Here is a 576,716-nt window from a genome sequence, read left to right on the forward strand (position 1 = left end):
ATGAAATCTAGGAAAATGATACTGATGAACACATATTGGTTTAAATGATAGAAAGGGAAATCTTAAATCCAAGAAAGTAACTGGTATATGCTTCATTTGACTTTTACCTTAGAATTTATGCATTTTCAAAAGTTTCTATTATACAGGCAGATGTCAAAAATATTGGTATTTATATATCATGGGTATTATGCATGTATAAGTACACATGCATACTCTGTGTGTCTGTGTGTGCATTTATATATATATATGCAACTATTCTGGAGCCTGCCTGTAAGTCATGAAGACAACAAACTAAAAAATAATATTTCATATCACTCTTTGTGGAGCTTCCAGTATTGAGACTATTTATTAAGTTTAAAGAAATATTGGTAATTTATAGATAGCTATAAAAATTTTAAAGAAAATAAGATCTCTTTGGTCTTGAATTTCTATGTGCCACTAGATTAAAAAAAAAAAAGCTGTTCACTATGTTGTTCACATGCTATTTGATTCTTAGTCTTTTTTGTGTTATCAATTTGAAATATTTTGTTTTGGTAGTTTAGTCACTAAGTCATGTCTGACTTTTGTGACCCCATGGAGTGTAGCCCACCAGGATCCTCAGTCAATGGGATTCTCCAGGCAAGAATTCTGGAGTGGGGTGCCATTTTCTTCTCCAGGGGATCTTCCTGACCCAGGGATTGAACCCCAATCTCCTGCATTGGAGGCAGATTCTTTACTGACTGAGCTAGGTTGATACTGTATATGGAGAAATGTTCATTTTATTTCATGTATATTTTAAATGTACTTCTTCAAGCACTATATATTTGTCCATTTGTAACGGTTTTTGTTTCTTGGGTTTTTTTGGTTTGTTTTAATTTTTAACTTGTTTCAAGTCAGAGTGAGATTATTATTGGCTGATCTAATTGTAAGTATTTTTTGGCATTTTTTTTCAAATGTAATTTATTTGAAATGGCAAATGTTGCTCTTTTATAGTGGCTACTTATTTGAATAATCTTTACTTGCATTTGTAAAAAAGGGCGGTGGAAGCATATTCTTTCTTATACAATAAACAAAGCAGACACCTAGCCTTGGATAAAGTATATTTCTGAACTAAATAAACTGAAGGTTAACACATGAGCAAATGAATAATTTGAAACTGAATATATAGGTCTTGAACAAGTTAACAACTGCTTGTTGTAGGCTAGTGTGGGCTAAGAAAACTATGGAAACCGGAAATCTACCTGCAAATTAAAAAAAAAAAAACATAACATTGATAATAATAACAAAACTTATACATGATGTTCTCAGCATGGGGTGTGTGTGTATGTGTACAACATCTAGATATATGTGGATACACATACATATCTTAATTCCTTTAATTTTCACAATGATCTTCTACAAGAGATATTATCATCTGACTTTTACAGATGAGGAAAAGTAAAAAAAAAAAAATTACTTCTCACAGATGAGAAAAAGCTTTTACAGAGAAGTTACATAATTCAGGGCACACAACTAGTATACTGCTGTTGCTAAGTCATGTCAGTCGTGTCTGACTCTGTGCGACCCCATAGATGGCAGCACACTAGGCTCCTCCATCCCTGGGATTCTCCAGGCAAGAACACTGGAGTGGGTTTCCATTTTCTTCTCCAGTGCATGAAAGTGAAAAGTGAAAGGGAAGTCGCTCAGTTATGTCTGACTCTTAGCGACCCCATGGACTGCAGCCTACCAGGCTCCTCTGTCCATGGGATTTTCCAGGCAAGAGTACTGGAGTGGGTCGCCAGTGCCTTCTCTGACAGCTAATATGAGGAGAGCTCAAACTTAGACTGACTTCCAAGTCTGACCAACATACACCTGAAGCAGAAAAGTCATCTTAGAAATTCATCTAGATGAATTCAAAAGTCATCTAGACCCTTGCAAACCTAGCTACCACATGCTTTCTGTTCAATGAACATATCAATATCACAGTCAAGAAGATAAAATCCAGATCAAATGAGATTCCAAAATCAACAACAGATGAGCATATTCTACTGAGTGAAAGTATCTCAGTGAAGAGGAACTGGATGTTTATTCCAGAACCTCATGAATACTTCTTTAGATTTTTGAAATTTATTTCTTCAAATGGTGTTATGAAGTGGCTATTATATGCTGAGAACTGGATTTATTTCTCAGAAATGGAGCTAAAAAGTTGATCCCAAATTAAAAAGATTTTATATCCCAGGAAGAAGATAGACATGTAAATAACTGAATGAAATATGGACATTTCTACAATGATAAAATGCACAAATACACTGAAAATTCAAGAGAATGAGCATATGAGTACACTGGATGTCAGAAAATGCTTCACATAGGAAACAGTTTTGAGACTTAGATAAAAAGTCACATTTTTCGACTCTAAAGCTGTTTACCAATATGAATTATTGTGAATGTTTATACAAATAATACATATATACATATGTACATCCAGAATATTTGATATATGTATATAAATCATTATGCTAAGTCCTGATTATTAAAAGGATATACTGTATTCAATTGCTAGGGAAAGAATTTAAGTCTAGAATCATGGGTTTTATTCACATCATGAATAATTCACCTCACAAATTTGTTTTAAAGTAATATAATGGAAAATTTTTAATTATTATTTAAATTGTGGAGGATATATTAGAAGTGTATATGTAAATTTTTCACTTTATTTGCCCTGACAGAAGTGATATTAGTTTTATTTCACTCTGATTAAAAAGTGAATATTCATATTTCACACCTCCTTTCTCCCTACACTTCAAATTTGCCCTCATGTCAAGCCTCCAAACTCAAGAAAGTTGACCAAATTTTACTTTTCAAACTTTACCACCTTACTTAGTTTCACAGTGTCAAAAAGCACTAAATGTCTCACTCACCATTCCCTTTTCCTCTGTTATTGTTGTTGTTCAGTCGCTAAGCTGTGTCTGACTCTGCAAATCCAAGAACTGCAGCACACCAGGGTTCCCTGTCCTTCACCATCTCCCGGAGTTTGCTCAAACTTATGTCCATTGAGTTGGCGATACTGACAAATTACCCATCTCATCCTCTCATCACCTGACTCATTCAACCGTTTATATCCTCTGTTGCCCCCTTTTCCTCCTGCCTCAATCTTTCCCAGCATCGGGGTCTTTTCCAATGAGTCAACTCTTCTCATCAGGGGGCCAAAGTATTGGAGCCTCAGCATCAGTCCTTCCAATAAATATTCAGTGTTAATTTCCTTTAGGATTGATTGGTTTGATCTCCATGCTATCCAATGGACTCTCAAGAATCTTCTTCAGTACCGCAGTTTGAAAGCATCAGTTCTTTATGGTCCAACTGTCTCATCCATATATGACTACTGGAAAAACCATAGCTTTGACTATATGGAGATTTTCAGGAAAAGTAATATTTCTTCTTTTTAATATGCTATTTAGGTTTGTAATACCTTTTCTTCCAAGGAGCAAGCATCTTTAATATTATGGCTGCAGTCACTGTCCACAGTGATTTTGAAGCCCACAAAAATAAAGTCTGTCACTGTTTCCATTTTTGCCCCGTCTATTTGCCATGAAGTGATGGAACCAGATGCCATGATTTTTGTTTTTCGAATGTTGTTTTTAGCGAGTTTTTTTTTTTTTTAATTTAAGCGTATCTGCTTTACAGAATTTTGTCATTTTCTGTCAAACCTCAGCATGAATCGGCCATAGGTATACATACATCCCCTCCCTCTTGAAGCTCTCTCCCATCTCCCTTCCTGTCCCACCCCTCTAGGTTGATACAGAGCCCCTGTTTGAGTTTCCTGAGACTCACAGTAAATTCCCATTGGCTATCTATTTTATATTTGGTAATGCAAGTTTCCATGTTACTCTCTTCTCTCTGTTCATCTCAGCTCTCCTCCCATCTTCCCATGTCAACAAGTCTGTTCTCTATGTCTGTTTCTCCATTGCTGCCCTGCAAATAAATTCTTTGGTACCATCTTTCTAGATTCCATGTATATGTGTTAGTATATGATATTTATCTTTTTTTGTGTGACTTACTTCACTCTGTATAATAGGGTCTAGGTTCATCCACCTCATTAGAACTGACTCAAATGCATTCCTTTTTATAGCTGAGTCATAGTCCATTGTATATATGTATCACATTTTTATCCATTCATCTGTCAATGGACATCTAGGTTGTTTCCATTTTCTAGCTATTGTAAATAGTATTGCAATGAACTCTCTCACCTTCACCAAAAGGCTCTTTAGTTCCTTTTCACTTTCTGCGATAAGGGTGATATCATCTGCATACTTGAGGGTGTTGATATTGCTGCTGGCAAACTTGATTTCATCTTGAGCTTCATCCAGTCCAGCATTTCACATAATGCACTCTGCATATATGTTAAATAAGCAGAGTGACAATATACAGCCTTGACGTGCTCCTTTTCCAGTTCATGTCCGGTTCTGACTATTGCTTCTTGACCTGCATACAGGTTTCTCAAGAGGCAGGTAAGGTGGTCTGGTATTCCCAGCTTTTTAACAGTTTCAAACAGTTTGTTTTCATCCATGCAGTCAAAGGCTTTAGCATGGTCAATAAAGAAAAAGCTGATGTTTTTCTGGAATCCTCTTGCTTTTTCTATGATCCAATGAATGTTGGCAATTTGATTCCTGGTTCCTCTGCCTTTTCTCCTTTATCTACCTGAATTTTAGGTACTACTAATAATGAAAGAGGCTTCTTCACACTGAAGACTAGAAGGTGGCTGTAGGAAGTATGTAGGGTTCATGTTGATTTAATTCTAATTATTTGAGATTTATTGAGACATGCTTTATGCTGTAGGCTGAGATCAATTTTCATAAAATATTCTAGCTATACACGAGAAGTGTTTTCTCCCAATTTGGGGTGAAATGTTTTACTTATGTAAGTTAGATCAAACCTTTTGTTAAAATGCTTACTGATTCATCTGTAATGAATGTACCAGTTACTATGGAAAGTATGAAAGAATCTCTTATTTAGTAACAGATTTGTCAATCTCTCCTCATAGGTTTTCTTAATTTTTAGCTTTATATATTTTGAAGCTGCACAATTAGCTGCATGTATATTGTAAGTTATATTTTCTTAGTTGAATTTTTTATCACTATATAGTGATCCTTTTAATTTCTAATATTGTGTTCCTTTGTATGACCTCAGGTACTAATACAAACTGTTATGTTTTAAGTAACTCTTTAAAAAATATGTTTTTACAGTTTTTGGCATTTAACTTTCTTTTTCAGATGTATTTGATGTAACCAGCATAGATTTAAACTGGTATTGTAAATATTTTCTTTGAAATAGAGAGATTACTCCATTAGTATTTATTTGTCTCTACCATAATACCTGCTTTTTATTTGTCTATTTTGTGTTCTTGTCATTTTTTTATGTTAACTTCATGTTTTTAACTTTCTCATTCCATTTTTGCCCCTTATATTTGTTTGGAAGTTATATGCTATATGCCTATCTTGGATATTAGATAGAAACTCTTGCTACTCTAAGATAGTATCTCTACCTCCCTTCCTAATAATAAAAGGATCTTGGAATGCTTAAGACCTTCCCTGATTATATTGTTTTGTTGTTCAGTGTATTAATTCTAGCTTATTTCTGCCTGGTTACCCCAAATTAGGCATTTAAAAATTCTGTACTGCCAATTAATTTAGACTTGTTTAGTTATTTACCATTTTTACCCATCTCTGCTTTTTTGTGATTCAGTCCAATTCAGGGAATGATTTTCCTTTCTTTAAATGACTCCTTTAGAATTTCTGTTAGCAATCATATGCTTAGGTTAATATTACTTGGCTAATTTTTATTTTAAAATATTTATTTCACTCTCATTTGTAAGGGAAATTTTGCTTGGTTTGAAGTTAGAGTTTGCCAGAAATTCTCTTTTAACTCTTTGAAGATACGATTCCATTATTTTCTGACTTCCATTGTTTATATACGGAAGTTATTTTTAAATTTATTTATCATTCCTTTATAGTTATCTTTTATTGGCTGCTTTTCAGATCATCTTATATTGTTTGGTGCTCTGAAGTTTCCTCATAATGAGAAGTTATGTGAAACAATGTGTCTTTCCTTTTATCTCACATGGATTTTATGAGCATTGGTGCTTTAAACAATTCTGGACAAATTTCAGTCATTACCTTTTAATATAGTGTCTTTCCTATTTCCTTTGTCTTTCTTTCTGAAATTCTGAATAGCGTATGCTATAACTCCTCACTCTTCTCTCTTGGGTGGGTCTGACCTGATTAACTGAATTCCTTTAAAAAATAGGTCTTGAATTCTGAGATGGAGGAAGTCTGAGGGAGTAGGAACAGCAAAGACAATTTCCTGTTGGCCTTGAAGAAGCAAACTGTCATTTGGAGAAGACCACATGACAGTGAACAGCAGGAGACCTACAGGAAGTAAGGTTCTGAGTCCTGTAATCACAGACTGAATCCTTCCCATACCCAGAAATCTTAGGAAAAGACCCTGGGCCTCAGACACACAACCTGAGCCTATACCTTGATTACATGAAGAGAGGACCCTGTTAAGCCATGCCCAAACTGCTGACACACAGACAGGGTGAAATAATTTTATCTGTATTGTTCATGCTGTGCTTGTGGTAATTGTCATGCAGCAACAGAAAACCAATACAATCATTAATTAATGAAGAAACCAATAAGATACTACAATGTTCAAAGGACAGTTCCTATGACACACATATAAAGGCAATCAGGAATACTGAAAAGAGTTGGCAAATAGGTACAAAACTGGTCAATATGCACAGGTCAATGATCAACTACATTCACTGGATAAAACTCATTTACATTTCTATGAACAAGTATAATTGACTTTACTATCGGTTTTTTCCCTACAACAGAGTTATAAAGTTAAGGACAGTTAACTCTTAGAATCAGATAACCCAGAACGGACCAGACACTAAGTTTTGTTTTACTTAGTTCATTAAAATTATTTTTTTCATTTTTTGGATCAAACAAAATAGTGATGTGATATTTATCTACTTACTTCAAACACTGTGAGTTTAAGAAACACTAGGTGTTTAAGACTGTTACTCACAGGGAGAGTAATTACTATTAAAACCATGTCAAAAAAATGAGTGATAGCTGTATGAAGCACTGTTAAAAACGCTTATAAGTAAAAGCATTCACAAAGAGGTATCAGTAATACTTCTGCCAAAGCAAGCCCTGTGTTAGTTTGCTATGCAGCAATTCTCTATCATCATACAGGAAAAAAGTACCACCTCAAATGTATACAGTTGATTTTCTATTGCCTGGAACTTTTATTTGAGAAATCCAACAACACCATGCAGTGAAAATAGAGAAATGCGCTATGCATGGAAAGAGAAATTCTACATGAACAAATTCAGCTTAGAAAATATTTGCCAATAAATGTCAAACACTAATAGTGGACCCAATAACCATTATAAAAATAAATCATCCTACTCAGACGTTTCTCTGAATATCATCTAAAAGACATGTCCTAACATTTAAACTGAAGTTTTAAGAATTTCCTGCTTTCTTTGGAAATCGATCTGTTTTCTTAAGGATCATTTGTTCAACAGTTGATTTCTCTCCTATAAGTAGCTGTTCAGTATTGTGTTGTTATTGTCCTATGTTTTTTAATTGATGAAATCACTCATGAAAAGCTCTATAGCTTTCAGGAAATGTGCGGGAAGATTGTACTTTTGCATGCTTTGTATCCTACCAAGAAATCATTTACAAGATGGAATATATGCCATCACATACTTTCTCTTTTATGGTCTTTCAATTTGAGCCAAACAGAAGTTTAGAGCTAGTAGTGAGCTGTTTTCTATTTAAACCAAAGTACAAGGTGCTGTTGGCAGAATTTGGATGTGAAAGCTCTTATGGTATAGGTAAAACTGTCTAAATTTTGACAAATTCAAGTGGCTAAGAGTTATTTGTATCCTATGCCAGGAGCACCTTATTTTAATGAATATTATTAGAGTAAAACATAAATATCTGTTTGACTGTGATTTTTAATACTTTTTATTTTTTAGAGTAGAGAATCTCTTTTGTCCCCAAATACATAGGTAACTGTGCAAAGAATTCATAATGGTTATTGCCACACTTGTTTCAATAGTATGTAGGAACTGAGACATTTCTAGATTGAATCTTAGAATTCAAACCTAGGTAAACACAGAAAAATTTCACAGTGCTTAGAATGTAGGGGTAAGTATATGTAGAAATTAATATTTTTAATCTAATCACATTCCTTAAAATGAAATTTGAGAGTGTATTTTAAATCTGCTTTCTTTATTCAGAGGAACTTTTATAACCATTAAACAAAGTACTTAAAATACCTAATGCTATACCAAAGTTAAGATGGAATCTGATTTTGTTTTGTTATTTCTGTTTTATGGCAGTAGAAATGGTGTTTACTAAATCAAACTCACTTGTTATGAACAGGATATTCATGAAGATGAAAACGTAAGGCAGGATAGGGTAAGAAATCCATGAGAGTTAGATCATGCTGCAGATGTGTAAATTAACTGCTTTATTAAAAAAAGAAAAACCTAGTTGAACAATAAAATAGAACTTGAAAAATGAGAGTATGTATGAAAATGAAAAGTATTTAGAATGTATTTTTCTCTCATGTTCTTTAAAAGTATCAGGAAGAAGGTAAAGGTCAAGGTCTGTTATCAATTTTGAATTAATCCAAAATGTTTATGTTTTATAGTGACAAGATGTATATACTCTAATTAGATGTTTTGATGCATAGAATTCATAAGAAGATTTAGTATTTTCCTGACAGCTCATTGAAATAAATACTTTAATTGCTTTGGTACTTACTTCTATTAGTTGACAAATAGGAAAAATGAAAAGGGCTTACTTAGCTAAGTAAGACGAGGCCCAAAGTACAGAAATAAAAAGATATTCACATTAATGTATTAATTATGTGTCACTGTGTCAAGGTTGGAGGCTATGCATGCATGGAGGGAGGGAGTATGTAAAATATCTCTGTACATTTCCCAATTTTGTTGTGAATATAAAACTGCTCTAAAAAATAGGCTCTAAAAATATTAGTGATGGAGTGTCTTAGAAAGGACATTAGTTCAGGGTGTTAATAAATGAAAGGAGATAACAGAAATTAAAAGGTAATGTAACTTACCATTTAAAAACTATTTGAAGTGAAAAAAATATATTGACTAGTTTTCAAATTGGAACAATGGGAATAAGGCCATCAAGCATCCAAAAACTGTTCTTTTTCAGAATTTAGTTTTGGATTTTTAATAGAATAAGAAATTCAATTTGATTTTTAAAGTTTATACTGTAATTAGAATATTAGTGGTATATGTTAAATAGTTTCTGATTATTATTTTTCCTTTCATGTTCATTGAATTTAATTTTGAAGATGGATATGCCTTTATTTCTGGTAGCCATAATAGGCTTTTGCTTGCATTGGTGTTTTCTTCTCACTCTATACTCTCACTCTAATGTTATCTGAATTCTCTTTCTTATCCTACCGCTGATAAAGAAGTGAAGACTTATTCAGTATCTTTTACATGTTGAGCAATGTGCTTTCTACTTTTGCTATTTCATTTCAAGCAATCCTTGCATGATTTTATGTTATTGCTACACAATCTAGGCAGTATGTAATAGTATAGTTATTGTACAAATTAGGAAATTAATATTTAGGGATATTATTTGCTCAAAGTCCCATATATAGTTAGCAGTGATTCCAGTATTTAACACCAGGTATACAGGTGCATTTACAGATCATTCAAAAGAACCATTTTATGTGAGGTGTTAGTTTACTGATGTCTAGTAAATAGTCCACGACTGAAGCGACTTAGCAGCAGCAGCAGCAGCAGTAAACAGTCCAAATTGCCAACATCCGCTGGATTATAGAAAAAGCAAGAGAGTTTCAGAAAAACTTCTATTTATGCTTTATTGACTATGCCAGAGCCTTTGATTGTGTGGATTACAATAAACTGTGGAAAATTCTGAAAGAGATGGGGATACCAGACCACCAGACCTGCCTCTTGAGAAACCTGTATGCAGGTCAGGAAGCAACAGTTAGAACTGGACATGGAACAACAGGCTGGTTCCAAATAGGAAAAGGAGTATGTCAAGGCTGTATATTGTCACCCTGCTTATTTAACTTTTATGCAGAATACATCATGAGAAATGCTGGGCTGGAAGAAGCACAAGCTGGAATCAAGATTGCTGGGAGAAATATCAATAACCTCAGATATGCAGATGACACCACCCTTATGGCAGAAAGTGAAGAAGAACTAAAAAGCCTCTTGATGAAAGTGAAAGAGGAGAGTGAAAAAACTGCCTTAAAGCTCAACATTCAGAAAACTAAGATCGTGGCATCCAGTCCCATCACGTCATGGCAAATAAATGGGGAAACAGTGGAAACAGTGATGGACTTTATTTTTGGGGGGCTCCAAAATCACTGCAGATGGTGATTGCAGCCATGAAATTAAAAGATGCTTACTCCTTGGAAGGAAAGTTATGACCAGCCTAGATAGCATATTAAAAAGCAGAGACATTACTTTGTCAACAAAGGTTCATCTAGTCAAGGCTATGGTTTTTCCAGTATTCAGATATGGATGTGAGAGTTGGACTATAAAGAAAGCTGGACTCAGAGGGAGAGGGAGAGGGTGGGATGATTTGGGAGAATGGCATTCTAACATGTATACTATCATGTAAGAATTGAATCGCCAGTCTATGTCTGACGCAGGATGCAGCATGCTTGGGGCTGGTGAATGGGGATGACCCAGAGAGATGTTATGGGGAGGGAGGTGGGAGGGGGGTTCATGTGTGGGAACGCCTGTAAGAATTAAAGATTTTAAAATTTAAAAAATAAAAACTAAAAAAATAAATAAATAAATAAAAACCAAAAAAATAAAAAAAGAAAGCTGAGCACAGAAGAATTGATGCTTTTGAACTGTGGTGTTGGAGAAGACTCTTGAGAGTCCCTTGGACTGCAAGGAGATCCAACTAGTCCATCCTAAACGGAATCAGTCCTGGGTGTTCACTGGAAGGACTGATGCTGCAGCTGAAACGCCAATCCTTTGGCCACCTGATGTGAAGAGCTGACTCATTTGAAATGACCCTGATGTTGGGAAAGATTGAAGGCAGGAGGACAAGGGGATTACAGAGGATGAGATGGTTAGATGGCATCACTGACTCACTGGACATGAGTTTGGTTAAACTCTGGGAGTTTGTGACAGACAGGGAGGCCTGGTGGCCTGTGGTTCACAGGGTCACAGAGTCAGACACAACTGAGAGACTGAACTGAGCTGAAGTAAGTAGTCCACTCAAAGTTGCTTAGAAATGGTAAAGCAACAATTAGGACACAATCTGTTGGGTTAGAATTCATTTTCCACTGTTATCTTAACACTTTAAAACATAAAATTTCTGATAGCCAGGTGTCTCAACTGACCAAAATAGTTGCTTTAGAGATAGAAGTGGAGATATAGAGCCCATAGCTATATCCAACTATATGTTCCTGTCATAAGTAGGCACATGCTACAAGGTATACTATAGCCATACAATTTTGAAGTACTCCTATAACAAATAGTGTTATCCTGTGAAATATTCTACAGTCCCTTGACAAACTTTTGCATCCCCAATAAACAAGCGCACACTCAAATGTCAATGTACACAGGTATGTTAATTCCACTATGCATGGGTTAATATACAGTGGCCACAGAAATATCAAGATAATGCAGAAACATGGAGAAATACAAATGTGCCCACTTATCAAGTTGCTCCTGGCTAGGTAAATACTGGTTACAGTGGAGAACAAACACAGACTAACACACAGTGAAATGCCCACCAATATCATACATAAAAAATACCTAACAGTTCTTTTCAAATTCTGATTATCTACATTTTCAAATAAACCTGAGTTCGTCTGACTTTTCTGGTTTACATTGGACCAGTGAACCAGTGAAGTTGCTCAGCCGTGTATGACTCTGCAACCCCATGGACTGTGTAGTCCACCAGACTCCCCCATCCATGGAATTTTGGAGGCAAGAGTACTGGAGTGGGTTGCCATTTTCTTCTCCAGGGGATCTTCCTGACCCAGGGATCGAACCCAATTCTCCCACATTGCTGTCTGAGCCACAAGGGAAGCCCTGCTTTACATTGCAGGAGTATAAAAATGAAAGTATTTACTGTGTTACCCATTAACATTTGTTTTTAGAGCTTATATAAACAAAGATGACCAAAGATGATCTCAACGATAACAGCAAGGTAATAGAAAATATTTGGAAATTAGAAGTTACAGATGGCATCTTCGGTATTTTTTGAATTGACCCAACTCTTTCCTCATATGAGTTTAGCAATAATTTCTGAGTTATCATGTAGTGCCAATCAAAGTTGAAAATGTCCCAATATACGCTAATTTGGATTCATTTGGCTATTTATATGCTAGGCTTTCACCTCTTTCTGATTCCTTAAAAACTGAATTTTGGATATTACTCTTACAAAACACAGCCTGCCTTGAAAGTGAAGTCGCTCAGTAGTGTCCAACTCTTTGTGACCCCGTGGACTGTAGCCCACCAGGCTCCTCCCTCCATGAGATTCTCCAGGCAAGAATACTGGAGTGAGTTGCCATTTCCTTCTCCAGGGGATCTTCCCGACCCAGGGATCAAACCCAGGTCTCCCACATTGCAGGCAGATGCTTTAGGTGGTATAAAAATACCTCCTTGTATTATCAGGATTTTATCACTCATTTATTCAGCATCTTCATTCAAAATTCAAAAACATATTTATAGAAGATGATATACAAAGCTTAATCTTTGGGATTAGATACGTAGTAACATTTGACTTTATACTGTCTGCCTTTGTACTCATTCTAGGATAGAAGCAGACATTCAAATATCAAAAAATGTACCATGGCCAATGGAAAACAAATAAAAGCATGGAACCGTCAGGAATGGAAAAGATGTTAATGTACTCAGAGTGGTAAACAGACTTTCCTGCCTGAAGAGAAATTGTATCAGGATTTAATGAGCATCATTTATTTGATCCAAGGTCTTCCCAGGTGGCGCTAGTTGTAAAGAATGCTCCTGCCATTGCAGGAGACATAAGAAACGTGGGTTTGATCTCTGAGGTGGGGAAGATCACTTGGAGGAGAGCATAGGAACCTATGCCAGTATTCTTGCCTCGAGAATCCCATGGACAGAGGAGCCTGGTAGGCTACAGTCCATGGGGTCACAAGGAATCTGACACAACTGAAGTGACTTTGCATTCACATTTGATCCTAAACTCCAAGCGTGAATGAGAATGTTGAACTTTGGGATGGACAGTATATAATTTGCATGTGGAAGAAATGTGAATTGCCAGGAGGAAGAATAGAAGAGATTCTAAAAATGATCATAATTTTCCGCTTCAATCAAGAGATGGCGTCTCCTTTCTTATCCATTGACTCAATGCTGGCCATATGCCTGGCCTTATCCAATGGGAAATTGGCAATTGTGAAGCAAGCCATCAACATGAAGAGTATATTTGCTTCTTTTGGAACAATTTTTTGGAACAATTTTTTATGTGAATGAGACCAGATTAAATAGCTGAATGAAAGAGGGCATTTGGCCCAGTGGCCCTGTTACCTAGCTGCCATTCAGTTAACTTCCTGAAACAGATCTGTTGAACTGACTAGACATTGACCACAGATGAATGAATGAGACCAGTTTAGGCCAGCAGAGAATTACCGAATCGAGCACAGTTGAAATTCTCACAACCAAGCAGAGCTCAATAAATGATTGTTAACTTCAAGAAACTAGGTTTTGAGAGGTTTGCTACCCAGTTAAAACTAGTAACAGTACCTGGATTTGCCAGTATCTGCTTCTCTATGGTGGAGAAGGCAATGGCATCCCACTCCAGTACTCTTGCCTGGAAAATCCCATGGATGGAGGAGCCTGATAGGCTGCAGTCCATGGGGTTGCTACGAGTCGGATACGACTGAGTGACTTCCCTTTCACTTTTCACTTTCATGCATTGGAGAAGGAAATGGCAACCCACTCCAGTGTTCTTGCCTGGAGAATCCCAGGGACGGGGGAGCCTGTTGGGCTGCTGTCTATGGGGTTGCACAGAGTCGGACACGACTGAAGTGACTTAGCAGTAGCAGCTGCAGCTTCTCTATGGTATAGAAAGAATAAGAGATGAATCAGCCTCCAGGTAATGATAAAGTGAAGGGCATCATACATAAATTGCTGACTAAATTTTAATGATGATTTCTCACCTATAGGAATCCTGAGAGATTAAAGTAGAACATACTTTCAGAGTGAAGTAACCATAGTTTCTCTATAGTCTTTCCTTTGCAATTCTCTATTTTATAAATGAACTGGTCACCCTATGTTTTTTAATATTTATTGATTGAGCAAAACATTTCAAAAAATAATAATTTGCTATTTTAAATTATTTTATAGGCGAAATTCATAGTACTCATACCTGTTGAAAGCAGTCTTTCACCTTTCTGAGAGTGGGAGTAGGTAGTGCAGATCACTCTTCACAGGATCTTCACACCCAATGAACTGTGTTTTTAGATCACAACTTCATATATATTCTTCAAAGTGATTGGCAGCCATGCCTTCAATACATGTAAAGAAGATTTCATATGCTTATATTTATGCATTTTTGCTGTTCTGTATAAATTGAATCCTTTTATCAATAGCATAATCTCAAGCCTTAATCTAGGCTTTAAGGTTCAGCACACCAATGATAATTTCTATTTATTATTACCATAACTTACACTAACTTACATTGTTGTTGCTGCTGCTGCTAAGTCGCTTCAGTCGTGTCCTACTCTGTGCAACCCCATAGACGGCAGCCCACCAGGCTCCTTCCTCTGTCCCTGGGATTCTCCAGGCAAAAATACTGGAGTGGGTTGCCATTTCCTTCTCCAAACCTACACTAATCTAGCCTTTAAAATAGTTTTATTTTTCGGTATTTCTTCTTTGTGTGATTCAAGGTGTTGCCTTCAATCAACAAAATCAAATCTTTGTGTGGTTTTATGTCTCAGTTGCCTTGGAGATTGTGTCTCTCTGCATATGCTGTTAAACAATTAAGTGGAATGGCTAGCATCTGCTACCTCTTGATTTAATTTTAGTGTGGAGTTTGATGTACTCACAGTAAGCACACTTTAATAAATTTAATAAATGGCTTAAAACACACAGCCAAAAAGAAACCCCATGTGTTATGTTTGTTAACTCTTTATATCACATAGGTAATTTATAGAGTTAAAGTAAAAGAACAATATGTCAGGAAAATTACAGTACAAAAGTAGAAAAAAATCAAAAACATTATAAAAAGTAACTTTTTATTTGAGCTTAAGATTTTAACTTACATATTTACATAGATAATAAAAATGTATCCTTTCTAGAAAAAAAGTCTAATTCTGTAGATTTGTCTGGAGTAACAATTCTGTGAAGTAGTAAAGTTTATAACAGAAAGTATTACTTGATGATTATTGGTTTTTGCTGCTGCTGCTGCTAAGTCACTTCAGTCATGTCCAACTCTGTGCGACCGCATAGATGGCAGCCCATCAGGCTCCCTCGTCCCTGAGATTCTCCAGGCAAGAACACTGGAGTGGGTTGCCATTCCCTTCTCCAATGCATGAAAGTGAAAAGTGAAAGTGAAGTTGCTCAGTCCCATCTGACTCTTAGCGACCCCATGGACTGGAGCCTACCCGCATTAGATATTATCAGAAAAATGTTTTTAAAATACTAATGCCTAGACCATCAGATTCCAGGGTCTGGGATGAGGCCTAGTTATAAGCACTCAAAAAATTCCCCATTTGATTGTAATATGCAGTAAGACTGAAAACCACTGGGCTATAAAAATAAATGGCCTCTATTATTTCCTTTTCAAAATAACATAACAGGAGCATTATACTCTCTCTCAAGTCAGAGAAAAGAATGAGAGGAAAAAAAAATGTTCCTACCTCCTGATTGTTAATATCCCCCACTGAAGCCAAAGAAAGGCAATGCCAAAGAATGTTCAAACTCCTGCACAATTGCACTTATCTCACACACTAGCAAAGTAACAATGCTCAGAATTCTCCAAGCCAGGCTTCAACAATACATGAACCAAGAATTTCCCGATGTTCAAGCTGGATCTAGAAATGTCAGAGGAACCAGAGATCAAATGGTCATCTGCTGGATCATTGAAAAAGAAGAGAGCTCCAGAAAATCATCTACTTTTGCTTCATTGACTATACTAGAACCTTTGACTGTGTGGATCACAACAAACTATGGAAAATTTTTAAAGTGCTGGGAGTATCAGACAACCTTACCTGCCTCTTGAGAAATTATATGCAGGTTAAGAAACAACAGTTACAGTCATCAAGACATTATGGAACTGGGACAAAGACAGAAATATAGATCAGTGGAACAAAATAGAAAGCCCAGAGATAAATTCACACACATATGGACACCTTATTTTTGACAAAGGAGGCAAGAATATACAATGGAGTAAAGACAAACTCTTTAACAAGTGGTGCTGGGAAAACTGGTCAACCACTTGTAAAAGAATGAAACTAGATCACTTTCTAACACCACACACAAAAATAAACTCAAAATGGATTAAAGATCTAAATGTAAGACCAGAAACTATAAAACTCCAAGAGGAGAACATAGGCAAAACACTCTCAGATAAATCACAGCGGGATCCTCTATGATCCGCCTCCCAGAATTCTAGAAATAGAAGCAAAAATAAACAAATGGGATCTAATTAAAATTTTTAGGGGGGTTCATGTTTGGGAATGCATGTAAGAATTAAAGATTTTAAAATTTAAAAAATAAAAAACTAAAAATTAAAAAAAAAAAATAAAATAAAATTAAAAGCTTCTGCACAACAAAGGAACATATAAGCAAGGTGAAAAGACAGCCTTCTGAATGGGAGAAAATAATAGCAAATGAAGCAACTGACAAACAACTAATCTCAAAAATAGACAAGCAACTTATGCAGCTCAATTCCAGAAAAATAAATGACCCAATCAAAAAATGGGCCAAAGAACTAAATAGACATTTCTCCAAAGAAGACATACGCATGGCTAACAAACACATGAAAAGATGCTCAACATCACTCATTATTAGAGAAATGCAAATCAAAACCACAATGAGGTACCACTTCACACCAGTCAGAATGGCTGCGATCCAAAAGTCTACAAGCAATAAATGCTGGAGAGGGTGTGGAAAAAAGGGAACCCTCCTACACTGTTGGTGGGAATGCAAACTAGTACAGCCACTATGGAGAACAGTGTGGAGATTCCTTAAAAAATTGCAAATAGAACTGCTTTATGACCCAGCAATCCCACTGCTGGGCATACACACCGAGGAAACCAGAATTGAGACACATGTACCCCAATGTTCATCACAGCACTGTTTTTAATAGCCAGGACATGGAAACAACCTAGATGTCCATCAGCAGATGAATAGATAAGAAAGCTGTGGTACATATACACAATGGAGTATTACTCAGCCGTTAAAAAGAATACATTTGAATCAGCTCTAATGAGATGGATGAAACTGGAGCCGATTATACAGAGTGAAGTAAGCCAGAAAGAAGAACACCAATACAGTATACTAACACATATATATGGAATTTAGAAAGATGGCAATGATGACCCTGTATGCGAGACAGCAAAAGAGACACAGATGTGTAGAGCGGAATTTTGGACTCTGAGGGAGAGGGAGAGGGTGGGATGATTTGGGAGAATGGCATTGAAACATGTATACTATCATGTAAGAAACGAATCGCCAGTCTATGTCTGACGCAGGATACAGCATACTTGGGGCTGGTGCACAGGGATGACCCAGAGAGATGTTATGGGGAGGGAGGTGGGAGGGGGGTTCATGTTTGGGAACGCATGTACACCCATGATGGATTCATGTCAATGTATGGCAAAACCAATACAGTATTGCAAAGTAAAATAAAGTAAAAATAAAAATTTAAATTAAAAAAAAAAGACGACAACAGTTAGAACTGGATGTGAAACAACAGACTGGCTCCAAATTGGAACCAACTTTTGACAGCTTTATTAAGACATATTTGGCTACAACATACTTTATATATCTATCTATCTATATACACACACACACACACACACACATATATACGTAGAACGTATACAATTGAAAGTATATAGTTATGATAATGCATATATGCATCACTGGCAAAAACATTCAGTTGCCACTTTGTGGTTTTTACTTCTTCCAACCCCTACTAGTCTTCCGTCTCTCTTAGCCTTACTGGTCCTCAAGGAATCATTGATGTGCTTCCATCATCACAGACTAGTTTGAATTTCCTAGCCTTTCATAAAAATATAGTATATAGCTTAATGTTTAGGCTTTTTCACTCTGTATAATTATCTTAAAATTCATCTATGTTTATTACATGTGTCAATAGTTCATTCTTACTTATTACTGAATATTCATTACTGAATATTCTACTATATAAATATACCAAAGTTTGTTTATAAACTTTTCTGTTGATATGTAGATTTTTACATTTTGAGGTTATTATGAATAAAGCCATAAGAACATTCATGCAAGATTCTTTCCATGGACATATGCTTTTATTTCTCTTGGGTAAATTCCTAGTAATAGAATGGAAGAGTCATATGGCAAGTGCAGGTTTAAGAAACTGCCAAATGGTTTTTCAAAATGTACCATTTACATTTTTACCAGCATTGTATGAGGTTTTCAGTTGTTTCTCTTGCTGGTTAACACTTGACCTGTTCAGTCTTAAATTTTAACCACTGTAATTAAAAGATGCTTACTCCTTGGAAGGAAAGTTATGAACAACCTAGATAGCATGTTAAAAAGCAGAGACATTACTTTACCAATAAAGGTCTGTCTAGTCAAGGCTATGGTTTTTCTATTGGTCATGTATGGATGTGAAAGTTGGATTATGAAGAAAGCTGAGCGCTGAAGAATTGATGCTTTTGAACTGTGGTATTGGAGAAGACTCTTGAGAGTCTGTTGGACTGAAAGAAGATCCAACCAGTCCATCCTAAAGGAGATTAGTTCTAGGTGTTCGTTGGAAGGACTGATGCTGAAGCTGAAACTCCAATACTTTGGCCACCTCATGCGAAGAGTTTATTCACTGGAAAAGACCCTGATGCTGGGAGGGATTGGGGGCAGGAGGAGAAGTGGACGACAGAGGATGAGATTACTGGATGGCATCACCGACTCGATGGACATGAGTTTGGGTAAACCCCGGGAGTTGGTAACGGGCAGGGAGGCCTGGCGTGCTGCGATTCATGGGGTCACAAAGAGTTGGACATGACTGAGAGACTGAACTGAACTGATTGAACATGAAACTTAATGAGACTTTAATTTGCATTTCTAATGAGTAATAATATTGTATAACTTTTCTTGTAATTAAAGACTAAGATTTGTTAATGTCTAACTTTTTTTTTCTAATTTTTAAAGAAACATTCAGATGTATATAATATTGTATTAGCTTTGGATGTACAACATGATGACTTTATATAGGTATATATTGCAAAATGATTATCACAGTAACATCAACTACAAATTATTTTTTTTGTGATAAGAATTTTTATGATCCACTGTCTTAGCAACTTTCAAATATACGGTATAGTATTGTTAACTACAGCCATCATGCATCATTGCATCTCTAGGACTTTTTTATGTTATACCTAGCTTCCTAGGTGGAGCAGTGGCAAAAAAATCTTCCTGAAATTCAGGAGATGCAAGTGACATGGATTTGAACACTGAGTTGGGAAGATCCCCTGGAGGAGGAAATGGCTACCCACTCCAGTAATTTCCATGGACAGAGGAGCCTGGAGGGATATAATCCATGAGGCTGCAGAGAGTTGGGGACAACGAGCACACACACACACACACACACACACAGAAACACTGCTGCTGCTGCCAAGTTGGTTCAGTCGTGTCCAACTCTGTGCAACCCCATAGACGGCAGCCCACCAGGCTCCCTCATCCCTGAGATTCTCCAGGCAAGAACCCTGGAGTGGGTTGCCATTTCCTTCTCCAATGCATGAAAGTGAAAAGTGAAAGTGAAGTTGCTCAGTCATGTCTGACTCTTAGCCACCCCATGGACTGCAGTCCACCAGGCTCCTCCATCCATGGGATTTTCCAGGCAAGAGTGCTGGAGTGGGTTGCTATTGCCTTCTCCCACACAGAAACACACATACACAAATGGACGTTTTTACTTTTGACCACCTTAAACGTTTGCCCATCCCATTCCAATTTTTGATTAAGTCGTTCAAATCTGTGACTATTTTCAATTGAATTTTTTGTCTTGTTATCACATTTTGAATTCTCTATGTATTCTAAATAAATATGTATGTGACAAAGACATTTTTGTATATACTTTCTCCCAATATATAGTTATATTTTCTTTTACTTAATAGTGTTTTTTTTTAATGAAAATGTTTTAACTTTTTAGAAAGTCAATTTATTTATTTTATTTTATTTTTTTTTAGAGCTTGTCCTACTGATGTCTATTTACTAAATCTTTGTTAAACTTAAGGTCATCACAATTTTATACTAGAAAACCTTTTTAGATTTTCTCTTAAAATGTTATTTTCGGAAGTACAGTTTAACTCTTAAATGTAGATTTATTATCCATTTTGAATTAGTATTTTATGCTGTGTGAAGAAATGATTGACTTCATTTTCTGTCTGTGACTATGCAATGGTTCTCACAACATTGTTCAAAAAGATCTATTTCTCCTTGAGTTACACTGATACATTTTTCAAAAACAAATTTTCCATATAAGTTTGAGCCTATTTGGGGGCTCTTTTATGCTTTTCCAATGATAGTTCTGATTATCTTTATACCAATAACAAAATGTCTTCATTGCTGTAGCTTATAAATCTTGATATAGGAAAGTAATTTTTTTCATTTGAATGTAGTGAAGTTCACTCAGTCATGTCTGACTCTGCAACTCCATGGGCTATGCAGTCCATGGAATTCTCCAGGCCAGAATACTGGAGTCAGTAGCCTTTCCCTTCTGTAGGCGATCTTCCCAACCCAGGGATCAAACCCAGGTCTCCTGCATTTCAGGCAAGTTCTTTACCAACTGAACTATGAGGGAAGCCCCATAAGGAAGTATCAGTTCAGTTCAGTTCAGTCACTCAGTCTTGTCTGACTCTTTGCAAACTCAGGAATCGCAGCACGCTAGGCCTCCCTGTCCATCACCAACTCCTGGAGTTCACTCAGACTAGTGTCCATCGAGTCAGTGATGTCATCCAGCCATCTCATCCTCTGTCGTCCCTTCTTCTCCTGCCCCCAATCACTCCCAGCATCAGGATCGTTTTCAATGAGTCAACACTTCGCCTAAGGTGGCCAAAGTACTGGAGTTTCAGCGTTAGCATCATTCCTTCCAAAGAAATCCCAGAGTTGATCTCCTTCAGAATGGACCGGTTGGAACTCCTTGCAGTCCAAGGGTCTCTCAAAAGTCCTCTCCACATCACAGTTCAAAAGCATGAATTCTTCGGCACACAGCCTTCCTCACAGTCCAACTCTCACATCCATACATGACTACTGGAAAAACAGCCTTGACTAAATGGACCTTAGTCGGCAAAGTAATGTCTCTGCTTTTGAATATGCTCTCTAGGTTGGTCATAACTTTTCTTCCAAGGAGTAAGCGTCTTTTAATTTCATGGCTGCTGTCACCATCTGCAGTGATTTTGGAGCCCCCAAGAATAAAACCTGACGCTGTTTCCACTGTTTCCCCATCTATTGCCCATGAAGTGATGGGACCGGATGCCATGATCTTCCTTTTCTGAATGTTGAGCTTTAAGCCAACTTTTTCACTCTCCTCTTTCACTTTCATCAAGAGGCTTTTTAGCTCCTCTTCACTTTCTGCCATAAGGGTGGTGTCATCTGCATATCTGAGGTTATCTATATTTCTCCCGGCAATCTTGATTCCAGCTTGTGTTTCCTCCAGCCCAGGGTTTCTCATGATGTACTCTGCATAGGAGTTAAATAAGCAGGGAGAAAATATACAGCCTTGATGTACTCCTTTTCCTATTTGGAACCAGTCTGTTGTTCCATGTCCAGTTCTAACTGTTGCTCCCTGGCCTCCATACAGATTTCTCAAGAGGCAGGTCAGGTGGTCTGGCATTCCCATCTCTTTCAGAATTTTCCACAGTTGATTGTGATCCACACAGTCAAAGGCTTTGGCATAGTCAATAAAGCAGAAAGAGAGGTTTTTCTGGAACTCTCTTGCTTTTTCCATGATCCAGCAGATGTTGGCAATTTGATCTCTGGTTCCTCTGCCTTTTCTAAAACCAGCTTGAACATCTGGAAGTTCATGGTTCACATATTGCTGAAGCCTGGTTTGGAGAATTTTGAGCATTACTTTACCAGCGTGTGAGATGAGTGCAATTGTGCAGTAGTTTGAGCATTCTTTGGCATTGCCTTTCTTTTGGATTGGAATGAAAACTGACCTTTTCCAGTCCTGTGGCCACTGCTGAGTTTTCCAAATTTGCTCGCATATTGAGTGCAGCACTGGTCTCCCAAATTTGTTCTCCTTTAAGTTCCTCTTGAAGATTCTCTTTCGTATTTCCATACAAATTTTAGAATCAATTTAGCTGTCAGTTCCTATGAAGGCTTCTAAGGTTTTGTTGAGATTGCATTGACTCTATAAATCAGTTTGCATAGAATTGATGTACCGTGATCAGATAACATACTTTGTATTACTTGAATTCTTTTAGATATATTGGAATATTTTGTGGCCCAAAATATAGTCTATCTTGGAAAATGTTTTCTATGAAGAGAATGAAGAGAATATGTATCTTGATGCTGTTAAGTGGAGAGTTCTATAAATGTCATAATTGGATTTGTTGTTAGCATTATTTAGGTAAGCAGTATCCTGATTTTCTGTCTACTTGAAATATTAATTACTGAGAGAAGAATGTAAAAGTCTCAAACTATAAGTGGAGATTTATTTATACAGACTTTCAGTTCTATCAAATTTTACTTCACGTATTTTTAAGCTCTGTTCATAGGGACCCAAGTAATTAGAATTGTCATCTTCTTGATGACATCATGTTTCTTTATCATTATGAGAACTCTATCTCTAGTATTATTCGTTTCTTTGAAATCTGCTTTGTCTGACATTAGTATAAGCAACTGAGCTTTCTTTTGATTTGTATTAGTGTGGTATACTATTTTAAGCCAGATTTTTAATTTATTTCTGTGTTGTTTTTTTTTAATTTAAAGTAGTTTTCTTTTGCCAGTAGATAGTTGGGACTTGCACTTTATTCAATATCATAATCTCTGCCTTATCATATAGTGTTTAAATAGCTTACATTTAATATGGTTATTAATCATCTTGGGTTTAAATCTGCCATGTTGTTGTTTGTTCTTATTGATATAATCTATTCTTTCTTTGCTTCAGTTTTCTCCTTTTGCTTTGCCTTCTTCTCTGAATATTCTTGCTGCCTGAACTTGATCATTACATGGTCTGAGTTCTGCTGCCAAAATATTTTTGCAGTGTTCTTGAATGCACTTTTCCTGCAAGTTGCTACTGAAACAAAAAGGGTGGAGATCAGGAAAGTTATGAAACATACAATTTATGTGACTCTGTGCTACCTTGGCAATCAATGTTATTATGATAGAGTTATGTCCAAAACTTGCTTTTGTCAAAAAGTATATGAGATAATAAATAAGAATGTTTTAGGTCTACTGATAGCACTATGATAATTTTAAAAACTTACCTAATCATTTGATTAGTCATCTTCCCTAGGTCACATATCTGGTAAATGATATTGCAACCACTCCATTAAAAATAAAGTTTGATAAATATAACACTGCCTCTCCTTATCTCTTCCCCTATTTGCCAAGAATTCCATTTCTAGGACTATTGTTTTTAGTAGTTGATATATTTGGTCACTCCCTCATGTCATAATATGGAAAACCTGAGACCTCAACACTTTAAGTGAGTTTCTTTAAACCTGATCAGAAATACTGAAGTTAGATTTAGGCATTCTGGTCAGCCCACCAAAAACTGAATGAAGGTTCAGTGTGCTTACTAGCTATTGAGTGGGCTTCCCACAGCTTCATGAATGTTAGCAGAAGTGTGGGGACTCCTGGGTTGGAGAAAAAGGAAAGCTTATTAGTCATAGCACTAGAAGTCAAAGCTGAGCTTTTTTTTTTTTTTTTTTTTTTTTTTTGCTTATTCCCTGAGTTCTGGTTTCCATAGGGTGACATAAAGAGGATCAGATGGCACCTGCTTCTTCAGTACATTTTGTTATAAGAGAGAAGCCTAGAGTTTAGGGGAGCCAGAGACAAATATTTCATAATGAGAAGCCAACCTGCCTTATTTTCTGAGAAGGAGATATCTTTGTTATACTGGACATTAAATAAACTTCTTATTTACACCACAGGAAGATACTCTCTCTAATTTTGGGGTTGTTTGCTATGTATACATCCTTGAAAAGATTTTCTCATGTGTATAGAATCAATATATTTACTCAAGAGAGGTCTTAAAACACAACAGATCTGTAGAGTTGTCTCCTAACCCAGTCCAGAGCTCTTCTCACTATAATTCTAAAAATTTTGTCTTCTACCACCTAACTTCTTGCTAGAGGCATTACACTTTTTTTTTGTAATTTTCAAATAAAATTTTGTGTATTTTCTTTGTATAACATAATTGATACAAGACAGGCACTGATGATTATGCCCATTTTGCAGGTGAGAGAAATGTGGCAAGTTGATATGTATATACATATGCATAAGCATATGTGTATATATATATATATATATATATATATATATATATATATATATATAAAACTTCCCAAGATCTAATAAATATCTGACAGTGAAAATATATCCAGGGTTTTCTGGCTACTAATTTGCTCTTCATATTCCTGGCTATTTTTATATAGAGAACAAGTAACTATCTCATTCCTGGGTTCTTCATAGTAATGATCTGAAATGAGACAGAATGGAAGAGATCTCTTAATAGACTCACTACTGAGTATAAATTAGATATTTCTAGACTAGGAAACATGATGCAAGTATATCTATGTACAGCAGAATAATCCAAACCAGGAAACTTTTTAACGAAAGAGCTGGATAGAACCCAATTTAAAAGGCAGTCACACAGAGCCAGATAATAGAAATAGTGATTACTGCTGCAAATATAGGTTGCTTTCTATCTATGAGCAGTTTTTAGAACACTGAATTAATAACCATTTCAGATACACACCTCCACACTTGTAATGACCATTGCTACTAGTACCATCTTCACACAAGAAGCAAAAATACAAATTCATTAAAAAGTTAACTTAAGCCATAACAAAAGTGAGACTGCAGTTCAGAAGTAAGAAGTTCAGCTGGTGCATTTGCACAGACTATTTTATTTGCATAAAGGGAAGTGAAAACCTTGTCTGCCTATTGCTCCCATCACACACACACACACACACACACACACACACACACACACACACACACACGTGCACACAAATATGCAATCTTTGAAAGTCCATCAGTCCTAAGGAAAATTATGACTTCTCTTAAAGGGAGAAGATTAGAGTATCCGAGTATAGTAGCAAGTAGTAGGTTACATTGTTTAATGCAAGTATCTAATTGAGGAGGGATACAAGCTAGTGATTTATTTTACCCAGATATAGAGGTGTTGTCCAGAAAGGGATGCTTTAGGAAAACATGTTGGCCATAGTCCTAGGAATAAAAAGCAAATTACTAATCTTCCAATTCCATTGCCCAAGTGCATTCTTCTAGTAGTAAGAAGGGGAACTTCACAATATTAATCTGGAGAATGTAGGTCAGTTAGAATATTACTATACCCACAATTATAAGGAAAGTAGCAGTAGTAGATTTTAAAAATTCAAAGAGTTTTCTTATACATCTACTAATAATGGCTCCAAAATGCTGTTAGTAACAGATTTAAAGAGACATTTTTTGTGGTGATTAAACCCAGTAGGCTTACTTGTTTTATAAATAATATCTTGCCAAAGAGTCAGACATGACTGACTGACTGAACTGAGACATAATCATAATAATGCTCACTGTCAAAAGCATAAAAGTTTTGAGATTTTGCTCTGCTTGTAAGCTAAGTGATTATTCTGTCATAGTGTCATGAATCCTGGTAGAAGACATGAGACTCTTTGGTTTGAATTCAAGAATGGTTCGTTACTCATGGTAATAGCAGCTGGATTATCAATATTTTTATGCTGGTTCTCTAAGTCCCAATTCTCACATAGCAATGCAAAACTGTCCTAATGACCCTTATACACAGTATGTTGTACTCTGGGAGAGGATCCCTGCTTTTAGGTAACCTAAATCTTTTATAATAGGCTATAAACATACTTGCTTCTTTTGTTCTGAAAGAAGACATTATCTTTATTATATGGGATAGTAAGTTTTACTATCTCTTGCTCTGGAGAAAGGAACTATATCTTCCAGAACTCCTCTACATAAATAGCCTTGAAACATAATTCAGAACAAGGGATGCTGCCTTATTTGCAAGATAAACAAGAACTGGGAGACCCATGGAAAACTGTCTCCTAAAGTGTATACTTCATAGATTTCTGAGGATTGAGTTTGCATGTGTATGTGTATGTTTTAAGATTTCATATATATTAAACATACAATAGTATTATAATTATTATTATTTTCAAGTTTATTCCATAGATATTAGAAAACTAAGATCATGGCATCTGGTCCCATCACTTCATGGGAAATAGATGGGGAAACAGTGGAAACAGTGTCAGACTTTATTCTGGGGGGCGGGGCTCCAAAATCACTGCAGATGATGATTGCAGCCATGGAATTAAAAGACACTTACTCCTTGGAAGGAAAGTTATGACCAACCTAGATAGCATATTCAAAAGCAGAGACATTACTTTGCCAACAAAGGTCCCTCTAGTCAAGGCTATGGTTTTTCCAGTGATCATGTATGGATGTCAGAGAAAGCTGAGTGACGAAAATTGGCAGAAGACTCTTGCAAGTCCATTGGACTGCAAGGAGATCCAACCAGTCCATTCTGAAGGAGATTAGCCCTGGGATTTCTTTGGAAGGACTGATGCTAAAGCTGAAACTCCAATACTTTGGCCACCTCATGTGAAGAATTGACTCACTGGAAAAGACTCTGATGCTGGGAGAGATCAGGGGCAGGAGGGAAAGGGGACGACAGAGGATGAGATGGCTGGATGGCATCACTGACTCGATGGATGTGAGTTTGAGTGAACTCTGGGAGTTGGTGATGGACAGGGAAGCCTGGCATGCTGCAGTTCATGGGGTCACAAAAAGTAGGACCCTACTGAGTGACTGAAATGAACTGAACTGAATTCTGAATTTCTCTATAATACAGAGCAATCTGATGGGTATTTAAGATAAAATATAAAAATTTCACTCAAAATTGTAAACTCAGGTTTCATTCAAATAACTGCATACACAAAAAAATTAGAATTCATTGGTATATATTTCAAGTGTGATGCCTAGTTTTGTTGGCCTATGCATAAATCTTTCCTTAAGATTTGCTTAAGGAAAATATATTTAATTTGAGATCTGAAACATGAAAAGAACTAGGCAGATGATTTAGGGAATGGGGAATGCTATAAATACAGAAATCAAAAGTTTCTAAAGTTGGAAGAAACATAGGAAGCTTGAAAAATAAAAGCAGACGAGTATAGCTTCAGTGTGCTGCTGCTGCTGCTAAGTTGCTTCAATCATGTCCGACTCTGTGCGACCCCGTTGACGGCAGCCAACCAGGCTCCCCCGTCCCTGGGATTCTCCAGGCAAGAACACTGGAGCAGGTTGCCGTTTCCTTCTCCAATGTATGAAAGTGAAAAGTGAAAGTGAAGTTGCTCAGCCATGTCCAACTCCTAGTGACATCATGGACAGCAGCCTACGAGGCTCCTCCGTCCATGGGATTTTCCAGGCAAGAGTACTGGAGTGGGGTGCCATTGCCTTCTCCGAACTTCAGTGTAGGAACATGTAAAAGAGAGGTAGATTATAAGGCAAGGCCTTTTTGATCATTCTAGTATTTTGGTATTGATTCTGTGGGCACTGGAGTGATATAAGCAAGAAAAGGCTCAATTTTTGTCCCATGTCAAATAACTAGGATTGCAACTCAGCAAACTGTATTCAATCAATCAGTGTTCTCTATTCTCCATAGAAAACTGAGTGTATAACAAGCACTGACAATTGAAGTAACTATGTTCTCCATGAATAATTTTAGCACAATTTTAAGACAGATGTAAAACCAAGAAAATTGGGGAGAAGAAAACTGTAAAGTTCTGATTATTTCCTGTGACTTTATATGAATTTTGTCATAAAAAATGGAAGTTATGTTTTCTACTTGGAAATTCTAAAATATTTGCAAGGAAAAAGGTGAAGACTTTATTTTGTGGAGGAAAATGAGTTTTATCAACTGAGTTTCCCTTTTAAAACTTTAGCTGAGCAGTTAAAGAACCATATAAATTGCAAGTAGCCTAGCTGAGCAGATCATTATTAGAGTTAGGGCTTTGAAACATTTGCTGGCTAGAGTAACTGTCGAACAGTCTGAATTTTGAATTTGTTTCAAAGTCTCTAGAAGTCAAGGGAATTTTATTATTTAAATTTAGGTCCACACTGCCCTCTACCCTACCCCCATTCCCTAAAATTTAAAACCCTATAGTAACAGTTAGCAGGGAGTATAGAAGAGGAATACATAATTTAATTAAGTAATTGTGTTTATAATAATTTGAATGTAAAGAATGTAATCGCCTCAAGGTAAAATCTGGAACTTTGTGGGTGTTATGTAACATTTTAAGAATTAGGTTAACATAATCTTAATTCACAGAAACATAATTAAAAAATAAACTTTGTTCATACTTTAATTATTTAACCAGCTATAACAAGAACCCCATGACTACTGGTCAACTCTTTTCTGTATACTCCTGCCACCATAACCAAAACTGATATGAAGATGAAAGAAAGATAAGCAATAAGAGAAAACCATGATATAAAAAACTTTTCCAACTTCATCCACATTTAAAATGTATTATGCATATCAGTATTGCCCATGATGGTCTTGTAAAGGTTCTCTGTAGAATGACAACAAACTTTACAAGGTACAGATACAGTTTCCTGAATGATATCCTGTGATTTTTTTATGCTCAAAGTTTTCAAGTTTTAAATCGATGTCTCTGATACTTTCTTCAGCACAATGAAGCTATCTGTACTGTTTTCATCTGGAAAGTGAAAAGACTAAACTCCCTTTCCTTTAGAGTGCATAGTGCAATGTTTAAAAGCATGAATATATGGACTGTGCCCCTTAGTATATTTATTAAGAGAAAATTACTGGTATGGACCACAGAGAAATCATGGTTTGTTATGCATTCTCATTCAGGTAACCTAATTTTCCACAAGTATCTCCTAAAATCTTAAGCTACTAGAGAGTTCCCTAAGCTAGTTTTCATTGTGATGTTTCTATTTGTATTCTCCATCCATATTTTGTTGAAAGGGCCAACAAGAGCTTAGAATGTATAGAACACAAGAAGAAGTAAATATCCTCAGAATTTATGTATATCATGACCAAAATTATTAATACTTTACTGTATAGTTGAAAGTTGGTAAGAAAGTATATCTTAGAAATTCTTAATACAAAGCCAAAATTAAAAAAAAAAAGATTACTATGGAAGGTGATGGATTTATTAACTACACATATTGTGGTAATCATTTTACCATATATACATATATAAAATCACTCATTTCATACCTTAAACTTCTATAGTTGTATGTCAGTTGTATCTCAATAAAACTGGAAGAACAAAAAATGAAAACAAAACAGCCCCATGCAGAATGCTAACCAACACATATGGGAAGCAGTTTTTCTTATACTTTTCTATTGGGTTTAACCAGCAGAGAATTAGATGTCAAATTCTGCATTTAAAAAACTAAATTTTTGTAGACAAGAAGATTACACACCTACCAGTTTAAAAAAAAAAGGAAATGCTAAAAAAAACAAGCTGATCATATAGAAAACATTCAAATATTTCATAGTTTATGTTAAGACACTGATATTGATATGCATATGAATTACGGGTATATCATTATATGTATATAGAAACATATATGTATTTTTATGTGTGGTCTTTGGGGCTTCCTAAGTGACACAAGTGGTAAATCTGCCTATAAATACAGGAGATGCAGGAGACAAGGATTCCATCCCTGGATTGTGAAGATTCCCTGGAGTAAGAAATGGCAATCGACTCCAGTATTCTTGCCTGGAAAATCCCATGGACAGAGGAGCCTGGTGGGCTACAACTAAGTGACTGAGCACATACAATGTGATTCATACAGTGTATGTGTATTTAACTACTCTGTCTATGCAAATTACAAATAAGATTCAGTTCAGTTCAGTTGCTCAGTTGTGTCTGACATTTGCAACCCCATGGACTACAGCACACCAGACTTCCCTATCCATCACCAACTCTCGGAGCTTACTCAAACTCATGTCCACTGAATTGGTAATTCTATCCAACCATTTCATCCTCTGTTGTCCTTTTCTCCTCCTGCCTTCAATCTTTCCCAGAATCAGGGTCTTTTCAAATGAGTCAGTTCTTCTCAGCAGGTGACCAAAATATTGGAGTTTCAGTTTCAGCATCAGTCCTTCCAATGAATATTCAGGACAGATGTCTTTTAGGATTGACTGGTTGGATCTCCTTCCAGTCCAAGGTACTCTCAATAGTCTTCTCCAATACCACAGTTCAAAAGAATCTTTTTCGGTGCTCTGCTTTCTTTATAGTCCAATTCTCACATCAATAAATGACTACTGTAAAAATTATAGCTTTGACTAGACAGACTTCTCTTGGTAAAGTAATATCTCTGCTTTTTAATATGCTATCTAGATTGGTCACAGTTTTTCTTCCAAGGAGTAAGTATCTTTTAATTTCATGGTTGCAGTCACCATCTGCAGTGATTTTGGAGCCCCCAAAATAAAGTTTCTCACTGTTTCCAGTATTTCCCCATCTATGTGCCATGAAGTGATGGGACCACATGCTATAATCTTAGTTTTCTGAATGTTGAGTTTTAAGCCAACTTTTTCACTCTCCTGTTTCACTTTCGACAAGAAGTTCTTTAGGGCTTTCCTTGTGGCTCAGCTGGTTAAGAATTCGCCCGGAATGCAGGAAACCTGGGTTTGATCCCTGCAGTAGGAAGATCACCTGGAGAAGGGAAACACTACACATTCTAGAATTCTGGCCTGGAGAATTCCATGGACTATAGTCCATGGGGTGGCAAATAGTCGAACACAACTGAGTGACTTTCACTTTCACTTTAGTTCTCCACTTTCTGCCATGACGATGGTGTCATCTGCATATCTGAGGTTACTGACATTTCTCCTGGCAATGTTAATTCCAGCTTGTGCTTCATCCAGCCCAGCATTTCACATGATGTATTCTGCAAATAAGTTAAATAAGCAAGGTAACAATAACAAAGCCTTGATGTAAACCTTTCTCAATTTGGAACCATTCTGGTTCCATGATTATGCCTCAGTTCAGTTCAGTTCAATCACTCAGTCGTGTCCAACTCTTTGCGACCCCATGAATTGCAGCATGCCAGGCCTCCCTGTCCAACACCAACTCCAGGAGTTCACCCAAAATCATGTCCACTGAGTTGGTGATGCCTTCCAGCCATCTCATCCTCTGTCGTTCCCTTCTCCTCCCGCCCCCAATCCCTCCCAGCATCAGGGTCTTTTCCAATGAGTCAACTCTGCATGAGGTGGCCAAAGTACTGGAGTTTCAGCTTTAGCATCATTCCTTCCAAAGAACACCCAGGACAGATCTTCTATAGGATGGACTGGTTGGATCTCCTTGAAGCCCAAGGGACTCGCAAGAGTCTTCTCCAACACCACAGTTCAAAAGCATCAATTCTTCAGTGCTCAGCTTTCCTCACAGTCCAAATTTCAAATCCATATATGACCACAGGAAAAACCATAGCCTTGACTAGATGGACCTCTGTTTGCAAAGTAGTGTCTCTGCTTTTGAATCTGCTATCTAGGTTGGTCATAATTTTCCTTCCAAGGAGTAAGTGTCTTTTAATTTCATGGCTGCAGTCACCATCTGCAGTGATTTTGAAGCGCCAAAAAATAAAGTCTGGCACTGTTTCCACTGTTTCCCCATCTATTTCCCATGAAGTGATGGGACCGGATGCCATGATCTTTGTTTTCTGAATGTTGAACTTTAAGCCAACTTGTTCACTCTCCACTTTGACTTTCATCAAGAAGCTTTTTAGTTCCTCTTCACTTTCTGCCATAAGGCTGGTGTCATCTGCATACCTGAGGTTATTGATATTTCTCCCGGCAATCTTGATTCCAGCTTGTGCTTCTTCCAGCCCAGCGTTTCTCATGATGTACTCTGCATAGAAGTTAAATAAGCAGGGTGACAATATACAGCTTTGACGTACTCCTTTTCCTATCTGGAACCAGTCTGTTGTTCCATGTCCTGTTCTAACTGTTGCTTCCTGACCTGCATACAGATTTTTCAAGAGGCAGGTCAGGTGGTCTGATATTCCCATCTCTTTCAGAATTGTCCACAGTTTGTGATCCACACAGTCAAAGCTTTGGCATAGTCAATAAAGCAGAAATAGATATTTTTCTGGAACTGTCTTGCTTTTTCCATGATCCAGTGGATGTTGGCAATTTGATCTCTGGTTTCCTCTGCCTTTTCTAAAACCAGCTTGAACATCTGGAAGTTCATGGTTCATGTATTGCTGAAGCCTGGCTGGGAGAATTTTGAGCATTACTTTACTAGTGTGTGAGATGAGTTCAGTTGTGCGGTAGTTTGAGCATTCTTTGGCATTGCCTTTCTTTTGGATTGGAATGAAAACTGATATTTTCCAGTCCTGTGGCCACTGCTGAGTTTTCCAAATTTGCTGGCATATTGAGTGCAGCACTTTCACAGCATCCTCTTTCAGGATTTGAAACAGCTCACCTGGAATTTCATCACCTCCACTAGCTTTGTTCATAGTGATGCTTTCTAAGGCCCACTTGACTTCACATTCCAGGATGTCTGGCTCTACGTGAGTGATCACATCATCATGATTATCTGGGTTGTGAAGCTCTTTTTTGTACAATTCTTCTGTGTATTCTTGCCACCTCTTCTTAATATCTTCTGCTTCTGTTAGGTCCGTACCATTTCTGTCCTTTATTGAGCCCATTTTTGCATGAAATATTCCCTTGGTATCTCTAATTTTCATGAAGAGATATCTAGTCTTTCCCATTATCTTGTTTTCCTCTATTTCTTTGCATTTATCACTGAGGAAGGTTTTCTTATCTCTCCTTGCTATTCTTTGGAACTCTGTATTCATATGCTTATATCTTTCCTTTTCTCCTTTGCTTTTTGGCTTCTCTTTTTTTACAGCTATTTGTAAGGCCTCCCCAGACAGCCATTTTGCTGTTTTGCATTTCTTTTCCATGGGAATAGATTTAAGGGACTAGATCTGATAGATAGAGTGCCTGATTATGCCTACTTGACAGCAAAATGATCTGAAGCACAGTGAGGTATCACGAAAAGACAATTTATCCTACATTGTGTCAGCTTCATTATATGTAATCAAAATGGCTAGGACTTAGATTTTTTATTTTTAGTTAACCCCATTATAGAGCCATGTTAAGTATTCTACACTAGAGTAACAATTTGTCTGAATATCCATTCATATTAGTATAGTCATCCCCCCATTATTAAGGTTAAGGTACCAAATTATTATTCAACTGGATCAGGGTATATGAAATATATTATCTAAATAATATATTTGATACTTGTTTTTATTTCTATGTAATAAATTATATATTATAAGTAAATTGAATATCATTGACTTTTATTGAGGGTTTTTTGTTCCAATACTTAGGAATTTTAATAAATATCATACTCCTAATTAAAGCAGTGGCTTTAATTGTTAAGTAATTTATTCATAAACTTCTCAGATAATTGCCATGCAAAAACCCATTATAAATGAATATTAATTAAGTAGTACTTTAACCACAAAATATAGAAGTATTTTGTTATCATAATAATTTTTATAAGATATTTTGTTACTGATTAAGCAGTGTATCATTGTTTGGGCGTACTGCTCAACTGTTGTTACAGATGAATCTAAATACCCAAGATAAATAAATAAATAAATAAAGATGGGTATATTATTGCAACACAGAGGCAGTAATTTCATCTAAATATACAGCTGACCCTTGAACACTGTTGAGATTGGGGCACCTACCCTGCTAAGTAGAATATTTGCATATAACTTTATACTTAGCCTTCCATATTTGATATTTTGCATCTGCATATTTAACCACTACAGATGGTGTAGTACATATTTACTGAAAAAAATCACATGTAAGTGGACTCATGCAATTCAAGCCTTCATTGTCCAAGGGTCAGCTGTATTTCATACTATTTTAGAAGTCTTCTAGATCATGAGCTCTGATTTTGAGTCTAGGATGGTCATTTTATGTCCCACAGAGAGTGGGACCTTACCATTTTGAGTCATAAGTGATGGGAAGAGGGCTGACAGAGGTTTACCAAATTATCTAGCTTGTGTAAATGCTTAACCACCTAGATATATAATAAATAAAAATATTTTGGCCTAGTAGAACATAGGAACATATTACAATCCTGTGAAAACCACTTGAACCAGCAGATCACAGCAGGTTTTGATACTGGGTACCACGCAGTGGTCAGAATAGGACATTCTAGTCAATCTTGGCAAAGTTAATGCTAGCAGGAAAAAATGTAGCTATCTGCTTATATGTTATAACTGGTGTTTCAGTCTGGGTCCTTAAAGTTTTCATTATACAGCAGAAAATTTTTGTGCTGGTTGCCATTAAATACAATACAAATTCTGGCACACAATAGGAGCTAAATTAGTACTTTTGGAATTAATGAATACATAAATTAATACATAGATGTGTATGACTCTGTTGTCTTTTGAAACACCCAATAAAATGTGCTAAATGTTTTATATCACTTTATTACTTGACTATCTAATAAACATGAGCTTCCCAGCTGATGCTTGTGATAAAGAATCTGCCTGCCAATACAGGAGACTCAAGAGTTGTGTCTTTGACCTGTAGGTCAGGAAGATCCTCTTTAGCTGGGAAGGGTAACCACTCCAGTAATTTTGCCTAGAGAATTCCATAGACAGAGGAACCTGGCAGGCTATAGTTTATCGAGTCACAAAGATTTGGACACTACTGAGCGACTAAGTACATCTAATAAACATAATGGCAATAAAGTATTAAAGGATTAAGACAATAGGGCAAGCAAAATTTGATGAGTAAAAATTAAGTTGAGAATTCAAAGGATAGCTCATGACAACTGGATATCTTAATAGAGAGACATTAAAATGTTAGAGTAAAGGGTAAACACCTATAGACAAAATACCACAGCTTTCAACAACATCTTTAAAAATTGAACACATCTACAGATCTTCCTTGTAGCTCAAACAGTAAAGAATCTGCAGTGCAGGAGACCCAGGTTCGATCTCTGGGTTGGGATGATCCTCTGGAGAAGAGAATGGCAATCCACTCCATTCTCCACTGGAGAATGGACAGAGGAACCTGGCGGGCTATAGTCCCTGGGGTTGTGAAGATTCAGACACGACTGAGCAACCAACACTACTACTACTACAAAATCATGAAAACATTTTTTCATTATTTCTGATGTTCTACTTTGTTCCCATGTGAAGGAGGAGGGGGAATGGAGAGAGGGCAGATGAGTTGGGGAGTGGGGGTGGGGGTAGAGATCATGTTAGTTAGGGGAAACAAAGGCAAAAATAAGTCTCCAGTGTTTAGAAAATGGTGAATAAATAATTGCCTTTGCTGTATCTCATATAAAAACACAAAATAAAATCCTTATGTGAAAATTTTTATTTGTGTGTTTGTAGACTGAAATATAAATAGAAAAAATAACATGCATAAATTTCCAAATGTTCCCAGCATTTTCTGTAACATCATTGTCAGCAATATTTTAAATATTTATTCAGTACAATTATCTGGCAGTAAATTTTCCAACCAAATGATTTAGACTTGATCAGTGTACATATTCACACATATATACACGAGGAGATAAACAGATAAATAAATTCATAGTTATATAGATACAGAATTTTAAGTGTGTAATATTACCCAATGACTAAGAAAATCTTCTGGAATATTTTCCCATTAGAACAATTCTTCTAAGAAGCTTATTTAAATTCCCTAAACTTTACCATTACATCCTAACACAATTTTTAGGATTAATTAGTAGTTTTAATTTATAGTAAGTATATTTTAGAAGCAGAGACACATTATCTCAATTAAGATATGTTTAAAATAGAAATGTGTTTTTATATATATTAATATATTTTAGTCACTAGACTACAGTTTTCCTATTTCCTTCCCTCACTGCTTATCATGCATGCTCCAAGCATTCTAACATGATTTTATTGTCTCAGAAAGTAATAAAATTAGCCAATGCTGTAATTAAATTCTGCTTATAGAATTTCAACTTCCTCCTCATTACTTTACAGCAATGTTTTATTATCTCCTTTTCACTAACTTGAAAATGCATCTTTCACTGTAGGAATTCCAGAGCTTTGTTTGGACTTCATTTTTTGCTTGTTTTCTCATGCAGTCTTCCCTTGGTATCCATGGGCCATTTAGTTTCAGGAACCCTTATACATCACACTCAGCAGATGTCTAAGACTTTTACATAAAATGGCCTAGTACAGTCAGCTCCCTTTATTCGCAAATTCTGCATATCCACAACTATATTATATGTGTCTTTGTTTCCCTCTGTATTGGCTCCTTACTCAACAATGACTCATTTGTTCGAGTATCTTCTGTATTCAGAACAACACACTTTCTTCAGTCAAAACTCTTAATACCACTCAAGTTGTAATCTGACGTTTCCTTCTTGTGTCACCCCGTCATTTCCCTGTCACATTTTTCAAGGGAAACCTATATTTGTCTCTGTAACCTCACTGTAGACTTATTCTAAATATTTTGCAATGAGAATTTTTTTTCTTTCACTTCAATAAAGTTGTTTTATCAAAATTTCCAATGGCTGATAAATATCTTTTTCACCCCCATTTCTTAAACTTGCCAGATCTCTCTCTGTATGATTTCAATTTAGTGATGAGCTATCACCTTCCTCTCAACCTTTTTCTTTGAAACTTTAGTTCAACTGACAGTTAATATTATTATTTGATTATTCTTTTTTTATTTGATTATTCTTTATTCAATGTTTTGCAAATTCTTATTTTTTGTTTCTGCCATCTACATGTGTGTAATCTTAAGTCTATTCTTGGTTATGGTTCATTAACTTTCTATAGTTTATTCCTTGGTTATCTAATCTACTCTACCACCTTCAACTAACAGTTTTACATGGGTAGATGAAAAATATTTTCCTTGATCTGCCTTTTTTTGTTTCTATATATATATAACTTTAGCCATTTTCCCCCCTTTTATGCAATAATCTCAAATGAATTTGTCAAATTTCCAAAACCAAAGTATATTTGTTTTTACACAATGAGGTACCACTTCACACCAGTCAGAATGTCTGCGATCCAAAAATCTGCAAGCAATAAATGCTGGAGAGGGTGTGGAGAAAAGGGAACCCTCCTACACTGTTGGTGGGAATGCAAACTAGTACAGCCACTATGGAGAACAGTGTGGAGATTCCTTAAAAAATTGCAAATAGAACTACCTTATAAGCCAGCAATCCCACTGCTGGGCATACACACCAAGGAAACCAGAATGGAAAGAGACACATGTACCCCAATGTTTATCGCAGCACTGTTTATAATAGCCAGGACATGGAAACAACCTAGATGTCCATCAGCAGATGAATGGATAAGAAAGCTGTGGTACATATACACAATGGAGTATTACTCAGCCGTTAAAAAGAATTCATTTGAATCAGTTCTGATGAGATGGATGAAACTGGAGCCGGTTATACAGAGTGAAGTAAGCCAGAAAGAACAACACCAATACAGTATACTAACACATATATATGGAATTTAGGAAGATGGCAATGACGACCCTGTATGCAAGACAGGAAAAAAGACACAGATGTGTATAACGGACTTTTGGACTCAGAGGGAGAGGGAGAGGGTGGGATGTTTTGGGAGAATGGGAATTCTAACATGTATACTATCATGTAAGAATTGAATCGCCAGTCTATATCCGACGCAGGATGCAGCATGCTTGCGGCTGGTGCATGGGGATGACCCAGAGAGATGTTATGGGGAGGGAGGTGGGAGGGGGGTTCATGTTTGGGAACGCATGTAAGAATGAAAGATTTTAAAATTTAAAAAATAAAAAACTGAAAAAAAAAAGAAACTGAAACTGAAAAAAAAAAAAAAGGATGAAAGATGGCAATGCATGTGTGCATGTTTGTGTGTGTGTGTGTGTGAATCAGATGTTAAAAAAAAAAAAAATCAGGCCTTGGGAACTAAAAGGATCTGTTGAGTTCTGTCCCAAGCCACAGGTGTGAGGCCTTGTAAAAAACAAAACAAAACAAAACAAAACAAAAAACACCAAAGTATATTTGTTTTTGGACAAATCAAGTACATTCACCTGGTTTAAAATTGTATAATCACGTTTAACACTTGTTATCCTTTGTTAGGATCTACTAATTGAGCTCTCATAGAATTTTCACTGACAGTTTTCTTTTGCTTTTCCTTGTAGTAGCCTGAGCATAGGTTCTTATTACTGTACTTAAACTGGAATCCACTTGACTATATTATGGTTAGTATTCTCATAGTCTCTTTTCCTATTCATTCTTTCTAGGAAACATTTAGTAGTCTTTGCAATTGTTTCCATCTTTCCCCTTGTGATTGCCTTGAAGTCAAGAATAATATCACTTTTTTGTGTTTCTCTCATAACTCTCATATATAACAATATATAATTTTATTGTTGCTGTCACTGAATAAAATAATTAGCCAATCAATTTCTGGACTCAAAGACCTCACAGAAATCCAGAAATATGTGGTTTTCCTGCTTCAAATCCTGCATAATACAGATTAATGTTAAGTGATACAGCTAGGAATTTAGGCTGTCCACAATCTGCAGTTCTTATTCATCTCATTCTCTCTCACTACTCCCTTATTTCAGTGAAAGCCTGATATTTGGCTGATATGTACATTTTCCTAAGCTTTCTTCCTAAGCCTGTGTATTGTAATACTCATACTTCTATGTTTCTCTTTAAAATTTTTCCTTGCAATTTTATGTCATACCTACTTTTAAGTTTAGTTCAAACACCACTTCCTTGTTGACCCCATTTCTAATCACTCACTTTGGCAGAGATATTTCTTTTGATACTCTTAAAGAGGATAAGACTTCTAGCTCTTACCTACACTTGTAACATATAACCTTATTTTAAATTATTTATATACTTATATAAAGGTTGGATGGTTGAATGGCATCACCGACTCAATGGACATGAGCTTGGGTAAACTCTGGGAGTCAGTGATGGACAGGGAGGCCTGCCGTGCTGCAGTCCATGGGGTTACTAAGAGATGGACATGACTGAGCAACTGAACTGAACTGAACTGATTCATTGGAAGGACTAATATTGAAGCTAAAGCTCCAATACTTTGGCTAGCTGATGCAAACAGCTGACTCATTGGAAAAGACCCTGATGCTGGGAAAGATTAAGGGCAGGAGGAGAAGAGGGCAACAGAGGATGAGACAGTTGGATGGCATCACCGACTCAATGCACATGAGTTTGATCAAACTCTGGGAGATAGTAGTGAAGGACAGGGAAGTCTGGAGTGCTGCAGTCCACGGAGTTGCAAGGAGTTGGATACAACTTAGTGACTGAACAACAACAACAATACTTACATAATTATATACTTATACTCAAGTCACCAACTCAATGGACATGAGCAAAATCTGGAGATAGTGAAAGACAGGAAGCCTGATGTGCTATAGTTCATGGGGTCACAAAGATCTGGACACATCTTAGTGACTGAACAACCTACTTATCTCTACCATAGGTCACAAGTGATGAATGAATGAGTGAGAGTGAGGTTTATTAAAAATGAAACTGCATATAACTGAAGAAAACAGCAAATGATCTATGTTGATAGAAAATTAGTTGCATATTTTTAAAATGTTTTTTATTAAAGGTCTCAAAACTTTTCTAGTGTTAAAGAAGAGCATGTTATTCATTGTATACATAATATCATATAAGATATACTAGTGTGATGAGCCCTAGTAGACTCTTATTCCAAGCTGTAATGTTAACATAATAGGAATAACCTTGTGCTAAAAACCCACAAACTAAGTTTCAATGACATATTCATAGTGCTGTCTATTATTTGGAAAACCTGGGAAACTGAAAGAATGATTTGTAACTTTCTAGTTGCTACAACTCTAGGAATAAAAGAAAAGGATGTTCCACTTTGATCATATGAGAGAAAAGATTCTCCTTTATGTAAGTGATCAGTACTCCAGAGGCCCCCTTCTGTGTTTCTGTGCATAGCACATTTATGTGTTAGCACTTTGGCATTAAAAGATGTTGGCATCTGTGTGTTACATGCAATTTTAACAAGCTGGTGTGAGGACCTCAAAGTCTTGCTCAACATCATCTACTTCAAGCCTTTTAGTAACTCGTCACTATAAATTCAAATTTCATCAGTGATTAAAAATAAAATACAAAAAAAAGCATACAACTCACCTTTCTCTTCTTACTATACTCTACTTTTTTACTTATCATTGATTTGTGAAAGTGAAAGTCACTCAGTTGTGTCTGACTTTTTGTGACTCCATGAACTATTCAGTCCATGTAATTCTCCAGGCCAGAATACTGGAGTAGGTTGCCTTTCCCTTCTCCAGGGGATCTTCCCAACCCAGGGATCAAACCCAGGTTTCCCACATTGCAGGCAGATTCTTTACCAACTGAGCTATCAGGTAAACTCTGTCATCCATTAAGATTGGCATAAGAGAAATGCTCTGAAAAGCTATTACCTTTTCAAAAATTTGTCTAAAATATCTTCAATTGATTTGAATGGTCTGAAATCACAATTATTGTCTTTATTTATGTTTCTTTGTCATAGTTATGAACTATATTTCTTTGGTGCATGCTAAGTCCTTTCAGTCATGTCCGACTATTTGCGACCCTATGGGCCATAGCGCACTAGGCTCTCCTGTCCATGGGATTCTCCAGGCAAGAATACTGGAGTGGATTACCATTTCCTCCTCCAGCAGATCCCCCCGACCCAGGGATGGAACTGATTTCTTACCTCTCCTGCATTGGCAGGCAGGTTCTTTACCACTAGTGCCACCTTTGGTAAAAGGCAGCTAATACATTTTCATTGTAATCCAGAGAGATTAGGACATGTATTGTTTCTGAAACATTGAAAAGATACAATTTTGCTATCTGTGAACACCTTACAGTGATCTCTGTTGCTATGACATAGGTGATTTGGAGCAAGGCCTAAGAAAATCTACTAACTCATTTCTCCTAAGGCCATCAAAATGCTTGTCAACAGGAAATGTTGAGACTTGATTAGACTAGTGTTACTATATTCCCATAACATTATTTTTCTGAGCCTCCTTTTCTTCATCTGCAAAAAAATAAAGCTAAAAATACCTACTCAAGAGAATTTTTTAAAGACTAAATGATGCACGATATGCAAAAGTATTCAGCCTGAAACAGTAATTCAAAAATGTTTATTCTCCTCTCCCTTTCTTCATATTTGTTCATGCATATGTGAATAAACCCTAGTCTAGAAACAATTTAAAAATTTTAAAGGTCCAATGCTAACTGGAGTAAGAATTTTATGCCAATTTACTTACAAACAGTTGTGAATAAACAGTAGATGAAAAAAATGAAAAATAATATTCTTTAATCTTTCAGTTCAGTTCAGTTGCTCAGTCTTGTCTGACTCTTTGTGATCCCATAAACTGCAGCACACCAGGCCTCCCTGTCCATCACCAATTCCTGGAGCCTACTCAAACTCATGTCCATTGAGTCAGTGATGCCATCCAACCATCTCATCCTCTGTCATCCCTTTCTCCTGCCCTCAATCTTTCCCATCAGCAGGGTCTTTTCAAATGAGTCAGCTATTTGCACCAGGTGGCCAAAGTATAGGAGTTTCAGATTCAACATCAGTCCTTCCAGTGAACACTCAGGACTGATCTCCTATAGGATGGACTGGATGGATCTCCTTGCAGTCCAAAAGACTCTCAAGAATCTTCTCCACACCACAGTTCAAAAGCAACAATTCTTCAGTGCTCAGTTTTCTTTATAGTCCAACTCTTACATCCATACATGACTACTGGAAAAACCATAGCCTTGACTAGACAGACCTTTGTTGGCAAAGTAATATCTCTGCTTTTTAATATGCTGTCTATGTTGGTCACAACTTTCCTTCCAAGGAGTGTCTTTTAATTTCATGGCAGCAATCACCTTCTGCGATGATTTTGGAGCCCAGAAAAATAAAGTCAGCCACTGTTTCCACTGTTTCCCCATCTATCTGCCATGAAGTGATGGGACCAGATGCCATGATCTTAGTTTTCTGAATACTGTGCTCTAACCCAACTTTTTCACTCTCTTCTTTCATTTTCATCAAGAAGCGTTTTTTCTCTTCTTCACTTTCTGCCATAAGAGTGGTGTTATCTGCATATCTGAGGTTATTGGTATTTCTCCCGGCAATCTTGATTTCAGCTTGTGCTTCCTCCAGCCCAGGGTTTCTCATGATGTACACTGCATAGAAGTTAAATAAGCAGGGTGACAATATACAGCCTTGACGTACTCCTTTTCCTATTTGGAACCAGTCTGTTGTTCCATGTCCAGTTCTAACTGTTGCTTCTTGACCTGCATAGAGGTTTCTCAAGAGGCAGGTCAGGTGGTCTGGTATTCCCATCTCTTTCAGAATTTTCCGCAGTTTATTGTGATCCACACAGTCAAAAGCTTTGGCATAGTCAATAAAGCAGAAATAGATGTTTTTCTGGAACTCTCTTGCTTTTTCAATGATCCAGTGGATGTTGGCAATTTGATCTCTGGTTTCCTCTGCCTTTTCTAAAACCAGTTTCAACACCTGGAAGTTCATGGTTCATGTATTGCTAAAGTCTGGCTTGGAGAATTTGAGCATTACTTTACTAATGTGTGAGATGAGTGCAACTGTACAATAGTTTGAGCATTCTTTGGCATTGCCTTTCTTAGGGATTGTAATTAAAACTGACCTTTTCCAGTCCTGTGGCCACTGCTGAGTTTTCCAAATTTGCTGGCATATTGAGTGCAGCACTTTCACAGCATCATCTTTCAGGATTTGAAATAGCTCAACTGGAATTCCATCATCTCCACTAGCTTTGTTTGTAGTGATGCTTCCCTAAGGCCCACTTGACTTCACATTCCAGGATGTCTGGCTCTAAGTGAGTCATCACACCATCAGGATTATCTGGGTTGTGAAGATCTTTTTTTGTACAATTCTTCTGTGTATTCTTGCCACCTCTTCCTAGAGCTGACTCTAAGAGAAGAGCTGATTCATTTGAAAAGACCCTGATGCTGGGAAAGTTTGAGGGCAGGAGGAGAAGGGAATGACAGAGGATGAGATGATTGGATGGCATCACCGACTCAATGGACTTGAGTTTCGGTAAACTCTGGGAGTTGGTGATGGACAGGGATGCCTGGCGTGCTGTGATTCATGGGGTCACAAAGAGTCAGACATGACTAAGCAACTAAACTGAGCTGATCTGCTTGATAGGAAGTTTTCAGTTAAGCACATAAAGCAGAATGAAGACTATTTAAAAAGAAAAAAAAGAAAGATAAGCCATTGCAAATATCTCTGAACAAGAAAGAGTGTGATGCAAATGAGTATGATGAAATCAAGGACACTGAGAAGGTCAGTGTGTCATTCAGAGCAATATTGATAAGGACATGTCAAGATATAAGCTCATGGAGGTATGCGTATACCAGTTCATGGATAGCTTTATAAATCAAGTTCAACAGTTTGAATTTTACGAGAAGTTATTGGAAATGTCAAAGCATAAAGCACATGACTTGTTTTCCATTTTCAATCACTGTGACGGCTATTTTGGCAGCTGGTTTCAATAGGGCAGGGGTAAGAAATGGGACATAATTGAAAATTTGAATTATTTCAGTCAGGTGTGTAGATGACCTGGAGGGAAGTTGTGAATAATTTAAATTTCTTTCCTATGTGTCCAAGTAAATATGTCCTCCAGAGCTCTGGACCGATTACTTTTTTTCTCTTAGCTGAAGTGACCCCAGGGAACCTTTTCAGGGGCAGTTTAGTCTGCTTCATTTAAAGTTGTCTGATTAGTTCTTGAGGTCAAATTTAGTCTTTAGAAAACAAGGTTAGATTCACAATTTATGGGCAAAATCGGTTTGTTTATCTTATCTTCATTACTGTAAAGTAGCATTTCCATAGGTGCTGTGGCCACCATAAAGTTTTATTACAACCTGCTCTTCATCTACCATGAAGCCTGGTGATATACTTTAGCATTCCCCTTAGAACTAGTTGGCAAGCTTGGTTGTCCCTAAATATTTTTACTTCTGATAGATAACTGATTTTTTGGGTAAAATTAAATAATTTCTGATTTTCTCATTATTCAAAAGATTCCATGGTAAAAGGGAAAATTGGCACCAGGCATATGTTATCCAGTCATCTGATATAATTCCAAGTTTCTATGTTGCTATAGACTGACTTTTCTCCCCCCTAGAATTTATCTGATACAAATCTAAGTTTCTATGTTGCTATAGACTGAATTTTCTCCCCCTAGAATTTGTGTTGAAGCCCTAAGCCCCGATGTTGCTGTTTATGGAGATAGGACCTGCGAGGAAGTGATAAAAATTAAATGAAGTCGTGAAGATGAGACCCTAATTCGATAGGGCTGGTGACCTTAGAAAAGAAAGAGATACAGAGTTGTCTCTCTCTGTGCCATTTGGAGTTAGTGAAGAAGGCAGCCATCTGTAAGTCAGAAAGAGAGGGCTCAACAAAAATTGAAATTGCCTGCACCTGATCTTGGACTTCCCAGTCTCCAGAAATGTGAGAAAAACATTTCTGTTGTTTAAGTCACCCAGTTTATGATATTTTGTCCTGACAATCTGAGCTGTCTAATATTTATTTATTCCCAATAATCAGCAATTTTAATCAACTTTCCATTATACTGGGAAACATTAATAATCAACCTGTGTCTTTATGGTCTCAGAAAAAATAGGCAATCCAAACTTCTGACAAATTCAATTACCTATATTTTTATTGCTTAGCATAATTTATTTAGTCTCTACTTTATATTTTTTAATTAATTAATTAATTAATTTTGGCTGCTCTAGGTCTTCTTGCTATGAGAGAGATTTTTCTGGTTTTGGTAAGTGGGGGCTATTCTTTAATTGCAAGTCACAGGTTTCTTACTGTGCTTGCTTCTCTTGATGCAGCTCATGGGCTCTATGGTGCTTCGGCTTTGGTAGTTGCCACTTGCAGAGCACGGACTCATTAGTTGTGGCATGCAGGCTTAGTTTCCCCATTGTATGTGGAATCTTCCCTGACCAGGGATTGAACCCATGTCCCCTGAATTAGGAGTAGTATCCTTAACCACTGGGCAATCAGGGAAGTCCTTTACTGTGCTTATAATTTTGAAGATATTGAAGGAGTTTTGGGCTTCCCTTGTGGCTTCAACTGGTAAAGAATTCCCCTGCAATGTAGGAGACCTGGGTTCAATCCCTGGGTTGGGAAGATACTGTGGAAAAGGAAAAGGCTACCCACTCCAGTATTCTGGCCTGGAGAATTCCATAGACTTTATAGTCCATGGGGTCACCAAGAGTCAGACATGACTGAATGACTTTCATGATGAGTTTTAGTGTTAAACTTAGTGTTTAACTAGCTTAAAATATTCTGTTAAACAATCCTTTAGATTTTTATATATTTCCCTTTATTTCTAGCTAAAATGTGCCTATTCTATAATATTTTAAAATTTAGTTTCCTCACTAATCGATGCTATTTTCTTCTATTCTTGTTTTGTTTATATCATCATGTCACATGAGTTTTAATGGGAAAATATTTTTAGTTATTTTCTTTGTGCTCTTGGTGTGATAGATATTTTTCAATAGCATGCTTAATTGTGTCTGACTCTTTGTGACGCTGTGGACTATAGGCCGCTAGGCTCCTTTGTCCATGGAATTTTCCCAGCAAGAATACTGCAGCAGGTTGCCATTTCCTATCTTCTTGACTCAGGGATTGAACCTGCATCTTTTGCATCTCCTACATTGGCAGGCAGATTCTTTACCAGCTGAGCCATGGTGGAAGCCCAACTATGTATTTAATGGATGCTATTTTTGTCTGTAAGACATTAATTTCAGGCAGCTTAGCTTATAGGTACTTTTAAGTTTTTTTTTATTTAAAATATGTTACTCAAGCATTTTTCCTGAGCATAACATTTTTCTTAATATCTTCATTATAGTTTTTTATTCAGTATTTTTTTCCAAAGGCAGAGGAACCAGGGATCAAATTCCCAACATCTGCTGGATCATGGAGCAAGAGAGTTCCAGAAAAAACATCTATTTCTGCTTTATTGACTATGCCAAAGCCTTTGACTGTGTGGATCACAATCAACTGTGGAAAATTCTGAAAGAGACGGGAATACCAGACCACCTGACCTGCCTCTTGAAAAATCTGTATGCAGGTCAGGAAGCAACAGTTAGAACTGAACATGGAACAACACACTGGTTTCAAATAGGAAAAGGAGTACGTCAAGGCTGTATATTGTCACCCTGCTTATTTAACTTCTATGCAGAGTACATCATGAGAAACGCTGGACTGGAAGAAACACAAGCTGGAATCAAGATTGCCGGGAGAAATATAGATAACCTCAGATATGCAGATGACACCACCCTTATGGCAGAAAATGAAGAGGAACTAAAAAGCCTCTTGATGAAAGTGAAAGAGAAGAGTGAAAAAGTTGGCTTAAAGCTCAACATTCAGAAAATGAAGATCATGGCATCCGGTCCCCTCACTTCATGGGCAATAGACGGGGAAACAGTGGAAACAGTGTCAGACTTTATTTTATTGGGCTCCAAAATCACTGCAGATGGTGACTGCAGCCATGAAATTAAAAGACACTTACTCCTTGGAAGAAAAGTTATGACCAACCTAGATAGCATATTCAAAAGCAGAGACATTACTTTGCCAACAAAGGTCCGTCTAGTCAAGGCTATGGTTTTTCCTGTGGTCAAGTATGGATGTGAGAGTTGGACTGTGAAGAAGGCTGAGCACCAAAGAATTAATGCTTTTGAACTGTGGTGTTGGAGAAGACTCTTGAGAGTCCCTTGCACTGCAAGGAGTTCCAATCAGTCTATTCTGAAGGAGATCAGCCCTGGGATTTCTTCAGAAGGAATGATGCTAAAGCTGAAACTCCAGTACTTTGACCACCTCATGTAAAGAGTTGACTCATTGGAAAAGACCCTGATGCTGGGAGGGATTGGGGGCAGGAGGAGAAGGGGACGACAGAGGATGAGATGGCTGGATAGCATCACCGACTCGATGGATGTGAGTCTTAGTGAACTCTGGGAGATGGTGATGGACAGGGAGGCCTGGCATGCTGCAATTCATGGGGTCATAAAGAGTCAGACAGGACTGAGCCACTGAACTGAACTGAAACATCTTTCTTAGTCTTTAAACTAGAAATTTTCTAATAGTAACAAACTTTCATTTCTTTTTTGTCTTTGTTGTCAAAAATCTAACAAACTCTTTTTACAATGCTTTTTAAAAATCAAGAATGCCTCCAACTTTTACTTTTTCTTCAATGTGACTTTACTTTTTTGATACCATTATTTGCTTGTAAACCAAAAATATAGGTTTAAATTAACATAATAGCTAAGCATAACCAGCTTATGAGTTCATTTATGAAAGACATAATTGATTACTGTTGACAAAATATTTTTCTCTGAATATTCTAAGACTAATCCACCCCATTTCCAGAGAATAGCTTACATGAAACCAAATGAATTAAGTATAATTTCCCAAATCATCTGATATTTTGGTATTTCTTTCATAATACCGTGCTGCTCAAAAACATCTACTGAAAACATCACAGACCCATAAGATTGCAAGGATTAAATAAGGTAATACATGTATTTAACTTAGAATGGTACCTAATATATAGTAAATCCATATATATAACAACAATTATCTCTACCCCATATACCCTAAGAATTATTATTTCTATCACAGTGTTGAGTGTCACGTAATGGCATGTTGTCAATAAATTCTACTTAATTGACTTCTTACTTTTTATTACAGAAGACAATTTCATCTTGATTTTATTATGCAAGTTATAAATATTAGAAATATATAAGGAATTACTTTCAAATTTGGCTTTCGTCTACCTGATATAAAGACATTCTAGCAAATTCACTTAATTTTTCATTTGAAAAATTTATGTGAAAGCAATTCTATTATATACCTTCTCATCCAAGGCATAAATTGACTTAATAGGAAAATCGCAACATTTCAAATTGAACTCAAAGAATTCCTGAGAAAACCATTCAGCATATACTCATAAAGTAAAGAATAACAAACATGGACAGAAGCACTAGTTAGGCTAGTGCTTGAACCTGAAAATCCTGAAAAGGCAAGTCAAGGAGTATCTCCTTTAAGCCCCCACACTTACATATCAGTTTGGCTGCTCTCCCTTCATTTCAGTATAAGCACATCAAGTTCTTAAAAGCAAATATTGGCGATATAAAAGTCCTTAACATTGTATAATTCAACCAACTTTATTTTTAGATGAATAAACTGGTATTAACAGATGACTTTTTTTTCACTGTTAATGTTCTAGCCATACTAAGACTAGAATACAGAACTCATTTCTGAATTAGTACACTTTGCCTAAGAGCATATTGACTTTTAGTACTGTCATGTCAACAGTTGCTTGGAGGAGCTTTATTTCCTGATGTGATATAGAACTGAGTTTAAATGGTACATTAAAGTGGAACATATGATCAGGTACTAGACGTTCTTTAAGTCTGAAAGTTCTTTCTCTGGTGCAGAACATTCTAATTCTTGTCTCCTCCACATTTTATTTCCTACTTGGTATCTGTCCAGTGGCTCAGATTGTAAAGAATCTGCCTGCAATTCAGGAGACCTGGGTTCAATCCCTGAGTTTGAAACGATCCCCTGGAGAAGGGAATGGTTACTCATCACAGTATTCTTACCTAGAAAATCCCAAGGACAGAGGAGCCTGGCAAGTTACAGTCTATGAGGTCACAAAGAGTAAGACAAGACAGAGCAACTAACACTCTCACTTTTATGAGTGTCTGGCATAGAAGTTGCTCTAAAATATATACTGGAGGATCAATTGACTTTGTTGCATCATATTCTATGGTGAGATTCTGAGATGACATAGAAAACATGGCACACTAATAATGATCTTTGTCATTTGTGTAATTTCCTTGCTTAGCATTGACAGTATCATGATCTGCAGAAAAAGGACAAACCTCGAGTAATAGAAATATGTGTTGAACAAATGATCTGTGTGTGTGTGTATGCATTTTTCAAGCAGGTCTACAAATGTGCATGCTTTCATCTGGGCTCTGCTTTTGCTAGGCCCTCACAGTGTCATCTTTTCCCCACATCTTCCCTGATTATTGGAAAAAATGAAGCAGCTGCACCAGAGAAGTCTTTGGTCCTTTCTAGCTGTTGTGTTCCCTGTGATTCTCATATGCTATGCTTCTAATTAAACTTCTTGATGCTAATTAAAAATGAGAATAGAACAAATGCCACTAGCTGAATCCAGACTATCTTCTGTTAAAACTTAGTATACTCTTCAGGGTTGGGCTTTTGGATTTTACTCCTAATTAAGATTCCATTGGCACCCACACCCTGTCATTTGTACTTTATCATTGGCTCCATAAAAATAATTCCAGACAGTGGATCAGAACATACCTGTCTTCTTTAAAGTACTCATTTCAGAAGACTTTTTTTTTTTTCTGCAGTGCTGCAGCATCCTAATCTGTGGTTTGGCAGATGGTGTGATACAGCGTGTAATTTGGCATGCTCTGTGTATCAGCCTGTGGTAACCCTTAGGCATTTTATTTCTGCAGGAAACAATGATGATGGCAAGGACAACATGTGGTGACCCACAGAAAAAATAATCATGTTAACTCCTGACTCTGCAAAAACTTAACACGTGGCATGGTGATTAGCGTTTTCTAAGGATCCAGCATCTATTAAACAGACATTTGTTTGACCGTGTTAGATTGCTTCTGGTCGGTTGGTTCTTTCTTCCATTAAATTTACCAAAGAATGCACTGTAGCAGTGTGAAATTGGAGGTCTGTCAACCGATCAGCATCACCTCTGTGCTTCATGCACTAATAATTTTAGTGCATATATTTGCTGGTTTTTCTTTTCTCCTCTGCAATTGGAAGACCAATTTTTGCTTAATATTTCATATCATGTCTCTATGACATTTTATTTCATTTCAAATGAGATAAGAAATATTAAGAAGGCAAACTTACAGGGCTTATTTTGTGGCAAGAATAACTTTTGAGGTAAAAACAGAGATATGTAAAAGTGAATAGTTAAAAAGTTTGATTAAGGAAACATCAGGCTATATTTTCTTTTTTTATGTTGAAAAATGAACGATATTTTCAGTTGACTCAAATTCAAGTTTTTAAAAATATGTCTTATATTTAAAGAGCAAAATGTAACTGTTATTTTTCCATTTTGTTTAAAGGAAGAGGTATAAGATATTCTTTCAGGGGAAGAATATCTACACAATCAATGATCAACTATTAATTTAAAACCTCTAAATAAAAGACAAAAACTATAAGTCATAATTTGTATGTTACCACTTCTTCCTGAGGAGATGATTTTTTTCTCCCTCCAGGGCGATTTTATAGCAAAATCTTAGAAATGAAGTAATATCAAAGCATTTTTTTCCATATATCTTTCCAGTGAGAAAAATGAAGACTGAACAAATCGCTTGAAATAATGTATATTCTTGAGCTCATCTTTGTTCAGTTCATGAAGGGGTTGGGGAACTTGGTTAAAACTGTAGTAAGAATGCCAGCCCTTTTTAACCCAGTAGGTAGAAGGACTTCTTAACCTGAAGCTCTGGATAGTGATGATACAGCCCTGCCATTGTCCTTATCATGTGCTGATGAAAAGGCTTGACCTCCAGAACTCACTAACTCTAAATTAAAACTAATTTATATACTTTATTTAGGAATATCATCTATTTTCATAATAGAAATCTCCAAATAACTTAAACACATGTAAACAATTATCTACAAATAAATATGTAGGTGAATACTGTGTAAAATAAAGGCCATAAAAACTTTTAGGTTAAATGGTCTAGCTCTGTCAAACATAAGAGCTGAAAAAGATACATTTTTGAATTTCTATTCTCAATCTATTGCAGTGTTATGGGTCTGATATGTGCCTCATTCTTCAATACGTATTCAGACATTTTCCAAAGAGAATAATATCCTTTCACAATGCCTTCCAGAAGCTTGAGTTTAAGCACAAACACATTAGTAGGCAGCTTTGGCTCCAGATCCAGGGTGTGAAAATTTGATCCTGGATGGTCCTCAGAAGCCTAAGAGGTAAAACATGAGCCTCTCTAAATTTTATTAATTCCAGTATTGACTTTTATTTCTCCATCATAGCAAACAGGCACTGTGAAACATGTAATAGATTCTCAAGTCTTAATTAAAGTTTATTTCAGAATCGCTAAGTTGCTAAAAAGCCTTTGGACACATGTCTTAGCAGGACACTTAGCCTGAGAGTCACATAGTTATAAAAAAAAAATTCCTATTCCATTTCCATATGCTCTTATGTCAAGTAAGTCCTTATTCAGCTTGCCTTTTCTTATTATATATTCTCAGTAGGGAACTTTGGGAAGTGTATGTCCTCAAGACAGAAGCTCAAGCTTTTCTCCTAAGTATCTATGGAAAAGTAAGAAGAATTGGCTTCTACATTTTTCCTCTCATGTTAAACCTGAGCATAGCCAAGGATAGGCTTCCACTGAAGACATTACATTTTTAGAGACCATTTGAAATGTAGGGGTTCTTTACAATTATTTGGAATGACTGCAGTGCGTAGGAGTCCCAAGAAAGGGCAGAGAGAACCCAGAGATGACAGAGATGACAGTGGCAGTGTCCTGGGAAGACTACTGCTCTGCATGGAAATTCTGCAGCTGTTCCCACCTAGAGCAGCTTCTTTCCCTCCTTGTGATCTTCCTGGTGTACTTTCAATAAGTTTACTGCTTAGGTTAATCAGACAGTATTTCTGTGGTTTACAATTAGGAATCCTGATGAGTAGAGTTCAACAGAAAAGAAACTAGGAAAACTTTGAGATTCTTCAGAGTTAGTTTGTCAGAGCCCGAAATGAGATGCTGAAAAGAGCTATCCATAACTCAGCATAGAATAAGCAAAGTGTCAAAAAATAAAATGCATACATATTTAGGAAAGGGCTGCTTCTGATGTCTATGAATTCATAAGAAGACTTAGATATTTATTCAGTGCCTTCTTTGTGCCAATGAGAATGCCTCATGGAAAGACCAATGATAATAATTAATACTGAATTTAAGTAATGTCTCTGTAACCCGGGAAACAAACTAACTGATAAAGTGGTCATAATTCTACAACTAGCTCACCAACCTCACAAGGGTTAGTAAGATAATCAACATTTTAAAATGCATGCAGAAACCTTTACAGAAGACTTTTTTTTTTTTATTTTGCTATGTTAGCATTTTTAGTTTTATTATATAAGCAGTAAGAAGGCAGGATGTCCCTTCTCAAGAAGCTTGAGAAACCAAAGCTAAGCACATAGACAACCATAGTACAAGGTGGAAAATGTGAAATGACAAAAACAAATTTCAGAGTATAATGGAAACTCAGAGGCTCAGAAGATTCACTGTCAGACATCTGATCTAGGTCTTAGACAATGGCAGAATTCCTATGTTTTGAGCCTGGGAGTGAAGATTGTATGTGCTCTGCCTCTGGTTTCCACATTTCTTTTAGTCAGCATGCAACTATCATATTGGTCTAGTATAGTCCAGGAGGTCAGATACATTGGATTCTAAAACTGGTAACAGTTTATTTGCCATCTACTTGCTTTGAAAATTTTTAAATACTAAAATAATTCTGAATGATTGAAGTGGTGACAGATTTCAAGTCTGATAAAATACTTATTTCACTTAATATAAAATAATTCAAAATTATTAACAAATACTTTTTTATAATAAGTAAACATAAGTTTTGTTAGATCCATTGTAAAATAAATGTCTAAACATTAAATGAAGAACCAAATAAGGCATCAGTAGAAGGAAATGAGTTATGTTTTTCTTATAAAAAGGGTCTTGAAATCATAGTTTTAAAAATTCTCAGAAAGCTTGATTTTTAAACAATTTATCAAAATTCTATTTTTTAAAAGACTCACTGGGTCTATTTATCAGTGCTCTGACGTGCTTGTTCTGCAGCGACATCTTATGGAGTTGGTTAGTGAGCACAACCATTTAATAATGCCTGGCAGCAGTGATCATTGTTCTAACAGATTTGATGCGAATCTGCTTGTGCTTTGAATGTGGAAGTAATTAAACTGATACGATGAGGACATTCTTTTCCTTTCCTGTTGTTGCTTATCTAAAATTTTCTTATCATGGCAAGTGAATGTTTTTTAAAGCACTCTAAAATGTGTATTGAGATCTGAAATTCTCACAACATATTTCCAAGCTAGGATAGAAAGGGAGAAAGAAGCTGCTGAATAGTGAAATGAGTCAACAGTGAAGGATCACAGTACAGCTGGTGTTTGTTGGCAAGAGTTTCAACTTAAATTTTGTAGCAGTGCAAATGCTTCTATTATTATTGGCGTTTTCCACTGATTGTGATCACCAGGAGTGGGGGTGGGGAGGGAGAAGAAAATAGGAAATTGAAGCATTTAAAACTCAGAGAAATAAACTGTGAAATTCCCTTTAGTACATAAATTTAGCTGTTTCTTCTTCCAAGTGTGTTCTTTTGACAGAATAACACTGTACTAAACTCTATAAGAGGAAAAGTGATTCTGGTTTCTTATTTTATGACTGGATTTATGTTCTCAAAAGAGATCTAGATGTGTAATCTTTTCACAATCTGCCAGAAGGAAAAATTCAATGACTTACAAATCATCTCTGAATTAATAATTTTCTACACTTTGTTTCATATTTACTATCAGATATGCTAAGAAGATAAAATTAACATAGGCAGAAGGCTTACACACAGAAAAATTTCACTCAATGTTGTTTAATATATGTAGAAAAAGATAAAGATCAGTATAGGAGTACAAGCTAGTGCTAAGTAATTTCCATGTGGCTACAGCAGTAGCAAAGAGGGAAAATTATCAAATATATGACACAGAAAATTTTATCAATCTTGATGTCAATGAATGATCATTATTTATATCAAACACAATGTTCTACCTGAACAAGAAGAGGAATTTCCATTGTGCATTTTGGAAAATTGTAGGCTGTATTATGAGAGGCATGGATAGTACACTCTTCTGGATAATGATTTTTGCCTCACACACAACTATAAGCCAATCAGATTTACTACCTTTAAGTGAATATTGGAAGAATTGCTAGAAACATAAAAATTAAAAGTTGTGTTTGATGGTGATGGGGAGCATGGTGACATTAATTCAAGTTATATGATCTTGAGGTAGCGATCACTCATCCAGGTGGACAAGCATAGTAAGCAGTTAGCAACATGGAGCTGAATTTAAGGTATATGTGAGGAATCAGTCATATAGATTTGAGAATATGCCAAAGAAGAATGTCACATAAAGTGGACTGTGGTAAATTCTTAAAGGACATAATAGAGAAAGGGATGGCAATAGCATTCATAGCCTAAATAGTGGACTATGACAGATAAGAAGTCTTTGCTATATTTATTAATATTGCTTTTGTAAAAGTACCACACCATTAGTTTGAAGATGATCTATCTCATACCTGAATTAGATTCAATACTTATAAGAAAAATTTGTTCCAACCCTGCAACATAAAGGTAACTACTTGTAGGAATAGAAGCTCATAAATATTTATAGGCAAACTGACATCTCGGTATCCAGAAAATAAAGCGACTGTACACATGGATGGTAGCTTATACCAAAGGGGCATATGCCACCAATATGATAGCAATATAAGCAAATAGACTTTAAAGTTCTATAGATATTTAAACATGGAATTTTAACATATAAAATATTACATGCCATTTAAATATACAGTTATTGATGACTAGGAGAATTTGGCTACCTTCTACCATTACTGTCCAGTGACTCAGATGGTAAAGAATCTGCCTGCAATGCAAGAGACCCAGGTTCGATCCCTGGGTCCCCTAGAGAAGGAAATGACTACCCATTCCAGTACTCTTGCTTGGAGAATCCCACGGACAGAGAAGCCTGGTGGGCTACAGTCCATGGGGGTCACAAAGAGCTGGACACAACTGAGAAACTAACACACACAGCCCATTATAAAAATCATAAGGAAAGTAGTATTTTACTGTGTGTGTGTGTGTGTGTATGAATGCATGTTAGTAGCATATTTTGGCAACTGATCTTTTGTAAACTGTATATTTTAAAAATGTGGCCTCCCTATCACAGCTTATCTTTTAACTTTAAATATGTTTCTTATTTTTAATTAAATAAGTAAATTTATGTAAAAATATCGTAAGGAAAAATAAGTTGGAGTAACAGGGAATATTGAAATACCTGAAGGATCTATATTGTTGTTTGAGTAAAAACAAGGCTTTACCACTAGCTTAGGGTATAGGTATAGGAATTTTTTTTTTTTTTTGAGAAGTACTATAAGATTGAATCAAATGGAGAAAAGTGACAGCATACTCTATGGCAAAATATTTTTTAAAAATAAATAGGAATGCGACTGGAAGCAACACACATAAACTGATGGGTTCCAACATTCTGTTTCTAATTGACTAATTTCATATTAGCAGTTTTACATCTTTTCTTCTGATGTGAATCATCATGGGGGAAGAAAACAAGGCAAATGATTTCCTGGCTGAGAAAAACATCTTTGCTTCATTACATAATTTTAATTTGCTCTGGTTTGTATTCTGAACACTGAGAACTCAATAGAGGAAACGTTGCTTTTTAACACATAACTATGTTCATTTACATAACCGTGTACATTTAACATGTTAAAAAGCCAACTTCCACCTCATCCCTTTTGTCACATCCTGCTTCCCCAAGCCTGTCAAAGTTGAAGTCTGTGATGCCTCTCAATGGAGATTCAGTCTTATCTGAGAGACTCTTTTCAGGGAACATATTTGTGTGTATTCAGCACAGTCTCACAAAGTGAAGTCAAGTGAGCCTTAGGAAGTGTTATTACGAACAAAGCTAGTGAATGTGATGGAATTCCAGCTGAGATATTTCAAATCCTAAAAAATAATATTGTTAGTGTGCTGCATTCAATATGCCAGCAAATTAGGAAAACTCAGCAGTGGACACAGGACTGGAAAGGTCAGTTTTCATTCCAATACCAAAGAAGGCCAATAATGCCAAAGAATGTTCAAATTATCACACAATTGTACTCATTTCACAGGCTAGCAAGTTAATTCTCAAAATCCTTCAAGCTAGGCTTCAACAGTACACGAACCAAGGATTTTCAAATGTACAATCTGGATTTAGAGGAGGCCAAGGAACCAGAGCTAAGAGTCAGACACGACTGAGCAACTTCACTTTCACTTTTCACTTTCATGCATTGGAGAAGGAAATGGCAACCCACTCCAGTGTTCTTTCTGGAGAACCCCAGGGACGGGGGAGCCTGGTAGGCTGCCGTCTATGGGGTCTCACAGAGTCGGACATGACTGAAGCGACTTAGCAGCAGCAGCAGCAAGGAACCAGAGATCAAATTGCCAATATCCATTGGATCATAGTAAAAGCAAGGGAATTCCAGAAAAACATCTACTTCTGCTTCATTGACTACACTAAATCCTTTGACCATGTGGATCACAACAAACTGTGGAAGATTCTTAAAGTGTCGGGAATACCAGACCACATTTTCTGCAGTCAAAGTCACAGTATTTATCTAATTAGGGAGAAGTAAGCCGCAAGTACCTATGATGTGTCTGGTACTAATATTAACACAAGCTCTAATAAGTGCTGCAACTTAAGAAGTGTTTATGATACATGGAAACTCATAGAACATTTTCCTATGTACAGGGCTAGGAGAACAAAAATTATGCTATTCCAGTTATAGGGAAAAGTCTCCAATAACAACTTAAAATTTAAATTGTTCCCTGGAGGCCTAGACAGTGGGAATAAGGGAGAACTGGAAACAGATCAATCCTCACAGGGACTAACCCTCTGATTCCAATTACTTAATCCTTTACTTGATTAAAATGATTATTGCCTTTAGGCAAACAGGCTGGCAAAAGTAAATTTAATTAAACTTTTAAGGAAGAGATCATCATAGTACCTCAAATTTGCTCTACACTGCTACATTTTTCAGTGATGGTTACCCAGGAGAAAAACCAACTAAGTATAGAGGAGACAGAAGTCACATAACCACAAATAAATAGAAACCATGGATAACAGAAAGAATCCCAAAGGGATTCAGTGAATCGTGAACTTTACATCAATTAGGCTCAATGACTTCAAAAATATTAACAGAAAAGAATGAAAGTTTAGGAGAACTGGATTCAAAAAGAAAACGAAGAAAATGGAAATTCTACAGTGAAAAATATATAAAAACGTGAAATAAGAGTTCAAAGGATAGTGTAACAGCAGAATAACACAGTTGGGGAGAGAATGAGTTAGTTGGTCTGTAGGTTAGAAGAAAATATTAAAGTTGAATAACAGAGAAAAAATAAATTATGAATAGTATAATGTACAGCAAAGAAGATATATTTAAGAAAAAAAGGAGTATGAATCTTTTTAATGTTTTTTTTTGCCTATTCCAGTCCATTTTCTTTATGTTTTGTTTGTTAATTTAAATTTATTTTAATTGGAGTCTAATTACAATATTGTATTGGTTTTGCCATACATCAACATGAATCCGCCACAGATGTACACGTGTTCCCCATCCTGAACCTCCCTCCCACCACCCTCCCCATAACATTCCTCTGGGTCATCCCAGTGAAACAGCCCCAAGCATCCTGTATCCTGCCACAAACCTGGACTGGCGATTCATTTCACATATGATATTATACATGTTTCACTGCCATTCTCCCAAATCATCCAACCTTTGCCCTCTCCCGCAGAGTCCAAAAGACTGTTCTATACATCTGTGTCTCTTTTACTGTCTCGCGTACAGGGTTACCATTACCATCTTTCTAAATTTCATTATATGCATTCAGTTCAGTTCAGTTCAGTTCAGTTCAGTTCAGTCACTCAGTTGTGTCCAACTATTTGTGACCCCATGAATTGCAGCACACCAGGCCTCCCTGTCCATCACCAACTCCAGGAGTTCACTCAGACTCACACCCATTGAGTCAGTGATGCCATCCAGCCATCTCATCCTCTGTCATCCCCTTCTCCTCCTGCCCTTAATCCCTCCCAGCATCAGAGTCTTTTCCAAGGAGTCAACACTTCGCATGAGATGGCCAGAGTACTGGAGTTTCAGCTTTAGCATCATTCCTTCCAAAGAAATCCCAGGGTTGATCTCCTTCAGAATGCACTGGTTGGATCTCCTTGCAGTCCAAGGGACTCTCAAGAGTCTTTTCCACACCACAGTTCAAAAGCATTAATTCTTCAGTGCTCAGCCTTCTTCACAGTCCAACTCTCACATCCATACATGACCACAGGAAAAACCATAGCCTTGACTAGACAGACCTTAGTCGGCAAAGTAATGTCTTTGCTTTTGAATATGCTATCGAGGTTGGTCATAACTTTTCTTTAAAGGAGTAAGCGTCTTTTAATTTCATGGCTGCAGTCACCATCTGCAGTGATTTTGGAGCCCCCCAAAAATAAAGTCTGACACTGTTTCCACTGTTTCCTCGTCTGTTTCCTATGAAGAGATGGGACAAGCTGCCATGAACTTCGTTTTCTGAACGTTGAGCTTTAAGTCAACTTTTTCACTCTTCTCTTTCACTTTCATCAAGAGGCTTTTTAGTTCCTCTTCACTTCCTGCCATAAGGCTGGTGTCATCTGCATATCTGAGCTTATTGATATTTCTCCTGGCAATCTTGATTCCAGCTTGTGTTTCTTCCAGCCCAGCGTTTCTCATGATGTACTGTATATATAAGTTAAATAAGTAGTGTGGCAATATACAGCCTTGATGTACTCCTTTTCCTATTTGGAACCAGTCTGTTGTTCCATGTCCAGTTCTAACTGTTGCATCCTGACCTGCATACAGGTTTTTCAAGAGGCAGGTCAGGTGGTCTGGTATTCCCATCTCTTTCAGAATTTTCCACAGTTGATTGTGATCCACACAGTCAAAGGCTTTGGCATAGTCAATAAAGCATAAATAGAAGTTTTTCTGGAACTCTCTTGCTTTTTCCATGATCCAGCGGATGTTGGCAATTTGATCTCTGGTTCCTCTGCCTTTTCTAAAACAAGCTTGAACATCAGGAAATTCACGGTTCATGTATTGCTGAAGCCTGGCTTGGAGAATTTTGAGCATTACTATACTAGCATGTGAGATGAGTGCAACTGTGCGATAGTTTGAGCATTCTTTGGTATTGCCTTTCTTTGGGATTGGAATGAAAACTGACATTTTCCAGTCCTGTGGCCACTGCTGAGTTTTCCAAATTTGCTGGCATACTGAGTGCAGCACTTTCACAGCATCATCTTTCAGGATTTGAAAGAGCTCAACTGGAATTCCATCACTTTCACTAGCTTTGTTCATATTGATGTTTTCTAAGGCCCACTTGACTTCACATTCCAGGATGTCTGGCTATAGATGAGTGATCACACCATCGTGATTATCTAGGTCATGAAGATCTTTTTTGTACAGTTCCTCTGTGTGTTCTTGCCACCTCTTCTTAATATCTTCTGCTTCTGTTAGGTCCATACCATTTCTGCCCTTTATTGAGCCCATCTTTGCATGACATGTTCCCTTGGTATCTCTAATTTTTCCTGAAGAGATCTCTAGTCTTTCCCATTCTGTTGTTTTCCTCTATTTCTTTGCATTGATTGCTGAAGAAGGCTTTCTTATCTCTTCTTACTATTCTTTGGAACTCTGCATTCAGATGCTTATATCTTTCCTTTTCTCCTTTGCTTTCCACTTCTCTTCTTTTCACAGCTATTTGTAAGGCCTCCTCAGACAGCCATTTTGCTTTTTTGCATTTCTTTTCCATGGAGATGACCTTGATCCCTGTCTCCTGTACACTGTCACGAAGCTCATTCCATATTTCATCAGGCACTCTATCCGATCTAGGCCCTTAAATCTATTTCTCACTTCCACTGTATAATCATAAGGGATTTGATTTAGGTCATACCTGAATGGTCTAGTGGTTTTCCCTACTTTCTTCAACTTAAGTCTGAATTTGGTAATAAGGAGTTCATGATCTGAGCCACAGTCAGCTCCTGGTCTTGTTTTTGTTGACTTTATAGAGCTTCTCCATCTTTGGCTGCAAAGAATATAATTTATCTGATTTTTGTGTTGACCATCTGGTGATGTCCATGTGTAGAGTCTTCTCTTGTGTTGTTGGAAGAGGGTGTTTGCTATGACCAGTGCATTTTCTTGGCAAAACTCTATTAGTCTTTGCCCTTCTTCATTCCGCATTCCAAGGCCAAATTTGCCTGTTACTCTAGGTGTTTCTTGACTTTCTACTTTTGCATTCCAGTCCCCTATAATGAAAAGGACATCTTTTTTGGTTGTTAGTTCTAAAAGGTCTTGTAGGTCTTCATAGAACCGTTCAACTTCAGCTTCTTCAGCGTTACTGGTTGGGGCATAGACTAGGGTTACCATGATATTGAATGGTTTGCCTAGGAAATGAACAGAGATCATTCTGTCGTTTTTGAGATTGCATCCAAGTACTGCATTTCAGACTCTTTTGTTGACCATGATGGCTACTCCATTTCTTCTGAGTGATTCCTGCCTGCATTAGTAGATATAATGGTCATCTGATTTAAATTCACCCATTCTAGTCCATTTTAGTTCGCTGATTCCTAGAATGTCAATGTTCACCCTTGCCATCTCTTGTTTGACCACTTCCAATTTGCCTTGATTCATGGACCTGACATTCCAGGTTCCTATGCAATATTGCTCTTTACAGCATCAGACCTTGCTTCTATCACCAATCACATCCACAGCTGGTTTTTTTTTTTTTTTTTTTTTTTTTTTTGCTTTGGCTGCATCCCTTCATTCTTTCTGGAGTTATTTCTCCACTGATCTCCAGTAGCATATTGGGCACCTACTGACCTGGGGAGTTCCTCTTTTAGTATCCTATCATTTTGCCTTTTCACACTGTTCATGGGGTTTTCAAGGCAAGAATACTGAAGTGGTGTGTCATTCCCTTCTCCAGTGGACCACATTCTGTCAGACCTCTCCACCATGACCTGCCCGTCTTGGGTTGCCCCAGGGGCAGGGCTTAGTTTCATTGAGTTAGACAAGGCTGTGGTCCTAGTGTGATTAGATTGCCTAGTTTTCTGTGAGTATGGTTTCAGTGTGTCTGCCCTCTGATGCCCTCTGGCAACACCTACCATCTTACTTGGATTTCTCTTACCTTGGGCGTGGGGTATCTCTTCATGGCTGCTCCAGCAAAGAGCAGCTGCTGCTCCTTGCCTTGGATGAGGGGTATCTCCACACCACCGCCCTTCCTGACCTTCAACGTGGGATAGTTCCTCTAGGCCCTCCTGCACCCGCACAGCCACAGCTCACTGTAATCATGTTTTTCTTTCTGGGTTACTTCACTCTGTATAATAGGCTCCAGTTTCATCCACCTCATTAGAACTGATTCAAATGTATTCTTTTTAATGACTGAGTAATACTCCATTATGTATATGTACCACAGCTTTCTTATCCATTCATCTTCTGATGGACATCTAGATTGCTTCCATGTCTTAGCTTTTATAGACAGTGCAGTGATGAACATTGGGGTACATGTGTCTCTTTCAATTCTGGTTTCCTCAGTGTGTATGCCCAGCACTGGGATTGCTGGGTCATAAGGCAGTTCAATTTCCAGTTTTTAAAGGAATCTCCACACTGTTCTCCATAGTGGCTGTACTAGTTTGCATTCCCACCAACACTGTAAAAAGGTTCCCTTTTCTCCACACCCTCTCCAGCATTTATTGCTTGTAGACTTTTGGATCATAGCTATTCTGACTGGTGTGAAATGGTACCTCATTGTGGTCTTGATTTGCATTTCTCTGATAATGAGTGATGTTGAGCATCTTTTCATGTGTTTGTTAGCCATCTCTATGTCTTCTTTGGAGAAATGTCTATTTAGTTCTTTTCCCATTTTTTGATTAGGTCGTTTATTTTTCTGGAATTGAGCTGCAGGAGTTGCTTGTATATTTTTGAGATTAGTTGTTTGTCAGTTGCTTCATTTGCTATTATTTTCAAGTATGACTCTTAAAACTGCTTATTAAATATTTTACTGAGCTACATAGCCAGTACAATAAGATCAAAAAAATGTGAATTGAGAAAGAGGTCATAAAAACGTCATTTTCATGTATGACATAAGGATATCATGAGAAAATGCAAAAGAAAAGTAAGGTATTAGAATTAATACATACATTATAAAAGATATGCAAGACCTTTCATGTAAGGTCAATAGAAAAAAATTAAAAATAAAACTTATATAGCTACCATCACAATATCATAAAATTATAAAATATTTAGGCATAAATTTAACTGTAAACATACAAAACCTTTACACAGAAAATTTTAAAACAATATTGATAGATTTGTTAAAAAACATATAATTGAAACAATCTAAGTTGTAAGTTGGACAACTCAATTTTTGAAAAAAAAAAAAAATTCCCAAACTGATTAATGGATTCAGTGCATTTCTTATTAAATTTCTAGCAATTTTTAAATGGAAATCAATATTGATTCAAATTTTACCTTAAAACACAAAGCTGGATAAACTGAAAGAATAAAGTATGCAGACTTTACCCACTAGGTTTCAAGACTTCGTAAGTAAACACCTTAAGGCAGATTTTTCAACCATGTCATGGTTGATATTGTGGGTAGAATAACTTGTTTTGGGAAGTGGTCTTGTGACTAATGAATGAGTTCCCACATCCCTGTCTTGTACCCTCTGTATGCCAATAGTAACTACCATCTCAATTTGTTACATACATAAAGTTAAAAGATATTGCCAAATATCCCCTGAAAGACAGGACAAAAATCACCCTTGGTGAAAAACTACTACCCTAGAAACTGCAGGTGTTTATGCAGCAAAAGCCATGTACAGGGATGTTCATAATATTCTTGCTTATGTTCAATGTTTATGTTATCCAAAAATGTAAAGTACAAAAGTCCATAAACATTAGAAGGGTTAAAATTTATGTATGACTGAATTCCATAAAACATGACATTAAGCTGATTACAATTATACATATGTAGGGCATCACCAACTTGATGGATATGGGTTTGAGCAAGCTCTGGGAATTGGTGAAGAGCAGAAAAGCCTGGTGTGCTGCAGTCCATGGGGGTCACAAAGTGTCAGATACAACTGAGCAAATGACTGAACTGATACAAATATATTGCACAAATATAATCTTTAGAGAAATTAGCCAGATCAAAAGAATACCTTCTCTATGACTTCATTTATATAAATTTCAAGCACAGGTAAAACTAATATATAGTCCTAAAAGTTAGTGTAGTGCTTATCCTTGTAGGGGAAGGAAGGAAGAAAGGTTATAGCTTACTAAGGCATTCTTGAGCTGCTGCTAATGCTCTCTTTTTTATCTGTATTTTTAGTATCTTGATTGTTTTTTATTAGTACTTCAAGCTTTACAATTATTATTTGAAGCCCTCTGTATGATATATATGTATTCAATAAAACTTTAAAAATTTCCAACTCTATCAAAAATCAGAAAAAAATAGAATAGGTTGGAAAAATAGAAAAATAATTTTTAAATTATATGCATATATAAACAGAACTATAGCAATAATTGTATTAAATGTGGCTGAAACAAATTTATCAGTTAAAACCAAGTTTTTTATATTTAAATAGTAAAACATGTAGTTTATAACAGTGACACATCTGAAAAACCTAATAAAAATATATATGTTGTAAAACAATGAAAAAATAAATCAGATTGCATTCAGTTCAGTTCAGTTGCTCAGTCGTGTCCGACTCTTTGCAACCTCATGAATTACAGCACGCCAGGCCTCCCTGTCCATCACCAACTCCTGGGGTTCACCCAAACTCATGTCCATTGAGTCGATGATGCCATCCAGCCATTTCATCCTCTGTCATCCCCTTCTCCTCCTGCCCCCAATCCCTCCCAGCATCAGAGTCTTTTCCAATGAGTCAACTCTTCACATGAGGTGGCCAAAGTACTGGAGTTTCAGCTTTAGCATCAGTCGTTCCAATGAACACCCAAGACTGATCTCCTTTAGAATGCGCTGGTTGGATCTCCTTGCAGTCCAAGGGACTCTCAAGAGTCTTCTCCAATACCACAGTTCAAAAGCATCAATTCTTCGGCATTCAGCTTTCTTCACTGTCCAACTCTCACATCCATACATGACCACTGGAAAAACCATAGCCTTGATTAGATGAACCTTTGTTGGCAAAGTAATGTCTCTGCTTTTTAATATGCTATTTGGATTGCATTAGGAAAAGCTAAAGCAGGTTAGATCTTAAAATAGAGAGCAGTATTAGAGGGCTACATATATAAAATTATAGCATGCAGTTTATAAGAAAAATAAAAACACTAATGAATCTGGACTATATAAAGCAAAAACTTGAAAACTACAAGGAGAAAGAGATGAATCAACAACTCTGAATAATTAAATGAACAAGATCAGTAAAAACAATAGAAACAACAGAAGTGACAACTGTAATGTACTAGATATATGTTGAGAGAACACTACACCCATGAACTACAAAATATATATTCAAATATTCAAGGTATATTTATGCAAATAACCCTCATGGTATTATTTAGTGAAGAAATGGAATCTATAATGGCTCACCATATAGAGTAAATTTTTAACAATGTTGTCATATAGATAAAATCTACACTCGTATGTAGAAGTTCTAGTGTATATAGCATACTAGGTATTCAATAATTGTTGCTCTTCTTTAATATAGCATTTTTACTTGCCTGTTTGTGTATCGCTCTGCATCGGCAATGAAGACATGAAACCTGATGTGGAATCAGCAGAATTTTGAACTCTTTGACTTGAAATTCTAATGATTATTTTATGATCTTTATGGTTGAAGTACGTTTTCTTTTTTGGACCTCTAAGGCAGATTTTGCCTTATCTTATAATCACCACTTCCTTTTTGTTCCATAGTCATGATTCCTTCATGCTTAAAATTAGGTTTGCAAAATCTGTATCTTCTTTCCATTTGTTATCACAAATGATTTCCATTTCCTTCTGCATACTATAGTGGGAATAATACAGGTCATGGATTCAGAATATAGATTTGCATCCTGGTTCTATCAATAGATAACTCTGACCCCTCATCAAGAAAATATACTGCTGTTAAAAGGGTTAGAATATATCATGACTGTTAAACTGTACCTTGTCAATCATAAAGCCAAACAAAATTAAGATTACTGACTTTCACTATCAGGATCTTTACCTTACTTATAGAAGTATGGCTGTCAAAAGCAAATTCCACTTCTTTCAATATGACTGGATTGACTTATGGAGAACTAAAAGAATTATTCAAAATAATTAGTTCTCTTGAATTTACATCATTATCACTAATTTGAGATATTCATATTAAAATTTTGAGAGGCTTATAGGGTTGTCAAGTATTTGAAAATAACATTTTTTCCATCTAATTCTGTTTATGACATAAGTGTAAGAATTCAGTGTCTTATGACAAATACCAGAGTGGATGAGATTTACATCTTTGAATTTAAATCATTTGATCTCTATCCAAAATAATGTAGACATAGATATTTATTATATATTGAGATAAAAACAGCAACTAAGATGTGTCCTGGCATCGTTGAATACACATTTATCAGTAATGGCTATATTCTTGCAATCCTTGCTTCTTGGTCAAAAAGATAAATTACAAGAACTCTCTTTGTATGTAGACTGAATCAGTAGTTTAGAAGCATATTGGCCTACAGGATGAAATACAACTCTTAAGTTGTGAAATTTTACAATGAATTTTTCCAGCAAAAATATCTAGTTCTTTTAAATAATGTATATTTAAACTTTCCTATAGGTACTCCATTCTTTGAAAAAATGTACCTTCAAATTTTAAATAGCTAAAAGTCCTTTTCTTTGAAATAATTTGTATTTTAAACAAATAATCCACTTACCTGTTTACAATTTGTTTCTAAAGCTAATTTGACCAGTGTTAGGCTAAAGACTATACAGACTAGACTAGCAAAACTCATCATTTTATGTTCTTATCCCTGTTCCCATCTCTGTTCTTCTCTTTTCTATCAGTTTGCAGAGAAAAAGAGAGAAAAATGACTCAAAATTTTTTCACCTAGTGTTTTATCTTTTTTGGGAACTAGACACTGGAGCCTCTGTGGCCTCAGGGATAACTTAAATAATGACACTAAGTACTGAAGGCAGAAGCTTGGGAAATTTTATGACTACACAACCTTCCCTATGTGGTATGAATCAACCAAAAATCCAGGTAAAGTTGGAGGCTTTCACAAAGATTTTATCAGCCAAATTTAGTCTCTAAAAGTATCTCCTTTTCATTGTAACTGCACTGAGCATGCTGAAAGTATAGGGATCAGCACTTGCAAGAACATGAAAAAATCACCTCTTCATCATTTTTTTGTTTTTGATACTGTTGCCTCTCCCCCTTTTTTACACTAGAATTTTATATTCTTTGTGATTTGGATTTAAAGAAACCATGGCACTTGGATCCCTCCCTCAGGTGTAGCCTCCAGAAACACTGAGAATTCACTTCAAGTGACAAGTCCACCAGGGAAACATAAAAAGATAGGTTGGTTCATGGGAAACACAATGCTAAAGGAAAAGCTCACCTTGCATATTATAGAATGAAAGGGAGCTAAACTTTTGTTTAATTTTGGAATATAAATGGTTGAATTCTAGATGCTTATCTGATAAACTATGATTGCTTTCTATTTTTCCAAGGCCCTAAAAATTATAATAAAAATAATAACATGAGTATGGGGGTGTTTTAGGCCCCTGCTGCATAGCATAAAACAAACAAACAAACAAAAAAACACTGAGATTAAATGGAAGACATAAGTTCTATTATCAGCCTAACCTGAAACAGGCCATATGACCTGGGAAAGTAACTTAATCTTTATGAACTATTACTATACCTGTAAATGAAGTCAGGGTAAGGACTAGGCAAATTCCTGGGAGTGAAAGATCAAAATACTCACCAACTTCTCTTTCCCCTTACAAGTTGGCACTCCATTTTATACTTTCCGTTTAGCAATACTTTACTGGAGAATTATTCGAGGTTTGTCACTGCATTTTCTCTTTATGCATTTCTTCCTCATCCCTTGAGATGTGGATTATTCACTTCACTGAAACTGTACTCCTGATAGTGTTCCATGAAGGATCCTTCCTCACGATCCTCAGATTATTTTTAATTTGGGCTTTAAAGATATTTTTTAAATACAGTGGTTACTTTTGTTCTGCCCTGCTTGCTAAGTCGCCTCAGTCATGTCCGACTCTTTGCGACCCCATGGACTGTATGCTGCCAAGCTTCCCTGTCCATGGGATTCTCCAGGCTGTATCCTTCATTTTACACATATCCACTATTATATTTTAGGCATCTTTGACTACAGCTTGATTACTTACCTTTATCACTCCTACATCTCCTAGAAATGTGGCCGGCATTAATAATTACTGGTTGAATCCTTACTGTTGGACTCTGTGGGTCTTACTATTTGGACAACTGGGCTTAAGTGGTACATGCAGAATCCTAATAATAATAATAATAATAAAAGTCATTTTGCTGATATAATAAATATGTTCTTTACATGTAATATGATCTATAGCTTATTATAATTTTCTAGCATTCTGCTTATTTGGAAGAAATGTAAAGTAGTTATTATAATAGAGATCACTAAATCTGTGATATTACATGTGTTGTTCTTAGTTGCTCAGTTGGGTCTGGCTCTTTGAGACCCCTTGGACTATAGCTTGCCAGGTTCCTCTGTACATGGGGGTTATCCAGACAAGAATATTGAAGTGGGTTGCCATGCCTTCTTCCAGGGGATCTTCCCAACCCGGGGATTGAACTCAGGTCTCCCACATTGCAGGAAGATTCTTTACCATCTGAGCCAGCAGGGAAGCCCAAGGATACTACAGTGAGCAGCCTATCCCTTCCTTAGGTGATCTCCCTGACTCAGGAATTGAGCTGGTGTCTCTTGTATTACAAGTCAATTCTTTACCAGCTGACTATCAAGGAAGCCCTGTGATATGATGGTACTATATAATATAGCTTTTACCAAAAACTAAAATATTATATTTAATACTCAAAAAAGTCAAAGAAATTCTTTGCATAATAATATCAGGAAATAAAAAGCAATTGCTGAGATGCAAAGGGATGGCATATATTTTCAATGTACTTGCATGGTCAGAAGAGTGTGTCAATTAACTGTCAGAAATGAATGGAATTCTCTAATCACAGAAGTGATAGCTCAAAACACTCATATACCATCAAGAAGACAATAGGGTGAGAGTTAAGATTAAAAGCCTTTGCCTTGTATTCACATCCATCAAAAGATTAATGGGATCAAATTTTAGCAGTTAGTTTATATATTCATTGGAGTTAGCTAAGTTTGACTGGGTCTTCTGAGAATGTATTAGTTACTCAGTCATGTCTGACTCTTTGTGACCCCATGGACTCTAGCCCACCAGGCTCCTCTGTCCATGGAATTTTCCAGGCCATAATACTGGAGTGGGTAGCCTTTCCCTTCTCCAGAGGCTCTTCCCAACCCAGGGATCAAACCCAGATCTCCTGCATTGCATGCAGATTCTTTACCACCTGAGCCACCAGGGAAGTTCCAGGTCCTCTGAGAAACAAATGCCAGGAAGAAAGTACTTTTCAAGGTATTTCTTGGGTAAGATGCCCGTAAAGGTAAAAGGCAGATATAGGCAGGCGGAACCTTCTGAGTTAGGTCTGACACCTGTGAAAAGAAAATGGGAAGTAAGTGGGGTCTCGTAGAGAGAAGCCTCAGGCTGTAGTACAGCTCTGAGAAAGTCTCACCCAGGAAGCTGAGAGTGCAGTGCCAAGATTTCTCATTAGAGGAGCCCTGCATAAGGCAGGAGTGCTAACACTCTGGTGCCCTATGGTGCTGTCATCGGCTGGAAGCTGCTTGGGCATGGCCTTGCTGTGAATGCTGTGGCAGAACTAAAGGCGCAGAAGCTGGGGACTTTTTAAAGGGAGCAGCAGCTTTTGTCTAACGGCATTCTGAGTGGTGTACCCTCATGACCGCCACAGCAGAAAAATCACAAATCTAATATGCGACAAACTTGTTCTGATCTGTTCAGAATCATGCCATCTCTGTACACATCAGTTTCTCTCTCTACATGAATTCATGAAAGAAAATAAATGTCTGGGTATGTGATGCTAATGGATCATAGATAGAAACGCCTGTTGGTATATTGCAGTCTGGCTGTGTCATCAACAGAGAAATCACAATATGGGAAGGAATAAAACAGAAAATTTCTGCACAGTCTTCTTGTGATGTGATTGGAGAACACTGTATTTGTCAGAGAATAATTAAACAGGTTAAGAATCCTTAGCAAAGCCAGAGAATATTTTCATTCCTAGAGGGAGACAAAGTAACTCAGAGTTAAGAAGAGACCTAGTGGAAGAAAGATTTCAGCTTACATTCAGCACTTAGAATAAAACCCAAGCACTTTACCTTGATTTACACTTGCTTTCATTTTTGCCTATATTTCACTGTTTCTTTTTTCTTTCTCTTACAACAATAAGTTGAAAACCACACTATCTTGATTTTGTTTTTACTTTCTCAAAAACTGAAAGCTTTTTTCTACCCTAGAGATTTTGCACAAGTATCTCCTGTTTAGAATATCTTCCCAAGGTTTTTCACTGACTCTGGCTCCTTTCTATCGAATAGATCTTTGAGAACTGCCTTGAAAACCCTCTGAAAGGAGAGAGCCCACCCTCCTTGTCTTCATCATTGTAACATGTGAGCCACCTTCATAATGATTTATATTATATAGTTACACATGTTCATATTATCTTTATATAGGACTTTATGATGCATTAGGGCAGTGACAATATGGTTTTGTGTACTTATTTCACAAAGTCATAGCATAGGAATACATATTTGTGGGAGAACTATTTAATGGACATATTTGCAGAAGAACTATTTAATGGAATATACAAATGGCTATATACATCAACATTTTTGATATGCATCACAAAATTCACAACACTGCCTCCAGAAAGATTATAAAATTTTATATTCCTTGCATCAGTTTAAAAGAGCATGTGTTTTCCTCTTCATTAACAAAGGATTTTATGACAACGTGAACGTGAAGTCGCTCAGTCGTGTCTGACTCGTTGCGACCCCATGGACTGTAGCCTACCAGGCTCCTCTGTCCATGGGATTTTCCAGGCAATAGTACTGGAGTGGATTGCCATTTCCTTCTCCAAGGAATCTTATGACTTAAAAGAGTTGTTTAAATAAATGAAAACAACATTCACTGTTTTTTAAATTTATCTTAAATTCTAGTCAGGCTGAACATGAAGAGTGATAACATTTGTATTTCTTTCACTGTAAACTATCTGTTCATGTTTTCTCCATTTTTTGGATATACTCCTATATATATACATGCACGTACATATATATGTATGTGCATATATATATATATATATAAAATGTACAATTTAAATGAAATATATCTATAAAATTTATCTAAAACCACAAGAGAGTTCTGGAACATCTACTTCTGCTTTATTCACTACGCCAAAGTCTTTGACTGTGTGAATCACAACAAACTGTGGAAAATTCTTCAAGAGATGGGAATATCAAGCCACCTTTCCTGTCTCCTGAGCAATCTGTATGCAGGTCAAGAAGAAACAGTTAGAACTGGACATGGAACAGCAGACTATTCAAATCAGGAAAGGAGTATGTAAAAATTGTATACTGTCACCTTGCTTATTTAACTTATATGCAGAGTATATAATGGGAAATGCTGAGGTGGATGAAGCACAAGCTGGAATCAAGATTACCGGGAGAAATATCAATAACCTCAGATATGCAGATGACACCACCGTTAAGGCAGAAAGCAAAGAACTAAAGAGCCTCTCGAAGTAAGAGAAAAAGGAGAGTGAAAAAGTTGGTTTAAAATTCAATATTTAGAAAACTAAGACCATGATATCTAGTTCCATCACTTCATGGCAAATAGATGGGGAAACAATGGAAACAGTGACAAAATTTATTTTGGGGGGTTCCAAAATCACTGCAGATGGTGTCTGCAGCCATGAAATTAAAACACACTTGCTCTTTGGAAGAAAAAGTATGACTAATCTAGACAGCATAATAAAAAGCAGAGGTATTACTTTGCCAACAAAGGTCCATCTAGTCAAAGCTATGGTTTTTCCAGGAGTCATGTATGGATGTGAAGTTGGACTATAAAGAAAGCTGAGTGATGAAGATCTGATGCTTTTGAACTGTTGGAGAAGACACTTAAGAGTCCCTTGAACTGCAAGGAGATCAAATCAATTAATCCTAAAGGAAATCAGTCTTGAATATTCATTGGAAGGACTGATGCTAAAGCTGAAAATCTATGCTTTGCCCACCTGATGCAAATAATTGAGTCATTGGAAAAGACCCTGGCACTGGGAAAGACTGAAGGCAGGAGGAGAAGGGGACGACAGAGGATGAGATGGTTGGATGGCATCACTGACTCGATGGACATGAATTTGAGAGTTGTTGGTGGACAGGAAAGCCTGGCATGCTGCAGTCTATGGGGTCACAAAGAGTAAGACATGACTGAGCGACTGAATTGAAAACCACAAGAAAGAAAAAATGATCATTATATGACATGGGAAACTATCCATGACATATTGAAATAGAATTTGGTTGTTATTCAGAAAGGAAGAAATAAAAGAAACCCATCAAAAAAGCCCTCACATAAAAACTTATTCTTCTGAAATTTTTAAGAATGTTGAGTGCTTTTGACATATGCCTAAATTTCTGTAGTATCCAGTGGACAACACTATCTTAAATGATTGAACTGAAGTGATTTTCTATATTGTTGTGGCAAACAAAATAAAACAAAAAAGTTCTATATAAAGCAATGATGCATGTAAATAATGAGTAGATTGCTTAAAGCAATGTGAAAAGTGCTTGTATTTTTCTGGACTTTGATTTCTTTCTTTGAACTTTCAAATTTGGCTAGTTTCTTCTCCACACTTCCTGCTAAACCTATCCCAGAATCTCAATCACTCACCTTCTCAAGGTGTGTAACTTATTCTCAGTCCCCAAATTTGTTGGATGTTTGATAAACTGAGATTAAAAACACATTTACAGCTTGTGTCTCAAATTTTACTTTACTTTGAGGCAAGCTGTCTTCTTTACAAAGCCACTATCAATATGTACTATATAACAGGGGTTTCAAAATGTGATATGTGGTCCTATGGGATTCCTGAGGGCTTTTAGAAGACTTTGCTTGCATTGATGCTTGGTAGCTTACTCATGTCCTCTGTGCATGGGATTCCCCAGGCAAGAATACTGGAATGGGTTGCCATTTCCTTCTCCAAGGGATCTTCCCAACCCAGAGATCAAACTGGCATCCCCTAAATTGCAGGCAATTTCCTCCATGACAGGCAGGTTCTTTACTTACTGAGCCACCAGGGAAGCTCAGATGATCTTGAAGTTACAACATTTTTTAAAAATTTATTTATTTATTTTAATTGGATACTAATTACTTTACAATATTGTAGTGGTTTTGCCATACATTGACATGAATTAGCCATGGGTGTACATGTGTTCCCCATCCTGAACCCCCTCCCACCTCCCTCCCCATCCCATCCCTCTGGGTCATCCCAGTGCACCAACCCTGAGCACCCTGTCTCATGCATTGAACCTGGACTGGAGATCTGTTTCGCATATGATAATATACATATCTATTCTCTCAAACCATCCCACCCTTGCCTTTTATATCTAGACTAAGAACCTCTTTGCCTATTTTTATTTTCTTATACTGTGCTGCAATTTACACTGATGAGACAAAAACAATAATGTATAAATTCACCAGCATCTTAGTATAAATCATAGTCACCAAGCTGTACTAACCATCACTGTGCTCTTTACCATCATACACACACACACATGCACACACACACAAATAACATGCCAAGAATATGCTTGATGAATTATTAAAAAGTATTCCTTTGATTAAATCTTAACTCTTGAGTACATGTATATATTCAGGGTAATGAAGTGGGAAGTATTCCAACAGCACTTTTACCATACACTTAAGTATGATCGTTGTCCAAGAAAAGAAAGAAAGAAAAAAACACTATGCAATTATTTGAGTTGTAAACTGAGCTAGCTGTTTCTTTCATAGAATTTTTCTTGAAAAAATGAACAAATTATTCATTCTTGAATATGGGACTGGTATTATATAAAAAATTAATGAAATGAGCCTACACTTCCAGTAAACAATTGAGAATTTGTTACTTGTGATACAATTACAGCTTTGTATCAACCAATATGAGCTTGACATCTTTGCACACATAAAGATTCTTCTGATGAGGTCAGTGGCAATATTAATGAAAGTGGTATTTTGATATTACATAATGAAATGTGCCAACATTTGAAAGGTCTGTATAACTCACAGAACAAATATTTTCAAGATGACCAAGACATAATAGTACAAAATTATGATGGACACCAAGATCCATTCTAAGTTCATGACAGGCCAATAGATTTTAATAGGCAAAAGTATGAAAAGCTCATTGATAAGAGTTTCAGATTCAACATTAAATTTGCTTTAATATCATTAATATTTAGTGTAGTATTGCAGGAAAGTATGTTATCTACAAAAAGAAATTATAGTATCACTTTCTTTTTCAACTATATATTTACGTGAATATATTTTCCTCCTGCATTCAATCCATACAACATATTAAATGCAGAAGCACATAGGAGAATTCAGTTGTTTTCTATTGAACCAGATGCAAAATTGCAAAAGTGTAAAAGAGTATTGAGCTTCCCTGGTGGTTCAATGCTAAGGGATCTGCCTGCCAATGCAGGAGATGCAAGTTAAATCCTTGGGTCAGGAAGATCCCCTGGAGAAGGAAATAGCAACCCACTCCAGTATTCTTGCCTGGGAAATCCCATGGACAGAGGAGCCTGGCAGGGCTACAGTCCATGTGGTCATAAAAGAGTTGGACATGACTCAGTGACTAAGAAACAACAGTATCACTCTTCTCACTGTTTTTTGTTTGTTTATTTTGTAAAATGTGGTTGCTTTGTATAAAAAAGATGTTAACACAATGAGTTTATTGTTACTTTAAAATAAATACATAATTCTAAATGTTCTTACTTTTCATTTTAAACCAGTAATTATAAATATGTATAGTCTACATAAATAAATGTGTAAGAATATGAGCTTTACGTATATAAATTTTGTTGTGAGACATAAAGTTTGAGGATCGCTGTGCCAAAGAATTCTCTTCAATCACTACCCTCACTGTAGCCAATTTTACATTTGAAGCTCTACTTTGGGCAAAATGAGATAATTGCATATTTTGTTTCTACTTCTAAATCTAGATTGGGTTTGTCTTATTCTTTCCCCATCTCCTAGCATTGTCTAGCATTGTCTGAGACTAGATAAGTAAATCTGCCTATTTTCTGGAAAAAAAAAAAAGAAAGTGTTGGGAATAACACTTCTGTAGGTATATAAAGGTCCATAGATAAACATAGGTGATCAATATCTTTGAGCTTTGTCAACATACCTTTTGTCTATCTCTCAAATGGTTAGGAACTTAGGTGAGAAAGGGATATGCTGGTGATTCAGCTGGGTTGTACCCCAACATTTGTCACATTAGTTGGGAATATTGATAAGTAATTGGGAGAACAATACATAGGTGGAAGGGCTGAGGTTTCCTTCAGGTGTAGCCACTATACATAATTTGGGCATTAGTGGTCATGGTTGTGAGCATGGTTCTTGGGGGTCTTTGATCTGTGTATTCTACTGGTGAGTATGTTATACAACATGATTACTTTTAACTTCTGAGTCTTTGGCTTGTGGCTCTAAATCTAACATCATATGGAATCTCTTATCAACCTGGTACTCATTATAAAAATTCTATTTATAGGCTGATTTCTGTTTTATTAAGGGTTGTGTACATCTGAAGCAAGCACATGGACCTAAAATTGTACCTGGATTTCAATAAAGAACAGGGGCTTAGCAACAGTGAGCCTCAGGATGCTGGTTGTTGCAGCTTGACCTCAACAAGACAGGAGCTGGTCTTGCTAGCCAAGTTCACCTTATAAAAAACATACCTTTCTGAAGAGACCTTAGGGTCCAGACTGCTGCAGCTTCACTTTGAACTTCAAAGGTTCATGGTTCAGCTTTTCTTGGTTGTGGCAATGATTCAATTATATAAGGAAGCCCAGAGTTAGGTTGAAAGGCAGGTTTTAAGCGTGATGCTCTGTCTTGTGCTATTGCACATCTCACAGGGCTTCCATTCTAGGTCAACATTGTTGCTTGAGCTTCAACCATTATATGCAAGTTGTCAGCTGGAAGAAATCAATGAGGGCCACTTATCCCCTCATTAAGGATACTTCTCAGAAGCCACATATTGCATTTCCATTCCAATCCCACAACTCAGATGTTAGTCGCATGGCCACAGTTTTCTGTAAGGTAAGCTGGTACTCTCTTTTTCCAGGCCTAGATGAAAATCAGGGGTGATGGTTTAGTCTGTAAATAGTGTCCAACTCTTGCTACCCCATGGACTATAGCCCTTCAGGAATTCTCCAGGCAAGAATACTGGAGTGGGTTGCCATTTCCTTCTCCAGGGAAACTTCCCAATCCAGGAATCAAACCCAGGTCTCCTGCATGCAGGCAGATTCTTTATCATCTGAGCTATGAGGGAAGCTCCCCCAAATCAGGGGACCTAATACTAATTAAAGAGACAAAAATGGATATAGAGACAACCAACAGTTTCTGCCACATCCATGTATACAAAAAAGAAACAAACCCTCTGGTAGCACAATTTATTAAAAAATTCAATTTTTCACATTAAAAAAAATAATGTCTCTTCATATACAGTCCTTTAGACATGGGAAAAGCAAAACAAATAGATCCTTCTTTTCCTGTGTTCTTTAACAACATTCCATCTTGCACATTGTACTAATTTCTATGATACTTCTAGTTCTAAGTTGTCTGTGCCAAGCATAGGTGGGAAGTGCTATATCAGCTACCCAAATTCTGTTTATTTTTCTAAGTATCTTTTTGAAGTGCCTTGAGGTCAAGAGAAAAAATTCTAGGGAGATTAAATGTGTCTTATCCTCTAGCTCCAGAGGCACCATCATACTATACAATCTCGATGACTGTGAAATTTAATTACTTTCACCTTCACTGTGGCTTGGTATTTTGTGATACATATTGGCCCCATGGATGCAAGATCTGTATATTTAATGAACCAACAATTTTAAAAGAAAATATTTCTTATTATAAAGGCTGCATGTCCTTTCTTAAGTAAATATACAGAAGCAATTCATTTTTTTAAAACTCAAAGTGAAAAGGCAATTTTGAAGGTCTCTCTAACAACTTGAGGTTCTCTATGTCTAGGACATAAGTTTGAAGGAAGTGTCTATATCCATAACTGGGGAAAAGATGTGGAGTGGTATCCATTGAGGGATGTCAGTCTCAAAATAACAGAAGGTGATAGAGGGCAGGGAACAGTAGCTGTGAAAAGTCTGGAGCACATTCCTGACTGGAAAGACTCAGGTTGAATTTGTGAATGAGATATTATTTTCGTGGGCATATCAGAAATATTTTACTAGGAAAACTAGTAAACCAAATACCCTGCAATAAATTATTCATTGACTATTTCACATATGTCACTTGTCCCCTAAGCTCCCACATGTACAGCGATGAAATGGGCAAAGGCTCTGTCCTTAAGGATATTATATTCTCATGTGTAAATTCCACACTTAAATAGGATAAGGTTTTGAAAAGTCACAAATGGGATGTTTATTGGAAATTTAGCATGATCAAAAGTTGGGACTCAAAGGAAAATGGAAAAAAATGGCAAAAAGAGATTAGAATATGGGGTCAAAGTTAGCTTGCTGGTGCATGCTTATTGGAGCATATGAATGGAGCACAAGAAACTGATCATCAGGTTGCTACTTCCCTAGGGGTACTGTCCCTTAGGCTGAGAATATTCTTAAATTATATCACATAAAAAAGAGAAACAGTAGGAGACTGTAATTCTGCATTCAAAAAAAGTTTAGAATTGGAATGGCTCAGAGGTTAAAGGGTCTGCCTGCAAGGTGGGAGACCTGGGTTCGATCCCTGGATTGGGACGATCCCCTGGAGCAGGAAATGGCAACCCACTCCAGTATTCTTGCCTGGAGAATCCCATGACAGTGGAGCCTGGTGGCCTAAAGTCCACGGTGTCGCAAAGAGTCGGACACGACTGAGCAACTTCACTCACATCACCATTATCCTTACAGACTATGTAATGGCGGGCTTAAATTTTGTGGAGTTTAATTTCCAGTCAACGGATATCTATGAGCATGTACTCTATGAAAACCAATGTGTATATATCTAAGAATACAACATTGATAAAATGTTTCATCTATCCTCAAAGAACTGAGAGTATGATAAGAAGGGGAAGAAAGAAAGAAGGTGAATTCATTCAGCCATATCCGACTCTTTGTGGCCCCTTGGACTGTAGCCTACCAGGCTCCTCCCTCCACGGGGTTCTCCAGGCAAGAGTACTGGAATGGGTTGCCATTTCCTTCTTCAGGGGATCTTCCCAACCCAGGGATCGAACCCGTGTCTCCCACATTCCAGGCAGATACTTTAACAATATGTTTCATAATACAATAGAAGTCTAGAGAGGATACTTTTAATTTAATTTCATGGCTGCAGTCACCATCTGCAGTGATTTTGGAGCCCAAAAAAATAAAGTCTGACACTGTTTCCACTGTTTCCCCATCTATTTACCATGAAGTGATGGGACTAGATGCCAAGACGTTTACTCCTTGGAAGGAAAGTTATGACTGACCTAGATAGCATATTCAAAAGCAGAGATATTACTTTGCCAGCAAAGGTCCACCTAGTCAAGGCTATGGTTTTTCCAGTGGTCATGTATGGACGTGAGAGTTGGACTGTGAAAAAAGCTGAGTGCCGAAGAATTGATGCTTTTGAACTGCGGTGTTGGAGAAGACTCTTGAGAGTCCCTTGGACTGCAAGGAGGTCCAACCAGTCCATTCTAAAGGATATCAACCCTGGGATTTCTTTGGAAGGAATGATGCTAAAGCTGAAACTCCAGTACTTTGGCCACCTCATGTGAAGAGTTGACTCATTGGAAAAGACCCTGATGCTGGGAGGGATTGGGGGCAGGAGGAGAAGGGGACGACAGAGGATGAGATGGCTGGATGGCATCACCGACTCGATGGATGTGAGTCTGAGTGAACTCTGGGAGATGGTGATGGACAGGGAGGCCTGGCGTGCTGCAATTCATGGGGTCACAAAGAGTCGGGCATGACTGAGTGACTGAACTGAACTGAGAGAGGATACTATTATGTAGAGTCTTCACTGTAGGCACACTATTTTCTAAATCATTATAATTAAATTCAGAGGTAGATATATGAATATTTCATATCAGGTAAGGGATAAGCTTTGACCAATCAGAATGGACTTGCTGACAATCACTAAGGACATTCTGAAACAAACCTGATGTGTGTCAATCCTGATTTTGAGCCTTGCCAAAAATAATGTCTTAAGCCCAATACTGGTGAGCTGTATACTGTATTCTACTTTATTCTATATACTGTAGCTTAAGAAAATGCTAAGCCAAAGAAGGTTATAAGTCAATATCCATCAGCTGTGAAACATGAGTATAAATTGGCCATGCTGACACTACCAAATAGAAGTGTCTTCCATGTTGTATGAGGATTCCACTATGTTAAACTCCTGTAACTCATCATGCAGGTGAAAAAGCATAACTTATTGCCAAAACCTACTGCCTCACCATTTTCACCTCTTCAGTTATTAGTTTTTCAGAGATAATGTTACTAATAATAATTATCAAATTTGAATTATGCTTTTTTCAGTGCATAACTTTAATGAGTATGATTTTGCTGTGTTTACCGTCTGACTTTACCACATTGTTAAGAGATTTCCAAGAAAATTCCAGTCACAAGTAAATCATCCGAAACACAAACACTTTAAAAACGTAATCACTAATACTTGATCAATTTGCCCTGCATCTTCCTTCTGCTGGAAACTGCTGGTGCGTTTTCTTTGCTTGGCAATAGTTAACCAGTAGAACTTGGATCGATAACCTGATTCTACCATTTTCTACTTAGTGAGTTAAAGCATGTTGCTTGACTAATATGTTCTTCAGCTTCTGCATATACAAAATAGGAATAGTGGCATAAAAATTAGAAATGTTTTGCTATTAAAATGATAAGGTCTCAGTGTGTGCGTGGTTCATAGTGTTGAAAAAATAGTAGCTAAAAATTGTTACTTAGCCTTTTTTTGAAAGATCTTTTTCAGGGATTTAAATAATGGAACGTACCAAAAATGTTTGCATTGTTAAGACTTAGTATTTCTTTGATTTAATTTGTTTCTGCCACTTAAACAATTGCTTAAATGAGGGAAAATCAGTCAGAGCTTACCACTTGAAGGCTTGTTGTGAACACACACAAAATAATTCCTTTGCTTTAGGTGAACTTGTGAAGATTAATGAGTTGTTTCTTTGGGTTCAAGTTTTCCACATATACGGAGTCCACTGTGGTGATGTAATTAATTTAACAACACCAGGGTTTTGTCATCCAACATTCCCATGCCATGCAGCTATGATAAGTATTCTTTAATTAAACCTCAAAATTTGCCACCGTTGTTACATAGTGCAGCTGAGCACAGACATACCTCTGTGGACCACAAAGATTTTAATATGCAGCTGGGGAAACTTAGTGATAGAATGTTTACATAAAAGCCTCTGAGTAGGTGTTCAAAGTTCTTGAAACTTTTAATAAGTACTTATATCTATAGAAACAAAAATAACAGGGAACTTAAAATAAGTTTGTGGTTATAACTTACAGAGGGCAAGAGGTTCTACTCTTGAGCCAAAGAGAGGAGAAGAACCTTTTTTGTGATTCTCTGGGGCTCCCAGCTTTAGAACTGGAAGACTCCCAGAGAATTACTTCTCTGGGAATACAGCTGAGAATAATCTTTTTCTTAGGATTCAGGGGTACAAAAAACAGATCCAATAAGATTGGTTTAATTTGATGCTTATTATTCCAGCTCTATGGGGTTCCCTGGTGACTCAGATGGTAAAGAATCTGCTTGCAATGCAGGAGACCCAGGTTCGATCCTTGGGATGGAAAAATTCTGGAGAAGGAAATGCTACCCACTCTGATATTCTTGCCTGGAGATTTCCATGGACAGAGGAGCTTTGCATGGGGTCACAAAGAGTCGGACATGACTGAATTGGTTTACCATATTATTCCAGCTCTATAAATTTAGGAAATATTTGGTCTTTGTCTGGCTTGAACTGTTTCAGTGGAGGTCTAAATCATAGTTCAGAAACAAAATGAATATATATATATATATATTCAGAGGTTCAAAGTAAAAAGTGTGGTTCGTTTGTTCTTTGATTTAGGATTTGGTTCAAATTTATCTTAGTTACTTGATAAAAAATAGCAAGAAGTACAAACTAATGCAGTAGGTAAGAGAGCAGATTCCGTCTCTATCAGTTATGAGCTTTGTAATCTTAGATAAGTTACTAAATATCTCAGGTTTTTTGGTTTCTTTAAAATGGAATTAAAATAAAATGGAATTTTAAAAATAAAAATATTGTTAAAAATAAAGTGATTAATGATCATATCTATTTCATAGAATTACTGCGAAGATTGAAAGAAATGTTAAAAAGTGCTTATAAAGTGGGACATAGGAAGTAGTCTATAAATGGTAGTGATAATCATGTAAAATTTAACTAATGTTGAGAGTTCGTGAGTATGAACAGAACTAAGGTGAACTACAGAAAACTTTTTCTAGCAACTCAATACAATGAAAAAATTGTCAGATTTGTGAAAAGATTGTATTTGTATCCCAGATGATTTGGAGAAAGATAAGAATGAAAGGCAGGTTTTTCTGTCCTCACACTCCTGTTTCCTTGCCTCGTAGCACTATTGCTGCATAGAATTAGGCTCCCTGAGGGGAGTTACATTAGAAAAAATTGAGAGATATGCAGCTGGTTGCTTGTGAGGTGGGAGGGGTGCCATGGGATTAATGGCAAAAATGCCAGAGGATAACTTACAGTTGCTTTTGAGAGCCCAGGTAAAAGATTAGATTTCTGCAGCCCCCTGCAATGTTAGTGGATATGTGGTGCCATCTCTGACAGGTATAGTATCTTCTACCTAAGACAAAAATGAACAGCAGAACTTCTGTCTGCAAGGGTCATGAAAGTTTGGACATCGAGCATAACAGTGGTGACCAGTGTGAAGTGAAGTTTGTCTCTTTTACATTTCTGAATTTCCTGTAGCCATAACTCTAGAGAGACCCCTAAAATGACTTGAGGGTGAGCCTTTGAAAAATCAAAGCAAGGAAAACACATGGAGTCAGCTCTGGTCCCCAAAGAAATTGAGTTCAGACTTTATTGCTTTCTTTTCCTGCAACAAATATTCAGTGTCCTAAAAGGGAAAGATAAATACTTTATCCAGGGAATGGCAACAAAAATAGTAACTGCTCTCTGAGTTCCTGGTTCCTGAAATTTGAAGTAGTGCAATGACCTCAGGATGAAAAATTTGGGGTGGGGGATGAGCTCAGTACATTGTATAAGAACAAATATTTTTTTCAGTTGACACTATGGCAAAAATAGTTGCTCTTTAAATTATTTCATGCCAACTAATGCTTCTTCAGATTCAAAAGATAATTGGGGTTTAAAATTCTGAGTTTAAAGAAAGCATTTTTAATAAGGAGAATTTTCAAGGGAATCTTCACTAAAAAGAAGATAAAATAATTTTTTCAAATAAATTATCCTTAGATATTAGTGAGAGGCTATCATTTACACTGCCTTGTTGGCTTTTGCGTGAAAATTATTTTCTTTGTGTAAATCTGGCTCCAAGAGACCTAGATAATTGACACATATCTACTCCATGGTTCAGAAAGGGCAAACATATAGACACTGGAATGGAGGTCATTTTTTTTTTCTCCCAAGTCCTATTGTTCACTGAAAAAGACTACAGCAATCATGTGTTCTGTATGGCTGTAGGAGGTGGGAATACATGAGAGATGCAGTTCCTAATATACACTGAACTTCTGTTCTTCCCTTTCCAGTATACTAACACCAGGCTTTAATATTTGAACACTTAAATTTGTTGAGAAAAATAATGACTTGAGAATATCTTCAAAAACCTAAAAATAACAAAAAAATTAGAGCCCTATACAGTAAAAACAGAATCTCAGTGGTTGGACTTATCTGCAGGTTAAACACAGAAGAAACATGAGTTAGAGTACTGGGAGAAAGTTATATAGGTAAAATCAAGAAAAGAGAGACAGAAGAATGAGGCTCAGGAGTAAGGTTAAGAGACATAAATGACAGAAGGAAACAATAGAACATGCACAGAACTGGGATTTTAGATCAAGGCTTACAAATAATAAAAGTTCAAAAATTATGTGCTGAATGAATGGATGAGGTAGAAAAGATATAAAATGAATTGTCATTTGACAAATACTTATTAATTATTTATTTTACTTTGCTAATGAGTGATTCAAGGATACATGATGCAATCCTTTGGTAACAAAAAATATCTTAAAATTCAAAATAAAATAAAATATTATCATATTTCCCAGGTGGCTCAGTGGTAAAGAATATGCCTGCCAATGCAGGAGATGCAGGTTTGAACCTTGGGTTGGGAAGATCCCCTGGAAAAAGAAGTGTCAACCCACCCCAATATTCTTGCCTGGAAAATCCCATGGACAGAGGAACCTGGCGGTCAGCAGTCCAAGGGGTTGCAGAGAGTCAGACATGACTGAGCCACTGAAACAATCACAACAAAAACATCATCATACTCAGAATGTTTGAGAATGATCATAGGTACAATAGGGAGGTGCTTAGGGCTTAGTTGCTTTGCTCAATCGTATCTGACTCTCTTTGGCTCCATGAACTATAACCTGCCAGGCTCCTCTGTCCGTGGGATTTTCTAGGCAAGAATACTGGAGGGGGTTGTCATTTCCTACTCCAGAAGATCTTTCTGACCTAGGAATTGAACCTACATCTCTTGCGTCTCCTACATTGACAAGTGGAATCTTTAGCGCCACCTGGGAAGTTAACTGAGGATTTGAGATAGGTTCATAATAACTCTGCTTTTATACTTGCTCTCAGACCAGTTTATCTGATCACTACACTTGTTATGTATTCTATTTTATGCCAATATCCTGACTATTAATAACACATATATAGAGTCTAAAATGAAAATATTGATAATTCTATATATTAGGTATTAGAAATATTATCACAATAGAAAAAAGTATCAGTTTTACTCAGGAGTACTTTTAAATTAAATCATATTGAAATTTAAATAAATTTAATAGAAAGTATTGAATTTATTATAGAGATATTTATTCCCCCAGTAAAAACAGCCTCTAAAGTTTAGCATTTTTTTTTGAACTGAATGCCTGAATGGTATTTGTGACAATGGTTTTAATCCAGAATTTATGTTCCCATTAAGCATATGATTTTTTGTCCCACATCTGGATCAATAGGGCAATATGTCACTTCCAAACAAGTACTTAATTTGAATTCTGGGTTTCTATCAGGTTGCAGTAAAACTCTCATTGAGTAATCCCTGCCTTTTCTTTATTCCTATTCATTTCCCAAAGAATTATATGTAGAAAAAATATATTCTCAGCTTGTTTCCTCAAACCCAATCCCTCAGGCAAAAAGACAAGTTGGTCTGAAACTTTTTTTTTTCCTCACTTTGCCTCTCTTATGACCTGACACTTTCTGCCTGAAAATAGATCAGAAAGTGTATTAAATTAACTTTTGCTATTTTATGTCTGACTTCTTCAGGAAATGAATTATCAAACTTGAAGTACACTTATCTTCTTCCTCTTCTTTCCTTAAGGAAAGCCTTCCTGCACTATGACTTCAGATGTGATTCATGGTGATTCATGATCTCCAAAGAAGATTTAGCTTCAGGATCAGGGACCAGGCTTGCTCACTCAGAGCTTTTGTGTGGCAGATGTTTTATTACAGTAAAAAAGGACAGAGAACACCTCTGACATAGACATGAGAAGGGGGAGGAAGAGTGCCCCACTTGCCAGTCTTAGCAAGGGAGCCATGTACTTTTTCAGTTGGTTATTAACAATAAATCAGAAGAATGTCTCACGGTTGAAAGGTCTTAGGAGACCCACTCCCACAATTTACATTTTAAGATAACAGAATTAGAAATAAAAATAGAAAGCTCTTACCAGACCACTCCCATAATATACATTTTAAGACTGCAGGCTTAGTCAAGAGGTTCTTAAGGAGAAACATGTCCTTGAGCAGGATACATTATTGTTATATAAACACTGGTACAAATTTAAGGAAAAATATATCCTTGAGCAAGATGATTTGTTTTGTTGTGTAGTCATTCAGTTCAGTTCGGTCACTCAGTCCAACTCTTTGTGACCCCATGGACTCTAGCACTCCTTGAGCTTGCTGAAACTCATGTCCATCCAGCTGGTGATGCCATCCAATCATCTTATCTCCCATTGTCCCTTTCTCCTCCTGCCTTCAATGTTTCCCTGCCTTCATTCTTTACCAGTGTAATCATTAGCTTTGGTCTTAAAGAAAAAAAATCTTATGTGACCAAGATGCAGAAAGGAGAAAAAAAGTTTGTCCTTTTCTCCTCCTGAGGGCCCCAGATCCCTTTCTCCTCCTCCTCCTCCTCCTCCTCCTCCTCCTAAGGGACCCTGGACTTCTTATCAACCTACCTAAGAATGAACTCTCTCAAAATTATTCTAATGTTTCCATCATAAGTAGAATACTCTCTCAAATACAGGAGAAGAGTAAGTTTCTAAATTCTGTTTAGTATGCAAAAGTTTTTTTTTTTAACATCTTAATCTCTAATCTATCTGAATTATATGTGTGTGTATGGTTATGTGTATCACAATCATCCATTTGGATACACACATATACATGTACTTTGAGATATCTTAAAGAGCATCACTCATGGTGTACTGGAATAAGAGTTATTTCCAATGTCACATACTTTTGGTTCTAATCTCATCTTCTTCACTACTTTGTTTTTAAATTTCAAGCAAGTCACTTCATATCTCTTATTTGTTACCTCAGCTGTAAAATGAGTTGATTTGACAAAACTGTATCTAAGAAATTTAAGAATTTATTAGATAGAAACTGAATCCTTTTGAAGAGTTTTGCCTCAGTTCTGACAGTATGTGCATGCTTGTGTGGCCCTGATCTTTGCAAGATCTAACCTTTTGCTGGTTGATTCATTCTCACATCTAAAATTAGAGGGAAAACTAATGTACACATTGCCTATGCTAGGAACATTTATAATTAATTTCTTAGATCTTAAATTCCTTTGTCTAGGTGAAATTTCTGACCTCATACCCATAACCATTGATGTTCCAGTCAATGGTGCCATCAGATCCAAACACTTTCAGCCTTCAAGATACCTAGGTTAACACTTGTAGTTTAAATATAGGAGTTATTTAATAATTCATTTTTATTCACCTGGTAATTATAACAAAGGAACTTTATTCTTCATGGATTATGCTTTTTCAATGTCATATGCAAACTATCAGAGGAAACAAGTAAATCATTCTGAGTAAGAGGGTGATATGACAGGTAGGGAAAGAGAAATGGAAGTGACCAGACAAGAATTTCTGTGAGACAAGACAAAATATTCCTGTTTTTCATAGTTTTCAGATTTAGATGAAGCATGTATGCTGAATTCAGTTTCTTTGGATTGCATGAAACACTCTATACTTACCTTCTATAAACTTCTTAATACGAGTGAGATGGACTTCACTGTGTCCTTCCCAATCGCTGTGTTGAAGCCCTACCTGTCTCCAGTGTAAGGTATTTGGAAATGGGACCAAATTCTTCAGACAAAAATTTAGTTTAGATGAAACGATGAGAGTAGGAGCCTCATGATGAGGTTAAATGCAGAAAATATACTGATTTATCAAAACTATGAGAGTAGAAATTATCCAAGTGGCTGCTTGATCCTTTAAATACCATCTGTAACTTCAGTATAAATGAAAGTAAAATGGTTCCTGTTAGTGAATTGAATACAAATTTAACAGATACTAAAAAATTAAGTGGGAAAAACATGTTTTTTTAGAAGGAAGACCTAGGTTAGAACCAGAAACCTCAGAGAATCATAAAGATAGCTATAACTCAAAAATATCGCTTTGAGTGCTTAAAGATCGCTTTCTAGGTTATTAATATGTTGTATGTTTTAATGTTTAGTTTTTTGTTTTCTTTTTTCCTTTTTTTTTTGAAATGGCTGCTTTAAAAATTTCTCTTTTCTCATTTTGCTTTTTCTTAAGCAAATCTTTTAGAGTCTTCAAACACGTTCCTTTATAAGTCGCAATTAACAGAATTATAGTGTTTCAAATTCAAACTTTTGTCTTTGTCTTAGGATTCACGGAATTGGGCCTTATATCAAACAGACCCTCAATTCTATTTTGTGAACCAAAATGCAGACACCCAATTCAGGGATCAGTGCCCACGAAATGAGATTCTTCCAAATTAGACATTCTTAGGAGCAAAGACTCTGGCAACAAACAGTTCCTTTCCATAAAGTTGAAAAAAATCATTTGATGGCATCTAAGATTTACTGAATACTTTCTAGTCTCTATTGAACTTTAAACTATCCAAAAAAGTACATTGCATATGTTGAACAACTATAATACACTTAGTAGAATATGTGAAAATTTTATATAGATCATATTATTTAATAATTTAAACTACTGTATTTACTGCATTCTATTTTTCAGGTGAGAAAGGTAAAAATTATAAATAGCAACTGTTTTGTTCAAGTTCACATACCAAATACATCTCAAAATTCAAACCCATAGCAGTTATATTTAGCAGCTAGTGACTTTTTCCTGGGCCATGTTGCCATAAAATTTTTCCAAAACACTTAGAACAATTTTTGGTTTTGATTTTTGAAGCATCTCTATTAAGAACTTGATTTTAGTTGCTGGTAAGATCTTGATATTAAGAGGTAAATAAAGTCAAGATGATTTATGGTGTTTTGTTTTCTTTTCCCTCCAATAGTGAATGATATTTATCTACTATTTTAGAGTAAACTTCAAAAACAGAGTACATTATATCACTGGAAACAGACTCACTTTTGTAGTTTCCTCCAATTATAACTGAAATTATAGCCTTTGAAAGTACAAACTCTATTAGTCTTCCTTTCCTGAATATTCTGACCAATAACACTTTCTACATTCACTACAGCACAGCCATATGGAGCTGCTCAGGCTTTTATTGAGACTCTTGATTGAGAAGCCTCATGGGACTCTGAATAGCCAAGGAAAGAGAAAAAGATTAGTAGTAATAATACTAAGATTGGACTAGAAAAGGCTGATTCAGCAGGTGTAGGGACCATAATTTCACATCCTACTATGCCAGCAGCAAGGGAACTAATTACATGGCAGACACTATGAACTTCAGGTACATTTTTCATTTCACCTCAGTTGAAATCAAGTCTTCTAGAGAATTTGCTGTATAAAATAATGTGTTTGCTACCAAGATGCACTAGAATGTATATGACAAAAATGTAATACTAGACTCTCGATATAACAAAAATCCCCAAAGCTGTGAAATGCCTACTTTGTCTCCCATTAATAAGGGGACTCATCTTCAATCTGTGTATAACAGTATCCTTGTTCATTGTAATGCTTTGTGGCACACTATGTAGGTGATTGTGCTTTTCAGTGAGACTTATTTCCTGAATTTTGGAGTGTAGGAAAATTGTTAAGTTCATGTTGTAAAATGCAGTTTTTGCATTTTTTAATACTTAAATTTTTTTCAAAATATGCTGATAGTACTAATGACTATCAAAATTATGCTATCTTTAAGTGTTTTTGCTGATGTGAATTTCATCTTTACATACATTTTTTTTGTTGTTTTTACTTTAAGGAGGATTTTAAAAATTCTCAGTCAGCCAAAGGTATTCCTCAAATACACAGTGTATATAGAGATCTAAAACAACCATTATGATGGTATGATATTCTTTAAATGATTGTCATGACTTCTGAAGATGTTATTGTATTGAAAGAAAGTATATAAAGCAATGACAATATGAACAAATATCATAAATATGAATAATCATTGGTATATACTCAGAAATCTAAATGGGAGTAAATAGATTTCCAGTTCCCTTTAAGAATATTTCCTGTTCATTTCCCTCCTCTGTTTATTAACATCTTTCATCATCTAGGTAAATCCTTAATTCCATATCAGTGATCCATTTAATGTCATACTTTTAATGTCTTTCATCCCATGATCCTTTTAATTTTTTCAAAGCTTTGTACTACTATCCCTTTCCTCTCAAGCAGTTATTTCAAGTAATAGACACTTAAAGGTTCTTCACTAATGACCATTATAAAAAATGTCCATATCCAACTACTTACTGGGTAATCATTAAATAAATGATTTTTACCATAGTTTATAGCACATGCTAAATGCTAGGGATGAAATTACATAAAAATCAAGTATGATTTCTACCTTTATAGTAATTGCTTTCTAGATGATTTTGCCATCAGGACAAAACTTATCTCAAATATCTAGAACTTAACTTGTGAGTGTATTTAGAGAGAGATAAGCTAATGATTTACTAAACACTTTCTCTTTGCCTTGCACAAATAGAAAAACTGCATTTCTCTGCTTCCTTTGTTTTTAAGTATGATCCTGTGGATGGGCAGTCACATTACTGAGTTCTAGCCAAAGGAATATGAATGGAAGTATGGGTGTCACTTTAGCATAGCCCATTATTACTTCTCACTTGTCATTTCACTGGAAACCATTATACTTATGAAATGGTAGAGCCTTAAAGGGAGGATAGCCAGTGTTCCTGAATCAGTGCCCAGGAAAATGACCAGAAACATCATTTTCCTCTTTATGTAAGTGGAAAATACCCCTATACTGACATAAGTAAGTATAGAGTTTGTGTTTTGCTTCTCTCATAATTTAACTAATATGGAAATAGGTGAGAAATGACTATAAAAATAACTCCTAAAATATATAACATGGACTTGGCAATAGACAATAGCAAAGAAATCTATTAGAGGCTTAAGAGATATAAAACTACTATATATAGTGAAACAACATTTATTAAAGCTGTTACCTTCCGTGACTTAGAAGACAGCACACAGAGCTTATAGCTCTAAAAAGTATAGTTGGTATGATAATGTATGCTGACTTTTCCTTTTGTTTTAAGACATATTTTATATATTTCCATGTGAACAAAGCAGAGTTTGACAATTTTTAAGTAAAAATAAAAGGAATAGAGAGAATTAATGTATTATAGGATATAAACAGTTTGAAGAGGAAAGGATCATGTATCACATGAAAATTCTGTATTTTAAGCAGGAGGTAATGAATGTATTGGGCTTTGGGTTGACACCATTGATACAAGGGTATGTTTTTTGATGTATGAGAAGAGGATTGAAATAAATATTCAGTGGCCAGAAAAAAAAATATTTCCTAAAACAAGAGGGAGCCAAAATATGGAACAAATTGAAATATCAATCACTTCTTGAAAGGTAGAAGCACTCATTTTGAAATTAAATGATGATCATGGCATCTGGCCCCATCACTTCATGGGAAATAGATGGGGAAACAGTGGAAAAAGTGTCAGACTTTATTTTGAGGGGTTCCAAAATCACTGCAGATGGTGACTGCAGCCATGAAATTAAAAGACACTTACTCCTTGGAAGAAAAGTTATGACCAACCTAGATAGCATATCCAAAAGCAGAGACATTACTTTGCCAACAAAAGTCTGTCTAGTCAAGTCTATGGTTTTTCCAGTGGTCATGTATGGATGCGAGAGTTGGACTGTTAAGAAAGCTGAGTGCTGAAGAATTGATGCTTTTGAACTGTGGTGTTGGAGAAGACTCTTGAGAGTCCCTTAGACTGCAAGGAGATCCGACCAGTCCATTCTAAAGGAGATCAGCCCTGGGTGTTCTTTGGAAGGAATGATGCTAAAGCTGAAACTCCAGTACTTTGGCCACCTCATGCGAAGAGTTGACTCACTGGAAAAGACCCTGATGCTGGAAGGGATTGGGGGCAAGAGGAGAAGGGGACAACAGAGGATGAGATGGCTGGATGGCATCACCGACTCAATGCTTGTCAGTTTGAGTGAACTCGGGGAGATGGTGATGGACAGGGAAGCCTGGTGTGCTGCGATTCATGGGGTTGCAAATAGTCAGACACGACTGAGCTACTGAACTGAGATGAACTGATCTTTCATTACTATTTTAAAATTTCTTAACTACAAATAGCATTAACTAATACATTTATCCGTCCCTCCCACACTATTGCAGTGTCAGACTTTATTTTTGGGGACTCCAAAATCACTGCAGATGGTGACTGCAGCCATGAAATTAAAAGACGCTTGCTCCTTGGAAGGAAAGTTATGACCAACCTAGACAGCATATTGAAAAACAGAGGCATTACTTTGCCAACAAAGGTTCATCTAGTCAAGGCTATGGTTTTTCCAGTAGTTATGTATGGATGTGAGAGTTGGATTGTGAAGAAAGCTGAGTGCTGAAGAATTGATGCTTTTGAACTGTGGCGTTGGAGAAGACTCTTGGGAGTCCCTTGGACTGCAAGGACATCCAACGAATCCATTCTAAAGGAGAGGAGTCATGGGTGTTCTTTGGAAGGACTCATGCTAAGGCTGAAACTCCAATACTTTGGCCACCTCATGTGAAGAGTTGAATGATTGGAAAAGACCCTGATGCTTGGAGGGATTGGGGGCAGGATGAGAAGGGGACGATAGAGGATGAGATGGCTGGATGGCATCACCAACTCGATTGACGTGAGTCTGAGTGAATTCCAGGAGTTGGTGATGGACAGGGAGGCCTATCATGCTGTGATTCATGGGGATGCAAAGAGTCAGACACGACTGAGTGACTGAACTGAACTGACATATACACAGACACAGACACACATATATATACCTGCATTTCACATGTAATAAGTTTTAAGCAGATTCTGTAACTCTTTACTACTTTTTATTGACAGGAATCCCATTATCTGTTTTTGTTTGGCTGATTTTTAAGACTAAATCATATAGAAAAACCATCCTCCACTCTTACTACCTCAAACTAGCAAGGTAGTTCTGAATAAATTGAATTATTGGGAGCAGGAATAAATACCTTTGCCCAACATACATTTTCCTTACGTCTGTTCCGTATCATTTGATAGTGGGGAAAAAATAGAAGGAATGCAGATACTCTTTATCACTAACCACCTACAGTGAGGTTGTTGTCTTTCTTTGACTCATCGAACTCTGCTGCTTCATCTCATTGTCTGTGGATTCAATGTGGAAAAGTTGTCAAGTAACTGAAGAAGTTTCTAAGAAAAACCTTCTGAAGCACTTGTGCTTCTTTGTGAATTGGGCTCATCCTTTTGCTGATTTGCAGCTAGTACCAATATCCTGCACTCTTTTCATGTGTGTTCTTCTTTGTCTTATGCTACAGAAGGTCCTAGTAAGATTATAAGAATATAAAGAATTACTAATAGAAGTATTAGTCATCAAGTAACTGATATTGAGAACTTGCTAAGTTCTAAGAACTGTCCTAAAACTTTAACAAGTAAAATAATGTTTCATCATTACACCATTCCTACAAAATAATTTCTATATTTTCCTATTTTGCAGATAAGAAAACCAAAGACTGAAAGTGGTCTCAGAAAACCAATTAAGGAAAATTAAGAAACCTCTTTAAGAACTTCATGTCAGAAATAAAATAGAAAGTACAATCTAAGATGTTTTATATATTAAAAAGAAAATAATGGGGTATTATTTTTAAGCTATTTATGCCAATAAGTTATAAATCTTTAAATGAAATGGACAAATTCCATTTACAAAATCTGACATAGATTCCAACATATAAATTACTGACCGATTTAACCAAATATCCAAAGGAAAAAAACAATTGAATACAGCATTAATACTTCTAGCAGAGAAAAATAGAGCTGATACACTGCATCTCATTTTGGGAGACTATGATATTCTTTTGATAATCTTTTAAAATAATCTAATAGTAACAGCAAAATTTGACCACCAATATCATTTTTAAAATGCAAGATTCCATTTAAAATTAGTAAATAAAATCCAGAATTATAAAAAATAATAAAATAAGGCATTATTGATTTAGGATCATCTTTATAAAACAGTATATACACATGCAAATAGGATTTTAAAAGACAAAAGATAATGTGTGTGTTTGGTTTAGTCTGAACACTAAAATAACATTAACAAAATTAAGGAGATATATATGATTAGCTCAATACCCTAATGTTTATGATCCACCTAATGTTATGATCCACCTCCCAGAATACTGGAAATAAAAGCAAAAATAAACAAATGGGATCTAATTAAAATTAAAAGCTTTTGCACAACAAAGGAAACTATAAGCAAAGTAAAAAGACAGCCTTCGGAATGGGAGAAAATGATAGCAAATGAAGCAACTGACAAACAACTACTCTCAAAAATATACAAACAACTTATGCAGCTCAATTCCAGAAAAATAAATGATCCAAGAAAAAAATGAGCCAAAGAACTAAATAGACATTTCTCCAAAGAAGACATACAGTTGGCTAACAAACACATGAAAAGATGCTCAACATCACTCATTATCAGAGAAATACAAATCAAGACCACAATGAGGTACCATTTCACACCAGTCAGAATGGCTGCAATCCAAAAGTCTACAAGCAATAAATGCTGGAAAGGGTGTGGAGAAAAGGGAACCCTCCTACACTGTTGGTGGGAATGCAAACTAGTACAGCCACTATGGAGAACAGTGTGGAGATTCCTTAAAAAATTGCAAATAGAGCTGCCTTATGACCCAGCAATCCCAGTGCTGGGCATACACACCGAGGAAACCAGAATGGAAAGAGACACACGTACCCCCAATGTTCATCGCAGCACTGTTTATAATAGCCAGGACATGGAAACAACCTAGATGTCTATCAACAGATGAATGGATAAGAAAGCTGTGGTACATATACACAATGGAATATTACTCAGTCATTAAAAAGAATACATTTGAATCAGTTCTAATGAGGTGGATGAAACTGGAGCCAATTATACAGAGTGAAGTAAGCCAGAAAGAAAAACACTAATACAGTATACTAACACATATATATGGAATATAGAAAGATGGTAATGATAACCCTGTATGCGAGACAGCAAAAGAGACACAGATGTATAGAACAGTCTTTTGGACTCTGAGGGAGAGGGAGAGGGTGGGATGATTTGGGAGAATGGCACTGAAACATGTATACTATCATGTAAGAAATGAATCGCCAGTCTAGGTTCGATACAGGATACAGGATGCTTGGGGCTGGTGCACTGGGATGACCCAGAGAGATAATATGGGGAGGGTGATGGGAGGGGGGATTCAGGATTGGGAACTTATGTACACCCGTGGTGGATTCATGTTGATGTATGGCAAAACCAATACAGTAATGTAAAGTAAAATAAATAAATAATAATTTAAAAAAGAAAAATGCAAGATTCCTTTTAAAATTAGTAAATAAAATCCAGAATTATGTGTAATAAAATAAGGCATTATTGATTTAGGATGATCTTTATAAAACAGTATATATACATGCAAATAGGATTTTAAAAGCCAAAAGTTAATGTGTGTGTTTGGTTTAGTCTGAACACTAAAATAACATTAACAAAATTAAGGAGATATATATGATTAGCTCAATACCCTAATGTTTATATAATCATTTTCTATAAGCATTTTTAATGAAAGAATGATTCAATAAATGAGTAAAAATTGATAGTCTGATATCCTACTTGTAGTGCTATAACAAAATATGATAGACCAGGTGGCTCATAAGCAATAAACTTTTAGTTTTCATGTTCTGTAATCTAGGAAGTGCAAGATCAAGGCACCAATGGATTCATAAGTGGTGAGGACCTATTTTCTGATTCAGAGACCACTGTTCTCACTGTTTCTTCATGGTACAGTAGGAGCAAGGGAAAATTCCTTAGTCTTTTTCACAAGAACACTAATCCCATCATGAGAACTTCACATTTCTAACCTGTTTAGCTCCCAAAGATCCCATCTCCAAGTTTCATCACATTGGGTATCATGAATTTTGGGGACCTCAAACATTTAGATCTTAGAAATTGGTAATCAGGAAAAAAATCTAGACTGAAAAGTCATAGGATTACAAATCGATTTAAAACAATGCTAAAATCCATGATGCTATTGTTCAAAAAGGTAGAATTACTGTTTTAGGAATATTTCCAGTTGCAATGACCCAAGGGTTTTCAGTGCATTTTGCCCTGCATGTTCAGTGACAAACATGTGGTCTTTAATGATTAAGGAACAATAGAATTTACTTTTATCTTCTCCACCATATGTCCTGGCAAGCGTAGTGCATGTGAATAGGACTCAAAATCCTCACCCAATATCTTCCCTAGCAAACATGGTTTTAATGCTTACTAAACTTGAGAAACCTACATGCAGGTCAGGAAGCAACAGTTAGAACTGGACATGGAACAACAGACTGGTTCCAAAGAGGAAAAGGAGTACATCAAGGTGGTATATTGTCACCCTGCTTATTTAATTTGTATGCAAAGTGCATCATGAGAGACACTGGGCTGGAAGAAGCGTAAGCTGGAATCAAGATATTTGTTGAGAAATATTAATAACCTCAGATATTCAGATGACACCACTCTTATGGCAGAAAGTGAAGAGGAACTAAAAAACCTCTTGATGAAAGTGAAAGAGGAGAGTGAAAAAGTTGGCTGAAAGCTCAACATTCAGAAAACTAAGATCACGGTATCTGGTCCCATCTCTTCATGGCAAATAGACGGGGAAACAGTGGCTGATTTTATTTTTTGGGGCACCAAAATCACTGCAGATTGTGATTACAGCCATGAAATTAAAAGACGCTTACTCCTTGGAAGGAAAATTATGACTAACCTAGATAGCATATTCAAAAGCAGAGACATTACTTTGCCAACAAAGGTCCGTCTAGTCAAGGCTATGGTTTTTCCAGTAGTCATGTATGGATGTGAGAGTTGGACTGTGAAGAAGGCTGAGCACCAAAGAATTGATGCTTTTGAACTGTGGTGTTGGAGAAGACTCTTGAGAGTCCCTTGGACTGCAAGGAGATCCCACCAGTCCATTCTAAAGGATATCAATCCTGGGTGTTCTTTGGAAGGAAAGATGCTAAAGCTGAAACTCTAGTACTTTGGCCACCTCATGAGAAGAGTTGACTCATTGGAAAAGACTCTGATGCTGGGAGAGATTCGAAGCAGGAGGAGAAGGGGACGACAGAGGATGAGATGGCTGGATGGCATCACTGACTCGATAGACATGAGTTTGAGTGAACTCCGGGAGTTGATGATAGACAGGGAGGCCTGGCATGCTGCAATTCATGGGGTCGCAAAGAGTCAGACATGACTGAGCGACGGAACTGAACTGAACTGAAACTTGCTTTATGTTGCTTGTACAGAAAGAGCAAACACATTAGATTGCCCTGTTCAAGAGATAAACAGGGCAGATGAAAAGATTTACATATGAGCTACAGTACCAATAAAGGTGTACAAAATGCTTGCAAGAGGTGCCTTAAGTAATAACATTTCATTTGATAATGTTCATCCAGAATTGAGGACAAGAGCCTCTGTTCATTCCAGGAAATGAAGTTGGTAAGAAGAGTTCAGCTAAATGCTGCTTCTCAAAAATAGGGGTCAATAATTCTTAGTCTCTAAAGGTAGTTTTCTAGCCTGCCATAGCACTGAGGTTTTCTGGCAGCCTTAGGCAAGGGAATTTTCTGTATTTTGAATTGTATGATCCTTTCTTTATATCATACTGTACATATTTCTAGCATTTTTCTTACATAAAGCTAAATGTAGTTTTAAAGGACAAATAGCAATCTTCAGGAAGATTATTTGAAAAAGATGTTGGGATTTTTCTAAAGATAAAATCTCTGTCTGTAAATGCTCATGCTTGGAAAGCATGTACATTTATATCACAATAAAATATAAGTTAGTTTGTTTTCCCCTCAGAGAATTGAGAATATGGTATGTATTAGCGGAGAATAAAAGAAAATATTAGTGAATGTGACAGGAGGATAAAAATAGGAACAGGATTTAAGTTCTGGTACTGGCTTGCTATTAATTAATTGTCCTTAACTAGACCTTCTACTATTATGACCAGCTGATCAAGTGATTCAATCTATCTATGCAGTCAGTGAAAATGTACTTGATCCTGGCAGGTAAGTCATTTAACTCCTGCTCAAATTCCCCTAAGGATTTTCCATCATTTCTACAGTAAAAGCCAAAGTTTGAAAAATGACATCTACTGATTTCCTCTTTCTAACGTTGCCTCAGTGTATCTGGAATACTCCCCCTCCCCACTCTAGATCTTTTCTTATCTTGCCCCACGTCAGGCCTTTATTCAAACATCACTTTCTCGGGGGTCCCTTTGCTTATGACCCTAGTTTTAACTGTACCCATCCCCCAACATTCCTTATGCCCATCCCTGCTATCTTTTTCTACTTAATATTTCTCTTTTTTCATTTCTTTTTTATTTAATGATTTCTGAGACCAACAATATTATGCAATAATTTAATTCAGCATACAAAATTTGAATCATCAGATATCTGAAACAGAAACAAATATTTTCACTGTCAGTAATGTTAGACAAATAACTCACTGCAGCTCAGCACAGCACATACATTGGAGCTATGCCACATCAATGAGATCTTGAAGATTTCTATTTGCCCTGTTTAACACAAACATTTGCTAAGTGACAGTGAGACATGATGATTTTGAAGGGAAAATGAAGACTGAGGATGAAGAATGAAAAAACCTTATCCATGTGCCACATGTATGACAGAAATGCTCAAAACCACTTAGTTTGCTGACCAAGTTTGAGCTTTTAATTTTCTTGTAATAGTGCAATTAAGAGAATAGAACACTCCATGATTACAAGTAAAAAATAAAAAAGAATATCCTAGCACTAGCCTATAACCTCTTGCAAATTTGGAAAAATATTAAACATAAATGCATGATTTTTAACCTAGAAAGTGGATTATATCATAAATAAATAAAAAGATAAGTTTAAGCCTTTACAGTTCTTTGAAAACAACTCAAATGCCCAATAGTTAAAAAAAAAAAATGTACTAAATGATGAGTGTGAGTGAGTGAAGTCACTCAGTCATGTCCCATTCTTTGTGACCCCGTGGACTATAGCCCACCAGGCTCCTCCATCCATGGGATTCTCTGGCAAGAATACTAGAGTGTGTTGTCATTTCCTTCTCCAGGGATCTTCCCAACCCAGGGATCAAACCTAGGTCTCCTGAATTGCAGGCAGACGCTTTAACCTCTGAGCCACCAGGGAAGCCCATTGACTTACCCATAAATCACACTAGCATGAAACCTGTTAACTAAAGAAAAAAGTTTAGTAAAGCAGGAAAATCTAGTGTAAAAAGTGCACAGTTAAATACAAGAAAAAATATTATTATTTGTTTTATATTGTTTAAATTACAAAGAAAATACTATAGGCAACCTAACATGCGTCAATTTGTTGTTCTTGTCCAGTCCACTAAGGCAAGTCTGACTTTTTGCGACTCCATGGACTATAGCATGCCAGGCTCTTTTGTTCTCCATTACCTCCAGGAGTTTGCTCAAATTCATCTCCTTTGAGTCAGTGTTACTATCTAACCATGTCATCCTCTGCCACTCCCTTCTTCTTTTGCTTTCAATCTTTCCCAGCGTCAGAGTCTTTTCCAATGAGTCAGCTCTTCGCATCATGTGGACAAAGTATTGGAGCTTCATCCTTAGTCCTTCAATGAATATTCAGTGTTGATTTCCTTTGAAATTGACTGGTTTGATTTTCTTGCAGTCCAGTGGACTTTCAGGAGTCTTCTCCAGCACCACATTTTGAAAGCATCAATTTTTCAGTACTCAGTCTTCTTTACGGTCCAGCAATCACACTTGTACATGACTATTTGAAAAACTATAGCTTTGAAGGCCTTTGATCCAAAGTGACGTCTCTGCTTTTTTAAATATATGGTTTAGGTTTGTCATAGCTTACCTTCCAAGGAGCAAGCATCTTTTAATTTCATGGTGGCAGTCACCATCCACAGTGTTTTCAGAGCCCAATCAAATCAAATCTGCTGCTGTTTATACTTTTTTCCCTTCTATTTGCCATGAAGTGATGGGACTGGATGCCATGATCTTAGATTTTTTAATGTTGAGTTTCAAGCTGGCTTTTTCACTCTCCTCTTTCACCCTCATCAACAAGCTCTTTAGTTCCTCTTTGCTTTGCTTTCTGCCTTTAGTGGTATCATCTGCATATCTGAGGTTGTTGATATTTCTTCTGACAATCTTGTGTTGATTACCATGTGTATTTAAGGAGGATGCTTGGAATTATTTATCTTTCAAAGGTTTCTAAATTCTTTACAATAGATATTATTTTGTTATAAGAAACAAATAATTTATTGTAAAATATGTTCTTAGGCTGTTAGCTGTTAGCTGTTCCTGTTATATGAACAACAAGTGAAGAGGCACTAAAGAGCCTCTTGATGAAAGTGAAAGAGAAGAGTAAAAACGCTGGCTTAAAACTCAACATTCAAAAAACAAAGATCATGGCATCCTGTCTCATCACTTCATAGCAAATAGATGGGGAAACAATGGAAATAGTGACATACTTTATTTTCTTGTGCTTCAAAATAAATTTGGATGCTGACTGCAGCCATGAAATTAAAAGACACTTGCTCTTTGGAAGAAAAGCTATGAAAAACCTAGACAAAGCATTAAAAAATAGAGACATTACTTTGCTGACAAAGGTCTGTATAGTCAAAGCTACGGTTTTCCCAGAAGTCACGTATGTGTGTGAGAGCTGGACCATAAAGATGGCTGAACATGGAAAAACTGATGGTTTTGAACTGTAGTGTTGGAGAAGACTCTTGAGAATCCCTTGGACTGCAAAGAGTTCAAACCAGTCAATCCTAAATGAAATCAGTCCTGAATATTCATTGCAAGGACTGACGCTTATGCTGAAGCTCCAGTACTTTGACTACCTGATGAGAAGAGCTGACTCATTGAAAAAGACTCTGATGCTGGGAAAGATTGAAGGCAGGAGGAGAAGGGAATGAGAGAAGATGAGATGGTTGGATAGCATCACCAACTCAATGGGCATGAGTTTGAGCAAGCTCCAGGAGATGGTGAAGGACAGGGAAGCCTGGCATTCTGCAGTCCATGGGGTCACAAAGAGTCAGACATGACTGAGTGACTGAACAACAACAATGACAAGATGTCACTTTAGTCTCATATTTTTGTTGTTGTTGCTTCAAACTTTACACAGGAAAATCAACCCACTAATTGAATAACAGAGTCTATTTTATATAATAGTATAAAAACATTATATAAAAACAAGAATGAGACACTAACTTTCATAAAAATATTTGTTTCTTTGAAGTCGTTTAAACCTAATTTTTTTTGTTTGAAAAACTTTATGAATAATTAAGCCCAGTCTAAGTTGCTCAGAAAGCTCTGGTTAGTACCTTAAAATTATTAGAACACTGCCACAAAAGACCTATTAATATCATTTCAGTTTGGCAAGGAATGGACCCTAGACTATGCACAAGTTGAACTGAGCACTAAGAATAATGATCTGACATGGTGAGCATTGTGAGACTGTTGACCTAAGGAAAAGCCTGTGTGCTTATTAGACATTTTAAAAGAAATTACCTTTAAGAAATTTCTTTACACAATTTCAGGATATTTTGATTATCATTTTATATTTTATTATTATATTTTGAATAATTTACAGATAAAATATAATAATTTAATCTTTTAATAATAGGAGGACTCAATTTCCAATCACCTGTCTGTGTTTATTAGCTATGAATTTTTGAACTAATTGTGTTCTCATAGTTTCAGAGTCCTCATTCATTAAATGAATAAATAATAGTCCCTATATCTATCTCATGGATTTTTAATGTACATGAAATTGTGCCAATTCTTGTATAGTTCTTAGCACTGTACCTAAAGTAAAGTGATTTTTTAAATTATTTTATTATTATTGTTGCTATTATTATTTTTTGTATCCTATTATTTCTGTTTTAGAAAATCAAATAACTGTATTATGAAACTCCAAAATATAAACCAGGAAACAATAGTAAGATGGTTTTAGGCTCAGATAAACCAGAGACCAATCGTTTTCTCCTCTTTAAAAAGGAAGACTGTAATGTTTAAATATACTTAAATGTGTAGATATATCTTAAGTTTCAATAAAGACTAACTTGAATAAGAGACAAAAGGTCTTTCTAAACTATAGAGTTCTCTGTAAATATGAGAGGTGATTACTAACGTTACCAGCCCATTGTATAAGCATTGCAACTAGTATTTGAGTTAGTAAACATTCCTTGCTGCAATAATAATGGCTTTAAGAGTTAGTTTCTTTCCCCAAAAAAACATATTTTATTTCCTAGGCATAATTTACAAACTTACAAAAGCAACTTAAATTTGTATTGTCAATCATTTTAAGAGAAAGTCATTTGAGGTTAGAGTCCTTTTAATATAATAATCTCATAATATATTGCTGACTTGAAATGGTATATCATCTAATTATGAGTTAATATTTTAATTTTATTAAATTTTGCATTACCTATAATGTTTTTTTTTCTAAATATATCTTTTCATGAACAAGCACCAGCACATATTAAGAAATCAGTTTTAACTTAGAATTTATGCTAGTGGAATATATTGGAGGAAAGTTAGAGTCTTCTTGGCAACTCAAAGCAATATGAACATTGGTGCAGTGAATATAAATTAACTCTCCAGGGAAGGTTTTTCTGACAGTAGTGCTTATATGACTCATACTATCTCTTCATCCATGAAATGTATTGCACACCATCAATTTGCTACTTGAATTGTCCTAAGGGGAAAAGGTTGTCATTTACTCACTGAAGTAAATTAGGGGCATGATAAATTTTATGGTGGTATTATCAATATTTCATTATTTTTTCAAATAAGGATATCATTTTGTACCATTTTATAATAAAAACTATTTAATATTTATACAATCCAGGGCATGGATAATTTGGGAGATTGGGGTTGACATATACACACTATTATATATAAAATTGATAAAAAATAAGAACCTGCTGTACAGGACAGGAAACTCTACTTGGTACTCTATGATGACCTATATAGGAAAAGAGTCTAAAAAAGAAGTGTGGTTACATGTATATGTATAACTGATTCACTTTGCTGTACCCCTGAAGCTAAATCAACATTTTAAATCAATTACATGCGTGTGCATACTATGTTTATCCAGTTGTGTCCAACTCTGTGCAACTCTATGGGCTATAGCCCACCAGGCTCCTCTGTTCATGGGATTTTCTAGGCAAGAATACTGGAGTAGGTTGTCATTCCCTCCTCCAGGGGATCTACCTGACCCAGGGATGGAACCTGCATTGGCAGGCAGGTTCTTTACCACTAGTACCACCTGGGAATCAAATATACTTCAATACATTAAAAAAAAAAAAAAGCTAGTATGCTATTTTACTAAAGCTCTTAAGATAACTTAAGAGATCCTATATCTGCGTCATATTTGCCCTTAAATCTGTGATATGTAACAGAGTTAAGAATCTTAGTAACTGTGTCTGACCAGAACTTGCAGGAAAAGCAAATCTATTTTAGTCTACTCTGCCTTCTTCTATAATATCATAAGTTGTTTGTGATTCTGGCCTCTCACACTAAGGCTAATAAAAATATAAAATGACCATAGAGTTATACTTGACAGTTTACAAAGTACTTCCACATCTTTTTGGAGCAGGCTCTGATTTTTCTGCCTGGCCTTCATCATAAATTGACCATAAACAAGTTGCCAGGGCAGAGAGCAAGCACTTCACCCAATTTTCCTCAGACTATGTTGAAAGTTACTGTGGAAAAATGGACTGAGTTTATAATTCATTTTGAATCATCCAAACCTCACAATCTCTTTATCAAATAACTCTAGAAGGCTATCATAGGGAAAAGCTGAACATATTTTTTTTTAGTTATCTGAATTTTAATTGTGTCATGTTTACAGTTGAACTCATTAAAGAATTTAAAAAAAACACACACACACACACAGAAAACTTCTACCAGCTTGAATTCTAAGGAAGCAGTATGACTTATTCCTTGAGATTGTTGGTAAGACTCAGGAAATAAGAGAATGTATGAAATCACCCAGGTACCTGGATCAGGATTCCCTTAGAACTCTGTTCATATTTCTATCATTGCCCTCCTACAATTTTATTGTAAATTCAAATGTACTTTCTTCCTCTATAGATTTTGAACTATTTAACTATATGAGTGCTATATTATTCTTTGTGTTTAATACAACAGAATTTAAATGATTCGTTCACTCATCTTCTCCTTACTCCTCCATTCAACAAATACTTAAATATCTTCTATGTGAGATATATGAGAAAGAAAATCTCATAGAGTTAACATTACCCAAATTTGGATTTGAATCATAGCTCTATAAAGTAGTTATTTTATGACCTTTTGAATATCCCATTATCTACTGCCTGGTAGCTCAGTCATAAAGAATCCACCTGCCAATGCAGGAGATGCAGGTTTGGTCCCTGGGTTTGGAAAATCCCCTGGAGAAGGAAATAGCATCCCACACCAGTATTCTTGCCTGGGAAATCCCATAGACAGAGGAGTGGTAGGCTACAGTCCATGGGGTTGTGAAAGAGTTAGACATGACTTAGTGACTAAACATCAACAACCTATACCTTAGTTTTGAGTCTACGAGACAAAACATATTGTTGTCACAATTAAACAGCAGCAGAACTGAATACTGAAGCTCTAATACTTTGGCCACCTGATGCAAAGAGTTGACTCACTTGAAAAGACCCTGATGCTGGGAAAGATTGAGGGCAGGAGGAGAAGGGGATGACAGAAGATGAGATGGGTGGATGGCATCATTGACCCAGTGGACATGGGTTTGGGTAGACTCCAGGAGTTGATGATGGACAGGGAGGCCTGGTGTGCTGTGGTTCATGTGGTCGCAAAGAGTCGGACACGACTGAGCGACTGAACTAAACTGCTGCTGCTGCTGAGAACTCAACAACTACAAGCTAAGTATAGCAAATTGTGGGTTAAATCATGTGGGTTAGTTTGTAGCAATAACAATCCAATGAAAACTAAAATTAATAAATTGAGGTGATGGATCTATGAATCAATACTAGTTAAATTATGCTGCAGTAACAAGCAGTCCTAGAATCTCATAGGATTATAACCATAAATTTTTAATTAACATATCACTATTGGAAAGCTGTGGTTTTGTTCCATGTATTTATCCTTTATTCTGGAATCTAGGTTAATGAAATAGACCTTGTCTGAAACATTGCCAGCTACATTGCATAAGGGGAAAAGCAGAGATAAAAATCAACAATAATACTTAAAATTGGTATTTGTTATTTTCATTCATTTCACTTTCCAAAATAAGTTAAAGTGAGTCTTATTTCAATAAGGCACTGAAATGGGAGGATAATACAATGTATTATAAGAAGTAAGTGATAAATAAAAATTCAAATTCTAAGGCATCCTCTACGTGAGCTAATATTTATATTAACTTGCTGGGACCAAAGATTATGTGGGGGGTGGGAAGAGTATCTAGAAATGAAATGATAGTTTGGGTCCTTCAGTGATAGGGATATTTGGTTGGATGATACTAATTTACTGTAGGAACAGTCACCAATGGGAGATATTCAAGTTGTTGACTATTTGCTGAATAACTGAATTCAGCAGAGGCATACAGGAGCCTTCAGAATTAGGAAGATCACATCCTGGTTTTAGTTTTACACACAATGGTGATTCTGGAATTTCAATCACAAAATCCCTACTCCATTCCTCTGCACAGATAATATATAAAATGGTTTCAAATTTCATTTTTTGTTACCTCTTCTTTTTCTATCAGTGAATCTCTAAATATTTTTTCCAGTAGTTGGACTCACAGTCACAATTTCTTCACTTCATCCAGAAGAGACACTCTCTGTGGCACAGTATCTTGAAGATATTTGATGGGTTTGCCTTCAGGCTCTTACCTAAATAAAGGGCTAGAATCTGTCTGTGCTTACAAAGTGATTGAAATCAAGCGTCACAGAGATGAAAATTTATTGAATTAAAGACTTTTGAACAAGAGAAGAACTCAAGGCAGAGTTAGGAAGATAAAACAAATAAGGATGTCTGAAAAGAACTGAGGTTTCAGTCTGGAGTTTAAAGACCCTTTCTTCAATTTAAATGTAGCAACTAAAATTATGATTGAAAATAATCTCAAAAGACTATATCTGCCAAGATCAATTGCTATCCAACATTTTGTGTGTGTGTGTGTGTGTGTGTGTGGTCTTCATGAGATTAATAGAGAATGGAGATTTGAGAATGAGTTCAGTTCAGTTCAGTAGCTCAGTCTTGCCCAACTCTTTATGACCCCATGAATTGCAGCACGCCAGGCCTCCCTATCCAATCACCAACTCCTGGAGTTCACCCAAACCCATGTCCATCAAGTCCGTGATGCCATCCAGCCATCTAATCCTCTGTCATCCCCTTTTCCTCCTGCCCCCAATTCCTCCCAGTGTCAGAGTCTTTTCTAATGAATCAACTTTTCCCATGAGGTGGCCAAAGAATGAGTTCAGGGTTGTATTATTGTTATATAGTATCTAGTGTTATTTACAAATGGTATTGCTGCTGCTAAGTCGCTTCAGTTGTGTCCGACTGTGCGACCCCATAGGCGGCAGCCCACCAGGCTCTCCCATCCCTGGGATTCTGCAGGCAAGAACACTGGAGTGGGTTGCCATTTCCTTCTCCAATGCATGAAAGTGAAAGCAAAGTCTTTCAGTCGTTTCTGACTCTTAGTGACCCCATGGACTGCAGCCTACCAGGCTCCTCCATCCATGGGATTTTCCAGGCAAGAGTACTGGAGTGGGGTGACATTGCCTTCTACGCAAATGGTATTACTATCATAATTTGTTTCAAATGTAACTGTACCTTTGTTTCAAACTGTAATTGTACCTTAAATTAACAAATAAATCATTAGTCATGAGAATTTTAAGAAAAAGTTCTATAACTCACAATAAAAGATATGTAGAATGTGATGAGCAATATTAAACTACCTGATATCAAAGATTTTAGTAGTATTTATGCTTTAAAACATAATTCATGAGTTATATTTCACATAAATTGAAAAATGAGAAGGCATTTTGTAAAGACAAATATTTATACAATTAGTGGTATTATGCTTAAAAAGCCAGAAAAACAAAGCTTTTAATTATCTGAAATTTCAGGTATATGGAGTCTTTGTCATTTTTAAGCCAAAGATTTACCTTAATTTTTCATTCTCCTCATAGAACTATCCCATAGATGAAAATTAGGTGCTTTTAGGGAATAACTGTATCAGACTTGGAGCACAAAAATAAGGACAATTATTTTTACTTTTTATAAATTATTAAAGGAAGAACAATTCTTTCTATTGCCAAAAATGTCAGTAATGAAACCAAGCATATAATAGTATAAATTTGGAAAAAATTTCAATGACATAAATTTGTTACACAGCCAAAACTTATAGAATTGTAGTGAAACATACTTATTTTGAAAAGAGTTCTGGAATGATGAATCTTAATAGTATCTATCAGCATGCATTTTCAAAATACAAATCCACCTGCAAGTAAAGATCATAGCTATTTTAAAGACTAGAACTATTTCAATAGATACAATATTTTTTCTGAAAATTTAAATAGGATGTGTTTCAATGAAAAACTGATTTCCTAAGAAGCAGTAATAAGTATTCTCATAAAATTATGAACAGTTAACATCATTTCTCGCATAACTTTCCAGAATATGTATATGTTGCTTTTTGTGAGAAACTGAACTTGGATTAGCCTTCTAAACATCAAGAGGTATACTTAAAGGCCAATTCACTTTTACAGTTCAGTAAAAAAAGCTTTGAATTTCAGATATCTATGTGGATATTTTTCTTTGACTCCTGTGAATATTTTATTGTCTACTTATGTTAGATACTAGGAAATATTTTATAATATTGTTGACTTGATATATTAATATTTTGTAATTCAATATAATAGTAAAAATGTGTGCATGCTCAGTCACTCAGTCATGTCTGACTCTTGAGACCCTATGGACTGTAGTCAACCGGGCTTCTCTGTCCATGGGATTTTCCAGGCAAGAATACAGGAGCAGGTTGCCATTTCCCCTTCTGTGGGATCTTCTTGATCCAGAGGTCAAACACATCTCCTACTTTGGCAGGTGGATTCTTTACCACTGAGCCACCCAGGAAACCCAATGGTCCCTTATAATATCTTCCAAATATTATCTATACTTTATTAATACATCTTTATTAGTATTATCAGTAAATTGGAAGAATTGTGCTGAAATAAACTACTGTTGTTGTGATGGTCATAGAATAATAAGATTGTTGCAATGTAGATAGTGCTTCATCACAGATTTGGCTACCTGTTCTAAATTATCCTAAGGGAAAGAAAGATTTTAAACATTTAAATCTCTAAAAATTTGTTTGTCTGCCTATCTGGCTATCACTCTCATGAAGTCTTATTAAGCCAATTGTGCTTTTGTTTGAAAAAAAAAACAAACAAACAAACAGTGGAGTTGTTTATGTGCTGTTACTTCTATTAAGAGGAGGATAGGATCAAGCTGTCAGAACTTAAATTCCTCCTTAGCTTTCTGATAGCAGTGGGTTTTGTACAATACTTTCAACAACTCTCAGTTGTTGTTGTTGTTGTTGTTTTTAATCTTCAAAATAGGGGAGATACTAAAGCTTTTATTACATGATGAATGTAAGACAAATGAGATAATGCATGTAAAATATGTGCCATATGCCTCCTATTCAGTAAATGGCAGTTATTGCAAATGAGCATGGTGGCTACCCTGGAAATATAAGTAGGCCAACCAGGATTCACAACAGGGCTTGCCTGATTCTAACCCCCATTATCCCTACATTATATAATATTGCCTCTTGATCACAAATATCTCACCAATGAGTCTCCTGAAAGAGGTTTGCTTAAAGTGGTAACATTAAAGTTCAAAATATAATTAACTAGGTCATAGAATTGAACAGTCAACTTTCTAGTAATGGAATTTGTTAACAAAATCCCATTTAGTCAGTTTCCTTTGCAGCCAAGCCAGGTGGGTTTGCTGGAGGACAGAAGTGCTGATGAGACAATGTACTACCCATTTGGTCTCCCTGCAGATGATCCCAGGTGGCATAGTGTGCATTCATCATTCACATAAGAACATTTTTTTTTTTTACTTTTTATTATATCTCCCTTAGGAAAAAAATATAAATGTTTTTGTGTTATCTACAAAGGGAAAAAAAGTTTGGCTCTGATATTTGAAAAAGCCATGTCCTATATGAAATTATCCTCATGTTAAAATAGCTTCCCAGGTGGCTCATTAGGTAAAGAATCTGCGTACTAATGCAAGAGACATAAGAGATGTGGGTTCGATTCCCTGGTCAGTAAGATCCCTTGGAGAAGGAAATGGCAACACACTCTAGTATTCTTGCCTAGAAAGTCCCATGGACAGAAAATCCCTCTTGTCTCATGAGCTATAGTCCATGGGGTCTCAAAAGAGTCATTCATGACTTAGCAACTAAACAGCAACATCAAAATAAAAGCAATGGTTTATAATTGCAAATATAAACCAGATATCTGCCATAATTTTTATTCTAATCTCATCCCAGAAATGTGAAACTTTGAAGTACATTTTAAATAAATGAAACAAGAAAAATATCTTAAATTTATTTGTATAATACATTGTTCCAAGGAATGTCTTTTAAAGAGTGACAGAATTGAAAATGACACATAAAACAATAAGCTATTTTGTTGATATTGGTCACATGTTTAAAATATCTGGCTTTCAGATGCCAGAGAATAAGTTGGCTTAAAAGAAGAAATGAGACTAGTGCATACACACAGGGTTATTCTGAAGGAAGCACTGGTGACAAAAATACTATATCCATACTGTTACTTGAGAACTTGACCAAAGAGTGAGTAAAAGTTAAGAGGATTTTACAACTAAACAATATGTTTTCATATCAATGATGATCCATCACAGTCAATTTTCATAATGTTTTGGTAAGCTCTCACACTATGATATCAAGAAAAGAACATGTCATTGATAATCTTTAAGAAGAGGATTTGAATCACAGTAGCCCATATGGATTACTTTCTGTAAGGTATTTTAAGGGCTTCTCTCATAGTTCAGCAGGTAAAGAATCCACGTGCAATGCAGGGGACCCCAGTTCCATTCCTTGGTCGGGAAGATCCAGTGAGAAGGGATAAGCTTCCCTAGGAGAATGCTCAAACTACTGCACAATTGCACTCATCTCACATGCTAGTAAAGTAATGGTCAAAATTCTCCAAGCCAGCCTTCAGCAATACATGAACCGTGAACTCCTTGATATTCAAGCTGGTTTTAGAAAAGGCAGAGGAACCAGAGATCAAACTGCTAACATTCGCTGGATCATGGAAAAAGCAAGAGAGTTCCAGAAAAACATCTATTTCTGCTTTATTGACTATACCAAAGCCTTTGACTGTGTGGATAACAATAAACTGTGGACAATTCTCCTAACCTGCCTCTTGATAAATCTGTATGCAGGTCAGGAAGCAACAGTAAGAACTGGACATGGAACAACAGACTGGTTCCAAATAGGAGAAGGAGTACGTCAAGGCTGTATATTGTCACCCTGCTTGTTTAACTTCTATGCAGAGTACATCATGAGAAACGCTGGACTGGAAGAAACACAAGCTGGAATCAAGATTGCTGAGAGAAATATCAATGACCTCAGATATGCAGATGACACCACCCTTATGGCAGAAAGTGAAGAGGAGCTAAAAAGCCTCTTGATGAAAGTGAAAGAGGAGAGTGAAAAAGTTGGCTTAAAGCTCAACATTCAGAAAATGAAGATCATGGCATCCGGTCCCATCACTTCATGGGAAATAGATGGGGAAACAGTGGAAACAGTGTCAGACTTTATTTTTTTGGGCTCCAAAATCACTGCAGATGGTGACAGCAGCCATGAAATTAAAAGACGCTTACTCCTTGGAAGAAAAGTCATGACCAACCTAGATAGCATATGCAAAAGCAGAGACATTACTTTGACGACTAAGGTCCATCTAGTCAAGGCTATGGTTTTTCCTGTGGTCATATATGGATGTGAGAGTTGGACTGTGAAGAAGGCTGAGCGCCGAAGAATTGATGCGTTTGAACTGTGGTGTTGGAGAAGACTCTTGAGAATCCCTTGGACTGCAAGGAGATCCAACCAGTCCATTCTGATGGAGATCAACCCTGGGATTTCTTTGGAAGGAATGATGCTAAAGCTGAAACTCCAGTACTTTGGCCACCTCATGCGAAGAGTTGACTCATTGGAAAATAGTCTGATGCTGGGAGGGATTGGGGGCAGGAGGAGAAGGGGACGACAGAGGATGAGATGGCTGGATGGCATCACGGACTCGATGGACGTGAGTCTGTGTGAACTCCAGGAGCTGGTGATGGACAGGGAAGCCTGGCATGTTGCGATTCATGGGGTCGCAAAGAGTCGGACACGACTGAGCAACTGAGCTGAACTGAGGAGAAGGCAATGGCATCCCACTCCAGTACTCTTGCCTGGAAAATCCCATGGATGGAGGAGCCTGGTGGGCTGCAGTCCATGGGATCACTAAGAGTCGGGCATGACTGAGCGACTTCACTTTCACTTTTCATTTTCATGCACTGGAGAAGGAAATGGCAACCCACTCCACTATTCTTGCTTGGAGAATCCAAGGGATCGGCGGAGCCTGGTGGGCTGCCGTCTATGAGATCGCACAGAGTCAGACACGACTAAAGCGACTTAGCAGCAGTAGCAGCTAGTATTCTTGTGCTTCCCTGGTGGCTTCCCTGATTCTGGTAAAGAATCTCCCTGCAATGCAGGAGACCTGGGTTTGATCCCTGGGTTGGGAAGATCCCCTGAAGAAGGGAAAGACTACCCACTCCAGTATTATGTCCTGGAGAATTCCTTGGACTGAAAGTCCATGGGGTCACAAAGAGCTGGACACAGCTGAGTGACTTTCACTTCACTTCACTCCACGGTATTTTAACTCCCTCATTGTCCAGGAATTGAGAGGAAGTAAATGAGAAAGATGCAATTTGCAATTACAAAGATTACAAGCTTGTAATTTCAGCACAAATTTGACTCTTAAGTGGAGAGAAAATTAGACAAGGGACAAGAAAGGAGTGCCATACAACATTCTTGGATCCAGGAAAATGTTGTTTATCATCATGGCTTGCACTCTATACCTCCATGTTTATTCCAACTGGTCTTCTGAGGGAATGCAAGCTAACTCTAATAGTTTGAAAGTATTAAACCAGCAAACTTACTGAGTCTACATTTGTTCCAGATTTGGACTGGAAAATTTACCCTTTGTTATTACCCTACAGTCAAACCTATAATTATGTGGCTTTAGGACTCTTGCATAAGCATACCAAAGCTCAATTTTTTATTGAAAAAATAGGCAAAGTGGCATTTCTTTGCAGTATTGTATAAACACAAGAGATACCCATGTAAAGTACTATCATCAACAAACTTCATGCAAATAATGTGTTATTAGTATGTTATGATGATGATGATAATGATGGTATGGAAGAGGAGCCTATAATAATCTGAGTCATTTATGTGCATGCATGTTTGTATATATATATGCAACAACAGGTTCCAAATCTCAAGGTCATAATTCAATGGGTTGCACACACATGCAAAGACAAATACAGTGAATACAAAATCCAATACTACATGTTTATGTGTGAACTCTTAGATGAAAATAGAAAATGAGGTGCCTAACTCTGTCAGACTGAAATTTGACAATTGGTTTCACAGATGCAGTTACATTGGAACCATACATACAAGAGAGAAAGATAAATATACTTTTACATATTTGGCAAATTTGTTATGACTCCTCAGGAATATCCTTTTCTTCAGTTTACTATCCTATTCCATCAGTCATTTCTCACTTGGGAAAATTTTAAATTATCTTAAAAATCTTATCAGTTTGCTCTGAATATGTGCATTTACTTACATCACATTCAAATTATAATCCTTATAATAGAATGCAATATTTAAGTATCACTCTGGAGGACAGAAGAAATAACCATAAGCCATTTTCTTCTTTGTATCATTCTTCTCTTATTACATCCAAAGAAACTAATGTGTGTTAAATATGATAGATGATTGAAAGTGAAGTGAAGTCTGTTAGTAGTGTCTGATTCTTTGTGACCCCATAGACTGTAACCTATCAGACTACTCTGACAATGGGATTTTCCAGGCAAGAGTGCTGGAGTGGGTTGCCATTTCCTTCTCCAGGGGATCTTCCTGACCCAGGGATCGAACCCAGGTCTCCTGCATTGCAGGCAGACGCTTTATCATCTGAGCCACCAGGGAAGCCCTGATAGATGATTAAACTCCATCAAAAAATAGGATATTTTGTGCTTAATTCACATGGTGTGAAAATGAATAAAACAGGGAGATGTATATGGGATCTGGATCCTTCTCATGCAATGAACTGGAGTGAGAAAATCTCACACTTGAAATTAAAATAAAAACTAACACAGTACTTTAAAAGAGCAATCTACAAATTCTACTGGTAGACTTTGAAGGCATTAAAGTTTGTACTGTATACAAACATGAAAAACTTCAATCTTGCCTTGACAGGTTTGTAGAGTTTCAAGATCTCAAATATAGATCATATTTCTATTTATATGTAATATTACCAATAGAATGTAACCAACCTTCACATGATAAGGATTTTTACCTTAGCAGAAATAGACGATGACTCCATGTGGCTTCTCCCACAGATGTTCCCTCAAGCCATCAGGACAAGTTTTCTGCTCCTAGTACTTTGATGAGAGCATTACTCCATTGTACACAGTTGTCTCCACATCTCTGATGCTATTACTTTTCTTCTAAACTGAAGAAAGGAATCCTAGATCTCCCCTACTACAACTCCCACAAATGCTTCAGACGTTTTTATGCTTCAGTCCCTCTTCATACAAAAACAACAACAAAAACAACAACAACAACAAAAACTTGGAATGAAATAAAAAGAAAAATTGACCTGGCTCTATTCTCAGAGATAACAGAAGAAAACAACAACACAAAAACAGTTTACAAGTACTAAATGTATTTGCAAAAGTTCAGACACATCCTCAGAGTAACTTTGGAAGCCTCCAGGTTTAGCCAGCATACCTCCATGTTGCAGGGACTAGAACTATATATAATACTCCCCCGCTGGCAGCAGTGCCCTGAGCTGGTCAACCTTTGTATTCTCCAAGAAACCTCTGTTCCTTCCCTCTAATCTGATAATTGAGTCTTATGGCTCCTTTCCTTTTTATCCAAACTAATTTTCAGGGTAATTGGCAGTGGAGATGTCCTCTACCATCATAAAAACCCTAACCTGGGAAATTTATGCTATGAATTCATTTGCCTTTTCAATTCAATTCACCTACCAAAGGATTTAGTAACATTTTTAGTAAAATATGTCATACTTTTAGTAAACACTAGGAGATAGGCAGCTTTTAGAACTATCTGGAGTATTGTATCTTAAAACTTCTGAAGAATTTGCTTTGAGATTAGATTATTATTCACACATATCATATCAGATTTAGGGTATGGTGGATAAAGAATCTCCTGGCAATGCAGGAGATATGTATTCAATCCCTGGGTCAGGAAGATCCCTGGAAGAGGAAATGATAACCCACTCCAGTGTTCTTGCCTGAAAAAGCCCATGGACAGAGAAGGGTCAGATCTAATTTAGGTGACACATTTTAAGATTTTAGTAGTTAAGAGCTAGCTTCAGTCATGTATCTTCAAGTTTAAGTCTATGGCTGAGTATGCAAGACAGCACTGATAGATCTTATTAGTGCCACCTGCATTTCATTAGTTATTTTCTTATGTAAATGAAGTTCAATCTTATTAACACAAAATGTATAAACACAGGTTATTCGGACAATAACATTTGCCACATTTGTTTCAGTTTTCCAAATTACTTTTGCCACATATATGTGTGTGTATAAAAACAATAAAAAGCTAAAATCTTTTATAAAAGTTCAAGTCATTGTATTGGGATGAAAATATGGGTACAGTAGTTATTCAGTTAACTAGATCCTCTGAGCTAATATTGGGGAATATGAGCTTCATTTTCATGAATACAATTTTGCACTCGGTCAGAAGAAATGAAATAAATTGTACTTGTGACCACATATTTAAATGGAGAAAATTGTTTTGTAGAAAATAATGCATACATGGCTGAAGACAATGCCCTACTCTTCCAGCCTTGACTATCAGATTCTAGGAGAGCAGGACAGGGAGAGATGAATAATTATGATTTTGAGTGGGTGCAATCAACTTGGCATTTTTCAACTGAGTAGAGTTCTTACAAAAGTCTCATCAATCTTTAAAATTCTGTACAATAAAAGTCTTACTTAATACCATTTTTGCCTTCACTGGATGTCCCACATCATAGTTGTTTTTGTGTTCTTACCACATTTCCTCTTCCAATAATGTCAGAATGTTTGTTTGTAATTTGAAACAGGAATGAAAGCTGCTTCCCACTTACTGTGGCAAAACTAATACAAGTTAAAGAATAATTAACTTAAAAAAGGCACTTTTAATACAAAATATTAGCTATGAAAACCACAAAGCAAAAATAAAACATGAAATATAGAAAGTTAATTATAATGCAGTATATGCAAAAGGGTGAACTTCCCTGGTGGCTCAGTTTTAAAGAATCTGCCTTTCCAATGCAGGAGACGCAGATTCCATCTCTGGGCTGGGAAGTTCCCCTGGAGAAGGAAATGGCAACCCACTCCAGTATTCTTGCTTGGGAAATGTCATGGACAGAGTGGCCTGGCAGGCTGTAGTCGATGGGGTCTCAAAGAGACAGACATGACTTAGTGACTAAACAACAACAATGTGCAGAAGGTATTTAAAAAATTTTGACAAGTTCAAATTGAAGTGTCTGTTAAGCTTTTTCTCTTCATATGTTTGATTACTAACATCAATATTTCTTACTATAAAGGTAAGAAGATGATATCGCTCAGGTACAGAGCTCTGCTGGGATCTCCATCATGTTTTTCATATATTATCTTGCTTTGTATTTAAATCAAATTTAAGTCAGTCTAATTCTTTAAAGTAAAGTGAAGTGAAGCAGGGCTTCCTTGATAGCTCAGTTGGTAAAGAATCTACCTGCAATACAGCAGACCCCAATTCGATCTCTGGGTCAGGAAGATCTGCTGGAGGAGGAATATGCTACCTACTGCAGTATTCTTGGGTTTCCCATGTGGCTCAGCTAGTAAAGAATCCACTTGCAATGCAGGAGACCTTGGTTGGATCCATGAGTTGGGAAGATCCCCTAGAGAAGGGAAAGGCTGCCCTACTCTATTATTCTGGCCTGTAGAATTTCATGGAGTGTATATTGTCATGTATATATCATGTTTTTCATATATTATCTTGATTTCTATTTAAATCAAATATAAATGAGTCTAATTCTTTAAAGGGAGGATAATTGTTATTTAGTTTACAAGCAGAATGTACAGTGCTGTGCTTAGTTGCTCAGTCATGTCATACTTTTTGTGACCCTATCGACTGTAGCCCACCAAGCTCCTCTGTTCATATGGATTTTCTAGGCAAGCATATTGCAGTAGGTTGCAATGCCCTCCTCCGGGGGATCTTCTCAACCCAGGGATTGAACCCAAATCTCCCAGGTGGATTCTTTACCATCTTAGCCACTAGGGAAGCTCAGAAGCAAGAATACAGAAACTCAAATTGTAATGAAACTAGTAATTCGAGGAGCTGGTATTCAAGTCTAGAGCCTTCTGGCTCATAATTTTGTGTTCTTTGTGATGTTTCATAATGTTTATCAAAATAACAAAAATAAGTTTACTTAGCAAAGTCAGTGTGACAGGTGTCTTTCATATTTTATTGACAATCCTCAAAAAGACCCTGGAAGGCAAAATATCTGAGTTTTCTTTGACTAACCTGATTCACCACAAAATTTCTGTTAATTGTGGAGAGAGACAGATTTAGGAGATTCTACATTTTTCAGAAAAAAGAAAAGAAAAAAGCCCCGTCCATCTACTCTTGGCAGATACCAATAAAAAATACATATTTTTCAGAATAACCAGGCAGAGACAATATGTGATTATGTGAAAGAGTATTTGTCTGGGTAGTGAAGTTGCTCAGTCATGTCCGAGTTTTTGCGACCCCATGGACTGTAGTCTGTTAGGCTCCTCCATCCATGGGATTTTCCAGGCAAGAGTGCTGGAGTGGATTGCCATTTCCTTCTCCAGGGGATCTTCCCGACCCAGGAATCGAACCCGGGTCTCCCGCATTGCAGACAGACGCTTTACCATCTGAGCCACCAGGGAAGCCCATTTATCTGGGTAAAGATACAGAAAAAAATCAGCTCAGCCAGAATTTATAGTAGTTATCAGCTACATTCTCCAACATTAGGGCACAAGCTAGCTGCCCCCTAAAGCCTTATCAATAGGCAATGTGAGAGTGAGAATGAATTTTAAAATCACACACAAAACTTCTAGAATTATAACCCTTCCTTTTATTGTTCCACATATATCATGTAACTTGTTTAGATGCATATTGGCAGCCACCTCATCTTAGCTAGATAACTCCTTAATCTACAAATCAAAACAAAAGAGAGTAAGATTGAGAGAGAGAAGAGAAAATGGGGTAACAGTTTGATTTCTGGGATATGATTATGGAAAAAGAAAGTACATCACTCATTCATCAATCAATCATTCTCAGATACTACTGGCTAAAACAGGCTGATTCAGATCTCTTGATCCTGATGCTGAGAAACAGAACAAAAGACAAACTTCCCCAATACCTCTGGGAGGGAGGCTAACTATTAAAAATAAGGTTTTAGAAAGATAGTAGGTATCATCCAGCAAAAGGAAAATAGAGAAGATAGATTATGGATAAAACTATGGGAAAAATATTTTGTGTGTTCATATTCACTTGAGGCATGACCCCTAAACCATGGTGCCATTGCTCCTTTTTTGATAGATTTTCTTCAACTTGACATCTGGTGTCCTCCTGTTGATCCTCCACTCATCATAACCTCTGTTACTTCTTCATATCTACCCACTCTGTGACTCACTACCTTTTCCTTGTAATTATACCTGCAAGTAAAGGGAATCTGAGAAACATTTACTTTTGCAATTGAAATTTCCCATATTTTAAAAAATCATTTAATAAATCACTAGCAGGCCAAATGTTTGTTACCTTTTTTTGGTCAGGCATAGTGACATGTAATATACATACAGTGAAATTCAACAGTTTTAGAGATATTTATGAATTTGTGCAAATGAACACAATCATATAAACACCATCACAACCAAGATAAACAATAGATTCATCACCCACATGATACTCCCTTTTCTCTTTTAACCAATCCTTTCAGTTGTTATCAAAACCTAGCAACCTCTGATCCATTTTCTCTTTATAATCTTGCCTTTTCTGAACTGTTGTATGAGGTATTATACAGTATGTATTTTTTTGAATCTGACTTCTTCCAGTCAATGTATTTACATGCATCCATGCTGTTGCATGGATCAGTACTTTCTTTCCTTTTATGGCTGAGAAGTATTGCATTTTATAAATATACCAGAGCTAGTTTAATTATTCAATAACTGCATGACATTTGGATTATTCCCAGATACTGGTTATCATATATAATGTGACAATAAACATTTGTAGAGATTTTTATGTGAACTTAATTTTTCATTTATCTTGGTTATGGACCTGGGACTAGGTTAGACTGGCTCTATGTAAAGTGCATGTATAACTTTATAAGAAACTGCCAAACAATTTTTCAAAGTGATTGACTGTTTTGCTATCCTCCAAAAATATATGGGCTTCCCTGTATGAGAGTCTCAGCTGATTAGCATTCTTGCCAGCTTTGGTAGTACATTTTTTTTTTCTGACTAGCAAATAGGTATGCATCTAATTTTAGTTTGAATATTTATTTCTCTAATGACTAATTATTTAGCTTAGAAACTATGCTTTCAAGTTCTTTCCTGCCATCTATATATACTTTTTGTGAAGGCAACTGTTTAATACTTTTGTCCAATTTTATTTAACTTTGCTTATTATTGAGTGAATAAGCATATGCACATAATTTATAATCTATATATAAGTCCTTTACTGGGTTTTGTTATGCAATTTTTTTCTGTCACCATGTATCTTCTATTTTCATTGTTTTAACAGTATCATTTAAAGAGCATAAATTTTTAAATCTTGATGAATTTCAGTTTGTCAACATTTTTTCTTTTATGGCTCATGCTTATGGTATCAGGCTATAGAAATGTTTGATTAACCCAAGGTTGAAAAGATATTTTCATATGTTTCCTCAAGAAGTTGGATAGTTTTAGATTTTTACTTGAATCTATAATTCACTTGAATATGAGGTATGAATTGAAGTTTGTTATTCTGCATATTAATATTTCTAATTTTTCAGCACCAGTTGTTGAAAAGGCTGTTCTTCTCCCAACATTGTTGATATTAAATTAACCATATATGTGTAGGGGTCCACTTTTGGCTTTCTTTCCTGTCCTACTGACCTATGTATCTATCTTTTTTCCTAGTACTATATTTTTATAATTTTTAAATTTTCATTGGGATATAGTTGATTTACAATATTGTGTTTCAGGTGTACAGCAAAGTAAATCCATTATATACACACATATATTCATTTTTTTAGATTTGTTTCCATATAGGCCATTACAAAATATTTAATAGAGTTCCCTGTGCTATACAGTTGGTCCTTATTAGCACAATGCCTTGTTTCAGTTCAGTTCAGTTGCTCAGTCATGTCCGACTGTTTGTGACCCTATGAATTGCAGCACGCCAGGCCTCCCTGTCCATCACCAACTCCTAGAGTTCGCTCAAACTCATGTCCATCGAATTGGTGATGCCATCCAGCCGTCTCATCCTCTGTCATCCCCTTCTCCTCCTGTCCCCGATCCCTCCCAGCATCAGAGTCTTCTCCAATGAGTCAACTCTTCACATGAGGGTTAGACTCTCCCGTAACTTTAAAGTAAGTCTTGAAATTAGGTAGCATGCATTCTAAAATTTTATTCTACATATTTAAAGCCAAAAACTCCCTTTAAAAAATCCAGGTACATTGTAATCCTATTGCTAATAAACCAATTAAGAGAAGAAAATCCAAAATACAGACTAATAAAAGACACATAATGTACAAAGGAATAAAGATATGTATAGATGATGCCACACTTCTCATCAGAAACTATTCAATCTGGAATCCAATAGGACAAAACCTTTCATGTGCTGGAAGAAGCTCTTTGTTTTTCAGATAAACATGAGTTAAGAGAATTTATCATCAGCAAACATATAACAGGAAATTAAAAAATGTTTCTTCAGGAAGACAGAAAGTGATATTAAATAGCAATCTTGGTCTACATAAAAGTAGGCTGAGCTCTGGAAATGCAAATATTTAGGTGAATAGAAAATATATATACTTAAGATCTTTATAAAATATAATTGACTAACTATATATGTCTGTGAAATATATATATGTGTCTGCTATAACATATATATATATATATACATGCACACAGACATATATACATGTTAAATGCAAAATAACTTCAGTATTTTAGATAATAATAACCTTGAGGAGATATGATAATACATTTTTACTGCAACATTTTGGTACAATGCAAACATATTTTATACCTTTTAACAATAACATGTTTTTATCACCATATGATAAAAGGTCTTACAATTATCTATAATCATTTTAATGAATTTTAACTAAGTTCCATATGCATGACATTACCTTTTAAAAATATCTGCAATTTTTCTAGGCAGTTAATAAGCGAATGTCATTAAATCAGTAGGGATTTATGCATATTGAATATAATAGAGCATCAATTTTAGCCTAATAAACTATTTTGATAACCAATGCTATATGTATGAAAATACACAGAAAATTATTCAAGACATATTTCCTAAGTATGGATACACTCAGAAGTTGAATAATCAAAAAACCATTATAATTATTTTTAAATCATGTAGTTGCATATGAATATCCATTCAAGGTTTAAAAAGACTTAAAAATAGAAAAAGCCCAAAGAAAATCAAATATATCAAAGCTTAGATTAATTTATGAATATGAAAATATGATTCCCAGGTGTAATGTTTTTAGCATTTGAGTTCTGTATTTAATCTAGATGAATTTTACTTAGAATCAGAATCAGTCTTTAGAATACTAAACATTAATTCCCTATGTCTCAACTATGTCAGTAAATTGCTTTGACAATACATCTAATTGAATTGCTTTTGATTACTAAGTCAATGTTAATTAAGTCTAAAAAATAAGAAAGAAAGAAAGATTTTAAAAGGACAGAAATATACTGAATTTAAAGGAAATCATTAGTATCCTCACTCACTGTTCCACACGCACTACCTCTGCATCACTGCATATTTGCAGCAGCATTGGTTCCTAGGCTTTGCACACTTCTTTCACTTTAAAGGCATAGAGTCGTTAAAAGCCTAGTTGATAAGATGAGGATTAAAAGAACTTTCAAGTTGGAGAGAAGGGCATGTGTGAGTGTCAGAAATGAGACAGCCCAGGGTTTCAAGAAGTCATGGTAGTTGGGCTTAACATGAACATAACATGCAAGAATTCCCTGATGGCTCAGATGGTAAAGAATCTATGTGTAATGCAGGAGACCCATATTCAATCCCTGGATCAAGAATATCCCCTGGAAAGGGAATGGCTACCCACTTTACTATTCTTGCCTGGGAAATCCCATGGACAGAGGATCCTGTCGAGTTATAGTTCATGGGCTCTCAAAGAGTTGGACACAACTGAGCTACTAACACAATGTACAAGAAAGGAATCCAAATCCTTCTATTCTCCCAAACAGAGCCTTCATATAGTTTCCAGAGCTCATCTTCTCTTACTAGTCTTCTTTGTGGCAGAAAATTATCCCTAACTCCTATAGCTCAATATGCAATAAACATTCACAGGGAGATTTAATGTAAGCACTTATTATATACATCTGGGACTCACACATTAAAAATTTGGATTACAAAAGTATGAATGGTATTTGATTTCAAAGGACTGAATAAGATACAGAGAAGAGCTTACAATTAACCCCAGTGCTTTGCAACATAGTCAGAAGTGAGAGGACAAATCTGCAAACGGCATTTGGAATGAGACTCAGTAGCTTAGAAGGGTATGTAATCAAAAAGGAGCAGTTATGAAATGAATCAAAAAGGAATCAAATGTGCTAACTGCTGATAGTTTAAGTAAGATTAGAACTAAGAATAGGCATTGGATTTTAGAAGAGAAGATAGACTGGGTTCAGTGGACCAATAGGCAATAATGGGTAAATTAAGACATGGAGAAAGTAAATTTAGATAATTGTCTCAAGGTGTATTTTTGTAAGGGGAAGAAGGGATTTGGGAATAAAGTTTTGATCTGGACATTTGACACTGTTTCACAGCCCTTAACATCAAAAGAGAAAAGATAAGTATGTTTATTATGTGTATTTACAAGAGTTGACGAAATTTAGTAAATAGTAAATCATGGATTTAAAAAATCTGATTTATTTAGTTGATTGTGATAGTTTCTTCAGAGCTGTTATATACTATTATGCAAATACCTAATCACTGACACACTGCGTTGCTACTCTATCCTATGTAAAGACTTCAGTGGAGTCATCATAGATTATTGTGTAAATGTCTAATTGCAGGCAGTTTAAGAGGGTTATTACTTACTTGATAGTTTATAATGAATTTTTCAAAATAGGTATATAGCTGAACTATTCATGTATTTAGTGTTCAATACCTAAATTGGAAATGAATATATGATTATCTTTATGTGTGTGTATATAATATAGATACCCTAAATCAACATTATCATAAAAATATTTTGAAGTTTAATGATGCTGTATTTCATAAATTATAACTAGATGCCTATCTGAAATTACATAGATATGAAAATAATTGATTCTCCTACCTACTAGCTAATTTTAGTTTTTGAACCTCATTCTACATTGCTGATTTAAATGGAAAATTTCCATTATGGACATGTTCTTATTTCTTTGCACCTTGCATGAGTGTCTTTTTTCCTTCTGAGTAATGAATGAGTTAGTCACTCCTATGAGTCTGCTTAAGTTTTTATGAAGAGCTTTCCAGGTTAGATCACTCTGTAGCATTCCAGAATTACATACTTTTGGTATACATTCCAATTAATTGAATTATAATTTTTCTCTAAGGTAACAACCTCCTTGGTAAGATCTGTTTCTGTATGTTTGCAGTATTTAATACAACATTTTAGTAAAGGCTGCCTATGTGAAAACTAAGGCACCAGATAGCAATATAAAACACCATGGCCAGGATAAAAATTATTAACAAGGTAAGATCTGACAAAAGATTTGAAAGAGGTAAGAAATTTAGCAATGTAGATATTGTGAAGGTATTATTCCAGGAAGAAAAACTGACAGTCTGAACAAAGTCCCTAAGGCAGAAGCATGCTGTGTGCTCAACAAAGGCCAAGGAGATCAGTGGGGCTGAATTAGAATAAGTAGAGGCATAGTAGGAGATAAGCTCAGAGAAATAAGGATATAGGAAGCAAAGCACATTTTTGACACTTTTGTGTCTACTATGACTTTTACGCTGACAGAAGAGGGAAGGCATTACAGAATGTGAGACCCAGGGTTCCTGCTGCTGAGAATAAACTGTAACGACAAAGAGTAGAGATGGAAAGGCCAGTTTTTACAAACAATAATGGAGAGAAAAGTTGATGAATCGAACAAAGGTGATAAAGAACTGAGAAGTGGTATTCTATCAGACGTGAGAGGCACAGAAGACGTAAGGGTAATTTAAGATCTTTGGCCTGAGCAGGGGATTGGTTAGATATGCTTTCAATATACCAGGAGGGCTACCAGGAGGTCCACCTAGGGAACGGGAAGATCAGTTCATATTAATACATGTTAAATCTGAGATAACTGCTCTAGATTTAAGCAGGAAATTATATAAATGAAGCTGGAATCTAAAGGGCAGATAAGTGCTGGAATCTGAGGAGAGCCATAAAGTCATGTGTCATAGACATAGGTGAACTCTTTTCCTGTAGACTAAATAAAATAATCATCAAATTGAGGGAAAGTATATAGAGAAGTTCAGTGAACTTCCAGATGTTCAAGCTGGTTTTAGAAAAGGCAGAGGAACCAGAGATCAAATTGACAACATCTGCTGCTGCTGCTGCTGCTGCTAAGTCATTTCAGTCATGTCTGACTCTGTGTGACCCCATAGATGGCAGCCTACCAGGCTTCCCCATCCCTGGGATTCTCCAGGTAAGAACACTGGAGTGGGTTGCCATTTCCTTCTCCAATGCATGAAAGTGAAAAGTCAAAGTGAAGTCACTCAGCCGTGTCCAACTCTTAGCGACCCATGGACTGCAGCCTACCAGGCTCCTCCATCCATGGGATTTTCCAGGCAAAGCACTGGAGTGGGGTGCCATTGCCTTCTCCGCAACATCCGCTAGATCATTGAAAAAGCAAGAAAGTTCCAGAAAAACATCTATTTCTGCTTTATTGATTATGCAAAATCCTTTTACTGTGTGGATCACAATAAACTGTGGAAAATTCTTAAAAAGATGGGAATACCAGAACACCTGACCTGCCTCCTAAGAAATCTGTATGCAGGTCAGGAAGCAACAGTTAGAACTGGACATGGAACAACAGACTGGTTCCAAATAGGAAAAGGAATACATCAAGGCTGTATATTGGCACCCTGATTATTTATCTTATATGCAGAGTACATCATGCGAAAGGGTACATATGTGAATGTAAACGGTTATAACTGAATCTATAACTGAATCATTGTGCTCTATACCTTCTGTTCTTCAATTAAAAAAATGTGAATGGGAGGAAATAAATTGAAGACAGAAAGCAATAATTTTTTGAGAAGTTCTCGCTATAGCTGGCATTAACAATAGAAATTGGGTGGTAGATAGTAGGGGGAAATTAGGCACATAAACCTTTTGCTTATATGACGTGATGTGAAGTGAAAGTGTTAGTAACTCACATATGTCTGATTCTTTGAGACCCCAAGGATTGTATCCCGCCAGGCTCCTCTGTCCATGGAATTCTTCAAGCAATAATACTAGAGTGGGTAACCATTCCCTTCTCTAGGGAATCTTCCCAACCCTGGGATCAAATGTGGGTCTCCTGGATTGCAGGCAGAGTCTTCACCATCTGAGCCAGCAGGGAAGCCCTGAGAGCAGATCTTCCCGACCCAGTGATTGAACCTAGGTCTCTTCCATCACAGGCAGATTCTTTTACTGTCTGAGCTACCAGGGAAGTCCTTTACTTATGTGCTTGTTCTTAAATATGAATTGATAATAGCGTGCTTGAGTACTCCATTAGTTTTCTATTGCTTCTGTAACGAATTGCTAGAATTTAGTAGCCAAAAATGGCTCATAGTTGTGGAGGTCAGAAGTCTGAAATGAGTCTTACAAGGTTAAACCAAGCCTGGTTCTTTCTGAAGTCTCTAAGGGAAAATCCATTTGCTCATATTCTCCAGCTTTTAGAGATGTATCCCTTACGTTCCTTGGATCCTGGCCTTTTCTTCTTCCTTCAAAACTAGTAGCATAGCATGTCCAATTTGCCGTCTGTATTCTTCATCACAACTCCTTCTCTCCAATTTTTTCTCAAGATCCTTAACTCAATTATATCCACAAAGTCTCTTTTGCCCTCGAAGGCACCACATTCACAGTTTCTGGGCATTAAAACTTAGACATCTTGTCATGGCCATTATTCAGCCTATCTCAAACACTGATGAAAGTGATTCAGTAGGTGAGATAATTGTTGGTAAAGGAAAAAGAGAAGAGAATTTCTGAAAAATGTCTGGAGTGGGCTAGAGGTTATAGCATGTAATATTCATGTGAAATATTTGGCATTAAACATAAATTGAAATATTTCATCTCTCATAATAAGTAGTTAGTATAAGTTAGCTCATGTGAGTATTGGTAGCAGTAGACAAATTGACGTGGCAGAATTAAATGTATCTTCTTAGATTAGTAAGATCTTATACTGAGCTGACTCTAACCTAGGTTGATGTGAACTGAACAAATTATAAGCGTTCTAATCAACACTTTTCAAATAAATAGGTCCATTGACATTAAGAATAAACTGATTAAGTGTTATATAATAATTCCTTTAGAATTATAACACCAAAAAGTCTTGCTTGGTTCCCCTGCATATTTTAAGATCTCTCTTCTGGATTCCCTTAGCATACGACTTTCCATGAACTTAATATTAAATAGTGGATTCATCAATAACAGTGCAGAGAAGGCATTTCATTCAGATTATAGCACAGATGAAATACTCAATAAGTGAAACAGGAAAAATCTGTTTCTTATGTTGAGTAGGTGTTTTCTTTTCACAAACTTGGCATGAGTTTCCTTTTCCTAACAGCATATGGTATTGGGGGGATGTAATTTTCTCCCCAGTATTGTATGCAAACTTGGTGGCTCTACTCTACTCTTTCAGAAATCCGGAAGGATCTGGAGGCTACACTGATCCACAATGTCTTCTCATAATCCTGGTATAGGAGCCTATACAGAAACAGAGAGAAAGTTATCTTTCAACTAAATTAATCTAGTCCCACATCCCATACCCCTGCCCTGTCCCCAGAATGCTGACTATTTTAGCCTAGAGGTTGAAGGGCAGGTTAAAAAAAAAAAGAAGAACTAGGATGTACTACTGCTGCATTTATACTAGAAAGGAAGTAAAGCAGTGCATGTTCTGTTTTCTAAACTGTTTCCAAGTTAGAAACCTATGCAGCAAATCCTATATGCTTTCCAATAAGTTATTTTTTTACTAAAATTAAGTAGAGTTTATTTTTTGTTGCTTGAGACTAAAAGACTAACTCATAGATGAATTTCAAGGGAATTATGTACTTCAGTCCTAGAGAAGTAGGGCATATAATCAGATATGTCTAAATGAACATCTCTATCAGTAGGTACTAGTAGTCAATCAAAACAGAATTTGAGCTGGACCCTGAGGCAAGGTAGAGTTGAATTCCTTTGAGTAGAGGTAGGTGAATATTACAGGTATGGAAAACAAGGGATGCACAGAGGGAATTGAGAGCTGCAGGTTTGAGGACTAAAATGACCAGATAAAGCAGAGGGTTCCATTTCAGAAGTTGCCAAGCCAATAGGATAAAAACTCTTTGGAGTTTCAAAAATGACATTTGAATGCCAAAAACTTGTCTATGTTGAAATCACTGGCTCATTATAAGCCCAGGCAGCAGTGTAGAACTTTAGGCTTGTCATAAAAAATAAGGTTAGATATGAAATACATCCAAATATATCTAAATATATTGTCTGTGATGATGTGGTATGTATTTGGGTAGGGGACGTGATCAGAGAGGAAAAAAAGAGATCGAGAAAGAGACAGAAGGGTTCTAGTTCAAATGTCTTATTTTTCACAAAACAGAACCATCTCACAAAGAAAGAAGAGTAGTAGAGATGATATTGATCAACTACAGAAACATAAGATATTTTAATTATTTATCTTGTTTTATAAGTTCATTAATCCTTTAATGTAAATACATTATTCAGTTTGTATTGATGAGGAAAACAAAATACAGAAAGATTAACCAACTTGCTAGATTTCATGTAGCTAGCTGGTAAGTAAAACAGCTATTTTTCACAAGGTCAAACATTGATTAAGCTGCTTAATTAGATTCTATTATTGGAAACTGTGAAGGACATTCACATTTAGTCACATAACCTTGTGTCAGACCAAGACTCAGAAATAAGATTGTAATATAACTTTGGATATTGTCTAATCCCTTTTGCCTCAAGTTTTCCTCAGTGTGAAATATAGAGATAATTAAGGCTAATGCTGGAATATAAAATTTCTAGACCCATTAGTAAAATAATTAGGCTTGAATTAAAAAGAAACAATTGTGTATGTTTTAATAAAAATATTCCCATGGTATATACCAAATATCAAATATTTGTTTTATCCATAGATTTGCAAAATTGCTGATTTCTTCTTATATAACTTAACCTGCAGCTTATTTTACTATAGGCATATGTGAGTTATTATTCACTGTGATGTTTAATTAATTTCAAACTCTTTTCTACTGATATTTCTTTATGTGTCACTTGAAGGGCACCATGAGAATTTGATTTTAATTAAGTCATGATTCTGTTACAGTCCTAAAGTTGGATATTCCCATTCAATTAATCTTGATCTTGTTCCCTAGATGAAATAAGTATATTGTTTTTTTAAAAGTCACAAGTCTTACAGGATTTCCTGTAGGAATACTTTATATAGAAATCATGTTTATGATTAACTTCTCCTGCATTGCATCAAAAAATTTTTATTTCACTGAAATGCCCATAAGTCTTCCATTCAGTGAAATAAACAGTATGCCTGGCTCATGAGATGAAACTTTCATTCCTGAACAAAGGCTATGGGTTTAAGTAAATACAACATTTTAAAAAGGTTATGTATATGATTATCAGTATTGGTGCTATTTATGGTGGAATAGAAAATAGTTTGAAAATTGAATTTTCATTATATGTGTGTGTTCTCCATTTGCTGATATTTTATTAAAAGCCATTTAGAAAAATAGCATATGTATATATATGTAAATTGCCTAATTGAAAAAATAGCACAACTTTCTGGACTTATTTATTTTAAGTGCTTTTGTTAGATGGGGAATTTGACAGGTAAATATTTGGCATTGATCATTTGCTACAAGGATTGAAAGATAATCACATCAACCACTGATACTGTTCCTCAGTGAATGACAAAGTAATTCATTGAAAATAAATTTATATGAATCTATTTTTATAATCATGTTGAATTTACTAGTTGCCAAATTATATTAGGACAGGAAGCATATCTGTGCTGTTCACCACTATATCTCCATATGCTTAACACTCAGCTTTATCATGGTAGATATAAATAAATATTTGTTTACAATTTACAGAAAATATTTTCAAAAGTGAATAAATTGGCTTGCTGCGATTCATGGGGTCACAAAGAGTCAGACACGACTGAGCAACTGAACTGAACTGAGCAAATTCTGGCAGGGACGTAGCCTCACTGCCATAAACAACTATAATACTTGAAGAAATATAAAAGGCAACTGTTTTTTGTCATTGGACAAAGGTAGATCAGGACCATGATCCCTGAAACAAAGAAATCCCATGAAATAAAATCTAAATTTACCTGCTTCTGGGAATATTTCTCGACTTCAGTGCAGTGAGCTAGAGTACAACAGCGAAAGATGGGTCCACTGACCAACGGAGGCAGAGATCAGCGGTCATGGCTGCTCTGAGAAGTCTGACACTGGAGAGAAGGGTTGTCTCAGAAAGAATTATGTGGGAGTGGAGAGTAGTCTGCCATTTCTGACCTAAAGTCTGGGCTTAGTGCTTGCAGTTCTTAGCAAAGGCTGGCTAGTATTAGACTGAGAGTGATAAAGCATTTCTAGACATTACTGGAATTATAGCTCAGACAGAGAATAAAGATCTTGTTAACACCCTTGAAATTCAGCTGTGACACAAAGTCTTGTCTTAGGAGGGAAAACCACACCCTAGAGAAGGACTACTTTTAGACCTGCCCCAACAAAACAAAGCCTTTATGAGACATGCAAGCAAGACAGAGTTTGGAGTCTTTATAATAATTACAGAGTCCAAAGTCTATACATTTCTGATATACAATTTAAAATGCTACATACGAATCAGGAATTGTGCACAATAGTCTCAACAAAAAACAAAGCAAAAAATTACTTCCGAGTGTATTTTAACCACAGCATAAAGTAGAAATATAGGTGTCAAAAAGGATATGGAAAAACAGTTTTAACAGGATAATACATCACAATCAGGTGGTTTATTCTATGAAAACAAGTTTGGTTCAATTGAAGCAATAATACCTATCAACTTAATATCATGGAGTATTAAGTATTTTGTCATAAAGTTAACTTTCCTGATTAGATTTGAATTTGAACAACTTTTTATGTTTATTGGCAATTTGTTTTATTTTAACTGAAAATGTCCTATTCATATTTTTGGTTCAATTTTATTGGCATTTTTATAGTGTGAAAAGTAATCATTTGTTAATTTTACTTACATATTTTATTTTAGCTCATTTGAGGTTTTACATATGTTTCTAAAAAAGTGGCTTTTGACATACAGATGCTTTATAAACATCTTTATATAAGATACATATACATCTTTATATAAGATACATATATTTTATGATAATTAAATTTAAAAAATTCTGACAAGTTGCTCTTCACAAAGAAGTGTTTAACATATTGAATGCCTCATCCCATTTCCAGTGACTTACACTGTCTTTTAACCATATACTATTTTAGTTTTCCTATTGCTTCTGTTATGTATGTGTATGGTCAGTTGCTCAGTCGTGTCAGACTCTTTGTGACCCTCATAGACTGTAGTCCACCAGGCTCTCTCCATAGGATTTTCCAGGCAAAAATACTAAAGGGGGTTGATGTTTTTCTATTCCAGGGTATCTTCTTGACCTAGGGATCAAAACCCCTATCTCTTGCATCTCCTGCTTTGGCAGACAGATTCTTTACCACTGCACCACTTGGGAAAAGTGAAAAACTGAACGTTACTCAGTCGTGTCCAACTCTGTGACCCTATGGACTACACAGTCCATGGAATTCTCCAGGCCAGTATACTGGAGTGGGTAGCCTTTCCCTTCTCCAGGGAATCATCCCAATCCAGGGATTGACACCAGTTCTCCTCCATTGCAGGCAGATTCTTTACCAACTGAGTCACCAGGGAAGCCCAGGAATATTGGAGTGGGTAGCCTATCCTGTCTCCAGCAGATCTTCCTGACCCAGGAATCGCACCAGGGTCCCCTGCATTGCAGGCAGATTCTTTACCAGCTGAGCTATCAGGGAAGCCCACCACTTGGAATGCCCTGATTCTATTAAAATTTACCATAAGCTTAGTGGTTTAAAACAATATCAATTTATTATCTTACACTTCTGGAGTTCATGAGTCCAAAAGAAGTCTCAGTGGGTCAAAATCAACATGTTAGCGGAGCTGTGTTCCTTCTAGACTTTAGGGAGAAAATCTACTCCCTTGTTGTTTCCAGGTTCTTGAGTCTGGCGGTTTCCCTTGGCTTGTGGCCTCCTTCCAGCCAGCAATTGCATCTTCTGGGCCTCAGTTTGCATTATCACATGTGCTACTCTAATGCTTCTGTTTCCCTCTTTCACTTATAAAAACCCTTGTTATTATATTGAGCCTACCCAGATAGTCCAGGACAATATCTCCATCTCAAGATCCTTAACATTTTTTAAATTGCTTTTACATATTTATTTTTATTCTTTATTATATAAAATGTTGCTATTTTATATTGCTATTATATCTGTGTTATGACTGTGTTTAATGGTTAGTATGTTTATACATTATTGCATAGTTAGAGTTTCCATGTGAATTTGTTGAGTACATTGAACACAAGTTATTTTAGGTTTTGTCTTGGTGCTCCCAAACAGTAGACAGCTGGGAAGGGGAAAAAAAAAAAAAAAAAAACTGCCTTTATTCAATTTAAATTCCAGGTGGCAGAAAATAAGAAAAATAAGTAAGTATAAAATATAGTGTTCTTAGATAGTGATACATATGGGAGAAAATTATTAAATTCAAGAGAGAAGGAAAGAGTTGAGCATTGGGTTATAGTTTTGGAAAGGATAGCAACAAAATCCTGACCTAGAAGAGGATGTTTAAGTAAACGCTTGAAGGAATTAAGAGAGATTCTGTCCTCTGAGGGATACAAATAAGGAACAGCAAGGAGGCCAAGGTGGCTTGAGGGATGCAAGTGAAGGGAAGACAAACAGGAAATAAGATCAGGCAAGCAAAAGATGTAGGACATATCGTCTTCGACATCCTGAGTCAGTATAAAGATTGTGTGCTTTACTCTTTGTGAACTGGAAAACTGAGAAGTTCTGAGCAAAGGGGCTCAGTCAGTACAGTTCAGTTGCTCAGTTATGTCCTACTCTTCGCAACCCCATGAACTGCAGCAAGCCAGGCATCCCTGTCCATCACCAATTCCCAGAGTCCACCCAAACCCATGTCCATTGAGTCAGTGATGCAATCCAACCATCTCATCCTCTGTCGTCCCCTTCTCCTCCTGCCCTCAATCCTTCCCAGCATCAGGGTCTTTTCCAATGAGTCAGCTCTTTGCATCAGGTGGCCAAAGTATTGGAGTTTCAGCTTCAGCATCAGTCCTTCCAATGAACACCCAGAACTGATCTCCTTTAGAATGGACAGGTTGGATCTCCTTGCAGTCCAAGGGACTCTCAAGAGTCTTCTCCAACACCACAGTTCAAAAGCATCAATTCTTCGGCACTCAGCCTTCTTTTATAGTCCAACTTTCACATCCATACATGACTACTGAAAAAGCCATAACCTTGACTAGGTGGACCTTTGTTGACAAAGTAATATCTCTGCTTTTTAATATGCTGTCTGGGTTGGTCATAACTTTCCTTCCAAGGAGTAAGCATCTTTTAATTTCATGGCTGCAATCACCATCTGCAGTGATTTTGGAGCCCAGAAAAATAAAATAAGCCACTGTTTCCACTGTTTCCCCATCTATTTCCCATGAAGTGATAGGACCAGATGCCATGATCTTCATTTTCTGAATGTTGAGCTTTAAGCCAAATTTCTCACTCTCCTTTTTCACTTTCATCAAGAGGCTTTTTAGTTCCTCTTCACTTTATGCCATATGGGTGGTGTCATCTGCATATCTGAAGTTATTGATATTTCTCCCGGCAATCTTGATTCCAGCTTGTGCTTCCTCCAGCCCAACATTTATTATGATGTGCTTTGCATATAAGTTAAATAAGCAGAGTGACAATATACAGCCTTGATGTATTCCTTTTCCTATTTGGAACCAGTCTGTTGTTCCATGTCCAGTTCTAACTGTTGCTTCCTGATCTGCATACAGATTTCTCAGGAGGCAGTTCAGGTGTTCTGGTATTCCCATCTTTTTCAGAATTTTTCAGTTAATTGTGATCCACACAGTCAAGGCTTCGGCATAGTCTTAATTACTTGAATTTTAACATGTTCCTTTTGCCTACTATGGTGAAAACACTTCACAGTGAACAGTGGCAAATGAAGTAGAATGATTTAAGTTTTATTTCTAAAACTGAGTTAGAAGATGGTAGTCATATAGAACAGATTGCCCTAGTGATGATGATTAAAGTCATAAGATATAAAATATAATTTATAATCATTTTTGTATTGTTCTATTACCTTATGTTTTTGAGAACTGTAGTGCTAATTGTCCTAGTCGTTGCCCTTACTGATTCTAGTTCAAGTTTTTGGTGTGAACTCGTTTTTAAGAGACAATTTCTTTTCCTCAATGGAACCAAATGTGGCTCAGACTGTAGATATGTCCTTTCATAATTTTTGGTGCTGTTAGCTTTATTATCATTATTATTATGTTTGCTTTATTATTAATCAGCCAAATGGCCTAGAGGTATCATTATCCGGTTGAATTTTAAGTTAATTTTTCTCTGGTATTTTCCTATATCAAGATAATTTATAACTTAGATTTAAAACCCACATTTAGCATAAGGAAAAAAAAAAACCTTTTGTTTGTTTCTTGCAACAGGCTTATCATGTATATCCAGATTTTGAGCAGAGACAAATGTTGTGCCACCTCTCTGAACCAACAAGTAAACCTTTGCCAATTCTCCTTTTCTTGAAGGTACGATATTTCAAAAGTCCCATTACAGTGCCAAGGTCTTGATTTCTGCTATACATCACAGTCACAGAGTCTGATCTGCTTGTTTAGAGATTAAATTTACATTCCATTCCAGTCTCCCCACTCTTTCCCACACTGACCAGTGGCCCTGCATTGTCAGCACATAACTTCACAGATGTGTTGTTGTGTTCACTCTTCTTTTATGACACCTAGGTATTCCTTTTGCTTTTCTATGTTAATTCTTTTTCTTAGGATAACTTAATAGCTTGGATATACTATTATTTACTCAATTTTCCAGTGTTTCTATGGAAAGGTTAAGTTTTAACGTGTTCAGATCAGACTATCATCAGAGTAGTTTAATTTTGTGAGTTTCTATTCTTTGAATACAGTATAACTATGATTAAAGTAATGTTGTTCCTATTTTTATGCCTTGATCATTAACACACTCACACATAAACACACACACACACTTTACCCCAGAAATATAGACTACACACATGAAAATTTCTGCATGACAGCTAATATTATATCTGACCTCAAAAAAGGGCTCAAAACCCAGTGGCCCCAAACCAGTGGTTTTGGACTCAAAACCTAGCGAATCCTTGCAAAAAATTAGAGAGGAAATTGATTAATACTTATACCTTATATATATTCTTGTCCCTTTTAATAAAACAAAGATGAGTAACTGCATATATGTGTACATGTTACCTGGCACATTTATTTTAAAAAAGTTTATATAGATGCAAATCTATGGCAGAAAATTTGGGGAGAGATACATCTTCATGTTTTTAAGATGATTCAGCTGATTCTTTATTGCTTTTGCTAAAGCAAGGTAGGATGTAAACACTGAAAAATATTGTCAATAACAAAATGCTATCAGCAGAATCAGGTTTTGGAGAAAGATAAAAAATGAAGTAAAGTCATTTGCACAAAACAAAACAAGTTAAGTAATTATCTAGACTGAAAACTTCTGAACAGAAATAAAACCATATGAAGGCCAGAATATTTGTTGAAACTCCACTCTATCCATTCAATAAATATTTGATAATGAATGGATCCTTGTATTCTTTAGATGTCATGTCATAGGATTCTGGGTGTTAATCATATCTTAAAAGTTGAAAGTAAATTTACCTGCAATACTCAGAAACATAGATACTAAAAAGTAAAAAGCAGAGAATAAATAATATAATGCAATGTTCACAATTACCAGCTTATTTTTGCTTACAAACAGATGCTTAATTTACATAGTAATGCTTTCACATCTACATTTTGACCAAGGGCAATTATAACAGAGCATTTCATATTGGGAAATAAATTAAAGGAATAAAGTATTTAAATATTTCCTTTTTATTGAAATCTTCAGGTAGAAATAATTCCAAATTAAAAAGCATAGAAATAAAAAATTCATTAACTCCCTCCCACCTTTTACCCTCTTAGCTTTTCTTTTAAAAGTCTACATGATTATAATTGCATATATATTAGATTTACAGTCAAACTATTGCATTGGTTTGGAAATTTTTATTTCTATCATTTATATGGAGATTAAATGATTAAACTATGCCTTGCATTTTTCAGAAGATAAACTCTCATATACATAGTGGTCCATTTGTCTTACCAGGAGGTAGGATAAAGCATTGACCAAGTAGTGTCTGAGTAAATGTTTAACTGTCTTTCCAAAAATACAAGCCTTCCAGTATGATGTTTTCCTATCTCCATACTGTAAATTCTCACAATATTCCCTTTCAACTGAGCATGTCATCCATGAGCATGGAGATGGGAAAATTTGTGCTCAATAGGTTCTTGAAAGCTTATGTTAAAATCATTTCACCAATCGTGACTCTAGAATCAGAGGCAGGAAGAATACAAAAAGCAGTGCCTACAAAAAAAAAAAAAGGAAAAAGAAAACTGGCTTTTCACTTACTACATCTGAATTAAATATCATTTCCAAGGAACAGAAGTATCAGCAGATAAAATTTCATTTTCTGCTATCAAAATTGCAGAACTTCATGAGAAGAATGTTTCCCAGTCACTGGAAATTGGGAGTGAAACTCTACAAATTGCTTTACTCGCTAGCTGGATATGTGAAAGTGAAAATACAATTCCCAAATGCATCATGAAAAGACATAAGCAATCTTCATCTTATCTCTTAAAAAGGCATCAGGTTTAGAGAAGACTCTTCAATAAAGGAAACAAATATAGGAAATGGGATATATAAAATTTAATAAACACAATATAAAAGAGTATCAAAAGGAGAATATGCTTCTGATTATGATTGGAAATTAAAAAGAAAAAAAGAAAAATACATACCTGGACCTCTTAATAGTCATAAGGACCCATGACTTCAACTAAAATTTATTTGAAGGAAATATTCCTGAAAATTTAAAGATGTGTAATTAATAGAGAATAATTGAAAATATAGTCTTCTTTCCACTTCTGTTTTAAAATTCAAAATAATCATAATTTGTTAACATATTAAATGCTTGTTATATAACATTTTTAATCACATAAGTACAGAAAAATTATTTTTTAAAGACTTAACCACCCAGGAAACCCTAGTATTGATATTTTATCTCTTTATTTCCAGTGCTGTATATTAGAGGATTAAAAGAAGGGCTTTGAGATCATGTAAAATTCAACTATAACCCAAATTCTTCCATGCATTACATGTATAAACTTGTTACTTAAACTCTTTAGGGCTCACTTTTTCATCACAAAATAGAAATGATAATACCTACCTCATGAAAGTAAAATATATTTAAAAAACGTGTTCCAATATCCCTTTTATAAGCCTTTGAAATATGTCCCTCATAATACTGCATACATACTAATCTGGTCAGTGTTTAAGATTTTGAATTTTTAGTGAATTCACTCCTTCAGTAGATTATTGTTTTATTTTGAGAAAATAATAGCTGTATTTAAAAAAATACAGCTTATTTCATTATTATGAGCCAAATTCTCCTTTTTTATAACTTTCAACCATTGTTCTTAGTATATTACTTAGAAGTGACAGAATGGGTTCCCTTTTATGAGATAGCTATTCAAATATTTGAAAACTTCTATTAATGCCACTTAAGTATGGCCATTTTCAAGCTGAATAGTCCCAAAATATTAGTCATTTTTTTTAAGGTCCTGTCTTCAAGGCATTCTATATCTTTTGATTTTTTTTCCCCCGAAACACACTCTAATTTGTCAATGTGTCTTTTTAAATTTGTATCCCAGATGTCAAACTTAATATATCATATATTGTCCAACCATCAGAAAATTTGTCAAATTTGTTACTTCCTTTGATAATATTACTAAAATTCTCTTAACTTGCTCAGACATTTTACCATTCCTGTACTACTGTATTACCCACTCCAGTGTTCTTACCTAGAGAATCCCAGGGATGGGGAAGCCTGGTGGGCTGCCCTCTATGGGATCACACAGAGTCATACACAACTGAAGTGACTTAGCAGTAGCAGCAGTACTACTGTATTATAAATAATACTAATATTAGATGAGGAAATTTACCAATGGATGTATGCAGCAGAGCGAGTTATTAACTGCTTATGCAGACGAGATGTATGGGACTTTGAATGGGAACATGGCTGGGCAGGTGAGTCAGGGTTGTTGAATTGTCAGAAAAATGATCACAAGATGACAATAATGCTTATCAGCCTCCTAGACCTTATGAGTCCTAATGGAACATTTGAAAGACTGTTGGAGATGATTGTACTTTGTTAGAACAATCAAAGCAATATTCCTATTTTGAAAGTGCAGAGGGAAGGTGCATATCATATGTACAGCCTCCTTCACCTTGGTTCTTGAGGTCACTTGTGCAATCAACTCCTCTGGACTTCAAATATTTTTTGTCTGCTCTGCAAACATCACTTTCCTGCTTGTCAAACTCAATTGGAACTGTGCAAATATATTCATCTCCATTCAATTTAGGAATTTTGTCAATGCCTCTCTTCAAATATGGTGCCTAGATATGAACAAAAGACTGGATAATCTAGTTAGGACTGAGTGGAGTGAAGTGAAATTATTACTTTACTTATCATATTTAGGAAAACCTACTTCTCTTAAACTACTTTTGGAGTTTGTTCTGTTTTTGTAGTGTGTGATTCTACTGAAATGCTTTATGTAGGTTTTCCAGCAAGATTCTATTTATTGTTACCCCTCAACTGGGCTATCACTACCCTTTTTAAATTACATTCTGTCTACCCTACCCCACTCTTTTCTTTTCCAACACAAAAACTCAATTTGAAAGGAAAAGAGAAGATATTCAGAGGTAAGAGACAATAAAACAAAAACAAGTAAGTAGTACCATAGACCGATGTGTTAATTAATTTGTTAAAACATGTATTCATTAGGTAACTTTTATGTGGCTAAGGTTGTGTTATACATTGCAGATAAAATGATGCACTCCCCATTTGTGATTCCAGCCATTTTAGGTTTTGCAAACTGGTGACTCTCAATAGTGATTAGTTCAGTAATACATGAGCAATAGTTTCTTGGAGATCTATAATTTAATAGGGATGAGGAAATAGAGTTGATAAAACTCAGTAACAGGACAAATTAGTATTAAAGGAATATAGCAGTAAAGAAAAATTCCCAGTTATATTTTTCTTTGGGGAGTTCATAGATTTTAAGAACTCTGGCAGTTTTGTGTTGTTGGGATATTGTTTGACTCCATGATATGTCAATCATGTTGTAATTTTAATAATATTAACAACATTAAATTTGAAGCCCACTTCAATTTTGAAAGCATGAGGAGGGAAATATTATTAAATAAAAATTGTCTCACAACAGTTTGCATTGTTACCCTCTTTTCTGCTAAGATGCACATTATGTATAATTTATCAGTTTAGTCAATTTAAGGTGTGCTATTAAGTGACATTGACTACATTTATACTGTTTTGCAACTACTACCATCCTCTATTTCCAAAAGTTTCCCAAGCTGACACTCTGTACTCATTACACAATAACATGCCGTTCCTCCCTTCTCCTGAAAACTGGTAAACACTATTCTACTTTCTGTCTCTGGATTTGACTCTTCTAGGGACCTTGTTTGGGAGAAGGCAATGGCAACCCACTCCAGTACTCTTGCCTGGAAAGCCCCATGGATGGAGGGGCCTGGTGCGCTGCAGTCCATGGGGTCGCTATGATTTGGAACCGACTGAGCGACTTCACTTTCACTTTTCACTTTCATGCATTGGAGAAGGAAATGGCAACCCACTCCAGTGTTCTTGCCTGGAGAATCCCAGGGATGGGGGAGCTTGGTGGGCTGCCGTCTACGGGGTCACACAGAGTCAGACACGACTGAAGCAAATTAGCAGCAGCAGCAGCAGCAGCAGCAGCAGCAGCAGCAGGAACCTTGTTTAAGTGGAATCATACAATATTTGTGTTGTTGGTTTTGGTTTATTTCACTTAGTACAAAATTTCAAGTTTACTCCATTTGGTAGTATGCATCCAAATTTCTCTTACTTTTAAGGTTGAATAATATTTCATTGTAGGTATATACCACACATTTTGCTTACCTCTTTATCCACTGATGTGAATTTTAGTTGTTTTCATTTTTTGACAATTGTCAATAATGCTGCTCTGGATATTGGTATACAAATATCTGTCCAAGGACCTGCTCTCAGCCCATTTAGATATATAAGTAATATGGAATTGGAATTTCCATTCCTAAATCCTCAGCGGATGCTTTCTGATCATATTCATTTGAATATTTAATGGATACTCAAAACCTTCAACATACTCAAAACACTCCATCTCTCTTTCAAACCTTGCTTCAGGATAGTCTACTTTAGGAAATGGCCAGGTCATGAACTCCAGTGATGTAAAGATTGGAATCAATCTCATGTGCTCTGTTTCCTTTAGAGAATGTGCTCTATCAACAAGTCTCCCCATGAAGTTTATCAGGAGTCCATCTAGTTCTGCTCAACTCATCCTGAATTCATGCATTTTTTTCTGTAAAAGTAACATTAGTCTAACCTTTCACTTGGATATACAGAAATATTTGTCTAATTGATTTCTGTATTCCCACTCTCCTATATTCTTTCACTGAAGACTCATAAATGCTGCCATAACTTTCCTTTATGCTTAAAAACTACAAAATATTTACCATGACCTCTTACATAAATGGAACCTGACTTCTTCTCCAATCTTATCTTAAACCACTTTTCCCTTTATTCACTATGCTTTTTCAGACATGATGGCTACAGGGTAATTACTAGAAACAGGGTATTACTAAAAAGTAGAAATTTTTTTAGATTCCATAATGTAAGCAATATCATGTGACATTGGTCTTTCTCTTTCTGACTTCACTTGGTATGAAAATCTCTAGGTCCATCCATGTTGCTGCAAATGGCATTACTTCATTATTTTAATGGCTGAGTAATATTCCATTGTGTATATGAAACACATCTTTTTAAAAAAATTTTTTTATGAAGGATAATGGCTTTACAGAATTTTGTTTTCTGTCAAACCTCAACATGAATTAGCCATAGGTGTATATATATCCCCTCACTTTTGAACCTCCCTCCAATTTCTTGCCCCACCCCTCACCTCTAGATTGCTACGGAGCCCCTTTTTGAGTTTCCTGAGGTATACGGTGAATTCCTGTTGGCTATCTATTTTATGTATGGTAATGTGAGTTTTATGTTACTCTTTCCATACATCTCACCCTCTTCTCCCCTCTCCCCGTGCCCATAAGTCTATTCTCTATGTCTATTTCTCCATTGCTGTCCTGTAAATATACACTTCAGTACTATTTTTCTAGATTCCATATATATGTGTTAGAATATGATATTTATTTTTATCTTTCTGACTCATTTCACTTGGTATAATAGGTTTTAGGTTCATCCACCTCATCAAAACTGACTCAAATGCATTCCTTTTTATGGCTGAGTAACATTCCATTGTGTATATATACCAAAACTTCTTTATCCACTCATCTGGTGATGGACATCCAGGTTGCTTCCATGTTCTCACTATTGCAAATAGTGTTGCAATGAACAATGGGATACATGTGTATTTTTCAATTTTGGCTTGCTCAGAGTATATGCCTAGGAGTGGGATTTCTGGATCATGTAGTGGTTTTATTCCTAGCTGTTTTAAGGAATCTCCATACAATCTTCTGTAGTGGCTGTATCAACTTACATTCTCACCAACACTGTAAGAGTGTTCCCTTTTCTCCACACCCTCTCCAGCATTTATTGTTCTTGGACTTTTTAATGATGGCCATTCTGATCTGTGTGAGGTGATATCTCATTGAGGTTTTGATTTGCATTTCTCTTGTAATAAACGATATTGAGCATCTTTTCATGTGTTTGTTAGCCATCTGTAGGTCTCCTTTGGAGAAATGTCTTGTTAGGTCTTTTTCCCACTTTTTAATTGGATTATTTGTCTTTCTGGCATTAAGTTGTATGAGCTGCCTTCAGATTTGGGAAATTAATCCTCTGTCAGTTGTTTCACTTGCTATCATTTTCTCCCATTCTGAGGGTTGTCTTTTCTCCTTGCTTACAGTTTCCTTTGCTATGCAAAAGCTTTTAAGTTTAAACAGGTCCCACTTGTTAACTTTCATTTTTATTTCCATTACTCTAGGAGGTGGATCATAGAGGATCTTACTTTGGTTTATGTCATTGAGTATTCTGCCTATGTTTTCCTCTAAGAGGTTTTTAGTTTCTGGTCTTATATTTAGGTATTTAATCCACTTTGAGTTAATCTTTGTGTATGGTGTTAGGAAGTGCTTTGGTTTCTTTTACATGTAGCTGTCCAGTTTTCCCAGTACCATTTATTGAAGAGGATGTCTTTGCCCCATTGTATAATCTTGCCTCCTTTGTAAAAAGTAAGATACCCAAAGGTGCATGGGTTTATTTCTGGGCTTTCTATCTTATTCCATTGATCTATATTTCTGTTTTTGTGCCAGTACCATACTGTCTTGATTACTGTAGCTTTGTAGCATAATCTGAAGTCAGGAATGTTGATTCCTCCAGTTCTGTTCTTCTTTCTCAAGACTTCTTTGGCTATATGGGGTCTTTTGTGTTTCCATATGAATTGTGAAATTTTTTGTTCTACTTCTGTGAAAAATGCCATTGGTAATTTGATTGGTATCACATTAAATCTGTAGATTTCATTTGGTAGTATAGTCATTTTCACAATATTGATGCTTCCTACCGAGGAACATGGAATATCTCTCCATTTGTTTATGTCATCTTTGATTTCTTTCATTAGTGTCTTTTAATTTTCTGTGTACAGTTCTTTTGTCTCCTTAGGTAAATTTATTCCTAGATGTTTAATTCTTTTTTTCCAATGGTGAATGGGATTGATTCCTTAATTTCTCTTTCTGATTTTTTATTGTTAGTATACAAAAATGCAAATGATTTCTGTGTATTGAGTTTGTATCCCACAACTTTGCTAAACTGGTCAGCTCCAGTAATTTTCTAATACTATCTTTAGAGCTTTCTATATACAGTGCCATGTCATCTGCAAACAGTGAGAACTTTACTTCTTCTTTTCCAATCTGGATTACTTCTATTTCTTTCTCTTCTCTGATTGCTATAGCTAGGACTTCCAGAACTACATTGAATAATAGTGGTGAAGGTTGACACACTTGTCTTTTTCCAGATCTTAGGGGGAATGCTTTCAGTTTTTCACCATTAAGAATAATGTTTGCTGTAGGCTTATCATATATGGCCTTTACTATGTTGATGTAGGTTCCTTCTACGCCCTTTTTTTTGAGGAATTTTAAGTATAAATATGTGCTGAATTTTATCAAATGATCTTTCTGCATCCATTAAGATTATCATATAGCTTTTATTTTTTAATTTGTTAATATAGTGTATCACATTGATTAATTTGCATATATTGAAGAATCCTTGAATTCCTGGAATAAACCCAACTTGATCATAGTATATGAGCTTTCTGATATGTTGGTGAGTTCTGTTTGCTAAAACTTTGTTGAGGATTTTTGCATCTATTTTCATCAGTAATATTGGCCTGTGGTTTTCTTTCGTTGTTTTTGCTGGGGTTTTGTTTGTTTGTTTGTTTGTTTGTTTGTTTTGTTTTCTCTGTCTTGTTTTGACAGAGAGTTTGATAGAATGAGTTTGGAAATGTTCTTTCCTCTGGAATCTTTTGACAGAGTTTTAGAAAGATAGGCATTAGCTCTTCTCTAAATGTTTGATAGAATTCTCCTGTGAAGACAACTGGTTCTGGGATTTTGATTTTTGAGAGGTTTTTGATCAGTTTTAATTTCAGTGCTTGTAATTAGGTTGTTCATAATTTCTATTTCTTCCTGATTCAGTCTTTGAAGATTGAACTTTTCTAAGAATTTGTTCATTTCTTCCAGGTTATCAATTTTATTGCCATATAGTTGTTCACAATAGTCTCTTTTAATCCTTTGTATTGCTACAGTGTCAGTTTTAACTTCTCCTTTTTCATTTCTAATTTTGTTGATTTGATTCTTCTCTTTTTATCTTGATGAGTCTGGCTGAAGTTTTGCCAATTTTGTTTATCTTCTCAAAAAGCTAGCTTTTAATTTCTTTCATTTCTTCTTGGATCTTTATGATTTCTTTCCTTCTACTAATTTTGGGATTTTTTGTTGTTGTTGTTGTTGTTCATCTTTTCCCGTTTGTTTTAGGCATAAAGTTAGGTTGTCTATTCCATGTTTCTCTTGCTTCTCGAGGGAGTATTGTGTTGCTATAAACTTCCCTCTTAGAACTGCTCTTGCTGCATCCCATAGGTTTTGAGTTGTCATGTTTTCATTGTCCTTTGTTTCTAGAAATTTTTAAATTTCCCTTTTGATTTCTTCAGTAACATGTTGGTTATTTAGAAACGTGTGAAACTCCATGTGCTTTACTGAGGTGTGATTTGTGACCCAAGATGTGGTCTATTCTGGAGAATGTTCCATGTGCACTTGAGAAGAAGGTATATTCTTCATTTCGATGGAATGTCCTGAAGATTTCAATGATATCCATCTCATCTAATGTATCATTTAAGACTTGTATTTCTTTATTAATCTTATGTTTTGATGATCTGTCCATTGGTGTGTGTGGGGTGTTAAAGTCTCCTACTATTATTGTGTTCCGGTCAGTTTCTCCTTTTTTGTCTGTTAGTGTTTGTCTTATATATTGAGGTGCTACAATATTGAGTATGTAGATATTTTCAATTTTTATATCTTCCTCTTGGATTGACCCCTTGATCATTATGTAATGTCCTTCCTTATCTCTCATAATCGTCTCTATTTTAGGTCTATTTTGTCTGATACAAGGATTGTTACTCCAGCTTTCTTTTGGTGCCCATTTGGAAGGAATATATTTTCCCATTCTCTCAGTCTATGTGTGTCTTTAAGTCTGAAGTGGGTTTCTTGCAGACAGCCTATATATCGGTCTAGTTTTTGTGTCCACTCATCCAGTCTGTGTCTTTATTTGAAGAATTTAATCCATTTATATTTAAAGTAATTATTGATATATATGTTCCTATTGTCATTTTCTTGTTTGGTGTTGATTTTGTAGATCTTTATTCTTCTATTGTATTTTTTGACTCTATGATGCTGCTGCTGCTAAGCTGATTCAGTCGTATCTGACTCTGTGCAACCCCATAGATGGCAGCCCACCCAGCTTTGCTGTCCCTGGGATTCTCCAGGCAAGACTACTGGAGTGGGTTGCCATTTCCTGCCCCAATGCATGAAAGTGAAAAGTGAAAGTGAAGTTGCTCAGTCGTGTCTAACCCTCAGTGACTCCATGGACTGCAGCCTTCCAGGTTCCTCCATCCATGGGATTTTCCAGGCAAGAGTACTAGAGTGGGGTGCCATTGCCTTTTCCGTTTTGACTCAATAAGTCCCTTCAAAATCTGTTGTAAAGCTGGTTAGGTGGTATTGAATCTCAACTTTTCCTTTCCTGAAAAGTCTTTTATTTTCCCATCAATTTTGAATGAGATCCTTGCTGAATACTATAGTATTGGTTGTAGATTTTTCTATTTCAATGCTTTAAATATATCCCACCATTCCTATCTGGCCTGCAGAGTTTCTGCTGAAATATCAGCTGTTAAGCGTATGAGGTTTCCCTTGTATGTCATTTGTTGCTTCTCTCTTGCTTATTTTAATATTCTTTCTTTGTGTTTAGTCTTTGTTAGTTTGATTAGTATGTGTCTTGGTGCGTTTCTCCTGCATGGGACTCTTTGGGCTTCTTCGACTTAATTGGCTATTTCCTTTACCATAATGTGGAAATTTTCACTACAATCTCTTTAAAAATGTTCCCTTATCCTTTCTTTTTCTCTTCTTACTTTGCAACCACTATAATTCGAATATTGGTGTGTTTGATATTGTCCCAGAGGTCTCTGAGACTACCCTCAGTTCTTTATTACTATTATTATTATTATTTTACTTTCTTTTGCTCTTCAGAAGTTATTTCCACCACTTTATTTTCCAGCTCACTGATTTGTTTTCTGCTTCAGATATTCTGCTATGGATTCCTTCTACAGTATTGTTAATTTCAGTAATTGTGTTGTTTGTCTGTGTTTCTTCTTTAATTCTTCTAGATCTTTGCTAATTGATTCTTGCATTTTCACTATTTTGTTTTCCAGATTTTTTATCATCTTTACTATCATTATTCTGAATTCTTTTTCCGGTTCAGTTCAGTCATTGAGTCATGTCCGACTCTCTGTGACTGCATGAATCGCAGCATGCAAGGCCTCTCTGTCTATCACCATCTCCCGGAGTTCACTCAGACTCACGTCCATCGAGTCCGTGATGCCATCCAGCCATCTCATCCTCGGTCGTCCCCTTCTTCTCCTGCCCCCAATCCCTTCCAGCATCAAAGTCTTTTCCAATGAGTCAACTCTTCGCATGAGGTGGCCAAAGTACTGGAGTTTCAGCTTTAGCATCATTCCTTCCAAAGAAATCCCAGGGCTGATCTCCTTCAGAATGGACTGGTTGGATCTCCTTGCAGTCCAAGGGACTCTCAAGAGTCTTCTCCAACACCACAGTTCAAAAGCATCAATTCTTCGGCTCTCAGCCTTCTTCACAGTCCAACTCTCACATCCATACATGACCACAGGAAAAACCATAGCCTTGACTAGACGGAAGATGTCCTTTTCATTATAGGGGACTGGAATGCAAAAGTAGGAAGTCAAGAAACACCTGGAGTAACAGGTAAATTTGGCCTTGGAATGTGGAATGAAGAAGGGCAAAGACTAATAGAGTTTTTCCAAGAAAATGCACTGGTCATAGCAAACACCCTCTTCCAAAAACTAAAGAGAAGACTCTACACATGGATATCACAAGATGGTCAACACCAAAACCAGATTGATTATATTATTTGCAGCCAAAGATGGAGAAGCTCTATACAGTCAACAAAAACAAGACCAGGAGCTGACTATGGCTCAGATCATGAATTCCTTATTACCAAATTCAGAATCAAATTGAAGAAAGAGGGGAAAACCACTAGACCATTCAAGTATGACCTAAATCAAATCCCTTATGATTATACAGTGGAAGTGAGAAATAGATTTAAGGGCCTAGATCGGATAGATAGAGTGCCTGATGAACTATGGCATGAGGTTTGTGACATTGTACAGGAGACAGGGATCAAGAATATCCCCATGGAAAAGAAATGCAAAAAAGCAAAATGGCTGTCTGGGGAGGCCTTACAAATAGCTGTGAAAAGAAGAGAAGTGAAAAGCAAAGGAGAAAAGGAAAGATATAAGCAGCTGAATGCAGAGTTCCAAAGAATAGCAAGGAGAGATAAGAAAGCCTTCTTTAGCAATCAATGCAAAGCAATAGAGGAAAAGAACAAAATGGGAAAGACCAGAGATCTCTTCAAGAAAATGAGAGATACCAAGGGAACATTTCATGGAAAGATGGGCTCAATAAAGGACAGAAATGGTCTGGACCTAACAGAAGCAGAAGATATTAAGAAGAGGTGGCAAGAATACACAGAAGAACTGTACAAAAAAGATCTTCACGACCCAGATAATCATGATGATGTGATCACTAATCTAGAGCCAGACATCTTGGAATGTGAAGTCAAGTGGGCCTTAGAAAGCATCACTACAAACAAAGCTAGTGGAGGTGATGGAATTCCAGTGGACCTGTTTCAAATCCTGAAAGATGATGCTGTGAAAGTGCTGCACTCAATATACCAGCAAATTTGGAAAAGTCAGCAGTGGCCACAGGCCTGGAAAAGGTCAGTTTTCATTCCAATTCCAAAGAAAGGCAATGCAAAAGAATGCTCAAACTACTGCACAATTGCACTCATCTCACATTCTAGTAAAGTGATGCTCAAAATTCTCCAAGCCAGGCCTCAGCAATATGTGAACCGTGAACTCCCTGATGTTCAAGCTTGTTTTAGAAAAGGCAGAGGAACCAGAGATCTTTTTCAGGTGGTTTGCCTATTCCTCTTCATTTATTTGGACTTCTGTGTTTCTAGTTTGTTCCTTCCTTTGGCCGTATTTCTCTTCCTTTGCATTATTATTTTTTTTTTAACTTTTTGTGTTTGAGGTCTCCTTTTCCTAGGCTTCAAGGTTGAATTCTTTCTTCCTTTTGGTTTCTTCTATCCTAAGGTCAGTCCAGCAGTTTTTGTAAGCTTCATATAGGGTGATATTTGTGCTGAGTTTTTATTTGTTTTTCCTCCAATGGGCAAGACTGAGTGAGGTGGTACTCCTGTCTGCTGATGATTGGGTTCGTATTTCTGTTTTGTTTGTCATTTTAATGAGGCATCCTGCTCAGGGTGCTACTGGTGATTGGTGATGCTGGGTCTTCTATTCAAGCAGTTTCCTTTGTGTGAGTTCTCATTTTTTGATTCTGTCTAGTGTTAGTTCTCTGGGAGTCTAGGGTCTTGGAGTCAGTGCTTCCACTCCAAAGGCTCAGGGTTTGATCTCTGGTCAAAGATTACACAAGTTGTTTGTTAGATGAGATTAAAACAAATACTCAAAAATGGGAAATCAAAGATGAACCCCAGACAAATGCCAGTTATAAAATCAGGCAAATGACAATTAAAATAATAGAATATACACATGTACATATACACCCATGAGTGAAGTCTATACTGTACAACAAAAATAAAGTATGTAGACTGACCTGGCAAACAAAGGAAATAAAAAAATTATATTTACCAGTTAAGAACAAAACTAACTAAAGCTCAATGTGGAAAACAAAACTAAAGCAAGATGGCCAGTGGGAAATAAAGCAATGAAAATAAAACTAACAAGTTTAGAGGAAAGGAAATAAAGAAAAGGAAGAAAGAATAGATATACAAAGTTAAACAGAGGTAGATGAAGAAGATTTATATACATTAAAGATTAACTGCCTGGAGAAAAGAGCAGTAGGAAAGAAAAAAAATGAGTAAATGTAGAAAAATAAAGTAAATTTAAAACAATTTAAAGTTAAAATTATAAAAAAAGAGAAAAGGAAAAAAATAGAAGATGAAAGAAAATAGGGGAAAAAAGGAAACAAAATTTATATTTACTAGTTAAGAACAAAACTAACTGAAGAGCAAACTGGAAAACAAAACTAAAGCAAGGTGCCAAGTGGGGAATAAAGCTATGAAAACAAAACTAACAAATATGTTGAGAGGAAAGGAGAGAATGAACAGATATGCAAAGTTAAATAGAGCTAGATGAAGAAGGTTTATATACACTAAAAATTATCTTCAAGAGGAAAAGAACAGTAGGAAAGGTAAACAAAAAATAAATGTAGAAAAATATAATAGGTTTAAAAAATTAAAATTATAAAAAATAGAAAAGAAAGAAAAAGGAGAAGAAAGAATAAAGAGGATGGGGGGAGGAAAACTCCACAGAACTGCAAAAGCCCATCGTAGAGGCAGAGGTTTATAGCAACAATAAAAAGTGTGACTGAATATACACATATACATATACACCCATAAGCAAAATCAAAGCAGTCCAACAAAAATAAAGTACAACAGATTGACCTGGTGAAAAAATGAAACAAAAAATTATATCTACCTGAACAAGATTAATTAAAGCACAAACTGAAAAAAAAAAAAAACTAAAGCAAGGTGCCAATTGGGGAATAAAGCATTGAAAATAAAACTAACAAATATGTTGAGAGGAAAGGAGAGAAAGAAAAGAAAGAATAGATATGCAAAGTTAAATAGAAGATGAAGAAAATTTATATGTATTAAAAATTAACTGCAAAGGGAAAAGAGCAGTAGGAAAAGCAAACAAAGGAATAAATGTAGAAAAATAATAATAGGTTTAAAAATTAAAAATTAAAAAAAAAAGAGAAAACAAAAAATGGAAAACTTCACAGAACTTTGAAAGCAAGACGTAGAGGCAGAGGTTTATAACAACAATAAAAAACATTACTGAGCAAAAAAAAAAAAAAAAAACAAAACAAAAACCTCAAAGGCTTAATTAGATTTCATAGTGCCAATAAAATCGACAACTACAACGGGGGGGGGGGGGGGGAAGAAAGAAAAGAAAAAACAGGGAAAAAAATCCAAAAGAATCTACAGAATAAATCAAAACAGAAGAATAATACATGTTTTTCTTGAGTCAATGGTGTCAGAGTCCTTTCCCTCGCAGGAAGTCACAGTCCACCTCACCTCCCTAGGATGCCCTCCAACACTGTGCTGATCTCTGGATCTGCTGTGCGGGCAGACCAGATTCTAATCTGGTCCTACTCTGTGTTCTTGCCTCCAATGTCCACAGCTATCAGAACTACTGCATTTTCTTTGGTGGGAGCTGTCAATGATCTTTTATGTATCCCATGGACACATTGTCTGCCTAGTTGATTGTATGGCTTTAATCTGCAGCTTGAATACCTGGTGGGAAAGTTTTGGGTCTTCTTCCTTAGCAACACTGCCCTTGAATTTCAATTGTGGCTTTATTTCCACCTATGTATGTCGGTCACCCACTGGAGTTTGCTCCTGAGGCTACCCTGAAGGACTTGGTTTGCCCCGTGAGGGCCAGGTGTGGAGGTGGTGCAGCTGCTTGGGTCGCAAGTGTTCTGGCAGCACCAGGTATTTAGGGAGTTGGTGGCTAGGACAGCAGGAAATATAGTGCTCTAGAGGGTTATGGCAACCAGTATTTGCCAATACGCTTCAGTATTCTTGCCTGGAGAACCGCCCTCCCTGACAGAGAAGCTTAGCAGGCGACAGTCTACAGGGAACAAAGAGTCAGACACAACCAAAGTGACCCTGTGCACATAGATGCAAGGCTTTTTGGCCTGTGGCAGCTCTGCCCCGGTGAGATTTGAGTATGAAGGTGGCAGAGCTGCTTGGCTTGTGGGGACTCTGGTGGCCACCCAGTGTGCAGGGACATGGACTGCCTCCACTGCAGGAGTTACGAGATATTTTTTGAGCCTCTAGTGTCTGGCAATCAGAAGGCCTCTTTGGACAGTCTTTCTCTGTAGCTCCACCCATTCAGACATTTAGAGGGCTCCCTTGCCTGGATTCGTTCTCTGTTGTTCAACGTGTCAGATATGTAGAGGGGCCCCCCATGGTTGGGGTCCTCCTCTGTAGTTCAGTGTGTCAGGTGTTGGATGGGCCAGCCTCCGATTCTGGCACGTGGGGAGAGAGGGGCTATGGTGACGGCTCCACCCCTGCGTGTGACTCAGCCATATTGCCTTGCTTCCATGGCTGCTTGGCTTTCCTCCACAGGCATTTCCCACCACAATCTCCTCCCTCCCCTCCTCTCCCTTCAACCCATCTCTCCACAGTCAACAGCAGCCCTTGCCCTGGGATTGCTCCACAATCCCTAAATTCCAGCTCCCAGCCACTGTGCCTTCCAGGACACCTGTCTCCCTGTCCAGGATATGTATGGCTGCAGCAAGGACTGTCTGATTCTCTTTCCATTTAAGCCGCCACAGATCAGCTCTTTCACTCTTAGCTGTAAATGTTTCTCCTCTGACTCAGACAATTGCCCCAATGTGGCAATCAGACCCCTGCTCCAGTCCCCCTACCTGCCAAGGGCAGGTGGGAAAAACTCCTATTTTTCCCCCTAGTTCCTTCATCCTACTGAGTTTTGCATGGTTCTATATATTCTTTTCCTCTGGTCAGGTACTCCTGTCTGCTCTCAGCTGGTGTCCTCCATGCACTTCTGTGTTTGAAGGTGTATTCCTGATGTATCCTTGGAGAGAATTGTACTCCACATCCACCTATTCCTCCGCCATTTTGTTCTCTGGATCCTCAGCATATTGTGCTACCGAACTGGCGTCAACTGCATAGACTCTCCAAGCTCCAGCCTGTACAGCAAAAAATGACAGTATTCCTGATCCACAACCAACATCCAAAACAACCTTATCTCTGGAGTCAGTGTGGTTCTGGAGGATGGCTCTGTGCTAAGTGGCTGTCCTCACAAAATCTTGCATCATGTTCTGCTGCTTGGAAAGGCAGCCATAAAACTAGAAGTACTGTGAGACAGATGCCTCTTCTGACCGCTGGCTGACCACCAAATGTTCTTCTTTCTCACACAGGTGTCATCTCAAGGTATTTGAAAATGCACTGAATTCAGCACTGTGGTAATCAAGATGGACTCCTTTCCCATACAGCAATGATCAGTGTTCCTGTTGAGTGAGTATTTGAAGACACAGAGTCCATCAGCGTCAGTCACTGTCACATCCACCTGTACCACATCTTTACCCAATCTTTTGTTGACAGACATTCACATTGCCTTAATGTTCTAGCTATTGTAAACACTGCTGCAACAAACATTTGTATAAATGAAATTATCTATAGAACAGAAATAGTTATAGATGTAGAAAAAAACTTATGATTACCTGGGGATAAAGTGGGTAGTGATAAATTAGAAGATTGGGATTGACATATATACTACTGTATAAAAAGATAAATCACTATTCATAATAAGGACCTACTGTATAGCACAGAGAACTCTACTCAATATTCTGTAATGACCTTTATGGGGAAAGAATTAAAAAAAAAGTGGATATTTGCATATATGGACTTCCCAGGTGGTGCTAGTAGGAAAGAACACGCTTGCCAATGCAGGAGACCTAAGAGACATGGGTTTGATCCCTGTATCAGGAAGATCCCCTGGAGAGAGAAATGGCAATCCACTCCAGTATTCTTGGCTAGAGAATCCCATGGGCAGAAGAGCCTAGTGGGCTACAGTCTACAGGGTCACAAACAGTCAGACATGGCTGAGCCCCACACACACATTGTTGCCTGTGACTTGCCACAAACTATGTTCTCATATTAGAAACTTTTCATTTCTTCCCTGTTTATGGACTGTTCTTTACATAACTGATTCATCACATTTGTATAGGTTTCCATTTAAATGTCCTCAGAACATTTCTTGACTACTCTCTCTGTTGTTTCTCCAGTAGCTCTGTTGTTTTCCTTCCCTTATTACAGTATAAGCTCAATGAAGCTGAGAACTTTATTTTGCTTAGGCCAACACTTCATATATTTTTTATATGGAAAATATCCAATGTCTTTTATTTAATTGAATGAATAAAAGAATACATGCATGGTTGTTGTAATGAGTAAAGTTTTACTGATCCAACCTGTTTTATATATTCACAAAGGTCGAGCTTATAATTATTAATTAGGGGACTAGTAATATGAGGGAGAATATGAATCCCAATCTATTTTCCCAGTCTGTTTATGTATATGTGTATGTGTGGGGAGAGGGGGTAGAGAAAGTTTTGTTTTGGGTGGGGACAAATTGGAACTAAAATATCCTATATTTGTCCATTTCTGGGAAGGTGTTTAAGTATTTTTCCCTACATGGAATATGTATACATCATTCCTACTATTCTGCTTTTCAAAATGTTATCCTCTTGTATTGACCATATTGAATGACATATCTGCCAAGAAAAATTCAGGCAAATATGTTGGCTTCCTCCATTGGATCCATCTAATGCTCTCTTTGTGTCTATTATGGCACTTGACTTAACCATTTTTACAATCAGTCATCCAAACCTGTCCCTGGAAATTCCTGAAACTCAGAGTCTATCTTTACTCTCTTTTATTATAATTTCCAATGTGTATATAACAAGGTATCAATAAATATTTAACTTGAATTAAAGTATGTGATTATTCTGCTTTGTAGGATAGATGTCTGATTCAATCTTGAAACTAATTGTAGGATAAAATGCAGTGTTTATTTTTGCTTTATCAAGTTTAATTATGTTACTTATCACTTAATGTCCCTGTGTGATCTATAAACAAGATGCTTACCTTTTGTAATTTTGCAGTAATATTGCTAAGGCACATCAGTACAAAGCCTAGCTTGCTTTCTCCTAGCAATTGTTCAAAGCTTGTTCCATGTCCCTACTTATGTTGGCTTTGTCACCTTCATTTTAACTTATTTCCCATTATGCTATATTCCAATCACTGAATTCCATTCCCACTGGCTCAGCACTGGGACATCTTCTTCTCCAAATTCCCAAAACCTTCCAAGATAAACACCTTCAATTACAATCACTCCTCACCTCTCCAACAGAGGCCCCTAACAATAAACAACTTTCTCAATAGGTAGTTGAAGACTGATCCTCATATGAGCTTAATGTAGCAGAGAACTAGGTTGTAATATGGTTTTCATTCTGTGAACTCCCATTAGTCTCCTCGTGGTAGAGGACTAGGCTGCTTAATATTTCCCCATAAGGGTAATTTCAGCAATGTGATATCTAGCAAAATAATGTTCTTCTATATTAAATATACACCATGATATACTAAGAAACTATTCCAGTAGCACAATAAACATCACTATGATTGTAATATATGTTTATAAACACATAATAAATACTTATAATGTGAGAAATACCAGAAAGTTTTAGATTTTGATATTTAAATATTAAGTTGCAAGTAAGTTTAGAGAATGAGAAGCTGAAAAGTAGGCTTTAAATATGCACAATTTAAAAAACAAAGGGATTTAGTAATATATTAAATATATACTAGTATACCAAATAATATACTAAATATAGTAATATACTAAATATACTATGTGTATAAATATACCCTGGGGAAAAAGATGAGGGTGAAGATGTACATAGATGTCCCCATTCTATCTCCTGCCTTCCTTATTTATTTTTTTCTTGCATCTTCTGCCCTATATCCCACACACTGTACTGCCTCCTGTTCTTGAGAAGTCTTACACTTTGTTAAATCTAACAGATTTGAAGGTATAAGAAAAACCCTAATTTTTTCAAGGCTATCCAAATATTAGTCTCCTAAAATTGAAAATCAAACAGGTATTAAACAGTCCTAAAAACAAAAACAAAATAACAACCACAAGTGGCATTGCATGGAAGAATTGATAACAGTTTCACCAAATATGAATGGAGATCTCTACCTAAACTTTTGTTTAGATTTCTCCACAAAGGTCATTCTCTGTGGTTTATAAACTCAACTGGTTATTTGCATTGTACAAGCTATTGGAAACCCTTAAGTGTGTTTCCTTCTGTATTACTGAAGTCACGTGTATGAGAGAGAGAGACAAGTTTGCAGAGGTTAAGAGGAAGAGACAAAGGAAAGAATAATTTTAACAAAATCTGCTATGACACAAGATAAAATTGAAATAACTCAGAAAACTAGTAATGTAATAAACTACGTTTTACTATGTTTTACAATATACTGTAGAATTGTCAGAGAATAAAAGAAGTCTATTTTAAAATTATTGTTTCTCCCCACCCCGCCCCCCACACATTTCATTCCACTCACAAACTTTCATTCACAAGATAGTAGTCTAGAATGCCCAGAGTAGATGTAATCATTCTGTTACCTTGTTGGCAGTGTTAATGTTTCTTCAAACACCCCCAACAGTTTCTCCCTTCTCCATTATTTTCCATAATTCTATATTACAACCTCTGGAAAAGTATTCCTTTCCCTTTATCTTTCTTAAAGAAATCTAAAGAGGGCCAGAAGTCATTTTAAGTCTGAAAATATTCTAATCTCCTTTAATTCAGGTTGGTATCTCTATTAGTAATATAATTTTCCAAAACTGTAATGGACTTTGAAAAAATAATTTTATTATAGTCAACTTACTGTGCCTACAGTTGCATCCATGATTCTGTTCCATATGCAGGGCTATCACTAAATTAAATTATAGGTTCATTACATTATCAGGCTTTCAAGTAAGGGTACATCCTTAGTATCTTCTCTCTGAATCCTTTATCCAAGAGAAAGGAATCACTGGGTGTTGCTTATTTAACGATTAATTTCAACAAAGATATGAAGCCTACCCTAATAATTTTTTATCAAAGCTGAGTCTTAATTGGCCTTTGCCAAAACAGACATTCTTTACTTTGGCTCTTAGAAGCTGGATATAAGATAAAGGCATATAATTTTAATCCTGCAAGTTCAGAATTTGTGAATTTTTTCTCTTTTTAATTCTACTTGTGAACTGACAGTTTTTTCCTACCTCATCTTTTTCTTATAGTACCTTTTCAGATGCAAGTAATGGTGGTTGAGGAAGTGAGTAGTATGTTAATAACATGCCCATATGCTCAATCAATTGCCTTTTAAATACTTAATTTTACTAAATGGTTTGTCTCTGCATTTCATTCACCCTGTAATAATAAATTCATTGCTGCCTAGAGCCTGATCCCAAAACAAAAACCTAATTATAATTAAACAAAAGTTTGTGGTGCTAATTTCTTCATCAATTAGCTTTTGCTAAGCTAGGCTGTGATGTCAAAGAAACTGAAAGGGGGTGGGAGGTGAGTTTGCTTCTTTTGTTGTTGTTGTTGTTATATATTAGTAGCAAATAGGCTATTGCTCTGTTCCATGTTCTTTTAAATCCAGAGCCCAGAGTGAAGAGGCAGTAGTACACTTTGAACTTCTGAGTACACATTGGCCTCATGGTAGGGAGGAGAGAGCTATAGTAGAAACAAGAAATGACTCTTCAATCTTTTACTCATAATTTGCATATGTTACTTTCACTCATGTTCCATTAACACAAATGTTATGGAATGAAGTGTGTCCTCCCCACCTAAATATTGAATCTCTAACTCCCAGTGTAATTGTATTTAGAGACAGGTCTTGAAGGACATAATTAAGGTTATGAGGTAGAAGATGTGGGACTCTAATCCACTATAAGCTGTGCCCTTATAAGCAGAGAATGACACCAAGGATGCACACACATACAGAAGATTCATCACAGAAAGACATACCAGGAAGTTGTTTTTTTGCAAGCCAGGAGGAGAAGCCTCATTAGTAACCAAAGCTTTCTCACAACTTAATCTTGGACTTATAGCCTCCAGTGAGTAAAAGTCTCTCAGTCAAGTCTGACTCTGCGACCCCATGGACTGGGGCCTTTCAGACTGTCCCTCTGTCCAAGGGATTCTCCAGGCAAGAATACTGGAATGGGTAGCCATTTCTTTCTCCAAGGGATTTTCCTGACCCAGGGAATGAATCCGAGTCTTCTTCATTGGAGGCAAATTCTTTACCATCTGAGCTACCAGGTAAGTCCCTCTAGCCCCCAGAACTAAGAGAAGATAAATTTTCATTGTTTTAGATACCTAGCAGTTGCTTCAGTTCAGTTCAATTCAGTCCCGTCACTCAGTCATGTCCAACTTTTTGCCACCCCATGAATCACAGCACACCAAGCCTCCCTGTCCATCACCAACTCCCAAAGTTCACTCAAACTCATGTCTACATCCTGGAATGTGAAGTCAAGTGGGCCTTAGAAAGCATCACTATGAACAGAGCTAGTGGAGGTAAGGGAATTCTAATTGAGCTATTTCAAATCCTGAAAGATGATGCTATGAAAGTGCCGCACTCTGGCATCTGGTCCCATCATTTCATGGGAAATTGATGGGGAAACAGTGGAAAGAGTGTCTGACTTAGATACCTTAATATGGCAGCTTGAGAAGATTAATGCACCAACTTTGTAACATGCTTAAGATTGACAGCAGTGGGATGGGAAAGTCTATACTTTCCTCAGGGAGCCAGTGAAGGTAGCAACATATTTGGCAGAAATATATGAACCACTTTACTGGAAAAGTAAATCATTATAGACAGTAATACTATCTATCACAAGGTTTTTTATTTGCTTTGTTTGATAATAGTGAACAGACTCAAAGTTTAAAAAAACCTTGAGCTTGGTTTTAGTTTTCATTTGATCTGGTGTTTTATTCTTACTGACCTTTGTTAGCTTAACTAATTTAACAAAATTCCCAAAGTCCTAGTATCAGGGAGCTTTTTGTTGGAGTAAAGATGGTTAAAATCAACCCCAAACAAAATAGGCTTTTGAAAATGAAAACTGAAAAATTATAATTTTAATGATTCAAAAGCAAAATGATTAAAAACCCATGTGTATTTACTGCTATGGGACATTAGGTCTGAAAAATAAAAGTTTCATGTGCCTCTTTGGACTGATGTGTGTAGTGTCTCTACTATTAAAGAATCTTACATGCTATGTCCATACTTAATATCTGCTGTTACCTATTAGTTAACATAGGTATAAATATTATTCAATTATGATCTTTATCCTTCAAGGGTGTTTTAAACTTGAGGGAGAGACAGATGTGGAACAAAATAAGTTAAAAAGAGTGAATAATAAAAACAGAAAATACAGGGATATAAAATATGAAAGTAAGATAGCAGAAAGTGAAGAGGAACTAAAAAGCCTCTTGATGAACGTGAAAGAGGAGAGTGAAAAAGTTGGCTTAAAGCTCAACATTCAGAAAACAAAGATCAGGGCATCCGGTCCCATCACTTCATGGGAAATAGATGGGGAAACAGTGGAAACAGTGTCAGACTTTATTTTGGGGGGTTCCAAAGTCACTGCCGATGGTGATTGCAGTCATGAAATTAAAAGACGCTTACTGCTTGGTAGAAAAATTATGAGCAACCTATATAGCATATTGAAAAGCAGAGACATTACTTTGCCAACAAAGGTCTGTGTAGTCAAGGCTATGGTTTTTCCAGTGGTCATGAATGGATGTGAGAGTTGGACTGTGAAGAAAGCTGAGCACCGAAGAATTGATGCGTTTGAACTGTGGTGTTGGAGAAGACTCTTGAGAGTCCCTTGCACTGCAAGGCGACCCAACCAGTCCATTTTGAAGGAGATCAGCCCTGGGATTTCTTTGGAGGGAATGATGCTGAAGCTGAAACTCCAGTACTTTGCCCACCTCATGCGAAGAGTTGACTCACTGGAAAAGACTCTGATGCTGGGAGCGATTGGGGGCAGGAGGAGAAGGGGATGACAGAGGATGAGATGGCTGGATGGCATCACTGACTTGATGGACGTGAGTCTGAGTGAACTCCTGGAAGTTGGTGATGGACAGGGAGGCCCGGCGTGCTGCGATTCATGGGATAGCAAAGAGTCAGACACGACTGAAAGACTGAACTGAACTGAAGATAGTAAAAATAATAAAGATAAGTATTTCAAGAAAGGGATCATGAAAACTAAAATAAATCTTAAAGCTTATTTTTCATTGATTTAATAGATGTAATGTGGTATTATGAACTAATCCTCCATCTTACAAAATCTCATACAGGTTGAATTCAGCACTGCCAATATTTGTGGTAGTAATGGTACTTTCTTCCCTTCCTCCCCTCCTTTTAAATTAGGGAAGTGGAATAACACCTCCTTTCTGTTTTTCCTGGAGTTACTGGCATCCTGTGCTGTTGTGAGGGTAGCTGGTTTAAGGCAGAGGGCACAATGAGAGCACTGATCATCTATATTCATATGGTATGAACAATCATGTGTTGTTACATATAAAGGTGAGGATATAAATCTGGTTGCACTCATTTTCTATTTCTAAACCTGCTTCTGATGTTGAGGGCTAAGGTTTAAAGCTGGTTCTGTGAACATAAATGGCTTCATGAAACTGTTTTGGCATCCACTGAGGTTTAGGAGAATCTCCAAACTCCCTACTGCTTCTTCAACTGGAACTTTATTTCTTTGTTTTTATGATTTCCACTTAAACTTCCTCAAAGCTTTGTTTCAAAGTATATATACATACATATATACATGCATATATATATATATATCCATAGTTAAAAAGAGAGAAATATCCATGAAACTTTTTATCTTATCATACAGAATTTTTGTGGTCTCTTTTCCTCTTTCTTTCTCCTTATAACCAACTAAAAGTCTTGAAATGCTGTTTTTTATTTTATTCAAAATCTCTCTTTTGCCTAGCTGCTCTTTCCCACCCACTATCTCTATACTCTCACACTGCTTATCATGCGATCCTACATTTATTTACTCTGTATGAAGGACAAAAACTCAAATGACCACACAGCAGAGACACAAGGACAAATTCAATAGTTGGGAATGTACCTCAGTGATATAAAAAAGGGTTTTAGTGTCTAGATAATAAGTAAGAAGCAAATGTCTCTTAAAAACACTTACAACTGGATTGAATTGTGATATGTAACAGTTCTAAAACTTCAGGAGCTCAGCTTTCTTGACTTTGCTTATCCTCTGCAAGACCTTGGCCCAAATAGCTAGAAATTTAAGTCTTGATCTGTGTGGTATTTTATAATTTCAAAGCAGAGAGGCTCAAAAATAGAAAACTGAGGCTCAGAGAAGTCAGGAAAATGTGGTATTAGAAAAAGAGGAACCCTTAAAACATCAATTGATCTTTCCTCCTACCTCCTTAAAGTATCTCATATTCTCTGCATCTAACAAGAAATAAAATTCTATAGACTGCATGGTTCTCTGACTAGAAATCTCATTAGAAATTTGCAGACAGAAATCTCTTCTTCATGTCTCTCATTTTAAGCCTAAGTTATTTCTAGCTTCATTGAAGATAGCAAACAGCTGTTCATCTTCCTTAAGCTCTCCAGACATTTCACAACAGCTTTATTACACAGTCCTTCCTGTCTCTACCTGGAGCTGATATCCGATTATATTTTTTATTATTTTAGGATTAGCATTTATCCTACACTATTAACCTCTTTTCATAGTAACGCTGTATGTCTCTCTACAAGGAGTTTTGTAGGTCATAATGTAAGTTAGTCCAACATGAAGATGAATTGCTAGGAGTACAGAAAAAATGGCAAAATGTGGAATTGATGAATTGGGAGAGAAAATGGCTAGGTCAGGTGAGCTAATGAGCCAAGAAACTGAGAAAATATATTTACAGACTTTTTCTTTTCCTTATGCATCTATAAAGTATTTCCAATAAACAACATGGACTTGCTAATGTGTAACAACAACAAAGAAATTCTAAGGAATATTGTACTTTCCTTAATTATCAGTTTTACCTTGGCAACTATCTACCAAAATTAATAATAAAAAAGAACAAGATTTGTTTATTCTACAGTTGGCTGAATTTAGTTAAATTAAAAATAAAGTGTTATTGACATTAGCTTCAGAAGATAAAGATCCAAAGCAGTGATTTAATCAGAAAGTGATTAAATTCTGTGGATATATGTGATGGGTCCTGGGTCTGAAAGATTTTTGTATTGACTCTTCTTATGGACCTTTTACTAAAAGCTCCCTAAATAAATTGCTAATAATAAGCAAAGGCAACGGTGAAAGTAGATGCTACTTTTACAGCTTGAGGATAAAACATTTGTTTAAGAAATAGGTGTGCTAGACTTCTCTGAGACTCTTTTTCTATAATTAATGAGTTGATTAATTATATGTGTACTATGAACGATGGTGTCTTGATAATGATTACTGACCCATATGCTGCTCCCAAACCACAGCGAACTTCAAAAATTCAATTACAAGGTCCACATGCTGTATATTGCATATGTAAACTTCTTCAGGTAGACAGACTGCATATTAATAACCCCATCTATGTGGGTTAGCTCTGCAGCCTAGTCACTATTTGGCAAAAGTAGTTCTTGAAGCATCAAGATGTATGTAGAAACAGAACGGTTTCAAGTTTATGTCAGCCTTCAAGTACATCACAACTTTACTTATATTATCATTAGTATTTTTATTTTAATAATTAAAATCTTTTAGATATTTTATTAGAGGTTATTGATATAATTAATGTTAATAGCTTTCAAAGATAAAAATGAGTCTCTAATAATATATTCTTGATACTTAGAAAATTTTTTAAAAATAGTCATTTTTATATGCCCCAACTGCTTTCCTCTTAGAAAAATATAGAAGCTAACTCAGTTAAAATAAGAAGCAACAAAACCAAAAATATTCATATCCAGTAGTGATATACATAAATTAGTTTCTTAAGCACTGAAATGTAATTCAATTTAATGTTCATTCAATTTAATCATTTTGTTGTTGTTGTTCAGTCACTTAGTCTTGTCCTACTCGAACATGTGACCCCACGAATTGCAGTATGCCAGACTTCTCTGTCCTTCACTATTTCTCAGAGATTGCTCAAATTCATGTCCATTGAGTAGGTAATGTTATCTAATTATCTCATCCTCTGCTGTCCCCTTCTCCTCCTGACTTCAGTCTTTCCCAGCATCAGGATCTTATCCAATGAGATGGCTCTTTGCATCAGGTAGCCAAAGTGTTGGAGGTTCAGCTTCAGCATCAGTCCTTCCAATGAATATCCATGGTTGATTTCTTTAGGATTCACTAGTTTGATCTCCTTGCAGTCCAAGGGACTCTCAAGAGTCTTTTCTAGCACAAAATTCGAAAGCATCAGTTATTCAGTGTTCAATCCCTGGGTCAGGAATATCCCCTGGAATAGGAAATGGCAATGCACTCCAGTATTCTTGCCTAGAAAATCCCATGGACAAAGGAGCTTGGCAGGCTACAGTCCATGGGGTTGCAAAGAGTTGGACATGATTGAGTGACTGAGCATGAGCACACAGTCTTCTTTATCATCCAACTCTTACATTAATCATATTCCTATCACGTATTTACTGAGTACCTCCTAAGAGCCAGGACCTGCACTAAGGATCTCAAATACAAAGTAAAACAGCATATTCTCCCTGCACTCAAGGAGACAGTTACACAAGTAACACAATGAACAATCAGAGTGGAGTTTGTTTAAAATGAAGAATCCAGGGCCTTAGCCAAAAAGGTGTTATTTAAGTTTACTGGAGACACTCCTCAGAATAGATATGATCACCTGTCTGGTGATTTTGATATGATAGCCTATTAAAGATATTTTGAGGAAGACTTGCCCAAAGAATGGAGAAACACCTGAACTCTGATGGAAAAACAGCCATCCTTTTTCATGTGATTGCTGAAAGAAAGATATGCACTAAGGAAAAGCTAACAAAAAAAGTTCTCCTCTCCTATTTTGTCCCTTCTTTTTCTATCACTTCACATTTCATCTTCTTCCATTTTATGGCTTCCTATTGTTTGCCAAGGAAATAAAGTATTTAGAGTTTCATCCCAGACCAACTGAATCAGAGCCTCCAAGTGAAGCAAAGACCTAAGATCTGCTTTTCATCCTTGTTCTTTTTCTTTATTCCTTTTATCAATCTCTAGTTGAAGCAGCACTGGTCTTAGAAATAAGCCTGGCTCTGAATTTCCATAGTGATGTAACCTTAGGCAAACCAATTAAGCTTTTTGAGCTTTGATTTGTTTTTCATCTATATAATGGGGTTTTTACTAAATGTTCCCTAAGGTCTTCCCAGCTGTAATATTTTATTATTGATTTTAATTTCATTTCAGCTTCATTTATTTCTATCCTGATACAGATTCCTTTTATGTGAATTCCTTTAAATAAAAACATTGAGGGTTTTTTTGTTGTTTTGTTTTAAATCTTTGATCATGTCTTTCCTACATTTATTGTCCTCCTTTAAAAAATTCTTTTCTTTACCTCCTCTTCTCCCTCAACTCTTGAAATAACCTCAGGTTAGCAAATATATTAAAGTTCACTTATTTTCACTTTCTTATTTACATTTGAGTTTTATCTATAGAAGTGAATAAAAACTGAAAAAAATCATAAAATGTTTTGTAATCATTGTCTTACCTTCTGTTTACAGGGTTGTTATTATTTTTCATTGGTTGGATATAATGCCCACTTTTGTGAATGAAGAGAATAGGATTTTAATGGGAAGAATGAGAAAATGAAAATGTTGTACTCAGAGAAACCTGAGAATTCTTCAACAGCTAGCTCTTGGAAACTTGGGGACAGAGCAGGGAAATTGCAAAATCCCTTTTTCAACATGGGATGGCAAGAATTCTTGACTGGATAAATAAACACAAGTGAAAGAAAATTACCTTATGTGAGGCATTATAGACAGTCAATTTAGATAGATTAAGAATTAAGATAATGTTAATTAACTTGCTATATTCCTAGGAACTTTTCAGATCTGAGAGAACTATTGTAAATAAAGACCAATAATAAGTCACACAGAAGAAATACACACAACTATTCTATGAGATAAGATGATTGCCCTAAAATCATTTGAGTTCCAGACTGCCCTTTTGTCCATGGATACTGGCCTCCAGATACCTTAAGATGATGTAATGTCATGAAGTAAATAGACCTTGCTTGTACAAACAGAATAAGATCCAAGCAGAATAAGATTCCTGAAAGCAATTTGATTCATCAATAACTAAATATATTTGTAACTAAGAATTAGCACAATCTTGGTAGCAAGCACTTTCCAGGAATAAATTGTTGTTCATCCATGGTGTGTAAATGACTCTTTCAAAACTGTTTTAACAGATGTCACAATTTTATCTTTTTTTTTTTTATTCCTCCTCCTCCATCTGCCGCAGGCTCAAACTCTCCCTACTCCATTCCTTGGTGACAGCTTTCATCTGCCCTTACTTCCTTTAAATATGTGGTAGTTTTGTTCATTGAATCAATTTTTCTAAAATATGGTTGTTCTGATTAATCTTACCTAAGTTGACATTAAGACCCCTGAGCAAATTAATAAGAATATTACATACAAATCCCTTATAATGCTATGAAATATAATCAGATTTACATAAATTTATAAATGCTGTTGGTCACTGTAAAGCAAGTGTGTATAATACACCTTTGTCATTCAAGGGGCTCACCCAAATGCAAACCAAAAAATAAGGAGGAAATTATTTCTGATATAAGATCCAAACACAATTAAGTATTTTCAGTTATGCATGTAACAATTGCTTTGTCTTAATCAGCTGTTGATTTTCTGTGTTACACAATGAATTTCCTCCTTCCAATTATTCTACAAGAAGCCTTCTATTTGGGGCATGAAATATTGATCTTCTTAAAGAAAAGATTTACAAATGTACATCCTAGTGTTGATTAAGACTTGTATGTAAACTTAGGTAGAAAATAATTTATCTGAGGGTGTGTCTATAAAGAAATGCCCCAAGACATCACTGAAAGTTCCTTCTATGATATCCTGGCATTTTTTCAAAGATTTTAATGATCTTTTTTTTTTCTTTTTTTGCAGACTCAATAAACTATAAAATTAGACCAAATAAATACAGTGTCTACTTTTCTCCTGAAGGTCTATGTGAAATAGATTTTAACGACTCTGTCTAGAAGCATATAATTATTACATTTATTTCTCAGGGCTATAAATGAGAGATTGAAAACTCAAAATCAAAAGGGCCAAACAGAAACTGCAGTCAGAATGTAGGAATACATTATCATGAAGACAGGAATTTTACAGAAGCATCACCATAGGAGAGTTCCAAATAAACAATTAATCACTACAGTATACAAACATTGGTAAATATAAAGTGATAGATCAGGTCTATATAAGGAATTTGAGTAACATAAACATTTTTTTTTTACCAGTCTTGGGGGAGAAAGTATGTGCCTATTGACAGACTCTCATACCTGAGTTGTTTTAATGTCATTTTTCCATTAGGATCTAATGACTGGTTTTCCAGAACATTGTTGAAAGTGAAGTGTTAGTCACTCAGTCATGTCCAACTCTTTGTGACCCCATAGACTATAGCCCTCCAGGTTCCTTTGTCCATGGAATTCCCCAGGCAAGAATGTTGGAGTGGGTTGCCATGCCCTTCTTCAAGGGATATCCCCACCCAGGGATTGAACCTGGGTCTCTGACATGGCAGCCAGATTCTTTACTGATTGAGCCACCAGGGAAGAACATTGTTAATCAAGGTCAAAAACTTTAGCTGCGACAAAGCAGCAGCTTTCCATATCTGGCAGATGCTTTGTAAACTGAGTCTTTCTAAGTGGTTACATTAATAAAATATGCATCTATACATTCAAGGAGATACTGTTCTGTTTGTTAATTTTTTAAATCGATAGGCCTTATGCCACTAATTTTAAACATGATATTTCTTATGCATTACTGAATCTAGAAAAAAAATAAAGTCAAAATTATAAAAAAGCGAAATAAAGTTATTTTATAATATAAAGTACAGGAGGTAATATATCAAATTTGATATATTGAAGCACTAGTATGTCAGACTTAGGTTAGTTGGCTATCCTATTACACCAACATGTTACCATAATTAGAGTTGACAGTTTGGAAGAGTTTGAGTCTTAAACTCAAATCAAAATATAAATTCTTTACAATATCAAGCAGGGAATTCTAAGTGGCTTGGGTTATTAAACATAAGTGAAAAACTCCTAAGTATATAAGAAAAAGGAAAACAACCATCTAAAGGTTGTGCTGTTTGGGTAATTTAATTATGTCAACAAATTATAGATGTAAGAGGACTTATTATTTCAATATTAAAAATATAGGCATAAGTTCAAGGGATCATTTGAAACATAACAGTGCTGTACAGGGCCTGCTACATTATCTGACTTGGAAGTGTTACCAAGTCATTTAGTTAGAGTTCACTGTGCTTCAATACTCAAGCCTTTCCTCCAAGACTTTCTTGGCAATTTTTCTTGCCTGACAATTTTTATCATATATAGTTAAGTAAGAATTTAGAAGATTTTCACTTGGTGTAGTTCATTCTTATAGTTAGTGTGTGTGCAAGAACTGCCTATCTATTCTGACATTATCAGAAGTAAAGAAATGTTTTTCTTTGCCAGAAGCTAAGCTTCATAAACTGTTTCAGATACCTTGTGAGTCACTATGCATTTCCTATACTTTTAAACTAAACTATTTTACTGTTTGGTGACACATTCAGTGTAAAAATGTATCTTCTGTCCTATAGATCCAAATGAGATTGCAATAAATCAGGACAGAAAAAGAGTGATTAAATCACCTCTTAGAGTATCTGCAAATATCTATGTCTAGATTGATTTACATGTTGAAAAATAAAACTCAGCAATCCTTTCCACTGGAGGGCAGTTTTAAAAATATGTATACTATATTGTTGCCATTTAAATACTGATTATCAGATATTTGAAATTATATATAGAACTATAGAATGTTAGAACTAGAGTTAAAAAAAAAAAAGAAAAACATTGAGTCCACTGCATCATTTTTTTAAAATTTATTTTACATAGGAGTGAATACGCACTTAAACCAGGCATAAATAAAGAAAATTTCATAAACCAGAAATTGAAAAGAGCAATGGGGTGTCTCCATTAGGTAGCTATAATCCGAGCAAACTCATAACCCTTATATCATAAATTTAAATATCTAGGCTTATAATTTTAAGTAATTACTTTAAAAATAAAATGTACTTTTGCTTCCTGTAGGCAGTCTTATTTTGCTCTTCTTATTTTTTAACACTTTTAAACATCTTTTATCTTCATTTGATTTTCTTTCTATAATATTTCATGCTTTGAATTATATTAATAATTATATCTCATCCATGATAATTCATGGCTAAAGACATCCAGTGACCTAAGATTATTATTATAATTGTGACTGGTAAACTAGGACAGTAAAGTAAGCATCCAAATTCCTAGCTCACAAACTTCACTCAGACAACACTGAGCATTATATTAAGAATTATTGAGAGAACAATACAATAAAGAGAAAAACTTGGAAGCACAGGCCAAGGGCTATGTGTAACAGTGTCACAATGTCAGAGTATTAGAAAGAAATTTTGGGCATGGAAGCTTATTGTCTCTATAATAGTGTATGACCCTAATGTTTAATAGTAATTATCCTTATATAGCAGGATTCTCAGTTGATTATCTTGATTTGGAAATGACTTAATTAATTTGCTTCTCTTTATTGAATGTTTTACTATTCTGAACTTGTATTACACATAAAATAACGGAAACTTTAAAAAAATCAAAGAAATCTGTAACAGATGACTGTTACATATGTTACATCCTGGGATTCCGTATGATATTTAAAACAGTAAGGAAGTTCCTAGTTAAAGAGGAATTCTAAACATTAGCAGCAAGTCTAATGAGATTTGCTGTTTTCTTGGAATATATGGACTTGGTAAAAAAGCTTAATCAAGCCAAATAGATCTAAAATAAAGAAACACAAAGGTGTTTTTGAAAATTCTTCTTTCTTGAGCTTTTTTTTTTTTTAACATTTTGCACTTGTCCTTAACTTCCAGCCCATTTTTTTGCCATGTGCAGTTCTAATCATCTCCTTGTTTCAGTGTCCAAACATAGTTACTGACATTTATGTTCCTTTAACTTACTACATATTGTTCAGGGTCACTACCTCCAAGTCATCCTACATTAGAAACACTTTTGCTTCTTTTTATCCAAGATTAATAAGACCTCTGCCTATTCTCACATTCAAGACAATCATAAACCTTTCCCTGCATCATAAACTGAAGAGTCAGCAGAAAACATAAACAAATTTCACTATTGAGAATATGGGATTCACTTAGATTCAATATATAAAATGTAGGTTCAGTAGTCAAGTCAGGATCGGAATCAAGATTCTAAAGTATACTTGCTATTTGATCTTAAAAGCAAAGACATTCCTAGATATATAAGGAGAAAAAGTAATATTAATGCCAAGTATTGTCATTTCATCTGACATAATAATGTATTAAAAATTATTTAACAGTGTCTGAAATGTAGTAAATGTTCAATAAATGTTATTCTTATCACTAATTAGTATTTTATTTTGTAGATACACTGTGTTTTTGAAAAAAGTATGTATAAATAACAAGCATTCAGCATTTCTTTTCCCCAGTTTGCTTGTTGAGACTATTTCTATGTTTCAGTCAGATAGGTTTGTATGAACCTGGTCAATTAACTGGGTATCTAGAGGAAAGAAATAAAGTATGCTGTAAAACTAGCAATAATCCTAAGCTTTTTCATTATATGTTCTGGAGCTGTCTCATATCAGGTTATGAGAGGCAACTATTAAGTTTTCAGGAATTTTGTTTTATGGTTATTAAATACAGCAACTATTAACAGTAAAAGTATATTAATTTATAATTAAACTATATGTAAAATATAATAAATTCTCAAAACTATTCTTCCTAATTATGCTGCATTTTTCTATTATCCATGCTATTGAAATTATTTGTGCCTATTGTATTTGTACTGTAATAACACTATATAATGGTGATAAAGTGTATATTTCTCTTAGTGACTTCAGGTTGTAGCTTTAACTCTGTCATGAAATAGGCATTTATATTACAAAAGTAGGCAAATATTGCTTGATTTATTGTTTTATTGGTGGTCTGGAGTTAATAGTTTAATAAAGAATATGTTACTAATGCAGCTTATACTCAAAATTGTTTCATGTCAATAATCATTATATTGTGAATTATCCCCAATGTATCAATACTATATAAATATTATTCCAGTGTTTAAAAATCATTATGAGATTAAGCACAGTGCTTATTTATATCATTGGTAAATGATAAAAGATTTTAAATAGTTATTTTTAAAATGCTCATTCATCTTATATATTATCATAAATTTAAGTAACAACCAGCATTCATGTTGGGACTATAGTTGTTAATTAATTGCAACCAGTTAGCTATGGGTTTAAAGACTTGGCAAAATTAGCAAATTTGCTTTCTGAAAATCAGTTGGCTATATGGAATTACAAAAAAGGGTGCATATGATTTGATTTGTCATTATTTGTCAATTTTATGCTATATTAGTAAAACATAATAAATTTATCTTTGGCAGCTAGATAATAAATATTACTAGTACATACTGATTATATGCTAGTTATTAAATTATTATAGTAAGAGTTCTACTCTTCATGTGATCCTGAAAGATTCAGTTGTACCTGGTAATAGGAATTGCAAGTGATAAATCCTTGCACGTAAAATTAGATTAATTGAGGTGGGATATGAGGCAGGAAATGTCTTCTATTTCCAACTAGGAAGTTGACGATAGCTATTAAGTGGTATAAATCATTTATTAAAGAGTCACCTGCTAAATTTTATATATCAGATCATGTTCCCACCTATAAAAATGTTCTAATATATCTTGTCATAAAAGATCAGACTATTTGTAAAAGAGATGGAAAAATCATGATTTCTATTTGTAAAAGAGATGGAAAAAATATGATTGATCAGAGTGATGCAAATAAACCAAGACAAGCAAAAATCTGATAACCATGGACTTGGCAGAGTTGCAAAAGCTGAACTCTCCATTTTAAGCTGATTGTATAAGGAAGTTTAGGACACAAGCAGAGCTGAAGAGAAGTTTAGGGTTAGAGAAATATGGTAGCCATGCTTCTTACCAATTCTTTCTGGTAACTTGACAACAGTGCTTGACAAAATGATAATTATGCGAACTTCAAAGACCCAGCTTCTGGAAAGGTGTAATGAGGAGAGAAGACAAATTACCTGTACCTCTCACTCTGGCCTACTATTTCTTATTGTTGTAGGACAGAGAAAAATGGAGGACAGAGAGATACACTGAATACATACCCAATTTTTTAAAATAAACACCTCCAGGATGTGATTTATATTCAGAAAGCAAGACTCAGTAACATCTATGGTATTAAACAAAGGGTCAAGCAGAAATTAAAAGGTCAGAATTTCTGCATTTTAAGGTATTAAATTTACAGAGAAATCACAAATCTGGTCAACAAAGGCCTATTATTGCTCAATTACTAAGACAAATTCCATGACTAGAATCCGAAACCTAAAGTTGTTGATTATGTTGATGAAAAATTAATCAACTGATCTAACAAAGAAGTGGAAACTTTTATTCGTGCCAAATTTAGGATTATATATTATTTGACCCTGAGAATAGCATCTCAGAAAGCTCTAAGAATTTTCTGCCCATTAGAGGTTAAAGCATAGTTAAATAACTTTTTGAGAAATAGGGCTATACTTTAAATAATGTACTGATAGATTATACAATCTAGATCTGCTGGAACAAAGTGGTGGGTAATCGTGGCACTTCACAGAATCTAAAGGATTTGTGAACTTTTAAGAAGTTGTCTTGTCGATGGTAGGAGAATGTTGTTCTCTATGGTTGAGCAGGTATTTCTGCCAAACGAGAGAGGTTTGGTCAATGGATAATGCAGATACACAATATACAGTAGGTGGAGAGAGAGGAGGCCAAAGGGCAGATAAGGTTTCTCATGTTTAATATTTTTGGCCTTGCCATAAAATATGAGTTTTATTTCACAGTTACTTGTGGCTCAGCTGGTAAAGAATCTGCCTGCAATGCTGGAGACCTTGGTTCAATCCTTGGGTTGGGAAGATCCCCTGGAGAAGGGAAAGGCTACCCATTCCAGTATTCTGGCCTGGAGAATTCCATGGACTCTATAGTCCATGTGGTCACAAAGAGTTGGATACAACTGAGCAACTTTCACTTTCAATGTGTGTTTTTTCCAAGGGAAAAACATCAAAACGGAAGAAAAGCCTTCCGTTTACCTTCCAAAGCAAAATCAATAGAAACCAAACACAAGATGAATCTCCTCAGAGAGTAAACTCAGAGGCTGCAATATTGGCTGACAAAGAAACAAAAAGGCCAAGAGTTAGTAACCCACTCAAGTAGGATATAGTCTAGGTTAAGAAAGGTTATTACTCCATGTGTTTTCCCCTTCTTCCCTTTACCAAATGGCAGACTTCATCTCAGATAGCTTAATTTGAAATCTGCTTTTGAATATTTAACGTGCTAAGAGTAAATTTTTATCTAAGCTTAGGATTCTAGACGTGAGAAGCTGCACTTTGAAGACCCAATGGAACTGTGGATATTCTGCTGTGAGATGGAGGTAGAAAATATTATGAAATGGATATGAAAGAATTTCTGGTCAGTGTATTAGACCAGATGATTTTTGATAGTATATTACTGGAGTCACAATATATATTGATTTGGCTGTATTTAGAGACAAGGCCTTTAATGAGGTAATTAAGGTAAAATGAGATCATGTAGATTTGACTCTAATTCATTATGGGTGGTGTTCTTATAAGAGAAAAGACTAGTACACAGACTGAAGGATTCCATCTAAGGACGCAGCAAGAAAGTCAAGTTAAAATGGTGCTGTTCAGGTGGACCCTGATCTCGTCTGACAGGTGGTGTCCTCATAAGAAAAACAGACCACATGAGGACACACAGAGAAGGTGGCCACCTGCAAGCCAAGGAGTGAAGCCTCAGAAGAAATCAAATCTGCTGACACTTTGCCCTTGGATTTCTAGCCTCCAGAACTGTCATAAAACAAGTTTCTGTGTTTAAAATACTCAGTGTCTCATTCCCCTCCTGTTGCAATGGCAGCCCAAGCTGGTGAAGACACCAGTCTATAGGAGCAGTGGGAGACTGAGTGGTCAAGACTCAGCGTTCTCTCCTTGTTGGCTGAGCATTCTGTTGCCAGATACAGCCTCCTTTCTATGAATTCAAATTATAGTTCTTGCAAGTTTGTTTTGTGCTTCTTATGCTTTCTCATGTTTCACTGTCTTCTGTTGGAATTTCAAATAGAATTCAAGTAAAGCAGAGTAAGATAGATTTTCAAATCAGGGGATTTTTATCTATTTTCTCAAAGTAAAATCCCTTTATAGTAAGATAAAATAACCAACTGATAGAGGATAAACATACACATATACCTATTTATCATACATGTGAATATCATATATGCATCATAGAACTAAAGATCCTCTTGATGAAAATGAAAGAGGAGAGTGAAAAAGTTGGCTTAAAGCTCAACATTCAGAAAACTAAGATCATGGCATCTGGTCCCATAACTTCATGGCAAACAGGTGGGGAAAGGGTATAAACAGTGGCAGACTTTCTTTTTTTGGGCTCCAAAATCAGTGCAGGTAGTGACTGCAGCCATGAAATTAAAAGATGCTTACTCCTTGGAAGGAAAGTTATGACCAACCTAGACAGCATATTAAAAAGCGGAGATGTTACTTTGCCAACAAAGGTCTATCTAGTCAAGGCTATGGTTTTTCCAGTAGTCATGTATGGATGTGAGAGTTGGAATATAAAGAAAGCTGAGCGCTGAAGAATTGATGCTTTTGAACTGTGGTGTTGGAGAAGACTTTTGAGAGTCCCTTTAACTGCAAGGAGATCCAATCAGTCCACCCTAAAGGAGATCAGTCCTGAATATTCATTGGAATAGCTGATGTTGAAGCTGAAACTCTGACTTTGGCCACCTGATGCCAAGAACTGACTCATTTGAAAAGACCTTGATGCTGGGAAAGATTGAAGGCAGGAGGAGGATGACAGAGGATAAGACAGTTGGAGGGCATCACCGACTCAATGAGCATGGGTTTGAGTAAACTCTGGGAGCTGGTGATGGGCAGGGAGGCCTGGAATGCTGCAGTCCATGGGGTCGCAGAGTCAGACACGACTGAGCGACTGAAATGAACTGAACTGAACAATGCTTAGAAAAGTCTTTTTCAGGAAAGTAGATTCTGTTGCATAGATAATATTTTCAATTTGCTGAAAAACTTGGTAAATACAGGTATGCAAAGTAACAACATTGAATTTCACTCTAAAAAAAGATAAAGATATTTTTGAAATTCTGGAAATAGAAGCAGGAAGAGATCTGGGATAATATTAGATATCAGCACAGAATACAAAAAGGAAGAAGAAAGAATGACTGGAAATAGTATGAGTTGGGGACATTGCAAAAGTAAACATCTTTGGTAATAGGATAGAAAAAGGAGTTTATAAGAGGAAACTCTGATATTCCAAGTGTGGTTGTTTGTGTAAATATAATATCTTTCCTATGCCTTCATCTCTTTGATCTTTCTAAATTTTTACAGCAATGAATGTCTTGTATGTTCATGCATTTGTATTAGTGCATGGGTGTGAATGAGTATATGTAAATTAAATAAAAGCTATTTCAATCAACTTAATGAGATACAACACCTGGGATAAGTTAGTAGTAATATGATAAATTAATTCAGCAAAAGCAGAAATCCAGAGATAGCAATAACAATTCAAAATCCTTAACTTTCATAGAAATTTGGGGACAGATTTTCTAGTCCATAAGATTTGGGAATGCTCAGGTTAAGCTTTACTGACTCTCAATAGTTTACGTAGAAATCAGGCCCTAACACACCAACAGTGCACTGAGAAGAGGATAATTCAATTAGGGTTTATTCAAAAATGTGTGGGTACAGTGAAGGGGGAAAGAGAATACACGTGATAATAAAATAACATGTGCTATTCCAGCAGCCAATTCCTAACCACCACTAAGTCTAAGAGAGAAAAGAGGGAGCATTATCAAAATCAGAAGTAAAACGTCCTGTAGAGACTGCTTTCTTTGCATCAGTGGTTGAAGGGTGAAGCTATTTCAGAAAAAGAAGAAGGGGAATAGTATCCTGACCTCTTGCTTCATCCTTCAGATCTCCTGCTGGAGCTCCCCATTGGCTGGAGACCAAGCAGAAGTCAAAGGACCCAAAGCTATAATATCTATAAAAGTCAGCTTTTTTGGTAAATAAAGTATGGTGGAGAAATGTGGGACATACATTTGAAGAGGTAAATGGAAAGTATCTTTCACAACTTAAAACATTAGCTTCTATATGGGTTAGTTTTCCAAAAATACAGACAAGATGGTCTCTCTGAAGTGCCTGAAACAATATCCAGTTTGAGGTAGGTGCTCAAAAAATATTTCTTCCTTTCCTCTTCCAACATTTGAAAAATTTTTTGCAATAAGAATGCATAATAGAAGAACCAAGTCCCCTTGTTTCTGAAGAATATTTTAATTTATTAAAGAGATTTTGAAGCTATAGGCTGTGTGGAGATTGTTATGAGCTACAAACACCATTTGTTAACATTGTCAACTGAGGTGTGGATTGAACTGTTTTGTTTTTATACTTCAGTTTTTGGTGTTCTGTTATATACCTCTTTGTGGATTTCAAATCAAAGCAAAAAAAAAATGTTTTGTTTTGTTTTCAATGTTGAGGATCTTTGGCAAGGAAAAGAGAAAAGGTGGATTCCTCTAATGTCCCATGTCATTGATTTCACCCCACACAAAATCAATAGTCGCTTTAGGATCTCTGCTAAAACTCCTATGTAATAGCACTGAAAATGGAAACAATCAACTTTACTCATGCCAAAGTCAAATAGAACCATCTAGCAGTTAAAGAGAACAATTACTTTCACACAAATATTTATTTTTTATTTCCTAAAATGTTTTAAGGCTTCCCAAGTGGCACTAGTGGTAAAGAACGTGCCTGCCAATGCTGGAGACCTAAGAGATGTAGGTGCAATCCCTGGGTTGGGAAGATTCCCTTCAGGAGGGTATGGCAACCCACTCCAGTGTTCTTGCCTGGATAATCCCCATGAATAGAGGAGACTGGTGGGCTACAGTCCATAGGGTTGCAAAGAATTGGACATGGCTGAAGTGACTTAAGGCACACAAAAGTTTTTAGAAACTGAAAATACAAACACATGTTTATAGACATCTAAGAAATTCTTGGTGTTTTGGAAAAAAATCTGTTGCTTTTGTGCATATTTTCTCTGGAAATAAATGAAAAGTAATTGTATAAGACTAATTTGCCAGAAATGTTAACATTCTGCATGACAAGATTACATGGAAGAGAAAGGACAGGTTATGTAGATTCTCCTATCTTCAATTATCAGACAAGATGAAAATAATATGAACATATATCTCCAGCCATGGCCAATGTCTTTGCAAATGTCTACTTATCTCAAAGCAGTACAGATTTATTTTATTCAAAATTGTGCATCTCAAAATGGATACCAACAACTTCATAAAAGGGCTTCCTGGTGGCTCAGCAGTAAAGAATCCACCTGCAAGGCAGAAGACACAGGAGATGGAGATTAGATCCCTGGGATGGGAAGATCCCCTGAAGGTGGGCATAGCAACCCTCTCCAGTATTCTTGCCTGGAGAACCCCTTGGACAGAGAAGCCTGGCATGTTATAGCCCATTGGGTCGCAGAGTCGGACACAACTGGAATGACTTAGGGCACATGCAGGAAACTCTAAAAAAAAAGAAAACCTGAATATTTATGCAGGATAAGGTATCAACATGCAACTTGCCTATACCAAATACTTCATCTTTTTAATTGTTAACAATCAGTATTTAGAATCTCATATTGTTCTAACTGCCCTTTAAATTGCCTGGAAAGGTGTTAGGGATCACAGTTGTTTTTCATTGCTGATAATGAAGATAAGGACATTATCAAGAAAAAAAAGGACAAGGAAATAATGGCAGTAATTAATTTGAACATATTTTTAGGGTACAAACATAAAATATGAAGACTTAAGTAGATTCATATATTTATTAGTAATAACATTAATGGCTAAGAAAAAGTGCTTTTAGTTTGTTTATCTGCTTTCAACTTCCTCTGCTTCCTGTAAAACATGCAGCTGTAAGGATTTGCATTCCCAGGAAAAGATGTGTAGAATTTAGATAGATATCTGTATGATTTTATATCTCATTTTAAAAGGGAGTGTACCAGTGATCAAAAGAAATATATGCCTGAGGTAATCTGGTTGCATCAAATTGAACAGTCCAGAGTTCCAAGGATATTCACGGTCATCTGTGGGTGTCTTGATTTTGGAGCTGTCTGGTGAGGAAGGTGCTCAGAAGCAGGGTGAGCAGTGAGTAATTACACTCTAATACATATTTAGTGGGTGCAATTAGTAAAATATTACAATATTTTTAAACCATGCATATATTTGTTAAAGTACCAGGCACATCTCAAATATGTATAACGTATGATTCTGCCATTGATATTTTTTGAAAAATCAAAATTTTAAAATATATTGTAAACTAGACGCATGTTCATAACACCAAACCAGAACACAATATGATGTCCTACAGATCATAGGAAGGTAATATGTTAGACTTCACATTAACACATGTCTCAGTTCAATTACAAACAATGTGTGGGAGTCAGAGGAGAGTGGTGAGGTGAATGTAGAGGCAAACAGGAGATTCAGAAAAAGTATCTCAGTCATTATTCTTGTATTCTCTCTGTCTCCAACCATTTTAGCAAAGGTAGAATTAAGCACAGAAGATATCATTTACAAGGCAGAGGGGAGTAAGAAAACAGGATCTCCTTTCATTCTCTATTGTGAATTTCTGCATGATCCATGGAATCAAAACACAGAAAACTTGCTTTCATGAGGAGGATGATTGGTGAAATATAAACTAGCTTGCATGTAAATATAAAAAACTAACCTGATCATTAAAATTATGCTTAATCTAAAATTATTTCCATGTAGGGAATTTTTCAGCTGTCTTGAGGTATGAAAATATATCTGTACATAATTGTATCATAAATTATATGACTTGCAGAGGTGAATTCTGCTTGATCAAACATAAGAAAAGAGATTTGATGTTTTCTTATCTTGGTAGCCCCATCTTTCTTTGTAGAATGGAACTCTCAAATAGAAAATTATGTTTCCATAGAATCTTTAAGTAATTTATTTATTTTAATTAATGGAAATATAAACTTTATTATTAAAATACATTGAAAAAAGAATATTCTAAATATATAAAAATAATAATATGATGACACTATAAAAATATTGTGATGGTAATTATAAAAGACTACAATATTGAGATATCTGTATGCAGGTCAGAAGCAGCAGTTAGAACTGGACATGGAACAGACTGGTTCCAAATAGGAAAAGGAGTACGTCAAGGCTGTATATTGTCACCCTGCTTATTTAACTTCTATGCAGAGTACATCATGAGAAACGCTGGAATGGAAGAAACACAAGCTGGAATCAAGATTGCCGAGAGAAATATCAATAACCTCAGATATGCAGACGACACCACCCTTATTTTAGAAAGTGAAGAGGAGCTAAAAAGCCTCTTGATGAAAGTGAAAGAGGAGAGTGAAAAAGTTGGCCTAAAGCTCAAGATTCAAAAAACAAAGATCATGGCATCCAGTTCCATCACTTCATGGGAAATAGATGGGGAAACAGTGGAAGCAATGTCAGACTTTATTTTTTGGGGTTCCAAAATCACTGCAGATAGTGATTGCAGCCATGAAACTAAAAGACACTCCTTGAAAGAAAAGTTATGACCAACCTAGATAGCATATTCAAAAGCAGAGACATTACTTTGCCGACTAAGGTCCATCTAGTCAGGGCTATGTTTTTTCCTGTGGTCATGTATGGATGTGAGAGTTGGACTGTGAAGAAGGCTAAGCGCAGAAGAATTGGTGCTTTTGAACTGTGGTATTGGAGAAGACTCTTGAGAGTTCCTTGGACTGCAAGGAGATCCAACCAGTCCATTCTGAAGGAGATCAGCCCTGGGATTTGTTTGGAAGGAATGATGTTAACGCTGAAACTCCAGTACTTTGGCCACCCCATGCGAAGAGTTGACTCATTGGAAAAGACTTTGATGCTGGGAGGGATTGGGGGCAGGAGGAGAATGGGATGACAGAGGATGAGATGGCTGGATGGCATCACTGACTGGATGAATGTGAGTCTGAGTGAACTCCGGGAGATGCTGATGGACAGGGAAGCCTGGTGTGCTGCGATTCATGGGGTCGCAAAGAGTCGGACACGACTGAGCAACTGAACTGAACTGAGCTGAACTGAACTGAATATAAGGAAAAGCTACCTTAGATAAAGAAACCAAAAAGGTTGATCATCTTTATCAAAGATAAAGATATACCTTTTCCACACGTCAATGGTTAAAGAGAATCAAATTTCTTTTTCAAAATCATTCTAGAATTAGAGCCAGGCATATAAACTTTATAAGCCAGGCTTATAAACTTTAAGATTAAACAAACAGACAAATGCATGGAAACAACTCTTTTATTTATTTCAATTTTTATTTTATATTGGAGTATAGTTGATTTACCAGATTTTTTAATTAAAAAATAAGATGTGGTTCTATATGTTTAGTTCCTGATTTGAAAAATTACATTTTGGGGGGAGAAAATAAGTCTTATTTTTTATTCAACATTATATTTCCTTCTTTAAATCATAATTTCAATCTGGTATCCTTATAGACATTTTTCATTCAAATATCTTCCAGTTTGCCCATACCAATCCTGAAATACCTATAACTGAGAATTTTTAATTTTTTCATTTGTTCTTTTCTCACTTTTGTTTCTTCTCAATTGTTCACTTGTTGATGCCCCCCCTTTTTTTTTTTCACATCTAAGACTCATTGCTTAGTGAATTCTTAAGTATAGGCTCCAAAATTGTAATTCATGTCCAAGCTTCTTTTGGACAGGTAATATCTCCTTTTTGATTAATTACAAGGAAGGAATGTAAAGTATTAAGTAAAATGCTAATTGAAATATAAATATTTTAGATTATTAGATAACTATCATAAAAAGTATGTATATATTAAATTGAAACAATTTTAGTGTGGATATTTTACAGATCACAGCATGTGTAATACATTTTTGACTCTGAAGAATAAAAATATTATCTTCCCAGAAATTCAGATGTCATCGAGAATTTCATATAATATGCTGCCTAAAAGGAGGTAAAATCACCTGACATTGTTAAACATTGGCAAAGACAGAAATAACAGATTGTGCTAATGCAAATTGGCCATAGTTTGTTGATCTAGATGAACATGGACAGATGGTTTTCAGTAAGTGGTATCATCATTGGTTTCCTATTTAACAGAAATGAAGAAATGTATATTTATTATGGCATACTAGAACCTGTGAGAATGAAGCTGTTCAACTTTTTTCTTTTTTTTTTTTTCCATCAAATAGACAAACTACTAGTAGAATGATGATTGGGAACTTACATGATGCATTATACTATAAAAGTTGTCCATTCTGACCATGTTTTATCTTGCCCACAATCATTACATCCTATCTTTTCTTTTTACCTTTATAGCAAAGTGCAATTGAGCTTAGTTTTTTAAGTCCGTATACTTCATGGAAGATTGAAGAGGGAGTTGTGTTATTTGAAGTTTGTGAGTGTTAAAGAGGAAAAATTGGTACATGTAGTATATGCAAGTGCCTTATGTAGAGTTCTCTGGCTGGTCATGAAATCAAGAACACCTATCCAGGGATAAGAAGTGCTGGGTAGTAACAGGTCAGTAAGACAGAACACATTTCAAAGACCACAGAAGAAAAAGAAAATATAAAGAACTAGAAATTACATAAAAAAGAGAAGAGGGACTCTCCAGTGAAATAGGAAGATATTTATAATGAGAGTTCTAAGAAAGGCTATTTGGCTGCTTAGTATTACCTTGCATGAAAATGCCAGATATAAGCTGAGGGGATTATAACATAAAGACCTGGACAGTATACAATAAACATCATCAGATAATTTTTAAAATCAGTTCCAATTTAATGTAGAGTTATGTACACTACAACCAAATGTGGAAGATATCATTGCCATTCACAAAAGTTCAGACAAGCTTGTACTTTCCAGTAACCAACTAGAGGTATGTTGTCTGCAGCTCCATAGGGTCAGCTCCAACGGAAGATCAAATTCTGAAACAAAAAATAAAATTTACTGTTTCACTTTTCAATACACTTAATTATATTAGAATACCCTGAAAGAAAGTTAAATCGCTCAATCTTGTCCGACTCTTTGAAACCCCATGAATCACAGTACACCAGGCCTCCTGGTCCATCACCATCTCCTGGAGCTTACTCAAAATCACATCCATCAAGTCGTAATGCCATCCAGCCATCTCATCCTCTGTCATCCCCTTCTGCTTCTGCCCCCAATCCCTCCCAGCATCAGAGTCTTTTCCAATGAGTCAACTCTTCACCGCATGAGGTGGCCAAAGTATTGGAGTTTCAGCTTCAGCATCAGTCCTTACAATGAACACCCAGGACTGATTTCCTTTAGGATGGACTGGTTGGATCTCCTTGCAGTCCAAGGGACTCTCAAGAGTCTTCTCCAACACCACAGCTCAAAAGCATCAATTCTTCAGTGCTCAGCTTTCTTCACAGTCCAACTCTCACATCTGTACATGACTACTGGAAAAACCACAGCCTTGACTAGACTGACATTTGTTGGTAAAGAAATATCCCTGCTTTTGAATATGCTATCTAGGTTGGTCATAACTTTTCTTCCAAGAAGTAAGCGTCTTTGAATTTCATGGCTGCAATCACAATCTGCAGTGATTTTGGAGCCCCCCAAAACATATTCTGCCATTGTTTCCACTGTTTCCCCATCTATTTCCCATGAGGTGATGGGATCAGATGCCATGATCTTAGTTTTCAGAATGTTGAGCTTTAAGCCAACATTTTTCACTTTCCTCTTTCACTTTCATCAAGAGGCTTTTTAGTTACTCTTCACTTTCTGGCATAAGTATGGTGTCATCTGCATATCTGAGGTTATTGATCTTTCTCCCAGCAATCTTAATTTCAGCTTGTGCTTCTTCCAGCCCAGCGTTTCTCATGATGTACTCTGAGTAGAAGTTAAATAAGCAGGGTGACAATATACAGCCTTGACGTACTCCTTTTCCTATTTGGAACCAGTCTGTTGTTCCATGTCCAGTTCTAACTATTGCTTCCTAACCTGCATATAGGTTTCTCAAGAGACAGGTCAGGTGGTCTGGTATTGCCATCTCTTTCAGAATTGTCCACAGTTTATTGTGATCCACACAGTCAAAGGCTTTGGCATAGTCAATAAAGCAGAAATACATGTTTTTTCTGGAACTCTCTTGCCTTTTCAATGATCCAGCAGATGTTGGCAATTTGATCTCTGGTTCCTCTACCTTTTCTAAAACCAGCTTGAACATCTGGAAGTTTGGGGTTCACATATTGCTGAAGCCTGGCTGGGAGAATTTTGAGGATTACTTTACTAGCGTGTGAGATTAGTGGAATTGTGCGGTAGTTCGAGCATTCTTTGGAGAAGGAAATGGCAACCCACTTCAGTATTTTTGCCTGGAGAATCTCATGGACGGAGGAGCCTGAAGGGCTACAGTCCACGGGGTCACAAAGAGTCGGACAGGACTTCGCTTTCACTTTCACTTTGAGCATTCTTTGGCATTAAGTTTCTTTGGAGTGTCTTGAGGTCAGGGGTGGCGGCCGAGGGGAACTACCCTGCGCCCAAGGTCAGGAGCGGTGGCCGAGAGGAACTATCACAAGTCCAAGGAGCAGCGGCTGCATGGGCACAGGAGGGCCGAGAGGAGATACTCCATGTTCAAGGTCACAAGGCATGGCCGTGAGGAGATATCCCTTGTGCAAGGTAAGGAGCAGCAGCAGCGCTTTGCTGGAACAGCCATGAAGAAATACCCCATGTCCAAGGTAAGAGAAACCCATGTAAGACAGTAGGTGTTGCCAGATGGCATCAGAGGGCAGACACACTGAAACCATAATCACAGAAAACTAGCCAATCTGATCACACGGACCACAGCCATGTCCAACTCAATGAAACTAATCCATGCCGTGTGGGGCCACCCAAGACAGATGGGTCATGGTGGAGAGGTCTGACAGAATGTGGTCCACTGGAGAAGGGAATGGCAAACCACTTCAGTATTCTTGCCTTGAGAATCCCATGAACAGTATGAAAAGGCAAAATGATAGGATACTGAAAGAGGAACTCCCCTGGTTGGTAGGTACCCAATATGCTACAGGAGATCAGTGGAGAAATGACTCCAGAAAGAATGAAGGGATGGAGCCAAAGCAAAAACAATACCGAGTTGTGGATGTGACTGGTGATAAAGCGAGGTCTGATGCTGTAAAGAACAACATTGCATAGGAATCTGGAATGTCAGGTCCATGAATCAAGGCACATTGGAAGTGGTCAAATAGGAGAAAGGAGTGAACATTGACATTCTAGGAATCAGTGAACTAAGATGGACTGGAATGGGTGAATTTAACTCAGATGACCATTATATCTACTATTGTGGGCAGGAATCCCTTAGAAGAAATGGAGTAGCCATCATAGTCAACAAAAGAGTCCAAAATGCAGTACTTGGATGCAATCTCAAAAATGACAGAATGATCTCTGTTCATTTCCAAGGCAAACCATTCAATATCACAGTAATCCAATCCTATGCCCCAACCAGTAACACTGAAGAAGCTGAAGTTGAATGGTTCTATTAAGACCTACAAGACTTTTTAGAACTAACACCTCAAAAAGATGTCCTTTTCATTATAGGGGACTGGAATGCAAAACTAGGAAGTCAAGAAACACCTGGAATAACAGGCAAATTTGGCCTTGGAATGCGGAATGAAGCAGGGGAAAGACTAATAGACATTTGCCAAGAGAATGCACTGGTCATAGAAAACACCCTCTTCTAAAAACACAAGAGAAGACTCTACACACACGCATTGCCAGATGGTCAACACCGAAATCAGAGTGATTATATCCTTTGCAGTCAAAGATAGAGAAGCTCTATACAGTCAACAAAAACAAGACCAGGAGCTGACTGTGGCTCAGATCATGAACTCCTTATTGCCAAATTCAGACTTAAATTGAAAAAAGTAGGGAAAACCACTAGACCATTCAGGTATGACCTAAATCAAATCCCTTATGATTATACAGTGGAAGTGAGAAATAGAATTAAGGGACTATATCTGATAGACAGACTGCCCAGTGAATTATAGATGGAGGTTCGTGACATTGTACAGGAGACAGGGATCAAGACCATCCCCATGTGAAAGAAATACAAAATAGCAAAATGGCTGTCTAAGGAGGCTTTGCAAATAGCTGTGAAATGAAGAGAAGTGAAAAGCAAAGGAGAAAAGGAAGGATATAAGCATCTGAATGCAGAGTTCCAAAGAATAGCAAGAAGAGATAAGAAAGCCTTCTTCAGCAATCAATGCAAAGAAATAGAGGAAAAGAACAGAATGGGAAAGACTAGAGATCACTTCAAGGAAATTAGAGATACCAAGGGAACATTTCGTGCAAAGATGGGCTGGATAAAGGACAGAAATGGTAGGGACCTAACAGAAGCAGAAGATATTAAGAAGAGGTGGCAAGAATACACAGGAGAACTGTACAAAAAAGATCTTTACAACCCAGATAATCATGATGGTGTGATCACTCACCTAGAGCCAGACATCCTGGAATGTGAAGTCAAGTGGGCCTTGCAAAGCATCACTATGAACAAAGCTAGTGGAGGTGATGGAATTCCAGTTGAGCTATTTCAAATCCTGAAAGATGATGCTGTGAAAGTGCTGCACTCAATATGCCAGCAAATTTGGAAAACAGCAGTGCCCACAGGACTGGAAAAGGTCAGTTTTCATTCCAATCCCAAAGAAAGGCCATCCTTCAAACAAAACAAACATGCAAATCAAGCTCCTGGCTGTTGCTTAGATAACAAAATTGTGTATGTAGGTGATACTCCATTTCCTTAAGTGTTAATCACAATAAAATCAACTATTTCTTAACCCAATGAAATGTAAGATCATCAGGATGTGATTACATGTCCTTTATAATGACTTTAATCAAGATGTAACTACACTGCTGAGTATAAGTAAGATTGCATTAAATTGCAATATACTTAAGGAGATTCAAGAGTCCTTCAATTTATAAAATATAAATAAAATATAACTAAATATTGAAACTATGATTTTCAACAGACACTGTTTTACAGTGTATTAAAAGGATTAGAAATACTACAATTACTCAGCGTAAGCTTGCTCTAGTTAGATATTTTTCTGAAACCAAGAAAATAGTACTACATAACATCCCTGTATATAACATTGCTATCAGATAATTCTACTTATGCCATATTTAAAATCACTTAAATCTTAGTCTTGTTATGAAAGACTTGTTGAAATTAGAAATACCAACCATACTCTCCTTTTTCAAATAAAGAATCATTTACTTTTATGTTAATAGTAATTTACTTTAAGGTTGCTCTACCATACATTTTCCTAAATTTATTTTGTTTTTCCATTTTCTCTCTGAAATCCAAAGGAATTATATAGATTGTTACATAGTGCATGAGAGTAAGAAGTGAATTTAATGGGTGATGGGTAGACAATTATCCTAGTTTCTTTTGCAAAATTAAAAGACTTAATTTTTTAAAAAAATTGCTTCAAATCTTATTCATATTTGAATGTCTTATTTATACCCTGCTCATAAAACATATTTTTTCTACCAACTAATTTTTTAGTTTCCTTTGTACCGATTTGTTGACAGGATAAAATGTTATGTTATATATTACAGAAAATTTGAGGAGGAGTGCAGCCATGAAATTAAAAGAAGCCTACTCCTTGGAAGGAAAGTTATGGCCAACCTAGACAGCATATTAAAAAGCAGAGACATTACTTTGTCAATAAAGGTCCCTCTAGTCAAGGCTATGGTTTTTCCAGTAGTCATGTATGGATGTGAGAATTGGACTACAAAGAAAGCTGAGCGCAGAAGAATTGATGCTTTTGAACTGTGGTGTTGGAGAAGACTCTTGAGAGTCCCTTGGACTGCAAGGAGATCCAGCCAGTCCATCCTAAAGGTAATCAGTCCTGGGTGTTCATTGGAAGGACTGATGTTGAATCTGAAAGTCCAATATTTTGGCCACCTGATGCGAAAAGCTGACTCATTTGAAAAGACCCTGATGTTGGGAATTATTGAAGGTGGGAGGAGAAGTGGCCAACAGAGGATGAGATGGTTGGATGGCATCACCGACTCAATGGACATGAGTTTGGATAAATTCCGGGAGTTGGTGATAGACAGGGAGGCCTGGCATGCTGCAGTTCATGGGGTCACAAAGAGTCAGACACAACTGAGTGACTGAACTGAACTGAAAACATAGCTGTTTACCTTTTATCGTTTCTTCAAAAGATTGTAATGACAAAGAAAATGAGAAAAAATACATGTGTAACCTTAACAAATTATTCAAATCCTGATTCTACTGCTGACAATAAATTTTAGTATCTTATTACAAGAGAAAATACTTAATGGCAGTTTTAAAATATTGCCACAGATAATTTGAAAATCCTCACATCAAGAGGTACACACCTTGTCTCTAACCCTTGAAGTGAGACCAGCTTATAATTGTTTCAGCCAACAGAATATGGTCAAAGTAATTCGATGTGAATTTTGAGGCTGGGTCATGAAAGGTCATATACTTCTTTCCTAAAACAGTGGCTCTTGGAGCATTCAGTTGCCTTGCAGGAAGCCCAACTGCCTTTATGCTTCCGTGTTCTGAGGAAGCCCAAGCTATAAGGAGAGGCCATATTCAGACACTCTCAGACAATTTTGAGCCTACCCTTTGAGTCATCTCAGCCCAGATCCAAAATATGGAAGTGTAGAAGCCTCTATATGTGTCTGTTTCCCAACATTCAACCCATCCCTAGCCATGAAGAACTTTGCAGAGGCCCCATGTATTGCAGACCACAGAAAACTCATTGCCATGTTCAAATCACTGATATACAAAATTTGTAAGACTGTTAAAATGGTTGTTGTTTCATGACACTTAAGTGTGAACTGCTTATTATGTAGCAGTAGATAGCAGAGATAATGCCAGATGAAAATTTTTCTTCCTCCATAATTTGGCAGACTTGTTATGAAGAGGAAAGAAAAGAAAATGTGGCATTATGTGTTGCATTATGCAAACCTGAGTACTCTTTAAATAGCTGTGCTCTTTGATAATCAGGATGAAAATCATGGAATATACTCTCATATCATGGGTTTTTGTAGAAGATTAAGTGAAAAAAATATAATTAAGGTATCCAACACAAGCATGCCGAAGAATTGTTACTTTTGAACTGTGGTGTTGGAGAAGACTCTTGAGAGTCCCTTGGATTGCAAGGAGGTCCAACCAGTCCATCCTAAAGGAGATCAGTCCTGGGTGTTCATTGGAAGGACTGATGCTAAAGGTGAATACTTTGGCCACCTCGTGTGAAGAGTTGCCTCATTGGAAAAGACCCTGATGTTGGGAGGGATTAGGGGCAGGAGGAAAAGGGGACGACAAATGAGATGGCTGGATGGCACCACTGACACGATGGACATGAGTTTGAGAAAACTCTGGGTGTTGGTGATGGACAGGGAGGCCTGGCGTGCTGTGATTCATGGGGCTGCAAAGAGTCGGACATGACTGAGGCACTGAACTGAACTGAACTGAACACAAGCAAGCATTTAAAAAACTGTGAGTTTTTTTTATTCCTCTTAGTATTGAAGAGATTTCACCCTGCCTTGTTAAAAAAGTAGCATTATAGCCATAGAAAAGATAAAAAAATATAAATTAGAAAGGAATATTTTCTGCTTATCAGAATCAGAAAAAAAAAATCGCATTAAGCAGGAGGTAGTTGTAATGCAGTATATATACATAATAAAAGTTTCAATTCAGTTTAACAAATACATGGTTACATGATAGAAGAAATATATAGTTTGAAATACAACATGAATGAAAGAGCTACTTTTGCAGTCCTCATGGAATTTAGAATATAGCAGGTAAATAGGGTTATACATTTTAGCATGATGGGTGTTAAAGAGAAGTCTAGATTGCTAGAAATATATATAAGAGCAAAAGGAAATATATAAGGGCAAAATGTACTCTAGTCTGAGATCACAGAAGGCATAGTTAGAAACTTAATCATTAAGCTGATTTGAAAGATGAATAGATGATAGCTTATAAATATTGGAAGAATGTTCCAAGAGGAAAAAAAGTAGGAACATTGTTAAAAGTGCTGAGGAGAGAGAAAGCAGAATCTTAGAGAAAATCAAGAGAGAACTAGTGTATCTGGGTCATGTAGACAAATAAAGGCAAGTAACTGGAGAAAGAGGCAAGGGCTATATGATAAAGGGCGTTGAATGTAATTTTAATGATTTGGGAATTTCTCTAATGGACAATGGAAAATTATTGGAAAGGTAGTAAGTGAATGACCAGGTTTTTGTTTTATAATATTAGCTAAAGGACTCATGATATGTGTTACTCTCTGGAGTTGAAATCTTGCAGATTTTCATAGCTTTTTTTTCTTTTAATGCTCATGATGCTTCTTCATTCAAAATGTTTGGGCATTTACTTTCTACAGTTTTATAAGAGAAATAAAATATTGGCTTCACGACTCATACTCTCAAGCCGCAATTAAAAACTTAAAAAGGATAAAACATCTTATCACACAGGGATCAACACTGTTAAATGTATCACCATGTTGTTTCATAATTTAAAAAAAAAAATCCTAAAATGTGAGCCCACAGTAGGAATTTCCTGGTGGCTCAGATGGTAAAGAATCTACCTGCAATGCGAGAGACCTGGGTTAGATCCCTGGGTTGGGAAGATCCCCTGGAGGAGGGTATGGCAACCCACTCCAGTATTCTCACCTGGAGAATCCCCATGGACAGAAGAGCCTGGCAGGCTACAGTCATTTGTGTCTCAAAGAGTCAGACAGTACTGAGCAACCAAGCATGACACATTATTTTCAAAGAGATTCTGGTCACTTTTGAAAAAAGTACTGTATCACTTTACATGACAACTACTTTGCAGAAGAAAATATTTGATTAAAATGTATGTGTTGTAATATAACCTCTCATTCTGCTTTTATTTACCACATGAATGTCTAAAAGTCTTAGTCTTACTTGCTATCTAGTAGATGTTCGTGTATTGATTAGTCCTTACCACTATCTTAGATTTCAGTTCACATAAATCTTACCTCTTTGCTTCATAGCAGTTACCTCCAGGACACCAAGTATAATAAATACCCATCTTATAACCAGGATCCAGATATCCTACCTACCTTTATCTTGCCCCATTCCTAAAAGTTATTTATACCCATGTACTTTTCTGGGAGGGATTGGGGGCAGGAGGAGAAGGGGACGACAGAGGATGAGATGGCTGGATGGCATCACTGACTCGATGGGTGTGAGTCTGAGTGAACTCCGGGAGTTGGTGATGGACAGGGAGGCCTGGCGTGCTGCGATTCATGGGGTCACAGAGTCGGACACGACTGAGCGACTGAACTGAACTGAACTGAACTGACTCTGCCCATGAATACAGTGTTTCTTCCTGAAAACAAAGCAAAGCAAAATCACAAAACACCTCCTTAATCCTCACTGTCCTCTTTTTTTCTCTCTGTGTTGTCTCTTCAGTTTGCTGGGTCTTAGTTCATACGAGCTTGATAAACCAACACTTGGAAATACAGTGTGGCACTCCTTCCCATGGTAACTGGTGTCACTTCTTTCCTTTTATCACTTGTTCTAACTTATTCTGACATTACCTTTTCTTTTCAGCTTACAGCCAAAATGCATCATCATCAGTGTAGAATCTGTAGTTAAACATGTACATACTGGCTACGTTAAAGTGAAGTGTATTCAATCCATATAAATATTAGCATACAGGATAGCATCCAAAGACACAAACTTACAGAATAATTAAAAAATACTTACCTTTATGTATGATAATTTGCTTTGGAACATAAACCCTACATTCACACACAAAAATGACATTTACCAGAAATTTTTCAAGCTTTTTTTCTGAGAGGAATATCTCCTACTACTATCATGAGAATTGGATGTCAGAAGCAATTTTAATTATCTCACACTTTTGCGACCCCGTGGACTATAGCCTACTAGGCGCCTCACTCCATGGGATTCTCCAGGCAAGAATACTGGAATGGGTTGCCATTTCCTTTCCAGAGGAGCTTCCCAACCCAGGGATTGAACCTGGGTCTCCTGCATTGCAGGCAGATGCTTTAACCTCTGAGCCACCAGGGAAGCCCTCTATACAAAGTTATATCCTTTGCTTAGATAGTAGAAATTATGTTTTAAGTCTGTATATAAATACAAAAAATGAGATGTTGGCAATATAAGGTTTACATATAAATTAGAATGGTTATATTTTTTATAAAGTTGTTTTGTTTTTAGATTTGTCTGCATAGCCAATTAGTTTTGCTGTTTTGTGGGACATTTCATATTTAATAATGAACAAAAAAATGTTTTCCATATGCTAAGGTTTTCAGAGAGACTAACAAGCACTTTAGAGTCTTATAAATAAAAGTGCATATTCCAAAGTAATGTTGTTTAAGAATTATGATTTATGAATGCACATTCTATGTATTAAAGTCTATTCAATATATGTATAAATAATGAAATTAATAATATAAAAATATAAATAACTTGTCAAGTAAGGCTGCAAATGGTTAGCATTCATTTGCTTTTACGTGAAAGTCAAATTATAAAAGTTAGAAAAATCAAAAAGTCATGTACTTTTCTCTAAGTAGATTGATTACCTAATCATCTTTTCTAAAGCATATGTCCTCCCAAATATATTATGAATATTTCAAAATTAAAAGATAATATTTATGAAATGATTGTGAAGATTTTATGTATATCTAGTTTTTCAACAGTAAGAGCAATGTTTCAAACACTGGTATCAATAAAGCATTCTTGCAAAGGCATACAAATTTAATGGATCAATCTGTGAATTAATTTATACACCAAGGCAGTGTTTAAAAAATAAGTGATAGAGGAATCAGTCAACAATTAGCAGAGCTAATCATCTGGATGTAATCAGGGAAAGAGTCAAAAAGAGCCCTCCCAAAGCCACATCATCTCAAAGTGACAATGTACATTCCCAGCCCACACCCTCTGGAGAGGAATATCAGAGATTTCATACTACAGAGGAAATATACTTCAATAAAAATACAGCTACTTAACAAAGAAATATGCAAACAAACAAATAAGCTGTAGATGAGTACAAAGAGGACCTCAATAAGATATTACAGCAAATCTGGATATTGTTCCACATAAAAATGGAGAGAAGCTGTTTTTAACAGAGTGACTTACAAGAAATAGTAAAGGAATTTCTTCAGACTAAAAGCAAATGACTACTGACAGTAGCTATAATTCACACACACACACACACACACAAATAAAGACGACTAAGTAAATACAAAATATAGTATATATGCATATTTATTTACTTTCTTTTAACTGATTTTTTTAAAGTACATATGAAGCTTTTATATGAAGCAATGTGCATATAAATATATCGCTGAGCCTATAAAATATATAAACGTACTATATTTGCCAATGATATCACAAAGTAGGTGGATAGGAGCAAATTTCTACTGGGCTAAGATAAAGACCACAGATGGTAACTCAAACCTATAGGATCAAAAGAGACAAGAAGTAGCAGATTAAAAAAAAAAGTAATATTAAAAACTGGTAAATATATACATGCTCTCCTTTAACTTCTCAACTTTCCTAAAAGACATAAAATTATATCAAGTAGCAGGTACCACAATGAATGTTAGGTTAGTAGCATATACAGAATGCATAAAAATACCACAAAAAGAGGAGAGAAAGGGGGTAAAGTTATACAAGAGTAATATTTATATATCTTACTAGAATTATAAATTATGACATAGATGCCTATGAGATATATACAGTAAACCCTAAAGCAACAATTAAGGAAAAAACTGAAAAATATATATAGAGAGAGAAAATATCCTCAAGGAAATTAAAATATTACATTAGAAAAGACTTAATTCAAATGAAAGTAATAAATTGAAAATAGGAGGATGAAAAACATACAAGACATATAAGGAAAAAGTAAAATGATGATGATGTATATATCAATAATATCACTCTATATCAATAATAAAATTAAATATAAATAGATTAAATCTTCGTTAAAAGCAGAAATTGTCAGACTAGGTGAATGTAAGATTTATCTACATACTATCCACATGTAGCTTTATCCAAAGATAAAAATAAGTTGAAGGAAAATGATAGGAAAAAATCATGCAAACAGCAAATACAAGAAAACCTGAGTAGCTATAATAATATTAGACAAAATAGATTTTAAAACAAAAAACTGTTACAGAGATAAAGATTTTACAACAATAAAGGGAGCAATCCATCAGGAAGATATAATAATTTAAAAACATACGTACCAGACTATTGAACACAAAAATACATGAAGTAAAACCTTCCAGAAATTAAGAGAAAAATAGACCACTCAACAATATTTGTTGAAGACTAAAGCTACCCCACCTTTAGGAATGAATAGAATAATTAGGCAGAATATCAACAAAAGAATGGAAGATGAACAAGAGCAACACTGTGAACCAACTAAATCTAAGAGACATTTACAGGAGATTCAATGAACAGTTGAGTAGATATACTTATCAAGTGCACATGGAACATTCTTCTGGAAGACTTTATCCTAAGCCATAAAATAAGCCTCAGTGAATTTACAAGAATTAAAATCATATAAAGTATGTTCTCATACCAGAATAAAATGAAATACACCAATAACAGAAAGATGTAGGAAACTCATAAATATGTGGAAGTTAAACAACATACGCCCAAATAGCTAATGAATTAAAGAAGAATTAACAAGAGAAATTAGAAAATATTCTAATATCCCCAGGGGATGCAACACAAACAGTGCTTATACTTAAAAGGAAATTTATCATAGTAAATGTCTTTATTAAAATAGAATTTAAAAAAAGGTTTCAAAGCAATAAATGAATATGTCACATTAAGAAAGTGGAAAGGAAAAGTAAATTGAAACAAACCAGGCAGAAGGAAGCAAATAATAAAGGTTAGAGCAGAAATCAATGAAATGCAAAATAGACAATTGAGAAAATCAACAAAACCAAAAGTTGGTTCTATAAACAGATTGATAATAGTGACTAAGCTTTAGCTAAATTGACTAAGTAAAAGACAGTATACAAATTGTTAATTAAAAATGAAATAATGGCACTACTTCTGCACAGAAATAATTAAAGGAATTTACAGAAATAAAAATAATTATAAGGAAACTCAGACTTCCAGCCTCCAGAACTGTGAGAAATGTCTTTGTTACTTATAAACTACCCAAGCTGTAGTAATTTGTTATAGCAGCCCTAATGGACTGACAGTCATGAATTTGGGGGCAGGCATGAAATGCTCTAGATTGAATGCTTAGTGAAGTGAAAAGTGAAAGTTGCATCCAACTCTTTGTATCCCCATGAACTATACAGTCCATGGAATTCTCCAGGCCAGAATACTGGAGTGAGTAGCCTTTTCCTTCTCCAGGGGATCTTTCCAACCCAGGGATTAAACCCAAGTCTCCTGCATTGTAGGCAGATTCTTTACCAGCTGAGCCACAAGGGAAGCCCAAGAATACTGGAGTGGGTAGCCAATCCCTTCTCCAGCAGATCTTCCCGACCCAGGAATCAAACCAAGGTCTCCTGCATTGCAGGAGGATTCTTTACCAACTGAGCCATGAATGAAGCCCCTGAATGCTTATGTTTCCTCCAAATTCATACCTAATTTCAGACATGATGGTGTTTGGAGGTGAGGCCACTGGGAGATGATCGGGTCATGAGGGAAAAGCCTTCATAAATGGAATTATTTCCTTTATAAAAGAGACCCAAGGGAGATCCCTTGCTCCTTCTGTCACTTGAGGACCCAGTTAAAAGACTAAATCATGAATTCTAGAATTACTACTACTGGAAGAAAATTAATACAATTTTATTTAAATATTAAGTAGGATAAATTCATGACAATAGCCTTATCTCAGTTAATATTGAATGCCAATTCTTATATCCAGAGTGTATAAAATCTACCATCCTGAATACGAATATCTTTATTTCATATTTGCTATTGTTGTTCAGTCCCTCAGTCGTGTCCATCTCTTAGCTGGATCGTAGCACACCAGGCTTCCCTGTCCTACACTATCTCCTGGAGATTGCTCAAACTCATGACCATTTATTTGATGATGCCATCCAACTGTCTCATCCTCTGTCACCTTCTTCACCTCCTGCCTCCATCTTTCCCAGCATCAGGGTCTTTTCCAATGAATGGGCTCTTCCCATCAGGTGGCCAAAGTATTGGAGCTTCAGCATCAGCATCAGTCTTTTCATGAATATTCAGGATTGATTTCCTTTAGGATTGACATATTTGATCTCCTTGCTGTCCAAGAGACTCTCAAGAGTCTTCTCCAGCACCAGAGTTTGAAAGCATCAATTCTTTGGCACTCAGCCTTATTTATGGTCCAACTCTCACATCTGTACATTCTTAAACTCACTTTTGAAGATCTCATCAGTCTCAGATATGCTCTTGGGCAGCAGCCTCAGCCTGCAATGGCTTGGAGTAAGGCTTGGGTTCCCAGTCAGAGGCTGGGGCAAGTTTTCACTCATGAATGCACCAGATCCTTGCTACCAGACCAAAGGTCAGGAACAAGGGCCCTGGCCCTTTGGCTTTGCAGAAAAGAATTTCCATTAAAACAGAAAATAGTGAAGCAAGTATTATCTTAAGAGGAAAAGAGTATAGTACATGTGAATAGATACATAGGTAGACTCAGAGGGAGAGTCCCTGAGCTCCACCCTCATGGTAGTTTAAATCACTCTTATGGGGGCATTTCTTCTGGTTTTCCTTGGCTAATCATGTAGATTTGTTTAGTTCACAGTCCATATTTTGTGTATATCAGGATCTTTCCATGTGTTCACAAGGCATCTCTTAGCCAAGATGGGTCTAAACAAAGAGTTCTATGGGTAGAGCATCACTTGACATTATTCCCCCTTTGACCTAAAGGATCCTTTCTGCACGTGTGTACTCCAGGAGGTCTCTTGACTTCAAGAATGAGAAATATGTGGTGTGGACAGGGCCCATCTTCCCACTTTACCCTGGAGGCTGGATGCCCATCTATTTTCTGCCTCAGATTGACATGAAATAACTGAAGTTTTTAAATCCTCTCTCCTTTAACTAGATTTAAATGTGAATGAAGCATTAAAAATATAACTAGATATATCAAATTTCATTTAGATATTTTCAAAACATTCTAAAATATGTTATGTTTCAAATAAATAAAACTTTTAATCTCATTAATTTAAAATGATGTCGAACCATAAATTAGTCAAGAAAAAAAGAAATGGAATGAAAGTAGGATAAAAGCCTGGAGAGAGGATGGAAGAAATCAATGGAGGAAAGGAAGGAGGGAGAAAGGAATAGAAAGAACAAAACCATGAAAGCAAATAATTGAACTAAAGTGAAAATACATCTGTTCTTTCAGAGAGCAAGCCCTTTAAAATGACTAATTAGCCTGGAATGCTACGGGCTATTACATAACTATTGACTTACGGAATGCAATTGATTATATTTCTTCAAAAGTTAGAATTGCTAAGATTGTAAGAAGTTACAAAGCATAGAGTTCATTTTCTTGCCTTTGGACAGAAATATTCCAGTCTCTCAGAAACCATAGAATTTATTTCATTTTTTTTAATGTCCAAAGAAGAAAATCATGCATCTCCTTCCAAAAATTTAGTCTCACAAAGAACACTGTCTCAGGAGCATAACTCTGATTTACCCACACAAATAGCTCATTAAGTAACACTGAAAAGTTGGAGACATTCTAGTTTTAGAGCTTTCCTTGGTAGCTCAGTGGTAAAAGAATCCTCATGCCAATGCAAGGTATGCAGGTTCAATCCTTGGGCCTGGAAGATCCTTTGGTGAAGGAAATGACAACCTACTTCAATATTTTTGCCTGGGAAATCCCATGGACAGAGAAGCCTGGTAGGCTACAGTCCATGGGGTCACAAAAAAGTCAGACATGACTTAGCAACTAAACAACAGCAAATCTAAATTAACTTTTTGGTTGACATTTGGCCATTGTCACTAGAGAAATTTGGCCTCTAAGCTAGAGAAAAAGGAAAAGAAAGAATATGGAATCATGCTAGGCACAGGGAAATACTAACAATACTTTCTTTTGTGTACCAAATTTGAAATGCAAATTCCACTGAAAGAAAGCTTTATTCATTCTAACTCATGACAAATTAGAATTCTGTCTCACTATTGAAAACGGGCCATTAAAATATGTTTTTGCTTTACTTTTCAAGTTCTCAGCTTTACCATTTTTATGAATAAGGACCTTAATGAAATGACAGCCTAAATTTTGGCCTCTCTCACATAATATTTTTAGAAAATTAGTATTATAATAATTTTTTCATGTGACAAATACTTTATTGCTTCAAATGAAATCATTGTTTTGCCCATTTCCATTAAATCTTTTAGTTCAAGCTATAGATTTAAAATTTAATAATGAAGCTCTTACATGGATTTTTATTGATTAAATAAAAAATTCTTCTCTTGATTAAATAATTTTAAAAATCAATATCTGGGCCCCCAAATCTCTGTATGTATAGAACTGAAAGACAATTACTACTGAAAGCTGTAGTGTTACAAAATTATATTTGTTTTCTTATAGTATATATATATATATATATATATATATATATATATATATAGTTTACAACTATAATACCCATTTAATTGTGTCATAGAATAAGTCTTCATGCCAAGTTTTATTTCAACAGAAAGTAATAGGCTATTGAAAATAAATTTGTTTACATTGATTTCAAAGACTTTTATACTCAGATGAATTCTCATTCATATTTATCATCTTTTGACATACAAATCTACTCTCATAAACTTAATAAATATTATATAATGAGTTATATTTTTACTGGGTTGAAAATTCAGATTTTATTCTTACAAATGTATTCTTTCAAATAGCACTTAAGATGTAAGAAATCTTGAATTTCTTCACTTTTCTGAATAAAATCTAATCCTTTGCATTCTTCTGGAATAGTCAATAATATGTGTGTTGTGCTGTGCTGTGCTTAGTCACTCAGTCATGTCCCACTCTTTGCAACCCCATGGACTGTAGACTGCTATGCTCCTCTGTCCGTAGGGATTCTCCAAGCAAGAATACTGGAGTGGGATGCCTATCCTATCCTGCAAGGTATCTTCTAAATCCAGGGATCCAGCCCAGGTCTCCCACATTGCAGGTGGATTCTTTACCATCTGAGCCACCAGGGAAGCCCAAGAATACTGGAGTGGGTAGCCTATCCCTTCTTCAGGGGAACTTTCCAACCCAGGAATTGAACCTGAGTCTCCTGCTTTGGAGGCAGATTCTTTAGCAGCTGAGCTACCCAGGAGTATATCTCTTATATTTACAGCATCCATTTATTTTATATCAGGCTCTAACCAAAACCACGTGGACCTAAATTTTTCTATGATTTTACTTTCGTCCAGTTTATGATTATTTTTGTGTAATATTTTAAATTTTAAATGATGCTATGGCCAATTTTACATATTTATTTACTGTCTTTTCTAAGAGATAAAATTACATTTTCAAAGAAAGTTGATAATTTTGTCAAATCATCCGTTTTACCTAAGACATGATTTATCCTAAGGTGGTGAAACCTTTAATTATTTTGCTCCACTCCTTTCAAAACCTTCCCAGACTAGTCACTAATTGCAATCAAATTCATTTAATTATCATTGAAATAAAAGTCATGATGTACAATGTGATGTAGCATGTTAACATATTGAAAGATAAAAAACATATGATCATATCAATAGATGCAGAAAAAGCCTTTGACAAAATTCAGCACCTCTTTATGATTAAAACTCTTCAAAAAAAAATGGGCATAGAAGGGACCTACCTCAACATAGTAAAGGCCATATATTATAAGCCTACAACAAACATTATTCTTAATGGTGAAAAACTGAAAGCAATCTCCCTACGATCAGGAACAAGAGAAACGTGTCCACTTTCATCACTACTCTTCAACATAATTCTGAAAGTCCTAGCTACAGCAATCAGAGAAGAAAAAGAAATAAAAGGAATCCAGATCAGAAAATAAGTAAAGCTCTCACTGTTTGCAGATGACATAATACTGTACATAGAAAATCCTAAAGATAGTATCAGAAAATTACTAAAGTGAATCAGTGAATTAAGCAAAGTTTCAGGATACAAAATCAATACACAGAAATCACCTGCATTTGTATATACTAACAATGAAAAATTGTAAAGAGAAATTAAGAAGTCAATCACATTCACCACTGCAACAAAAAGAATTAAATATATAGGAATAAACTTACCTAAGGAGACAAAAGAACTGTACACAGAAAATTATAAGACACTAATGAAAGAAATCAAAGATGATATAAATAGATGGAGAGATATTCCATGTTCCTGATAGGAAGCATCAATATTGTGAAAATGACTATACTACCAAATGAAATCTACAGATTCAATGTGATACCAATCAAATTACCAATGGTGTGTTTTACAGAACTAGAACAAAACTTCACAATTCATATGAAAACACAAAAGACCCTAAATAGCCAAAGCAGTCTTGAGAAAGAAGAATGGAGCTGGAGGAATCAAGCTTCCTGACTTCAGATTATACTACAAAGCTACAATTATCAAGACAGTATGGTACTGGCACAAAAACAGAAATATAGACCAATGGAACAAGATAGAAAGCCCAGAAATAAACCCATGCACCTCTGGGTATCTTATTTTTGACAAAGGAGGCAAGAGTATACAATGGGGCAAAGACATCCTCTTCAATAAATGGTACTGGGAAAACAGGACAGCTACATGTAAAAGAAATTAGAGCACTTTCTAACATCATACACAAAAATAAACTCAAAATGAATTGAAGACCTAAATTTAAGACCAGAAACTAAAAACCTCTTAGAGGAAAACATAGGCAGGACACTGGATGACATAAATCAAAGTAAGATACTCTATGACCCACCTCCTAAAGTAATGGAAATAAAAACAACAGTAAGCAAGTGGGACCTAATTAAACTTAAAAGCTTTTGCACAGCAAAGGAAACTATAAGCAAGGTGAAAAACAACTCTCAAAATGGGAGAAAACAATAGCAAATGAAACAACTGACAAAGGATTAATTTCCAAAATTTGCAAGAAGCTCATACAACTCAATGCCAGAAAAACAAACAACCCAATCAAAAAGTGGGGAAAATACCTAAACAGATATTTCTCCAAAGAAGATATACAGATGGCTAACAAACACGTGAAAAAATGCTCAACATCACTCATTATTAGAGAAATGCAAATCAAAACTACAATGAGATATCACCTTATATTGGTCAGAATGACCATCATCAAAATGTCTACAAACAATAAATGCTGGAAAGGGTATAGAGAAAAGGGAACACTCTTGCACTGTTGGTGGGAATGTAAATTGATTCAGCTGTTATGGAAGATGGTATGGAGATTCCTTAGAAACCTAGGAATAAAACCACCATATGACCCTGCAATCCCACTCCTAGGCATATACCCTGAGGAAACCAAAATTGAAAGAAACACATATATCCCACTGTTCACTGCAGCACTATTTACAATAGCTAGAACATGGAAGCAACCTAGATGTCTATCAACAAATGAATGGATAAAAAAGCTGTGGTTTATATGTACCATGGAATATTACTCAGCCATAAGAAGGAATGCATTTGAGTCAGTTCTGATGAGGTGAATGAACCTAGAACTTATTATAGCAAGTGAAGTAGTCAGAAAGAGAAAGATACTGTATTCTACCATATTCCGTTTATATGGAATCTAGAAAAATGGTACTGAAAAATTTATTTACAGGACAACAATAGAGAAAAAGACATAGAGAATGGACTTATGGACATGAGGAGAGGGGAGGAGAGGGTGAGATGTATGGAAAGAGTAACATGGAAACTTTTATTACCATATGTAAAATAGACAGACAATGGGAATTTGCTAATGGCTCAGGAAACTCAAACAGGGGCTCTCTATCAACCTAGAGACGTGTGGTGGGGACAGAGATGGGGGGTAGTTTCAAAAGGGAGGGGATATATGTATACCTATGGCTGATTCAAATGGCAACCCACTCCAGTACTCTTGCCTGGAGAATCCCATGGATGGAGGAACCTGGTGGATATACAGTCCATGTGGTTGCAAAGAGTTGGACACGACTGAGCGAGTTCACTTCACATGGCTGATTCAAGTTCAGGTTTGACAGAAAACAGTAAAATTCTGTAAAGCAATTATCTTTCAATAAAAATGAATTAATTTATAAAATCATGATGTAGTATGAGAAGGAAAAGAAATTTATAAAGATTGCTTATTTACAGAAAATATGATCTTTTAAATATTAACATAAAAGAATCAACATCCAAACATTAGGCTTTTAGAAAAGATTCAGAAAACCAAAGAAGGTAGATAATACATTAATAAACAAACTCAAGTACCTATGATAAAGTAAAATTCATGTGAAAATTAAACTGGATTATTCTTGAAATCTGGACCAATATCAGACTAGATTTTATTTTTCCATGTTTGCAGTCACATATTAAAAAGAAGAAAAAAAAGTGTTTTACATATTAACTTTAATAATGCAATCAAAATTATAAATTTTCTTGTTGCTGTTTAGTCACTAAGTTGTGTCTGACTCTTTGTAACCCCATGGACTGTAGCGTGCCAGACTCCTCTGTCCATGGGATTTCCCAGGTAATAATACTGGAGTGGGTTGCCATTTCCTTCTCTGGGGATCTTCTTGGACCAGAGATAAAACTCACATCCTCTGTGGCTCCTGCATTGGCAGCAAGATTCTTTACCACTAAGACAGAAGGGAAACCCATAGTGTAGAATCTTCTATGTCCCCACTGATATTAGTTTAGTTATTAAATCAAATACTTTACAGCTTACAATTTGGCTGATCTCATTATCAGAGAACATAAGTAGTCATGAGGGTGTGGCCAGTGTCAAAGCACACTGACATTTTAAAGAAGCAGGGATACTCATCTCTGGGCAATTATAGGAAAGAATGCTGACCTAGTTTTGCTGTATATTCAGTTTTCAAGAAAAAAATGATTCTTAAAAGGTTTTATAATATAAAACTTTTAAAATGGGTGAACAGTTTCAAAAATAAATACATAAATAATAAAGCAGTTAGTGAGGGGAAAAGTCTGTATGTAGTGTTCAACATATAGGTAATTTATTTATGAGTCCTAGATCTTTAAAGTCAATGCCTATTTAGGGTTGTCACTAAAATGCAATAAATATTCCTGTTTTTCTCATGTCCTAAAATGTGAATAATAGGTCAGTTTTCTCCAAATGCCAAAAACCTCAAAGTCGACACAAATTTCTGGCTATCACACATGGCATATTGTGTGGGGTTATAAAAAGTCATCTGAATTTGTTATAGATGAGTTAGAGCTTTAAAATTATACCAATTAATTTTAATATTTATATTTTTATCTTCCATACCACTATGAAGTTTCTACTTATTTAAGCCTTTTATTTTCCTTGCATGTATGTCCATTCTGGGTTGGTAGAACCTTGGAATTTAGCTTCATGATAAAGCTATGAGAGAGGAATGACTAAAATGCAATGCTCCAAATGGTAGAAGCATTTTTATACCTACAAAATTGCCTTTGACACTTACAGGGTTGTATTGAAGTCCATAGATACCTGACTGCTTAGTTGCAGGAAGAGGAATGGGGATCTCTAATAGGAAATTGAGATAGTAGCATAAAATTGTTCTTTTAATTGGGAGATTTTTCTTTCCACTTTAAGTAATACATTTAATTTTAAATCTACCATACTACTGATGCTTTCTATTTTTTTTTTGGATCCAGTTTTCTTTTCTTACTTGGCCTCTTCTTGGTTAATAAATTATTTTTGCTGTCCCACTTTTCCTATATTATTAATTATGAATTATTTATTATTCACTTAGATATTGTTCTGAACATACCATATGCTCTCATTACAAATTTCAGTTTAAATATTATTACTTTTATCACTCATCACTCTTCTGATAATGCTAGAATATCAGAAGATTTAAATTCCATCTACCCCTCTCTTCCTTTGCTTTTCATTTCTATGCATGTTTTGTCTACAAATATATGTGTATCTGGCATGATGATTTTTTGGCTGAAAACTTTTTGCACCAACAGATTGAAAAATTATGTCACATTTTCAATGATACTTTTAATGTCATCTTTATCTAAAAAATAATGTCATCCATATTTCTTCAAATATTCTTTTTGCTTCCATCTTTCCCTCTTCTACTTCTGGAACTTTGAAAATGTGTTATAGCACATTGATATCTGTGATGGTGTATCACACACAGGTTGCTAAGGTTTTTGTTCACATTTCTTCAATTTACTTTATTTTTGTTTCTTAGACTTGATAATTTCCATCACTCTATCTCTGAGTTTACTGGTTAGGCTTTTTTTTTTTTTTTTTTGTCCATTCAAATCTGCCTTTGAATACCTCTAGTGAATTCTTCATTTCCATTATTATGGTTTTCACCTCCAGAATTTCTTTTTGGTTCTTTTATAGATTTTCTGTCTCTTTGTTGATGTTTCTGTTTTATTCATATATGGTTTTCTTCACTTTCTCCACATCTTTCTTTCATTTTTTGAGCATATTTAAGATAGTTGTCTTAAAATAGTTTTTATTAGATCTACTATGAAGTTTTTTTCAAGGATAATTTCTATTGATTGACCTTTTCCTATGAACAAGCTATGATTTCCTGTTTGTTTGTATACCAAATGATATTTTAGTTGAAATCTGGACATCAAATAATTGAATCAAGTAATGTAGCAACTTTGGAAAACAAAGGATCTCCTTTCCTAGGGTTAGTTGGGGTTTGTTGTTTTCACTTTTTGATTACTGTAATATTGAACACAATATTTCTGTGTCAAGAATCAGTGTGAGGTTTACTGTCAAGGTCTCCTCAGGTCTTTTCTGAGTCTGCACCTTTCTCTGCACATGCACAGTTGTGTCTAATTTCCTCCAGTATATAGTTACTTTTGATGTCCTGTCTTCAATGTTTGGCTCTCAAAAGGGGAAAATGAGAAAAATAAAGGGGGAGGGACGAAAACATGCCAGCCCTTTAAAGTCCTTGAAAGTTGATTCATCCAGTTCCATTCTTATTTCTCAATATTTCTTTGGCAATTCGAGGTTTTTTGTATTTCCGTACAAATCTTGAAATTATTTGTTCTAGTTCTGTGAAAAATGTGGCTGGTAGCTTGATAGGGATTGCATTGAATTTGTAAATTGCTTTGGGCAGTATACTCATCTTCACTATATTGATTCTTCTGATCCATGAACATGGTATATTTCTCCATCTATTAGTGTCCTCTTTGATTTCTTTCATCAGTGTTTTATAGTTTTCTATATATAGGTCTTTAGTTTCTTTAGGTAGATATATTCCTAAGTATTTTATTCTTTTCGTTGCAATGGTGAATGGAATTGTTTCCTTAATTTCTTTTTCTACTTTCTCATTATTAGTGTATAGGAATGCAAGGGATTTCTGTGTGTTAATTTTATATCCTGCAACTTTACTATATTCATTGATGAGCTCTAGTAATTTTCTGGTGGAGTCTTTAGGGTTTTCCATGTAGAGGATCATGTCATCTGCAAACAGTGAGAGTTTTACTTCTTCTTTTCCAATTTGGATTCCTTTTATTTCTTTTTCTGCTCTGATTGCTGTGGCCAACACTTCCAGAACTATGTTGAATAGTAGCGGTGAAAGTGGGCACCCTTGTCTTGTTCCTGACTTTAGGGGAAATGCTTTCAATTTTTCACCATTGAGGATAATGTTTGCTGTGGGTTTATCATATATAGCTTTTATTATGTTGAGGTATGTTCCTTCTATTCCTGCTTTCTGGAGAGTTTTTATCATAAATGGATGTTGAATTTTGTCAAAGGCCTTCTCTGCATCTATTGAGATCATGCAAACTAGTACAGCCACTATGGAGAACAGTGTGGAGATTCCTTAAAAAATTGCAAATAGAACTACCTTATGACCCAGCAATCCCACTTCTGGGCATACACACCGAGGAAACCAGAATTGAAAGAGACACATGTACCCCAATGTTCATCGCAGCACTGTTTATAATAGCCAGGACATGGAAACAACCTAGATGTCCATCAGCAGATGAATGGATAAGAAAGCTGTGGTACATATACACAATGGAGTATTACTCAGCCGTTAAAAAGAATTCATTTGAATCAGTTCTGATGAGATGGATGAAACTGGAGCCGATTATACAGAGTGAAGTAAGCCAGAAAGAAAAACACCAATACAGTATACTAACACATATATATGGAATTTAGAAAGATGGCAATGACGACCCTGTATACAAGACAGGAAAAAAGACACAGATGTGTATAGCGGACTTTTGGACTCAGAGGGAGAGGGAGAGGGTGGGATGATTTGGGAGAATGGCATTCTAACATGTATACTATCATGTAAGAATTGAATCGCCAGTCTATGTCTGACGCAGGATACAGCATGCTTGGGGCTGGTGCACGGGGATGACCCACAGAGATGTTATGGGGAGGGAGGTGGGAGGGGGGTTCATGTTTGGGAACACATGTAAGAATTAAAGATTTTAAAATTAAAAAAAATAAAAAACTAATAAAAAAATTTTAAAAAAAGTATCAACAACAACAAAAAAATAATAAAGTCCTTGAAAGTCACAGGAGGAGGGACTTGAAACATTGGTGGAGGTGTGAAAACAATGGCTGGTCACTTCTGTGTCTGCACTCTGTGATCAGAGCCCACTCAGTTATCACAGTATTTATCTCCAGTCTTAGGGGCATGGCTTCCTTTTTGCCCACCCTGGCTTTTGCATACTGTATATAAACTGCTCCAGGAACATGTGCATAGGATGAGTAGGTTCCACTGTGCTAAGATCTGAAATTTATGAAAGTTAGCCACAATTTACCATCCAAGCCATGATTTGGAAGTGTTGACCTTCAGTAGGCTCCATAGTTCTAAAATAGTTACATCTGACAGATTGTGTCAGCACAACTGTTATCTAGTTCAGGAGAAAAAATTCTGGTGCTTCCAACTCTGCCACTTTTTAGAGTTTTCTCATCAAGAAAGTTATATTTTTAACACTTGACCATTTTTGCTTTGTTCAGTAAATATACATTTGATTTACCTTTGCAGTTACATATCTGTCATTTTTCATTCCTTCCTGAGAATAAATTCTGTTTGTGTGAAAAATGTGTTTACTTTGTCATCTCTCTTTGGGATATTTTCCTTGAGTGTGGAATTATAATCTAATATGTTTTTTATTTCAGCATTTTGAAGATATCATTCCATTGTCCATATCTTCCCTTATTTCTGCTGAGAAATCAAGTTAATGCATATTTGTTGCTTCTTCTGTTCTTTCTTCCTTCCTCCCTCCCATCTTCTCCCTCTTTGTCCTCCTTCTCTATCTTTTTTTCTCATTTTTTTTTCTTCCTTCTGCTCCTCCTCTTCTTCTTCTCTTCTTTCTCTTCTTCTTTTTCTAACCTCCTCCTTGGACAATCCTAATCTGTGAATTACTGCCTTTTGACAGTTTTTGAAAATTTCTTTAAAATATTTTCAAATAATGTTTGGTGCCATTCACCCTCTTCTTTTCCTCTGAGATTTCAGTTACATGTATATTCAAACTCTTCCTCATGCCCCACAGGTTTTTAAAACACTTTTGTGTATTTTTCATTCATCCCTCAGTACTTCAGTTTATATGATCGTTATTGTTACATTTTCTAGTTAGCTATTTCAGACTTCAGTGCTGTCTAGTATGAAAGCTAATAAAGGGAAACCTCACTAAAATGGAGTCAGGAGACCAGAAAGGGGAGGTCTCTTCAGTAACACTCAATGTTGATTGCAGGATGAATTGCCAGTTTTCAGACCCTAACAGAAGAATCGTGCACAGGAAAGAATCATCAATTATAGCCCCAACAGGAAAAGATATACATTGCATCTCCTATAAAACATTGACCACCCCAATAACTCAGCCAATGAGAAACCATTATCACCCTGAACTCACATTTTTCCAATGCTCTTTCAAAATAATCACTCCCAACTTCTTTTTCTCTATAAAATAATTTTCCTTTCCTTGTTTGTTGGATTTTACTATGGCCATTTGCTATTACTTGCTTGTCCCAAATTATAATTCTTCTATTCCTGAATTCACCCATTTTTGCTGGTAAAATAGTTCACTGTTTTATTTTTATGTTAACAGTAACTTGCTGTGAAAGCTATCACTAGATTATTTGTTACAAATGTTTGATTTTTCAGTTTTGGTATACCTATTTAATTTTTTGTTACACAATTCAATTCTCTGTATTATACAATTCAATTCTCTATGTGAAAATATTCTTTTTTCAATTGCTTTCTCCATATTTTGATTTATTTTCTTAAATATAGCAATTATAGATCTTTTAAAGACTTTGTCACCAATCTCTAGTGTCTGGATTACTTTGGAAATATTTTTTTTTGAGGCCTGGTTTTGTCAAGGTTTTTGGTCATGTGGCACATCCAATAGGTTTTTTAAATTGAGTGTATTACATTTTGTATAAAAATATGAAGACTTAAAAAGACTTAAATTCCAAAATATATAATCTTCCCTCTAATAGAGGGATCAAATAGTAGTTGATATCTTTTATCTAGTCAGGGACTGTGCTCACTCTCAGCTAGGTTGCTGTGCTGGTAATGGTTACTCTACCTCAAGGTTTCTATTAGCTCTTATATGTTCTCAAATGAGATTCTTGAGCGTAGTTCATGGTCCCTCTAGTTTTTGTTTCATAAAAAAGCAAGTAAATCTGTTTTTCAACATCTTTTCACCTATGAATTTAGCTCCCTGTTCAGGTTGCACAGCCTTAAACTTCAGCAGATGTCCCGGGGCGGTGGCGGCAGGGGTGAGGCGCAGAATTATGTCACGCATCACCTATGTGTTCTTCAAAATTCTGCTGGTTGTTCTGTCCCCAGCAGGGCCATCTTGGGTTCTTTAACTTGTAACTTTGTCTAGTAACTTAAATACTCCCGGAGCAATACCAGTTTCTGAGTTAAAATTATCTCTCCATGGTTCATATTTTTCTGCATCTCTAGCTCATTTATGCTTTACTTTGTTGTTGTTGTTCTCAAAAAGATTATTTCTCTGATTTATCTGAGTTTTTAAAATAAACTTCATTAGAAGGGCTGATTACTAAGAGCTTCTAAATATTACTCAGGAGAAAAACTACCTGAATTGAATTAGCCAATCTATCTAGAGCAACTATGTGACAAAAACTATATTAGAGATTTTAAACACGTGTATTAGGAACACATCCGCTTCTCTGGTGGCTATGATGATAAAAGAATCCTCCTGCAATGCAGGAGACCTGGAATGGATCCTTGGGTTGGGAAGATCCCCTGGAGAAGGGAACAAGAAGATCAAACCAGTCAATCCTAAAGGAAATCAATCCTAAATATTCATCAGAAGGACTGATGCTGAAGATAAAGCTCCAATACTTTGACCACTTGATGCAAAGAGCTGACTCATTAGAAAAGACCCTGATGCTGGGAAAGAGTGAAGGCAGGAGAAAGGGACAACAGAGAACGAGATGGTTGGATGGCATCACCTACTCAACTGAGATGAGTTTGAGCAATCTCTGCGAGATGGGAAGGAACAAGGAAGCCTGGCATGCTACAATCCACGTAGTCACAAAGAGTCAGCCAAGACTGAACAACAGCAACAATTAGGAACACATTACATAAAATGTGTATATATAAAATGATAAATATATATTGTTGTTTAATTGCTAAGTCATATTCAGCTTTTTTGCAGCCTGATGGACTGCAGCCTATCAGGTTCCTCTGTCCATAGGATTTTCCATGCAAGAATACAGGAGTGGGTTGCCATTTCTTCCTTACCCAGGGATTGAACCTGTGGGTCCTGCATAGGCAGGTGGATTCACAACCACTGAGCCACCAGGGAAGACCATAAAGATAAACATATATTCTAGTGATAACACTGTATGAATGATACAGTAAGATATTTCAGTTAGAAAGAAGATAGTGTAGAATTGGAGAAGGCGATGGCACCCCAACTCCAGTACTCTTGCCTGGAAAATCCCATGATCGGAGGAGCCGGGTGGGCTGCAGTCCATGGGGTCGCTAAGAGTCCGACACTACTGAGCGACTTCACTTTCACTTTTCACTTTCATGCATTGGAGAAGGAAATGGCAACCTACTCCAGTGTTCTTGCCTGGAAAATCCCAGGGATGGGGCAGCCTGGTGGGCTGCCGTCTATGGGGTCACACAAAGTTGGACACGACTTGAAGTGACTTAGCAGCAGCAGCAGCAGTGTAAAATTGTCAAACGTTCTTTTGTAATCAGACAATATATTGGAGAATTTGATTTATTCTTAATTTTAAGGTAGATAAATGATTACATTGATTTATTAACATTAAATTTTGTACTCTGATTCTAGAAATATTTGCTGAAATTCGAAACTGAGGAAAAAGTAATATTTTAAAGTGAGGCTAGACTTTAAATGTAATATTTTAAAGGAGGGGAAAAGGTCTTACATATTATTCAATAAGCTGAATTCAAATTTAAAAGGGTACGGGGAGAAAATATAAATTTCCAGGAAATAAACATTTAGTTAAAAAAACTTGCTTCATACTGAATGAAAAAGAATTCAGTTCAATAATGTTGAAATATGGATAATTTGCATGAAGTATAAATTTAAAACAGCATTTAGAAAACTAGATTAGCTTTTTTGGAATGAATTTTTTTTTAACTTACGCTTACTCTTTTATACTAAACATTATTTTAAACTTTAGAAAATATAATTGGTTTCCTATGAAAACATCCAAAATTAAAAAAAAAAAAAATTGGAAAACATTAATTCCTCACACTGCCATTTTAAATATGATTAGCATATATTTTAACTACCTTCTGTTGTGTGAAACTGATGATATTAGATTTTACTGAGAAAATGTTATATTTAAAGCCTCAAAAGTTTCACACGTTCAATTTATTAAGACATCTTTGTTATTTTAGAGAGAAAAATCAATTTACATTTCCTTTTATTCAAAAAATCCACAAAGTTGTGAGGTAAATTGGATTTTCTCATATTGCAATGCTTTTATTCATTTATTCTTTAATCCCAGTTCAGTTCAGTTCAGTTCAGTCACTCAGTCGTGTTTGACTCTTTGCAACCCCATGAATTGCAGCATGCCAGGCCTCCCTGTCCATCACCAACTCCCAGAGTTCACTCAAACTCATGTCCATTGAATTGGTTATGCCATCCTCGGTCGTCCCCTTCTCCTCCTGCCCCCAATCTCTCCCAGCAACAGAGTCTTTTCCAATGAGTCACCTCTTAGCATGAGGTGGCCAAAGTACTGGAGTTTCAGCTTTAGCATCATTCCTTCGAATGAACACCCAGGACTGATCTCCTTTAGGATGGACTGGTTGGATCTCCTTGCAGTCCAAGGGACTCTCAAGAGTCTTCTCCAACACCACAGTTCAAAAGCATCAGTTCTTCAGTGCTCAACTTTCTTCACAGTCCACCTCTCACATCCATACATGACTACTGGAAAAATGATAGCCTTGACTAGACAGACCTTTGTTAGCAAAAGTAATGTCTCTGCTTTTGAATATGCTATCTAGGTTGGTCATAACTTTCCTTCCAAGGAGTAAGCATCTTTTAATTTCATGGCTGCAGTTACCATCTGCAGTGATTTTGGAGCCCCCCCCGCCCCCCAAAATAAAGTCTGACACTGTTTCCACTGTTTCCCCATCTATTTCTCATGAAGTGATGGGACCAGATGCCATGACCTTAGTTTTCTGAATGTTGAGCTTTAAACCAACTTGTTCACTCTCCTCTTTGACTTTCATCAAGAGGCTTTTTAGTTCCTCTTCACTTTCTGCCAAAAGGGTGGTGTCATCTGCATATCTGAGGTTATTGATATTTCTCCCAGCAATCTTGATTCCAGCTTGTGCTTCTTCCAGCCCAGCATTTCTCATGATGTACTCTGCATATAAGTTAAATAAGCAGGGTGACAAATATACAGCCTTGATGTACTCCTTTTCCTATTTGGAACCAGTCTTTTGTTCCATGTTCAGTTCTAACTGTTGCTTCCTGACCTGCATATAGGTTTCTCAAGAGGCAGCTTAGGTAGTCTGGTAGTCCCATCTCTTTCAGAATTTTCCACAGTTTATTGTGATCCACACAGTCAAAGGCTTGAGAGTTATATTTACTTAACTTTTAAATCCTACGCAAACTTAACTGAAGGTTACTGATAATCAGTTTCAACTCATTTTTCAGTTAACTGAGAAACATCTAGAAATTGTGTTTTATCCCAATATATGTAAATTACATTTTACAGAATCTAATTTTTGAATATTAAAGATGTATACTTGACATTGTAGAACATACTTTATTGATACACATTTAGATACAGATAATACACTTGATCTTCCCTGGTGGCTCAGAGGGTAAAGCATCTGCCTGCAATGTGGCAGACCCAGGTTCAATCCCTGAGTCAGGAAGATTCCCCTGGAGAAGGAAATCACAACCCACTATAGATAACACTTACTGAATTTGTATTAAGTACCTGGCAATATCAAGTACTACTCAAATCTTATTTGGCATATTAAGGAACTAATAGATATTATGTAAGTGAATTGACCAAATTCACAGGTCTAGTAAACGACTGAGCTAAGATATGGACCTGGCCATCTGAGCTGTTTAGTAGCCGTTTTCCTAGTCACTATTTGAATACTTGATCTGTAGCACATTCTCTTCTAGAATGTGAACTCTAAGTAAAAGATTCAGGAGATATGCAGGGAAAGATAGTTACTGCATTGATGCTGTAATTGAAAAAATAATTGGAGACCATTATTTAATTATGCACAATTACACTCATCTCACATGCTAGTAAAGTAATGCTCAAAATTCTCCAAGCCAGGCTTCAGCAATACGTGAACCATGAACTTCCAGACGTGCAAGCAGGTTTTACAAAAGGCAGAGGAACCAGAGATCAAATTGCCAACATCTGCTGGATCATCAAAAAAGCAAGACAGTTCCAGAAAAACATCTATTTCTGCTTTATTGACTATGCCAAAGCCTTTGACTATATGGATCACAGTAAATTATGGAAAATTCTTCAAGAGATGAGGATACCAGACTACCTGACCTGCCTCTTGAGAAACCTATATGCAGGTCAGGAAGCAACAGTTAGAACTGAACATGGAACAACAGAAATTGGACATGGTTCCAAATAGGAAAAGGAGTACATCAAGGCTGTATATTGTCACCCTGCTTATTTAACTTATATGCAGAATACATCATGAGAAACGCTGGGCTGGAAGAAGCACAAGCTGGAATCAAGATTGCTGGGAGAAATATCAGTAACCTCAGATATGCAGATGACACCACCCTTTTGGCAGAAAGTGAAGAGGAACTAAAAAGCCTCTTGATGAAAGTCAAAGAGGAGAGTGAACAAGTTGGTTTAAAGCTCAACATTCAGAAAACTAAGGTCATGGCATCTGGTCCCATCACTTCATGAGAAATAGATGGGGAAACAGTGGAAACAGTGTCAGACTTTATTTTGGGGGGCGGGGGGGCTCCAAAATCACTGCAGATTGTGATTGCAGCCATGGAATTAAAAGACCCTTACTCCTTGAAAGTAAAGTTATGACCAACCTAGATAGCATATCCAAAAGCAGAGACATTATTCTGCCAACAAAGGTCTGTCTAGTCAAGGCTATTGTTTTTCCAGTGGTCATATAAGGATGTTAGAGTTGGACTGTGAAGAAAGCTGAGCACTGAAGAATTGATGCTTTTGAACTGTGGTGTTGGAGAAGACTCTTGAGAGTCCCTTGGACTGCAAGGAGATCCAACCATTCCATTCAAAAGGAGATCAGTCCTGGGTGTTCATTGGAAGGACTGATGCTAAAGCTAAAACTTGAATACTTTGGCCACCTCATGTGAAGACTTGACTCATTGGAAAAGACTCTGAATGCCTAGATGAATTGGGGGCAGGAGGAGAATGGGATGGCAGAGGATGAGATGGCAGGATGGCATCACCGACTCGATGGACATGAGTTTGAGTTAACTCCAGGAGTTGGTGATGGACAGGGAGGCCTAGTGTGCTGCGATTCATGGGGGTGCAAAGAGTCGGACATGACTGAGCGACTGAACTGACTTAAATATTTGGCAAAGATGAACATCTTAATACTAAGCCACAGAAGTAGAGATGTCTCCTTACTCCTTTCTAGGCAGAGTTGACTAAATGCCAATTTTCTTCTGTAGTGAATACAGAATTCCTTCTGGAAATTTTAGATGCCAATTTAGTTTTCCTTCCCAGAGCTGGAATGAGTGACGGAGCAGGAAAAGACTAAGAGGTTGAGATACACAAAATATTCATTTCTTTGCACATGAGGTAAGTGGGTATTTGCCTTCTGCAAAATCCACTGTGAAGTCATATACAGATAGATAGACAGATAATAATAGATAATAGATAGATAGATATAACTATACCTCAATAAAATATGTTTATTAAAATGTTAGGGCATTTCCTAGAAATTTGTTACCTTTTCTTCTTTAGGATGCCAACATTATATTTGGGGAAATAAAGCTTGTTTGAAATTCTCAATCTAATTTTATTATTTTTCCATAAACTCAAAATTTTATGAGTTAAATCATAATGGATTGTTATTCCAGTAACTTCCCAATGCCCTTAAAAGAATAAATATTCAGATACTTAAAAAATGCTAATTCAAAATAATGATTTATTTTTTTCATAGATCCACTAGCAACTCTGGAAGCTCCGTTTGTTTCTCTTTTTTTATATTTGCAGTTGATAGAATCATAGTCTCTAAGCCCAGATGCCAGTGTGCCAGTGTACCACAACCAGTATAATTGTACACTGCATTTCCAAAAGCATCATCTTGTGATAGCACATTCATTTTATATTCATTCTCAAAACTAAAAACCCCAATTTTCACTGGTTAATTGGTCACTTATTTGAGTAAATAGAATCTTGTCCAAGTCAATACACATAAGATATTTACTTTGTAATTTGATTTGGTTTTATTTGCAAGCTATGGCTATCAAGTGACTTGGATTTCAAAGTTGCAAATTGTATGATGTAGTATAATTATGGCTCATTTAATTATGGAACTTAATTGTTATAACGGAATACAAGCACACCTTGGAGATAGTGCAGGTTTGGTTCCAGACCACCACAGTAAAACAAATACTGCAATAAAATGAGTCACACAATTTTTTTGTTTACCCAGTGCATCTGAAAGTATTTTACATTATATTCAGAGAAGGAAATGGCAACCCACTCCAGTATTCCTGCCTAGAGTATCCTGTGGACAGAGGAGCCTGGTGAGCTGCTGTCCATAGGGTCGCACAGAGTCAGACACGACTGAAGTGACTTAGCATGCATGCAAGCACGCATTACATTATATTGCAGTCTGTTAATGTACAATAGCATTATGTTTAAAAAAACAATGTACATACCTTAGTTAGAAATATGTTATTGCTAAAAAATGCTAGCCATCATTCGCTGAGAGCCCTCAGCGAACTGAGATCTTTGTGCTGGCCTTGATATTAATAACTGCTGACTGATCAAGGTGGTGGTTGCTGAAGGCTGGGAGAGAGAAAGATGGGGAAATGATCAGTTGATGATGAAAGCACTTAAAATACTCCAGGAATTGTCAAAATATGAAACAGTGACAAATTCTGTTGCAATTTCTGCTGGAAAAAAAAAATGGTGTCTATAGACTTACTTGAAGCAGGATTGTCACAAACTTTCAATTCATAAAAAACAACAACAAAAGGTGTCAGCAAAGTGCAGTACAGCGGTCTGCAATATAATGAGGTATGCCTGCAAGTGAAGTGAAGTGAAGTTGTTCTGTGTTTCACAATGATTTTGTAGGTAACTCATCCTGCAGAAAAGGTAAAATCTACAGAAGAATTTAAGTAGATAATAAATGGATATCAATCTGACAAGTCAGTTTACTATTAACATTGGCATGAACTTTCATTTAGAGGAGGATTAGAACAGTAGATGTAAGGAAGTAACACCTTTGATCTCAACCTACTTCTCCGATTTTTTCAGTCACAGTAAGCAAGGTAAAGGACTTAAAACAGTTTGAGTTTGGTCAGCACAGAGGATTTAGTCTTTAGTGTAAGTTTCCCAGCTCTCTACTTAATTTATATTATTTCCTGTTAATGGACTTTCTTAACAGAAGTATGAGTAAGAAGGTTGCTTATAAACTTCTAGGTACACCTGTCAAATATCAGGAGCACAGGAGAAAAGTGACATGCCAGCAAAGCAATAGTCCATAAAGCTGATTACCTGGATAACTTTTGAAAGGAGGCCCTGACATGGACATGACACGTAAATTTCTAACACAGATATAACTTGAAGTGTGAATCTATGCATTATTACTACTACTGTTGTTCTGTGACAAGGAAACATTTTTATCAACAAAAGGCAAAAATTATGACGGAGCTGTTTCAAGAAAATATTTGACTTTGATGGAAAATATATGCATCACTCCCATTACCTCATCTCTCTTATACACAGTTTCTGATCTATTAGTGGTACCTATTGGATATCCCTCCAATTTAAACCTTAAATTTCCATCTGCACAGTTTCCATATACATAGTCTTTCATGGAAGCCAACAAAGCAGGAAAAATATAAATTGCTCCACCTAGAACCTTGACATCATTAAGCTTCTTATGCTTCAACCCATTACCCTTTTTATGTTAAATTTTGTTGGATATTGTTTTACATATAACAGAGAAGGAAATGGCAACCCACTCCACTATTCTTCCTTGGACATTCCCATGGACAGAGGAGACTGGCTGGTTACAGTCTATGGGGTCAAAAAGAGTCGGACACAACTGAGTGACTGAACAAATACCTCTAATGCATTTGGTTAAAATTCTCCCATGTCATTTTATTTTAGATCTCAGCTGTTTACTACTGTGTTTAACATCTTATATGGATTACTACCTTACAACACAAACATCCTAGTTCTTATTGACTTTCAATGAAATTTTACTACTGCTCTTCATCCCTTAGATTTCAGATTAAATGTCACTTTCTCATAAATATTAGCTAGAGTGTCTCCTCCATTATTTTCTAACAAAAAGCCCTCTTCTTTCAGTTACAGTAGTCACAATAATTTAGAATTGTAGACTTATTTGATTACCTATTTATTTTCTGAACTCCATAGTAGAGTCTGAATTTCAGGAAGACAGAGAATAAACCTACATAAACCTTGCTAGAAATCCTGTTATAGTAATCATGACTGCTGTCACACAAATATTCCCAGCTTTCTGCCCTCCATGCCACAGTAATATTGCATTTTCTGGCCTCTTTTTGTTTGTTGTGATCATATGTTTAATTATTACCAATGCCCAGTGTGCAGAAGTGATGTGGATCACTTCTGTGGCTAAGTGCTTAATGGTCAATATGTGATTCCATAGAGCACTTTCCCTCTAGCACCACAGTGGCTTCCACCTAAGATGAAGACTGATTTGTCAGCCTGATTTCCTGCAATATTGTAATGAGTCATCACCCTCTGGCTACTTTTGAAGGAAGCTCAGTGGGATTAGATACCAACCTAATGTTATTTTAACCCACTAGGATCATTTAGTTGTTTGATAACACAGCATAACATAGACTATCCTGGATGATGTACTGCCTGATACCACACTAAGTGCAGAGACTTGTATCTAAACTAAACTAGGTAATTTATGATGGAAAAAAAAAAGAGAATAATGCTGTTTATTTAACAGTGTATAGGTATTCTTGTATCTGTGATTATTAAATGAGAAATTTCTCACTTTTATTTTCAATATAGATACTTTAAAACCAAAGAGTACCTCCAAAATGCAAGGTGAGATTAACCAAAAAAAAAAAAAAAGGAAATATTCTGTGTTTACCAAAGGAGTCATCTTGTGGGACATTATTAGGATACAGTAATTCTTCATTGGCTAAAAAACTGGTGTGTTAGAAAAAAAAAAAATGTTTCCAGCACTTTTGTGTGTTATGCCTAATAAAACCTCTATGTCTCAGTGCAGAAAGATATTCTAGTTGGTTCAGTCTTCTAATGAATAAAAACCCACTAAAGAAATAGTATGAACTGGTTAGAGGGGAGATTGCATTAGCACTAGGCCCAAAACTAAGATATGGTCCCTTTATTCTAAATCAGGTATCTAGCAAGTTTCAGTAAAAAATATGTTCACCTGTGCCAACTGCACTTCTTATTCCTATCACCTGACAGGTTTGTAAAGTGCCTCTGTCAGCTGTCCTTCAGTTCAGTTCAGTTCAGTTCATTTCAGTCGTTCAGTCGTGTCCAACTCTTTGCGACCCCATGAATCACAGCACGCCAAGCCGTCCTGTCCATCAACCACTCCTGGAGTTCACTCAAACTCACGTCCATTGAGTCGGTGATGCCATCCAGCCATCTCATCCTCTGTCCTCCCCTTCTCCTCCTGCCCCCAATCCCTCCCAGCATCAGTCTTTTCCAATGAGTCAACTCTTCGCATGAGGTGGCCAAAGTACTGGAGTTTCAGCTTTAGCATCATTCCTTCCAAAGAACACCCAGGACTGATCTCCTTTAGAATGGACTGATTGGATCTCCTTGCAGCCCAAGGGACTCTCAAGAGTCTTCTCCAACACCACAGCTCAAAAAGCATCAAGTCTTCAGTGCTCAGCTTTCTTCACAGTCCAACTCTCACAACATACATGACCACTGAAAAAACCATAGCCTTGACTAGACGGACCTTTGTTGGCAAAGTAATGTTTGTAACATTTCAATATGCTATCTAGGTTGGTCAAAACTTTCCTTCCAAGAAGTAAGCGTCTTTTAATTCCATGGCTGCAATCACAATCTGCAGTGATTTTGGAGCCCAAAAATATAAAGTCTGACACTGTTTCCACTGTTTCCCCATCTATTTCCCATGAAGTGATGAGACCGGATGCCATGATCTTCGTTTTCTGAATGTTGAGCTTTAAGCCAACTTGTTCACTCTCCTCTTTCACTTTCATCAAGAGGCTTTTTAGTTCCTCTTCACTTTCTGCCATAAGGGTGGTGTCATCTGCATATCTGAGGTTATTGATATTTCTCCCAGCAGTCTTGATCCCAGCTTGTGCTTCTTCCAGCCCAGCATTTCTCATGATGTACTCCGTGTATAAATTAAATAAGTGGGTGACAATATACAGCCTTGACGTATTCCTTTTCCTTTTTGGAACCAGTCTGTTGTTCCATGTCCAGTTCTAACTGTTGCTTCCTGACCTGCATATAGGTTTCTCAAGAGGCAGGTCAGGTGGTCTGGTATTCCCATCTCTTTCAGAATCTTCAGGGCTCTAATTCTGTGATGATGCTGGAGGTTTGCCTCAGTTTTACCTACAGAACTCTTGTTATCCTACCCAGCTGTCTTCACACCTTTTCTCCTCATCTGCAGGTGAACACTTAACATTTGTAGTAAGTCAAAGCTATTTATTTTCTATCACTGACATTTTCAAATATATATCACATCTGATTTCTATGAAAAATTCTATATGAATTTCAAATTATTTACTTTATTCAAATAAATTACAAAGTGTTCTTTCCTACCTATTTGAATATTATCACTGAATATATGTTGTTTCATGCAGTTCCTTTTCAATTAGCATAAGTAAAATTAGATAGCCAGTAGAAATCTTCTGTATGATGCAGGAAGCTCAAATCCAGTGTTCTGTGACAACCTAGGGTGGGATACGGTGGGAGGTGAGAGGGAGGTTCAAGGAGGGAGGGATACACATATACCTATGGATGATTCATGTTGATATATGGCAGAAACCAATACAATATTGTAAACAATTATCCTCCAATTTTTTAAAAAATCATTGAACAAAAAATCATGAAAACAGATATTTTTAAGACTTCCCAAAATTATGTCTTCTTTCATATTTCTGGACTTTAGTCTGGCAACTCCGTCTTATCTTCTTTTCTTCTGTCCTTCCTTCTTCTTTTTTGTCTTGCCTTTCTTCTTTCACCATAAATTCAAGTCAAAATTCTTCTTTCTGCCATGTTGGCACAGGATTGGTGATAAGGAAAAGATTAGAGGGCATGACTTCAATTGGTTTTTACTTTTTTTTTCTTTTTAAGAATTCAGATTTAGTCCTTTTAAAAATGATGCGAATGTTCCTTCATCATCTTTATATTTTTATCAAACTTGTCCAAAGTTGAATCAGAGTTGCAGAAAGGTGTTTTCAGTCACTCTATATAATCAGACTCAAGTATGTGGAGGTCCTTCAGTGCTACCGTATACCACCACATGGTCAGTATTATAGACTCTACATTATGGTTTCTTATTATAAGTGAACACTTAACCACATACTGCTTTAAAATATATTTAAATTCAATGTTTTTGTTGTTGTTCAGTCACTCAGTCACGTCTGACTCTGTGATCCCATTAACTGCAACATGCCAGGCTTCCCTGTCCATTACCATCTCTGGGAGTTCACTCAAGGTTCTGTCCATTGAGTTGGTGATGCCATCCGACCATTTCGTTCTCTGACGTCCCCTTCTCCTCCTGCTTTCAATATTTCCCACCATCAGGTCTTTTCTAATGACTCAGTTCATCTCATCAGGTGGCCAAAGTATTGGAGCTTTAACTTCAGCATTAGTCTTTCCAATGAATATTCAGGACTGATTTCCTTTAGGATTGACTGGTTTGATCTCAGTGCAGTCCAAGGGACTCCCAAGAGTCTTTTCCAACACCATATTTCAAAAGCGTCAATTCTTTAGTGCTCAACCTTCTTTATGGTCCAACTCTCATATATATTGGGGCTTCCCTGGTGGCTCAGACAGTAAAGCGTCTGCCTGCAATGCAGGAGACCTGGGTTCGATTCCAGGTTGGGAAGATCCCCTGGAGAAGGAAATGGCAATCCACTCCAGCACTCTTGCCTGGAAAATCCCATGGATGGAGGAGCCTGATAGGCTACAGTCTAAGGGGTTGCAAAGAGTTGGACACGACTGAGCGACTTCACTTTCACTTTCTTTCTCATATCTGTAAATGACTACTGGAAAAACCATAGCTTTGACTATACATATCTTTGATGACAAAGTAATGTCTTTGCTTTTAATATACTGTCTAGGTTTGTCATAACTTTTTTTTCCAAGGAAAGATTTCACCACTATTATACCAAGATTTCACCACTATTACTGTGATGATATCCACTAACAGATTGGGGAAAACATTTTATTATGAAGAATCTAAAGAACTAAGGAAGTTATGATTAAGGGAAGAGATATAAAATTAATTCTATAGTCTTATTGCAGAAACAGATTTGCTAGGGTATAATTATTTTTAATTGTTCCACTGAAGTTATCATGTTAATGAAAGTCAAATTTTGTGATATCAATGCCACATTTTGAATCTCTCCCTTAATGCTCAATTTTAGTTTTGATAATGAATGCATTTGTTCATGACTAGAAAATTATGGGTTGGAGACAGACAGATGAATATAATGAGAAAATCTATTTTGCAATTATGATGGAAGGCAAAGGTGTCAAAGATTAAGAAAGACATCTGGGGAAAAAGTCACTGTGCTTAATTTAACTTATGTTATTAATAAATAATTATTCATGCCATGATTTTAGTCGCTGTATTTGAAAGTGTGACAAAGAACCAAATTGTTCAGTGTTACAAAGATATCACAAAGATAAAATATTTGAATTTTCAAAGATTATCAATATCAATTCAGTTCAGTTCAGTCACTCAGTCGTGTCTAACTCTTTGCGACCCCATGAATCGCAGCACGCCAGGCCTCCCTGTCCATCACCAACTCCCGGAGTTCACTCAGACTCACGTCCATCGAATCAATGATGCCGTCTAGCCAAATCATCCTCTGTCATCCCCTTCTCCTCCTGCCCCCAATTCCTCTAGGCATTCACAGTCTTTTCCAATGAGTCAACTCTTCGCATGAGGTGGCCAAAGTACTGGAGCTTCAGCTTTAGCATCATTCCCTCCAAAGAAATCCTAGGGCTGGTCTCCTTCAGAATGGACTGGTTGGATTTCCTTGCAGTGCAAGGGACTCTCAAGAGTCTTCTCCAACACCACAGTTCAGAAGCATCAATTCTTCAGTGCTCAGCTTTCTTCACAGTCCAACTCTCACATCCATACATGACCACTGGAAAAACGATAGCCTTGACTAGACGGACCTTTGTTGACAAAGTAACATCTCTGCTTTTCAATATGCTATCTAGGTTGGTCATAACTTTTCTTCCAAGAAGTAAGCATCTTTTAATTTCAATGCTGCAGTCACCATCTGCAGTGATTTTTGAACCCCCCAAAATAAAGTCTGACACTGTTTCCACTGTTTCCCCATCTATTTCCCATGAAGTGATGGGACCGGATGCCATGACCTTAGTTTTCTGAATGTTGAGCGTTAAGCCAACCTTTTCACTCCCCTTTTTCACTTTCATCAAGAGGCTTTTTAGTTCCTCTTCACTTTCTGTCATAAGGGTGGTGTCATCTGCATATCTGAGGTTACTGATATTTCTCCTGGCACTCTTGATTCTAGTTATGCTTCTTCTAGCCTGCGTTTCTCATGATGTACTCTGCATATAAGTTAAATAAGCAGGGTGACAGTATACAGCCTTGACATACTCCTTTTCCTATTTGGAACCAGTCCGTTGTTCCATGTACTTTCAACTGAAAATAAAACACAATTTATTATCTAAAATATCCAAAAGTGTTGTTACAAAAACTGTTCAATACATCAGCTATCCAGGCGATTGGTTATTAAAACTGACATTGTCTATTGAAAACAGTCCTTTCATTCTTATACCCATTGGTTAAATATATGTGTCAATACTAATCTTTAATGAATTGTAGCATTTGGCAGTTACTCTAAAAATTTTCATATGAATCAATAAAAGCTTACCCTATTAATTTTAGATTTATATTATAATAATATTAGCATATAAATTTTAAAACAAACTTTTGTTTTATTACTCTTTAATATGAGGCCAGCTTTAAGGGACATTTTCTGAGAAGTTATGATCACATACACAATAAAATAATATTTAACATATAATTATGGATTCAAATGTTAGAATAATTCTTTAGAAAAAAACAGAAGTGTTAGACATTATATTAGAATAGTATGTGAGTGTTATTATGTTTGCAATATAAAAACAAAGTTACAGAGTATAGGAAAAGCAAAATAGAGAAGTATAAAGAATTATAGGAGTGCTAGCTCCTCATACATCATCTAAAATTGTTGGAATATTGAACAGATATTTCAAGACTTTACTTAAAGGTAAAAGATAACCGGAAGCACTAAAATAATAACTGTCAAAAACTGAAAGAGAAGAAAGGGGAAGGAATGGAGAATTGAAATGAATCCTCATCTGTCATGTCAAACATGGTTGCCTCTATTACTATAAACTATAATGCAAAAAAACAAGGTGTTGATTTAAGAAAAATTAAAAATATAAGGCCAGGTTTTGTTTTAAATGCTAAACCAGTTTTAATATGTTAATTTGTTTTAAAATACTATTTTTCTAACTTGCTAAAAATATTTCATAAATCATTAGCCAATTTAGATGAATGCTCCCAGAAGTCATTTTTAGGTTACTGCTGGTGAAACTCCCTTTCACAATACAAGCTCAGTAGCAACACAGTAGTTTCCACTTATCCATGGGGAATATATCCCAAAACGTCCAATGGATTCCTGAAATCATGGACAGAACCAAATCCTATATATACTATAAATTTTCTTACATATGCACACCTATGATAAAGTTTAATTTATAGTCACAGTAAGAGAATATGTAAATTGCCAGTATCATTATTCTTGCACTTCGGGACCATTATTAAGTAAAATAAGGGTACTGCAATACTTTGACAATCTGAGAATCATACCTACTGACTAATGTTTGGGGAGTGTATGGTGATACACTTGACAAAGGGGTGATTCTTGCCCTGGGAGGAAGGACAGAGCAGGAGGGTGCAAGATCCCATTATACTACTCAGACCAGCATGTGCATTAAAACCTAAACGTTGTTTATCTTTGGAAATTTTCATTTTTTAATTTTGGACCATGGTTCACTGCAGGAAATTGAAACTGTGGAAAACAAAACCGTGGTTAAGTGGGGACTACTATATATTACTGTATACAATTTTATCTCGCAGTAGGATCTGGCTATACTTTCTTATCTACTTGACTATGATAAAATATAATATTGGGGCATTCACATGGTGCTAGTGTAAAGAACTCACACGACAATGCAGGAAACATAAGAGACATGGGTTTGATCCCTGGGTTGGGAAGATCTGTTGGAGAATCCACTCCAATATTCTTTCTTGGAGAATATCATGGAAAGGGGAACCTGATAGGCTACAGTCCATAGATTTGCACAAAAGCAGACAGGACTGAAGCAACTGAGCACACACACACACACACACACACACAATATAATATTAGAATAATATTCTTAGCAAAACCCATGTGTCTTTTCATTATTTATAATACTGAACAATTACATTTTACCTTCTCTTTTCTATAATGTTAGTATTAACTCTTACTGGAAAAGCAGAGTACTGTAATAACTGACTCACTCACCTCTACAGAAAGAAATCAAAACAAATTCAAACTAACACCACCACAACCCAACACAATTTGATCAGGAATATATCTAGATTATATCAATGAAATGCAAGACTCTGAAGATAAACTCATCTTCTTTTTCTCCTTTCTGTATTTTACTAACTTTTTAAAAGATAGTTTTATTAATGGTACTGCCCTTATTCTTAGGACACATGCAGGGAAGATAAGAGAAATATGATGTACTAGGTTCAATGATATCTCACCCCAGCAGAGAAAATTACAATTGTCAGTTATGATAGAGGCAGGCAGCTGGTCCTGGACTTAATAATATAACCCTACAAGAAAGAAGCCTAAGGCAAAGCTTGTAGTTGGAAAGTAAAAACAAAAGGAATACATTGAAAAATTCACTTTATTTGTTCCTGTGATCAGTCATCAAAATGTTTTTGTCAAGATTGGTGGCACTATTAGTGTTCAATGGCACCTATGAGAACTATCACAATAGGAAGTGAACCTGGCCTTGATCTCCTTGTTTCCAAGTATATGCAAATACATGGATTTTCAGAAATCTCTAGGAATGAGAGCTGCTTATCAGGTTGCTCTCAGGTGAGTCATTTGACTTTTCTTTTTTAATTTAGCCCCCATGGATATGAAATGAAAGTAAAAATTGAAGACACAAAATAAAAGCCTGAAACATGACTTATTTCAGTTAATTTCTCATTTTATTTCAATAGATACCAGTAAATTAAAGCTTTTTCAATTTCCCCCACTAGTCCTACTGAATCTCTGAATGTTGGAATTTAAGCATAGAGAGAGTTCTTTAAAGCATAAATTCAGATATATACATTGACCTCAAATAATATTCTTCTTAATATTTACATTTATTTACTTTTAAAATAGTATTGAAGAATAAACAGGTTGGCATTCATCTTCCATCTACACATAGAGAAATTCCAGTGCTAATTATGGGATCTAGACATGACATCTTCATTCTTTCAACCTCAACTTCATCTTCTTTAAAATGGGAGGCTTCAACAAGATGATTCTTAAAGCATCTTCTTAATATAAGATATGAAATTATTTGAGCAAATTTTTTAGTGTAAAAAGGACTAAGATAACTATGTGCTCTGAGTGTTTGGAATCATTCTTATTTTATGCACACACTCACTTAACTTCCATTCCATTTTTCACATCTTATTGCTGCTAATAGTCAAAGTGTTTAGAGTGTTTTCTGTGTTCCAATTATTGTTCTGAAAACATCACATGGCTTATTTTGTCATTCTTACAATAGCTCTGAGGGAGATATTGTTACTGTTATGACCCTGTTACAGATGAAGGAGAGAAAGTTCAACTAGCTCAAGGTCACAGAACTCATAAGTGGGAAAAGAGATAGTTAATAAATTCACTCTAAAAGACATGTCATTGCTCTCATAATGCTGTTTCCTGCCAAGGAAGACTAAAAAAAAGCAAGCACCAAGTCTTGTGCATACCCATGGCCATTACAGAAGTTCATTCCATTAGAGATTCTGTCTATAAAATGTAACAGAAAGTAGCACATTAAAAGATTAGGTTCAAAGGGTCAGAGGAAAATAGAAATATAAGATTTTGTCTTAAAACAAAAAAGAATTTCCAAGAATAGTGGACAACAATGTCGAATGATACAGTTTTTGAATAGGACTTAAGATTCCAAAGGTCTGATAATTAGAAATTGTTGGTGGCTTTTGAGGGAGAAGGTTCACTAGTGTAACTGATAAGAAAGGAGATTTAAGTTAGTTGATTAGCATATAAAAAGGGGAGGAAGAACTTTCATAGAGAAAAATTATGTTTATTTACTTTGCCAACAAAGGTCCCTCTGGTCAAAGCTATGGTTTTTCCAGTAGTCATGTATGGATGTGAGAGTTGGACTATAAAGAAAGCTGAGTACAGAAGAATTAATGCTTTTGAAATGTGGTATTGGTGAAGACTCTTGAGAGTCCCTTGGACAACAAGGAGATCAAACCAGTCAATCCTAAAGGAAATCAGTCCTGAATATTTACTAGAAGGACTGATGCTGAAGCTCCAATACTTTAGCCACCTGAAATGAAGAACTGACTCATTGGAAAAGACCCTGGTGCTGGGAAAGATTGAAGGAGGCAGGAGGAGGAAGGCGATGACAGAGGATGAGATGGTTGGACGGCATCACCAACTTGATGGACACGAGTTTGAGCAACCTCTGGGTGTTGATGATGAACAGGGAAACCTGGCATGCTGCAGTCCATAGGGTCACAAAGAGTTGGACACAACTGCATGACTAAATTGTGAAAGTGAAGTCGCTCAGTGTGTCTGACTCTTTGTGACCCCATGGACTGTAGCCTACCAGGCTCCTCCCTCCATGGGATTCTCCAGGCAAGAGTACTGGAGTGGGTTGCCATTTCCTTCTCCAACGGATCTTCCCGACCCAGGGATCGAACCCTGGTCTCCTGCATTCCAGGCAGACACTTTAACCTCTGAGCCACCAGGGAAGTTGAACTGATGCTTATTTCAGATATTCATACAGAAAAGGGAAAGAAAGAAGTGATATTTATTAGGGCTATTTGTAAAGGATATGGCTTGTTTCTTTAATGGACATAATCGAAAATAAAGTAACTAATCTGGCAGAAAATTTTAAGGCAGATCTTTGAAGAAGTACAAAGGAAAGGTCTTTGGAGGGGAAAACAGTCAGTTCCCCTCTACCACCACTCAGATTCAGCACAATAGGGATAAAGAGAAAGGAGGATGAGAGATCGTAAAGCTTTTGAGTTCACACTCAAATGCTTCTATTTCCTTGGGAAAGTCAACTAGGTCAGCTGCTGTTGATGAACTTTAGTCAATTTGTACATCTCATTGTCTAGTGCAGACATGGGAAATATTTTCCTCAGGTCTTTTCCTTCAGACCTCATGTAATTAAAATTCCCATTTTTGTATTAGAATTGATGTTAGGAAGCAAAACACTTAAGTATAAATTTATAACACTGAATAAGTTATGTTTTATTTATTTATGAAAATCAGAGAAGTGACAAAGTTGAGATCAGAGTATTGAAATGGTGAAAAAAATGTTAGATATATTCTCAGAAAGATATTCGAGGCTTTCAGGGCTGGATAGAATTTAGTATTTAATAATCACTTAATTAACAGCTATGGATATAGCAGTTCTGAAAATCTATGGGAAATAGGGATATAAAGATAGAAAACATTAATACTTGCTCATTGAAATGCTACAATGTAAAAGTTACTTTGACAGAATCTTGAAGTTACAAAAATAATAAAACCATGACTTTTTAAACCCTCAAATGAATAATAATTTGTATCCATTTATTTATTCATAATTTATACTGGAGCAAATCAAACTACTGATAATGCTATTAAAATTAATACATAATTTTAATATAAAAGATTTTTTTTATTCAATTTAGATCACAGGGATAGAGTTCATGTAAAGTTTGAATTAGTCAAAAAATATGTTACAGGACATTTTCACCAAAATTTAAGTATAATACAAAAGTCAGAGGAAAGCACAAGTAGGTGATTGGTCTTCTACAATTTGAAGGTTGTTCTTCAGTCTATTACCTGAAAGATGCAATCTCAGACCTTGTGGGAGAGGTTGAATTTGGATATTTAGAATGAGGAGAAGTGTTTTAGTTGAATGAAATATTGTGAACAAAGTTATAATTGGGGGAAATTATTTAGGCTCACAAAGTTGATTTTATACACTTTAATTATGCTGGAGGACAGGGTATGAGAAACCAACTTGATGCCAGATTGAAAGATGTGTTAAGGTGTTTGGATATTTTATATTACAAGTTTTAATCAAATTTTGAGCAGTGTGTTAGCATTAGAAGTGTGCCTCAAGTGTTACTCACTTTGTTTTCTCTTGTCTCCTTTGACCTACCTCTCTCCCAAAGTTAAACTAACTTAAATTAACATTTTAACAATAAATACTTTTATCTCTTGCAGTATTTACCCATGATATTTTTATTACCCGTTTCCCTATGGGATACTACCACTGAATTTTAAGCTGCTCAAAGGTAGAGACTAAGTTTTACTTATCTCTGATTTCCAAGTACATAGTATAGTGCTGAGCATATTTCAGAGTTCAGTATATTAATTAAATTATTAATGAAAATTTATTTATACATAAGATAGATATTAAATCCAATAGAAGTATGAAAGAATTGGAGTGAGTAGTGTAGATGATAATTTGTCAATCTAAGAAAAAATTGCAACATTTTATTTAAACCAACTTTGAGGATATAACCCAGGAAGAGCCTCTCGGAAAGTGCTGAAAACTGTTCCACTTGTTAGAAGTGAAGATACAGTTTATGAAAAATTTTTGAGACAGAGGGCTGAATAGCAAATGTATTACTCACAGTTTGTGTAATACAGATTTAAGCTCCATTTTGGTGGGTCCTGTGACTCCTTACAAGATCAAGAAGGAATATTATCTTTCAAGGAGTTGCCTTGTTGATCCTGGGAGAATGTTGCTTTTTATGGTTGAATATGTTTTCCTGCCAATGGGAGGATGCAAATACATAATGCAGAGTTGGGGGAGAGAAGAGGCTAAAGGGCAGAAAATTTTTATGCTAAATTTTTCTTGTCTTGAAATAAAATATAAATTTTATTTCACAGTAGAAAATGTCATTTGCCTGTAGGAAGGTAACTTTTATTGTTCTCTAGTTTACAACATACCTCTAAGGTACAAATTTATTGTTAGCTTTTTCCTCTGTCTACAACCAAGCAAGAAAAAGCTATGTTCTTCAGTCTACTACTCTATAGTTCTACTTTATTATTATTTGGATATTCTTCCTACTTTTATAGGGCTAGGATGCCAGCTTCCAGGAGAGCTCTGAGGTAACTATTCCTTATGATCAAGATGGCCTTCATATTTCCCTCAGCTTGACTAAATGTTAGATGGCCTTCTTCCTGCCTCTATGTCCTAAACTACTTCCCACTCCAATCCTTCAGGTATCCAGATAGCCTAACCACAGAGGTCTCTCTCTTTCCTTCCCTTAGAGCATTTACTTTAGAAAATTTAGTGTGTCTACTTCATTGTCACTTCTTCTCTGCCCCTTTGAAGTGTGGTTTTTTTAAGAGTCTCTTCCCAGCTTTACAACGTAGAACTATCTTTCTCAGGGGCATGGGAGGCATCCCTGTGAAATGTAATAATCAAGGAAGATACTGACTCAAACTCCCCATTGCTGTGAGAGGTCAGGGGCCTAACTTCAGTGATGTTTTTTTCAAAGTTTTCAAGTTACCTCCTGTCATAAGAAAAGGTAGAAGTTTACTTTCTCTTTGGGTATGTCCAGTTAGCAAATCAGGTGTCCTACAATCCCTCAAATGCCAGGTCTTCAAAATTCTCTCACTCTCTGTCTCAACAGAGCTGAGTTCAGACTATGCATGGGTCTCTCCTACTGTAAACACCTTGAATAATATTTCTTCTCTGTTTAACTTTGGTACAGTTTTTTGCTATGACATTTACCTCAAAAATACCTGGAATAAGTGAGCTAGTATTGAAGCTTTGGGACCAAACTTATCACTTCTCCCTTGACTCCTCATTTATACTGTCATCTTTTCATACTTTCCCTTATCTTGAATTGGTAAAACACTATATTATCTTTGAGAATGGATTGGAAGTAGGAAAATCAAACCTTTTTGCTGGTATTTATTCTATATGGATATGACAGTGCAAGAAAAAAGGGCTTCCTCAAGTAACTCAGCAAACCTCTAATGTGTTTGAATTTACAGCCTTGTGGGTGATACAATATTCCTTTGAACTCTTTTTGCCTAGTTTCTCAGTAGAATTTCTATTAATAGCTCTGGAAACAAAAATTACATGTTAGAGGACAGAGATTGGCTATCCTTAAAACTTGGTCTATTATATATCATTTTATTTAGCCACAACTATAATGAATCCCAGAGAAGGGCCTGGCAACCCATTTCAGTATTCTTGCCTAGAGAAGGTTATGGAGAGAGAAGCCTGGAGAGCTACAGTCCATAGGGTTGCAAAGACTCTAGCATTACTGAAGTGACCTAACATGCACACATCCATAATGAATCCCAAATTTCTTCATAATTCAACAGTTAATTAAGGAAGATCTGCCTTAGAGTTATGAGAGTGAAATAAAAATGCAAAAGATATTTTAGAAATCAAAATAAATTATTTTTCAAAATATACAATTTAAGTAAACAAGATAAGGACTACATTTTCCTTCTCTAAAGAACATAGTAGAATTGTGGAGACAGGATAAAAAAAAATTAAAAGTCTAATGGTTGATCTACATGATTTGAAATAACAGGTGGTAAATATCCATTCATAACACAAACATTTTTCTGTATATAAATGATGGAGGTCATACAATTCAAATCAGAAGTTAGACAATTCATTTAAACTGGGGTGGATTGCATAAGATCATAGAAAAATATTGAATTTATTTTTGTTTAGGACAAAGAACAAGAATTAGATCAAGTATTTCCAAGTTAAAGTATATTACGAACAAAGCTGAAGAGGGAAAGGGAAATAGTGAACAGAATATTTTGATTGCAGCAAGCCTGCCATAGTGAAAATCAACAACCAAAGTACAGCAGGAGAATTCTGAAGAAAGAAAGGAATCAGCAACCAAATTCAGAGTTAGATAAGCTGAAGAAGGTGAAGATAAAGTTCTTTGGATACCACAGCAAGTAACGACTTCCTGCAGAATTTTAGGGAGTAAATTATGATTCTTATTCTCCAAATTGTTTTATTCAGAGTGTATTGTTTTTGTTCAGTCACCCAGCTGTGAGCCACTCTTTGTGATCCTGCAGCACTTCATGCCTCTCTGTCCCTCCCTATCTCCTGAAGTTTGCCCAAGTTCATATCAATTGCGTTGGTGATGCCAACAAGCCATCTCATCCTCTGATGCCCTCTTCACATTCTGCACTCAATCTTTCCCAGCATCAGGATCTTTTCCAATGAGTCAGCTGTTCACATCAGATGAGCAAAATACTGGAGCTCCAGCTTCAGCATCAGCCCTTCTAATGAGTATTCAGGGTGGATTTCCCTTAAGTTTGAATTGTTTGATCTCTTTGCTGTTCAAGAGACTCTCAGGAGTCTTATCCAGAACCACAGTTTGAAGGCATTGATTCTTTTTTGTTCTTCCTTCTTTATAGTCTAGCTCTCACAGCTGCATATGGCCGCTGGAAAGACCCTAGCTTTGACTATACAGCCTTTGTTGGCAGAGTAATGTCTCTGCTTTTCAACACACTGTCTAGCTTTGTTATAGCTTTCCTGCCAAGAAGCAATTGTCTTCTGATTTCATGTCTGCAGTCACCATCCACAGTGCTTTTAGAGCCCTAGAAGAAGAAATCTATCACTTCTTCCATCTTTTACCTTTCTTTTTGCCATGAAGTAACTGGGCTTCCCTGGTAGCTCAGCTAGTACAGAATCTGCCTGCAGTGTGAGAGTCCTGGGTTCAACCACTGGGTGGGGAGTATTCCCTGTAAAAATAGCTACCACTCCAGTATTCTGGCCTGGAGAATTCCATGGATTGTATAGTCCATGGAGTCACAAAGAGTTAGACACGACTGAGTGACTTTCAGCTGCTTTCATCAAAGGGACTAGATGCCATGGTCTTAGTTTTTTTTTTTTTTTTTTTTAATATTTAGTTTTAAGCTAGCTCTTCACACTCATCAAGAGGCTCTTCCCTTTCTGCCATTAGAGTGGCATCATTCACATATCTGAGTTTGTTGATGTTTTTCCTGCCAATCTTGATTCTAGCTTAGAACTCATTCAGCCTAGCATTTCTCATGATGTGCTCAGCATATAGGTTAAATGAACAGAGTATTAAAGCATACCTCCAGGTAATTTAAAAACATAAAATGTTATGATATATTCATGACAGTATAATTCTGCTTAAACTCTAGATCTCGTAATTTTAATTTTTATGTATTTTATGGGTTTCTGGTATTTTTATCTAAGGAAAAACTGGAATTTGTGCCAAAAGTCAATTCCTATAAGGAATGGAATAACTTTATGAAAAACGGTTTATTGAGCAGATATGACAAAACTGTCCCTTTCTTCTTTTGCCCCATTTGCAAGAAACTCTAAAGGCTTTCTGAGCTTTTGCATCAGATTTCTAAGAGATGCCTAGGATTGTTGGAGGTTATGGTGGAGCCATAAGGATAATATTCTGTGGATGTTCGTATTATCCTAGTCTTAACTTCAGACTTGAGAGCTTGTTAAATAAAAATTGCCTGGTTTTTCTGTATAACTTTGTGTGAATAGGCAAAATTTATTCTAACAGCCATGACCTCAGGATGGCAATTATTATTTTAATTATATTTCAAAGTATCAAACTTCTAAATATATTATTAAAAATGAGGATTCTTCATGACTGATTTCTGAAGATTTTCTTCATCAATGTCAGAAAATATATGAGGTCTGAGACTTGACTTTTGAAGAATCAGGGATTGTTGCTATCTAAATCAGGTTATGACCCAGGACAGCCACCACTAGAGAACACTCCCATGGTAACATTATAAGACCCAGTGCTACAATGATCTGGGAAGGGCAAATAACCATGGGTACTACTATTTGGATCAGAGAAGCACCAATTAATTTGTCTGTTCTCTGATCCACTAGAAGATCTCAGCTGGAAACCAAACAAAGCCAGCTTTTAAAAAATCTAACATTTGAGGTATTTTCTGTGTTCTTTCAAGTACACTATATTTTAGACTCTAGAAGTAAGGGTCATAACTCTTGTATCTCTCTCTCTTCATAGAATTAGAGTTTGTCAAAGGTGTTAAAAATAAAATGAGTGTGAAAGCTCTATGAGGGTTATGAGAAGGTTGAGGAAAAAGTAAAGAAAAGCTAAAGTAAGATCTTCAGATAAGAATAATAACAACAAAATGATGATGATGAAGATAAAACTTTCTTTTCATCTTCTTTGCCTCTAAATAGTCCTCTTGAGAATCAAATTTGTATGTAACTTAAATTTTAATGACTTATAAAAATTAATCTTCCAATTTTGAATAAAGCAATGATGGAATTGATTTAAGAATTTATTTTGGATATCAACAAAAATCCCAACAATCTCTCCATTTGCTAAAACCCTATGAAATATTGTACTAATTATATGACCTTTACTCATTCTTTTAGAAATGTGCATAAACTTTAATACACATTGACAGTTATATCTGAGAGCACTTCCCAGAAATTATATTATTGCCCTAATCTTGGATATAATTTTGTGGGTTTTTTTCTGAATACCAAGTTTTCATCTTTTCAAGTCTAAGCATCTCCAGAATTCTTACTCAATAAAAATTTTCTAGCAATGCCATATGTTCATATTTTTTCTCTTTCTTGATTCTTTTTTGAGGGCCAGAGTGTTTTCAAGCATTGAGTGTGCATGTGTATGTGAGTGAAATGTATCTCTGTGTTTAGCCCCCGTAGAAATATGTTTTTAAAAGTAAGTAAAGATACTTTCTCTCCTTGCCTTGATGGGATGAATGGTACCAGATTTGTATTCCCTTTATCAGCTAGGAAACTGAACAGCACATATAAACAAGTGCTTTCGGATAGACAATGGGTAAAAGACATTGCACAATAGTGATTCTTGGGAGTTGGGCAAAGTTCTACAACATCACTGGCTTTCTGTCAGGAGGCATTTCAATACTGTAGCACAGAGAGCGAAAACTTAGAGAGAAGGAAAATGAGTAACACTGATCTTACTAAGTTGGGGAAACAGAAAATAAAGTTAAAGGAGGCTGAAGGGGCTAATGGAAAAGAAAAAGAAGTAAAGCAGAGAATGAAGTCAAAAAATCTGAATGGAATAGCTTTATTTTTTTTGTTTTTTGTTTTGTTTTGTTTTGTTTTGTTTTGTTTTGTTGTTGTTGTTGTTGAAAACTAGGTTGTAAATTGAGAGGGAGAATCTCCATAAGGCCAGTCAATGAAAACTAAGAAAAGTTATATACTGAGCAATGTCCCAAATTCACACAGTATGGGGTAGGCATTTGAATTCCAACTAAGCAAACTCAGAAAAATGTGTTAAATACCAAGAGAATTCAGCAAACTCTGTAGAAAGATTATAATCTCATAGTTAGGTTCAAATTTGTCTTAGAGGAAGAGCTATAGCCGTTCTATAACAAACCCCCAAAATAAGGCTTTGAAACCCTGGGGTTAATCCACAAGTAACTGGCTGTCTAAACAAGTCAGTGCATTTTGAAGGAAGAAAATACATACAGACATTTAACAGCATAACATTCACCAAGTCTAGCACACAATGCTTCATATAAATATATTTAGAAAATCTGTAATATTTAGTAATTAAACAACATATTTTGAATAACTCATTTATAATAAAAATGTTGTGGCAAATAAATAATATAAGGGGCCTTAATTAGCTTGATCAAAAGCTACAGAAACCTATGACTAATATCATACATGATTGAATGACAACATTTTCCCTCTAAAACTTGAAACAAGACAAGTATATTTCCTCTCACAACTTCAAGTCAACATTGAATGCCCTAAACATGTTGGAGAAGACTCTTGAGAGTCCCTTGGACTGAAAGGAAATCCAACCAGTCCATTCTGAAGACCAGCCCTAGGATTTCTTTGGAGGGAATGATGCTGAAGCTGAAACTCCAGTACTTTGGCCACCTCATGCGAAGAGTTGACTCATTGGAAAAGACTGATGCTGGGAGGGATTGGGGGCAGGATGAGAAGGGGATGACAGAGGATGAGATGGCTGGATGACATCACTGACTCAATGGACGTGAGTCTGAGTGAACTCTGGGAGTTGGTGATGGACAGGGAGGCCTGGCGTGCTGCAATTCATGGGGTTGCAAAGAGTTGGACACGACTGAGTGACTGAACTGAACATGTGCAATAAGGCAAGAGAAAAGTACAAGGCCAAAAGCTTCAGGTTGTATTGCCTTCAGACTCTGAGATGGAGGCAAGCAGGTAGGGATATCATTTAGAAACATCTTTGTAATCAGTATCTGTGGTAGGGATGTTAAATAAACAATACTGGGTAGAGGAAGAAGTCATGCTGGGATACAAAATCAACAATGCCTCAAGTAACCAAACCATATATGTGGAATTAGAATGCTACTTTATACATGGGACAAAGTGGCCAAAGTTTTCTATGCTCCAAGAAGGGATTGATAGCTTCCCTGATAAATCAGTTGTGCTTCCCTGATAGCTCAGTTGGTAAAGAATCTGCCTGCAATGCAGGAAATCCAGTTGGAATTCTGGGTCAGGGAAGATCCCCTGGAGAAGGGAAAGGTTATGCACTCCAGTAATCTTGGGATTCTCTAGTGGCTCAGCTGGTAAAGAATCTGCCTGCAATGTGGAAACCTGGGTTTGGTCCCTGGGTTGGGAAGATTCCCTGGAGAAGGGAAAGGCTACCCACTCCAGCATTCCAGCCTGGAGAATTCCACGGACTATATAATCCATGCGGTTGCAAAGAGTAGGACATGACTGAACAACTTTCACTTCACTCTAGGAAGGGATTGTTTTTGGGCAAATTGGCTGCCTTCAACTGAGGTACTCTCTGAAAGAGTGATAACCTCACACTGACTACCAGAAGCATTCATTCCCAGCATGTAGATAAGTCCTTCACTGAAGTATGAGATGGTAGCTATACACACTATCCACAGTAATTAAGTATACACAATATCCAATATAATCTATTAAAATTATTACAACTCAGAAAAATGAATTTACTAATTCAGGGGATACATGATTTATATAGTAATAAGGTGTGTTTCTTTACATGATCAATGAACAGTTAGAAATGAAAATTAAAAATATAATTTATAATACCATCCAAATTAGGGGATAATTAAGTATTAATTTAGTGAAGTATGTATATGTAAGACTTCTACCCTAGAACTATACATCTGTGTTGGGAGAAATTAAAGAACTATTACTTCCCTGATAGCTCAGTTGGTAAGGAATCCACCTGCAACACAGGAAACCCCGGTTTGATTCCTGGGTTGGGAATATCCTCTGGTGAAGGGAATGGCCACCAACTACAGTATTCTGGCCTGGAGAATTCCATGGGGTCCTGTATACTCCATGGGGTCACAAAGAGTTGAACACTAAAGAGCGACTTTCACTTTCACTAAATAGAGAAACATGTCATGTACACATATTGGGATTCAGGGAAGGGGTGTCAGCTGTCCCCTAAATGATCTGTGAATTCAGTACAGGATAATAAATACCAGAAGATTTTATTTCATAGAATTTGAAAAAATGATTGTGAGTCTAAATTGCAATGTAAATATTAAAAAAATAATTGAAATAATTCTAAGGAAGAAAAGCAAATTTGAGAGATTACTGCCTGATTTAAAGATTTAGCTTAAAGTTACAGGGTTTCCCAGGTAGCTCAGTGGGTAAAAAATCCATCTACAGTGCCGGAGATGTGGGTTCCATCCCTGGAGAAGAGCATAGAAACCCACTCCAGTATTCATGCCTGAGAATATCATCGACAGAGGAGCCTGGTGTGCTACAGTTCATAGGGTCACATAGAGCCAGACAAGGCTGAATCGACTAAGCACTCACACACAGAAAAGAGACAATCTAATCTTGGCATAAGAAGAGATGTAGAGATAAGTAGCATACAATAAAAAGCTCAAAATAGATTTCTATTAGGTAGCTGGTTTTGACAAACGTGCCAACATAATAAAATGGAGAAATAATATTAATAGTTGCTTCTGCAAGTGGTTCTGGATATAGGTATGAGAAAAATGAATTTAAATGTTTATCTCAAAAAATTTAAATTGCTATGAATTTTAATACTAACACAAGCCCTAAAAGTATCAAATTTCTACATGAAGACATAAGAACAAAATTTTTTATCATAAGTTTGGCAAGCATTTCCAGTTCAGTTCAGTTCAGCCGCTCAGTCGTGTCCGACTCTTTGTGACCCCAGGGAATGCAGCATGCCAGGCTTCCCTGTCCATCACTAACTCCCAGAGCATGCTCAAACTCATGTCTGTTGAGTTGCTGATACATCGAACCTTCTCATCCTCTATTGTGCCCTTCAGTTCCCGCCTTCAATCTTTTCCAGCATCAGTGTCCTTTCAAATGAGTCAGTCTTCACATCAGGTGGTCAAAGTTTTGGAGTTTCAGCTTCAGCATCAGTCCTTCAAATGAATACTCAGGACTGATTTCCTTTAAGATTGACTGGTTGAATCTCATTGCTGACCAAGGGACTCTCAAGAGTCTTCTCTAAGAGCACAGTTCAAAAGCAACAGTTTTTCAGCGCTCTGCTTTCTTTATAGTCCAACTCTCACATCCATACATGATTACTGGAAGAACCATAGTTTTGACTGGATGGACCTTTCTTGACAAAGTAATGTCTCTGCTTTTTAATATACTGTCTAAGTTGGTCATAACTTTTCTTCCAGGGAGCAAGTATCTTTTAATTTTGTGGCTACAGTCACCATCTGCAGTGATTTTGGAGCCCAAAAGAAAATACAAGTCTGTCACTGTTTTCATTATTTCACCATCTATTTGCCATGAAGTGATGGGACCAGATGCCATGATCTTAGTTTTCTGAATGTTGAATTTTAAGCCAACTTTTTCACTCTCTTCTTTCACTTTCATCAAGAGGATCTTTAGTTCTTCTTTGCTTTCTGCCATAAGCATGGTGTCATCTGCATATCTGAGGTTATTGATATTTTCCCTGACAATCTTCATTCCTCCTTGTGCTTTATCCAGTCCAGCATTTCTCATGATGTAATCTCTTATGGCAGAAAGTGAAGAGGAACTAAAAAGCCTCTTGATGAAAGTGAAAGAGGAGAGTGAGAAAATTGGCTTAAAGCTCTACATTCAGAAAACTAAGATCATGGCATCTGGTCCCATCACTTCATGGGAAATAGATGGAGAAACAGTGAAAACAGTGGCAGACTTCATTTATTGAGCTCCAAAAGCACTGCAGATGGTGATTGCAGCCATGAAATTAAAAGATATTTGCTTCTTGGAAGAAAACTTATGACCAACCTAGATATAAAAAAGCAGAGACATGACTTTGTCAACAAAGGTCCATCTAGTCAAGGCTATGGTTTTTTCATTAGTCATGTATGGATGTGAGAGTTGGACTGTGAAGAAAGCTGAGCGCTGAAGAATTGATGCTTTTGAACTATGGTGTTGGAGAAGACTCTTGAGAGCCCCCTGGACTGCAAGGAGATCCAACCAGTCCATTCTAAAGGAGATCAGTCCTGAGTGTTCTTTGGAAGGAATGATGCTAAAGCTGAAACTCCAGTACTTTGGCCACCTCATGTGAAGAGTTGACTCATTGGAAAAGACCATGATGCTGGGAGGGATTGGGGGTGGGAGGAGAAGGGAACAACAGAGGATGAGATGGCTGGATGGCATCACCGACTCGATGGACATGAGTTTGAGTGAACTCCAAGAGTTGGTGATGGACAGGGAGGCCTGGCGTGCTGCGATTCACGGGGTCGCAAAGAGTCGGACATGACTGAGGGACTGAACTGAACTGAATCTGCATATAAGTTAAGTAAGGAGGGTGACAATATACAGCCTTGATGTACTTCTTTCCTGATTTGAAACCAGTCTGTTATTCCAGTCTGTTATTCTAGTTCTAACTGTTGCTTCTTGATCTGCATACAGATTTCTCAGGAGGCAGATCAACTGGTCTGGTACTCCCATTTCTTGAAGAATTTTCCAGTTTGTTGTGATCCACACAGTCAAAGGATTTGTCATAGCCAATAAAGCAGAAGTAGATGTTTTTCTGGAACTCTCTTGCTTTTTCGATGGTCCAACAGTCGTTGGCAATTTGATCTCTGATTCCTCTGCCTTTTCTAAATCCAGCTTGAATATCTGGAAGTTCATGGTTCATGTACTGCTGAAGCCTGGCTTGGAGAATTTTGAAGATTTCTTTGCTAGTGTGTGAGATTAGTGCAATTGTACAGTAGTTTAATCCCTTGAATCTATTTTTCAATTCCACTATATAATCATAAGGAATTTGATTTAGGTCATACTTGAATGGTCTAATGTTTTCCCTGTTTTCTTCAACTTGTCTGAATTTGTCAATAAGGAGTTCATGATCTGAGCCACAGTCATCTTCTGGTCTTGTTTTTGCTGACTGTATAGAACGTCTCTATCTTTGGCTGCAAAGAATATAATCAATCTGATTTCAGTTTTGACCATCTGGTGATGTCCATATGTAGAGTCTTCTTTTGTGTTGTTGGAAGAGGGTGTTTGCTGTGACCAATGCTTTCTCTTCGCAAAATTCTATTAGACTTTGCCCTGCTTCATTCTATACTCCAAGGCTAAATTTGCCTGTTACTGCAGGTGTCTCTTGACTTCCTACTTTTGCATTCCAGTCCACTATTATGAAAAGGACATCTTTTTTGGGTGTTAGTTCTAGTGGTCTTGTAGGTCTTTATAGACCCATTCAGCTTCAGCATTTTTAGCATTACTGGTTGGGGCATAGATTTGGATTACTCTGATATTGAATGGTTTGCCTTTGAAATGAACAGAGATCATTCTGTTGTTTTTGAGATTGCACCCAAGACTCTGCATTTTGGACTCTTTTGTTGACTACAATGGCTACGCCATTTCTTCAAAGGGATTCTTGACCGCAGTAGTAGATATAATGGTCATCTGAATTAAATTCACCCATTCCAGTCCATTTTGCTTGCTGATTCCTAAAATGTCCATGTTTAGTCTTACCATCTCCTGTTTGATCACTTCCAATTTGCCTTGATTCATGGACCTAACATTCCAGGTTCCTATGCAATATTGCTCTTTACAGCATCAGACTACTTCCACCACTAGTCACATCCACAACTTTGCTTTGGCTTTATCTCGTCATTCTTTCTGCAGTTACTTCTCCACTGATCTCCTGTAGCATACTGGGCATCTACCAACCTGGGTAGATCATCTTTCAATGTGCTATCTCTTTGTCTTTTCATACTGTTCATGGGGTTCTCAAGGCAAGAATATTGAAGAGGTTTGCCATTCCCTTCTCCAGTGGACCACATTTTGCCGGAATTCTCCACTGTGACCTGTTTGTCTTGGGTGACCCTACACAGCATGGCCCATAGTTTCATTGAGTTAGATAAGGCCATGTGATCAGATTGGTTAGTTTTCTGTAGTTGTGGTTTTCATTCTGTCTGCCCTCTGATGGAGAAGGATAAGAGGCTTATGGAATCTTCCTGATGGGAGAGACTGACTGAGGGGGAAACTAGGTCTTGTTCTGATGGGCAAGGCCTTGTTCAGTAAATCTTTAATCCAATTTTCTGTTGATGGGCAGGGCTGTGTTCCCTCCCTGTTATTTGACTGCGGCCAAACTATGGTGGAGGTAATGAAGATAATGGTGGCCTCCTTCAAAAGGTCCCGTGCAGGCACTGCTGCACTCAATGCCCCCAACCCTGCAGCAGGCCACTGCTCACTCATGCCTCCACCAGAGGCTCCTGGACACTCATGGCCAAGCATTTCTTAGTGCACAAAAAATAAAATCCTAAGATAAAATCTTGATATACTGGATGTCAACTCAATTTGAAAACTTCTGCTCTGTGAAAATATTGTTAAGAAATAAAAAGACAAGACACAAACAGGGAAAAATTATTTACAACCTAAGTATCTGACACAATGTTTGTGTCCAAAGTATATAACAAAACCTTATAGTTTAATAATAAATCACATTTTTAAAAAATGTCATCTACTTGAAAAGATACTTAATAATAAAATATTTACAAATGACCAATTAGCACATTAAAGGATGCTTGACAATATATCATCAGGAAAATACATATGAAAACTATGGTGAGATACTAGTACACATCAAGAAGGTTGAAGTAAATATCTAAATTGAGAGTAAGCATCTAGATATATTTAGAGCACTTGTACAAAGTAATTTCATATCTGTTGAATCTAATGCTGATGTAACAAAATAGAGCCTATATTGTAGAGATTTTTCACTTAAAGAGTAATTTATTTTTATTCTAATTCAGTATGTATTAATTTTGAGAAGCTGACAAATTTTTAATGGCCCTATACCACAGATATTTTGAGAAGCATTGGTCTAACTAATTAAAATTCAAAGTATTTGGCTCATGGCAGTATACAAGCAAGATGACCACATGGAAATAACCAGAAAGCTAAAGCAATGTATGCTGTGGATATATCTTTAATGTTTCTCAATTCCTTTTGGAATGCCCATGAAGACAGCAAAAATAATTGCTTTGACTATCATGTTTCCCCCATATGTTATTACAATGTATGCATACCATGAGAGGTGAAAAGATTACAGAAAATGTGTATGTCTAATTCCCTGGGAAAGGAAGTTTAAAAACAGAAAATATGGCTAACCTTTGCATTGATCCAAATATGGAGACCAAATTTCATGCTGATTCTCCAGATGGCCAGTACTTTCCAAAGCCTGACATACAGTGTTTTTTTTTTCCCTTATAAAATGCTAAGTTAGTACATCAGTTGCTTAGCTTTAAATTAACATATCTTCTTTATGTGCCGTGATGATCAGACCTTCAATAACTGAAGAAAGAGCAATAAATAAACCAAAATAATGCATTGATTGTGAAGTCTAAGGTTTTTAGCCAAAGAGAGTTGTGAATTGAGAATGTGCAAGCTTATTTCCTTCCAATATAAAGCTGAAAAAGTCCATTTGCTGGGCTTTAATTTCAATTATTAGATATTTTTAAATGAATGGGACAGCATCAATTTTACACACACACACACACACACACACACACACATGCACACACAAATTGTTGGATGCTCTGCTAGCATATGTTCAACTAAATGAAGTATTGTGATAAATGTTATTTGTATGTATTTTTTCTTTCAATTGCATGTAGACTAAATTAACATGGAAAACTAAGGAGAAATGAAGAAATATTGTATCTCCAACTAGTTTTATTAAGTGATAAACAACCAGTAGAAGAAATGGAGTCTAATAATTATTTAGAATAAGTAACTGCATATGAGGATTTAACGTTTAAATGATCCTTTGCCAAAAACTCTAGCATAGAAGGATGTGAAAGACACTATATTGTTTCCGTGTCTAGTAAAGATCCATCAGGCTTAGAAGGATATGTCTGTAGAGCACTTCGGTAACTTTCTAAATATAGACAACTTAAACCTCAAAAAACTTTCTTGAACCTTGCTTTGTTAATAGTTTCTATGTAATCCAGAAAAGAAATCAATATATACAATTTGCTTTCGAAAACCTTTGTGATTATCCCCCAATCCTCTCTTCCACAAAAGAAATTAAACTCTGATTTAGTGTAGTAGTAAAAGTTTTCTAGAGCCATGGCTGCTGCTGCTGCTGCTAAGTCGCTTCAGTCGTGTCCGACTCTGTGCAACCCCATAGACGGCAGCCCACCACGGCGGCCCACCAGGCTCCCCCGTCCCTGGGATTCTCCAGGCAAGAACACTGGAGTGGGTTGCCATTTCCTTCTCCAATGCATGAAAATGAAAAGTGAAAGTGAAGTCGCTCGGTCGTGTCCGACCCTCAGCGACCCCATGGACTGCAGCCTACCAGGCTCCTCCATCCATGGGATTTTCCAGGCAAGAGTACTGGAGCCATGGCAGCTAGCTTTAAAATAGATTTGTTCTTTTTCTATGACAGTCAGTGACTTACTTCTCGTAAAAGCAACAAATAGAAAATCTAATCATTTCCCCAAATGTTTAACTGAAAATTCATAGTCATAAAGTGGTAAAATGTTTGCACAAAAGTAAATCTTCTGGAAAGATGCAAACTAGTGTATATGGATAAGTATGTAATTTTTCTGCATTAGTTATTATTTTGCCATGGGAGTTGTTATTTGGCCATTACAGTATTGTATGAACTTTTTGAATAATTTCATATTATAAAACACTGTAATTGATTTTGCTTAATTATAGAATTATCTGTTTTCTTTCACAAAGACACTGGATAACACTGAAGTTATTAAATTGTATCAGTAACTCAAATACCTTTGTTTGTTTATAGATAATACTTCACTCTGGGAAATTTTAGTGTAATTATTAATCATCAGTCATCCATTCTTCCTCTGTGTCTGTTGTCCTATTCTCTTTCACAGAAATAATCATAGTACTTGCTACACAAAATTGTTAAGAGAATTAAATGAGCTTTAAAAAAAAAATGCCTGGAACCTAGTAAGCTGCATAAATGTTCTCTGGTATTATTATCATTCAAGCTGTGAACAAAATACCTTTGATTATCTTCCTATTTACTTTCTACCTTATAATTTTGCCTTTCTTTTCTTATTTCAGTAAACCTTGATTTCATGCTCTAATGCTCTGAACCATGTACCTTTTGGGTTTTTGTTTATTTTACAATTTGAAATAATTATTGATTCTTTGAAAAATGACAATCATAAATTGATTATATCTTAGCATGAAAGTGAAAAAAGTGAAGTCACTCAGTTGTGACATTATTTGGGGGAAAGTAATTATATTTCCTAAAACAAAAAGCTACTTTTCCAGATTTATTGAGCAATAGCTGACAGATATAATTGCATATATTCAAAGTGCGAGGAGTTGACTTATTGGAAAAGACCCTGATGCTGGGAGGGATTGGGGGCAGAAGGAGAAGGTGACCACAGAGGATGAGATGGCTGGATGGCATCAGTGACTCGATGGACATGAGTTTAGGTGAACTCCGGGAGTTGGCGATGAACAGGGAGGCCTGGCGTGCTGTGATTCCTGGGGTCACAAGTTGGACACGACTGAGCAACTGAACTGAACTGAAGTGAACTGAAATTGTACAATATGATGATTTATTATACATAAACATTGTAGCTCCTTTAAATCTGGTTTCCTGCTTTAGTCTCAGTCTGGCTTGCTCTTCTGTTTTTGCTCCTCTGTTTCTAATATCCCCAGAGTTCTTGATTAAGAACCTCCTCATGTTTATGTTCAGAAACTCACTTTCCAGATCAGTTACATATTGAATACAAGCTATGTAGACCTGCAAGAAAATTTCAATTATTTACCTATTTCCTAAAAGTGAAGTTGCTCCTTTGTGTCTGACTCTTTGCAACCCCATGGACTGGAGCCTACCAAGCTCCTCCATCCATGGAATTTTCCAGGCAAGAGTACCGGAGTGAGTTTCCATTTCCTTCTCCAAAGGGATATCCCCACCCAGGGGTCAAACCCAGGTCTCTTTCATTGCAGGCAGAAACGTTACCATCTGAGCCAACTGGGAATCAGAGATATACAAATAACAAAATACATCACACATACACACGGTTATATTTCTGACCTGATTTAACATTTAATTATTGAGTGAGTATCAAATCCTGAAAGATGATGTTGTGAAAGTGCTACACTCCCAGCAACTTTGGAAAACCCAGAAGTGGCCACAGGACTGAAAAAGATCGGTTTTCATTCCAGTCCCTAAGAAAGGCAATGTCAACGAATGCTCAAACTACCACACAATTGCACTCATCTCACACACTAGTAAAGTAATGCTCAAAATTCTCCAAGCCAGGCTTCAGCAATATGTGAACCATGAACTTCCAGATGTTCAAGCTGGTTTTAGAAAAGGCAGGGGAACCAGAGATCAAATTGTCAATATCCACTGGATCATGGAAAAAGCAAGAGAGTTCCAGAAAAACATCTATTTCTGCTTTATTGACTATGCCAAAGCCTTTGACTGTGTGGATCACAATAAACTGTGGACAATTAAAGAGATGGGAGTACCAGATCCCTGACCTGCCTCTTGAAAAACCTATATGCAGGTCAGGAAGCAACAGTTAGAACTGGACATGGAATAACAGACTGGTTCCAAATAAGAAAAGGAGTATGTCAAGGCTGTATATTGTCACCCTGCTTATTTAACTTATATGTAGAGTATATCATGAGAAACACTGGGCTGGAAGAAGCACAAGCTGGAATCAAGATTGCTGGAAGAAATATCAATAACCTCAGATATGCAGATGACACCACCCTTATGGTAAAAATTGAAGAGGAACTAAAAAGCCTCTTGATGAAAGTGAAAGAGGAGAGTGAACAAGTAGGCTTAAAGCTCAACATTCAGAAAACTGAGATCATGGCATCTGGTCCCATGACTTCATGGGAAATAGATAGGGAAACAGTGGAAACAGTGTCAGACTTTATTTGTTGGGGCTCCAAAATCACTGCAGATGGTGACTACAGCCATGAAATTAAAAGATGCTTACTCCTTGGAAGGAAAGTTATGACCAACCTAGACGGCATATTAAAAAGCAGAGACATTACTTTGAAGACTAAGGTCTGTCTAGTCAAGCCTATGGTTTTTCCAGTGGTCATGTATGGATGTGAGAGTTGGACTGTGAAGAAAGCTGAGCACCAAAGAATTGATGCTTTTGAATTGTGGTGTTGGAAAAGAATCTTGAGAGTCCCTTGGACTGCAAGGAGATCCAACCAGTCCATCCTAAAAGAGATCAGTCCTGGGTGTTCTTTGGAAGGAGTGATGCTAAAGCTGAAACTCCAGTAGTTTGGCACCTCATGCACAGAGTTGACTCATTGGAAAAGACTTTGATGCTGGGAGGGATTGGGGGCAGGAGGAGAAGGGGACCACAGAAAATGAGATGGCTGGATGGCATCACTGACTTGATGGACATGAGTCTGAGTGAACTCTGGGAGTTGGTGATGGACAGGGTCGCAAAGAGTCGGACACTACTGAACGACTGAACTGAACTGAACTGAACTGATCATGTTCTCAAATCATGTGTTGGTAGAGAAAGAGATGAGAAAGCTTGAGGCAGAGAACTGATTGGAATATGTGAAGATGGTCAGCAATTTTCCATATCATTGGAATAATTTAGGCCCTTTTGAAGTATAGCTCAGTCACCCTGAATTCTGCCAGACCTTTCTTGGCCTGTGTCAGGGGGACTTCCTTGGCCTCAGTGTTCTTGTGTGGTTTGACCTTATATCAGTTGACTGAGAAGAACTAGGGAATGATTCATGTGTTAAAGTGGACACTGGAGAAGGATCATTTAGGTCATTACACTTTCAGAGTCTGTGCCTTGTCTAGTGTCCTGCTCCTGTGGCCTGTGGCAGTCAAGAGTACACAGTGGCCGGCAGCCTCCCTGGCATCCTCTTGGATGACATTCAGTGAGGTTCAGCCCATGAATAGCTTTCCCTGCCCACACAGAGGATGCATTTCCAGCAAATATGGCCAACCAGCACCATGATGGCTTCTGTGGCATCTAGTGAGTCAAACATGTGCCCTCGCCAACACAGTTAGGATCTCTGCCCTGGGATGGGTGCTTCTTTCTTGGGTGCACTATCTCAGCCCCCGTGTTGTAGCTGATCTTCCTATATGCTTTAGAGTCCCTTGAATTACCTCCTAAATGGCAACCCACTCCAATGTTCTTGCCTGGAGAATCCCAGGGACAGAGGACCCTGTTGGGTTGCCGTCTATGGGGTCGCACAGAGTCGGACGCGACTGATGTGACTTAGCAGCAGCAGTAGCAGCAGCAGTCAATCTCTTGTTACTCCTGTCCTGACTGCAGTTAAATATTGCTTATATTAAAGTTTTCTTGTTCAAATTTCCGTGTGACTTCCACCTCATGATTGTACTGACTGATGGAAGACACCGTAAAGTATTGTCAAGAAAAATTGTGAAAGACTCTGATATAGGCAAAAAAGATTACTTGGTATCTAGTGCACCCTTCTGGGTTACCTGTGCCTTTCATTTGCTTTGAATATTTTTACACTTATCAAGCTATAGAAAATTGATAGTAGTAGAAATGATTCTTGTTCATAGGAATGCAAATTAAATTTGTCCAGTGTAGATACGGTTTCTCCCTCCCCTAAAAGAGCTTTATATATATATATAGAAATATATATATATACACATGTGTGTATATATATATTTATACATATGTGTGCATATATATTTATATATATTATATATAAACATTTATATTATATATAACATATATAGTTGATATCATATTGAGTATATGTGTGTGTATATATGTGTATATATGTATGCACACATATATGTATGCACATATGCATACAAATGTATGTGTATATATGTATATGTGTACATGTGTGTATGCATATGTATGTGCATACATATATGTATACATATATGTATGTGTATCTATATATACACACATGCGCATATATATATATAAACATATTTATTTCAGCATCCCTAATTGCCTACCATATGTGGCAGTTCTTTGTGTTCTATTTTTAAAATGTTGTAATATCATCTGGTTCCCCCCTTAATTAATAAGCTAAGTATAATTTTTAGTATCTAAAAAATATGTTGGTTAAAGAATAACACCTACCACATGAAATATCTGTGAAAATTAAATGAAGATTTGGGTGAGATAAACATACATTCACAGTCTCTTCCATCATCAACACCCCCCCACCAAAATGGTATGTTTATTATAATTCATGAACCTTCATTGACATAACGTTATCACTCCAATCTATAACCACATGAGGGTTCATTCTCAGTGTCATATACTCTGAGTTTGGATAAATTTATAATGATGTATATCTACCATTATAGCATCATGAGGAATAGTTTCAGTACCCTAAGCATTTTCTGGGTTTCTCCTGTTCGTCTTTCCATCCTGCTTAACCCCAACTACCACTAATCATATTGTTTCTATAGCTTTTGCCTTTTCCAGAATACCACCTACTTGGAATATTAGAATATGTAGCATTTTCAGATTTATTTCACTTGGTAACATGTGTTCAGGTTTCCTCCTTGTCTTTTTATGACTTGAAAGCTAATATTTTTAATGTTGAAAAATATTGTAGAAATTGAAAAGCTGATCCTATGATTTATATAAATAGGCAGATAACTTAAAACAGCCAATTTTGAAGATTAATTTGAAGTTCTTACACTATCTGAATTTAGTAATCAGTCAACATTCAGTGAATACTACAGTATAGCATTGGCTTAAAGATAACCAAAAACATAAATGGAGCAGAGTATAAGTCAATATATATATACATATATAGACAATTGATTTTCAAGAAAGATTCAAAGACAATCTGATTGAAAATGGCTAGATTAAATGAGTAGTACTGGAACTATTGGAAATCCATATACAGACCAAAACCCGAACAAAACAGTAAGAAGAAAATAAACTTTAACTCACATCTTGAATTGCATTCAAATATTAACCCCTAAAATAATCCTTACCTGTTTTTCAGCATATTCATTAATAATCTTTCTTTAAAAAATTTTTGATTTCTATTAGACTATTAAGGGAAGCAACGGAGACATTTCAGTTTGAAGGATTTTTCAATATCCCGTATTAATTTTAGGGCTTTGTACCCATGCCTTATGGCTGAGATGCATAAATTTAGTAAATGCACAGCAGGGACTGAGAATCTATACCAAGGTATTATGTAGGAACTTATTTTGGAAGGCACATACCAGTCAACTGAGTTCCCTTTAATAGTTTTTAACATAATTTTTCACTTTTACTTATTCTAAAGTAGTTTATTATTTTACTAAATTGCTAGTTGATCATAGTTGAAAGTATTAATTCCAGATATTATATAGGATGAAAATCAATTTTATATAGGCTGGGTCTTTTTAACATGAGAAGAAACCCTCTTAGATAAGGCCTTTAGTATTTATGGTCCCTCAAAGGACAATTCCTGCCCACTGAAGTAAATGATAGTTCTTCCCTTCTGTGAGAGCAAGGAAAGTGAAATTTCCTTTGAGATTTCTTGTTTATTCACTTTAGATTGATTGCTTTACATCAATTTCCCTGTGAAAATAACATTGTCTCCTAAAGGGAAACAGCTATAGAAGTCCACTAAACATTACCTCACGCAGGAGAATTTGACTGTCTTCTGGAGTTGCTTAGCAAAGACATGTACAGAGAGATTTTCTATTATCCTAAGCAGTGCTATTCATTTTATTTTAGTACTTTTCTCAGTGCTATAGATCTTATTTTTATTCTTGGTTGGACCTGGTCCCTGGACCTATTATTTTATGGCACACTACTTCTATCTTGACCTTAATCACCTTTGTATACAAACCTAGAACCTTGCATGGTATCTGAAATATACTTGATACTCACTAAATATAGAATAATTTTTTTTTCAATGCCAAGTCTGGAAGGAGTCTAATGGAAAAGCCACTTTTCTCTACTGATGATGGACAGTAATTTCCTTAGGTCAATTTGGCAAAATATATCAGTAATTCAAAATATTTGCATCTTTTATCTACTAATTTATCTTTTAGAACCATAACCAAAGGGAACAATCAGAACGGTGCAAAGATGCACACATAAATAACTTTAATATAGCAATGTTTATAATAAACATGAAAGTGAAAGTGAATTCACTCAGTTGTGTCCAACTCTTTGTCACCCCATGAACTGTAGCCTACCAGGCTCCTCTGTCCATGGGATTTTCCAGGCAAGAATAGTGGAGTGGGTTGTCATTTCCTCCTCCAAAATAAACATGCAAATACCAATATGATCTCTGTGGTATATTATAGAAGAAAATGGGTAAGTGAATTACGGCAAATCTATGAAATGGAAGCATGGGCTTCTATTGAAAAGATGTTAATAGTTTGTTTTGTTTTGTTTTTAATTTGAAAGTGTCCTCTCACCTATTGTTTTCAGTTTTGAGCTTGCATTATTTTTATATCTGTATTGTATGAATTCCTCAGTTATGGTAGAAATAGCATAGGTGATGAGGACACGAGTGAAAATTAGACTTGTTTTCAAATCACTACTGAAGAACTTTCAGTTCAGTTCAGTTGCTCTGTTGTGCCCAACTCTTTGTGACCCCATGGACTTCAGCACTCCAGGCTTCCCTGTTCATCACCAACTCCCAGAGCTTACTCAAACTCATGTCCACTGAGTCGGTGATGCCATCCAACAATCTCATCATCTGTCATCCCCTTCTCCTCTTGCCTTCAATCTTTCCCAGCATCAGGATCTTTTCAAATGAGTCAGCTCTTTGTATGAGGTGGCCAAATTATTGGAGTTTCAGCTTCAGCATCAGTCCTTCCAATGAATATTCAGGTCTCCTTTAGAATGGACTGGTTGGATCTCCTTGAAGTCCAAGGGACTCTGAAGAGTCTTCTCCAACACCACAGTTCAAAAGCATCAATTCTTAAGTGCTCAGCTTTCTTTATAGTCCAACTCTCACATCCATACATGACTCCTGGGGAAACCATAGCTTTGACTAGAGGGACCTTCTTTAGCAAACTAATGTCTCTGCTTCTTAATATGCTATCTAGGTGGGTCATAACTTTTCTTCTAAGGATTAAGTGTCTTTTAATGTCATGGCTGCAGTCACCATCTGCAGTGATTTTGGAGCCCCCCAAAAATAAAGTCTGTCACTGTTTCCATTGTTTCCCCATCTTGCCATGAAATGACGGGACCAGATGCCATGATCTTAGTTTTCTGAATGTTGAGTTTTAAGCTAACTTTTTCACTCTCCTCTTTCACTTTCATCAAAAAGCTTTTTAGTCCTTCTTTGCTTTCTGCCATAAATGTGGCATCATCTGTGCTGAAGAACTTACTTAGCATCTTTGCAGGTTGGGAAAATTTCTGAGTGTCAATTTCCTTATTTCAAAAATGATGGGCATATTTACCTTGGAAAACTTTTAGTAAATGCAATGAGATAATTTGTAAAAGGGTCTAAATAAACAGAGCATATTCATAGCATGAACTCAATTAATATATGTATTATTATTATTATATTGTCTGTGGTGAAAAGTGTAATCCTTGTATTAAAAGTTGTTAAGAATCTCAAAATCTCTTTGAAGGGCATTTAACAGAGAACATAATGCCTGCAGCCTCCAGCTTGTGTCTGATGACTTTGGACTATCTTGACAGAGTCCAAAGTACATTGTATTTACATAATTTCTTTGACCTTATCTGCAAGCTCCATAAGAAATAGTTAACATTCTAGAACTTAGACAAATATGGACAGGGATATTCTGGCAAACAAAGATAAAATCTTGGTATAAGTTGAGGGAGTACAGATAAAGCAGAAAACTAAGCTAAAAGATATGGGCCATATAGGTTATATTTTTTAAAACTTTTTCCATTGATATCTATATTTTGTGAAAAAAGTCTACAGATGATAATTATATAAGAAAAAATTTGCTTGGATATAAGTGGATGCATATAAAATCTTGCATTTGGGGACTTTTATGAACCAAAGTTTATCCCTTTAAAATTAACCTGTGAAAGCTCTAACCCCTAGTATAATGGCACTTGAGGAACAGTCTTTGTGACATAATTTGGTTTTGATAAGGTTATGAGGGTAAAGCCCTCAAAATGGGATTAGCACCTTGTAGGAAGGGGAAGTGACACTAATATTCTCACTTTGTCATGTAAGGACTCATCTAGAAGGTGGCCATCTGCAAGCCAGGAAAAGAACTCTCACCAGGACCCAACTGTGCTGGCATCTTGATCTTGGACTTCCTAGGTCCCAGAACTGGGGGAAATAAATTTCTGTTTAAAATCTGTGTTTTAAAGAAACTTCTGAAAAACAAATATCTTTGGAAAAATAAACCCTAAATAATCTTCAAAATGAGTGTGCTTAAAAAAAATGTTAGTTTCCTTTCTGTAAAATTCGCTTGCCAGTGATGGAATCCATGGCACATTACCCCTAAATCTGGCAACATTGCGCATTGCATATTTTAATCTGAAGGAGTTTGAAAAAATGGCAGAAGCAGGAAGATCAATCAGACATCCCCCATTATCAACATCCCAGCCCTCTCCACTCTCCTTCTCTGAAATGGGTCATAAAACCGAACTCAGAAGAAAGGGGCATCATCCTTGTCTCCAAAAATTAAAGGATGCTGAGAACCCAATCAAACTTCCTGAGTTTCCCTTAGTTTACTCATAAACTCATGCTCTTTGAATTTCTTATAATTTCTACATGACTATCCAATTACTTAAAAATACTCAAGCTTAACTTTTTTTTTTTTTTAGATAATTTCCCTATGAAGTCTACCATGTTACATGAAACTTTAATTTGTACAATTTCCACCTATTAGCTCTGTCAGTTTAATTTTCTGACCCAGTCAAGGAGTCCAAGAGGGTTAAGGACAACTTATTCCTTCTGTACACCAGTTATTTAAGAGGAAATAGATCTCTGCAAAGTAGGTTTTACTCCAAGACAAAGTAGGCCACTTTGTTTTTTGAAATTTCAAGCATTTGAAATGCTCTTTCTTTGTGACTTTTTCTGCTTTTATTTCCTCTTGAAATCAAATGTATCTTTAAACATCTTGTTTAACTCCTCAAATTTTCTTTAACAAATGCTGCATTTCTTTAGCTTTAGGGGTTCCTTGACCTATTAAAATGCAAATGAGTTTTAAAAAGTTAATGTTATGAGTCAAGGATTCGTTAATTGAGAATGTTATTTCTTTATTTCTTCAGTAAACTTTCACTAAACCCTTATTCTCACCCAGGCAGTGCTCTAGAAATTAGGGACAAGGTCTGAACAAAGACCCAAATGCCAAAGACTCAAATGCCAATCTTTTGGAGTTTATACTGTTTGAGTAGCTAACAGTCCTAGAGAAGCTTCAGCTGAATAGTTAAAACATCTATAAGAACCTGAAAATGAGAGAAACAGACATTTAGGATATATAAATCATTAAATGTTCAAAACTAGCTTCACTTATTTGAAAATTTTCAGAGCTGGTGCTGCTTGGTGCATTATGTCTTAGTATCTTCTCTCCTAATGTTTTTCTTCCCGTCTCTCTGGAAATTGAAGGGTTGGAAAACTCCCACATTTAAAATGTATAGAATACGTTTTTGTAAAACAATGAGTCTCAGCACAATGCCAAAAGCTATATTCCAGAGACACATTCTGAAAGGGAGACACATTCTCCCTTTAAAGGTAAACATCTCTGATTTATCCTTCATGATTTTACATGAGAAGGCCACTTTATCTGTAGTTCCTAATATCTAATAGAGGATCTGCTCACCAGAAGAAAGAAGACAATTAAGGTCAGCAGGACCCAATTCACTCACCTTCCTCATGTCTATTTATGGAAAAGTTGTGCTTTTTAGTTTAGATTTTCAGAGGCTCCTGAAAACCTTTTTTGTTGTGCAGGTAAGCATCTTTCAGAAAAACATAACTTCCCGTGAGATGTTTGCAAATATCACATCTGTTGTAGAACACACAGAAAACAGAATGTGTGCTCTAATTAGAGAGGAAAATTGAAATGTATCATTGGATCACGAAGAGTGACTGATGCAAATATTTGGAGGAAAATAACTCTCTCTGATTTGAAATTATGCTTTCTACACAATTGGTATACCCATAATAAGTAAATCAAATCATGACTTTACTCCCCCATGACTGAAAATTAACAATGAGTAAATGGCAAGACATTAGAACTGTACTTTTCCATAAGCAGAAGTATAAATGTTAATCTGAATCTCTTGAGTTTGCAAAATTTGGCTGGAAATACTGTTAAAACATACTTTCTCAAGAGAATATTCTTTGCTTCCAGCCTCCAAAAAAACTGCAAATACAACAGCAACAGCTTTTCATTGCAGCATTTTGGAGCCATCCCCACCCAGCAGGAAGTGGGATATATGCAAAGGTCTGCAAAAAAAAAAAAAAAAAGATACTGCTGTTTTAAAATAAAGTTCAAGAAACTTTGGTTTAACTTATTTTAAAGGTCGCATCAGGATTAGCTTAAATTTCAGGTCAAGAGGCAGCTTACTTCCTATTTGATCTGCAGCAATTGAAGCATACCTAATAGAAGTACTATTTTAAACACAAAGGTTAAACACTGTTGCATTTTGACAAAGGTTAAATGCCTATTTACTGAAGTTAATGACTTAATAGCATTTTGAATACCATTCTTTATATAAAGGTTAATCTCATATTTTTGACTTCATGTTTTCTTTCTTAAGAGGAAATACTCATTAGAACCCAAATAATTATCTAATTGTTAATTTGTTTTGATCTTATTTATAGTTCTTCAAGCAGAGTATTATATGTTTTGATTGCAAATGATTTTGTTTAAGTATTCAAGAAGAAAAATGCTTAAAGCAAGAAATAAGGTTATCATAGAATTACTGCTTTCAAAGAGTCAAAAGGAAAGGGATGGACATTTTAGAAAGATATCTTGTGCAAAGATGATAATCTATGGTAGGACCATACACTAGGCAAGTATTTACTGGTCATGATATCAATCAATTTCAACTTTTTGTAAAAGCAAATAGTTAATTTCTATTTGTTGTAAAAACAATTTACTGGGCTCAATAGAAAAAATCAGATAATCCTACTGTTGACGGAAAAATAATGCACAATGTGAGAGTTGTGAGTTAAGTTTTGTTTGGGGCAAAAAGGACTATGGCCTGGGAGACAGCATTTCAGATAGCACTGAGAAACTGCTTTGAAGTCAGAGGGGAAGGTCAGTGTTATATATGATTTTAGTGAAGGGGGAGATATGTGTACTCAGGCACACATTTTGACAGAGGCCTGCTGCTAGTCGTGGGGCAGATGTCACCATTAATGATTCTAATGCTTTTCTGAATATGAGAAGATGCAAGAATTGAGCTCATAGAATTTTCTCATGAAATATCTAACTATCTAAAGGCCTCTTCTAACAGCTTTTTTCCAGTACAGAGTGCCTCATTTCTGAACTCTACCCTGAACTCCTTTCAGGGTGTATTGAAGGTCAGCAGCTACAGTGATGTGTGACTTAGTCCTTATAGAGGCAGACGGTAAGTGTCAATCTTTAGGTGGCATCACTTATCGAAAGATGAAAAAAAGAAAAAAAATGCACAAGAGAAAGGCTCATGGTCAATTGGGCATTTACTTTTGATGATATTTTAGTTAATATGATTGCAATGTTGTATTGGGTATACTATGTTAATTAGAAAAAATGTTAAATTATATCATCCATCCTTTTTTTCAATATCTCTGACTAAAAACATCTCATCTTACTTGTGTATGTATGTTAGTCACTCAGTTGTTTCTGACTCTTTGTGACCCCATAATTGCCAGGCTTCTCTGTCCATGGTTTTCTCTGGGCAAGGATACTGAAGTGGGTTGCCATTCCCTTCTTCAGGGGATTTTCCCAACCCAAGGATCGAACCCAGGTCTTGTGGATTGTAGGCAGATTCTTTACTGTCTGAGCCACCATGGAAACCCCTCGCCTTACTTACTCCTCAGAAATTAAATTTAAAATCTAGCCATTGCAAATAAATGCTAAGTTTTGAAGATGGTATACATTTGGGGAAAACAACTCATATTTTCTGGTGCTATAAATTTATTACTTTACAGGTAAAATATTAAACTTTGGTGAAACATTTCAAATTCAATCACAAGTACTATTAAGTGTAGCACAATTGAGAGAAAGTTTATTACCCAGAAACTGGGTTTACCTTTTGGTGGGTGCCAAGTCAATAGATGCAATCAAGCTAAAGATAGAAGGAAAGATTTATTATTAATTTTATTATTAGTTGGAACAAGTAAGTAGAACACCAGGAATGTTTCCCAAAGTAACATCTCCTGGATAGCAAATTTGGGGAAGTTTTGAGCAAAGGGTGTATGCATATTTATGAAGGGGCTAAACAGAGGAGAATTCAGTCCTGAATTAAGACAAAGTCCAAACTTTAGCTGACTGATTGATATCTGGAGGGTCAACATCATTATTCCATTCTCCACATGGGTGGCAATCTTAGTTCCTATACAACTCAAAGGTATATTATTATTGTTATATATATATATATGTGTGTATATATATGTGTATATATATATAATAGGTCTCTGCTGTATCACTACACTGTTGTTTGACTGCCTTTTCTAGGTTCTTGTATTCCTTTATTCTTTTAAAGTCATTAATTACTGTGAAAAGAAAACTATTGAGACATGTTCAAGGACAAGCATTACAGCCAGACTTAGATCACAAAAATGGCTTAGGCAAAATGGCTTCTCTTATGTCAAGAAAGCCATTCCTGGTTCTCTTTATCCAGGGACCCCAACTCTATCTGCTTGCAAGTTCATGCATATTACGTGTAATTTATTTCAAGGTTATGGTATAGATGACAGAAAGTGAAGGAGAGCAGTATCAGAAAAATGACTGTGTGAACCCCCATATCTTTTAAGGAGAGAGTTCAATCAGGCAAGGGAATGCCATCTGATATGTCAGAAGGTGAAGTTCAGTGAGGAGTGAAAGCCAAATTTCACTTTTGAATAAGGTAAACAAATGAGATAGTATAAATGGGGTCATGCAGGGAACAAAGAATGGTGTGCCAAAGTCATTACTAGTTCTAAAGGAATCTGAGGGTAAATCTAGGACTTCTTGGGATAAATAATTGGATAAAATTAACCACTTCAATGTCCCAATAGATCCAGGTACTATTTGGTATTTTACCAGTTTCATTGCTAGTCTGAAAAAGTGTTCTATGTTTATTTCTCCATATAGTTATTTCTCTTTTACTTTATCATTTTCCCCTGACTTCAGCTTAGTGTTTCTTGGGAGATGTTACTTTAAGTTTTAATCATATATGTCAGATGTCTCCTTTTTGGTGACAAAAACCTAAGACAAAGTAGAGTGCATAAAAGGGCAAGAGCTTATTGGAGATTGCAACATTATTCTTGATTTGTGACCGTAAAACATTATAAAGGTGTTATTGTACATTTGCTTTAGGAAAATGCAAATTTTCCATTTCACAGTGATTTTGCATTGATTGAAAAGAGGCGGACGTTGTTGAGTCAAGCTTAAGATTGGTTTTCTAGTTATGTCTGGTGGGTATACTACCAATAAAAATCTAATTACTTAAGTTAATTAAAGGACCATATAAAGTTTTTTCAGTTCAGTTTAAAAAGATTATTTATATAACATTAAAGGAATGAATCAATCGTTTGGTTCAAATGAGGAGAAATACTTTAAAATTAACTTATTAACATTGCTATGTTTAACATGATTAACAAGAGGACACTATTTGTCCTTGGTTGAATTCTTGGGTCTGGACTAATAATAAAAATTAACACAGGACAGATTAACAAGTATATGGTCAGGCCACTCAAGATGGCAGTTCTCTTGCTCCCTGTCCATCCCTTTCTTGACAGTGCCTGCTGCACCTCACTGTATTCACTTGGCTGAACTTCCTGTGTACTTGCCCCAGGCACCAACTAATGATTGTTTGGATCAAGGAAGTTATGAGAGGTGTGCCACTCTGCTGGTTTCCCTGGTAACTGATAAGCCAACCTGACATAATTCCCCTCTAACTGGTAATCTCCCTTTCCCCCTGGGAAGCACAGACTGTCCTGCCTGCAGTTCACCTCACAAAGTGGGTGCTAAAGGACCTTGCTTCTCATATATAAACTCCTCCATCCACTAAACCTCAATGTCTCTGTTGGTGATCTGGCCTCTTCAGTCTTAAAGGCAGGCAAGCACAAGCCTTCTCAGTCTATAGGATACAGCCCAACAAGGAGAGAAAAAGAAACAAATGTTAATCCAGGCACATGGAGGTCCCATAGAATTGGAACCTAAAAGGGGCCAAAGCAGGCAACTTTTTTACCTTTCAGACTAAAAAGCAATAAATTGTAGGGAATAGATAGGACAAAGAAATTTAGCTCTTGGATGCTCACTTAGTAAATAATTTAAACAGAATTTGGGCTTGGAATAGAATTAAAGAAATAACAAGGTTTGCTTCTATAGCCTTCTTGGCTCAAATTCCGTATCTCTGGTACTTATCGACCTCCAGATGCACGACATGCGATTTTCACATTAGACATTTATTTTTGCTTTCAGGGAAACAGAAAGGAGGGCCGGAGTGTCTTGCATTAGCTGTTTCTTAAATAACTTTAATTAAAATACCATAGTCAATATGACATTGAGGAAACTTTTTTTTTTTGAGGAAACTTTTGGGGTGACTTACTCTGGGTCTCAACAGGGGCAAACTGTTATACTGTTCAAATCATATAAGTAGGTAGCTGTCAAGTGCAACTCTGATATACTTAGCAATTATACTAATGTATTAAATCAAGAGATATAAATTCACAAATCACTTATCAGGAATGTTTACCTAAAACAGAAGCTAAAATTCATATTATATAGTATTATTGTCAACGATGTATATATTGTCAAAAAAGATGCACAATGTGAGAGTTGCAAGTTAAGCCTTTTGGGGAGGAAATGAGGACTGCAGCCTGGAGACAGCAGCTCAGATAGCTCTGAGAAACTGCTCCAAAGAGGTAGTGGGGGAAGGTCAATATACATGATTTTGATGAAGGGGGAGTTATATGCAAGCAAGCACTTATTTTACAAAATGTTTTCCGCTAGTCACAAGGAGCTGATGTAAAGATTTAGTGTTTTTCTGCATATGGGGAGATATAAGGATTGAGATCATGAAGTCAGTCCTGAAAATATCTAACTATCTGAAGACCTGGTCCACCAGTTTCCTGGAGCACAGAATGCTTCATTCTCCACCCTGAACTCCTTTTAGGGCATGTCGAGGGTCAACATCTGCAACAGCACATAATTCAATATCCACAGAGTCAGATGGCAAATACTCTTGGCAGTGCCAATTTGTGATTGGCATTATAATTATTTCTAAAGGTGAAACAGTATTTCTTTTCAATGATTAATCTTTTAATATACCTAGTAATACTTTGGATATTATCATTTAGTTAAAAATTAAAACGCATTCAGTTCAGCTCAGTTGCTCAGTCGTGTCCAACTCTTTGCGACCCCATGAATCGCAGCACACCGGGCCTCCCTGTCCATCACCAACTCCCAGAGTTCACTCACACTCACATCCATCTAGTCAGTGATGCCAACCAGCCATCTCATCCTCTGTCGTCCCCTTCTCCTCCTGCCCCCAATCCCTCCCAGCATCAGAGTCTTTTTCAATGAGTCAACTCTTCGTATGAGGTGGCCAAAGTACTGGAGTTTCAGCTTCAGCATCATTCCCTCCAAAGAAATCCCAGGGCTGATCTCCTTCAGAATGGAATGGGTGGATCTCCTTGCAGTCCAAGGGACTCTCAAGAGTCTTCTCCAATACCACAGTTCAAAAGCATTAAGTGATCATAAATGTGTTACTTTAACAGAAAATTAAAAATGGAAACTGAGTCATAAAAGTCATCTATGTGTACAGGAAAGTTTACATTCATACAACAAATACTTACAGAACTTTTAATTTCTGATATGAAGGAAAATAATATTTTTGTACAACTGCCATACATTCACATAGCATTTATTTCAGAAATAATTTTTAGTATCTACTGAGGTATGATAGTGTTCCATTAAAGAATAATGATTTTATCTGAATTATGTAAAAACAAATTCCATCTATGTAATAATAATTTATAGAAGCTGCAGCTTCCATTCCAGCAAATGCAAGATCTCAATTGGATCAGTTTTGGTATCACATAGAATTCCCTCACCCATTATAAGTTATTATCCAAAACTGTTGAGAATTATTTGGACAAAAATCATCAAAGTCATTAACATTCAGTTCAAGAAAAAATCATTCAAGGAGTAATCATGAAATTTGCAGTTTACAAACTAAAATAAACTTCTCATTTTCTCACTAATTATTTTCTGTTGATATAGGAAATGCTCCCTGAGTAGGTGACATTTACATTAAGACCTGAAGGATGATAATGAGATGAAGGAGCAAGGGCACAATAGAAATAGAAAAGGATTGACTTGAAATGGAAGAATAGAAAAGAAGCCATTTCAAATAAAGGATACTAAATTAGATAGAAATGATGAGACATGGGCTTTGAAAAGTGACCAACAAGTTAATCAAAAAGTAAAGATGAGAATTTTAAGTTTTACTCCAAAGCCAACAGGAATCTAATCTTCTTACAGTAAAGTAATAAAGTTACAGCAATTAGAGGCTAAGCGGAAACAGATATATCCAGATGTTCTCAAAGTTTCTTATTACTATAAAGCAAGAAAACAAAGTATCTCCTGATTAGGTTTAGGTTAAATTCATTAGAATAAAATCTGAACAGCAATGACTATAAAGTTTTAGTGTAGAAAGTAATCACCTTTAGATACAGTTTTTCATTCTAGTATAGAACCAGAAGAAACCATGTAATTTAATTCATCTATAAATGAAGAAACTGAAGTCTGAAGGAGTTAAATATATGTTTTCCTTTGTATTTTTAAAAAATTCTATATAAGAACTTTTGGAGAAGGCAATGGAATCCCACTCCAGAACTCTTGCCTGGAAAATCCCATGAACAGAGGAGCCTGGTAGGCTGCAGTCCATGGGGTCACCAAGGGTCAGACACAACTGATCGACTTCACTTTCACTTTTCACTTTCATGCATTGAAGAAGGAAATGGCAACCCACTCCAGTGTTCTTGCCTGGAGAATCCCAGGGGCGGGGGAACCTGGTGGGCTGCCATCTATGGGGTCGCACAGAGTCGGACAAGACTGAAGCTACCTAGCAGCATATAAGAACTTTATCTAAATTAAATTATGTAAACTTATATATCAAAATTTAATTAAAGAAGTTTAAAGGCATGTTTAAATCTTCAATAAAATGGAGAAGAGATTTTTTTAATAATTAAAGAATACATATGTTTTCCATTTATGAATTTACACTAGAGCACAGTTTAACTTTTCCCCTCTTATATCTCATTGATTATTATGATTCAGTTGTATTTGCAATAAGTATTCAGGTAAGCACTGTGAGAGGAAAGGGGATATAGTCTTTGAAAGGAATGAATTATGCATCAAGGCACTTAATGTGCAGAGATTTAAGGAGCCATAGAGTTAAAGTTGTTGCTGATATATATTTGGATTTTAGGAAACAGATTTTTGTCGTTGTTCCGTTGCCCAGTCATGTCTGACTCTTTGTGACCCTATGGACTGCAGCACACCAGGTCTTCCCACCCCTCACCATTTCCTAAAGCTTACCCAAGTTCATGTCCATTGCATCAGTGATGTCATCCAGCCATCTCATCCTCTGACACCCTCTTCTCCTTCTGCTCTCAATCTTTCCCAGCATCAGGGACATTTCCAATGAATCGGTTGTTTGCATCATATGATCAAAATACTGGAACTTCACCATGATCCTTCCGGTGAGTATTCAGGGTTGATTTCTCTTAAGATTGACTGGTTTGATCTCATTGCAGTCCAAGGGACTTTCAGGACTCTCCCCTAGCACCATATAGAGAGACAGATGTATCTACACAAAAGAATAAAAATAAGCAAGATATGAAGTGTAAATGGGAATGTAAAAAACAGAATACAGTCTGAAAAGGTGGTGTCAATGGTAAAGATCCTGCCGGCCAATGTAGGTTCGATCCCTGAGTCAGGAAGATCCCCTGGAGAAGGGCCTGGCAACCCACTCCAATATTCTTGCCTGGAGAATCCCATGGACAGAGAAGACTGGTGGGCTGTAGTCCATAGGATCACAAAGATGCAGACATTACTGAAGCAACTGAACATGCATGCACACACAGACTCTAAAGAATTAAGGGAAGTGACATTTACCAGAGTTGGAAGCATCAATAAGTGGTCTCTAGAGATTTGAGACATTTTCCAGGGTTCAGTTCAGTTCAGTTCAGTCACTCAGTCATGTCCAACTCATTGTAACCCCATGGACAACAACACACCAGTCCTCCTTGTCCATCACCAACTCCCAGAGTTGACCCAAACCCATGTCCATTGAGTCAGTGATGCCATCCAACCATCTCATCCTCTGTCATCCTCTTCTCCTCCCACCCTCAATCTTTCCCAGCATCAGGGTCCTTTCAAATGAAGTCAGCTCTTCACATCAGTGGCTGAAGTATTGGGAGTTTCAGCTTCAACATCGGTCCTTCCAATGAACACTCAGGACTGATTTCTTTTAGGATGGATGGACTGGTTGGATCTCCTTGCAGTCCAAGGGAATTTCAAGAATCTTCTCCAACACCACAGTTCAAAAGCATCAATTCTTCAGTGCTCAGCTTTCTTTATAGTCCAACACTCGCATCCATATATGACTACTTAAACCATAGCCTTGACTAGACGGACCTTTGTTGACAAAGTCATTTCTCTGTTTTTTAATATGCTGTCTAAGTTGGTCATAACTTACCTTCCAAGGAGTAAGTGTCTTTTAATTTCATGGCCACAATCACCATCTGGAGTGATTTTGGAGCCCCCCAAAATAAAGTCAGCCACTGTTTTCACTGTTTCCCCATCTATTTGCCATTAAGAGATGGGACCAGATGACATGATCTTCATTTTCTGAATGTTGAGCTTTAAGCCAAATTTTTCACTCTCCTCTTTCACTTTCATCAAGAGGCTTTTCAGTTCTTCTTCACTTTCTGCCATAAGGGTGGTGGCATCTGCATATCTGAGATTATTGATATTTCTCCCGGCAATCTTGATTCCAGCTTGTGCTTCTTCCAGCCCAGTGTTTCTCATGATGTACTCTGCATATAAATTAAATAAGCAGGGTGACAATATACAGCCTTGACATAGGAAGCATCAAAAAATGGTCTCTTGAGTTCTCACTTGAAAAATCAGAAATTATATGAGTACTTGAAATCTCTGCTGTTTAAAATCACTCTAACTGCCAATCACAAAGCAAAACAAACAAAAACAACCAAGAAAAATACAGTGAAATAAAAAAATAAAACTCTAAGTAAATCTACTTGTGAAAAAGTAGACTTTTGCAGGATAGATCTCATGTAACAATACTCTTTTATCTGTACTCGTAAGACAAAGATTTCTAACACATTTTTGTTTTAGTTTCAATTTGTCAATGGAAATAAATGAAATAGTAACTTCACCAGTTTTTCAAGTGTATTTTCTAATAATTCAAGGCTTAGTTTAGTATCTGTTATAAATGGATTATTTATTCATTTATTCTATATTAGTATAAGCCTACTAAATTAAAGTACTATAGATTCCATGCAGACCTAAACTCTGTGCTTAGAGCCTATAGCCTACATGAAAGAAACAAGACATGAATAAAAATCCCAAAATAAATTATGATAATGGCTGTAAAGCAGAAGTATATTGTCTTACAGAAGGGTTAGCAGTGGACACTAAGCCTGTATACAAGAGAAAGGATATATGTGGTTTAATCCTCTTAGTTTTCAATGACCCTTCTGTCAGATTTTATTACACAGAATTGCCGACCAGTACATGACTTCTTAAAAGGTGATAAAATGTTTAAGGTTGGGTATTGAATCTGAAGTTCTGTGGAAAATTTTGCAAACAAAATTGATTAAAAAAGTAGGTACAGATATACATGATATAACTTGAAGGACACAGAAGGATGTCTAGTCTCCAACCTTCTACATCAATTGTTTACTTCATTCATTATAATATGATATGATATACAATATACAATATTGTGTTATGTATTATATAAGGGCTTCCCTGGTGGCTCAGATGGTAAAGAATCCACCTACAATGCAGGAAACCTAGATTCGATCCCTGGGTCAGGAAGATCCCCTGGAGAAGGCAATGTCAACCCACTCCAGTATTCTTGCCTGGGGAATCCCATGCACAGAGGAGCCTGGTGGGATACAGTCCATGGGGTCACAAACAATTGGACATGACTGAGTGACTAACACTTTCATGTATTATTTTGAAACATACAAAATATAACATAACACAAATGAAATATTACTTTGACAAGTTTCGTCTTTTCTTTAAATTTCAAATTGAAATTGTGCCCTTGATTTATTAATTATAGGATGTATCCACATGTTTTCCTCCTAGTTAATTCCTGCTATATTGAGCAAGCTTATGCATGGTGTATCCATGTTTGCCATATTCCTAAGAGAATAAAGAAATCAATATAGACACAGATATAGATATAGATTAGACTTTGATATAGCTATAGACATATACTACATTTGTGTATACGTACATGCTTTTGAACTGTGGTGTTGGAGAAGACTCTTGAGAGTCCCTTGGACTGTAGGAGATCCAACCAGTCCATTCTGAAGGAGACCAGCCCTGGGATTTCTTTGGAAGGAATGATGCTAAAGCTGAAACTCCAGTACTTTGGCCACCTCATGTGAAGAGTTGACTCGTTGCAAGACTCTGATGCTGGGAGGGATTAGGGGCAGGAGGAGAAGGGGACGACAGAGGATGAGATGGCTGGATGGCATCACTGACTTGATGGATGTGAGTCTGAGTGAACTCTGGGAGTTGGTGATGGACAGGGAGGCCTGCCGTGCTGCGATTCATAGGGTCGCAAAGAGTTGGACACAACTGAGCAACTGAACTGAACTGAACTGATATGTAGTTATATACACAAGCATAAACATATATATTCGTTGTGCTTGATTTATTATGCCTGTCGTAGTGTCAGACAATAGAATATTTGTGGTATAACTCTAATTTTACTAAGTCATATAGGAAGCTACTAAATACCTTGATCTCTTAAAGATGTGCAAATTGATCTGGGAATTTTTTCCAAGTATTTGCCTAAGCATCTAAGCATTAAAATTAAAACTATATTACATGAAATTTTACTCCAACGTCCCTTTGGAGTCAGTGGGAATTGGGCACTAGCCTGTGATTTTGGTTTGAATTCTAACTTTAAGTTAATTAGTTGTGAGGGTCATTACTTTTGCCATTTATAGGCATACCTTAGAGATATTTCAGGTTCAGTTCCAGACCACTGCAATAAAGGGAATATTGCAATAAAGCAAGTCATAGGAAAGTTTTGGTTTCCCAGTGCATATAAAAGTTATGTTTACACTATACTGCAGTCTATTAAGTGTGCAATAACATTATGTAAAAAATGTGTATACCTTAATTAAAAACTACAAAACAAAACAACAAAAAAAAACACTTCCAACAGTAATATCAAAGTTCACTCTTCACAGATAACCAAAACAAACATATAACAGTGCAAAATTCTGAAATATTTTGACAGTTAACAAAATGTGACACAGAGACCACAAAGCGGGCAAATGATGTTGTAAGAGTGACACCAATAGACTTGCTAGATACAAGTTGCCACAAACTTTCAATTTATAAAAAAAAAAGAAAGAAAGAAATGTGACACTTGTGAAGGGCAATAAAATGGTCAGTTGGTGAGGAATCCACCTGCAATGCAGGAGACCCTGGTTCAACTCCTGGGTTGGAAAGATATGTTGGAGAAGGGATAGGCTACCCACTCCCATATTCTTGTGCTTCTCTTGTGGCTCAGATGGTAAAGAATCAACCGGCAATGCAGGAGACCTGGGTTTGATCCCTGGGTTGGGAAGATCCCCTGGAGAAGGGAAAAGCTACCCACTCCAGTATTCTGGCCTGGAAAATTCCATGGACTGTGTATAGTCCTTGTGGTCGCAAAGAGTTGGACACGACTAACCAGTCCATCCTAAAGGAGACCAGTCCTGGGTGTTCATTGGAAGGACTGATGCTAAGGCTGAAACTCCAACACTTTGGCCACCTTATGTGAAGAGTTGACTCATTGGAAAAGACCCTGATGCTGGGAGGGATTGGGGGCAGGAGGAGAAGGGGACAACAGAGGATCAGATGGCTGGATGACATCACCGATTCGATGGACCTGAGTTTGGGTGAACTCCAGGAGTTGGTGATAGACAGGGAGGCCTGGTGTGCTGTGATTCATGGGGTCACAAAGAGTCAGACATGACTGAGCAACTGAACTAAACTGAACTGAAAGTGACTTACACTTTCAGTGCATGCCTGTTATCTCTTTGAGCCTTACATTAAAACTGGAAAATTCAAGTTGAATTCTATAAAATCATTCAGATTTTCTTCCAGCAGTAAAATTCTTCAATTATTTTTCTCATCTTAGGTGTTTTCTTCCATTCTCCAAAAGTGTTTCAAAACTAGTCAGAGGGAGGTCTTGCTCTGACTGAATCAGTACTTGTTATGGAGCCAGGCGATCTTTAGACACAGGATATATTGGAGATACATCGAGCTAACTCGATCCCTGAGTTCAGCTAAAATACATTAAACATATATTCTGTGTTCTTAATCTTCCTTGAAAGCAAGCTAGCAGGCAAAAAATATATTCATTCCTTATCAGCTCAGCCCAAAATATAGGAGGCAAAATCTTCTATCCTAAATAAGCATTTGCTATACAAATGAATGTGACAGGCTTACAATAAGGGGGAAATAGTGCCTCTGAGATACTGGAACTCATTTCTCGCAGTAGTACAGGTTGCATAGAACTGCTGCCATAGAACTAAATTAAATAAAATGCAAGCAAACAAAATGATAAATTGCACAGATATCAGGGTGCTGCATAATTAAACTTCTAATTTTACTGGAACTTTATTCTGGAAGAAAAGGAAGAAAGTGTCTACATGATAAGATATAATGACCCAAAGAGAAACTAGTAAGATCCAGACATCGTTTTTAACTGAAGAAAAGCCAAATGATACAACCCAAACACACTGTTGAATGATTTGAAGGCTATTTTAAGTGGAATGAGTATTTCTATGTACATATGAATTATAAATGAATAAATCATAAACATTGGAAGGTCAGTAAAATCCTTCTATGCTAATATTTTTCAGATGACTACAAATGACACATAAGATATTTATAAGCAAGCATTTATTTCAGTTCTTCTGAAATATAAATTCAACCAGATTCACTGTGTTTGCCCTCTTCCTTAGAGCAGTCATTCACAACTGGGAGCAATTTTGCCCTTGAGGGATATTTGGCAATGTTTGGAGATATTTCTATTTGTCACAGCTGGGAAAGGGCAGGGCCAGGGTGTTGCTACTATCATTGACTGGGTAGAGGCCTAGGATGCTCCCACAAAATGCCCAGCAAAGTCTACCCAGCAGCAAAGAACTATCTAGCTCAAAATATCACTTGTGCTAAGCCTGGAAAACCCTGCCTTAGATTAATTAAATGTTACCCCACCATGCATTTCACTATAGATTTTGAAAGTTAGATTTATTAAATTTTACAATATAGATTGAAGAAAACAAGAGAGGCAATTAAAAAAAACTAAGATAGAAACATATAAATTTAAAAAGTCAAGACAAGCCTCCAATTGTATAAATGTATTTTTACCAAATTGTGTTAATTTTTTTTGATCTAATATAGCTCTGACTGTAACCTACCTTACTCACTATCACTTAAGTAGAATTGCAATAGGCATGTGCTAAACTAGAGACACTCATCGAAACTAAAATTGGGTAAAGCATACTTCCAAAAAAAAAAAAAATTAGACAATAACGCACTTAAAACATAAAACATAAAACTGAATAGACGATATGAAGAAGAAAAAATATTTTGACTCAATTTTGCTTATGAATAAGATAGTATTCTTTCTTTACAGCAGACTAGTATTAAGGTATTGAGTCGCCTGATATCATAAAACTCTGGTTACAAATGATGAGACAAATATTTTAAATATTTTGATATAGTAATCTGACACACATATATTATCACAAAAGTAATAGATGTTTGCTAAGAAAGTAGAAAATACAAAAAGCGCAAAAGTAGAAAATAAAAATTTAGCATAATTGTGATCAGAATATTTTATAAAATGATTCTCTGGTCATTCCCAACAAACATTTTAATAAAAATTATAAACCATTATATCCCATCCCATGAATTTAATATAAGTAACTATCCCTTTATTCATGAATATATTTATTCATTTGAAAAATATTTGGACATTTACTATCTACAAGGAATCCACTGGAGATGGATTAGAGAGCAAACAAAATTAATTTCCTACCCTTATATTTTGAACCTATATTTTAATGCAGAAGGCAAGTGTGTGTATGTGTGTGTCAAAAATGGTAAGTGCTATGAATGAAATGAAGAAAGATAGTGTGGACATAAAATTGTCAAGAGTAAATGGTTGCTTTCCCAGAATGAGCAAGGAAAGAATATTTTAGGAGGTAACATTTGGTCTCCTAAACTGCACAAAACTATCTCCCTCAAGAGGGAGCAATTTACTCTCAGTTGCCAAAGGAAAAAAAAAAAACCAATCATCAAATCCAAAAGCCTTGAAACCAAACTATGCTTGGTGTTATCAAGGAAAGATAAGTAGATCAGAGTGACTGGAGTAAAAGATGGTAACCAAGGCCTTGGTCAGATAAGCATGTGAAGTCTTATTAGGAGATTGGACTTTAAGTAGGATGAGAAGCTACTGGAAGTGATGAAATAATACAATGATGCTGTAAATAGACCACTCTTCTTGATATGTTGAAAAAACATAGGAAAGAGACTACAGTGATTGTGGGAACCAGTGGTGAGGTTATTGCAATGGTCCCACAGATATGAGACAGGGTAATACTGTAGGAACAGAATAGCAAAGTTGGGACATGACCTAGAATAGAGCCGATGGGCTTTGCTAGCGGCCTTGATGATTGGTAAGACAGAAAGAGAGAGAAAGACCAAAAAAATTCAATTTTAGTAGTCTGCAATACATTTTGGATGAAGATCCTTTTCTATAAATCTTCTTAGACATAGTTAATAATTTATTAAGAGTAATTCCTTGTATCTCAAATGATTAAATATCAGATATGGACTTTTTACATTTAAAGCTTATATTGGACATGGTATGTTTCTTTTAAACAAATACCTCATAGTTAGAGCTTGTAAAAAGATAAACTGAAGCATATTAAAAATATTAGGACTTTATTTGGGTATTTATCCATTCCAATCAGGTGGTGCCATACCACAAGGGTTAAGAATGTTCCACTGAGAGAACCTGAGAAAATCTTGTCTGGAGAAAAGGCAGAAGAAATGCTAGGAAATTATTGATTGGCTATGGCTTATAGCCTAACTGGCTGTTTGTGATTGGTAGTACTTAGGTTTTAATTTAGTAATCTTGAGGCAAGTACTGACCTCCCTTTTGGTTTGCTTATGTGGGCCATTTTGGCTTTAGAGCTCACTCAGTCTAAAGGCCTTCTTGCTTAATTAGTTTAACAAGCTAAACAGAGTGGACTATTATTTTTCATCATTATTACATTATTAAATTTTTACATAGGTAACTTGCTTGTGAGAAAATAAGCATGGACACAAAACTAGCAGTGTAACAGAATGTCATTCTTTAACACCCATCAACATCATCTATTATAGTTACAGGAACTAATTCAATGAAATTATGTTTTCACCTTTGTTTTGGTCTTCTATAGGGGCTTCCCTGGTAGCCCAGCTTGTAAAAAGTCTGCCTGCAGTGCGGGAGAACTCCTCAGTTCGATTCCTGGGTCAGAAGATCCCCTGGAGAAGGGACTGGCTATCTACTCCAATATTCTTGAGCTTCCCTGGTGGCTGAGATGGTAAAGAATCTGCCTGCAAAGCAGGAGACCTGGGTTTAGTCCCTGGGTTGAGAAGATCTCTTGGATCTTCCCCTGGCAACCCACTCTAGTGTTCTTGCCTGGAGAATTCCCATAGACAGAGGAACCTGGCAAGCTACAGTCCATGGGGTCACAAAGAGTCAGACATGACTGAATGACTAAGCACAGCACACCACTGGTCTTCTGCATTTCTTTTTTAGTGAATTTCATATTCATGTCACTTGTTTCTACTTACCTGAAAAACTGAGCAATATTTTATATATATAAAATATATTAGCTCTTTATAGTATATTGCAAATATTTATCCAAGTTTTTATCTATATTTAGACTTTTTAGTCATCTTTTGTTTTAAATATGTTTTTATTTATTGTCTGGAAAATCAATTAAACGTTATCTGTAATAGACTCTTACTTTGTTTTTATAGTACAAAAGTCCTCCATTCAAAGAACAAATACACTACAGATAAAATTTCTCAATATGATTTCACACTTACCTTTTTGATAACTATTTTCTTCTAATTTCTTGGTGATGTCGTTTTAATCCTTGAGCTAGGGACCAGGGAAAATATGTGTAAAAATAGAAATGGTGTCATTCCTTGTGAATTCTTGCTATAATTAGTAGAAATAATAATCACATAAATTATTAAAATCACTAATGGACATGAGTTTGACCAAGCTCCAGGAGACAGTGAAAGACAGGGAAGCCTGGCATGCTGCAGCCCATGGGGTTGCAAAGAGTCAGGCATGATTGAGTGACTGAAAAACAAATCACTAAAATACATGTAAATTCCAATAGCCATATGCTACAATGGAAAGGAATTAATCTCTAGGCCAGGATATAAAAGATAGATTGGGCTTTTAAGAGGAGTTGGGAATGTTATTTCTATGGCACTCACAAAGAAGCTAAAATCTGAAGGGTGTATGGTAATTAAATCAGGATAGGGATTTAGGGAAACATTCAAACAGGGAAAAATATTTATTCAGAGACCTAACATCAGAAAGGAATATTTAGCATGCAAGAAACTGAAGGAATTCCAATTATTTAAGGAGTAAAGTTGAAATTTAAAATCATTACTCTTCCAAATAGTAAAAATTCTTTTTCAGAATGGATGACTAAATAATCTGTACATGCTCCACCTTAATTAGATATAACTATATCTATATTTAGATCTAGGTCTCAGAATATTTGTGTCTTCTGAGAAGAAAGAAACTGAGCTTTTAGTCTGTCCTTTCATGAATACCAGATACCTTTAATTACTTGGCTTTTACAGTATTACTAAGATGAATTTCAAATGAAATGCTATTTTTGAATTATGCAAATGAGGCAACAATTTCTAATCACATAATTTTTTTTGTCAGTTTCAACAATTGTCTGTTCCTTTGTACCAGATGATTGAATCATTTAACTACTTCATGTTTGATATGTCCTACACTATAATGTAACTGTGGAAACCAGTAAAGTCATAGAAACATGCTATTTTTGAACAGTTATCTCAAATGAAGCTTTGCTTTTATATGTTTAAATTATTATAATAACAGTAAAATGCCAATTACATTATGAACACTTGCACATCATGATCCACTGTAATAAGAGCATTGCACGTGTATCATTTACTCTATAAATCCAACAAAGCATAGACATAATTTACTCCATTTCACTAATAAGAAAATTAAGTCTCAGTGACTAATCCATAGTCACACAATTTATAAGGATTTTATTAAGGATTTCAATTCAGCACCACTTTTATTTCAAAAGTCACATATTTAAGTCCAATGCTAACTAATATTTTCTGTTTTCTATGACTATATTGTGGGCTTCCCTGGTGACCCAGACAGTAAAGAATCTGCCTGCAGTGTGGGAAACCTGGGTTTGAAGCCTGGGTTGGGAAGATTCCCTGGAGGAGGGCATGGCAACCCGCTCCAGTATTCTTACCTGGAGAGTCCCCGTGGAAAGAGGAGCCTAGTGGCCTATAGTCAATGAGGTCACAAAGAGTCAGACATGACTGAGCAACAAAGCACAGCACAGTGTATGACTATATTGTAGTTGGAGATTCAGTCAGGTTTGGAAGATTAAGTTAAATCTCCAAATATCTCTGAATCTCCTAGTGTACTAGTATATTTTAGGCCTCTCAACCTTACAGTTTTTATGTCAGAAAGAAAATCTATTTTGGCATAAATATCATTAACCATTATCCCCAACATTTCAATGCATTGGATAATGATTCAGCCCTGAATCATTTGATCAACCCGCCCTGGAATGCTGAAACATTCCATATTCAGAATTGTATCTGGCAACATGATCAAGATGATTATTTATCTCAGATACTTGAATTGCACTTACATAGTGAATACTGCTTGTTCCTTTAGTCAAAGATTTTTATTTTAGAGCTCCAACTAAAAAAAAAAATAAGAATTGAGAATTATATTTCTTAAGAAGAACCATTTATATATACCTGTCTATATTGTCTCCCTTTGAGACCTAGAGCAATTTCAGATTAAATTATAGCTTTTAAACTTCAAAAGTTGTGTATCGTAATAAACAGTTATTTCTGCAAGTGGATGCTACTCGAATAATGAATACATATGTGAAATCACTGGATTTTAATACCTCACATGAAAACAGTTGTGGAGAGTGCTGTGTAGTTTAAAATCCCTCAGGGATGAATAATTTTAAATCAATGGCTTCAGATATTGTGTTTCTGAAATATAGCCTCTCACAGGAGTTTCCTGGCAACACTGGTAAACATTATGCCATCTGTATAATTGCTCTATGTACTTTCATTCCTTTAACTTAAAAGGCAGTGTTGGGAGGAAGGACAATATTAGAAATGGATTACTCTGAAAGCAATTGACAAAACTTATCCTTTTGTATAAATATTTTTTAAAATTTATATTTCATGTATACATATATATACACATAACAATTAGACATTAGACAATTAGACATTAGATTAAGATTCTGGGCATTTCAGTAGCTAAAATACATTAGACTTTATTTCGACTTTATTTCCTTCTCATAAGTGAATGCTCCTGGGTAGCTTCCCTTCAGAAAGTAATTCATATGCTCGAGTTCATTCTATGTCATGACTACATTATTCATTTGCTTCCCATTGCAATCTGCATTTTTTTTAGAGGAAATATAGTTAGTGCTATGGTGTGGATCCCTGCTCGAACCTAAGTACTTATTGCTCCACTCTTGATGGTGGAAAGCTGCTTTTCTCTTCAGTTATCTTTGGCTAAACAAGCTGTCTTTCTCAAGGTTACTGTTTTCCTCAGAGGCTATCCACAACAAATAACTGGTCAATATGAAGTTACAAAGACCCATGTCATTGACTCAAGGGTTGCTATCTCTGAAAGGCTGTTCCAGCCTTGAACTCACTGTGGCATTGGCTGAGGCCTCTACTGCAGATGCATTCTTCTGTTGCAGAGGGAACTGTTCAGCTACTCTCTCTCTTTTCAATCCTGCTTCCTGCACTTCTCTGCAGGTATTATTCTTGAGTATTCTCCAAAATAAACCTCCTGTATTCAAACATGTCTGTCTGGAGCCAAATTACAAGAGAAGAAAGAGAAAGTATGGAAGGCACACCTCTGTTTTTTTTTAATGCCCTGGCCTGGAAGCTGCACTTATCACTTTCATTCACATTGCAATAGCTAGAACTAGTGTCTTGACTACATGTGTATGCAATATTACTGAGAAATATACTACTTCCCTGGAGTATTCACGAAAGAGAAGGGAAATAGTAATCACTGCCACAGTGTCTATGTGAATAGCAACTTTTATTTTTTTTATTTTTTTTTACTTTTTTTTTAATTTTTTTAATTTTAAAATCTTTAATTCTTACATGTATTCCCAAACATGAACCCCGCTCCCACCTCCCTCCCCATAACATCTCTGTGGGTCATCCCCATGCACCAGCCCCAAGCATGCTGTATCCTACGTCAGACATAGACTGGCGATTCAATTCTTACATGATAGTATACATGTTGGAATGCCATTCTCCCAAATCATCCCACCCTCTCCCTCTCCCTCTGAGTCCAGAAGTCCGTTATACAACTTTTAGAAGCTAGGAGACTTAGAATGAAATAGGATTTAAATTGTTAGGAAGCTTCAGGTCAGGGGACTTCCCTGGGGATCCAGTGATCAAAAATACACCTTCCAATTCAGGAGACCTCAGTTTGATTACTACTCAGAGAACTGAGATCCCACGTGCCATAGGACAACTAAACCCATGCGCCACAACTAGAGTGTGGTGCATCAAAACTAAAGAGAAGCATTTGCACTGCAACAAAGAGCCTGCATGCTGCAACTAAGACCCAATATGGCCAAGTAAATAAATATATTTTTAGTTAAACAAAAAGATGTTTCAGGTACAAAAATGAGATTTTCTTCTTATGTTTACATTCAAACTACTTTAGACATGAAAGTGAAAGTATTAGTCACTCAATCCTGTCTGACTCTTTGTGACCCCATAGACTGGAGCTCACCAGGCTCCTGTGTTCACGGAATTCTCCAGGAAAGAATATTGGAATGGGTGGCCATTCCCTTCTCCTGGGGATCTTTCTGACCCAGGTATTGAACTTGGGTCTCCCACATTGCAGGTGGATTCTTTACTGTCTGAGCCACCAGAGAAGGCCCTAGAATTATATTCTTTTTCTAAGAATTTCTTTTCTTTTAAATAAATTCAAAATAATTTGTTGTGTATAATTTGTTCATACACACAACTCATTAATCCCAAAAGTATTTTTAAAGTATCTACTATGCACTGTGGTAGACAGTAACATAAGATATGAAACATCAAATTCATACCCATGTAATATATTTTGGTGAAAGTGGACAAATATTCGATACATCTATGCTGTTGGGGTAAATTTTATGATGAAGTTTATTTTAAGAGCTACAGGGTTAAAAGAAGGTATCAAAATAATTTTGGAGAAAGCTAGGAAGTTTCATCAGCACAGCCACTGTGTATGTTTGTTCACAGTGTAGGTAGATGAAAAATACCCGCTTCCAGTTATGCAGAGTACATCCAGAAAACCCATACTAAAACCCTCTATTTAAAAGTTGCTAGAACATGAACTGTGTCTTTATTCATAGTCATCAGCCCAGATAGATGACAGGGAAAAAAGGTTTTAACCATTACATCTGTATAAATTCTGTCACATAGTATGTGGTGTGTTCCATGTATAGTTGAGGAATACATGTCTGCATAAAGTAATAAGTGTATTATCAAAATATTTATTCAACATTAAGCAGACACATTTATGAACTGCAATATTTTTTGTGAGAAAAGAAACATTTAGATTATTTAGTGTAAAGTATTACATCAAAGGAGAAATTTAGAAAAGCAGAGTGGCAGCAAATTTAGCAAGAAGAAATATTTAGAAAAGCTTATAATTTACAGTGATTAACCAAATCCTGTAGAAAGAAAAAGCAAGATAAAACAAGCATATAAAACAGAGAGAACTGAGAAATGATTTGCTTTACTGCAACTACAAAAGGCATTGTGCCAAGTCAACACCTAAAGAATGCTTCTGAACTCATTCCACAAGACCAGCATCATCTTAGTACCAAAACCAGCCAAAAATACCACAAAAATTAAATTATAGGCCAATATCAATGATGAACGCAGATGTAAAAATATTCAACAAAATATAAGCAAGCCAAATTCAACAATTTATTAAAAGGATCACATACCATGATCAAGTGGGATTAATCTCAGGGATACAAGGATGTTTCAACATCAATAAATTAATCAATATGATACACCACATTAACAAACTGAAGCACAAAAACTTTTGACAAAATTCAATATTCATCTATGACATAAAAAGGAGGGTTTGGATGGAACATGCCTAAACATAGAAGACCACGTATGTTAGTTGATGTAGGTATGTTAGCCCACAGCTAACATAGATGGTGAAAAGCTGAAAGCATTTCTTTCAAGACTAAGATCAAGACAAGGATGTCCACCTTCATCATTTTTATTCAACATAGTAATGTAAGTCCTAGCCACAGCAATCAGACAGGAAAAGAAAAATCCAAACTGGGAAGGAAGAAGGAAAACTATCACTACCTGTAGATGACATGACAATATATATAGAAAATCCTCAAACACCACCAAAAACTATTAGAGATCATCAATAAATTTAGTAAAGATACAGGTTACAAAATTAATATACAATCTGTTTCTAATCAACAATGAGCTATCAGAAAGAGGAATTTAAAAAGCAATCTCATTTAAAATCATATAGAAAAGAATAAAATACCAAGGGAAAAAATCTAACTGAGGAAGTCAAACACCTGTACTCAGAAAACTATAACACTAATGACAGAAATCAAAGATGGCACAAACAGATGGAAAAATCTATATTGTTCATGGATTAGAAGAATTAATACTGTTAAAATATCTATACTACCCAATATAATATACAAATTCAATGCAACTCCTATCAAGACACCAATGACATTTTTCACAGAACTAGAACAAAAATTCTAAAATTTGTATGAAAACACAAGAGGCTCTGAATAGCTGGTACAGTGGTAAGCATGAAGAGCAGCACTGAAGGAATCATGTTCCCTGACATCAGATAATACTACAAAGTTATAGTAATCAAAATATCATAGTATTTCACAAAAACATACACATAGAGCAGTGCCAGAAATGAACTCACACTTTTATGTACAATTAATCTATGACAAAGGAGACAAGAATATACAAAGAGGAAAAGACAACCTCATCAGTACATAGTGTGGGAAAACAGGACAGCTTCATGCAAAAGAATCAAATTGGGCTACTTTCTTATACTAAGCACAAAAATAAGCTCAAAATGGACTAAAGGCTTAAATTCAATGCTTGGAACCATAAACCTAGAGGAAAACATGGGCAGTACATTCTTTGAGACTAGACTTAATAGTTTGCTGGGGGAGAGTTGGGGTATGTCTCTTCAGGAGAGGGAAACAAAAGCAGAGGTAATAAAATGAAACTACAACAAACTAAATAACATTTGCACAGTGAAGGAAACTATCGAAAGATTAAAAAAGAACCCTAATGAATGAGAGAAGATATTTGCAAATAGTATGTCTGATAAGGGCTTAATATAAAAAAATATGGAAAGAACTCATACAACACAAGATCAAAACAAACTAACAAAAAACTCAGATGGGCACAGGATCTGAACTGACATTTTTCCAAAGGAGATATAAAGATGGTCAACAAGTAAATGAAAAGATGCTCAACATTACTAGTGATAATGAAGTGCAAAACTAAACCACAATGCGCTTTCACCTCACACCCATCAGAATGGCTATTATCAAAAAGACAAGCATTTGTGAGGATGTGGCAAATAGGTAACCTCTGGCACTGTTAGTAGGAATGTAAATTGGTGCATAGACTTGAGTTCAATCCCTGGGTCAGGAAGATCCCCTGAAGAAGGAAATGTCAACCCACTCCACTCTATTCTTGCCTGAAGAATCCCATGGACAGGGGAGCCTGGTGGGCTATAGCCCATGGCATCGCAGAGTAGGACACGACTGGAGTGACTTAGCATGCATGCACTTGTTTATCAGTTTCCCTAGTGGCTTAGATGACAAAGAATCTTCCTTCAACATGGGAAGCCTGGGTTCAATCTCTGGGTCGGAAAGATTCCCTGGACAAGGGAATGGCTCCCACTCCAATATTCTTGCCTGGATAATATAGACAGAGGAGCCTGGTGGACTACATACAGTCCATGGGATCACAAGAGTCAGGCATGACTGAGTGACTAACACTAACTAACCAAAAACGGTGCAACTACTGTGGAAGCCAGTATGGAAAGTCTTCAGAAAACTGAATATAGAACTACCATATGATCCAGCAATTCCATTCCTGGGTATTTATCCAAAGAAAACAAATGCAAAAATTAGAAATATGCATTAGATAATTAGTAATTAAATATATGCATCCCTATGCTCACTGTAGTACTATTTATAATAGCCAATATATGGAAGAAACTCAAGTGGCCATCAATAGATGAACGAATAAAGAAAATGTGGTATATATACAATGGAATATTACTCAGCCATTAAATGAATGAAATCTGCTATTTGTAAGAACACTGATGGACCTAGAAGGCATTATACTAAGTGAAATTAGACAGAGAAAGACAAATACTGGATGATTTCACTTATCTATGAAATATACAGATCAAAACAAAAATTTTAATAAAACAGAGAATTAAAGATATAGAGAATAAATGGATGGTTGCCAGAAGGCAGAGAGAGGTGGATGGAGGAAAGAAATAGGTACAAACTTTCAGTTGCAAAATAAATGAATCACAGGTATGAAACATACAGTGTGGGTAAAATGGTCAATAGCAATGTATATATTTTGTGTCATGCTGTCTCATAATTAAACTTCTGTGGTAATCATTTAAAAACGCATAGAAATACCAAATCACTATGTTGTATAACAGGAACTAACATAGATTTATAGGTCAGTTATACTGCAAAAACAAAATACAAACAAAATCATAGAAAAAGAGATCAGATTTGTGGTTACCAGAGTGGGTGATACGGATAGCAGGGGTTTGATAAAAACCAGTCAAAATGTACAAACTTCCAGTTATGAGTAAGTACTAGGGGTATAATGTACAACATATGAAAGGAAGTTACGGGAGTAAATTCTAAACTTTCTCATCACACATACACAAATTTTCTCTCTTATATCTATATAAGAGAATGGATGTTCACTAAACTTAGTGTGATAATCGTTTCATTATGTATGTAAGCCAAATCGTTATGCTGTACACCTTAAGCTTATATTGTGCTGTATGGCAATTTCATCTCAGTAAAACTGAAAGAAAAATAAAAAAGTGTAGTGCCAATAGGCCAATTTATTTATCAAAAACCCATCAGACACGAGTGTTTTGTGCTAGGTTGAATCAAACAGAGTCTCTACATCTGCGATCTTATATTTTACTGAGGAAAATGTCATATAGAAATAAACTTCATATGTGGCATGAAATGAAATAAAGCAGGCAGAGAGATAATGATGATTAATTCATTTATGTTTTTAATAAGCTAATCATTGAAGGCACTTATGAAGAGGTGACATTTGCCCAGAGAATTGACAGAAGCAAAGGAAGGAACAATTTGGATATCTAGAGCAACAGAGAACAATAAGCACAAAGGCCGTGGTGCCTAGTATGTTTAAAGAATGGAAAAGAAAAGAAGCAGTGTGGATGGTCTTGTGACAGATTTGCTGTTTCTTCTGTCACAATGCCTGGGCTCTCATAAAATAGTAAGCAGCAAAAGTAAATATAAATACATTCTCTTATTACTTTTACTGCTAAATAACATGCCAGTATAACATTGAAACAGCCTTATACTCAAGTTTTGGATATTGTTTGTTAACAATTATATACCACAAGGAACCACGCTGTATAAAACATGACTTACTTTTTTTAATGTCATAAAATATTTAATGTTTCTTCTTTTAACTATTTTGAAAAATTATTTTCCCCTCAAACTTTATTTTTGCTACTGTCAGTTCTGATGGTATATAGTAAATTAAAACTCTTTTGACTCTTTAACTGAATTTTAAAAGTTTGAAAATATGAACAAGTACAGAAGGAACTGTTAAACATGTTAATGAAAAATGAATAGACTTATACTTCAGATAGCTTTATGAACTCTGAGAACAGGTCATTTTTGGATGTTTGAAGAATAGAAGGATTTTAATATGAAATACTTAAACCCTGAATTGTGATAGCAAAGTTAGCTTGCTGCTGCTGCTGCTGCTGCTGCGTCACTTCAGTTGTGTCCAACTCTGTGCGACCCCACAGACGGCACCCCACCAGGCTCCCCCGTCCCTGAGATTCTCCAGGCAAGAACTCTGGAGTGGGTTGCCATTTCTTTCTCCAATGCATGAAAGTGAAAAGTGAAAGTGAAGCTGTTCAGTTGTGTCTGACTTTTAGCGACCCCATGGACTAAGCCCACCAGGCTCCTCCATCCATGGGATTTTCCAGGCAAGAGTACTGGAGTGGGGTGCCATTGCCTTCTCCAAAAGTTAGCTTAAGAGGAGTCTAATGCAGATTCAAACCATGTATCAATAGTCCACAGACATAACAAAATGTAGAAATTTGGGCCAAGAAAAGACTAATCAAACAAATACTAATGCTATGGAAAAAAACAAAGAGATGTCTTAAACTTAATGACAAAGAACAATACATCATACTATTAATGTTAAATAATACCTGATAGAAGATATAAAAATGCATATTTCGTTCACTTGGAAAGAACCACCACCACACACACACACACACACACACACACACACACACACACACACACACACACCTGCCCATATACATGCATGAAAAATGAACAGCAGTGACCTTAAATCAGTGGAAACATTTGCTTTGTTTGCCAAGTTTTTCCTCTTCAAAATGTCCATTTTTATTTCACCTGCTCACCTATATTAAAAACTCAAGAAGAACACTGTAAATCAAATCTACTTAATTAAATCCATGGGAACAAATTTTAAATGTACCGTATATTGAGTGAGTGAGTGAGCAAAGTCGCTCAGTCGTGTCCGACTCTTTGCGATCCCGTGGACTGTAGCCTACCAGGCTTTTCCGTCCATGGGATTCTCCAGACAAGAATACTGGAGTGGGTTACCATTTCCTTCTCCAGGGGATCTTTCCGACCCAGGGATCGAACCTGGTCTCCTGCATTTGGAGGCAGACGCTTTAACCTCTGAGCCACCAGAGAAAAAAACAGCTAGGCAATAGTCTTAAAAATCTTTGTATATTATATGTATGTCTCTGATTTTCAGCAGATAATATAAAAAGTATCATTCGAATGTAAATATCATAAAAATCTTTAACTGACGAAATATATCCATATATAGTTTCATCTAATAGTAAGACAAAGCACCCCAAAGGATACAGTCTGTTAAACTCAAAGCAAACATATTCTTATTGACTTGTTGAAAGCTCCTACATGTCAATTTCTGTGTATGAAGAGCTGAGAAGCTAAAACTTTGTTGTAAGAGAGAAACTAGGAGAATTTTTTTGAAGCTGCATTTGAATATCATGCACAACATATTTACTTAGATTAATTGAACTGACTTGGGAGTGGATGGATGACAGTGTTGTGAGGGGACCAAATCTTTCCCCCCAGAGCCACCCTTTGGCAGTGCCACTTTGCTAGACACATAAATCAAATGACATTATGTGGCACACATTTATAATAAGGAGATTAAAAAAAAAACAGCTTCTGTTTTCTAGGAGCTCAGTAACTTTGAGTGAAATAGAAAATTTAAAAATAACATGAAAATTTCTCAATTGTAAAAATGCAAAAAGTATAATAGCTTCAAACTAAATGGTCTTGGAATATAAGGGAAGCCTTTATTTTACTATTTCTCTTCTGATTTTTCTCTTTTGCTCATTCTTTTATTTCTCTTTGCTTAATTTACTGTAGAAATTTGAACATTTTTTAGGATTTTTATCCTGATTTGATTATAATGTTTCTTAATATCTCACTTTTTATGAATCTCTTAGTAGTTACTCAAAGTATTAAAAATAATATGTGAAACATCACTATCAACTGGCATTGAAATATCGGCAGTTCTAGTGAAATGTAGAAATTTTACTTCCATTAGTCTCTTTACCCCAGCCTTTTTCAAATTTTAATTGTATTAAGTATATGTCTATATTCATTGAGTACATCAGATACTTTTATAGTTGTTTCCAGCTTCAAATATGGGTTATAAAACTCATAAAAATGAGAATAGTCTATTATATATACTTTTACTTTCACTCATTTTTTTTTCCATTCTGAAATTTCAAGCATTCTCCTGTTATTATTTCCTTTCTTTTAAGAGAACTTCTAATCATTTTTCAGGTTCGTTTTGCTAAAATAGCTTCTCTCTTAATTTTACTTCATCCGACGACAGCTCTCTTTCCCCTTCATTCCTGAAGAATATTTTCCCTGGATATAGTATCTCTGGTTGACAGTTCTTTTCTTTTACTTGAAAACTACTGAGCCACTTCTTCCTGGCCTTCATGGTTTCAGATGAGAAATCTGCTCTCATTGAATTGGTGTTCCTATATAAATAATGCACTGTTTCCCTCTGGGTGCTTCCAGACTTTTCTTTCTGTTTAGATGTCATAATGTGTCTTGGTATGGATTTCTTTTGTAGGTTTATGGCTTTTTACCAATTTGGGAAATTTTCATCAAGAATTCTTTCTTTGAATACTTTTTTGACCCCATTTTCTCTCTCTCTTTTTTTTCCTCTTGAAACTCCAATGATATGAATGTTAGCACTTTTGTTACTGTCACACAGGTCCCTGTAATGTTGTTGTTTTCCAGTTTTATAATTTCCACTTGGCTTTTCTTATAAATTCTATTTCTTCTATGAGATTTCTCATGGAGGGGTGATTTTAAAAAATTCCTAAAAATAAATAAATAAAAGAATTCCTAATGGATTGTGAAAGCATTTTCATATTGCTAATGAAAAATACTTTTTGGATTTTTCTGAAAGCTGATTTGGTGTCTGGTGATTGTCCTTTCCCATTAGGGTTTTCCTGGTTCTTTGTGTGACACATGATACACTGGACATATTATAGTTTATATTATGAGTCTCTGGATCCTACTTAATCTTTCCTAGCAGATAGTCCCTCTGTTGATTAGATCACTAGAGCCTACTAGGTGAAAAGCCCAGCTTTTCATTATGACCCATGAATACCTCTTGGCAAAAGTGGAGCATTTTTGCACACCTCCTCATTTCAGGTGAGTGGACAGAACTACAGCTCCCCTAGTCCTTGCTGACATTTCCTCAGTAAAAGCAGGTCATTGATGATCATTGCCTTTTTACTTCTGATTAGGGATATAAGCTCAGCTTCCCACTATTCCCCTCTGACACCAGTAGAAGGAAGTAGTTGACACTCATCAACTACTTCACCTTCTACCAGCTTGTTTTACCTCATCACTACATGGTGGAAAGGGACCCTACTCTTCACTGGGTCTTGCTGACACCAAGGGACAAGGAGAACTAGAGTGATGACTGGCTCTCATTTGCACTGAAACCTTCATTCTTGTTGCTGTCAGATGGATATAGAGGGTCAGCTCCCCACTGGGCCTCACTAATACCAATAATTGTTGGGGTGGGTGGATGGAATAAACAGCTTACAAGTCCCAATTCCATTGTATTGTTCAGGCTCATTGATACTGGATGGGATAGATGCTTAGACTGCCACTGCACCCTTTGAAACTACTTTGGCTGAAGGAAACATGATAATGTCTGCTGCTACCAGGTGAGGAAGAAAAGCAGCTCAGTTCCTGGCCCACCAATACTGTCTTGGAAGGAAAGTTGCATCATTATCACCTATTTCCAAAGGGCGGGGAAGGGAAGCTCACTCTTTGCTCAGCCTAGCCAACATTCCCAGATGAGGGATTTGGGGCACTGTCACTTACATGTGTCTTGAAAGGTAGGGTGGAAGATAACTCTCTTTTCTAACCCACAAAAATTGTGTAAGTGTGCATAAAGGGAGGAGTCTTTTCTGCTTTTTTTGGCTGAATAATGGGTGTTGATATGAACTGACTGTTTGTGTCCCCCTCAAATTTGTATGTGGAAAGCTTAATCTGCAATGTGATATTATTTGGAGGTGGGACTTTTTGGAGATAATTAGTTCATGAGGGTATATCTCTTGTAATTGGATTAGTGTCTCTTCTTATGAGACACTACAAAGTTTCTTCCCTCTCTGCTCTCTATCTTGTGAGGATATAGCAAGAACTTGGTCATCTGTAGATTTGGAAGTATGTTCTCACCAGAACTGAGTCATCTTGGTGCTCTGATCTTGAACTTCCTAGCTTCCAGAGCTGTCAAGAAATAAATTTCTGTTGTTTTAAGCACCCAGTCTATGATAATTTGTTACAGTAGCCTGGACTAAGACAAGTGGGTATTAACAAAAGGCTTTTTGTCATTAGTCCAGATTATTCCCTGTCTTTCGGCTGAGGAAATAAGCTCTACTTGAGCATTTGTTTGTTTGTTTCTGCCTGTTGATGGTTTGGGATTAGAGATTTCCACAGCATTCTGTTCAGAAGATATGGGATAAAATAAGGAAATTCAGAGGTCTCACCACTGTTTTGGTCCTCAAGTTCCATAGTCTGTAGGCAGCCTGACTTCTTTTCTTCTTTAATGTTTTTTTATGCTGGTTTGTGGTGTTATGTCCAGAGACTTTTAGTTATGAGATGGAAGGCCTGAGAGATATAAGACCATTCTATCTTGGCAGAACTTCATTTTTATAAAACAACTTCTCTATTAATAAGGTCAAAAGAGTTTTCAAAGTCAGTATCAAGGATGACATTCAAACATGGGCACATCATTTTTAAAGACATCAAAGGAATAAATATCATTGTATGCCAGAAGATCTTTTAGAATTATGGCAGCTGGGCAGCACAGTAACCCTGGAGACTGTGGGAATAAGCAAGAGCCTCATCAGTAAAAGCCTATATGCATGGGTGAGAATTTTATTTTTTTTGCTTCGTGGACAGAAATATCTGAAGAGAAGGTTTAGTTTTATAATAATATTAGACTTACATTTCTGAAAAATAGGTTTCACTGTGGTGTGGATAATGTAGAATCAAAGACGTCAGGAGGCAAAAATATCTGATAGTAAACTATCAGAGGATGGTGGTCAGGAAAAACATTCTGAGTTTAAACTATATTTTGTAAGAAATGTTTAATAAAATAAGTTGTGGAGGACTAGAACAGTGGATTTGGGGAGATGTGAGAGTTGAAAGAGTTAGGGATGCTTTCAATGTTTTGGCTGGATGAATTAACTGGCATCACAAATACAAACTAGATATCAAATGAAGGGTCTAATAATAAAGAGATGAAGCTATAAAGTACTCTTCAATTTTATAGTTTTATTCACATATTGGCAAGTCTTATCTTTCTCTCTGTGCTTCATCTTACTCACTCATGTTTAAATTCTGAAAAATGAAGTCCTAGTTTTATTCATCTTTCACACTTGTTACTTCTGGTTCTACCATATCAACTCCCATTACCTTTTCATGGTCTATTAGAATCACTTCTTATCTACCTCTCTATATAGGGTCCCATTACCATGTTCCTGCCCTTAGAGAAAACTTTCTAAAGAAATTGGATTACCTTCCTTTCCTACAAAATATTTTCTATAGATCCCCAATATAGCAGAATATATTGCACATTTCTCATTATTTTTGATTTTCAGAAACATTTATTATTGGGAAAATACTGAAGTATGTGTGTCAGGCTGTTAACATAGGTTTCCTTACATGGAAGTAAATGAAGAGGTGAAAGTAGGCCAAGATAACTACTGTTCTTTTTTAATTGTTTCATTTGTTACAGGGGAATGCACTACTTTGGTAATGAAATTATAAAATAATTAAAATAAACTCTTTTGAACTTATTTTCTAGTTTTCTATTGCCACAATAATTCTGAAAACAATCACAAAACCTCAGTAAAATATCACAATAAACTTTTATTGAGCTCATGAGTCTGGATGGGCTAGTGCAGCCAGTTCTTGTCATGACTGGGCTCAGGCATTCATTTGGCATCAAACCCAGGTCTACTCATTTAGGGCCTTCCCAGGTGGTGCTAGTGATAACCCACCTTCCAATCCAGGAGACATAAGAGACTCAGGTTCGATCCCTGGGTCAGGGAGATCCCTTGGAGGAAGACATGGAAACCCACTCCAGTATTCTTGCTTGGAGAATCCCATAGACAGAGGAGCCTAGGGGGCTATAGTCCACAGGGTTTCAGAGAGTCAGATATAACTGAAGCAACTTAGCATGCACACACTACTCATTTAGAGTGATTTCAACCAAAATGACAGAAAAGGCTCATCTCTGCTACATATTCTACATCCCATGTTAGTCCAAGTGAGTCTATTCTCATAGTAAAGTCTGACAAATAAGACTGCAATCAGAAATAAGTAAGTGCTTCCTCTTGCCTCTGCTTATTCACATTTGTTAACATTCTGCTGCTCACTAAAATCACAAAGCTGAGCCCAGAGTCTAGGAATGTGACAGAACAAGGGCATGCAGTGGTGCCAAGTTACATGGAAAAGGAAATGAATGCCTGGGGAGGAAAAGAATTGAAGAATTGTAAGGTCACACCATTGGTGCCCTAGAGCCCTGGAGGAGGAGTGCAGTTTGATTTAGAGCATGCTAGGGGAGCAAATATGTCACCTCTAATCGTGCCTGTTTGGCATACTGATTATTTTTAATTAAAGTTACTCCAGAAACAGCCAGTGCAAAGACCCTTCTTTATCCACTTGAAAGCAGTAAATAAATCTCCCATGTGAAAGGTCCTTCCTTATAGTGGGAGGAAGAGACATCCTTATCACCAGAAAAAGGGAATTTAGGGCCAAGAAGGCTATATGAACACACCTTGTTACTTCCTCACTAATTCACTACCTCAGGTTCAAAATTCTTTGTCATGTCAATCTTCACAAATCGTTGTTTCTTTCTCTAAAAGATATAAAAGCTACCTGCTTTGGTCACTTGTCTCATAGTTTTAGTGGGATTTCCCTTCGTATGAAATGAAATTTGTTTTTCTCCTGTTAAACTGCCTTATGTTAGTTTAATTATTAGACCCTTCAAAGAACATAGAAAGAAAGAATAGAAAAGTTTTCCTCCTGTACAAAGTTGTTTGAACTATGAAAGTAAGATATAAGTTTGAACAAACTCCAGGAGATAGTGAAGTATAGGGAAGCCCAGCGTGCTGCAGTTCATGAGATCACAAAGAGTCAGACATGATTGAGTGACTGAAAAACAACAAGGCAAATTTAAATTTTTATAAGTTAACTCTATGTGTGCATATCCTTATCCAGATATAAAAAGATATATATTTACCTTCATTTTATATTTGAGGAAACTGAGTTTCAAATATGTTAACATAATCTTTTATTAGAGAGTTTTCACCATCTATTCTAAATCAATAGTCAATGTGGTAGTGTATAAAATATAAAGGAATAAATTTTAAAAGAAATAGTTAAAAATATTTAATCATCTTTAAGAAATGCTATTATTATAGTAGATGGAGGAGAGGTGAAGCTTCACAATAAGATACAAGATGAAGCATCTAAGTATTGAAGTGCTACAACTCATGAGTTGAGCATGTATTTAATCAAAATGCATTGAACATAGAGTTCACTGTGTACTGCAATGCTGTTGACAAGACATAAAAGATTCTCTCTGTTTGCAGATGACATGATCCTCTACATAGAAAACCCTAAAAACTCTTCCAGAAAATTACTAGAGCTAATCAATGAATATAATAAAATTACAGGATATAAAATTAACACACAGAAATTCCTTGTATTCCTATACACTAACAATGAGAAAACAGAAAGAGAAATTAAGGAAACAATTCCATTCATCATTGCAAGGAAAAGAATAAAATACTTAGGAATATATCTACCTAAAGAAACAAAATACCGATATATAGAAAACTATAAAACACTGATGAAAGAAACCAAAGAGGACACAAATAGACGGAGAAATATACCATGTTCATGGATTGGAAGAATCAATATAGTGAAAATGAATATACTACCCAAAGCAATCTATAGATTCAATGCAATCCCTATCAAGCTACCAATGGTTATTTTTCGGAGAACTAGAACAAATAATTTCACAATTTGTATGGAAATACAAAAAAACCTCTAATAGCCAAAGCCATCTTGAGAAAGAAAAATGGAACTGCAGGAATCAACTTTCCTGACTTCAGGCTACACTACAAAGCTACAGTCATCAAGACAGTATAGTACTGGCACAGAGACAGAAATATAGATCAATGGAACAAAATAGAAAGCCCAGAGATAAATCCACACACCTATGGACACCTTGGGCTTCCCTGGTGGCTCAGAGGTTAAAGCATCTGCCTGGAATGCAGGAGATCTGGGTTTGACCCCTGGGTTGGGAAGATCCCCTGGAAAAGGAAATGTGAATCCACTCCAGTACTCTTGCCTGGAGAATCCCATGGAGTGAGGAGCCTGATAGGCTACAGTCCATGGGGTCGCAAAGAGTCGGACACGATGGAGCGACTTCACTATGGACACCTTATCTTTGACAAAGGAGGCAAGAATATACAATGGAGAAAAGAAAATCTCTTTAACAATTGGTGCTGGGAAAACTGGTCAACCACTTGTAAAAGAATGAAACTAGAACACTTTCTAGCACCATACACAAAAATAAACTCAAAATGGATTAAAGATCTAAATGTAAGATCAGAAACTATAAAACTCCTAGAGGAGAACATAGGCAAAACACTCTCCGACATAAATCACAGCAGGATCCTCTATGACCCACCTCCAAGAGTAATGGAAATAAAAGCAAAAATAAACAAATGAGACCTAACTAAAATTATAAGCTTTTGCACAATGAAGGAAACTATAAGTAAGGTGAAAAGACAGCCTTCAGAAGGGGAGAAAATAATAGCAAATGAAGCAACTGACAAATAATTAATCTCAAAAATATACAAGCAACTCCTGCAGCTGAATTCCAGAAAAATAAATGACCCAAGCAAAAAATGGGCCAAAGAACTAAACAGACATTTCTCCAAAGAAGACATACGGATGGCTAACAAACACACGAAAAGATGCTCAACATCACTCATTTTCAGATAAACACAAATTAAAACCACAATGAGGTACAATCTCACACCAGTCAGAATGGCTGTTATCCAAAAGTCTACAAGCAATAAATGCTGGAGAGGGTGTGGAAAAAAGGGAACCTTCTTACACTGTTGGTGGGAATGCAAACTAGTACAGCCACTATGGAGAACAGTGTGGAGATTCCTTAAAAAACTGGAAATAGAACTGCCATATTATCCAGCAATCCCACTATTGGCATACACACTGAGGACACCAGAACTGAAAGAGACATGTGTACCCCAATGTTCATTGCAGCACTGATTATAATAGCCAGGACATGGAAGCAACCTAGATGTTCATCAGCAGACAAATGGATAAGAAAGCTGTGGCATATATACACAGTGGAATATTACTCAGCCATTAAAAAGAATTCATTTGAATCAGTTCTGATGAGATGGATGAAACTGGAGCCTATTATATAGAGTGAAGTAAGCCAGAAAGAAAAACACCAATACAGTATAGTAATGCATACATATGGAATTTAGAAAGATAGTAATGATAACCCTATATGCAAGACAGCAAAAGAGACACAGATGTATAGAACAGTCTTTGGACTCTGGGAGAAGGCGAGATCTGAGAGAATAGCATTGAAAAATGAATATTATCATATGTGAAACAGATCGCCAGTCCAGGTTTGATGAGACAGCGTGTTCAGGGCTGGTGCACTGGGATGACTCAGAGGGATGGGACGGGGAGGGAAGTAGGAGGGGGTTTCAGGATGGGGAACACATGTAAACCCATGGCTGATTCATGTCAATGTATGGCAAAAACCACAACAATATTGAAAAGTAGTTAGCTTTCAATTAAAATAAATAAATTGAAATTTAAAAAAAAAGATTCTCTCATGATATCTATAGATGACTAGGATTATTTGGCAGAAGCATAAACTAGGTGTCCTCCAAGAATGGTGCCAGAGATCAAATGATTTGACAGTGGAATAAAAGGAAACATAAATTATTTTGAAAAACTTAACAAATATGAGCATATTTTCAATAATCCAACTTCAGGTGTGATAAAGGAGACGTAGAGCAATATGTAGCAAACAAAAAATTATTTTAATTAGGAAGGGAAGATGACCAAGGAGCTGTCTACCTCTTATGAAAGATTATGGTATTTAGGGCTAGATTGAATTTTGATAAATAATATGATCAAAGGTTCTGCTTCATGAAGGAATCTGAAACAATCCAGATTAACATGATACAATCTCTTCAGCCAGCACTAGTGATTTCTGGCTCTATGCCAACTTTTGCATTAGAAAAAAATTACCGATGTGTTTGTAAATTTATAACTTAGCATAAATATTGGACAGTAATTTTTTTACTGATATCCTAGATTATGATGCCTTAACTCTGATGCTATAAAACTAAGGCCTTAATACCCTTACAGCTCCATTCCTACACTTTGAAAGGTATTGTATACTTTAATTATAAAATGGTCAATCTGGGTAAGAACACTTCACTCCTTATCATTGAAATCTAGTACCCTTAAAATTGAGTTCTGCTGAGTTTATGATTAACCTCTGCATTTGAAACTTTATTCTCTTTCCTTTTCTGAATGTGTTCCCCTCAAAATTGAAGAGTATCAAAGGAAAGAGGGGACTGGAACCATATGCAAGCCCTGTGTCCCTGTTCTTTGAAGTAGAAAGCTTGTGCTTTAGTCTCCCAGGGTTTGGGTCTCAAAAGGCTGACTCAAGAATTAATGATAAGGAAATGTGAAGACATAGAAACAAAGCATAGCTGTTGGGCTGGGAAATTGGCAACAATTTGGGCTGTCAGTCTGCCACAGAGCAGACTCAGTGAACTCACAGTTTCCTGAAAGATGTAGATAAAGGCCACATTCCTAAGTTGCTTTTATAGGAAATATCTCCCCCACCCCAGATGAAAAATGTTGATCACAAGAACATAGACCCTAGACCTGTTGAAATCAGAATGTTGATGATGCTTGAAACTTCACCTTAATGCCAACTGACCTGAGAATTGTGCATGAGCTGATCATACACCCTGCAGTCTCCTGGCTCACACTGCCTTTAAAACCCCTTCCCAGAAAACCATTGGGAATTTTGAGTCTTTTGAGCTTGAACTGCCTGTTCTCCTTGCCTGGTGCCCTGCAGTAAACACTACTTTGCTTGACTACACAGCTAGTGTAAGTAGACTGGCTTTCCTATGTGCAGGCAAGTGGGCCTAAGTTTGGTTCAGTAACATCATGTCTAATCTGCAGACTTGCAACATGGCCAACACAGCACTGAGAATAAGGAAATATTGTCAAAAGTTTAGTTTTTCCAAATTTATACTTTTGCTGCATTTCCCTGATGTGTTAAATGTAGTGGTTTAAAAGAAGAAGCATCTTTGGTCTGTGGGTTGACTGGATTTAGCTTTGTAGTTCTGCTGGTTTCACTTAGTGTCTCAGGTAATAGAAGCCAGCTATGAAAATGAGTGCTAAAATTAAGAATTTAATAACAGCAGCATCAGAGCAGTTAAACAAATATAGCACACCCATGTAAATGCAGGCCCTTCTAAGCACCAGGCCTAGTGGGACTAGTGGTAGAACTACACAGGTCAAATGCACATGTAACCAGCTCTGGATGTTGGCAAAGGCCAGAGTCATCTTTGGGCTTCCAGGTGATGGGGTGCTAGGATAGTTAAGTACCATTCACTCCCACTTCATATAGTCCAGAGCTTCTTTTCTCTATGTGACTTCTACATATGTTCTTTCCATGTGGTCTCTCCAGCATGATCAAAGAAATCCTCACATGGCAGCTCAGGGTTTACAGTGACAAGCATTCAAAAGGAGAGGAGAGAAAGTGACAAGGTTTCTTAAAAGCTGGGGCCAGGATTGTTAGTGTGCTCAGTTGTTTAATGGAGACATAGGCCAGTACAGAATCAATTCAAAGGTATGTACACTAGATAGCTTGGTTTATTGGGGGCTATATATAGGAGAGTAGGTATCATACTCCTCACTTATTAAATCACAAGGATTATCCCCTCACTTCTTTGAGGAATATGTGCAAATGTTACCTGCCCTGAGAGATAGTCTTTGGACATCCTAGCTAAAATGGTTTCCCCTCCTCAACGTGTTATATCAAAAATCAGGTAGATATTCATTGCTCTAGACTATTTTCTTCATACAAGAGCTTTATCTTGTCTACTGTTGAATACCCAGTGCCTAGAAGAGTGCCTTACATAAAATAAGTAAATTAACTATTTGTTAAATGAATTAATCATTAAATCTCACATAACATAAAATACAAGTATATATCTCTATTTATCCAGGGGCCCCCAGTCGCCAGTCCGCAGACTATAATAGTTCTCAGCCTGTTAGGAACCAGGCCACACAGCAAGAGATAAGCAATCAAAGCATCATCTGTGCTCCCTATCACTACTCAATGCTCATGTTGCCATCTGAATCATCCTCCTTCCCCAACGACCATCTGTGGAAAAATTGTCTTCCATGAAACTGGTCCTTGGTAAAAAAGTATGGGGAGCACTGTATTTATCTATCTAGCATCTGTTAATTTCCTATTTGAAACATATGGGTAACATAATTTGGGTTTCATTATAGTAGCGGTGATGGTCTGTAGAGTAGGAGTGTATTCAAGACAATTTTTCAGTTTTGATGGCTGAATCTGATTTTGCCTATCTTAAAAGTCTGTGCAGTGGTTTATACTCTGGCTAGCTATATTGATCATAATCATAGAGATAGCTTTCTGATTTGGTTTATTATCATCCATATAAACAGATTCTTTCTTGCTTTTACATAATAAATTCTTCCATTACATGCTGAAAGGTTCTGGGTTTTCTGTGTATTTCTTTATAATGGTCAAAGTGTTGACTCTGACTAAAGGAAAGACACTAATATAGAGAGTTAAAGGAACAAGTAACCCTGATGGCAAGCAAATATATACTTGTCATCTTTCTACTCTGCAGGCCAATGATGTAAAGATGCTATTAATAAAAAAGTTTATTTATAAGGACATTAGAAAATCAGCATAAGAAAAAAGAGAGCATTGCTTTCCCTGACTCTTAGGGAGAACAAGTAAGCAGAAAAATTATAGAGAAACAGCCAAAAGCTTACATGAGAACATTTAAGCTGTTTGCATGCATGCGTCTATCTTAAAGATACCTACAGACATGACTTTGTCGCTGCACTCAGCATTACTGAGGGATGTTAATTTCCTAAGAGTCAACGCTTAACTGATATGCTACATTTGGCTCTTTGCATTCATTCATTTCCTTAGTCTATCTCTTAGACTAACGATTTGACTAAATAAGTAAGTTTCAATCAACCTGTACCAAGTATCTAACATCATCTTTTAGTGAATGTTGTTTTGAACATCATGAGGCAGATTTTGAAATAGATTAATATAAAAAAATACTTGAATATAATTATCTTTCTGTAATAAAATGATAAATAATAATATGTTGTTCATTACATTTTATTCCAAACATACATCCAATCATATACTATTTCCCACTTTCTGAGTCTTCAATCCAAAGCAAAACCACTACTTTGAACCCTTCCCCAAGACACAAGCCCAATCTTTTAATAAGATTACACACACACATAGACACACACAAATACATATATGATATTTATGTATACATTTGTATGTATCAGGAATAATCTATATTAATCTATCATTTCACAATAAAAGTATTGTCCTTAATAACATCCCTTGTAATTAAATTAATAGTTATAATATTAATATTGACTAAATTGTACATTTTAAACATATTATAAATTTTTACACATATCTAAGTAAATTTTAATACCATTTTACACAAATATATATTCACTGTCTTTCATGTATTTTGAAAGTCACATGTTCTATAATGAGAGGGCTTCCTAGGTGGCACTAGTGGTAAAGAACATGCTGCAAATGCAGGAGAGAGGTGGGTTTGATCCCTGGGGCAGGAAGATCCATGGAGGAGGGCACGGCAACCAGCTCCAGTATCCTTGCCTAAAGAATCCCATGGACACAAAGGAACCTGGTGGGATACAGTCCATAGGGTCACAAAGAGTCAGACATGACTGAAGCCGCTTAGCACACATTCACGCATGCATGACTCAATGCATTTCAAATCCTAAAACTGGATGATTGAGAGGAGTGGGGCCTTTCCTTCCTGTTTTTTGTTTTAATTTTTTCCAGCATTCATTTAAGAAACTCCTGATGATCCTGAGAAATCCTTATGGAAATTCAGCTACCAATTCACAAGCTTCAATAAATGACCTTGTTTTTTCTGAAATGAAAATTTGTTCTCGTGGAATAAATAGGTTTGAGATATTGTTGCTTTTATGGAAATTGCAACCACCTTATCATGACACTTCAATACAGCATTTCTTACCTATTTACACTCATCTTTGGTTCTAAAGATCTTTCCAAGTTTATAAGTGATAGATAAGAATCTTTCCAAATTTAATCAGCAAAATTCTCAATTCTATATTAGAATGTAGCTTACTGCTACATAAATACATTTGATGTATTGCCTAAGAAAAGAAAAATATATACCCTGGTTTGGTTTAATATGCCTTTCAGAAGTGCATTTGAATTGGCTAGAAACCGTTTTGACATGTACTTGAAGAGTATATGTCATAAATGACAACTTTTAATCAATGTGATAAATAGCAAAGGTTTGTAAATGCTATCAAATAATTTCTAAAAATGAAAACTAATTTTCCACTCCCTCTGCTAGCAAATTTGTCAACCACAGTTTGGTAGAACCAAAACATCTGCTCTTTGAAGCTGTGTAAGCTCTCATAGCAAAATGATGCATTATTTTGTTTTCAGATATACATTCATCTCATTCCAAATTTAGTATGTTTATAAAGTACTAAGATAAGCTTCTGATCGAAATTTTTGTGCAGTTAGATTAAAGACAGAAGTTTTTGTTGATTAAAGTTTGAGCTTTAGTAAAGCTTTTTCTTCTTTCATATCTTTCTTACCACATCATAGGACAAGTGTCTTCTTTCTTTTCCATTTCTTTTTAATTTTTTATTTTGAAAAAGCTAATGCATGTAACAAATATAAAACACTGAATTAGAATATAGCAAACATTCAGTAATTGTTTGATGTTATTATTATAAAGAATTGCATTCAATGAATAGGTTTTAATTTTATAATAAAAAAATTTAGTATTTGATAGCATGGTGTTGGCATATTGTTTTGGACAGTGCCAAATTAAACATCTTCTCTGTATGCAAGATGCTGTGCACCAAGGGTATACCATGGATACACAGATAAATAAACAATTGTATATCTTAAGAAGTTTATTTAGTAAGAGAAATGTCTAAATGGTATGTTAAATATTATTGTCTTATTTGAATTCTAAGTATCCCTGTAGCAAATGGTTTGGGAACTGAGAGAAAGACCATTTCAGACAGGAAGAAGAACCTGAAAAAAAGATACAAAAGATAAGAACATGGACAAAAATATAAGCTACAATATTTCTGGATATACACGGTACAGTGTGATATGATGGAACATTGACAAAAATTATGTTGGGTCACTCTAGGCCATGATTGGGACTTTTCTTTTGCTGAAATGTTCTTTTTCCATTTAACTTTCATCTTTCAGTTCCCGTGTGTCTCTGTACATTTACTATTACCATTTTAGAAAGACCTTCCCCAGTTTCGCTGTCATCATGGAAAATCTACAGTCTTCCATCTTTACTCCTGCCTTTTCTTCACATTTTGTTTCATTACTGTAAAAACTATCAAACACATTCTGTACATACACATTTATTTATTTTAATGTCAGTGTTCCTTTAATTCCTTTTAATGTCAGCTTCCATTAAGGAAGCAACTTTGTTTTATTCAGTGGAGTATTTCCTATTAGTACCTACAGCAGCACCTGACAACAGGCACTCAATAATAATTTTTCTTGCATTATTGGTTTAGCTTATTTATGCATTAATCAAAATTTAAGACTACATGCATAATTATTTATTTATTTATTTGGCTGTGCTGGGTCTTAGTTGCAGCATGCAAGCTCTTACTTGTGGCATGCAGGATCTAGTCCCCTGACCAGAAATCAAACTCAGGCCCCCTGCCTTGGAATCACAGAGCCTTAGCCACTGGACCACCAGGGAAGTCCCTATAATTACTTATATTTTATTGGACACCTCTTCCCATTTCCATTTCCCTGGAAAATTTGGATTCCCTTTTCTAGATTTTAGGTCCCTCTAGCACAGTCTAACCCTGTTCACTGTTGAATCTTGCGCCTATAAATGGAACATGCTGCTGCTGCTGCTAAGCCACTTCAGTGATGTCCAACTCTGTGCGACCCCATAGACGGCAGCCGACCAGGCTTCCCCGTCCCTGGGATTCTCCAGGCAAGAACACGGGAGTGGGTTGCCATTTCCTTCTCCAATGCATGAAAGTAAAAAGAGAAAGTGAAGTCACTCAGTCGTGTCTGACTCTTAGCAACCCCATGGACTGCAGCCTACCAGGCTTCTCCTTCCATGAGGTTTTCCAGGCAAGAGTAGTAGAGTGGGGTACCATTGCCTTCTCCATAAATGGAACATAATAGGTGCTTAAATATGTATGATAAAAGAATGAATCTACAACATAGAAGCATATAAAATAGACTCAGATGAAGAGAAATCTACAACAAAGGCATTGGAAATGTGATAAAAGAATGCATCTACAACCATGTTTCCAATGCTTTTGTTGTAGATTTTTCTTCATCTGAGTCTATTTTATATGCTTCTATGTTCTACTCAGTCATTCAAGTCTTCTTTAAAGACTGTTCTGAGTACTTTCATGCAGGAAGAAAAAAAAAAAAGTTAAATTCATAGAAACAGTAGAATTGTGGTTGCCAGGAGCTGGGAGGTGAGTGAAGGGAGAGTGTCAGTCAAAGGGTAGAGTTCAGTTCAGTTTAGTTCAGTTGCTCAGTTGTGTCTGACACTTTGCCACCCCATGGACTGCAGCACACTAGGCCTCCCTGTCCATCACCAACTCCCAGAGTTTACTCAAACTCGTGCCCATTGAGTCGGTGATGCCATCCAACCATCTCATCCTGTCGTCCCCTTCTCCTCTTGCCTTCAATCTTTCCCAGCATCAGAGTCTTTTCCAATGAGTCAGTTCTTTGCATCAGATGGCCAAAGTATTAGAGTTTCAGCATCAGTCCTTCTAATGAATATTCAGGACTGATTTCCTTTAGGATGGACTGGTTTGAGCTCCTTGCTGTCCAAGGGACTCTCAAGAGTCTTCTCTAATAGCACAGTTCAAAATCATCAATTCTTTGGTGCTCAGCTTTCTTTATAGTCCAACTCTCACATCCATACATGACAATTTGAAAAACCATAGCTTTGACTAGACGGACATTTGTTGGCAAACTAATGTCTCTGCTTTTTAATATGCTGTCTAAGTTGGCCATAACTTTCCTTCCAAGGAGTAAGCGTCTTTTAATTTCATGGCTGCAGTCACCATCTGCAATGATTTTGCCCCCCCCCCCAAATAAAAAGAGTCTGGCACTGTTTCCACTGTTTCCCCATCTATTTCCCATGAAGAGATGAGACCAGATGCCATGATCTTCGTTTTCTGAATGTTGAGTTTTAAGCAAACTTTTTCACTTTCCTCTTTCACCTTCATCAAGAGGCTTTTTAGTTCCTCTTCACTCTCTGCCATAAGGGTGGTGTCATCTGCATATCTGAGGTTATTGATATTTCTTCTGGCAGTCTTGATTTCAGCTTGTGCTTCTTCCAGCTCAGCCTAGATAGCATATTGAAAAGCAGAGACATTACTTTGCCAAAAAAGTTCTGTCTAGTCAAGGCTATGGTTTTCCCAGTGGTCATGTATGGATGTGAGAATTGGACTGTGAAGAAAGCTGAGCGCCAAAGAATTGATGCTTTTGAACTGTTGTGTTGGAGAAGACTCTTGAGAGTCCCTTGGACTGTGAGGAGATCCAACCAATCCATTCTGAAGATCAGCCCTGGGTTTTCTTTGGAAGGAATGATGCTAAAGCTGAAACTCCAGTGCTTTGGTCACCCCATGTGAAGAGTTGACTCATTGAAAAAGCCTCTGATGCTGGGAGGGATTGGGGGCGGGAGGAGAAGGGGACGACAGAGGATGAGATGGCTGGATGGCATCACCGACTCAATGGATGTGAGTCTGAGTGAACTCCGGGAGTTGGTGACAGTCAGGGAGCCTGGCATGCTGCGATTCATGGGGTCGCAAAGAGTTGGACACGACTAAGTGACTGAACTGAACTGAATTGAACTGAAGTTGGTCATAATTTTTCTTCCAAGAAGCAAGCATCTTTCAATTTCATGGCTGCAGTCACCATTTGCAGTGATTTTGGAGCCTTCCAAAATAAAGTCTGTCACTGTTTCCACTATCTCCCCATCTATTTGCCATGAAGTGATGGGACCAGATGCCATGATCTTAGTTTTCTGAATGTTCAGTTTTAAGCCAACTTTTTCACTCTCTTTCACTTTCATCAAGAGGCTCTTTAGTTCTTCTTTGCTGTCTGCCATAAGTGTGGTATCCTCTGCATATCTGAGATCATTGATATTATCTCCCAGCAATCTTGATTCCAGCTTGTGCTTCATCCAGCCCAGCATTTCTCATGATATACTCTGCATATAAATTAAATAAGCAGGATTACAAATATACAGCCTTGAAGTACTCCTTTCCCTCTCTGTAATCAATCTGTGTTGTTCTATGCCCAGTTCTAACTGTTGTTTCTTGACCTGCAAACAGATTTCTCAGGAGGCAGGTCAGGTAGTCTGGTATTCCCATCTCTTTAAGAACTTTCCACAGTTTTTTTTGTGATCCACGCAGTTGAAGGCTTTGGAGTAGTCGATAAAGCAGAAGTGTAGAAACTTCCAGTTTTAAGATAAGCTGTGGGGATATAGTGCACAGAGTGGTGATTATAGTTAATAATACTGTATTATATACTTGAAAATGGCTATAGAGCACATCTTAAATGTTCTCATGACAAAAAACAGATAGTAATTTTGCAAACTGATGGATTTAACTAACCCTATAGTGATAATCATTTTGCAGTAGATAAGTGTAATAAGTCATCGTGTTGTATACTTTAAACTTATACATATCAATTATATCTCAATAAAGCTGGAAAAAGTTATCAATTTAACATATTAGTTGATATATACCTTTGTTTTAAACTAGTGAAATCTACACTTCAAAGAAATAGTGACTATATCATTGACTATAATATATATTTTTACTGAAAATAACAAGTGATATGCATCATTTATCATAACACATATGTACCATTCAATATTTTATGCCAACTGTACCTATTCAAAAATTTGTTCTAACTAGAGGGAAGGAGGATTTTGGTGAAAATATTCTTGTTCATATTAAAGCATGCTAGATAGTCTATGCTCTCTTTAAAGACATGAGTAAGAAACACTTCTCTCTCTCCTTGTTCCTGATCCTCTCTATCAACTTTGTGTTTTCCTCTTTCAAAACACCCTCCATATATACATATATTGAGAAACAATTTATTGAGTTATTATGCTATTATTTACTTCTTTCCTTCTGCATACTAATTTATCCATATCCCCACTGTATAATAAAATTTTGTTATTGCAATGACAGTCATTATTATCTAGAGCTTACTTGTATGTGCTCCAGATGCTATTCTAAGGACCCTATAGATGTTAACTGCTTTAGTTCTCACAACAATCTTATGAGATTGTTATATAGAGAAGGTTATATATAGAGAAACTGAGGCAAGAAAGATTATATAACTTTCTTAACATCACATAAGCCGTTAAATAGGATCAGGTAAACACTAAGTCATCTATTCTTGACCTCCATAGCAAACTGCCTATTCACATGACATGTGCTGTCCATATAATTTTGGCTTTTACTACAAAACCCCTCAGTGTTTATTACTGTGTAATTTACCTGACTCCTGAAATACAGACCAAAAATAACCTGTCTGTGAAGTTGCAAAGCTGAACACAGAGAGATGTGACTGCTCCCTAGGATAAATGAGAAATGCTATTCTCTGGAGGTTAATTACTGCAAATTAGGAGCTTTCAGTTGTCTGGAAGCATCAGGAAAGAAATAGTAGATTAGTACTGATAAAGTCTCATGGGCTCTAATAGGAAACACTTTATATTGGCACTAATGAAAGATTCAGAAGCAACCATGCTTCAGATGCTTAGAAATTTCAGGTTTCAACATATTAAGAATTCAGTCAAATAAGACTCAAAAGAACTTTAGGATTACAATAATTGAGTGAAAGGATGATTCTTGAATAAAGGCCCCAGGGTTTGGAAAATCATTCCCCTTCTTAAAGTGCATTTTTCTGATTTATATATTTATACCTCACCCCACTCCAGTACTCTTGCCAGGAAAATCACATGGACAGAGGAGCCTGGTGGGCTGCAGTTCATGGGGTCACTAGGAGTCGGACACGACTGAGCGATTTCACTTTGACTTTTCACTTTCATGCATTGGAGAAGGAAATGGCAACCCACTCCAGTGTTCTTGCCTGGAGAATCCCAGGGATGGGGGAGCCTGGTGGGCTGCCGTCTTTGGGGCACACAGATTCAGACACTACTGAAGCGACTTAGCAGCAGCAGTAGCAGTAGAGAATATATATCTTTATTTTGTTTTAAACCAAGGTTTGATCAGAAAAGAAAAATGCCTCATTTAAATGACTACTAAATGAATATACTATATATCTAGAACTTCTACCCAAGTCAGGAGATTTGTGATGGTAAACTAATAGTGTGTATGAAAGCCAAGGTACAGCAACATCTTTGCTCTGCTCTCCCTGTAAACACTCTACCCAGCACAAACAAAAGCAGAATGAATGAAACTCCCTACATACATTGCTTTATAGAAAAATTACTAGTATAAGAAGTTTATTTTTATAATATGAATTCAACTACCCATACTTTAAAATATTATGACCTGAAATGTAAAACACTCATGTTGAATAGCCACCAATTCAAACATAAACTATAATGAAATTTTTAATCTAAACTGTCAGAAATGGAGGAACACCACCTCACTGATGGTCCTAATCATTTTTTAACTTCTTCCTTATAAATTTCTTGATTTAAAAAGTTTATTGTGATTGATTTTAAGTTAAGTGATACATGCTTAGTAGAAACATGTACATTATATAGAACAGTAGCATGTAGAAAAACTTCTCCAAAAAGATATGATCACTTGTTTAAAAAAGCTGGTGCATCTTCACCTAGTCAGTCCTATCTTTGCAACTACGTTTACACGGTGTATGAATTGTTGTGTCTCTATATTAAAAAATAACAATGTAATCTAAACATTTTATTTTCTGAGGAGTTATTTTTAAATTCTTAATTTCTAAATAGTAAAATGACAACAAATATCAGACTAGTCCAAGGAAATTAAAAGAAATCTAAATTAGAAAAGCCTAGACAGTTACTGAAAGGAAATAATTTCTGTTCTATAATTTTGTAAAAAATTACTTTTCTCTTTTTCAAAAATGTAGAAAATTAAGGAAGGGAAACTAATTGCCTGTAATCTCACTATGTAGAACCAGTAGTCTAAAACTAATACCATGTTCACTATTTTATTTTCTAGAAACTATATAATATCTAGAATAAATATAATTTATGTTTTGTAAATTATGTATATGTATATATAATATCCCTTTTTTCTCATATTCCATTGTATTATTTAGAAAGTTAACTCAAAATGAGTTTTTATTTAAAATACATTTCTCTCAACATTATATCATGTTTAATTTTGTCAAATTATTTAATTGAATTGAAAGTGTATTCCACACACATATTTCATCAGATTCTTGACAATCATCAACACTATTAATATTCACACTAAAGCTGTCATCATCTTTTTCAAATAAAGAAGCTTAGAGTCAATGAATACTGAATTGACTGAGTCACAAAACTGAATGAATGAGCTAGAATTGTTTAAGATTTATATATAATCTGAAGTGCTAACCCTTCCACTATAGTACATTGTGTCTCTATTATGTATCAGGTGACATATGAATATTCCCTATTGTTGGAGTTTGACTGCTTTCAATCCTACGTTAAAAATGTTATGAATCTCATTTAACATTTTCTTTTTTCATAGTTTTCCTTTTGATTGATTGAGAGAATCAGAACATCTAAAGTGTATAACTTCTCCATGGTTCTTGATTTACTGATTCATACTTTAGAAAAATAGTGTCCATGTAGCACTCCAAGTAACAACAAGAAAGAAGAACCATTTTACAGAGAGATCCACAGGCAGCTAGTTTCCCTCCCAAGGTCCTTTTTTGCTTTCTTCTGCAGAAATTAAGACTAAAGTGGAATATGGCAGACCAGCTAAACTATTCACCCAGGCTCTCCTTAACTAGGTGTGGCCATTTGACAAGGTTCTGGTTGATGAGTTATAAGCACATTATAAGCACAAATGATGTTTGAAACTTGTGAGTCAAGCTTCTAAAAAAACAGAAGCAGATTTTTCCCCAACCTGCATGTGGGAATGCTAAAGTAATGAGAGATCTTTAATTATTGGACAAAGGCAAATCCTGGAGATGACAGAACAAACAAATGGAAAGTTCTTGAGTTTCTTAAAGCTACAATTTGGCATAAAACCCTAAACCAGACTGCTACCTGGTGTGTGTGTGGGGGTGTGTGTGTCTGTATGTTGACCACTCTGTTTTTTCACTCTCATACACACAATATTTTTGTGGGCTTGTTTACAATTATTTTTCTAATTTGTCATTATAGCAACCTGGTTATTTATCCGAATGCTAATGATTAGCCAAATGCTTTTCATTACTTTTTTTTTCATTTTTGAATTACTTCTTTTTGAATCTAGCTTATTTAACATTTGTCTCTTAGATTTACAGTAAATAAATATTCTATGCACTGTGTTTTTGTTGGTAATTATTGTTATTTTAGAATATAATACTATGTAGAAACAAAACAAACATAAATTGAAAATAAACATGAATCTTACTGAATAATAACAAATGACAAGCTATTTCTCAATGTTAGCTGTCCACATTTACTTATATTCTGTGGAGTACAAAACTACATTTAGTTTTTTCTGATGAGTAGCAATATAATGACAGGAGCAAAGGCTCCTCATTTTTACAGGAACAAATGGTAGACCATATTTGAATTATTGGGAATTTATGAATCAATTATATAAATTTGGACTTCTTAAAGACAAGACTTCCCTGGTGGCCCAGATGGTAAAATATCTGCCTACAACTCAGGAGACCTAGGTTCAATCCCTGGGTCAGGAAGATCCCCTGGAGAAGGGAATGGCTACCTACTCCAGTATTCTTGCCTGGAAAAATCTATGAACAGAGGACCCTCTCAGGCTATAGTCCACAGGGTCAGACAAATAATTGGACATGACCGAGCAACTAACACACACAGAGACACAATAAATCTGATTATTATAAAAGGAAAAGGCAGTCTTGTTCATGCAGTCTTTCTACTCCAACTGGATGCTCGAGAATGGGCCTTGGGCTTGGAGCACTTTCTTAACAAGAAATTAAGAGGCTGTATAACCTGAGCCAGCTTATCACCATGTGTGTGCATGTGTGTGTGTGTATGTGAACATGCTCAGTCATGTCTGACTCTTTGTGAACCTGTGGGCTGTAGCCCACCAGGCTTCTCTGTCAATGGAACTTTCCAGGCAAGAAAACTGGAATGGGTTGCCATTTCATACTCCAGGGGATCTTCCCAACACAGGGATAGACCCCACATCTCTTGTGTCTCCTGCATTGGCAGGCTGATTCTTTACTACTAGTGCTACCTGGGAGGCCTAAATTTATTCCAGAGAATCTTCCTGACCCAAGGATCAAACTCAAGTCTCCTTCACCGCGGGTAGATTCTTTTACCACTATCACCATCTGGGATGTGATCCCCTTGGATGGAGTTATCGATATCTTCCCTTGTTTCAAGTTCAATTAATGTGGTTCGAGTCTTGAAGTTTGCATAGCACCTCACCAACCCTACTGTTACCTCTGTCTTCTTCGGGGGGTGGGGGTGGGGGACAGAGTCCATCCTACTGAGGCCAGAGAAGTGTGTAAGTTGAGAAATTGTCCTGCTTCAGCCACTGAGAGACTGGCTGTCCATAGAGGACTGAAGCTCACTATTGGAGATGACCATACTTCTCTATGTAAGTAAAGTGTTATTGCATCTAGTGCTTTACTGTGTTTTGTTCTTCTTAGTGAATGATACCAAAATGCAATGGCAGAAGGGCTTGGACTTATTTTTCTTGGTGGCTAGCATTGTGATGATCTTTGCTATCCTCCCATGTCAGTTGAATTCTTCCCTAAGATTGGTAACTTGGTGCATAGTATCCTACTTCCTTGGAATTGAAAACATATGCAAGGAATTCTATCTTCCTACAGTTATTATCAAATTAGCAATACAAATCTGACAGAATACAGGATGATTGTTAATATCAAATACAAACATGTTGGTAGAAACCACAAAATATGCTTCTTGTCGAGACCAGCTCGACAAGCAGGGTTTCTGAAAGAGCAATATGGCAAGAGAATGAGAAACAAGACACAAGAATTCAGTGAAAACTGAGGATCAGGGTCCAACACTGCTCCAAGGTGAAGGAGCCAAAAATGAATCCAAGCCAGCTTTATTATACTTTCAGCTGTGAATGAAAGAATATGTCAGGAGTTAAGCTATAACTCATGTGGCCTTCAGGACCAAAAAACAAAATGATCATTAACCATTGAGTAATTAAGAAACAATAATCAATAACAAATTAGAAACTAAGACTAATATTCTTATCTATAGATTTTCCAGCAGATCTGTAAAACATGTAATTCTGAAATGCCAGCTGAGAAATAGTCTGGGGTCGATTTTCCAACCACAGTATCATATCTTGTTTTCAAGACTATGAACTGTTCCCTCTGGACTTGTTCCAAGAGTCTCATGCCTTATAGCATCCAGTTTATCTATAATTATAAATTTATTTTGTGGCCCTTGCCGGGGCTTGCTTTTCTTTTATTCTTCCTGTCTCCTATACTTCTAGTCCCATTTGTTGAAATGTTCAAGAAGTCTTCTGTGTTATGCCTGCGAATGATACTTTTGTGTGATTTTGTCTTTGATGTTTGAATTGATATCCACATAGCTTTTTCACATTATGTTGTACTTCTCATGAAACAAATAGGATGCACAGTCTTATACAGACTAATAGCCAACTACATTCTCATTTGGGTAGTCTAATGAACTACCTAGGAATTTCTTTAGATTTTACTTCTGTAAAAACCATATTCCCACAGGTATATGTTTGAAATAAATATTCATTCCAACTTTATATGTAGAAGTTAATGAAGAAAAAGCACTTAAATATTGTGCATCTAAAATATTACAGCCTAGGATATCAATAGGGGGTCAATATTCTTACACATTGACAAAAACTCAAATACTGTGAAGCTTAGCACAGAAGATGAAAGGACATCTTAGACCTAGAAAAATTATCAACTACCCTATCAAGAACTGGTTTGTGATACTGGGTAAATAATTAAAGCATATTTCTGTTTCATCTTTATAGTGAGAGTAATAGTATATTTATTATCATTCTTTTAGATGCAAAGCCACAGAATTTATGGGTCAAGAGCCAAAGGCACAAAAACTATCTACTGCTCAGAAAATATGATGATAATGATGAAGAATGATGTCTTTCTTAAAGACTTCAGAACCATCTCTCTGGAAGGTGATCTTAGTAATATAGCCCCCCTAATCTTAGTTTCTGTGGAAGTGTAGAAGTTACTTGGTGGGGTGCCTCACTCTAACCTGTAAAACCACCTCTTGTCATAAGGACATGAGAGTTTCATTTTTCCTGAAAAGAGTGATGAGGCCACAACTTCATTAGCTTGTAATCTGCTCTTTTTGAGGACACAGGTGTGAATACCCACTAGCTTAGCTCAGATTCCACTTCCTTATTATCCCTATACTGAAAAGCTAGGAGAGCAGACCAGGGCAGACATGATCAGGGAAGAATTTCGAACTTGGATGAAGGGCTGTCCCCTATGAAGGCAATAAGTGGAAAAATAGCAGCAATAGTTACTTGAGGAAAAAAAAAAAAAAAAAAGGGCAAGAGATGAGATGTCAATCAGATGAATGTCAACACAGGATAAAACCCCAAATGTCACATAATTTACACCTTTCTGGTCTCAAAAAGCCCTTCCTGGACTTCCACGGTGACTCAGTGAATGGGAGTCTGCCTGCAGTGCAGGGAATGCAGATTTTATCCCCTATCAAGGAGGATTCCACATGTTATGAAGCAGCTGAGTCTGTGCACTACAACTATTGACTCCATGCACTCTAGAGCTTGGGAGTCCCAACTACGAAGTCCACATGCTGCAACTTTTAAAACCTGCATGATTAGAGCCTGTGTTCCACAGAAGAGAAGCCAACACAATGAGAAGCCTATGCATGGCAACGAAAAGGAACCCCCACTCACTGCAACTAGAGGAAGCCTGCACAAAGCTATGAGGACACACCACAGCCAAAAATAAACTAAATAAACAAAATCCTTTTTTTTTTTTTAAATAGTGAATACACTTTAAAAAGAAAAGCCCTTCCTATTTGGATCAGTTGTGAAGGTGATGCCATTGAGAAGCTTCCCAAGGACTCCTGAGTCATTCTCATACCTTCCTCATCAGCTGATGTCACTCATTTAAAGGCTTCTCTCCCCTGTGCCCCACAAGCTTACAGTGCTCCAACGCCTGTTTTCAATTTTCTGCCTTGCACATGGAGATACATATCCGCTAGCTCATGGATCTCTGCAACCAGCCAATTTTGCTCCTTTGATGCAGAAAGAATGTTGGAGTTCCACTGATCACCACATCAAGGAGTTACGGTGACCAGGGAAAGACAATTATCTGTCACTCACACAAGGGTGGAAGATCTGAAGGTGTTAGAGACCAAGTGAAAGTGGTGGCTAAAACACGTACTGAAAGCCTTATTGCTATGAGTTGGGAGAAGCTGTAGTGCTGTACGCAGAAAATGGGGCTATTCTCAGCTGGTTTCCATCAGTGGCTTGTTGAGGCGGTCACAAAATTTATTGGCATGGGTCCAAAGGCAGATTAAAATAGCCCTCTAACCCTAGCCTCCTTTATCTTGGCTTTTATGCAGACTCTAAAAATTCAAGTTAAGGAAAAGAGGATAGGATGGCAAAGGCAGACTTGTCCTCAGATTTTAGCAGCAGCTGCTCCATTTTGGGATACTGTAGAGAAAGACAAAGAAGAAATCAAAGATTGTTGGGTTGGCTGCTCAGAACTCTTCACTGAAGGGAATAAACAATCCTTGCTGTGGCCTACCGATAAAGAGAATAAAGAAAGAATGTAAAATATATGCTGTTTTTACAAGAAACCAGAATACAAAAGACAGACTGTAAAAAGAGACACTGAAGGATACAAGAGCAAGGGAATCAGAGAAGCCCAGAAGGCTAGGGGATAAGTGGCAAATCACTTAAAGTAGATTTAAAGATCTCATAGGTGGAAACGTGATATTTGTTCTTCTTAATATGCAGGTTTCTCAAGAATTTCTCACTTTCCATTTGGTAAAGAAAGTATTAATGTGAATTTCACATTTGCTATGCTCCTTTTCATTCTTGTTCCGTTTCCTCCTTAGTTCCCATATAGGTTGGTCCCAGGACTGGGGAACATGCATTCTTACTTTCTTGTGATTCTCCTGTAAATCTACTGGGTAGAGACCTACTGTTAGAAAGCTTATCATATTCTGTACTTTGAAAGAGCAGACAGTGGAGCATCATAAGAAAAAGCATTTTACTTAGCTACCACACACCTTATGAAAGAAAAAGGGTATGGAGAGAGTGTGTGTGTTATTCTCTCAGTCGCATCGGACTCTTTGCGACCCCATGGACTATAGCCCGCCAGCCTCCTCTGTCCATTGAATTCTACAGGCAAGAATACTGGAGTGGGTTGCCATTTCCTTCTCCAGATGGAAAGATTAGCAGTCACCAAAAGCTGGAAGAGTATCCCAATGTAAAATATATTGATGTATCACGTAGGCCCTATGGAATAATGATACTAGTTTCATTTGAGATATAGAACCAATTGAAAGAGCTTTGGGATGATAAGTCATGGTCATATGTAAAACAGTATTCTTTGTTAGTGACTCAATTAAATATAATAAAATCACATAAATATTTAGAAAAATTTGGGCTACATTTTATATGGGCACTCATTCTGTAATACCCCCAGACTCCCAATAAAGAAGAAAGAGAAATTTGATAAAGATGACCCTTGTATAGATTTGAGAAGTGAATAATCTGTAGTACCATTAATCTCTATAGTGTCTAATCCTACAACTCTTTTGGCTTCAGTACTATTATCTGCAAATTTTTCTCTGTAATTGATCTATGTCTTTCTTCCTTCCTCCCTCTTTTTTATCTTTCTTTCCTTCCTTCCTTTTCTCTTTTTCTCTTCCTCTAGCATATGACCATAAACTCTTGTTTTCTTTTCCTTATGAAGAAGTCCAATATATATGATACAGGATTATCTTATTTTCTCTAGTCATTTACAAACACACACACACACAAAGACCTAGTGAAAGGTTGTCCCCCAGAGGGATCTATAATTATTCAAATTTAGATAACTTTCTGGTAGTCTCAGAAATGGAAAAAAAATGCAAAATTGACACTTTAGCTTTGTGGCATTTCTCTGCTTTGCAGAAGCACAAAGACCCATTAGGCAAATTGTAGTATTGCTTATCCAAGGGCATCTGTTGTCAGCTACAGGCCATAGAATGACACAATCTAGAAGTCAGCTCACTTTGCAGATACAATAAACTACTAACAATGAAAAAACTAGACAATTCTGGGACAAGCACATTATTATACAGTGATTCCAGTTTTTGTAGAGTAGGAAAAATCACTGCTTTACATGATAATTTTCCAGATTTCTGCTTTGGTCCCAAGAATTTGAAGAGGCTTTTGAAACCTGAAATTGACTACCACCTTTCTCCCAGTTCAATAGGAACTTTCTCCCAGAGGAGAGTGAAAAAGTGACTGAATTGAACTGAACTTTCTCCCAATTTGGAGGATTCCAAATTTGGGGAATTTTAACATTTGGATATTCTAAACTTTGACCTTTATCTGATGCTCTGATTTTACATATTTAACAATGTTTACTTTGCACAGAAACTGTAAAAGCTGTTGTTAAAACACACCATGCTTAGTCGTGTTGGACTCTTTGATACTCCATGGGCTGTATGTAGCACAGGAGGCTCCTCTGCCATGGGTATTCTCCAGGCAAGAATACTGGAGTGGGTTGCCATGCCCTCCCCCAGGAGATTTTTTCAACCCAGGGATTGAACTCAGGTCTCCCACATTACAGGCAAATTCTTTACCAGCTGAGCCACCAGGGAAGCCCAAGAATAGTAGAGTGAGTAGCCTATCCCTTCTTCCCAACCCAATAATTGAACTGGTGTCTCCTGAATTGCAAGAGAATTCTTTACCAGCTGAGCTAGTTTCTTTTATTACAATAAGATAGCTATTTCCATTTTTCAAAAATATGCTTCATAAAAAAATAGGCAAATGGATTATAAAAGGGGCTAGAAGAAATTTGACTGGACTATAGGCATTACCTAAAAAACAATTCCTGTATCACAGCTTGATTAGTGTTGTGTCATCAACAAAACAATCTGAATAAAATATGTGTTTTTAAGTCACTAAGACCTTTACTGTGACTGCAAAAAAAAATAAAAAATTTCAAAACACATTAAAGAGATGTCTTTCAGGAAAATTCTTTCTAGGCTACTCCCATGATAAGAACAGGAAGTTCTTTCCTGGTGGCATGTGGATTCCATATAATTAACACACGTAAAAATAAGAAAGTTTGTTTCAGTTCAGTTGCTCAGTTGTGTCTGAATCTTTGGGACCCCATGGACTGCAGCATGCCAGGTTTCCTGTCCTTCACCATCTCCTGGAGCTTCCTCAAACTCATGTCCATTGAGTTGGTGATGCTATCCAACAATCTCATTCTCTGCCGTCCCCTTCTCCTGTCTTCAATCTTTCAAATATCAGAGTCTTTTCTAATGAGCCAGCTCTTTGCATCAGGTAGCCAAAGTATTCTAGCTTCAGCTTCAGCATCAGTCCTTCCATTGAATAGTCAGGACTGATTTCCTTTAGAATGGACTGGTTTGATCTCCTTGCAGTCCAAGTGACTCTCAAGAGTCTTCTCCAACACCACAGTTCAAAAGCATCAATTCTTCAGTGCTCAGCTTTCTTTATGGTCCAAGTCTCACATCCACACATGACTACTGGAAAAACCATAGCTTTGACTAGATGGGTCTTTGTCAGTAAAGTAATGTCTCTGCTTTTTAATACACTGTCTAGGTTGGTCATAGCTTTTCTTCCAAGGAGCAAGCATCTTTTAATTTCATGGCTGAAGTCACCATCTGCAGTGATTTTGGAGCCCAAGAAAACAATGTCTGGATTATATGAATACTTTCCCTATTTCAAAACAAAACAGGAAAACCAATGTTCAGTCAGTAGTAAAGATTCTCCTAATAGCTAAAAATTTCACTTTTGGAATATTGTCATCAAACCCAAGTTTGTGTGCTCAGAACATAGGCCAAACAAACCAAACATGGAAGTTTGGAGCAGAGAAAGTTTTATTGCAAGAAGAACAGGAGACTCATGAGCAAAAGATCCAAATTCTCCACGGGTTTCAGAAAAGAAGTTTTTATAGGGAAAATTTGGGTTTTGAGCGTAGGGCTGCAAGGTGTGTAACCCTCCTCTGATTGGTTGGTGGTGAGGTAGCAGAGATAGTCCAAGAATATCAATCATCGGCCTTCTTGTTCTGATGAGCATGGGGTCTAGTGCTTATGTTCAGCCTGAAATTGTCCTCCACCTTTGTCAGGGCCTCAGTTCCTGTGGAAGAACTCAGAGATATGTATCAAATTGTTATGCGCATTCCTTGAGGAGGAACTAGACCAAGCTCCCAATCAGTGCACCACTGTTTCTTTTCTCATTCCTTTACTCTCTTAATCAGTATTTGAATCCTTCCCTTTGGCACCCAGGGAAGGTCTAGGAGGCTGATAGACTGTCCTACGAACAAGAAACAGGGGACACCCAAAGGCTTTTGTGCCTGTGAGGGCCCCACAGGACCCCTCAGAGCATTTGAATCTGATAGTGAAAGTCATGTTGTTTCTACTGTTGTCTAGGAATTATGCAAATGCTTGTAGATTTCTAAAAGTTATATTTATATACATTTCCATAAGTCTATCAGTTCTCTAGAGAAGTAGAATGGTGGAATCAAACTTTTTAAAAAGTTCGTTAGGTAAGATTCATCTCTCTGACTGATTGAAATGGCCCAGAGTTTTACCATTAGCTTTGCTAGAATGACCCCTGAACACAAACACAGAATCTCTCTCTTTGAATGTATGTTTGGCAGGCCCCGTGAATTCAAGTTTGAGATTATGCCCTCTATTGGATTTTAGTGAATCCTCTCATAATCACAATCATATTCAATACTTAAAAGGGCCTCTTTCTTCCCTAGAAATCCTGAGACTTAAAGCCATAAAGATCCAGAAGGACCTGTCCCTATGGAAAGGGTTATTTCATCTATACATAGGTGTTCTGTAAGAAAGACAGTCACCTTGTTGGGAAGAGCCCTTTCAAATGTTACTTATCATCCATTCAGTTCTCAGAGTTAACAAAAACTCAGACAGATTCATGCTTCCCATGTGAAGTCAGCACCACAGGACTGAACTGGGGTTCCCACAAAGGATGTGAAACTTGAGTTTTTAAGAGTAACTGATACCAGTACTGAACTTGAATGAAAACAAGTGTTCTAGAAAGAATATTACTTTTCTCTTAGACTGTCTTGCTGTTGTAGTCATAGTGAGCTTATTTTGTTTACATTAAGGATCACAGTTTACTGGAAAATAAAAATTATTCATTATATTTTGTTTTATTTCTGTCCTTCCAGTTTCTTTCATTTTCTTTCTCTCCCCCCAGATTCCCACAACCTCATGTCCCATCAGCTCTAAACTGTCCTACCAGTGTAAGTATGACACAGTAAAATAGAAACAATCTGCATTCGTAATTTTTCATAATGAAGTAAAAGTAACTAATATGCCTCTAGGTGCTCAATCCAGAAATGTGAATAACCAGTTTGACTGGGAAAACAATGCAAAAATTCTAATTAATAGAAAAACAGAAATCTGGAATTATAATATATTAACTGGAAAGGACAAGTCTAATGTTACATGATTAATTTCAAGATGCAATTTCTCTCCAGTCTCAGTATAAGTTGATAAATAAATATTAATTCCCATTATTCAAGGATATTTAGTTAACTTTCACAATAGTATAGCTATCAATTCAGACCTAAGGAAAGGCCCACAGCATGAATTTGTTCTCAAGGCTTATATATAATAAACACTAGAATTCCATTCTCTACCTTTCAATGTCTGCTTCATAATAAGATTTCTATACTAGATGATGGCCATGAATGTCATGGTTTTTCATATCTGGGGAAAATTATTGGTGAAGATAGAACAATTAATAAAGGGCCTCAGTTCAGTTCAGTTCAGTTCAGTTCAGTCGCTCAGTCGCGTCCGACTCTCTGCGACCCCATGAATCGCAGCACGCCAGGCCTCCCTGTCCATCACCAACTCCCGGAGTTCACTCAGACTCGCATCCATCGAGTCAGTGATGCCTAGAGTCATATGAATGTTATGGTACTTATATAGTTCTCTAAAACTCAGAGAAAATTTATTATGACTTGCAATAAAAACTTCACTAAAAATTTAGACTATCAGGATCCAGATTTACTAAGAATTTTATTTAACAGTTTGCCAATAGTATTATGTAGTCAAAGGTTATTTCCTAAAGACAGATAATGTAATGACTTCCAAAAAATCAGTAATTCGGCTATTCCATCACAGTTTTGACAATTTGCTTTATGTTTCACTAGGGACTTTCTCGGAGAAGGCAATGACAACCCACTCCAGTACTTTTGCCTGGAAAATCCCATGGATGGAGGAGCCTGGTGGGCTGCAGTCCATGGAGTCGCTAGGAGTCGGATACAACTGAGAGTCTTCGCTTTCACTTTTCACTTGCATGCATTGGAGAAGGAAATGGCAACCCACTCCAGTGTTCTTGCCTGGAGAAGAATCCCAGGGATGGGGCAGCCTCATGGGCTGCCATCTATGGGGTCGCACAGAGTCAGACACGACTGAAGTGACTTAGCAGCAGCAGCAGCAGGGACTTTCTGGCTATTTATATGGCTGTAATTCCCCCAGAGAATGGTAGAAACAGCAATAAACATAATTATAACATTGTTGTCATTTATGGGAAAACAGGGAAGAGTTGGTAAAGGTGAATAAGAATTAAAAACGAGTGACAATTCTTTATGTTGAAAACAGAGAAGAAACTCCTTCAACCACACTTCTCTCTTTTTAGAGCATTTGCTTAAAAAACTTGAAATTATAAGCTGTTTTGCATGCCTCTTTGAAATGCATTCAAATTGTTTTAAAGCTAATTAAGCATCTTGCCCTGGTAGCTCAGTTGGTAAAAAAAAAAAAAAAAAAAAAACACCTGCAATTCAGGAGACCCTGTTTGATTCCTGGGTGGGGAAGATCCCCTGAAGAAGGGATAGGTTACCAGCTCCAGCATTCTTGGGCTTCCGTGGTGGCTCAAATGGTGAAGAATTCACCTGCAGTGAGAGAGACATGGGTTCAATCCCTGAGTTTGGAAGATCACCCAGAGAAGGGAATGGCTACCCACTCCAGTATTCTGGCCTGGTGGATTTCATGGACAGAGGAATCTGGGAGGCTACAGTCCATCGGGTCCCAAGAGTAGGACACGACTGAGAGACTTTACTTTCACTTTCAAGTGTGTTACCAGCTTTAAGACCCAGAAATATCTTTCTCAGGGCTTCCGAGGTGGCTTAGTGGTAAAGAATCCATCTTGCAATGCAGGAGATGCAAGAATCACAGGTTCTACCCCTAGGGTCAGGAAGATCCTCTGGAGAGGAAATGGCAACTCAACTTCAGTATTCTTGCCTAGAAAATCCCATGGACAGAGGAGCCTGGCAGGCTATGGTCCATGGGGTCAAAAGGAGTCGGACATGACTGAGCACACATGCCATTTCTCAAGATATGGGAATCATCTCTTTGAGACGTAATAGTCAAAGAAGATATCAGCTATATCTGATTTCTATGGAAGGGTAGGAACCTTGCATTAATGGGTGCCTCACTTCAAGTTAGGAAATTCACTTTACCGTAAGGATATAAGATGCTTATATTTCCACTTCATTATACCAGTTAGCTAACACACTTGGTCACACCATTTCCAACTGAGTTTGGGATGAACTTGGTAAGAAAATGCTGCTGTCAAGTCTCTTACCTGAGGCTTAGTTGTTGTTTATCTTATTACTATTTATGTAATAGAGTATATGATTAGCTGTATAAAAAGATACAGCTAGTTTCTTTCTGTAATCTCTTTGGTAGATTGTTTGTGACATACATCACATTCTCATTTATTTTCTTTCTCTTCTTTCTTTGTGGAGAAGCTTTTAATTTTGGAAGATTCTGTTTTTAATTATATTTCTTCAACACAACCTAATTATCAAAGGATATCAAATGCAACAACTCTGATGTTCACTCCATCATTGTAATTGGGGATTTAGATTTAACCATTGTCTTCTACTCAAAAATAACTTCAAATCTAAAAATATACCACATAATGACTACCTCATGATCTGCTAACATAAGAATGTTTTTATTCATGAAAATAACATTTCTCAAAGCTAAAATGCAATTTTTCCTCCATTAAAGGAGTTTAAATCATTGAAATATACTACCAACATGCTCCCTGTTTCCAGTAAATTCAGTTATGAAGGGAAATGGTTGATGCTAAACTTGGAGAAAAGCTTTCATTTAAATGGATATATCCCTATACTTAAAAGCTTATAACCAAACATGAGCTCCTATAGAAAATTCAATAATACAAACTAAAGAAAAGTAAAATGTAACTAATAGGACATAATATTGGGTAAAAGACAACATTGTTTACAAATGCAATTGAAATATAAAAGAAACACTCTGTATATGATCTATTAAAATATACTCTATGTATATAACAAATAAGTGAGTTGTGACATGTTTTTAAATTAGGTCATTTCTTATTTATTTATCCAAATAAATAAGATTGGATTTACTTATCCAAAAAATTTCTAAGCCTTTCCTTGTAAATCCCATTTATCTTATGTATTTTCATAGTATGTTCTGAAGAAATACTGAAAGGAAAATGCATGCCAGAAACCATTTGGTAGATTACATATTTGACTTAGATATGTGTATGAATAATACTTCAATGAATTCAAATGTATTATAAGTTCAGAGAAAAGTGTTTCAGTTTTAAAAATAAATAACTACCGGTCTCAGCATAATTTAATATAAGCTTGTGCTTCTTTTCCATTTTATTTTAATTCTTTCCTTGAAGTTTCTGGATGACCTTTGGCAAATAACTGTTTTTCTGTGCATTTTCCACTCTTGTCTAGTAAGTATCTTCTGCTTCTCTTACACATATCATGTTGTTTTCTTCATTTATTCATTCATGAATTCATTCTTAATTTGCTATTGGGCTCCTTCGCTCAGTTGGTAAGGAATCTGCCTGCAATGCAGAAGACCTGGATTTGATCCCTGGGTTGGGACAATCTCCTGGAGAAGGGAATGGCAACCCACTCCAGTATTCTTTCCTGGGAAATCCCCCGGACAGGGGAGGTTGGTGGGGTACAGTCCATGGTGTCGCAAAGAGACAGACAGGACTGAGCTACTGACACTTTTACTTTCATTGATATGTACTAAATGCATATTAAATTCCACAAGTTGTCCTATATACTTTCTCACATCTGTTTGGATATTTAATTGGCATTTCAAATTCAAACTGCCCAAAGTTTATACCAAATCTGTTCCTTCTTTAATTTAAATTTTAAAGTGAAAGGTGCCCCCATTTTATGGACTTCCAAACACCTATTTTTTTCAAACTGTAAACCTGAAGTCCTAATTCCCCCACATTTCCTTTATCACAGCCTACATTCTATGCATTATCAAGTTCTGCCTATTTCAGCCTCTAAATATTAATATTCAAACTTCTTTGCTTTTCGTATCTCCACTGACACCAGCCTAGAACTTTCTGCCTACTCTCTATCTAAGGAAATGCATTCTTTCTTAGTTGTTTCCCTGAGTGCATTCTTTGCTCCTTCAACTTGCTTTTCATACTGCAGCCAAAGTAGCATGTACACAATGGAAGTACTAACTCCTCCCACCAGGAGCCTGTTTCAAAATTTTAAGTTTCCATTGACATGGAATAAAATCTGTCATCTTATCATGAATTAAAAGGATATACATGATTTGACCATTGCTCATTTTATTTTTTACATAATCTCCAACTCATCTCCTTTTCTGTCCTACATTCTTCCTGACATTTTTCAATGTCAGGAATTTCAAATTTTTCATTTTTCATGACATTTGTTCCTCAAATGATTCATGCGTCTACCTAAGAACATTCTGTCATGTCTTTCCTATTCGTCATGTCTTTCCTATTTCTGGAATGAAAATTTTCCCCTTGCTCATTACCGTAATGTCACAAATCTTCAAAGTTCAATTCATTCATGATCTCACTGAGAAAACTTTATCCAAACGTCTAGACTTAAGTCCTTCCCTGTAATATATGTTCTTATAGCAGCCAGTAATTTTCTCAAATATTATTTATTGACATTTTATTAAAATAATTTTGTAATCGGTTCAATTTCTATCTCTTTTTCTAGACTTCCAGCTAAAAAAAAAATGCTTTCTTGTCTTGTTTATATCTATAAATGCAGCTATGTAAACAGTGATAAGGCTAGTACTTTGCATATAGTAAATGTTCAATAAATATGTGGCAAATAAGTGAATGAATATATAGCATATTTAATTTATTCTCATTTCACATTTTCAGCCATAAACCTGTATAATGTGATTTGTTGTTGTTCAGTCATGTCCAGCTCTTTGCAATTCCATGAACTGCAGCATGAAAGATTCCTCTGTTCTACATGTCTCCCCGAGTTTGTTCAAATTCATGTCCATTGATTTGGTGATGTTATTTAATCATCTCACTCTTTAGGTAAATGCAATGAGGGATATACAGGAAAAAAAATAAGTAGAAGTGTAATATTTTTTCAATTCTAGGTTTTTTGTTTCTCCTAATTTTAAAATTTCTAGCATCTCTCTTGCTTTTTCTTCCTCTCGATGCCCATATTTATGCTGTACAGCTTCAGCAATACAAAGAGAATGTGACCACAAGAGTGAAAAAGAGAGTCCACTTCTGTTTGAGCACTTAAGTGGGTGATCTAAGGCCTTCTAATTATGTGGATGAAACTACACACAGTAATTGGCCTATTTCATTTTCTGAATTGAATATTTATTTTACTAAGTAAATCATTTGATAGTTTTAGCAGATCAATGGAGTCAAAATATTTAAACAGTGTTATACTGGAGGCAGAATCTAATACAAATAAAGGCTTTTCCCTCACACCTGGGAAAAGTTGGGACAAATATTGAAAATGTTGTTCATCCAACACAGCCACTTCAAGATTTTAAAAAATCCAACTAATAATAAGCATGTGTAATGTGACCATGTTGTAATTTTAAAATGCCAAAACTACTGCATTTTGAAAAATGTTTAAGTCCAACTTCTGCCAAGGCAATTTTGTTTTTCTGTGAGAAAAGATGCCCTCTGTCCTGATCTAGACAGAAATTTAAAGAAGTCCTGGCAGAAGGAGAAGAGAGGGTCAGAGAATAAGATGGCTGGATAGCATCCCTGATGCAATGGATATGAACTTGGGGAAACTTCAGGAGATGGGGAGGGACAGGGAGGTCTGGCATGCTGCAGTCCATGGGGTTGCAAAGAGTTGGACATGATTTAGTTACTGAATAACAACAACACCAGAACTAGTTGATGAAAGAGTGCCATTTTACTTCCCTCATCAATTTTTCTATAGCAAGAGGTGGATTGATAGAGCTGAAAGTGAAGAGGGGGTTAGTAGTAAAATAGGATTTTGCTTCCACTGATATGTTGTTTTTCCGTCTATTCTGTAACCACTTAATTTTCACATTTTGAAAGAATTTGGTTGTTCTCCCTTTGATTCTTTTGCTTTAAAGATGTTGCTAAGAATGAGAATGAACAAAAGCTTAAAAATATTAAGGTAAATAACAAATGCATGATAAGGGTTAAGTGGAATTGCTATTAATATTAATTAATACTCATCCTAATAGGAAGCAAGGGTATGTTGGGGATAGCAGCCAAGTTCATGAAGGTGGACAGTGACTGAAATAACGTGCTTTATGAAAACCACTTTTTCTCCTTCTACCTTCCTGATAGTTCTCAGTTTTGTGTTTATTGGCTGGTCTATCTTTATTCACATCTTAAATATAAAATATTCTTTACTTTTTCTTTTCCTTTTAAAATTTTTCTCAAGGAAATTTAGCCATCTCTGCATTTTGAACTATATCCTTTTCACTTATTTCATATCTAATTGGTGTCTCCAGATGTTATTTCTCTATTGACCCCAAGCACTAGATTTTGTAACTAATAAATCTAGTAAATATCTTTTCCTGGGTCATACATAGACAACTCAAACTCAGTCAGTAGTGGTATGACATGACTAGATAATTTCTTTGCACTCCTAAGCAATCCCTGAAGCAGGGATACAGTTAGGGAGTTTTTCCTATAATCTAGATTAGGGTTTCTCTACCTTGACACAGCTCACATTTCAGGCCAGATAATTCTTTGTTATGAGATTGTAGGATATTTACTATCATCCTTGGCCTCTGTCCACTAGATCCCAGTAGTACTCTGCTTCTGGCAGATATAAGAATGTATCTGCATGGATGCTAAGTTGCTTCAGTCATGTCTGACTCTTTGTGACCCTATAAACCATAGCCTATGAGGCTCCTCTGTCCATGGGATTCTCCAGGCAAGAATACTGGAGTAGGTTAACATGCCTTCCTCCAGGGGATCTTTCCAATCCAGGGATGGAATCCATGTCTCTTATGTCTCCTGCATCAGCAGGTAGGTTCTTTACCATTAGCACCACTTGGGAAGCCCCAAAATGTATCTAGACCTTGCCAACTATCCTTTTGGTGGCAAAACCACACTTAGTTGAGAACCACTGATGAAGATAATGAAGATCTATATTAGGACCACAGCAGTGAAAATGGAGAAGTAATGAAAGCATCTTTGCGTAGCTGAGTATGTGAACTTAGAGAGAAGGCAGAATCTCAGGCTGTTTTCTAGATGGGTTATTAAGGACTTCCTAAGTTTCAAAGTCTCTTTGTAGTATTATCTCCTATGTAATGCTATTTTCTTTACCCAGATTTCTCTTTATCACCTCATAGATACTTAATAAAGTTCTATTAATCTTTATGGCCTAACTCAAGTATCACTCATCCCTACTGTGACTATTTCTCTACTCTTACACTCTAACAGAGAATATTTTCACACTTCTTTAATTCATGGGTTATCATATAATGACCACATTCCCTATGTATTTAATGGTAGAAGTGTTAATCGCTCAGTCGTATCTGACTCTTTGCAACCCCACGAGCTGGGGCTCACCAGGCTCCTCTGTCCTTGGGATTTTCCAGGCAAAACTACTGGAGTGAGTTGAATTTCCTTCTCTAGGAGATCTTCTTGACCCAGGATTCAAACCCAGGTCTCCTGCATTGCAAGCACACTCTTTACTGTGTAAACCACCAAGGAAATTCTCCCATAAATGTTATACCCCTTTACAACTTTTTACACTGCAGGAAATATAATAAGTGCTTTTAAAATGTTGAATCATTTACTTAGTGAATAAGATACAAAATAATATTTTTTTAGAACAGTTATTATTGCTATAGACATCCAGCATGCCTTTCTATTATTATTGATTTTGGAATAACAGGCTAATTCTATGATCTCTATATATTTATTTTCAAAACCTTGTTTACATACAGCAGGCAAAATATAAATATGAAGTATAATTTGGGGAACATAAAGTATGGAAATATAGAAAACAAGTAAATTTGTGTCTATAGAAACTTAAGTTTATCAGGTGACCCTAGAGTCGACTCAAATAGCAAAACAGATGGTCTAATTGAATACAATGAAGTTAAATGCTTCTCTAAAGCAGAAATCTTGCTTGACATTAGTTAATATCATTTTCTCAATATTTATCATAGGTTTGAAAGGAGAATATGGACTTGAACTAAAAAAAAAATAAGGAAAAAGGAGTTAGAGTCTATTTTCCATAGCTTCAAAAATGGAGTCTAAAAATTTAATCTATACATATGTTTCTAAATTTCCTAGAGAATACATGAAAGGTCATGCACACACTTAAGAAAAATCTTTATAAAATAAAAACTTGTTATAATAAAATCATTGTATACATAAAAAGGATTAAAATAAACTTTTGGAGCCAAATATTTCAAAGTAACTTTTACAAAGCTTTGCATCTGTCTGTTTGAGCCAAGGAAATTGTCTTTCTTCACACGCCCTCTTATTCAGCAGCCCCGCAAAGTTATTGTAAATTATTTCCCTAATAAACTGCAGCTTGAATTTCTTTAATCTTCAAAATCATGCTCTTCTCTTTATAATGGAATATGATGGTATTTTGAAGTAATGTAATGTCAGAGATTACTATTTTTTAGTTTAAAACTAGCCCTTGTATTTTTAAAATTTAAAATATAGAGAAAATGTTCTAGTTGTATTGTGTTAACTAAGAGAATTCTGGGCTGTGCAGGGCTGGAGCAACTTTGAGGAGATACCCCAAGTCCAAGAGCAAAGATCTACTTCTGCTTTATTGACTATGCCAAAGCCTTTGACTGTGTGAATCACAACAAACAGTGGAAAATTCTTCAAGAGATGGGAATACCAGACTATCTGACCTGCCTCTTGAGAAATCCGTATACAGGTCAGGAAGCAACAGTTAGAACTGGACATGGAACTACAGACTGACTCCAGATCAGAAAAGGAGTACATCAAGGCTGTATATTGTCACTCTGCTTATTTAACTTACATGCAGAGCACATCATGAGAAATGCCTGGCTGGATGAAGCAGAAGCTGGAATCAAGATTGCCAGGAGAAATATCAATAACCTCAGATATGCAGATGACACCACCCTTATGGCAAAAAGCAAAGAACTAAAGAGCCTCTTGATAAAAGTGAAAGAGGAGAGTGAAAAAAATTGGCTTAAATCTCAACATTCAGAAAACTAAGATCGTGGCATCTGGTCCCATCACTTCATGGCAAATAGGTAGGGAAAGAAAGGAAACAGTGAAAGACTTTATTTTGGGGGGGCTCCAAAATCACTGTATGGTGACTGCAGCCATGAAATTAAAAGACACTTGCTCCTTGGAATAAAAGTTATGACCAACCTAGATAGCATATTAAAAAACAGAGATGTTACTTTGCCAACAAGGTCTGTCTAGTCAAAGCTATGGTTTTTCCAGTAGTCATGTATGGATGTGAGAGTTGGACTATAAAGAAAGCTGAGTACCAAAGAATTGATGCCTTTGAACGGTGTTGTTGGAGAAGACACTTGAGAGTCCCTTGGACAGCAAGAAGCTCAAACCAGTCAATTTCTAAAGGAAATCAGTCCTGAGTATTCATTGGAAGGACTGATGCTGAAGCTGAAACTCCAATATTTTGACCACCTGATTCAAAGTACTGACTTATTTGAAGAGACCCTAATGCTGGAAAAGATTGAAGGCCAGAGTAGAAGGGGATGACAGAGGATGAGGTGGTTGGATGTCATCACTGACTTCATGGACAGGAGTTTGAGTAAACTTTGGGAGTTGGTGATGCACAGGGAGGCCTGCTGTCTGCAGTCCATGGGGTCGCAAAGAGCCTGACATGACCAAGCGACTGAACTGAAGAGAATTCTTGATTATCTAATCAATATATATTGACTGTTATAATGTTTTGCATTGTTTAAATATCAAAATACAAAAATAATTTCACAAACAGTAAAAATTTGAGGAATTAAATGCATTGTCTACAAGGAAAGTCTTCTCAAAACATGAGCTTATTGGGAAGTTTGGCTGAATTTGGGGAAAATAAATGTTGCAATGATCTTTGGTAGAAAAAAACAGCTCTCACAAATATATTATTTAAAATAATTAAATAATAGAAAATGAAACACTACATATTTGCACTGAAAGTTTAAAATAATTGCCTCTAGCCACTTAGGCAGAACTATACATCCATTATACTAATGTGGTTGTTGTTTTCCATACTGTATCTGCTTCCATATAAGATTTATTAGATCCACTTTAACATACAGATTTTAAAGGCAGTCATACTGTTATTATCAGCACCGTGGCAAGTGAAAACACTGGACTTTGTTGTATTCACCCTCCTCTACTTCTCACATTTCACTTTAATGCATAACAAACACACAAACACACACACATATACCTACACACACACACACCTCTCCCCCCTCCCACACATATATGTATATATATACCCCATACACACACACACACACACACACACACACACACAAAATATATGTATATCTTGGCTCTAGAATATGGTGAGTCATCAGTTAATAGTTTTTTTTAATAATTAAGACCACAGGCTTTATTGTTTGACTTGATTTTTAATTCTTCCTCAAGCACTTGTACTCATGCGGCCTTGATAATTTGCATTACCTTTGGAAGCAGCAATTTTCTCGTGTTTTTTTTTTTTTAATAAGATTTATAATTCAGTGTTGTGGCAATCAATGAGGGAGATAGTGCATTTTAAGTGCCATAGCTTAGGCATTCCATTTGGTGCTAGTGGTGAAGAATCCACCTGCCAATACAGGACACAAGGGTTTGATCTCTGATTTAGGAAGATCCCACATGCCTTGGAGCAACTGAGCCTGTGTGCCACGACTACTCAGCCTGTGCTCTAGAGCTAGGGAGCTGTAGCTACTGAGCCCATGCCCCACGCCTACCGAAACCAGCAGATTCTAGAGCCTGTGCTCCACAGCAAGAGAAGCCACCACAATTAGAGGCCTGCACATTGCAACTAGAGAGTAACCCCACTCACCACAGAGAAAAGCCCCTGCTGCAATGAAGACCCAGCACAGCCAAAAATAAAACATTAAATTAAATTATAAAAAAGAAAAATAAGTTCTTAGCTTAATGGTTGACCCATAGCAAGCCTTAAGTAAATAAGAGTAAAAATTATAATTTATCACAGTGTAGTTGTGGATGTGACTGATGATAGAAGCAAGGTCCAATGCTGTAAAGAGCAATATTGCATAGGAACCTGAAATGTCAGGTCCATGAATCAAGGCAAATTGGAAGTGATCAAACAGGAGATAGCAAGAGTAAATGTCTACATTCTAGGAATCAGTGAACTAAAATGGACTAAAATGGGTGAATTTAACTCAGATGACCATTATATCTACTACTGTGGGCAGGAATCCCTTAGAAGAAATGGAGTAGCCATCATGGTCAACAAAACAGTCCTAAATACAGTACTTGGGTGCAATCTCACAAATGACAGAATGATCTCTGTTTGTCTCCAAGGCAAACCATTCAATATCACAGTTATCCAAGTCTATGCCCCAACCAGTAATGCTGAAGAAGCTGAAGTTGAATGGTTCTATGAAGACCTACAAGACCTTTTAGAACTAAGACCCCCAAAAGATGTCCTTTTCATTATAGGGGACTGGAATCCAAAAGTAAAAAGTCAAGAAACAGCTGGAATAATAGGCTAATTTGGTCTTGGAATACAGAATGAAGCATGGCAAAGGCTAATAAGGTTTTGCCAAGATAATGCACTGGTCATAGCAAACACCCTCTTCCAAAAACATAAGAAAAGATTCTACAAATGGACAACACCAGATGGTCAACACCAAAATCAGATCGATTACATTCTTTGCAGCCAAAGATGGAGAAGCTCTATACAGTCAACAAAAACAAGACCAGGAGCTGACTGTGGCTCAGATCATGAACTCCTTATTGCCAAATTCAGACTTAAATTGAATAAAGTAGGGGAAACTGCTAGACCATTCAGGTATGACCTAAATCAAATCGCTTATGATTATACAGTGGAAGTGAGAAATATATTTAAGGGCCTAGATCTGATAGATAGACTGCCTGATGAACTATGGATGGAGGTTCAAGACATTGTACAGAAGACAGGGATCAAGACCATCCCCATGGAAAAGAAATTCAAAAAAAGTAAAATGGCCATCTGAGGAGGCCATATAAATAGCTGTGAAAACAAGAGAAGGGAAAAACAAAGGAGAAAAGGAGAAATATAAACATTGGAATGCATAGTTCCAAAGAATAGCAAGGAGAGAAAAGAAAGCCTTCCTCAGTGATCATTGTAAAGAAATAGAGGAAAACAACAGAATGGGAAAGACTAGAGATCTCTTCAAGAAAATCAGAGATACCAAGGGAACATTTCATGCAAAGATGGGCTCAATAAAGGGCAGAAATGGTATGGACCTTACAGAAGCAGAAGATATTAAGAAGAAATGGGAAGAATACACAGGAGAACTGTACTAAAAAGAGATTCATGACGAAGATAATCACGATGGTGTGATTACTCACCTAGAGCCAGACATCCTAGATTGTGAAGTCAAGTGGGTCTTAGAAAGCATCACTATGAACAAAGCTAGTGGAGGTGATGGCATTCCAGTTGAGCTATTTCAAATCCTGAAAGATGATGCTGTGAAAGTGCTGCACTCAATATGCCAGCAAGGTTGGAAAACTCAGCAGTGGCCACAGGACTGGAAAAGATCAGTTTTCATTCCAATCCCACAGAAAGTCAATGCCAAAGAATGCTCAAACTACCGCACAATTGCACTCATCTCACACACTAAAGTAATGCTCAAAATTCTCTAAGCTTGGCTTCAGCAATATGTGAACCGTGAACTTCCAGATGTTCAAGCTGGATTTAGAAAAGGCAGAGGAACCAGAGATCAAATTGCCAACGTCTGCTGGATCATCAAAAAAAGCAAGAGAGTTCCAGAAAAAACATCAATTTCTGCTTTATTGACTATGCCAAAGCCTTTGGCTGTGTGGATCACAATAAACTATGGAAAATTCTGAAAGGGATGGGAATACCAGACCACCTGACCTGAGTTTTGAGAAACCTATATGCAGGTCAGGAAGCAACAGTTAGAACTGGACATGGAACAACAGACTGGTTCCAAATAGGGAAAGGAGTATGTCAAGGCTGTATATTGTCATCCTGCTTATATAACTTATATGAAGAATACATCATGAGAAATGCTGGGCTGGATGAAGCACAAGCTGGAATCAAGATTGCTGGAAGAAATATCAATAACCTCAGATATGCAGATGACACCACCTTTATGGCAGAAAGTGAAGAGGAACTAAAAAGCCTCTTGATGAAAGTGAAAGAGGAGAGTGAAAAAGTTGGCTTAAAGTTCAACACTCAGAAAACTAAAGTCATGGCATGTGGTCCCATCACTTCATGGGAAATAAGTAGGGAAACAGTGGAAACAGTGGCAGACTATTTTTTTGGGCTCCAAAATCACTGCAGATGGTGATTGCAGCCATGAAATTAAAAGACGCTTACTCCTTGGAAGGAAAGTTATGACCAACCTAGATAGCATATTAAAAAGCAGAGACATTACTTTGCCAACAAAGGTCCGTCTAGTCAAGGCTATGGTTTTTCCAGTAGTCATGTATGGATGTGAGAGTTGGGCTCTGAAGAAAGCTGAGCGCCAAAAAATTGATGCTTTTGAACTTTGGTGTTGGAGAAGACTCTTGAGAGTCCCTTGGACCTCAAGGAGAGCCAACCACTCCATTCTAAAGGAGATCAGTCCTGGGTGTTCTTTGGAAGGACTGATGCTAAGGCTGAAACTCAATACTTTGACTAACTCATGCGAAGAATTGACTCTTTGGAAAAGACTCTGATGCTATGAGGGATTGGGAGCAGGAGGAGAAGGGGATGAAAGATGATGAGATGGCTGGATGGCATCACCTACTCAATGGACTTGAGTCTTAGTGAACTCTGGGAGTTGGTGATGGACAAGGAGGCCTGGCCTGCTGCAGTTCATGGGGTCGCAAAGAGTCAGATACGACTAAGCGACCAATTGAACTGAACTGAACTGAGAATCTATGTTATAATGTTGTACTTATAGTTAACAATATTGTATTGTGCCTTTGTTAAGATGGAACCTCATTATAATTTTCTTACTACAAAAGAAAAGACACAAAGGCAAAACTAAAAATCAAACAAAACCACAAAAGGGAAAGAAGAAACCTTTGGAGGAGATGGATAGACTTATCATCTTGATGGTAGTGATGGCTTCATGGATGTATACATATGTCAAGACTCATCAAACTGTATTCTTTTAATATGTGCAGTTTCTCATTCATCAGTTATGCCTCAATAAACTGTCCAAAGGAAACTTTGAAATATATTCTAAGGACAGTCTCTGAAGGACTTTAAGTGGGGAGTTCTATGATAAGATTTGCATTAAAAATGTATTCTAAGAAGCAAACAGAGAATAATTTGGAAAAGGCACAGAGTGTTATAAGGAAGAGATAGAAATATTTAGTATTTTCATTTCAGTTCAGTTCAATCACTCAGTCATGTCTGAGTATTTGTGACCCCATGGACTACAGGACATCAGGCTTCCCTGTCAATCACCAACTCCCAGAGCTTGCTCAGACTCATGTCTGTTGAGTCAATGATGCCATCCAACCATCTCATCCTTTGTCATCCCCTTCCCCTCCACCTTCAATCTTTCCCAGAATCAGGGTCTTTAAATGAGCCAGTCTTTCGCATAAGGTTGCCAAAGTATTGGAGTTTCAGCTTCAGCATAAGTCCTTCCAGTGAATTTTCAGGACTGATTTCCTTTAGAATTGACTGGTTTGAGCTCCTTGCTGTTCAAGGTACTCCCAAGAGTCTTCTCCAATACCACAGTTCAAAAGCATCAATTTTTTGGAGGTCAGCCTTCTTTATGGTCCAACTGTCACATCCATACATGACTACTGGAAAAACTATAACTTTGACAAGACAGACCTTTGTCAGCAAAGTAATGTCTCTGCTTTTCAATATGCTGTCTAGGTTAGTTATAGCTTTTCTTCGAAGGAGCAAGCATCTTTTAATTTCATGACTGCAGTCACCATCTGCAGTGATTTTGGAGCCCCACCTCCCCCAAATAGTCTAGTATTTTAGGAGTATTTTAGGAAGAAATACCTAGAAGCCCAAATTAAAGTAGCATGTTAGGAATAGAGAGGCTGTTGTGAATCAAAAAACCTAACAAGAAATGTTGAAAAGATGCATAAAGATTTGGTAACTTCACAGATGTGGTAGGATGATACACACCATTCAGAGGAAAAAATCTAATATAATCCACAGGTAAAGTTTGCTCAGGCCATGAGGTGGATTCAAAGTGTCTGGGACTCTTCTTATAAAATCTATTTTTTGCTTTTTTTTTTAGTACAAGTTTTTGTTGTTGTTGTTACAAGTTTCAAGATATCCTTCTTTGTAGCAAAGGGTATATATTTAAAATGACAAGTAGACAATGTTAAGTTCATTCCTAGGGAAAGTTCTCTTATTTAAAAAAAAAATGTCAAAATTTCATGGTATTTGGAATTTAACTTTTGTTAATCAAAATTAAATGGATTAGATTTGCAACAATTCTACAATACTGATTTTTTTCCAGTAATTCAAAATGTTCATTGAATGTTGATTTTCCAGCATTCATAGCTTAAACTTCATTTCTACAAAAATGATATAATTCAATGACAAGTAATTTATTGGTATTTGACTAACTGCAATAATACTAAAATTATTAGAAAATAATATTATTAAGTATATAATAAATTCCATTTAGATAAACTTTATTTGGCAAAACTCACCTCTCAGTGGTAATAATATTAAAGATGCTAGTAAATTCATCTAAAGGTCTCAATATTGGTACATCAATCAATGTCCAAAATGCTATTTTAAACACTTCAAGTAATATATTATTCATTTCATTCATTTGTGAATTAATTTTATTGAGTTTTTTTTTAATCTCATTTGGTAAGACAGTGTAATGAGATAATGAAATATCAAAAATACTTTCAGACTGAGTTAGCTTCAAGAAAGTACAATCTGTGAAGTTATACAAGGCCTGGCATTCAGAAAGGCCACATGTCTGAACTTTAAAAGTCACCCCACATTCACATTTTAAATTTTAGGATTCTTTGCTTTTTCCTATGAGTCTGATTTTTAAGATGCATTTTGCTTTCTAGGTCTTGAAGTAGCATTAAAAATAAGGACAGTTTTAAAAACCTGTGGACAATGCTTTCAGTGAACAGATTTTCCTTGGTATTTTTTTAATTTACCCTATTAACACTAAATAAAATAATGTCTTTATACTCTAGCAGGAACGGTTAAAACCATGGTCTATACCCATCCAGTTACGTATTACTTATGCTGTTTTTGATCTACAACAAGATATATTAGTAGTTATAACAGAGATGATCTGGCTTGCAAAGCCTAAAATATTTACTATCGGGCCCCATACATAAAAAGTTTCCCAGTTTCTATACTATAGTATGAGAAATATTATCTATTGTATGTTGATGAATGTTTCAGTGGGATTTTTGTTTATTGTAGGACACACACACAACTGGGGAAGTCAATCTAAGGACTTATTTCCTATTTTTACTGGGTTGGATAGTGTTCTCTAAAAATCATGTCCATCTACAATCTGAATATGAATATTATGAATGTTGCTCCCCCCTACCTAAAGCTGATTTGTCGTGATCCTAACTCCCAGAATGATGTTAATAGGAGGTGCGGTCTCTGGGAGGGGATTATGTTGTATGGGTGGGACACTCATTTTGGAATTAGTGCCCTTAAAAAAAAGACCCCAGAGAGCTCTTTCACTCTTTCTGCCATGTGGGGACAGAATTAAAAGACAGATGTCTATTAATCAGGAAGTGGACTCTCCCCAGACACTGAGACAACCAGTACCTTCATCTTGGACTCCTCAGCCTCCAGGTCAGTGAGAAATAAATGTCCAATGTTTAAACAAACCAGTATATTTTATTTTTGTTATTACAACCCAAACCAATTAAGATGTAGTCACACACTATTTGGAGAAAGAAATGGCAACCCATTCCAGTATTCTTGCCTAGAGAATCCCGTAAATGGCAGAACCTGATAGGCTGCTGTCCATAGGGTCGCACAGAGTCGGACATGACTGAAGCAACTTAGCATGTATGAATGCATTGGAGAAGAAAATGGCAACCCACTCCAGTACTCTTGCCTGGAGTATCCCAGGGACAGGAGAGCCTGGTGGGCTGTTGTCTATAGGGTTGCACAGAGGCAGACACAAAGCAACTTAGCAGCAGGAGCATACGTGATTTGGGTGATCACAAAATCCAGTATGGTTATTCTGAGATATTAGCCCACCATCTTCTTAGTCAACCAGCTTTCCAAACAAAGTCGTATTTCTAGCCTCAGCATTTCATTTCTGGGTTAATTGTCCTGTTGTGCAGTGAGCAGACAAAACTTAGACTCAGTAACAATACAGGAATAAATATGTCTGGAATCACAATCACAGTGGTCACCTGGTTTTACCATAGTTGCTCCATTTTGACTTTCAAATGCATTCCCTTTCTCAGTGCAAATGTCACTGTTAATGATTTTACTGTTTTTCAGATATAGGGAAACTCAAGAATTTAGGTTCATAAAATATGAATTTATCTAACCATCTAAAGGCCTATTCTGCCAGTTTTTATCAAAGCGCAAGTTGCCTCATACCTGATCTCCACTTTGAATTCCTTCTGGGGGTGTTGAAGGCCATTGACATAATCTTTGTAGAGCTATATGGCAAGTGCCAATTTTCAGTTGGAAGGGCCCCTTCAGTCATGAATTTTACTTTGGTTTGGGAGTATGAGATGACCATTTTATCCCAATGTGCTAGAAAGGCTCATTCCTAGATAATTTTTGGCTTCCCAGGAGACACTTTTGGTAAAGAACCCACCTGTCAATGTAGGAGAAGTAAATGACCTTGGTTTGATCCCTGGGTCAGGAAGATCTCCTGGAAGAGAGCATGTCAATCCACTCTAGTATTCTTTCCTGTAGAATCCTAAATCCTATGGACAGAGGAAACTGATGGGCTATGATCCATAGGGTCACAAAGAGTTGGACACGACTGAAGCAATTCATCAATAGCTTGCATGCAACAAAATCCAATATGATCAATTTCCAAGGAAGGGAATTTGAGATGCAGGAACATACACAGAAGAAAGATGGTGTGAAGATATAGAAACACAGATACACAGGGAAGAAGGCTATGTGACAAAGGAATAAGAGATAGGAGCAGTGAGTCCACATGCCAAATAATACCAAGGACTGATAGCAAGCACTGATAACTAGAAGCGCAGGGAAGGATTCCTCCCTAGAGCCACTGGTCTAGCAGAAACCTTGATTTCAGCCCTCAGGACTGTCAGAGAATAAATTTATGTTGTTTTAGGCCACCCAGTCTGTGCTATTTTGTTGCAACAGCCCTTAGAAACTAATACAATATTTTAAACAATTTTGATAAAATGCCTAAGTGTACTTGAACTATTGAATTTTTTCTAACATTTTCACTGGTTTAAAGTAGAAGACTAGTGGTTATTAGCATTATAATAAAAGACTTACACTTTGACTAGGCCTGTGTCATATGGCAATTTTGCAGAATACTTCATTCCCTGTTAATAAAAAAAATTACATTGCATTTTAATTATCAATTATGACAATGGGTCAACATAGTTCACCAAAGATAAAATAGAATATATAAATATTTATCTTAATTATCATTTAGTAAGAGACCAATCACTTTTATGATTCTTAAAAGCACACAAATTAAAGTTATGATGAAAGTGTAGCTTAATTTCTTCATTTTATTACTTATCTGTTAATTTAATAACTATTAAATTCCATAAAGCAATTATTGCCAATCATTACAGCTCAAGAGCAATAACTGCTTTATTTGTTAATTAAACATTTATTTTTAAGGCACTCACTTTTAGTGTTAACCAATGTTTATCTATTTCTTACTAAGAATTACAAAAAAAAATTGTAACTCACAACCTAGATATATAAGCTATTGGATATAAAAAATAATTTTGGCAAAATTACATACTCAAAGAAAACATGAGAGCATTGGTATTAACTATGAGTGACTTAGCACCCAGATTTGCAGTAATTTATCATGTCTATTTCTCCATCAGCATCCTGCTACATTCCAGGAAGTTCTACATATTTTTGTGTGTAAAGTTACCACTGAGTGTATGCTACTACATTTATCACTATGTAATTTGTGGATTCAAGTATCATTTTCAGGATCCCAAACAACATTTATTAAATTTGCTAAGTAATTATATTTACTCATGATAATTTCAATTCCACAGTGCAAATCAGCACAGGTGTGTCTAGCAGTTATATTTCTTCATTCACAGAGCCCCTGCTGTACACAATGCATCCACTAGTAATTTTCTTTAATTCTTTTAATTGCTTGGGGCAGCCTGAGCCACTCTTTTCCCTAATTTGATGCTTTCTGTTGTGTTTCATAGAAAGCAAAATAGTCCAGAGAAGGGCTACTTATAATTACAAGAATTGAAATACAAGCACACTTGTGTCTAATACAGATTTGAAGTCAACTTTGCAACATTTGCACATATATCTATGAAATATAAACATTTCAAGAAACTCCAATGCCACAGACTAAGAGAGAGGGAAGCAGTTATAGGGAAGAAATACAAGTAAAACAGATGACTAATGTTTGGAAAAGATTATGAAGTATACTTTTAACATACTAAAATTTGAACCAATTTAATAGCAAATCTTATTTTTTGTTGTATTAGAACTTTTTAATTGTATCCACCTGTATTCCATTCATTGTTCAAAGAATCAGTTATGGTTGTACATTCTAATGTTGTGGCACTTGGTGTTCATCAAACTTGTTGGGTTATTTCCTACTACTCTTAACTTTGCACATGATATTTCATCTAACTAAAGTGCATAGGATCAGATTTACTTTACTCTTTTAGACATGCTTCATCTTTGATGTGTGTGTTTAAAATAAATAAATGATTGGATGGATGAAAATTGCTGTTATTTTAAAACCTTTAAAATACTGAAAAGGTAACCATTAATATTTCTTACAATGTAATATTTTAGTTTTATGCACCACAATTAAACAGGAATTATTTAATGAGTTCAGCTAATTGTACTTGTACAGGATATGAAAAAACTGTAAGCTAATGTTATAACGTGTTTAAAGAAACAGAATTCAATATAGTCTGCAGACATTTTACTCAAAGAGACCTAATAGAAGAAGCAGTTTGCTTCTAAAAAGCTCAATTACCATAGAAAGTGAAATGCTGTTACTAAAGAAACAGGTTCCCCCAGAACAAAGCGAATGACTACGTAATTCGAAATCTAGCTTGCACCTGCATAAATGAAAGAGAACTTTTGATTCCAATAGTCTCTGTCACTGTTAGCAACATCGTGGGTATTGTGCAAAATTAAGTGAGGAAGGTAACATTCATTGATGAAATGGTGAACACCTGTTTAATAAAATTATTTTCCTTGTTTCCATTTACATTTTTAACTGATAATATTTATACTATGGCCCTGCAATTACCAGGAAGCTGTGCAAGCACAGAGGAATGGCTAAATATACTACCTATATCATTATTTGAGTAGCTGAAAAATCACCTTTGTTCTATATTAGAAACATTCTCCTATTAATTCAAATGTATTTAGCCTTACGATTTTGGAGGCTGTCAAAATTTTTTAGAAATTGATTACATCTAAGAACTCTTTGACCACAAGAACAAAAATAATTTCCATATTATCTGAGAGGGACAAGTACTTCCAAAGTTCTCCCTGCAAGCTGATAGATTCCAAATTGTTGTTGTTCAGTCACTCAGTTGTGTCTGGCTCTTTGTGACCCCATGGACTGTAGCATATCAGGCTTCCCCATTCCCGGAGTTTGCTCAAATTCATGTCCATTGAGTCAATGATGCCATCCAATCATCACATGCTCTATTCTCCCCTTCTCTTCCTGCCCTTAATCTTTCCTAGCATCATGATCTTTTCCAGTAAGTTGGCTCTTCACATCAGGTGGCCAAATTAGGGGAGTTTCACGTTCAGCATGAGTTCTTTCAGTGAGTATTCAGGGTTGATATCCCTTAGGATTGACTGGTTTGATCTCCTTGCAGTCCAAGGGACTCTCCAGTCTCCTCCAGCACCACAGTTCAAAAGAATAAATTCTTTGGTGCTCAGCTTTCTTGCAGGTCAAGAAACAACAGTTAGAACTGGACATGGAATAATGGACTGGTTCCAAATTGGGAAAGAAGTAACATTAAGGCTGTATATTGCCACTCTGCATATTTAACTTAAATACAGAGTATATTATGCGAAACACCAGGCTGGATGAAGCACAAGCTAGAATCAAGATTGCCAGGAGAAATATCAATCACCTCAGATATGCAGATGATACCATCCTTATGGCAGAAAGTGAAGAGGAACTAAAGAGCCTCTGAATGAAAGTGAAAGAGGAGAGTGAAACTGGACTAAAACTCAGCATTCATAAAACGAAGATCATGGCATCTGGTCCCATCACTTCATGGCAAATACATTAGGAAAAAAATGGAAACAGTGAGAGACTTTATTTTTAGAGGCTCCTAAATCACTTCAGATGGTGACTTCAGCCATGAAATTAAAAGTCGATTGCTCCTTGGAAGAAAAGCTATGACCAATCCAGACAGCATATTAGAAAGCAGAGACATCACTTTCCAACAAAGGTCCATCTAGTCAAAGCTGTGGTTTTTCCAGTAGTCATGTATGGATGTAACAGTTGGACCATAAAGGAAGCTTAGCACCAAAGAATTGATGTTTTTGAACTGTGGTACTGGAGAAGACTCTTGCAAGTCCCTTGGACTGCCAGGAGATCAAATCCATCTATCCTAAGGGAAATCAGTCCTGAATATTCATTGGAAGGACTGATGCTGAAGCTGAAGCTCCAATACTTTCGGCACCTGATGTGAAGAACTGACTCATTGGAAAAGACCCTGATGCTGGGAAATATTGAAGGCAGGAGGAAAAGGGGCCAACGGAGGATGAGATGGTTGGATGACATCACTGACTCGATGGAAGTGAGTCTGAGCAAGCTCTGGGAGTCGGTGATGGATAGGAAATCCTAGAGTGTCGCAGTCTATGAGGTCGCAAACAGTAGGACAGGACTGAGGGACTGAACTGCAGCCTTCTTTATGGTCCAACTATCACAGCTGCACATATCTACTGGAAAAAACATAACTTTGACTATATGGACATTAGATGGCAAAGTGATGTCTCTGCTTTTTAATATGGTGTCTAGTTTATTAACTAGACCAAGGAGCTTTTCTTCCAAGGAGCAAGAGGCTTTTAATTTCATTGCTGCAGTTATCATCTGCAGTGATTTTAGAACCCAAGAAAATAAAATTTGTCACTGTTTCCGTTGTTTCCCCATTGATTTGCCATGAAGTTATGGGACCAGATGCCATGATCTTAGTTTTTTGAATGTTTAAGTTTTCAGCCAGCTTTTTCACTCTCCTTTTTCACCTTCATCATGAGGCACTTTAGTTCCTCTTCACTTTCTGCCATTAAGGAGTGTCATCTGCATTTCTGAGGTTATTGATATTGCTCCCAGTAATCTTGATTCCAACTCATGTTTCATTCAGCCTGGCATTTTGCATGATGTACTCTGTATATAAGTTAAATAAGCGGGGTGACAATATAGACCCTTGAGGTACTTCTTCCCCAATTTGGAACTAGTCTGCTATTCCATATCTGGTTCTTTTTCTTTTTCTCATGCAATATTTTATTTTACTTTATTTTATTTAAATTTATTTATTTTAATTGGAGGCTAATTACTTTACAATATTGTATTGGTTTTGCCATACATCAACATGAATCTGCCACGAGTGTACATGTGTTCCCCATCTTGAACCCCTCTCCCAGTACGATCCCTCTGGGTCATCCCAGTGCACCAGCCCCAAGTATCATGTATTCATATCTGGTTCTAATTGTTGCTTCTTGACCTGCATACAGATTTCTCCAGAGGCTGCTAAGGGGGTCTGGCATTCCCATCTCTTGTAGAATTTTCCATAGTTTGTTGTGACTCATTGGAAGTACTGGTGCTGAAGATGAAGTTCTAATACTTTGGCTACCTGATGCGAAGACCAAGTCATTGGAAAAGACCCTGATACTGGGAAAGATTGAGGGCAAGAGGAGAAGGGGGCTGCAGAGGATAAGATGGTTGGATAACATCACTTAATCAATGGACATGGGTTTGAGTAAACTCATGGAGAGAGTGAAGGAAAGGGAAGACTGGCGTGCTGCAGTTTATGAGGTCGCAAAGGGTCATACATGTCTTAGTGACGGAACAACAACAACACCACAGTCAAAAGCTTTAGCATAGCTGGTGAAGCAGAAGTAAATGCTTTTCTGGAATTATCTTCCTTTTTCTATGATCAGTGTATGGTGGCAATTTGATCTCTGGTTATTTTGCCTTTTCTAGACCAGCCTGTACATCTGGTATTTCTTGCTTCATGTACTGTTGAAGCCTAGCTTGAAGGATTTTGAGCATTACCTAGTTAGCAAGTGCAATTGTTGGTAATTTGAATATTCTTTGTCATTGCCCTTCTTTGGGACTGGAATTAGTATCAGTTTTTTAAGATTCTCAATATAAGTGGTATCATATAATATTTGTCCCTCTCTGCGTGACTTACTTTAGTTAGTATGTTGCCATTTGAAGCAATATGGATGAATCTGAAAGTGAAAGTTACTCAATTGTGTCCAACTCTTTTTGACCCCATGCACTGTAGTCCAGGGAATTCTCCAGGACAGAATACTGGAGTAGGTAGCCTTTCCCTTCTCCAAGGGACTTTCCCAACCCAGGAATCAGATTTAGGTATCCTGCATTGCAGGCAATTCTTCACCAGTTGAGCCACAAGGGAAGCCCAAGAATACTGAAGTGGGTAGCCTATCACTTCTCCAGCAAATCTTTCCGATCCAGGAATCGAACCAGGGTCTCCTGCATTACAGGCAGATTCTTTACCAACTGAGCTATGGGTTTTTAAGCAGAAGTGAAACTGAAAAATATGGGAGAACTTTAGGGGGAAGGTTGATCAACGGGAGACGTGGAACAGATTAAGTTATTCCTGAATACAGAAATATTTTCTTTGAGATTAGGCCATTACATTTGTTAATTGGCACCCACAGACACTGGGGTGTAGGGGTGCTATCCTCTTCAATGTTTGATTCTTTGAAACCCCATAAACTGCAGCATGCCAGGATTCCCTTTCCTTTACTATCCCTCAGGTTACTCAAACCCATGTCCGTTGATTCAGCAATGTCATTCAACAATCTTATCCTCTGCTGCCCCCTTCTCCTCTTGCCCTCAATCTTTCCCAGCATCAGGGTCTTTTCCAATGAGTTGGCTCTTTGCATCAGATGGCTAAAGAAGCAATTCCCAGGTCCAATAGGAAGATATTCCTGGGTAGTAGATTGTCAAGAGGCTTTCAAAAAGGAGTGACATCTTAAAGGGGCAGAGCAAAACGCTTTAGAGTTTCAAACTTTCTAATGTAAATGTCCTAAGAAGGAGGTCAGAGGCCTATAATCAGGAAGAAAGCCTGTCTAAAGTTTAATCTAGCTTAAGGCCCTAGTGATCACTTAATAGCTTGTGTGCATGCTAACTCACTTCAGTTCATAGACATCCAGGTTCCTCTGTCTGTGGGATTCTCCAGCCAAGGATACTGGAGTGGGTTGCCATGCTCCTCTCCAGGGGATCTTCCTGACCCAGCGATTGAACAGAAGTCTCTTTGGTTCCTGCATTGCAGGTAAATTCTTCACCACTGAGCCACAATGATTAGCCCACAATATAAAAGCAGTAATTTTAAGAAGTTAAGCCCACCTAGTAAGGCATTTAGTTTTACAGTGAAAAAATGTGATGTGCTTTTAAAATTATATTAGCTAAACCTAGACAGCATTCTAAAAAGCAGAGACATCACTTTTCTGACAAAGCTCTGTATAATCAAAGGTATGACTTTTCCAATAGCAATGTATGGATGTGAGAATTGGACCATAAAGAAAGCTGAGCACCAAAGAATAGATGCTTTCTGTAGTGCTGGAGGGAGAAGGCAATGGCACCCCACTCCAGTACTCTTGCCTGGAAAATCCCATGGATGGAGGAGCCTGGTGGGCTGCAGTCCATGGGGTCGCTGAGAGTTGGACATGACTCAGTGACTTCACTTTCACTTTTCACTTTCATGAATTGGAGAAAGAAATGGCAACCCACTCCAGTGTTCTTGCCTGGAGAGTCCCAGGGACGGCGGAGCCTGGTGGGCTGCCGTCTATGGGATCGCACTGAGTCGGACACGACTGAAGCGACTTAGCAGCAGCCATAGCAGCAGTACTGCTCAAGAAGACAGAGTTCCTTGGACTGCAAGGAGGTCAATCCAGTCAACCCTAAAGGAAATCAGTCCTGAATATTCATTGGAAGGACTGATGCTGAAGCTGAAGCTCCAATACTTTGGCCACCTGATGCAAAGAGCTGACTCACTGGAAAATTTCCTGATACTGGTAAATATTAAGGGCAGGAGGAGAAGGGAGTAACAGAGGGTGAGATGGTTGGATGGTACTGTTGACACGATGGGCATTAGTTTGACCAAACTCCAAGAGATAGTGAAGGATAGGGAAGCCTGGCGAGCTACAGTCCATGGAGTCTCAAAGAGATTCCACTGAGAGACTGAACAATGACAAGGTTTGGAATTACTTTCTTGAATACCACTGATTTGGGTGACTCTGCCACAGGGTGTTTTACAGACTGAACTTTCTACTAACTTTCTACTTTTGTTTCTATTTGAATAATCAATAAGCTTTGGGACTCAGATGTCTGAACTTGGTAAACCTCTGGTAAGAATCTTTCCTCAGCTGGATTCTTAAGTTCAGGGAATTTCTAAGCAACAACTGATGCTTGGTGTAGAAAACATTCCCAGACATTTTATACTTGTAGAATCTGGATGTCCAAACAGACTCCAGTTAGACGATGACATTTCTTTTATCCAACATTTCTGAGCTCCTAGCTGTACACTAAGCATTTAAACAGATGTCAGTAATATTAAATGAAATTATCACAGATTATTTTCTCATATAGCATAGAATCAGGCAGAGGTGATAAGATATGCATATAACCAAGAGCACTCAAGAGGCATATGATCTACAGATGCTACAGATAGTTATGTATTTATTTATAATTTTAACGTTTTGACTTGTTTTTCTCATTGCCCCTTTTCCATTTAAGTCATTAACTTTCCTTTCACTTTTTCTGCATACATCACTACCTTTCATAGTAATTGCTTTTTTCTGAGTATTCTGTTTCTTCTCTCCTCAAGGGAAAACATGCTATTGTCTATTCATATATATTTTGTCCTTGCCTTCAGTGACTTTACTCATCTTTAGCTGCTATTCACTCTCAAGGTGAACTTTCTGCATTCTGAATATCTGCTCTTTATTATAAAGTGGCATCACACAAGTATTCAACTTTTCTGGATTATAAAAGACACAGATATTGTACTATTACAAGGCAAGTGCAGTATGCCCTTTGACAAAAGTGCATGTTTTCTTCCTCCCCAAAGAAGATTGCTGCCAATTAAAGAAAAATGTTTTAAACATGTTGACTGCATTAAGCAGATTCTGAAATACGCAAAGGGGCAGTCTTGATATTATGCTATGTTTCCTATTTTTATTTTCCATAATAACTTCTAATAACATTATAAAGTAATTCTATTAATATACACTTAAGGAAAAAAAAATCGGCACAGGGAACATGTTTCAGTCTTTCTAGCATCAGTATTTGAGTGAAATTCATTATAATCCATGCGCAATGTAACTTTTTAAAATTGATATAAGGCCTACCTAAAATTTTGTACAACTTGCATCGTGGATTTTTCAAGCAAAAAGGAGACTTTAGCAGTGACCAAGCCTGATGAGGAGAAAAGTGGATTTGGAAAGACAGAGTCAAGCCAAGACAAGATGCAGGCCTCCTGCATCTCCCTTTTCTGAGCAGGCAAAATTGGCTGTCACTTTGCTAAGCATAAGCCTGGCTAAAGGGGAACCATGGAAATTTGGGATGGAGGGGACTTTTTCTTCTGCCAAGAAAAAAAAAATATTACTATCTACCTCCAAACATGAAGGAAGAGTCAGGTCAAAAAGGCACTGGATAAAATGTTATAAATATTTACAAGTCAAGAATGCCATTGAAAGATTCTCCTAAAGATGGAGAAATAAGTAAGAGCTAGAATAAATTGATAAGCATTGATAATTATGCTATCATTTTGTAGCTCAACAGACACTACCTCCCCAGCAGTAGATCATGGCTTCTAAGTTAAAATTTTCCTCATGTGAGAAAATAGCATGTTAAAAATGAAAATCTCATATTTTTTCCCCAGACCTAGATCTTAAGAAAAGAGCATGAGAAAAGACTAAAAGATAAAAATGGCTTTTTTGGAGGAGATTTTTCTCAGAGTCCGTCAAATGAGAATTCCGATGACAATATGAGTTCAAAAATTCTTTCTAAAGAATCTGTAAGTTCATTTGTTTACAAAATAATCCAGCAGAGGTACAATTTAAAATCAGAATGTTATTTTCAGATACCTCAGTTATAGAAGAATTTGTTAGTTAGAATTTAGGTATTCAATATGCAAACCTATTTCCACCCACCTCAGCTAGGATTTAGGCTGTTCTTAGCTTATCTATCCAAACGGCCTTTCTGCTTGAGAGGAATTAGATTACAAATCTCATATGCTTGCCTGATGCATACATTAGGCAGAGAAGCCACCTGCTTATTCCACAAAAATGTATCCAGAGCAACATTTTTTTTTCTTTAAGCTTGTTTACAACCCATTATTTATGTGATCATACTAGGGAAAGAAGTTGTATAATTACTAATTTCTTCTCCGCTTCTTTATATAGAATATCATGGATGGTAAAAATTTATACAAATTTTAACATACAATTAAAAAACGTTCTCTCTCTATATAGTTAGGTCAAAATGTGCATACATTTAAAAAGTTTAGATACAACTCATTTGGATGAGCATGTCAAAGAAAAGTGTGTTAAACTAAATGAAAGCATCCTAGGAAAAAGGAAGCTCTCAAAACTGGCATGATTTTTGATGACGAAGTCATTAATGATTTTCCAACAGGTAACACTAATTGTTTTGGCACTAAGTTTCTGGCTTCTTCAAAATGAAAAGCTTAGTTTCCCTCAGGGACATGAACTCGGCAGAGAGATGTTCATCTACACAATAGCTGAGCGGGCAAAATATGTCAAAATGTCAGACTGTGAAACTGGGATAAAAATGTAAGAGAGGGAAATTGCCAGTCCTTGTGTTTCCGCGGCCATTAAATCACATTTGCTATGAGAGCTGACATTCAAAAGATCACAAATCACATATGACACACAGAAATATCTTTATAAAATAGCACTAACAGAGAAGGCAATGGCAACCTACTCCAGTGTTCTTGCCTGGAGAATCCCAGGGATGGGGGAGCCTGGTGGGCTGCCATGAATGGGGTTACACAGAGTCCGACACAACTGAAGCGACTTAGCAGCAGCAGCAGCCACCCACTCAGAGACCAGAGTTTCTTAAATTTTATTATTGTCCCCATCCCAGTTGATTTCTTAGGTATATTTTTCTCCATACCATTGCCTCTTTAAAATGTAATACTATAGATATATATCTATTATATGTATACTTTTGCTTAAATCATGAAAAGAGTAAGAGTGTTTTCCACACAGCCTCCACTTGGGCAATTTTTGGTCCCCTGTACAATAAATCCCCATTCCAAGAGTACTCACTAACAGATGAAAAAAATTAGTCTCTGGAGGAACAAATTTTTACCTCAGATTCTAGCTAATTGCCCTCTCATTCAATTTATCTTAGTTAAGGATAAGTTTCATTTAACAACTCTTTCTCCAAAATCTCATTTCTGACTAAATGCAAAACAGGTACTTCTGAGAACTAAGTTTCCTGCACTATAGTTTTGAGCACTTTCCTAATCCTAATATTAGAATGCAACAGGTATCATGTACCCGTCAACTAACAGTAGTTCCACTATTACCTATGTGTTAATGATTATTAATTCTATACTTGTAGTCTGGTATCCTTCTCAGGCTATATATTTTACTGACTACTATACATCTTTATCTGAAGAACCCACCGTTACCCAAGGTAAAAATATATACAGCACTTCTCCTTTGCAAAGTTTTCAACCAAAACTTTTTTCTTCTCTTATCTGCCATTTCTATTTATTCACTAATATCTATTGACTCTTGGATTATAACCTTTCACATTTATTATAATCTCTCATATTTATTCTTTAGCCTCATCATACACATGATTCCTGTATTAAAACAACCCATCCTCCTACCATTACACTACTGAATAACTCTAACATTGTCTCTCTGCCTCTAGTTTTGCCTACACCAACTCAGTCATTTTTACTCTTATTTGGATAATTTCCCTAAAATAGAAATCTATGAATATTATTCCTTTTCTTTAAAATGACTCCCCATTTCTCAAGAAATAATGTTAAACCTCTTTATCTGAAATAAAATCTGACAATAATCTAACATACCTAGCCTTATTTTTAGCCACTTCCATCCACTGTTAAAGCTATATTAAGTTCATTAGTTATACCAGTTTTTGCAATTACTCCATGTGGTATGCTTTTCTGAGGTTTCGTGCATGACTGCCAATCCCTGCTGGCCTCCTTAAGTCAGCTTTTTCAAAATCCTTCAAAATCCGCTTCACATCTCTGCTTTCGTAAATTCTTTCTATACTTTGTAACTGGAGTTTATCAATCAGTCTCAATTTGTGCTGCCTTAATATTTAGTATTTGGCTTCCAGTATAATCATAATCATATTGTCAAATATTTGTACATCTGCCTCCTTGATTATGCTTGACAATAAGAATAATTTAATTCATTTTTGAATCTACATTAGCTGATTAAACTCAATATACACTTAGATATGGAAGACAGATCATCAATAAATGCAAGAAAAAAGTTGATGGGAGGCAATGTGGCTAGAATAAAAGAATTCATGAAAATAAATGAAATGGCGCAATTTACTGAGAGCTTCAAATACAGTTATGTGCCAATAAAATTCATTTTGGGGAAATATTATTTTCCATCAATAAGTTAATATAGTTTCTGGGTTTTTCAAACGAAAAAAATAAAAGCCAAAGTATGCTAATCAGTGAGAAATTAATCATGTTTTACTAATGAGGAACATGGCAACCTTGTAAATGTTTTAATCCATAAGCCAAAAAGCCATTTCACAAATTTTAACAGTATGTTTGCTGGTTTTCTGTATTCTTTTATCGTATGGTTAACACAGATGAAAATGAGTTCCTTAGAAATGACATCCCATAACGATGTACTTGATATATATTCAAGTAAAATCATAAAGTATTTTCTATTTTCTAGAGTTAATTTTAGCATCTCATGTCACCCCGGAGATAAATGAGCTAATTTTCTGTTAAATCTATCATTAATCCTACCAATTATACATTAAACACCAAAATGTCCGATATCATGCATTATCTATTTAAATTACGATAAGTATCTCAGTCAAATAAAAGGACTTACTGTTTTACTTGGAAGTCTGTCCCTGGAGTACTTGGACCCGATGATTTTTGTCTCTCAGCCAAAGTCTGTCTAAAACATATTCTCTCTAAGCTTAATTTTGTTAGTTATGAGACGTTTTATTCTTCTTTTCAAAGTAGAAAAGCATTTAACGCCTGTCAGATCTCTAAAGCATTATCCTGGTGTGAGTTTTAGAAAAGAACAGAATCTCTAGGTGTACAGATGATTAATGAGAGAAGTCTGAGCACTGAAATACAGAGAAAAATGTTAACACCATGTATATGCTTAACTGGAATATTATGGAGGAACTGGAAAATGTCAAATACTGAGCAGATATAGGATTAATTTGGGTTTCCTTGACAGTTATTTACATGGCATTTCTTAGTTAATAAACATGTGCTGTGCTGTGCTTTGTCACTCAGTTGTGTCCGACTCTTTGTGACCTCATGGACTGTAGCCCACCAGGCTTCTTTGTCCATGAGGATTCTCCAGGCAAGAATACTGGAGTGGGTTGCCATGCCCTCCTCCAGGGGAGTCTTCTCAACCCAAGGATCAAACCCAGGTCTGCCACTTTGCAGGGGGATTCTTTACCGTCGGAGCCACCAGGGCATATACATAGAACGCACACATTGAAAGTAAAATTTATGAATAAGGGCAAAGGAGAAAATGTAGTAGTAGAATATTTCAGAAGTTTTCCAACCTAGAAACTGTAAGGGGCTCAACTGTGATTTATATCACATCAATTTCTACCAGCTTTGAATTGAGAATAAAAATAAATTTGAAGGAGAAAAGCAAATATATATATATAACTATAGTTACATGAACATAGCTATCTTATTTATGTAGCCTAATTAGTTTAGTTTTTTTATTCAATCTGAATGTCAAAATCTTTCACTCCATTCAATCTTTACTTCACACATATCACAAATCACTCACATTCCCTTTACCATTATGCCCAGGAAAACTCTATGAGAGTTTGAGTCTTGAAGAGATAAAAAGTAAAAATAAATGAGCACTAGGTTTTTGACCCAAAGAAGTGGTTAGCTATTTTGTTGAAATTTAGTATTGCCATGCGGTATTACTCCTGCCATTTTGTGCTTCTCCATGTTAGCAATAATTTAAGCTCCTTAAATTTGTACCTTATTTTTGTTATCCTTGTCTTTCCCATTCTGTTTTTAGAAGTGACTTATACAGAGGTGAACATAGTCAAATGTCAGGACAATGTAAGAGTGAAAAAGCAAAACAAACTGAGATGTATAAGCAATTGATTAAGATAAATGTAGATATGTAGATGTATATACATATAAATATATATGCTCTTGCATCCAGTTATCTTTCTGTTATAACTGTATGTAAAACTTTCAAGCTAGAATTTATTTTTCAAATGTTGAATCAAATATATTTCCTCTGGAGTATCATGGGTTACTTTATCCACTTATAATATAAAACTAGTTTGCCTTAATGTACAGAAAGCTATGGTGGGACATAGAGTAGGGCTATACATAGGAAGGGTTAACAAAAATGCCCACTGTTTGTAAGATTAAAAATGCATCCAAGGAAAGACAGGAAGATTGCAAGTAATTAGGCAGTCCAGGGTTGATTTCCTTCCTGTACGAAACAATCTACATGATTTCTAAAATTTTCACAGCAAATGTGAACAAAATTATGAGGCAGAGAAAAAGATAGGAAATAATTACACAAACACATCTGTTAGTGTATTGCAACACAAAGTACCTTAAAGAAGTTTCAAGGAACTGAAACCAATATGAAATATTGACTAAAAGAAAATGGAAGATAACTAAAATAAGATAGTGGATTGCACACTAATAATTAAACACAACATTGCATATACAGGCTTCCCTGTTGGCTCAAATGGTAAAGAATCTGCTTACAATGCAGAAGACCTGGTTCAATTTCTAGGTTGGGAAGATCCTCTGGAGAGCCAGACACAGCTGAGGGACAAACATTTTTACTTTTTTCTTTTCATTACATATATACACTTAACTCTTGAAATTTTAAATATGATAGATTTATGTGAAAATATGAAATAAAATGAATCATTACATTAACCAATGAGATTAAGTTATACTGATTCATTTTTTTCTATTGATGACCTAATGAGATAAAATGCTTCTAGTTTTGCATTAGTTGGTATTGAAATTTCTTGAATCATATTTGGAGCTGTTATATAGCATTGGTTTTGAGGAAGGTAGGATGATCTTCTTAAAAATAGAGAAACAATTTCATCCAATATACATATAGTCAAAAAATCATTTTAGGAAAAGTAAATTCTAGGCCAAGAAAAATAAAATTAGTTCATAAATTAGAAATGATAGGTGGGAGAGGTTAATAATGGAAAATTGAGCCACTGACATAATTGTTAGATTTCTAGTTAAGAGGTTAAATATTAAATTTCTTTAGTTATGTAGTCAACTCAAGGCCAATAAAATACTAAATTCATACAACTAAACTTCCTTTGATTTTCTTAAAAATTACTTTACTGAAGTAAGATTGACATTTAAAAGCTGTACATATTTAATATATAGAATTACATATAGAATCACCACCATTAAAGCCATAAATATATCCATCACTTTCCAACATTTCGCCCCAACACCTTTATTATTATATTTTTTGAGTGGTAAAAACATTTGATATTTGTATTTACCTCCTTAACAAATTTTGTGTGTATGCTCAGGTGCTCAGCCGTGTCCGACTATTTGTGATCCCATGGACAGTAACCCACCAGGCTCCTATGTCCATGGGATTATCCAGGCAAAAATACTCTAGTGAGTTGTCAGTTCCTATTTCAGGGGATCTTCCTGACCCAACAAGTGAACCCACATCTCCTGCATTGTAGGCAGATTCTCTATTACCTGGAAAGCCCTAACAAATTTTATACAATAAAATATTGTTAGCTATTGGTGTTATTTTATATAGCAGGTCACCAGAACTTACTTTATCTTGCAAAATGGAAATTTTGTACCCTTTGACATCACTTCCTATTTGCCCATCACTTCAACCTCTAGCAACCACCTCTCTGTTCTGTGTATCTGAGCCTGACTAATTTAGATTCTACATATGATAAGATCATATAATTTTGTATTTTGTGTTTGGCTTATTTCACTTAGCGTAATATTCTCCCTGGTGGCTCAGACGGTAAAGCATCTGCTTACAATGAGGGAGACCTGGGTTTGATCCCTGGGTCAGGAAGATCTCCTGGAGAAGGGGATGACAACCCACTCTAGTACTCTTGCCTGGAAATCCCATGGACAGAGGAGCCTGGTGGGCTACAGTCCATGGGGTAGCAAAGAGTTGGACATGATTGAGTGACTTCACTTAATGTTCTCCAGGTCCATTCACATTCTTATAAATAAGATTTCTTTCTTTTTAAGGCTGAATAATAGTGTATTGAATATGTATATCATATTTTCTTCATTCATCTGTTGTTAAGTATTTAGGTTATTTCTATATCTTAACTATTGTGAATAATGCTGCAATGATTGTCAGAGTATAGGTAACTATTCCAGATCCTGGTTTCAATTCCTCTGGATAAACATCCAGAAGTGGGATTGCTGGATTACATGGTATTATAGTTCAATTTTTTTTTTAATTTTTAAGGAAGCTTCATGTTATTTTCCATAATTATTATATTAAGTTATATTTCCTCAAACACTGTACTAGAATTCCCTTTTCTCCACATACTAGCCAACTCTTGCTATGTATTTTTTTTTTTAGACAATAGTTATCCTTAAGGATGAGTTCCCTGGTGGCTCAGACGGTAAAGCGTCTGCCTGCAATGCGGCAGACCTGGATTTGATTCCTGGGTCGGGAAGATTCCCTGGAGAAGGAAATGGCAATCCACTCTGGCACTCTTGCCTGGAAAATCCCATGGACGGAGGAGCCTGATAGGCTACACCTCATGGGGTCGCAAAGAGCTGGACACAACTGAGCGACTTCACTTCACTTCATCCTTAAGAATGTGAGGTGACATTAGCTTGTATTTGAATTTGGATTTCCCTGATGGTATCCCTAATGAAATGTATTTCCATGATGATTCTGAGCATCATTTCATATATCGTTGGTTATTTGTATGTCTTATCTGGTATTATTTGTATATCTTTTCAAATGGGCATTTATATATGCCCATTTTGAAATCAAGTTATTTGTTTTGGAGGTTTGAGGTTTTTTTGCTATTGAGTTATATCAGTCGCTTATATATTTTGAATATTAACCCTTTATCAAATATGATCTGCAAATATTTTCTCGCATTCTCTAGGTTGCCTTCTCATTTTGTTGATTATTTCCTTTGTCATGTAGAAGCTTTTTAGTTTTATGTACTCTCATTTGTTTATTTTTGCTTTTGTTGCCTGTGCTTTTAGTGTCATATCTGAAAACTTATTGTCAAGAACAATGTTAGAGAGACCATGGATTTATTTTGAGTTGTTTTTTGTGTATTGTGTAAGAAAAGGGTCCAATTTATTCTTTGGTCAGTGGTGTTCCGTTTTCACAATATCATTTTCTTAAGAAATTTTTTCTCTATTTTGTATTCTTGGCACCCTGTTGCAGATTAGTTAAACATATATTTATGACTTTACAGGCAGACATGTCTCAGAGAGTAAAGAATCTGCCTGCAATGCAGGAGATCTGGGTTCCATCTCTGGATTGGGACTGTCCCCCGGAGAAGGGATTGGCTACCTACTCCAGTACTCTTGCCTGGAGAATCCCATGGAGAGAGTAGCCTGGTGGGCTACAGTCCATGGGGTCACAAGAGTCAGACACAACTGAGTGATTAACACACACACACACACACACACACACATACACCATGCTATTGTAATTGCTACAACTCTATAATTATAATCTGAAATCAGTACGTGGCTTCCAGTTTTGCACGTTTCTCTTGAATGGCTCTTTGGCATCTTTTATGATTCCATATGAATTTTAAGGTCTCTTTTTCTGTTTTTGTGAAAAATGCCTTTAGAATTTTGATAGGGATTACATTGAATCTGTAGATCACTTTGATATGTGGAATTTTTAGTAATACTAATATATGAACACAGGATAAATTTGCAATTATTTGTATCCTCTTCAGTTCCTTTCATCTGTGTTTTATACTTTTCAGTGTATAGTTCTTTCATCCCCATTGATTAAATTAACTTAGTGTTTCGTCGTTTTTGGTGTTATTGTGATGTGATTCTTTTCTTAATTTCTTTTTTGAATAGTTTGTTGCTAGTGTATAGAAACACCATTGATTTTTGTATACTACTTTTGTGTACTGCAACGTTAGTGAATTCATTTATTAGGTCTAATACCTTTTGGTGGAGTCTTTAGCATTTCGTATATACAAATACCTGTCATTCAGTTTTACTTCTTCCTTTCAAGTTCAAATGCCTTTTATTTCTTCTTCTTGCCTAATTGTTCTGGTTAGGATTTCCAGTACTATGTTTAATAGAAATAATAAGGGATTACATCCTTGTTTTGCTCCTGATCTTAGAGGGAAAGCCTTTGCATTTCTAGACATCAGTTGTAAGGTCTTCTCTTTCACAGATAATTCTTTTTTTAATTTATTTTAATTGGAGGCTAATTACTTTACAATATTGTATTGTTCTGCCACACATCAACATGAATCCGCCACAGGTGTACACATGTTCCCCATCCTGAACCTCCCTCCCACCTCCCTCCCCGTACCATCCCTCCAGGTCATCCCAGTGCACCAGCCCCAGGCATCTTATATCGAACCTGGACTGGCGATTTGTTTCTTATATGATATTATATATGTTTCAATGCCATTCCCCTAAATCATCTCACCCTCTCCCTCTCCCACAGAGTCCAAAAGACTGTGTTCTATACATCTGTGTCTCTTTTGCTGTCTCACATACAGGGTTATCATTGCCATCTTTCTAAATTCCATATATATGCATTAGTATACTATATTGGTGTTTTTCTTTCTGGCTTACTTCACTCTGTATAATAGGCTCCAGTTTCATCTACCTCATTAGAACTGATTCAAATGTTCAATTCAATTCTTTTTAATGGCTGAGTAATACTCCATTGAGTATATGTACCACAGCTAATTCTATTACCTGAGTTGTCTCTTTTTTGTCTTAGTCTAGTGAAGGGTTTGTCAATGTTATGCATCTTTACAAAAATTAACTGCTAGACTTTTGTTTTTTTCTACTTTTTTCTAATCTAAGTTTCATTTTTTTTCTACTCTGATGTTTGTTATCTCTTTCCATTGCTAATTTTGGGTTTAATTTGTTTTCTTTTTCTAGGTCCTTGAAGGGGAAATTTAGGTTGTTTGTTTGAAATCTTTCTTTTTCACTTTAAGTGGGCATTTATCTCTATAAATTATCTTTTTAGAACTGTATTTGCTGTATACCACAAGCCATGATATATTATATGTCCATTTTCATTTGTTTTTCAGATGTTTATTTTCTTTTTGATTGCTGAGGAATATGTTGTTTATGTCCACATAGCTGTGAATATTTCTCATCTCCTTCATTTTGAGTCTCATAGCAATATGATCAGGGAGGATACCTGATATGGTTTCCACATTCTTACATTTGTTCAGACTTGTCCTGTAGCCCAGCATATGATCTATCCTGGAGAATGGTCTGTGTGCCCTTGAAATGAATGTGCTATTATGGAATGTGATTAGAAAACAATGTATGTTGCTTAGATCACTTTGGTCATTAGTATTGCTTAACTCTACTAGTTTCCTTATGGATTTTGTATATGGATAATTTGAATAGATGATTGTCTAATTGAGCCCTTTATCATCAGAAAATGACCTTTTTGTCTCCTATGACAGTTTTTGACTTTGCATCTATTTTGTCTGTTAACTACTCATTCTCTTTTGTTTATTGTCTGAATGAAATATTTTTTTTATCATCTGAGTGAAATATTGTCTGAATGAAATCTTTTCCTTTACTTTCAACCTATATTTGCCATTAAAGTCTAAGTGATCTCTTGCAGAAAGCAGGTAAATCTTATTTGTTTTTTTCTTTTATAATTTATTCAGTCATTTTATCTTTTGATCTTTCCCAGCATCAGGGTTTTTTCTAATAAGTTGTCTCTTCTATTGGGTGGCCAAAATATTGGAGTTTCAACTTCAGCATCAGTCCAACAAATATTCAGGACTTTTTTTTTTTTTAAGGCCTCTGGGTTTGAATTTTTATAGTAGATCTATAATAGTTAATTGTCAACAGCTAGTCAGTTTTGGAGAAGACTCTTGAGAGTCCCTTGGACTGCAAGGAGATCCAACCAGTCCATTCTGAAGGAGATCGGCCCTGGGATTTCTTTGGAAGGAATGATGCTAATGCTGAAACTCCAGTACTTTGGCCACCTCATGAGAAGAGTTGACTCATTGGAAAAGATTCTGATGCTGGGAGGGACTGGGGGCAGGAGGAAAAGGGGACGACCGAGGATGAGATGGCTGGATGGCATCACTGACTCGATGGACGTGAGTCTGAGTGAACTCTGGGAGTTGGTGATGCATAGGGAGGCCTGGCGTGCTGCAATTCATGGGGTCGCAAAGAGTCGGACATGACTGAGCGACTGAACTGAACTGAACTGAGTGAGTTTTATACTAGTTATAATAGTCAGCACTGATAACAGCTTAAATTCAGGATTTTCAGTTTCTGATTCTGAATGTGAGGAGCTTGGAAGTTGCTACATGAACCTAACAAGTAAAATGCTAAGACTGAAAAGCAAACAACTCTTCTTGGATTCTCAAAAGCCAGGACAACACAGGGCAAATTAATGTACCCCAAATTGAAGAAGTGGGTCAATATAGGGAGTTGGGGCTTACTGGACCAGATACTCTGGAGCAGACACTGACAGAGTAGCAAGTGCCAGGGTAGGAAAACCTGAAACGTAATTGATGACTTGTGGAGACTCAGTATGCGCAACTGTGAGAGTTAAAATCGCCAGAGGAACTTAATCATCAGAGGTGACCTTTTGTATTATTTACTCCAGGGGCTTTATCCAATTTCTCAGAGTAAATATCCTGGGATAAAAATACTCTCATGCTCCTGGAAGAGGGAGGGGAAAATAAAACACATTAAAATAAGTCAGAGTACTTTGTTCTTAACAAAAGCTGTCCTTAGAAGAAACTAGTTAACAGTTCTCTGGTGGCTCAGTGGTAAGTAATCTACCCATCATTGCAGGAGACTTGTGTTTGATCCCTGGGTCAGGAATATCCCCTGGAAAAAAAAAAAAAAAAAAACAGCAACCCACTCAAATATGTTTGCATGGAAAAATCCCATGGACAGAGGAGCCTGGCAGGCTAAAGTGCTTGGGGTCTGTAAGAGTAAGACATGACTTATCAACAAAACAACAATCTGCTGGTATATTTTTAAAAATTACTAACTTGGGGAACCAAAATGCCCAATTCCAGGCACCTCTATCCATCCTCTCTCCCCTAAAGGGAAACAACAAACTGAGAAGCAAAATCCAGAGGCAAAGACACAGTAAAAGACAAAGACATCTTGATGGGGCCCAAAATTCTTTCCTTCCACCACACCTCACCACTACTCTACAAACATCTTTCTACAGAAGTTCCTTTTATTCCATGCACCATAACCAGGTATCAAGGAAAAATAACAGAGCATTTCAAAAGACAAAAAACATAATTTAAAGACAGTTCAAGCACCAGACATGGAAGGGAGGTTGGAATTATCAGATTAAGAATTTGAAATAACTATGATTGATATGCTAAGAACTCTAATCAATAAAATATACAGCATAAAAGATAGATGAGCAATGTAAGCAGAGATGGAAATCTTAAGAGAGAACCTAAAACAAATGCTGGAGATAAACACCACTGTAACAGAAATTAAAAATAACTTGGATGAGCTTATTTGTAGACTGAACATTGATAGAATAGAGTCTAAACTATAGGAGATATTAATCGAATCCTAATAAAACAAAAAGCAAAGTGAATAAAGACTGAAAATAAGGTAAAACAGGTTATCTGAGGACTCATGTGGCAATATGTAACTTATACATAATGGAATACAAAAGGAGGAGAAACACAGAAAGGAACAGAAGAAATATTTGAAACAATAATGGCTGATAATTTCCTAAGTTAATGTCAGTCACCAAATTACAGATCCAGGGAGCTCAGAGAACATCAAGGAGAATAAATGCCAAAAGACCACCTTAAGCTATATCACTTTCAAATTGCAAAAATCATAGATACAGAAAAATTCCTGAAAAAAGTCAGAAGGAGAAAAAACAATTGTTACCAATAGAGGGACAAAGACAAGAATTACATCAATCTTTTTCTAAGAAATCATGCAAGCAAGAACAGGATGGCCTCTTCATTCTTGGTGGAAATATTGCTGCTCTAGTATTCTTGCCTGGAGAATCCAATGGACAGAAGAATTTGGCAGGCTACAGTCCACAGATCAGACACAACTGAAATAACTTAGCAAGTATGACTTAGCATGGGTTTAATGAATCTAGATGTTCATTTCCCTTCTTAGATTTTGGAGTCTTTTCTTTCATTTTGTCTTTAAATAAGCTTTCTGCTCCCCTGTCTTTTTCCACTCCTTCTAGGACTCCCATAAACTAGGTAATGACTTATTAAATGGTATCCCATAAGTACTGTAGGCTTTCCTTACTGTCTTTTTAATGTGGACTTTTCATTATTTTTTTCTTTTTGTTTCTTGATGGGACAATTTCAAATCATGTGTCTTTGAGTTTGCTGATTCTTCTCCTGCTTAGTCAAGACTGCTGTTGAAGTGCTCTATTAAATTTTTCAGTTCAACCATTGTATTTCTCAGCTCTAATTTTTTTTTCTCATGCTTTCTATCACTTTGTTAAGTTTTTCATTTTGTATTGGTTTTCTGGTTTCATTTAGTTGTCTGTGTCTTCTTATAGCTCACTGAGCTTATTTAAGATGATTATTTAAAATTATTCATTAGGAAATTTTTAGATCTCTATTTTGAGGATCAGCTACTGGAGCTTTAATTTTTTTTTTCCTTTTAGTGAAAGAATATTTATTTGATCCTTAGAGTTGCTTGAAGCCTGCATCCCTAGGCTGCTGTCTTCACATTTGAAGAAGCAGTCACCTCCTCCGATCTTCACTGAGAGGCTTCAGAAGAAAAAAAGACCTTCACCATTCACCCTGAACAGAGATTCAGGGAGTATCTTAGGCATTTTCTATGGATTTGCCTGCTCCAGTCCTCTTGCTCCATCTTGGGAGAGAAATTCTAGAACTGTGTCTGTTTTCAATGCTGTAAAGCTAGGCTGGGTGTTGAGAGGCTCATGTTTATTTTTCTGAGGGCAGTACTCAGAAGTTTCCAAAGTTCTATGCCTCTTCCCAATCCAACAGAACTGGGACCAATGCTGATATCTTGGTGCTTTCTGTGGGAGATGCCATGCACTGTCTGTGGAGGCTTCTGACACCATTTGCAGGAGAGCATGGAGCACTGACTGAGGGGAAGTGCAGGTGCTGGGGGTACACATCAGCTGATTGAAGGCATGTACTTCAACGGGTAAAGTGGCCTTTGAGGTTCAAGCTTTGCTGAGATCCGTGCATCTGTTTGTGAGACTCTGTACATTTTACCTGCTTTTAGCTGTCCCCAGATGATTCATTCATGCCAATGTCCTCAGTATCTGGATGGGGTAAGAAACAGTGGGGCCTCTTGAGCAGCATCTGGGGAAGCTGGGAGGTCACTTCACTCTCCCTTTTGTCCATGGAAGAAATTGGGGCTGAGAGTATCTTTTGGCATCAAGTTGTGCCACCTGGGAAAAGGGATAATGCAAGTACAAGTAAGAGGAAACTTCTGACACTCTTTAATGCATCTATTCTTGAATTTTTGGCTCCACTGAGATGCTGCAAACTCCCAGCTAGATACCTAGACTTCTATAAAGGTTCAGTTCAGTTAAGTTCAGTCACTCAGTCGCGTCTGAGTCTTTGTGACCCCATGAATTGCAGCATGCCAGGCCTCCCTGTCCATCACCAACTCCCTGAGTTCACTCAAACTCACGTCCATCAAGTCGGTGATGCCATCCAGCCATCTCATCCTCTGTCATCCCCTTCTCCTCCTGCCCCCAATCCCTCCCAGCATCAGAGTCTTTTCCAATGAGTCAACTCTTTGCATGAGGTGGCCAAAGTACTGGAGTTTGAGCATTCTTTGGCACTGCCTTTTTTTGGGATTGGATTGAAAACTGACCTTTTCCAGTCCTGTGGCCACTGCTGAGTTTTCCAAATTTGCTGACATATTGAGTGTAGCACTTTCACAGCATCATCCTTCAGTATTCACAAATATTGGTACACACAGTAAAAGCGAATGTTTTTTAAAAAAAAACATTTTTAATCATAGTTTGCTTTCTTTTCATTAAATTAGTCTCATATAAATGTTTTATTTTAGGTATGCAGTGTCTCTTAGTTTTCATAACATCATCACTCAAAATACTAATTACCATGTTGGACATTTATGTCATTAGAATGGCTTATTGTTTAACAGATTGATATAAAATTGGATCTTATCCTTAAGCTCCAATGTCTGTATGGCCCTGATAATTTAGAAAATGCAGTCACCATTGGATCTAACCTGAGGAAATGAATAAATGACTATTTCCATTCCTGGATTCATTTGTATTTTTATATTGCTGAGGGCATGGCTTTGGTATAGTTCACAAAATATGTCAAAGACTAACTTTGAAATATTTGGCTGTAAGGTGATTTGCATGTCCCTGATTAGACAACATTTGCATATGAGATAGTCAACTATTTTCAATCAAATTTTGTGTATAAGTCCTCATTATTGAGTCTGAATTTTGACTGGAACTATGCCTATGGGCTGGCATAACATTTTAAGCTATTCTCCTATATGTATTTTGTATACAAGGAAAGAAAATTAATTCAAAGTTACTTGCTTGTCTTGTATGTTTCAGATTTTAAAGAAGTTTACAAGTTTACTTACAACATGCTAGATAACCATTTCACAGTTTTTAAAGTGAGATATTACTTTGTTTTATTTATGTCTACAGAATGGTAATGATCATTCTGCTGCTACTGCTGCTAAGTTGTTTCAGTCGTGTCCGACTCTGTGCGACCCCATAGATGGCAGCCCACCAGGTTCCTCCATCCCTGGGATTCTCCAGGCAAGAACACTGGAGTGGGTTGTCATTTCCTTCTCCAATGCATGAAAGTGAAAAGTGAAAGTGAAGTCACTCAGTCATGTCAGACTCTTCACGACCCCATGGACTGCAGCCTACCAGGCTCCACCATCCATGGGATTTTCCAGGCAAGAGTACTGGAGTGGGGTGCCATTGCCTTCTCTGATGATCATTTTAGTATTGGTATTTTCTAAAAGTAGCTTATTCCTTAAATGAAATACTTTTGCTAGAATATTAGTGAAAAGTCACACATGTATTACTGTAGGATTCTGTATGTACTTTTTTTTAATTTTCAAAGTCTAGAAAAATATAGTTGATGTAAAGAAATATCTGCCTAACTCAGAGAAGTATGCTCACGAAAATAGAATGTCATTGCTACTGCATGCGTGTTCAGTTGTATCTGATTTTTTGCAACCCATGAACTATAGCCCACCAGGCCCCTCTGTCCATGGTATTTTCCAGGCAAAAATACTGGAGTGGGTTGGCATGTCCTTCTCCAGGCGATCTTCCCAACTAGGGATCAAACCCACATCTCTTGTGTCTTCTGCATTGGCAGGTGGATTCTTTATCACTGTACCACCTAGATATCCCCTCAATGAGGAGCTACTGCTTCCTCCTTGCAACCTTGAGATCCTAATGTCAGAGAAGATTATAGTATCTGATTCCTTGTGCAGTGATTTTTGATCCAAGTAATGGATCTATGATTTGAAGATAGTCAATCAAATTGCACCCCAAATTTTTCGAAGGTGTTAGAGGATGTTTTAATTCTGATGGTAAAGATAGGAGGAATGAGTTCATACCTGTACATGCCATGTGAAGTAAACTGGAATAACAAGAAAGCTGATGCTTAGAGAGGGGGAGAGATGAGAGTTAAAGATACTATCAGCTGCCCTAGAGTCCTTTTTGAAATCTTTCCTGAAGTAAGGTCTACAAATGTCTTTTATATGATTTTCTATGCTGGTGAAACCCTCCGTTATTGCTTAGTTCAAATTAGGCATGTGAACTCCCAACTGAAATAAAAGGTAGAAAAAAACGTACTAGTCATTGATCAAACAGTATGATTAGATATAAATAAATAATCAGCTTATTCTTTCAAATGTATTGCTCTGAAACTAGATTGATATTTGAAACACCAGAGATCAACTTAATATTGTATCATTTTACTACAGCTCTTTATGATGATGATTATTATAATATCTCCTTGTCTTTGACAAATGGCAAAAATATTCATACTGAAGATTATCTTTTTAGTCCTGCTTTTGTTGTTGATAGATAGCTGGAGTAGAGGAGGAGGAATATGGGCATATTGGAAAAATTAAATAATATGGTTCAGAAGAAGTACTTTAACATTTTCAGGGCTAGCTTCAGTATGGCCATTGAATACTATAATGAAAAAAAATGTATTATTTTAGGTTATGACAATGATTTAAGGCTCATAATACCAATTACAAGCATTAAAAAAAAAGTTGGAAACACTCACAGGGCTCTATAGGGTTACCTCTTATTCATGTTTTAGTTCAGTTCAGTTCAGTTCATTCACTCAGTCATGTCTGACTCTTTGCAACCCCATGAACTGCAGCATGCCAGGCCTCCCTGTCCATCACCAACTCCTGGAGTTCACTCAAACTCATGTCGAGTCAGTGATGCCATCCAGCCATCTCATCCTTTGTTGTCCCCTTCTCCTTCTGCCCCCAATCCCTCCCAGCATCAGAGTCTTTTCCAATGAGTCAACTTTAGTCAACTCTTTGCATGAGGTGACCAAAGTACTGGAGTTTCATCCTTAGCATCAGTCCTTCCAAAGAACACCCAGGACTGATCTCCTTTAGAATGGACTGGTTGGATCTCCTTGAAGTCCAAGGGACTCTCAAGAGTCTTCTCCAACACCACAGTTCAAAAGCATCAGTTTTTTGGCACTCGGCTTTCTTCACAGTCCAACTCTCACATACATACATGACTACTGGAAAAACCATAGCCTTGACTAGACGGACCTTTGTTGGCAAAGTAATGTCTCTGCTTTTGAATATGCTATCTAGGTTGGTCATAACTTTCCTTCCAAGCAGTAAGCGTCTTTTAATTTCATGGCTGCAATCACCATCTGCAGTGATTTTGGAGCCCCAAAAATAGCCTGACACTGTTTCCACTGTTTCCCCATCTATTTCCCATGAAGTGATAGGAGCAGATGCCCTGATCTTAGTTTTCTGAATGTTGAGCTTTAAGCCAACTTTTCACTCTCCTCTTTCACTTTCATCAAGAGGCTCTTTATTTCTTCACTTTCTGCCATAAAGGTGGTGTCATCTGCATATCTGAGGTTATTGATATTTCTCCTGGCAATCTTGATTCCAGTTTGTGCTTCTTCCAACCCAGCGTTTCTCATGATGTACTCTGCATAGAAGTTAAATAAGCAGGGTGACATAAAGTCATAAATAAATAAAGTTTAAATAAATAAAGTTTAAGTACATAGTGTGACAAAAAAACATACAGGAAATCATTGAGTTCAATTATTTCAGGTACAACACTGCTTCCACCCCAGAATCACTTCTCTGTCTCACAAAACTTAATAAGGTTTCTTCTTCAGATTATGAAATCCTAAGACTTGAACCAGTTATCATTGTGATTTCAAGGAAACCCAGGCAAATACTTATGATAGGGTATTTAACACACAGCTAGGGGCTCAGTGGGTAAAGAATCTACCAGCAATGCAGGAGACACAAGAGACATGGGTTCAGTTTCTGGGTCAGTAAGATCCTCTGGAGGAGGAAATGACAACCCACTCCAATATTCTTGCCTAGAAAATCTTATGGACAGAGGAGCCTCATGCGTCACAGTCCGTGGAGCCAAAACAAGTCTGACACAATTAAGCACACGCAGTCATGACACACAAGGCATACATAGCTGATCACATAATTCAAGCCCAGTTGTGCAAACTACCAAACTGAACGTCTCCTCACAAGTAGAACAAGCTGTCACCTAGCTTTAAACAGCATTTAGTGATTCACATCATTCCTAACTTCCTCAAAGGTCAGTTATTACTTCAATGCATCTTCAGGGATAAGCATCATGCTGTTACCATCTGACTACCTAATAATGCTGTCTTACCTAAGTATCAATTATACTTTTTGAGAATTTAAGATATATGGAGGGAAAAAAAAAAAGAAAGGTTGAGAAAGCAACATTGATTTAAGAAAGAGTGAACAGAAGACCAGGGTATACTTGATGTCTTCAAAAATGATGCTCTTGAATTGTCATTATTTTCTCATATATTTTTCCTTTGGTTGCTTCTTCCCCATCCAATAATTTTAATCCATTTTCTTGAATATTTTGTATATTACAAGTCCACACATTTTAAATGTTGTTTGATAATTTTTTTTTCCTGATTTAGGTTTTATTTATATGGAGATATATTTGACATATAACATCGTGTAAATTTAAGGTGTTTGAGTTAATTCTTATACATTCATACATTGCAACATGATTGTCTTATAGACTTAGCTAACATTTCTACCATGTCACGTGATTATCATTTCTTTTTCCATGGTAGAAATAACTAAACATGTTGTCTCAGCATGTTTGATGTTTCTAATATAGTATTATGGTCTATAAAGTGGGGTTTTAGGTGACGTCTACATTTTTAAGTACATTTTTACATAATTTTAAAAACAAATAAATCTATACAATTAAAAAGTATTCTCATGGGAGAAAAAGAAAATGGATATATCAATTAATAACTATGTATATACATCTGAAACTAGTAGTATATTGCAACAGATAGTTCTAATAAGAGGCTTAAGTTTCTTATTATATCTATATCCTTTGTGCATATCAATCATTAATGACTACTAGTTTCAGACATCAAGAAATTATAGCAAAGACTTTCTAATGCCTAATTGCTTTTAATTTTAAAACCAAAATTCAATATATAGCATTAACAAGTTTATGAATAAGTTTGGACTTATAATTCAATTACTAATCGAAAACTGATTGGTTAGAATGATTGAAAACAGCAACAAAAATCTGCCTAAATGTAGTCATATATTTTACTATGCTGTCCCATGATCAATAGGATAAGAAAAAAAGAGAGCGGGGCCATGCGTAATGGATAATTAAATCAGTAGCTTAATTGCATTTCCATAAATTGTCTCATGTGTTTTACTGCCTTGGGGTGCTGGCAATACTGATGAAGCTATGACAGATTTATTTCCTTAGAATCATCAAAAACGCAGTATAGAAAGTAGGCACACATAATATCATGAAATTTTATGAATTAAATAGGTTTTTTTCTCATGAAATTCTCAATTTGATAAGACACTGATTAAGAAATTAAGTTACTGTGTGGCATTGTATAATTTGTACTTGCCTTTTTTGAACCTTTAAAAAACAAGAAAGCCACATGAAAATGATTGACAGAACACTTTCAGGAGCTTCACAGAGCTTTCAGTATACACAGAGTGCAGCAAAAACTGATTATCAATAACTGTCATTGGTGATCCATACCTTATTTGCATCTACTATGAAAATTTACATTACTAATATCCCACAAACACAAAAAAGTCAGTAATCAGAAATGGTAATATATACCACCGTGGGCTAAAATTTTAGAGTGGCCTTAGATGAACCAGTCAAGTAAATAATATTTCAAATTTTATAATTATTTTTCAAAAAATGAACTCTGAATGACTCCTATATTAGTAATAGCCTTTAATTTGTGAGCATCTCAATGAATACATCTCCCTTAGACAAAATGAATCATTTTGACAAATTTATGTGTAAACATTGATAAAAGTGTAAGTTGAAACTTCCTCCTGCCCTGATATAATTGCTTTTTATATTATACATGATGATGCATAATGATACTATTTTCAGATGACATTTAACATAATTTATGTCAGTATTTTAGGAAAGAGCAAATTGCCTATCATAAAATAATCACAATATAAATAAGTTGTATTATTAATGATATATATAATAAATATGTCTATTTAAGTTAAGAATAAAACCAATTACTAGTAGTTATTAGGCACATCTACCTATCAGCAATTGTAAATGAGTACCTCAGCACTCTGAGAAGGTAGATACTATTCATTGTCCCAATTTGTAGATGAAGAGATAGTTTATCTAAAGTCACACTGTTAAAATTCAAAACCTAGTTCAGTATGACATGAAACTCTGCACTTTTAGTTCATGCTACATGATTTCTCAAAGCCACATCTTTTATAGCTTCTTGTTTTTCATATGCAGTCTAATCAATGTAATGTATTTCAGATGGAATATAAATAGTGAAAAGTTTGATTATGAAAAAAAAACATTTAATTATCTATTTAAAGATTATTACCAGAAGAGATATTTCTTCAGAAGTTTGACTTTCCATAAATGATTGCAATTATAATTATGGACATTATTTAGTCCTTTTGAACAGAGGAGGATGCTAGTTATGTTATCTTAGGCTTAATTTATCTTTATTATGTTAATGTTGCAGATTAAAAGATATATTTATTTATGAACTTAGTCATTGTATTGATAGGGCATCCCTGAAGAGAAAAAAATACAATATCTTACTAGTTTTACTTTATTTCCCACTAAGGGTTAGCATAGTGCCTAACAATTATCTTTCAGTAAGTGTTGAATTAAATTATTAAATAGATAGACAAAGAGAATGCAGCAGGCTAGTCTGTCTGAAATGTCCAGATATGTATTCCTTATTTCATCCTTCTTGGATTCCAGTCAAGATACTTTTGTTAACAAATAAGCAAGTCAAATTACTGAGTGATATGGGCTTCCCAGGTGGCACTAGTGGTAAAGAACACACTTGCCAATGCAGGAGACAAAAGAGACTACGTTTCTATCCCTGGATCAGGAAGATCCCCTGGAGGAGGGCATGGCAACCCACTCCAGTACTCTTGCCTGAAGAGTTCCATGGACAGGATCTACAAGGCTACAGTCCATGGGGTTACAAAGAGTTGGACACTACTGAGTGACTCAGCACACATAGTTCTCTGTGGAAGACTCACAATTATCATTAACATGGTGATGTTCTGAGAGGCCCTGTCACAAACTTAGTTCAATCCAGTGTTTCCCAAACCTAAGTTAATTGCTGCACAAACTCTTGCTCCTTCATATTGTGGGAAATATAAGTACTATGAAAACTTTCAGTAAAATTATTTTATATACTAGTCATATTTGTTTATCACCCAAACTTAACTAATATAAGTGAATAATTACTATCTGAATGAATAATGATTTGTCCTTCACACTTTGTCTTGGACAACAGTGTCACAATTTTGTTTCACTCTGAATTACTGGATGAAATATTATTGGCTTAAGGTTTACAAGAAGTGCCTTAATCATAGCACTGGTGATGGTCAAGAATTTCATAGTGTTAAATTGGAAAATACGTTCATATATGTATATATCAATTAGATATTTAAAAAATTAACTAACAACTATCTTTGAAATTTGAGCCAATTTATTTTCTGCCTTAAGTATTCAAGAATATGGGAGTTGGGGGAGTGGCTACTCTCCAGGTTTGGTGAGTGGGCTTCTTGTTGCAGTGGCTTTTTTGTTGCAGAGCACAGACTCTAAGGCACGTGGACTTCAGTAGTTGTGGCTCCTGCGCTCTAGAGTACAAGCTCAATAGTTGTGGCTCAGAGGCTTAGTTGCTTCATGACATGTGGTATCTTCCTGGACCAGAGATTAGACTGGTGTTTCCTGCATTGGCAGGCAGATTCTTTACCACTGAACCACCAGGGAAGCCCTAGAGGCATAATTTTGATGCTAGAATTTTGACAACACTGTTATTTGTCATTGAGTCTTTGTAAAAGGTAGTATTTTTCTACCAGAGAATGTTATCTTTTTATTTTTTAATTCACGTATTTTCACAATTGCTCAAAACTTGTTAAAATATCCTAAACATTTTTTGTTGTTATTCAGTCAGTGAGTCAACTTGCATTGGACTATTTGTGACCACATGAACTGCAACACACCAGGCTTCTCTGTCCTTCACTACCTCCTGGAGTCTGTTCAAACTCATATTCATTGAATTAGTGATGTCATCCTACCCTCTTTCCCTTTGGCCTTCAATCTTTCCCAGCATCAGGGTCTTTTCCAATGAATCAGCTCTTCACATCAGGTGGCCAAAGTATTGGAGCTTTATTTAGTTCCAGCATCAGTTTTTCTAATGAATATTTAGTGTTGATTTCCTTTAGGATTGGCTGGTTTGATCTCCTTGCTGTCCAGGGGACTCTCAAGAGTCTTCTCTAGCTCCTTAGTTCAAAAGCATCAATTCTCCAGCGCTCAGCTTTCTTTATGGTTCAACTCTCACACCCTTACATGACCACTGGAAAAATCATAATTTTGACTACATGGATCTTTGTTGGCCAAGTGATGTCTCTGCTTTTTAATATGCTGTGTTTGTCATAGCTTTCCTTCCAAGGAACAAGTGTCTTTTAATTTTGTGGCTGCAGTCACCATTCACAATGATTTTGGAGACCAAGAAAATAAATTATACTACTACTTCCACTTTTCCCACTTCTATTTATCATGAAGTGATGAGACTGAATGCCATGAAGTCAATTTTTTGAATGTTAAGTTTTAAGTCAGCTTTTCACTCTCCTATTTCACCTTCATCAAAAGGCTCTTTAGTTCCTCTTAGCTCTCTGCCATTAGAGTGGTATCATCCATATATCTGAAAATTCTAAAAATCTAAACATTTTTATTAGACATAAATGTGTAGCAAGGAAATATTGCAAATTCACCTTTATCAAGAAAATTTCAAGCAAGCAGCAATGGTGATCACTCCACATTGTTTTCCTATGGCACTATGTACAAGAAATACTACTGCAAGTTAACTTTATCATTTACAAACTTTTCTCTTATTTTCATAAGTCTTTTAAAACTAATCTCTGATATACAATGCTAATTGTAAATAACACTTCTCTGATGTGGATTTAGCACTCAAATCCTTACAAAGTCATTTTTAGGAAATGGGATTGATCAACTGAATGAACAAGAAAAGGTTTTAATGGAATAGGTGATATATTTTTTTCTGATCTACTCATAAGCTCCCTTCCAATATTGTACATATCCAAGGATGCCAGACACTTCTTGTGGGTCTTAGCCTCTTCTGTTGCATTGATCAAAAAGAAGCTATGTGATTTTCACTGATATAAAACCCACTAGTATAACCTCTTCACTTCTGGAGCTCAGTGCAGAGCCCCTGACCTATCTGGTTAAGGTTATACTTCTATAAACCATTAGCAATTTTCAGTTTCTAACTCCTCATTGGATCTAAATTCTGCTGAATATTTCCACTACACGAAAGTGTTAACTTAATATCATCCTCTGTCTTAAAGTCATTCAAGGCAATCCTTTCTTAACTTTATGATCTATTTATACATTAAAAAAAATATCTTTTACCTATATTAAATTATAGATAATATAGCCAACATATTTCACATAAAAATAAACATACTGTGGCATTGTTTTTCTACACTGTTCTTTGAAATATTAACAGATTTGATTTGTTTTTAAGTATTTATTGAGAATCTAATTTTACCCAGATTCAACTAAGCACAAAAGTTAGGCCATTGTGGTGAAGACATAACGGGGAAACAAAATTTAAATTGAAAGCTGATATATCATAATAAAAATGCATAAAAGTATGGTGAAGTGTTAAATCTACCTTGGGAATGGAACAGAAAAGGAACAAGGAAGCCCCTCCCCCCACCAAATGGCAATGTTTTGCATTGTTTGGAAAGATACTTACCTCTTTCAGGTTGTGGGGGTGAGCCAGGGCTTTCAGGTGAGGCTGATAGTGAGAGGTAGGAGAGATAAAAATAGTTACTAGCTGAATATTGTTACATCAGAGTGTGCCAAAGAAGCAGAGAAATACTAAGCTAGAAAAGTGAGCTAAGGCAAGAATATGGAGAACATGTTGAGGAGTTTGAGATTTTCCCTTTGGGAAAACAAGAGTCATTAGTATGTTTTAGTCAATGGAAAACATGGAAAATGTAGTTTTACAAGGCCATTTTAAGGGTAATGAGAAGGTTACCCAGATTGAGTTCAACTCATGAGATAGTATAACACTTAGACAGCTGGTGCAGTATTAATTTAGCATCTACTCCTTGCTTTCAGGTTTTAGTTCTAAAACTTCAGGATTTGTTTTTATTTGTTTTGCAAAAAAAGACCATCATGCAACAGCAGAGCTATTCCAACAGGATTTGAAACTCATTCTAGAGATTCTTAGTATGTGAGTGTACTTTGCAGATGATTCATGATAAGAAACATTCTTTTTTTTTTTTTTTTTCTTTCCCAAACATGAACCCCCCTCCCACCTCCCTCCCCAGAACATCTTTCTGGGTCATCCCCATGCACCAGCCCCAAGCATGCTGCATCCTGCGTCAGACATCGACTGGCGATTCAATTCACATGATAGTATACATGTTAGAATGTCATTCTCCCAAATCATCCCACCCTCTCCCTCTCCCTCTGAGTCCAAAAGTCCGTTATACACATCTGTGTCTCTTTCCCTGTCTTGCATACAGGGTCGTCATTGCCATCTTCCTAAATTCCATATATATGTGTTAGTATACTGTATTGGTGTTTTTCTTTCTGGCTTACTTCACTCTGTATAATCGGCTCCAGTTTCATCCATCTCATCAGAACTGATTCAAATGAATTCTTTTTAACGGCTGAGTAATACTCCATTGTGTATATGTACCACAGCTTTCTTATCCATTCATCTGCTGATGGACATCTAGGTTGTTTCCATGTCCTGGCTATTATAAACAGTGCTGCAATGAACATTGGGGTACATGTGTCTCTTTCAGTTCTGGTTTCCTCGGTGTGTATGCCCAGAAGTGGGATTGCTGGGTCATAAGGTAGTTCTATTTGCAATTTTTTAAGGAATCTCCACACTGTTCTCCATAGTGGCTGTACTAGTTTGCATTCCCACCAACAGTGTAGGAGGGTTCCCTTTTCTCCACACCCTCTCCAGCATTTATTGCTTGCAGATTTTTGGATCGCAGCCATTCTGACTGGTGTGAAGTGGTACCTCATTGTGGTTTTGATTTGCATTTCTCTAATAATGAGTGATGTTGAGCATCTTTTCATGTGTTTGTTAGCCATCCGTATGTCTTCTTTGGAGAAATGTCTATTTAGTTCTTTGGCCCATTTTTTGATTGGGTCGTTTATTTTTCTGGAGTTGAGCTGCATAAGTTGCTTGTATATTTTTGAGATTAGTTGTTTGTCAGTTGCTTCATTTGCTATTATTTTCTCCCATTCAGATGGCTGTCTTTTCACCTTGCTTATATTTTCCTTTGTTGTGCAGAAGCTTTTAATTTTAATTAGATCCCATTTGTTTATTTTTGCTTTTATTTCCAGCATTCTGGGAGGTGGATCATAGAGGATCCTGCTGTGATTTATGTCTGAGAGTGTTTTGCCTATGTTCTCCTCTAGGAGTTTTATAGTTTCTGATCTTACATTTAGATCTTTAATCCATTCTACCTTCCATGAATTGAGCACTAGTTGTGAGCTAGAAATTACAATAAATGCTTCTCTCTTATAAACTAATTTAACCCTGAAAAAAAATATGATGAGGTAGGTACTATGGTTATCTTCATTTTACAGATGAGAAAATTGAGGCCCAAAGGGAGGGATTGCATAACCTATTCAGAGACATAAACTGCTAAGTAAATAAAAAGTGGCCAGATTTTAGTATGTCAGGCTCTTAACCACTATGCACATGTATGTCTGCTCAGCTGTGTCTGATTCTATGACACCATGCACTGTAGCCTGCCATGGGATTCTCCAGGTAAGAATACTGGAGTGGGTTGCCATGCCCTCTGCCAGGGCATCTTCTAGACCCAGGGTTCAAACTAGCATTTCCTGCATCTCCTGCATTGGCAGGAGGATTCTTTTACCACTGAGCTACCTGGGAAGACCAACCACTAAACATACTACCTTACAAATGTTTTATTTCATAAATAAACTCAGTTATAGACATTGAGTCCTTTCAAAATGTAAGAAATGAGATGTTCTTTTCTATCTCCTCAAAATCAACTTGCTCACTTTTACAACTCAAATCAAGAGCCATCTCTGTGAAGAAGTTTCTTTGACTGTGTTCTAAAACTCACAGTTAATTTCTCCTCCATCTGTGGATCGCAATGCATTTATTTTTAAATTACATTTATTCACTTTATGTGCATTTCAATTATTATGTTATTTATTAAATAAATATTTGCTAGTGTCTCTTGAATATGTATTACTATGGTAAGTTTTAGATTCTGTGGAAGAAATATAATTAAACACAAAACGGAAGGCTTATCTTTTTCTGCCACAGGAATGTAAGTGCCATTATTTTATATTTCTTAAACAAGAGAAATTTATTTGCAGTAATAAATGGGTAAATAATAAATTTTATTGAATCCATAACTTCAATTCTTTACATTAGCCCAGTGGCCCAGTGAAGGAGGCTGACCTTAAAACTGGACTTGTAATAGGTGATGTTATTTTGCTCTGTCAGACTCTTAAGGGAAAAAGCACAGGAAAGAATTGTAGCTACTTGCCTGTATCCATTTTCTTATAAAATATTAATTTGTTTCTTGATTCAATTCCTATTTGGTCAGTAATATCTTTGTGTTTATATGAATTTTTTTTCTGTTCCCTTTTCCTATTATGGTGAGTAATGAAGTACTATCTCATATTGAAATCATATCTAACAGAATTTTTAAAGCAGGATCAGACATATATATTTAATCATCTATGACCATTGCATCATTATATTAGAATACCTTTTTAAATTACTGGAATTCAATATAAAATTGTACTATGATTTGTCTCACCCAGAAAGCACACAGATTAGAGAAAATCAGGTACATGTACCATTTGTCCTTTGCTTACATACCCACTGGAAAACTTACCTGGATAAGTTTTCTGTGTAAAATTATCACATTAAATGTATTTATATACCTGACTTTTAAAGTCTTACAGTCTAGTTTAAAAAAAAAAAATCCCATAAAGTGATTAATTTATTTGACCTAAATATTTTTAGCAATAGATGAATCTGTCTTGTGAGTATGTATAAAGGGATGAGGAGAAAGAAGTAGACTGCTTGAGGCTTGTGAGAAATTTGTCACAGGTTCATTAGACATTAGGACTCAGAATAAATAAATGAAGAATAAAGTTGCAAAACAATTCAAAGGCCAAGATATTGCAAATACCAAATATATGCAATCTATCCACCGTGTACAATGTCATCACCTCATTCTATTGAAAGAAGACTATGTGCGTGCTCAGTCACTAAGTTGCGTCCAACTCTTTGCAAGCTCATAGACTGTAGCCTATCAGGCTCCTCTGCCTATGGTATTTTCCAGGCAAGAATATTGGAGTGGATTGACATTTCTTCTTCTTCTTCAGGAGATCTTCCTGACCCAGAGATCGAACCCAAGTCTCCTGCGTCTCCTGCATCTCCTACATTGGCAGGCAGATCCTTTACCACTGAGTCACCTGGGAAGACCAAAAGCCTAGTAAAAAGGACATCTCTCTCTCTACTTGGTGTACTACAACATAGGTACACTATGAATAACATCTGGAATTCTATGATAAAATTTGTCTACAGAAAATAGGGAAGAAATAAAGTTTGATCCATAGGATAAAGGTTAATAGCCAATGGCTTCATCACAAACAACAAAGGGCAAAATACAAGTACACTAAAGTGATGATGTGACTATTATTTATTTATCCATCATGACCTATAGCAACTATCATATCAAATACTCTGATAAGTCTTGTGACACTTAAAAAATTAGACAATAGTAATAGCAATTGTGCTACTACTAGAAGATAAAGGATAAAAATTACTGGGATTCAGAACTGAAAGAAATAAATTTTAATCTCCCATTAAATTTTTATGTCACAGGATATGAGACTTAGATGAGTTGTTATTTGTATATCTTTCAGAAAATCTTCCTTGAGTGTTATTTAATCATTCAGCATGCATTTTAAGCATCTGTGATACTACTGAAAAATACTGTGATATGTTTTGTTGATATATAAAAGTTGTTAAAGTTTGAAGGAAGTAATGAATTATTCACACTGGAAGCGATGTAAACAATCAAGAAGTAGGACATTTCAGCTCAGCCTTGAAAATGAGTTATAATTAGAAAGAAAAGAGGAAAAGGAAATGCCATGATAAGGGATCAATATGTACAAAAGCAGAGGTTGTCTTGAAAGTTCATGCCACGGTTCAGTTCAGTTCAGTCGCTCAGTCGTGTCCGACTCTTTGCGACCCCATGAATCACAGCACGCCAGGCCTCCCTGTCCATCACCAACTCCCGGAGTTCACTCAGACTCATGTCCATCGAGTCAGTGATGCCATCATTGATAAAATCAGAGGGTGCGTGGATACAAGCAATGTGGAAGATACTGAAAAGGAAGTTTGGGGCCAAATCATGAAGAACTTTGCATGACCTGGAAGTATGTTACAACTTTATTCTGCATTTAAAAGCCTAATAAGATTCTTCTGAAATCAATGTAGTCTTTAAGTCCTTCCTTTGTGTGGACTGAGACACAAATGTAAGAGTAGATACTAATGCAAACAATAATGGTATCTGGAAATTGGTTGTGGTCCTTAGACCCTGTCTTGAATTTTTGTAACAGTATGTCAGATCCTTTATAGATCTGTATACAATCACATAAAATACTATGATTTACTGCAGTGGTCAGCAAACTTTTATATGGAAGTACTTGTATGTGTTAGTCATTCAGTCGTGTCCAGCTCTTTGTGACCTCACAGAGAGTAGCCTGACAGGCTTCTCTGACCATGGGATTCTCCAGACAAGAATACTGGAGTGGTTTGCCATTCCCTTCTCCAAAGGATCTTCCCGTCTCAGGGATCAAACCCTGGTCTCCTGCATTGCAGGCAGATTCTTTACCATTTGAGTACAAGGAAGTCTGATGGAAGTATTTAGACAGTGTATATTTTAGGCTTTGAGAGCTGTAAGTTCTCTGTTCTTATGGTACTGTCATTGTAATGCAAAAGCAGCCACTTTGTTGTCATTATTTAGTTGCTCAGTCCAGTCGACTCTTTTGTGACCCCATGGACCGTAGACCCCCAGGCTTCTCTGTCCCATGGGATTTTCTTGGCAAGAATATTGGAGTGGGTTGCCATTTCCTCCTCCAGTGGATCTTCCTGACCCAGGGATCAAATCCATGTCTCCACATCTCTGCATTGCAGGTGGATTCTTTACCACTGAGCCACTGAGGTAATTTATTATTTACACTCAATGAATGGCTGCAGTTTGTGGCAATAAAATTTTATACCCCAAAACAGCCCAAAGATTTTATTTGACCTGTAGGCCATAATTTGCTGATTCCTGACTTAGCCCAGTGAAATGAGCCTCTGGAAGTTTTCTTCACCCAATGTTACAGAAAAATCAGCAAATTATAGGGTCTACCTGTAGATTTCAGGAAATCTCTGAGGTCACCCTCATTTGTGGAACTATTGCAAGTTTAATGGTTCCCCAAATTACCCTTAAGTTCAATAATTCTCCAGAGGGAGGACTGGAACTCACTGAAAGCTGTTGTACTCCTATTTATGGTTTTTTACATCAAAAGGGTCGGGAAGATTCCCCTGGAGAAGAGATAGGCTATCCACTCCAGTATCAGGCTTCCCTTGTGGTTCAGCTTGTAAAGAATCGGCCTGCAATGTGGGAGACCTGGGTTCGATCCCTGGGTTGGAAAGATCACCTGGAGAAGGGAAAGGCTACCCATTCCAGTATTCCAGCCTGGCGAAGTCCATGAACTGTATAGTCCATGTGGTCACAAAGAGTCGGACACAACTGAGTGACTTTCACTTTCAGTTTTCACATCAAAATGATACAGATTTAATTGGCCCAGAGAAAGTGTAGTAGCGCAAACTACAGGAGAGTTCCTAGTGTGAAGTAAACCACTGTCCTCAGCTATTTGATGAAATAATCAAGGGGAAAATAGCCAATCCCATACTTTAAGAAATTTAAATAGAATTATATTCCTTTCTCCAGAGGATCTTCTCAATCCAGGGATGGAACCCAGGTCTCCTGCATTGCATACAGATTCTTTACCATCTGTGCCACCAAGGAAGTCCTATATATATAAAGCATATCCAGTGTAGACACTTTGTTCAGTGTTAATGTAGATAGAGTGAACAGAGAACAATCATATACTTGTGAATATGTTTCAATATCCCTGAAGATCACATTATCCTAGATTTTATTCCATTATCATGAATGATATAAAGCAAACTGTCTAACCCTATATTTGAGAGCCTACAAGTCCAAGTACCTTTTTCTCGGTCTCCAGTTACAGTGGTCCATTTAGTTTTTGACAAAATAAACAATTGTTCCATAGACAATAAGTGATATGATGTTGTAGAGACAGATAAGGAAAATATCAAGAAGAGAACAATACAAAGACTAGCTTTGCAGACTATAAAGGGACACACAATTTTGGGAACACACAGTTAATTCATTGATTTTCATTCTTATTTTCTCATTTGAAAGAGGAGGAATCTGATTGCGTGATGTTCCAAGCAACAGTCTTCAAAGTCAAACTGGGGTGTATGTACTCCTGTGAATATTTAAAATCTTTCCATGAGATAAACACACATAATAATTTCTTTAGGAAATTGTTTTTCAGATATCCAACTTCCTATTTCAAGAAAACCTTTGGTTTCTTGGCTCTACTTTCTAATATTTCCTTTCACCGTGACCTATCTGCTTTCATTTCACAAAATTAAGACAACATTTCCATCTTGAATCACATGACAGAGCCAGCCTAGCGGTGGTAAAACCTTGAGGACTGCTCAAAGTACCTGATTGAGAGTTAAGTAATAGCAAAACGAGGTATATTGAGGGAGTCAGCACCTTATTTCACCCCCAAAATATACTCTTAGTAAATTTCCTGTCAAACCTATTTAGTATTCTATCATAGAAATTCAAAGGAAGTGAAATGAATTACAGAAGCAAGCATTAACAGATTTTTAAGAGATAAAAAATCAAATCAGTCTTTTCTCTAACCTAAAGTTTGCTTTGACTCATTGACCTTAAGAATTGGATTTTCTAATTAGCTTATAGTGGTTGTTATCTTTAAAAAGAAAATCTGCAGTTCTAAGATTTGATGAAAATATATTTAAAGCACATAAAATTGTATATTATGCTTTGCACAAATATTTATAGGTATGATAAAATATTTAGATTTCAATTCAAAATGTGCTATGGCTACCTATGTTCTCAAAATTATTTTAAGGGGTGCAGAAGCAAAAAGGTTTGAAAACCACAACATCCAGTTCCTTCTATATTATTGCAACTATCACTGAATCAGGCAGAGAAAGAGTGAATAAGAACATACTAATATCTTCTATGTTAAAAAGAGGAAACATAAATGTAGCAAACGTTTTAACCCTAAGATTCTTCTCTCTCTCTCTCAACACAGGTGATTTTTTTCAAATGTAGAAACCACTGTGAATTGCCCATTTCCTGGATATCTTTATGCTTCATATATTTATATTTTTCCTGCATGGAAACATTAAAACTAGTATTTGAGACGGGAATCCCAACAAGCCTAGGAAGTTGTAGTTCAGGAGGCAAGACTAGGCCTTTTCTGACTTGTAATCAAGTATATCAAGAAAAATAACCAAATATCAGACAGAAACCTTCCTTTGGGGAGACAGAGAGAAAGATTCAGAGTTTTTGTGAAATAAGACCAGACCAATTCACGCTATTAAGACCAAATCTAAATGAATCCTCTTATTTATTTCTGAAATGCATTGATGATGTTCTTTCAGTGATGTAGACTTGGGGTTCAGTTCAGTTCAGTTCAGTTGCTCAGTTGTGTCCAACTCTTTGTGACCCCATGAATCTCAGCACGCCAGGCCTCCCTGTCCATCACCAACTCCCGGAGTTCACTCAGACTCATATCCATCGAGTCAGTGATGCCATCCAGCCATCTCATCCTCGGTCGTCCCCTTCTCCTCCTGCCCCCAATCCCTCCCAGCATCAGAGTCTTTTCCAATGAGTCAACTCTTCACCAAATTACTGGAGTTTCAGCTTCAGCATCATTCCCTCCAAAGAAATCCCAGGGGTGGTCTCCTTCAGAATGGACTGGTTGGATCTCCTTGCAGTCCAAGGGACTCTCAAGAGTCTTCTCCAACACCACAGTTCAAAAGCATCAATTCTTCAGTGCTCAGTTTTCCTCACAGTCCAACTCTAACATCCATACATGACCACAGGAAAAACCATAGCCTTGACTAGACAGACTTTTGTTGGCAAAGTAATGTCTCTGCTTTTCAATATGCTATCTAGATTGGTCATAACTTTTCTTCCAAAGAGTAAGTGTCTTTTAATTTCATGGCTGCAATCACCATCTACAGTGATTTTGGAGCCCCCCCAAAATAAAGTCTGACACTGTTTCCACTGTTTCCCCATCTATTTCCCATGAAGTGATGGGACCAGATGCCATGACCTTCATTTTCTGAATGTTGAGCTTTAAGCCAACTTTTTCACTCTCCACTTTCACTTTCATCAAGAGGATCTTTAGTTCCTCTTCACTTTCTGCCATAAGGGTGGTGTCATCTGCATATCTGAGGCTATTGATATTTCTCCCAGCAATCTTGAGTCCAGCTTGTGCTTCTTCCAGCCAAGCGTTTCTCATGATGTTCTCTGCATATAAGTTAAATAAGCAGGGTGACAATATACAGCCTTGACATACTCCTTTTCCTATTTGGAACCAGCCTGTTGTTCCATGTCCAGTTCTAACTGTTGTTTCCTGACCTGCATATAGGTTTGGCAATGGTGATTATATAGGATTTCTCTTTGAATGACTTAGAACTATTCCTTGCAGGCTATGTTAATAATGAAGCTGTAGCTACTAAGGTAAACTCATCTAACTTATACAAGAGCCTTAGTGTAAACAGCCTACCAAGAAAGATACACAGACATGCAAATATTTGCAGGGAAATTTATTACATTCTCTATGGGAAAACAGATTAAAGTGGAGGAAAATGTATGTAAGTCTTTCAACAGTAAAAAATATGAATTAAAAGACAAAACTGTCAAAAACCATATTCCCAAGAAGTTGGAGGAAGATTGCAGGTTCCCAGAGCTGCAAAGTGAATCAAATAAATTTCATTTTGTTGTTTAGTTGCTGAGAATGAAGCCTTTCTAGAAGGACAGGAGATATTTCCTTCCCTCTGTAAATGTTATCTTTGTTTTATTTATTTGAAGCAGCTGTTGGGAAACAATGAAATTTGGAGCCTGGTTGAAAATAATGGATTTTATTAACCACAAATTTATTTGCATATACCAGCATAACAGACCCACAAGGGAAATTAGTGAACTACAAAAGCTTGAACAAAAGAAGTGTGTGTATAGACCACATGACCTTGAGATGGTTCATTTCCAGGTATGATGCTCAACTTTGTCATTATTAACTTTCTTGTGAATATAATGATCCAATTGAATTCTGAATTTTTAACTGAGATGGATAATTTAACTGAACTGGTTATTTCTCTGGCAGCTTTAAAAGACAGCCTTCTGCTTGTGGTGATCAATTTGGCTACATTTTCCTAAATACACATTTTCATGTCACATCTGATACTAAGACATGTCTGTACCAGTTTGATCATTCCAGGACAATAGATAATATTTCAGTGCCTAAGTAAACTAGATTTAATTGCTAAACAAGATTTCCAGAAACTGAACTTCATTTTAATCACAAACAAGCTGCAAGGCAATTTTCAATTACAGCAAGCTTTTTATTTTTCTCCAGCTGTGTGTCCCTGCTGATTCCTGAAATTACATGTAAGTTGTCCCAGATTTTGAAGTGGTTTACCTACTGAGGTTTTTCTTTTGTCAGTTGATGAAGTATCTGTGATTAGAACCTAAATAAATTGGCATTTATAAGATGCATTACTCCACCCTGTATATTTCAGGACATGATGATTGAGCATGAAGAAGGTCTGCGCTATCCCCTAGTGACAAGAGTGTTCCTAATTAGGCTGCTGGTGTTGCAAGTACTCACCTCTTCTGCAGGAACATCAAAAGATAATGTGGGAACTAAGCCCTAGAAAAAAATAATCTGTTGGGTATTAGACAATCAGGTCAATAATGCATTGTATTTTCAAAGTTCAAAGTTTCAACTTTTAGAGAAGTTTGCCATATGAGACCCAGAGTTTATCAATTATTATTGTGTTTTACTGCAAAGCCTGAGTGAAGGTGAAGGTGGGGGCAGGATTTGAAACAGAAATCCTTAATTTTGGAGGGTCAGAAGAAAAGTATGGCTTTTAAGAGAAATCAGGGATAGCATCATTTAAGGATACTAGAGAACTATGCTAATGGAACACACAAAAGAAAAAAAAAGTTTTATTTCAATTGGGAGGATTGATTTATTTTTCATACTAACATAATTACCATTACTATTACTAATTTTGCTATCTTTTTCTGTTGCTTCTTGACTCTTTATTTATTCAATAATCATGCACCAAATATGTAACTGGCAGCTATGATATGAAAAATTTTACTGCTTTTGAAAAGTACTGATTTATACACAGAGATTTACAAAGACATAGGGGGATCACAATAAAAGGCAAGAAGATCAAGAATATCAAACAAGACAAACTAGCACCACCTGGGACGCCCAGACAAGGCAAGACAAAACACAAGAAATTTCAAGTAGAAGGGAAAAAATATATTAAATCACTCCAAGTCAAATGTGTATAATTTCAATAACAGATATTTTATGTGCTTCCCCAATAGCTAAGTTGGTAAAGAACCTGCCTGCAATGCAAGAGACCCTGGTTCCATTCCTGTGTCAGGAAGATTCCCTGGAGAAGGGATAGGCTACCCACTCCAGTACTCTTGGGCTTTCCTTTTGGCTCAGCTGGTAAAGAATTCACCTACAATGCGGGTAGACCTGGGCTCAATCCCCGGGTTGGGAAGATCCCCTGGCAAAGAGAAAAGTTACCTACTCCAGTATTCTGGCCTGGAGAATTCCATGGACTGTAGAATCCATGGGATCACAAAGAGTAGGGCACGATTGGGTGACTTTCCCTTTCACTTTCATTAACAGATATGAGGGTTAGCTTATCCCAAAACAAGAGAATAGTATAAAGGCACAAAAGGAAAAAAAAAAAAATCAGCAACTGGATTTCAAGATTATAAGCAATAACTTTTGGATCCACTTTGGACTGGTAATGATAGGTTAATATAAAATTGTGAAAGACCGTTCTCTTGACAATGAAAGCCACTGGAAAGGCATACAAGAGCACTGTATTAAAAAGTTAAAAAATTAATTAGACAATTAATGATATGCAATATTTGAATATGTTTATGGGGTGAGAAAATAGGGTCAAGAAAAATCACTTGAGGGAAATTTTCCTAAAATTAGAGCTGAGGTGGGCATAGACTCTTAGACTTACTGGCTATTGTTAGTGCTGTGAGACTTGAAGATAAACATTGAAAATTGGAAAATTTGTAAAAAAAAAATAATGAGCTGGAAAGATATGTTGATGGATTGGAAAACAATGTAAATTAAATGAAATTAAATTTTAAAATTGGCTTGAATTTAAAAATTCAAAAGTCTTATTTTTTTTGTAGTAAACTGTTTTGACTGAACATTATGATATAGGGCTTAAAAAACATATTTATTAACATATATGATCTTTCACAAATTATAAGTTTGGAGATACAAAAACCAATGATTATTTTTTCCATAACTTCCTCTGTCAAGTTTCTCTACCCATTAACACACCATCATCACCAACAACAATAATAATTTAAGAGCTACCTATAAAAACACCAATAGGAAGATTGTGTGAAGATTTACACCTTTTCTAAAGATGATTTCTTAACACAGAATTTAGCTCAACTAACGGTAGAAAGGCTCATTATGCCTGCAAATTTTAATTTATAGCAAAATTTTTAATCTTCAAAATGACCACCAATCCTATTACACAAATGCTGTGTTGTGTAACTTTATTCGAACTTCTATGTAACTCTGAATCCTATTCTTTTTAAATCATGAACTTGTGACGTATAACTATATATCTCATTATCTATTGAATGTCTATTTCTTAATAGCCATTTCATTTGATTTTATTTCATTTAAATTCATTTGATAATCGTTTGGATTTAGGCATACATTGTATCACATGTAGATGTGGGTATGTATGCACGTAAAACTCAAGTGGGATGACTCAGGAAAGAGTGCACAAAGAAACAGAAGAAATCACTGATGACTTGCTACACAGTTGAATGTTTCCTTTTAGCAGAATATCTATTTAAATAAATTTTTTCCTGACAGACCTAATTAGTTCCTTAGTGTCTCCCTAGATATTTTCAAGTAATCTCAGTTATAGTGAATTAATTCAGTTTACAGGCAAATTTAAACTGAATGTAAAACCTAAACCTTAGTGTAAATAATTTTAATAATTATTTTAATTTATAATTGATAGTACTTTATAACAATATAAACTGAGTGCTCATGGATATTTCATTTTAAAAACATTGCCCAAAGACATTACATAACTCTCATTTCTTTATTTTATAGCTAAATATTTAATATATATTTACATATCTGTGTTTCTCCTGTTTAAAAAAAAAATTCAACTGAGTAAATTTGAAGATCTAATTGATTTTATTCAACAATCCATGAATCAGACTGGATCCTGAAGATCTAATTGATTTTATTCAACAATCCATGAATCAGACTGGATCAGACTGCCAGAGTAAAAAGAAGACTCTGGCAGGAACTAAACAAAATTGAAGGTTATTATAGAAAGGGGGCTGAGCAAGGAAGTTATTAGAGAAAGAAAAGGGAAGATTGTTGAAGCTGGTCACTTTTCCTTAGGAGACAGGGCATGAGGTCTTATCATGCAGATTACCTCACCAGGGATGACTGGCATATTCCAGACCAATTGACTTACAATTCCACTCCTGGGAATGGAAGAAACTGCAGTTAAGTTCGGTATTAAGTCTTGGTGATATTTTGTAAAAGTGGCTTCATTTTGGGCTGCTTATTTCATTTTTAATACCTCAGACTGAAAAACCAACAAAGTAATTCAACAGTTTAGCAGAATAAATGTATTTTAACTAATATGCAGAAGTTTTTATTCAAAATATTTCCCTTGCTCATTAATTTCTACTTTTTGTGAACCTATCAATTAGGTATTTTATATTTGTATTATATATACATTGAAAAGTCAATCTTTGTGTATCTATAGTATATGTGTGAAATAAATCTCACAAGAAATAGCTTTATCTTGAAATGAATATCAATTTACTATATTTTAGAAGTTCATATTTCACTAACATATTTATTCTGTTAGCTAATATTTTAATAAAGCAATTTAATAAGTAATCCTAGCTATAACTTTCAGTATAGTAATTTTTTGGCATTGATATTTTTCTTATTGGAGAAAGGGTGAATAATGAAAAGTCTAAATTGTAAATTAACTTCTATTAGGTCACAGTGCTTTGTGATATATTCAAAAAGTATTAGATTTTTGGTACTTAACTTGTATTATTCCTATTGATGCCAAAAATTTGGGCTCTGTGCACTGATGCTGAATAGAATCTCAGAGACAGAGTTTTGGATGAAGTAAAAAAAGAATACCTTCATTGCTTTGCCAGGCAAAGGGGGACACAGCCGGCTTGTGACTCTCAAAAATATGTGTCCCAATCTGGGAGGATTTGCTGATAAGATTAGAGTGTGTGCAGAGCATTTACTCCTTTAATCTGGCCTCATGTGGTGATCTCTTGAAGAGCTTCTCTGGTTCCTTAAATCCAGAATGAAGAATACTAACATCTTCAATTTGTTGGTGGTTTTAGTTCTGTAAAAAGCTCAAAGATTGTTGTGTGTATCCTTTGAGGCAGAACCAGGACACTGGCCCAAGACTACACTATTGTTTCTTGGCTAATCCTCCCTTGTCTCTCCATCCTTCCCATTCCCCTATTAGCAATTGTTCAGATTTACCCTTTGGAAACCTGATTTACCCCAAGGGCCCTGGAGGAGGAACTGGCAATCCACTCCAGTATTTTTGGCTGTGGACAGAATCCCGTGGACAGATGAGCCTGGCAGGCTACAGTCCATGGGGTCTCAAAAGGTCCATAGCATCCAAAAGGTTGGACGCTACTGATCAACTAATACTTACTACCTTTAAGAAAGGCCATGGAGGCTGGAGTCTATTTCCTACAAACAAGAAAGGTGGGACAAGGAAGGCTTCCATGCCCCAAGCCCCAAAGTGTCCTTCTCAGTGTCACTATCAGAAATGAAAATTTTTTAAAAATAGCCTATGATTTCTTAATGAAGATATTATTATAATATATTTATATTTTCAATCAACTAAGGCATATAAATAATTTTAGTGTTTTGAATACAGGTCTCCTATATCAGTTTTCATGATTATATGCAAGAAACCCAAGCCTGGTTAGCTTAAGAAGAGAAAGGGTTTATTGGAAAGATAAAGGCTGGTTTGAAAATTCATGGGCTTGAAAAGTAAGGACTAAGGGACAGCTGGCTGCACTGAAACAAAGAGGAGGTCAAGTCAGAGTAAATCTTCTGAATATAGCACAGGTACCACTAATGATTCTCCATTTCATTCCAAAAGAGATCTTTCTACAATAGCCATGCAGTTTTTATATTGTTCCTGGGTATTTGAGCTGTGAAAAGAGAGAAGGCAGCAGGGTACAGCCTTTAAAAGTATGACATAACTGTTGAGGACATAAACTGGTTGGACTCACTTACGCCCAAGATGGTGGCAAGATTTGACTTCCATTAGACCTTGAGTCTCATACACTTATTGTAATACATTAATTTGTGTGCTAAATGTCAGGCACCATGACAGTTCTGAGGCTGACTATAAAAGGACAAAAAGCAGTTGATGGCCCAATTTCTGGAAACCTCTACCCCTCTCCTGAAATAGTTGGATTAATCCTCCAACTCAGTAGCTTATAAAATCACCCAGCCAATAAAAATTAACCACCCCATATATGAGGGCCACTCTCTCCTCCTGAGACAGACTGCATTTTGCCTATGCAATGTGTGTCCCTCTCAATAAAACTGCTTCCACTTTACTATGGCTCACTCTTTAATTCTTTCCTGTGTGAAGCCAAGAACTCTTACTCAGCAGCCCCATCCCAGGAACTCATCCAAGACCTGGGACATTACCATCCCCTCCTGCAACACCTTTACAAATGAAGAAGAAGAAGATGGTCTTCTCCCCCATCCCCAGGTTGAGCTGACCTGGGCATTATTACCTGGAGACAGTATTTTAGAAAACTCTTGAGGACTGTACTGCCAGTAGAGGTCAAAGCAATTACATCTTTTTGAAACAGGTTATGCATCAAATGATGTATTATTGATAGTTTACAAAATCCAGATCTAAACATATTAATACAAAGTGAGCAGTGTCTCATACCCCTTACAAGATTAAGATGGAATATAACCTCCTAGTTGGTGGTTTAGTCTCTAAGTCATGTCTGACTCTTGTGACCCATGGACTGTAGCCACCAGGCTCCTCCATCCAGGGAATTTTCCAGGCAAGAATACTGGGTGTGTTGCCATTTCCTATGCCAGGGGATCTTCCCAACCCAAGGATCAAACCCACGTGTCCTGCATTGCAGGCAGATTCGTTACCAACTGAGCCACAAGGAAGCCCATGTTATCTCCTAAGGAAGTCAAATTAATGCAGATGCACAATATACTCTGAGGAAGAGGGAACAGGCCCAAATACACAAAGAAACATTTTATGTTTAAATTTGGCCATAATATAAAAATTTTATTTCATCAGGGAAAATTTTGTAAGACTGTGTTGAGTCTTAATTTCCAAGTAGATAGTATCAATTTGAGTTAAACTGTATGGCATCGATCCAGTGTCACAGATTAGCTTGATATGTGAAAAACCTGCACATCTGGTGTTAGAAGTGAAGTGGTGTTATAGTGAATAAGATTGACAGTGGAGACACACAAGACTATATATATACTTTTTATACCTCCATTATGAGTACCCAATACATCATGACTGGTTTTCAACAACAACAACAAAAAAAATGCAAGTAATACTAAACAAGGAAAAAACATAGTCTGAAGAACCAAAGTAAGTGTCAGAATTGAACTCATGTATGACAGATTTTGGAATCATCAGACAGGAATATGAAAATAAATGTGATTGATGTTCAGGCTATAATGGAAATAGTAGACAATAGATAAGAACAAGCTAGTAATGTAAGCAACGAGATGGAGATTCTAAGTAAGGAATTAAAAATGAAATGATAGAAATAAAACATACCATAACAGAAATGAAGAATACCTTTGATGTGCATATTAGCAGACTGGATAACCAGGATAAGAATCAATGAGCATAAAAATGGTCTGTAGAAACTCCCCAAACTGAAATGCAAAGAGAGAAAAATGAAAATTAAAGACAACAAAAAAGACATCCAGGAACCACTGAACAATTTCAAAAGGTATAACAAAAATTTAAGGTTTCTACTCTTCCTGATGCTTCATTCCTTATTACTTTCCTGAACAGAATATTCTCTGGGCCCTCCCATCAAAAGGGATAGGCAGATGAGCTTTATTAGTATATTTATTCTAATATTCTCACTTTTCTGAATCTTATCATCATTTTTCTACCATCTGCCATGCATTTATGGATTATCAATTTCACTATGGAATATTGCTTCTCCAAGCTTCCCAAAGTCATCCTAGCAGCACATTAGAACATCTCCCAGAATCCTTGTCAGTGTATTAAATCCTGTGTTCTAAGAAAGTGCTTCCATATCAAAGAATTTATCTAATTTTATATTATTTCCCAGCACCCTCAGGAGCCAATCTCATATGTGGTTTCATAGCTCTATCCAGAACATTCTGGCTAACTCTTGCAGCTTCTTCAGCACAGAGTCTCTCCTTCTTTCATAAGACTGAGCACTTATTTATCCAGATTTTGCTGTATTGTAGTCCCAGTTCCTCCTTTGGTAGTCGGAAGGGCAGGTGGGAATAGGGCAGGGCATGCTTTATTTTATAATAGAGACTCCATATTGTTTTTACATAAGAAGGAACTAACATGGAAGTGTTAGCCAGGTCGGTAAAACCAAAATATTCCTGGAAGTCTAAGGATTCATGATTTTTAATTGACTCAATCTTCAGGCCCCTAGTACAAATCGTTTCTGCATGTGCATGCTCAGTTGCTCAGTTATGTCTGACTGTGTGACGCTATGGACTGCAGCCTGAAAAGCTCCTCTGTCTGTGGGATTCTCCAGGCAAGAACACTGGAGTGGGTTGCCATTTCCTTCTCCAATGCATGAAAGTGAAAAGTGAAAGTGAAGTCGCTCAGTCGAGACCACTTATTATTTCCCTTGTGCCTTCTTGTTAAAAGAGATGATTATGTATTAATATGCTACCAGTTAGTTAGTCCCTCTGGTTTTCATAATTTGCCATAGTTCAGTTCAGGTCAGTCACTCAGTTGTATCTGACTCTTTGTGACCCCATGCACTGCAACACGCCAGGCCTCCCTGTTCGTCACCAAGCCTGGAGTTTACTCAAATTGAGTAATGACATCCAACCATCTCATCCTCTGTTGTCCCCTTCTCCTCACACCTTCAATCTTTCCCATAATCGGGGGTCGTTTCAAATGAGTCAGTTCTTGGCATCAGGTGGCCAAAATATTGGAGTTTCAGCTTCAACATCAGTCCTTCCAATGAATATTCAGGACTGATTTCTTTTAGGATGGACTGGTTGGATCTCTTTGTAGTCCAAGGGACTCTCAAGAGTCTTCTCCAACACCACAGCTCAAAAGCATCAATTTTCAGGGCTCAGCTTTCTTTATAGTTTAACTCTCGTATCCATACATTACTACCGGAAAAACCATAGCCTTGACTAGACAGAACTTTGCCATAAACTGGTGACTATTTACCTTCAGTCTTTTACTGTCTTTAAAGAATCTTTTGATATTGGCCATATTTTTATATGATCCTTATAATCACTAATTCTCTTATACCTCTCTATGTCCTGAGATGCTACACCCAACAGTTCATACACTTCACATTGTCATTTCAGCCCAGTTCATCTCCAGTCACAGCTTTAACATTGTACCAAGACAAAATACCTGGAACAATCCATATTCCACTACCATCCTTGCTAAGGTCCCTTTGCCAGTCTGCTACAAAATCCTATTTTATAATTTGCTTTATCAAATCAGTGAGGACAACAACTTTCTTAGATTGAGTTTCTCAGGAAACAGACTTAGAAATCTGCATACAGTAAGTTTATTTGGAGATACTCTTGTGAACAACATCTCCAAGAGTGAAAGAAGCAGATGTTGGTAGGATAAGCTGAACTGTGATGCTTCTGCTACAGAGATTTTAGCCAACCTTACAGGTAGCTGTGGTATAGGGGTGTCCTTTCAGAATTAGATGTTACTAAAAGCAAGAAGCCAGGTCTTATGATATACCCTTTTGATCAGTTACTGTGCGAGGAAGTATTCATAATGTTAATGTCCAAAGATACAGCACTGTTAACTTTATTCTCAATTATTAACAATTTCCATCTTTCTTAAGTTTAGACAATTAAAAAAAAAAAAAAGAAAGAAAATCAAGTCCTGATTAGTAGTATCACAGACTTCCATGGTATATATATTGCCACCACAGCTAATTTTAAACTTTGATGTTACATGGCCTACCACAGAGTTGGGAAGAGATATATAATAACACACAGTTACAGAAATGCAAGAATATGTAAATACAATAGCACAAATAAGTGGAAAATGAAATGTAGTAAAATGATTGAGACATTATGACTTTTAAGAATTTAAAATATTTAAGAATATAATTTATTTAACTATAACTACATAATTTAATTTTAAACATAACTGTGTCAAAACCTGGGTCACAGATTTTCTAAGTATTTATGAATTATCCCTTACAAGCTACCACAAGCTGGCTTGAGCTAACTACTACCTCCCCACCATTAGATTGAATGAACATATGATCCATATTATACTTAACTGTAACATATTAATTTGTACTTTTCTCAGTTGGCCACTTGTTTTGGAAAACTAACAAGCTATAAAGCCATGCTAAAGGCATCTTATAGATTTTTCTATGAGGGTTTTCCTCTCAAATAGGGAGAGATGTCTGGAAGTCAGTCTGATGTGAACACTAAAACTTTGTTAAAACATATTACGTTTTTTTTTTGTTTGTTTGTTTGTTTGTTTGTTTTTGCCTTTTCTTCCTATTTCAAATGGACATTCATGATTATTCCAACTTTTTAGCTTTATACTCTCTCCATTGATATCTTAGCAGTAGAGGACACTTTCAGTCTGTGGGTCAGAGAAAAAGGTAGCCAAGGATGAGGCCTGGGTCCTGGGAGTGAACAAGTGTCAGTCCTCTTGTCTGACACTATAAAAGCTAACATTAATTAAGCAACTATCAAGTATTATACAAAACATGTTACACATATTATCATAAAGAATATTATTATTGTATGTATTATGTGTTACTTGCTCAATCATGTCTAACTCTTTGTGACCCCATGGACTATAGCCAGGCTTCTCTGTTCATGGAATTCGCCAGGCAAGAACATTGAAGTGGGTTGCTATTCCTTTCTCTAGGAGCTCTTCCCAACCCAGGGATTAAACCTGGGTCGTCTGTATTTCAGGCAGATTCTTTACCATCCGAGCCATCTACACACATTTATTTATGAGGAAATAGAAGCACCAAAGCGGCTTCCCTGGTGGCTCAGTGCTAGAGATGCAGGTTCTATCACTGGGTCAGGAAGATACCCTGGAGAAGGAAATGACGACCCGCTCCAGTATTCTTGTCTGGGAAATTCCAGGGACAAGGTGGGCTACAGTCCATGATGTCGTGAAAGAGTTGGACATGGCTTGCAACTAAACAATAAAAGACACCAAAATAATAAGCAAATTGTCCAAAGACAGAGAGTTCTTATTAAGCAGTGGAATCAAGATTAAGCTCAAGTTTTATAAATTGAGAAGCTTACCAATTTTGGTATTAACTATATATTTTAACTAAATCTGTCATCTGTATAGGTCTTAATTATGAAAATAAGTGTATGTGAAAAAAATTATTGTGGTATAATTAACACCATCGAGTTCAGTGTTACACTTTAATTAGAAGTCATTATTAGTGTATTACAGCTGCTTTAACATATGGTTTATAAAAATAACCACAAATATAGTGATCATTTGGGCTTCTAAGTATTTACAAATAAGGCAAACACAATAAGTAACATTTCTACATTTGCTATCATGGAAACCAGAGAAAACATCAAAGTCAGGACTAGAAAGCTATTTACTAACCAAATTCTAGGACATTTTAAACAGGAAGCTTAAATAAATTCTAGTTGATTCAGTAGTTTTAGGCAATGTTCTTGAAAAGTTGGATCATATTATTGCTGATTTTCTCCATTGAGTAACTTGTAGTGATTAATCTTGTTTTAAAATATGTTTTGGGGAAGATAGAAAAGAAGGGTATACAGCTTATGAAGATGAATAATACAGACAACATTTCTCTAATAAGAAATTGCTAAGAATTTATTTTGCCCTTGATAGTGTATTTGTGGACATATTTTCTGTTACTCATAGAAATGTAAACTTTAATTTAAAAACCAATATATTATCCTTTAGCACACAAAGCACCATATGTTTCACCATTGTGACTGATCAATGTGGTGATGACTTTTGAAATAGGTTAATAAATAGATGAAATTAAAATCATACCCTCAGGAAAAAAATATTATCTTAAGTTCAACTTTCCAAGAATGCTGCTAAAGATAATTAGATATAGGTGAGCATAGAAAATTAAATAGCACTAAAGATTTTTTAAAAGAACACTGATTTTTTTATCCTTTATTGCATATCATGTATTTATCAAATACATACTGCTATCAGTTTATCAAATCCAAATACATGTCATCAACAATCACCATTATATCCAATACATAAATATCTGTATTATACACATCTTTTAATATGTTCATATACCTGTTCATACATTCATTTTTAAATTATTCATTTTTTTATTAAAAATAGATTTTGTGTCACTACTAAAAGGTGAATGGCCCCCTGAGTATTTGTTCCACACATGGTGCCCATTGGAGTCAAGCACCCAGACATAGTTCCATGGGTGTGAATTGCCTTGCCTTGAGTCTAATGGCCAGAAGGATTTTCTCAGACCTGACTGTGATGCAGATTGCTGTTTGTCCAAAAGTTACATTAAATATAAGGAAAGCCAAAGACTTTATGAAGAAGATGGATTTAGAAACTCTGTTAATCTATGCAATCAAATCTCTTTGGCAGAGTTAGTTAACATGTGCTATACAAGGTAGTTGAATGGAGCAAAATCCAAGTCATAGAGAAATTATTCAGAATAATCTATTTCACAGTAAAGACCAAAAATAAAGAGAGGTATAAGGGAAATATAAGACAGAAAAAGAAAAAATAATAGGAATATGAGAAATAGATTCAGTAGACATGACAGCAACTAATTTGCATGACTTGAGTCATTATCATTAATTCATTTTAGTTCAGTACAGTCACTCAGTCGTGTCTGATTCTTGGTGACCCCATGAACCGCAGCACACCAGGCTTCCCTGTCCATCACCAACTACTGGAGTTCACTCAGACTCGCATCCATTGAGTCAGTGATGCCATCCAGCTATCTCATCCTCTGTCATCCCCTTCTCCTCCTGCCCCCAATCCCTCCCAGCATTAGAGTCTTTTCCAATGAGTCAGCTCTTCGCATGAAGTGACCAAAGTACTGGAGTTTCAGCTTTAGCATCATTCCTTCCAAAGAAATCCCAGGGCTGATCTCCTTCAGAATGGACTGGTTGGATCTGTTTGCAGTCCAAGGGACTCTCAAGAGTCTTCTCCAACACCACAGTTCAAAAGCATCAGTCCTTCAGCACTCAGCTTTCTTCACAGTCCAACTCTCACATCCATACATGACCACTGGAAAAACAATAGCCTTGACTAGATGGACTTTTGTTGGCAAAGTAATGTCTCTGCTTTTGAATATGCTGTCTAGGTTGGTCATAACTTTTCTTCCAAGGAGTAAGCGTCTTTTAATTTAATGGCTGCAATCACCATCTGCAGTGATTTTGGAGCCCAAAAAAAGAAAGTCTGACACTATATCTCACTGTTTCCCCATCTATTTCCCACGAAGTGATGGGACCAGATGTCATGATCTTCGTTTTCTGAATGTTGAGCTTTAAGCCAAATTTTTTCACTCTCCTCTTTCACTTTCATCAAGAAGCTTTTTAGTTCCTTTTCACTTTCTGCCATAAAGGTGGTGTCATCTGCATATCTGAGGTTATTGATATTTCTCCTGGCAATCTTGATTCCAGCTTGTGCTTCTTCCAGCCCAGCATTTCTCATAATGTACTCTGCATAGAAGTTAAATAAGCAGGGTGACAATATACAGTCTTGACGTACTGTCTTTCCTATTTGGAATCAGTCTGTTGTTCCATGTCCAGTTATAAACTGTTGCTTCCTGACCTGCATATAGGTTTCTCAAGAGGCAGGGCAGGTGGTCTGGTATTCCCATCTCTTTCAGAATTTTCCACAGTTGATTGTGATCCACACAGTCAAAGGCTTTGGCATAGTCAATAAAGCAGAAATAGATGTTTTTCTGAAACTCTCTTGCTTTATCCATGATCCAGCAGATGTTGGCAATTTGATCTCTGGTACCTCTGCCTTTTATAAAACAAGCTTAAACATCTGGAAGTTCACGGTTCATGTATTCTGAAGCCTTGCTTGGAGAATTTTGTGCATTACTTTACTAGCGTGTGAGATGAGTACAATTGTGTGCATTCTTTGGCACTGCCTTTCTTTGGGATTGGAATGAAAACTGATCTTTTCTAGTTCTGTGGCCACTGCTGAGTTTTCCAAATTTGCTGGCATATTGAGTGCAGCACTTTCACAGCATCATCTTTCAGGATTTTAAATAGCTCAACTGGAATTCCATCACCTCTGCTAGCTTTGTTCGTAGTGATGCTTTCTAAGGCCCTCTTGCCTTCACATCCAGGATGTCTGGCTCTAGGTGCATGATCACACCATTGTGATTATCTAGGTCTTAAAGATCTTTTTTGTACAGTACTTGTGTGTATTTTTGACACCTCTTCTTAATATCTTCTGCTTCTGTTAGGTCTATACCATTTCTGTCCTTTATCGAGCCCATCTTTGCATGAAATGTTCCCTTGGTGTCTCTAATTTTCTTGAAGAGTTCTCTAGTCTTTCCCATTCTATTCTTTTCCTCTATTTCTTTGCATTGATCTCTGGAAGGCTTTCTTATTTCTTCTTGTTATTCTTTGGAACTCTGCATTCAGATGTTTATATCTTTCCTTTTCTCCTGTGCTTTTTGCTTCTCTTCTTTTCACAGCTATTTGTAAGGCCACTCCACACAGCCATTTTGCTTGTTTTCATTTCTTTTCCATGGGGATGGTCTTGATCCCTGTCTCCTATAGAAAGTCACGAACCTCATTCCATAGTTCATCAAGCACTCTATCAGATTGAGTCCCTTAAATCTATTTCTCACTTCCACTGTATAATCATAAGAGATTTGATTTAGGTCATATCTGAATGGTCTAGTGATTTTCCCTACTTCCTTCAATTTCAGTCTGAATTTGGCAATAAGGAGTTCATGATCTGAGCCTCAGTCAGCTCCTGGTCTTGTTTTTGTTGACTGTATAGAGCTTCTCCATCTTTGGCTGCAAAGAATATAATCAGATTTTGGTGTTGACCATCTGGTGATGCCCATGTGTAGAGTCTTCTCTTGTGTTGTTGGAAGAGGGTGTTTGCTATGACTAGTGCATTTTCTTGGCAAAACTCTATTAGTCTTTGCCCTGCTTCATTCTGTATTCCAAGGCCAAGTTTTCCTGTTACTCCAGATGTTTCTTGACTTCCTACTTTTGCATTCCAGGCCCCTATAATGAAAAGGACATCTTTTTTGGGTCTTAGTTCTAAAAGGTCTTGTAGGTCTTCATAGAACCATTCATCTTCAGCTTCTTCAGCGTTACTGGTTGGGGCATAGACTTGGATTACTGTGATATTGAATGGTTTGCCTTGGAGACAAAGAGAGGTCATTCTGTCATTTTTGAGATTGCATCCAAGTACTGCATTTCAGACTCTCTTGTTGACCATGATGGCTACTCCATTTCTTCTAAGGGATTCCTGTCCGCAGTAGTAGATATAATGGTCATCTGAGTTAAATTCACCCATTCCAGTCCATTTTAGTTCACTGATTCCTAGAATGTCAACATTCACTCTTGCCATCTCTTGTTTGACCACTTCCAATTTGCCTTGATTCATGGACCTGACATTTCAGGTTCCTATGCAATATTGCTCTTTACAGCATCAGACCTTGCTCTTATCACCAGTCACATCCACAACTGGGTATTGCTTTTGCTTTGGCTCCATCCCTTCATTCTTTCTGGAGTTATTTCTCCACTGATCTCCAGTAGTATATTGGGTACCTACTGACCTGGGGAGCTCCTCTTTCAGCATCCTATCATTTTGCTTTTTCATACTGTTCATGGGGTTCTCAAGGCAAGAATACTGAAGTGGTTTGCCATTCCCTTCTCCAGTGGACCACATTACTTTGGTGCTATTAGACCTGATATAGTATCATGCATGGCATTTGTCTTGACCTTGGAACTTTCATTTATTTGTTGAAACATTTTCTTTGTTTTAAGCACAGTTTTATAGTAAAAATTTCACACCAGGAGAGATAAGCTAAACATATTATTATTACTTCATATCTGAAACAAGCTAGTATAATATGTCTGTACATCAAATGTATGTATATATGTATGTAAAAATGTATTAAGCAATTTTCATATTTCTTTTTCTTTCATCTTAAAATAGTTCTTTGTTCCTTGTTCTTTCTGTTTCTGGAAAGAACTTCAAAGGCTTTTTTGAGACGTTACAGAGACCCCAGTTTTTAAGATGTGCACAAAGGAAGTTGTTGACAAATCTGTTTCTTATCATCATATACTTATGTTTGCAGGAAAACTAATATAGAACTTCCATCCATCATCTATTCCATACACTTCTTAGAACTTGATATTCTGGCCAAAATTTCAGGTTTGCTTTTTTTGGAGCAAGGAACAACATGGAGATTCATTATAAGGGAATATTATTGAACTGCATCTCTTCTTCATGACAAGGAAGACTAGCTCTCTTTATAGTAAATCAAAAAGCAATGTGAAGCAAGGAGCAGAAATAACAGTATCAACATGAACTAGCCCAGAGAATTCAGAGACTTATTAATACTCTAATGAGTTTGCAGGAAATGTAGCATTCCTTTTGTATTCTCACCTACCTACAAGGCTAAGGTTTAGATACACTCCGTCTAGATGCATGCAAGTAGTGCAACCTGCTATTATATCAAGTGCCATCAAGGGAAAGTACTCCAAGAACAGTGTATAAATCTTAGCATTTGGAAACTGTTCATGTCTTCAGAAACCATCTAGGCCAAATCTAAGTTTTGGGGTTAAGAAAAATGAGGCCCCAAAGCATTAAGTAACTAGTTTAAGGTCACAAATGAAGCTATAATCAAATCCAAGTCAGCAACATGGTTTGTTTTTTCCTATTTCAATTTTTATTCTACTTCCTATGGTATTTTTTCACTTTTCTGTGGATTCAATCATTTTTGCCTGAAGCTACAAATCTTCAAATGATGTTCACAAAGTTTCAGTTTGTACTTGATTTAAAATCTACAGAGACTTCCTGCATCATAGTAAACTGAGTTTCAAGGAGTTTAAATAAAATACTCTAAGTAACACAGTTTAAGAAGATGGAAAAGTTAAAGCATATATATCTGTTTGAATCTTGTAGAAAAACCCCTCAGTTTGTACTCAGTTTCTGCCTAGTCTACATTTCTGTGCACAATCCAGTTCCATGTGACTGTAAATATTGCCTTCTTAGTAGACTGAGCACTACTCCTTTTTCTAAATGTTCCTGCCCTTGTACTCTTCCATTCTCCGAATTTGAGGCTAGATTCGAAAAATAGAACAATGAAAAGTTTCTGTAGAACTTCTTATCAGCTTGGAGCTTCAGAATTTTTCAATGTGATCTTCCCTTTTGATTATATGGATCATGGATCTTATACATAAATTTTGTTGGAGGGGTTATAAACTCTGTAATGTATTTAATAATATGTCTTTGGGACATGATTTGGTGACTTAACAACAACAAGTTTCAAGGAGTAAGCATAGAGTTTAGAATATAAATTTATATGATATACTGAAAAAGTAGCAACTTCATGTGTTCTATAATAATAGAGCTTCAGAAATAAATATCCTCAAATTCAACATAAATGATGTGTAGTTTCTGGAATTTTTTCAGCAATGGAAGAAGACTGATATGTTTTGAATGATTTTGCAGTTTCATATAAATTGGAGGTAGGATAAGATGAAGAAATAAGAGGGGATTAATCAGCTTTGATAATAGGAGTTTATATGAAGGAATGGAAGATGATTAAAGTGAATCTGATGTTTGGAAGATGCTGCTGCTCCTGCTAAGTCACTTCAGTTGAGGTGATATATTTTTATGTCCAACTCTGTGCGACCCCATAGATGGCAGCCCACCAGGCTCCCCCGTCCCTGGGATTCTCCAGGCAAGAACACTGGAGTGGGTTGCCATTTCCTTCTCCAATGCATGAAAGTGAAAAGTGAAAGTGACGTTGCTCAGTCATGTCCGACTCTTCATGACCCCATGGACTGCAGCCTACCAGGCTCCTCTGTCTGTGGGATTTTCCAGGCAAGATACTGGAGTGGGTCGCCATTGCTGTCTCCTTGGAAAATGAACATATTCTGATTTACAAAACAATTGAAAAACTTCAGAAGAAGCCTTATGAACTATGAAGATGTTAATGAAGTCAGCAGCAGAAAGCGAGAGTGTATTTTTCATTAAAAAAAAACAGTTCAAATATTTTCATTCATGTTCAGTAACTTTTATATATATATGTAAATAATATCTCTCATCTGAGAAAAGTTTTAAGTAAAAAGCATGAAAACAATAATAAAAATAAACAGCTGTAACCCCATTCTGAAATATAAACACTGTTAATATTTTGTTGCTAACTCTTCCATAGGTATTTCTATTCAGTAGAAAGACAAAAGCACTTTTTTCCTTGTGCTTTATAAAAAATGGCATCAATCTTTAACTATAGTTTAAACTCAAATTGCTTCACTTATTTCTCATGAATCACTTTTTGTTAATAAAGGGTTAATTTTGCTGTAACTATCTCTTAAAATACGTATTGGAAGACAGTGTTCTGCCCATGTGTGTATAATGGAAATTCTGATATCAATTCTTATGTTAAAAAAACTCTTCACTATTCCAATATTAACATAATGTGTTAAAAATCTGAGTTGCTTTTAGTTTGTTTGCATTACAAGCTGACCTAAACTAATTTGCTTTTCAGATCAGAGAATTTTTGAGTAACTACTGGTAGCTTCCAATAGCTAGACATAAGTTGAAGCTGAAAATTTTCTCTCCAGGAAACTTACTCCTGCAAGGGATGTCACAATAAAAATATCTCACCTCAAATTCTGTCACATTCATTGGCAAGCAACCACGTGTGTGCACATGAACACAGACTCATTCATACAACCTCTTCTGCAAACCTGGTGAAGCTTCTATTTTCTGCCTTTAGGCAATCCAGTAAATTCCTTATTTCAAGGAAGAACTTCAGGATACACTTTGGGGAGGATCAGATGACAAATTCATCTGTTATTTGTTCAAAAAAAGAAGCTGAGTTGTAAGCCTAGGTCTCCATTCTTAAAGGGACTGCGTGGTTCATTAAATTCGAATATTTTTGCTACCACTTATTTTACCAATGAAAAAGCACATCTGTGCTCATTTACAAGTTTTTTAATACTTAATGGATATAAAGATAAAAAAAGATAAGCCTAGTGGTTATTACTGGAGTAGAGTTTGTAATTATACATTAAAATGCTAAACAACATTAGTGAGGAGATAATCTACATCATCATTTATTATCATTTAAACCTCTATCTATCTAAGTATCCTTTATATTGAAATATTTTAAATTGCAAATAATAAATACTGCTTGTTTATGTTTGATACTTTAAGTTACTGCTGACCTTCACTCAAAAAGTTATTGGTGTCATATACAAAGGGATAGTGTTCTTATGATTTCTCAAGAATCTACAGTTAATTTGTATTAAGGGAAATTCTACTATAAGATTTTCATAAGGAGCTAGCATCTTATATACACTCTGTGCTGAACATTGTGAAGCATATCAAGATTCTTATTCAGAACTCCTACTGGCTTCCCTGGTGGTACAGAGGTAAAAACATCTGCCTGCAATGTGACAGACCTGGGTTCAATCCCTGGGTTGGGAAGATCCCCTGGAGAAGGAAATGGCAACCCACTCCAGTAGGAGCTTGGTGGGCTACAGTCCATGGGTCACAAAGAGTCGGACACGACTGAGCAACTTCACTTTCACTTTCACTCCAGCCATTGGGTATGCACTCAGCAGATAATCCTCAACTGTTGCTATTTCAAGAGATGCCACAGTGAAGACAATCTTAGCCAATGCTGCATTGCCTTCCTGGGGTGGCCATAACTAATATATCAATACATAAAAGTCTGGTCCTCTTGTCCCTATTCACGACAACTCTTGAGGAATTCTCCCTTCTCAGTTTTCTTACTCCTCGGCAGAGGCTGGCATTGCACCCTACACGGCTGTTCAATTTCTCCATCTGGGCAAATCATGCCTCCTTCTCCCTTCACAGGTGTTGATCCCATGAGTGATCCATACTTCATCTTTTCAGATAAGCCAACAGATGATGTACTCCTTTGTCATCATTACCTTTTTGTATGGTCAATGCATTTCAATTCATGGAGTCAAAACCCTGTCGTCACATAACTTAAAGGATAGCAATGTCTGGTTACCTTGTGGTGGTGCTAAAAATTTTCTCTCCAAGAAAAATCAGCACAAGCTTTGTTTAAAACTGAAATGGAATTTTTTTTACATCTCTTGGTAGCTTGTTATAAGCTTTTTATTGGTTTTAACCAGTCATGCATTTAAAAATTTATTGCTAATATGTATCCTCCTACTCAGTCCCTAAGTCATGTCGACTCTTGGTGACCCCATGGGCTATAGCTCTCCAGGCTTCTCTGTCCACAGGATTTTCCAGGAAAGAATACTGGAGTGGGTTGCCATTTCCTCCTCCACGGGATCTTTCTGACCCAGAAATCAAACCTGTATCTTCCACATTGACAGACAGAGTCTTTACCACTGAGCCACTATATATTTATAACTATTTCTATTTTAGAGAGGTGCAGAAGTTAAAAAATGTCTTGCAGCTCATCTAGACAGTAAAAATTTCAGCTGGGGTATATATTATGATATATTACAAAATCAAGATGGAAACAGAGGAGCTTCCCTGGTAGTCAGGTAGTTAAGAGTTCGCTTTCCAAGGCAAGGGGTGTGAGTTCTATCCCTGGGTGGGTGCCTTATGGCCAAAAAAACAAAACATAAACCAGAAGTAATATTGTACCAAATTCAATAAGGACATTAAAAAATGATCCACATAAAAAATAAAGATGGAACTAGAGTTGATGCAGAAATTTATTTTAAATTAGAAACATACATGTAAATTCTCAATTATTTATCACATGAACTACAAATTTCCTAAGTGCTTAAACCACAACTTCCTTAGAAGTATCAACAGATCCTATAGATTTGAAGGATATAAATATTTTTTGATTTAAACATTAAAATGTCATGTATGTATCTATCATTCTCTTTTGCATGTCATCCTTAACAGAATTAAGGGATTTAACATTTTAGATAAACAGAAAAGTGTTTTTAGCTAAGGATACAACTTTGTGTTTTTTAATTAGACATAGAATTTGCAGCAGAACAATTTTGTCCAATATTTTAGTCCTCACACCAAAACTATTTGACTAGATTTTATGTCACTCTCAAAGTCTCAGTTGGTATATTTAATCTACTGAGTAGAACAATGTATTTTTGTAGTGGGCACCAGTGGTAAAGAATCTGCCTGCTAATGCAGGAGCAGCAAGAAATGTGGGTTTGATCCTTGGGTCAGGAAGATCCCTTGGAGAAGGAAATGGCAACCCACTACAATATTCTTGCCTGGAGAGTCCCATGAACAGAGGGGCCTGGCAGACTACAGTCCATGGGGTCACAAAGAGTCAGACATGACTGAATGACTTGAGCACACGATATTGATAGTATATCAGAAATAAGAGATCTACCTGGAAAGAACAAGTAAAGCAAAATATGCCTAATCAGAATAGACCATATAACTTGAAAGCTCATTGGGTCCAATCATAGACAACAGCACTGATATGGGAGAAGCAAAGGAGAAGAACCAAAATGGGCAACCTGCCAGAGAAACCATGCATGTTCCTCTAGGAACCAGGGTTTTGCTTTGGTCTCTCCAGTTTCAGAAAATTGAGGTATAAGATATTTCTGAGAAACTTTGAAATCAAAGAACTTAATTTAAATCATGGTATAATTCAGAGTAAAATACTCTAGAATTTAAAACACACACACACACATTTAGGATTGAAAGCTTTGAAGTTTTAAGTTCTTAGTATAAATTATAAAACCAAAGGGAGATATTACAGATTGTGTAGAAGATATTTTAATGATAAATAAATAATAAAATCAATCAATTCAATCCACATATTTGTGTGATATGCACACACATATTTTCATACCACACAACTACAGACACATTACATCCATGGTGTAGATACACACACACATATATGTATGTATATATATTTGAGATACTAAAGATTTCAATTTTTTCCACATGGTTTGGAGTCTATTGATAGATACAAAAGCATTAAAGAGGAGATGAGATTATCAGATTAATGAATAACAACTGGTAGACTGAAATACATGGCTTGGATATATAGTAAGTGGAGTTTGTTGTTGTTCAGTTGCTCATATTTGTCTGACTCTTTAGGACCCCATGAACTGCAGCATGCCAGGCTTCCCTGTTCTTCACCATCTCCCAGAGCTTGCTCAAACTCATGTCCATTGAGTCAGTGATGCCATCCAACCATCTTGTGCTCTGCCGTCCACTTCTCCTGCCTTCAATCTTTCCCAGCATCAGGGTCTTTTCCAATGAGTCAGCTCTTCGCATTAGCTGGCCAAAGCATTGGAGCTTCAGCTTCAGTATCAGTCCTTGCATTGAACATTTAGGACTGATTTCCTTTAGGATTGACTGTTTGGATCTCCATGCAGTCCAAGGGACTCTCAAGAGTCTTCTCCAATACCACAGTTTCAAAGCATCAATTCTTCAACACTCAGCTTTCTTTATGGTCCAACTCTCACATCCACACATGACTATTGGAAAAACTATACCTTTGACTTTATAAGCTATTAATAAATCTTGGACAGCAGACCTGAGTGCTTATTTTATATAGATCAACTTTGTTAAAGAAAACAAGAAGGTTGCTGATCTGAGCATGCCCACAGTTTTCATCAGTGACACTAAATCATGTTGCTCATATTTCCTGTAGGGAAAGAATAGAACAAAAGTTGAAGAAAGGCCAATAGTTAAATTCTAAATGAATTTCTTTACATTGTGCATGAGAATTCAAGTATTATTGGCTGTGTTTCTGTGTTTTTACCTGCACATACTTACATCATAAAGCTTCTCCCAAAGCATTCTACAGTCTCCATTTTGTTTCAGAATTTCTTATTAATATGATGGCATAGCCTAATCAAGGGAGCTTTGTAAAAAATACACGCTTGCATTTGTTATTACTTTTTGAACCATGTACCATCTTGCTGTCTCTTTTTAGTCGTAATTATGTGAAATCACAATAAAAGGCTATTACAAACCGTTTCTCTCACCTATATAAGCAGGTTAAACATTAAGTGATTATCAGTGGGCCATGTGACAGCCTTTGTTCATGAGTAAAATATTTAGTCTTGAGTGGCATATATATTGGCTCACTTTTAAAAATCAAAATGAATTTTGAAAAAAGGAATTACACTCATCTCACATCTAGTAAAGTAATGCTCAAAATTCTCCAAGCCAGGCTTCAGCAATACGTGAACCGTGAACTTCCTGATGGTCAAGCTGGTTTTAAAAAAGGCAGAGGAACCAGAGATCAAATTGCCAACATCTGCTGGATCATGGAAAAAGCAAGAGAGTTCGAGAAAAACATCTATTTATGCTTTATTGACTATGCCAAAGCCTTTGACTGTGTGGATCACAATAAACTGTGGAAAATTCTGAAAGAGACAGGAATACCAGACCACCTGACCTGTCTCTTGAGAAACCTATATGCAGGTCAGGAAGCAACAGTTAGAACTGGACATGGATCAACAGACTGGTTCCAAATAGGAAAAGGAGTGCATCAAGGCTGTGTATTGTCACCCTGCTTATTTAACATATATGCAGAGTACATCATGAGAAATGCTGGACTGGAAGAAGCACAAGCAGGAATCAAGATTGATGGGAGCAATATCAATATCCTCAGATATGCAGATGACACCACCCTTATGGCAGAAAGTGAAGAGGAACTAAAAAGCCTCTTGATGAAAGTGAAAGTGGATAGTGAAAAAGTTGGCCTAAAGCTCAACATTCAGAAAACAAAGATCATGGCATCTGGTCCCATCACTTCATGGGAAATAGATGGGGAAACAGTGGAAACAGTGTCAGACTTTATTTTTTGGGGCTCCAAAATCACTGCAGATGGTGACTGCAGCCATGAAATTCAAAGACACTTACTCCTTGGAAGAAAAGTTATGACCAATCTAGATAGCATATTGAAAAGCAAAGACATTACTTTGCCAACAAAGGTCGGTCTAGTCAAGGCTATGGTTTTTCCAGTGGTCATGTATGGATGTGAGAGTTGGACTGTGAAGAAAGCTGAGCACCAAAGAATTGATGCTTTTGAACTGTGGTGTTGGAGAAGACTCTTGAGTGTCACTTGGACTGCAAGGAGATCCAACCAGTGCATTCTAAAGAAGATCAGCCCTGAGATTTCTTTGGAAGGAATGATGCTAAAGCTGAAACTCCAGTACTTCGGCCACCTTAGGTGAAGAGTTGACTCATTGAAAAAGACTCTGATGCTGGGAGGGATTGGGGGCAGGGGAGAAGGGGACGACAGAGGATGAGATGGTTGTATGGCATCACCGACTCAATGCACATGAGTTTGTGTGAACTCCGGGAGTTGGTGATGGACAGGGAGGCCTGGTGTGCTGCGATTCGCGGGGTTGCAAAGAGTCGGACACGACTGAGCGACTGAACTGAACTGAACTGAACTGTGCAATAATAAAGCCAATAATTTAAGTCTTAGGGTTAATCTTGGTTTTTGCTTTTATATTTTATTAGTTAGAAGGGAGCATGATTCAAAAAAAAATTGTGACTATGTATGGTGATGGATATTAGGTAGACTTCTTGGGGTGATTATCTTATATACAAATATTGAATTATTATGTTATACGCTTAAACTAGTGTTACTTGTCAATTATCTCTCAAAAAATAAAAAATAAAAAAGAGTGAAGAATGAGTGATTTGTACCACAAATTACAAAATACCAGGGAACAAACTAGAGGAAAATAGTTGAATATGTATGTCTATTATTTTAAATAAAATTTTTGTTGAAATGTTAGCTTTGAGAGCCAGATGTATCTGGAAATGGTTACAGACCTTGAACATCAGGTGACGTATTTTCTTTATTTTTTCTTTTATATTGGAGTATACTTGATTAACAAGTGTTAGTTTTAGGTGTAGAGGAAAGTGATTCAGATATGAATATACATGTATATCTATCCTTAAAATTCTTTTCCCATTTTAATTATTACAAAGAAATGAGCAGATTTCCCTGTGCTACACAGTAGGTCCTTATTGGTTATCTATTTTAAATACAGATCTATGCATATGTCAATCCCAAACTCCCAATTTATCCCTCCCTTCCACTCCTCCCTCCTGTTAACCATACATTCATTCTCTAAGTCTGTGAATCTGTTCCTGTTTTGTAAATAAGTTCATTTGTATCAATTTTTTTAGATTCCACATATTAGTGATATATGACATTTGTCTTCACCTGATTTAGTTCACTTAGTATGAAAATTTCTAGGTCCATCTAGATTACTACAAATGGCAGGATTTCATTATTTTTAATGGCTGAGTAATATTCCATTGTATATAAGTACCATTTCTTCTTTATCCATTCATTAGTAAATGAACACTTAGGTGATTTCCATGTCTTGACTACAATGTACATTGGGTTGCATGCATCATTTTGAATTATATTTTTTCTCTGGATATATGCCCAGGAGTGGTGTGGCTGGATGAAATGGTAGCCTTATTTTCAGATTTTTAAGGAACTTCCATGCTGCTCTTCATAGAGGCTATGCCAATTTACATTCCTACCAATAGTATTAAAAGTTTCCGTTTTCACCATACCTCTTCAGCATTTATTGTTTGTAGAATTTTTGATGCTGGCCATGCTGACTGGTGTGAGGTGATATCTTTTATAGTTATGGTTTGCATTTTCTAATAATTAACATTGTTGAGCATCTTTTCATGTGCCTCTTGGCAATCTATATGTCTTTGGAGAAATGTCTGTTTAGGTCTTCTGCCTATACCATGAGTAACTGGATTGTTTGTTTGCTAATTTGTTTATTTATTTTTGAGCCACATGAGCTGTTCATAAATTTTGGAGCATAATCCTTTGTTGATTGGAGCATAATCCTTTGTTTTTGGCTTCCTTTACTGTGCAAAAGCTTTTGAGTTTGATTAGGTCCCATTTATTTATTTTTGTGTTTATTCCCATTCCTCTAGGAGACATAATGAAAAAGATATTGCTGAAATTTATGTCAAGGAGTGTTCTGCCTATCTTTTCCTCTAAGAGTTTTATAGTATCTCATTTCATTACAATCTTTTTTTTCTCTTACAACACCAGAATAAGGATAATAATATTCATAGAGGAATTTTGATAAATGCTTCAAATGTTCTAAGACTATTCTAAGTGAACACATGAACTATAGTTTTAGTATCTGGGAGAACTCTGTGAAGCAAATATTAATATTATCTCCATTAAGCAGGTAGGGCACTGAGGCATAGACTATTAGGTAAACTGACAAAGATTATGCAGCTATCATTTCTAAGATATTCTGATTCCAAAATCTCTACTGTAGAATATAATTCTTTATAAACTCTCATGAACAAAAAACTGTAGTACCATAAGTAACCTTGGCTTTAGAAAATGACAGTGAGAAATCAAGAGAAATATCAGAGATTGGAGGAAGGCAGCAAGCTACTTCAAGAACCTGAAGGACTTCACATAGTCTCATGTGAAAAGAAAGAGAAATGGAACAAGAACAATATATCTGGAAATAACAGCTTTGAAATATGAAATAGGAAAGAGGAAGATATTTTATTCATGACAAAATCAATGAATATTACTAAAGTGAAGTTGCCCAGTCGTGTCCAACTCTTTAAGACCCCATGGACTGTAGCCTACCAGGCTCCCCTCTCCATGGGATTCTCCAGGCAAGAGTACTGGAGTGGGTTGCCATTTCCTTCCCCAGGGGATCTTCCCGACCCAGGGATCAAACCTGGGTCTCCCTCATTCCAGACAGACTCTGTAGCCTCTGAGCCACCAGGGAAGCCCATGCGAATATTACTAGGGCTCAGAGAATTATAACAAGGGGAAAAGGTAGATCTCAGAGAGTAAACAAAACCATTTCCCTAGTAGAAATCCTTTCCAAAAAAATGAGAGACTGTTTCTTAAAGTTAAGGTTCAGTTCAGGTCAGTCGCTCAGTTGTGTCCAACTCTGCAATCCCATGGAACTGCAGCATGTCAGGCTTCCCTGTCTGTCACCAACTCCCGGAGTTTTCTCAAACTCATGTCCATCGAGGCAGTGAAGCCTTCTAACCATTTCATCCTCTATCATCCCTTCTCTTTCTTCCTTCAGTCTTTCCTGGCATCAGGGTCTGTTCTAATGAGTCAATTCTTTGTATCAGGTGGCCAAAGTATTGGAGCTTCAGCTTTAGCATCAGTCCTTCCAATGAATATTCAGGACTGATTTCCTTTAGGATTGGCTGTTTTGATCTCCTTGCAATCCAAGGGACTCTCAAGAATCTTCGCCAACACCACAGTTCAAAAGCATCAGTTCTTCAGTTCTCAGCTTTCTTTACAGTCCAACTCTCACATAACAAAGCTAGTGACTATCTAGTTTACATGACTGGGATAGATACATTTAGTATTTATACCATATCTGAATGGATATGTGGAGAGAAGACTGGGAATTTCAGTTATTAAATCTCAGACAACAATCAGTGAATATAAAAGTTATTGAAGACTCAGATTTGAAATTCATAAGATGAACTAGGAAACTATACAAAAATGAGTCCAACTCTAAGTGAAAATTCAGACAGATAAGTGCGTTCCCTATGTAGTAATATCCAACATAAGGAGATTATAATATTACAATTTGTTTTTATAACATTTTGCACTGTCTTTGACATAACATTTTACATTATGAAATAATTAGGCTATTTTTGATGCAGTATGCTAACAAACTTGTTTTGTTTTGTTTTGTTTTTCCCCTTAAAACACTAAGAAAATCAAAGAATCTTTATTTTCATGAGTTTGCATTATATAATGAACAAACTTACAGACCAAAAAGTGTCCAAGGAAGAAGAGAGGGCATTATTCAAAGTGAAAGAGTAAATCAAATGAATGTGATAAAAGAATGTAGAGAATAGATAACCTAAAGCTATCAGATATAACTGTTTCAATTAGGACAGGTGTCTTAAGGTCCTCCAGAGAAAGAAAATCAGTGTATATATATATACACACATATGGGGCTTCCCTGGTGACTCAGTGGTACAGAACATGCCTGCAATGCAGGAGATGTGGGTTCAATCCCTAGGTCAGGAAAATCCCTGGAGAAGGAAATGGCAACCCAGTCCAGTATTCTTGCCTGGAAAAATTCCATGGACAGAGGAGGTTGGTGGGCTATAGTCCATGAAGTTGCAAAAGTGTCAGATATGATTTAGCAATGAGGCAGCAATATATAGATATAGATATAGATAGATATAGATAGATATACAGATATATAGATATATACATACACACACATTTATGATGACAATTTGGTTCATGCATTTATGGAAACTGAGAAGTCCCACAATCTGCCATTTGCAAGCTGGAGACCTAGGAAAGCCAGTAGTGCTGTTCAGTCTGAGTCTAATGGCCTGAGAATCAGGGGAGCAGATGGTTTAAATCCCAGGATGCTTTTTGTTCAGTTTAGGCCTTGAAGGGATTGAATTGTGTGCATCTACATTGGGAACAGCAATCTATTTTACTGAGTCACTAAGGCAAATGCTAATCTCATTCAAAAACAACCTCACCTACACATCCAGAAATAATATTTAATCCACACATGCTGTAGCCAGTCAGACTAAAACAGAAAATTAGCCATCATAGCAAGTATTAGTCAGTTGGTGCCAAAGTAATGTTGTGTAACAAATCATCCCAAATTTTAGTGACTTACAACATAATCTTGCACTCTTTTTCTTACAGGTTTATAGGTGGACTGTGATTCAGTTGACTAAGGTTGCTTTGTAGGAGACAGGCCTACTAAAAGACCTGGCAAAAGAATTAAACAATCTTGCCGAGAGGACATGACTCAGTATGTGACTCCTGAAGGAATCCAGGAAGGAACAAAAAACATCTTGAAAGCAAGATGTACACCTGGGGATGGAAAGCCATCAACAAACTGTTCCTATCTTTGGTGCCTGGGAGGCACATAATGATTAACTGGGTCTTTGTCCTTGAAGCAGAAATACAAGGATACAAAAATGTTAAATGTTAACTGCACAGGATTATCATTGAAGGCCATCTGGCCTGCTATGCTCATGTAAACACGAACAAACAAGTCTCAAAAAGTATAATAAAGCAGACTTGAGATCAGTTTGGGCACCTTTACCTTACAGTGATGTTGGTCCCCTGATCTCCACTGTAACTTTCTTGAGTGTTTCTCGTTCTTTCGTTGTACTGAGCTCTCAGGAACCTGTGCTGTTGAGCTGGACTTGACATTAGTTTGACTGGTGACCCTGCTTAAGGTTGTGGTTCAATTGTGTTGCACTAGATGGGGCTTCCCAGGTGGCGCTAGTGGTAAAGAACCAGCCTGCCAAAGGAGACATGAGAGACATGGGTTCAATCTCTGGGTTGTGAAGATCACCTGGAATAGGAAATGTCAATCCACTCCAGTATTCTTGCCTGGAGAACCCCAAGGACAGAGGAGCTGGCAGGCTACAATCCATAGGGCTGCAAAGAGTTGGACATGACTGAAGTGACTTAGCATGCAGATTACAGTTAGTTTCATTCTAGGCTCTACATTGAAGGGAATGTGGCTACCATGAACATAATCTTCTCACAACACAAAACTAAATTATAGATTTATTTAAAGACTCTAATTTGAAAAATGCATTAATATTGCATCATTCAAAGCAAGTCAAATATCCAAACCCAATATCAGTGACCAAGGACATACACTGTACTCTTAGAGGGAGAAGGTGAATAATTATTTACTGAGCAATACTCCAAACTGTGACAGGACAATAATAGGCTAAAGGGTGGTTAAATTTCAAGGGCTCTAAGACCATCATTTTTTCAGATGGAATAGATGTTCTGGGTTAGAAGAGCCCTTCTCTCTTAGAAGAGTCTGTGAAGGTAGCATGAGTCACATTAATTTGGAAAAGAGAGTTGCAAATAGAAGCAACACAAGGCCCACTGGTATATAATAAATGAGCGTGCTCAAGAGTAGTAAGACTTGGGTTTCTTGATTCTGGTAAATCCCAGAGCCATGAAAATAACTCTGTATTTGGAGGATGCAATAGTCTCATTCTATGGGCCTTAAATTTTACCCAAGTACTTCCATTAGCCTAATGTATATGTTCTACAGAGCATGAGAATGATGGTTGAATGAGAGAGTGAGAGATACAGCAAATAAGAGAGGATAATCCATTAACAAAAGACAGTTCAAATGAGAAATGAGAATGGGTTAAGATGACATTGGCTGGACTTCTGGGAACTTACACAAATTAAGAGTTTTTGGTGGATCTGAGAAAATTCAATATACAAATATATTTATGTAATAGGCATTTATTTGTACATTGCCCTTGTTAAGAATAACTTTCATTCACTAAATACACATACGAAGACTAGAAACAGAATTCAAAAAGAAGAGGAAAATAGTATTTGTAACATATGTTATCCCTCCCCTCAAAAAAACCCAAAGAACTGATTCTAGAATATATAGGAACACCAGCCTTATGGGGGAAACATAGTTATACAATTAAGAGAAAGATAAGCAAGTTACTTAACAGCCAACCCATGCATACAGGTGCACATGAACATACACACAATCACAAACCCACACATTTAAGAAAATTAATAATGATATGAAAACATATTCAACTCATTAATAATTAGCAAAATGTAAAAAAAAAAAAGAACTAACATTTTACAGATTAAATTGAGAAAAATGTAATAGTCTGCCAACATTAATACTGGTAAAGATGCTAATTAATAAGAATTTCCTTACATTATTGTGGAAAAATTTGCAACCATTTTGGAAAAATTATGTAGTATTATCTAGAAAATTTGAAGACTAATATACTGAAACTCCAGTACTTTGGCTACCTCATGCGAAGAGTTGACTCATTGGAAAAGACTCTGATGCTGGGAGGGATTGGGGGCAGGGGGAGAATGGGACAACAGAGGATGAGATGGCTAGATGGCAGCACTGACTCTATGGACGTGAGTTTGAGTGAACTCCAGGAGTTGGTGATGGACAGGGAGGCCTGGTGTGCTGCAGTTCATGGGGTCACAGAGTCGGACATGACTGAGTGACTGAACTGAACTGAACTGAACTGAATATACCATATGAACCAGAAATTCTACTCCTAGGTATTTGCCATAGACTATCAGTATCCAATATAATAGCCAGAGGCTTACCTATGGTGATCTAAATTCAAATTTAAGTAAAACCAAGCTAAAAATTCAATTCCTCAGTTACATGAACTATATTTCAGATGTTATTTAGCTATACATGACTAGTGGCTACCATTTTGGACCACACAATAATGACATTTTCATCAAATCAACCACAAAGGAGATTTGCAAAAATAACCTTTGCAGTATTATTTTCGATAGCCATGAACTAGAAATAACTCAAAAGTCCAATTTTAGGATGGAACAAAATTGTTTTAGTTTATGCATACAATTTTGTCTTGCAAAGAAAATGAAAGTATTAAGATATATCCAACACGCTGGATAAATGTTAAATGAATACACTTGATATGATAACATTTATGTACAAGTCAACCAAATAAAGGGGCTTCCCAGGTGGTGCTAGCAGTAAAGAATCTGCCTGCCAGTGCAAGAGACCTAACAGACACTGCTTCGATCCTTGGGTTTGGAAGATCCCCTGGAGGAGGCCATGGCAACCTCCTCAGGTATTCTTGCCTGGAGAATCCCATGGACAGAAGAGCCTAGCGGGCAATAGTCCATCGGGTCACAGAGTCAGACACAACTGAAGCATATACGCATACACAGTCCAAAAAGGTACAAAAAAACCAAAATCTAAATTTGTATTCTATTCATTGATGTGGCATACATATAAAATCATAAAAGAAAACTCAAGGAAACGACACACCTAAATATGTACACACATACACAAAATGTACTGAGAAGTGGGAAAGAGAATGAATAAATGAGTGAATGATTATGAGAGACTAATGTTATCCTAACTTTTCTAGGCTCAGACAACAATAAAGAATAAGAATGGAGGGAGAAATTAGAAGCTTTCACCACATACATTATATTTAAGGAAAGATTAGAATATCCAAGTGAAAATATCCACTAGGAAGTTGTACATTTCAGGCTGAAATCACAGAGATTGGTTTGGGCTGAAATGAGAGATTTAAGAATCAACCATATGGAGATAACAGACGAAGGCTGGGACATTAGGTGAAAATCTTAGGAAGTTGGCTACAGGGAGAACAAAACACACAAGCAAAGAAAAGGCAAAGAAAAGAAGAAAAGACAAATCCTCTCTAATGGACTTGTAGCAGCCTGCCCAAAGAAATTAACCCAGCATGGATACAGTGTACCAGTGTCACAGTTTTCCAACGCTGCAGTGAAATAAATTAATCAGAGTCCCGTCTGATTCTGAAAAGAAATCCTAGCATTAAGTCTCTTCATGTTCAGCTCTTACCTGTTTTAGAGACGAGAGGCATAATTCCTAATCTTCCAAATGTCAGCTGAAACGTCAGTTATCTGGGTAAGCTGTTGTTCACTGTCCCTTGCCTTAGGCAGGCACATGGATAAACTCTTTCATTCTCTACTTTCTCTTTGTAGTAATGATCACGGATTGGAATTATAAATCTACAGTTTACATATGGCTGCTTTATTACAATTAGAAATTTATCCATTAAATTCTACAAAAGTGAGAAATATTTTAATTCACCATCCTATTTCTAGTTCCTGTGAAGAAGAGACAAAATATATATTGTTGAGCAACTGACTGAATAAATGAGTGAATGAATTAGAACCTTTTCTATTTTCACTTGTGGTATGTGTCTGTGAATGATTCTGTCATCATGTGTTGACCATTTTACAAAATGTATACTGATTAAGGGCAGGGATGATCTTTATTTCTGTGTTTCTTCTAGTCATTTTCCATAATCATATACCTATGTACATAAAAATCCTCCTTCTATAGGATACCATATACAGACATAAATGTACAAATATCAAAAAGAAAGAAACCAAGTCTAGGTAAAAGTGTAAATAAACTAGGCCAGCAGCAGTTGTCTCCTCTTTCTTTGCCCGATCGCTACATTTCAAGAGTGAAAGTCTCCAGTTCTCCTGAATTCCATTCCATCCATTTGCTTTTCATAAAATAGTTGATGGTGTCTTCAAGTGAATTTATTTCAAAGTGCTATCAATCCTATTGGTTTTTTATTAATATTTTACAACTTTAATCATGGAATGTATGGTATTGAAATAATCAAGCGTTTATGGTAAATAGGCTTTGAATTCATACAGAGTCTTTCTCTAGGAAGAGAAAACATAGCAGAGGTATATTCGATTCATTTTTTATTGTGTTTCAGTGGACTCTGAAAAGAAAGGACGTTGGTCTGGGAATTTTAGAGATGTTCTTTACTTTGTCTTCCTTTTGTATAGGGTAATTGTTAATTGGTGTGCTAAGCCACAATCATTAAAGTATTTACACAATTAAATGTGAGGATTAGGCATTTACCAATTCCCAGATTTAGATATTAATCCAGGATGTACATAAATTGAAATTAGCATATACATGTTTTCAACTCTACCAGATGTTCTGAGAAATCTTTGGAAACTTAGGGATTACTACCAGCATATTGATTTGGTGGAATTCGCTTGGCTAGATAGGTTTGAATAAATGTTTTTTCAGTATTATTTAACACAAAGAAATATAAAAAATTCATATAAACTTACACTGCATGTCTTTTAAGACATTTTGAGTTCAGTTTTTCTCAGATCAGATAACTTTAAGGAGTACATGTCTAATTTTAATTTTGGAAAAATAAGATAATGTTCCCAACCATTCTTTTCTTTGAGATTATATAAATTCAGCTAAAAAAAAAAACTTTCAGAACTCTATTACCTAGTTGATTGAAAGGCATTTAAACTTTTGGAAAAAATATGAATAGCATTAAATATGTGCAGACTTTGCAGGAATATTCTAGGTTTCTACAAATTCTAGTACACCTAGAACTTTCAGGTTCCACAAAAAGAGATAAGTATATTGCTATTTCAGGTATTAAAAACTTTTTTTTTTTTTTTTACTTTGGCCATGAAGAATTTAAAAGAAATCCAAACTAAGTAAATTTATATTTTGATTAGTTATATGTTAAAGTATTATAAATGGTTTATAGAACTTAATTTATTTATACTAGTCATGTTTTCTGATTTTGCATAATAGTCTAGTGGATTTCACTATTTCTAACACATTTGAGAGTTTTCATTTTACATAGAAAGATTACTTAAATTCAAATTATAAAGATAATTCTTTTCATTTTTATATTAAATAGAAGGAAAGTGTGGAAGAAATTTAATGCTTTTATAAAACAAAATGAAGCTTTAGTTTTTCATAATTTCAAGTATCAGTGAGCTTAAATGGCAAATCTTTTTATAGATCCTAAGACATCTGTACCTTTTAGATAAGCTTATGTCTGTAAGGAGAAGCACATTTTTTTTAAGGTTCTTGGGTTACAAGCAATTTGTTTTACAGAATTATTTTTACCAAAACAAACTTTCCATCTTAGAGATGGAAAGAAGATTCATATATATCTGATTCTGTGATTTACTTCCTAAAAAAGAAAAGAACTTACAGTTTTATTTTGCTTTCATAGTGGCAAAACTTGACACTATCAAATTACTACAAAAAGGCTAGATGAGGGGAAAAAAATTGTCTTGTGATAAATTATGAGTAGTTAGCATATTTAACATCTAAAGAGAAACTGCAAATTAACCTGAAATACATGCAACTCAGTAGTAATAAACTGAGAGGACAGAGTTATAAACAATTCACAGAAGAGCCAATTTGGATGATCAATAGATGTTCAACTTTCCCAGAAGATAAAAAATCAAATTGAGGTAAGAGTAATATACCCCTCCCTCAAAGGATTGTTTTAGATTCACATAGAATAATTTAGATTTTTCAGTTTGATTTGAGTTCTATTTTATGCAGCCGTTACATCATCCACAGTAAATATGATTTTGTTTTCTTTATGATAAAATATCATATTGTTTAGCAATTATGTGTTAGTGCAAGTGCTTCATAGTGCCATCTAATATTAAATGTCTTGTATATTTATACTCAAATACATTGAAGAAACAGTTTTCATTTTCAGGTTGTAAAAAAAAATGTAAGAAAATAAATGAGCAATAGAGCATGACTTTTGGAAAAATTGTTCAAGAAATATCATTTTAGTGTCAATTACATTACACTGGCCAGAACGGAGACTCGTGATCACCATAAGCTTCAAGTGAATCTAAGAAGATCAGCATTTTCAACTGGGGCACAAAGCTGCCTCCCAAAATATTAGCATACTATTTTTAAGACTAAAAGGGTTGCTGGATATTTCATGGTCAACAGATTCTATCACAATATAAAGAAGGAAGTATAATCACTGTAACATTGGGAAGGAAGGATGCATTATTGACTGATAATTTGTTCAGTTAATAATAGCACTTTTAAAAATGTAATTCTGGAGAAATCAAGATATAGTTAGTTTTTAAGTATAAATTCAACATGCATAAATATTGCAGATTTGAAAAATCATATAATATTATGTTTAGAAAATAGTAGGCCTTTCATATTATTGTAATCATGGTAGTATTTAAGAGTTATTGTCTAGAACAATACCATCATTCTTAATAATAATCAGACAGAGGTTGATCAACCTATATTGACACAATACCATCTGGAGAAAATGATGCAAAAGAAAATAGGAAGAAAATGATATTTTTCTAAAACTATATTTCTATTTTTAAATAGAAATATAGAAATATACTCTAAATAGAAATATAACTATATTTCTATTTTTCTACAACTATAGGCTAGACAATAACTAATGTATTCTATTGGAATGGTTAAAAAACTCACAAAAACAAAACAAAACAAAAATCAGACATAAAAAGGCTGAAAGTGACTTTTATTCACCCTGTCCCGATTTGCTCTTCATGTCAAATCCCCATTATATTTTGTAATATAAGCACATTTGGAATAGTCTTGGTAAAGTCTCTGACAGAATTCTGAAGTAGCTGACTTTGTTCCGGGGGCACACCCATCTTCCATTGTATTACTCTATTTTACCCACAGGCATTATGACAGAAAGTAGAAATGAAAACTGGGCCTCACTTAAAGGGAGATTTATCAAACTCCTAATTTCTCCATCTTCTCATTGCCAAACCCAGAAATAAAAGCACATTGTATGACATTAACTACGGGAAAGCTTAAAAAGTGGCATCACATTCTTAATGTATAAAAAGAGAGATGGCCTTTTATACCATTCCAGATTATATATTCTTTACATTTCAGCAGTACTGAACTACATATGCAACAAGCTGTAACATATTGCAGACAGTATCTTTCTTCAGAGCTCAGAGAAATAATGAAGATCTCTTTTGTCCCTACATTCCCGCTTGCAAAATAATAAGTAAGGCAAGCTTTTGTTATTCGGTTATAATCTATGACTGCAGTATAGCTGGAATTGCATTTACTATTTTTTTTTTTCTCTCCTTACTTTTTTACAAAGGCCAGTAGTGAGCAGATTTTATTTGAGCTGTAGGACCTTAAGTAATAAATGTCTTTGGATGCCCCTTTTGACATTTATGACATGCCAAGTCAAACTAGAGTTTTATTAAAGGCTTCATGCTCACTGCTTTTATTTTATTCATTTGCTTCATTTTTATAATTTCAAAACGCACCTATTCAGTAGAGTTTATTGATCCATATCTAAACTGTTCAGTTTCATTTTTTAATTTTTCACTTTATGTGTTTTTGTGATTGAGGCTCAGGTGACAAATCACAAGAAGGTGTGAAATAGCAAGAAGGTGTGCCACCCCTACTAGGATTTTCAATTTCATGTAATTTTGATGAGCTAGAATTACTTTCTGTTATTCTGAAAATACCTAGCCTTTCAGCTTCCTGGGGATTTTGCCAAGAAACGATAGTCACTCTGCAGTTTCCTGCTCTTGCAACCAGGAGAGAATGACTCTGACACAACAGGAATATGCTATTATTGTTTGTGCTTTTGACTAAGTTCCTATAAATCAGCTCTCTCTGTCTCTCTCTATATCTCTGTTTTTAGTCCATGAATTATAGTTCCATATCTGGAATTGCATGTTAAGGATTTATAATTGGATGCCCTTACAAACCTGGCACAATTATCCCCAAAACAATCTAAATTGAAATTGATTTTAAAACATTCTTAAATACACTCCTAATCCTGTGTCTTTCTTTTTCTGTCCATAGAAACAATGCCTATGGGTTAAAATCTCAGTGCCAATCCTGACGTTTTCCTTTATAGAAACCTTAAAATCATCTCTGACCTTATCTTCCACCATCCTCACATTCCCATCTACTAAAACCCTGCAACTTGTAACATAAGTTGCTGTTTAGTCGCTAAATTGTATCCAACTCTTTGCAACTCTGTGGTCTGTAACCTGCCACGCTCCTCTACAGTCCATGGCATCACAGAGAGTCAGACACAGCTGAAGTGTCTTAGCATGCAAACACACGTACACTAAAGCTGTGGTCTGTTGTGGGACATCCAGTGAAAAGCGAATGGGTAGGATTATTGCCTTCATGGATCTTACACGTAATGGGCAAAGAGATAATAAATAATTTCCCCAAATTATGTAACTAAAAATAATATTAAGAGCTATAAACTTGTGGTAGAGGATGCAAAAGACACAAGACGTTTAGATTAGTTCTCACTGTGGAAGAAATAGTTAAATTAAGACCTGCCTGATTAGATGGCAGTAGTTAACTGGGAATTTAAGTAAGCCAGAAAATTCTTGGTATATTTGTTGACTGACATGTACTGTGCCTAGGATGAAGGAAACACAAGTAGCCCTCCATAGCCTAAAGTATTATTTTTTTATTTTACATTGGAGTTTTGAAGTTTTCTCTGATGAGTACAAATCCCCTTGGATGAGGATTTCTTTCCAAAAGTAAATTTTGTCCACCACTATAAGAAAAGCTTTAAAATTAATATAACTAATCTAAAATCAATATTGCTTTAAAATATATAGGTAAAATGTATGATTTTAAATGATATTAAATAATTCAATGTGAATGTGCAAAGATTTCAGTAAATTTATACCTGGGTCTGGACACATTCTTTTAGAATGACTAAATGTATATTAAATTAGTGTACTTTGCAGCTGCTGAAGATATTTTACAAAAATAGCTTTGAGAAAGATATTTAAGAGAACTGTGATTCCAAAATAGCTATTTTTATGTATTTAACTTTGCATAACAATTGATGGTTCAGTGCTAAATATATCAGGTTATTAGAACTTGTTTTATCAATATAGCTTACACAAATGATCCACTAAAAACAGCTACTGAAAAAAATCAAATACATTGCACATTTACTCTGGAGTCATGATGATTAATTATTATGACTAATAGTTTTGGAAACCAAATTGTTCAAGTAGCTCATCAGGTTCTCTGCATTGTAAAATTCAGGTTGAGGCAAATGAAATTCCCACTCTTTCCCCTTGTACTCCACATTTTTCTAAAAATGATTCTTGTGATAATGACTCTCAAACTTGTGTAAATTTGAGGCAATTATAGCTATTATTTATCCCTTTTGACATCACTAATTCTACTGAATTTCAGAACCATTTAAATGTGTTTTCTAAAATTCTGTAAGCTATTTTTAGTTATAAGCATTTCATCTATAATTTCATACTTTCAAACTAATCTATTTCATATAAATACCAAATTTTTCAGACGTTGATCTTTACTTTTAAGTATCCTTAATTCTTTAACGATTTTACTGCATTTTACAAACACTATATACTTCATAAACAAATAGATAACTTCAGCTATAAAAATTTTATTTCTGAACAATACACTCTAAATAAAACTTAGGAGCATGTGCATTTCCATCAGATGATAGAAACAATTCAATGCAAACAGCAACAAAGACATGTATTAATAGAATAGCTTCCAGATATACATGTGTGTATGTGTACTTGTTTTTCCTAGTAGACAAAAATATGCTCCATTTTAATAGTAAAATTGAAAAATCTGTCCTTTAGTAATATCTTTCATTGTATTTATCAGAGAATGGATTTCTTTTGTTCCTTTTTTTTTTTTAAAGGATCTTACTAGAGATCTTCAGAAGCAACTTGCATTTGTTTTTGTTTTGTTTTTTTGGCTGTGCCATGTGGTGCAGCTTACAGGAACTCAGTTTCCCAACCAGGGATTGAACCCAGGCGTCCACAGCAAAAACCAAAACCCTAACCGTCAAACCATCAGAGAACTTCTCCTTTTTTCTTTTAATCTTTTCTTTTCCTTTTTTTTTCAAGAAGAAAGCAAGGAAGAAGCTGTGTCTTTCTTCTCTTTGCTCATGTCATTACTGAGGAGGGTACAATGCCCATGGATCTATAGAATGCTGAACCATCAGTTTTTTGTTTGTTTTTTGTTTTTGTCATTTGTGCAGGATCAGTTACATAAGCAAGTATAACATAAGCTCCCATGGAATTAACCAGGTTCTTCAAAAATCACATGACTTGCTTTACAGAGTAGTGGATTAAGTTTGAAGCTGAGCTGGTCTTCATCCTGGATTTGTCATTTTTGCTCGGTGTATAATCCAAGTCAGATCACACGGTACACTGGCTTGAACACAGCTATAGAAAAAAGCTGCTCTTAGGTAGGCTTAGTATATTATATGAGCATTTTGAGCTGCTGGTGAAATCAGCCCATCATTTTTGCAACATATCTAGCATTCAAGTAATACTTCTGATAGAAATTTATAAAAACTGTTTCTAAAATCAAATAAACCTAAGTAATACAGAGAAACTTGCTTACTAAATATTATGGCTTCAGTTTAAAAAGTGATTTTCCTTTGAAAGATAATAACTATTAAAAAGATTCACAGGCTTTCAGTTATTATTTTGATATTTGGATGAAAACAAATTTTGGTTGTAGTTTTTGTCCTTAATGGTTTAAATATGGAAAAATATATTTCTTATTGTTAAAAAGAAAAGGCAAGTTAGAAGCACTTACACCTTTTCCCCATGATCTCATAGGTGGTAAATTATAAAAGGAGGAAATGAAATCCAATATTTTATGAACAATGAGTCAATGATAACTGTCCTTCCCAAATAAATTTTTAGTTTGGGTTGGTTCAAATTGGACAGATTTTTGCTTCTTTCTCATTTAAATATGTTACTCATTCTTGTGGTATCCTTTATATAGCATATATATATATATACACATACAGCATAAGTCTTCTAGGATCTAACACATAATTCCCACTTCACTAATAACTTCATTTTTACCTTCATGAATATGCATTTAAATACCACAGCTAAAATTTTCAGAGTTTCTTCTCTTTTACATACCATCCCTGTTGATTCTCATTCTCACCACAGGGACTGCAGGTTGAAAAAATGATATTTTATTATCAAATTGAAAGCAAACAGTACTATCAATCAGACTTGTTATCATAAACTAGAAACAAGACCATAATTAAGAAATATTAATCACTACTCTCCCCTGTTTTCCTGTTTTATGGGCTTCTCACCATTGACTGCAGAATAAAATCTTACCTCCTCAAGTGACATATAAAGCCATTTATTATCTGGTTTCCTTTTTCCTTTACATCTTATATTTGTCAGCTTCTGCTTTATATTTTAATCTAATAACCCTAAACTACATATGTTTCCCAAAGAGTCCATGATGTTTTTTGTTTGTAGATTCATTTGGCTCTCACTTGGGGGTTATAATAGGTGTATTCATCAGGAAAGTGGGAAATCTTGGCAACCAAATTAGAATCCTACCTACTTCACTTCTTTTAAAGCTATATAGAATACACAGGAGATGAAACAAAGTATATTTTAAATCTAATGCAAAAATTTTTGTTTTTTATCTCTAAAAGTATTTATTTATTTAATTGCATTATATTTAACATGCGATGTTAGTTTCATATGTGCAACAGTGAGTTGATATGTTTTATATTACAAAATCATCACCACAACAAATCTTATTACCGTACAGATCTATTATAATATTATTGACTATATTCCTAATGCTGTACATTATAGCATTTTGCCTTTCTTATTTTATAGCAAGAAGCTACATCTCAAACCTTTCTACATATTTCACTCACCCTCTCCACTACCTTTTTCACCCTGGCAATCACCAATTTGTTCTCTGTATCCATGAGTCTGTTCTGTTTTGTTTTGTTTGTTCATTTGTTTTGTTTTTTATATTTATATAAATTGAAATCATAGGTATTTTAATCTCTCTGACAGCCTTATTTCATATAGCATAGAATACTCTAGGTCCATCCATACTGTTTCAAATGGCAAGATTTCATCTTCTTTCTTTTAATGACTGAGTAATATGTGAGTAACATTCCAGTCGTGTGCGACTCTTTGCGACCCCGTGGACTGTAACCTACTAGGCTTCCCCATCCATGGGATTCTCCAGGCAAGAATACTGGAGTGGATTGCCATTTCCTTCTCCAGGGGATCTTCCCGACCCAGGGATTTAGCCCGGGTCTCCCACATTGGAGGCGGACGCTTTAACCTCTGAGCCACCAGGGAAGCCCCATTGTATGTATATGTACCATATTTTCTTTATCCATTCACTTACCATTGGACCCTTAGGTTGTTTCCATATCTTCGCTATTGCAAATCATGCTTCATAAACTTAAAAGTGCATGTATCTTTCTGAATTAGTGTTTTTATTTTCTTTGAATAAATGCTCAGAAGTGAAATTGTTTGATCATGGGATCATTCTATTTTTAGTTTTTTAAGGAGGGCTTTTCTCCACATCCTCACCAACATTTGTTGTTTCATGTCTTTTTGATAATAGCCATTCTGACAGGTAATGAGGTACTAATCTCATAGTGGTTTTGATTTTCATTTCCCTGATGAATAGTGTAGAGTAGGAAATGGCAACCCATTCCAGTATTCTTGCTTGGAGTATCCCATGGACAGAGGAGCCTAGAGGGCTACAGTCCATGGAAGCCCAAAGAGTTAGACACAACTGAGTAACTGAGCATGTATGCATGATGATTAGTGATCTTGAACATCTTTTCATGTAGCTATTGACCATCTCTGGAGAAGGAAATGGCAACTCACTTGGAAAATTCCATAGAAGGGGGAGCCTGGCAGGCTACAGTTCATGGAGCTGCAAAGAGTCAGACATGACTGAGTGACTTCACTTTCTTTCTTTCTATAGTTCCTTTTGGAGAAAGAAATGGCAACCCACTCTGGTGTTCTTGCCTGGAAAATCCCATGGACAGACGGGCCTGGTGGGCTGTGGTCTATGGGGTTGCAACTTCCCTGGTGGCTCAGAGGTTAAATCGCCTGCCTGGAATGCAGGAGACTCCGGTTCGGTCTCTGAGTTGGGAAGATCCCCTGGAGAAGGAAATGGCAGCCCACTCCAGTACTCTTGCTTGGAGAATCCCATCGGGGAGGAGCCTGGTGGGCTACAATCCATGGGGATGCAAAGAGTCAGACACGATTGAGTGACTTCACTCACTCACTCACTCAAGCAACTAACACACACACATTGGCCTTCTGTTTGTCTTTGGGAAAAGGTCTATTCAGGTCCTCCATCCCCATTTTAATTAAGTTGCTTCTTTCCTTGATGTTGAGCTGTATGAGTTCTTTATGTATTTTGAATATCAACCTTGTATAGAATATGTCATTTTCAATATCTTTTTCTATTCATTAGTTCACCTTTTTGTTTAGTAGGTGGTTTCCTTTGATGTTCAAGCTGGTTTTAGAAAAGGCAGAGGAACCAGAGATCAAATTGCCAACATCCCCTAGATCATGGAAAAAGCAAGAGACTTTCAGAAAAACATCTATTTCTGCTTTGACTGTGCCAAAGCCTTTGACTGTGTAGATCACAATACTGTGGAAAATTCTGAAAGAGATAGGAATACCAGACCACCTGACCTGCCTGTTGAGAAATCTGTATGCAGGTCAGAAAGCAACAGTTAGAACTGGACATGGAACAACAGACTGGTTCCAAATAGGAAAAGGAGTACATCAAGGCTGTATATTGTCACCCTGCTTAATTAACATCTATGCAGAGTACATCATGAGAAACGCTGGACTAAAAGAAACACAAGCTGGACTCAAGATTGCCAGGAGAAATATCAATAACATCAGATATGGAGATGACACCACCCTTATGGCAGAAAGTGAAGAGGAACTAAAAAGCCTCTTGATGAAAGTGAAAGAGGAGAGCGAAAAAGTTGGCTTAAAGCTCAACATTCAGAAAACAAAGATCATGGCATCTGGTCCCATCACTTCATGGGAAATAGATGGGGAAACAGTGGAAATAGTGTCAGACTTTATTTTTTTGAGCTCCGAAATCACTGCAGATGGTGACTGCAGCCATGAAATTAAAAGACGCTTATTCCTTGGAAGAAAAGTATCTTTTTCTATTCATTAGGTCACCTTTTTGTTCAACCTAGATAGTATATTCAAAAGCAGAGACATTACTTTGCCGACTAAGGTCCATCTAGTCAAGGCTATGGTTTTTCCTGTGGTCATGTATGGATGTGAGAGTTGGACTGTGAAGAAGGCTGAGGGCTGAAGAATTGATGCTGTTGAACTGTGGTGTTGGAAAAGACTCTTGAGAGTCCCTTGGACTGCAAGGAGATCCAATCAGTCCATTCTGAAGGAGATCAGTCCTGGGCTTTCTTTGGAAGGAATGATGCTAAAGCTGAAACTCCAGTACTTTGGCCACCTCATGCAAAGAGTTGACTCATTGGAAAAGACTGTGATGCCGGGATGGGTTGGGGGCAGGAGAAGAAGGGGAGGACCGAAGATGAGATGGCTAGATGGCATCACTGACTCGATGGACATGAGTCTGAGTGAACTCCGGGAGATGGTGATGGACAGGGAGGCCTGGCGTGCTGCGATTCATGGGGTCGCAAAGAGTCGGACACGACTGAGCGACTGAACTGAATTGAACTGAACTTCCTTTGATGTGAAAAGGCTTTTTAGCTTGATGCAGTCCCTATAGGTAATATGGAAAGCAGCTACCTTCCTCAGTCTTGCTTGTTGTTGTTCGGTCACTGGGCTTTGTCTGACTCTGCGATCTCATTTATTGAAGCATGCCAGTCTTCTCTGTCCTCCATTATCTCCAAGAGTTTGCTCAGATTCGTGTCCTTTGACTTAGTGATATTATTTAACCATCTCATCCTCTGACACCCCATTCTCCTTTGCCCTCAATCTTTCCCAGCAACAGTCCAGTCTTAAAAGAGTGGTTTTCTATAGCCACTCTATGGCCCAGAAGTAGAGTCTCCTCTGGCCACCAGAACCAGACAGTCTCTGGCCATTCCTCATGTGGGCTGTGTGTGCCCACCAGCTGTGATAGGGCTATGGCTGCTATATAGGGAGGTGTGGGTTAGACTCACTTACCCATTCTGGGCATTGATCTATATGTGGGTTGGTGAAGCTCAGGGAAGTCATCAGTCTGGTCCAGCTGGCCTCTGGACCAGAAGATCCATCCATAGGTGTCCCTTGGCTGTGGTTGCAAAATTTGAGGCTCCTGGTAAGTGTATAAGCTCTTCTCTGAGAAGCCTCATTGAGCTGTAATGGGGCCAAGGAGTGTGCAAGAATCATGTCTCCTGCTTGCAGTCCTTGGGAACACTGCCTTAATTCCTAGATGGATCCAATCCTGAAGCCTGCCCCTCAGGTAAAGCTCCAGGCTAAGAAATAAGCCTTTTACATAGCAAGACTGGGATTATCTTTCATTCCACTGTCTGTGCAGTGCCCTGGGGGTGGAGGCCTCCCAAGGGCTGTCTTTCTGATGGCTCTAGTGTCATGAAGTTCAAGAACACCAGCCCTGTGACCACTGGGGCCAGGTCATCCAGTAGTGTCCCCTATGCGGATGGTGTGTACCTGCGGGCTTTGGGTAGGTAGCTGGAGAGTGCAGGGGGTGGGACTTGCTCTCTTGCTTCAGAAAGACAGCAGGAAAATGACTTGACTGTACCCACCCCTGGACTTCACCAATGCAGTGTGAAAGGACCTTGCCTGTGCATATGAGTCAGCCTTAGGCCAGAAGTGAGAATATTATGACTGCTTGTGCTCCCAGCCAGAGGGGAGGTAAGGGTCACAGCTGCCCACACTTTCAGACTTTAGTTGAGGAGTAGGAGAATGCCATGGCTATTTGTGTCACCCTAATCAGGGAGAATAGCAAGGAGAGATAAGAAAGCCTTCTTCAGTGATCCATGCAAAGAAATAGAGGAAAACAACAGAATGGGAAAGACTAGAGATCTCTTCAAGAAAATTAGAGATACCAAGGGAACATTTCATGCAAAGATGGGCTCGATAAAGGACAGAAATGGTATGGACCTAACAGAAGCAGAAGATATTAAGAAGAGGTGGCAAGAATACACGGAAGAACTGTACAAAAAAGATCTCCACAACCCAGATAATCGCGATAATGTGATCACTCATCCAGAGCCAGACATCCTGGAATGTGAAGACAGGTGGGCCTTAGAAAGCATTAATACGAACAAAGCTAGTGGAGGTGATGGAATTCCAGTTGAGCTGTTTCAAATCCTGAAAGATGATGCTGTGAAAGTACAACACTCAATATGCCAGCAAACTTGGAAAACTCAGCAGTGGCCACAGGCCTGGAAAAGGTCAGTTTTCATTCCAATCCCAAAGAAAGTCAATGCCAAAGAATGCTCAAACTACTGCACAATTACACTCATCTCATATCTAGTAAAGTAATGCTCAAAATTCTCAAGCCAGGCTTCAGCAATACGTGAACCATGAACTTCCAGATGTTCAAGCTGGTTTTAGAAAATGTTGAGGAACCAGCGATCAAATTGCCAACATCTGCTGGATCATGGAAAAAGCAAGAGAGTTCCAGAAAAACATCTATTTCTGCTTTATTGACTATGCCAAAGCCTTTGACTGTGTGGATCACAATAAACTGTGGAAAATTCTGAAAGAGATGGGAATACCAGACCACCTGACCTGTCTCTTGAGAAATTTGTTTGCAGGTAGGAAGCAACAGTTAGAACTGGACATGGAACAACAGACTGGTTCCAAAGAGGAAAATGAGTATGTCAAGGTTGTAATTTGTCACCCTGCTTATTTAACTTATATGCAATGTCCATCATGAGAAACGCTGGGCTGGATGAAGCTCAAGCTGGACTCAAGATTGCCGGGAGAAATATCAATAACCTCAGATATGCAGATGACACCACCCTTATGGCAGAAAGTGAAGAGGAACAAAAAAGCCTCTTGATGAAAGTGAAAGAGGAGAGTGAAAATGTTGGCTTAAAGCTCAACATTCAGAAAATGAAGATCGTGGCATCTGGTCCCATCACTTCATGGGAAATAGATGGGGAAACAGTGGAAACAGTGTCAGACATTTTTTGGACTCCAAAATCACTGCAGATGGTGACTGCAGCCATGAAATTAAAAGATGTTTACTCCTTGGAAGAAAAGTTATGACTAACCTAGATAGCATATTCAAAAGCAGAGACATTACTTTGCCAACAAATGTCCATCCCTTGGACTGCAAGGAGATCCAAGCAGTCAATCTTTAAAGGAGATCAGTCCTGGGTGTTCATTGGAAGGACTGATGCTGAAGCTGAAACTCCAATACTTTGGCCACCTCATGCGAAGAGTTGACTCATTGGAAAAGACCCTCATGCTGTGAGGGATTGGGGGCAGGAGGAGAAGGGGATGACAGAGGATGAGATGGCTGGGTGGCGTCACTGACTCGATGGACATGAGTTTGAGTGAACTCCGGGAGTTGGTGATGGACAGGGAGGCCTGGCGTGGTGTGATTCATGGGGTCGCAAAGAGTCGGACATGACAGAGCGATTGAACTGAACTAAATCAGGGAGTAGGGAAGGGTCACAACTGCCAGAGCTCTCCAGTTTCAGCTTTATGGCGTTGTAGTCTATCCAAGCTCTCAGGTATGTGCTAGCAAGTTAGCTGGAGAACATAATGGCCTCTGCCAATGCCTCTGTCTCCTGCAAATATTACTACCATATTACACCCACCACCCAAACAATGCTTTTAGATTTGCAAATGACTCTCCTTCACAAAGAATCTCAACAGTTTTCAAACCACTGATATTTTCCTGAGTCTTGTGTGAGAGAGATCACACTAGAGCCCTTGAAGAGGAGAGCCTCAGTTTCTAAATAACTCTTTGAAACACTTGGACATCAGCCCCTTAGATTTCTAAATCAGGGATTTTGGGAGCTCATCTGTCTGGTGTAAAATCCATGGGCCAGGGTGTCTGATGTGGGGCCTCATGCCCTTTGTCTTCCAGGAGATAAATCCTTCTAGGAAGATCTCGTGGCCAGGCCAGGAAAGGGGTTTTGAGTGAGAACTTTTCTCTGTCTCTCCTACCCATCTTGATGTCACCCTTTTTATTTTTTGTTGTTGAATAGGTATTCAATTAGTTCTCAAATTCTTTTCAGAGGGAATTTATGTATGTGTAGGTGTTTATTTGCTGTGTGTTTGGGAGGAGGTAAGTTCAGACTTTTCCTATGGTGCCTTCTTAAAATGCCTTCTTAGTTGTTTATTGTTAACATATTCTTATCAAATAATACTTTTATGATGGTCGTATTTCTCATAAATTTGATATCATACATAAATTCAATCATTTATTTTTTTAAAAAAATTAAGAGAATTCTTATGTTTTGAATTTCTTGAGTTTTCTAAAAAGAGGCTGAAGGTTCTAGTAACTCTGGTGACATTTAATTTAATATGACAGGAGGGTGGATTCTTTCTACCCAATGGTTCTTTCAAAAGGGCAAAATCACCCCAGAAATATCTAGTTTTCAATTCAAAAATACAATTCTTACCAAACAGATTTGAGCTTTCAGTGGATTGGATATTTTATTAAATCACCTAAGTCATTAATAAAATTTTGTCAAATCTTGACAATCACCCTTTATGTCCTATTCTTAAATAAAACACATTATTTCAAACACTTTGAATGGCTCCAAAGCTAACAATCTCATAAAATGCCCTCTTTTTCTCACACAAAGAAGTATTTTCAAAAGGAATAACACAGGTCAGGTATATTTAAATCTTGCACTATGCACACATGCTTTCTAACTCTAAAGGAAATGCTACCATTTTACTTAGTATCAACTGAATATTTGTAAAGTGTCAATGTATGATTTCAAAGTCAAATGGAAACTGACAGTGAACATTTTAAGATTTGAACCTTTATATTTGTTATTAATTCTGTAAACAGTTTTATCTTTATCTCTTTCCTCCTGAAATCTTCAAGATATATAGTAGTGATAAGATACAAAATATAAGTCCTTATTCAAGTGTTCACCTAAACAAAAAAGAACCCCTCTGAAATGTGAATTACAATGATTTTAGCTCAAATAAAGAAAAAAAGTATTCACACAAAGCAGCACTGATTCTACATGATAGAAAGAATGACCAATGATGTTGGCCTGGGACTTGGATGCCAGATTTTACTATATAATGTCCAGGAAAGAACATATTAACGATCTCCCCAAAAAAGGAAACTGGGTAATCATAAGGATATTTCCTGGGACAACATAAACAAATGACCCTGGTCACATTGATTTTTAAGGCAAGGAGTCATTTTAAGCCTAGTTGAAATATGATGGCACTAGATATGTTAAATGTCACCAGTTAAATATGACTTGTGGACTGGATATTCTGAGCATATGGACTATATATTATTAGCATTAACTTAGGAAATCCCAGGGACAAGGGAGCCTGGTGGGCTTCCGTCGATGGGGTCGCACAGAGTCGGACACGATTGAAGCGACTTAACAGCAGCAACAGCAGTACAAAATTAATTCTGTCAAGAATACCTTGATGGTGAACATTTAAACTGTCTACCCATGTGATTGGAAATACCAAATAAGCTAGCCTTATTGAGCACTTATAAGCCAGCCCAGTGTTAGTGGTTTTCATTCATTGTCTCATTAATGCATAAAATTCTATAGGGGAAGTCGTGTTATTATCCTCCTTTTATGGATAAGGACTATAATGTAACAAGATATTAAAAAAAAAATCCAACATTTAGCTAGTGTTAGAGCTGAAATTTAAACTCCAAATCATCTGTTTTGTAAGAACATACCTGAACTTCCACAAAAGCACATTTGTGAGAAGCAACAAATAAAGAGAAAGTCCAAGTCCAGAGATCTTTTTTTTTTCTTTTTAAAAAAACTTAATTAACTTATTTTTACTCGGAGAATAATTGATTTACCATATTGAGTTGGTTCCTGCCATACATTAACATGAGTCAACCATAGGTATACATTTGTCCCCTCCCTCTTTATATAGGGATACCTTTTGACTCCATTTAACAAGAATAATCCTGAAACAAATATTTCCCACAGGTTATCAATTTTTCTCTACATGATACAGAGGAACAATTAGGCATCATGGGGACCCTACAACTTCCACCAATTAAAACAGAATGATGATCATACCAGTTTTCCTTCAGCTGTATCAAATAGACCCTCGAACCTTGTAAACACATGCACCTCCATGAAGGTATGGAGCCATGTGTCTGGTTTGTTTTAAATTACCTATCCAACATTGTCTTATCTTTTGGATTTTCATTCAACCAGGTTGGAGTTGTTTTTACCACAACTTCTATCCATATTAGATTTGTCTGAAATAATATTCTACTACTACCCAGAACAGTCAGTTTGGTGCTAAATTCTTTCCCCTCTTTGGGGTATTTGAAAGACCTAGCAGACTCCATAGAGTATATTTTTTTGAAGACTTCATTTAAATGTAAAACATACAGAATGAGAGAAGTAGATTTCAAGCAGCATCAAAGGTCTGAGAGACAATCTCTTGGCACTTGAGTTGCACTGAGTATCTGGCTGAATAACCAAGGTTGCATGAGAAATCTTAGCTTCAGGAGAGCCACTAGAAGAAACTCTAAGCTGTTCTTTAATGAGTCAAACCAGGCTTGCCAAATATTTGAACTAATTGAGCTATTGGTAAAGAAGCAAACCCTGGGTGGAGAAGGATCACCATTGCCTTTATCTCAAATGAGTCATAAAAACAGGCATCTCCAGAGATAAGAAAAAGCTTAATGATTCCAGTTGTAAATTAGCTCAATTACTCGTTTAGGTGACCAGCCCAATATTCTATGGCCATTTCACAAATTTCATTATTTAAGTGTTTGAGAAATTGTTTAAATTCAATAATCTCTACATTTAAGACCCTTGAGAATTTCAGGCCTGAGAGAGAAAAAGCCTTGAGTCACAGAGTTAATAGAAAGTCATAGACCTGGAATTCTCAAGGGAAAGAGAACGAGATGGTTGGATCATCACCAACTCAGTGGACATGAGTTTGAGCAAGCTCCAGGAGATGGTGAAGGACAGGGAACCCTGGCATGATGCAGTCCATGGGGTCATATAGAGTCAGACATGACTAAGCTGGTGAAGAGCAGCAACGATAATAGACTAGGTTGATACTTTTAGTTTATCTGCTGAATAGATATTGTACTACTGTATTTCAAACAAGGATCACACATTTGGACTCTACTATGATTCTAAAATGTAATCTGTAGACTCCAGGTTTGATGGATCAATTAGACATTTGTCTAATCCTATTTGAGAATGAGGTTCAAGAATAAAGCTTTTATCATAGGTTAAAAAATACTTTGGGTTGAAATTCTGAATCTCCTGTTTCAACTCCCAAGAAAAACCTCAGAAATAAGTTCAAATATTTAACATGTTATCATGTTCTTGCTTTATATATATTGTTCTTGCATTTTCAACTTTAATTTAGAGACATTAACAGTAAAATTATTTACTGGTCATACCAAAAACCCAGCACAAACCTAAAACTGAGCAGAAAATATTCAAAAGCAATCTAAATGCGTATCTTTCCTAAATCATGAAGTCAATTATACCAGGTCAAAAAGAATAGTTATCACATTGCTATTTGAATAAAATTTAATTATCAACCAGTCTTCACAAATTATGGTCTTTCCTGGTGGCTCAGCAATAAAGAATACACCTGTAATTCAGGAAATGCAAGAGATGCGTGTTTGATTCCTGGGTCAGGAAGATAACCCTGGAGGAGGGCATGGCAACCTACTCCGGTATTCTTGCCTGGAAAATCCCATGCACAGAAGAGTCTGGATGGCTACAGTCCATAGAGTCTCAAAGAGTTGGACAGGACTGAGCGACTGTGCCTGCACACAGTTCACAAACTATTAATAGGCTGATATATATTTAAATCAGTGTTCACAAACATTGAAGAGGAGAGTTACAAATATGGAAAAAGAGAAAACTAGAATAAGCTCTGCTGTGTGATATGCATTAAAGGGATCAGTAAAAATCGTAGGCTGTAATACAATTGATAGATATAGAAGATAGATATAATTGATAGATATACATCTATATGTATGTACTATTTTCTGCCTCTATCAGCTAGGAGCACTTGGAATTGAAGAACCTCTGATACAATGAGCACTCCTAGACCACAGATCTTGGTTTCTACATATCAGGGCTCCTCGGAGAAATGGCTGATATGAAACATCTACATACATAAGTACAAATTCATTTTTAAAAGGAAGAAATATAGGAATAGAGAGGTTGTATTGTTTATATAAAGTCACAAGAAAGTGAGTGACAAAGAGCATGAAACAGAAATGCTAGATCAGACTTTCTGGGGTAAGATGCTGGCGTCCTTCATTTACCTGTTTTGTGACCTTGTGCAAGTCTGTCACTCACTAGCCCTTAAATTATTGGGCAGTAAATCTGTACAACAATAATAATTTGTGTTTCATAAGTAGGGTTATTGTGAGGAGCTAAATGAGATAATATTGAATTACATTGCATAATTACTGTAGGTATTTGCTTATTATTACTACTGCAATTTTTACTTTAATAACTATTCTTATTATATGAAACCATATTTCATAATACTCCCACTGTCTGGAAAAAGATGCAGAATTGGAACAAGTATACTGATGGAACAAGTACAATGATGAACACTATATCAGCAAATGGATTTTAAAACATCATTGTGCATTTGTAAGAGAGTAAGGAAAGTGACCTAAATAGTATAAAGTGTAAGAACTGAAAAAAGTAGGAATCATGGTTTGACAGACATGTTGGGACAAGATTTTACTCATCTATGAGATCAGACCAGATTTTACTGATCTATGAGACTGAGTACATCATGAGAAACGCTGGGCTGGAAGAAGCATAAGCTGGAATCAAGATTGATGGGAGAAATATCAGTAACCTCAGATATGCAGATGTCACCACCCTTATGGCTGAAAGTGAAGAGGAACTAAAAAGCCTCGTGATAAAAGTGAAAAAGGAGAGTGAAAAAAGTTGGCTTAAAGCTCAACATTCAGAAAACGAAGTTCATGGCATCTGGTCCCACCACTTCATGGGAAATAGATGGGGAAACAGGGGAAACAGTGTCAGATTTTATATTTTTGGGCTCCAAAATCACTGCAGATGGTGACTTCAGCCATGAAATTAAAAGACGCTTACTCCTTGGAAGAAAATTTATGACGAACTTAGATAGCATATTCAAAAGCAAAGACATTACTTTGCCAACTAAGGTCCGTCTAGTCAAGGCTATGGTTTTTCCTGTGGTCACGTATGGATGTGAGAGTTGGACTGTGAAGAAAGCTGAGTGCCAAAGAATTGATGCTTTTGAACTGTGGTTTTGGAGAAGACTCTTGGGAGTCCCTTGGATTGCAAGGAGATCCAACCAGTCCATTCTGAAGGAGATCAGCCCTGGGATTTCTTTGGAGGGAATGATGCTGAAGCTGAAACTCCAATACTTTGGCCTCCTCATGCGAAGAGTTGACTCATTGGAAAAGATTCTGATGTTGGGAGGGATTGGGGGCTGGAGGAGAAGGGGACGACAGAGGATGAGATGGCTGGGTGGCATCACTGACTCGATGGACATGAGTCTGAGTGAACTCCGGGAGTTGGTGATGGACAGGGAGGCCTGGCATGCTGTGATTCATGGGGTCATAAAGAGTCAGACACAACTGAGTGACTGAACTGAACTGAACTGATGAGACTGAAGTGCATATGACTTTTGAAAGTGCACATTCAGGGGAGTATAGGTTCTTCACATCAGTTTGCAAGTTATTTTGTGTGAAAGAAAAAAAGAAATTATCCTTATGCTATATATAAATAGAGGATAGTCACTGAATAGTTAATAATGCTTACATTGTATTGGAAAAAATAAAAAAAGGCATTACAAATTCAAAATAATTAGGTGAATTCAGATACAAAATTGGAACATGTTGCAACAGTCGAATATATAAATTAAATTAATTTTAGCTCTAAATAGTAGCTTAAATTGGCCTAGGAACTAATTTCACATAGAGATTCTGTAGAGAGGGACTTTAATTAATACATGTCTAATTTGTAAGTATTAGGAATCCATTGTTTTATATAAATAATTGATGTGCCAAAATTATTTTTAGTTTTCTCCTCTAGGTATTTTTTTGTCTCGTTTGGAATCTTTATCCTGTTAATTTACTTAACCATGTATTTTTCTGTGGAAAGGCAAGGACAAAGTTTCAAAGGCAAGCCAAGTGATCAAAAATTGATGTAATTATTTCAGTATAGCTTCATTTTTAAAAAGCTAGAAATGACAACACAATATTCATTTATATTCCATATTTCATCATTTTCTTCTACATTTTTTGCTGGCACAATGCAAAGCCCAAAAATATGAAGAAAAGGGAAAACACAGAATAAAGATTGGAAATAATGAGCAAACTGGACAATCACTTCTAGATAATTGAGGGTAAACTCTGTATCACTGTTAAAGTAAGAGGCAACATCATTATCTCCATATTCCTGAAAAAATAGCTGTGGGTCAGTAAGTAGTATTGCTGCTCTTATTAAAGCATGAACCACTAGTTTCTAAAGGAGCATAGCTAAATTTGCGGGTTTAATGAAGGTTTAAATGAGAATGAAACTTACCAAACCTCGCATGTGAAATTTCACTTGACCCAGAAGCACTGCTTATAATTCTGCAAAATCAAGGAAAGGCATGAAAATGGGAAGGAATGGACTACTAGACAAAATTTGGTTCATTACTTTTTTGCAATTCCTATTCTATTTCGATCTTTTTACAATAATTGTAATGTCAAAAGTATTGCTAGTTAAAGGATACTGTAGCTGGATCCTCAAAAAGGACCACCATAAAGGTAGGAAACAAACAAACAGACAACAACCAAAAAAAAAAAAAAACACTAAAAGGGTGAGACATAACTGTTACAATAAAAGCAGCCTAGTTAAAAAAAAAATTGCAAATACTAATCTAATAGTATTGTTGCTGCTGTTTAATCCCTCAGTTATGTCTGGCTCTGTGACTCTGTGTACTGCAGCACCCCAGGCTTCCCTGCCCTCCATTATCACTTAGAGTTTGCTCAAACTCATGTCCATTTAGTTGATGATGCCATCCAACCATCTCATCCTATGTTTCCCCCTTCTCCCTCTGCCCTCAATCTTTCCCAGCATCAGGGTTTTTTTCCAATGAGTAGGCTTGTCACATTAGGTAGCCAAAGTATGAATACTATAGTCATTCCTAAGTATAATTATGCCTTTTTTAGTATCATAACTAAATACACTACCTCCAGGTTCTACTGTCTTATTTTCACTTTGTTGTAATCCTCAAAAAAAAAAAAAAAAATTGACATATTCTCTAGTTTCAACTCTAAACATAAATAAATGCAAGGTAAACTTTTGGATGATGACCACTCTGATTGGTGTGAGGTGATACCTCACTGCAGTTTTGATATGCTTTTCTCTAATAAGTAGTGATGTTGAGCATTGTTCTTGTGTTTTAAGACCATATATATGTCTTCTTTGGAAAAATGTCCATTTAGACCTTCAGCCCATTTCTTTACTGGGGTGTTATTTTTTTTTTGATATTGAACTCCATGAGCTGTTTCTATATTTGGAGATTAATCCCTTGTCAGTTGCTTTGCTTGCAAATATTTTCTCCCATTCTGAGGGTTTTCTTTTTGTTTTATGCTTTTCTTCGCTGAGCAAAATCTTTTAAGTTTAATTAGGTCTCATTTATTTGCAACCGTCTTTAATTTCATGGCTGAAGTCACCATCTGCAGTGATTTTTGGCCCAAGAAAATAAAATTTCTCACTGTTTTCATTGTTTACCCATCTATTTGCCTTGGAGTGATGGGACTGGATGCTCTTAGTTTTCTGAATGTTGAGTTTTAAGCCAACATTTTCACTCTCCTCTTTCACTTTCACCAATAGGGTAATTTAAATGAGGCTAGTTTCACTTTTTAAAAGAGGCTAGTTTCACTTTTTGTCATAAGGGTGGTGTCATCTGTGTATCTGAGGTTATTGATATTTCCCCTGGCAATCTTGATTCCAGCTTGTGCTTCATTGAGCCAGGGACTTCACATGATGTACAATATACAGCCTTGACATACAGGGTGACAATATACAGCCTTGACATACTCCTTTTCCTATTTGGAACCAGTCTGTTGTTCCATATCCAGTTCTAACTGTTGCTTCTTGACCTGAGTACAGATTTCTCAGGAGGCAGGTCAGGTGGTCAGGTATTCCCATTTCTTTAAGAATTTTCCACAGTTTGTTGTGATCCACACAGGCAAAAGCTTTGGCATAGTCAATAAAAGAGAAGTCGATGTTTTTTTTTCTTGAATTCTCTTGCTTTTTTGATGATCCAATGGATGTTGGAAAGTTGATCTATGGTTCCTCTGCCTTTTCAAAATCCAGCTTGAACATCTGGAAGTGCACAGTTCATGTACTATTGAAGCCTGTCTTGGAGAATTTTGAGCATCACTTTGCTAGCATGGGAGATGAGTACAACTGTGCTATAGTTTGAGCATTCTTTGGCAATGCCTTTCTTTGGGATTGGAATGAAAACTGACCTTTTCCAGTCTTGTGGCCACTGCTGAGTTTTCCAAATTTGCTGACATATTGAGTGCAGCACTTTCACAGCATCATTTTTTAGGATTTGAAATAGCTCAGCTGGAATTCCATCTACTCCACTACCTTTGTTTGTAGTGATGCTTCCTAAGGACCACTTGAATTCGTATTCCAGGACACTGGCTCAGGGTGAGTTATCACACCATCATGGTTATCTGCATCATGAAGATCTTTTTTGTATAGCTCTTCTGTGTTTTCTTGTCACCTCTTCTTAATATCTTCTGCTTCTGTTCGGTCCATACCTTTTTTGTCCTTTATTGTGCCTATCTTTGCATGAAATATTCCCTTGGTATCTCTCATTTTCTTGAAGAGATCTCTAGCCTTTTCCATTCTATTATTTTCCTCTATTTCTTTGCATTGATCACTGAAGAAGGTTTTCTTATCTCTTCTTGCTATTCTTTAGAACTCTACATTTAAATGGGTATATCTTTCCTTTTCTCCTTTGCCTTTGGCTTCTCTTCCTTTTTCAGCTATTTGTAAGGCCATCTCAGACAACCATTTTGACTTTTTGCATTTCTTTTTCTTGGAGAGATGGTATTTATCACTGCCTCCTGTACAATGTCACTAACCTCTGTTCATAGTTTTTCAGGCACTCTGTCTATCAGATCTAATCTTCTGAAACTATTTATCAGTTCCACTGTATGATCTTAAGGGATTTGATTTAGGTCATACCTGAATCTTCTAGTGGTTTTCCCTACTTTCTTCAATTTAAGCCTGAATTTGGCAAATAAGGAGTTCAAGATTTGAGCCACAGTCAGCTCCTGGTCTTGTTTTTGACTGCATAGAGTTTCTTCATCATTGCCTGCAAAGAATATAATCAATCTGATTTTGGTATTGACCATCTGATGATGTCCATGTGTAGAGACATCTCTTCTGTTGCTGGAAGAGGGTTCTTGCTATGACCAGTGCATTCTCTTGACAAAACTCTGTTAGCATTTGCCCTGCTTCATATTGTACTCTAAGGCCAAATTTGCCTGTTACTCTAGGAATCTCTTGCCTTCGTACTTTTGCATTCTGTTCCCCTACAATGAAAAGACATCTTTTTGGGGTGTTAGTTCTAGAAAGTATTGTAGGTCTTCATAGAAGAGTTCAAATCCAGTATTTCCAGTTGGGCCATAGACTTGGGTTACTGTGATATTGAATGGTTTGCCTTGGAAATGAACAGAGATCATTCTGTTGTTTTTGAGATTGCACCCAAGAACTGCATTTTAATCTCTTTTGTTGACTGTGAGGGCTACTCCATTTCTTCTAAAGGATTCTTGCCCACAGTATTAGATATAATGGTCATCTAAGTTAAATTCAACCATTCCCGTCCATTTTAGTTCACTGATTCCTAAAATGTCAAAGCTCACTCTTGCCATCTCCCATTTAACCACTTCCAATTTACCTTGATTAATGGAACTAACACCTCAGGTGCCTATGCAATATTGTTCTTTACAGCATCAGACTTTACTTCTATCACTAGTAACATCCACAACCAGGTGTTGTTTTTGCTTTGGCTCTATCTCTTCATTCTTTCTGGAGTTATTTCTCCACTCTTCTCCAGTAGTATATTGGGCACCTACTGACCTGAGAAGTTCATCTTTTAGTTTCCAATCTTTTTGCCTTTTCATACTGTTCACGGGGTTCTCAAGGCAAGAATGCTAGTTTGCCATTCCCTTCTCTAGTGGACCACATTTTTTCAGAACTCTCCAACATGATCTGTCCATGTTGGGTGGCCCTACATGGCATGCCTCATAGTTTCATTGAGTTAGACAAGACTGTGGTCCATATAATCAGCTTTTTTAGTTTTCTGTGATTGTGGTTTTCATTCTGTCTCTCCTCTTTTGGATAAGATAAGAGGCTTACGGAAGCTTCCTGATGGGAGAGACTGACTGTGAGGGAAACTGGGCTGGGTCATGCTCAGTAAATCTTTAATTCAATTTTCTGTTGAGGGGTAGGGCTGTGTTCCCTCCCTATTGTTTGACCTGAGACCAAGAGAGAAGAGAGAAGTCACTCAGTCTTGTCCAACTCTTTGAGACCCCATGGTCTCAAAATCTCCTCCATCCATGGGATTTTCCAGGCAAGAGTACTGGAGTGGGTTTCCATTTCCTTCAGAGGATCTTCCCAACTCAGGGATCAAATCTGGGTCTCTTGCATTGTTCAGTTCAGTTCAGTTCTGTCAATCAGTTGTGTCTGACTCTTTGCGACCCCATGAATCGCAGCACGCCAGGCCTCCCTGTACATCACCATCTCCAGGAGTTCACTCAGACTCACGTCCATCGAGTCAGTGATGTCATCCAGCCCTCTCATATTCTGTGGTCCCCTTCTCCACCTGCCCCCAATCCCTTCCAGCATCAGAGTCTTTTCCAATGAGTCAACTCTTTGCATGAGGTGGCCAAAGTACTGGAGTTTCAGCTTTAGCATCATTCCTTCCAAAGAAATCCCAGGGCTGATCTCATTCAGAATGGACTGGTTGGATCTCCTTGCAGTCCAAGGGACTCTCAAGAGTCTTCTCCAACACCACAGTTCAAAAGCATCAATTCTTCAGGGCTCAGCCTTCTTCACAGTCCAACTCTCACATCCATACATGACCACTGGAAAAACCATAGCCTTGACTAGACAGACCTTAGTTGGCAAAGTAATGTCTCCTCTTCTGAATATACTATCTAGGTTGGTCATAAGTTTTCTTCCAAGGAGTAAACGTCTTAATTTCATGGCTGCAATCACCATCTTCAGTGAATTTGGAGCCCCCCAAAAATAAAGTCTAATACTATATCCACTGTTTCCCCATCTATTTCCCATGAAGTGATGGGACCAGATGCCATGATCTTCATTTTCTGAATGTTGAGCTTTAGGCCAAGTTTTTCGCTCTCCACTTTTACTTTCATCAAGAGGCTTTTTAGTTCCTCTTTACTTTCTGCCATAAGGGTGGTGTCATCTGCATATCTGAGGTGATTGATATTTCTCCCAGCAATCTTGATTCCAGCTTGTGTTTTTTCCAGTCCAGCATTTCTCATGATGTATTCTGAATAGAAGTTAAATAAGCAGGGTGATAGCATACAGCCTTGATGCACCCCTTTTCCTATTTGGAACCAGTCTGTTGTTCCATGTTCAGTTCTAACTGCTGCTTCCTGACCTGCATACAGATTTCTCAAGAGGCAGGTTAGGTGGTCTGGTATTCCCATCTCTTTCAGAATTTTCCACAGTTTATTGTGATCCACACAGTCAAAGGCTTTGGCATAGTCACTAAAGCAGAAATAGATGTTTTTCTGGAACTCTCTTGCTTTTTCCATGATCCAGCGGATGTTGGCAATTTGATCTCTGGTTCCTCCAAGAGGGCTTATGCCACACCCTGGTCTGCCACCCAGAGCCCTTGCCCTTGAAGCAGGCCACTGCTGACCTGTACCTCCACAGGAGACACTCAAACACTCAAAGGCAAGCCTGACTCAGTCTCTGCAGTGTCACCTGGTGCACACAAGGTTTTGTTTGAGTCCTCCAAGAATCTCTGGCAGGTATGGGGTTTGATTTTAAATGTGATTTCACCCTTCCTACCATCTTGCTCAAGTTTCTCCTTTCCCCTTGCACATTGGGTATCATTTTTTTGTGGGAGCCAACATTCTCCTGTTGTGATTGCTCAGCTTGGAAGAAAATCTATGACCAACCTAGATAGCATACTAAAAAACAGAGACATTAGTTTGCCAGTGAAGGTCCATCTAGTCAAAGCTATATTTTTTCCAGTAGTCACATATGGATTTGAGAGTTGGACTATAAACAAAGCTGAGTGCCAAAGAACTGATACTTTTGAACTGTGGTGTTAGAGAAGACTCTTGAGAATCCCTTGGACTGCAAGGAGATCCAACCAGTTAATCCTAAAGGAAATCAGTTCAAAATATTCATTGGAAGGACTGATTTTGAAGCTAAATTTCCAAAACTTTGTCCACCTGATGTGAATAACTGACTCCTTGGAAAAGACCCTGATGCTGGAAAATATTGAAGGCAGGAGGAGAAGGGGACAACAGAGGATGAGATGGTTGGATGGCATCACCAATTCAATGGACATGAGTTTGAGTTTGATTTAGGAGTTGGTGATGGACAGGGAAGCCTGACTTGCTGCAGTCCATGGGGTTGCAAAGCGTTGGACATGACTGAGCAACTGAACTGAACTGAGTCTATAAGAAATAAATTCTGGAGAGAGTGTAAAGAAAACGGAAACTTCCTACACTTTTTGCAGGAATGCAAACTTGTACAGCCACTATAGAGAACTGTGTGGGGGCTCTTAAAAACCTAAAAACAAAACTAACATATGACCCAGCAATCCCACTCCTGAGCACATATCTGGAGAAAACCATAATTTGAAAAGATATGTATTTCATAGACCCCAGTTTTCATTGCAATGCTATTCACAACAGCCAGGGCATGGAAGAAACCTAAAAGTCCATCAACAGATGAATGGATAAAGAAGGTGCAATACCTACACACAGTGGAATATTACTCAGACATAAAAAGTACAAAATAATGTCATTTGCCTCAACATGGATGTTCCTAGACATTCTCATACTGAGGAAAGTAAGTTAGACAAACATAAATCATGTATATCACTTTTATGTGGAATCTTTAAAAAGACTACAAATGAACTTATCTTCAAAACCATAATAAAGTTACTGATATAGAAAATAAACCTATGGTTACCAGGTGATTAGAAGGGGGAAGGATAATTTGGAAGATTGAAATGACATATACACATTATTATATATAAAACAGATAACTAATAAGGACCTACTGTATAGAACAGATACTGCTGCTGCTGCTGCTAAGTTGCTTCAGTCGTGTCCGACTCTGTGTGACCCCATAGATGGCAGCCCACCCGGCTCCTCCGTCCCTGAGATTCTCCAGGCAAAAGTACTGGAGTGGGTTGCCATTGCCTTCCCCATAGAACAGATAGTTCTACTCAGTACTCTATAACCTATATATGAACAGAATGTTAAAAAAAAGAGTGGGAATATGTATTTGTATAACAGATTCACTTTGCAGTACACCTGAAACTAAGACAATAAAATAAAATTAAAAAAAAAATAAAACATTTTAAAAAGTGCAATGTAGGAAATATTGGATCTGTTGGAAATTTTCAGTTAACTTTATAATTCATAAAAATATGAACTCTAATCTAATCACCATTGATATTATTACCTGTGGGAGGGGGTGCCTGTGTGTACCTCTGTACTGTGTTGTGCTTTCTTGCTCAGTCGTGTCTAACTGTTTGTGACTCCATGGACTGTAGCCCACCAGGCTCCTCTGCCCATGAGGATTCTTCAGGCAAAAATACTGGAGTGGGTTGCCATGCCCTCTTCCAGGGGATCTTCTCAATCTGGGGATTGAACTCAGGTCTCCCGCATTGCAAGTGGATTATTTAGCGTCTAAGCCACCAGGGAAACCCATGAATACTGGATTGGGTAGCCTATCACTTCTCCAGGGGATCTTTCTGACCCAGGAATCAAACTGGGGTCTCCTGAATTGCAAGAGGATTCTTTACCAGCTGAGCTACCAGGGAAGCCTTGTGTGTACCCCTAGCTAGGGTAATATAATTTGAAATAAAATACTAAGTAACTTCAGGCAGTCTTCTTTCTTTTCTTAAGTATTTTTTTTTTTCTGTCATGTTTAATAAAAAAGCATTCAAAAATCACCTGTACTGTGAAAGTACTTTGAAAAAAGGTTATTGTAGATAGGGAGGGGAGTTTGCTTAAATGAACACTCAACTATTGAGCAAACCAAGGGGTATAATTTTAAAGTAGTGCTGAGAAATTCAAGCTTGGAAAGATTAGTTTCGATAATTTTGGCAGAGAGTGAGATGAATTTCTACTCACAAAGTAGAAATGATTATTTTTCTAGTTATCATAAATCATTTCCTGGAATCCAGCTGTTTTTGAAAGATTTAGTTCAGTCCCATCCCATCTTCTCCTCCCCTTCCCACTTAATTAACAAGTGATCTAGATGTTGTGTTAAGTTTGGGAATACCAAAGCAATGGATAAGGCCTTCCTCTAGAAGATCATTGTTAAGTCACCTAAAAACCAACAAGAGGCCTTCAGCAAAACCGGTCGTTACAAAATGCTGGAATAACTGAGATGCTATTGTTAGCTCCAGAGTGTCAGGGGCTTTTGGGTGCACGGCACTAATTGAGATGCTATAGAAATGTCAACTTGATGTGTTTCAGTTCACCGGGTTGCAAAGAGTCGGACATGACCTATGGAGTGAACAACAATAGAAAACTTCAGAGGGGGAGGATAGATGTGAAGCTTGATGAGCAATTAGAACTCAAAAGATAGGAGAGAGATAAGGAATAACTCTAGGTAGAATAGTTTGTTTGCAAAAGATCTGCGACATGAGAATGCATGACATGTTAGGAAAATCAAAGAAGAATTTCTTGGCTGGAGGATGGGGGTGTTTTCATATACATTATCTTATGTAGTTTTCAAAATAAACTCACCAGGCAGAAAGTTTATTTATTTTTTTTTCCTCCCTTTTTTCATGTAACAAAACAGTAATTCTGGGAAGGATCTGAATCTTAAAACTCTCTAAAGCTAATAGTGGATTTTTAATTCATTTTCTTTGATAACAATGAAAACATCAAGTACAGTAATAGGAGCCAAGTCAGGTCAAAAAGGATTTTACAGCACTGTGCAGGGTATGGTAATAAAAGTTGATACTTACATAGTGATTATTTTATGTCAAGTACCAATAGGGCTTTCTAGGTGTTATTTTGAACTCATCAAATCTTTACCACCTATGACGTAAGCATTATTATAATCATCATCTTGTGAATTAAGAATTGCAGGTAGAGAAAGATAAATCTTCATTAATTTCTCAAGCTAAATAATTGAGTCTATCTCTGAATCTCACATGCTTAATTGTTAAACCACTGCTTTTCCATTTTACTATATTAGTGAAAGTGAAAATGAAGGTTGCTCAGTCATGTCCGACTCTGCAACTCCATAGACTGTAGCCTGACAGGCTCCTCTGTCCATGGAATTTTCCAGGAAAGAAACTGAAGTAGGTAGCTGTTCCCTTATCCAGTGGATCTTCCTGACCCAGGAATCAAACTGAGGTCTCCTGCATTGCAGGCTGATCCTTTATCAGATAAACTACCAGGGAAGCCCTTTACTATATAATTAGATTAGAAAGCAGTGTAAAATAATTATAATAAAGGGAGGGTTTGTACATGATCTATATGATTTAGAGAAGTGGATGTTATTGTTTTGGTTTGAAAAGCTGGTTTTGAAAACAGAAAATAATTAGTAAAATAATTGACAGTCCTGGGTACTGTAGTGCCCTGCTTACATCCCCTCTCCTGCTTGGAGGGTTACCTGCTGAAGCTTGGGGTCACCTGTTTTTTCCAGGAATTGCCCATATATATGAAGGGAGCTGCCTTGCCCAAAGTTAAACCCTCTTCTGAAGAGTAGCCCACAATCACTGAGGGCTACAGACAGATTAAGTACCTTACCTTAGGTCACAAACATTCCAAATAGAAGAATATGATCCCATACTTATCTCATTCAAGAGTAAGGCATTTTTATTTTGCCAGATTTCCTCCTGTATATAAAATTTACAGATCAAAGTAGGTATTTTATAGGAACTGACAAATTTATGTATGTCCACCTCATGCAATCTTTAGACCTCTGTCATTTCAGTGTGCTCTCATAAATAAGTTTCCTTCAATAACTTTAACATGGACCAAAAATATAAAAGAAACCAGGAGAAATATAAAAGGAGAAAGCTATTTGATATTGAAACATGACATTATAAATTATATCCTATGTTACATATTAAATATACATACATAAAAGTTATATCTATTTTGTAACTTAAGAATATGTGTTTTCTTGTATGAATATAAAATACTGTAAGCCTGTGTGCCCTAGAGATGAGAAGAATCATTCTTGTTGATTCTAAGCATCTAAGCTACACTTTGTAAATAGTAGGAATCAGTGGCACTGCATTCTAGATTTTTATGTATCGTTGGATCTTTTATGGTTATTGAAAGGGCTAGAATGTCTGTTATTTGCAATACTGTGTGTAACAGAAAGTATATTGGCTGTGCTTCAACTGACTCTAATAGAAAATCTTTAGAATATTCCCAGGGCTTTAAACAAAGCTTTTTTTCTTTTCCAGAGTTTTACCCACAGTTGATTCAAGACGTTTCCCTGTTATACTCAACAACAACTAGTGAAGCTCAATAAGGTAATAGTTTGAGCAACTGAAACCACATACGTGGTGCTTCTTGCTAACAGCATTAATGCTGCTTCAGGGCACTGATCTATTAAGCCAAATGTTATAATCAAAGCGGTATTCACTGGCAGTCATGATCAGAATCCCTGTTTATAGAATTGCAGCCTTGTGCAATAGTTGCACAAGAAAAAGGCAATTAAAAGAGCTATTGCCAGTGAGAGTTACCTATCAAGAACCATTTAAATAGAACAGTGCACACAGTGGTGCCTGGTCCCTCCATCAAGGACACTGTAGCATTAGACTGCAACTCTATAGCAAGATAGATAAAATCATAAAGTAGCCAATCTCTCTAATCCAAGCTTGGCTTCAAAGGAACAACATTATTAGTCAAGCAGTACAGTGAAAACAAGCTCTAAAATACTCTTTAAATGTCCTCTGAAATCAATTTCAGAAACAATTTACAAATCACATATTTATTTGATATATTCATTATATAAAAAGAGAATAAATAACAGCCCCCTCAAAAGTCTTGTAACCTTTTAAATACTCAGTAGCACTAAAAACTATATTTGAAGTCATGTCATATTTAGCTGTGTAGCCTAAGGAGATACTGCATGTATCATTCTCCTTGGAATACAATTATGCTGTTGAAAGCTTTACTCTTATTAGTAGAGATTAAACGTGATTGTATTATCACTGACTTTTTAGACAATACTTATATAAACAATTCTTTGTTTTAATGCTGAGTGTGAGTCTTCTGACTGTGTTTCCTTTGGAGGGAGAACACCATGACACAATTATACCAGTTACACTTTCCTTCTCTGTGTTGTAACTACTAACAGCAGTCCATCAGTATACATGCAAGTTCAACTGGCATTCATAAAAATTACATTGATTCACATGTTGGAAGTGAGCATCATTAATTTATAGGCACAGATAATCATGTGCACTGTATCATATATATATATATGAGAGAAGAACAGAGTCTTATCAAAGCAATAATTAAGTGATTATTTATTTAAAAAGCAACAGCAACTAGCTTTTATTGGAAAGCTTACAATGTGGCCGTTTACACAAAACATTTTATATAAGTTAATTTGATTACACTTCAACCTAAATCTATGAAGTGAATACTATAATTTCTCAGTTTTGCAGGAAAGGTGACTGAGACTTAGAAAAGTTAAGTATTTTGCCCTAAAGACTAAATGCAAGCTAATAAGTGATGGAGGGAAGGTTGAAATACAGCAGTCTCTCCATTAGAGCCAGATACTTAACCTTGGAATCAGTGGGGTTGCTCAAGTTTTGGTATTAATCTCTAATAGACTAGTACCGCACCAGTTCTGAGGTCCTGAGTAGAAGAATAAAATTTTCTGATTTAAGTTTTGAAAATATCACTCTGGATGCTTTGTTGAGAACTTATGAAAACACTTTTGGAGGCAGAGCTACCATAGATCAAACATAGCACTATCCTGAGAGTATTTAATGGACAAGCACTGGCCCAGACTATAAGAAATCAATCCATGGCTGATATATAGAATGTGGACCCCTGAGATAGTCCTAGCAAATGCATCTGCTTGACTGTTGTAGATGCAATTTTGCAAATTATGTAATATAAATGTGTAGATATGACATCTTTTTATATTTTTATGTCAGTTGTAGAATCCTTAAGATGCTATATTTTCAACTATTTAGAAACAACAACTTTTATAGATCATGTGAAGTACAAAACACAAAATGTTTCATTTCACTATAAGAGAAGACATTCAATTCAGTTTTCTGAAAAGTGCCTTGCAAACTTATTTGGGCTAATCAGACCTCAGGAGAATTCAAATCATTTATGGTTTGAATTCAAAAACATTTTGAAAACAATGTTCAAGGTATACCATCCAAAAAAGTGGGGCAGCAATGATTAGTGCTCTTAATAAAATAAATAATTTTTATTCATAACAGAAATCTAAATAGAGAAGAGATGTAGATGTCATAAGGGCTGGAAATTTAATCACACTAGGACCACAGCCTTGTCTAATTCAATGAAACCAAGCCATGACTGCAGGGCAACCCAAGACAGGTGGGTCATGGTGGAGAGGTCTGACAGAATGTGGTCCACTGGAGAAAAGAATGGCAAGCCACTTCAGTATTCTTGCCTTGAGAATGCTATGAACAGTATGAAAAAGCAAAATGATAGGATACCGAAAGAAGAACTCCCCAGGTCATTAGGTGCCCAATATGTTACTGGAGATCAGTGGAGAAATAACTCCAGAAAGAATGAAGGGATGTAGCCAAAGCAAAAAGAATACCCAGCTGTGGATGTGACTGGTGATAGAAACAAGGTCCGATGCTGTAAAAGCAATATTGCATAGGAACCTGGAATGTCAGGTCTATGAATCAAGGCAAATTGGAAGTGGTCAAACAAGAGATGGCAAGGGTGAAAGTCGACATTCTAGGAATCAGCTAACTGAAATGGACTGGAATGGGTGAATTTAACTCAGATGGCCACTATATCTACTACTATGGGCAGGAATCCCTCAGAAGAAATGGAGTAGCCATCATGGTCAACAAGAGTCTGAAATGCAGTACTTGGATGCAATCTCAAAAACGACAGAATGATCTCTGTTCGTCTCCAAGGCAAATGATTCAATATCACAGTTATCCAAGTCTATGCCCCAACCAGTAACACAGAAGAAACTGAAGTTGAATGGTTTTATGAAGACCTACAAGACCTTTTAGAACTAACACCCAAAAAAGATGTCCTTTTCATTATAGGGGACTGGAATGCAAAAGTAGGAAGTCAAGAAACACCTGGAGTAACACGCATATTTGGCCTTGGAATATGGAAAGAAGCAGGGCAAAGACTAATAGAGTTTTGCCAAGAAAATGCACTGGTCATAGCAAACACCCTCTTCCAACAACACAAGAGAAGACTCTACACATGGACATCACCAGATGGTCAACACCGAAAACGGATGGATTATATTCTTTGCAGCCAGACGGAGAAGTTCTATACAGTCAACAAAAACAAGACCAGGAGCTAACTGTGGCTCAGATCATGAACTCCTTATTACCAAATTCATACTCAAATTGAAGAAAGTAGGGAAAACCACTAGACCATTCAGTTATGACCTAAGTCAAATCCCTTATGATTATACAGTGGAAGTGAGAAATAGATTCAAGGGCTTAGATCTGATAGATAGAGTGCCTGATGAACTATGGAATGAGGTTTGTGACATTGTACAGGAGACATGGATCAAGACCATCCCCATGGAAAAGAAATGCAAAAAAGAAAAATGGCTGCCTGGGAAGGCCTTAAAAATAGCTGTGAAAAGAAGAGAGGTGAAAAACAAAGGAGAAAAGGAAAGATATAAGCATCTGAATGCAGAGTTCCAAAGAATAGCAAGAAGAGATAAGAAAGCCTTCTTCAGCGATCATTGCAAAGAAATAGAGGAAAACAACAAAATGGGAAAGACTAGAGATCTCTTTAAGAAAACTAGAGATATCAAGGGAACATTTCATGCAAAGATGGGCTCGATTAAGGACAGAAATTGTATGGACATAACAGAAGCAGAGGATATTAAGAAGAGGTGGCAAGAATATACGGAAGAACTGTACAAAAAAGACCTTCATGACCTAGATAATCATGATGATGTGATCACTAATCTAGAGCCAGACATCTTGGAATGTGAAGTCAAGTGGGCCTTAGAAAGTATCACTACGAACAACGCTAGTGGAGGTGATGGCATTCCAGTTGAGCTATTTCAAATCCTGAAAGATGATGCTGTGAAAGTGCTGCACTCAATATGCCAGCAAATTTGCAAAACTCAGCAGTGGCCACAGGATGGAAAAAGGTCAGTTTTCATTCCAATTCCAAAGAAAGGCAATGCCAAAGAATACTGAAACTACCGCACAATTGCACTCATCCCACATGCTGGTAAAGTAATGCTCAAAATTCTCCAAGCCAGGCTTCAGCAATATTTGAGCCGTGAACTCCCTGATGTACAAGCTGGTTTTAGAAAAGGCCAAGGAACCAGAGATCAAATTGCCAACATCCACTGGATCATGGAAAAAGCAAGAGATTCCAGAAAAACATATATTTCTGCTTTATTGACTATGCCAAAGCCTTTGACTGTATGGATCACAATAAACTGTGGAAAATTCTGAAAGAGATGGGAATACCAGACCACCTGACCTGCCTCTTGAGAAATCTATATGCAGGTTAGGAAACAACAGTTAGAACTGGGCATGGAACAACAGACTGGTTCCAAATAGGAAAAGGAGTCCGTCAAGGCTGTATATTGTCACCCTGCTTATTTAACTTATACGCAGAGTACATCATGAGAAACACTGGACTGGAAGAAACACAAGCTGGAATCAAGATTGCCGGGAGAAATATCAATAACCTCAGATATGGAGATGACACCACCCATATGGCCGAAAGTGAAGAGGAACTAAAAAGCCTCTTGATGAAAGTGAAAGAGGAGAGTGAAAAAGTTGGCTTAAAGCTCAACATTCAGAAAATGAAGATCATGGCATCCGGTTCCATCACTTCATGGGAAATAGATGAGGAAACAGTGGAAACAGTATCAGACTATTTTTTTGGGGCTCCAAAATCACTGCAGATGGTGACTGCAGCCATGAAATTAAAAGATGCTTACTCCTTGGAAGAAAAGTTATGACCAACCTAGATAGTATATTCAAAAGCAGAGACATTACTTTGCTGACTAAGGTCCGTCTAGTCAAGGCTATGGTTTTTCCTGTGGTCATGTATGGATGTGAAAGTTGGACTGTGAAGAAGGCTGAGGGCTGAAGAATTGATGCTTTTGAACTGTGGTATTGGAGAAGACTCTTGAGAGTCCCTTGGACTGCAAGGAGATCCAACCAGTCCATTCTGACGGAGATCAACCCTGGGCTTTCTTTGGAAGGAATGATGCTAAAGCTGAATCTCCAGTACTTTGGCCACCTCGTGTGAAGAGTTGACTCATAGGAAAAGACTCTGATGCTGGGAGGGATTGGGGGCAGGAGGAGAAGGGGACGACCGAGGATGAGATGGCTGGACGGCATCACCAACTCAATGGACGTGAGTCTGAGTGAACTCCGGGAGATGGTGATGGACAGGGAGGCCTGGCGTTCTGCGATTCATGGGGTCGCAAAGGGTCGGACATGACTGAGTGACTGAACTGAATTGAAGTAGAGAGAAAAAACTAGTTTTGCTTGTGAATGAAAGTTGCCTTTAGCCATGTTCTCTCAAGAGCTACCTTTGCTGCTTTTTTTGTTTGACACCATCATTTAACTGCAGCAAATCAACTTTGTCTGATAGAGCTACTTGACAGGAACCATAAGTAACTGCCAGGAGGCCTGAGTGCAGCTGTTCCTGTCCCGTAGCACACAGTTGTGCTGTGTCATTTGAATTTGTGCTTCAGTGCATCTTTACAGCATCCCTTCTACATAACCTGATTAAAGTTGGGTCCTGTCTGTTCACTTGACTGCCGATGCTTAGAATCCTACTGCTAACACAGTACACAAATCTTAACTCCAGCAGAAATATTTTTCGGAAAGAAATGCTTATGAAACTAGATATTTCTGACAAGCTTCCTTTTATGTGGCTCCAGGATTTTAGCATCAAAATCCAAGCACTTCTGTCTACTCACGTTGGCTCTTAAAAAGCTTTTGTTCCTTGAATCCCACTCTGATAATTTCTTTGCTATAATCACCCTCTGAACTTATATACTACTTGTAATATTTTCATTCATAATCTTTGTATATTCTTTTAAAGAATCCTTGGGCATTTTTATTCAGTCACAGTATATATTCTCAACAAAGCTGTCAAATTCTTTGAAGACTAAAATATTCATAAAGTATTTGGATGGTTGGCTATATATTCAGGAAACACAGGAAATGACTCTGTCAAATATATATCACCCACTTTTTTCATCAATAAACACCAAACTGGTATAGCCTCATATGCTTTTATGTTTTCCACAGATGATTCATGTTTCACAGAGGACAATTTTTAACCAAAAATGTCATCTCTCACCTCCAATTTCCCTCTTTCTTGTGCTAGTATTGACAATTTTTCTTATTATCATTTATTCTAGCAGTAACTAGCCTTTAAATTCCTGGGCTTCCTCCTACTATTTTTCAATATCATTTCAAATTATTTTCCTCTTTAGTATGCTGAGCAATTTAATATTTTTTTCTTTAAATTTAGGCTTTTATTCAGATTACTTCTATTACTTAAAATAACCCAATAAATTATTTTTTCCAGACAAATGAGGTGTACTATTTCCTTGTGAATGAGCACATCATCTAACAGCACACATGTGTTCTTGGCAGCTAAATATGGTTGTTTGGGTCCTAACTGAAGGTTTTGAAGATTTTCTTTGGTCTATAAAGCTAAAACATTTTTCTAAACTGCTAATTTTTGAAACAAAGTGTTTTTTGCTTTTGGTTTAGTTTGAAATTTCAGGCATTAGAAAGGCTTTGCTTTAAAGAAAAATTGCAAAAAATTTTTTGAGGAGAGAAAAGTAGATTTAAAGAAGTTAAGTGACTTGTCTAAATAATACAATAAATATCCAGGGCAACAAAACAGGCAAAAGCCCTTAATACCTGTTGTAATGTGATTAATTATGCATTAATAAAAAAGAATAATCTTAGTACCTGAGTATAGTCATATTCAGATCTGCTGTGTCTTCATTTTCTGTCTAGATGAGGTATCCAGTTTTAAAGGGGCATATATAAGTCCTTACTATTATTTTATTGCTGTTCATCTCCCCAGTTAAGTCAGTTAATATTTGCTTTAAATATTTAAGGGTTCCAGTGCTGGGTGCCTGTATATTTATAATTCTGATATCTGATATTTATAATTCTGATACCTTCTTCTTGAATTGATTCCTTTTTTTATATTTGATGACTTTCTTTGTCTTTCTTGTGACTGATTTTGTTTGAAAGTCTGTCTTATCCAATGCTAAGTATAGCTTCCCCTGTTCTCTGGTTACCATTTGCCTAGAATATATTTTTCCATTGCCTCACTTTTAATTTATGTGTGTCTTTAGGGTGAAAGTGAATCTCTTGTTAGCAGAATGCTGTTGGATCTTGTTTTTTGTTATTTTGTTTTGTTTCATCATTTGGCAACGTTGCGTCTTTGATTAGTGAGTTTATTTTCTTTTCTCTTAAAGTAATTATTGATAGCTAAGGAATGACTACTACTTGATGGTTCAGAAGGTAAAGAATCTGCCTGAAATGCAGGAGACCTGAGTTCAATTCCTATTCAGGAAGATCTCCTGGAGAAGGGAATGGCAGCCTACTCCAGTATTCTTGCCTGGAGAACCCCATGGATAGAGGAGCCCGGCGGGCTACAGTCCATGCAGTCTCAGAGTCAGACAAGACTAAGTGACTAACATACCACTAGCTCTTCTTTCATTAACTGTTCTCTGTCTGGTTTTCTAAAAGTTCCTCCCTTCCTTTCTTCTTAACTGTCTCCCTTTGTAATTTATTTTTGGTAATAATATGCTTTAATTCCTTTTTAATTGTATCTTTTATTTAGCTACTATAGGTTTTTCTATTGTTGTTACCATGAGGCTTACATAAAACATGGCGAATATAGAACAGTCTTTTAAAATGATAACTTAGCTTCAATTGCATACAGAAGCTCTAGTTTTCCTTCTCCTCCTTGTATACTTTATGCTATTATGTCATGCTTTCCATTCATTTTTATATTGTGCAATATTTTAAAAATTACTGTAGCTATAGTTATTTTTAATATTATTCTTTTTCAACTTTTATACTAAAGATAAAAGTGTTTTACACACCATTACTACTGTATTAGGGTATTCTGAATTTGACTGCATATTTTTCTTAATAAAGAGAGAAAGTGAGGTTTTTGGGTTTTTTTTGCCTTTTTATGCTTTTATGTTATTAATTAGCACTCTTTCATTTCAACTAGAAGAATTCCCTTCATTGTTTCTTTAAGGCATGTCTAGTGGTTATGAACCTCCTTATTTACATTATAACCTGATAATTAATTTTGTATGATTTATATTATTTTAAATTTTTAAGGTATTTTTTATGGCCAGAATGCAGTCTATTTTGATGAAAGTTCCATGTAAGAGTGTGAGAAGTTTGCACAATCTGCTGTTGGATAAAGTATTTTATGAAATTATTTTGGTTTCCATTCTGACATATAAAAACTTAAAAACTGTCATCCCTTTCCCTACAAGTAAAAAGATGAACAGACTGAAAATCGAAAGTCTTAGTAATACCAAAGAATTAAAAACCTAGGGCAAACTGCTGCCTCCTCTGAAAATTGGAAAGACAGGCAAAAACAGAGAATCACAACTTACTGGGAGCAGACATTCAGAAGCAAAGTCTGTAACTGGAGCTGTATTAGTAGAACCATTTTTTACTGTAGTTGAGGAAGGGCTGGATGCTCAGTGTGTACTGGATGTGTGCAATAAAAATTCTGAGGGAGGGTCCAATCATTGGAAATATCATTCTTGAGTCTTACCTCTAGGAGCTCTACCAGATTCTAAGTCTGATAGAAGAAAATTACCTTGTACTTCCAGCAGGGACTAGGAAAGAGTAATCATTAAGAAATACTCCTATTGCTCTCCTTAACAAGGCCCATTTTATGGGAATATATTTTACCAGAGCTTAAGTGGCTGGAGCTTTATCAAAACATTCAGTTCACTTCAGTCGCTCAATCGTGTCTGACTCTTTGTGACCCCATGGACTGCAGCACGCTGGGGGTCCCTGTCCATCACCAACTTCTGGAGCTTGCTCAAACTCATGTCTATCAAGCCAGTGATGTCATTAGACTGTCTCATCCTCTGTCATCCCCTTCTACTCCTGCCTTTAATCTTGCCCAGCATCAGATGTTTTCTAATGGGTCAACTCTTCCAATCAGGTGGCCAAAGTATTGGAGTTTCAGCACCAGTCTTTCCAATGAATATTCAGGACTAATTTCTTTTAGAACTGACTGGTTTGACCTCTTTGCAGTCCAAGGGACTCTCAAGAATCATTTCCAACTTCACAGTTCAAAAGCAACAATTCTTCAGCACTCAGCTTTCTTTATGATTCAATTCTCACATCTATACATGACTACTGGAAAAACCATAGCTTTGACTAAACCAACATTTGTCAGCAAAGAAATGTCTCTGCTTATTTAATATGCTGTTTAGGTTGATCATAGCTTTTCCTCTGAGGAGCAAGTGTCTTTTAATTTCATGGCTCTAATCACCATCTACAGTGATTTTGGAGCTCAATAGAATAAAGTCTCTTACTGTTTCCATTGCTTTCCCATCTATTTATCATATAGTGATGGGACCCAATGCCATGATCTTAATTTTCTGAATGTTGAGTTTTAAGCCAGCTTTTCCTCCTTCATTTTCATCAAGAGGCTCTTTAGTTCCTCTTTCACTTCCTGCCATGAGTGTGGTATCATCTGCATATCTGAGATTATTAATAGTTTCTCCTGGCAATCTTGGTTCCAGCTTGTGCTTCATCCAGCCTGATATTTCACATGATGTACTGTGCAAAGAAGTTAGATAAGCAGGGTGACAATATACAGCTTTGACGTACTGCTTTCCCAATTTGGAACCAATCTGTTGTTCCATATCCAGTTCTAACTGTTGCTTCTTAACCTTCATACAGATTTCTCAGGAGGCAGGTAAGGTGGTCTTGTGGTCTATCAAAACATAACTGCTGCTGCTGCTGCTGCTGCTAAGTCATTTCAATCGTGTCCGACTCTGTGCGACCCCATAGATGGCAGCCCACCAGGCCCCCCATCCCTGGGATTCTCCAGGCAAGAACACTGGAGTGGGTTGCCATTTCCTTCTCCAATGTATGAAAGTGAAAAGTGAAGTCGCTCAGTCATGTCCGACTCTTCACGACCCCATGGACTGCAGCCTACCAGGCTCCTCCGTCCATGGGATTTTCCAGGCAAGAGTACTGGAGTGGGTTGCCATTGCCTTCTCTGAAACATAACTGACCCATATTCAAATGGGCAAAAGGGCTTCTTATCAACCAAGTTGAAGGTTGGTTGACAGTGAAGGGCTTAGGCTCAAATCTACCCAACTCAAAGGAAGAATGAGTATTAACACACTTTTCTAGTTACTCGTGCTATGTAAAAATCTAAATCTTGACAGCTTTAAGATTTAACTAACGTACAATAAATTCCATATGTTTACAATGTACAATTCGATATATTTCTACATGTGTATATTCTGTGAAAAAATCAATGCAATTGGGAAAATAAACAGATTTATCACCTTCAATGTGTTTATGCCCCTTTTTATTCTCAAATGTTGTCACTAGTTTATACATTGTTTGATCTAAGTTAAGAAATATCATTTAGAATTTTTGTATCTTTTCTTTATTGAGTTTTTGTAGTTTCTATCTTTCAAAAAATCTTTGTATTTCATCTAATTTATTAAAAATTTTGAAATAAAATTGTTCACAAACTTTTGAATAATTTTAAGAATCAAAGAATTTATAGTAACTTATAGAATGCAAAAGTTGAAGCAGGGGAAATCAATTGGACATTTCTATCCAGTCAAAAGTTGGTAATAAGTCTTCCCTGATGGCACAGCTGTTAAGAATCTGCCTGCCAATGCAAGAGACATGGATTCAACCCCTGGTCCAGGAAGATTCCGCATGCTGCAGAACAACTAAGCCCATGAACCCAGCTACTGAGTCTGAGCTCTAGAGCCCATGAGCCACAATTACTGAAGCTTGTGCCTGTGTTCCACAACGTGAGATGTTATCACAATGAAAAGCTCTCACACTGCAACAAAGAGTAGCTCCCACTCACCACAATGAGAGAAAGCCCATGCAAAGGAATGAAAACCCAATCAGTCATAAATAAATAAAGAGGGTTTTTTTTTTTTAAGTTGGTGATGAATTAGACTAAGAGGCAAGTATTGTGTTGTTATCTAATATTATAATTAGTCATAGAAAATAGTCATTAATAAGTAAATTGTTTTCATAGTCTCTTTTGAATAAAGCAAGTTATTTATCAATATACTATTATCCAGAATATTATATGCCAACTATTATATTCATTGATTTTTTTCCTTAAAAAATTGCTAAAAATTTTATTAGAATACTTAGAGACCGAAGACAAATTTTAGCTAATTATGTAGAAAATTCACTTAAGATTTAGTTGCTGTAATTTTGCATTGTCATTTGAGTCTTCTAAAGAACGAACACAAATGTGTACTAAGAAGTACAAGAGATTTATTAATATTTATTACTACAATACCTGTGAAAGATAAGGTTACAGAATGTACGAATAGGCAGGAGAAGACGTATGGAGGAAAGAAGATTGACTAGAAAGAGTCCCAGAGAGCCTTGAGAAAAATCCTGTCTTGCCCAACAGAGAAGTATAATGCTTAGATATCTTTCAAACTGTTTCATGTAGTCTGAAATGTTGAACCTTTGTCTCACTAGAATGTTCAGTCATTGGAAGGAGGCAGTTTTTCTGCTGTGTACTGTGACTCAAAAGCTGAGGCAGACCCTGAAATCACCTGCCGCTAGAGACTCTCGACTAACTTATTTTCTGTGACATGTTTCTCCTGGAATAGATTTCAGAAAGGCCCATAATAGAATGATGGCCCCATAGTGTTTTCTCATGTTAAGAAAGGTGATTGCAATGAAAAAAATTAAATTATATTCCCTGCACAGAGTGAAATATGTTCTCCAAAGACTACCACATTAAAAATTTTAATGCATACTAAATAATAACACTGGATGAAAATCTTGTATTAATTCTAGTATTCTATATGACCTGATTTTTTTTCTACTAGATTTCTCTGTACTTATAGAATACATAAACATTTCATAAGCCCTAGTGTTAGAATATGTAGCAATAAATATTTTATTTTGGAACTGTACTTATTAACCTCAACTTTCTTAAATAGGAAATTTTGGAGTCTATAATTTCCATGTATATATTGTTACAAAATATTTTATGTGGTTATTCACTATAGTTAACTAAATTTTGCACATGCATGTCATTATCAGACTCACAATTTTGCTGTAATATAGACTAAGAGAATTTTACTTTTGTATTCATCAAAATAATTCAGTAACACTAAATAAAAAATAATGTATCTTCAATAACACAACAAATGCTATATTTTACAGAAGCAGCATTGGCATATGAAAAGTATTTTGGGTTAAGCACATGGGTTTGAAAGTAGGATTTCCAAGTGGCTCAGTGATATAGAATCCTCCTGCCAAAGCAGAAGACCAGGTTTGATCTCTGGTTTGCAAAGATCCCCTGGAGGAGGAAATGGCAACCCACTCCAGTATTCTTGCATGGAAAATCTCATGGGTAGAGGAATCTGGTGGGCTACAGTCCTTGGGGTTGCAAAGAGTTGGACATGACTCAGCATACAAACTTGCACAGTTGAAAGCACAAGAAAGTTGAGAATGAGTTTTTGAATAAGAAGTAACACTTATGTTTACCAAAAGTTCTATACTTGAAACTTAAAGAACATACAAAAGTATTTCTTGGTACAATTTATATGTACATTTACATGTACATACATGTATGTATTATATATGTGCATGTAGATATGTGTGTTTGTATTTGTGAGCAGTTATTATAAGTTATGCATTCATTCCTCATCCCTTGAAGCTGACCTGGGAGTTGAAGCTGACCTGATTTCAAGGGAGTTGGTTCACATGTGTTAAAACTGCAAAGGAAAGGAAAGTCGCTCAGTCGTGTCTGACTCTTTGCGACCCCATGGACTGTAGCCTACCAGGCTTCTCAGTCCATGGGATATTCCAGGCAAGAGTACTGGAGTGGGTTGCCATTTCCTTCTCCAGGGGATCTTCCTGACCCAGGGATCGAACCCGGGTCTCCCACATTGTAGGCAGATGCTTTACCCACTGAGCCACCAGGGAAGCTGCAAAAGTTTTTATTAAATCTTCAGCTGTTTTTAAGAGTGGTAAAGACACTACATATAAATTTGACTTTAAAAATCATGTATCCTCATATTGGCCTAGTTTTGAAAATGATTTATTTTCTTTTATGATTGTTCTTTAATTGTTGATATCTCTTTATATTTTGATTAAAGTTTCTCAGATCTCTGGCTGCTAATGAATGGACTCTGAAACAAAAATACAAGATGAACTTTCTTTTATCCCTGGCTTCTGTCAAGTAGTAACTGATCTTTATTAACTGATTTTTAAACAGTTTCTAAAATAAACAGTAAAGTGCACTGGTGGGATGACGGTGGAAATATTTAGAGAGAAAACTTAACTGATGTTTTTTTAGGCTTTATTTTCATATATCACTATTTTTATTAACTGTGATGTTCTGAATAATACTTTTAAGATTTAAATTAAAAGCTAATATTATACTGATTTTAATGTTAAAATTATTATACATTATTCAAAACAACCATAAAAATACATGCAATAATATAAAATCAGTATTTTGGCCACAAAGCTTTGAAAGATAACAACAATTTGACTTATTAATTTTACAGCTTCTCTTTAAATTGTGAAGAGAACAGCTCATGGCCAAGTCCCCATAACTTACTTCGCCCATCCTCTCATGAGGCACTTCAAGAGGTCACGAAGGCTTAGATATTTTACCTTTGATAGTTATATATAACTGCTCACATATGCATATAAAGCAATACACAGGATTGGTATTGCATATTTGTTGTTCAGTTGCTCAGTCATGTCTGACTCTTTGTGACCCCATGGACTGCACCATGCCAGGCCTCCTTGTCCTTCACTATCTCCCAGAGTTTGCTCAAAGTCATGTCCATTGATTCAGTGATGCCATCCAACCACTTTATTCTCTGTCACCCTCTTCTCCTGCCCTCAGTCTTTCCCACATCAGGGTCTTTTCCATGAGTTGGCTTTTTGCATTAAGAGGCCAAAGTATTGGAATTTCAGCTTCAACATCAGTCCTTCCAATGAATATTCAGGGTTGATTTCCTTTAAGATTGACTGGTTTGCTCTCCTTGCTATCCAAGGGACTCTTAAGAATCTTCTCCAGCACCACAGTTCGAAAGCATCAATTCTTCAGTGCTCAGTCTTCTTTATGGTCCAACTCTAGTGGTTCTTTACCACTATAGCTGGGAAGTCCACTGCATGTTTGCACAAGTCATATAATGACATTCCTTTACCCTTATGAAACATTCTTTCCTCCTTTAACATGTGAGAACTATTACTTCATTTAGCTATAGTTCATTAGTCCATTATTGTATAATATTCCCTTGAATAAATTAATCACATTTATTTTTCTTTTACCAACAAATTGAACTTTTAGACTGTTTTGGTGTGTACTTATAATTATGCAAAAATATTACAATAGACACTAATGGACACAAATCCTTCTGCACATGTACAAGAGTTTTTTTTTCTTTTTACAGTAGTTTACTGAACATAAGTTTTTCTCATTCTTTGCTTTATTACCAATGTCTCCTCAACTTATCCTCTCATAGCAATATATTGTGTTCTTTTTATCCACTTTCCACTGACACTGTCATGTTAGCCAACTTTTTAAATTGTATAATCCTATACATGTGAAACTAGGCTTCCCTGGTAGCTCAGAGGTTAAATGTCTGCCTGCAATGTGGGGGACCTGGGTTCGATCCCTGGGTCAGGAAGATTCCCTGGAGAAGGAAATGGCAACCCACTCCAGTATTCTTGCCTGGAGAATTCCATGGACGGAGGAGCCTGGTGGGCTACAGTCCACAGGGTCGCAAAGAGTAGGACACGACTGAGCTACTTCACTATAAATGTGAAATTATTATTCAAGATAGTTTAAAATAAACTTTTTAAAGTTAGTGATTAGCTTGAAATTTTTCATTTGCTTATTGGTTATTCAAAATTTCTCTCTACAGATTTTTACACTTTTATCTTGTCATGTTTTCTTACTCTAACAAATATGTTGATGTGTTTTATACATTCTAGAGTTAAGCCCTTTGTTGTTATGCATATGCCATATATAACTTTTCAGGCTTTCAATTTGTTTATACTACCTTCTATTATCTAAATGCTTCATTAATCTGTGGAAAATTTTATCAGCATTTTCTTTAAGCAATTGTGTAAATACTGTAAAACCCATGAAAATATGACCTAATGACAGAGGTATATTTCTCATTAATGTTCACTATTGTATCCTTAGTATCTAGATGAGTTTATGGCAAAGAGGAAGAATTCAAAAAAAATTTGTTTAATTGAAGCTACCATAAGTTTTTTTCCCTAACTTTGAGTCATTAAGAAATATTTCAATCAATAAACAGAAGATTAAAGTTACTATTTTTATATTTAGGTCTTTAATATATCAGAAATTAAAAATAAATGTGACAGAACTGGAAAATGTCAGTTTTCATTCCAATCCCAAAGAAAGGAAATGCCAAATAACACTAAAACTACCACATAATTGTACTCATTTCCCACGCTAGTAAAGTAATGCTCAAAATTCTCCAAGCCAGGCTTCAACAATACGTGAACCGTGAACTTCCAGACCTTCAAGCTGGTTTTAGAAGAGGCAGAGCCAGAGATCAAATTGCCCACATTCACTGGATCATGGAAAAAGCAAGAGAGTTTCAGAAAAACATCTATTTCTGCTTTATTGACTATGCCAAAGCCTTTGACTGTGTGGATTACAATAAACTGTGGAAAATTCTGAAAGTGATAGGAATACCAGACCACCTGACCTGTCTCTTGAGAAACCTGTAGACAGGTCAGGAAGGAACAGTTAGAACTGGAAATGAAACAACAGACTGGTTGCAAATCAGGAAAGGAGTACGTCAAGGCTGTATGTTGTCACCTGCTTATTTAACTTATATGCAGAGTACATCATGAGAAACACTGGGCTGGATGAAGCACAAGCTGGAATCAAGGTTGCTGGGAGAAATATCAATAACCTCAGAAATGCAGATGACACCACCCTTATGGCAGAATGTGAAGAAGAGCCTCTTGATGAAAGTGAAAGTGGAGAGTGAAAAAGTTGGTTTAATGCTCAACATTCAAAAAACTAAGGTTATGGCATCTGGTCCCATCACTTCATGGCAAATAGATAGGGAAACAGTGGAAATCGTGGCAGATTTTATTTTGGGGGGCTCCAAAATCACTGCAGATGGTGACTGCAACCATGAATTAAAAGATGCTTACTCCTTGGAAGGAAAGTTATGACCAACCTAGATAGCATATTAAAAAGCAGAGACATTACTTTGTCAACAAAGGTCCATCTAGTCAAGGCTATGGTTTTCCCAGTGGTCATGTATGGATGTGAGAGTTGGACTATAAAGAAAACTGAGCACCAAAGATTAGATGCCTTTGAACTGTGGTGTTAGAGAAGACTCCTGACAGTCCCTTGTAACTTGAGGAGATCCAACCAGTCCATCTTAAAGGAGATCAGTCCTGAGTATTCACTGGAAGGACTGATGTTGAAGCCGAAACTTCAGTAATTTGGCCATCTGATGTGAAGAGCTAATTCATTTGAAAAGACCCTGATGCTGGGAAAGATTGAAGGCAGGAGAAGGGGACGACACAGGATGAGATGGTTGAATGGCATCACCAATTCAATGGACATGAGTTTGGGTAAACTCCAGGGGTTGATGATAGACAGGGAGGCCTGGCGTGCTGTGGTCCATGGGGTCATAGAGTTGGAAACGATTGAGTGACTGAACTGAACTGAAGAACAGTATCTAAAATTATCTTTTTTCCTTTTGTGTATAAAGTATGTGCAAGCATATGTGTGCATGTGTTTATCGATATTATTGATGCTAAGCCCAATCTTATAAAATACAGAAAATTTGTTCTGATACAGTTCAAGTTCCTCTCCTCTACTTTGTCTTATGATTTTCATATATATTAATTATATTAACAATTCAGTGTTATAATCATTGTTTTATACCATCTTATAGCTTTGCAAAAAGCTAAGAGAAAAAAATTAGACATTATTTTTACTGAAAATTTTGATTGCTTTTATTTTTTCCCTGTGGATTTGAATTGACATCTGGTATCACTTCCTTTCAGCTTAAAAGACTTCCTTATGAATTTCTTATAAGATTGCATGCTAGTAACAAATTCTCATTGTTCATTTTTCTGGGAATGTTTTTATTATATCTCATTTTTTGAATGATACTTTTGCTAGAAGTATATTTTTTTATAATTCTCCTGTTTTTTCTTCTTTTAGCACTTTGAATATATACTTTTTCAGAGCATTCTGGTATTCATTGTTTCACATCTGAAGTCACTTTAATTGTACATCTCTCCTTCGATACACATGGAATAATTTTCTTTTATTGCTTTCGGTATTGTCTCATTGTCATTATTTTCAAAAGTTTCACTATGCTGTGTGTAGGTGTAGATGTCTTTGTGTTTATTCTCTTTGTAATTAATTGAACTTGTTAGATGTGCAGATAATTGCTTTTCATCAGATTTGGGAAGCTTTTAGCCATTATATCTTTAAACTTTTTTTTTTAATGTTCCCTTTTCTTTTCTACTGATGCTCACATTATATATGTTAGTATGTCTGATATTGTTCTCAGTGATTCTGAATACTTTCTTTCATATTTTTCTCTCATTCTTCAAAAAGTAGATAACTTTTATCAATCTATCTTTAAATTTGCTGATTCCCCCTTCCAAATAATTTTCTCCTTCTTTACTCTTTTTTTTTTAATCAAGACATTTTAGATATTATGTTGTAGTAATTCTATATTCTGAAATTTTCCCTTGAGGGTGGTTTTTGCCATTTTTGCTTAGTAACTTGTTAGACTAAATCTGTAGAATCCAATTTTACTTTGATATTTCCTACTGATTTCTCGGTTTTACTTTTATTTTCACTCTTAAACCTGATTCTTAGGGATTGTTTCTATGTCTGCATAGCTTACTGGTCAGCCAAATATTCAGAGGTTATGTTTGAAGGTCTTGTGCCAATAAGGTTTCCACTTTCTGTTAATAGATTTGTGTATGAATTGTGGAGTCCTTTCAAATTTAAGACAGTTTTCATGTTTACCCTATCTTTTTCTTTTGTTTCTTTTGGTGGGCCCTTTTTTTCTTCTCTGCACATGCTCACAGCTTCCTTTTTTAGATTTTTCCCCTAGTTTATAATTTTATTAAGGAGTTAGGAGTTTTTTTAAGTAGTCTTTATAATGTCTTCCCAGTTTTCTTAACTGTTTTTTCCCACCACACCAAAATTTCCTTTCTGCCTTTGATATTAAAAGCTGATTTTATGTGGGAATTACTAACTCATATTAGTGAAACAAGCTACTCTAAATAGCATGCAATACTGGCAGAATGCTAATTTCTAAAAGAGACTTTTCCCCCACAGAAAACTGTAAGAGGGAAAACTTGCTGAGGATATGATTCATCGGTGTTCACCATGGTTTTTCGTGTATATAACTTGTGCCTATGCGAGTGCTCAGCCATTCAGTTGTGTCTGACTCTTCACAACTTCATGGACTGTAGCCTACCATGCTCCTCTATCCATGGGAATCTCCAGGCAAGAATACTGGAGTGGGTTGCCATTTCCTCCTCCAAGGGATCATCTGATCCAGGGATTGAACCCACATCTATTGTGTCTCTTGCCTTGGTAGGCAAATTCTTCATCACTGAGCAACCTGGAAAACATATAAAACTCACCAATCCTCATATTTTTATAAATTTATCTCTATCTTATACAACCTTTGCATATGATTTCCTTCTGTTTATAGTATTTTCTCCTAACGTCTTCTTGATAATTTTTTCTCCATCTAATATTTGTTCAAATGTCATTGCTTCAATAAAGTTTATCTAATCACCCTATTATACTGTCATCTATCTCTGATAAATGTGTTTCTTGTTCATATATAAGAATTAATACCCATGCTCCTTTCTAGAACAAGCTTAATATCTTATTGCACCATGTCTGGCTCATGTCTTCTCTTTAACTTTGAGAACACAGAGATTTATCATTGATTTGTAAGCAGAGCCACATTTCTTTTTAATACAATTTTTTATAGTTTACTAGCATTTCTATGTATTATGAGTCATATTTCTAGAACACAAATTTTATAATATAGCTCTTCACTTTGCCTAAAACATGAGGTACATCATAAATAACATATTTAAGGTTTTCCTGGGAATTAGCTATATAATTTTATGCTTCAAGAAAGGAAGTAAAGTGATTAATGGAGGATATTTATGCCATCATATATTGAACTAAAGTCACAAAATACTTTGGGTTACATTGGGATTAAAACTAGTGACTGCCAATCATCTATCAGTGAACACTTTATATGATTACAGATTATTATTTGCAATCTAAACATTTTAAACTAGCAATGCTTGTAGGTGATTTAAAGAAGACAAAATCATGATGACTTACCCCACACAAAAAGTCAATCTAAAAATTGGTCATGATGAAAAAGGGCACTACAAAGCAGAAAGCCAATTTGTTCTTGGATAATATAATAGATCTGGCACATGTGGAGTATTTTGTGTAATTATGATTCTACTATCTCAAAAGTATAATGGCAAAAATAGCTCAATAAAAGTTAATAGTATTTTTAACATGTTAGGAAGTAGTCTGAAAGAAATCATGACAAAATCCTTATCTTGATCAGAATCCTTAGGCAGGAAATAAGAACCCTAAGAAGAAAAGAGAAAATATCAGTCTATAAAACCATAAGAACTATGAGTAAGTGAAATAATAGTGATGTCACTAATTGGAAAACCTAGTTTAAAGAATATGACTTGATACTTGAAAGGTTATAATCAGGTAAAGAAGATAAAAAGACAAAAAGGAGAGACAATTTTATAGACTTCCTTGATACAATTTAAGACTAAAGACATTAAACACCTAATTTTACTTATTATACCAAAATAAGAATTTAAGAAAATATTATCCTACTTTTAGAAATTAGAAATTCAGGAATACAATAATTTCCATATCTATCCATACTATTAGTACAGTTACTAACAACATAGATCTAAGCTGTACAATTTATAACTGTGATTCAGTACAGTGTCACTGAAGCTAACATATGTACATATAATATTGCAACATTTGAGCATCTATTTTTGGTGGGCATAGCTCCATTAAAGGAAGTCATCCATATGTCATATATAGTTATGCAGAACAGAAATGTATCTATGAAAGACATGAAATCTTAATTCTTGAGAAACAAAGTAGAGCTGGGAGCTAGGGGATCTCTGTGAATTTATAATTCCCTGATGTATAGACTCTAGAACTGGCTTATTTTAAATACCATCTTTTAAAAAGGGAAAGCTAAGGTATATTGCAAAGATAAATGATTACGATGATAAGCAGATAAAACAAGTTAAAGATTTATGATATTTCCATCATATTACTTGACTGTGTTTTTGTTTGATTTTGAATAACTTATTTAAACCAAAGACCTATGAGAGATTATATGGCTTTGCAGCCAGCTGTGAGAGAGTGATATTAGCATGCAAGAAAAGGATAAAGTTATTAGCACAATGTCGGGCAAAGGCCCCCCACCTGAGTTTGTATTTAGAGAAAATATTTAAACTAATATTCCGTTTTAATTTCTAGCTGAGGAACTACTGAAACTGTAGTGTTTTTCTGTTTTCTTTGGTTAGTGTATTTGATGCATTCCACTTGTATTTTAGATCAAAGATGAGATTAAAGTAGGCATTATCATTATACTTGCTTTCCAAAGAGTTATCAGTGAGAAATACTTATCCTAGGTATTAAAAGTATAACTCTATCACTTTGAAAGTTATACATATATTGATAGAATCCCATAAAAATTAGGGAGAATAAATAACAAATGGAATTTTCAAATAAAAATGTATCACTATTGTGGACCTATAATCAATACTGGCTATTCTTGTTTTAATAAAGGTATTACAAATTTCTATATGTGGTATATTCTTGAAAATTACATACTTTTATAATTAAATACTCTGATAACAGGGTTTCACACTGAAATTATATTAAACATAAAACAATACAAAAATTGGACATAATACAAAGCGTCATTAGATTACAATTCTCTAAATGTAGTTAATGGAGCACTAAGACATATACCTTTAATTCAAGTATTAAAAAGAACAACACTCTGTGAACTTTAATATAATCAGAACATTTTTGTGGGAAATGAGGCCTGTTCATTTGTCATTGCTCTCTATACTTAAAAAAAAAAAAAACCCTGATACTTTTTATTAAAATATACCTGTATTACTTTATTTAATGAAACGATTTCAAAATGCAAAAATACATACATTACCTCTCAGTAGGGGCTTCTCTTGGAGAAGGCAATGGCACACCACTCCATTACTCTTGCCTGGAGAATCCCAGGGACGGGGGAGCCTGGTGGGCTGCCGTCGATGGGGTCGCACAGAGTCAGACACAACTGAGGCGACTTAGCAGCAGCTGCAGCAGCAGCAGGGGCTTCTCTGGCAGCACAGTGGTAAAGAACCCACCTGCCAATGTGGGAGACATGGGTTCAATCCCTGGATTAGGAAGATCCCCTGGGATCTCAGAGGAAGGAAATAGCAACCCACTCCAGTATTCTTGCCTGGGAAATCCCATGGACAGATGAGCCTTGCTGATTAACGTGACTTAGCGACTAAACAACAAAAACAACCACCTATCAGTATATGTATTTCCTTTCGCATAATTTGGCAAGTTAGATGTGTTAGAAAAGACAAAAATAATATAAATATTCCTGATATAACTTCAATCCAAAGTAGCAAAAGCCCTGGAGAAGGAAATGGCAATCCACTCCAATAGTTTTGCCTAGAGAACTCCATGGACAGAGGAGCCTGGCAGTCTACAGTCTGTACAGTTGCAAAGAGTCTGACACGACTTAGCAACTAAACAAAAACAACAACAGATATGTAAAACAGTGATGCCAGCCTTAATGTGTGCAGAGAAGTCCACTGTTGCCATCATTTTAGACATCTGAAGGCATACCTGTTATACCAGCTTGGGTACTAGTTTCCTCAAAGCAAGTATATTTATAAATCCCTTCCCTTCATAAGAATATATAAGCTAAAATTTCTCATAATCATGGCACCCCACTCCAGTACTCTTGCCTGGAAAATCCCATGGATGGAGGAGCCTGGTGGGCTGCAGTCCATGGGGTCGTTAAGAGTCGGACACAACTGAGCGACTTCACTTTCACTTTTCACTTTCATGCATTGGAGAAGGAAATGGCAACCCATTTCAGTGTTCTTGCCTGGAGAATCCCAGGGACAAGGGAGCCTGGTGGGCTGTCGTCCATGGGGTCGCACAGAGTCGGACACAACTGAAGCAACTTAGCAGCAGCAGCAGAAGTACCATTTAGCCAATATTAACAAGTATTAATTTTTAAACTTCCACTCCTTTATAGCCTTTAACTTTTGCTAAGGATTAGTTTGGAAGGTTATATCTGGTCCTACAAAGAGTACTATTTGAAAGTACCTCAGAAAATGGATAGTGTTTCATGATTTCTTCAAGTAAACTACATCAGATAATATAGTACATCAGTTAAGAGAGTTCATAGAAAACTTTAATGTAAGACACTGTTGTCCAGAGCTAAAAAAGGGACAAAGCCCACAGGATGCCACAGGTGGGTCACAGAGCCCACACACTGAGGATCAGTTCAGTCAGTTCAGTTGTGTCCAACTCTTTGGCCTCCCTGTCCATACAGGGTTCCCTGGAAACGATTCTTCCTCCCAGAGTACTGCCTCACAACAGAAGAACAAACGAACATCAAGAGGAAAAGCCCAGAAAACTACCAGCTATTATAGTCCCCAAAAACAGTTTCTAAGAATCCCCATGTTTGCAGGTGGCACAAGAAATATGTTGCTCTCATTCTCTTATTACCCCCATGACAAGAAGGGATGAGGTTATTCATGTATCCATGGCTCACTCTGGGCTCACAGAAAAGTTCAAGGGTCAGACTACTGTCCTGTGATGACTCAAGACCCCAGGGGTGGTAATTCATGTATTTAGGAGGGGCTTCATTTACTGTCACTAAAAACTTGTAACCTTGGAACTTCAAGATTCTTCCCTTATCAGAAGTGTATGACATATATCTTAAGCAAAAACAGGCCCCTTGCTCTTCAGTGCCAATGACCTCATCTCCTGTGTGGAGTGACTTTGGGATGATGTTTCTGTAAGATGCATTCTTCCAAGTTCTCACCAAAAATTCATCTAAAAGGAGAGGTCATCCAGGAAGGCAAAACTGTCTTAAGTGGATAGAGTGATGTTTATATGCAGTTAAACCAAGCAATCACTCAGGGTTAGAACAGTTTTAAAAGTGAAAGAAAGCACAGCATAGCTGAACAGTGAACATGTGGTCCTGATGGGACATCACTTGGACATCTTAGTCTCCGAAGGTGTCTCCCCAGTGTCTAGGGTCTTCAACAACTGGAAAAGACCCGTGGCTTTGTATATCCTGCTGAACATCATACAGAAGGCCTCATTCAGTTCAGTGCAGTCGCTCAGTTGTGTCCGATTCTTTGCAACCCCATGAATCGCAGCACGCCAGGCCTCCCTGTCCATCACCAGCTCCCGGAGTTCACTCAGACTCACGTCCATCGAGTCAGTGATGCCATCCAGCCATCTCATCCTCTGTCGTCCTCTTCTCCTTCTGCCCCCAACCCCTCCCAGCATCAGAGTCTTTTCCAATGAGTCAACTTTTTGCATGAGATGGCCAAAGTACTGGAGTTTCAGCTTTTAGCATCATTCCTTCCAAAGGACACCCAGGGCTGATCTCCTTCAAATTGGACTGGTTGGATCTCCTTGCAGTCCAAGGGACTCTCAAGAGTCTTCTCCAACACCACAGTTCAAAAGCATCAATTCTTCAGTGCTCAGCCTTCTTCACAGTCCAACTCTCACATCCATACATGACCACTGGAAAAACCATAGTCTTGACTAGGTGGACCTTTGTTGGCAAAGTAATGTCTCTGCTTTTCAATATGCTATCTAGGTTGGTCATAACTTTCCTTCCAAGGAGTAAGTGTCTTTTAATTTCATGGCTGCAGTCACCATCTGCAGTGATTTTGGAGCCCCCCAAAATAAAGTCTGACACTGTTTCCACTGTTTCCCCATCTATTTCCCACGAAGTGATGGGACCAGATGTCATGATCTTCGTTTTCTGAATGTTGAGCTTTAAGCCAACTTTTTCACTCTCCTCTTTCACTTTCATCAAGAGGCTTTTTAGTTCCTCTTCACTTTCTGGCATAAGGGTGGTGTCATCTGCTACTTCTGTAAACAAGTCCTGCACATTGTTGATATTGTTATGGGGATCAGGGACTGGAGAAAGACAGGAGAGGCACAAAATGATTCTGAAAGAGAATCACATTTTAGTGTTTGTTTTCTGGGCATGTGTGCTAAGTTGATTCAGTCATGTCTGATTCTTTGCAGGTATTTATAAAAGTTATGAAAGTTTCTGTTACTTACTTGCATATATTTATCCTTAATTTGTTCACAGGTAGAAATGCAATTGGGTATATAAAGGTGAATTAACCTTTATATACCTACCTCTTAGGAGGTAGATCAACAACAACCAAAAAAGTAGCAAAAGGATCACCAACTTTGGTCTTTGGGTTCTAATAAAGACAATGTTGCAAAACTTGATGCAAAATTTGGTTAGTTGCAAAACCATCAAAGAAATGATGGTTTGGTGTTCTGTGCCATCTTGTTTCATGTTAGACCCATAATGAGGTTGATCAAGTTTCCATTATTGCTATTCAATCCCTTATAAAATGTTGCAGAGAGTCCCTATGATGATGTCTTGTCATGTGGCTTTCAAATTCTGGACTTCAATAATCTCTTTCTGGGAGAGAGTAAGCTTTGATTTTTCTGTATTCATCCAGAACCTAGCCCAGAAATAGATAAAAGTAAGATATTCATGAAATGATCACCAGATAAAATATATTACCTTTGGATCCAGTTAGGTAGAAGGGAATTTGGATTAGAATGGTTATAAATTTTTTGTTAAACCTTCTCCCTTGAATTTGGTCTGCATTAATTGCTTAAGTGAGAAGAATCTGACATAACAATTAAACATAATAATTTGATTTACTATCAGTGAATTAGAGCCAAAAAATAAAGACAAATTACTAAAGATATTACCTATGTGCTGAAAAATCTTAGAGAGTTGTGAAGGCTTTAAATATTGAAAGAGACTATGTAAGGTAAACAAAAAATGTCAATTACAATATTCATGAAAAATAATAAAAAGTATATAAGACCTTGAGTGACTTTATCGGTGTTTTCTAAATCTTAATTTTCAACACCTTCTAGTTCCTCTGTTAATAAGCATCAGAGAAGAGAGAACATGAACTTGGAAATCATAAAAATCTGGTTTCTATTTTCAGTTTAGTTACATGTTAAGTCATTTATGTTCCATTAGTTTCATTATTTACAACAAATATAACAATAATAATATTTACTTTCCAGAATTATAAATATTAGATAAAATATACATTAGATTTTTGTCACTTGCTTTAAGTGAGCATCTCCAATTGATGACAGTATTTTCAGTAGGAGTGAAAAAAGAATATTGATCAACGTATAACTTCTAAAACATACTTTTAACTCAGCTGTGACTGCAGCAATTTATCCCAACACTATATTCCTGAACATGTACCCAATCATTTTAATCTATTCATTCCTCCCCCCAGAATATCTTTCTTCTTCCTTTGAAATTCTATTGAACCATTATCATAAATTTTACTTTATCATTATTTCCTTAAAATTTTAAACTCATAAAAATAACTTTCACATACATCTTTTTCTAAAAATAACTACTCAAACCTCTTTTGCATGGCCAGTATTTAAAAATCATTTATTTATTTCATATAAATCAATGATGTAATATTTATGATGGTTTTGTGGTGTATTTTTCAGTGTTAATATTCTCAAGAAAATTCAGTGATGATTTTCTCAGTGATAATTATCTCAAGGAAAACACTTGTTAAATTCATAAATTTTGATTGTTAAAATTTGTGTGACATTGCTGTTTGAAAATAATGAATTCTAAAAAAAAAGAAAGAAAATGAATACCAACCACCTCACAATTATAGGAGAAAATGAAAGCATAAATCAGTTCAGTCGCTCGGTCGTGTCCAACTCTTTGCAACCCATGGACCTCAGCACTCCAGGTTACTGCCCATCACGGACTCCTAAAGTCCAACCAAACCCTTGTTCATTGAGTCAGTGATGCCATCCAACCGTCTCATCCTCTGTCGTCCCCTTCTCCCCCTGCCCTCAATCTTTCCCAGCATCAGGATCTTTTAAAATGAGTCAGCTCTTTGAATCAGGTGGCCAAAATATTGGAGTTTCAACTTCAACATCAGTCCTTCCAATGAACACTCAGGACTGATCTCCTATAGGATAGATGGGTTGGGTCTCCTTGCAGTCCAAGAGACTCTCAAGAGTCTTTTCCAACACCACAGTTCAAAAGCATCAATTCTTCGGCACTCAGCTTTCTTTATAGTCCAACTCTCACATCCATACATGACCACTGGAAAAACCATAGCCTTGACCAAACAGACCTTTGCTGGCAAAGTAGCGCCTCTGCTTTTTAATATGCTGTCTAGGTTGGTCATAACTTTCCTCCCAAAGAGTAAGCATCTTTTTATTTTATGGCTGCAGTCACCATTGGCAGTGATTTTGGAGCCCCCCAAAATAAAGTCAGACAGTTTTTCCACTGTTTCCCCATTTATTTGCCATGAAGTGATGGGACCAGATGCCATGATCTTAGTTTTCTGAATGTTGAGCTTTAAGCCAACTTGTTCTCTCTCCTCTTTCTCTTTCATCAAGAGGCTCTTTAGTTCTTCTTCACTTTCTGCCATAAGGGTGGTATCATCTGCATATCTGAAGTTATTGACATTTCTCCCAGCAATCTTGATTCCAGCTTGTGCTTCATTCAGTCTGGCATTTCTCATAATGTACTCTGCATAGAAGTTAAATAACCAGTGTGACAATATACAGCCTTGACATACCCCTTTCCTGATTTGGAACCAGTCTGGTGTTCCATGTCCAGTTCTAACTGTTGCTTCCTGACCTGCATATAGGTTTCTCAAGAGGCGGTCAGGTGGTCTGGTATTCCCATCTCTTTCAGAATTTTCCACAGTTTATTGTGATCCACACAGTCAAAGGTTGTGGCATTGTCAATAAAGCAGAAACATGTTTTTCTGGAACTCTCTTGCTTTTTTGATGATCCAGCAGATGTTGGCAATTTGATCTCTGGTTCCTTTGCCTTTTCTAAAACAAGCTTGAACATCTGGAAGTTCACAGTTCAGATATTGCTGAAGCCTGGCTTAGAGAACTTTGAGCATTACTTTACTAGCATATGAAATGAGTGCAATTGTGCGGTAGTTTGAGCATTCTTTGGCAATGCCTTTCTTTTAGATCAAAGTAAAATGCAAGCTCATTTTATTGTGTCCTCAAACTTAACTGTTGATAACAATTTTATATCATATAGTAAATATTTTCTACTAATAGACAGTATTATGTTTACCTCAAACATCATAAGCTAATGTATTTTTCTTTTTTACTTGTACAACTTGTTTGCAAGACTTTAAATTATGTTTCCCATAACCACAGGGAATGGTTTTCTCTCATTTTGTATCTCTGAAATAGAGCAAAAACATATTTTCTGAAAATACTAAAGAGCATTTTATTAGTAGGCAGAAATTTTTACTTTCTTGAAAATTTTAAATTAAGAATTTGTAATCAATCATCAAATATTAATGATTTAATTGATTTCCCACTAAATGTTAATTCATTGTAGCATTGTCTTATATTTTCTATGTTTTATTAAATCATATATTTTATGATACCTATTTATGCAGGTTCAGTTCAGTTCAGTTCAGTCAGTCGCTATGTCATGTCTAACTTTTGTGACCCCATGAATCGCAGAACTCAAAGCCTCCCTGTTCATCACCAACTCCTGGAGTTCACCCAAACTCATGTGCATCTAGTCAGTAATGCTATCCAGCCTTCTGATCCTCTGTCATCCCCTTCTTCTCCTGCTCCCAATCCCTCCCAGCATCAGGGTCTTTTCCAATGAGTCAACTCTTTGCATGTGGTGGCCAAAGTATTGGAGTTTCAGCCTCAGCCTCAGTCCTTCCAATGAACACCCAGGACTGATCTCCTTTAGGATGGAGTGGTTGGATCTCCTTGCAGTCCAAGGGACTCCCAAGAGTCTTCTCCAACACCACAGTTCAAAAGCATCAATTCTTTGGCACTTAGCTTTCTTCACAGTCCAACTCACATCCATACATGACCACTGGAAAAACCATAGCCTTGACTAGACAGACCTTTGTTGGCAAAATAATATCTCTGCTTTTTAATATGCTATCTAGGTTGGTCATAACTTTCCTATGCAGGCTAATGAGGTCTAACTATTGGGAATATTTTGTTGTTATTGCTGTTGAAGTTCAATTTTATTGGCCAAATAAATGTAAAATAAATAGATCCAATATGTATTAGGTAATTAATGAAACAGTAATATAAACAGATATGATTTATTTACAAGTTTTTAAAGCCATGGAAAGACATTATGTATTTATGTTATAATTTATTGGAGAAGAAAATGGCAACCTACTCCATTATTCTTGCCTGAAAAATCCCATGAAAGGAGGAGCCTGGGGTGGCAAAGGGTTAGACACGACTGAGCAACTAACACTATATATGTAGTTTATTATGTATTTCACATACCAGCCTCAAACGATTTCAGTTACTCTTCTCCCACAATTTTTCTCACTTACTTTTATGGCATGAATTTTGTCTACCTAAGTTTCATCTGGACCTTCCCAGGTGGCTCAGAGGGAAAGAATCCATCTGCCAGTGTAGGAGACATCTGAGACAAGAGTTCAATCCCTGGGTCAGAAAGATCTCATGGAGAAGGAAATGGTAACCCACTCCAGTATTCTTGCCTGGGAAATCCTAAGGACAGAGGAGACTTGTGGGCTACAGTTCATGAGAATGAAGAAAAGTCGGACACAACTGAGCGACTAAACAATAGCAACAAGGTTTCATCTAAATTTTTATCTCCTGTTCTATAATCTACACAAAACTTTTCAAGCATCTCCCATGTTCTTGCAGTTAAGGGCCTTAAAATTCCTTCCCCAGCCAATATGAATACATAGCTAATATAAAATACCCCCAATTCTGAAACCAAGGACTCCTTATAACTTACTTTTTTTCTATTAATGCTTTTACAAGAGTTCTAATTTCTGTTCAGATGACAATCTATCAATTATCAAACTGAGATAATTCTGTAATTAATTTATGTATTCTTTTCTTCGTGCAGCAAAAATGTATTATTACTACCAAAATTGGCTGATAATAGTCTCAATACATTATTGATAATGTAATAATTTCTTCTATTTTGTTGGATGTGAATTCTCTCAGAATGTTTGCTAGAGATCAAGGACTTTTTGGATAGCCTTCTGGAATACTCAATAATGCTACAACAGCAAGTCTCTGTTGACAGGTCAACTATGGTAATCTGTTCTTTCCTGGTGCCCATAGCTTGTACCAGGCTCCATCCATCTTGTTCCAGAATGTTTAATCTTGCCTAAATCTTATGCTTTGATCCTATATTTTTAGTATCACCAATGAGTGGTCTGATAATATAATTTATAGCCCAAATAGAGATTCTATTGACTGTGAAAAACAGTAAAATACTTAAAATGTATAATTTTTGAATGTTTGGAGTGGGTAGCCATTCGCTTCTCCAGGTGATCTTCCCAAACCCAGTGATAAAACCTGGATCTCCTGCATTTCAGGTGGATCCTTTACTGTCTGAGCCACCAGGGAAGCCCAAATTGACCACTATAAATTGTAAAATCTAAAAATAACTATATTTTAAAATAATTTTTTTAATTTCTAAAAGTATGTATAGATACATACATTAATTTAAAATTTTATTTGTATTGATTTCTAAGCATTTACATAAGAAGAAAAAATTCTGGTATATAAATGTCTATTTCTAATACTAAATCACTAATATTTTTCTGAAGAATATGTTTTTCAATGTGTGATAAAGTGCAAATTTGTACTGGAAAGCAGAAAAATCTATCAGATTTTTTCCATAAGTTAAGACACTTTAAAATATTGTAGGACTTCCCTCTGGGTCCAGTAGTTAAGAGTCTGCCTGCCAATGCAGGGGATGTGGGTTCTACCCCTGTGGTCCAGGAAGATCCCACATGCCACAGGGTAACTAAGCCAATGTGGCCCAGCTATGAAACCTGAACTCCAGAGCGTGAGCTCTGTAACTAAAGAAGCCACCACAGTGAGAACCCCACACACGGCAACTAGAGAGTAGCCCCCACTCTCCACAACTAGAGAAGGCTCACATGCAGCAATGAAGACCCTGTGCTGCTGAAAATAAATAACTGTAATAGTTATTCAAGTTAAAAACTGAATACAGTTTGATTCAGGCAGGGACTTCTCTGGTGGTACAGCGGTTAGGACGCAGAATTTTCTCTACTGTGACCCTAAGTTCAATCCCTGGTTGAGGAACTAAGATCCTGAAAGCCATGAGGTGAAGCAAAAAAAAAAAAAAAAAAAAAGACTTGATTCATGTAATTATTTATTTTGTTTAAATCCTCCCTTGAGCATCTTTTCATGTGTTTGTTAGCCATCCGTGTGTCTTCTTTGGAGAAATGTCTATTTAGTTCTTTGGCCCATTTTTTGATAGGGTCGTTTATTTTTCTGGAGTTGAGCTGCAGAAGTTGCTTGTATATTTTTGAGATTAGTTGTTTGTCAGTTGCTTCATTAGCTATTATTTTCTCCCATTCAGAAGGCTGTCTTTTCACCTTGCTTATATTTTCCTTTGTTGTGCAGAAGCTTTTAATTTTAATTAGATCCCATTTGTTTATTTTTGCTTTTATTTCCAGCATTCTGGGAGGTGGATCATAGAGGATCCTGCTGTGATTTATGTCTGAGAGTGTTTTGCCTATGTTCTCCTCTAGGAGTTTTATAGTTTCTGATCTTACATTTAGATCTTTAATCCATTTTGAGTTTATTTTTGTGTGCGGTGTTAGAAAGTGATCTAGAACTAAATAGACATTTCTCCAAAGAAGACACACGGATGGCTAACAAACACATGAAAAGATGCTCAACATCACTCATTATTAGAGAAATGCAAACCAAAACCACAATGAGGTACCACTTCACACCAGTCAGAATGGCTGCGATCCAAAAATCTGCAAGCAATAAATGCTGGAGAGGGTGTGGAGAAAAGGGAACCCTCCTACACTCTTGGTGGGAATGCAAACTAGTACAGCCACTATGGAGAACAGTGTGGAGATTCCTTAAAAAATTGCAAATAGAACTACCTTATGACCCAGCAATCCCACTTCTGGGCATACACACCGAGGAAACCAGAATTGAAAGAGACACATGTACCCCAATGTTCATCGCAGCACTGTTTATAATAGCCAGGACATGGAAACAACCTAGATGTCCATCAGCAGATGAATGGATAAGAAAGCTGTGGTACATATACACAATGGAGTATTACTCAGCCGTTAAAAAGAATTCATTTGAATCAGTTCTGATGAGATGGATGAAACTGGAGCCGATTATACAGAGTGAAGTAAGCCAGAAAGAAAAACACCAATACAGTATACTAACACATATATATGGAATTTAGGAAGATGGCAATGACGACCCTGTATGCAAGACAGGGAAAGAGACACAGATGTGTATAACGGACTTTTGGACTCAGAGGGAGAGGGAGAGGGTGGGATGATTTGGGAGAATGACATTCTAACATGTATACTATCATGTGAATTGAATCGCCAGTCTATGTCTGACGCAGGATGCAGCATGCTTGGGGCTGGTGCATGGGGATGACCCAGAAAGATGTTCTGGGGAGGGAGGTGGGAGGGGGGTTCATGTTTGGGAATGCATGTAAGAATTAAAGATTTTAAAATGTAAAAAATAAAAAACTAAAAAAAAAATAAAATAAAATAAAATGAGACAATAATAAACACAAATTGATTATCAAAAAAAAAAAAAATCCTCCCTTGATAAGTAGATTTCTAAAGCTTTCTATTTTGTGTGAGTTGTTCTAGATAATCCCAATTTTCCAAGAACTGATTTGTTGTTGGTGGTAGTATTTTATTCATTATTGCTATGATTGAATAATCTCCAGCTACTTTTGAAAATGTAATCACATGTTAAAAAACTCATTTGCAAATCTTTAATTTAATAGTAAGGCACTTATGCTGGTTTGCTAAGTAGTTCCTCAAAGGTAAAACATTTTTAATTTATAAACAGTAAAGAAAGAAATTGCCTATTGCCATGCTGATTTTTTTTTTGCTTTCAATATCAGATTTGTATATGTCATATATAATATATATACTATACATTTGTAAAATTTGACAACTCTGGATTTTAATTCTGAATTATATTTTCATTAAAACCAACTTCAAGCACATTCTTGCTTCACAGATATTTAAATTTAGTAGGATTATTTGTTTTGTTGTGATATTATGCTTCAAATTTATACTCATAGTAATTTGCAAAACTAATTTTATTTTAAATCTTGACTTGTGAAGCTGAATTTTAGCAACTCTCACAATTTCAGTTGTTTCATTTTTGGGAAAATTAAATTTTAAAAGCTTTGTTTTAATTCATGAACTGAACAAAAAATTTGAATCCTATTTGGAATTAAGTGAATTCCTATTTAAAGTAACTGATGATTGTCTATGGTTTTTCCAGTGGTCATGTATGAATGTGAGAGTTAGACTATAAAGAAAGCTGAGCACTGAAGAATTGATGCTTTTGAACTGTGGTGTTAGAGAAGACTCTTGAGAGTCCCTTGGACTGCAAGGAGATCCAACCAGTCCATCCTAAAAGAGATCAGTCCTGGGTGTTCACTGGAAGGACGGAATTCGAAGGTGAAACTCCAGTACTTTGGCTACCTCATGTGAAGAGTTGACTCATTGGAAAAGACCCTCATGCTGGGAAGGATTGGGGACAGGAGGAGAAGGGGACAACTGGGGATGAGATGGCTGGATGGCATCACTGACTCGATGGACATGGGTTTGTGTAGACTCTGGGAGTTGGTGATGGACAGGGAGGCCTAGCATGCTGCAATTCATGGGATCCCAAAGAGTCGGACATGACTGAGCGACTGAACTGAACTGAACTGACCTGATGATAACCAATAGCATTATTTAACTATATCCTGATGCACTTGACTTTCTTCTTATATTAACATACTTTACATATTAATATCTATCATTTCACTTTTTTTTTTTTTTTTGGTATATACTAGGCTCTTATCCATATCAACCTTCCTTTTAGAACTGAGCTTCCAAAATGAGTAGAGTTACTTGCTCATCCTGTACTTACCTATTCCAAGTTACCTGACACTAACTTGCAGTGTTCAACAACACCTTATTATTAGGCTTTATTTTTTTTTTTCCCAATCATTATTTGTTATATACGGCCATGGACACTGCTGATATTTCCCAGCTTCTTGAAATTTTCTATTTCATCAGATGGCTTCATTCTCTTTGATGACTCATTATTAATTGTCTTTGCAAAATATTTTTCACTTGTATTTCCAATGGTGAAGAGTCTGAAAATGTCCAGATACCCTGGATGATTAAATAGGATAAAGGATTAAGAATGTTCACTGTGTTTGTTATAAGGGTGATGTTAATAACTTGACAGTTATACTTTCATTAATGACAAGTAGAAATCACACTGAAATCATCTGAAAGGTGAATGCAAGATTGAAATATGTGGCCACATTTTTAAAAATTGGCTATTAATTGGAGAAGATAAATAGAACTATAGATAAGTTATTTAAGGTCAAAGAAAGTTTGTTTTATATACATACACACACACACACACACTGAGTTCAATCATAAAGCTAATTGTTTTATAATTGAATCACTTTGGAATACTTAAATCCCTAAAGGAAGAAATGAACTTAAGATTCTAATTCAGAAGGGCATGGATAAGCTTAGACTTCCTACTTTATGATCAACAGCCTTTTGATTCCTAATAAGAGTCAATGGCTCAAATCCTCCTACTTTCTAATATACTTAGTGCCTTACTTTCTAAAACACAGAACTAACCAACTCATAAAACCTTTCATTAAGTCTTCATTGACTTTGGAATAAAATACAGATTCCTTAGCTTAGAATAAAATGTCCTTCATTAATAAGCCCTTTACTAACACTTTAGACCTGCATTTTTATCATCTTGCCTTCCAATATGCCTTCTGGAATCTCCCTATAGATGTCTAAATGTATTAAGTTTCAGAGACATTGATATAAGCTTTTTATTATGCTCAAAACCTTTCCTTCCCTCATCACCAATTTGATTCATTTTTTAGGTTTTAGATCATTCACTTATTTGATAAATATTTATTGTGAATATATGAAACACCATAATAAGTGTTGGTGACAAAGCAAAGAAAAACACAGGCATTTTATAAATATATGATATTATATTTATTTATGTTATATCAATTATATTTATTTTAAAATTACTGGATTAATAGACATTGACTTTACTAGAATATCCACAATAAAAAGGAATATGTCCCTTATATATTGAATTAATAGAAGTCATCATTTTTAAACCAATAATTATAAAATAAACACAAAAATACAATAAGCATTATTTAAATAAAGCAACATTATAGAATATCATGAAATCGTATAGCAAAAAGACTCAGAACTTTGAGAAGGTTCAAAAAAGTAAGCTAAGTATAAATAGTATTTAGTATGAAACTTGATTACTAAGAAGCAAATTCAATATGGGAAAACTTTAGAAAAAGTACCATGAGAGAAGCTAGATACTTCAAAGATGAAACCAGATCTTTGAGCATTAGAGAAATATACAGAAGGCTGAGTGCCTTGAAAAACAAATTTAATAGAGAAAGAGTAACATGAACTTAGACTAAGGATATAAACCAGGATATAATTATGTGAGGTTTACAAACGATGATAAAAAAATAATATAAGGTTGTTGTTTATGATCAGAGGAAATTTTTCTATATGCTTTTAAGCAAATGTATGACATGATCAGGTATAAATTTTTAAAGCATAATTTGAGATGTTGCCTGGAGAATAGATAGACTGCAAATATGCAAGAGTGAATGTAGGGGAGTGATTAGTAGGTTATTACAGACTTCAGAGAAGAAACGATGATGAGTTGAACTAGGATGCTAGGAATGGAGATGGAAAGAAGGAGCTGCCTGAATATTTTAGTAGAAATTTTATATTTATTTAATAATGGAGATAAGAGAGAGGAAATTAGATATTATTTCCTCCAGAATGTTTACTGCATCTTTCTCATCTAGGTTAGTTCCTATTTATATGCACTCCGGGTTTACCTCAGTCTTAGAAGTGGCCACATTTTATTGTCAGTATTCATTTATCTTTCTTCTTCCAAGTGCATCAACTATAGAGAGCAAAAATATGTCCTTCTTTTATCTCTGTATTTTCAGTGTCAAATTTGGTGGATAAATGTAAACAATTTTGGAAGGAGCGAGATATTTTGGAAATTTCAGGTGACCCTTGATTTTCTGGCTGCTTCTAAAACTCACCTTTTCCCTTGTTCTTTCTGTTTCCAGATTAAGTCTGTGTGTGAGGGTACAGGAAATGAAAACTTATCATTTTATGTATTCACATGAATATCTGAAGTCAAATTGACTCAGGAAATCATGGTTTTTGAAAGCTCATGTTTGTAGAGGATTTGACTCAAATAATTGTAATGATAATTGTTAACAGAAATATCTGTAGATAACAAAGATTATGGTATACTGGAAACAGCAGTGTATTTATAACCAGTAAGCTTTGGTCTGATACTGACTAGTTGTGAAGTATTGAATAAAATAAAGGATTGCTGACATTTGCATAGGAAAGTGTCCCTTTCTTTGTACTTTTCCATGCATATGCAAGTGTTCTGCCTCTCTCATTACCTCTCCTATGCTATTCCTATGGCTACATTCCACAGAGAGTTGCTAGCACCTCCCAGACATAAATAAGAGAATCAATTTCCATAAATGATACAGCCTGAGGAGTGAATTTGAGGGCTTGGAAAGCAGCCAGTTCTCTAGGTTTATGGCAATGCTTCCTGCATTGCAATCTGCTGTGCTGGGGGCATGCGAAGACAGGAAACGGCAGGCCCCTTAGTCATCTGTAGATTGCAGGGCTGTGGTGAGCCCTCCACAGGCAGGATGGCTAGAGGATCTGCTTTAAATGGCCCTGATGTACTTCTGACCATATGCTAAAGCTGTGGAATGCTGGGAAACGGGAATATCACAGAGCTACCTGTTGTGCCCCAGTTAGAAACTGTGATTTCTGCCTTACCTAAAAGGTCCAGAGTAAACAGTATTGGGCCAAGAAAAAAAAAAGTCACTATTTATTGTCACCAGTTATTTAATTGCAAGTTACATTAACTTTAATTTCTCAGTTTTTATCTAAGTTAACCCTGCTTAACTCTATAGATGAAACAGTGGTCCTTTATATATTCAATACATGGAACAAGTTGCCAATCTACACAATAAAGCATTAATTTATGATAAGAAATAAATATCATTGTAAATGTGGCAGAGGGACCATCTAGTACAAATACTCTATGTTTAACATATTAGAATTTGTCTTGCTGGGTGTGGGTTGCTGTAACAAAATAACATAGACTGGGTGGCTTACACACAATAGAAATGTATTCCTGGAGGGTGGTTCTGGGAAGTCCAAGAACAAGGTATTGGCAGCTTCAGTGTCTAGTGAGAGTCCACTTTCTGGTACACAGAGAATTGTTTGTTGCTGTAAATTCACATGGCAGAAGGGATAAGGTTCTTGCTAAAGCCTCTTTTGTAAGAACTGTAATCATGTTATGGAGTCCAAGCTCTTACAGCTTGCTGCATGACAGCGCAATAATTGAGAGACAAGTTGTTGGGACAAGGAATAGCAACTTGATTCACAAAACCAACAGACACATAGCTAACATGACTAAGAACAAATGTGTTTACATGCTAAGTCACTGCAGTTGTGTCCAACTCTTTGCAACCCTATGGACTGTAGCCCACCGGGCTCCTCTGTCCATGGGATTCTCCAGGCAAGAATACTGGAGTGGGTTGCTATGGCTTCCTTCAGGGGATCTTCCCAACCCGGAGATTGAACCAGCATCTCTTATATCTCTGCATTGGCAGGCATGTTCTTTACAGCTGGCACCACTAGGGAAGCCCTAAGCACAGGCAACAGAGCACAGAGGTTAGAATTTAAGGATTGGATACAAAATGGAGTCAGGTTTGCCCTGTTAAGTTCCAGTCAAGGCTACACCCTTTTGACCTAATCACCTCCCAAAGATTGCACTTGTTAATATTATAACTTTGGGAGTTAGAATTTCAATATAAGAATTTTGAAGGTACACAAACATTCACTGTTTAGGAGAATGATGTTACCACTGTCACTCATAATGACTGAAAGTGATAATTATTATAGGAAAAGACTTTTTACAATTATTTAAAGATTTTTATTTTGGTTCTTTAAATATTTCTTTTGCGTTAATTCTTCCTTCAACCTAACTAGCTTGTCCATCAGCAGGAACTTGAAGTTGTGCCTTAGAATAATGATAAAGAGGAATTCAAACTTTTTTAAATAATATTTTTGTTGTCACAAAAGCTAAGTTTACTTACATCTGACTTGATTCCAGAGGTCATTCTAGAACACTGGTTGATGGTACATCATAGCACTTCTTTCAGTAGGAACCCTGTTAATGATATTTCTGCAAAGAAATAATAAATTCAATAAATACTCATCCAAGAAAAGTAATAAATCCTTAACTGACCACATCTTTTTTGCTGTAGTTGATTAGATCCACATTAAGGCCAGATTTCCTATTCTTCCATATATGCAGTTTATCAATTTTTATTGTTGAAGTGTATTCTTTTTAATAAACACATGTTATAATTATCATTTGCATACCCATTTTTGAATTTATGGTCATTGGATAAATTATAGTATTTTAAATTATTTTTCCTATTATGAATACAGCTATATGGCATTTATTTTTAATTGAGGTATAATTTATATATAATAAAATTTAGCCTATAAAGAGTAATTTTATGAAACATGACATATAGAAAAATGTATAGAGATATTCCATCTCTTCCCAAAAAGCTAAAAAAATTTTGCCTAGTCCAAAGTCATAGATATCTTCTTCTTAAAGTTTTATAGTTTTTAATTTTACATATAGATCTAAGATGTATTTTCAGTTATTTATTATGATATGAGGTATAGATCAAGATTTATTATTTCTTTAGATATCTAATTGCTTCAACATTATTTGTTTCAGCAGATTTTTCCAGCACTATTTATTTCTTCATTGAATTGCCTTTTCTTCTTTCTTAAAGATCAACTGACTGTATATATGTATGCATCCATTTCTTGATACCTTAATATGTTCCAGTAATCTTTGAGATGACTTTTTCTAATACTACAGTCTCTTGATTATTCAAGTTGTTCAGTAAGTCTTGAAAACAGATAGTGTAAGTCCTTAATTTTATTTTTATTTTTTTCAAAGTTAGTTTGACTATTTTGGATCCTGTTCCCTTCTATATAAATTGTAGGATCAGCTTATAAGTTTCTCCTAAATTTTTCATCTAGTCTTTCAAACTTAAGCATATTTTATTCACTAGCATCCACAGGAGAAGTTATGGATTTCAAGCCTGCTGTTATTTTTCCTATTCAATAAGGGTCCTGAAGAGGCAGGTGGAATACAAACTCATGAGGAGAATGAGTTATGGAGAGAAGGAAAGCCAGTTTATCAGTGAGAAAAAAACCGAAGGACAAAACAATGAGTGCAGATACTGGATTCATTTTAAGATTATATCAGATCTGTGCCCTATTAATATTTTAACATTATATGATGAGAACAAATTTTACTTCCTATAAGAATCTGATATATATTTGAATGTTCACTGGACCATTTAACAAAAGTTATTATATTAGCTTCTGGCATGGAATATGTTATCAATGACAAAATTTGGATTTTAAAATGATATTAGAAAATATTACAGAAGATGAAATACTTTTATCTATAAAATCTGATTTTAAAGTTATTTCTCAAGTGTTATTGACATATTATGTACATTCATAACTAATGATGTTTATTTATTCATATTATGCTTATTATTGATATTGTATTAGCATGAGATAAATATTATTATTCAAAGAATATTGCAGTGATAACCATGGTACTAGTCTTGCTGCTAAGAGGTATTGGCAGTAACAGCTGATGTACAACTGAAGAAGCAGTACTTCCAGGCCTGGTTGCCTCTTATGTAATACTGATCTTTAGAACCCACTTCAGTTTCCTGTACTTCATTCCCCAGCTTGTGGCCGTCTATATAGGAAGTTCCAAAAGTGAAAGCCAAGGAGCTGAGGGCGGACATAAGGTTGAATTTGGGAGACACTGACAAGAAAGTCACTTTTGATTTGACCCAGACAAGAGTTGATAATCCTATAATCCAGGTTATGGAATCAGGGAAACATGATATGTATGCTATAGATACTCACACTGAACATGTACTTGACTATTTAAAAGGAAACACATATTCTATATATCTCCCATATAATATAATATAATAATAAATTAATTGTAGTATTTCTACTATTGTTGTTCAGTTGCTAAGCTGTGTCTGACTCTTTGTGACTCCATGGACTACAGCAAGTCAGGCTTCCCTTTCCTTCACTATCTCCCAGAGTTTGCTCAAACTCATGTCCATTGATTCAGTGATGTCATCCAACTATCTCGAACCATCTCATTCTCTGCCACCCCCGTCTCCTCCTGCCCTCAATCTTTCCCAGTATCAAGGCTTCTCCAGTGATTTAGCTCTTCACATCAGATGACCAAAATATTGGAGCTTCAGCTACATATTCTGTCCTTCCAATGATTGTTCAGGGTTGACTTCCTTTAGAATTGATTGGTTTAATCTCCTTGTTGTCCAAAGGACTCTTTAGAATCTTCTCCAGCTCCAAAGTTCTAAAGCATCAATCACTTCTTTGGTACTCAGCCTTTATTATGGTCCAATTCTCACATCTTATATTATAATATATAATACTTTAATATATACATAAAAGTCACTTTGATTTCTGATTTTTATCCTTGTTTTTTTCTATGAAAAAAATAAAATCAGTTCAGTTCAGTTCAGTTGCTCAGTTATGTCCAACTCTTTGTAAGCCCATGAATAGCAGCATGCCAGGCCTCCCTGTCTATCACCATCTCCCGGAGTTCACTCAAACTCATGTCCATCGAGTTGGTGATGCCATCCAGCAATCTCATCCTCTGTCGCCCCTTTTCCTCCTGACCCCAATCCCTCCCAGCAACAGAGTCTTTTCCAATGAGTCAACTCTTTGCATGAGACGGCCAAAGTACTGGAATTTCAGCTTTAGTATCATTCTTTCCAAAGAACACCTAGGGCTGATTTCCTTCAAAATGGACTGGTTGCATCTCCTTGCAGTCCAAGGGACTCTCAAAAGTCTTCTCCAACACCACAGTTCAAAAGTATCAATTCTTCAGCACTCGGCTTTCTTCACAGTCCAACTCTCACATTCATACATGACCACTGGAAAAACCATAGCCTTGACTAGACGGACCTTTGTTGAACCTGTCTAGGTTGGTCATAACTTTTCTTCCAAAGAGTAAGCGTCTTTTAATTTCATGGCTGCTGTCACCATCTGCAGTGATTTTGGAGGCCCCCCAAATAAATCTGCCACTGTTTCCACTGTTTCCCCATTTATTTCCCTGAAATGATGGGACCAGATGCCATGGTCTTCATTTTCTGAATGTTGAGCTTTAAGCCAACTTTTTCACTCTCCTCTTTCACTTTCATCAAGAGGCTTTTTAGTGCCTCTTCACTTTCTGCCTTAAGGGTGGTGTCATCTGTGTATGTGAAGTTATTACTATTTCTCCTGGCAATCTTGATTCCAGCTTGTGCTTCTTCCAGCCCAGAGTTTTTCATGATGTACTCTGCATAGAAGTTAAATAAGCAGAGTGACAGTATACAGCCCTGACGTACTCCTTTTCCTATTTGGAACCAGTCTGTTGTTCCATGTCCAGTTATAACTGTTGCTTCCTGACCTGCATATAGGTTTCTTAAAAGGCAGGTCAGGTGATCTGGTATTCCCATCTCTTTCAGAATTTTTCACAGTTTATTGTGATCCACACAGTCAAAGGCTTTGGCATAGTCAATAATGTTCGTTTCCAAGGCAAACCATTCAATATCACAGTAATCCAAGTCTATGCCCCAACCAGTAATGCTGAAGAAGCTAAAGTTGAACGTTTCTGTGAAGACCTACAAGACCTTTGAGAACTAACACCCAAAAACGATGTTCTTTTCATTACAGGGGACTAGAATGCAAAAGTAGGAAGTCAAGAAACACCTGGAGTAATAGGCAAATTTGGCCTTGGAATACGAAATGAAGCAGGGAAAAAGACTAATAGAGTTTTGACAAGAAAATTCACTGGTCATAGCAAACACCCTCTTCCAACAACACAGAGAAGACTTTACACACAGACATCACCAGATGGTCAACACCGAAATCAGATTGATTATATTCTTTGCAGCCAAAAAAATAAAATATTTGTCCCCCCAAATTGCATGATAAATGTTTGAATCCACTGATAACTCAATCCACTCATTTAAAAAGTTAGTTATAAATTTTTTGAGCACAAACTATTTTCATAATATTGTGTTTTGTAGAACTAATAAAGTTAGCAAAGTATAGCTTCTGTTTCAAATGACTTATAATATAAGCAAAAGTAAAACAGAAACCACAAAATCGGTAGAGAAATTGGAGACCTAAAGGAAGAAATAGAGTTGCATTTTAGTGGGAGTGTCTGTCTATAGACAACATAAAGCAGTATCTCTTAAAGTGAAAATAATTTTTGAAAATCTGAAAGACATCCATTTGGGCATTTCAGTATTAATTATCAAAAAATTGACACAGCCACTTTTTCACTATTTTTCTAGTTGGACACTATATGAGGCATTTGGCTTGCTTGCCTTTGAGGACCAAGAAATAAGAAGATATACTTTCTTTAAACACTACTCAATTCACTGTAGATAGTGGAAATTGGGTACTGAAACTTGCTGAAGGAATAGCAAGTTAACATTTGCTATGTCATCTTCATTAGAAGGCATGTACTCATTAAGCATAATGGCAAGCAGCATGAACTATTTAAATTCCTGTTTTATGCTTACTAGTTCATTCTCTTTCTCTGTACTTTCTGTCTTTCAATTCATTTATATCCTACTCCCATCAGATGAAAAATATATGCATGCTGCTTCTTTAATGTCACTGTAAAAACAATCTAAAAATTTCGTGTAAACAAACATACATGTACCATAAGGATGACAGGTAGAGAAAAATCACTTGACCTCCAACAATCACTGAAAAATTCAAACCTACAGGGATTGGCATCAAATTTTGCTAAATAACTTGCTATCCTAATAAATCAGTCACTGCAGATGGTGATTGCAGCCATGAAATTAAAAGATGCTTAGTCCTTGGAAGGAAAGTTATGACCAACCTAAACAGCATATTAAAAAGCAGAGATATTACTTTGTCAACAAAGGTCCGTCTAGTCAAGGTTATGGTTTTTCCAGTGGTCATGTATGGATGTGAGAGTTGGACTATAAAGAAAGCTGAGCACCAAAGAATTGATACTTTTGAACTGTGGTGTTGGAGAAGACTCTTGAGAGTCCCTTGGATGCAAGGAGACCCAACCAGTCCATCCTAAAGGAGATCAGCCCTGGGTGTTCATTGGAAGGACTGATGTTGAAGCTTAAACTCCAATACTTTGGCTACCTGATGTGAAGAGCTGACTCATTTGAAAAGACCCTGATGCTGGGAAAGATTGAGGGCAGGAGGAGAAGGGGACAGCAGAGGATGAGATGGTAGAATGTCATCACCAACTCAATGGACACGGGTTTGGGTGTACTCCGGAAGTTGGTGATGGACAGGGAGGCTTGGCGTGCTGGGATTAATGGGGTCACAAAGAGTCAGACATGACTGAGCGACGGAACTGCACTGAACTGAAATAAATCATTAATAGTGATCTTATAAATAATTTCAAAGATAGGAACAACATAAAGCTTCAGTAGCAATAAACATCAGAGACCTTAAAATAAATTAATGTATCTTCAAACCACAATATAAAAATACTGTTTTTACTTAACAGTTATTCATCTCACACATTTTCTGACACACACATGTCATAGTATCCCAGGACTGATAATGATTTGTGAACATCATCTCTTCAATCCTTTTCTGTGAGGAGGACAGGACATCCAAATAGTAATATATAGGATAACAGAGGAGACAAAATAGAATAGAGATGCAAAGGAAGAAGGGGAGTTATAGGAGAGAAGAGAATAATGGACAAAAGGCAATCAATAAGAATCAGGGTTCATTGTCCTTTCAAAATATCAACAGGCTCCATTCAATCTGTTTACAACAGTTTTTACTTATCTTGTGATCTGCAATTTTAGGGGAGAAGGAGAAGAGGTAGAAGAGGAAGAAGAAGAAGAAAGATGAGCAGGAGACAGGAAAGGGAAAGGAGAAGGATGGGGAGGGTAAGAAGAAGAAGGGAGAGAAGGAGGAAAAGAAAAGGAGGAGGAAGAGAAAGGAGCACAGGGTGGGAGAGGGCAAAGGGAAGGAAAGGGAAGGGAAAATGTTACAAGAAAGTGAAATATCACATCCAGGGAGCTGTGTGAGTCCATTGATCAGTCTGCCAAATCAGATTCCTTGGCTTTATTCGGGAAAGAATTTAAGAGCAAGCCAAAGAAAAGTAAAAGTAAGGTTTTTCAGAGAGATACACACTCCATAGGCAGAATGCCAACTATCTTAGAAAGTGAGAGTAGCACTAGGACATGGGATAGTTGGTTTTTATGCACTGAGTAATTTCATACAAGTGGGAGGAATATTATTGCTATTTCAAGCAAGGGTGGGGATTCCCAGGAATTGGGCTTCTGTCCACTGTTTGGCGTTTTATGGTCCATTCCAGAAATATCAAAACGTAAGGGGGAATGATTTTTAGTATTAGGACAAAGGTTTAATGAGCTAAATCTCAATAACCAGACTATTTTCTGTTCTTGAAGCCACCTTGGTTTCAGATAGATCCATCCAGTTTTTATTGCATCCTAAAGAGTGGCCTTAGAAAGCATCACTACGAACAAAGCTAGTGGAGGTGATGGAATTCCAGTTGAGCTGTTTCAAATCCTGAAAGATGATACTGTGAAAATACTACACTCAATATACCAGCAAATGTGGAAAACTCAGTAGTGGCCACAGGATTGGAAAAGGTCAGTTTTCATTCCAATCCCAAAGAAAGGCAATGCCAAAGAGTGCTCAAACTATTGCACAATTGCACTCATCTCACACACTAGTAAAGTAATGCTCAAAATTCTCCAAGCCAGGCTTCAGCAATACGTGAACTGTGAATTTCCTGATGTTCAAGCTGGATTTAGAAAAGGCAGAGGAATCAGAGATCAAATTGCCAACATCCACTGGATCATCAAAAAAGCAAGAGAGTTCCACAAAAAGATCTATTTCTGCTTTATTGACTCTGCCAAAGCCTTTGACTGCATGAATCACAACAAACTGTGGAAAATTCTGAAAGAGATGGGAATACCAGACCACCTGACCTGTCTCTTGAGAAACCTATATGCAGGTCAGAAAGCAACAGTTATAACTGGACATGGAACAACAGACTGGTCCCAAATAGGAAAAGGAGTACGTCAAGGCTGTATATTGTCACCCTGCTTATTTAACTTCTATGCAGAGTACATCATGAGAAACGCTGGACTGGAAGAAACACAAGCTGGAATCCAGATTGCTGGGAGAAATATCAATAAGCTCAGATACACAGATGTCACCACTCTTATCTCATAGAGTCAAGAGGAACTAAAAAGCCTCTTGATGAAAGTGAAAGGGGAGAGTGAAAAAGTTGGCTTAAAGCTCAACATTCAAAAAACGAAGATCATGGCATTCGGTCCCATCACTTCATGGGAAATAGATGGGGAAACAGTTGAAACAGTGACAGACTTTATTTTGGGGAGCTCCAAAATCATTGCAGATGGTGATTGCAGCCATGATATTAAAAGATGCTTACTCCTTGGCAGGTAAGTTATCACCAACCTAGATAGCATATTGAAAAGCAGAGACATTACTTTGCCAACAAAGTTCTGTCTATTCAAAGCTATGGTTTTTCCAGTGGTCATGTATGGATGTGAGAGTTGGACTATAAAGAAGCTGAGCATCAAAGAATTGATGCTTTTGAACTGTGGTGCTGGAGAAGACTCTTGACAGTCCCTTGGACTGCAAGGAGATCCAACCAGTCCATTCTGAAGGAGATCAGTCCTGGGTGTTCACTGGAAGGACTGATGTTGAAGTTGAAACTCCAATACTTAGGCCACCTGATGTGAAGAGTTGACTCATTGGAAAAGACCCTAACGCTGGGACGGTTTGGGGGCAGAAGAAGAAGGGGACGACAGAGGATGAGATGGCTGGATGGCATCACCGACTCAATGGACATGAGTTTAGGTGAACTTCTGGAGTTGGTGATGGACAGGGAGGCGTGGTGTGCTGCGATTCATGGAGTGGCAAAGAGTCAGACACGACTGAGTGAGTGAACTGAACTGAACTGAACTGAACTGAACTGAACATATGTGCCCCTTCTTAGTTTATCTAGCAGTGTCTTCCTGGTATCTCAGAAGGGAAAGAGAGGATGAGGAAAGGGAAGAGGTAGGAAGAGAGCTGGATCAGTTACCCAAGTACATTTGCAAAGTATATATATGCCGAATATTTGAATTCATTATCCTTCTCTCAGTTCTTCGTAATAGACCCTATATGTGTGCATGCTCATTTGCTCAGTCATGTCCAGCTCTTTGGACCGTGGTCTGCCAGGCTCCCCTGTCCATGGAATTTCACAGGCAAGAATAGTGATGAGTTGTCATTTCCTTCTCCAGGGAATCTTTCCTACACAGGGATAGAACCCACACCTCCTGCATTGCAGGGGGATTTCTTAAACCACTGAGCCATCAAATGAGATATGCGTAATCAAACAGGAATAGATTTTAAATTTTACAGCTATTAATAGAAAATTCTCTTTGTTGTATATTAAAAGATCCAAGGTCAAGGACTCAGTTCAGTTCAGTTCAGTCTCTCAGTTGTGTCCAACCCTTTATGACCCCCATGGACTACATGGTCAAAGACTAATGGACTCCTTTTCATGTTTTGCCTATAACACTTATAAGAAGTTGAATCTTAGGAGGGTTACTTTCCCTCTTCTTTCAATAATGTTAATTTCTTTTTCATTAAATAGAGCATGGAACAGAGCTATTATTGAGATGGTAAGGATCAAATATAATATAATTTGAGAAACAATGAAGTGTTATTGAAATAAATATTATGCATTATGTTTTTAAACTGCAATTCCAAATCCAGTAGACTATATTATGATAAGCAAAATACCAGTTTATATTGATGTATATAATACTCCTCTATATCTAAAATAAGACTTCCCTGGTGGCTCAGATGGTAAAGAATCTGCCTGTAATGCAGGAGAGCTGGGTTCAATCCCTGGGTTGGAAGATCCTCTGCAGAAGGCAATGACTAGCTTCTCTAGTATTCTTGCCTGAAAAATTCCATGGACAGAGAAGACTGGTAGGCAACATACAGTTCATGGGGTCTTAAAGATTCAGACACAACTGAGTGACTAAGATAAGGGACACTTTTGAGTTTGCAGTCATAGTAATCTGAGAGCCTGAAAGTGAAAGTGAAAGTGAAGTCATGTCCGACTCTTTACGACCCCATGGACTGTAGCCTGTCAGGCTCCTCTGGGTCCATGGGATTTTCCAGGCAAGATTACTGGAGTGGATTGCCATTTCCTCCTCCAGGGCATCTTCCCGACTCAGGAATCGAACCCGGGTCTCCCTCACTGCAGGCAGACGCTTTACCGTCTGAGCTACCAGGGAAGCCCATCTGAGAGCCTGGGATGTATTAAAGATTGTTAGTAACAAAATTGGTTAGTAATTCCTTTTGCTTGCTTTAAACCTCATGCACTTGATTCATTAAGTTAAGCTTGACATTACAAGTATAGAAGCCTAGTATGCTAGTAGAGCATTGATCACCCCGTTTCAATTCAATTGATAAGAAATTAGTTTTGTGATAAAATAATGACATAAATAAACTCATGGTTTATTTCTAAGGATATTCTCAGAGTATTTATTGAATGATCAAATAGACAAACATGACTGGATCCAAATCATTGGGATATCTCCCTATCAAGAATGTCTGATTGTGGCCATCTGCTCTTCAGTCTAGCAGAGTTGAGAGTGTTTCCATGACAAGCATCTTCTCAAATAAAGTAGGATGTTAACAAATTTGAGAGGTCTAGAAATTCTAACTCAGTAGGATACGATTTAGCACATCCAAGGGGCAGTATTAATAATTTAACTGCTAGAATATTTTTGTAAGTTCTTCTTGATGAAAGACACAATTAACTTGTAATTAAAACAATATTCCAAGGCATTATTTTATTTCATAAAAATCTTAAGGAGAGTCTTGCAAATGTCTAGGGCTGAACAACTTTTCTTATTATTTATGAAAATAAGCAAAGCCAGAGAGAGTTTAGGATCTACTTATAATAGGATTAGAAATAATTTATTTTCTTATAACATGAATGTGAATGAATAACCCATGTAATATATTTTAAATGAATAAATCTGGTTTGTACCCCAAGTTTTATATATGTATATATGTCTGTGTGTGTGTTATGTGTGTGTGTGTCTGTGCTTGCATGTTCAGTCTCAATCATGTCTGATTCTTACAACCCCCTGGACTGTAGCCTGCCAGGCTCCTCTGTCTATGAGATTCTTCAGGCAAGAATACTGGAGTGGGTTGCCATTTCCTTCTCCAGGGGAGCTGCCTGACCCAGGGATTGAGTCCACGTCTCTTGAATCTCCTGCACTGGCAGGCAGATTCTTTAGCACTGCGCCACCTGGGAAGCCACATATATATAATATGTGTGTGTACACACACACATACATGCATATAATTATATGAAATATTTTGTAAGTCTATTATGTACTCAATTTTAATTATGTTTTTAATATTTAAAATATTAATATTTTAAATAATTTTAAATAATATTTAAAATATTATTACATGCAAGTATTTACTGTGATAGGAAAACAACCTTTTTCTTTTTTATGTTGCCTCTATCTTATAATAGGCATTATTTTATTATTAATTATTAAGCTCTAATATAGTCCCTATAAAACTAAAATGCAATAACTTTTTAAAAAGCATTCCATTTTGACTTTTCACTTTAAATGTACGAGGAAGAGTGAGAAGATTTAATTTCTTCCTTAAAAGTTATTGAGTTTGGTTACTTAAAAAAGCTTATTATATATGTTTCATTTTATTTGTACATGCAAAATAGAACACTTACTAAATTTTTGTGAAAAGTAGTGTGATACTTTTTAACAGTTTCTTGGTTTCCTTTTGGGTGATCCTGAATTGGTAATGGCATCTTATGTTTAAGAGGGATCATCAGTCTTGGAGGATCTCAGTGACAATCTCAGTGTCAATTTCTTTATCACATTGGATATATATCTGAAATGGTATACTTATGCTGAATTAAGAAATGTTGGTGGGTTACATAAATAGCCACTAGTACAGAACAAAGGCAGCCATTCTTTAAAGAAATAGGCAATTTATCTCTATCTATATAAAAAAGTGATTTGAAACTTGTGGAAAAACCTCATGAAAACAAAGCAATGATACATTTCATTTTATATCATGGAGAACTAGAAGATCTGTTATTCTATAGTCAAATCTGTCCTCAAATGCTGTTGTAATTTCCACAACTATAAGAAGGGTTATTTCTACCAGTGTCAAATTTTAAATTGTGTACTATTAAATCTTGATCATAATTTTAGAGCGAACTTCAATGATTATTTGAAATATCTTTTTAGGGAGGAGGGAAAGATGGCGGAGGAATAGGACGGGAAGATCACTTTCTCCTTCACAAATTCCTCAAAAGAACATTTCAACGCTGAGCAAACTTCACAAAACAAATTATGTAGGCTGGCAGAGGACATCAGGCAACCAGAAAAGCAGACCTTTGTCTTCAAAAACAGGTAGGATAAAATATAAAAGACGAAAAAGGAGACAAAGGAGGTGGGGAGGGAGCTCCGTCCCGGGAAGGGAAGCCCGTCCTGGGAAGGGAATTTTAAGAAGAGAGGTTTCCAAACACCAGGAAACACTCTCCCTGCCGAGTCTGTGGCGAACCTTGGAAACACAGAGGGCAACATAACAGGAAGGAAAAATAGATAAATAATTAAAACCAACAGATTACAAGCCCACCAGTAACTCCCCCAGCGGAAAAGCAGCACAGACGCCTGCATCCGCCATTGGGAAGTGGGGGCAGGGCAGGGACGCGCGGGAGGCGCGGGCTGCAGAGCTTTGTAAGAATCGGGCAGGAACGCCCCACGCGCAACCAGAACGACCTAACCTGGGCTAGCAAATCAGACTGTGGGATAGCTACCACGCGAAAAGCTCGAACATAAGACCCCGCCAGGACCGAGCACAGAACAAAGGACGGAACGGAAAAAGCCGGCTGCAGACCATCCCCCGCCGGGGACAGGCAGCCAGAGCTGTAAGGTCTGGAAAGGGGCAACTGCAGACCCGGAGAGACTTTGCTTACCTAACTGCAAGCAGGCTCCTTTGCTAAGACTTCTGGGGGAGCTGGACAGTCACAATTTGCCTCACGGGGTGCGCCAGCAGTCCGCCCAGAAAGCTGAGCAGCAGCGGCAGAAAAGGTGACAAGCCGCGGCGACCGCGCTCGCCAAACTCGCCAAACTCCTGAGCTACTCGGACCTGGGAAGGGCACAAAGCGCAGTTCCAGCCGAATCTGTGCCTCTGAGGGCTGCCTGAGCGCCGAACCTGAGCGGCTTGGACCGGGGAAGTGCACGCAGCCTAGGGCCGGCCCCAGACGGTTCCCAGCTGAGCATCGTAGAACCGGAGCGGTTTGTGCGCCGCGAGAAAGGACAGGTCAAGCGGAGCAGAGATACTGTGTGCACACGACAGTGCTATTTGTTCGCAGCATCCCCCCTCCCCACAGCGCGACTGAACTAGTGATCCTAAAAAACCAGCAAACAGAAGAAGTTAATCAGAGGGAACCACCTTGGAAGTGATCCCACACGGCCCATAATACCAGAAAGGGCAAGATATATATATATATATTTTAATATTTTTAAAAGCACTCCTTTTTTTTTTTTTTTTTTGCTTTTTTTTCTAACTTTTTTTTTTAATTGTTGTCTTCTTTTTCTCCTTAAATTTTTATTTCTATAACCTATTATTACTAATTTTTTTAAAGACCTTTTTTTTTTTTTTTTTTTTTTTTTAAGGCAAACACCATATATAGTCTTTGGATGGTTGTTGATGGTTTTTTTTTTTTTTTTTTTTTTTTTTTGATTGTCTGTTTGTTTTTTAATAATTCTTTTTTTTCTTTCTTCCTTTTTCCTTCTGCTTCTCTTTAATATTGTATCTTTGAAAATCCAAACTCTACTCTAGATTTTTAATCTTTGCTCTTAGGTGTTTATTGCCAATTTTGTACATTTAAAAACCCAAACTTCACTACCCCAGTTTACCTGAGAGCGAGATTACTGGCTTGACCACTCTCTCCTCCTCTGGACTCTCCTTTTTCTCCACCAGGTGGCCTCTGTCTCTTTCCCCCCCCATCTCTCCTCTATCCAACTCTGTGAATCTCTGTGTGTTCCAGACGGTGGGGAACACCTAAGGAACAGGTTACTGGCAGGAATTGTCTCTCTCCCACTCATTCCTCTCTCTGATCCTCCTGGTCACCTCTGTCCACTTCCTCCCTCTCCTCTTCCCCGTATAACTCTGTAAATACCCCTGAGCGGGCCAAACTATAGAGCGCACATAAGGAAGTGACTACTGGCTAGTTTGCTCTCTTCTCTTTTGATCTCACCGCATCTCATTCCAGTTACCTCTAACTACCTCCTCCATCTTCTCTTCTCCTTATAACCCAGTGAACCTCTCTGAGTGTCCCTCAATGTGGAGAAACTTTTCATCTTTAACCTAGATGTTTTATCATCGGTGCTGTATAGATGGAGAAGTCTAGAGGCTACTGTAAAAATAAAACTGAAAGCCAGAAGCAGGAGGCTTAAATCCAAAGCCTGAAAACATTAGAGAACTCATGAATTCAGGGAACATTAAGCAATAGGAGCCCATCTAATGCCTTCATACCTACACCAAAACCAAGCTCCACCCAAGGGCCAACAAGTTCCAAAACAAGACATACCACGCAAATTCTCCAGCAACACAGAAACAATCCCCTGAGCCTCAATATACAGGCAGCTCAATATTATCCCAAAACCTTTGATGTCTTGTAACCCATTACGGGTTACTCCACTGCACTCGAGAGAGAAGAAACCCAGCTCCACCCGCCAAAACTCCAACACAAGCCTCCCTAACCAGGAAACCTTGACAAGCCACTGATAGAACCCCACCCAAAGTGAGGAAGCTCCAAAATAAAGAGAACTCCACAAATTACCAGAATATAAAAAGGCCACCCCAAACGCAGCAATATAACCAAGATGAAGAGACAGAGGAATACTCAGCAGGTAAAGGAACAGGAGAGCTGCCCACCAAACCAAACAAAAGAGGAAGAAGTAGGGAATCTACCGGAGAAGGAATTCCGAATATTGATAGTGAAAATGATCCAAAATCTTGAAATCAAAATGGAATCACAGATAAATAGGCTAGAGACAAAGATTGAGAAGATGCAAGAAAGGTTTAACAAGGACCTAGAAGAAATAAAAAAGAGTCAAAATATAATGAATAACGCAATAAATGAGATCAGAAACACTCTGGAGGCAACAAATAGTAGAATAACGGAGGCAGAAGATAGGATTAGTGAAATAGAAGATAGAATGGTAGAAATAAATGAATCAGAGAGGAAACAAGAAAAACGAATTAAAAGAAATGAGGACAATCTCAGAGACCTCCAGGACAATATGAAACGCTCCAACATTCGAATTATAGGAGTCCCAGAAGAAGAAGACAGAAAGAAAGATCATGAGAAAATCCTTGAGGAGATAATAGTTGAAAACTTCCCTAAAATGGGGAAGGAAATAATCACTCAAGTCCAAGAAACACAGAGAGTTCCAAATAGGATTAACCCAAGGCGAAACACCCCAAGACACATATTAATCAAATTAACAAAGATCAAACACAAAGAACAAATATTAAAAGCAGCAAGGGAAAAACAACAAATAACACACAAGGGGATTCCCATAAGGATAACAGCTGATCTTTCAATAGAAACTCTTCAGGCCAGGAGAGAATGGCAAGACATACTTAAAGTGATGAAAGACAATAACCTACAGCCCAGATTACTGTACCCAGCAAGGATCTCATTCAAATACGAAGGAGAAATCAAAAGCTTTACAGACAAGCAAAAGCTGAGAGAATTCAGCACCACCAAACCAGCTCTCCAACAAATTCTAAAGGATATTCTCTAGAAAGGAAACACAAAAAGGGTGTATAAACCCGAACCCAAAACAACAAAGTAAATGGTAACGGGATCATACTTATCAATAATCACCTTAAACGTAAATGGGTTGAACGTCCCAACCAAAAGACAAAGACTGAACGAATGGATACAAAAACAAGACCCCTCTATTTGCTGCTTACAAGAGACCCACCTCAAAACAAGGGACACATACAGACTGAAAGTGAAGGGCTGGAAAAAGATATACCACGCAAATAGAGACCAAAAGAAAGCAGGAGTGGCAATACTCATATCCGATAAAATAGACTTTAAAACAAAGGCTGTGAAAAGAGACAAAGAAGGCCACTACATAATAATCAAAGGAACAATCCAAGAAGAAGATATAACAATTATAAATATATATGCACCTAATATAGGAGCACCGCAATATGTAAGACAAATGCTAACAAGTATGAAAGGGGAAATCAACAATAACACAATAATAGTGGGAGACTTTAATACCCCACTCACACCTATGGACAGATCAACTAAACAGAAAATTAACAAAGAAACGCAAACTTTAAATGATACATTAGATCAGTTAGATCTAATTGATATCTACAGGACATTTCACCCCAAAACAATGAATTTCACCTTTTTTTCAAATGCTCATGGAACCTTCTCCAGGATAGATCACATCCTGGGCCATAAATCTAAACTTGATAAATTCAAAAAAATCGAAATCATTCCAAGCATCTTTTCTGACCATAATGCATTAAGGTTAGATCTCAATTACAGGAGAAAAACTATTAAAAATTCCAACATATGGAGGTTGAACAACACACTTCTGAATAACCAACAAATCACAGAAGAAATCAAAAAAGAAATCAAAATATGCATAGAAACTAATGAAAATGAAAACACAACAACCCAAAACCTGTGGGACACTATAAAAGCAGTGCTAAGAGGAAAGTTCATAGCAATACAGGCATACCTCAAGAAACAAGAAAAAAGTCAAATAAACAACCTAACTCTACAACTAAAGCAACTAGAAAAGGAAGAGTTGGAGAACCCCAGAGTGAGTAGAAGGAAAGAAATCTTAAAAATTAGGGCAGAAATAAATGCAAAAGAAACAAGAGACCATAGCAAAAATCAACAAAGCCAAAAGCTGGTTCTTTGAAAGGATAAATAAAATTGACAAACCATTAGCCAGACTCATCAAGAAGCAAAGAGAGAAAAATCAAATCAATAAAATTAGAAATGAAAATGGAGAGATCACAACTGACAACACAGAAATACAAAGGATCATAAGAGACTACTATCAGCAGTTGTATGCCAATAAAATGGACAACGTGGAAGAAATGGACCAATTCTTAGAAAAGTACAATTTTCCAAAACTGAACCAGGAAGAAATAGAAAACCTTAACAGACCCATCACAAGCACGGAAATTGAAACTGTAATCAGAAATCTTCCAGCAAACAAAAGCCCAGGTCCAGACGGCTTCACAGCTGAATTCTACCAAAAATATCAAGAAGAGCTAACACCTATCCTCCTCAAACTCTTCCAGAAAATTGCAGAGGAAGGTAAACTTCCAAACTCATTCTATGAGGCCACCATCACCCTAATACCAAAACCTGACAAAGATGTCACAAAAAAAGAAAACTACAGGCCAATATCACTGATGAACATAGATGCAAAAATCCTCAACAAAATTCTAGCAATCAGAATCCAACAACACATTAAAAAGATCATACACCATGACCAAGTGGGCTTTATCCCAGGGATGCAAGGATTCTTCAATATCCGCAAATCAATCAATGTAATTCACCACATTAACAAATTGAAAAATAAAAACCATATGATTATCTCAATAGATGCAGAGAAGGCCTTTGACAAAATTCAACATCCATTTATGATAAAAACTCTCCAGAAAGCAGGAATAGAAGGAACATACCTCAACATAATAAAAGCTATATATGACAAACCCACAGCAAACATTATCCTCAATGGTGAAAAATTGAAAGCATTTCCCTTAAAATCAGGAACAAGACAAGGGTGTCCACTTTCACCGCTACTATTCAACATAGTTCTGGAAGTTTTGGCCACAGCAATCAGAGCAGAAAAAGAAATAAAAGGAATCCAAATTGGAAAAGAAGAAGTAAAACTATCACTGTTTGCAGATGACATGATCCTCTACATGGAAAACCCTAAAGACTCCACCAGAAAATTACTAGAGCTCATCAATGAATATAGTAAAGTTGCAGGATATAAAATCAACACACAGAAATCCCTTGCATTCCTATACACGAATAATGAGAAAGTAGAAAAAGAAATTAAGAAAACAATTCCATTTACCATTGCAACGAAAAGAATAAAATACTTAGGAATATATCTACCTAAAGAAACTAAAGACCTATATATAGAAAACTATAAAACACTGATGAAAGAAATCAAAGAGGACACTAATAGATGGAGAAATATACCATGTTCATGGATCGGAAGAATCAATATAGTGAAAATGAGTATACTACCCAAAGCAATTTACAAATTCAATGCAATCCCTGTCAAGCTACCAGCCACATTTTTCACAGAACTAGAACAAATAATTTCAAGATTTGTATGGAAATACAAAAAGCCTCGAATAGCCAAAGCAATCTTGAGAAAGAAGAATGGAACGGGAGGAATCAACTTGCCTGACTTCAGGCTCTACTACAAAGCCACAGTCATCAAGACAGTATGGTACTGGCACAAAGACAGACATATAGATCAATGGAACAAAATAGAAAGCCCAGAGATAAATCCACACACATATGGACACCTTATCTTTGACAAAGGAGGCAAGAATATACAATGGAGTAAAGACAATCTCTTTAACAAGTGGTGCTGGGAAAACTGGTCAACCACTTGTAAAAGAATGAAACTAGATCACTTTCTAACACCGTACACAAAAATAAACTCAAAATGGATTAAAGATCTAAATGTAAGATCAGAAACTATAAAACTCCTAGAGGAGAATATAGGCAAAACACTCTCAGAAATAAATCACAGCAGGATCCTCTATGATCCACCTCCCAGAATACTGGAAATAAAAGCAAAAATAAACAAATGGGATCTAATTAAAATTAAAAGCTTCTGCACAACAAAGGAAAATATAAGCAAGGTGAAAAGACAGCCTTCTGAATGGGAGAAAATAATAGAAAATGAAGCAACTGACAAACAACTAATCTCAAAAATATACAACCAACTTATGCAGCTCAACTCCAGAAAAATAAACGACCCAATCAAAAAATGGGCCAAAGAACTAAATAGACATTTCTCCAAAGAAGACATACGGATGGCTAACAAACACATGAAAAGATGCTCAACATCACTCATTATTAGAGAAATGCAAATCAAAACCACAATGAGGTACCACTTCACACCAGTCAGAATGGCTGCGATCCAAAAATCTGCAAGCAATAAATGCTGGAGAGGGTGTGGAGAAAAGGGAAGCCTCCTACACTGTTGGTGGGAATGCAAACTAGTACAGCCACTATGGAGAACAGTGTGGAGATTCCTTAAAAAATTGCAAATAGAACTCCCTTATGACCCAGCAATCCCACTTCTGGGCATACACACCGAGGAAACCAGAATTGAAAGAGACACATGTACCCCAATGTTCATCGCAGCACTGTTTATAATAGCCAGGACATGGAAACAACCTAGATGTCCATCAGCAGATGAATGGATAAGAAAGCAGTGGTACATATACACAATGGAGTATTACTCAGCCGTTAAAAAGAATTCATTTGAATCAGTTCTGATGAGATGGATGAAACTGGAGCCGATTATACAGAGTGAAGTAAGCCAGAAAGAAAAACACCAATACAGTATACTAACACATATATATGGAATTTAGGAAGATGGCAATGACGACCCTGTATGCAAGTCAGGAAAAAAGACACAGATGGGTATAACGGACTTTTGGTCTCAGAGGGAGAGGGAGAGGGTGGGATGATTTGGGAGAATGGGAATTCTAACATGTATACTATCATGTAAGAATTGAATCGCCAGTCCATGTCTGACGTAGGGTGCAGCATGCTTGGGGCTGGTACATGGGGATGACCCAGAGAGATGTTGTGGGGAGGGAGGTGGGAGGGGGGGTCATGTTTGGGAACGCATGTAAGAATTAAAGATTTTAAAATTTAAAAAAAAAATAAAATTAAAAAAAAAAAAAAGAAATATCTTTTTAAAAGATCTTGAGTATATTTTATTTTCTGGCTTGAATTAGCATGGGGTATATGCTTAAATCTTCTTTTAGCATTTAGCCCACTGTAAAATGCACATTGGAACCCAAGAATCTATATCTCTCTCCTGGATTTCTAAATAAGTTCCCTTGCCTATTAAATCGGCCACATACCAATCTCTTGCCTCTTTCTCCATTGCCTTATAGGCCTCTGTGTACAAGGACTCATCTGCAAACTAACCACTTTCTATAAATTTGACCTAACTATATGTTACAATAAAAGTTTTAGAGAACACCTGACTTATACCAGCTATCCTACAGCATTTTTGAGAAATTGAATATTGTTTTTTTTTCAATTATGGGAAAAAACAACACTCTCCAACTAAAAATTCATTTTATATTGTCTTAATTCTAGTTTAGAACCCTAAAAACCACTCACCAAGAGAGAATCAGATAGCAGAAAGTGAGTGTGATATTCTGTGGTAAGTTCAAGTTGTTCAGATCAATTTAGGTTACATGATAGAAACCACTGGAGTTAATATGGCTTGAAACAAAACTGGAAGTGAATATTCTTACCCATTCCCTTATGAATGGAAAGTGTTTCTGATCTGCTTCTGTACTGGAGAAGAAACCATTCCCTAATACACTACATAACAAGTAAACATCTGACACAATATTTGCAATTATGGATATAACATTGTTGTTTATGGTAGTCTAAAGTTTTTTTCAAGAGTCATCTGAATTTTTTAGGAGTCAGACTGGGAGAACAAGCCAAGATATGATAGATAGAATAGGATTTTAACAGTGACCCTAATCAATGCCATCATCCATAAAGTGAAATGTGATCTTTCATTTATTATCTTGGCCAGAGGATGGCAACACAGAGGTTTCTAGTTGGTATTTCCAAGGTGACAGCTCATTCCACATTCCAAGTTGCCAGTGTTCAGGTACCCTCAATTTCTCAATATATCAATTCCATTATATCCTTCTGGTAGGACTAAAAGACCAGATATTCCACTTTGAAACAGACTTTAGCCAGAAATCCATTTACTAATCTGGCACCTCTTAGTTTCCGTTCTAACAGAAGGTATGATGATATTGTGAGTCTCGGGTTATTAATGTCAGCTCTTATCCTGTGCACATAACTTTTAATATATCTGGGTATTTCCCTCTCCTCAATGTTCAGTTTTAACAGAACAGATGGATGAAGCCTTTTTCAGTGTATAATTGTTATGGTGTTGTGGGCTCCTTCCTTCCAGGGATCCAGCTACTCCTTCAGTCATCATATCAGAAATGGCTAGAACTCAGGTCCAGCCAGGGCTTCCCAGGTGGCACTAGCAGTAAAGAACCTGCCTGCCAATGCAGGAGATGTAAGAGATATGGGTTCAATCCCCGGGTCGGGAAGATTCACTAGAGGAGGTAATGGCTGCTTACTCAATTATCCTTGTCTGGAGAATCTCATGGACAAAGGAGCCCAGCAGTTTACAGTTCACAGTGTAACAAATAGTTGAACACAACTGAAGTGACTTAGCACAGGTCCAGCCACTAAGCAAAGGATTGTAATTTTTTTAATGGAGAAACTGCCTCAACCTCCTGCTCCTTCATCCTCAATTTTATTTGATTATATGTATTAAGCAGAACCCTTGTTGACTGCCAATCTATTTTCTCTCTAAGTGTGGCATATTCTATCATCATCTCCACAAGCTCTCATGAGTCATATCTCTTTCATTTTTCCTCTTGTTTGGTCATTACAATAATTACAGCCTCCAGTCTTCTGGAAAGTAAGTGTTGTCACCTGGCCTCTGCTAATTCAAGACATCATTCACAATGGATATTAATGAGCTCTATTTTGTGACGAGATCTCTTACCTTCACACCTGACTTAAAGAAGGCAATCACCTCTCAAGTTCTTTGTGATGCTGGTGCCTCCATATAAGTGCATCGCTAATGACCACAGTGAAGTCTGTGCTCTCGGCCTATCCTGTAAAACATAATCATCTAATGACTCTTCTGGCCTTACATGATTTATCATTTCATTACAATCACTTTTCTCAGCCTCTTTATTTCCCTTAACTACTAGAAGGTCATGGACAATGCTACTTCACCTTGTCTCTAAGTCATTTGGTGGTGAGTTTGCACCAGCACCTTGAGTTTCTGTTTTGATTCATTGCCCCCAAGTCAATTCCTTCTTGTTTATACTGTTTTACATTCTGATCCCCTTGTTCAAACACTAAAATCTAAACCCAAGATAACTGCTTTGGCCCCTGACAGTACATGTTAACTAATTCCTCTTTCTCCTTTGATCTATAAACTATTTTCTTCCTTCATCAGGTTCAGCATGTCCCTAGCCAGGTTATGCTGGAGTTAACTCTAGTATTAGGGGAGCAGCTTCTGAGGGAGGGAGGCATCTTCAGCAGACTGTACAGTGAAGACTCACTAGGGAATGATGGGGCATTTCCAGAAGCTGTAAATATTCAAGAGAATCTGCAGTTATCCTCTGAAGAAGTCAATGGCAACTCACTCCAGTATTCTTGCCTGGAAAATCCTATGTACAGAGGAGCCTGGTAGGCTGCAGTCCATGGGGTCACTGGGAGTCAGACACGACTGAGCGACTTCACTTTCACTTTTCACTTTCATGCATTGGAGAAGGAAGTGGCAACCCACTCCAGGGTTCTTGCCTGGAGAATCCCAGGGACGGTGGAGCCTGATGGGCTGCCATCTATGGGGTCGCACAGAGTCGGACACGACTGAAGCGACTTAGCAGCAGCAGCAGCAGCAGTTATCCTCAGGGCTTCTCTACAGATAAGCTCATCCCAATTTTGGGGCTGCAGGTGTTCCCAACCAGAGTCCTGACTTTAACACAACAGATCTGCTTTGGATGAGCATTGAAATGCTTCTAGGTATCTGTGATTCTGCCAGATTTTCAACCTCATGGCCAGTCTTTTGGCTCTCACAGTCAGCCTTCAACTGTTAACCACCATGAGTTTTTTTTATTACCCTTCTTCAGTGAGTTATCTCAACTTACTAACCAGCCAACGTTGCTAATTTTTTAAATATCTTCTCACACCATACAACACTCCCCTCCCCCAACACACAAACAATTATTGAAAATGCCTGAAGCATTGTGCCTGCACTGTTGGCTGCAAGGGAGCTCTTTGGCATTCCAGCATTCTTTAGCATGCCATCTTGCATCATATTCCATTGGTAACCCGCCTACATCAGGTTTGTATCTTCTTTTTCTTTCAGACAGGGATGACCATATTGAACATCTTTATTTTACCATCTGTTTTTTCAAGTATCTTATTGCCATTTGTGTTAGTTTAGGACCATCAGATAGCACACACCTAGACAGAATGAGACATTAAAGATGTTTATTGTAGGAGGGAGCCAGAAGAGTATTTATACCATAACACTGGTGTCACACCTGTGGAAGGAAAGAAGGAGGGAAGGGAAGTTGGGGAGGAAGATTCTTGGACACAGCATATGGCTTTAATAAAGGTTTGGCCAAACTAAGAAGGAGTCCTTGAGGCACTGTATCCTGTTGGAAAATGCCTGTATCTCATGATAATGAACCTGCTTAAGTATTCATGTTGCACTCAGTCATTGGCTCAGAAGCCTGGGGCAAGCATCACTTCAGTGGGAATGCAGTGGGGGATCCAAAGATGCAACAACTGGAACCTTTGGTAAAGGATTGTCCCCACAGCAGATCTGAGTGGCACATTGCCACCGCCATCACATGTGTGCGTTCACATTCTGTATTTAATTTCATGGACTCCCCATGTGCCCCAGCTTGAGGGTATTAAGTGACTTGTGTATTGAGATTGAGGCAGGAAGATGACTGTGAAGGATATAGATGAGGAGGAAATGAAAACGTACAGGGATGCAGGGGGAAGAACTTAGGAAGGAGAGGCAAGAATCTGTCTCACACATTTCTCTTATATTGCAATATTTCTTAAAATCAACCTTGCCTATATCTGAAAGTCACACACCTGTTTATAATGTTCCTCGGAGGAATAATTTGTCATCCTGAAATATTTTATGTGAGAATTGGGAGAGAAAGACAACACACAATATGAAAAAGTCATATAATTCAATCTTAGCATGAAGGAGAATATATGAATTTTTCCCTTAGGATTCAGAAAGGTCTCAGTCTTTTTTACTTTACCTTTGCTTGCCTTATTTCACTGTTCCAATGTCTCTTATTTTAAAAATTCTCTTTTTGCTTCTGCTTTCCTTTATTTTTCTCTGAAAATCTACCTTCCTATTTTCTACATCTCTGTGGAGTATTAGCAAGAGCAGTGTGATGTATTAATTTTGGCAAATGGAAGCATATATTTAGGTATTTAGAAATTTGTCCTGATGTTGTTGATAAAATGCTAAGCTGTGACTGATTAATGACCTTTGGGATTGTGTCTATGTTCACACCTCCAGTGTATAAATGGTTGTGAAGATCAATCTTTTGAGATTCTGTTTTGTATTCCATGTGCAAAAGAAAATTAGATCCTGGCACCAGAGGATGCATAATGCAAATATTATTTTGATTCTTACATTGTAATGTGCATGTTGTTTTGTTCAGGATATTTTCTGACATTGCAGCAACACAAACTTTGGGTCTTGTCCTTGTCTGTAATGAATAAAAAAGCATCATCAAGGTCAAAGTTCTTACACACACATGAAATTATATTTCAGTTGACTTTGGAATTATATCTCTCCACTGAGAAGAGAGAGTTTTACTGTGTGGATTTAAAATAAACTTTTCTTTATGAAAAATATATAGTAAACTTCATTGGCAGAAATGAGAAACAATAGAGAGCTTAGTTATAATATATAGCATGGTAGAGGCAGTAGCTCAGATCATAGAATTATAGATGGTTAGAGCTTTCTGCCATATTATAAGCTAATTTGCCCTGGAAGCAAGCTTGTTTTGAGTCTGGATATATGAGTACACTGAACTAGTGTCTATTTGGTAGATTTGATCCAAATACTCAGATAAGAACAGGACTGAATACAAAAAGGTTATCTGAAACCTAAGGCACAAGGAATAGTATTAAAAACACTAGGAAGAATAAATTAACAAGAGATCAGGATTAGCATATACACACTACTATATATAAAATAGATAATCAACAAGGATTTATTATATAACACAGGGAACTCTATTCAATACTCTGTAATAATATGAATGGGAAAATTTGAAAAGGAATAGATATATGAAATGTATAACAAATTACTTTGCCATACACCTGAAAATAGCACAACATTGTAAACTACCTATAGTACCCCAATATAAAACAGAAAGTTTAAAAAGAGAGAGAGAGAGAGAGAAAGCACTAGGACACTTCTGGCATCAGTAGGGAAAGGATTCTAAATGAAAAGAGCAAAATGATTGGTCAGGATTGGGAGTGGGAGTTTGAATCTTTGAAGTCCAAAGAAAAGCTGAACAGAAAGTTTACTGTAGTTTTATTGTGTAATTCAAATAATTGGAAGCCTAAGGAGTTAGAGACTGGAGATAGAGTCATTCACATTAGATAATTTGTCTCTGAACTAAAAACTTCTTTGCTGTGGCACCTGCACATTAGCTGTACATTTTTGTCTTACACATTTTCTTATTAGAAGGAAACTATCGTGATGCTTAGCATAAGCTCCTTTCTCAGTTCAGTTACTCAGTCGTGTCCGACTCTTTGCAACCCCATGAACCGCAGCATGCCAGGCCTCCCTGTCTATTACCAACTCCTGGAGTCCACCCAAATCCATGTAACCATCTTATCCTCCATCATCCCCTTCTCCTCCTGCCCCCAATCTTTCCCAGCATTAGAGTCTTTTCAAATGAGTCAGCTCATCACATCAGGTGGCCAAAGTATTGGAGTTTCAGCTTCAACATCAGTCCTTCCAATGAACACCCAGGACTGATCTCCTTTAGGATGGACTAGTTGGATCTCCTTGCAGTCCAAGGGACTCTCAAGAGTCTTCTCTAACACCACAGTTCAAAAGCATCTATTCTTCGGTGCTCAGCTTTCTTTATAGTCCAACTCTCACATCCATACATACTGCAAAACCATAGCCTTGACTAAATGGACCTTTGTTGACAAAGTAATGTCTCTGCTTTTGAATATGCTATCTAGGTTGGTCATAACTTTCCTTCCAAGGAGTAAGTGTCTTTTAATTTTATGGCTGCAATCACCATTTGCAGTGATTTTGGACTAGGACCTCCTTAAACCAGGTAAATGTACATTAAACAACACATGTGGTGTGGTTGCCAGAATTGCTAAAAGGATTAAGTTTGACTGAATTGAAACTTACTGGTATTTATTTTAATCTTAAAATTAGTCTATGTAAAGTCTCTAAATTGATTTCTTCTGAAATTTCTTTTACTTCCCATAACAAGAAATTCCTTCAAATATAGCAAAAACACACTACTGGTTTCTCTTATCTATTCTAACCTGATTTTTGTAAAAATTCGCATTATCAAAATGTAACTCCTAATTATTTCTCTTTCATCAAATATTATATTTTTTCTAATCTTTCCTGTTTTGAAAATGGCACCATCACATGTTCAGATGATCAAATCTTTTGCCTATCACCACATAAATTATAATGGGAAGTTCTCTGTCTTTTACTATCAAAACAAAGTTTAAATTCCTTTCTCCATCACCATCATCTCCTATTTCTACCATCATCTCTCACTTGTACTATAGGAGTAGCATCATACCTTATCTTTGGACTTCTGAGCTTTCCCTCTCACAGTCTGTTCTCCAAACATAATAGCAACCAGCTATCTTTTAAAAATGCTGTCAGAGCACATCCTTCCTTAATTAAATACCTATAACAGTTTCCCATTACTCTTGCAATTCTAAACTATTTATTGTTGCCAACATAAACCTGCCTGGTATGCTTCTGTTTAAGCCTCTGAACTTTTTTTCTGCTCTCTTCCTCACCTAAGTTTCTGCTTCTCTGATTTTCAATTCCTGTTAGATTTCCAGATTATTAATCATTTGGAAGCTATTTGTCATTGTCTAGAATATGTTTGGCTTATATCTTCTGATAATTCTTTCCTCTTCAGAAGGTAGCATTCTTTCAATATGTCACTCAGAAAGACCTTCTTTGACTATCTCATCTAGAATAAAACCCACCAAATTAAATTACTCTTTTTCTTTCTTTAAAAATGTTTTATTTTCTTCTTGTTACTTAATAATATCTGAAATGTTACCAAGTTTATTAGCTCCTGAGGTTACCATTCATTTGACCATGTTGGCACTAATCGACTGAGGCTACCCTTTCTTTTTTAAAAACTTGAATCAGTCAGGGTCCTAAGTGACAGGTAGCATATTCAAACTGAGCAGTTCTGAGGAGAGTCTGAGTCTAAGAAAAAGACAGATAAAGTATACTAGCACTAGTTATTTCTGAGCACTTACCACTCCGCATCTGAAAGTGCAAGATATATTCAGTTCAGTTCAGTCACTCAGTCCTGTCCGACTCTTTGCGACCCATGAATCGCAGCACGCCAGGCCTCCCTGTCCATCACCAACTCCCGGAGTTCACTCAGACTCACGTCCATCGAGTCCATGATGCCATCCAGCCATGTCATCCTCCGTCGTCCCCTTCTCCTGCCCTCAATCCCTCCCAGCATCAGAGACTTTTCCAATGAGTCAATTCTTCACATAAGGTGGCCAAAGTACTGAAGCTTCAGCTTTAGCATCATTCCTTCCAAAGAAATCCTAGAAATAGTTATTATAAAACAACTGGTAGGTGTTCAGAAATGGCCACTTGAAAGGATTTGTTGCTTTGAGTCAATAGACGCAGCCACCCAGCTCTATCTTATGATGAAGAAGGCAATGAAAACTTCAGTTTTACTTCTTTTCATGTTTGCATTTATGCTCAGAAAAGAAGTTAAACTCATAATTGTTTATTTTTAAAAAATCTTCCACTATCAAGCAACCTGATGTTTTCTGCATTGATCAGTCAATTCCTCTAGAACAATTTTTTGCAAGAATATCAGACACTTCATGCTGCCAAGTGAGTGAGACTGTATGGACTGCAGCCGGCCAGGCTCCTCTGTCCATGGGATTCTCTAAGCAAGAATATTGGAGTGGGTTGAAATGTCCTCATCCAGGGGATCTTCCAAACCCAGGGATCAAACCCACATCTCTTATGTCTCCTGCATTGGTGGGTGGGTTCTTTACCACTAATGCTTATTCCTTTTTCTCAGTCTTCATCTCCCCTAGAGAAAGAAATGGCAACCCAACCCAGTATTCTTGCCTGGTAAATCCCAAGGACAGAGGAGCTTGGCAGGTCACAATTGATGGGGTCACAAAAGAGTTGAATCTGACTTAGTGACTAAACCACCATTCTCCATCTCTCAGCAACATATATTAAAGAACAAAAGGGAAAACGAGGTGTCTGGCAGTAATATATTATAATAGTCCAGTCAAGAGTTGATAGTCTCTTCAATTAAAGGGCAAACTAGACAGCAACATGCAAAAGAATAAAACTGGACTGCTACCATACAACATACACAAAAATAAACTCAAAATGGATTAAAGACAATTATAAGATCAGAAATCTTAAAACTCCTAGAAGAAGGCACAGGTGGCAGGTCCTTTACATTAGTCTTGGTAATTGGTTTTTGATTTGGCACTGAAATCGAAGTTAACAAAAGCAAAAATAAACAAGTGGGACTACATCAAACTAAAAAATTTTCTATATACCAAAGGAACCCAAAAACAAAGTAAAAAGGCAACCTACCAAATGGGGAAAAATATATTTGCAAATCATATATCTGTTGAGGAGCTAACATACAAACTATATAAAGAACTCATACAACTCAATAGCAAAATAGCAAAAAATCCAATTAAAAAATGGCTGGAGGATATGAATAGATGTTTTTTCAAAGAAGACATACAGATACCCAATAGATATTTGAAATGGTGCTCCAATCACTAATCACCAGGGGAATGTGAATCAAAATGACAGTGTGATATCACCTTACACCTGTAATAATGGCTATTATCAAAAATATAAGAAATAACTAGCTCTGGGGAGATTGTGAAGAAAAGAGAATCTTTGTGAACTATTTGTGGGAACATAAATTGGCATAGTCACAATGGAAAACAATATAAAGTTTCCTCAAGAAATTTAAAACAGAGCTACCATATGATACAGCAATGCTACTTCTGGATATTTTTCTGAAGGAGGTGAAAATGCTAACTCAAAAAAAATGTGTGCACCCCTGTGTTCATTGCAGCATTATTTAAAATAGCCAAGACTTGAAAGCAACCTCTGTCCATGGATGAATGTATAGATAAAACTGTGATATAATAATAAAATGTTGTCCAGCTGTTAAAAAAATGGAATCTTGCCATTTGCAGCAATAACTTTGAGGGCATCATGCTAAGTGAAATAATTTGGAAAGAGAAATATAAATGCTATATTATATCATTTATATGTGGAATCTAAAAAAAATAACAAAACCCTTGAAAGCATAGATCACAGAAAATAGACTGGTAGTTGCATGTAGTTGCAAGAGCCAAGCAATGTAGGCTGGGGAAAAAAAAGTGAAGGTCATCCAAAAAAATATAAACCAAACTTTCAGTTATAAAATAAATAAGTCCTGGGGATATAATGTACATCATGGTAACTATCATTAAAGATATCATACTGTATATTTGAAAGTTACTAGGAGAGTGGATCTTAAATGTTCTCAACACAAGAAAAAGACGTATAGCTATGTACCATGATGGATGTTAACTGGTGTAATTATGGTGATCATTTCACAATACATGCAAATATTGGATTCTTTTGTTGCACACCTGAAATTAATATGTTAGCATACCTCAATTTTTTTGGGGGGGTGGAGGCTCCAAAATCACTGCAGATGGTGACTGCAGCCATGAAATTAAAAGATGCTTACTCCTTGGAAGAAAAGTTATGACCAACCTAGACAGCATATTAAAAAGCATAGACATAACTTTGCCAACAAAGGTCCTTCTAGTCAAGGTTATGATTTTTCTAGTAGTCACGTGTGGATGTGAGAGTTGGACTATAAAGAAAGCTGAGTGGTGAAGAATTGATGCTTTTGAACTGTAATGTTGGAGAAGACTCTTGAGTCCCTTGGACTGCAAGGAGATGCAACCAGTTCATTCTAATGGAAATAAGTTATGAATATTCATTGGAAGGACTGATGTTGAAGCTGAAATTCCAATACTTTGGCCACCTCATGTGAAGAGTTGACTCATTTGAAAAAACTCTGATCCTGGGAAAGATTGAAGGCAGGAGGAGAAGGGGATGACAGAGGATGAGATGGTTGGATGACATCACCGACTCAGTGGACATGAGTTTCAGTAAACTCTGGGGGTTGGTGATAGACAGGGAGACTTGGCATGCTGCAGTCCATGGAGTCACAAAGAGACATGACTGAGTGACTGAACTGAACTGAACTGATATCTCCATTTAAAAAAAGAAACACAGCTTATTTTGATATGTTTATTTTGAATCTATAAATTTCACTGATTTTTTTTGTTATTTCTAACAGATTTTTGGTGAAGTCTAGGATTTTCTATATATGAGATCATGTCATCAGGAAAATGGATAATTTAATTTATCCTTTCTGATTTGGATGCCTTGTATTTCTGTTTTGCCTAATTACTCTGGCTAGGACTTCAGATACCACCTTGAATAGAAGTGGGGAGAATGAGGATCCTTGTCTTGTTACTTATCTTAAAGATAGCCTTTTGACTTTTTGCTATTGAGTATGATGTTATTTGTTGACTTGACTTACAGTGCCATTATTATGTTGAGGTGTATTTGTTCTAGCCCTAATTTATTAAGGGTTTTTTTTTTGTTTTGTTTTTAAGTCATGAAAGTATCCTGTATCTTGTCAAATTGTCTTTTTCTTCCTCTATTGAGATGATATAAGACTTTTTATCCTTCATTATGTTAATGTGGTATATCACATTTACTAATTTTGCATATGTTAAGTTCTCATCAATGAAGACTGAGACTCAGTCACATAATGGGAGTTAAAATCAAAGGAATCAATTTAACTGAATAAGGGGAGAATATTTCCCCATTTGGGGAGAAAATATCAAAGAAAATAGTTCTCATTTTTGTGTTTTTAGAGTAATATCACATATATCTGCTTCAACCAATAGTTTATCGATGTTACTCCAGACACAGGGATCGACCTTGGGTCACAACTGCAGGAAGATTCTTTACGATCTGAACCACTAGGGAAGCCTCTTAACTTGATTAGGCATTCTTACTTTAAATTTATTTATGGTTATCTTTACTACCTTTCTGTTCGGTTCAGTTCAGTGGCTCAGTCGTGTCCGGCTATTTGCAACCCCATGATTCACAGCATGCCAGGCCTCCCTGTCCATCACCAACTCTCGGAGTTTACTCAGACTCACATCCATCATCTCAGTGATGCCATCCAGCCATCTCATCCTCTGTTGTCCCCTTCTCCTCCTGCCCCCAATCTCTCCCAGCATCAGGGTCTTTTCCAATGAGTCAACTCTTCACATGAGGTGGCCAAAGTATTGGAGTTTCAGCTTCAGCACCAGTCCTTCCAAAGAACAACCAGGAATTATCTCTTTTAGGATGGAGTGGTTGGATCTCCTTGCAGTCCAAGGGACTCTCAAGAGTCTTCTCCAACACCACAGTTCAAAAGTATCAATTCTTCGGCACTCAGCTTTCTTCACAGTCCAACTCTCACATCCATACATGACCACTAGAAAAACCATAGCCTTGACTAGACGGACCTTAGTTGGCAAATTCAATACGCTATCTTGGTTGGTCATAACTTTCCTTCCAAGGAGTAAGCATCTTTTAATTTCATGGCTGCAATCACCATCTGCAGTGATTTTGGAGCCCCCCAAAATAAACCTGACACTGTTTCCACTGTTTCCCCATCTATTTCCCATGAAGTGATGGGACCAGATATCATGATCTTCATTTTCTGAATGTTGAGCTATAAGCCAACTTTTTCACTCTCCTCTTTCACTTCCATCAAGAGGCTTTTTAGTTCCTCTTCACTTTCTGCCATAAGGGTGGTGTCATCTGCATATCTGAGGTTATTGATATTTCTCCCGGCAATCTTGATTCTAGCTTGTGCTTCTTCCAGCCCAGCATTTCTCATGATGTACTCTGCATATAAGTTAAATAAGCAGGGTGACAATACACAGCCTTGACGTACTCCTTTTCCTCTTTGGAACTAGTCTGTTGTTCCATGTCCAGTTCTAACTGTTGCTTCCTGACCTGCATATGAGTTTCTCAAGAGGCAGGTCAGGTGATCTGGTATTCCCATCTCTTGAAGAATTTTCCACAGTTGATTGTGATCCACACAGTCAATGGCTTCGGCAGAGTCAATAAAGCACAAATAGATGTTTTTCTGGAACTCTTTTGCTTTTTTGATGATCCAGAGGATGTTGGCAATTATTACCTTTACTCCCTCTCTTACGAGTGACATTTAGTCTTTTCGCTGTTTTTCATGAACCTAAGGGTTTCCCAACAGAGTCACTTTTCATTACATCTTTTTCTATGTTTAATACTTTGTATTGAAAATTTTAAATGTTGATTTGTGTGACCTTCTAATACAAAAGTGAAAGGGTTAGTCATTCAGTTGTGTCCAACACTTTTGAGACTCCATAGACCGTAACCCACCAGGCTCCTCTGTCCATGGCATTTCTCAGGCAAGAATGAGTAAAAAGAGGCAATGGAATGGGTTGCCATTTCCTCCTCAAAGGGATCTTCCCCACTCAGAGATCGAACCCATATATCCTTCAAGTGTCTCCTAAGCACTGCAGGTGGATTCTTTACCACTGAGCCATTGGGGAAGCCCCAAGAATGGTACCAGTTCAGTTCAGTTCAGTCTCTAGTCATGTCCAACTCTGAGAGCCCATGGACTGCAGCACGCCAGGCCTCCCTGTCCATCACCAACTCTCGGAATTTACTCAAACTCATGTCCATTGAGTCAGTGATGCCATTGAATCATCTCATCCTCAGTCGTCGTTTTCTCCTCCTGCTTTCAATCTTTCCCAGCATCAAGGTCTATTCAAATAGGTCAGCTGTTTGCATCAGGTGGCCAAAGTATTGGAGTTTCAGCTTCAATATCAGTCCTTCCAAAGAATATTCAGGACTAATTTCCTTTAGGATGGACTGGTTGGATCTCCTTGCAGTCCAAGGGACTCTCAAGAGTCTTCTCCAATACCACATAGTTTGAACTTCTGGCTAGTATTAGAATGTTGATGGAATGCTTGGGCTTTTATATTAAATAAACCTGAAAATAGAAGCCCACTTTGATTTTTAATATAAACAGTAGTTTCATTTTCTTATCTCCAGTTTCATTTGATAAGAATAATAGTATTTTAAATGGGTATATTTAAATTTAAAAGTTAACTTTTTGAATTATTAGATTAAATAAAAGTATATAATAAAGATACATATAATGGCACTATAATTATTATTAGTAAAAATAATCATATTTTTATTGGTTAAGGCTAACTAGATGTTTTGAATAAAATTAGAGAATCTAAGGGTATTATAATTGATGTCAAAATTAAGTAAATCAATTTGAGATGTTTCCAAATCAATAAGGGATTATACATTGCATTAAACAATGCTTTGAGTTTTAGCTTATCTAAGATAGTTTATTAGAATTAAAGTTCCCTCCACCTATTTTAGTTAATTGATACAGTTACTTTGTATGTTTAAATGATTCTTGCATGTGAGCTATGTCTCCTATTAATTTTAATTTGTCCTTTCTTGGCCATTCCTCTGATCATTAGAAGCAAAGGAGTTTGACTATTCTCATTCTGGTTGATTTTCAACTACTAAAGTAGAAATATTTGAACCATTATACTCGCTTTTAAGTCATTTCCAATGTGCTAAATGATCACTACTTTATATTAATCCCCACAAAACTGATAGCTAATATCTCAGTTTAATGTTTAATCATTCAATAATTTCTTCACATAAGATAGTTTTATCTCTCCATTTGTAGATGTACATTTCTTCAGTTCTCACAGAGTCATATCCTCCTAGCTGAGAGTCTAATGCATTGCTATTTACATCATTACTCTATATGTTATAGCACTCATATGTATTAAATATCAGCCATTTTAAGCTATTGCTTTCCAGTTATTGTGTAATCTGGAAAAAAACCTCACAACTAAGTCCACATAAATTTATTGCTGAATTATTACTTTTACTGAAATCAATGTAAGCAGTACAGGCTTCCCTGGTGACTCAGGTGGTAAAGCGTCTGCCTACAATGTGGGAGACCTGGGCTCCATCCCTGGGTTGGGAAGATCCCCTGGAGAAGAAAATGGGAACCCACTCCAATACCCTTGCCTGGAAAATCCCAGAACAGAAGAACCTGGTAGGCTACAGCCCATGGGGGCCCGAAGAGTTGGACATGACAGAGTGACTTCATTTTCACTTTTCCCCATTATTATGTAATCAGAAAAAAATCCTCACAACTAAGTCCACACCAGTTTATTACCAAATTATTATTTTTACTGAAATCAATAGGGAATATAACTCTATAAAGCTGTGCTTCTCAGTTGGAAGATGAAGAAGTGAAATGGCATTTTCCCAGTTGAAGCTTGCTTACACTAAAGTGAAGTCTCTCAGTCATGTCCAACTCTGCAGTCCTATGGTCTGTAGCCTAGTAAACAGTCTGAGACAAAATCTTGTGAGCTAACTCTTAGAAGTGCAATTCATGGGAACTGAGAGTTAAAGTCAAAATGAAGTGAGGCATGGTGAAAGAGCAAATACAAGAGTTAGAGAGTCCATCACAGCTTTGCAACAAATTCAGTTGGGAGCTGGGTCATGTGAAATACCTCTAGAGATATCAATAGCTCCTAACAGATCTTGGGACAGTACTTTGGGGCATGAAGAACCATTTATCTGATGGCTTCTGCCTGACTTACGTCTTTTATCGGTCTAAGACTAGCCAAGAAGGCAGTGATTCCCCCACATTTCTAGACTGTGTTACCTGACTCTCTGGGTACCACTGCAAAATCATATTTCCAGTAAGTGTAATGTTGCTATTGTGCAGGGTTAGCACTCTCTCTTTTCGAGTCTCCAGGAGTGTACAACTTCTTAAATCTGTATAAAAGGTGGCCGAGAATTTATGAGGAGGGAATAGTTGCTGTAAGTATGAGCTATCATTAGAGTCCTTCCAGGCATTCCAGAAAGCCAAAAAGTGGCTGTAGCCTTGCTCACTGCTAGACCTGAGCAGATATGAAGAGACACAAACGTCGGTTCCAATATGATTGTTGTTCAGTCACTCAGTCATGTCTGGCTCTTTGCGATCCCATAGTCCGCAGCATGCCAGGCTTCCCTGTCCTTCACTATCTCCTGGAGTTTGCTCAGAGTCATGTCCATTGAGTTGATGATGCCATCCAACCACCTCATCCTCTGTTGCTCCCTTCTCCTGCCCTCAATCTTTCCCAAAATCAGAGTCTCTTCCAATACAGTGAATGTGTTTATTGTCTCCAGGAACATGTACACTTTGAAAATTATTTTCTAGTTTTCTAGAAATAATTGTTTTCTAAATGAAAGTTATTGAAACAAATATTCAACTAAATCATACCTGAAAATAATGTAGAAAATGAATAGGAAATTAAATGAAGAAAATTTTATATGAAGATATCAGGCTTAATTAAATATTCTGTGTTTTAGTCACTCCTTATGTCTGGACATTAAAGATGTATGTGATAATCATAAAATATTTAAAACCACACATAATTAGACTCTCCAGTTTAAATGTAGAACTGTATATATTCAATAGTTTTTAAATCACAGTCAAGAAAATGAGGAGAGTTATACATATGAAGATTTAGGCCAATTCTCTTAAAGAGAAATTTAGGCTAATTCTCTTAAAGAGAAAATTAAGGACATTTAATTTGATGAACATTCCTTGTTCTATGAATGTGCATACTAATAAATACATTATTCTGATTAATATTGGTATATTATAAATGACTATGTCATACCATATGAAAATGATTAGCAAAATTCACTGTATTGTTATTAACCTATTTTTTAATACTTTACTAAAATTTAGTTTATTTACAAAATTGTGTTAATTTCCACTGTACAAAAAAGTGATTCAGTGTTATATATATATATATAATTTTTCATATTCTTTCCATTATGCTTTATTACAGGATAGTGAATATTGTTCCCTGTGCTATATAATAGGATCTTGCTGTATATCCATCCTATATATAACAGTTTGCATCTATTAGTCCCAACTCCTAAACCTTCCCTCCCCCATGCTCCTCTTCACTGGCAACTGCAAATCTGATCTCTGTATCTGTGAGTCTGTTTCTGTTTCATAGATATCTTCATTTGTTCATCTGTGTCATCATTTAGATTTCATCTATTTGGTATTTGTCTTTCTCTTTCTGATGTACTTTGCTTAATATGAGAATCTCCAGGTTCATCCATGTTGCTGTCATTATGTCATTCTTTCTTTATGGCTGAATAATATTTCTGTAAACATTACCATATCTTCTTTATCCATTTATCTGTTTATGGACATTTAGGCTGTTTCCATGTCTTGAGTATTGCAAATACTGCTGGTATGAACATAAGGGTTCATGTATCTTTTCAAATTATAGTTCTGTCTGGTACTATTACCCTATTATGTAGATGAACTTTATGGAAGCTGTGGTTGATGGTCTACCAACATAAAGTATAACACAGTGGAAGCAGCCTTATTAATGACTTGACTTGTTGGATGTCAGTGGCCTCTAGATTTTATATTTCATTAATATAATTTCCTATTCTTTACCACTGAGCCACAAGCTTCCCCAGTTGCTCAGAGGTAAAGAATCCATATGCAATGTAGGAGATGAAGGAGATGCAGGTTCAGTCCCTGATCTGGGAAGATAACTTGGAGGTGGGCATGGCAACCCACTCTGGTATTCATGCCTACACATCTCATGGACAGAAGGACCTGGGCACTACAGTCCATAGGGTTACAAAGAGTCAGACATGACTGAAGTGACTGAGCACACAATATTTAAATAAAGTTGCATCCATCTCCGTGGCAGTTCAATTTTTCCTGCCCCAATGACATTTTTCTGCCTTTAAAAATATATGTCATATGATTTAGTAATTAATTGAGATAACTCTAAGCAGAAGGAAGGAATAAGTAATTTACCTATTATAGAAGAATTTTAAAATCACCTCATCTTCAAAAATACAGCAATATTAGCTAACTGGAGATTTTTTTCTTTTTATGCATCTTCTGATGCTAAAAATGATGATGAGTTGTTAGATGGCTTAAAGTTAAGATGATGAGGAAGAAAGCAGTGAATGAAAAATCATAAATATTTGCAAGCTAAATAATATATTTTTAGAGAATTTCCATTGATATTATGAAGAAACACTGCACAAAAATCTTTGGCATTTTTACTGTGAAATTAATTAAGCATTTATTTAAGCTTTAATTTAATTTTTAAAATTCAGTTTTAATTTAATTATGCATTTAGCTATATTTTCCTAAAGGAAATCCAGGACCTCCTATTTCTTAATCATTTCAAATACATGATTAAGTTTGGCTGCATTATCAAGAATTTTTTCAGAGGATTCTATGATGGTTAATTTTATGTGTCAACTTGACAAGGACAGGGCTGCCCTTGTGGCTCAGCTGGTAAATAATCCAGCTGCAATGAAGAGGCCTGGGTTTGATCCCTGGGTTGTTGGGAAGATCCCCTGGAGAAGGGAACGGCTACCCACTCCAGTATTCTGGCCTAGAGAATTACATGGAATGTATAGGCCATGGGGTCGCAAAGAGCTGGACACGACTGAGCGACTTTCACTTTCACTTTTGAAAAGAACAAGAGGTGCCCAGATATATGGCAAGTATTATTTCTGGGTATGTCTGTGAGAGTGCTTCCAGATGAAATTTGCATTTAACTGGTAGACTGAATAAAGCTGATCACTCTCCTCAATGTGGTTGGCATCATACAATCTTTTGAGAGCCTGATTGGAACAAAAAGGAAGAAAGAATTTCCTCTGTTTCTGACTACTTGAACTGGGACCTTCTCCTGTACTTAGGCTGAGACTTAAACCTTTGGTTCCCCTGGTTCTTAAGCCTTTGCACTCATCAGTTCTGCTGGTTCTCAGGCCTTTAGGACTGGACAGGAACTTTACTATCTTTTTTTCTTGGCCCTCTAGTTTGTAACCTCCATATTCATATAAGCCAATTCCTTATGAAAAAGATCTCTCTCTCTCTCTCTCTCTCTCTCTCTCTCTCTCTCTCTCTCTCTCTCTCTCTCCATAAGTAGGTGGGTACACAGGTAGATAGATAAATAGATAGATGGGTAGATAGAGGAAATATATAGATAGATAGATATGTAGAGATAGATACAGATATAGGTATAGATACAGGTATACACTATTGGTTTTCTCTGAAAAACCCTGGCTAATATTGCTTTGGGAACTGAAAGTATAATATTAATAGTTCCAGAAGAACATAATTTTAAAGATATGTCCTAGCTTGTTTTCTACATCTGTGATTCCAGTTCAGTTTTGTAAATAAGTTCACTTGCATCATTTTTTAAAATAGAAAGGAGGAGTAGTGATAAACTGGGAAATTGGGACTGACATATACTGACTACTATACATAAAGTAGATTAATAAGAACCTACTGTATAGCACAAGAAACTCTACTCAATACTGTGTAATCACCTATATGGGAAAAGAAACTAAAAAAGAGTGGATATATGTATAACTAATTCACTTTACTGTAGATTCCCCAGTGGCTCAGCAATAAAAAATATCTGCCTGCAATGCAGGATCTACAGGCACTGTGGGTTTGATCTTTGGATCAGGAAGATCCCCTGGAAGAGGAAATGGCAACCCACTCCAGTATTCTTGCCTGGAGAATCCCATGGACAGAGGAGCATGGTGGGCTACAGTCCATAGCGTCAGCAAGAGTTGGGCACAACCGAAGTGACTTTGCAAACATAGAGCAGAAACTAACACAACATTGTAAATCAACTATACTCCAATAAAATTAATTTTTAAAAAGAGTAGAAAAATAATAACTAATGATACATTTTTAGAATTGGTTCTGGGGTTTTGGGAATTGAGGATCTAATTAGGTTTAAAGATGCTAAGGATTTATTGTCTGTAATTATGGAGCACTGATAGCCCATGATGTGAACCAGCAAGAGAGATACATAAAATATCTTCACTGGATACTTCTAACTGATGACTTATAAGAAGTAAGAAGCTGGGTGACTGTGTATATGATACTTTTGAACATTTTCAGAAAACAAATATAATGGGGTTGGATCATTATTCTTAATGTTGCTGGATGAAGTCATAAAGGAAAAGGATGAGCACAGAGATTTGAATTCCCAATCAAGCACCAAATATATGACCTTAATTAATATGCCCTGAAGAAGACACTTATTTCCTATAGCTGCAGGGATGAGATTGCTGAGAATCAAATTCAGAACAGACTCTCATAATTAAAATATAAGTTGAACTCCCAGCCTCCCAAGGTCTTTACTGCTAATGTGAGGGCACTGATGGGTAAGAATGAGATCCTGTAAGTTAAGATGGAGACATGACCCTGATGAAGCTGGGGATACTGAGGCCCTAAACACTGATGAACATTCTTAGCAGTGGAAGTGGTCTTCTAAAGCCCTAGTAGTATTAACCTTTCCAGCCCCATCTGAAGAGGTTAACTCTGCATTGCTGGAAGAAACTGTAGTGTGTTTTCTCGCGAAGCAGTTACAAGAAATGCTGATTCTCCTAAGGACTCACTCCCGTTACCCCTCTTTGTTTTAGACCTATGTATGAGTGCTAAGTCACTTCAGTGGTGTCTGACTCTTTGTGGCCCTATGGACTGTAACCCACCAGGCTCTTCTCTCCATGGGATTCTCCAGGCAAGAATACCAGAGTGGGTTGCCATGGCCTCCTCCAGAGGGTCTCTCTGACCCAAGGATTGAACCCACATCTCTTATGTCTCCTGCATTGGCAGGTGAATTCTTTACCGCTAGCACCACCTGGAAATCCTGAGTCAGGAAGATCCCCTGGAGAAGGAAATGGCAGCCCACTCCAGTATTCTTGCCTGGAAAATCCCATGGACAGAGGAGCCTATTGGGCTCAGTCAATAGGGTGGCTGAGTGTCCTAAACAACTGAGCACGCACACACACAGGAATTCAAAGGTTTAGGGAGATTGTAATTTTAGAGTGGGGTTTGTCATTTAGACCTACTCAGCAATATAGGCAGGGCACAGAAGATGTACCTTTTACCAATATTGTGAGAAATTAATTTTTGAGTGTTGTCCAGGCATCCTTGAAGAACTCCGTGATCACTCTTCTCTGTTGGCTAGATCTTAGAGAAGAAACAACAGTCACTAAATTGGTAAGAATACACATAGTATGTGTATCATGTCAGGTAGAATTATGACCTTGTTACTGTCTTTGTTTAGAGATTTAATATGGCTTAAGAACATGCATATGAGTATCAGGTTGACAAAGGGGTGGGTTGTTTTATGTCAACTTGACTGGGACATGGGGTGCCCAGATATTTGGTAAAACATTGTTTCTAGGTATGTCTGTAAGGATGTTCCAGATAGGACTAGCATTTGAATTGGTTGACTGAATAAAGCAAATGCCCTCCCTAAAGCACGTGAGCATCACTCATCTACTGAGGGTGTGAATAGAACAAAAAGGATGAGAAAGTAAGAATTTGCTGTCTGTCTGAAAGTCCTTGAGCTAGCACCTCTGTCTTTTTTTTTTTTTTTTTTTTTTTTATGGCAGAAGAACCGAGAGTTACACTAATAGCTTCTTTGTTCTTGACCTCTCAGACTCTGACTGAGACTTACACATTGGTTCCCTTTGTACTCAGGCCAGTGGACTTAGGCTAGAACTACACAATTGTTTTCTTGAGCCTCCAACTTGAATATTGAAGATTATAGGATTTCTTAACCTTCAGAGGGACTTCCCCGATGGCTCAGATGGTGAATAATCCACCTGCAACGAAGAAACCCAGGTTCAATCTCTGAGTTAGAAAGATGCCCTGGAGAAGGAAATGGCAACCCACTCTAGTATTCTTGCCTGGAGAATTCCATGGAAAGAGGAGCCTGGTGAGCTACAGTTCATGAGGGCACAAAGAGTCAGACATGACTGAGTGATTAACACTAGCCTACATAATCATATAAGCCAATTCTATAAAATAAATCTTTCTTTCATACATATGTATCTTCATGGTTCTGGTTTTGTGGGCTTTGTTTTTTGTTTTTGTTTTTTTTTTCTGAAGAACTATGACCAATACAGATTCTTTCCTAGAATTCAAATTCAGGTTATAAAACCAATATTTTACCAATAATCTAACATTATCATATATAAGATCTTTACAGACATGGGACTTCCCTGGTGGCTCAGACAGTAAAGAATCTACCTGCAATTCAGGAGACCTAGGTTTAATCCCTGGGTCAGGAAGATCCCCTGGAGAAGGGAATGACAACCCAATCCAGTATTCTTGCCTGGAGAATCCCAAGGACGGAGGAGCCTGGCAGGCTACAGTTCATGGGGTCGCAAAGAGTTCCATGCAACTGAGCAACTAACAATTTTGCTTTCACTTTCATTGCACTATTTGTCATTAATGGATTGGCTTTACGAGAAGTTAGACATGAAAAGCCATGAAACTTTTATTCTTTAATCATTTATCAACATCCTTCAGATTAACTCCCAAAGCCCAAATCTCCTGAATGTTTTATTTTATTCTGTTGGTGATTGTGTGGACATCAAAAGAACATCAAAATAATGGATCTGATGAACCCAGAAAGACTCAAGCTGATTCTAGCAACTTCAAAATTAGATACATTGAAGTTCACAAACTACTCATTGTTTTACAGATTGTTTTAAATTAGGTTTAAATATGTGATTGTTTCAGATTTGGAACCACACATTTATTTCTAGTTCCAATAAATAATTGTGTTTGTTAGATTGGGCTGTGTATGTAAGATAATCACATTTTATTAAAAGTTCACATACTAGTTAACTTGAAGTTCTTACCATCTTTTTTATCCATAGATTTTGTGTTTTTTTTGGAAAATTTCCTCATAACAAAACAAATTATAATGTATAAGAAGTCAGTGTAATCAGGAAGAACCTATTATTATTAAGAAAACTATTATTTCCCATTTCAGTTTTAAATACTTCTTCAAATATTAATGTAATAGGCTTCATTTGAAATATATTAAAGCATTTTACCTATCTTATGTTAGACCTTTAGTCATACATGTTTATTAGAATAAATATAAGCAATAAAAATCATGAACTCTGTGCTTATATGAATATTGGACAAAGCTAGGTATATTTTCAAAGGACTTATATGTCTGATGTTAACTGAAACTAACCTCCACACCAAAGGGGAAAAAAAAAATTTGAAGACTACTTTTCAGAAAACATGATCACTGACTGTTCAATAAATGGCCAAGGAAACGTTCCTTTGCAAGATCCTTTGGTTCACATGATTTTATTTTAAAAATCAGAATGGGATAGGTTATGGTAATCTTGCTAATATATGCATATCATTGTTTTATTATTTCCTTAAGGTGCTTAAGAATTGATATATAAAAGACTAAGAAACATACTTATCTTCAAAAAGGAGAAAAGTTCAAAAAAAAAAAAAAAGAAAGAAAAAGCCACTTAAATGCTCCTGTACAAGCATTTAAAAATCTAATTATGTGAGAAGTTTTCAATGTAAAATTGATCTGACTAAAAGGGGATAGGTAGGCTGCATTAAAAAGATCCTGAGAAATCAAGACCAATTACATTCATCCATTCTTAAGAAGAAAGTTTGTTTTCTGTCTCTCTTACCTCACCCCACTCCTTTAAAATTGTTTGGTTTCTGCCAATAAATCATTTTTTCCCTTTTATTCAAGTGGCAGCAGAATAGAGTTTTGACCTGATGTGGGATTAGGACCCTTAATAAGGGATCAAACAGTATTCTTATATTGTTTGAGTTGATAGAAATCAATATCATAAGCATATGGAAGATGGGGTTTGAGATCAGCATGGTATAGAGGAGTTTTTGTCCAAATCATGTCAAACTTCCCTAAAGGGTTTGATAGTTCTGCAGTCTTCTATGATTTATCTGATTCAACTTCAGACTTTGTGAAGATTGGCTTTGGGAATCTGTAACTATAATAGACATTCAGATGATTTTTATACATATTAATATTTGAAAACTATTAGCCTAGAGGAATATTGAATGCCATTTGTGTGTGTGTGTGTGTATGTGTGTGTACATACATCAGTACACAAGCCTGGATATGTGTGTGTTAATTTCATCTCAATCCCTTATTTATAAATTTAGAATGTTGTTTTTGGCAGAGAAAACATTTCTCTTATCTTCTTGAACTATCTCTTACATATTTATTTTGCAGTTCCAGCTCCTAATCCTGTATAACAGATTACTTCAAAAGAGCAGTTTATACCAAGTATTTGAATTAGTCCACAATATTTTCATCAGTAGTTTTTTTAAGGGTTTGCTTGGGTCTATTTCACTTGGAGGATCTCATACAGTCACAGTAATATGTGGGCTGAGACTGCCATCATCTGAAGGCATAACAAGCCTGGTCATCCGAAATGGTTTACCCACATGCCTATCAATTGATGCTTTTGGCTGAAAGTTCAGCTTGGACTGTTGACCAGAGCATCAAACTGTGACCTCCTTCATTACCCATTCGAGATTTATAACTTCTGCTACCTGAGATTTTCAACTTCTGCAAAGAGGCTTGCCTTGTAAGTAACAGATAGTTAACCATGAGCTGTCTGAGCTTCTGTTTATCAACCACTAAACAGGCCTTTCCCTTCCCCCATTATGCCCCATTTACACTGTACATGAGAGGACCAAAAAAATTTTGAGTGCCACAATATTTCACCCATCATGTAGCAGCAGTATTATCACTTCAAATGATTAGTTTTGAGTACTCCTGCCAGTATGATAAATCGTTTATGTGTCTGCTGGACTAATGGCACAAGGTGGACCAAATGGCTAGGAAGCGGTCATATTTTCAGAATTAGTGGGATTCTAACTGTACATTGGAGAAAGCCTCTCCTTTTCATTATCCAGAAATATTAAAACTACAGAGCCTAAATTTATAGGAACAGGGAACTCAATTTCAGTTCAGTTTAGTCTCTCAGTCATGTCCAACTCTTTGCAACCCCATGCACTGCAGCACACCAGGTCTCCGTATCCATCATTAACCCCCAAAGTTTACTCAGACTCATGTCCATTGAATCAATGATGCCATCCAACCATCTCATCCTCTGTCATCCCCTTCTCCTCCTGCCCTCAATCTTTCCCAGCATTAGGGTCTGTTCAAATGAGTCAGTTCTTCGCATCAGGTGGCAAAAAAAACTGGAGTTTCAGCTGCAGCATCAGTCCTTTCAATGAATACTTGGACTGATTTCTATCAGGATGGACTGATTGGATCTCCTTGCAGTCCAAGTGACTCTCAATAATCTTCTCCAACACCGCAGTTCAAAAGCATCAATTCTTTGGCACTCAACTTTCTTTATAGTCGAACCACCACATTTATAAATGACTACTGGAAAAACCATAACTGTGACTAGATGGACCTTTGTTCACAAAGTAATGCTCCACTTTTTAATATGCTATCTAGGGTGGTCATAACTTTTCTTCCAAGGAGCAAGTATCTTTCAATTTTATGGCTCCATTCACCATCTGCAGTGATTTTGGAGCCCAAAATAATAAAGTATCTCACTGTTTCCACTATTTCCCTATCTATTTGCCATGAAGTAATGGGACTAGATGCCATAATCTTAGTTTTCTCATTATTGAGCTTTGAGCCAACCTTTTCACTCTCCTCTTTGACATTCATCAAGAGGCTTTTTAGTTGTTCTTCACATTCTGCCATAAGTGTGATGTCATCTGCATATTTGAGGTATCTGAATACCTGCATATCTCCCAGCAATCTTGTTTCAAGCTTATGCTTCATCCAGTTCAGCATTTCTCATGCTGTACTCTGCATATAAGTTAAATAAGCAGGATGACAATATACAGCCTTGATGTACTCCTTTTCCTATTTGCAACCAATCTGTTGCTCCATGTCCAGTTCTAACTGTTGCTTCCTGACCTGCATACAGATTTCTCAGGAGGCAGGTCAGGTGGTAAGAGTTTCCATCTCTTTAAGAATTTTCCTTAGTTTGTTGTGATCCACACAGTCAAAGGCTTTCATGTAGTCAATGAAGCAGAAGCATTTGTTTTTCTGGAACTCTCTTGCTTTTTCAATAATCCAATGGATATGGCAATTTGATCTCTGGTTCCTCTGCCTTTTCTAAAACCAACTTGAACATCTGGAAGTTCATGGTTCACATACTGTTGAAGCCTGGCTTGGAGAATTTTGAGCATTACTTTACTAGCGTGTGAGATGAGTGCAATTATGCAGCAGTTTGCAATTCTTTGGCATTGCCTTTCTTTTGGAATTGGAATGAAAACTGACCTTTTCCAGGCCTGTGGCCACTGTTGAGTTTTCCAAATTTGCTGGCATATTGAGTGCAGCACTTTCACAGCATCATCTTTTAGGATTTGAAAGAGCTCAATTGGAATTCCATCACCTCCACTAGCTTTGTTTGTAGTGATGCTTCCTGAGGCCCACTTGATCTTGTGTTCCAGGATGTTTGGCTCTAGGTGAGTGATCACACCATCGTGATTATCTGCGTCATGAAGATATTTTTTGTAGAATTCTTCTATGTATTCTTGCCACCTCTTAATATCTTCTGCTTCTGTTAGGTCCATACGATTTCTGTCCTTTATTGTGCCCATCTTTGCATGAAAAGTTCTCTTGGTATCTCTAATTTTCATGAAGAGATCTCTCGTCTTTCCCATTATATTGTTTCCCTCTTATTTCTTTGCATTGATCACTGAGGAATGTTTTCTTATTTCTCCTTGCTGTTCTTTGAATCTCTGCATTCAAATGGGTATATCTTTCCTTTTCTCCTTTGCCTTTCACGTCTCTTCCCTTCTCAGCTATTGATAAGTCCTCCTTAGACAACCATTTTGCCTTTTTGCACTTCTTTTTCTTAGGGATGGTCTTGATCACTGCCTCCTGTACAATGTCATGAGTTTCCATCCATAGTTCTTCAGGTACTCTCTCTAGCAGATCTAATCCCTTGAATGTATTTCTCACTTCCACTGTATAATTGTAAGGGATTTGATTTAGGTCATACCTGAGTGGTCTAGTAGGTTTCCCTACTTTCTTCAATTTAAGTCTGACTTTGGCAATAAGGAGTTCATGATCTGAGCCACAGTCAGCTCCCAGTCTTCTTTTTGCTGACTGTATAGAGTTTCTCCATCTTTGGCTGCAAAGAATATAATCAATCTGATTTCAGTATTGACTATCTGGTGATGTCCATGTGTAGAGTCTTCTCTTGTGTCATTGGAAGAGGATGTTTGCTATGACCAGTGCATTCTCTTCCCCAAACTCTATCAGCCTTGTCTTGCTTCATTCTGTACTCTAAGGCCAAATTTGCCTTTTACTCCAGGTATTTTTTGGAGAAGGCAATAGCATCCCATTCCAGTACTCTTGCCTGGAAAATCCCATGGATGAAGGAACCTTGTGGGCTGCAGTCCATGGGGTCGCTAAGAGTCAGACACGACTGAGCCACTTCACGTTCACTTTTCACTTTCATGCATTGGAGATGGAAATGGCAACCCACTCCAGTATTCTTGCCTGGAGAATCCCAGAGATGGGGGAGCCAGGCGGGCTGCTGTCTATGGGGTCACATAGAGTTGGACACGACTGAAGTGACTTAGCAGTAGCAGTAGCAGCCAGGTATTTTTTGAATTTCTACTTTTGCATTACAGTCCCCTATAATGAAAAGGACATATTTTTTGGGTTTTAATTCTAGAAGGTCTTGTAGGTCTTCATAGAACCGTTCAACTTCAGCTTCTTCAGCCTTACTGGTCAGAGCATAGACTTGGATTGCTGTGACACTGAATGGTTTGCCTTGGAAACAAACAGAGACCATTTTATCATTTTGAGATTGCATCTAAGTATTGCATTTTGGTCTCTTTTGTTGACCATGAAGGCTACTCCATTTCTTCTAAGGTATTCTTGCCCACAATAGTAGATATAATGGTCATCTGAGTTAAAGTTGTCCTTTCCAGTCCATTTTAATTTGCTGATTCTTAAAATGTCAATGTTCATTCTTGCCATCTCCTGTTTGACCACTTCCAGTTTGCCTTTTTTATAGACCTAACATTCCAGGTTCCTATGCAATATTGCTCTTTGCAGCATTAGATGTTACTTTCATCACCAGTCACATCCACAACTGGTTGTTGTTTTTGCTTTGGCTCTGTCTTTTTATTCTTTCTGGAGTTATTTCTCCACTGATCTTCAGTAGCATATTGGACACCTACCAACCTGCAGAGTTCATCTTTTAGTGTCCTATCTTTTCACCTTTCCATACTGTTCATGGTGTTCACAAGGCAAGAATACTGAAGTGGTTTGCCATTCCCTTCTTTTTGCCATTCCCATCTAGGAACAGGGAACTCAATTTACCCATGTAGATAACTGGGAGTGATGGAGTCAATAGAGTCAATCATATTTGAAATGTTCAATGTCATCTATTTAAATATCTCACCTCTTCCCTGTAAGGGCTCTGACTTTGGCTTTGGAAACTTCCCTCTTCTGAGAAGTCAGCTGTATTTGAAGTTATGCTCTCACTCACTTACACTTAGGTCTTTGATTCAGTCTACAGATGAGGGCTTCCTTAAATTTTGTCTGGATCTTGAATTTGCCTCGTTATTAATGGACTGCTTCATGCATCAGTGTTAATTGACAATAGCCACCCAATTTCCTAGATGTTTTGTTTACTATTTCCCTTTAACTGTTAAATGTTAATAACACTGTTCCAGATTATATCACCACTGTTTCCCATCTCCATTCACCACAAGTAAAAATGTTAGAAGTCCCACTACTACTGCTTTCCAAGGACTACTGAAAATCTACCAACTGTTAGTCATGGGGTCTTAATTGCCATATAGACATTGAGTGGTCCATTTCCAGAATTCTATTGTTGGAGGCTACTTCCTAGCACTCTTCCTGGCAATAGCTATCTGAACTTACATTGACAGGTTGACGGAAGTTGTTGTTCTCAGAGCTTGAGGCAGAAGTTGTTGAAAGCAATGATTTGTTAAGGACATTCTCTCATAAGAGGGGGATTTAAGGGAAGCAGAGCAGAACAAAAGAAAACTAAGAAAGTAAGTGATCTCGGCTGAAAACTAGCAGCTTCAGCCTGGTTTCAAGAGAAGCTCTGCTGCACAAGCTGTGCTACAGACTTGTTTAGCTGCCAAGTCATGTCCAACTTTTTGCAACCCCATGGACTGTAGCCCACCAGGTTCTTCTGTCGGGTTTTCCATGCAAGAATGCTGGAGTGGGTGTCATTTCCTATTTCAGGGGATCTTCCTGAGGCAAAGATAGAACCCACATCTTCTATATTCAGGCAGATTCTTTCACCATAAAACAAGAGAACTGAAGCTATTTTTTAAACATGCTCTCGGTTCAGTCAGTCAGTGGTCTGATTACCCTAGAAAGAGTGTAATCATTTTTTGGGGGGTGAACAACTCCTGTCCAGCTCCATCATTTCTCCAGAGAAGGTGATGGTTAAGAGAACTTAGTAGCTAACTTAGCAGTGGATGATGTAAGCATCTGACAGACTCAATGAGAATCCAATAGGGCACCAGTAACATCACTGATGAAGGAAGTGTTTAGAGAAAACACATACTTTTTTTTTTTGGTGTGTTTGCTTATGATGGGAAGAAGTGGCACAATATTTCTGAAAGGTTATTTGGATATAGACTATGAAAGACATTTTAGCTTTATGGTCTTTGATGTAGCTGCAGCTAACTCAATTCAGAAGAGAATTTAATGCTGTTTAACAATGAAAATCTGCTATGGAGAAATATCCTTATGAAACTATATGTTTAAGTATGTGAATATGTCAAGCAAAGATGTTCATAAAATAATGTTTGTAAGAGCACACTTTTTGAAAGAGTTAAAATTTTAAGAATGAATATTGGTAAATAATTCCATTATTCTGTTACTTATTTATTATAACCCAATAGTATGACAGACATATTAATAAATCCCTCTGCAATATACATTTCCATATGTTACATACTGAAAGATTAGTTATTGAAAATTTTACAATACTTATTTACTGTTTTATAACCCTCGGAATTTCTGTGTAAAAAAAAAAGTAAAGAAACATATTTGAGAGCTTTTTAATATATTCTAAGAAAGTATTAGACTCAAATAGTCTAAAAAGAAGACTATTTGAGAAGACTCCTTTGGAGAAAGAGAAGTGTTCTTGCCTGGAGGATCCCATGGACAGAGGAGCCTGGTAGGCTAGAGTCCATGGGGTCACTAAGAGTAAGACATGACTGAGAGACTTCACTTTCACTTTTCACTTTCATGCATTGGAGAAGGAAATGGCAACCCACTCCAGTGTTCTTGCCTGGAGAATCCCAGGGACAGGGGAGCCTGGTGGGCTGTCTATGGGGTCACACGGAGTCAGACAGGACTGAAATGACTTCGCAGCAGCAGCAGCATTGGACTCAAAATAACCTAAAATCTCCACATCTCATGAGATTTGCACTCAAAGTTTAAAAGCAATTAATGCCTGGAGGATAATATTTTGGGCATGGTGACAGCTTACTTACTTAATGTCATGATGTCGGATTCATGATCTCTGAAGAAGATTTAGCTTTGGGACCAGGGACTAGGCTTGATCACTCAAGAGCTTTTGCGTAGCAGAGTTTTATTAAAGTATAAAAAAGGACAGAGAAAGCTTCTGACATAGACATCAGAAGGGGAACAGAGAGTGCCACTGTTGTAGCCGTGCTTTCTGGGAAACAAACTCACTCAGAAGGACAATGCAGATAGTGCAGTGCAGTTTATTACACTGGTAGGCCCAAGGCAGAGTCTCCTCTTAGCCAAGGACCCCGAGCAGTTTTTGTGAAAACCTTATATACCCTAAGTGTATAAGGTTCCCTGAAACTAGTCTGAACAAAGGAAAAAGAAAGATATAATCAAAGTTAATCCATGATTCATATGCCTTAAACCCAGGTAGTTCACAGTGGACAATTATCAATAAGCCTGTGGTCATACCCCAATAAGCATAATAGAATGTATGATTCTATTCAGCTACACACATAATTAGGGTATTCTCTAAGGCAACAGAGAGCCCTGGGGCTTTTCCTTCCAAGGGCCTGGTTTTCCAGTTGGTATGTCCTTTCCATAGATATGAGGCATATGGCTCAAAGTCCACAGTCCAACCCAAGATGGAGTTTTGCTATCAAGATAGAGGCTGTTCTATTTCCTCCTTCACCATAACCTTCTCCAACTATTACTTGGGGCCCCTGAATCAGAGACCCTCAATAATGAGGGTTAGGAGACTATGGTGCCTCAACAATTTAGGGACAACACCCCTCAACAGCAGGAAGTAGTTATGAAATGAAAACAATGCCTCTTTCCCTTGGCAACATAATTCTCCTAAAAGAAAAAGGGAATGAGAGAGCCAATTTCTAGGTTGGTTGATAACACTCTGTGGTCCCCAGAGGCTGAGGAGGGAGGAGTTTGGGTCTCTCAAGGAGGAGACAGCAGTCTCAGTTCAGTTCAGTTCAGTTGCTCAGTTGTGTCCAAATCTTTGCAACCCCATGAATCGCAGCACGCCAGGCCTCCAGGTTCATGACCATCTCCCTGAGTTCACTCAGACTCACGTCCATTGAGTCAGTGATGTCATCCAGCCATCTCATCCTCGGTCGTCCCCTTCTCCTCCTGCCCCCAATCCCTCCCAGCATCAGAGTTTTTTCCAATGAGCCAACCCTTCTCATGAGGTGGCCAAAGTACTGGAGTTTCAGCTTCAGCATCATTCCTTCCAAACATATCCCAGGGTTGATCTCCTTCATAATGGACTGGTTGGACCTCCTTGCAGTCCAAGGGACTCTCAAGAGTCTTCTCCAACACCACAGTTCAAAAGCATCAATTCTTCGGTGCTCAGCCTCCTTCAAGTTCAACTCTCATATCCATACATGACCACAGGAAAAACCATAGCCTTGACTAGATGGACCTTATTTGGCAAAGTAATGTCTCTGCTTTTGAATATGCTATCTAGGTTGGTCATAACTTTTATTCCAAGGAGTAAGCCTCTTTTAATTTTATGGCTGCAATCACCATCTGCAGTGATTCTGGGGCTGAAAAAAATAAAGTCTGACACCGTTTCCACTGTTTCCCCATCTATTGCCCATGAAGTGATGGGACTGGATACCATGATCTTCGTTTTCTGAATGTTGAGCTTTAGGCCAACTATTTCACTCTCCTCTTTCACTTCCATCAAGAGGCTTTTTAGCTCCTCTTCACTTTCTGCCATAAGGGTGGTGTCATCTGCATATCTGAGGTTATTGATATTTCTCCCGGCAATCTTAATTCCAGCTTGTGTTTCTTCCAGTCCAACATTTCTCATGATGTACTCTGAATATAAGTTAAATAAACAGGGTGCAATATATAGCCTTGACGTACTCCTTTCCTATTTGGAACCAGTCTGTTGTTCCATGTCCAGTTCTAACCGTTGCTTCTGACTTGCATACAGATTTCTGAAGAGGCAGGTCAGGTGGTCTGGTACTTCCATCTCTTGAAGAAGTTTCCACAGTTGATTGTGATCCACACAGTCAAAGGCTTTGGTATAGTCAATAAAGCAGAAATAGATGTTTTTCTGAAACTCTCTTGCTTTTTCCATGATCCAGCAGATGTTGGCAATTTTATCTCTGGTTCCTCTCCCTTTTCTAAAACCAGCTTGAACGTCAGGGAGTTCACGGTTCACATATTGCTGAAGCCTGGCTTGGAGAATTTTGAGCATTAGTTTACTAGCATGTGAGATGAGTGCAATTGTGCAGTAGTTTGAGCATTCTTTGTCATTGCCTTTCTTTGGAATTGGAATGAAAACTGAACTTTTCCAGTCCTGTGGCCACTACTGAGTTTTCCAAATTTGCTGGCATATTGAGTGCAGCACTTTCAGAGCATCATCTTTCAGGATTTGAAACAGCTCAATTGGAATTCCATCACCTCCACTAGCTTTGTTCATAGTGATGCTTTCTCAGGGAGTTCTCAAGGAGCAAAGGACAAACTTTTTTTTTTTTTTTTCTTACATTCTTAGTCTTTTTTTTTTTTTTTTTTTTTTAGCCCAGAGCTGATGAAGACACAACAAAGCAAGTCAGTTCAAACTCTGTACTAAGGATTATATGACAACAATGTGTCCTTCTTGAGAACCTTCTGACTAATCCTGGTATCTTAAAATGTGTATTAAGGGAGTGAGTCTTTAAAGATCTTTCTATTGTTAGCTCTAATCTTGCCATTTAAAAATGTAAATTGTTGGATTGGTTCTAGTAAGACCTTTACAAATGAGATATTCTTTTTTTTTTTTTTTTTCTTATTTTGGATTGAAGATTTTATTTTATTTTATTTTTTTATTTTTTTGATTTATTATTATTTTTTTTTTTATTTTTTTTTTTTAATTTTAAAATCTTTAATTCTTACATGCGTTCCCAAACATGACCCCCCCTCCCACCTCCCTCCCCACAACATCTCTCTGGGTCATCCCCATGTACCAGCCCCAAGCATGCTGCACCCTACGTCAGACATGGACTGGCGATTCACTTCTTACATGATAGTATACATGTTAGAATTCCCATTCTCCCAAATCATCCCACCCTCTCCCTCTCCCTCTGAGACCAAAAGTCCGTTATACCCATCTGTGTCTTTTTTCCTGACTTGCATACAGGGTCGTCATTGCCATCTTCCTAAATTCCATATATATGTGTTAGTATACTGTATTGGTGTTTTTCTTTCTGGCTTACTTCACTCTGTATAATTGGCTCCAGTTTCATCCATCTCATCAGAACTGATTCAAATGAATTCTTTTTAACGGCTGAGTAATACTCCATTGTGTATATGTACCACTGCTTTCTTATCCATTCATCTGCTGATGGACATCTAGGTTGTTTCCATGTCCTGGCTATTATAAACAGTGCTGCGATGAACATTGGGGTACATGTGTCTCTTTCAATTCTGGTTTCCTCGGTGTGTATGCCCAGAAGTGGGATTGCTGGGTCATAAGGGAGTTCTATTTGCAATTTTTTAAGGAATCTCCACACTGTTCTCCATAGTGGCTGTACTAGTTTGCATTCCCACCAACAGTGTAGGAGGGTTCCCTTTTCTCCACACCCTCTCCAGCATTTATTGCTTGCAGATGTTTGGATCGCAGCCATTCTGACTGGTGTGAAGTGGTACCTCATTGTGGTTTTGATTTGCATTTCTCTAATAATGAGTGATGTTGAGCATCTTTTCATGTGTTTGTTAGCCATCCGTATGTCTTCTTTGGAGAAATGTCTATTTAGTTCTTTTGCCCATTTTTTGATTGGGTCGTTTATTTTTCTGGAGTTGAGCTGCATAAGTTGGTTGTATATTTTTGAGATTAGTTGTTTGTCAGTTGCTTCATTTGCTATTATTTTCTCCCATTCCGAAGGCTGTCTTTTCACCTTGCTTATATTTTCCTTTGTTGTGCAGAAGCTTTTAATTTTAATTAGATCCCATTTGTTTATTTTTGCTTTTATTTCCAAAATTCTGGGAGGTGGATCATAGAGGATCCTGCTGTGATTTATTTCTGAGAGTGTTTTGCCTATATCTTTTGATTAACTGTAATAACCAATTATACTATAATATAATGGTTACTGTAATAACCATGAAAAGTGTGAAAATACAAAAAGATAGGACACTGAAAGATGAACTCCCCAGGTCGGTAGGTGCTCAGTATGCTACTGGAGATCAGTGGAGAAATAACTCCAGAAAGAATGAAGGAATGGAGCCAAAACAAAAACAACACCCAGCTGTAGATGGGATTGATGATAGAAGCAAGTTTGATGCTGCAAAGAGCAATATTGCATAGGAACCTGGAATTTTAGGTCCATCAGTTCAGTTCAGTTCAGTTCAGTTGCTCAGTCATGTCTGACTCTTTGCAATCCCATGAATCACAGCACGCCAGACCTCCCTGTCCATCACCAACTCCCGGAGTTCACCCAAACTCATGTCCATCGAGTTGGTGATGCCATCTAGCCATTTCATCCTCTGTCATCCCCTTCTACTCCTGCCCCCAATCCCTCCCAGCATCAGAGTCTTTTCCAATGAGTCAACCCTTCGCATGAGGTGGCCAAAGTATTGGAGTTTCAGCTTCAGTATCAGTCCTTCCCATGAACACCCAGGAATGATCTCCTTTAGGATGGACTGGTTGGATCGCCTTGCAGTCCAAGGGACACTCAAGAGTCTTCTCCAACACCACAGTTCAAAAGCATCAATTCTTCAGTGCTCAGCTTTCTTCACAGTCCAACTCTCACATCCATACATGACCACTGGAAAAACCATAGCCTTGACTAGACAGACCTTGTTGGCAAAATAATGTCTCTGCTTTTGAATATGCTATCTAGGTTGGTCATACTTTCCTTCCAAGGAGTAAGCGTCTTTTTATTTCATGGCTGAAACCACCATCTGCAGTGATTTTGGAGTCCCAAAGAATAAAGACTGACACTGTTTTCACTTTCACTGTTGCATAGGAACCTGGAATGTTATGGCCATAAAAAAAGGCAAATTGGAAGTGGTCAAACAAGAGATGGCAAGAGTGAACATCGACATTTTAGGAATCAGCAAATTAAAATGGACTGGAGTGGACAACTTTAACTCAGATGACCATTATATTGTGGGCAAGAATCCCTTAGAAGAAATGGAGTAGCCTTCATGGTCTACAAAAGAGACCAAAATTCAATACTTGGATGCAATCTCAAAATGACAAAATGGTCTCTGTTTGTTTCCAAGGCAAATCATTCAATGTCACAGCAATCCAAGTCTATGCCGTGACCAGTAAGGCTGAAGAAGCTGAAGCTGAACGGTTCTATGAAGACCTACAAGACCTTCTAGAACTAACATCCAAAACAATGTCCTTTTCATTATAGGGGACGAAATGCAAAAGTAGGAAGTCAAGAAACACCTGGAGTAACAGGCAAATTTGGCCTTAGTGTACAGAATGAAGCAGGGCAAAAGCTAACAGAGCTTTATCAAGAGAACATGCTGGTCATAGCAAACACTCTTTCCAAGAACCCAACAGATGGCTTTAAACATGGACATCACCAGGTGGGAGAACAAGGTGGCAGAGGAGTAGGTGGATGTGGAGTACATCTCTCTTCACAGATACATCAGGAATACATCTTCAGACACAGAAGTGCATGGAGAACACCAGTGGAGAGTGGACAGGAGTACCTGACCAGAGGAAAGAATATATGGAACCACACAAAACTCATTAGGATGAAGGAACTAGGACGAAAAACAAGAGTGGTAGTAGGACTGGAATGCAGGAAAGAGGCAGCCAGACAATACTGCAGAGTCACAGGTAGGGAATGGAGCCATCACCATTCCCTCTCTCTCCACATGGCAGCATCGGCAACTGAACAATAGAGAGGCTGGCCCATCAAACAACTGATGCACTGAAATACAAAGTACGACCCCATCCAGGGTGCCCCTTTAAGTGCCTGACCTACAGAACAACAGAGAAGGACCCCAGGCAAGGGAGCCCTCTAAGTGCCTGAATGGGCAGAGAAAGACTAGCCAAAAAGGCCTTTTGATTGCCAGCTACAAGAGGTTCAACAAAGACTCTGATAGGGTCATAACTCCTGTGATGGAGGCAGTCAATATCCCTGAACACTTGGCAGTGACCAGGGTCCCTGAAAGCCAAGCAGCTGCACTACCCTCATGCTCAACTCTCACTGAGGCAGAGCTGCCACAAGCGAAAAAAGTCTTGCATCTAGGCATGCAGTGTTTCTTCCATAGTGTACGAGTCTTTACAATCCTGCAGACTGGCCTGCCAGGGTCTCTGTAAGGGAGGGGTTTCTCCAGGCAAGAATACTGGAGCGTATTGGCCAATACTGGTTGCCATATACTTTTAGAGCACTATATTTCCTGCTGCCCTAGCTGCCAATTCCCCTGAGTACCTGGTGCTGCCAGAACCCATGCAACCCAAGCAGCTGCACCACCTCCAAACTTGGCCCTCACAGAGGCAAACCTCAGTGGATGACCCACATGCAGAGGTGGAAATAAAACCACAATTGAAACCCAGGGGTAGTCTGATTAAGGAAGAAGACCCAAAACCTTCCCTCTGGCTGTACAAGCTGCAGATTAAATCAACAAGGTCAACTAGGCAGACTCCGTGTCTATGGAATGTATAAAAGGTCATTGAGAGCTCCCACAAAAGAAAACACACTAGTTCTGAGAGCTGTGTACATTGGCAACAAGAAAACAGAGGAGTAGGACAAGATTAGAATCTGAGCTGCTGCCACAACATCTCCAGAGAGCATCACAGTGTTGTAGGGCATCCTAGAGAGGTGAAATGAGCTGTGATCCCCAGTGACAGAAAGGACAATGACACCAGTGACTCAAGAAAAACATTTATTATTCTTATGTTTTGACTTGCTATGTAGATTCTTTGGGATTCATTTTCTTTTCTTTTCTTTTTTTTTTTCCTTTTACTCCCCCTCTATAGTAGTTGTTGATTTTATTGGCACTATGAAATCTAATTAAGCTTTTGAGCTTTTTTCTTTTTTTTTTCTCAGTCACATTTTTTATTGTTGTTATAAACCACTGCCTTTATGTTGGGTTTTTGCAGTTTGAGGAAGTTTTCCTTTTTTTTTCCCTCTCTCTCTCTCTTTTTTTTTTTAAGTTTTAATTTTTAAAACATATTATTATTTTTCTACATTTATTCTTTTGCTTGCTTTCCCTACTGTTCTTTTCCCCTTACAGTTAATTTTTAATGTATATAAATCTTCTTTATCTACCTTTATTTAAATTTGCATATCTATTCTTTCTTTCCTTTCCTCTCAACATATTTGTTAATTTTATTTTCATTCTTTATTCTGTAATTGTCACCTTGGGGAATTCTGTTCTATTTTCCAGTTTGTGCTTAGTTAGCTTTGTTCTGGTAGACATCATTTTTTGTTTCCTTTGTTCACTGGGTCAACTTTGTCCTTTATTTCAGTTGGACTGTTTTGATTTTGTTTATGGGTGTATTTTTATATTCAGTACACTTTTTATTATTGTTATAAACCTCTGCAACTACATTGGACTTTTGCAGTTCTGTGGAGTTTTCCTTTTTCCCTTATTCTTCTGTTTTTTTTTTTTTCTTTTCCCTTCTTTATTATTTTAACTTTAAAATTTTAAAAAACCTATTATATTTTTTCTATATTTATTCATTTGTTGCTTTCCTACAGTTCTTTTCCCCTTGCAATTAATCTTTTATGTATATAAATCTTCTTCATCTACCTCTATTTAACTTTGCATATATATTCTTTCTTTCTTTTCTTTCTTTCCTTTCCTCTCAACTTATTTGTTAATTTTATTTTTGTTGCTTTATTCCCCACTTACCACCTTGCTTTAGTTTTGTTTTCCACTTTATGTTTTAGTTAGTTTTGTTCTTAACTGCTAAATAATTTTTTATTTCCTTTGTTCTCCAGGTCAATCTATTATACTTTATTTTTGTTGGACTGTTTTGATGTTGCTCATGAGTGTATATGTACATGGGTATATTCCATTATTTTAATTATTATTTGCCTAATTTTGTAACTGCCATTTGTCTGGGGTTTGTCTTTGGTTTCTCATTTTTTGATATTTCTTTTAATCTCACTTTATGCCATAACAAACCACTTGTGGAATCTTCGTTCCTGACCTGAGATCAAACCCTGAGCCTTTGGAGTGGGAGCACTGACCCCAAGACTTGGAATACCAGAGAACTAACACTAGGGAGTATCAAAGAGTGAGAACTCACACAAAGGAAACCACTTGAATGCAAGTCCTGGCATCACCCAAACACCAGTAGCACCTTATGCAGGATGCTTCATTTAAACAATGAACAACAACAACAAAAAAATACAGACCCAATCATCAGCACACAGGATTACCACCACATTCAGCCTTGCCCATCAGAGGAAAAACAAACAAAAACTGATAAAAAATCTCATCCTATATGAAGCTTACACAAACCACTGGACCAACCTTGGGAAGGCAGAAACCAAAAGGAAGAAAGAATGTAACCTTGAAGACTGGGAAAAGGAGACTTCAAAAACAATAAGTTAAATAATAATAATGAATAATAATGAAAAGGCAGAACAATACTACACAAAGGAAGGAACAAACTAGAAATACAGAAGTATAAATAAATGAAGAGGGAATAGGCAAGCTACCTGAAAAAGAATTCAGAATAATGATAGTAAAGATGATCAAAAACCTTGAAAACAAAATGGGGAAATTGCAAGACTCAATTAACAAACCTGTGTTAATTGAGTAAAGAATAAACACACAGAGACAAACAGCATGATTACTGAAATTAAAAATACTCTGGAAGAAATCAATAACAGAATATCTGAAGCAGAAGAGTGAATCAGTGAGCTGAAAGATAAAATGGTGGAAATAACTTATGAAGAGTAGAATAAAGTAAAAAGAATGAAAAGAACTGGCAATAGTCTCAGAGACCTCTGGGACAATATGAAATGCACCAATATTTGAATTATAGGGGTCCCAGAAGAAAAAAGGATAAAGAAAGTGTATGAGAAAAGTTTTGAAGAGATTATAGTTGAAATTTTCCCCAACATGAAAAAGAAAGCAGTTAATCAGGTATAAGAAGCATAATAAGTCCCATACAGGATAAACCCAAAGAGAAACACAATCAAGACACACAGTAGTCAAACAGACTAAATATAAAGAAAGAATGTTAAAAGCAGCAAGGGAGAAGCAACAAGTAACACAGCTGATCTTTCAGCAGAAATTCTGCAGGCCAAGAGGGAATGACAGGATATATTTAAAGTACTGAAAGGGGAAAATCTACAACCAAGATTACTGTACACAGCAAGGATCTCATTCAAAATTGATGGAGAAATAAAAAGCTTTTCAGACAAGCAAAAGTTAAGAGAATTCAGTACCACTGAACCAGCTTTATAACAAATGTTAACTAACTTATATAGTCAAGAAACACAGGAAAAGAAAAAAAGATCTACAAAATCAACACCAAACAATTAAGGAAATGGCAATAGGAACATATACATCAATAATTACTTTAAATGTGAATGAATTAAATGCTCCAATTAAAAGACACAGGTTGGCTGAATGGATAAAAAAATAAGACCCATATATACGCTATCTACAAGAAATCCACTTCAGACTTAAAGACACATATAGACTGAAAGTAAGAGGATGGAAAAATATGTTCCACGCAAATGGGAAGCAAAAGAAAGCTTGAGTAGCAATCTTCATATCAGACAAAATAGACCTGAAAATAAAGAATATTATAAGAGACAAGGAAGGACACTACATAATGATCAAGGGACTGATCCAAGAGGAAGACATAACAATTGTAAATATCTATGCACCCAACATAGGAGCACCTCAATATGTAAGACCAGAACTAACAGACATGAAAGGAGAAATTGGCAGTAACACAATAATAGTAGGAGACTTTAACACCACACTCACACCAATGGACAGATCATCAAAACAGAACATTGATAAGAAAACACAAATCTTAAATGACGCATTAGATGAGATAGATCTCATTTATACCTTCAGGACATTCTACCCAAATACATACACCTTCTTCTTAAGTGCACATGGAACGTTCTTCAGGATAGAACACAATTTGGGTCACAAATCAAAGCTCAGTAAATTAAAGAAAATTGAAATCATATCAAGCATCTTCTCTGGCCACAATACTACAATAAAGAGACTAGATATAAATTACAAGAAAAAAACTGTAAGAAACAGAAATACATGGAGATTAAACAACACATTTCTAAATAATCAACAGGTTACTGAAGAAATCAAAAGGGAAATCAAAAAGATTCTAGAAACAAATGACAATGAAAACACAAGAACTCAAAACCTATGGACTGCAGCAAAAGCAGTTCTAAGAGAGAAGTTTACAGCAATACAATCCTACCTCAAGAAATAAGAAAAACATCAGATATACAACCTAACTTTACACTTAAAATAACTGGAAAAAAGAAGAATAAAAACTCCAAAATTAATAGAAAGAAAGAAATCATAAAAATTTGAGCAGAAATAAATGAAAAAAAAAAAGAAAGAAACAATAGTAAAGATTAATAAAACTAAAAGCTGGTTCTTTGAAAAGATAAGCAAAACTGACAAACTTTTAACCAGACTCATCAAGAACAAAAGAGAAAAGGATCAAATCAACCAAATTAGAAATGAAAAAGGAAAGGTTACAGAAAACAATGCAGAAATATAAAGGATTATAAGAGACAATTATGAACAACTATATGGTAATAAAATGGATAACCTGGAAGAAATGGACAGATTCTTAGAAAAATTCAATCTTCTAAGACTGAACCAGGAAAAAACAGAAATTTTGAACAACCCAATTGCAAGTATTGAAATTGAAGCTGTGATAAAAAAATCTCCCAGGACCAGATGGGTTCACAGGAGAATTCTATCAAACATTTAGAGAAGAGCTAATGCCTATCCTTCTAAAACTCTTTCAAAAAATTGCAGAGGAAGGAACACTTCCAAACTCATTCTCCTTTGCCACCATCACCCTGATATCAAGATCAGACAAAAACAACACACAAAAAAAGAAAACTACAGGCCAATATCACTGAAGAACATAGATACAAAAAATCATCAACAAATTTTAGCAAACAGAACTCACCAACACATCAGAAAGCTCATACACCATGATCAAACTGGGTTTATTCCAGGAATGTGGGGATTCTTCAATACACACCAATCAATGTGATACACCATATTAACAAATTGAAAGATAAAAACCATATGATAATCTCAATAGATACAGAAAAAGCCTTTGACAAAATTCACTATCAATTTATGATTAAAACTCTTCAAAAAATGGGCATAGAAGAAACCTACCTCAACATAGTAAAGGCCATATATGATAAGCCTACAGCAAACATTACTCTCAATTGTGAAAACTGAAAGCATTCTCCCTAAGATCAGGAATAAGACAAGGTGTCAATTTTCACCACTATTATTCACATTGTTTTGGAAGTCCTAGCTGCAGCAATCAGAAGGAAAAGAAATAAAAGGAATCCAGATCAGAAAAGAAGAAGCAAAGCTCTCACTGTTTGCAGATAACATCACACTGTACATAGAAAACCCTAAAGATAGTATCAGAAAATTACTAGAGCTAATCAGTGAATTTAGCAAAGTTTCAGGATATAAAATCAATACACAGAAATCACTTGTATTTCTATATATTAACAATGAAAAAATGGAGAGAGAAATTAAGGAATGAATCCCATTCACCACTGCAACAAAAAGAATTAAATATCTAGGAATAAACTCACCTAAGGAGACAAAAGAATTGTATGCAGAAAATTATAAGACACTGATGAAAGAAATCAAAGATGACATAAACAGATGGAGAGATAGTCCATGTTTCTGGGTAGGGAGCATTAATATTGTGAAAGTGACTTTACTACTAAATGCAATCTACAGATTCAATGTGATCCTATCAAATTACCAATGACATTTTTCACAGAACTAGAACAAAATATTTCACAATTTATATGGAAACACAAAAGACCCTGAATAGCCAAAGCAGTCTTGAGAAAGAAGAATGGAGCTGGAGGAATCAACCTTCCTGACTTCAGAGTCTACTACAAAACTACAATCATCAAGACAGTGCTGGCACAAAAACAGAAATATAGACAAATGGAACAAGATAGAAAGCCCAGAAATAAACCCATGCAATTATGGATACCTTATTTTTGACAAAAGAGGCGAGAAAATACAATGGAGCAAAGACAGCCTCTTCAATAAATGGTGCTGGGAAAACTGGAGAGCTACATGTAAAAGAATGAAAGTAGAACACTTCCTAACACCATACACAAAGATAACTCAAAATGGGTTAAAGATCTAAATGCAAGACCAGAAACTGAAAACCTCTTAGGGGAAAACTTAGGCAAAATGTCCTATGATATAAATCAATGCAAGATCCTCTATGACCCTCCTCCTAGAGTAATGGAAATAAAAACAAAAGTAAACAAGTGGGACCTGATTAAACTTAAAAGCTTTTGTACAGCAAAGGAAATTATAAGCAAGGTGAAAAGACAGCCCTCAGCATGGGAGAAAATAATAGCAAATGAAACAACTGACAAAGGATTAATTTCCAATATCTGCAAGCAGCTCATACAACTTAATGCCAGAAAAACAAACAACCAATCAAAAAATGGGGAAAAGACCTAAACAGACATTTCTCCAAAGAAGACATACAGATTGCTAACAAACACAAGAAAAGATGTTCAACATTGCTCATTATTAGAGAAATGCAAATCAAAACTACGATGAGATATCACCTCACACTGGTCGGAATGGCCATCATTAAAAAGTTTATAAACAATAAGTGTTAGAGAGGGTATGGAGAAAAGAGAATGCTATTGCACAGTTGGCGGGAATGTAAATTGATACAGCTACTATGGAAGATATCATGGAGATTCCTTAGAAAGCTAGGAATAAAACCTCCATATAACCCAGCAATCCCACTCCTAGGCATATGCTCTGAGGAAACCAAAATTGGAAAGGATACATGTATCCCATTGTTCATTGCAGGACTATCTACAATAGCTAGAACTTGGAAGCAACCTAGATGTCCATCAACAGATGAATGGATAAAGAAGTTATGGTACATATACAGAATGGAATATTACTCAGCCTTAAAAAGGAATGTGTTTGAGTCAGTTCTAATGAGCTGCATGAACCTAGAACCTATTACACAGAGTGAAGTAAGTCAAGAATAAAACGATAAATATCATATTCTAACACATATATATGGAATCTAGAAGTATGGTACTGAGGAATTTATTTACAGGGCAGCAATGGAGAAGCAGACATAGGGAATAGACTTATGGACATGGGGAGAAGGGAAGAGAGGGTGAGATGTATGGAAAGAGTAACATGGAAACTTACATTAGCATATGTAAAATAGATAGCCAATGGGAATTTGTTCTGTGGCTCAGAAAACTCAAACACGGGCTCTGTATCAACCTAGAGGGCTGGGATGGGGAGGGAGATGGGAGGGAGGTTCAGAAGGGAGGGGAGATATGTATACCTATGGCTGATTAATGTTGAGGTTTGACAGAAAACAACAAAATTCTGTAAAGCAATTATCCTTCAATAAAAAATAAATAAATTTTAAAAATACATAAATAGATTTTAAAAATAGACATCACTATATGGTCATTACTGAAATCAAATTGATTATGTTCTTTGCTGCTAAAGATGGGAAAGCTCTCCATAGTCAGCAAAAGAATACCTGGATCTGACTATGGCTCATATCATGAGCACCTTACTGCAAAATTCAGGATTAAATTGGAGAAAACAGGGAAAAACAACTAGGCCATTCAGGTATGACCTAAAACAATTCCCTTATGATTGTACAGTGGAGAAGATGAGCAGATTCAAGGGATTAGATCTGGTAGAAAGAGTACCTGAAGAAATATGGATGGGGATTTGTAACACTGTGGAAGAGGCAGTGACCAATACCATCCCAATGAAAAAGAAATACAAAAAGGTAAAGAGGTTGTCAGTGGAGGCTTTACAAATAGCTGAGGAAAGAAGAGATGTGAAAGGCAAAAGAGAAAGAGAAAGTTATACCCAACTGAATGCAGAGTTCCAGAGAATAGCAAGGAGAGATAAGGCCTTCTTAAATGAAAGATCCAAAGCAGTAGAGAAAAACAAAGAATGGGAAAACAAATAATTCTCTTTAAGAAAATTTAAGATATTAAGGGGAAATTTCATGTAAGGATGGGCATGATAAAGGACAGAAAAACTGTAAGGACCTAACAGAAGCAGAAGAGATTAAGAAGAGGCAACAAGAATACTCAGAAGAACTATACACAAAAGATCTTAATGACCCAGATAATCATGATATCCAGACAACCTGGAGTGTGAAGTCAAGGAAGTTTTGCTAAGGAAGTATTACATGAACAAAGCTAGTGGAGGTGACAGAATTCCAACTGAGCCATTTAAAATCCTAAAAAATAATGCTACTGAAGTGTTACACTTTAAAGTGTCAGCAAACTGAGAAAACTCAGCAATGGCCACAGGACTAGAAACGGTCAGTTTTCATTCCAATCTCAAAGAAGGGCAATTTCAAAGAATGTTCAAACTATTGCACAGCTGAGCCCATTTCACATGTTAAGAAAGTTATGTTCAAAATCCTTCAGGCCAGGCTTCAACAGTACGTGAACCGAGAACTTCCATATGTACAAGCTGGATTTAGAAAAGGCAGAGGAACCATAGGCCAAATTGTCAACATCCCTTAAATCATAGAGAAAGCAAGAAAACTCCAGGAAAACATCTACTTCTGCTTCATTAACCATACTAAAACTTTTGACTGTGTGGATCACAACAAAGTGGAAAATTCTTAAAGAGATGGGAATGCCAGTCCACCTTACCTGTGAGAGGGTAACAGGCAGGAAGGCCAGGGGTCTCCAAACGGAGGAAATAGCCTGCAAGTGTCAGACATTTTTATCTCTCTTAAGCGGCAGGAGGAAACAAACGAGTGATATTTTTTCCTTCTCTATACACATTTAAAAGGAGATTTCTCTTAAAATACTGTGTTGCTTGTAGACTTTTGGATAGCTGCCATTCTGACTGGTGTGAAATGGTACCTCATTGTGGTTTTGATTTGCATTTCTCTGATAATGAGTGATGTTGAGCATCTTTCCATGTGTTTGTTAGCCATCCATATTTCTTCTTTGGAGAAATGTCTATTTAGTTCTTTGGCCCATTTTTTGATTGGGTCATTTATTTTTCTGGACTTGAGCTGCAGGGTGTGGAGAAAAGGGAAACCTCTTACACTGTTGGTGGGAATGAAAACTAGTACAGCCACTATGGAGAACAGTGTGGAGATACCTTAAAAAACTGCAAATAGAACTGCCTTATGACCCAGCAATCCCACTGTTGGACATACACACCGAGGAAACAAGAATTGAAAGAGACACATGTACCCCAATGTTCATCGCAGCACTGTTTATAGTAGCCAGGACATGGAAGCAACCTAGATGTCCATCATCAGCAGATGAATGGATAAGAAAGCTGTGGTACATATACACAATGGAGTATTACTCAGCCATTAAAAAGAATACATTTGAATCAGTTCTAATGAGGTGGATGAAGCTGGAGCATATTATACAGAGTGAAGTAAGCCAGAAAGAAAAACACCAAGACAGTATACTAACACATATATATGGAATTTAGAAAGATGGTAATGATAACCCTCTATGTGAGACAGCAAAAGAGACACAGATGTATAGAATGGACTTTTAGACTCTGTGGGAGAGGGAGAGGGTGGGATGAGTTGGGAGAATGGCATTGAAACATGTATACTATCAGGTAAGAAAAAAAATCGCCAGTCTACGTTCGATACAGGATACAGGATGCTTGGGGTTGGTGCACGGGGATGATCTAGAGAGATGATATGGGGTGGGAGATGGGAGGGGGGTTCAGGATTGGGAACTCATGTACATCCGTAGCTGATTCATGTCAATGTATGGCAAAACCAATGCAGTATTGTAAAGCAAAATAAAGTATATATATATATATACTGTGTTGCCATAATGACACCTGGTTTCACCTGAAGTTAACTATTCTCAAACCTAGAGATAACAAATGCCTTTTTCTCATGGAAATGTTTGTCTTAAGCTATGCTAATGTACTATGCATTTACCCCAAACTGTCTTCAAGTTGGTCCAGACTCTTGGCTCAGAACCTACTTGACAAACCAGTATGTTATACTCAGATACTGTTCCCCTAATCTATGTAAATGAAACTATTTGTATGGTGATCCGCCCTTCTTCAAGATTCAAGTTAATCATTTTATGGCCCAGGATGAACCATTTGGTGCCAAGATTATCCCAAAATACATCTTATGGATGAGGGGCCTGGTGCCATTCTGAGTTTTAAGACATTCCTTTCTTTCATTAACAGGCTGCTAGTGACTATATAACATCCAGCTGAAGACTATCAGGGAGGTACTCTTTCTGCCCCCTTCTGATGCCTATGTCAGAAGCTTTCTTTATCTCCTTTATACTTTAATAAAACTTTATTACACAAAAGCTCTGAGACATCAAGCCTCATCTCTGGCCCCAGATTGAATTCTTCTCCTCCGGGGGCCAGGAATCCCAGCGTCTTTGCGTGATTCAACAACAACCTTTCACCTGTCTCCTATGAAACCTGTATGCAGATAAAGAAACAACAATTAGAATAAGACATGGGGCTGCTTCCAAGTTGGGAAAGGAATGTGACAGGGTTCTATATTGTCACCCAGGTTATACAACATATGTGGAGTCCATGTGTGTGTGCTTCACTTCAGGTGTCTCCAACTCTGTGCAAGCTTATGGATTATAGCCTGCCAGACTCCACTGTTCATGGGATTCTCCAGGCAAGAATACTGGAGTGGGTTTCCATACCCTCCTGCAGCAGATCTTCCCAATCCAGGGATTGAACCCACATCTTTTATGTCCTGCATTGGCAGACAAGTTCTTTACCACTAGTGGCACCTGGGAAGCCTATATATGCTGAGTACTGTTGTGCACTAAGTCACTTCAGTCATGTCTGAGTCTGTGGACTGATGGACTTATATCACACGAAATGTCAGGCTGGATGAAGCACAGAATGATAAGGGTGAAACAGGAGAGTAAAAAGTCTGCCTTAAAATTCAATATTCAAAAAACTAAGATCATGGTATCCCATCCCATCACTTCCATGGCAAAACAATGGAAGCACTGACAAATTTTATTTTCTTGGGCTCCTTGGAAGAAAAGCTATGAAAAATCTGCACAGTGCATTTAAAAGCAGGGACATCACTTTGCCAACAAAGATCCATATACTCAAAGCTATGGTTTTTACATAGTCGTGTATGGATGTGAGAGTTGGGCTGTAAAGAAAGCTGATGGCTAAAAGACACAGATGTGTATAACGGACTTTTGGACTCAGAGGGAGAGGGAGAGGGTGGGATGATTTGGGAGAATGGCATTCTAACATGTATACTATCATGTAAGAATTGAATCGCCAGTCTATGTCTGACGCAGGGTGCAGCATGCTTGGGGCTGGTGCATGGGGATGACCCAGAGAGATGTTGTGGGGAGGGAGGTTCATGTTTGGGAACGCATGTAAGAATTAAAGATTTTAAAATTTGAAAAATAAAAAACTAAAAAAAAAAAAAAAAGAACTGATGCTTTCAAATTGTGGTGATGGGGGAACACTCTTGAGTGTCCTTTGGATAGCAAGGAGATCAAACCAGTCAATTCTAAAGGAAATCAACTCTGAATATTCATTGGAAAGATGTGCTGAAGCTGAAGCTCCAATACTTTGACCACCTGATGTGAAGGGCTGACTCATTGGACAGGACCCTTATGCCTGGAAAGATTGAAGGCCAAAGGATAAGGAGGCAGCAGAGGATGATATGGTTAGATAGCATCACTGACTCAATGGACATGAATGTGAGCAAATTCTGGGAGACAGTCGGTGACAGAGGAGCCTGGCTTGCTATAGTCCATGGGATCACAAAGAGTCAGATATGACTTAGTGAGTGAACAACAACAAAATATTTACCAGGATAGATATAAACCAAAATAATAAGTGCTAATTCTGGGAAGAAACTGAAATTAAGAGAGATTGTCAAAGGGAAATTTAGCTCCTTATATAATATTTGAATTTTTCTTTTTCAAGAGGATAACATATTCATATAATTTAATAATACAAATAATCTTTAAATAAGAGGAAATTTAAGTGAATTTTCCAAGGTAAAAAACCTAATTAGTGCTCAAGTGAATATTAAAACCTAGGAATTCTGACACATGACGTTCACTAATTTTCTTATCCTACAGTCCAGCAAATGACTAGTCTTCATTAAGCATTTCAGTGGGAAAGAAAATTAAACATTAATTATGTCCAAGTTAAGATAGGATGGAAACATTTTCGTCCATCTATGTCATATTTTGTATTAATTAAATGGTTCTGCTAGCATTAAAGCTGGTTTTTGGAAGAAGGTTAATGAGGCATTTCCACAAATTTGTAATGAGTACAGGACAGGTAACTTCAATGTTCCCCTGGGCTAGAGGTTTTCAAACATTTATTACATAAAATCACTGAAGTGTTTGTTAAAATGAGAGATTCCCAAGTCCAATCCCACTGAAATCTGAAGTAGTTGGTCTAGGCAGTTTCAAGGAGGCCTCAAGAAATGATGGCCAGTCTAGGTTATTCTGATTTGGTTCACCCTGGACTCTACTCCCAGACATTAATATCTCAAAACTCATTGCTGCCACTTGAATGAAAAGGAAAAGATAGCTTCCTTGGTACAAACCCAACAATATTAAAGAACTAGAGGGCCAGAGATGAGGTAGAGTGCCATTTCTTAAAAAGGCTCAAGTCCTAGTAATCCAAAATTGTTTTTCAGGTATTATTACCTATAGGATATGTCATGTCTTCTTTCCATGCAATCAGTTTTATATTGAGACATTCTCACAATATCAGGTTAAAATAAATTAAAAAAAACTCCATGACCTTTGCAGAGGCATTCAAGTGTCCTTTATTCTTCTTTTGTTCAAAATTTTCTCCTTTTCATGATGCACTTTTAAAATAATCTTTTATCAATACATAAAAACCTTAAAGAAGAAAATTAAATGAAACAGTAAGAGATACACTTTAGTAGACTTCTCACATAACTTGCCCCATTTGACTGCTTTAAAATAAATATGCCAAAAAATAATCTTGCAAAAACACGTTTTCTTTGCCATTCTCTGTGTTCAACGATCATTTCTTCCAAAAGGTAGTCTTTGAAGAACCTTCCCTGTTTACATGACTTTCTCCTTGTGCCTCTGTGATTGAAATTATTTTATTTCAGATCATTTTTTTCCTAATTGAAGTGGAGATTGATTTCAGCTTTTGGTCTTTTGGAAGTATAGTTAGATTTGAAAGACGAAAAAAAGATGCAATCAGATTTTCCTAATTTATTTGAATAGGGAGAGTAGAAGAAAATGTTTACATGATTTTTTCATGGTACATGTAACTTTTCAATGAGTCATTTTAATTCTATCAATATCTACTCAGGTTTTGTGCAATGGAATTATAGCCATTCTTCGGAAATCAAGATTACAATGTCCCTCCCAAAGATTTATCAATTTCTTCCTCTTAAAAAAGAAAGAAGAAAGGTTCACTCAATTTTTCAAAGCACTTGGGTATAGTAATGGCAGTGCTGACTTAATTGCATGCAGTAAATCTTGATTGGTCAAAACCTGTTGCTGGCTTTTGTAAATTCTGCACGTACTTTTCTGGAAGGTAAATGCAAAAGAGCCATTTTTATCACTGTCTCATTATGTTGTCATTATATGTTAAATTTATTACAATAATCCAGACCAAAATTATAGGAAGTTTAACAGTGAATTTATACAGAATACGAAATCTTTGAGACATTTGAGCAAAAGATCAAACTGTGTTTGTAATGCTTCTATGTATTTAGAGATCGTGTTCTGTACTGCTTTGATGTATTTAGAAATACAAACATTAGACTATTGCAGTGAGTATTTTCAATGTTAATGTATACATGTTGATAAATATTACAGAAGTATGGCAATTATTAACTTTTTATTATTGTATGTTTTCTAAGTTTTCTTAAAGGTTGTTAGTTCCTTGAGGTTTTGCATATTAATATCATGCTTAACCTTTACTCAAAATCTGTCACTATATTTCCACCTTTAGAAAGACCTTTCTTCTTTTATGCTCTGTAGTATATATAAAACACACACATATTGAACATAGGTGCAAAATACATAATACATAGAATATATACCCTGACTACATATGTGAGTAGATGTAAATACATAGGTATGTAGAAGTACACATACACACATATATAAATGCATATATTAATATATATTGAGTGATGTGCCATGTTCAATCAATCTTTATTTGATTATTTAAAATTGGCAGTAATAGAAGTATTTACATCATGCACATTGGTAAACATTAAAAATCAGGGATTTGTGGAGATTTTAATTTTTTCTTTTCTTTCTCAGAAAGCTGGTATATAAACATTAAATTGTACATGCCACTACATACATTGAATTCTGTGTGTCTGAATTCATTTGAAATGAATATGTAAACTTCTGATCAAGTAAATTAATTGTTACATGAAATGATTCAGAAATTTACTAGTCTGATGATCTCAAACATTTACAAGTAGTGGCTCCAGGACCTGGGCTCAAAGCTTGTGTCTAGTGGGTAGCACAACTTCTCCTATGTTGAGCTGCCTCCTGTTGTATAGTAACCTGAAACATCCCAACCCACCTGTCAGGGGATATTGGTCTTTTATTAGGTGTTGTTTCAGAGGAGTTCATTATGTTTTGGCAGATCTCAAATACCATAGAAATTATTCCAGACATTAACTTTCTTTTTCTGATTAGGATATCCGGCTCCTCACAGTACAGCTCACCATGTAATCTTGTTTTCATGTTTTGGGTTTTTAAATTTTTTTCAGGACAAATTACTGAATGCATGAAGCAGATTTAACCATGAACAAATTCTTTTCAGATCAGTGGTGTAGAGAAAATGTAAAGAATTGCCACATATATCTTTTCTACCTATTTTTCATTTCTCAATTTCCTAAGAACGGTTCAATTTCAAATTATTGATCACAAAATTAGGTTAAAGGGATAAAAATCAACTTTTCTGCTCACAAGAAGCTCATCATCTACTTCAGACGTAGATATCACAATCAGATACAATATGATATTGATAGAATTGATATTTTTTATGTTTCTTGATTATTCCCGTATTATTGTTGTATTATTAATCTTGTAGGATCACATGCTGCAAGCTAGGTCGCTTCAGTCATGTCTGGATATTAGTCTACATGCTCTTCTGTACATGGGATTCTCCAGGCACGAATACTGAAGTGATCTGCCATGCCCTCCTCCAAATCTTGCGGACCCAGTGATTCAACCCCTTGGTTCTTAATCTCCTGCGTTGGCAGGCAGCTTCTTTACCACTAGCGCCACCTGGGGAATTCTCAAATTATCACTATCGGTTCTCAGGTAAAAACAAATCCAGATGTAGATAAAAGAGAGACTTTATTCAAAAATATTATAATAATAGGGAGAGGAACCATTGCAATGAAGAGAAAGCTGCAGCTTACCTGAAGATCTGCAGGAATATCAAAGGGAAGGTGGAAAAATGTTTTTATATTATGAGGAAAGAAAGAAAGAAAGTGAAGTTGTTCAGTCGTGTCCGTCTCTTTATGATCCCATGGACTGCCAGGCCCCTGCGTCCATGATATTTTCTAGGCAAGTATCCTGAAGTTTGGGCTCCAGAATCACTGCAGATGGTGACTGCAGCCATGAAACGAAAAGAGGCTTACTCCTTGGAAAAAAAGTAATGACCAACCTAGATAGCATATTCAAAAGCAGAGACATTACTTTGCCAACAAAGGTCCATCTAGTCAAGGCTATACTGTTTCCAGTGGTCATGTATGGATGTGAGAATTGGACTGCGAAGAAAGCTGAGCACTGAAGAACTGATGCTTTTGAACTGTGGTGTTGGAGAAGACTCTTGAGAGTCCCTTCGACTGCAAGGCGATCTAACCAGTCCATCCTAAAGGAGATCAGTCCTGGGTGTTCATTGGAAAGACTGATGCTGAAGCTGAAACTCCAATACTTTGGCCACCTCATGAGAAGAGTTGACTCATTGGAAAAGTCTCTGATGCTGGGAGGGATTGGGGGCAGGAGAAGGGGACAACAGAGGATGAGATAGCTGGATGGCATCACCGACTCGACAGATATGAGTTTGGGTAAACTCTGGGAGTTGGTGATGGACAGGGAGGCCTGGCGTGCTGTGATTCATGGGGTTGCAAAGAGTCGACTGAGTGACTGAAGTGAACTTTACTGATCCTGAAGTGTGTTGCCATTTCCTCCTCCTGGGCATCCTCCCATCCCAGGGGTCAAACCTGTGTCTCCTGCCTTGCAGGCAAACTGCTTACTGTCTGAGCCACCAGGGAAGTGAGGAGTAAACAAATTTAGAAAGAACTGGATGGGTAGGAGTGAGAGTGATGTAGTTTGGTAGTTCATCAGAGAATAGTTTTACTTGCTATTGGAAGATATTCAAAAGGATGTTTTTCAATATGTGTTGTCTGAGTTCCACTGCAAGAATTTTGTCCACCTCAGTTGGGGGAGTCAAACAGTTTGATTAATTTTTTGTGGGACATAGAATGACTAATTGGAGGGTCTATATCCGTTCCTGTTACAGGTAAACAAAGGGTCTGTTTACGAATGTCTTTTCTAAGTGATATGAGGAAGGTAATTCTTTGCAGTAAAATGTTTTGTAGGGAAACACTATATGTCAAACCTATGGTTTTTTCAGTAGTCATGTATGTATGTGAGAGTTGGACCATGAAGAAGACTGAATACCAAAGAACTGATGATGTCAAACTGTAATGCTGGAGAACACTCTTGAGAGTCCCTTGGACTGCAAGGAGATCAAACCAGCCAATCCTAAAGGAAATCAACCCTGAATGTTCATTGGAAGTACTGATGCTGAAGCTTCAATATTTTGGCCACCTGATGCGAAGAGCCAACTCTTTGGAAAAGACCGTGATGCTGGGAAAGATTGAAGGCAGGAGGAGAAGGGGATGATAGAGAATGAGATGGTTGGATGGCATCACCAACTCAGTGGACATGAGTTTGGGTAAACTCCAGGAATTGGTGATGGACAGGGAAGCCTGGCATGCTGCAGTCCATGTGGTGGCAAGGAGTCAGACATGACTGAGCTACTGAACAACAACTACTAGGGAGGGGCAAATTTGGTGACTATTCCTGTTTCATAGGAGTACAGGGCTCAGAGAGAGCTTAATATTGTCAGCATTACTTTTGAAAATTCTAGTCAAGACAGAATTTTGTTATTGACTTACAGAGTTCGATATTTAAAACTTCGTAGAGATAATTTCACTTGTCTCACACTTTTTACATATCAGTCAGGTAGCTGGTGGGTTGTTTATAAAAATTGTGGAAAATGAGCTGATTCTCAAAGATAAGACAGAGATTTAATGTACTTGTTGTTGGAGTCAAAACTTCTCTTGAATTTATTTCTATGCCTTTATCTGCATATCTGGTTGAAAGTTGGCAACTTTATTTTTCTCGTTTTAATAATTCTGGTTACCCAGTACTGAAAAGCAAAACATCTCAGTGCTTAGTGACTTAAACAACAGCAATGGGACTTCCCTGGCAGTTCGATGGTTGAGACTTCACCTTCCAATGTGGGGGGTGCAAGTTCAATCCCTGGTCATGGTGCTAAGATCCACATACTTCGTAGCAAAAAAAAAAAAAAAAAAAACATAAAAAGAAGCAATGTTATAACAAATTCAATAAAAACTTGAATCTGGTCCACATTTAAAACAAATCTTTAAAAAGGCAATAAAAAGCAAGCAAAAACATCAGTTAAACATTTTGTACACAAATCTGCAATTTGAACACAAAATGGGGAAAAGGTCTGTTCCACATAGCAACTTAGCTGAGAATTGGAAAATCCACTTTCAAGAAGGTTTGCTCATAGAGCTGGTAAGTCAGTGTTGGCTGTTAATGGGATCTCTGGTGTGGCAGAAGACATGGGAGTTTGTTCCAATCCCAGTAGCTTAGAGTTCTTTGCAGTATGGTGGCTGTTTTCCAAGGGTAATTATTCTGAGGGAGAGAGAGACAGATGGGAACTCAATTGACTTTAATGAGTTAGCCTTGGAAGTTATGTAACTTTTCTTTTTCCAGGCTCTTGATGAGATATCACAAAGGTTGGCCCAGGCTCAAGAGAAAAGGACATATGCTTCACCTCTTGATTATGACATGACAAATTTCCAAAAGATCATATAAAGCTGGAAATATTTTTATGACCAGTTTGATAAATTATAAATTAGAGATAAATAATTGTGTTCTAAGAACTTTGCTAGCAGAAAATATGGTTAAGAAATTAAGAGATCTCATTATAAAAATAAACTTAGATGTGAAAGGCACAAAGTAGGTGTGGGAATACTTTCTAGCATATAATTTATTTTGCTTCTGGAGAATGATATTCATAAATTCTCTGTGCTTAATTATTCAGTATATTTATTCAACATCATTTTTGACTTATTAGAGTTATATACATGTCATAATTTGTTGTCCCAAAATACACAAAATTGATAAAAAGATAGAAAGCTACAGTGATCCATATATCACTTAATATTATGGTTAGGAGATGGCTATTGAAGAATTTCAATAATTTCAAGTCAGTAATATGCCTAAAGAAACTTGTGATTGAATACATTTATTACAGTTTCCATCTTAAAATTCCATCCATCAGGGGTACAACAAATTTTCTTTATCATCATCTTTAGGGAGCAATATCAAAATGTTTCCCATTCTTAGGTTGGAGTTTTTATTTACTTTCTACTTATCTCATCATCTTCCCTACAATTTTATAAGCTGAAAAATGAATCCTTCCCAGAAATAAAACACAGCTGTTGTGATTACATTCAGAAAGTCCAAAATAGATATTACCATATTTATTTACTGTAAAGGCTCAGTAATGTTTCCAAGAAAGCTGAGTAAGAGAAGAGAAAAAGGAACCAGTGTTAAAATGATGAAAAGTCTGAATTACAGAATATATTCTAGAGAAATTATTGATATACATGTGTTAATTACACAAAATGGTAATAAAGTATTTCTGGCTTTATATTAAATTAAAGGTAAGAATAATTTAATGAATTTTACCAAGTTAATTACTAACTAGATTACACATTAATTACTTAGTTTATTACTGAGTACCTATTATGTGCAAGTAAAACATTGCTGGGTTGAGTTGACTTTTCTGAGTGAAAATTTAGAAAATGGTTTTAGACAACTACAGATATACTTACAAGCTACCATTTGAAAGCAGATGAGCACCTTCAACCCTACGAGAGAAGATATTTTTCTAGGACAGTTTTCAAAAAGAAAAAAGCAGTTTGTCTATTTATCAATTTAGTATCATATTGATATTAAAACTTACTAAAATTGAGATAAAGAAAGAATACTATAAACAAAATAAAATGCAAAAGACAAATGCTATTTTTCTCTCTCTTGCTCATCCTCTCTGGACCATTGAATATTTGTTTATCTTTGTCAAAAATACAATGACTCTGTGTGACCCCAGAGACGGCAGCCCACCAGGTTCCCACGTCCCTGGGATTCTCCAGGCAAGAACACTGGAGTGGGTTGCCATTTCCTTCTCCAACGCGTGAAAGTGAAGTCGCTCAGTCGTTTCCGACTCTTAGCGACCCCATGGACTGCAGCCTACCAGGCTCCTCTGTCCATGGGATTTTCCAGGCAAGAGTACTGGAGTGGCGTGCCATCGCCTTCTCCGAGTTTTATAACAACAAAGACAAATATAAAGTTACTTGCAATATAAGAATAAACAAATAAATCAGAACTAGCAGGGGAAAATCTAGGGTGTTTTAAAACTCTAACAATGAAGGGAATAGTGACTATTAAGGCAGTTGGCAATTGTGTAATATTGTATGGAGGAACTTAAATTATTCTGTATATTTATTTTATTAATACCTAGGTGTGAAGCTTTAATTGTTATCTTTTCTGCAGTTAAAAGTAATAACAAGATGATTACTTTGAGACATTAGTCTACCATCATCTCAATCAGCCAGCTTTCTGAGTAAAGTTATATTCCTTGCCTCAAAAAACAAAGGTGATAACTATATTTTCTTGTTTTAGTAAAATTTTCTCAAATTTACATGAAAAAATTATGTAGTGATATAGTTTTTAACTTGCAAGAAAATGACAGTGTTTTTCCTGTTAGGAAATAAACAAATAGCCTAAATTTATATCAAAAGACCTTTGACTGAAAATTGTAAGTGCAATATAACAAAAAGTTTTATGAGGCTAAAAATAATTGACAATAGAAAACTAGAATTAATTAATTTAAATTTATTTTGCCGTGAATGACTAATGAACAAATAAAATAAAATTAAATGTAAACTAATAGGCTTACACTTTTTAAAAATATGTTACTTATATTAAAAATTAGAAATAAGGAATAAATAAACTAATAAAAATTTATACTGATTTCATTGTTCTTACATGAACAATATGAAGGAGAAAAAACATTAAATGAAAGGATTTTTAAAGATCATATATGTATCAGTGTACTAACTGAATTGCAGCCCTTGGATTTAGAAAATTTTAATATATTTTCCAATAAATGTACTAATAAAACTTGAATCATTTGATGATAGGGTCATAAAAAAAGTCTTTAAGTAATTGCTTACAATATTTTTCTTCAATGAATATGTTCACTTATAATGATGCCAAGAAAATATATGAAAACAAAATAAACTCTTTTGTCTGGTAGGAGAACAGGGAAATAAATCCATTAAAATGCCATATGGACTATTTTTGGCCAAGACAGATAGCAGCTAATATTAGACATATCCCATATAAACACTTGAAACATTAGGCAAAGTATATGAAGCAGCTATTTTTAGACATTGGAAAATGGACTGTGAAGAATGAACAGAGGAAATATTCTGAACTGATCAGCATAAATATTTGAAGAGATAATGGCTATTTAGCTATTTTTCTAAATTAATAAAAGATGCAAATCCTCAGATCCAAGAGGCTCTTTATAGTTTAAGAAAGATAAATATGGAAATTACACCTGGCAGGTGTAATTTGCTAAAAAATAAGGACAAGGAAAACTATCTACTAAGAAATCTGTTCCAAAAACTTGATATTGTATTCAAGGGTAAAATATTATGAACAAAACCTCTCATTTCATCAAAAGGAGTGAAGGCCAGAAGACAAAGAAATAGCATCTTAAAGTGCTGAAAGAAAAAAAGTCAGCATAGAATTCCATATTCAGTTAAAATTTCCTTCAAAATTTTAATGGAAATAAACAAATGTTTTCGACAAATAAGAGTTGAGTAATCTTTTTTCTTAATTATAGAAAAATGTTATGTTTCAAGATTAAAAGGAAATAATCAACATAGAAGTTGAGATCTCAAGGAAAAAAAAGTAAAGAGAATACCAAATAGTAAATATGTCGGTGAACACAAAATACTATTACAATTTTTCTTTAAAATAGTATTAAATATTTAAAAAATAATAGCAATGTACTCTAGTATATATAACTCACATAGAAGTAAAATATATGAAAACTATAGCACACAATGATGGGTGTTGTTGTTGTTGTTGTTGTTTAGTTGTCAATTCATGTCCAACTCTTTGTGACCCATGGACTGCAGCACTCCAGGCTTCCCTATCCTTCACTATCTCCTCGAGTTTGCTCAGATTCACATCCATTGAGTTGGTGATGTCTCTGCTTTTGAACATGCTATCTAGGTTGGTCATAACTTTTCTTCCAAGGAGTGAGCATTTTTTAATTTCATGGCTGCAGTCACCATCTGCAGTGATTTTGGAGCCCAAAAAAATAAAGTTTGACACTGTTTCCACTGTTTCCCCATCTATTTCCCATGAAGTGATGGGACCAGATGTCATGATCACTACTTTGCCAACAAAAGTCCATCTAGTCAAGGCTATGGTTTTCTCAGTGGTCATGTATGGATGTAAGAGTTGGACTGTTAAGAAAGCTGAGGGCCGAAGAATTGATGCTTTTGAACTGTGGTGTTAGAGAAGACTCTTGAGAGTCCCTTGGACTGCAAGGAGATCCAACCAGTCCATTCTGAAGGAGATCAGTCCTAGGATTTCTTTGGAAGGACTGATGCTAAAGCTGAAACTCCAGTACTTTGCTCACCTCATGCAAAGAGTTGACTCATTGGAAAAGATTCTGATGCTGGGAGGGATTGGGGGCAGGAGAAGGGGATGACAGAGGCTGCACAGTTAACATCTCTCAAATTGGGACAGGGTCAACATCCCCTGGTCAGTTATTTCTTGTAACTTCATTCTGTTTTATTTAAATTTAATTGCAACATTGTAACTTCTGATTCTTTGTGGCACCTTCAACTTTATTGCTCAGTTCCCTCTTTTGGTCATCCGCTTTGTAAAATGATACATGGCTTTTATCACTGGAAGACAAGGAAACAGCTCAATTACATTCTTTCTTGTCTGAATGAACCAAAAAGCAGCTTTGCAGTAGATACTAATCGTGAAGCACACCTGTTATTTACATAGTGATTTGTGGATTGTGGAGCTAGCTAAAGTTACTATTTGCTCACAGTATGCAGCAGTATTTATTGATAAAATTTAAACTGTGGGTTGAGACCTCACGCTATTTAAATCATGGTAACAGAAATTCTTCGGAGAAGGCAATGGCACCCCACTCCAGTACTCTTGCCTGGAAAATCCCATGGATGGAGGATCCTGGAAGGCTGCAGTCCATGGGGTCGCTGAGGGTCGACACGACTGAGTGACTTCACTTTCACTTTTCACTTTCACGCATTGGAGAAGGAAATGACAACCCACTCCAGCATTCTTGTCGGGAGAATCTCAGGGACGGGATGGGGGAGCCTGGTGGGCTGCCGTCTATGGGGTCGCACGGGGTTGGATATGACTAAAGTGACTTAGCAGCAGCAACAGAAATTCTTACATATCAGAGATGTGCAAAAACAAAGACTGTTTGTATACTCTTATTTATGGTATTGTAAGATACATTTTAAAAATTATTCGTTTTTAATGAAGGATAATTGTGTTACAGTGTTATGTTTCTGCCATACATCAGCATGAATCAGTCATGTAATTATATTTTTGTCCCCTTCTTCTTGAATCTTCCTCCCAACTCCCACCCCATCCCACTCCTATGGGTTGTCACAGAGCACCAGGCTGAGCTCCCTGCACTATACAGCAGGTTCCCATTAGCTATCTATTTTACAGATGATAATGTATATATTTCACTGCTACTCTCGTGATTTGTCTCACCCTCTCCTTCCCCAGCTGTGTCCATAAGCCTGTTCACTATGTCTGAGTCTCTATTCTTGCCCTGCAAATAGGTTCATCAGTACCATCTTTCTAGATTTCATATATATGCACTAATGTATGATATTTGTTTTTCTCTTTCTGACTCACTTCATTCTGTAAAATAGGCTCTAAGTTCATCCACCGCACTAGAACTGACTCAGATGCATTTGTTTTTGTTTTAATTGCACACACTGCCCAGCACATGAGGATCTTAATTTCTTAACCAGGGATAGAACATGCCCCCTGCAGTGAAAACACAGTCTTAACCACTGTACCACCAGGGTAGTTTCATATTGTTATAAATCTTATAAGATTCTTATATTGTACACAGAATGATCTAATATTATCTTATGATAAGATTCTGATAAGTTAAGAATCTGTATTGCAATCCTTTCAACACCACTAAAAATGTACAAAGATGTATGCCTAAAAATCTCAAGAGTTAACACAGAATACTAAAAAATAGTAAATAAAAACTTGATTAATTCAAGCAAAGATAGGAAAAGATAAAAGTACAGAGAGTACATAAAGAAAATAAACTGCAAAATGGTAGTTTAATGTCAATTATGTCATAATTAAAGTAAATTCAAATATACTAAATATTACCTTTAAAAGACAGAGATTGCCAAAATGAATATAAAAATGCAAACTGTATGATTTTAACAAGAGACAAAATTTAATTTTAAGGGCACAGAAAAACTGAAGTTAAAGAATTAGAAATGATATGCAAAAAATAATGATTATGGCCTAACTTATAGTAATTTACATACCCAATGAGGTAGTTATAAATATTACCAAAGGTAGAGATACTTTATAATGACAGAAGATTAAACTCATCAGGAAGATACAATAGTCCTAAATGCCTGTACATCCCATAACACAGCTTAAAATACCTGTGACAAAAATTAAATATTGATGATTTTAACACTAATTTCTCAGTAAATTATTGAATGAGTAGAAAAAGTTATTAAGGCTATAGAAGATTAAAATTATCTAATTTTACCTAATTGGTAACTATAGAGCATCATATTCAACAAGTACAGGATATCAGTTCAGTTCAGTCGCTCAGTCGCATCCGACTCTTTGTGACCCCATGAATCGCAGCACACCAGGCCTCCCTGTCCATCAGCATCTCCCAGAGTTCACTCAGATTCACGTCCATTGAGTCAGTGATACTATCCAGCCATCTCATCCTCTGTTGTCCCCTTCTCCTCCTGCCCCCAATCCCTCCCAGCATCAGTGTCTTTTCCAAAGAGTCAACTCTTTGCATGAGGTGGCCAAAGTACTGGTGTTTCAGCTTCAGCATCATTCCCTCCAAAGAAATCCCAGGGCTGATCGCCTTTAGAATGGACTGGTTGGATCTCCTCGCAGTCCAAGGGACTCTCAAGAGTCTTCTCCAACACCACAGTTCAAAAGTATCAGTTCTTCAGCACTCAACTTTCTTCCCAGTCCAACTCTCACATCCATACATGACCACAGGAAAAACCATAGCCTTGACTAGACAGACTGTTGTTGGCAAAGTAATGTCTCTGCTTTTGAATATGCTATCTAGTTTGGTCATAACTTTTCTTCCAAGGAGTAAGCGTCTTTTAATTTCATGGCTGCAGTCACCATCTGCAGTGATTTTGGAGCCCCCAAAAATAAAGTCTGACTCTGTTTTCACTGTTTCTCCACCTATTTCTCATGAAGTGATGGGACCAGATGCTATAATCTTTGTTTTCTGAATGTTGAGCTTTAAGCCAACTTTTTCACTCTCCTCTTTCACTTTCATCAAGAGGCTTTTTAGTTCCTCTTCACTTTCTGCCATAAGGGTGGTGTCATCTGCATATCTGAGGTTATCGATATTTCTCCCGGCAATCTTGATTCCAGCTTGTGCTTCTTCCAGCCCAGCATTTCTCATGAGGTAATCTGCATATAAGTACAGGATATAACTTGTTTTTATTTTATTTTATTTTTTTTTGGTTGATGTCTTTATTTTTTTATTTTTTTATTTTTTAAATTTTAATATCTTTAATTCTTACATGCGTTCCCAAACATGAACCCCCCTCCCACCTCCCTCCCCATAACATCTCTCTGGGTCATCCCCATGCACCAGCCCCAAGCATGCTGCATCCTGCGTCAGACATAGACTGGCGATTCAATTCTTACATGATAGTATACATGTTAGAATGTCATTCTCCCAAATCATCCCACCCTCTCCCTCTCCCTCTGAGTCCAAAAGTCCGTTATACACATCTGTGTCTCTTTCCCTGTCTTGCATACAGGGTCGTCATTGCCATCTTCCTAAATTCCATATATATATGTGTTAGTATACTGTATTGGTGTTTTTCTTTCTGGCTTACTTCACTCTGTATAATCGGCTCCAGTTTCATCCATCTCATCAGAACTGATTCAAATGAATTCTTTTTTACGGTTGAGTAATACTCCATTGTGTATATGTACCACAGCTTTCTTATCCATTCATCTGCTGATGGACATCTAGGTTGTTTCCATGTCCTGGCTATTATAAACAGTGCTGCGATGAACATTGGGGTACATGTGTCTCTTTCAATTCTGGTTTCCTTGGTGTGTATGCCCAGCAGTGGGATTGCTGAGTCATAAGGTAGTTCTATTTGCAATTTTTTAAGGAATCTCCACACTGTTCTCCATAGTGGCTGTACTAGTTTGCATTCCCACCAACAGTGTAGGAGGCTTCCCTTTTCTTCACACCCTCTCCAGCATTTATTGCTTGCAGATTTTTGGATCGCAGCCATTCTGACTGGTGTGAAGTGGTACCTCATTGTGGTTTTGATTTGCATTTCTCTAATAATGAGTGATGTTGAGCATCAAAATAAACTCAAAATGGATTAAAGATCTAAATGTAAAATCAGAAACTATAAAACTCCTAGAGGAGAACATAGGCAAAACACTCTCAGACATAAATCACAGCAGGATCCTCTATGATCCACCTCCCAGAATTCTGGAAATAAAAGCAAAAATAAACAAATGGGATCTAATTAAAATTAAAAGCTTCTGCACAACAAAGGAAAATATAAGCAAGGTGAAAAGACAGCCTTCGGAATGGGAGAAAATAATAGCAAATGAAGCAACTGACAAACAACTAATCTCAAAAATATACAAGCAACTTATGCAGCTCAATTCCAGAAAAAATAAACCACCCAATCAAAAAATGGGCCAAAGAACTAAATAGACATTTCTCCAAAGAAGGATATAACTTGTTTTTAAACACACAGGAGATAGTCACCAAAAGAAGCTAAAGTGTGGGCCATAAAATAAGTTTCAATGAGTTTCAAATAATTAAAAACTTTATTACAGAGATTGTAATCTGAACCCAATACACATAAAGCTATCAAATTTGAATACTGGAAAATTAGCTTGCTGCTAGCAAGCTTTGTATGTTCTATTTTACAGCTTTCTTTCTCTTTGTTTATTTCATCCAACAATATGGGAGGCATATATGCTGAGTTATGTACTTAACAACAGCCACAACTCTATCATAGCTTGGTTTCATTGTCTTTCACCATCCACAGCATTTAATAATTCTGATGACAATGAGCCAACAGAATACCAATATTGTACATAATGAATGGAAAGCCAGAGATAGGAATAGTATTTTGGTTTAACATCACTGTGCTTCTCTTTGCTATTTAACAGTTCCTGAAAGTGAAAAGTGAAAGTGAAGTCGCTCAGTCGTGTCCGACTCTTTGCAACCCCATGGACAGTAGCCTACCAGGCTCCATGGTCCATGGGATTTTCCAGGCAAGAATACTGGAGTGGGCTGCCATTTCCTTCTCCAGGGGATCTTTCCAACCCAGGGAAAAAACTCAGGTCTCCTGCATTGCAGACAGACGCTTTACCGTCTGAGCCACTAGGGAAAATGAGTAACAGTTCCTAGACCAGTGCATTAATCACACCCTCTTTCTGTCCTCCTTGGCAGTGGTTGAGGATAATAAAGAATCATCAAATGAGGGTCCCTCATTTGAATCCACATGGTCAAATATAAAGGCCAAAGTATTTTGGGTGATAAAATATGATTATTAAATTCTTATGAAAAGGATAACACTCTGATGAAAGGGTATGATATTAGTTTAGGCTACAGACCAATGTCACAGATACAAGGAGACATGTACATATGTGCACCTGGGGAAATCAGTATCCATATTAATAGACCATTCTTCTAAACTCAATTTTCTGCAGTAATGACTTGCTAGATCCTTATACTAAGATACAGTTCTGCTCATCATGGTCTGCTTGAAAATTATGATTTGAATATACTTTTAGTTCTCTTTCCTAAACAATTTCCTTTTTGAAGTTTGACTTCAAGGGTGTAGTGCTGTTTCCCACAAGAAAATAGACTGTACCTTCCCAAACAACTTGTCTTTACTAAAATTAAGGAGGTGCTCATGACTAAAGGTAGAAGGAAACTGCTCCCTGTTAAATATTTTTAAGGAAGAAGAGAAAGAAAGAGAAAAAAAGGAAGAAAGGAAGGGGTAGGGGAGTAGACAGGCTTTCTTTCCAATAATTAGCAAATTTAATTAGTTTAACTAGCAAAATGGACCAGTTTAAATAACTTGAATCACTACATATTAGTTAAAATAAAGTGGGTTGGTAATTTATATCTATTATACAAGTGTTGAACACTTATTGAGGACTTTTTATATACCGGGAGCTATTGTTCAACAATAGTTCATAGTATCTGGACTTTGTGTGTTTAGCTGTGCATGTAAGCCACCAGACAAGAATCACATGGTCCAGCTTTCTTACAGACAAGTGGCCAGACTTGGGCCAGTGAAATACGGCTTGGCAAGAGTCACATGGAACTTTTTAGGAACTTCCTTAAAAGACAGTAGTTGTGAACCCCTTGTCCCCCTTTCCCATGTGTCCTTCCTTATGTAGACATAAGGGGGAAGAAAAAAAAATGTATTGAATCATGACTCATTCCTGAACCAAGGGGAAAGCCTGGGTGTCCAAGTACTTTACAAAGTCCAACTGCCACATCAACATTGGACTATTTAATTCCAAATTACCCTGAACTTCTTCCTGAAAGATAAATGAGCTTCACTGCATGTTTGCTTGTTTTAAGTCACTGTGATTCTGTATCTCTGTCATGCTCTTCTGAACATAATTCTAGCTTATGTTATACATATAGTATCACATTTAATGTTCAAACTATAGCTCTTCAATAAGAACCATTAGTACACCTAATCTACAGTTGGAGAGACTGAACAACCAGATCTTTATGTCCAGATGGTTTGATTCCAGAGACCATGGTCTCAATAAGTATAAAAGATTGTCTTCCTACTAAAACCACATGCCCACATAACCTAGGAAGCTGTAGACTAATTCTTTGTTGGTCTTGCACATCACTATTTCAATGTTGAGAACTGTCAAAATCTAAGACAGTTCAGCTGTGATGTAGCTGAGAAATTTCCCTTCAGATATTCCAACTTTTTCTTCTACATCAATAAGTTCATGACTGTCAACTTCAGGCTTAAAGAAATGGCATTATTTTAGATTCCTGTCTTTCCCCTTGAGCTTGAACATAACATTTAGTACTTGACCACCTGTTAATACTCAATAACCTTTTTTTTTTTCCCCCAAACTCTGAAGAACAATAAGCAATCCAAATAAGGTGCTTGAGATCTTGAAATATAAATGCTATTTTTAAAACAATAAGAATTTTATTTTTTAGTGTTTCCTATTACAACTATAATATGTGATCATTTAAAATATTTCGTATAGATGAGCAATCTTAACTAAGAAAATGTATCTTTTATTAATGGGCTCAGACTGCATTTCCCCACCATCTCACCCCAATTATTGCTTGTCCCTAGATTTGCATGTGTTTGCTTTAATATCTTCAACAGGTAAAATAATTTACTTTACTACTGTGTCTGAATCTCACACCAGTTCAGTTCAGTTACTCAGTCGTTTCCGACTCTTTGCGAGCCCATGAATTGCAGCACGCCAGGCCTGCCTGTCCATCTCCAACTCCCGGAATTTACCCAAACTCATGTCCATCGAGTCGGTGATGCCATCCAGCCATCTCATCCTCTGTCATCCTTTTCTCCTCCTGCCCCCAGTCTCTCCCAGCATTAGGGTCTTTCCCAATGAGTCAACTTTTCGCATGAGGTCGCCAAAGTATTGGAGTTTCAGCTTTAGCATCAGTCCTTCCAATGAACACCTAGGACTGATCTCCTTTAGGATGGACTGGTTGGGTTTCCTTGCAGTCCAAGGGACTCTCAAGAGTCTACTCCAGCACCACAGTTCAAAAGCATCGATTTTTCAGTGCTCATCTTTCTTCACAGTCCAACTCTCACATCCATACATGACCACTTGAAAAACTATAGCCTTGACTAGATGGACCTTTATTGGCAAAGTAATATTTCTGCTTTTTAATATGCTATCTAGTTTCATCATAACTTTCCTTCCAAGGAGTAAGCATCTTTTAATTTCATGGCTGCAGTCACCATCTACAGTGATTTTGGAGCCCCCAGAAATAAAGTGTGACAGATGGGGGATATCAAAAAGGAAATCTGACCTGGAAAAAGTATAACTATACTGAAGGAAATATCTAAAGGGCAAGAACTCTTTTCCAGCAATGATTATGCTTGACTGTAATCAATTAGTCACTCTCCAGTAGCCCATACATTAATTCAGACCAGATGCTTTAGATCTTGAATACTTTAGATGCTCATAGCCCCCAAGACTATTAAAAAAAAAATAAGTAAGGCATACACTTGAGTACAAGAAAACGAGTTAAAAAGTTAGTGTGACCAAGAGAAGATCTCTTGGAATCTCTTGAGGTTGTAGTAGTCCCTCCTTGTCTGTGGTGGTTATATTCCAAGACCCCCAGTGGATGCCTGAAACCTCAGGTAGTACCAAATTTAGGAAAAGGAGTACATCAAGGCTGTATATTGTCACCCTGCTTATTTAACTTATATACAGAGTACATCATGAGAAACGCTGGACTGGAAGAAACACAAGCTGGAATCAAGATTGCCAGGAGAAATATCAATCACCTCAGATATGCAGATGACACCACCCTTATGGCAGAAAGTGAAGAGGAACTAAAAAGCCTCTTGATGAAAGTGAAAGAGGAGAGTGAAACAGTTGGCTTAAAGCTCAAGAAAACGAAGATCATGGGATCCGGTCCCATCACTTCATGGGAAATAGATGGGGAAACAGTGGAAACAGTGTCAGACTTTATTTTTTGGGGCTCCAAAATCACTGTAGATGGTGACTGCAGCCATGAAATTAAAAGACACTTACTCCTTGGAAGAAAAGTTATGACCAACCTAGATAGTATATTCAAAAGCAGAGACATTACTTTGCAGACTAAGGTCTGTCTAGTCAAGGCTATGGTTTTTCCAGTAGTCATGTATGGATATGAGAGTTGGACTGTGAAGAAGGCTGAGCACCGAAGAATTGATTCTTTTGAACTGTGGTGTTGGAGAAGACTCTTGAGGGTCCCTTGGACTGCAAGGAGTTCCAACCAGTCCATTCTGAAGGAGATCAGCCCTAGGATTTTTTTGGAAGGAATGATGCTAAAGCTGAAACTCCAATACTTTGGCTACCTCATGCGAAGAGTTGACTCATTGGAAAAGACTCTGATGCTGGGAGGGATTGGGGGCAGGAAGAGAAGGGGATGACAGAGGATGAGATGGCTGGATGTCATCACCAACTCAATGGACATGAGTCTGAGTGAACTCCGAGTGTTGGTGATGGACAGGGAGGCCTGGCGTGCTGAGATTTATGGGTTCGCAAGGAGTTGGACATGACTGAGCTACTGAACTGAAGTTTTTTCCCCATACATACATACCTGTGTTTAAATTTAGTTTATAAATAAGACACAGTAAGATATTAACAATAATATCTAATACAAAATATATCAATTATAATAATATACTCTCGCAAAATGTTTTATTGTGTGACTGTAATGTCTTTTCTATTTTAACTAAGCACTTACCAGGCACTGTGGATATAACTTTTGCACTTTGAGATACAACTGCAAAATCAGCACAAATTAATTTTTCCTTTTTCTCAATTTCAGAGAGAAGATTTGTTCTTACCTTACATCTTAGCAATCTCAGCATACATTTTTTTCCTTTTTAAGTCATGTGATTTCATCTTTTTAATTAAAGGAAGCTTTTTATATTTTCTCTTTGGAATATTCCAATTGCCAGAATCACTACTTTTCTGCTTTTGGGCCATTATTAAGTAAAATAAGGGTGACTTGAACACAACCTCTATAGTCAATCTGATAACTGAGAAGATACTAAGTGACTGACTGGCAGACATGATGCACCAAGGACCAGTTCATATCCTAGGTGGGACAAGGTGGGATAGCAAGAGGTTTCATCATCTTACTCAGTGTTCAATTTAAAACTTATGGATTTTTATTTCTGGAATTTTCCATTGAATGTTTTTTGGACTGAAGTTAACCTCAGGAACTAAAACCTTAGAAAGTAAAACCACAGATAAGGGGAGCCCACTGTAATTAATTAGTAACTTTCCAGGTAGAGAGGAAATAGGAGGAAGGAAAAGCTCAAATTACATGTAATGGAAATGTTCAACCTCTGTCATATATTCATCTTGAATTTCCCAATTCCTTTACTGATATATGTGATAATAAGGACACAGGGCTAATTAAAGTCAATGTGAAAATGAGAATAGTATTTCACCATCCTCCAAATTCTTGATTTAAGAAATTGTACCATATAATTGAATAGGTTGCAATGCAAAGAAACAGAAAGCACGTGTTCCAAGAACCATAGTCACCCTTGACATTTTATCTCCATCACTCACAGAATAGAAACCCCTGATAGACATCCTAAACATTGTGAGACAATGAACAAAATTGATAATGTCTGTCTTCACAGAACATTATTAGTATAAATTGTTTCTTCACTTCCTTCTGTGCTGCTCTTTTCCACACTGGGGAAATTGTTGCCAATGTATCCAGCCCTGTTCCTTGTGGATGATAGCAGTAGTTTGGGATTTCAATACTGTAGTGAGGTGGAGATATTCTGAAGTTGGTAACATTCAAAATTTCACATCAGATTTCAATAAATTCTAGCAGAAATTTTCATTCATCCCTAATATTATCAAGGATATTTTATTTTTTTCTGACCTTAGATTAGGTACTTATGTCCCAAGCTTCTGGCTACCAGGTTGCAAGGGCAGAGAGTCTAAGCCTACTGACAGTGATTTGCTGTCTTGAATGTTTTCTAAATTAGCCATGTGGACATGTTTATCCTTTAGATCACACAAATCTCATGTTTGGACTAGATATCTCTAGCATTTGGGGCCATAAAAACTGGTTTGTACTAAGATCTCTTCTTTCCCCACTGAGCAAAGACATTATTGGAAAGCACTGATTTTTTTTTTTATTCCCTCCTTGAACTGTGCATTGCCAGTCCTCAGTACTGCACACTATTGAGACATAATTCCCTGCATACTCACAGCAAAATCTGACTCCCTTAGACACAAAAATCTTGGCTCTTCCCCTTGCCATCTGAGGCTTATAGTCTGATCATCAGGTTTCTGATAGTGAAAGAAGTCCACTCTGCATGAGTTAAAATATTTTAAAAATATTCCACATCTACTCTAATCCTGTAGAAGAGAAATGAATAATCACCAGAATACATTTGGGACAATAAACAAAGCATGTTCAATTCAGTATTTTTAAGTAATCTTATACAAAGTTCATCTGTCTTCAAGATTAATATATTTTGGTATTTTCCATATATATTGTTACTGGTAGGGAACCTGTATTATCTACCTATTTCAAAATCCAAAGGGAAATTAAAGGTATTTTTGTTTTCTTTTTTTAAATCGATTTTCTGAGACCCCAAAGTTGGTTTCTGGAAACCCACTTTAAATGGCTCAGACTGATGGAAAAATTTCTTTCATATGAAAACAAAAAAAATTAAAAGAATTTAACAGAATCAGCAACTGCTAAATTAAGAGCTTGCAGTTAAACAATTTATCAATGACTCAAACATTAATCACCAATTGCTCCCCAGTTATTACACACAAAATATTTTATTCTCAAACATAGTTGCCAAAAGACAAAGTAGATTACTTTCATATGCATAAGATATATTGTCACAGACTGCAAAACTTTGTCCTTCTACCCCTATGGTGCTAAGGGCTTGAGGTCATTAATCTTAATCTTCAGTATTCTAAAGAACGAATTTGTGAACAAAATAAGAGTACACTTTGAAGGTCTTCATGTTTTCAGTAAATTTATTATTATTATTATTATTATTATGGGTAGGATGTGGTAGAAATAGCAAATTCTGGAACCAGACTTAATGGAATTTTTCTACTATTATCTAGCTCATTGACTTTTGGAAGTCAGGTTTTGGCAAGTTTCCTCATCTATAAAATGGAGATGATGATTATGTATTTTTTATATCACTGATTTCTTATAAGTATTAAATGCATTAATATGTGGAAAGGTCTACTAAGAGTGCCTGGCACACAATATTTGCTCAATAAATGTTAATAATTATTATCATCCCCTAAAAGATTGTACCAACCCCAGAGGTAATACTGGACATTCTTTCAAATGAGTGGAAACCCATAGGGCAAAGAAAAATTGTTAACCCTTTTCCACATCAAACATAGGCATATTTTTCATAATATTCATTCTTTATCTCAATACTGAAAAAATACTTTCTTAAAAAACAATTCAAGACACAATGAACTGAAGGCATACACTACCTGTTTATTTTAATTCAACTATCTAGAATGCAATAATTCAAACTTGCCCCTGTTTTCCCAGAAGTTATTCATATTTATTTGATAAAGAAATCTAAAAGTTTTATAATTTTTTAGTAACTCTATAATTTATTGCCCCAATATTTTAATTTGAGAAAATGTAATTCTGGAACTTTCCAGGAAAAGATAGAAACCATCTTGTTAAACTCTATACTGTTAAAAATAGATATATCCACATATTATTCATGGAGAGGAAAATAATGACACTTGGTCTTGAATTTTCTGCTTCATTTCTTCTTCTAAAACTTTGCTATTGAAGAATCTCCAAAATCAAAGTTCTCACATGTCAGTTTGGAAGATAGCATTGGTGAAATTTATTTTACAGAAGGAATCAGAGGAAATATATTGACTTCGATTTGTTATATCTTTCTGTAATTAGTTACACATGAAGCTCCATTTTTGAAGTTTGCAGCACCTGCCTGAGACAAACATTACTGTTTTGAAAAGATGGTTATCTTTTCCAAATGATGCTAACATTCTGGCATATATCTGGGATGCAGTTATTCCAACATCATCACTATCTAGTTAGTGATCAAATGTCAATCTATTTCCTTTTAGCTCCAAGTCCATGTTTCATTGCCTGACCATAATTGTTGAGTTGAATCTGAAAAATATTATTTTTGCCAGATAGCCTGATTCTGAAAAAGCTAGCTTACCAGTCCCATCACTTCACAGCAAATAGAAGGGGAAAAAGTGGAGGCAATGACATTTTATTTTCTTGGGCTCCAAAATCACTGCAGACAATGACTGCAGCCATGAAATTAAAGGACACTTGCTCCTTGGAAGGAAAGCTATGACAAATTTAGACAGCATATTAAAAAGCAGAGACATCATTTTGCTGATAAATGTCCGTATATTCAGAGCTATGATTTTTCCAGTAGTCGTTTATGGATGTAAGAGTTGGACCATAAAGAAGGCTGAGGACCAAAGAATTGATGCTTTTGAACTGTGGTGCTTGAAAAGACTCTTGAGAGTCCCTTGGACAGCAAGGATATCAAACTAGTCAGTCCTAAAGGAAATCAAACCTGAGTATTCATTGGGAGGACTGATGCTGGAGTTCCAATATTTTGACACCTGAAGTGAAGAGCCCACTTGTGGGACAACACCCTGATTCTGGGAAAGATTGAAGGCAAAAGGAGAAGAGGGCAGCAGAGGATGAGATGGTTAGATAACATCAGCAACTCAATTGAACTGTATGTGAGAAAACTCATGGGGATAGTAAAGGACAGAAAAGCCTGGGGGTGCTGCAGTCTATGAGGTGGCAGAGTTGGACGTGACTTAGCAACTGAACAGCGTTGTTTTGAACTTTGCCAATGGAGAGGTGCTGCTGCTGCTACTGCTGCTAAGTCACTTCAGTCATGTCCAACTCTGTGCGATCCTATAGACAGCAGCCCACCAGGCTCCCCCATCCCTGTGATTCTCCAGGCAAGAATGCTGGAGTGGGTTGCCATTTCCTTCTCCAATGCATGAAAGTGAAATGTGAAAGTGAATTTGCTCTGTCATGTCCAACTCTTCGTGACCCCATGGACTGTAGTCTACCAGGCTCATCCATCTATGGGATTTTCCAGGCAAGAGTACAGGAGTGGGTTGCCATTTCCTTCTCCATATCAAGGAGGAAAGGATCTCTAGTCTTCATGATTCTAGTATCTTCCTTTTGACATGCTTCTCCAGTGCAGATTAGCCAACAGTGTGTACTGGCCAGTGATGTAAGACTCACCAAAATATGTGGCACCTCCCTTTAGGCAGCTCTCCCATTACTCTAGAGGGAGCCTGACAAGTTATTTCCACTGTATAGCCAGTAAAAAAATGTTCCATACCCTGGGGAGCCATAATAAACCTTCTGTAAGGAAGTCTTCATCACAGTTTGGGGCAGGTAGGGGTGTCTTCCAATCTGTTCCTTCTTTAGATGCTCTGTCCAGCTGTTAAAGATGTGGCAGCTCACTCCACATGCTATTCCTGAATTCTTTAGGGTTCTCTTTTTCCCAAAGTAACCAACCCCCAGGACAGCTTATAAACTTGCTCAAATTATTATGTCCTTTCTGTCTCTTGATTGGATATTGACTGATACAGAAGAGATGTGAGGAAGTGGATTCCCTTGGTGGGGAAGATCCCCTGGAGAAGGGAATAGCTTACCCACTCCAATATTCTTGTCTGGAGAATACCATAGGCAAAAGTGCCTGGTGGGCTACAGTCCATGGGGTCACAAAGAGTCAGACACGACTGAATAACTGACACTTTAGTCAGATTCTTTACCATCTGAGCCACCAGAGAAACCCAAATCACATGCAACATTTAGTTGTAAAGTTACTGAATTTGAACTCTACATTGTTACCTTCCTGAGTGTCAAATTATGAATACTGTCTATGAACAGATATTCGGTTGTAGAAAGAAGGAGTGTTCTGCCTACTTTATCTTTTTCCTGTGTTATTTCTATAAATTTGTAAGTATTATCCATTTCCCTTTGTTTATCTTCTTTTTCTATTCTTTTACATGGAATGTTGATGGTAATTAAAATGATTGTTTATTTCATAGATTACACAGGGGCAGAAAGAGCAATTGAAAGAGTATCACTCAGAAATGGATGTCATACTTGATAAGACTTTTGTTCCTTGCTTTTATGAAAGGATGAGCATGTTGTTTCTATTGGGATATCCATGTTGTGTTAAAGGGGAGAATTTGGGTGTTTTTTTTTTTTTTAATGCTGTTTGGAAGTTTAAGTATGGGAAGAAAAGCATGTGAGTGGTGATATATTTGGTTTGGCTTACTCAGTATGTATTTCAAACTATTTATTGTGTGTTTTCTTACACTGCAAAGGCTAAACCACTAAAACAAGACAAAACAAAATGAAAATAGATTTCTAGATTCCCTTGAAGTATCTAGATGAGATTTTGGTTTGCTGAATCAATTTCTCTTCTGAGAAACATTAGCTGCTCCAGAGGAACGCAGAGATGGCAGGTTCTGGATCTAGCCTATATTACAGGAGCTTTCTGATTGGGTAGGCAATTTCTTTATTGTGGCAGAAGTAGTGGCTCCCATAGGGACCTGGTTGTATATTGGGGGCTTTGAACGTTATTACTAAAAGCTCAGCTGAAGGTCTACTCTTTAACCATCCCAAATATTTTGAAAGGTTTTTAATATCCTGAACTTCCCAGGTAGCGCTAGTGGTAAAACAAAACAAAACAAAACCCACCTGCCAGTGCAGGAGACCTAACAGACAAGGGTTTGGTCCCCAGGTTGGGAAGATTTTTAGAGAAGGAAATGGCAACCCATTCTAGTATTCTTGCCTGGAGAAATCCATGGACAGAGGAGCCCTGTGGGCTAAGATCCATAGCGTTGTGAAGAGTCAGACATGACTGAAATGATTTAAGATGGAAGGACAGATGCTTAAACGTTCTGGGACAGAGTCAGAACCTGTTCTCTGTAAATGACATGAGAGCAAAGATGTGACTTGTCAATATGCCTAAATTTATAATCTCTCTGCCACCATGTTCTAGGGCACTCAGCATATTCTAGGGAGCTTATTGAAGTTTTCTCTGCTTGTCTGCGTGTTTTCCTTTCACATCAACTCTCCTCTAATGTCTAATTCTCCTTGTGCCTAATTTAATTCCTCATCTACATAGGTTGCTTGGGATTTAACTCTGTAAAGTTTGTTCAATACTTGGGTCATTATGAACTCTATGCCATATTACTTTGGAGCTGAACTCTATGCTATATTACTTTGGAAGACTTCTGATTCTTAAGAACCATTCATTCTATCATCAATCCTGGTATTTTTAAATCAGAATTTTGCTTTCAGAACTATTGTTTATGATGTGGCCTTCAAGGTACCGTTGGAAGCCAAGAATACATACTAAAATACAGTGATCATAAGTGTTTGATGAATTTTTGAAAATTATGAACACTCATGTTAACACCATGAAAAAGATATTTTCATCACTTCAGAAATTTCCCTCATGTGTTTTCCATTTACCTCCAAACTACCTCTGTTTTGATTCCTGTCATCATAGTTTAATTTTGCTTTTTGTTGACCTTAACTTCAATGCTATTATACGATATAATGTATTCTTCTGCCCTTGGCTTTTCCTTTCAACGTGTTTTTGAACATCCATGTGGTACCAGGTATCATTTATTTGTTTGTATGTTGTTTATTATTGCTTAGTAATACTCCATGATATGAATATACCATAATTTATTTCATTTTTCTATTGGATGTTTGGATATTTACAGTTTGAGTTTGTGGTGAATAAAGATGGTATAACCAGTTTTGTGAATATTTTTCTAGAGTAAATTAAACAAGTCCTTCTGAAACAAGTTTTGTCTAGGATAAGGTGAGGTCTGCTAAAGACTGGTCAGGTTAACCAGAAAAGGAGATTCTGACTGAAGTACCAAAAGCTGGGAGAGCAAGAGAACAAATGAAACTCCCTTCAAGTCTACAAGTTGTATTAAAAGCTGTAAATGACAAAGGAATGTCTAAAATCTCTCATGCTATGTCGATTGTAGACAATAGCTTTTTTGCATAATATAGCTATTACCACAGGGTAGGTATTCAATAAAATGATTCTCAACATCAAATTAATGCATTAGATCAATCTCATACTGTTATATACTTCAGACTTTTAAAATTCCATTATCTTATCTTTAAATTATTTCTGAATATTGTTTTATCTTTAACATAGGCTTTTAAATCAGTTTCTAAATCAAATGATATTTCAAAACATATAACTCAACAGTAAAAACGAAAGTGGCAATTCTATTTAATTTCCTCTATTTCTGAATTTAAATAATTTCTTTTCTTCTGTAAACTCTTGCTTTCTCCCCATAATTTTACTTTAATCAAGATTTCTTTTTTAATTTAAATTTATTTATTTTAATTGGAGGCTAATTACCTTACAATATTTATTGGTTCTGCTACACAACAACATGAATTCACCACAGGTGTACACATGTTCCCCATCCTGAACCCCACTCCCACCTCCCTCCCCGTACCATCCCTCTGGGTCATCGCAGTGCATCAGCCTCAAGGATCCTGTATCGAACCTGGACTGGCAATTCGTTTCTTATATGATGTTATACATGTTTCCATGACATTCCCCCAAATCATCCCACCCTCTCCCTCTCCTACAGAGTCCAAAAGACTCTTCTATACATCTGTGTCTCTTTTGCTGTCTCGTATACAGGGTTATCATTACCATCTTTAATCAAGATTTCAACTTGATCTTTTTGAGGAATATTCCATCCCTGACCTTTCCTTTGCTCTCTTACAAGAACAAAATGGCTATTATCGGCAATTTTCCTTTCCTCATTTCTCTTCTCTCAAAATCACTTTTCCAAAGACATAAACATTTGTGCAATTTATCCAAGCCTGTTTAATACCAGCAATAAATAGCACTGTGTGTGTGCATACTCAGTTACTTCAGTTGTATCTGGCTCTTTGCAAACTTATGGACTCTAGCCTGCTAGTCTCCTCTGTCCACGGGATTCTCCAGACAAGAATGCTGGAGTGGGTTGCCTTTTCCTCCTCCAGAGGATCTTCCCAACCCAGAGATCGAAGCCGAGTCTTTTGTTTTTCCTACATTGCTGGAGGATTCTTTACTGCTGACCCACTGGAGAAGCTCAATAAATACTTTACCACATTATCTGCTTGGCACAGTTTCAAGCCTCTTCTATAGATTAATCCTCACAACAGGGATTTTTCAGGTGTTCCAGGGGCTAAGACTTTGCAATCCCAATGCAGGGGGCCTGGGTTCAGTCCCTGGTCAGGAAGCTAGATCCCACATCCTGCAACTAAGTTTGCATGCTGCAACTACAAAAGATCCCACATGCCACAGCTAAGACCCAGCACAACCAAATAAATAAATATTTGAAAAAAAAAAAAACTAGATAAAAATGGCTGTCATGTGCACATTATTCAGCATAGCAGTAGTAATACATAATACAAAAAAGTATTTATAATCTACTCGAATCTTGGGATTAGCAATAAACAGACATTAGAGCAAGTGCAATTTTGTATATCATATTATCAAGAATATGCTAAAAGTATCTGAGCTATGATATATGTATACAGAAGCAGTGTGTAATGGTAACCAGTGTTTTGACTATCCAGGAATAGACAATGAAATAAACTGTAGAATAACCTGGAAAAATATCATATAACAGCAGAAAAGCTAGTTAGGCATAAATGAGTATGAAGCAACTAAATAAACCAGGGATTTTTCCTTCATCATGCAAGGGTTATCACTAGTTTTTCCATGAGGAGTGTGCATGCATATTCTAGAATATATGTCTTTCATAATAAAATTTTGTTTTGTTTTAAGTTAAATAACTGCATCATATATATATGATGCATTATAGGTATAAGTATATATATATATACATATACCTATGCCTGCATGATAAGATGCTTCAGTTGTCTGACTCTTTGTGAACCTGTGGACTGTAGCAATCCAGGCTCCCCTGTTCATGGGATTCTCCAGGCAAGAATACTGGAGTAGTTTGCCATCCCTTCCTCCAGGGGATCTTCCTGACCCAGAGATCTCCTGCATTGGTAAGCAGGTTCTTCACCACTATATAGATATATACAAGACTCCCCAAGTTGTGCTCACTGTAAAGCACCTGCTTGCAAATGCAGGAGACTCCTGGGTCAGAAATATATATATTATATATATATATATATACTATATATATATATATATAAAACTTGGGGACTAAGAAGACATTGCTGTCTTATCATTAGAGTTTTTGGTATTGGAAGTATGCAAATTCTCAAAACATCTATCATAATATTTTGCTAGTAAAATCATTTATGAACTTATTTTTCACAAGTTCAGAAAGTTGTCAGGTCACTTTCTTCAGTGAGAGAAATAGGTACAGATAATGTATTACATTGTTTATTATTTATTCTTGTCCTTAAAAATGCATAGCTATAAAGAGACCTAAGTTAAAGTGAAGAAAAAGTTGTATTCAGATTCTATTTGCTTAATTATGTTTTCTCTCCAAGCATCAGACTATTACTCCAACAATCAAGGAGAAGAGACTCATGGAGAAAAGACATATATAATATAATATAATATAATATAATATAATATAATATAATACAATATAAATTCGAATAGGGATTTATTCTAACTTGTGGTGTACTTTTTTATTATTGAAGGAAAAATACAGAAAGAATTCTAACTACTTAGACATTTAAATTTATTAATGCATATGTTCATAACTTTCACCCCAAAAGATATCCAAAAGGTACTAGTTCTGTTGTAAAGAGAAACCATTATTTTTTTCTTTGATATAACTTAAATCAATCTTCCCCCACAAATCTCACTAGAATAGCAATGAAATTATCTGATTTTATTAAGGGTACACACATACCACATATGCACACCCAACATATACTAAGAAAATAGAAGGGAAGAAAACAAAAATTATGGAGGTGGGAAACATGAAGACAGGAAATACTGATTTAGCATATCGAACAATTTTTAAATATACACTTTCTGAGTAGGAAGCCAAGATGTAACTTAATTTCTTACAAAAAAACCTAAAAAGTTGTTTAGTGCAAATTTCAGATTCATATCACTTGTATGACTCAATTGACAATGGATGAGCATCAAGATTCAGATCTTACTTTTGAGTTTTAGGAAGTTCAGTTCAGTTCTGTCTCTCAGTTGTGTCTGACTCTGTGACCCCATGGACTGCAGCACATGAGGCTTCCCTGTCCACCACCAACTCCCAGAGCCTACTCAAACCCATGTCCGTCGAGTCAGTGATGCCATCCAACCATCTCACCTTCTGTCCTCCCCTTCTCCTCCTGCCTTCAGTCTTTCCCCGCACCAGGATCTTTTACAATGAGTCAGTTCTTCACAACAGGTGGCCAAATACTGGAATGTCAGTTTCAGCATCAGTTCTTCCAATGAATATTCAGGACTGATTTCCTTTAGGATTGACTGGTTTGATCTTATTAGGATTGACAGGTGTGACTTTAGGAAGTTAATATGGTACATACACTACATTATATGTCATATAACTTGTTAACACTGCAATAAATATAACTATGCATAACGAGAATAAAAAATACATATAATCTAGTTTTGTTCCAAACTAATTACCAAAAATAAATAATTAACTAAAGGAAGGAAACTAACAAATGAAAAACCTGTCCCTTTGCATCAGCTGGTAAGACAGTATAGAAAGGGAGTGTTCAAAACCAGAGGACTAGACAAAGCATTTTGAAAGCACTAGAATGCCAAATTTCCTGGCCCCTTTTCCTCTCAAGAGGTCTCTGAGGAACATCCAACTCGTGGCTGAGGTTCCAAAGAAGACAAGATTCTGCAAAAGAAAACAATTCCCTCATGATTCATTTATCTCTATTTCATTGATCATTTCTGCTACCTTACCTGTCGGTTATAGAATTGACATTTTACATTATTACAACCCTGGGTATTGAGAGCTCTCTAAGAATCCCGTAGGATATACTCACTTTCATACAAGGAGATGACACAGCTGGTCTATAGAACATAAATGATCCTATGTCCAGTTTGATTTGGAATTTGTTTGGTCACCCAGACTACCCCATCTCCAAATAAATCCATCTAATTTATGGCTTCTCTCTCAGGGTGGTTGGGCTCTATGGCTGAGCTGGAAAGAATTAGATGTGACCTGTTAGGTGACCTGGGTACCTTCAGATAACCATCACATGCCATCTTCTCTCTCTCTTTTTATGATGTTCTTTTTTTTTTTTTCTTTTTTAATTGAAGTACAGTAGATTTGGGCTGCCCTGGTGGCTCAGACAGTAAAGAATCTGCCTGCAATGCAGGAGACCTGGGTTCGATCCCTGGGTTGGGAAGATTCTCTCGAGGGGGCATGGCGATCCACTCCAGTATTCTTGCCTGGAGAATCCCCATGAACAGAGGCACCTAGTGGGCTAGATGATGAAGTTGAACAGTTCCATGAAGACCTACAAGACCTTCTAGGACTAAAACCCCCAAAAGATGTCCTTTTCAATATAGGGGAATAGAATGCAAAAGTAGGAAGTCAAGAGATACCTGGAGTAACAGGCAAATTTGGCCTTGGAGTACAGAATGAAGCAGGGAAAAGCCTAATAGTTTTCCCAAGAGAATACACTGGTCATAGCAAACATCCTTTTCCAATAACACAAGAGAACACTCTACACATCGACATCACCATGGTATGTCAATACCATAGTGGTCAATACCAAAATCAGATTGATTATATTCTTTGCAGTCAAATATGGAGAAGCTCTATACAGTCGCAAAAATAAGACAGGGAGAAAACTGGCTCAGATCATGAACTTCTTATTACCAAATTCAGACTTAAATTTAAGAAAGTAGGGAAAACCACTAGACCACTCAGGTATGACCTAAATCAGTCCCTTACAATTATACAGTGGAAGTGATAAATAGATTATTAGATTTGCTAGATAGTGCCTGAAGAACTATGGATGGAGGTTCATAATATTGTACAGAAGGGAGTGATCAAGATCATCCCCAAGAAAAAGAAATGCAAAAAGGCAAAATGGTTGTCTGAGGAGACCTTATAAATAGCTGTGAAAAGAAGAGAAGTGAAAGGCAAAGGGGAAAAGGAAAGATATACCCATTTGAAAGCAGAAATTCAAAAAAATAGCGAGGTGAGATAAGAAAACCTTCCTCAGTGATCAAGGCAAAGAAATAGAGGAAAATGAATGAAATAGAGGAAAATGAACAATAGAATGGGAGAGACTAGAGATCTCCTCAAGAAAATTAGAGAAACCAAGGGAATATTTCATACAAAGATGGGCACAATAAAGGACAGAAATGGTATGAACCTAACAGAAGCAGAAGACACCAAGAAGAGGTGGCAAGAATACTCAGAAGAACTATACAAAAAGATCTTCATGACCCAGATAATCACGATGGTGTGATCACTCACCTAGAGCCAGACATCCTGGAATCTGAAGTCAAGTGGGCCTTAGGAAGCATCACTACAAACAAAGCTAGTGGAGGTGATGTAATTCCAGTTGAGTTCTTTCAAATCCTAAAAGATGATGCTATGGAAACGCTGCACTCAATATGCCAGCAAATTTGGAAAACTCACAAATGGTTACAGGCCTGGAAAAGGTCAGTTTTCATTCCAATCCCAAAGAAAGGGAATGCTCAAACTACTGCACAATTGCACTCATCTCACACGCTGGTAAAGTAATGGTCAAAATTCTCCAAGCCAGGCTTCAGCAATATGTGATCTGTGAACTTCCAGATGTTCAAGCTGGTTTTAGAAAAGGGATAGGAACCAGAGATCAAATTGCCAACATCCACTGGATCATCAAGAAAGCAAGAGAGTTCCAGAAAAACATCTATTTCTGCTTTATTGACTAGGCCAAAGCCTTTGATTGTGTGGATTACAACGAACTGTGGAAAATTCTTCAAGAGATGAGAATACCAGACCGCCTGACCTGCCTGCTGAGAAACCTGTATGCAGATCAAGAAACAACAGTTAGAACTGGACATGGAAAAACAGACTGGTTCCAAATCAGGAATGGAGTACATCAAGCCGGTATATTGTCACCCTGCTTATTTAACTTATACGCAGAGTACATCATGAGAAATGCTGGACTGGAAGAAGCACAAGCTGGAATCAAGACTGCCTGGAGAAATATCAATAACCTCAGATATGCAGATGCCACCACGTTTACGGTAGAAAGCAAAGAAGAACTAAAGACCCTCTTGATGAAAGAGGAGAGTGAAAAAGTTGGCTTAAAGCTCAACATTCAGAAAACGAAGATCATGGCATCTGGTCCCATCAATTCATGTGAAATAGATGGGGAAACAGTGAAAACAGTGTAAGACTTTATTTTTTGGGGCTCCAAAATCACTGCAGATGGTGACAACAACCATGGAATTCAAAGATGCTTGCTTTTTGAAAGAAAAGTTATGATCAACCTAGACTACATATTCAAAAGCATTATTTTGCCAACAAAGGTCCATCTGGTCAAGGTTATGTTTTTTCCAGTAGTCATGTAAGGGTGTGAGAGTTGGGCTTATTATAAAGAAAGCTGAGTGCTGAAGAATTGATGCTTTCTAATTGTGGTTCTGGAGAAGAACCTTGAGAGTACCTTTGACTGCAAAGAGATTAAACCAGTTTATCCTAAAAGAAATCAACCCTGAATATTTATTGGAAGTACTGATCCTAAAGCTGAAGCTCTAGTACTTTGGTCACCTGATGCAAAGAGCTGACTCATTGGAAAAGACACTGATGCTGGGAAAGACTGAGAACAGGAGGAGGAGAAAATGACAGAGGATGAGTTAGTTAGATAGCTTCACTGACACAATGGACATGAATTTGAGCAAACTCCAGGAGATAGTGGAGGACACCTCAACCTGGTATGCTTCCAAAGAGTCAGATGAGACTTTGCAACTGAAAAATAACAACAACAAATAATGCATGATCATTTTGAATATGTTGTCTGTATTTATATTGAACCACTGGTGTGTGACTTAGTGTTACTTGTGGAGAGAAAGAGGTGTTATCCCAATACAGTACCTGTCTCTTCTGTGAACAGTCATAGTGTTAGGGGAAGCACACTGATTGAAACCGCCCACCCTGGCCAGGCACAATAGTAATCATTTGCATGAGTTGTTTTGTGACAGGAGATCCTGATAAGGAATACGGAACTAATAAGCCACCACCAACCGGAAGAGTTCGGGAAAGGTCACAAGGAGACACGGCATGTCCGTCCACTTCCCAGAATCCCCCTCGCTAGCATCCATCTTGGCTTGAAGAAGGAATTCATAGGGCCTGGACTCCATCTTAAGCCTGTTCATGCTGATCATGCTCGGCCACCTTTAGTGCCTATGAAAACAATAACAGAAGGATTAGACCCCCTCCAGACAGGGGAACCTTGAAGATCATATCTAGGTTATTTATCACCTAAGAGAAACCATACACTAACCACCCCTTCCTCCAGACAGGCCATAAATTTTTCTGTATCTATCAGAGTGTAACCTCTGGTTTATTGATTATTGGCTAATTGTTTGACTGTTTGAGCTCATGAGCACATAGCATGTGAATGATGGGTTATTGGGATTGTATTTTCCTTGGTTCATGTAAGTCTCAAGGAATTTGGAGTGGTGGGTTCTGATACGTACACATGGGGTATAAAAGATTTTCACAAATGCTGCTCGGGGACCTTGGCTAAGAGGAGACTCTGCCTTGGGCCCGCTAGTGTAATAAACTGCACTCCACTATCTGCATTGTCCTTCTGAGTGAGTTTGTTTCCCGGAATGCCTGGCTAAAACAGTATGAGTGATGCCTGCACCACCAGGAAAGACTGAATTAGAATGATTGACCAAAGACCACCCAGAAACTAATCTCATCACCATAAAACCCGAGACTGTGAGCCACGTGGCAGAGTAGTTCTCCTGGGTTCCCTACCCTGCTGCTCTCCATCCGGGTGCCCTTTCCCAATAAAATCTCTTGCTTTGTCAGCACATGTGTCTCCTTGGACAATTCATTTCTGAATGTTAGACAAGAGCCCAGTTTCAGGCCCTGGAAAGGGTCCCCCTTCCTGCAACAATAGTACAGAGAATGTACAGTCACAAATTATGATGAAACTATTTTTGTGGAAATGGGTAAGCAGAAATACGTTGGATGGGAGAAGTAAGAGGATTGTGAAGGAGTGCACAGTGGTTATTTTTTCAGATATAAAAGGAAAAAAAAAAAAAGTCATGTTATTCTAAGATACAGATATGCCAAAGAGAAGAAAACTAAAATTATTTAAAGTGGTTGCTTTTAGTGAGCAGGAAACATTGGAGGCTGACAGGAGAGTGCTTTTTTCCCTTTAAATCTTTATAGAGTTATTTACTTTTAAGTTCTGTGCATCTATACTATTGTTAAAAATATATCCTACATTTCTTTAAAAAGAAGGTGGTTTTAAGTAAAGAGAATGGAGCATAAAGATACCATAAGTGACTGGCCGAGCTCATTGTTGCTAGACAGACACAGGATTTATGAGGGGAATAATGAGGAGAAAACCTAGGAAGACAGTTTGAGGCTCATTGTGTAAGATGCATGTCTGTGGTAAGAAAGTTTGTTTTAAATGCTATAGGCAATAATAATCCAAAGAGGACATTACATGGAATGTATTCAAACTCCTCAGGCCTCCTATACTCTCTCAGCTCCCAGAAGAGCAGAAGCACTGTTCTATCATGTCAGCAAGTACTGATTTAGCAGGCACATTTTCCATTCATACATTATGCTCTTCTTTCTGGTTGCTAATAATTTTAGAGAATGAGGGATAGAGGCAAGCAAAACAGCATTATAATGTAATACTGCATTGACCAAAATATTTACCTTAAGGCTTTGAAGACTCTTTTGGGAAGCCCCAAATACCCCTGGGCCAGGGTGTCTCCATTCCATTCTCTACTCTTTGATTATGCAAGTACTTCAAGTACTGTAAGCACAGAATCAATTATCAGTCTTTGTTCACTTGAATCTGTTCTGCAAATTACATCTGCCTAGTTAAATTAAACCCCTTCTCTGGATGTGCAAAAATGTGGCTGAACGATGCCTCTAAATATTTTCTTTAACCAGAGGTTCTCAAACATTAAAGCAGATAAGAATCAATTGGGAATCTTATTTAAAATGCAAATTGCAGAACCCCATCTCAAGAGATTCTGGGTTCAGTAATTCTGCTCTGATACTTAGCAATCAATCAGGCCTCTCTTTCTCACTCTCTCTCTCTCAAAAGAAATCACTATATTTTTCCAGGTGGAATAAAGACAATATTTGCAGAGGAGGGGGGTGGTGGGGAGGGCCGCAGAGGGATAGGCGGTGGTGCAAAGTAAAGCCTTGTTATGCTTTTGTGCTTCTTTTGGTATTCTCTCTAGCAAATTCTTATTCTCTTGCAGTAAGAATAGGAGGAATATTCTTAGCATCTTTTGGCAGATAGATTCTCTACTTTGAACTGAAGCTGGATATCCTACTGGGAAGAACAGTGTCAAAAATAATGCTTTGTTTTACTACATCATTAAACAACACCAAAGAACCAGCAGAATGTGGATCACACAAGCCAATGCCTCCTTGTCCAGTATCATCTAGGCTACAATTGCATATCAATGCCCTATCTTTGAAGACAAACTTTTAAAATAAATACAGAATTTATTGGGGAGAGACAGGTTCTATAAATCTTAAACCATAATATTCCTTCATATTATAACTTTCTTACAGTATAAGTAAATTGGACAACTCCACTTATGGGGTTATTCACATAGTTTGAACAATCTCAAAAATTCCACCATCCTCAAAGAAAAAAAACACATGAACAGGTTCTTTTCTTCAAGCAAAATAATTGACAACTGCAAGGGTAATATTGGAATTTTTTTTGAAATAGTTTAGCAGAAAATTAAACTTGAGCAGAAATTTAAAGAATGTGGGAAAAGAATCTACAGGAAGCAAAATATAAAAGAGTTTGAAAAGTGCTTTTTTTGCAAATACAGTGAGACATTTCCTTAATTTTAAAAAAAGCATTAAAAAAAGAGAGAGAGAGAGACAGTCATCAAACAATGTAGAATATTCCAGATAATTTGGGGTTAACAAATTAATTTGTTAATTAGTAACTTCCTAGCAAATTTCAGCTTTACCTTTCTCTGTTTCTTAGTAGTTGACTAAATAGTATCTCAGAAATGACCCACAATATAGAGCAAAGCTGTAGGAAAATCTTGCCATGATTGCTCTTCGTGGTCTTGTGGCTTACTGAGCAAAGGAGATGTGACATTCCAAAATAGGATGTGCTTTAAGTTCAACACACAGACAGGCTTTAGAAGACTTATTATGAAAAAAATGTATACTATGTCATTAATCATTTTTATTACATACCAAAAAGATTGCAAATGTTACCCATTTTGGATATAGTAGATTAAATAAAATACGTTCTTAAAGGTAATTGATACACTTTGATTTTGATAAATATGGCTACTGGACAATAGAACGTTACATACATGGCTTGCATTATATTTTTATTGAGCAAAGACTTTTATAAAGAGCACATAGAAATGAGCCCCTTGTATGTTTCATTTTGAAATGGTGTTAACAACACCTCCAGTCGTGTTTGTTCATTCTTCCTATCATTTTATCCTGATGATGTGATGTGGTTTTAAAAAGAGAGCAGTTGAGCAGAGATGCAGGTAGCAGCAGCTAAAACCTGTCCATCCCTGACAATCTTGCTCCTCTCCTTTGTGTCAGTGACTCCTTTGGGCCAGGCCCCAGCCTTGTTCTTGCCCTTGAGAGCTGACTTCTTTGTCTCTCTCCTCGGAAGTGACGCTTCTGTACTAGCTTCTGTCCTTAAATGATTCTTCTTACACGATATCCTGCAAAAACTGTCTGCATGAATTTCAAGTTAAAAAGAGAGAGAGAACAAAGGATAAATTCAGTTTTATTATTCACTGAGCAAGATTCTAATAAAAAGACAGGAAAAAAAATCAGCTATTCTTAATCATAATTGCAACAAATTGATATTTAGTTTGTGCATTTTTATTTGCCTAATATATCAGTGTATCAGGCTTAACTGAATTGGCAGAATATCTGGAACTCCTAATTGCAGAGATAAAAAGTCTGAAAGACTGAGAAGAGATTTTTTTTTTCCCTAGGAAGAAGTGGTTTCCGAAGCAAATTAATAATGTAAAAGTTTTTCTGAGCTAATTACAATTCTTTCTTACTTGATCATTAAAGCAGTTTCCCTCTGCTAGGCAATATTTTGTTAACCTAGTTTAGCTACTGTGTGCAGTAATAAAAGAGAATTTTTGAAAATATTATTCTGGCCTATTATTCTGTCATTGTTTTTCTATCCAGAATGAACTTCACTAAATTATAAAACACAAATCAGTCTTTAAAAAATTAGTTGACTTTTTGCAAAATACTATTTCTTAAAAAAAAAAAAAAAAGAAAGCCTCAGAATAAAATTGCAAGTTGTAAACTTTTTTGAATGCTTAACCTGAATTTTAATAACTTGTCCTGGGGTATACCCTATGGTTTGAGCAAAATGTGATTTCAGGATACATACCTGAATAATGAAAATTTAAATATGCTTTTACTTCCTTAGATAATACAAAGAAGTATAACTCTGAAATAACATGCATTTCCCTGCATCTTCTATTCAGCTATAATTTAGACCAATATGCAAAACGCATATATAAAATGTGAAACCGTCCCATTTCAATACATATAATAATTTCTTTTCTGCTGTTATAATTCCAAATTCTGCCACAATTTTGTTAGCCAGAAAGAATCTCACTAGAGTCTCCCCGAACTGCTCAGAATACTGTGATTCAATAATAGAGAGGTACAGAAAAGCATAAGAAACTGATCTTAGCATGAAATTCCATGACACGACTCAAGTCAGGTTCACAGTTTAGCAGTGAAGCTGGCCTGAAGCTGAAGGAAGACACAGTCATGCCAGGTGGTGTATGGAAGGCAGACTGCCACTGGGGGTATCACAGTTTCCAATGTACAGTGTGCTGTGTTACAAGGGCGTGTGAACTTGTCAAACCAATTATTGGTGAGCGCAGCAGCAAGATGATCAAAGCCCTGTGGGTGGTGGCATGACGGGCCTGAGGCATCCGTCCATTTGGAGTTGGTGAGCTGTCTATTGCAAAGCTAGAGAATAGGATTCAGTCCCCAAGGAGAACTGACTGGCAAATACTGGACAGGCAGTTTGCTTGAGTCCTGTCCAAGTTCATGATTGTCCATTCCTTACCCACCGACTTGGCTTGCCCAAACTTTGGAAGGGCCTCTCTCCTCCCCATAGGCCTTTGAACTTTGGCTCACTCCCAAACACTGGCATTCAAACAAGCCTTAAAGAGCAGAACAGGTTTGATCCAAGAACTGTTTAACACAGAGAGAAATATTTCCTGTTGATCTGCCCCAATCAACTGTCTGCTAGCCCCTTATTCTCTTGCCCAATTTCCCTTCTAAGTTCCTCCCGTCCTCTCTTATCCTCCCCTATAAAAGAGAAGCCTTTCTTATTGTTGTTTTTTTGTTTGTTTATTTATTTTGAGATGCTTGCAGATGCTGAGATCAGGGTGTTCCTCACTACTGAAATAGTCTTTTGGAATAAACCTTTACTTTACATTAGTCTGGGTTTATTTTTCCATTGACAGTCTCAGTGAGGGTCTGCCTCATCTTTCCTCACCCCCATGACTCTCTTGTCTTATTTGCCTTTTTGTCATAATCCTTGTCATAATCCGTATCTACCCTGAAGGAGTAATAAATTGCAAAATTGTTTCTTTTAGGTCTGACTCATTTCTGCACTTTCTTTAACTCTGCCTGGGAAAACTATCAAAATCATTTCTTTTTCTTTTTCCTGGAGCATTCCTCCTTCACTGTTGTTGCTGTTCAGTCTCTAAGTCCTGTCTGACTCATTGTAACCCTATGGGCTGCAACACGCTAGGCTCTTCTGTCCTTCGCTATCTCTAAGACTTTGCTCAAACTCATGTCCATCAAGTGGGTGATGCTATCTAACCATCTCATCCTCTGTCACTCTCTTCTCTTCCTGACCTCAATATTTCCCAGGCTAAGGGTCTTTTCCAGTGAGTCAGCTCTTTGCATCAGATGGCCAAATTGTTGGAGCTTCAGCTTCAGCATCAATCCCTTCAGTGACTATTCAGGATTGATTTCCTTTAGTACTGACTGGTTTGATCTCCTTGCTGTCCAAAGGAGTCTCAAGAGTCTTCTCCAATACCATAATTTGAAAGCATCAATTCTTTGGCACTCAGCCTTCTTTATGGTCCCACTCTCACATCTGTACATGACTACTGGAAAACTATAGCTTTGACTATATAGTCCTTTGTTAACAAAGTGATGTCTCTGCTTTTCAATATGATATTTAGGATTTTCCATAGCTTTCCTTCCAATGAGCAAGCTGTCTTTTAATTCCGTGGCTGAAGTCACCATCTGCAGTGATTTTGGGAATTTAAGAAAATAAAATCTGTTGCTGCTTCTACTTTTCCCCCTTCTATTTGCCATGAAGTGGTGGGATCAGATGCCAAGATTTCAGTTTTCTGAATGTTGAGTTTTAAGTAAACTTTTTCACTCTACTCTTTCACTCTCATCAGGAGACTCTCCTCCTTTGCTAGGTCTCAGCTTATAACTTTTAGAAATTGTCTTCTGATGCATGTGATTTGTTATACATCCAGTTTGTTGTTTTTCCCAAAGCTTTCTGTGCTTAGCTGTACTGTACTTATCCCCATGTGGCATTATAATATCCTGTTTTCTTACATCTGCCCTCCTAATATCCTTAAGGGCTAGGCCAATGTTCTATTAACATTTGCTTTAAAAAGTACCAAATAAATGAAATAAGGAATACCCAGCCTCCCCTGCCATTCATTAGAAATCTAGCACTCCCCATTAACCAAAGCACAAGAAAAATTGTATAAGATAAAATCAATATATCAATGGCCAGGAGATCTGCAAAAGTGACACTTTCAGGTCCACAGCAACAAGACTGTGTTGAGTTAACTCTATAATGTGAATTTACTGAGGCCATGCAAGCAGTCACTGCCCAGGCTCATCCATAATTCTGCAGCTCAGGGTGGTGGCAGGAGATGAACAAGTCAGAAGGCACAAGGCAGAAAAAGCCAGTCTTACTTTGTCTCAGTGGTAACTTTACATTGTGTTTCATGCTATCTTCACCAGCCCAAATACTATTCTAAAGCTATTTCATACCTGTTTATTTTAATTTCTTATTTTCATCTCTTCAGTATTCTATCTACCTTTGATCAATTCAAAACTCTGTAGACAATTCTCAATCTTCATTATATTTTCCTAGCTAAGTGGAATCCCCAGCCTGCAACTTTTTCTTTTTTAAATTAGTTTAACAGAGACCCAGAGTTGGGAAACATTTTGTAATTTTAACCTTCCGAATAAAAACTTATGAACTTCTAATGGATTCGCCACCCAAGAGACTGCTTTTATTACAGTACCAAAATAAGGCAGACTGCAGAGCTACACAATGATAAGATTGGCAAAAGGTTTTGGATGAGTTCTTTAAGCTGATTAAACTGGGCCACCTGTTTTTGAAGTTTACTCAGTATGTGTTTTGTCTATTTAGTCAGGTAACAATTGCCTT

The 576,716-nt window shown here is 36.6% G+C and overlaps 1 non-coding gene across 1 annotated transcript; it reads right to left on the reverse strand.

Annotated features, from left to right (window-relative positions):
* Positions 1-186,746: 186,746 nt before the first annotated feature.
* Positions 186,747-186,818, reverse strand: TRNAC-GCA (transfer RNA cysteine (anticodon GCA)). The gene has a single exon. It is a non-coding gene; the product is annotated as a tRNA-Cys (tRNA).
* Between the last annotated feature and the right edge of the window lie 389,898 nt (positions 186,819-576,716).

Source organism: Ovis canadensis, chromosome 6 (assembly GCF_042477335.2).
Source record: "Ovis canadensis isolate MfBH-ARS-UI-01 breed Bighorn chromosome 6, ARS-UI_OviCan_v2, whole genome shotgun sequence".
NCBI lineage: Eukaryota > Metazoa > Chordata > Mammalia > Artiodactyla > Bovidae > Ovis > Ovis canadensis.